This window comes from Oryctolagus cuniculus, chromosome 3 (genome assembly GCF_051225735.1).
Source record: "Oryctolagus cuniculus isolate XC-2025 breed Fujian yellow rabbit chromosome 3, ASM5122573v1, whole genome shotgun sequence".
Lineage (NCBI taxonomy): Eukaryota > Metazoa > Chordata > Mammalia > Lagomorpha > Leporidae > Oryctolagus > Oryctolagus cuniculus.
The window spans coordinates 59,019,005-59,513,565 of NC_142869.1; the positions used below are offsets into that span (position 1 = coordinate 59,019,005).

At 38.9% G+C, this 494,561-nt stretch overlaps 3 protein-coding genes and 1 pseudogene across 10 annotated transcripts; 2 read left to right on the forward strand and 2 right to left on the reverse strand.

Annotated features, from left to right (window-relative positions):
• The first annotated feature begins 5,878 nt into the window (after positions 1-5,878).
• CERKL (CERK like autophagy regulator) lies at positions 5,879-175,375 on the forward strand. Of its 5 annotated transcripts, none has more exons than XM_089329053.1 (14): positions 5,879-6,565; positions 78,286-78,528; positions 122,445-122,474; positions 127,309-127,440; positions 135,941-136,004; positions 153,177-153,319; positions 160,850-160,924; positions 162,649-162,757; positions 162,836-162,895; positions 163,496-163,521; positions 163,622-163,730; positions 166,235-166,331; positions 173,338-173,516; positions 174,550-175,375. In XM_089329053.1, exons 1-14 carry the CDS (start codon positions 6,328-6,330, stop codon positions 174,632-174,634), a joined length of 1,590 nt encoding a protein of 529 aa, XP_089185179.1. In that variant the 5' UTR covers positions 5,879-6,327; the 3' UTR covers positions 174,635-175,375. The 5 variants fall into 5 exon arrangements, with proteins under 5 accessions (XP_089185179.1, XP_089185177.1, XP_069926605.2 ...); XM_089329051.1 differs by having other exon boundaries at positions 5,882-6,565; positions 162,580-162,757; XM_070070503.2 differs by lacking the exon at positions 122,445-122,474 and having other exon boundaries at positions 5,884-6,565; positions 78,286-78,402; positions 162,580-162,757.
• LOC100357733 (eukaryotic initiation factor 4A-I pseudogene) lies at positions 144,359-145,770 on the forward strand (annotated as a pseudogene).
• ITGA4 (integrin subunit alpha 4) lies at positions 175,043-320,497 on the reverse strand. Of its 4 annotated transcripts, XM_089329049.1 has the most exons (31): positions 320,286-320,497; positions 318,230-318,523; positions 313,863-314,045; positions 309,098-309,232; positions 285,212-285,333; positions 257,935-258,041; positions 257,713-257,842; positions 252,696-252,763; positions 250,470-250,599; positions 248,617-248,702; positions 247,929-247,991; positions 247,700-247,837; positions 243,476-243,587; positions 234,464-234,558; positions 233,211-233,301; positions 225,457-225,502; positions 224,922-225,076; positions 219,674-219,828; positions 208,098-208,247; positions 206,448-206,524; positions 193,175-193,325; positions 192,137-192,232; positions 191,396-191,475; positions 190,943-191,032; positions 188,058-188,148; positions 185,097-185,204; positions 184,191-184,316; positions 183,342-183,461; positions 177,480-177,578; positions 176,973-177,092; positions 175,043-176,714 (listed from the first exon to the last, which is right to left on the reverse strand). In XM_089329049.1, exons 3-31 carry the CDS (start codon positions 313,877-313,879, stop codon positions 176,622-176,624), a joined length of 3,051 nt encoding a protein of 1,016 aa, XP_089185175.1. In that variant the 5' UTR covers positions 313,880-314,045; positions 318,230-318,523; positions 320,286-320,497; the 3' UTR covers positions 175,043-176,621. The 4 variants fall into 4 exon arrangements, with proteins under 4 accessions (XP_089185175.1, XP_089185174.1, XP_002712273.3 ...); XM_089329048.1 differs by lacking the exon at positions 318,230-318,523; XM_002712227.6 differs by lacking the exons at positions 309,098-309,232; positions 313,863-314,045; positions 318,230-318,523; positions 320,286-320,497 and adding an exon at positions 285,625-286,150.
• LOC100357477 (Y-box-binding protein 1) lies at positions 270,778-272,166 on the reverse strand. The gene is given in 1 exon segment (XM_051849386.3): positions 270,778-272,166. A coding segment is annotated over 1 exon segment (963 nt). The 5' UTR covers positions 272,152-272,166; the 3' UTR covers positions 270,778-271,188.
• Positions 320,498-494,561: the final 174,064 nt, after the last annotated feature.

Consider the following 494,561-nt stretch of genomic DNA (forward strand, 5'->3'; position numbering starts at 1 on the left):
ATAGAACCAAAAATCAGCAGATTAGGTCATCTGATTGGAAAAGGGACAGAAATAAACTAATAAATCAACTACACATTCACATAGTAGACAGAACAATGAAGAAATACTATTAAGTAAACAACAACTTTGGATTGGCTGGACAGAGAAGGCCTTCTGAGGAGCTGGGGTGAAGTTGACATGGGTTTCATGCAAAGCCTTGCCAAGATGAAAATATTCCAACAAAGGAAGCTGCAACAGCAAAGTGAAAGTGAACTTGGCTTATTTGAAGAACAGAGAGAAGGCCAAGGTGGTAGGGCATACAAATAGTCTAAGTGGAAGAACAATGGTAGATGGGGTTCAAGCAGGTGAATGGGAATCGGGTCACAAGGAGTCTCACAGGGGATGGTGAGGGTTTGGATTTTATTGTACTTTCAGTGATTTGTAATATGAAGTATTATATATCCCGGAGTTCCAGAAAGAACCATACTGATAGTAATTTGACAGCACTCACTCATTTGTCACACAAACTTCACACTTTAAAACTACAGAGACTTTGGGAGATCAAAGGGAGGGACACAGTATTGTTTATGCACTGACCAAAACTCAGATCCTTGGCCATTGGTTCTAACTGGAATTAGACATCTTAGTCCCTCCTATCCCCATCACACACACCCCTGCAGAGGGTCTGGCTGTCTCTGTCGGCTGTGGACTCATCTGCTTCCATCTGTGGCTCTGAGAAGCCTGCCCCAACTTCTGCTGGCTGTCACGTTGCTTGGGATTCCTGGGATTTTCTTTGATTCTTCTGGAAGCTTGGGTGTTTGTTTTCATGTCATACTTAATACAAACAATGTTATGCTTAGTCTCAGAAGTCAAGAACAAAGGATGGAGACTCTGTTTCTAGGTTAACCAAACCTCTTCAAAACATAAAGTGACTATGTAACTGTTTAAACTAGGACTTTGACTGTTTAAACCTCTAGAAATAAATACCCAAACTTCAGCCTTAGCAGGGAGAACACCTTTCAGGATGTCTTTTTGAAAGTAGCATCTGTGCACTAAGCATTATATAAATGGGACAGCTGATCTCCAAAAACTAGGGGAGAAAGGTTACTAAGATTCCTTGGCATCATTGTTACAGGTAAATGCTGAAGGATTTCATTCTTTCAGATATTCACTGAGCACTTACTATGTACTAGGGACTGTGCTAGATGTGGGGAATTCCTTGGTGAATAAAATAAATGCCCTGCCATCAAGGTTTTATCACAACAATAGCAACAACGAACTACATAACATTTGTTCAGTGTTTCTTATATTCCATTGTGGTCACTAACTGAATTAACACATTTAGTGGGGGAGCTACATAATAAACAAAAAAGTAAATACATAATATGATAATAATCAATCTTATAAAAAAGCATATTTGAGAAATTAATTACAACCTGAAGATGTTCTTGTCTCTATCTCCAGAATGAAACTACATTAACGGGCATCTCAGCAGGCTGAATATAATCACAAGGGTCCTTATAAGAGAGAAAGAACAAGGTCAAAGTGAAAGAAAAAGAAGATGTAAGGACAGAAGCACAGACGAGAGAAAATGCTACCCTGCTGGCTTTGGAGATGGAAGAAGGGGCCAGGAGCAAGGAAATACCATGAACCTTCAGGGGCTGGTGAAGGCAAGGAAAGTAATTATACCACAGAGAAGGAATGCAGTTCACTAACGCCTTGATTTTAGACTGGTAAAGCTGATTTTGGATTTTTGATCTTCAGAAGTGAGATGTTATATTTGTTTTATCTTAAACCAGTAAATTTATGCTAATTGGTTCCAACAGCTTTAGGAAACTCATACAGGATATATGTAGCAAGGTTACAGAATGGCAAATTATGGGGGGGTGCTTAAGAATTTTTTATTTGCTTATTTTCATTTTGAGAAGGAAAGAGAGAGAGAGGGGGGGAGAGAGAGAGAGAGAGAGAGAGAGAGAGAGAGAGAGAGAGACCTGTATTCCTTGTGGTGAAATCGGAGACTGACTTGCATGTGGGTGCCAGAGACCCAACTACTTGAGACATCACCTGAAGCCTTCCCTGATGTGCATTGGTAGGAAAGTAGAACAAGGCACTCTGATATGGGATTGGGGTTTCCCAAGCTGCTGTGGCAAACATCGACCACAGGGGTGGTCTCCTTGAGGAGGTGATCTTTAAAGAGAAAAGTGAGCAATGTGAACCATCAGCTTGGCTGTGGGGAGGGAGAAGCATTCTACCAGAGGGAGCAGCAAGGTAAATTCTCTAAGAAGGGACTAGAAGTGTGTCTGAGAACTACTAAGAAAGCTCTTGTTTATGTGCAAGGGAGAACATATTAGGTGACCTTGCAGAGGTAGTCAGGGATCAGATTATGTATGGTTCTGTAGATTTGATAAGAATTTTGACTGTATTCAAAGAGTGTTGGGAAGTTATTGGGTTTCTTTTTGAAGGAGTAATGCAACTACTAGGTGGAAAAGAGACCCTAGGTTGGAGGTACCAGTACACAGGAACTGGAAAGCAAAGGGATTTCCATTTTCTAGTGGACAAGTGCAGAGGCATGGGCTGGGATGAGGGCAGGCCTAAGGAGCATGCTCTGTAGAATGCTTACACAGGTTTTGCCAGTGGATTGCCAATGAAGCATGAGACAAAGTAGACAACATGATAGCAAGGGCTTTGATGATGCTATTTGCTCATTTTGTCACATTCTGGGAGGAGTAGCATTGTGAAAGAAAATCATGTGTTTGGTTTCAGGTGTGTTTCAATACTTACTGCACAGTCAGGAGGACATTTCAGGTAGGCAGTTGTGTATGAGGACAACTCATAAGAGATGGAGAGGGGAACACAATCCTTATTACTTCCATCCTCAAGACGATTCAAGGCCCAGGTTTTTGACTGCTTGGCCTGACTGCGGCTTGAAAAATGGCAAGTTGCTGCTCTGTAAAGGTCTTAAGAAGTAGCCATTGCCTTAGCCTATTTGCTCTGGCTTTCAGTAAGCCTTTAAAATGCCAGCGAGCTCTAATTGTGTTGACTGCCCAACAGCTGTGAATACAAGATGCTGACTCCAGAACTGCAACTCATTCTGCCAAGGGCACCATCCTTCTCCTACTGATGACTGCTGAGCGTGGCCACCTGAAGCCTTCATGGGGTTCAGCAGCAGCTGCGCATGCCCTCCAAGAAACAGCTCTCTGCGATCGATCGGATCAAATCAGAGCACTTCTTTGCTTCCCCTCGAAGCTTGAGTATTTGTTTTTTGAGCATTAAACAATAAGACTCCCAGGTTAACTGGCACGCAGGTGCTATGTGTCTGAAAGGGATTTGGCTAGGCTTGCAAACAGTCTGAGCCAGGCAAGTGTAGGAGCCTGACTCGGTGCTGTCATCAGAGGTGAGAACAGAGTAACTGGCTGCCCACCTGACGGAACTGCTATGGTGTCAGCACACTGAAACCAGGGTCAAAACTCTCAGCATTTCATTTTCTCTTTAACTCCCCCACTCTTCACTTTTTCTCAATGTAATTTTCTTTTTTTTCATTTTCAATTATCTTTATATTATACAGAAGATCAATTCAGTATATATTAAGGAGAGATTTCATCAGTTTGCACCCACACAAAAACACAAAGTGTAAAAATACTGTTTCAGTACTAGTTATAGCATTACTTCAATGGGACAACACACTAAGGACAGATCCCACATGAGAAGTAAGTACACAGTGACTCCTGTTGTAGACTTAACAATTTGACACTCTTGTTTATGGCGTCAGTAATCTCCCTAGGCTCTAGTCATGAGTTTCCAAGGCTATGGAAGCCTTTTGAGTTTGCCGACTTCGATCATATTCTGACAGGGTCATAGTCAAAGTGGAAGTTCTCTCCTCCCTTCAGAGAAAGGTACCTCCTTCTTTGATGGCCCTGTTCTTTCCACTGAGATCTCACTCGCAGAGATCTTCCATTTAGGTCTTCTTCTTTTTTTTTCCCCAGGGTATCTTGGCTTTCCATGCCTAAAATACTCTCATGGGCTCTTCTGCCATATCCGCATGCCTTAAGGGCTGATTCTGAGGCCAGAGTGCTATTTAGGACATCTGCCATTCTATGAGTCTACTGTGTATCCCGCTTCCCATGATGGATCGTTCTCTCCCTTTTTGATTCTATCAGCTAGTATTAGAAGACACTAGACTTGTTTGTGTGATCCCTTTGACTCTTAGACCTATCAGTGTGATCAATTGTGAACTGAAATTGATCACTTGGACTAGTGAGACAGATAAAGGGTTGATAACCAGAATCTACAAAGAAATCAAGAAACTCCACAACATCAAAACAAACAACCCACTTAAGAGATGGGCCAAGGACCTCAATAGACATTTTTCAAAAGAGGAAATCCAAATGGCCAACAGACACATAAAAAAATGTTCAAGATCACTAGCAATCAGGGAAATGCAAATCAAAACCACAATGAGGTTTCACCTCACCCCGGTGAGAATGGCTCACATGCAGAAATCTACCAACAACAGATGCTGGCGAGGATGTGGGGAAAAAGGGACACTAACCCACTGTTGGTGGGAATGCAAACTGGTTAAGCCACTATGGAAGTCAGTCTGGAGATTGCTCAGAAACCTGAATATAACCCCACCATTCAACCCAGCCATCCCACTCCTTGGAATTTACCTAAAGGAAATGAAATTGGCAAACAAAAAAGCTGTCTGCACCTTAATGCTTACTGCAGCTCATTTCACAATAGCTAAGACCTGGAACCAACCCAAATGCCCATCAACAGTAGACTGGATAAAGAAATTATGGGACATGTACTCTATAGAGTACTATACAGCAGTCAAAAACAATGAAATCCGGTCATTTGTAACAAGATGGAGGAATCTGGAACACATCATTCTGAGTGAAATAAGCCAGTCCCAAAGGGACAAATATAATATGTTCTCCCTGATCGGCGACAACTAACTGAGCAGCAAAAGGGAAACCTTATGAAGTGAAATGGACACTCTGAGAAACAGTGACTTGATCAGCTCTTGTCCTGACGGTTGATGTACAATGTAATACTTTATCCATTTCAGTATTTTCTCTTTGTTTTGTTCTGGTACTATTGGTTGAACTCTGTAATTGACACACAGTTATTCTCAGGTGTTTAAATTTTAACTGAAAATTGATCCCTGTTAAATATAAGAGTGGGAATAAGAGAGGGAGGAGATGTACAATTTGGGACATGCTCAAGCTGACTTGCCCCAAATGGTGGAGTTAGAATCATGCCAGGGGATCCCAATACAATCCCATCAAAGTGGCATGTACCAATGCCATCTCACTAGTCCAAGTGATCAATTTCAGTTCACAATTGATCACACTGATAGGTCTAAGAGTCAAAGGGATCACTCAATGTAATTTTCATCACCTGATAAAAAGCCTTCTTCTTTGCCTTCCACTCTGCTCTTCTTCCCAAACCCTCACACTCTCCCTGTGTCCCTTCACAAGATGTCAGCTCCCTGTATGATTACCCTGCTTGGAGCCCCTGTCTCCAGATTTTCCCTTTTCCAAATTAGCAAACAGTTAAATCAAGAGACCGTGAAGGTGAAGGCCCCAGGGTTCTGTTTCTGCAGGTAATGCTGCTTTGCCACAGTAGCCAGAGGAGAACAAGACCTTGGAGGGCCAGCTCTGGAAAAGTAAGGTCCCACATACTCAGAGGCACTCTGCTTTAATACTGAGCTTGTCACTTGTGAAGGTGTGCAAACAGAACCTTCTGGGTGGTTTTGCGAGGTGAGGGCCCAGTCTCTCTCTGTTGCCTAGAGGTCAACTCGCAGGTTAGGCATGCAAGCGGAGTCGCTCTGCTCTTCCTGAGAGCCCCTTGGAAAGGAAGCGGGACAACACCGGCTTCCGCCCTGGCATCACAGAGCGTGTTCATCTCCCACGGACACTGGCACCCCCTGGTAGCTTCCTGATGGCAAGTCTTTTGGGTTCCCTTCGGACCTCTTCAACAAAAACGACCCGGGGACGGTTTGTGAGTTAAAGTCTGAGAACCACGTGTTTGTGCAACTCGGGGTAACGCCCTGCGCGGAAACCTACGGGAATAGGAGAGACCAGGCAGTGGGTGCCACTCACTCCTCCTTCTGCACGGACTTGGGTCTCTCACGCAGTGAGTGGCGGGGGCGCGAGGCTGTGGCCAAGGTGCGGGACTAGGTCACAAGGACTGCCCTGCCAGCCCCGCCTCCCTCTTGGGACTCTGCCCCGCGCGGCGTTGCTGTGGCAGCGCCGGACGCAGCCCGAGTTGTGGCTGCTGCGGCCTCCACCTTGTCCTCCAAAGTCTTCTGCCTACCCGTGGCTTGGGCCCAGTCAGAGGCTCCCCATGCTCCGGGGGACGCGCCGGAGCCGGGTGAGCGCCCTGGAGGGCGGCCTGGAGGAAGAGGCGCCCCCACAGGCGGCCGCTGAGCCCCCGGCGTATTTAGAGTGTCCGTGGCAGACGGAGGCGGCGGCCGAGCAGACTCTGCTGCGGGGCATCTTCGAGATTGGGAGGGACAGCTGCGACGTGGTGCTGAGCGAGAGGACCCTGAGGTGGCGGCCCATTCAGCCCGAGCGCCCAGCGGGTGAGTGCTGGGGTCCCGGCGCTTTCTCCTCCCCCGGGGCTGCTTCCCTCTCCACGCTCTGTACCCGCTCCCCGGGCTTCGCCACCGTCCGGGAGACTCCGCGAGCGAGGACGCCGCCGCCTCCTTGGCGACCGCGCCAATCCGCGAGGTGCCCGGTCCCGCCAGGCTCCCTGCTCTCGGGTCACTCCTCGACAAACTTCACAGTCTGCCTGTGTTTAAAGTCGAGGTGGGGGGAACCCCACAAACTGGACCCAGGAGGGCAGTTGACTTAGAAACGTGGGAGTGTCTCCTCCTCTACCCCTCCCGGCTGAAGTTGTACGCCATCAGCTTTGCTGGTGGGCTGAGTGGATCCCCCAGGGACAGAGTATGCCTGCACGTGGGTTCTGCCTCCAGTCCTCTTTCCACTGGCTTCTGAAAATCCAACCCTAGTGCTCCGGGATCTCCGGGGCTTTCCAGCTCACATTCCTCTCTGTTGTCTAGAATCCAAACTGTTTAGAAACTTTAGACTTTCAATGGTGACTCCAGAATATTGGATCGCAATTTTCTAGTAGTTACGCCATGTGGTTTGCTTCCACTGGCTTTTTATTAGCTTAAATTTCTAGTTACAGTATCGTAGGGTTGTTGCGTACAAAACTATTGCACATCTTAGTGCTTGAGTCTGGTACACAGCCTCCTTAAGCTAAATGCAAATTTATGAAAATTAAAATCGCCCTCCACTCATGAGGATCAAGATAATTTCCTACAGAATAGAAAGGATCATTGTTTCAAAGTTCATTGTTTAAGTTAACAAAGGGAAACTAGTCAGACCAGGCCTTGGTTATGAATGTGAATTCTGTTCACTTTATGTTGCCAAACTCCACATAACTAAACTTAAGTTAAATTGACTTGAAAACCAAAGTGAAGTATGTTCATGAATCCTTGGTTAAAAGCTAGGGTTATGGATATACAATAAGTCTTATTTATTTCGATTTGTTTATTTGTAAATGGGAGGGAGGGAGGGGGAGAGAGTGAGATTGAGGTTGATTCCATCTGCTGATTGACTTCCCAAATGGGCTTGGCTAGGTAGGCAGAATTCAGGAGCCTGGGACTGCATCAGGCTCCTGTGTGTGTGTGTGTGTGTGTGTGTGTGTCAAGGGGCCTAGTACTTGGGCCGCCTTTTTGTTGCTTTTCCAGGTGTATCAGCAGGGGGTTGGAATTGGCACTGTATGTGCAGGTGGCAGTTTAACTTATTGCACCACAATGCTGGCCCCAGTATTCTAATTTTTTTCCCTTTTTTAAATACTTATTTGTGGTGAACTCAAAAGGTTTCCATAGCCTTGGCAACTCATGACAAGAGCCTAGGGTGATTACTGATGCCATAAACAGGAGTGTCAATTTGTTAAGTCAACAACAGGAATCACTGTGCACTTACTCCTCATGTAGGATCTCCGTCCTTAATGTATTGTACTATGTGAATTAACGGTATAACTAGTACTCAAACAGTACTCTATACTTTGTGTTTCTGTGTGGCTGCAAACTGTTGATCTTTACTTAGTATATACTAAATTGATCTCCTGTATATGAAGATAATTGAAAATGAATCTTGATGCAAATGGAATAGGAGAGGGAGAGGGAGTTGAGAGGGTTGCGGGCAGGAGGGAAGTTATGGAGGGGAAAAAGCCATTGTAATCCATAAACTGTACTTTGGAAATTTTATTTATTAAATAAAAGTTAAAAAAATTTTGAAATGTTTGGGAATGTCAAAACTACAGTGGCATAGCAATTCCTAAATGCTGCTCTGTGTCAATTTTTACTAGGCCCCTATAATTGAAGTTTATGAGAATAATAAAATAATGCATTATAAGATTTAGTCTTAGGAGATATTTTCTGATATTATATCCTCTTCATTGTGATGTGACAAGTGATTTTTTTCTATGTATTTAACATATTAATATTCAAAATGTATAATCTTTAAAATTATTGTGATAAATGCCATTTGATATCATATTTCTCAATTTAAAAATATCAGATAGGCAAAGAAAAACTGGTTCACTTCCTAAACGCCTATGACTTCACTGGAGCTGGAGCTGGGATTTGGGAACTCAATTCAGATATCCCATGTTGGTGACATGACTCCAATGACTTGAGCCATCACTGCTGCTTCCCAGGGTCTGCATTGGCAGGATACTGGAATTGGAGTGGAGCCAGGTATCAAACCCACACCCACTGGTATGGGAAGTGAGCATCATAACTGGTGATTTAATGACTAGGCTAAATGCTAGCCCCTGTTGCTCAAATTTAAATTTTTTTTTAAGAAATCAGGTATATATGCACCTTTACTAGCTGTAAAGAAGAAAATACTGTCTTTTGCAACAATGGATGCAACTGGGGACCATTTTGCTTAGTGAAATAAGCCAGACCCAAAAAGACATGTTTTCTCTGATGTGTAATAGTTAATATAGAATATAAAAAGCAATGTGCAAGAAACAGAGCCTGGTGCAGTGGCATAGTAGGTTAAGCCTCTGCTCACAGCAATGACTTCCCATAGGAGAACCTGTTCGAGTCCCCACTTGCTCTACTGGAAAAGCAGAAGATAGCCCAAGTCCTTGGGCCCCTGCACCCACGTGGGAGACCCAGAAGAAGCTCCTGGCTTCAGATAGGCCCAGCCCCAGCCAGTGTGGCCATTTGGGGAGTGAACCTTTGGATGGAAGATTCCTCTCTCTCTCTCTCTCTCTCTGCCTCTCCTTCTCTCTCCTTCTGTAACTCTGCCCTTCAAATGTTTTCAGTTTTTAAGATTTATTTATTTGGAGAGGGAAGAGATGTACAATCTGGGACATGCTCAAGCTGACTTGCCCCAAATGGTAGAGTTAGAAACATACCAGGGAATTCCAATTCAATTCCATCAAGGTGGCATGTACCAATGCCATCTCACTAGTCCAAGTGATCAATTTCAGTTCACAATTGATCATAATGAAAGGACTAAGAGTCAAAGGGATCACATAAACAAGTCTAGTGCCTGCTAGTACTAACTGATAGAATAAATAAAGGGGAGAGCGATCCAACATGGGAAGCGAGATACACAGCAGACTCATAGAATGGCAGATGTCCTAAACAGCACTCTGGCCTCAGAATCAGCCCTAAAGGCAGTCGGATCCGGCTGAAAAGCCCATGAGAATATTTCAGGCGTGGAAAGCCAAGACACTCTGGCAAAAACAAAAACAAAAAAAACCAAAAAAAACACAAAACCTAAATGAAAGATCTCTGTGAGTGCGATCCCAGTGGGAAGAACAGGTCTTCAAAGAAGGAGGTACCTTTCTCTGAAGGGAGGAGAGAACTTCCACTTTGACTATGACCTTGTCTAAATAAGATAAGAGTCGGAGAACTCAAAAGGCTTCCATAGCCTTGGCAACTCATGACTAGAGCCTAGGGAGATTACTGATGCCATAAACAGGAGTGTCAGTTTGTAAAGTCAACAACAGGAGTCACTGTGCGCTTACTCCTCATGTAGGATCTCTGTCCTTAGTGTGCTGTACATTGTGATTTAATGCTAAAACTAGTACTCAAACAGTGTTTTTCACTTTGTGTTTCTATGTGGGTGCAAACTGTTAAAATCTTTACTTAATCTATACTAAACTGATCTTCTATATATATAGAAAATTGAACATGAATCGTGATATGAATGGAAGGGGGGAGAGAGCGGGAAAGGGGAGGGTTGCGGGTGGGAGGGAAGTCATGGTGGGGGGGGGGAAGCCAATGTAGTCCATAAGCTGTACTTTGGAAATCTATATTCATTAAATAAAAGTTAAAAAAAAAGATTTATTTATTTGAAAGAGTTACACAGAGAGAAGGAGAGGCAGAGAGAGAGGGCTCTTTATCGTCTGGTTTACTCCCCGGTTGGCCTCAAGGGCTGCAGCTGTGCCGACTCAAAGCTGGGAGCTAGGAGCTTCTTCCAGGTCTCCTACGCAAATGCAGGAGCCCAAGGACTTGGGTGCTCTCCTACTTTCCCAGGCCATAGCAGAGAGGTGTACTGGAAGAGCAGCAGCCGGGACTCAAACGGGCACCCATGTGGGATGCTGGCACTCAGGTGGTGGCTTTACCAGCTATGCCACAACTCTGGCCTCTTTTAATCTTTCAGTTTGCACTATGGGTATAGAAATTTATGAATAAAATTAAAATTAGCCCTAAGAGCCCATTTGGCCAACAGTGAAGCTGAAGTACTATAGAACTAAAATGAGACACAGTGCAATGTGAGGTCATACAAATGAACCTTGCAAAGCTGATACACAAAAGCAAACAGTGAAATGTAAAGGGGGTTTTCTTTCCTTTAGATAAACATTAACACTTCTTTGTAATTAACACTAGGAATTCGAGGTACTTTGGGCCTCTAAACCTGTAGGCACAGAATCCTAGCACCTTAGTAAGCACTTCCACTTATACAAGAAAATGAGATGTTTTACCTTGATTAAGAGAAAAGGGAAAGAAGATGATATATTTAAATGTGAGAATTACTCTTTGATGTTGACTCAGCTTAAACATGAGTCGTGAAAGACCGGTGAAATTGGGCCAGAGAATGGGGTGGGACGGCATCAAGGGAAAACGTGGTGTGGTAGGAAGCAAGGGCAGTGGGAGAAAGCCATGCCTGTGGTTGACAGGTGACTGGTTGTCCCAGCAAAGGCTGGAAGAAGTCCGTGAGCTTAGATGTCTGCAGGAGCACCCAGTTTGTAAACCTAAAAATGTACTAGTTCTCGCTAATGAAATGAAATACCACATCATCTGTCCTCAATTTTCCATCTTGAGTAATTAGCAAAGACACTATGCATTTTATGAGGCTATCACTGCCACCATTTCAACTAATTGATGGTCTCTCTGCCAGGATAAATGAATATAACCATAATAATTGCAGTTCTTTTTATTGGGTTCAAGGGTGACTTGGATATGTTACTTGGGCTTGGAAGGAGAGCTTGTAAGTCGAGATGAGAAGTCTGAGGGGTCTTCAAAATATTTGAGGAGGAGTGGGTTTTTGGCCTAGCAGTCAAGATGTCATTTGGAACACCCACATTCCATATCAAAGTGCCTGGGTTGGGTTGCAAGCTCTGTTCCCCTTTCCAGGTTCCTACTAATTATAGACCCTGGGAGGCAGCAGCAGGTGCAGGTTCAAGTACTTGAGTCCCTGCCACCCATGTGGGATACATGGATTGAGGTCTGGGCTTCTGGCTTCAGCCTGGCCCAGCCATTGCTATTGCAGGCATTTGGACAGAGATGGAAAGGGTAACTTGCTCTCAAATGAGGTAAAAATTTAAAATTTGTGGAGAATGAGGAGTATGAAAACTACAGATAACTAAATTTTGCACCAAAATAAACTTATGTTAGTTCCATTTTTGGTGAGTACTTTGAATTGTACAAAAGCACTAGTTCTTTTTAATTTTAATGGAAGAAATATTTTAGTGCCATAATCAGATTAATTCAATCACTATATTAACCTGATTAGCAGTGACTACTTTAAGTAAATATTTTATACTCATTCTAAGTTAATTTAATAGATGCTATGAAATATCTAATTATAACATGGCCCTTTGCATATAAGAAAATCATATCTTTGAGGAAAGACATACGGCTTCAAAGGGTAAAATTGTATGCTTCCCAGCATTCGTAATTCAAACATTAAACAATGAATATGTGCATAGTAGAGTGATATAAACACCTGTAAGATGTGAGCCCTGACTTTTAAAAATGTTAGTGTGTGCAAGGGTGACATCCGATCTTGACAGAGGTTTGCTCATAAGGGACCAATTTCCTGTTTGAGTCCTTGCCTACTTCCAGAAATAGAACAAAATAGGATTTCATGAAGGTTTAGGGTGTTGCAGTAGTTTCCTAGGTCTGCAGTTACAAATCGCCACAAAATTGGTGACTTAAAACAGAGACCTCTTCTAAGTCCTAGAGACCACAAATTGCAGAGGTCCCCCCCCCCAATCCCCGCCCCATCTCCCTCTCAAACTTCCTTCTTTGCCTCTTTGCCTGTATCTGGGCCCTCCTTGGTTTGTGGCAGCATAGCTATAATAATTGCTTCTGTATTTACATGGTCCTCTCTTCATCTAAGGAAAATAGTTGATAGATTGAAGATCCATCCAAATTCTATGATGTCATCTTAAAACCTTTAATACATCTGCAAAGACTATTCATAATAATGTCTTAGTCTGAGGTTCCAGTTGGACTTTAATTTTTGTCTTTGTGGGATTTTTTTTAAAAGATGTATTTATTAATTTGAAAGGCACAGTTAGGTGCTAGGTGACTTCCCAGATGGCTTCAAGGGCTGGAGCTGGGCCAATCTGAAGCCAGGAGCTAGGAGCTTTTCTCAGATATGCAGGGGCCTGAGTACTTGGGCCATCTCCTGTTTCTTTCCCAGGGGCATTAGCAGGGAGTTGGATCAGAAGTGGAGTAGCTGGGACTTGAACTGGGGCCCATATGGGATTTCAGCACTATAAGCAACAGCTTTAACTGCTATGCCACAGTGCCAGCCCCTGGAGCTTAATTTTTGAAAGACACTATTCAACCCAGTAAAGGTATATTAGAAGGAAAATTCTTCAGACCAGTTATATTTCATAGAGTTCATATGAATAAAGCAAATAAATAAAATTCAAGCCAGGCAGCTTCCAGAACTAAAGCAGGTTCTGAGAATTTCAGCCACATGATCACACAGTATTGTTAGGAAAATCAGAGGTGAGACATAGAAAACAATTTAACCATCCATGTTAGTCAACCAACCAGTCAATTACAGCTTAATTAGTTAACTAGCTGATTGTTGATAGCCTAATGCACCAACTGGCTACAGATCCTTCTGCAACTAGCCAAGAGTCAGTTACTGTGATTAAATTCAAGGTTTCATTTGTGGGGCTTAGTGCAGGTGCTCAGCCTAAATCCACTGCCTCGCACAAAATATTATTTAATGAGTGTGATGGAACTAAGAAAACTCTAGGTTGAGGAACAACCTGAAGCCATTTTTTGTTGCTGTTAAATGGGGGAAGGAGGAAGAGAAGTGCATGATCAAGTAAAAGAGCAAGAGTTATCGTTCTCTGGTTCATTCCCCAAATACGTGCAAGGGCTAGGTCTCCAAAGTTGGGAGCCAGGAACCCAATCAGGATCTCCTACATGGGTGGCAGGAGCCCAGCTAGCTGAGCTATCACCAGTACCTCCCAGGATGTGCGTTAGCAGGAAGCTGGAATCAGGAGCTGGAGACTGAACCCACATCTGATGTGGGATGTGGGCATCACAGGAGGCCTCTCGCCCACTAGGCTGCATGCTCTCTCCAGGAGAATGCTTAACAGAGGCCTGAAGAGAAAGGAAGGAGTTTGGGTTTTAGTTAGAAAGTGTAAGTCTTTTCCTTGCTTCTATACTTCATTGGAGCTCTGCTGCTGAGTTCACAATGTGTCTATCCCATGCCTTGCCATTTTTGATGGTCCCAGCACTATCACCGTTGAAGCTTCAGAGTTTGTAGAGCTCTTGCATTTCAGTGACTTTCCTCTTCATCCCCCTTTTGCTTCCATCCATGGGCACAGCACAGATGGTTGTCACCTGTTCAAGGCCAGTCCATTTCATCTCAGTCTCGCCTAGCACTTGGTCTTGTTTGTTACAGCCTCTGAAGTTTCCAGCTTCCTTCTCTACCAGATCTTTCAGTGAAGCATGGTGATGTGTTCAGGACTTCTTTATCCTAAGTGTCCTCAGCCTTCAGCCTGTATGCTCCTGGCTCCAGCTGCTGTCCTTTTTTTTTTTTTTTTTTCACTTGCCCTGGTAAGCTCCTAGAAAAATTGATTTCACTCTCACTGCTCTTATTAGTTTACCTCTTAATTATTCTCCAACCATCTGAGACCTGGCTTTGTTCCTTCCCTCTGATAAAGCTGCTTGGGCAAAGGTTAGCAGCAACCATCTAATTGTCCAATCAAGTGGGAAATTTCAGCTTTCACCTTTTGGATTTCTTTGTCAGTTGTCTTTAACTCTGCTTCTTTGGTTCCTGTGATACTGCTAGCATCTAATTTAGGAGTCTAATCTGTTGTCACACTCGAGTGCTCTAGGCAGTATCACTATTCTCATCTACTGCATTCTACCTTCATGAGTCCCACACGTTTGGTATGTCTGCAAGAAAAAGCAACTTTTTTTTTTTTGCTCCTTAGAATTTCTGGGCTTACATTTCATAAGAAAATTCTCAGAATATTTAAGTTTGTTTTTTAGATATGTGTAAGTTATGACACATAATTGGGATGAAGACTACAGTTTGTTTAGCATATGTTGGATGGAGTGCATACATATGTAGTAACTATTTTGGTCTTAATATGGGAAAGAGTAGTAAGGAAGCTATGTGGAGTGTTATATAAATCAGAATTCTAAAGGTATGCCCCAAGCCTTACTGTTTCCCACTCACTCCTACCTCTTAAAGTTTTATGTATTTATTTAAAAGGCAGAATGACCTAGAAGGAGGGACAGAAAGATCTCCCATATACTGGTTTACTCCCAAATGCCTGCAACAGGTGGGGCTGGGCCAGGCCAAAGCCAGGAGTTAGGAATTCCATCCAGTTCTCAGATGGGTGACCAAATACAAGTACTTGAGCCATCATCTGTGGCCTCCTAGGTGCATTAGCAGGAAGGTGGATTGAAAGCAAAAGTGGGATTCCATCCATGGGCACTCTGATGTGGGATATGGGAATCCCAAGCAGTGTCCTAACTCTATGCACAACCATGCCACCCAAATACTATTTTTTAAAAAGAAACAGAAGTTTATTAAAATATAAATTTCACATACAAAGGTATTTCAAAAAACTCATAGAAAATTGAATTAACATAAGTCTATTTGAGTGTAAAAATACTTAGAAATCCATGCATGTGAGGGTTGTTCATCAAATTTTTGGAAAGTGTATGTTCTAGCAAACTAATCATGGAGACACCAGGGAGTGAGTAGTTCTCAGAGAATGGTCTTTGAGTTTCAGCTTGTTGATCATCTTTGGCAAAGAGGAGTGAGTTTTTAGAAGTGGCAGAGCAAGACCGAGGGTATTCTGTCACCTGAGGAGCGCTCGGATATGTCCAGAGACAGGCATTTCTGGTTCTCGCTGATGGGGAAGAGGTTACCACTGGCATCTCGTGAGTAGAGGCCAAGAGTGCTGCCAAATCTCCAAAGCACAAAACGGCATCCCCTGTCCCTGATACACACGTGTGCGCACACACACACACACAGATATCAATAGTGCCCATGTTTTGAAACCCTGCTGTAGTAGTCATCTTTTTGAGACACAAGACACAAATCAAGGCAGGACATGGTTTTGTTTACATCCATCCAGTAATGCTCCATATTTGTTGGATAAAGCACTAATTCTTAGTGCCTTCCCTAGCCCTTGTAACCTCATTTCAGCCCCGCCCATTACCCTGATCCAAACACACAAATATGCCTCTGGTTTCTGAAGTAATCAAATACACTGCTGCCTTAAAATCCTCATACATGTTCCTCTGCTGCCCTAAACCGCTGTTGGCCCAGCTGCACCTAGATAACTTTCTCCCATCCTCCCTCTTCCTGAAAGTCAGCTGGTGGTGGGCTGGCACTGTGATCTAGTGGGCTGAGCCTCCGCCTGTGGTGCTGGCATCCCATATGGGCACTGGTTTGTGTCCTGGCTTCTCCTCATCCAATCCAGATTCCTACTTATGACCTGGAAAAGCAGCAGATGACCCACTGCATGCGTGGGTCCTGCACCCACGTGGGAGATCGGGGAAAAAGCTCCTGGCTTCAGACCAGCTCAGCTCCAGCTGTCGCAGCCTTTTGAAGAGTGAACCAGTGGATGAAAGACCTTTCTCTGTCTCTCCCTCTGTCTGTAACTCTACCACTGAAAAGTCTTTAAAACAAAAAGTGAGCTGGTAGAACGTAGCCCTTGAGGTGAAGCAATCTGTTGGGCTTGCCACTGGGTGGTGACTACTTTGCTAGGACATCTCATTCTCTTGCCTTGATGCATGCTGTGTATTTACTGGACACTGCTGTTTCATGGCTTTTAATCTATTGCAGTTCTTCAATAATCCATAGACTTTAGCTAAGATTTGGGGGACGAGGCCCAGGCTAGACTTGCCCAAAGGACTGTCCTGGAGATGGTGAATGGGAAACGTGTATAAATCAGTTCTTTAGATTGGTCTTAGAGTATTTTGAAGAAATTAGTCCAAACCTAGACTAGTCTAGAATCCCCAGTGCTGGAGGATTTTCTTGGCCTGCACAGTGCATGCCAGTGGGCCCTTGCTACCTACACTTAAGGGTAAAAAGGCCAGAGGCAGGGCTCACATCTACAGCTTTGAATTTTCTGTTTTTCTTCTGGCTAGGGTTAATTACCTGAATTCCATTATGAATTTCTGCTTAAAGTCACCAGCAGATTGATTTGTAACTGACTGTAAAACACACTTCTGTGCCTTCCATGCAGGTGTGCACACCTGGGTAGGACATCCTTTCAAAACTAGGTCTCATATGTTATAATTGTAGACCATGACATCCGTGATCCGTGTTTCTAGCAAATATTAGCACTCAACAGCTATGTATCCCTAAATGGAATACAATGGATCAAATTTCTTTTTTTAACTTTTATTTAGCAAATATAATTTTCCAAAGTACAGCTACGGATTACAATGGCTTTTCCACCCCATAACTTCCCTCCCGCCCACGACCCTCCCATCTCCCACTCCCTCTCCCATTCCACTCACATCAAGATTCATTTTCAATTCTCTTTATATACAGAAGATCAGTTTAGTATATATTAAGTAAAGATTTCATCAGTTTGTACCCACACAGAACATAGAGTGTAAAATACTGTTTGAGTACTAGTTATAGCATTAATTCACATTGAACAACACATTAAGGACAGAGATCCTACATGAAGAGTAAGTGCACAGTGACTCCTGTTGTTGACTTAACAAATTGACACTCTTGTTTATGGCATCAGTAATCTCCCTAGGCTCTAGTCATGAGTTGCCAAGGCTATGGAAGCCTTTTGAGTTTGCTGACTTCGGTCTTATTTAGACAAGGTCATAGTCAAAGTGGAGGTTCTCTCCTCCCTTCAGAGAAAGGTACCCCCTTCTTTGGTGGCATGTTCTTTCTACTGGGATCTCACTTGCAGAGATCTTTCATTTAGGGTTTTTCTTTTCTTTTCTTTTCTTTTTTTTTTGCCAGAGGGTCTTGGCTTTTCATGCCTAAAATACTCTCATGGGCTTTTCAGCCAGATCTGAATGCCTTAAGGGCTGATTCTGAGGCCAGAGTGCTGTTTAGGACATCTGCCATTCTATGAGTCTGCTATGTATCCTGCTTCCCATGTTGGATCGTTCTCTCCCTTTTTGATTCTATACACTAGTATTATTTATGTGATCCCTTTGACTCTTAGACCTATCAGTGTGATCAATTATGAACTGAAACTGATCACTTTGACTAGTGAGATGGCATTGATACATGATACCTTGATGGGATTGAATTGGAATCCCTTGGCACATTTCTAACTCAACCATTTGGGGCAAGTTAGCTTGAGCATGTCCCAAATTGTACATCTCCTCCCTCTCTGATTCCCACTCTTAAATATAAGAGAGATCACTTTTCAATTAAGTTTAAACACCTAAGAATAATTGTGTGTTAATTACAGAGTTCAACCAATATATTAAGTAGAACAAAAAAATACTAAAAGGGATAAAGTATTAAGTTGTACATCAACAGTCAGGGCAAGGGCCGATCAAGTCACTGTTTCTCATACTGTCCATTTCATTTCAACAAGTTTCCCCTTTGGTGCTAGGTTAGTTGTCACCAATCAGGGAGAACATATTATATTTGTCCCTCTGGGACTGGCTTATTTCACTCAGAATGATGTGTTCCAGATTCCTCCATTTTGTTGCAAATGACCTGATTTCATTGTTTTTGACTGCTGTATAGTACTCTATAGAGTACAAGTCCCATAATTTCTTTATCCAGTCTACTGTTGATGGGCATTTGGGTTGGTTCCAAGTCTTAGCTATTGTGAAATGAGCTGCAGTAAGCATTAAGGTGCAGTCAGCTTGTTTGTTTGCCAATTAAATTTCCCTTGGGTAAATTCCAAGGAGTGGGATGGCTGGGTCGAACGGTAGAGTTATATTCAGGTTTCTGAGGAATCTCCAGACTGACTTCCATAGTGGCTTAACCAGTTTGCATCCCACCAACAGTGGGTTAGTGTCCCTTTTCCCCCACATCCTTGCCAGCATCTGTTGTTGGTAGGTTTCTGAATGTGAGCCATTCTCACTGGGGTGAGGTGGAACCTCATTGTGGTTTTGATTTGCATTTCCCTGATTGCTAGTGATCTTGAACATTTTTTTATGTGTCTGTTGGCCATTTGGATTTCCTCTTTTGAAAAATGTCTATTGAGGTCCTTGGCCCATCTCTTAAGTGGGTTGTTTGTTTTGTTATTGTGGAGTTTCTTGATCTCTTTGTAGATTCTGGTTATCAACCCTTTATCTGTTGCATAATTTGCAAATATTTTTTCCCATTCTGTTGGTTGCCTCTTCACTTTCCTGACTGTTTCTTTTGCAGTACAGAAACTTCTCAATTTTATGCAATCCCAAATGTTAATTTTGGCTTTGACTGCCTGTGCTTCTGGGGTCTTTTCCAAGAAGTCTTTGCCGGTACCTATATCTTGCAGGGTTTTTTAGTATCTCTGGTTCTAGATATTTTTGCTTATTTCAATTTTTGGTTAACATATAACACTTGAACATATTTGTGGGGTAAAGTACAATATTTCAACACATGTATACAGTGTATACTGATAAAATCTGGCAGTTAGTATTTCTATTCATGTTTGAAGCTTACTAGCCCTTCCACAGTTCTTTATACAGCATATAATACACTAATGTGAATGAACTATAGTCACCCACTGTGCTAAGGAACAGTTGAAATTATTCTACAGAAGTGTCTTGGGTTCCATCATTCACTCAATAACCTCAGTAAATTCAGATTGGCTTCTAAAAACTTTCCACATGTAAAAGAACATGTGGCATTTGTCTTTCTGTATCTAAACTTACTTCACTGAACATAATTACCTCCTGTTCCATCCATTTTTCTGCGCTATGTCAACACTTCATTTTTTTAAAGATTTATCTGAAAGAGTTATAGAGACAGATCTTCCATCTGCTGGTTCACTCCCTAGGTAACCACACCAACTGGTGCTGGGCCAGGCCAAATCCAAGAACTTCAACCACATGGGTAGCAGGGCCCAAGCACTTCTTCCATTGCTTTTCCCAGGTCATTAGCAAGGAAATGGATTGAAAGTGGAGAAGCTGGTACAGGAACCAGTGCCCATAAGGGATGCTGGCATTTCAGACTATGACTTTGCCCACTTTGCCACAACACCAGCCCCAGTATTTCATTTTTTGTGGCTGAATAATACTGTGGTATATGTGTGTATGTACACATACACATTTTCTTTCTCCACTCAACCATCGGTAGATGCCTAGATTGATTCTGTATCTTGGATGTTGTGAATAATGCTGCAGTGAATGAAAGTTCAGGTGTCTCTTTGACAAGTTGATTTCATTTTCTGAAGATTTATACACACATACACACATAAACCATATATCCAGAAATGGGATAGGCAGATAATATAATAAATCTATTTTAAGTCTTTTCATCTTTTTTTTTTTTAAAGATTTGAGGGGCAGAGTTACAGAGAGAAGATTTCCATCCACTGGGTCACTCCCAAGATAGCCACAGCTGTGAATCTGGGCTGAAGCCAGGAACCAGAGGCTTCCCCTGGGTCTCCCATGTGGGTGCAGGGCATCAAGCACTTGGGCTATCTCCTACTGTATTCACAGGCCATCGGCAGGGAGCTGGGTTGGAAATTGAACAGCCAGGACATGAACTGGCACCCATATGGGATGCCAGCACCGCAGGTGGAGTCTTAATTTACTGTGCCACAGTGCTGGCCTCTGATTTTAAGTTTTTGAGGAACTTCAATACCATTTTCCTGAATATACTAACTTGCATTCCCACCAACAGTGTGTTAAGGGTTCCCTGTTCTCTATATCCTCATCAGTATTTTTTTAATTTGTTATTTTGATAATAGCCATTCTAACTGGAATCGAAATGATCTCATTATGACTTTGATTTGCAGTGCTCTCAGGACTAGTGGTACTATGAAGTTTTTCATGAAGCTGCCAGTTCATATTTCTTTTGAGAAATGTTCATTCAGATCCTTTGTCCTTTTCTTCACTGGGTTGCTCTGTTGAGTTTCTGAGTTCCTTATATACTGTATTATCAATCCTTTATAAGAGTAATGGTTTTCAAGTTTTGTCTACCATTTTGTCGGTCGTCTCTTCTACAAGTTGTTTCCTTTGCTTTACAGAAACTTTTAGTTTGATATAATCACATTTGCTTAGTTTTCCTCTTATTGCCTATAATTTTGGAATCTTAGCCCAAAAAACCATTGCCTACACAGATCCTTTGAGTAGTTCTCTTTATGTTTTTTTTTTTCCTAGTAGTTTCATTGTTTCAGGTCTTACAGTTTGGTTTTTGATCTACTTCAAGTTGATTTTTGTCTAGGAAGAGGGGGGATAAAGTTCAAACTTCTGGCCGGCACCGCGGCTCACTAGGCTAATCCTCCGCCTAGCAGCGCCGGCACACCGGGTTCTAGTCCTGGTTGGGGCGCCGGATTCTGTCCCGGTTGCCCCTCTTCCAGGCCAGCTCTCTGCTGTGGCCAGGGAGTGCAGTGGAGGATGGCCCAGGTGCTTGGGCCCTGCACCCCATGGGAGACCAGGAAAAGCACCTGGCTCCTGGCTCCTGCCATCGGATCAGCACGGTGCGCCGGCCGCAGCGCGCCGTCCGCGGCGGCCATTGGAGGGTGAACCAACGGCAAAAGGAAGACCTTTTTCTCTGTCTCTCTCTCTCACTGTCCACTCTGCCTGTCAAAAAATTAAAAAAAAAAAAAAAGAATAAAAAAAAAAGTTCAAACTTCTGCATATGAATCTTCAGATTTTCATGCACATCCCAATATGTTTTCAATGTATTTGACAATCAGCAGGCTATAAATGCATGGATTAACTTCTTTTATCTCTATTCTGTTTATTGGTCTATGTGTCTTATTTTAAAAAAATGAATTATTTGGCACAAAGAAAATAGAGCACCCATCTGTTGTTTCACTCTACAAATGCCCATAACATCTGAGGCTGGGCCAGCTGAAGCAGGAGTCTGGACCTCAATTTGGGTCTTTGATGTGGCCCAAGTACCTGGACTATATCACCTGCTGTCTCTCAGGGTATATAGTAGTAGGAAGCTGAGAACAGAATTGTAGCCAGGGTTCAAATCCAGGTATGCTGAAAAGAATTGTAGGTATCCCAAGCAGCATCATAACCTGCTTTTTATTTTATTTTATCTTATGTCAGTACCATGTTTTGGTTGTAACAGTACTACATTATGTCTTGAAATCAGGTATTATAATGCTGCTAGTTTTGTTCTTTTTGTTCAGGATTGCATTGGCTATTCAGAATTTTAGGTTCCTAAGATTTTCAGTGTCCTGGTACATGAATAGCTATTCAAATGGGTGTGCCTGTGGAGAGGCAATCACTGTAATATCCTATTTGGCGTCCATTTTGCTCTAGCTCTCAATCATTACTAATAGTCTACCAATCCTGCCCATGCTTGTAAGCATTTCTCAAATCTGCCTTCTCTGGAATCTTGATATATTTTCAAGTTCTGTGAAAGATGTCGCTGGTATTTTGATGGGGATTACATTGAAGCTGTAAGTCACTTTGGGTAGTATGGACATTTTAATAATTGAATTTATGACTTTGGGAGGTCACTCCATTTCTTTGGGATGTTCAATTGCTTCCAATAGTGTTTTATAGTTGTCATTGTAGAGGACTTTCATATCATTTGTTGAATTTATTAAAAAGAATTTATCTATTAATAGCTATTGCAAGTGAGACTGCTCCTATAATTTCTATAGCAGAAGTTCATTGTTGATGCATAAAAATTCTACCTGTTACGTTAATTTTGTATCTTGTAACTTTTATCATTTTTTTATTAAAAACAGATTTCATGCATCCCACAGGAACAATTCCAAGAAGACAACCATACTCCCCTCCAACCCTCCCTCCTCATCCAAAATCCCTCTCCTCACCCTCCTGTGTTCCCTTCATCAGTTTTTCAGACAAAATTTTCTATTTTTACTGTATGAATACTATTTTTTTTATCATGAAAGGTTGTTGTATTTATTGAAATAATCATATGGCTTTTATTCTTAAATTTGCATCTACTGAGATAATCATATGGTTTTTACTCTTCAATTTGTTAATCTGATGGATTCTATGAACTAGTACTTTGTTGAGGATTTTTGCATCTATGTTCATCAGGAATATTAGTTTTGTTTGTTTTATTTTTTTATTTGACAGGTAGAGTTACAGATAGACAGAAAGGTCTTCCTTCTGTTGGTTCACCCCCCAAGTGGCTGCAATGGATGGCACTGCGCTGATCTGCAGCCAGGAGCCAGGTGTTTGCTCCTGGTCTCCCATGTGGGTGTAGGGCCCAAGCACTTGAGACATCCTCCACTGCCCTCCTGGGCCACAGCAGAGAGCTGGACTGGAAGAGGAGCAACTGGGACTAGAACCTGTGCCCATATGGGATACCGGCGCTCAGACAGAGGATTAATCAAGTGAGCCATCAGGAATATTCGTCTAGACATCTTTGTATTTCTTCCTGGCTTTGAAATTAAGGTGATATTGGCTTCAAAGAAAGAGTTTGGGAGAATTCCCTCCCTTTATATTGTTTTGAATGGTTTGAGAATAATGGAAACTAGTTTTTCTTTATAAGTCTTAGAGAATTCAGCAGTGAAGCCATCTGGCCCTGGGCTTTTCTTTGTTGGCAGGGTCGTTATTACTAATCCAGTGTCTGTCTTGGTTAATGGTGTTGTTAGATCTTCTATGTATTCATGACTCAATTTTGGTAGATTATATGTGTCCAGGAATCTACCCATATCTTCTAGATTTTCTGATTTGTTGGTGTATAGCTGTTTATAGTAATTCCTAATGATTCTTTTTATTTCTATGATATCCAGTGTTAGATCTCAATTTTGATCTCTGATTTTGATTTTGGGTCTTCTCCCTGCTACCCCCCACCTTTTTTTTTGATTATTTGGGCCAGTGGTATATCATTTTTTTTAGTTTTTCAAAAAACTAGCTCTCTATTTCACTGATTTTCTATTTTTTTGTTTCAATTTTGTTATCTAGTTTTATTTCCTAATTTTGGGTTTGCTTTATTCTTGTTTTTCTAGGTCCTTGAGATGCATTCTTAGATCATTTATTTGATGCCTTTCCAATTTTTATGTAGGTACTAAACTAAATGCTATAATCTCTCTCTCTCTCTCTCTCTCTCTCTCTCTCTCTCTCTCTCTCTTTGACAGCCAGAGTGGACAGTGAGAGAGAGAGACAGAGAAAAAGGTCTTCCTTTGCCATTGGTTCACCCTCCAATGGCCGCTGTGGCTGGCGCGCTGTGGCCGGCGCACCGCGCTGATCCAATGTCAGGAGCCAGGTGCTTATCCTGGTCTCCCATGGGGTGCAGGGCCCAAGTACTTGGGCCATCCTCCACTGCACTCCTGGGCCACAGCAGAGAGCTGGCCTGGAAGAGGGGCATCCGGGACAGAATCTGGCGCCCCGACCAGGACTAGAACGCGGTGTGCTGGCGCCGCAAGGCAGGGGATTAGCCTGGTGAGCTGCGGCATCGGCCAATCTTTCTCCTTAATACTGCTTTAGCTGTATTCTTCAAATTTTGATGTTGTAATGTCACCTTTGTTCATTTCCAAGATTTTTTGATTTTCCTTTAGATTTCTTCTATGATCCACTATTCTTCAGGAGCATGTTGTTCAGTCTCCATGTGTTTCCATATTTTCTAGAGATTCTAAGATTCTTAATTTCCAGCTTCATTCCATTATGGTTGGAAAAGATACATGGTAGGATTTCAAATTTTTTGAATTTGCTGAGACTTGTTTTATGCCTTAACATGTGATCTATCCTAGAGAAAGTTCCATGCACTAATGAATAGAATGTATATTTTTCAGCTTTGTGATGAAATGTTCTGTTAATTATGAGTTAGCCTACACTATGGGCCAAATGAACCTAACTGTAATGACTCTGCTTTTTCTGTCCAATTGATCTGTCCATTGATGAAACTGGGTTGTTGAAGTCCCCCATTACTATTGTATTGGAGTCTGTCTCCCTTTAGATACATTAACATTTATTAAATAGCCAGGTGTCCTGTAATTAGGCACATATGTTTATTATAGTCACATCTTCCTGTTGAATTGATCCCTTGCCTTCTTTGTCTCTTTTAACAGTTTTTGTGTTAAAGTTTATGTTGTCTGATATTAGGATGGCTACACCAGACCTTTTTTGGTTTCTGTTAGCATGGAATATCTTTTTCTATCCTTTCACTTTTAATCTGCCTGTATCTTTGTTGGTGAGATGTGTATCTTGTAGGCAGCAAGTAGATGATTTTTTTCTTAAATCTACTGAGCCAGAGTGTATCTTTTAACTTGAGAACTGAAGCCATTTATAGTTAAATTTATTATTAATAAGTAATGATCTGGTTTTGCATTTTTCCCATAACTATTCCAATTTTTTGTTTTGGGAGATATTTTTTGGGATTATTTGTACTTCTGGGAGATTTTATGCCCTCACATTCTTACATAATGAATATTGTTCCCTGTTTCTTTATCTAGAACATGTAAGAAGCATTTGGAAGGCTGTACAGGTGTTGACAAGTTCTTTTAATTTCTGTTTGTTTTGAAAGGTCTTTATAAATGAAAACTTTACTGGGTACAGTATTCTCATTGACAGTTTCTATATTTTAGGACTTGGACTATGTCTCTCCACTGTCTCCTAAGCTGCAGGATTTCTGATGAGAAATCATTTGTTAGTCTAATTGGGGATCTCTGAAGATAATCTTGCATTTATGTTGTATACATATTAATTTTTTTAAACTTTTATTTCATGAATATAAATTTCCAAAGTACAGCTGATGGATTACAATGGCTTCCCCCCATAACGTCCCTCCAACCCGCAACCCTCCCCTTTCCCATTCCCTCTCCCCTTCCATTCACATCAAGATTCATTTTCAATTCTCTTTATATACAGAAGATCAGTTTAGCATACAGTAAGTAAAGATTTCAACAGTTTGCTCCCACACAGAAACATACAGTGAAAAATACTGTTTGAGTACTAGTTATAGCATTAAATCTCAATGTACAGCACACTAAGGACAAAGATCCTACATGAGGAGTAAGTGCACAGTGACTCCTGTTGTTGACTTAACGAATTGACACTCTTGTTTATGGCATCAGTAATCACCCTAGGCTCTTGTCATGAGCTGCCAAGGCTATGGAAGCCCCCAGAGTTCACTGACTCTGATCATATTTAGACAAGGCCATGGTCAAAGTGGAAGTTCTCTCCTCCCTTCAGAGAAAGGTACTTCCTTCTTTGATGACCCATTCTTTCCACTGGGATCTCACTCACGGAGATCTTTCATTTAGGTTTTTTTTTTCCCCCAGAGTGTCTTGGCTTTCCATACCAGAAATACTCTCATGGGCTTTTCAGCCAGATCCGCATGCCTTAAGGGCTGATTATGAGGCCAGAGTGCTGTTAGGACATCTGCCATTCTATGGGTCTGCTGTGTATCTCACTTCCCATGTTGGATCATTCTCTCCCTTTTTGATTCTATCAGCTAGTATTTGCAGACACTATTCTTGTTTATGTGATCCCTTTGGTTCTTAGTCCTATCATTATGATCAATTGTGAACAGAAATTGATCACTGGGACTAGTGAGATGGCATTGGTACATGCCACCTTGATGGGATTGAATTGGAATCCCCTGGTATGTTCCTAACTCTACCATTTGAGGTAAGTCAGCTTGAGCATGTCGCGAATTGCACATCTCTTCTCTCTCTTATTCCCACTCTTACATTTAACAGCGATCACTTTTCAGTTAAGTTTCAGCACTTAAGAAGAATTGTGTATTGATTACAGTATTCAACCAAAAGTATTAAGTAGAACAAACAAAAAAAATACTAAGAGGGATAACATATCAACTTGCTCATCAACAGTCAGGGTGAGGGCTGATCAAGTCACCGTTTCTCATAGTGTTCATTTCACTTTAACAGGTTTCCTTTTTGGTGCTCAGTTAGTTGTCACCTATCAAGGAGAACAAGTGGTATTTGTCCCTTTGGGATTGGCTTATTTCACTCAGCATAATGTTTTCCAAATTCCTAACAGGGATCACTTTTCAATTAAAATTTAAACACCTAAGAACAATTGTGTGTTAATTACAGAGTTCAACCAACGGTACTAGAACAAAAAAAATACTAAAATGGATAAAGTATTACATTGTACATCAACTGTCAGGACAAGAGCTGATCAAGTCACTGTTTCTCATAGTGTCCATTTCATTTCAAGAAGTTTCCCCTTTGGTGCTCAGTTGGTTGTTGCCAATCAGGGAGAACATATTATATTTGTCCCTCTGGGACTGGCTTAATTCACTCAACATGATGTTTTCCAAATTCCTCCATCTTGTTGCAAATGACCGGGTTTCATTGTTTTTGACTGTTGTATAGTATTCTATAGAATACAAGTCCCATAATTTCTTTATCCAGTCTACCGTTGATGGGCATTTGGGTTGGTTCCAGGTCTTAGCTATTGTGAATTGAGCTGCAATAAACATTAATGTGCAGACAGCTTGTTTGTTTGCCAATTAAATTTCCCTTGGGTAAATTCCAAGGAGTGGGATGGCTGCGTTGAATGGTAGGGTTATATTCAGGTTTCTGAGGAATCTCCAGACTGACTTCCATAGTGGCTTAACCAATTTGCATTCCCACCAACAGTGGGTTAGTGTCCCTTTTCCCCCACATCCTTGCCAGCATCTGTTGTTGGTAGGTTTCTGAATGTGAGCCATTCTCACTGGGGTGTGGTGGAACCTCATTGTGGTTTTGATTTGCATTTCCCTGATTGCTAGTGATCTTGAACATTTTTTTATGTGTCTGTTGGCCATTTGGATTTCCTCTTTTGAAAAATGTCTATTGAGGTCCTTGGCCCATCTCTTAAGTGGGTTGTTTGTTTTGATGTTGTGGAGTTTCTTGATTTCTTTGTAGATTCTGGTGATCAACCCTTTATCAGTTGCATAGTTTGCAAATATATTTTCCCATTCTGTCGGTTGTCTCTTCACTTTCCTGACTGTTTCTTTTGCAGTACAGAAACTTCTCAATTTGATGCAATTCCAATAGTTGATTTTGGCTTTGACTGCCTGTGCTTCTGGGGTCTTTTCCAAGAAGTCATTGCCGGTACCTATATGTTGCAGGGTTTTTTCAATGCTCTCTAATAATTTGATGGTGTCAGGTCATAGATTTAAGTCTTTAATCCATGTTGAGTGAATTTTTGTGTAAGGTGAAAGGTAGGGGTCTTGCTTCATGATTCTGCACGTGGAAATCCAATTTTCCCAGCACCATTTATTGAATAGACTCTCCTTACTCCAGGGATTGGTTTTGGATCCTTGATCAAATATGAGTTGGCTGTAGATGTTTGGATTGATTTCTGGTGTTTCAATTCTGTTCCATTGGTCTATCCATCTGTTTCTGTACCAGTACCATGCTGTTTTGATTACAACTGCCCTGTAGTATGTCCTGAAATCTGGTATTGTGATGCCTCCAGCTTTGTTTTTGTTATACAAGATTGCTTTAGCTATTCGAGGTCTCCTGTGTCTCCATATGAATTTCAGCATCATTTTTTCCAGATCTGAGTGAAGGTCTTTGGTATCTTGATTAGCCTGTTGAGCCACGGCGCCGGCTGGAATTGGCTTTCTAATCCGTTCTCTTTCTACCTTCAGGAACTCCTAGGAGAAGTATATTTGGTCATTTATTAGTATTCCATAGATTTTGAACACTATTTTCAGTTTCTAATTTTTTTTAGAAAATCTTTAATCATGTGTTGAATTCAACTGTCTTCATCTCCTTCAATCTGTCATCTTTGAAAAATATTTTAGGTTTATTTATTTGAAAGGCAGAATTGCAGAGATACATAGAGGCTGAGAGAGAGGTCTTCCATCTGCTGGTTCACTCTCCAAATGGCCTCTATGGCCAGAATGGGCCAATCCAAAGCAAGGAGTCAGGAGCTTCCTCTGGAGGGAGGGGGAGGGAGGGGGAGGAAGAGGGAGAGAGAGAGAGAGGAGAGATCTTCCATCTGCTAGTTCACTCCCCAAATGTTGGCAATGGCCAGAGTTGAGCTGATCTGAAGCCAGGAGCTTCTTCTGGGTCTCCCATGCAGGTACAAGGGCCCAAGGACTTGGGCCATCTTTCACTGATTTCCCAGGCCATAACAGAGAGCTGGATCAAAAATGGAACTGTTGGGACCCAAACCTGAGCCCATATGGGATGCCAGTGCTACAGACCCAGGCTTTAACCCACCCTCCCCCTTTTCTTTTTTAAAGATTTATTTATTTGAAAGAGTTAGAGGAAGAGACAGAGTAGAACAATCCATCCACTGGTCCACTCCCCAGGTAGCTGCAACGGCCAGTTCTGGGCCAAGCCCAAGCCAGGAGTTTGTTCCAGGTTTCCCACATGGGTAGTAGGACCACAAGCACTTGGGACATCTTCTATTTTTCCCTGGACCATTAGCTGGGAGCTGTATTGGAAGTGGACCAGCTGGGACACTAACTGGCCCCTGTATGGGTTGCCAGTATTGCAGACAGCAGCTTTACCCTCTATGCCGTATGCTGGCCCTCCCTATTCTTGCTTTTCATGATTTTTGAGATGTGTCATTGTTTTCTATCCTTCAGTTGTCTCTGTTGCTTTTAAAGAGTATCTTTTGTGGTAAAAGTATTTTTCCTGAAGATGTGTCTTTGGATGTCAATTTGGTAGGCTTTTGGTCTTAGTTCTTACTATAGTGTAGTTTCCCTATATCTTCATCTAGTTTAATTGATGGCTGTGGCAGCAGGGGGTATAGGGTACTCCTCACAGTCCTAGTAGGGACATGTGGCTCTTGATGGTGCCTAGTCGTGGTTCTGGGTTTTCAGTGGTGCCAGCCCTCAGTCTGTAGTTAAAGGTTATGAGGACATTAGGTTGGAATTATGGAGGAGTCATTTGCTTTTCCCTGGCACCAGGCCCAGATTTCTATGTGATATCTTGGTATGTACCTATTTTTCCCCTCTTTCAGGGAATTATTCCTTTCATGTTGTGCTGCCTCAAGTTGATGGAGGAAGAGAGTAAGCAGTCCTGTGATTTCCCCAAAGCCACAATGCTATCTTACATCCAAAGTCTATAACCCCCCATGACCAGTACAGCATGGGGGTAGGGCCAGGGCACACATTTCTGTGGGCATCTACTGAAGCAGTAGGCCTGTGGACCGATGCTCCTGCAATCAGCCACAGGTGTTGCTGAACAGTGTGTAAGTCCAATGTCAGGCCATGAATTTCAACTTGTTATGAGCCAAGTCCAGAAGCTGTGTTCACAGGTACTGTCATGGGGATGGAGACTATCATGACCTGCCCATGACCAGCCACTGAGTTTTGGGATGTAGCCCTATGCTCATTTTAGTGCCCTACTCCCTACTGGCTGAAGTCTTATGTCTTGCTGTCTGCTCAGTGTTGGTAAGAGATGGTGATGATAGTCTCTTGATTGCCAAGGCTGACTTAAGTCTTGTATCCACTGGGCCCTGTGCTTTCTTGTGGATTCATGCTAGGCCTGATGGAGACTTGGGGAGATGCAGGCCAAGGCGTGACTCTATACTACAAGGGTGGTAGTGATTCAGTCAAAATGAGTAAGTCTAGAGGTTCTTCCTGAGCACTGGGCTGAGAATAGAGGCCTTTGGGCCTCATTTGGTCCTCATCTTGCCACAGCTGGCCTAGCCTGAGCTCCAAGGCAAAGTCCTATGTTCACATTCCTAGCCTACTTCCCAGAAGTAGAGGACTTACTCGGCTGTTTTGTCAAAGGTGGGAGATGTTTGCAGAAGGATTTCTCCTAGATAAAGCAGATCCAAAGGCTCAGTCTTTAGGCACTCACCTCGGAGAAGAGGCTGTGGGGTCTTGCAGTAGACTTGACTGCAGAAGACCTGGTACTGAGTTGCAAGTCAATCAGAGGTATGGACTTAATTCCTTGTCTCTTCCCCCATGCAGGAAGTGTTTCTCCACACAGTGTTACTTGGAGCTGGGTAGGAACATATTTGCTTATAGTAAAGTCAAGCTCTGTGATCACTTGGTTTCCTTAGCTCTTGTGAATGTGGCTTGGTATGTGAATAGCTATTAAGATAATTGTGTCTGAAGAGAGGCAATCTCTGTTACATCCTACTCAGCTGCCATCTTGCTCTGTATCTCATTCATTACCAATCATTCACCAATCCTGTTTACTATGATAAATATTTCTCAGATCTCATTGCCTTCTCTAGCCAGGTCTTAACTTTGGTTTTTAACATCTTTTATTTGAAATATGCTTTCCCCTCTGTCAGCCTGTGCTCAAATATTGCCTGTATAGTAAGGCTTTCCCTGATAATCTACTTAAAATTCACTTCTTCTGTGACTTTATAGCTTCCTTTGTTGCCTTACATTCTTCATTGGCACTTACATTATAAATTTTTGATGTTTGTCCTTTGTCCTGCCCACCCACATCCCATATCAAGAGAGCAGTTATCTTGGTTTTTTTTTTTTTTAACTATTATGTCTTGATTGACCTAGTAGGAAACAAACAGTACACTCATATTGCAGTAACTTAAAGAATTTTCAAAGGGCATTACAATGGTCCCATAGCCTCCATCTGTGATTTTTATTTCTATGGTTCCAATCACACACTACCAACCACAGTAGAAAGAAAAATATTAAATGGAAAATTCCAGAAATAATTTATCTGTCTTAAAGCACACACTGTTCTGAGAAGCATAATGCAATCTCATGCTGTCCTCCTATCCACCAAAGATGTGAATCATCCTTTTGGCCTTTCTAGTCACTGGGTAGCTATCTTGATTATGGGACCAACCACTGGGACACTGCAGGGTACTACCTGCAGTTTCAGCATCCAATAGGGATCATGGAATTCACTCCTCATGCATATTGGGTGACTACTGTATTTATAAATGTATTAGCAGGAATGTAGGAACAGTGAAGTACTCTCATAACTAGTAATAGATGGACAGATGATATCATTTTTAGGTATAAGAGGGAAAATTGAACAGGCACTTGAGTCTGGATTCTGAGAGACTACATGGAGGAGATCACTAGACAGGAGGTATGACTTTTGTCTCAGTTTGTCTGATTTCCTCAAGGAAAGACGCAGGATCAATATTGCTCAAGTCCCCTCTTTGCTGGCCCACAAACCAAAAAGGCAACTATAAAGCCGAGGGCAAGAGGACCACTTGATGTAGTCCATACTGTATGGCTACTCCCCACTCCATGAACAGGGCATATGAAGACTACATCTAGATGAGGGAAAATAGGAGATATTCAGAACATCTGCTTTGTTAATTGTCAGCACATTAAAGAGTGCCTGACACATGAACAATACTTGTTGAAGAAATGAATTTGACTGATTTACTGGGCTGGTGAACTTCAGTTTTGCCTGTTGCGTTGTAACTTGATTACTACACTTCTGCTTAACACCCACTGTTCATTACCTACAGAGGCAGTCCCCTCCTATTCCACTCCCTTTTTAGGCATCAGAACTTTTTTTGGAAAACAGTCTTGTGTGTATCCCCAACATAAAACAGATAAAAGTGGAGGTATCTTGGTAGGCATAGTGAGTCAAAGACTCTAACTGCTTGGTTCCTCTTCCTCCTCATGGCAATGTAACTGTTTTAAACCCATGAAGGCGAGAGTGGAATGAAAGACATGCTACTTGACGTGACTTGAGACTTCCATGATTGGCACCTAATGTATTTTTGAATCTTGACTTACCAGTGCTTTCCTCCTATTTCCTTGTCTATAATAAAATGAATGACAAAAGTAGCTCTCCATATACTGTATCATTTTTTTGCTATTCTAGAAAGTGGTAATTTCCTTTCTGTGTAGTTTTCTTTTTTGTATGCTTACACATTTACACTGATCACAACTAAAGAAGTTGCATTGTTTTTTTTTTTTTTCTCTTTAGGCACAACTGGATTTGATACTGAGATACTGAATATAATAGAAGATAATTATCAAGCTAGTTGCTAAGGGGTATCAAAATCCTGAAGACATAAGAGAGGGGAGCAGGTGATGGTTTTTGAAGCTAAATGGGGTAGGTGAAACAAGCCTGGGTTGGGGGACTCTGCCAAGGCCGAGCAGGTCAATACAGTGCCCAATGTGGGCAGCCCCTTCCCTGCTGCCAGGGACTAGGTATGAGTTGCCAAAAAGCAAGAAGAAATCTCCGAGGACGTGGGCAGATGCTGCAGACCAATTTGCATGTTTCACAATTAAGCCCTTAGTTTGTGCTGTTACTGGACCAAGTATTTTTAGAGTTCAATGTTTTCACAAGCATCACTGATTGCTTGTTGGCATCATTTTAAATCTTAACCAGGCACAAACTTCTAGGAGTACTGCTTTGAAGAGGAGATAACAGCCTTTTTATACATCCCTAAAGCAGGATCAATTGACTGTTATATGTGACTTGATGTTTTTTTTTCTCTATCCCCCAAAGAAACATGGGTGGGAGAAAGTAGTAGGTGAGATTAGGCAACCTGAAGTTCATGTTGTAGTTCGTTTAAGAATGAACAGTGATCTCTGACAAATGTCAAATATGCAAATGCTATCATGTTGAACATGTATTTTCTCCACTTTCCTTTGGTCCCCTGAAATGACAACTCTGGAGATTGACAAACATTGTTCAAGTCTGTATTGATAGGTTATTTTATAAAACAATAGTCTCAGAAAACAGTTTTTTAGTGTTGCTATGTGATTTGCTCTGATATGCTGTTTTCATTACAAACAAATGCTGAGTATGACTCAACCAAATTAACTTCAGAATTTCCTAGTGAGGAGCACCTTGGAATATGAAAAACACTATGATGTCATTGATAGCCTCCTTCCTACAGTTTGTATAATCTGCCAGCTGTTCTCTGGGAAAAGCCTTAGGAGTGGCCCCTAATGGCCCTGAAACTTTGTCTCTGCAAATAATCGGGTATTCAGCTGACCTTGGGGAATTCAGTTGACCCGTCTTGACTACAGTTTATTGATCTGCACAGTGAGGGATTGATATTATGATGTGTCTAAGCACTATCAGTGCTGACCACCTGTGAAGTTGCATTTGAGAGAGAATACCTGTTTGTAAAAACTGGAGGTATTAAGAAATTCTGTCAAATAATTCTGAGTTAAGTTTGCTCAGTGGGGTCAAGTGTGGTGTATGAGAAAGGGCATTGAATTTTACAGCAGGAACTTTTTAACCCTAATGAGTTTATAATTAGAAGAACCATGGGCTCACATTGTGACAGAGCAGGTAAAGTCACACCCTGAGGTGCCAGTATCCCATATCGGCTGTTCTGTGTGACTGGGTTTAGGTGAACCAGTGGATGAAAAATCTCTCTCTCTGCCTTTCCTTCCTTCTCTCTCTGTAACTAGCTTTTCAAATAGATAAATATTTTTCTTAGAAAAATGAGAAGAGGCCGGCGCCGCGGCTCACTAGGCTAATCCTCCGCCTAGCGGCGCCGGCACACCGGGTTCTAGTCCCGGTCGGGGCGCCGGATTCTGTCCCGGTTGCCCCTCTTCCAGGCCAGCTCTCTGCTGTGGCCAGGGAGTGCAGTGGAGGATGGCCCAGGTGCTTGGGCCCTGCACCCCATGGGAGACCAGGAAAAGCACCTGGCTCCTGGCTCCTGCCATCGGATCAGCGCGGTGTGCTGGCCGCAGCGCGCCTGCCGCGGCGGCCATTGGAGGGTGAACCAACGGCAAAAGGAAGACCTTTCTCTCTGTCTCTCTCTCTCACTGTCCACTCTGCCTGTCAAAATAAATAAATAAATAAATAAAAATAAAAAATAAAAAAAAAAAGAAAAATGAGAAGAACCACATAGGAAACATGGGCCAAGTCCCCTTGCTCCTCTTTCTGAGCTTCAGGCACAATGATGAGAGGCAAGCAACCGCTTCAGCACAGCTCTTGTCTCCAGAAGGAAGAAACTTTATTTTCTAAATATCATTTAAGAGATGGTGTAAGAGACAGAGGGAGACAGATCTGTTGCTGGTTTACTCCCCACATGGCTGCAATGGCCGGAGCTGGGATGGTCTGAAGCCAGGAGACGGGAGCTTCTTCTGGGTCTCCCACATGGGTGCAGGGGCCCAAACACTCGGGCCATCTTCTACTGCTTCCCCAGGCCACAGTAGAGAGCTGGATTGGAAGAATAGTAGCCAGGGCATGAACAAGCGCCCGTATGGGATGCCAGTGTTGCAGGCGAGGGCTTAGCCTACTATACCATAGCACCAGCCCCAGGGAGAAACTTTTTGGTAATGGATAAAAGGACCAACTCATCCTTTCTTCTATTTCAATTTCCTGTATTCTCTATTGAACTTCTGAGCAAAGCTTTTGTAATTTGTTTGATTAGAATAATACTATGTTTCAAAGATTTTTAAAGGTAGTTTGAATATGAATTATTTATAACTACTTTTCATATCCTTCTTATTTCATATTACACAACTTGATTTTTCAAAAAACTATTCCTATCACAAGTGTGTGCTCAGCTGAATTTAGAGCAGTGACTAGAAAATCTAAGTGTTGGTCTTCAAAGTAAGGTCTTAAATGCTTGCTAGTGTTGGAAGAATGAGAATGATTTTCTGGAGCTCTAAGTTTATATAAACACATTTACTTGCTGGAAACTTAGCAACATGAAAGATAATGTGGAAAAATGTGAAAGTGAGAAAAAAAAAACAATTTAAAAACAAGAGTTTGTGATTATGTGGGACTCAGCAGAGTGGGTATATTCTAAGTATTAATCTGCCTAAGCTGTTTGGGAACAGATGTATGTGAAACAGATACCCGGTGTTCCGTTGTATGCATCCAAAGTGAGACATCTGTCAGTGGAGCATGTGGTCAGGAATAATGGAAGCAGGGGTTAAACCCCAAAATGACCTATTACTTCTGTGAATTATTGAAGGACTAATTACTCAGTAAAACATGATGCTTTGATTTCTCAGGCTACACAGTGAGAAGAAACTGTCTCTTTAAACTTTTTACTATATTCCAAAGCTGTTAGAGTTGAAGGGAATTTTAAAAGATGGGCATGAAGATTCAGGTTCACCTGGTAACTTCATCTGCTATCTGCTTAAAGTTGGTAAATTTTTTTTTTTAAATTTATTTTATTTGAAAATCTGGGGGCCAGCGCTGTGGCGCAGCGAGTTAAAGCCCTGGACTGAAGCACCGGTGTCCCATATGGGCACCAGTCCTAGTCTCAGGTACTCCTCTTCTGATCCTGCTCTCTGCTATGGCCTGGGAAAGCAGTAGAAGATAGCTCACGTCCTTGGGCCCCTGCAGCCGTGTGGGAGACCCGGAAGAAGTTCCTGGCTTTGGACTGGCGCAGCTCTGGCCGTTTCGGCCATCTGGGGAGGGAACCAGTGGATGGAAGACTTCTGTCTGTCTCTACCTCTCTTTAACTCTGTCTTTCAAATAAATAAAATAAATCTCTCTCTCTCTTTTTTTTTTTTTTTTTTTTTTTTGAGAGACCAATCTTCTGTTGGCTGGTTCACTTCCCAAGTGGCTGCAATGGCCAGGACTAGGCCAGGCCAAAGCCAGAAGCCAGGAGCTTCACCTGGGTTTCCCACTTGGGTTCAGGGCCAAACACTTGGACCATCTTCCACTACTTTCCCAGGCACATTAGTAGGGAGCTGGATCGGAAATGGAGCAGCTGGGACTCGAATCGGCACCCATATGGGAAGCTGGTGTCACACCAACAGCTTTACCTTTCACGCCACAATGCAGGCCCCTTAAAAATGCTTTGAATCTGTTATCCTCTCAAAACTATTCTGAGGTTTTAGCTTTTTATTAAGGAAAACTGGTTCTCAGCAAATGTGGAGTGGCTTCTCTAAAGCAGACTGTCCAGTAAGACTTCCTGTTGTGATGGGGGAACTTAGTATCTGAACTGTCCGATACAGTTGTCCATAGCTGCATGTGGCTACTGCACACCAGAGATGGAACTAGTGTGATCAAGCAAGTGAATTTTTCATTGTATTAATTTTAATAGCCACATGTGGCTAGTAGCACTGTATTCCACAATGCAGCTCTAATGCATGCAGAGCTGAAAATGTTTGCCCTTTATTCCCAGACTTTAGTTTTAATCTTTATTTCCATATAAAAAGACGTGCAGTTTTCAATAACTGGATGCTAACATAGAACTGATACAGTCCCTCTAATCAGCTGCCTATTTACACAAAGCATCTGAGTCCAGAGATACTAAAGTGACAGAACTTTTGAACCTAGTTTGTGTGTTCAAAAACAAACAAACAAAAAAAACCTTCGGTTATTCAAGATAAAGTTGAAGCTTTTTCTATAGAAATAATTGTATTCCTTAGGATTATTGTGATTCATTGTTTGAGCTGAAATTTGGAGAATGAGACAGGGAGGAGGAGGCAGAGTTGATAGTACAGAGACAACAAGTGTGACACAGATTGCATCTACTGGTTTACCCTCTGAATACCTGGAGCAGGCAGGGCTGAGCTGGTCAGAAGCCTTAAGCCTGGAACACAGCCCAAGTTGTCACATGGGTGGTGGGGATCTAGTTATTTGGACCACTATTGCTGCTTCTCAGGGTCTGCATTAGCTGGCGGCTAGCACCAGGAACCGAGGCTGGGAATAGAACCCAAATCCTCTGATGTGGGATGTGGGTATCCTAACCAGCATCCTAAGCACTAGGCCAAGCACCTGCCCCAGCTAGTACTTTTATACAAAAAGATCTGCTTTGTGTCTCCTTTCTCTCTCCCCTTTCTCCACTCCATTGGGGCTGTTTGGGGCTGGAACTGGCACAGAAGTCTCTATGGGTGTGGGGAACTGGTGTTTAGCTGAAGCTAAGGGGCATCCAAATGAGAAACAGACTGGGCCAAGGTCAGTAGGCCAGAAAAGATGATCCAGTTGGGACTGTCCAAAGCAAGAGGGCCTGAAGTGAATCACATAAATGTACACACCATGAAGCTGAGGGATCTAAGAGCCAGGGCAGTGGGTACAGGGAACAGTGGAGGAATTGGGTATGCAGGGAGGTAGCACTGCCTGGAATATGGGGCTGGGCATTTTGTGTCCTTTGGAATTGGGAACATGGACTGTCTTTGCTTCTAGGGCCAGGCATGTAGTAACAATAACTCCCTACATCTGTGTGATCTGAGTACTGGAACATTCAGTAGAAGGCTAGTGTTTCTTAACTTGACTAGGGTATTATTAGATTACATTTCAGACATGGACAAGTGTAGAAATATCACAAGTCCTAGACACAAACTTCTCTAAGGCCTTTCATCTGACTGTATGCCTGCCCTTGTTTTAGATTTACCATTTCAATGATGGGGATCCTATAGGCTGAGTGAGTCAGCACTCTCTGTTTATATACGGAGATGGTAAGCAAAGGAATGGAACTCTGAATAGATGCAGCTCTTCACGTGCTCTTGTGTTTCCCAAAACCATCATGTGATGACCAGGAAGTAGAAAAAAAAAAAGGAAGCAGAGTGGAATTCAAGGGAGTGAAACCTTACGCTAACTTTTGGCACAGGGACCAGAGGATGCAGGTCCTAGTGTAATGGATGGCTGAATCCATAGGTTGGCAAGCAAGCAGGCAGCTATCCATAGAAAAAATGCAATGGATAAGCTTTAATTCCCCACCCCCCAACCCACATCTGTAAGCCTAAATAAAGTCCAAAATAATGTACCAGCGGGCCTCAGGGAATTCCTATGTAAGTTCCAAGATTTTCATCGGAAACAGTGTTGTTTGAAAATAGTGCTTGAATGAAAATAATGAATGCTTACTGTTGCTTACTCCTCCAGGTCCTGTGCTAAGTATTTTATCTTGTTTAACTTTCCCAATAAGACAATGTAGTCTCAAAAGGATTTGTATTCTTTAAGCCCAGAGGTAGTAAATAAATTGCCCAGGGTGCTAGAGTTGCTGAGATGCCAAGCCAGGCAGTCTCCTAGAGAGCCTGTTGAACTGTACCCATTAGGTTATGATGCTGCCCTCTAATGACTTCAGAAGTGTAACATCTGAGTTAGTGGTAGTGAAGCACCATGGCCCAACCAAAACAAAATCTGTAGAACAGTATTATGTGACTTCTTTTAAACTTTTAACAGATTCACCATTGACCACTTACTACATTTTTCTGGCTACTTCTAATTTCTGAGTAAATGAAGAGAACAGGAGAGAGAAATGGGAGTTATAAGTAAGGTTTTTTTTTTAAACTATTTTATTGTGGACACCATAAAAATACACAAATGTAGAAAGAATAAAATAGTAGGCCTCCATGCTTACCCCAAAGAGGAATGAGGCTCTGTGTAACACGACATTGAGTTGGAGTTTTCAATTTATGGCCAGTCTCCTTTCATCTCTGCCTTCCCCATTTTCCTTCTTTCCCTGGAATAATTGGAAACAGTTCCTAGGCAACATCTCATTTCATCTATAAGTATCTCAGCATGTATTTCTAGGACATAAGGATTTAAAATACATTATCACAGTACTTCTCTTCTATTTTAAAATCTTTTACCTCTTTAAATATCCAGTTAGTATTCAGAGTTCCTGATTGTTTGTCTCTTTTTAAAATGTAAATTGATGTGGAAATAAGATTCATGTTGTTGGTTACTGTGTCCCAAGTTTTTTGATCCAGAGTCTTCTCCCTCTTTTTTTCTTAGAAATCACTTTTTGATTAAAGTGGGTTGCCTGGCCATAGTGTTCCCATTAGAATATGAAATGTTTATTTGGAGCAAAGACTTGTGAAAGAAAAGGGGGAGGAAGTGGGCTGTGTGGATATGACCTCAGGTGTGGGGTGTCTGAGGGATGCAGCAGGCTGGAGAAGGGAAAGCCTCGACTTGAATGTGCATATCCTGTGTCTGCTGACCTGTGGTAAGAGGTTTGGAGAGAAGACTGCTCCCACCTTGGCAGGGAATGGCCAAACCTCACCTGTGTTCAGTTATGGGCAGGGGGATGCCTGGGAAGTATGCGAACACGGCTCTGAAACTGAGGTAGACCTTGAGAGTATCAGTAGCCAGGGAGTGCCAGCTAACTACACTCATTGTAGAAGAATGGCAAATTCCTACTCAAAGGGAGAGTCTAGCAGCCACAGTGAGCAATGAGGCTTAGTATTATCATTACAAGCTCATGGATTTGAATGTATTAAATATTTTTCAATTCACAGCAATGACTATTCTTACTGATTCTTAAATTGTCCAAATCTTGGGTTTTGGGGCTAAGGCAGGGGTGGGCTTTAACTTCCTCTGAGTTCTTTTTGCATTTTTTCAGCTCTGATTGCTTCCTTCATTTCTTGATTTATGAAATGGCAAGAAATTCCAGGTTCATACTAAACATTTCATTCCTATGATTTGGAGTTAGCCCTGTCATAAAACCCTGTGTTTTTCCCCATGTGGTGGTATTTGGAGACCACAGTTTGGGTACACAGTGTGATCAAGGCTGAAATTTTCCCTTCTTTGGCTTGTTCCCCAGACTTTTCACAGAACAGAACCAGGAAGTGTATTGGTTTTCTTTCTAAAAAGAAAATCCATCATGGAATTAAGGCAATACATAGAATTAGAGTTGAGAATTACACCACTTTTACTTGTCTTTCTCCAACCATTAAAATCTTGATTCCCAACTACATCATTACTTACTTTATCCTGCATTAGATACATTACAGAATAACACCAATGCTATATTAACAATAAAATTATTAAAATCATCTCAGTTATGCTTTTATTGTTCATAGATTATAAACTGCTAGAGATGTATAGCAAAATAACTGTTTTAAAGATGATAATCTCTGAAATTATGTCCATAATGTAATGCACAGAATTTTTTGCTTCACTTTGCTTTTGATTTTAAGCATTTTCCTCTTTAAATATAATTTTATAACTATTTTAATATAACTAAGAAAGCTTGTTTCAAGACTGTCTTTTTGAGAGAAAGCAAGAGAGCTAATGAGTGAGCACACGTGTTTGCACTCATCTGCTGGTCCACTCTACACATGGCTTACTACAGCCAGAGCTGGATAGAGCTTAAGGCCAAGGACCAGGAACTCAATCCAGGTCTCCCACATTGGGCGGGAAGAACTTGGTTACTTCACATTACTCCTGCCTTTCAGGAGCTGCATGGGCAGAAAGCAGGTGTTAAGAGCTAGAGCCAGGAATCAAACAAGGACATTGATGTGGGATGTGAGCATCCAGTCACTTGGCTAAGCAACTGTTCCTGGCTCACTTTATTTTTAAAATATGAGCAAACATGTATACACATTGTTTTCATTACCCCACTCCTACTCCTCTTCTTAAAAGCATAGCAGGATTCCATACATCATTTTTCATGCTAACTGTCTTTGAGCCAAAAATATACCTAACACTGTCTAGCATTATAGTGAGTCCTCATTTCCTTTAATATGTGTACCATAAACCATTGTATCCTACAATTTATTTAGCCATCACTCTGTTAAAGAGTTTGAATTGTTTCTAGTCAGGTTTCCTATTTCCAAATAGGTGTAATGAAAAAATTTATGTGTCTTTTGTATTTTTCCAGAGTGTTTTGGGGATAAAGCTTGAGAAATGGGATTGTTGAGTTAAAGAATAAGTGCCTGTGTGATTTTAGCTCTATATTGTCAAGGTCTCTCAGAAGGGTTGTATTTTGCTTTCCGATCACCATTGTATGAGACTGTTTTCTAAAAATTTCTCAGAGTATATTATGAAACATCTTTTTCAGTCAATCTGATTGGGGGAAATGATGTCAGCATAGTTTCAGTGTACATTTTTCTTATTAAAATAATTTTTCAGTTCATTCCTCTTAATACTCAGGAAGAACCTATTATGTTCTGGGTTCTGTGGTCTATTTCAGGGATGTTCCCATCAGTTTAACAGTTTCTGCCTCAATGTATTCACGATCTATGGAAAGACATCAGCAGAATACCTACATGAGCTATGTGTAATTGAGTTACTGCAGGGTGTTACAAATTTCCATGAAAAATAGCTGTAGCTAAGGGAAAGAATAATTCTGTTTCATGGGCAGAAGGGGAGGTAAAGAGAAGTGGCAGAAGAGTTTGAGGGTATATTTAAATGTGGTTCTTGGAGCATGCTTTGGAGTTAGCAACAGAGGTGGAAGTAAGGAAAGCATTCTAGGAAAACAATGCTTGGAGTAAAATCTCAGATAAAAATGCTTTGGCCCATTTGGAAAATAAGGACATAATCTATGTGAAGAACATGCATTCATGGGGGGTGGGGGAGTTGACTATACTTTGATTAGTCAATGGGTTGTTCAGGAATTTATTCAATACCAGGAAGTTGGTGTCCCAACCTGGGTTGAGTAAGGGGTCAATAAATCTAGATGTGTTGGAGATGGGGTGTGTGTGTCATGGAAGGCTAAGAGGGAGAGACAGAGAAGGAGGGAGGGGCAGGCTGGGTTTTAGAAAGCAATCATGGTAGTACGATACATTATAGAGGCTTCACAATGAAGCCTGATGGGATGACAAATATGCTATAAGATACAGAAGGCTGTGTGCACTAGGTAGGGAGAAAGGTGGGGCTAGATGGAAGAGATATTGTCAGAGATCAGCTTTGATCATGTGTGGCTTATGGAAAAGGGGAAAAATAATGATAATACTGAGATGTTTACAGTGGGTAATGGAGTGGATAGTGGTCACTGCTGAAATTCTCATATCACCACAATATAAAAGTTTCTTATTTGAAAGCATTTTGCCAAGCCTTAGCATCAGATGTTTCAGGGACTAGCAAATATCCAAACAGAAATAAGATAGTTTGAAACAAAAAATGCTTAAACTGGAGAAACTGCTCCCAATGGACTGTAACTTGAAACTTATCAAACGTGATCTGTGTTTTCTGTGAGTCTCAGGCCCTCTCCTTCTGTGTCCCATTTTTTTTTTTTTTTTTTTTTTTTTTTTTTTGACAGGCAGAGTTAGAGAAAGGTCTTCCTTACGTTGATTCACCCCCCAAATGGCCACTACGGCTGGTGTTGCGCCAATCTGAAGCCAGGAGCCAGTTACTTCCTCCTGGTCTCCCTTGTGGGTGCAGGGCCCAAGCACTTGGGCCATCCTCCACTGCACTCCCGGGCTACAGCAGAGAGCTGGATTGGAAGAAGAGCAACCGGGACAGAATCTGGCACCCCGACTGGGACTAGAACCTGGGATGCTGGTACCACAGGTGGAGGATTAGCCTAGTGAGCCACGGCGCTGGCCTCTGTGTCCCATTTCTTAATAGTATAGAGGCTACTAAAAAATAATCAAAGCGTAAACCTTTCTATTTCCAGAAAATACTCTTGAAATGTTGGTTTGATCTTTGGACCTTCTGATTACTTTAGAATTACTGGACTGTAAAACATTTGTGAAATAATAATTTGGCAATATGTCTTTTTAATGTGTAGAAAGTAACTAATTTTCAATTTAGAAAAAGTTCTTAATTTTCTTAATCTCCATGGTATTTTTCATGTAATAAAAATATTTACACCAATTGAAACTTTTAAGTTTACTAAATGTTATGAACAGATAATTCAGAGCACTTCTTAGTGTCCATCTGTGCGGGAAATATAACATCAATAAAAGTGAGCAGCTGTTAGTATGTATTGGTTTCCTTATTTTAAGTATGTTTACATGTTTTGAAAGTATAAAGGGATAATGCCTTAAACTTATGAGTAAGGAAAGTATAAAGGGATAATAGGATATGTTCTGTTGTGGTTTTCATCATACAGAAAACTTACTAGATTTAAAATCTTGGTGGATGGTAATACATTTTAAACATTTTATTCATAACCCACTTATCTTGGGATAATAGTTCACTTAAATACCTCTAATCGATTTAAATGCCCTATAATAAAAGTATTTGTCATGAATTTGATTAATAGGTTCCTAATTTTTTTAAAATAATTTTCATTGCCTGAAACAGCATTTTTCATATTTTTGGAGAAGGACTACTTCTTGGTACCCTAGTTTCTGAACTAAAACATATTATTTACCAAGTACTTCAAATGTTACACACTGAGACCAAGTCTACTGTTATTGGTAACATCTTGGAAACAAGGAAACACTTGGTGAATAAACATGCTTTTCTTGAATTCTGCTTGTTACTGAGCTTCCAGTCTCATCTCACTCAATTCTTCTGCATGGAGATTATGTGAACTGAAATCCTACATACCTTTCCGAATTCAGCTGTCTTGGAATATAAAGTGAATTCCAGTGATTGCTGTGAGAAGCTGAGGAATATCTTTTGGCTTTGACTTTTAAAGACCTTCATTTCAGTGTCTTTAAGTAGCTTCCTTTGTGTTCCTTGCTCACTTTTGGGTAATATGGCCAGTTCTAAAGGGATAATCTAGAACACCTCAGCCTTCTGATAATTAAAGTGATAATGTTAAGTAGCACATAACTTAGTATATTAAAATAATGTTTCAGCAGTTACCTACTTAACTACTGGGTATGAAGACACCAGGTCAAAGTCATTGATTTTTTGACATTAAAAATTCTTGTTACTATCCTAAACTAATCAGATATTACAATGAACTTTCAGAATAACTAACGTTCACCATTATTTTCAGGTATTCTGGAAAAATCTAAAAACCATGCTGGAGATATCTGCAAATTATTTGATACTCTTACTTGCCCTTTATACTAACATCAATAAAGTCAGTTAAATGAAAACTCTGAAAATCAGCTGTCTATCATGTTCAATCTGTTAAATTATAATATGCCTTGACATAACCTTCTAAGTTGATTTTTTTTCACCTTTGTGAAGGCATAGTCATTATTACTACTGATGCTCTTTTGTCTGTGCATACTGTTGCAACATAATGTGTTGTGCATTTGATCCAGATATTACCATATTGCCATAAGGAGCTGCTATTATTTTAGACACCAGCCGATTCCATGATAGTGTCAGATTTCTTTAACATATGTTTATGTTTTTATACAAATGACCCTAAGAAACATCTGTCAGCTTTGTGGTGGTATCTACTGTTTCATTTTTAGAATCTGACCTGTTCATCAGTTTTTCATGCATATACATTTCATTGAAGTAGATTTCCTTTGTTTTGCTGCTATTGAAATTAATAAAATTGAGTCAGTAGTTTTGTAGCATGGTTCAGAGAAAAACTGGAGCTGCCTATGTATATTACTTTAAAAATACCTCTTCATAATTGTGCTTTTAAATAATTTGCCATTGAGTTATACTTTAAGTTAGAAAAGAGTCCTTTTAGCGGATCATTTAGAATTCAAAACTCTAGGTTTCAATTCATTTCTATTGGTTGTTAAATTCTTTGACCTTACCAAAGTTTGCAAGAGTTGGGATATATCATTTGTTGGTTCATTTCCTGTGCTTATTGCAATTCTTCTAGTATCTTTGGGGGTAAGGAAGGCATTGAAAGTGGTGAAGTCTTTGCTCAATGGAAACTAGAGAAATTTCTAGATAACAGAAGCTGTTGATTATGTAATAATTTTGATCCTTCTCTTTTCCTTACTTTGACATGATCCTGACTGCAAACAGCAACTATTAAGAATTTTCTTTGTCTTAACACTATTTTTGCTTTTTAAAAATATAGCTATTTATTTGAACAAAGTAATATCTTTTTTATGGTATTTTAAACTTGGAACATCAATGAATTGAAAATCAGGAACTTCCTTAAAATAACGGTATCTATCAATGCATTCTGGTAGAAAAGGTATAAATAGATTATTTCCACATTTTATTTTACTAGAGGACATTATAACATTTTGTATGACCTATATACTTGATACCAAATATAAACCCAATAAAGTAAATATTTATGAGAGGTGCAGTTTTTAGTTACAGTATATTCCTATGTTGTTAAAATAATGACTACAATGATTGGCTTCTATTTTCCACTCATCTGCTTTCCTGTGCATCAACCATTGGTCTCTATCAGACTGGAAGCAAGTTATCATTTACATCTCTATGCACACTCGGTTGCCCTGGCTGCTCTTAGCCCCTCTCTGTCCCTTGGGTGACTTATGTCATTAGGACAACCTTCTGTCCCCCTGCTTGCTACCACTTGGCTGAAACTGAGTTGAAGCTCTTGTTAGTTGCCTTAGGTAACTGGCATCTTTTGTGACTTGATATTGGCCTCTGTGATATCTGTGTGCCTTCTGTTATATGACTGAATTCTATCAGGGATGGTGGGTGATAGAACTCAAATGAAGCAGTACTGACTCCCTAAGTAGCTTTTTATTTAGACCTGAAATAGGAGATCCAGGGGTATTTCCTACAGCCCTCTGGGCCCAATACTCAACAATTTAAGTGGGTTGGAAGACTGGATCCACAGGGAATGTAATTCCACTAAATTGTGGTTTAGTTCTTCTCTGTACGACTAGAGTAGGACGAAACGAGCGAAGTTCACTATGACTTTTCCTAGACTCTTGTAAAGCAGCCCACTTACGGTGACTCACAGCTTTTCAGCCCCCTGTCTCTTGACCCTGTGAAGACACTGGGAGAACCACAGTGTGGATGAGGACCTTCATGAAAAGTCTTCAGAAACTGGGTATAACTGTAGTAGTGTAGTGTGAAAGATTATGTAGCAGTTTTCACTTGATAATTGTTACTGCTTGTGTCTTTCTGTTTTTTGGTACAGTGAATTTGTACTGCCTCAAGACTAGGAAATAGTAAAAAAAATGTATTTCCATTAACTTTTTGTTATGCCTGGTATGATCTGAGCAGGTGGAGCCATAATTGTTTACTTGATGTGATGTTCTTTTTTAAGAAGTTAATTATATCATGGGAAATGGAAGAATAGCAAAATTAATTTGAGCATTCTTTAGGAAATCTTGTATGCATGTTCACTAGAGAAACATTGGATTTCTTAAAGCACAAAGGCTTTGTTTTGTTTTTAATAAGACACACTCTTTCTAATTAAAACAAAATCCCAGTGTTAAAGGATTACTATTGTAAGTAATTGGATTTCTTTCTTTCATTCTTCTCATCCCTATATATGAGAATAAATCCAGTGGTGTCTGAGGGTAATAAATATTTCCAAATTAAAAAGTTCTCTTAACCACCAAATTACAATAATACATCTCAGCGTTTATGGATGACGATATGGAAAGTGATGTGAGGTCAGGAATTTATCTTAGATTCAGCAGAGACAATGATAAAGAAACTAGTTAAAAATAAACACTCATTTAAAATGGTGAAGTATTTGCAGTACTTAGAATATAAATTCATTATTTGCATAATTTTACTTCTGTCAACATACTTAGTACTATCTCTTATTTTACATAAGCACTTTTCTGAATGATATATTAACATCAAAGTGATAGACTAAAAGCGGTTAGGTTTAAGATGGTATAGTAGAGAGAAAAATGTAAGTCCTGCACGACAAACAGGATAAGCTCTCATCTTCTTCCCTTCTTTTTTCTCCCCTGTACTTCAGAGCCCTTTTTAAATCAGGGATGAGCCCAGAAACAGCAAACAGGAGGGGGAAGTTAAGAGGGGAAGAGAGTGCTTTGCTTGAGGCAAAACCTTCTCCATATGGGGCAGCACTGAAAGCCTTCCCCACCCCCCACCCCCACCTTACCTGAGGCCTGGCCCGCTCAGGGAAGAGGCTGTGCTGGTGGCAGCATCAGCAGGTGGAGGCAGAGATGTGGAGGTGCTTGATGGCCCTTTAAGCAATCAATCGCTTCTGGGCTCTGAATCTCTCAAGTCGGCCCTTTTCTAGACCTGTTCCTAGACCTTTTACTTCACAGGCGTGGCTTCTCTTGCACGTGGAAGCTCAATGAGGCACGGGTTCTAGATCTAGTACCAGACTGCCAAAGATCAACTGGAAATCTCAGAGCAAAAATATTACAGGCTTTTGAGATTTTCAACTTGACCCTTCAGGCAGGTAGTGTGAGAAATATATATGGTGCTTTCCAATGTTAGGCAATATTCTGTTTCCTTCATCTGTCTACTTAGAACGTACTGCATCCCTTGCTATCTTGATGAATTCCCATCTAAAATAGTGACCTCATAATATAAACCTTGCACTCCAATTAATAAGTTAAGCACTTAAAGTTTTTAATCTCCTTTTGGCATTAAATATTCAAGTGTTCACCTGTGGAAACATTGGACCAGAGAGAGGAAAAGGGGAATGAGCACTTTGGTCTGCTATGTTTTTCTTAACTTGGTAATAAGGCAATGGGTCACCCAGTGAAGAAAATTCAGAGATGCTAAAAAGTTCAAACTGAAGATCAATTGAGAAATGACGTTGTATTAGTCTCAAGAGGCTGTTGTAACATAATACCACAAACTGGGTGGCATAAACAACAAATTTATTTCCTGACCGTTCTGAAGGCTGGAGGTCCAAGATTAGTGTGCCATCAGGGTTGGTTTCTGTGGGGCCTCTCTTCCTGGCCTGGAAAGGGCCGCCTTCTTGGTGTTTCTTCTTGGGGTCTTTTCTTTGTGGCTGTGCGGAGTGAGATCTCATGTCTTCTATTTTTTTAGATACCTTTGTCAGACTAGTGTCCCACTCTCAAGACCTCATTTCAACTTTAATTATTCATTTAATGGTCCTATCTCCACATATAGTCTTACTGGGGATAAAGGCCTCAACATAGGAATTTGGGGCAACAAAATTCAGTCCATTATAGGTGGATTTAGTAGAGTACTCCCTGAGCTCAGGCTTTTTCAACACCGCAAGTGCAAGTTGGCTTTATTCTTTTGTTTTTAATACAATGGTCAATGCCTTGTTATTTTCTTTAGAGTTATATAAAACACGAAGCAAAGCAAATTGTTAACAGTCAAGTGAGAACATTAAAATAGTTTGGGAAGATGGGCTATATACATTTTGGTTAGCCCTTTTCTATTTATTTATTTGTTTATTTATTTATTTATTTATTTTTAACAGGCAGAGTGGACAGTGAGAGAGAGAGACAGAGAGAAAGGTCTTCCTTTGCCGTTGGTTCACCTTCCAATGGCCACCGCGGCCCAGCGCATCACGCTGATCCAAAGCCAGGAGCCAGGTGCTTTTCCTGGTCTCCCATGTGGGTGCAGGGCCCAAGCACTTGGGCCATCCTCCACTGCACTCCCTGGCCACAGCAGAGAGCTGACCTGGAAGAGGGGCAACCGGGAAAGAATCCGGCGCCTCGACCGGGACTAGAACCCAGTGTGCCAGTGCCGCAAGGCGGAGGATTAGCCTAGTGAGCCACGGTGCCAGCCTTCTTTATTTATATTTATTTTCTTCTTCTTCTTCTTTTTTTTAACAGACAGAGTGGACAGTGAGAGAGAGAGAGACAGAGAGAAAGGTAGCCTTTTTCAACTTGACTTCTGTGGAACTTGGTCAGTTTATACCATCTAAATGCTGCACAATCAGTTATATGATAAGGGTCTTTAAACTGGTCACGGAGTGCTTATTATGAAAAGCTGTCCATGACTTTTGAAATATTTTTAAGTCAAGATAAAGTCATCTTTTAATTTCCCTTTCCATGAACTTTTTGAAGTCCCTTCATTGTGGCAGGAGCAGCTATCAAGGGTAGTGAAATACATTTGAATATCATCAAATGATAGCATCATCATGCACTTGTCTTCTATAGTTTTCTGGAAGCGTGATGAGTTCCTTAGTTTTCATTTTTTTGTTTATAATCACTAAAGTTTGGGGAGATACTTCTTCTCTGACCTTCTCCTCCCCCCTTTGAAGTGCTTATTTCATATTTTGGAACTGAAATCAATTTTGACATATTTCTGTATCTACTAGTAAATCTGGCTAATAATTACCTTGCTTTGAACTTTCAGGTTGTTGGGGGCAACCTGAAAAGGCCGTGTAGAGAAGTGACCTCAGTTGATATTTCCCTGCTTTATTAAAGCCCGAGCAATTTGTGTTTCTAGTGCAATTAGAACACTGACCTACATTTACAACAATAACACTGTCTTATCTGTTATCTAAATCCACTGTACTGTCGAAGGGTAAAATATAGAAAAGAGGCCACCATAGCATTTTCTCTGCTGTCCATAAATGATCCCCTCTGTGGTTAGGTATTGTTTCTGAGAGATAACTGAAGTAGAAAGTTAGGACTCTTGTATGAAGTCATTGGAACAATAACTTTTAGGATAATTTAGTTATACTGAAAAATGGCCATGACAAAAAATAACTTAACTCACTAGAGTCCTTTTACTTGGAAAAAAATTAAAATTACCTTCTACTTTTAATAAAAGTTGCTTTTAAGAAATCTTCTGAGCATTTTAAGTTTGTATTCCAGTCCCCCTAAAGTAGACATAGAGCATGTTCTTATCTTGGTTTTGTAAGGTCCTGGAAATGCAAAGCAACAGATGTTATACCCAGCATAATTATATGTATCCTGGAAACACATCTTTATAGAGTGTGATTGGTTCTTGTGAAAACAAAAATTTAGCAAACAAAGGGCATTAAGTTGCTGATCTCAGCAGTAATTACATGGGTTAGGTTATAATAATCTTGTGTAGGTGGTATTGCATGAATGTATTAGAAGAACACAGTTCTAAAATACAGTAAAAGGAAAATGAATTTGTGTGTAAACCTCAGCTTATTTTCCCCTTACAGAGCAAACAAGGCTCTTCATTTCACTTTTTGAGAGTTCCTTAAACAGTTTTTTTGGGAGATATTTCTAGGATTTTAAATCCAAATATATTATTAAGATGTTTTTTTCATATTCTGTGTAAGTTACTGCATTTTTAAAAATGACATGTTCACTGAAAATACAGAATTTTAAACAAATGAACCATTTTACATATAAAGATTTTTACTTATTTGAGAGGTAGAGTTACAGCTAGAAGGAGAGACAGAGACAGGTCTTCCATCTCCTGGTTCACTCCCCAAATGTACACAACAGCTAGAGGTGGGCCGATCTGAAGCCAGAAGCTTCTTCGGGGTCTCCCACCTGAGTTCAGGGGCCTAAGCTCTTGGGCCATCCTCTACTGCTTTCCAGGCAATAGCAGAGAGTTGGATCGGAAGAGGAGCAGCTGGGGCTATAACTGGCCCATATGGGATGCAGGCACCTCAGCAGACGCTTAGCCTACTATGCCACAGCACCAGCCCCATGAATCAGTCTTTGATCTTCAAATGTTACAATAACTTTCTGAAACAACAAATTGGGCTCTTTGAAATCTTAGTTACTACATGAACAACTGGACTAAAGCAGTGGTTTATGTAATTTTTGGACTTCATTCTAAGGCCATCTTAAAGCACCATCTTTATCATCTCAGAATAGATAAAGCCAAGTAGAGCTACTCGTGTCTTCATCAAGGAAGAATTATCTGGATCTTGTTTTGAGAAGCACTATGCAATTTCTTAAACAGCTACAAAGTTGTGAATGTCCTTTTAGAAAAATTTTAAAATTTAAATTTAAAATTTTAAAATTTAAATTTAAAATACTTTGGAATCTGAAGCTTATATAACAGCATGCTGATAATCGTGGTCTACATTGCCTCTTAGCATGAAAATGATGTAAGTGTACAATTGTATACAATTTATTTTACCAAAAGACTTTGAATATAAATTAAAGTTTCAGAATAAAGTGTCACTGAATTGTGGGAATACTCTGAAATGTGCCAAATATTTTATTCTGTATGTCTTAGGTGATCACCATGTATTGTGTTGTTGATGATGATGATCTGATGGGTATTCCATCATTGAATTTCTTTTTTTTTATAAAGATTTTATTTATTTCATAGGTAGAGTTACAGACAGTGAGAAGAGACAGAGAGAAAGGTCTTCCTTCAGTTGGTTCACCCCCCAAATGGCCACAACGGCCAGAGCTGTGCTGATCTGAAGCCAGGAGCCAGGTGCTTTCTCCTGGTCTCCCTTGTGGGTGCAGGGGCCCAAGCACCTGGGCCATCCTCCACTGCCCTTTCAGGCCATAGCAGAGAGCTGCATTGGAAGAGGGGCAGCCGGGACCAGAACCGGAGCCCATATGGGATGCCAGCACCGCAGGCGGAGGATTTAACCCAGTGTGCCACAGCGCCAGCCCCTCCATCATTGAATTTCAAATACTTAACTCCTTCACCTTTAGTGTATTGCTGAGTTATGGTTTTCACATCTGCTGAAAAGCTGAGATGCTAAATAAGGAGAAAGATACATTGCAGGCCTGGCATGCCATCCCCATATCTAGTGTTTCCTTACTCAGGGCAGTGATATATGCAGCATTCCTCTCCAGGTATAGAGTGTGAGGATGTTAGCTTTCTTAGCATGGTCAGTATATTTCCAGAAGAAAACCTAGCATCCAAAGAAAAACAAGTTGATGAAAAAAGGTAACTATGATCAAATTTGTTCCACATTGCATAATCATTTGTGTTCTTAAAAGAGTGGGATCAAGAAAGAAAGAAATCCACCCCACCTTGGAATGGTGAAGAGCTTTGCATTGTTTGTTGAGCATATAAATCTCTTTGGGATGAATATGAATGAATTTTGCTGTATTTTCCAAAATGTTTAGGAAACTAGAGGGAAATGTTTGAGAAAAGATTTGTGCCTAAGTCGAAACAATAATAGTGGAACATGAACCAGCTTTGGAAAATTTTCCCTCTTTCTTCAAACGTGACTTCACATTGTTCTCTGTATTTCTCAACACCTACTCTTCTCCTTATAGCTTATTCCCTGAATTTCTTAAATCCTTCTTGCTAGGGGGGCTTTCCTCGTGTGCTTTGGGGAGGCACTTGGGATAGTCCCTTTTGTGAAGCGTTAATTTGGAAATAAAAATCCGGTGAAGATTTAAATGATGGCTAGCTACCTACTGTGCTTCCATTCGCTGATGTACTGAACCACTACAGGGAAATAACACATCTAATCCCTAAATCCTCAGTATTTAGGTCAGAAAACACCTGGCATATTGTAAGTACTCAAATGTTGAAACTGAATAGATTACTGAAGATACCCTTCCTGTCTCTACAATTTGTAAAGCAGTATGTTTTCCAAATCTCCAGAAAACTGGGGGGAAGTATGGGTGATAAGTGTAATTCTTTAAAATGAGAAATCCAGTTACTTTCATATCGTCATTCTCTGTTGAAAGCTAGGGGAGATGAACTGGCTTCCTGTCAATGAGGATTCATGTGTTCATGGTGCTGGCTAGAGATACTGGTTATTGGCTGAAAATCAGAGGATTACCTCAGCGGTAGTAAGACCAGGCAACTCAGCTCTGCCATCCATATTCTCTGATTTCTATGAGGATTTCATCTTTAACTAGTACCCATACTTAAGAGCTGCTTTCTTTTTCTCAATATAGTTGTATCAAAAAGTATGAGAAAGTACTTGAATCTCCTTTCTGAAATATATAGGCACCTGCTTCATTTGTTAGTCTCATTGACAATTTTGATTCTTAATAGGAGTATTAAAAGAAAAATGTGTTTGAATGATTTGGGAGATGATAGAAGCCAGGCCTCTCTGACAGGACAACCCTGGGAGCAAGAGTTGATCTGCAGACTGTCCTGTCCATTTGGGCACATGGTACCTTGTCAGTCACTGATGGGAGCCACAATATTCGCTTCTAAACTGTTCTGTGCTGTCTTGGATCTCTGTTCATGCTACACAGCTATACTGATTTTGCTTGATTTTTTTTTTCCCTTTGTATCACTGTTTATGTTTTTTGGCTTTAAACAACCCAGCTTTTAAAAATATTTTTATTTTAATATTGTTTTATAAATACAAATATAAAATTGTATAAGTTTTTAAAAATATCTTAATATTTTTGTTTCTAATTGATTCAATATATTTTACTTACAGCTATTTCAGTTTCTTTCATCATTCTATTTTATTTCTTCATTGTTTCCCATTTTCAACATTCAAGGAACCATCCTGAAAAGTATAAACAGGAGATGAGGGTTAAACACCAGTAAAATGGGGTAGAGGTTGAGGAGTCCTTATCCAAAATAGTTGGAATCAACAATGTTTCTAGTTTTTGAGTTTTTTTTTTTGTAATAGTTAGACTTTCCCACCCAGTTAAGTATCTCTGACCCTAAAATTCAAAATGCTCTAAAATCCTAAACTTTATGAATTTATGACTCAAAATTTTGGATGTTTGAAGTATTTAGGAGTTTAAATTTTTGAATTAAGGTTGGTCAACATGTATTACAGTATGCTACGATACTATTGAGACTGTTTGAAATTTTTGTTTCTGGAGTCAGACTATCTGTTAGAATTTGGGCTTTGCAATTTCTCGAGTGGGGTAAGCTACTTGAACTCTAAGCTTACCTGTCCTTTTCCCTCAATCTGTAAAATGAGAAATAATTACAGTATCCAGTTTATGGTATCATGAGCATTCAGTGACAAAATGAACCTAAATCTTTTTGTTACGTTGAACAGAACTTGCATTTCATCACTTTTTAATAAACTTTTATTAGAGTTGGAAAGTTTTATAAAGCTATAAAATTATGGTATTTACAGCTGAAAGAAACGTAAGTTAAACTGAATGTGCTTTTTATGAGACAATAAGTTTGTTCACTGACTTTCTAATTCTTAGGATATTTTCAGCAAATAGGGACTCAACAAATATTTGTTGAATTAATTCTCCTTACTTTATGAGTATGCTACCAAGCTCAAATGGCAAGGCATTTTGTTCAAGTTTGGAGACAGAAGAACACTAAGTATAAGCCCTCCTAATGTCATAACAGTGTTCTGAGAATACTATGCCGTTTTCTCAATATTTATTTTACCTGATACATTGATAAGAAGCTATGCGGTAGTATAAGGGGATGAACTTTGAAACCTAATATTCTTGGAATCAAATTCTAGCTAACATTGTCATGAAAGTCATTAGCATAACACTTATCCTAATTTCTATATACTTGTCTGTAAGGTGAGATAATTTCTACTTTCGTATAACTGTTAGGATTGATTGAGATGATTGTCGTAGGATTATTCCACATTCACTTCATTTCTCATTCTCTAAAAATTTTGACTTAATTGGTTTAAGTGACTGACAGACAAAGAGCTCTTATCAGTTGATTCATTCTCCAAATGTATGCTTTTGGACTAGGCTGAAGCTGGGAGCCAGGAACTCAGTCTGTATCATAGGTCTCAAGTAGGTGAGCTATCATCTGCCTCCCAGGGCTCTCATTGGTGGGAAACTAGAACTGAGATCAGAGCTGGGATTTAAAATCAGGCAATCAGACATGGGATGTGGACATCTAAGCTAAATACTTGTCCTGTTTTTCATTTATTCATTCTCCTTTTTTTGTTAAAGGTTTATCTATTTGAAAGAGGGAGAGACAGAAAGATCTTTCATCTGCTGGTTGACTCCCCAGTGACTGCAACAGCCAAGGCTGGGTCCAGCTGAAACTAGGAGCCTGGGAACTTCATCCAGGTCTCACACATGGGTGGTAGGAACCCAAGCACTTAGTCCCTCTTCTGCTTTCCCAGGTATATGAGCAGGGAACTAGACTAGAAGTGGCCTGGGACTCAAACTGGTGCTTCAGTATCGGACACCTGTGTTGCAGGTCGCACTTAACCCTCTGCACCACAACACTGGCACTTCTCACTCTTATTTTTTTTTTTTTTTAAGATTTATTTTTTTGAAAGGCAGAGTTGCAGAGAGAGTCTTACATCTATTGTTTCACTTCCCAAATGGCCACAATGGCCAGAGCGAGGTTAACCTGGGGTGGGGTTGATCCAAAGCCGGGAGCCAGGATCTTCTGGGTCTCCCACGTAGTTGCAGGGGCCCAAGCACTTGAGCCATCTTGTACTGCTTTCCCAGGCCATAGCAGAGAGCTGGATTGGAAGTGGAGCAGCCGGGACTCGACCTGGCGCGCATATGGGATGCCTGCACTGCTTGGCGCAGCTTTACTCAACTGTGCCACAGTGCCAGCCCCTCTCATTCACACTTGGATCTTTTATGATCAGCATTTTGACTGATGTCACTCGACAGCTCACTTAAGAGGATCAGGCCTCATCTGACTTGACCTATTAGAACTGCACGGTTAATCACACTGCTCTTTCAAATCTCTTTCTCTGCTTACCTTCTAGGATGCCACTCTTTCAGTTCTCATCCTTGCACACCGGGCTGCTCCTTCTCAGTCTCCTATCCTCTTTTACCCTTGTCTGACCTCTTACTGTCTCTTTCCATCCTGTCTGATTGAACCTCCTCTAGTTTTTCGCTTCAAATATTATCTAAATACTGGTGACTTTGAAATTTTCACATCTAGTTGAAACCTTTCATCTGAATTCCAGATTTAAAACGAAACTTACTCCTTAATTTTCAACTTATATTTAACTTAACATTTTACAACAAACTTTATATTACCTTCTGCCATCTCAAATATGTAGCTCCTATGACTTGTGCACCTCAGTAAATGGGGATTTGATTTTTCTAACTGAGCCAGAACCAGCTGGAGACTGGCTACATTCCATTCTATATCTAATCCACTTTCAAATCGTGTTGCTTCTTCCTTTAAAATAGACACAAAATTGAGTAGCATCTTGGTGTTAGACACTATCATATCTCACCTGAGATATTGCATTAGCCTCTTTACTTGTATGGCTCTAACCATGTATACCATCAGTCTGTTTGATTCTGTGTAGCAACTAAATGTTACTTTTAAACTGTACATTGGATCATAATATTCTTAGGGCAAAATCCACTGTCCTATTTATAATCTGTGTGCTTCTATCTGGTCTACCTATTCCTCGCCTTTTTGTTCTAGTGTCTTACTATTCTGCTTTCTCACTAGCATGAATCGCATACTGCAATTCCACAAACACACCTAATATGTTCTTACCACATGGCTTTTATACATAGTAAGCCCTGTGCCCCAAAACTCTTGTGACCACTGTAGGTTAACATTCAGACATTTGCTGATTTTAGAAAGCTAATTTGGGTATGTATGCTATATGAGATGACATCTAGAACTGGCCTTTAGTGTCAAATTATGATCAAACATCAATATTTCTAGATGAAACTTTAGAGATAACCATGCTAATTGGGATAAGTTAAAGACTTTAAAAATCTTGTTACTTCAGGACCCAGTTGGCTGCAGAATGAGGTCAGCTCAGGTTTTGCTACCAAATGATTTAAGAAAAAAAAAAATGCAGGGGCCAGCCTTGTGAATGGTGGGTAAAGCTGCCTGCAGTGCTGGCCTCCCATATGGACCCCAGTTTGTGTCCCAGCTGCTCTACTTCTGATCCAGCTCCCTGCTAATGGCCTGGGTAAAAGTAAAACAGCAGAAAGCGGCCCAAGTGTTTTGGCTTCTGCCATCCATGTGGGAGACCTGGAAGAAGCTCCTGGCTTCGACCTGGCCCAGCACTAGCCATTGCTGCCACCTGGGGAGTGAACCAGTGAATGGAAGATCTGTCTCTCATTCTCTGTCTATAACTCTGATTTTCAAATAAAACTTAAAGAAGAAGAAAATACTTTTTCCAAAGCCCTGGGGATTTTGAAATTGCTAATAAGATTCTGAACCTGTATTTGCAAGGCATGGTCTCTTATTCTTTCTGATCTTTGTTCAGTGATTGAATATTCAAAGATATCTATGTAAAGGGATTCCTTCTGTAGAGCAAGTTTAGCATGTGGACAAGGTCCAATTAACAGCTATTGGAGGAGGGAACAAAGTTAATACTTTTTTTACTCAAGTATGTGTTATTTAGAAGACAGTGTGACCAGTTTAAGAATAGGTAAACATTTTTGGAACCGATTTGATTAGTTATAGTACAAACATTGTATTAGAAATCTTAAAAAAGGTGCCTAATAGATGAGTCACTTGCTGACTCAAAACCATTACTTTAGTAGCCTAACCAGCCTAATAGTGTGTGTTTTTTTAACTTTTTTTTTTTTTTTGACAGGCAGAGTGGACAGTGAGAGAGAGAGAGAGACAGAGAGAAAGGTCTTCCTTTGCTGTTGGTTCACCCTCCAATGGCCGCTGTGGCCAGCGCACTGCAGCCGGCGCACTGCGCTGATCCGATGGCAGGAGCCAGGTACTTCTGGTCTCCCATGGGGTGCAGGGCCCAAGGACTTGGGCCATCCTCTACTGCACTCCCTGGCCACAGCAGAGAGCTGGCTTGGAAGAGGGGCAACCGGGAGAGAATCCGGCGCCTCAACCGGGACTAGAACCCGGTGTGTTGGCGCTGCAAGGCGGAGGATTAGCCTAGTGAGCCACAGCGCTGGCCAATAGTGTTTCATTAATATTGATTTGTCTTGTAATTTTAAGTCCTATTGTAGGGTGACTTGATCCTTTCTGGATCACCCTGAGTCTTTATGCTTTTCAAACAGTTGACCCAAGTTATAACTGCTGGTTTACTACATTTAAAATTAAACTACATTTTAAATATCATGTATAGAACTTATTGAAGATAAGTAGTAGAAAACTTATATAGAGATCATATAAAATTTTAACATCTCTTACAAAAGGGAACTTAGCTCTTTAAAGAAAATGTGTATCATAAAGTACCAGAATAATACTTGTCTTAGCTTTGGCTGAGAATCTAAAGGGAGAGCTAGGCTTGAACAGGAATTGTAGTTACAGTTCCTCAGGTGATTCTAGAATAAGAAATAGTTTGTATACTTCCAGAAAGCAGTCACTGTTCTCTCATTTAGGGCGTTCAGACCACAATTGTTTAAATTGTTGCTGTTTTATGGATACATAATAAATTACTTTATATTCACTCAGTTTTTTCGTTGGTATATATTTTTAGGAGGACACTTTAAAATATTAAATATAAGAAAGTGAGATTATTGGAAATAGTATTCTGGTATTATTTTTAAAACTTGGCACCCAATCTGCTGACTGAAATCCTGCAGGCTCATTTTATTTTTAAGTCCACATCATGGGAGTAACTTTATTGGGTTTTGTGAAGAGTATTTTATTTATTCCAGTGGAGATACTTCTGTTGCATAAGATAATGCAGTTTTAAATATAAGTGGTTTTTTTGCTTGTATCCTTAAAATTAGCTAACATGCCATTAAGTAGCCAATATTTTTGAAGGTTTTGTTTATATCTGACTGCAATGGCTTATATTCAACAGTGCTCCTATTAAATGAAATAAAAATGGATGCATCTCCTGCCACAGAGGCACAGGTGGACATCTTGGTCGCAAGCCCCATGCGGTGTGACACATGGCACAGCCCAACATGAGAGCAAAGAGCATGCAGCTTGAGCTAGGAGTCATTTTATGGTTACTTTATTGTAGATTGTTTTTCTGTAGAACAGCTATTATTCAAGTTATTTATGTAGTAGTTTTGGCTATTTTAAGAAAGTATGCTTAATAAAAAAACTAGATTAGCAGATCCTACTTAGAAATCAAAGCTCCTCCATCCCACCCCTTGCTATCTATATAAATGATATTTTTGACTCTGTCCTTTATAATGTTGGCACCCTGTGCATATTAGATGTAATCAGGGCTGAAAGGAAACTTGAATCCATCTGGAAGCAATAAACTTTTCTAAAAGACTGCACAGTGTTATTTAATCCTGTGACTTCTTACTGTGAGTGAAATTAAGGTTTGATGCAGTTGTGTCACATCGTATTGATATCAAATTTATCTTTCTAAAAAAAACCTGACAGTAGTATTAAAGCACAGAGGAGAAAAGGTGGCTCGCTGTAATCCTGTAAGTTATTTTATGTTGACAACATTCTATATAGTGTAGCTATATATATCAAATGCTATAGAATGCTTGCTGCCTCTAAAAATTTCATGTTATCAGGATACAATTCCTTACCATCTTTTAATTCTAGCCTCTTATTTAACACTGTGTGGTAAAAATTATATGAAGATGCAAGTCATGGAGAAATTAGTTAAAAGTTTAAATTGAGGGCATATTTGTCTTAATACCAAGTGTGTAGAATGCCAAGATAAAAACATTGAGTTCCTTTTATATCAGACTTTGAGTAAATCTAAGCTTTTTCATGCAAAAAAATTGACTTACTCTAGTTTCTCCAACGTGGCTTTAAAATTCTTATTTCACTTCAAGTATGTGGGTAGGGTATCACATTTTGTGACTAGGAGCCCAAACTGAAACTACTGATAAGCACAATTTATAAATTGTGTTTGTTTATAAAGTGTGCTTATATTTATTAAGGTGTAAGTTTTCATAAGGGTACATTTTTCATACTTTTTTTTCTATACTTTGTCCAAGCCCAAGTCAAATAATTATAAGGGTTTGGAAATTTGGCTATATTTTATTGGTAATTTCCTTAACTTTTCTTAATTTCTGTTGGATTTACTTAGCTTGTTCTCCTCAATGCCAAAAACACAACAAAAACCAACCACATTTGTCAATAATACACTTTTAATGGTAGAAATGAAATAAACTCATATTCCCTATATGTCTACAATATTGAAAATAAACATGAACTTTGCCTTTAATGTTATTAAGTTGGAATTTTTAACAAAACCATGATAAGCTATATTAAAATCAGCACTTTGCCTCTGTGTGCTGTCAGTCTGTCTGAAAATTCTTAGCAAATCAGTAAATAAAGGTGCATAAATACTTTTCAGAACACTTGAATTACACGTTTTGTTTTTTAGATGTTTGAAGTGAAATTACCAGAAGCTTTATCTACCAGTCTCACTCCCATCTCTGCCAGCCTCCCTCCCACAATGATCCCTTGCATCTGTCTCTGGAATCTGGAAGGTGGGCTAAGTTCAAGTGTCCCGGAGGCTGTTTAGGAGATTCTTTTACAGCTTTTTTTTGAATGTTTAGGATTTTGTCTCTTCAGATGAGCTTCTTTCTGGTGCTAGGATCAGTCCTCATCAGTTCAACATTACTATTTTAATCTCTCAAGTAAGGATTCTTTGCTTGTGCTGAATTCAGATACCCTGCACTTTGAATAGGTATTGTGAATACTTCTTATGTCTTAGGATGAAATAATGGGAGTAGTGGAGATCTTAATGGAGTGATATAAAAGTGAACATTGGAATGCCTCTATAGTAAAACACTTAGGAAAATCTTGAGTGATGTGATATTTTCCCTGTGATTATTGTGAGGCAACAGGGAATCTGCACCCATAGGCACTGCCATTGGTTGACAGTGAAAGCAAAGTAGATGAGACTATCCTTAAGATCTTGAGAAGAGCATCAGTGAGTTGACTTGGACTGTGAGATACAAGGGCTTTTACTGAGTAGGCAACCTGTGCTCAGACGTTCTGCTTAGACCCTGGTAATAGAATCCATCAATGTAGCTTAGATCCAGCCCTGCTTCCCCAGACCAGTAAGTCCCATGTCCCAAATATTAAGAACTTTTTATCTTTTGTTCTAATTGATGCAGTTGCCCATGGAGGGGTAAGTAAAATTAATTTGAACAATTTAATGCACAGAAGTACCTGGAATGTAGGTGTGCAAACATGTTCAATGGAAGAAGTAAACTTTGGGATTCACCTTTAGCTACAGTGGTCTCTTTCTTAACCCTTCCCCCAACAACCATTTTCAAACCATTATTTAGTTAGTATGGAAAATATATTACTTGAGTTCTTAAAATACTTTCAAAAACCTTTGTGGTTTCACTTTCTGGTAAGTTAATGACTTCTCACATGTGAGAAAATGTCAGCTGGTTGCACTGAGCCCTAGGAGTTCAGAGGGACTGAGAAAAGGATCTTTCTTGGAAGAGTGACACAATGTGCTTTGACAGTGGGTTAATGTTTGAAAAGACTGGAGTCAAGAAGTCCTCTCCTTTGCTGGGAAATGAGGGAGCAAAGGTTCAGAGGTAGAAATGCGTATAGTGGGATTAAGATATCATCTGAGTGATAGTAAACACAGGCAATTACAAACTTTTATTGAAAGCCTAGATTGTGTTTAAGAGCATGGAGCTTGGTGCTGGGATACAGATGACTATGATGGTGGAGATAACCTTTAAGTAAATTGCTGAGAAACTAGAGAAAGAAGGACCAATCATCATATTTCTGAGACTCATAAGGAATCTGTATAAAGATCATCTGGTATGATACGTTTGAATTACATATTTGCACTGACATGCATATCTGAATTGCTAATACTGACAAAACAGTTAGATTTAAAGATTAAGTTGAATCCATTAAGGTAATATTTTCTGTTGGTGCTATTCTCAGCCATACCCAACCCCTATTTATAAATGTTTTCCTAAGGAATCATGATAGAAGCAGAAAGATAGAAGGACAGGCATAAGCAAATAGAAGTAGATAGTAAAGTCAAGTAATGAATAGTCCCAACAGAAGTAGGAGCACACTAACTTACTTCCTGAAGTGGAAATGGTAAAAGCCAATCCTACTGTTTGATAAAGTTATACTGTAGAATAGAAATGTTTTGGATCATTTTTATTTAATTTTTTAATTTTCTTCTTAAATTTTATAATTCATATAAAGGCAACCAATTTTGTGTATTTCATATACAGTTTATCAATCATATTGATATTTCCCATCCTACCCTCCCTCCCTTGCTCCTATCATTCCTCTCCTTCCTTTCTTATTTTCTTTTAATTTTTATAATGACATGTTTTCAGTTCACTTTTATTGACAAGCTTAGCCTACCACTAAATAATTCAACAAAGAATAAATAGAAAAATCATTGTTCTTTAAGGGTATAGACAAAGTCAAACAATTAAATCTCAAAATGTCAATTTTATTCATATACATTACATTTTTTATACTCTGTATATTATCACAAATCAGAGGAAACATGATATTTGTGTATTTTTGGAGTGGCTTATTTAATTAAGCATAATGGTTTACAATTGCATTTATTTTGTGGTATATGACAGGATTTCATTGTTTTGACTGAGTAGTAGTCCATCATGTAGATACACTGTAATATCTCTATCCAGTCATCAGTTGATGGACATCTGGGTTGATTTAATGTCTTGGCTATTGTAAGTTAAGCTGCTATAAACATGGGAGTATATTTTGTTTGGGTAAATTCCCAGGAGTGGGATGGCTGGGTCATATGGTAGATCTATTTTCAGACTTCGGAGGAATCTCCATACTGTCTTCCACAATGACTGTACTAGTTTGCATTCCCAACAGCAGTGGGTTAGGGTAACTTTTCTCATGCATCCTTGCCAGCATTTGTTATTTTTAAATTTTTGGATAAGAGCCATTCTGGTTGGGGTAGGGGAAACCTCATGATAGTTTTTAGTTTGCATTTCTCTGATGGCTGGTGATTCTGTGCATTTTTTTCATGTGTCTCTTGGTAATTTGTATTTCACCCTTTCAAAAATGCTAGTCAATATCCTTAGCTCATTTTTTTTTACAGGCAGAGTGGATAGCGAGAGAGAGACAGAGAGAAAGGTCTTCTTTTTGCCGTTGGTTCACCCTCCAATGGCCGCAGTGCTGATCTGGCAGGAGCCAGGTGCTTATCCTGGTCTCCCATGGGATGCAGAGCCCAAGCACTTGGGCCATCCTCCACTGTACTCCCTGGCCACAGCAGAGAGCTGGCCTGGAAGAGGGGCAACCGGGACAGAATCCGGCGCCTCGACCGGGACTAGAACCCGGTGTACCGGTGCCGCAAGGCGGAGGATTAGCCTATTGAGCCGTGGTGCCGGCCTTTTAGCTCATTTCTTAACTTGATTGCTTTGTGGTTGTTGAATTTCTTTGGTGACTTGTTGCATACATAGCCTAAAATGTTCAAAATTCTTATATCTTGATACAAGGTGATGAAAGATAAGACACATCAGTCATAGCATCTTAAAGCTGCATTTTCTTATAGTTGTGTTTTTGCAACACTATGTATCAGAGTTCTTAAGCTTTTTGGTATTGGGGCTCTTTTTCACTCAAATTAGTTTTTAATGGTCATGTATTCACTTGAAAGGCAGATGGAGGGGCTGGGGAATAGGGAGAGAGGGGATCATTGATCTTCTATCCACTGATTCACTCCCCAGATGCCCATTACAGCCAACACTGAGACTAAAATCAGGAGCAAGGAACTCCATCTCGATGGGTGGCAGGAACCCAACTACATAGATCTTTGTCAAATGCCTCCCAGGCACAGAGTAGCTAGGACTCCAAATGGCACTCTGATATGGAATGCAGGACAGCAGCTTACCCCTACTGCACCACAACACCTCTCCTTATACTTTTAAATGATTGAAAACCATGTAGCTTTTTACACGTTAGACCACTTATTTATATTTTTTTAACTTTTATTTAATGAATATAAATTTCCAAAGTACAGCTTATGGATTACAATGGCTTACCCACCCCCCATAACTTCCCTCCCACCCGCAACCCTCCCCTTTTCCTCTCCCTCCCCCTTCCATTCACATCAAGATTCATTTTCAATTCTCTTTATATACAGAAGATCAGTTTAGTATATATTAAGTAAAGATTTCAACAGTTTGCACCCACATAGAAACACAAAGTGAAAAATACTGTTTGAGTACTAGTTATAGCATTAAATCACAATGTACAGCACATTAAGGACAGAGATCCTACATGAGGAGTAATCTCACTAGTCCCGCTGATCAATTTCTATTCACAATTGATCATAATGATAGGACTAAGAGCCAAAGGGAGCACATAAACAAGACTAGTGTCTGCAAATACTAGCTGATAGAATAAAAAAGGGAAAGACCACTTATTTATATTAAACATTAAACAAAAACTTAAATTTACTAATTGAAAAACATTGCATGTTAAATATTGTTAAAATTGCTATTTTTTAAAAAATACATATTTACTTGAAAGAGTTACATACAGAAAAGGAGAGGCAGAGAGATTGAAGTCTTCCATCCACTTATTCACTCCCCAGATGGCCACAATGGCTGGAGCTGCCCGATCTGGAGCCAGGAGCCAGGAGCTTCTCATGGGTCTCCCATGTGAGTGCAGGGGCCTAAGGACTTGGGTCATTGTCTACTGCTTTCCCAGGCCATAGCAGAGAGCTGGATGGGAAGTGGAGCAGCCGGGACTTGAAATGGCATCCTTATGGGATACCAGCACTGTAGGCAGCAGGTTTACCTGCTACACTACAGCGCAGGCCCCAAGATAGCTATTTTTTAAGACCAACTAAATAAACAACATTGTTCTTCTCCCTGTTTTATATTTTTGCTGGTCATTTTGACATCTAGTTTAATAAATAGCCAGAATCTCAGATTGCTTCTGATTCAGTCTACTGTAAATTTGTTGACTGAAGTGTATTTTTTTGTTGTTGAAGTTTTTGTTGAAGTGTATAAGGAAAATCATTTCATTAATTTTAAATTTTGTCTCATAAAAATGTGGCATTTACATGTTGGATTGACAATTCCTTTTTTTTGCTCTCAAAAGTTGAAAATCTCTAATTCTTTTACTAGATAAGAATGCTATTTACTCACTGTCACTCTTGACATACATATGTATTTAGGAACTTAATCTCTTTTTCAAACAAATGTTATGTCATGATTCTTGAGGATAGTAATACTTAGTGATGGGTCTTCAGCTAACTGCAGAAGCAGCCTTATTTGCCTAAACCCTAGTTTAACCTAATCATTAACAATTAAATTGTGTTTTCTTCTTACAATTAAAGTGTATTCAAATTTATTGGTCCCTTGCTTCACAGATTTATCTCAGTATGTGGTGTATTCAAACAGAATTTTGTATTTTTAATTAGGGGATTAGATAAGTAATTCTGAAGAGCCAAAAAAAATTGTTAGACATCACATTGCTTAACTATCTAATATACCAGAAATGTGTGTACACTGTGCCGTGGGCACCATCTATCAGGCAAGCTTGTTTTTCAAGCAGTATTTTTAAAAGTGGACATGTGCAGAAACTGTGAGCACAATTAGCGCTGAGCAGATAAATCCAGCTCTAATCCTGTTTACGGTCTGCATCAGGCAGATGTGCCAGGATTGATTTGGACAAGCCCTAGGCTTACAGTAATATTTTTAAAAGTGCCATTCACTGTTCTATTTTTGTTAAACCTTTGCTAAATATTCTTAAGTGTTGTTGGTTTTGCTCTTCTGTTAGCCACTGTAACCTACTTTAAGCAGGCCCTGCTTGGCTCTCATGGTGACAGGGTAACCTGCCAGGAGAGGTTATCTTCATTCCCTGTAATTAAATTGACTTTTCCCCCCAAGAAAATACAACAATAGGAAGTGGGTGCTGAATTAAATAACTAGCATGATATCCAATGGACGTATACTTAAATCCCTAGCAAGAACAGACGGTCCCCAGTATCCTGGTAAGTAATGTGAGAGGACAGTTAATGTTCCGAAACAACTAGCTATACTCAATATGATACTAATGAGCCAATAGATTTCAAATAATAAGTCACATCTCAGCAACCAAAATTACAGATGTTTTACAAGGACTCGGTTCTAAAAACTTTCACAACATGTATCTATTGATGATTTCTATATTTTTACTTACACCAAATTATAAATTGATGAAGAAAGTTTTACTTCATATTTTTCACCAAGAAAAATTTCAACATCAAGGTACAATTAAAGTTGTGTTTAAAATACATGCCCCAAAGTCATTGATTTTTTTTAAAACTCCAGCTTTGATATGCTGTCTTACGTGTGAGGTTGAATGAAGAAACCTAGTTTTTGCATATGATTATGAAAACATTTCCTTGTGGCAGAAGTATACAATGGAGCTGGCTGGCATGGGAATCAGAGCAATTATCCTGTAGAAGAAAATTTGAGCAGATAGAAAAGGTTTAACACTGTTTTCACCACTTACCGATTCATAAATACCATAAATAAAAAGGCAGTATTTTGTGATTCATGTGGAAAATAAAATGAGTCATTCTTACAAAGGACTGTAGATAAATGGTCAATATTTTAGACCCAAAACAATAGTCTCCTTATGAAATGTGGCTTTCTTTCCTATTTGGTCACGTTTCTCATAAATATTTGTATATTCTGAAGGTGTTCAGAGTAAATATTTTGGAATAGGGGTTGAAGAGGAATGATGACCTTTTTAGATTTTCAGCTAATCCTATCAGATGATCTCCAGAGCCTGCAACCTTCACTGAAGTTAGCCCGAAGGCTTTCCACCGAGACTTGCAGCGTTAGCTCTTTCAAGTCTAGGAGGCTGCAGCCTTGTAGAGCCAGCTGGTTTGCTGCTTAGGTTGTAAGAGTTTCAAAACCAAAGATAGAGCAAAGCACCACCTTTTCTGATGACTGATTGACCAATAGTTAGATGCTTTCAAGGCTTAAAAACATTTAAAGCTCTAGATCACAGAATATTAAATTTATTCCTGAAGACCATACACATAATGAGAAAACAATTTTCCTTAATAGATCACATGTCTTCACATATGTTAGGATTCACCAAAATCAAGTGAATCCTGTGATTAGAGCCCTCCAGATGTAATCTAACACAAATGATGGCATTGCTGAAAGGAGCAGCAGATGAGATCTCTGTTTTCAGGAATTTCTGTGTAGAATATTGACACCTGAGAGATCTATATAGCTGCTGAGAAAATAGTGCTGAAGAAATGTTTGTGTAAAAACCATTCACAAATCAATGATCCTTATTTAAGTTTCAAATAAAAATTAATCATTTCTTCAAAATCTGAAGTTCTGCTCTGGTCTTTTTGCCAGTGGGACAGGGAGAAACTTTGAGATGAACACCTCAGATTTCAGTCTGTGAGCAAATGCAGAAGAGATGGGAAGCCTGAGCAGGGAAAGTGGGGAACACTGCAGGACTGTCATGGGAGTTTTCAGATTCTTCCTCAGTGCTCCTGGCTGCTATGCTCTGTGTTCCATTACCTTGCAGTCCACCTTGGTTTCTCATAAAATATCACTCAGTTAGCTAACATATTTATTGTCTGGCTATTTTTCTAAAGACTACAGGCAGAACTGTGATTTAACCTCCTGATTTAGATTTGGCTATGATTCACCTGCTTCACGTTTCAATATATTTGAAAACAGTATCTCACGTGTAGAATCTAGAAAGGTTGAACTGGCACAGACTGCAGCATGGTGGTTGCCAGGGTTTGGCGGAAGAACATGCAATGAAGAGATATTGATTGGGGAGTACAAGGTTTGTTAGGATAAAATAAGCTCCATACTTAATGGTGAAATAACAATACTAAGTATTTGGAAATTGCTAAGAGACTAGATCTTAGGAGTTCTCAGCACAAAAAGGCTTGTGTGATGATGCATATATTAATTAGCTTGATTAAATCTATTCACAGTGTGTGTGTGTGTGTGTATATATATATATATATATCAAAATACCATGTTTATACCATAAATGGGTTTTATTTGTCAATTATACTGTAGTAAAACTGGAAAAATAGTAAAGTTGTAATAAAAATGCATTCTAGACAAAAAGCTGAATTGGTTGGGGGTTGGGAAGGTACAACCAATAAATCTTCCAAGGAGAGGGACATACTAGTATTTTTTTATTATTTGATAGACAGAGTGACAGAGAAGGATCTTCCTTCCGTTAGTTCACCCCCAAAATGGCCACAACAGCCGGAGCTATGCTGATCTGAAGCCAGGAGCCAGGTACTTCCTCCTGGTTTCCCACATGGGTGCAGGGGCTCAAGCACTTGGGCCATCCTCCCGGGCCACAGCAGAGAGCTGGACTGGAAGAGGAGCAACCGGGCCTAGAACCTGGTGTCCACACATGGGATGCTGGCACCACAGGCGGAGGATTAACCCAGTAAGCTGTGGCGCTGGCCCAGTAATATTCTTTTAAATAATGATTCCTCATTATTACTTATGAATTGGATAACTTACTGACTTCTAGTAATCCAGTTATATCTATAAGAGCAATTTGGATGAATAAACCTTAAAGTTGAATGAAATAAGCCTGATGCAAGAAAAGTGCATACTTCATCACATTTATATGAAGTTCTAGAAAAGGCAGGAAAAAAAAACCCAAAACTATAGTGACAGTCAACAGAGGAGTCGTGACGGATTAACTGGAAAATGGCTTGAGCTTTCCAAAATAAAAATTCTATAACTATATTGGGATAGTGATTATAGAGGTATACACACCTAGCAAAATTCATGGCACTATGCCTTTAAAATCTGTATGTTCTATTGTAATTAGTTATACCTCAATTAAAAGATGAGAGGGTCAATGAGTGTGTTGCTTTGAGGTTCCTTATAACAGTGCAACATTGTTGAGCTGTTGTGATAAGGCCAGCCAAAGTGATTGCCTTGAAATCCTGAGTCTGATTTCTATCAGATTTTGACTACAGACACATTAAATTTTCTGTTTTGAGCTGCTTTTTCAGTAAAATGTTTCTAAGAGTTCTTCAGAAGACTGGTTTGAGAATTAAATGAGATGATGCATATAGATGCATATAACTGTTTAGTGAAGTCTCTGGCATATAGCAATGCCCAGTAAATATTAGCTACCTTTGCCTGTTAGGGAAAAGAACTATTCAAAACAAATCAAGAAAACTATTTGGATTCCAAATATTTTAATTGTAAAAAAGTTAGGAATTCATATTAACAAACCACCACAATCTCATTATGTAAGTTCTCATGTGCCTGTTCATGCTGCTTGTAAAATATACATACACTATATATACAAGAGTAATGAAATCTGTGCTCTTTGGACACCTTTCTTAGTTCTACATTTTAACTGCTGAATAGAATTCTGTTAGGTGAATGTGCTTCATTTTACAGAACCAGTTTTCTATTGCACACTTAGGTTGTTTCCAAGTTTTGCCCAAATAATGCTTAGATACATTCTTTTTTTTGCTTTAGTAAATATAAATTTCCAAAGTACAGTTTATGGATTACATTGGCTTCCCCCCCATAATTTCCCTCTCACTCGCACCCCTCCCATCTCCCGCTCCCTCTCCCATTCCATTCACATCAAGATTCATTTTCAATTATCTTTATATACAGAAGATCGATTCAGTAATAGTAAAGATTTCATCAGTTTGCACCCACACAGAAACACAAAGTGTAAAAATACTGTTTCAGTACTAGTTATAGCATTACTATTCTTTTAGCTAAATTGAGGGTTTTCTTTACTCTTTTGGGGTTAAATTTTGGGGAGGAAATTGCTGAATCAACAATAAGTATTTGAAAATATTTCTTGTCTACATTTTTTTTAAAGATTTACTTATTTGAAAGGCAGAGAAGGGGGAGAGAAATTGAGAGAGAATGAGAAAGAGATTAAGATTGACAGAGATTGAGAAAGATTGAGAGAGTGAGTGAGAGATTTAACCGCTGACCGGTTCAATTCCTAAATGTCTGCAAAGGCAGGGGTGGGGCCGGTTTGAAGTCAGAAGCCAGGAGCTTCATCCAGGTCTCCCAAAGGGCTGCAGGGGCCCAAGCACTTGGACCATCTTCTGCTTTTCCCAGGTGCATTATCAGGGGGCTGGATCAGAAGTGGAGCAGCTGGGACTTGAACTGGCACCGATATGGGATCCTGATACTGCAGGCAGAGGCTTAGCTGTCTATACCACAGTGCCAGCCCCTCTTGTTCACATTTTTAAAGATTGTAAAATGCAATGCTGATTTTTAAGGAAAAAAAGGCTGTGTAGGAGAAACTTCTCATATTCCTTATCTGAAGTCTGTTTTGATAGATAACCAATGTCAATCTTGCTGTATATTTTCCACTTGGATTTTCTTTTTCATCGCCCTAATAATAAAAGTAGGATCAAATCCCTCAGATTACTTTGTAACTTGCTTTAATTACTCATACCTCTTAGCATGAATGTCATTCCAGACCATCATACAGATTTCACTTGCTCATTTTTGAACTACAGAAGAGAATTATAATTTATTTAACCACTTCCCAATTGAAGAGCCTGACTATTGCTTCAAAAGTTTTTACTGTGATAAATATTTCTGCAATTAACATTTTGAAACCTTCTGATGCATAGTCTCAACTTGTTCTCCAGCAGTTAGTATCTTCACATTCCCAGTAGCAACGGGATGGCTTCCCTTTAGCTGCACCATCACTGAGCTTTATTTTTGATCTCATGCCAGTCTAAAAGGCAAAAAAAAAAAAAAAAAAATCTTGTTTTAATTTGCATTTCTTTGATTACTAATTAGATTGAACTTTTCATATGTTCATTGGTCTATTTGCATTCCTCCTTTTATGAAATGCCTGCCTAAGTCTTTTATGTACATTTCTATTAAAGTATCCTTCTCTTGATTAAACAGATCATATAACTGCAGTATGTTATATATATATATCTCTGTCCATTTGGCCTTTGCTTGTGATTTTTCTTGATGGGTCTTTAAGACTTTATAAGCATTAAATTTTTATGTTAAGTATCTCTGGGTTTGTCTACCTTCACTGTCATGCTTAGGGCCTTTCTAATTTGTTATATAAATTTCCTTCTAATATAGAAATATTAGTGTGCATTATGATAGGGCTCTATTTCTATTCAAAAGATGAACAAAGCATAAATCACCTTTTGCTGTCTCCCACTGAACATAGATTCTGCCATAATAAAATTAGTGAATTTTCAAGTGCATATAAATATTTTCCCAGTACAATCACTTCTCCCCCTAATCATGATAGCCTCACAAAATATATTTAATAGGCCATGAACTGCCCCTCATTACTTTAAAAATATTTTATTAATGTAATATACTTGTAATTCTAGGAAAATTTGCAAATCATTATCAGGGTCCTTATCCATTCCTTTGATCAAAGAAAACACCATTAAGTTATTAGTTGAAGTAAGATTATAAGTAGTTTTTGGGCCGGCGCCGCAGCTCACTAGGCTAATCCTCCACCTAGCGGCGCCGGCACACCGGGTTCTAGTCCCGGTTGGGGCGCTGGATTCTGTCCCGGTTGCCCCTCTTCCAGGCCAGCCCTCTGCTGTGGCCAGGGAGTGCAGTGGAGGATGGCCCAGGTGCTTGGACCCTGCACCCCATGGGAGACCAGGAAAAGCACCTGGCTCCTGGCTCCTGCCATTGGATCAGCGCGGTGCGCCGGCCGCAGCGCGCCGGCCGCGGCGGCCATTGGAGGGTGAACCAACGGCAAAGGAAGACCTTTCTCTCTGTCTCTCTCTCTCACTGTCCACTCTGCCTGTCAAAAAATAAATAAATAAATAAAAATAAAAAAAATAAGTAGTTTTTAGCTATGAGAATACTAGCATGGAAGATGAAATTAGGGAACTTGTTATAACTCTGATTGTTGATTTCTTTGCCTATCAGCTTCCCACCCCAAATAAATCCAGTATCATTGTGTTAAATTAAATCCTAGGTATATGGTACAGAAACAGATGGATAGACCAATGGAACAGAATAGAAACACCAGAAATCAGCCCAAACATCTATAGCCAAATTATATTTGATCAAGGATCTAAAACCAATTCCTGGAGCAAGGACAGTCTATTCAACAAATGGTTCTGGGAAAACTGGATTTCCAAGTGCAGAAGCATGAAGCAAGACCCCTACCTTAAACCATACACAAAAATCCACTCCACATGGATTAAAGATCTACGTCTATGACTTGACACCATCAAATTATTAGAGAACATTGGAGAAACCCTGCATGATATAGACGTAAGCAAAGACTTCTTGGAAAAGACCCCGGAGGCACAGGCAGTCAAAGCCAAAATTAACTATTGGGATTACATCAAATTGAAGTTTCTGTTCTGCAAAAGAAACAGTCAGGAAAGTGAAGAGGCAACTGACAGAATGGGAAAAAATATTTGCAAATTATGCAACTGATAAAGGATTAATAACTAATCTAGCAAGAATCTAGCAAGAAACTCCACAACAACAAAACAACCCACTTAAGAGATGGGCCAACCACCTCAATAGACATTTTCAAAAGAGGAAATCCAAATGGCCAACAGACACATGAAAAAATGTTCAGGATCACTAGCAACCAGGAAAATGCAAATCAAAACCACAATGAGGTTTCACCTCACCCCAGTTAGAATGGCTTACCTACAGAAATCAACTAACAACAGATGCTGGTGAGGATGTGGGGAAAAAGGGACACTAACCCACTGTTGGTGGGAATGCAAATTGGTCAAGCCACTATGGAAGTCAGTCTGGAGATTCCTCAGAAATCTATTTGTAACCCTACTATACAACCCAGCCATCCCACTCCTTGGAATTTACCCAAAGGAAATTAAATTGACCAATAAGAGTTGTCTGCACCTCAATGTTTATTGCAGCTCAATTCAAAATAGCTAAGACTTGGAATCAACCTAAATGCCCATCAACAATAGACTGGATAAAGAAATTACGGGATATGTACTCTATAGAATACTATACAGCAATTAAAAAAAACGGTCATTTGCAACAAAATGGAGGAATCTGGAAAATACCATGCTAAGTGAAATAAGCCAGTCCTAAAGGGACAAATAAAATATGTTCTCCCTGATTGGTGACAACTAATCTAGCACAAAAAAGGAAACCTATTGAAGTGAAATGGACACTATGAGAAACGGTGACTTGATAGGCCCTTGTTCTGACTGTTGATGAACAACTTAATACTTTATCCCTTTTAGTATTTTTGTTCTTGATACCATTGGTTGAACTCTTTAACATACAATTATTCTTGGGCATTTAAATTTAACTGAAAAGTGATCCTTCTTAACTATAAGAGTGGGAATAAGAGCGAGGAGATGTACAGTTAGGCACATGCTCACTCAGACTTGCCCCAAATGGTACAGTTAGAAACATGCCAGGGGATTCCAATTCAATCCCATCAAAGTGGCAGGTACCAAGGCCATCTCACTAGTCCAAGTGATCAGTTTCAGTTCATAATTGATCATAATGATTGGATTAAGTGTCAAAGGGATCACATAAACAAGACTAGTGTCTGCTAATACTAACTGATAAAGTTAAAAAGTGGAGAACAATCCAACATGGGAAGTGGGATATACAGCAGACTTAATAGCAGATGTCCTAAACAGCATTCTGGCCTCAGAATCAGCCCTTAAGGCATTCAGATCTGGCTAAAACACCCATCAGGGTTTCTCAGGCATGGAAAGCCAAGACACTGTGGCCAAAACAAAACAAAACAAAACAAACCACACACACAGAAAACCTAAATGAAAGATCTCTGGGAGTGAGATCCCAGTGGAAAGAACAGGCCATCAAAGAAGGAGGTACCTTTCTGTGACGGGAGGAGAGAACTTCCACTTTGACTGTGGCCTTGCCTAAATAAGATTGGAGTTGCCAAACTCAAGAGGCTTGCATAACCTTGGCAGCTCATGACAAGAGCCTCGGGTAATCATTGACACCATAAATAAGAGTGTCAATTGTTAAATCAACAACAGGAGTCACTGTGCACTTGCTCCCCATGTAGGATCTGTCCTTAATGTGTTGTACTATGTGAATTAACGGTAAAACTACTACTCAAACAGTACTTTATACTTTGTGTGTCTGGGTGTAAACTGTTGAAATCTTTACTTAGTAAATACTAAGTAGATCTTCTGTATATAAAGATAATTGAAAATGAATCTTGATGATGAATGGGAGAGGGAGTGGGAGATGGGATGGTTGCTGGTGGGAGGGAGGTTATTGGGGGAAAAAGCCGCTATAATACAAAATTTGTACTTTGGAAATTTTTATTTAATAAATAAAAATTTAAAAAATCCTAGGTATAATACATTCATGATATTTGAATATTTTTATCCTCATGTTTCCTGGTTAGGTATATGGATATTTGTAATTAGCTGATCAACTGGTTATTATAATAGGTCTAATGATTTTAAATTGATTCTTTTGGATTTTACAAATAATTATTATATCATTATAAATAACTTCAACTCTCCCCCATTCCCCTACTTCCACCACTTACTTTTATTTGATTTTCCTTATATATGGTGTTAGCTAGAATGTCTAGAATAATTGGGAGAGTAATGATTCTAATAGATATTCTTGCCCTATTGCTGGAAATTTTTTGGGTTTTCAACAAGTGTGAGATTGGTTGTTGGTTTAGCATCTTTAAATTTGCAGTGTACAAGATTTGAATTGTCTATTAAAATCACACACATAATAAATCAGTAAGATAGGAAGAATAAATTCTTATGTTCTGGACAGTAGAGTGATTATAGTTAACCACAATCTGTTGTATATTTCGATATAGGAGTTTGAATGTTTGAGATGATTCATACACTAATACTATGATAATTATTCATTTTACACATACATTGAAATATCACACTGTATCCCATATATATGTACAATTATATGGCAACTTTAAAAAAATTCAGAATATAGGGGAAACGTTATTGTACAGTTTTGGAATGCCAGCATCCTATATCAGAGCACTGCTTTGAGTCCAGGCTTTTTTTTTTTTTTTTCAATTTTTAAAATTTATATAAAGGTGAACAAATTTCATGTATTTTATACACATATTTAGGAGCATAGTTATACTTCCCAGTATGCCCTCCCTCCCGCCCACACTCCCACACTCCCTCCTTCTTCCTTACTCTTTTAATTTTTATAATGACTTACTTTCAGTTTATTCTATAATCATAAATTTAACCTTCCACTAAGTAAAAATCAAGAAAAAATAAAAACACTCTTCCTCTACAGTAGAGAGAAGAGCTAAAAACAATGACATCTTCACATCTCAATGTCAATTTCCCTTATATGCATTACATTTTTCTGCTCTGTGTTACCATAGTTCAGGGAAAACATAGTATTCATATTTTTGGGGTTGGCTTATTTCACTTAGTATAACTGTTTCCAGTTGCATCCATTTTGTTGTAAAAGACAATTTTTTTGTCTGAGTGGTATTCCATAGTGTGTGTGTGTATATATATATATATATATATATATATATATATATACCACATTTTCTTTAGCCACTAGTTGACGGATATCTGTGTTGATTCCATATCTTTGCTATTGTGAATCGAGCTGCAGTAAACGTGGGGGTACAGACAACATTTTAATATGATTTAATTTCCTTTGGGAAAACTGCAAGGAGTAGGATTGCTGGATCACACGGTAGATCCATTTTCAGATTTCTGAGGTATCTCCATACTGTGTGCTACACCACACATTAGCTACACCAGTTTACATTCCCACCAACAGTGGATGTAAGGTACCTCTTCCTCCACATTCTTGTTAGCATTTATTGTTTGTTGATTTCTGTAGGAGACCATTCTGACTGGGGTGAGGTGAAACCTCATTGTGGTTTTGATTTGCATTCCCTGATGGCTAGTGGTCCTGAGCATTTTTTCATGTGTCTGTTGGCCATTTGGATTTCCTTTTTTGAAACTGCCTGTTCAAATCTTTAATGCATTTCTTAACTGTATTGTTTATTTTATTGTCGAGTTTCTAGAGCTCTTTATGGATGCTGGGTATTAATTCTTCATCAGTTTCATAGTTTGTAAATAATTTCTCCCATTCTGTCGCCTTTTCACTTTGAGTGTTTCCTTTGCAGTACAGAAGCAGCATAGCTTGATGTGTTACCATTTGTCAGTTTTGGCCTGTTCTTTTGGGGGTCTTTTCCAAGAAGTCTCTGCCAGGTCCAATATCTTGCAGGGTTTCCCCCAATGTTCTCCTGTAGCAATTTGGTAGTATCAGGTCCTAGATCTACATACTTGATCTATTTTGAGTTAATTTTTGTATAAGGTATAAGGTAGGGGTCTTGTTTCATACTTCTGCATGTGGAGATCCAGTGTTCCCAGCATCATTTGTTGAAGAGATTGTCCTTTCTTGAGGGGTTGATTTTAACTCCTTTGTCAAAGATTAGTTGGTTTTAGGTGCATGGATTAATTTTTTGGGTTTCTGTTCTGTTCCATTGGCCTTCATGTCTTCTTTGTGCCAGTACCAGGCTGTTTGATTATAACTTCCCTATATAAAATTCTGGTATTTTGATGCCTTCAGCTTTGCTTTATTGTTTAAAATTGGTTTAGGTATTCAGGATCTCTTGTGTTTCCATGTATTATGCTACTGTGACTGGGAAAGCATCAGAAGGTGGTCCTAGTAATCGTTATTTCGGCACCTGTCACTCACATGGGAGGCCTGGAAGGAGTTCAGGCTCCTGGCTTTGGCCTGGCCCAACCCCAAACACTGTGGCTATTTGAGGAGTGAACCAGTGGATTGAGGAGCTTTATCTTTCTCTCCCTTTATCTGTCTCCCCCTCTCTGTGTAACTCTGCCTTTCAAATAAATAGAATAAATCTTGAAAAGATTGTCTCTAACTCAGGACTTAGAATGAAAATTTATTTCATCTCTTCTACCTTTTACTTTCTCTCAGTGGCTGATTAATTTTTCTTCTCTCCCCTTCTCTCTCAGCTCTTCCTTTCCCTCCCCCACCCCATCCTTTTTCTGCTTCCTTCCTTTCCTCATATTCTTATGTCTGATTTGACATTAAAAGAAACAATTTATGTGACATAAGGAGACAACAAATATTGCATGATTATCCTAGAAGTTATTTGTAATATATGTATAATAAAGAGCCATTTTCTAGTTGTTTGTAGGAGTCCTACAATTTAGTAAAAAATAGATGTGACCTAACAGAAATATAAAAAAGCTTGTATAGAGGTATTTCCTAAGAAATACAAAAGAAAACATAAATTAAAATATATTCAGTTTTACTAATTGTCCAATTTTTAGAATATTCTATGGCTAAAATCAAAACTATACATTCTCTGCAGTGAGCAAATGATGTAGCTAACCTCCACACATCCAGCTATATGAAGCAGGTCCCCAGCAGTATCTCTGTATGGAAGACTTTGTTGGCAGAAGTTGAGGCAATCACATGGTTCACTTTGTTACCCCTCTCTTGTGGATCACTGTCCTCTGCTACCTGATTTCCAATGTCTGAAACCTGCAGTTTCATGAATCTTGTGTGTTCTTGTCATGGTTTCAGGTAAAAGACAAAACTAGTCTTCATTATTCTATGTTGGCTAAAAGCAGAGATGTTGGAATTTTTTTTTTTTTTAATATTGTTTGAGGAGCAGAAAGTCCAAGACAGAGACAGACTGACAGATCTCTCATTTGCTAGTTCACTCCTCAAATGCCCACAATGGCTGGAGCTGGGCCAGGCTGAAGCCAGGAGTCATGAACTGAATAGGAATCCACATTGGTGACGGATAAAGCCACTTCAGCCATGACGTGATGCCTGGTGCTGTAGGCATCACTGATCAGGCATCAAACTGATGCCTAATACCTGCACTGGCAAGAAGCTGGTACTGGGAGCTGAAGCTGAAGCTCGGACACATGATGTGGATGTCCTAACCAATATCTTAACTATCAGGCCATATACCCCCATCTAACTAAACACTTGAAGAGCCAGTTGAAATGGGACAACAACCATTTTCTGACTTGTAGTTAAATAACTGATAAAATTTCATGTCATTATAAAAATAGTCTGATTATAGTAAGATTGGAGGGGATATTTCTAGATTAATAGAAGTAAAATTAATATAAGGAATGTTTTAAACTTCAGTTTCCAGTTTTTCATGTTTCTGTATTGAGGATGTACATTTCCATCAGAATTGTCTTTTACAAACTGTTCTAAAATCAATTCTGTCAAGGAATTCTGGTTTTTTTTTTTTCCCATTACTTTACATTGTCCATATTAAGACCAAAGAACCCCTTGCTTGATAAGTTTTACTACTGAAATTTTCCTTTGTTTATATTCCTGGAATTCTTTAAACTTTGTGTATCGTCAGATTATGAATGTCCTGGGCATGGTGTGCTAGACTTTCATCTACTTATTCTGCATTTTTCCCCTCATTTTTGGAAAAATAGACCCTATTCTCTTTCCATCTCATCCCACCCAGGAACTGACTTAAAGGGAAATTCATGAAATTACAAATAATAAAGATTTTTCTGGGTTTTAACTCTTTCTCATACATTTAAGATATGGTTACAGTGGTTTTGATTGAACATTTTAATTTTTTCAGGTGATTCCAAGTTCACATTGCAATGTAAGGAAGAATTTATTGAACTCCAAGATGTGTTCTCTGTGAAGCTGAAACGGCGTTTCTCTGTCAGACAACAGAAAAGTGGTACTTTATTAGGTATTACACTTTTCATCTGCTTGAAAAAGGAACAAAATAAATTAAAGAATTCTACACTTGATCTTATTAATTTAAGTGAAGATTATTGTGATACGTGGTTTAGACAATTCAAGAAAATTTTGGCAGGTAAGTAGTCTTTATAGGAATTTTTCATGAGCCTTGTTTGTGATGTTAGTAATCTAAACAGGTCATATTTATGATTACAAGCAATTCTTGGTAATGTTGAAGTAGATTGCTTCTATTCCTAGTTCACTGAGTTTTTTTATCATGAGACAATCTTGAACTTTGCCATATGCTTTTTCTATATCAATTAAGATGATTCCATTTTTTTTTCATTCTGTTAGTATAGCATACTACTTAATGGTTTGTTTTTTATGTTTGTACATCCTTGCATTCTAGGGATAAGTCCCACTTCATCATGATATATAATTATTTGAATATGTTATTGAACTTGGTTTGCTGGTATTTTGTTTTTTTTGCATCAATATTCATAAAGTATGCTGATCTGTGTTTTTCTCTTGTGTTGTAGTGTTTTTGGTTTTGATATAAAAGTAAATTTTGGCTTCACAGAATGATTTAGGAAGGAGCTAACTCTTCAGTAATTTTCATGAAGGAGATTGGGTAATCTGAAATGGCATTGTTTTTTTAAATAATTTAGTTTACTTAGAGTCATAAATGGAGCTGTATTTTCTACTTGTGTCTCTCTTAGACTTCTTTAGAAATTACTTTTTTCCACCCACAGCTACATGTATGTACTAAGTGTTTTGAGAATAAGAATTTTGAAGATAATCTTTAATGCATTTTGATTTATGCCCTGCCAATTGAAAGTTCTTTCAGGCTATACTTTTCTAAGGTTAATGGAGAAATGAACATGTTTATTAGAATGTATTTCCTTTTTTTTTTTTTGACAGAGTGGACAGTGAGAGAGAGAGACAGAGAGAAAGGTCTTCTTTTGCCGGTGGTTCACCCTCCAATGGCCGCCGCGGCTGGCACGCTGCGGCCGGCGCACCGCGCTGATCTGATGGCAGGAGCCAGGTGCTTCTCCTGGTCTCCCATGGGGTGCAGGGTCCAAGTACTTGGGCCATCCTCCACTGCACTCCCTGGCCACAGCAGAGATTTCCTTATGAATTTAGTAAATCTAGAATTTATTTCCAAATGGTGTTTCATATTTTACATTATAAATAAAATAATAAATGCAATCACACTGCGATTTGGATTTCTAGTCTTTACCTAGTCAACATGTATTTTGATTTTTAGAGTTGATTTTTCCCCTCCCCCATTGGTTTATAGATGTTGCTTTCCTTTTTGCCCATTTATTCTTAATGACCAGATTGATTGGAATGGCAACTGGTATAGCTGATGATGCAGTTTGGGTTTAGATGGCAGGATAGAGATAGTTGCCACACGTAGAGTAGGCACACTTAGAAACTTTCCAGTCAAGTATCATGGATCAAGAAGACCATGAGGCCCCACATTGTTCAAGGATAGCTTGCCAATAAGGTTATGCTCATGGAAGATGAACTAAAGTGACATTGCATTAAAATTGTTCTTGAATACCCCAATTCTTCCCTGTTAGCTCCTTTAAGACCTCCAATGAAACCTGATTCTTCAGGAACTGCTAGAAGCCATATTTTAGTTTATCTGTGTGACAGCATAGAGAATAGGTATAATTAACTAAAAGTATTCCACATTATAATTCTGGGTCTTTGACCATGTTATTTCACATTCATGTCGAAGGGGATCAAAAAAGTAAACATTAAAAGTTAATAACTTCAATTGAGTTAAATTTATGACCATGACCAAGTACCCCTAAGACTTCATGGTCTATAAAATAAGAGAATGAAAGCTTGTTCTTGCACTGAAGGTTGAAGACATGTTCTCCCCTGGGGCTCATGAAATCAACTTCATAACTATATCTTACCCATAAGACTCTGCAAGTAAGAGAACATAACAACAAAGCCAGATTCAGTAAAAGCAATTTTATAGTAGTATAGATCCTTGTCCAAAATAAAATGATGGCAACAACAAAACACTGTCCAAGTATTTAGTCTGTTTAATGCATGATGTTTTGGTTTCAGATTAAAAATCAAGACAGATTAGAGATGATGAACACATCTTAGAATGTTTTTTGTACCTTTGATTTAAAACTTCTTAATCGATTATATTTGAAAGGCAGACATGCACACACACACACACACACACACTCGGGATAGGAGGGAGAAGAATTCTTCCTTGTGGTTGTTGTTGGCACCCCAAATGTCTGCAACAGACAGACCTGTGCTAAGTCAAGGGTGGGAGCCCCATACTCAATCCATGTCTCCCATATAGATGACAGGAATCTAAGTGTTTGGGCCATTACCTGCTGCCTGCCAAGCATATTAGAAAGAAGCTGGATCTGAAGCAGAGATGTGATTTGATCACAGTCACTTTAATATGTGATACAGTCATCACAAGTGGTATCTTAACAGTTGTCCCAAATACCCACCCATATACCTTTGATTTTTTTTTAAACTTTTATTTAATGCATATAAATTTCCAAAGTACGACTTATGGATTACAATGGCTTCCCCCCCATACCGTCCCTCCCACCCACAACCCTCCCCTTTCCCACTCCCTCTCCCCTTCCATTCACATCAAGATTCATTTTCGATTATCTTAATATACAGAAGATCAGCTTAGTATACATCAAGTATGGATTTCAACAGTTTGCTCCCACACAGAAACATAAAGTGAAAAATAATAGATGATTTTTTTTAAATGATGATGAAATCAGAGCAGACCTATTGTCATGTTTAATCCCAGTGAGAGTCAAGTTGGGAATTGATAATTTCTTTTTTTTTTTTTTTTTTTTTTTTTTTTTTTTACAGAGGATCAGTTTAGTATGCATTAAGTAAGGATTTCAACAGTTTGCACCCCCATAGAAACACAAAGTGAAATATATTGTTTGAGTACTCGTTATAGCATTAAATCTCAATGTACAGCACATTAAGGATAGAGATCCTACATGAGGAGTAAGTGCACAGTGACTCCTGTTGTTGACTTTACCAATTGACACTCCTGTCTATGGCATCAGTAATCTCCCTATGCTCCAGTCATGAGTTTCCAAGGCTATGGAAGCCCTCTGAGTTCTCCGACTCTTATCTTGTTTAGACAAGGTCATAGTCAAAGTGGAGGTTCTCTCCTCCCTTCAGAGAAAGGTACCTCCTTCTTTGATGACCTGTTCTTTCCACTGGGATCTCACTCGCAGAGATCTTTTGCCACAGTGTCTTGGCTTTCCATGCCTGAAATACTCTCATGAGCTTTTCAGCCAGCTCCGAATGCCTTTAGGGCTGATTCTGAGGCCAGAGTGCTATTTAGGACATCTGCCATTCTATGAGTCTGCTGAGTATCTCACTTCCCATGTTGGATCACTCTCCCCTTTATTTACTCCATCGGTTAGCGTTAGCAGGTACTAGACTTGTCTATGTGCTCCCTTTGACTCCCAGTCCCTCCACCATGATCAACTGTGAACTGAAACTGATCACCTGGAACAGTGAGATGGCATTGGTACATGCCACCTCAATGGGATTGAATTGGAATCCCCTGGTATGCTTCCAACTCCACCACTTGGGGCAAGTAGAGACAGTAAAACATGTGAGGTCCTATCTTCTGGCATGGACCTGGAGTACAGAGTGATTTTTTTTTTTCTGGTTAAAATCAAATAGTGAAAACATCCAAAATCCTATCTTGTAGGTTTTCAGCTTTTTTTTTTAATAGGGAAATATACAGTACAAAAACATTATCTGTAATCACCCTACCATGTGATAGAACCCCAGAACTTAATGCTATCTAGCACTAACTTAGTCCACATCAATCAACCCTTTCCAAATCTCTCCTTCCCCCTTTCACTCCCTAGCCACTGGTAACCACTATTAACTTTCAACTTGTATTAGATCATCTTCATTTTAGACCACACCCATGAGTGAGATCATGTGATACTTGCTTTTCTGTTCTGGGTTTATTTGACTTGACATAATGACCTCTGATTCCTTCCATGTTGTGAATGATAATATTTCATCCCTTTATGGCTCAATTACACTCCATTATGTAAATGTACCACATTATTTATCCATTCATCTGCAGATGGACACTTTGTTTGAGGCTCCACACCTCCCTACCAATTGCTATATTGTATTGACACTTCCTTTTTAAGGTTGCAATATCATAACATTTTTCTTCATACTCATTTCATGGTCAAATCAACTTAATCCAGGTGTTCTTTAAAGAGCTCCTCATCTGAGAGTCAAATACACTAGGCTCATACCTTATCCCGCAGGTAGAGGAAGTCTGGTCTTTCCCCATCTTGCTGGGATGAAGGCTGTTGTTCACACTTTCCTGTTCTCCGCTTCTGACTTCTGTGAAGCTACATCTCTGTGTGCACCGTATTCCTCACATGCACTGTTTGCATTATACCACATCAGACTTGCTAAGCTATGGCTCTTTCTTGATTCCAACTCCAAAATTTCCCATCTAAGGAATATGTGGTTGAAGTTATCTTAAGTTTGGGAAGTGATGGGCAAAAAAATGCAAATGAGTTGAATTAAATATTAGACATCCTTATTTTAAGTTTGAAGACCTTGCTTCTGCTGGAGATTCAAATATTAAGAGCTTGTTTGACGGGTCATCAAAGAAGGAGGCACCTTTCTCTGAAGGGAGGAGAGAACTTCCACTTTGACCATGGCCTTGTCTAAAAATTATCAGAATCAGTGAACTCAGGGGGCTTCCATAGCATTGGCAGCTCATGACAAGAGCCTAGGGTGATTACTGATGCCATAAACAAGAGTGTCAATTTGTTAAGTCAACAACAGGAGTCACTGTGCACTTACTCCTCATGTAGGATCTCTATCCTTAATGTGCTGTACATTGAGATTTAATGCTATAACTAGTACTCAAACAGTATTTTTCACTGTATGTTTCTGTGTGGGAGCAAACTGTTGAAATCTTTACTTCATGTATGCTAAACTGATCTTCTGTATATAAAGAGAATCGAAAATGAATCTTGATGTGAATGGAAGGGGAGAGGGAGTGGGAAAGGGGAGGGTTGCGGGTGGGAGGGACATTATGGGGGGGAAGCCATTGTAATCCATAAGCTGTACTTTGGAAATTTATATTCATTACATAAAAGTTTAAAAAAATGCAACATTCAGTATGCATCTAATAAGATATAGCAATGATTTTTTTGGCCTTTGCATCTGAGCTATACATACAAACACACACTCATGCACATAGTTGATATGCATATATATTAATTTTCATGTTATTAATTCAATTTCTGAAAAAGTAGTTAGTATTGATTTATCAACAGTGACGACAGTAAATAGAACAATATGTTGTCATGCAATGTACAGTGGTCAAAACAGTGCTATTTTCTAAAAAAAAAAGAGCTTGTTTGAAAATAATTGTATTGCATCAATTTGAATTTCACCTTTATTCAGCAAACAGGATTTTTTTATCACTCCTACATTTCCCTCAATTTTATCTTTTTTTTTTTTTTTGACAGCAGAGTGGACAGTGAGAGACAGAGAAAGGTCTTCCTTTGCCGTTGGTTCACCCTCCAATGGCCGCTGCGGCCAGCGTGCTGCAGCTGGCGCACCGCGCCTATCCGAAGGCAGGAACCAGGTGCTTCTCCTGGTCTCCCATGGGGTGCAGGGCCCAAGGACTTGGGCCATCCTCCACTGCACTCCCTGGCCACAGCAGAGAGCTGGCCTGGAATAGGGGCAACCAGGACAGAATCCGGTGCCCCGACTGGGACTAGAACCCGGTGTGCCGGCGCCGCAAGGCGGAGGATTAGCCTACTGAGCCACAGCGCCGGCCAATTTTATCTTCTAAGAAGACTCTGGGGCTGATGTGGTGTAGCAAGTAAAGCCACTGCCTATGATTCTCGCATCCTGTATGGGAACTGGTTCCTGTCCCAACCACTCTGCTTCCAATCCAGCTCCCTGATAATGGCCTAGGAAAAAACAGCAAAAGGTGATGCATGTACTTGGACCCCTGCCACCCATGTGGGAGACAGTTGAAGCTCTTAGCTTCAGTCTGGCCTAGCCTCAATTGTTGTGACTATCTAGGGAGTGAACCAGTGAGTGGCAGACAACCCCTACCCTGTTTCTGTTTCTTCCCCAAATGTCACATCTGTATCCAATATGATAATAGCATTAATCGTCCTAAAATGCCCTACTTGAGAATGAAAACCAAGTCTTAAAAAAAATAAAAGGTTTCTTTGGGGGGAAAGAAACACAAAAAACAAAATAGTGATTTGGTTTAATGGTTATATTGTGTGAGAAAGTCATAAAAAAATATGGTTGCTATTTTCTTCTGTTCGAAGCTATATCAATTATATTGCCATGACCAGGCAGTATTTTTCTTGAATAATGTGATGGTTTTACTTCGATACTTGCCAAAAGATTAATGTATAAGGAATACTAAACTAGGGGCCGGCGCTGTGGCGCAGCAGCTTAACGCCCTGGCCTGAAGCACTGGCACCCTATATAGGTGCTGGTTCTTGTCCCGGCTGCTCTGCTTCTGATCCAGGTCTCTGCTATGGCCTGGGAAAGCAGTAGAAGATGGTCCAAGTCCTTGGGCCCCTGCACCCACATGGGAGAACCAGAAGAAGCTCCTGGCTCCTGGCTTCAGATCAGCGCAGCTCCAGCCATTGCAGCCAATTGGGGAGTGAACCATCAGATGGAAGACCTATCTCTGCCTCTCCTCTCTCTGTGTAACTGACTTTCAAATAAATATATCTTTGAAAAAAAAATTAAAGGAATACTAAACTAGAAATATTTTAGAATGAGCAGTTATTTGTCAAAATAATGAGAGATTCAGTTATTTGGTTGTACAGCTTTTGAATTGGCAACACAAACTTCCATAGTCACAAGTTATTTTTGCAAGAAAGTATGTTTGGAATATGAGTAGTTCTTCTTTTGAAACAATGAAAAAGCAATTTGATACTTTTCTTTATGACCAATTGAATTGGACATCAAAATCATATATGCCACTTTTCAATATTTTAGTGTAAATATAGACTAGATACTATGGAAGCTGACTAAATATTACGTAATTTGCATATTAATATCAAAGTCAAGTCTCATTTTAGCTTACTCAGTCCAGAAAAGTTCATGAGATACAACCTCCTGTTGTGACTTTCAACTGGGGTTTGTAAAGTGTCACACCCCATCCCCCAGAACTTTTCTCACCGAGTTCCACATCTGCTATGCACTCCTGAGCTAGTATAACTCCTAATGGATAGGAGTAAGGCTTTGTTTGACTTAAGTCCCAAAACTAACATTTTAAAATCTGACTTGACGGAGTAGCCATTTTAAAATCTGATTTAATCATATCTAGGGATGGTTAGCTATTAAAATACAGTAACTTATTATGCCTTTTGCTCAATGACTAGCACGCAATGATGTCATAAATATCCTCTAGTTTCTAAAATATTCTTTTTGGCAACTAAATATTTTAAATGGTCATAATGTCCATATGATTATTTTTAATAAAAGTGGCTTAAATATATATTTAAACATTTTTCCATTTCAAAGCATATTATTTTTTAAAAAATACTTAGTTTTTAAGGTGAACACATTTCATGTATGTCCTAGTTATGGATTTAAGCGCATATTGATACTTGCCACCCTCCCATCCCTCATGCATGCATTGCAACTGTTCTTCTTTCCTTTTTAATTTTTATAATGATCTACCTTCAGGTTCTTATAAGATTAACTCTAGAGTAAGAGTAAGAATTCAACAAATAGTAAGCAGAAAATAACACTGTTACTCAACAGTAAAGACAAGGGCAATAAACAACAAATAAATTTCAAAATGTCTATTATTCATACAAATTTTTTGGTACTTTTTGTTACCATAGATCAGGGAAAACATGCTATTTTTTTTGTGGGGGACTGACTCATTTCACTAAGTATAATAGTTTTCAGTTCGTCCAGTTTGTTGCCGAAGACAGAATTTTCATTTTTTTTAGCTGAGTAGTATCCCATATTTTATATATACAACAATTTCATTATTAAGTAATCACTTGATGGGCATTTGGATTGAATTCATATTACCTATTGTGAATTTACCTGCAATAAACATGGGGATACAGATAATTCTTTCATATGCTGATTTCATTTCCTTTGGGTAAATTTTTTTTTAACTTTTATTTAATGAATATAAATTTCTAAAGTACAGCTTATGGATTACAATGGCTTCATCCCAAAAACTTCACTTCCACCCACAACCCTACCCTCTCTGGCTCCCTCTCCCCTTCCATTCCCAACAAGATTCATTTTCAATTCTCTTTATATACAGAAGATCAATTTAGTATATATTAAGTAAAAATTTCAACAGTTTGCACTCACACAAACACAAAGTGAAAAATACTGTTTGAGTACTTGTTATAGCATTAAATCACAATGTACAGCATATTAAGGACAGAGATCCTACATGAGGAGTAAGTGCACAGTGACTCCTATTGTTGACTTAACAAATTGACACTCTTGTTTATGGCATCAGTAATCACCCTAGGCTTTAGTCATGAGTTGCCAAGGCTATGGATGCCTTTTGAGTTCGCTGACTCTGATCATATTTAGACAAGGCATAGTCAAAGTGTAAGTTCTCTCCTCCCTTCAGAGAAAGGAACCTCCTTCCACTGGGATCTCACAGAGATCTTTCATTTAGGTCATTTTTTTTTTTTTTTTGCCAGAATGTCTTGGCTTTCCATGCCTGAAATACTCTCATGAGCTTTTCAGCTGGATCCAAATGTCTGAAGGGCTGATTCTGAGGCCAGAGTGCTGTTTAGGACATCTGCCATTCTATGAGTCTGCTGTGTATCCCGCTTCCCATGTTGAATCATTCTCTCCCTTTTTTATTCTATCAGTTAATATTTGCAGACACTAGTCTTGTTTATGTGATCCCTTTGACTCTCAGACCTATCATTATGATCAATTATGAACTGAAACTGATCACTTTGACTAATGAGATGGCATTGGTACATGCCACCTTGATGGGATTGAATTGGAATCCCCTGGCATGTTTGTAACTAGCATTTGGGGCAAGTCCGATTGAGCATGTCCCAAATTGTGCATCTCTTCCCTCTCTTATTCCCACTCTTATATTTAACAGCATCACTTTTCAGTTAAGTTTCAACACTTAAGAATAAAAGAATAATTGTGTATTGATTATAGAGTTCAACCAATAATATTAAGTAGAACAAACAAAATATACTAAAAGGGATAAAGTATTAAGCTGTTCATCAACAGTCAGGACAAGGGATGATCAAGTTACCATTTCTCATAGTGTCCATTTCACTTCAACAGGTTTTCTTTTTGGTGCTCAGTTGTCACCGATCAGGGAGAACATATGATATTTGTCCCTTTGGGACTGGCTTATTTCACTCAGCATGATGTTTTCCAGATTCCTCCATTTTGTTGAAAATGACTGGATTTCATTGTTTTTGACTGCTGCACAGTATTCTATAGAGTGCATATCCCATAATTTCTTTATCCAGTCTACCGTTGATGGGCATTTAGGTTGATTCCAGCTCTTAGCTATTTTGAATTGAGCTGCAATAAGCATTAAGGTGCAGACCGCTTTTTTGTGTGTCAATTTAATTTCCTTTGGGTAAATTCCAAGGATTGGGATGGCTGGGTTGTATAGTTGGGTTACATTTAGATTTCTGAGGAATCTCCAGACTGACTTCCATAGTGGCTTGACCAGTTTGCATTCCCAACAACAGTGGGTTAGTGTCCCTTTTTCCCCACATCCTCACCAGCATCTGTTGTTAGTTGATTTCTGTAGGTAAGCCATTCTAACCGGGGTGAGGTGAAACCTCATTGTGGTTTTGATTTGCATTTTCCTGGTTGCTAGTGATCCTGAACATTTTTTCATGTGCCTGTTGGCCATTTGGATTTCCTCTTTTGAAAAATGTCTATTGAGGTCCTTGGCCCATCTCTTAAGTGGGTTGTTTTGTTGTTGTGGGGTTTCTTGCTAGATTCTGGTTATTAATCCTTTATCAGTTGCATAATTTGCAAATATTTTTTCCCATTCTGTCAGTTGCCTCTTCACTTTCCTGACTGTTTCTTTTGCAGAACAGAAACTTCAATTTGATGTAATCCCAATAGTTAATTTTGGCTTTGACTGCCTGTACCTCTGGGGTATTTTCCAAGAAGTCTTTGCTTATGCCTATATCGTGCAGAGTTTCTCCAATGTTCTCTAATAATTTGATGGTGTCAAGTCATAGACGTAGATCTTTAATCCATGTGGAGTGGATTTTTGTGTATGGTTTAAGGTAGGGGTCTTGCTTCATGCTTCTGCACTTGGAAATCCAGTTTTCCCAGAACCATTTGTTGAATAGACTGTCCTTGCTCCAGGAATTGGTTTTAGATCCTTGATCAAATATAATTTGGCTATAGATGTTTGGATTGATTTCTGATGTTTCTATTCTATTCGATTGGTCTATCCATCTGTTTCTGTACCAGTACCATGCTGTTTTGATTACAACTGCCCTGTAGTACGTCCTGAAATCTGGTATTGCAATGCCTGGCTTTGTTTTAGGTCATTTACTTGATGCCTTTCCAATTGCTTCATATAGAAACAAATTGCTTAAACTTCCCTTTTTACACTGCTTTTGCTGTGTCCCATTTTTTTGTTTGTTTTCTTTATTTGAAAGACAGAGTTACAGAGAGAGGTAGAGACAGAAGTCTTCCATCTGCTGATTCACTTCCCAGATGGCCACAACGGCCAGAGCTGTGCCAATCTGAAGCCAGGATCTTCTTCTGGGTCTCCCAGGTGGTTGCAGGGGCCCAAGGACTTGGGCCATTGTCTACTGCTTTCCCAGGCCTTAGCAGAGAGCTGGATCAGAAATGGAGCAGCCAGGACTAAAACCGGTGCCCATATGGGATGCTGGTACTTCAGGCCAGTGCTTCAACCTGCTGCACCACAGTGCTGGCCCTGTATCCCATGTTTTGATATGTTCTTCTGTAATCTACATTCATTTCCAGAAAATTTTTATTTCCCTTTTGATTTCTGCCATGACCCACTGTTCATTCAAGAGCATTTTGTTCAATCTTCCTGTGTTCCCATATTTTCTAAAGACTCCTAAGTTGTTAATTTCCAGCTTTATTCCAGTGTGATCAGAAAAGATATGGTATCATTTAAAAATTTGCTGAAACTTGCTTTGTGTCCTAGCATATTGTCTTTTTTTTTAACTTTTATTTAATGAATATAAATTTCCAAAGTACAGCTTATGGATTACAATGGCTTCCCCCCATAACGTCCCTCCCACCCGCAACCCTCCCCTTTCCCACTCCCTTTCCCCTTCCATTCACATCAAGATTCATTTTCAATTCTCTTTATATACAGAAGATCAGTTTAGCATACAGTAAGTAAAGATTTCAACAGTTTGCTCCCACACAGAAACATACAGTGAAAAATACTGTTTGAGTACTAGTTATAGCATTAGATCTCAATGTACAGCACACTAAGGACAAAGATCCTACATGAGGAGTAAGTGCACAGTGACTCCTGTTGTTGACTTAACAAATTGACACTCTTGTTTATGGCATCAGTAATCACCCTAGGCTCTTGTCATGAGCTGCCAAGGCTATGGAAGCCCCCTGAGTTTACCGACTCTGATCATATTTAGACAAGGCCATGGTCAAAGTGGGAGTTCTCTCCTCCCTTCAGAGAAAGGTACCTCCTTCTTTGATGACCCGTTCTTTCCACTGGGATCTCACTCGCGGAGATCTTTCATTTAGTTGTTTTTTTTTTTTTTTTTTTTCCCAGAGTGTCTTGGCTTTCCATGCCTGAAATACTCTCATGGGCTTTTCAGCCAGATCCACATGCCTTAAGGGCTGATTCTGAGGCCAGAGTGCTGTTTAGGACATCTGCCATTCTATGGGTCTGCTGTGTATCTCACTTCCCATGTTGTACGTTCTCTCCCATTTTTATTCTATCAGCTAGTATTTGCAGACACTATTCTTGTTTATGTGATCCCTTTGGTTCTTAGTCCTGTCATTATGATCAATTGTGAACAGAAATTGATCACTGGGACTAGTGAGATGGCATTGGTACATGCCACCTTGATGGGACTGAATTGCAATCCCCTTGTATGTTTCTAACTCTACCGTTTGAGGTAAGTCAGCTTGAGCATGTCGCGAATTGCACATCTCTTCCCTCTCTTATTCCCATTCTTATATTTAACAGTGATCACTTTTCAGTTAGCTTTCAGCACTTAAGAAGAATTGTGTATTGATTACAGTATTCAACCAAAAGTATTAAATAGAACAAACAAAAAAAATTACTAAGAGGGATAACATATCAAGTTGCTCATCAACAGTCAGGGTGAGGGCTGATCAAGTCACCGTTTCTCCTAGTGTTCATTTCACTTTAACAGGTTTCCTTTTTGGTGCTCAGTTAGTTGTCACATATCAGGGAGAACAAGTGGTATTTGTCCCTTTGGGATTGGCTTATTTCACTCAGGATAATGTTTTCCAAATTCCTAACAGGTATCATTTTTCAGTTAAAATTTAAATACCTAAGAATAATTGTGTGTTAATTACAGCGTTCAACCAATGGTTCTAGAACAAAAAATACTAAAATGGATAAAGTATTACATTGCATATTGTCTTATCTACAGAAAGTTCCATGCAAGGATGAAAGATGAGATGGAGTAATCTGTAGATATTGGTTAAGTCCATTTGGTCCATAGTGTAATTTAGCTCTGTTTTCTTGATTTTCTGTCCAGTTGTTCTGTCCATTGATGAAAGTGTAGTGTTGAAGTCCCCCCATTACTATTGGAGTCAATATCTCCCTTTACATCCATTTACCCATTAACATTAGTTTTCAATACCCGGGATCCCTGTTGTTATTATGGTCACATATTTCTGTTGAATTTCTCCCTTAATCATTATTTAATGCCCTTCTTTGTCTCTCTTAACAGATTTTGTGCTAAAATCTATTTTGTCTGATACTAGGATGGCTACTCAATTAACATGGAACTATCTTTTTCCATCCTTTAGCTTCCAGTCTGCTTGTATCTTTGTTGTTGAAGTGTTTCTTGTTAGCAGCAAATAGATGGGTCTTATTTTTTAATCCATTCAGCCAGTTACATTCAAGGCTGATGTTGATAACTAATGACCTGGCCCTGCCAGTTTTCCTTAAATATTCCTATTGTTTGCTTTGGCTTTCCTTTGTACTTTTACTGGGAGATTTTCTGCCTTCACATTGTTTCACAATGATAACTATCTTTCTGTAGGTTTTTTTTTTTTTTTAAGATTTTATTTGAGTAGTAGAGTTAAAGAAATAGAGAAAGACATAGAAAGGTTTTCCATCCGCTGGTTCACTTCCCAAATGGCTGGAGATGAGCCCATCCAAAGCCAGGAGCCAGGAGCTTCTTCTGGGTATCCCATGTAGGTACAGGGACCCAAGCACTTGGGCCATCATCCACTGCTTTCCTAAGCCATAAGCAGAGAGCTGGATTGGAAGAGGAGCAGCCGCAAACTGGCACCCATATAGAAAGCTTGTGGCACAGGCAGAGGCTTAGCCTTCTATGCCACAGTGCCAGCCTTTTTTCTGTGTTGCTGTGTGTAGCATATCTTTAAGCATCTTTTTAAGGCTGGACAAGTGTTGACAAATTCAGGTTTTATTTGTTTTGGATGGTCTTTATTTTCTCTCTATAAATGAGAGATTTGTGGGATATAGTATTCTGGGTTGAGTTTCTTTTACTTTTAAGACTTTGAACTATATCTCTCTGTTCTCTCCTAGCCTGTAGGGTTTCTCATGAGAAATGACCAGTGAGTCTATTTGGAGATCCTCTGAAAGTAATTGGCTTTTCTGTTCACATCTTGGAGTCTTCATGTTTTACTATTTAAAGTTTGACTACAATGTGTTGTGGTGAAGATCTTTTCTGGTCATGTCTATTAGGAGTTGTATGTGCTTTCTATATTTGGATGTCACTTTTCTCTCTCCATATTAGGGGTGTTTTGGGCAATTACTTCACTAAATAGGCCTCCTAATCCATTCTCTTTGCACACGTCTTGGGGGATGGGGAGAAAGAAACATGCTTTCTTCTCACTGGATTATGTGGGTATCCTTCCTCCCCTCCCCCCATTAGGGGGTAGTCTGCAGTGTTCTCCCTCAGGCAAAAACACCAGTGGCGCCGGCTGCCGCAGTCTGGGGTCGCCTCTGTCTCACGTGCTGGCCCGTCCTCCTCTCTCGGTCTGGGGAGTCCTGTGTGGTGTCCCTGACTGCGGCTGTGCTTCTGCTCCTTCCATGCTGCTCCACAGCATCCCTCTTCCGTCTGTAGAATTTCCACTGCAAGCTTCTCTCCAACTCTTCCTGGGAATGCACTCCCTCCATTTTTTTCTGTTTGCACCTGGTCACAAACAGCATGTTATTGCCCTGTTCAACCCCCTTGGAATCCTAGGTGATGATTCTTAAAAACTAAGCGTAAGAAACATTTTTATCAAATCAAGTGTTGAAGTTTACTTCTATAATTGTTATGCACAAATCACATCGAAAGTGTTAAATTAAAAATGAAAATAAAGTATTTTTAAAACCGCAAAGAATTTCAATATGAAGTTGTTTTTCCTCCTCCTTGAATTTTCAATTGCTTTCTGAGCTACTCAAAAGAAAATAGCAACATTAAAGTAGTTTCTGTTACATTCTGATTAACTAGTAGCATTGTTTAATTATTTGAAGGACATCAATGTATTATTGAATTTTTTATTTGAGAGGGAGAAAAGGAGAACAAGCTTCCATACTTTTGGTTCACCCCTAAGATATACACAATGTCTGGGGTAGGGCCCATGGTTAAAATTTGGTGGTGGGAGAGCACTTCATGTTTCCCAGGTGTGTGGTAGGAACTCAGTGATTGGAACTCTCACTGCTACTTTGCAGGGGCTGAATTGGCAGGATGCTGAAGTCAGGAGTTGAAGCTGAGAATTGCACTCCAGTACTCCAGTATGGATGCAGGCATCTTAGCAGCTAGACTGAATGCTTATGCCCTAACAAATTAAGATCTTTTAAAACCAAACCACTCATTTCATCAAATTTCTAACTAGAAATAGAAATACACAGACGCATAGTTATCACATAAGTTGTGCTTAATAAAGGAATAGGAAAAGCTATGGCTAACCTTTAACCTAGCTTGTTAGTTTGACGTTTTGAGACATTTCCATTCCAGCAGTGAGCAGTATGAAAAATTCAAGGGGCTGTGAGCACAACAAACTGCATCATTAGGCTCCAAAGAATTTCACATCATAGAACAAGTAGAGAATATATAAATTTAAAATGATCAAACAAAAGAAGAAATCAAAATCATAAAAGAATTGGGACTATCAACAAGGATAATATTTTTTACTAAGACACACCTATTATGAATTACACTTTTGAAAAATTTTTCCTTGTTAAGAATTTCTGTTCTACTAAGAATGAGAGGTTCTGATTCAGTATGTCTGGGTGGGTTCCAGGGACAGGTTTCTTTAAGAAATATCCTCAGTGATTCTAATGTGTTGCTAGAATCAAGAACCATGAATGTTGAAGATTTGAGTACTACAATTTGATTTAATGAACATAATTAGAACCCTACATGCCACAGTCACCCAAGATCCTTGCAAGGATTAATTGTAGGTTTCAGAATATCTAGGTTTGTATATTAAGTCTTCTTAAAGTTGAATCAGTACTTCTTCATGAATTATGTGAGGTTATCACTTATTTTTAGGTTTTATTTTGTTAAAGAATCAGAAAATTTTTGTAAAAGCCAATGAAGTCCTCCAAGGGGTTCCCTTCAGATTTTTCTTCTAACACTAGCTTTTTAGCTGATAGCAAACTAGAGTTAACTCTTCAGAAACTACTCTCTATACTTAGGGTGAGTGACATCAGGCACTCTTCCAAAAGCCCTTTGAGCACTGGCCTTTGATCATTTATATTCTAAGGTGAAGGATACATTTTGAGTGTAATCAATTTTAATTATGAAAAATGACTAATTGCCATCTTTTATAGAAAAATTACATTCCTGTTTCAGTTATTGACAGAATAGACTTGAGTACAGGAGCTAAGAAGTATATTGCTTCTCCAGTTATTCCTGACAAATACAAATTTTTTTACTAGGGAAAAGTGCCTTCCATTGTATAACTAAACATCTTTAGGGGAACAATTTAGGTGGGCTTCATTAGATCTTATGTGACTATAATCAAGTACTAAATGAACAGTCTCTAAATGTTTCCAGTAAAATGTTGAATTAAGATTTCATGCTGTTAAATAAATTAATGTTTCTTTACTGAATTATAGAGAAGTCATTATTTTTAAAATTTAGAACTTAATGATAATAGCTGACACTTACTAAGCATTTACTTTGTGTCAGATACTTCTGTAAGCAAATTTTATGAATTATGTCATTAAATCCTCATCAGAGCACCAGGAGCTACAAACTGAGTTTCACATAAAAAAATGGAAATAAAATTATTGATGAGTTTTTTTGTGAGGTTTAAGAAATTAAAATAATGCAGCACTTTGCAAATATTAAAATTGAGTGAATTAATGTAATAATCATCGTATCTACTAATTTATACATGAGAAAACCAAGACTCCTAAAACTAGTTAAAAGTTCACCTAAAATTAACCCCTGGTAGGGCATAGAGGAGCTGAGAACAAATCCTTAGATGTCTGAATCTGGAGCATGAGTTTCCTGCTCACATAATCTTCCTAGGAAGGCAATGGCATTCTCCAACACTGAAGAATATTATATTTACTGTGTAACTTAGACTCTACCCTGAGCGAGACTTCAAACACTGGTTAGGAAGTACCTACATCCTCTTGTTTGAAGATTCTATCTTCAGTGTTCATTTCCCTATATTTTGATCAGATTTCTAGACTCTTGGAGTAGACAACATTTGGAGCAAGCAGTAATATACATTTCTAAATACTTAAAAAATCTTTAGTTTACTAATATTTCTTGAGATTTCTTAGGTATCTCAGAATTAATTGGACATGAATTATGAAAATGATGGCAGATATTTCCTTTTTTAACCTAAAACAATCTTAGAAAACTAAACATAGTGGTTTGTGATAGATGATCAGGTTTTATGCTTAGCAAATTTTCCTAAGCAACACCCAGATGTTTTAAGCCTAAAATGAGAGCATAATGGAATGTCACTTTTTCTTCATTTCTATCTAGTGAAAAAGTTAATAAAGCAGCATTCTCACAGTATGCATAAGTAGGAAATACATAATCTTTTGTAATATGCAACAATTACTATTAAGCCCATTGGCTTTTATTAGACTATCATTAATGGTAATGAAATTGTGTGGTATTTATGTAGATATTACATTTTATGCCAGGAATTATAATACCCCATTTGTTGCTATTTGAGGTAGTTGTTTGGATATTTGCAGTGTTTACTGGTGAAGCATCATGGTAGGAGTTTTCAAAGCAGCCGTTTTTATTTGCTATTATCATTAAAGAGAAGATATCTATTTTTAAACTTTGAAAAATAGAAAATCATACAATTTTTTTTTGACAGGCAGAGTGGACAGTGAGAGAGAGAGAGACAGAGAGAAAGGTCTTCTTTTGCCGTTGGTTCACCCTCCAATGGCCGCCGCGGCCAGCACGCTGCGGCCAGCGCACCTCACTGATCCGATGGCAGGAGCCAGGTACTTCTGGTCTCCCATGGGATGCAGGGCCCAAGCACTTGGGCCATCCTCCACTGCACTCCCTGGCCACAGCAGAGAGCTGGCCTGGAAGAGGGGCAACCGGGACAGAATCCGGCACCCCGACTGGGACTAGAACCCGGTGTGCCGGTGCTGCAAGGCGGAGGATTAGCCTAGTGAGCCACGGCGCCAGCCAGAAAACCATACAATTTTAAAAGTTTACTTTCCCTGTTTACTCATTCTTTTTCCAATGAAATGAGAAGAGATAAGCCAAGGGGAAGCCTGTTTTCATGGTGAGACTCCTGGGTCATTCACAGCATCGCAGGTCAAGCTGTGTTCTGTCCCCACTGCCTTCCCGCCTGCTAATTCACTGAGTAGCAAAGCTAAAAACTTCCCTCTGCCTAGAGGGTCCCTCATCTCTTAAGTTAAGTACACTTTGAAGTTCAAGGCCTGAACCAAAGACTTTTCTGCAAACCTGAATGGACCATACAGGAAAACCTCATATGTCCACCTTCTAGACTGTAAGCTCTTTTTAGCACAGAGGTTGTTTTGCACTGGAATAGGATTTTACATATAGTAAGTGCACAATAATTGTTACTATGTTACTATTTATGTATAACACTAGGTATATTGCCTACCTTAGTAAATGTTGGCAAGTTGAATACATTGCCTGTCCATTACGTGTCAGGCATTGTCCTAGGCATTGACTTAGTATAACTGAACTCATTTAGTCTTTTTTTTTTTTTTTTTTTTTTTTTGACAGTGAGAGAGACAGAGAGAAAGGTCTTCTTTTGCCGTTGGTTCACGTTGGTTCACCCTCCAATGGCTGCTGCGGCCAGCACGCTGCGGCCGGCGCACCTCACTGATCCGATGGCAGGAGCCAGGTACTTCTGGTCTCCCATGGGGTGCAGGGCCCAAGCACTTGGGCCATCCTCCACTGCACTCCCTGGCCACAGCAGAGAGCTGGCCTGGAAGAGGGGCAACCGGGAGAGAATCCGGCGTCTCGACTGGGACTAGAACCCGGTGTGCCGGCACCGCAAGGCAGAGGATTAGCCCAATGAGCCATGGTGCCAGCCGTCATTTAGTCTTTACCACAAGACTTTGAATATAGAGAAGTTTGTTGTTTTCCTTACATGGCTAAGGAAACAACTCAGAATGAGTGACTTCCCTTGACTCGGGTAGTTACAAAGTGGTGGAGTTAGATTCAAATCTTAGACCTGCTAATTTAAAAATTGGTCTAGGTTTTCACTATACCACAGTGTCTCCTATCAGAATATTTAAACTTTAATATTTTATGAAAGTATTATACTTTTCTTGAAAGGCAGGGAATAACTGCCAAGGAGTTGGAACTCTTGTCATGTTTATATTTTTAAAGTCTGTGAAGCACTAGAAAGGATTCTATCAGTGGGTCATGCAGATTGAAAACTATAGAAGATGAGAATCTGATGGAATTATCCAGGAAGGCCAACTGATGGTGAGCTCTTGATATTAGCAAGGGACAGGGTCCCTTTGAAAACAAAGAGGATAGCAGTACTGGTAGGCATAGAACAGTCTGATGCCTGCCTTTTACCAGTGGTTTTCTTTCCCAAAAGAAAGTGTCATTCTCTAGCTATTTCTGAGACATCTGAATATCACACTGAAAATAAGGATTTCCATCTTGTAATATGTAGATTGAAAGACTCACATTCAGGTTTTTCAAGGTGTTTTCAGAATTTTAAAACTGCTCACCACAGATGTTGATAAATCGTCATCTATATGGTGACATAACCCTAGCCCATCAGATGATTGGGAAGGACAGTCACCCTAGAATTTAGTGGTTAGATCCACTATTTATTTCCCTTTACTTAAATGAGTGGAGAGAAACCAAACTGTTGGGTTTGTGAATGAACAATTGTGACTGATGGGATTTTAATTTGGATAATATGGTTTTGGGTCCTAGATTTGCTACTTATTTAACCCTGTACTTTCATGTCTTCTCTTGGCCTTTGACTTTCTATGTGTGAAATGAAGCTGTTATTCCTAGTCTTGTTAGGTTGTTGACACCCTTAAACTTGTACATTAAAAACAGACTCTCAATAAAGGATAATCTTTGCTGTTACATAATAGCTCTCCAAGCTTTTGAGCTCCTATAGAAGATGTACCCCCAAACTACTTGCCTCTTTATTAAGCATCATCTTAAGAGAGGATAGGGTGGAGAGGCTGCCAGTATACTAACAGAGTCCATCTTCATCATCATCGTTATTGTCTTCATGAATTTTTTGGCATGCCAGGGAGTATATTAAGTATTTTATATGTGCCAACTGATAATAATTTTAACAATATTCTTGAGACAGTTGCATTTACTGTAACTACTTTATAGGTTGGGAAGAGGAGATGTGAAAGTGTATAGAGTTTGCTCAAGGTCACACAGCAGTCAAGTTGTGGAACTGGGATTCAAAGCTGGGCAATACGGCTCCACAGTGCTTGTTCTTTGCCAACAGTGTTCTTACTTTGAAAGTTAGAAGTCAGATTCCATAGTCTGAAATGTTGCTGCAAAGAAAATCTAAGCTAAACTTGATGCACTCAATTAGCTGTTTACAATATATTGGATTGTGCTATCTTTAAAACTCGTACTTGATTGCTTATGTAATTAGCCATTAACTATATAAATACTCAAAAGGTGATGAGTTGCAATGATATAGTTTAGTTAATACTTACATAATCTGTATTTTATGTTTCAAAATACATTTTATATGTATTATGTTTCAAAATACTGTACCATTTTGGAATATAGTTAACACAAGCAAAACTTATTGTGGTTTTAACATTGGATAGGTGATACCATTTTCGTGTAGTAGTTGACTATTACATCCATGGGTAATGATTTAAAATGTCATGGCTGTTTTAGGGCTGTCAGACCCAGGAGATGAGAAGAAAAAATTATTTCACAAAATAACATGAATAAAAATAATTATGACCCAGCATTTTATGCAATGGTAGATATAAATGCATCCAAATGAAAGAATCTAGTTTAAAGGTAGAAAGATAGGGAGTTTTCCTGTAATGTAAGTTGAATTTGAGTTTTCTTTATAGTATAGATGTGAAAATATTTTAAGAATTCCCTTAAAACTGACTTCTGTGGTTTTTCAACCTGGTTATATCAGTTTGGTAGCATTGCTTGAATTGCACAGCACAGTAAGATACTCCAGTCATATCCCATACATTTCACGCCCTAGATCTAGAATCAGTCATTTCTTTAAGGAGTGTGGTTCCTTTTGGGGGAGAATGGTACTTTGAAATCCAGGTTTGGGAGCTAGGTGCACTCATTGGTTGTGTCATATCATAACTTATAGAATCTTGGGAGAGACAAGGTAAAAGATGTTTATTAGAACTTGTAATTTTATATTGATATCTGTAATTTCTAAACTATTTTATGGAGTTTGTCATTTCTCTTTCCTGTGTTTGTATCTCCCATCTTCCTGGATGAAAGAACGATTGCTTTCAATAAAACATTTGCCTACTTATTCAATTGTGATGTACAAAAACCATTTGCTTAGTAATGGCAGCCTTATCACTATGAAAAATAAAGCAACTGAATTAAAGATTTGTTGGTAGTTCTTGGCCTCCTAGACTACAGATATATATTTCAACTACTGTGAGTAAAAAAATAAAATGCATTAGTTTCTTCTCCTTGCAGGAGTTATGCCATTCATTTGAAACAGAGTTGGATTTCTATTTTTATTCATTTTCTTTTTGTAACCTGTCATCTTCCCAAATTGATTGATCTAACTATATTAATTATTTTGAATATGTAGGACATGTTTCTATAAGAAAATTTTTTTTCTATATCCTTTCTATCTCATTCCTCTTACTCATTATGGGTAACTAATTGCATTGGTTTTTTATTCATATTTTTTGCAAAGTTAGTAGAGATAAGTATGTGATTTTAAATTTTCTTCCTTACACAAAAATAGCATCCAATATCAACACTTTTTTACTTTGCTTTTCCCTTTAATACAAGTTTACTTCAAGTTAATAGAAAAGCGGAGAGAAAGAAGTTGATTTTGATACAAAAAATGCATTCTGAGCATTTTCATAATGATACACTTTTGGCGACTTTCTTTGAAGACACTTTGTATATACTGGAAATAACTATTTTATATAGAGATTCATTATTTTTAATAGCTGCATAAGTCTGTACCATCATTTATTTGTTCTTCCAAGCATGGACATTTTAATTGTTTCTAACGTGTCTGAGTACAAATAATGTTGAAGTAATTTTGAACATTGGTTCTTGAAGGTGAATTTTGAGAAGTGGATTTCTGAGTTAAAGTGCATATATTGTTTTCTTAAATATTGACAAGTTCCCTTCCACTGAGTTTATACCATTTTCATATTTAGTGGCAATATATGAAAGCATGTTTTTCTTCATAGCCTCACTAACAGATGGTATTTTCATGCTTTAGAATGTTTCCAATGTAATAGGAAAGAAATGTATGTTAACATAGTTTTAATTTGCATTTAAAAATATGAGTAAACTTGAATATCTACTGCTTAGGGTCATTTTGTTTTTATAATTTGCCTTCATATGACTTACTTAATTTTTGTAGTAATTTTGATCTTTTTTATCTTTCAACTTGATAGAATTTTTTTAACAGTTTACAAATGCATGTCAACATTTTTCTGTTATACATGTGGCAATTTTTTTCCCAATGAAACCTTTGCTTTAAGGAATTCAAACTTGATGAATTTCATAAGTACAACTTGAGGAATATAGTGATTCTTCCCACCATACCCACCTTCTCACCCACACTCCCACCTCTCCACTTCCTCCCTCTCCCATTCCAACTCTCATTCTCCACTAAGATCCATTTTCAATTAACTTTACACAAAGAAGACCAACTCTATACTAAGTAAAGAGTTTGACAATTTGCACAAAAAAAAGTTGCTCAACAGTTGTGACAAGGACTGTTCAAAGTAATTTCATCTTGAAATTAATTTTACTTTTTTAGAAAATTGAAGAAGCACCCAAGAATGATACATCTTTTACAAGCATTTAGACATAATTATAATACAACTTTCGTTCCTTCTTTACCCAGTTTGCTTAGAGTTTTCATCTTGAAAGGATATTGTATTTTATCAAATGCTTTCACTGCATTTACTGTGATAATCATATGGTTTCTGTTCAGCAGTTTCTTAATGTGATGTATCACATTGATTGTTTTGCAAATGTTGAATCATCCCTGCATACCATGGATAAATCCCATTTGGTCTGTGTGCATGATCTTTCTGGTGTGTTTTGAATTTGATTGGCTAGAATTTTGTTGAGGATTTTTGCAACTAGGGAAATTGGTCTGTAATTCTTTCTCTGTTGCATCTTCTTCGGGTTTAGGAAATAAGGTGATGGTGGATTCATAGAATTTTGGAGGATTCCCTCCCTTTTGGTTGTTTTGAATAGCTTGAGAAGAATTGGAGTTAGTTCTTCTTTAAATATCTGGTAAAATTCAGCTTTGAAGCCATCCTGCCCTGGGTTTTTCTTGGTTGGAAGGCTTTTTTTACTGATTCAATTTCCATCTTCTCTATGGGTCTGTTTAAGTTTTGATTTTAGGTTTGGAGTTTGTCTTCCTTTAGATCCCCTAACATTTCTTTTAAATAGCCAGGTGCCCTGTAATTGGGCACATATACATTTATAATAGTTACATCTTCTTGTTGAATTGATCCTTTAATCATTCATAGTATCCTTTTTTGTATCTTGTAAGTTTTTATGTTTAAGTCTATTTTGTCTGATATTATGATGGCCACACGAACTCTTTTTTTGGTTTCTCTTAGCATAGAACATCTTTTTCCATCCTTTCACTTTCAGTCTGCATGCATTTTTGTTGGTAAAGATGTGTTTCTTGTGGGCAGCAAATAGATGGGTTTAGTTTTTTAATCTATTCAGCCAGTCTGTGTCTTTTAACTGGAGAGTTAACGCTATTTACTTTCAAAGTGACTATTGAAAAGTGATGTCTTTGCCCTGCCTTTTTTCCATAAATATTCCTATTTTTTATTTTGGATTTCCTTTGTACTTTTTTTTAACTTTTATTTAATGAATATAAATTTCCAAAGTACAGCTTATGGATTACAATGGCTTCCCCCCCCATAACGTCCCTCCCACCCTCAACCCTCCCCTTTCCCACTCCCTCTCCCCTTCCATTCACATCAAGATTCATTTTCGTTTCTCTTTATATACAGAAGATCAGTTTAGCATACAGTAAGTAAAGATTTCAACAGTTTGCTCCCACACAGAAACATAAAGTGAAAAATACTGTTTGAGTACTAGTTATAGCATTAAATCTCAATGTACGGCACACTAAGGACAAAGATCCTACATGAGGAGTAAGTGCACAGTGACTCCTGTTGTTGACTTAACAAATTGACACTCTTGTTTATAGCATCAGTAATCAAGCTAGGCTCTTGTCATGAGCTGCCAAGGCTATGGAAGCCCCCTGAGTTCACTGACTCAAATAATTTTTAGACAAGGCCATGGTCAAAGTGGAAATTCTCTCCTCCCTTCAGAGAAAGGTACCTCCTTCTTTGATGACCCGTTCTTTCCACTGGGATCTCACTCACAGAGATCTTTCATTTAGGTTTTTTTTTTTTTTTTTTCCAGAGTGTCTTGGCTTTCCATGCCTGAAATACTCTCATGGGCTTTTCAGCCAGATCCACATGCCTTAAGGGCTGATTCTGAGGCCAGAGTGCTGTTTAGGACATCTGCCATTCTATGGGTCTGCTGTGTATCTCACTCCCATGTTGGATCATTCTCTCCCTTTTTTATTCTATCAGCTAGTATTTGCAGACACTATTCTTGTTTATGTGATCCCTTTGGTTCTTAGTCCTGTCATTATGATCAATTGTGAACAGAAATTGATCACTGGGACCAGTGAGATGGCATTGGTACATGCCACCTTGATGGGATTGAATTGGAATCCCCTGGTATGTTTCTAACTCTGCCGTTTGAGTTAAGTCAGCTTGAGCATGTCCCAAATTGCACATCTCTTCCCTCTCTTATTCCCATTCTTATATTTAACAGTGATCACTTTTCAGTTAGGTTTCAGCACTTAAGAAGAATTGTGTATTGATTACAGTATTCAACCAAAAGTATTAAGTAGAACAAACAAAAAAAATACTAAGAGGGATAACATATCAAGTTGCTCATCAACAGTCAGGGTGAGGGCTGATTAAGTCACAGTTTCTCATAGTGTTCATTTCACTTTAACAGGTACTTTTACTGGGAGATTTTCTGACTTTACCTTCTTTCATAGTGATGACCATGTATCTGTGTTTCTGTGTGTAGGAAATTCTTAAGCATCTTTTTGAAGGCCGGATAGATAATGACAAATTCTTTGTTTGCTATGGAAGGTCTTTATTTCACCTTCATTCATAAATGAGAGTTTTTTAGGCCATAGTATTCTGGGTTGACAGTTTTTTTTTTTCTCTTAATGTGTAGAATAGATCTCACCATTCTCCTCTAGTCTATAAGGTTTCTGATGAGATGTCTGCTGTAAGTCTAATTGGAGATCCTCTGAAAGAAATCTGGCATTTCGATTGTGAACATTTTAGATCTTTTCTTTATGTTTTCCTGTCGAGAGTTTGATTATTATATGTCATGGTGAAGATCTTTTCTGGTGATATCTATTAGGAATTCTATGTGCTGCCTGTACTTGGATGTCCCTTTCTCCAAATTTGGAGAATTTTCTGTTTTTTTTTTTTTTTTTTTTTTTTTCCACTAAAAAGTCCTTCTATTCCTTTCTCTATTTCAAATCCTTCAGGAACTCCAAGAACCTGTATGTTAGGCCATTTGATAGTATCCTGTAGATTCCCAACAGTGTTTTTTAGTTTTCTAATTTCTTTGTTTTTGGTCTGACTTAAAATTTTCTGCAACTTGTCTTCTAAGTTGGATATTCTTTGTTCTGCCTCATTGATTCTGTTGTTAAGGCTTTCCACTGCATTTTTATTTCTCCTATTGAATTTTTTATTTCCAAGATTTCATTTTTCTTAAGATCTAAATTTCATGGGAGAAATTCTTTCATGTCATATGCTGATTTCATTAGTTCATCAATTTTCTTCTGATTACTTCTAAATAATCCTATGATCAATTTTTTGAATTCATTTCTGGCATTTTTCAATATCTTCATCTTCATAATCTAGTATTGTATTGTGTTCTTTTGGGGCATCATGTTGTATTCCTTATTCTTGTTTCTTGAATTGGTGCATTTATTGTTATTTGGCATTTGTGGAGATACTCGTTGGTTTTTTTTCCTCTGTGGCTGCTTTTATCTTTGGACTATGCCTCTGGATTAGTGGAGTGCCTACTTTTTCAGTGAATACCTAGAGGCACGTGGGGGTGTGGCCTCGGAGTTCTGTTCAGTGCTCCAGGGTGAGGCAGTATCTAAGGTGACACCCTCATTGGTTGTGGTAAATCCCCCCCCCCCATTTTTTTTTTTCAGAGGGGAAGTTCGTTCTGCTTTGCTGGCATAGATTCAGCCCATTTCCTCTCCTCAAAGGACATCAGTGCCTGAGTGCTAGCCTCGGTGGGTATAATATTCGACCAGGCTGCCACAAGTACCACACAGAGGATCTGTGTAGTCCTTGGTGTAAGTTCAGATTCCCCAGGAATGTCCCTCACCAGGGAACCAGGGAGCCCCGAGCATGTGGATCCTCCTTCAGTCACTGCCTAAAGTCCCAGCCACACCCTGAGCCCTCCCATGCAGCCTCAGTGTTTTCATAGTGCCAGCATAGCCCCTTGCCAGTTCTCTCCGCCAGACTCAGGACTCTCTGCTCCACTGGTTGCTGGGCGCAGACACAAACTGGCACAGCTGTTTCATATATTCAAAATGGCTCCTCCTCTCTATGGACTTGTATTTATTCTTTTGAGAAATATGTATTCAGACATTTTCCACACTTCTTTACTGGATTTTTATGTGTTTTTTTAATTGTTTTTAGTTTTTTACATAGTCTGGATATTAACATTGCCAGGTGAATAGCTTGCAGATATTGTTTTCCCTTCTCTTGCTTGTCTCTTCACTTTTATTTGTCTACTTTTGCTTTAGTTGCTTGTGTTTTGGGGGTCTTACAGCCCCAAATAATCACCAATGCCAGGATTTGAGGAGTTTATCCTATGTTTTTTCTAAAATTTTCATTGTTTCAGTTGTTACCTTTAAGTCATTGATCCGTTTTGCATAGATCTTTGTATAGCATGTGAGGGCAAAGACAAGATTTAGTCTTCAGTGCATGGCTACCTATCTTTTGTTCCAGTACTATTTATTGAATAGGCTATTCTTTCTTCACATGTGTGTTTTTGGTGCCTTTATTGATAATAAACTGATTGTAGATATATGGATTCCTTTATGGGATCTCTTTTCAGTTCTATTGATCTATATGCCTGTTTCTGTGCCAATATTATGCTGTTTTGGTTACAATAGCTCTGTATTACCTCTTGAATTAAGGCATTGTGATATCTCTAGCTTTAATCTTTTTGATACAGATTGCTTGCTTGGCTATTGATGGTCTTTGGTGCTTCCATGTGAATTTTAGGATTTTTTTCTAGTTCTGTGAAATATGGGTATTTTGATGGGGATTGCACTGGATCAATGAACTGCTTTAGGTAATTATGATTTTTACATTATTAATTCCTCCAATCTTTGAGCATGGGAGCTCTTTCCAATTTGTAATATCATCTTCAATTGCTTTCATTAGTGTTATATAATTTTTCTTATAGAAATTGTTCATATACTTCATTAAATGTATTCCATTTAAGGTTTTTCCAGATTCATTTATTTGAAAGGCAGAGTTACAGAGAGAGTGAGAGAAGATCTTTGATGTTCTTGTTCACTTCATAAATGGTTGAAATAGCTGGGGCTGGGCCAGGCTGAAGCCAGGAGCCAGAGGCTTCCTGTGGGTCTCCTACATGGATACAGGGGCCCAAGCACTTGAGCCATCTTCTGCTTTCTCAGGTGCATTAGCAGGGAGCTGGACCAGAAGCTGGAGCCTATATGGAATGCTGGCTCTGCAAGCTGTGGATTTACCCACCATGTCACAGTGCCAGCCTTCCTCTTAATTTTCTGTAGCTATTTTCAGTAGGATTGATGCTATAATTCCTTTCTTAGTTAATTATTTGTGTATAAAAAATCTGATTTTTGTGTAAATTAAAAAAATTTAAACATTGTATTTGTGAGCTACCGTGTGACATTTCAATACATGTACACAATGTGTACAATCAAATCAGGATTTTCAACATTTCTCCTTTGATATTACTTTATAATTGGCACTTTTGAGCTCTTCTATTTGCTCATAAAACATGTAATAGGATATAATACTGCATGTTTATTGAATTCATTTATCAGGTCTAATAGTTTTCCATGGATTATTTAGTTTTTCTGTGTATATAATAATGCCATCTGCAAACACATAATTTTATATACTCTTCCCTGTATTTATGTCTTTTCTTTCTTTCTCTTGCTGGAGTGCTATAAAACTTGCAGTACTATGTTGGATAAGAGCAGTGAAAATGGACATTCTTGTCCAGTTATGGAGGATGGGGGAATATTTTCAGCCTTTCTATGTTAAATATAGATGTTGACTCTGAGTCTGTCTTACGTAGCATTTAGCATATTCAGGCATATTCTTATATCCTATTTAGGATTTTTATCATGAATGGACATTGAATTTTATTGAATGTTTTTTTCTGCATCTGTAGGATTAATTTTACAGTTTTTATTTCTGTTGATGTGATATGCGATTAATTGATTTTCATATGTTAAATGATAGTTGGTATAAACCCCACATGATCAAGATCCTTTTGATATTTTACTGGTTTGATTTACTACTATTTTGTTTGCATCTATTTTCATCAAGTATCCTGTTCTATAATTTTGTTATCTTTATTTTGGAATCAAGGTAATACTGGACTTACAGAATTTGGTTTTGAAGAGTTTCCCTCCTTTCCAAATTTTTGGAATGGTTTAGGAAGAATTGGTACTAGATGGTGATACTTAATATTCGTCATTTTTTTCTAAATTTGCTAGAAACCAGACCTTGGTTTCTCTTTGTTTGGTGACTTTAAATTATCAAGTTAATATCATTACTACTTTTTGCTATTGATTTTTTTTTAAAGGCAGAGTTAGACAGGGAGAGACAGAGAGAACGGTCTTCCTTTTCCATTGGTTCACCCCCAAAATGGGCACTACAACTGGCGCATTGTGGCCAGCGTGCTGCGCCAATCCCTGGTCTCCCATGCGGGTGCAGGGCCCAAGCACTTGGGCCATCCTCCACTGCCTTCCTGGGCCACAGTAGAGAGCTGGACTGGAAGAGGAGCAACGGGACTAGAACAGTGGGTGCCGGCGCTGCAGGCAGAGGATTATCCAAGTGAGCCGCGGCACCTATTGAGTTTTTATGTCTTCCTGACTCCAATTTGCTAAATTACTTGTGCCCAGAAATTTCTCCATTGCTTCTAGGTGTTCCAATTTGCTGGCATAATAGCTCCTAATTATAATTTGTATTTCTGTGATATTAGTTGTAGTATCTTCATTTTCATCTCTAATTTGAAGTCTTCAGCCTTTTGTTTTAGCAATTCTAGCTAAAACTTTGTTGATTTTGCTTACCTTTTAAAAATCCAATTCTTAATTTCATTTCATAGTCTATTTCTGCTTTGAGCTTTGTTATTTCCTTCTTTTTACTAACTTTGGGTTTTAATCTTGTTTATTTAGGTCTTTTGGGATGCATTTTTATCTTGCCTATTGCTAGAAACTTATTGCTGGAAATTTTGCTCCTTATACTGTTTTGCTGTATAACTGTGCCTCTCTTTGCATTTTTGTTTGTGTCAAGAAATTTAATTTCCCTTTTGATTTTTTTCAATGATTTAATTTTCATTCAGAGGTGTGTTGTTCAGCCTCTGTACTCTCTTTACAGTTCATTGTTTCTCTTTAAAAATGTATTATGAATTGTACTGCATTAAACAAGTATGCACATTTCAATATGTGTATACCGCCAAGTCATGGCAAACAATATTTACCAATCATTTGTGATTGCAGAGTTGGAGCTTGTCTCATATGTTTTCTCAGAAAATCTGTGTTAGATTATGATGAACAAGAGTTACTCCAGTATGCTGTATAATGCTAGGAATTTACTCCTCATCTAAATCTTATTCTGTACCTATTATCCAATTTCCCTCTGCCCCTTTCCCTAACACATACACTGTTCCCAGCTTGTAGTTATTACTATTTTGAGTTTAGTTTGAATATTTTCAACTTCCACATTTGAGGAAGAATATGCAGTATTCATCTTTGTGTTTTGGTTCCCCCCAACTTAACATAATATCCATTTTTCTCCCAATGGCTATATTTGTTTTTTTTATATAGATGAACAATATTCCATGGTATACATATGCCATATTTATCTATTCATCTGATGATGGACACATTGATTAATTACATCTATTGGTTTTGAAGATAGTACTGCAATGAATTTGGTGCATTATCTTTTTAATACCATGATCTCATATCTTTTAGATATACATTCAAAAATAGGATTGTGGGATCATATGACAGTTCGGTTTATTATTTTAAAAAGAAATCCCCATACTGCTTCCCATAGTGTCTGTACTAATTTACATCCCCACCAATCCTATGTGAGTTTTCTTTACTCCATAAGAAAGTTTAGGGGAAGCTATTCAAGACATTGGTGTAGGCAATGATTTTTTGGGGATAAAATCTCAAAAACTGCGTATCCCGCTTCCCATGTTGGATCATTCTCTCCCTTTTTGATTGTATCAGTTAGTATTAGCAGACACTAGTCTTGTAGGTGTGATCCCTTTGACTCTTAGACCTATAAGTGTGATCAATTGTGAACTGAAGTTGATCATTTGGACTAGTGAGATGGCATTGGTACATGCCACCTTGATGGGATTGTATTGGAATCCCCTGGCACATTTCTAACTCCACCATTTGGGGCAAGTCCGATTGAGCATGTCCCAAATTGTACGCAGCAGACTCATAGAATGGCAGGTGTCTTAAATAGCACCCTGGCCTCAGAATCAGTCCTTAAGGCATTCGGATATGGCTGAAGAGCCAATGAGAGTATTTCAGGCATGGAAAGCCAAGACACTCTGGGAAAAAAAAAAAAAAACCTAAATGAAAGATCTCCATGAGTGAGATCCCAGTGGAAAGAACGGGGCCATCAAAGTAGGAGGTACCTTTCTCTGAAGGGAGGAGAGAACTTCCACTTTGACTATGACCCTGTCTGAATAAGATCGAAGTTGATGAACTCCAAAGGCTTCCATAGCCTTGGCAACTCATGACTAGAGCCTAGGGAGATTACTGACGCCATAAACAAGAGTGTCAAATTGTTAAGTCAACAACAGGAGTCACTGTGTACTTACTTCTCATGTGGGATCTGTCCTTAATGTGTTGTCCAATGTGAAGTAATGCTATAACTAGTACTGAAACAGTATTTTTACACTTTGTGTTTCTGTGTGGGTGCAAACTGATGAAATCTTTACTTAATACATACTGAATCGATCTTCTGTATATAAAGATAATTGAAAATGAATCTTGATGTGAATGGAATGGGAGAGGGAGCGGGAGATGGGAGGGGTACGAGTGGGAGGGAAATTGGAGGGGGAGCCAATGTAATCCATAAAGTGTACTTTGGAAATTTATATTTACTAAATAAAAAAAAAAAATCTCAAAAGCATAGGCAACTAAAGTAAAAAGACAAAAGGGATTATAGCAAACTAAGAAGCTTCTGCACAGCAAAGGACAAAAATCAAAGGTGAAGAGACAACTGACAGTATGGGAAAAATACTTCAAACTGTTCATCTGAGAAAGGATTAATGTCCAGAGTATGTAAGGAACTCTAACAATAATAAATCCAAAAACTATACTGTTAAGAAATCAGTAAGTCTTAACAGACGTTTCTCAAGAGAAGAGATAAAAATGGTGAACAAATAGATGAGAAAATGCTTGCTATCACTAGCCATCAGGGCATTCAAATCAAGACCCCACTGAGGGGACTGGCACTGTGTGGCATAGCAGGTAAAGCTATCGCCTGCAGTGCTGGCATCCCATATGGGCTGATATCCCATAGTGGCTGCTCCACTTCCAATCCAGTTCTCTGTTATGGCCTAGGAAAGCAGTAGAAGATGGCTCAAGTCCTTGGGCCCCTGCACCAGTGTTGGAGAGCCAGAGGAAGCTCCAGGCTCCTGGCTTCGGACTGGCGCAGCTCCAGCTGTGGCAATCTACAGAGTGAACCAACAGATGGAAGACCTCTCTCCCTCTCTCTCTCCCTCCCTCCCTCTCTCTCTTTTTCTTTCTCTCTCCCCCTCCCCCTTTCCCCCTCTCTCCATTACTCCTTCCATTCCTCTTCTCTCTGTGTAACTTTCAAATAAAATAAATAATAAGATACAATGAGGTATCTCATCATTCCAGTTAGACTAGACATTATAAAAGGGGGAAAAAGTAATACTCCATGTATTTGTACAATTCCCAAAGGTCTTTTGATATTTTTCTTACTATATTACAGGTATAAAAAACATCATTTCTATTATTTTTTCCATATATGTCGAGCCACTTTTGGTCATGTAATACATGGTACATCCCAGAGAATGTTCCATGTGCTGGTGAAAATAATGTGTCTTATAACTGTTGGATGGAAAGTTCTGTAAACACCTGTTTAGATCCATTTGGTTTATAGTATAGTCTAACTCTGATATTTCTTGTTGATGTATTATTTTATGTAAATGATCTTATCTCACTTTTAGACCTGATAATGTCTGTTTTGTAAAATCAGGTGCTCTAGTATTAGATGTGTATACATTTAGAATCATTATACCTTCTTGTTGAATTGTATCCCTTGATCGTTATATAGTGATCTTTTTCTTCTTAGTTTTGGCCTTAATATCCACTTTGTGTCATATTAGTTAGGTATTCGATCTGATGTTTGGCTTCTGCTTACATCTAACATCTTTTTTCATTCTTTCACTTTCATTCTGTGTATATCTTCCCTGTATGTTTTAATTGGGAAAATTATTGATAATTAATGGCTTAGTTCTGTCATTTAAGAATTATTCTGATAGTTGTGAATATTCTTTGTTCTTTTTCTAGTGCATTTCTAAAACCAGGCACTGTGGTCTGTCATCTGGCTTCCTGAGTTCTTGTAAATGTGGCTTGGTGTGTGAATAGTGGTTCAAACTGATGCCTGTGTGGGGGATGCAATTGCACTAACATCTTAAGTACTGCCTTGCTTTGTGCCATTATTTCCCTCCCCCGCAATTGGCTAGTGGTTTGTCTGTTTTATTTTTTGCTCCAAGAACCAAAACTCTATTTATTTTATTCACTTCCTACCCTCTGTTTCTATTTTTTTGTACATTATTTCAGTTAATTGTTCTATTGCTAACTTTTTGATTTAGAAATTTATTTTCATTTTCTTTCATTGATACAGGTGTTAAGAGCCTTAAATATTTTGATCGCTGTTTCAGATGTACCTCATAGATTCTGAGAAGTGTTAGGAATTTTTTGTTCATATTTTCCATTTCACCTAGAAATTGCTCAGAAATTTTAAAATTTTCTATTAAGCAACTTATCTTTTCCCTTTTATTCTTCTGGTTGATGGATTAATTGCCTTGTTAGTATAAACAGATGACCATTGTTTTATGAATATTGCATGAATGCATGTCGAAAAGGTATATTACCTATTGATTCAGTTCCATTTTTCCTGTTTACATTATCCTTTGTTATATATTCATTCACACCTAATCTTTCTTTAATATATTGTATTCTTCATTTTTAATTTACAAAACTGTTGATTCAAGATACTTCATGCATGCATTTGATGGATATATGATTTAAAATATAAATGAAATATGAAAATTACATAAAATACATGGTGGACATTGCAATATAGCAGATTAAGGCAACTTTCAAAACACTGGATGCCTGCATCCCACATCAGAGTTTTGGTTGGAGTTCTGGCTATTCTGCTTCCGTTCACCTTGCCGCTGATACATCTGGGTGGCAAAAGTTGATGACTCAGGTGCTTGGGTTCCTGCCACTGACTTGGGAGGCCCTGATGGATTTCCAAACTCCTAGCTTCAGCATGGCCCAGCTCTGGCTGCATTTTGGCAAGTGAACCAGCAGATGGAAGATGTCTGTCTATCTTACTCACTCTCTGTTACTCTGCCTTTCAAGTAAATGAAAGCAAATAAGCATTTTAAAATACATAAAACATTTTTTGCTTGGATCTTTAAAAATATGGCAACAGTATGGGGCAAGTGTTTAGTCTAGCAGTTAAGACACCTGTGTCCTATATTGGAATGCCTGGGTTTGATTCCTAGCTGTGGTTCCTGGCACCAGCTTTTTGCCAGGGCAGGTACTGAGAGGCAGCAATTGAGGGCATGATCGTTGGTTTCTTGCAATGTGGTTGAGTGACCTGGATTGTGTTCCTGGCTTCTGGCTTCAGCTTGGTCTGGATACAGCCATTTCTGGGAAGTGAACCAGCAGACTGGAGCTTGTTCTTTATTTCTCCCTCCCTCTATCAAAGATTCTTTAAAAAAATGACCTAATGATCCTTTATATTATAGATTTTTAAAAATTATTATGTGCCATGATAAACAATGTAACAACATAAATATATTTTAGAAATACATTAATAGTAGCAAAATTTAAATGTAGTGATATGTGGGTTTAGGGTTCTTCATTGCTGTTATTTCCATCATAGTCAATGTCAAAATGTAGATGTCTACATAAAACATAAAATACATTAACTCTCATTAGTTGTGACTTGTCATACGAAACTCCTCCAGTCTTTAATTGAAAAATGACCTTACCTTTTTTCTTGAATTTGTCCTTAGCATCTTTGACAATACACAAATCTTTTCAAAAATCTTTATTTTTACACTAGAATATATGTTCTTAGAGTCTGTGTGTGAGAGAGAAAATGTGTGTAGGAGATGTTGAGATACAGATAACTAAGTTTCCTCTTTAAAAAATTCACCTAATTATTTGTATTGGAAAGTACTTTGAAAAAGTTTTCTGATAAAATCATTAAGTTAGAACATGCTCATAAAATTATTCTCTATCTTTAAAATTCCTTAGTTTGTACAGGACTAAATTATCTGAATCGATTGAAGTTAATCATATTTAAATGCTAATTATTGTAACTAATTATATGTTTGTCTTTGGAGTAGAATAAACTAAAACTTTCCTAAAGCTGAAAAACATTACTTTTCCAGTTTGGATTGTTAAAAGTAGAAAGTTGCACAAATATTCCGAAAGAATTAAAATTGATTATATCAGGATTTTTTAAAATGGTAACAGTAAATGGATCATGTATTTGGTTGATCTTTGTTCTTTATCTGTGCTCTCTTCTATGCTTGTTCATTGTTCTACTAATTGCTGCTCAGTCAGCTTCAGCTGTTAGAAGTAGATATCTATTTACACTGGCAGGCTGCATGTGAATTTAAAAGGCACAGGTCTTATGTTTTGCTTTAACCAGACTGTGGGGTTAGAATTATGTGAGTGAAGATCACCAACCATAAGCTTTGGTTGACAGTGAAGTGAAATGCATGCATTTTCATACACATTGCTTAATATAAAATATCTCTAACTCTGAGCTCTACGGGGAGCTTTTCAGATTGTATGAAAGGCTTTTTACCATCTCTGTTACATATTAACTTGGCAGAGTTTAATATTAATAGCTCCTTAGAACTGTAGTTAACTAAGACTTTTGCTTCCCATGATTTGGCTTTTTCTTTGCAACAGTTTGGTTCCTTTTCTATGTAAGAGTTACGAATGTACAAGAAGCGGTGACTAGGTTCTGGGCTCTTAACTTTGATGAACACCATCCATTTCCATCGTGCTGCACTCAAGGCAGCACAGATGTGAGTCTGGGAGTGGCGTCCCTGCCGCTCTCGTGAGCCTTTGTTTGGAGAACACCCTGATTAACCCCCACCTTTCATGGTTCATTGACTCACTGATAGATCAAGTTTAAACTAGTACATATTAGCACATTTGTTACCAACAGAAGAACAGTTGGCCATTCTGTTTTACATTGCTGGTTCATTGCAAACTGGCATGCTAAAAAGGTTTGTACTCTAGAGTATAAATTGAGAAGTTACCAAAGGATTGAGATCCAAGTCAGTTGCATATTAATATAAAGTCATATCTGTATCTTAATCTTGGATTATCTATTTGAGAGACAATTATTCTACTGTAAAGTTTGAATAAATAATTGCTACTTTGAATTGATTGTTTCATGAACTTTAGGAGAGTGAAGATAGTTTTCATATTAAATAATTTTTTATGATTGCATGAGAGGACAGCAAGGTCCTGGGTACCTGATGCCTGTGTTATTGCATTCTAAAATGTTTTTCATAGAATTATTTGTAGCTTAATGCTTTTACATAAATGTTTGTGTATTAAATGGAAATGTTAATTTGTTCAAGATAGGAAATGCATGTTTGTATATTCTTGTAAAAAATTTAATCAATTAATTTCCTGGAAGAGCTTTATATTCCTTCTTATGTTTGTAACCTAGTTTTCAAAGTTCCTGAATGCTTTCCTTATTGTTAGAGTTCTTTGCATGACAGACAGGTTTACTAAATCATTTGGCAGGTTCAACTGGTGAATTTTGTCTTGGCTTCATATTTACTTACAGGTGCCGTCCTTTTGGCCACCTGCTTCTTTGCATTTTCCTTTCTTTTGTTAGATGATGAAGCATCAGTGCCCATTGGGGCCAAGGGACAGCACTCTGAGTCCAAGCCCAGGACAAGGCAGTTGAGGTTACTTTTCAAAATAAACTAGTGTCATGTAGACTAAAGATTGTTTCTTTCAGGTCCATAGTCTGATTTTTGTTACTACTGGTGATTTGTTTCTAGAAGGCAAACTGAAGTTCTGAGAAAAAGAGTCAGTATTTATTTTCAATGCTGCTGTAAATTTAATTATGCCAGCTCTTAAATATGAGTTTTCTACTGAGTTTCAGTTTGTAGATATAGGGATTAAATTGTTCCTTTTTTTTTCTAAAAAGCTTAACTTGGCAGCAATAAGCAATGGTTAGCCTTTCCATGCTAAATGTTCCTTCCAAAGGATTTAGATGTCTATCACAGAATGTATTGTTGTTTAATCTTTCATTCTTTATTAAGTATTTGCCTTCTCCTTTTTGTTTTCCTTTAGTAATTAATATAAGTGGTTACAATTTTGAATTTATTTTCTGTCATGGCAATTTAAAGAGGAAAAAAAATTTGTGCTTAAATGATTGTTTTGCAGTGTTGATATTCTGTTTTTTAAAATATAGTAGGTATTGTGATTTTATCATTTTTAAAAACTTTTGTTTTTAAATCCATATGTGTACTTCTTGAGCATATGCTCTGTGCCAGGTGCTATTCCAGGATCTAGTGAATATAGTATAGAGCAGAGGCACAAAGTTCTTGACCTCAAGGAACTTAATCCAAGTGGCAGAAGGGAAATTGAAAAACAATTAAAAAGTATTTTTCTATTAAAATTGTAGATGATTTATTGAGTGGTAGTTTGGGAATATCTAGTTTTAAATATTCCATCTGATAGTTTTTTAAAAGGATTTCTTTTATTTTAAAGAGTTACAGAGAAAGGTAGAGACAGAGTCTTCCATCTGCTGGTTCACTCCCCAAATGAATGTGATGGCCAGAATTGAGTCAATCTGCAACAAAGGGCTGGGAGCTGGTGCAGGGGCTCAAGGACTGGGCCATCTTCTGCTGCTTTCCCAGGTGCATTAGCAGGGACTCCAACTGGTGCCCATATGGGATGCCAGTGCTGCAGGCCGGGGTGTTTATCCACTGTGTCACAGCACCAACCCCTCCATCTAATAGATTAACATGCATTGATTATCCTTGCCTGAACTAAATAATTATTTAGATTTTCTAGACTGGCATTGGTGGAGAGATAGGAGAAACATTAGTTTACTAACAAGCACTTCTGCTCATCAAGGTTGATTGTGCTATCGCTAAGTACCCTACCTGTAAAATGATGAGGCTTGAACACGAAATAGCATCATATCACAGCAACACCAGCCGATCATCTGGGGGCAGGTGGACTACATTGAGACCCAACCATCAAGAAACGTTTGTCCTCACTGCTGTGAATGGTTATCCTAGGTATGAACTTATATTCTCTGCCCACCATATTTCTGCCAATGCTACTATCTATGGCCTTAATTAAAGGCCCCATTCAATAATTTTATATTCTACACACTATTTTTCATCAGGGACTCACTGTGTCATATTGCATTCTACCTGGAAGACAAAAACTTGAGATATTAAAGTAGTTTCTAAGTTCCATAAACTGAAAATAGGGGTATATGAATTAAGGGCTGAAATTAGATATGTCATCTTTTACCTTCATATCCAGTGACCTACTCAAAATGTTTTTTCTTCCTGCCTTTGCAATCCTCAACTCTGAGGATTTATAAATTTTATTATGAGAGAAGAACACTTACATGTGAGAATATGATGATGTTTTAATTTAATTGGTTACATTACTGAACTGTGTGTGTACATACACACACACAAATATAACATCCAACAAATAGACTGCCTCATAATGTCAGGATAAAATAAGTTACTATGTAGTTTAGGAAATTTAAAATGGTTAAACTGAGTGCTGAAGACATGGAAAGTCTAAATCGATAATTACCATCAAAGAAACAATTTTTTTTGTAATCCTGAAAGGTACTAGATGGTGATAGTTAATATTAGTTATTATACTTACTTACCTTTTGTAGAAAGTGTCGTTATTATCCCCACATTACAGATTAAGACATTGAGGAAAAGTTAGACAAATCGAACAATTATTCCAAAGATTCACAGTTAGCCATGACGGAGTTAAAGATGTAAGAACAGTTGCCAAAGGATAGAACGGGTCATCAAAGAAGGAGGTACCTTTCTCTGAAGGGAGGAGAGAACTTCCACTTTGACCATGGCCTTGTCTAAATATGATCAGAATCGGTGAACTCAGGGGGCTTCCATAGCCTTGACAGCTCATGACAAGAGCCTAGGTTGATTACTGATGCCATAAATAAGAGTGTCAATTTGTTAAGTCAACAACAGGAGTCACTGTGCACTTACTCCTCATGTAGGATCTTTGTCCTTAGTGTGCTGTACATTGAGATTTAATGCTATAACTAGTACTCAAATAGTATTTTTCACTTTATGTTTCTGTGTAGGAGCAAACTGTTGAAATCTTTACTTAATGTATGCTAAACTGATCTTCTGTATATAAAGAGAATCGAAAATGAATCTTGATGTGAATGGAAGGGGAGAGGGAGCTGGAAAAGGGAGGGTTGTTGGTGGGAAGGATGTTATGGGGGGGAAGCCATTGTAATCCATAAGCTGTACTTTGGAAATTTATATTCATTAAATAAAAGTTAAAAAAAAGAACAGTTGCATTTATTCAAACATTTTTCTGTGACAAACCTAAATTATTTCCACAGGGGCACTTGACAAAATTCATGGAAAATGAAACTAAAAGATCATTTTTGGTGGAAAACAATTCAAAATCTATGCATAGTTTTTTTGTAGTACACCTTTTCTCTGAAGACCCTGCAAATGGCGAGTCATGTAACAATTTGTGATATGATCTCAAGAGTTCATATCCTTTGATCAAGTAATTCTACTTTCAGAAGTTTAATCTGCAGATTTTCTATCTTGTATCAAACAGGTGCAAAATAGCATTCATTGCAGAATTATTTGAAATCAAGGATGATTGTAAACAACTATCCATGTCATGTCTAATTAAATGGAGATTTATCCACATAAAACGAACAATAGTAGACAGCTTTAAGTAGGGTCAGATATAGTGATATGGAATCATTAAAATATAGTAAAAGGAAAAAGCAAGGTAAAATAGTATGTAGGAATTCTGTTATCTATGTTAAATGTCACAGAATATACATGGATATTTGTATATGCATAGAATATTTCTAGAAGAATCTTCAAAGTGATATAAATGGTGGTTTTCCAAGAGAAATTAAATATCAGGGATTATCGTGAATAAGGAAACTTTCTATTCCAAGTATATGTTTTAACAGCTATAGAAAATAGTTAAGCATGTCATTATCAAACAGGAGATTTTGGGCAAGTGTTTAATTTAGCAGGTAAGACTCCCACATCCTACATTGGCGTGCCTGGGTTCAACATTTGGCTCTGGCTACTAACTCCAGCTTCCTGCTAATGCAGATGCTGGGAGATAGCGATGATGAATCAAATGATGGATTTCTTGCCATGTACTCGGGGGACCTGGATTGAGTGGCTTTGTGGAAATTTAAGGAATGAACTAGTAGAATGGAGTTCTCTCTCTCTGACTCTGTCTCTGTTTCTTTTCACATGTATTACTTTATTTAAAATAGAGAATTTGCATTGAGGTCAGTTAGGGCTTCAGACAGGCCTGGGTTTAGATTCCAGTACTGCCCAGACTGCTGAGAAGGAAGCAACATTGGAGCTCTTTGAGCTCAGGGCAGCATTGCTTCTCCCTCAGCTTTGGCATTGGCAGTAAATAAAGCAAATTCTTAGAGCCCTAAGTGCCTGGGGGAAGACCTCCTTCCCTACCTGTCATACTCTTCAAGTCTAATTGCTGCAAAGAGTTCTTATCTCTTTTATGCCATTCTTACTGCCTACGGCCTTGCTGTCACCTGGACCTCCTCCTCCCTAAGGCCTTGTTTCCCCTAATCTGACACCATCTTTTCCTCTCACTCCAGACATTTTGCCATGCCCTCTGGAAGAGGTAGTCCATTATTAGTGAAATCTATAGCTTGAACCATTTTCCTAATTGTTCCTTTAGCACTCTTGATTTGGTAGCCAGCCAGACCTAGCTTTCCATAGGGTTTATAGCTTCCCCCAAGCCCTCTCAAGTGGTAGCTATTTTCTCCGATGTTCTGTTTCTGGTTTTATATCCTTCAAGTATCTTGACCTGCACTTACCTCCTCCACATTCTTTCCTAAGCATACCTGTAAAACAGTTCCTTGTGGTTCCCAGAGCAACATCACCAGCATCATCTGATAACCTATTATAAATATGATTCTTGGAGCCACCCAACATTACTGAACCTAAATATTTGGGATTCATGCACCGAATCTGTGTTTTAAGAGCCTCGGACGATTGTGATAATTATGCCAGTCCATCAGATCTTATTATTGTCATTAGCAGTAACCCTCTCAATCTTGCTTTCGAGTATCCTGCCTTCCTTATGTTGTCTTAAGTCTTCCTGGCTCACCTTAACTAGTCACCCAATTCCTAAAATCCTTCAACCCCATCAAGATAAAAATTTAGGGGACTGGCTCCGTGGCTCACTTGGTTAATCTTCCGCCTGCAGCGCCAGTATATCATATGGGCACTGGGTTCTAGTCCCGGTTGTTCCTCTTCCAGTCCAGCTCTCTGCTGTGTCCTGGGAAGGCAATGGAGGATGGCCCAAGTGCTTGGGCCCCTGCACCCACATGGGAGATCAGGAGGAAGCACCTGGCTCCTGGCTTCAGATTGGCGCAGTGCACCAGCCTTAGTGACTTTTCTCTCTGTCTCTCTCTCACTGTCTAACTCTACCTGTCAAATAAAATAAATAAATAAAAATTTAGTTATTATGCTACTTTTTCCACTAACTTTTGGGGGAAAACCCTGTATACAAGAAACGGCTGCAAAAGGCAGAAGGCACCAAGAAGAAAGAGGCAGATAAATCCAGAATTACATAGAAATTTATTTATTAGGGATATGTCTTGGATGGCTGCAAGATGAGAGGATCCCTACACCTTGAGACGAGGCAAAAAGTTTATATGCTAAGATAGACAAAGGTAGTTTATATTTAACCAGAATGCACATAGACTTTCTCAAGAAATATTGACACTCCAGGTGTCAGGTAAGAGACACTGCAAGAGTCAGGGCCTGACATGGCATGCTGGGAAGATTATCTTAACAAATTTGTGTTTTTATAGGGATAGAGGTAACTGTCAGAAGGGAAGATTGGGCCGGCGCTGCGGCTCAATAGGCTAATCCTCCACCTTGCGGCGCCTGTACCCCGGGTTCTAGTCCCGGTCAGGGCACCAGATTCCGTCCCGGTTGCCCCTCTTCCAGGCCAGCCCTCTGCTACGGCCCAGGAGTGCAGTGGAGGATGGCCCAAGACCTTGGGCCCTGCACCCGCATGGGAGACCAGGAGAAGCACCTGGCTCCTGGCTTCGGATGAGTGCGATGCACTGGCCATGGCAGCCATTGGAGGGTGAACCAACAGCAAAAAGGAAGACCTTTCTCTCTCTCTCTCTCTGTCACTGTCCACTCTGCCTGTCAAAAAAAAAAAAAAAAAAAAGGCAGGATTGTGCTTATGATGAAGCTGGGCCTCTGCCCTAGTTTTTACCCATCTTCTGTTCTCACTTTCCTCTTATCAGGTCATACACTTGACTACACTTTGTGCTTTCACATACCATATTCAAAAAGCCAACAGAGTGAGTTAGCTCTACCTTCAGAATAAATCTAGAATACAATTTATGATCTCCACTGCAATCATTCCAGTAAAAGCACAATCATTTCTCACCTGGAATATTGCGAGTGTTCTGCAAGTTTGTAGACCTTGACCCTGACTGCATCTGCCTTCCACACAGCTGTCAGAATGAACTTTTAGTATCTATGGATATGTTGCTGTATAGCTCAAAACTTACCATACTTCTCCTACTCAGTCAAACCTGTCGCTCCCCCTCTTCGTGGAGGAGCAACACAGGACCCTGCGTTGTTCTTCTGTCTGCTCGGCCCTCCCCGGGTTGGCTACTATCCCTTCCACCTCCGTGGAAGGGCAGTTCCCCCTGGCCACATTCCCCACTTCCGCAGGGGAGCGGCACACCGCCGGCCGGCTCTTCTCGGGGGCTGCACAGGTGTTCCCTCAGATGTTCCCCTTAGATGTTCCCGGTGCATGCCGTCTCTCTCCTCCTTTATAGTCCTCCTCCGCCAATCCCAACTCGGCTGCCCATACGCCGAGTACGCTGCTCTCCAATCAGGAGCAAGTCCTACAGTTTATTGGTTGAACTGGAGGCAGCTGTGCGGAAGCTGTTTACTTCTCTCCCAGCGCCATATTGTGGGAGAGCAGATGCATAGAATAAGTCTTAATTCGAGTAACTTAGTCTAGTCCGGGTTGCTCCCCACAAAACCCAATGTCCTTACAAATTCCTACAAGCCTGTTGATAATCTTGCCTTTCCTGACCAGCAAATTATTTCCATGTTTGCCTTCCCTCTGTAAATATGGAGGTCATTTTCTGTCCTTATAACTTACTGCAACTTAACATCTTCTAAACACATTTCTTTATTTCTGTCTCCTGTAATTAAAATGGAAGCTGCTTCTTGGGTACTAAAAGAGCCTCAGTTTCTAAAACTCTGCCTGTAACAATTCAGAAATGCAGTTCATTGCAATAAATGAGTAGAGGAAGAGGGAGAAAGAAAAGTTGAACTTCTATGATAACACCATCCTTCCTTGTACTGCCCTTGTTTGAGAAATGAAGCAGGGTATTCTGATAAATCGATCAGGTTGAATAAACTTAATCTGGATATTTAATCTGACTCTAGGCCTTTGGGATTTGGAGTGTTTCTTATCTGTGTCCTATTTTAATAAAGTCTTGGATTTACTTTTTAGTGCTTTCTTGTTAAAGGATAGCAATACTGTTCTTTGTTTTGTTTTTACCTAGTCCAGAATCAGATTGCATTAAATTGCCATCTCCTTTAAATGGTTCAACCTTTGGTAATTAGAGTAATAAAAAACAAGTTTAAGAATATGTTAATACTTTGTCCCTAGCTATCACTGGATGATTTGAGCATCCATTGATGATTCTAGTCTGAATCAATTATTATTTTAATGCTTGATATAGTGATTTTCTCACTGTAATATCTCCTTTTTAAAAAAAGATTTAATTATTTGAAAGTCAGAGTTACACAGAAGGAGAGGCAGAGAGAGGGAGAAGTCCTCCATCTGCTGGTTCACTCCCCAGATGGCCGCAACGGCCGGAGCTATGCCAATCTGAAGCCAGGAGCTTCCTCCAGGTCTCCCACATGGGTGCGGGGGCCCAAGGACTTGGGCCATCTTGTACTGCTTTCCCAGGCCACAGCAGAGAGCCGGATTGGAAGTGGAGCAGCCGGGACTCAAACTGGTGCCCATATGGGGTGCTGGCACTGCAGGCAGTAGCCCTACCCGCTACGCCACAGTGCTGGCCCCATATCTTCCATTCTTATTACTTGTTATTCTATAGAACATAATTTTCCCTTTCTGGCTATTGTTTCTTTAGTGTCAGTGTTACTCATGGGTGTTTAAAAAATTCAAAATAGTATTTTAATGTCATTATTCCATTTTGTATTTTCCCAGGGCTGACCAGTGTAAGTTCTGGAATCCCAGGTTTGTCATCACAGTTTTTGATACAAAAGATATAAAACAAAATAGATAGTGGAGGTACACAGAATAAAGTGGAAGCCACGAAGCTAGAGAGGTAAATTCTGGTGATTAGGAAAGACACCAGTGAACAAGTGGTATTTGGAGCGAACTTTGAAAAAGTGGAAAAATGGGAGTGGGGTGGAGTAGAAAGGAAGAAAACATCTGGATTAAATAAGACTTGACAGATTTGGTGTTGGACAATAATAGAGGGAGGCGTGGATCATGAGGTAGTTGAAATGCAACATTAAGAACTATCTGCACTTACATACAGTCATGCCTTTGCTCAAGCTAGTCTCACTACCTAGCATTACCTACCATGTCCCACCCTAGCTATTTCGATGAGGGGAGATAGAGGTCATGGAGGAGGAAATTCTAGGTAGTGAAAACTTCAAGAGCCCAAAGTTCCACTTAAACACTCCCTTCCTCCTGAAGCCTAATCAATATTCCTAATAAAAATTAATCATCCTTCTTTCCCGACAAACCCAGCATATTGTGTGCCTCTCTGTTCACAAGTCTATACTATTTTGTAATGCTTTGTGCTATTTATGTTTCTGGGTATGTTTTCATCCCTTAATGCAAGTGCCACATCTTAAACACTTTGCCCTTCTTCCCAGTTCTCAGCACAAAAACCCAATAACGGTTTTCTTTTTTTGAGTGGATTTTTGTGTAAGGTGTGAGATAGGGGTCTTGCTTCATACTTCTGCATGTGGAGATTCAATTTTCCCAGCACTATTTGTTGAAGAGACTGTCCTTTATCCAGAGATTGATTTTAGCTCCTGTGTCAAAGATAAGTTGGCTATAGAGGTGTGGATTGATTTCTGGAATTTCTATTCTATTCCATTGGTCTACACATCTATTTTGTAGGCAGTACCAAATTCTTTTGATTGTAACTGCCCTGTAGTACGTCTCGAGGTCTGGTATTTTATGCGACTGTCTTTGTTTTTGTTGTTTAAAATTGCTGTAGCTATTTGGCATCTCTTGTGATTCCATATGAATTTTAGCATCATTTTTTGTTAGATCTGGGAAGAATGTCCTTGGTATCTTGATTGGGATCACATTGAATCTGTAAATTGCTTTGCATATTATGGACATTTTGATGTTATTGATTCTTTCAAGTCCTTGAACATGGAAAATTTTTTCCCATTTTTGTGTGTCTACTTCTACTTCTTTCTTTAGTGTTTTGACATCCTTGGTTAAATTTATTCCAAGGTATTTGATTATTTCTTGTAGCTACTGTGAATGGCATTGATGTTAGAAGTTCTTTCTCAACCATGGCATTGTCTCTCTATATAAAGGCTATTGATTTTTGTGTTGATTTTATATCCTGCCACTTTATAAAACTCTTCTGTGAGTTCCAATAATCTCTCAGTGGAGTCTTTTGGATCCCCTATATATAGAATCAAGTCATCTACAATTAGGGATAGTTTGACTTTTTCCCAATTTGTATCCCTTTGGTTTTTTTAGATTTATTTATTTATTTAAAAGGCAGTTACAGAGAGGCAGAGAGAAATACATAGATCTTCCATCCACTCGTTCACTCCCCAGATGGCCACAATGGCTGGAGCTTTGCCAATCCGAAGCCAGAATCCAGGAGCTTCTTCTCAGTCTCCCATGAGGCTGCAGGGGTCCAAGGACTTGGACCACCTTCTACTGCTTTCCCAGGCCACAGCAGGGAGCTGGATCAGAAGTGGAGCAGCTGAGACTTGAACCTGCACCCATATGGGATGCTGCAGGTGGCAGTTTTACCAGCTATACCACAATGCCAGCCTCTGATTTCTTTTTGTTACCTAATGGCTCTGGCTAGAACTTCCAGGAATACATACCATCAAATTTCTAGAGAACATTGGGGAAGCCCAACAAAGACACTGGTATAGGCAAAAAGTTCTTGGAAAAGACCCCAGAAGCACTGGCAATCAAAGCCAAAATTGACAAATAGGATTACATCAAGCTGAAAATTTGCACTGCAATAGAAACACTCAGCAAATTGAAGAGGCACCTGACAGAATGAGAGAAAATGTTTGCAAACTATGTGACTGATAAAGGGTTAATATCCAGAAAGAAACTCAACAATGATAAAACAACCCATTCAGTAAAGAAATGGGCAAAGGGCTTGAACACACATTTTTCAAAAGAGGAAATTCAAATGGCCAACAGACACATGAAAAAAAAATGCTAAGGATCTCTAGCCATTAGGGAAATGTAAATCAAAACCACAATGAGCTTTCACCTCACCCCAGTTGAAATGGCTCACATATAAAAATGAGCAAACAACAAGTGCCTAAGAGGATGTGGGGAAAAGGGTCCCCAAATCCACTGTTGGTGGGAATGTAAACTGGTGCAGCTGCTGTGAAACAGTATGGAGATACCTCAGAAATCTCAACATAGACCTAAAGTATGACCCAGCCAACCCACTCCTGGGAATTTACCCAAACGTAAAGAACTTCACATGTGTAAGAGTGATATCCATGTTTACTGCAGTTCAATTCATAGCAACTAAGATATGGGATCAACCTAGATGTCCGTCAGCTGAAAACTAAATAAATTATGGTATATATACTCTATGGAATACTACACAGTGGTAGAAAAAATCCTGTCGTTTGCAACAAAATGGATATTAGTAGAAACCATTATACGTAGTGAAATAAGCCAGTCCCAAAAAGACAAATACCGTATGTTCTCCCTAATCTGTGGGAACTAATAGAGTACCTGAAAGGTAATCTTCAGAAGTGAAATTGACACTTTGAAATGTGATGATTTTGAACAGTCCTTAACTTGGCTGTTGAAGAACAAAATGTTTTATTTATTTAATTACTTTCATGCTATTTCTTGAAATCTTTACCTAGTGTATGGTTAATCTTATGAGTACAAAATTAACTGAAAATAGATCTTTGTGAAAAATAAGAATTGGAATAGCAGAGGGAGCAAGAAGGTTGGGAGTGTGGGGATAGGGAGGTCAGGGAGGGAAGAATCACTGAGTTCCTAAATGTGCATATATGGAACACGTGACGTTTGTACTCCTTAAATAAAAAGGTTTCCTGAATATATGTGTGAGAGATATGGAAGGCAGTCCAGAGGGGCTAGAGGGGGAGAGCTCTGAATGCTGTTTTAAGAGATTCAGGGTGACTTTGTAGGCAGTAAAGGCTGCAACTGCTTTTGAGCAGTGTGGTGCTGAGCAGAACTGTGATGCCAGAGGATTCAGTAGGAGGAGGAAAGGAGAGCATAGGTCCCCCTGCAGTCTGGCTCTGGAAATCTGGACATGCGTTAGAAAATGGAAATTGATGGTTCCAGCACTGTGGCACAGCGGGTTAAGCCAGGGCCAGTCTGCAGTTCCAGCATTCCATATGGGTACTGGTTCAAGTCCCAGCTTCTCCACCTCCAGTCCAGCTCTCTGCTAATGCTCTTGGGTAAACAGAAGAAGATAGACTGTGTCTCTGGGTCCCTGAACCTACTAGGGAGACTCAGACAAAGATCCTGGTTCCTGGCTTCAGCCTGGAACAGCCCTGGACCTTGCTGTCATTTGGGGAGTGAACTGGTGGATGGTAGGTCTCTCTCTGTTTAAGAAAGGGGAGAGGGAGGGAAAGGCATTGAGCTTGTTTTTGAGGTCTCCAGTCTGGATTACTAGGAGGCTGGCAGCAGCTTCTTTCCAAAGAAGTCCTGGGGAGTTTTACAGACAGTGTCTAAGGATTCAGCATGGTCCCTGTTGCTGATAATCCCAAACTCTCCCTGAACTCAAAATCCTGTATGCTATGGAAAGATTTCTTGACGTTAAGTATGATGAGAAATGAAATGTCTGTACTTGAGGTGTGAAAACATTGACCTTGGTGTAATGGACATTTCTCACTCCTCTTTAGTAACAGTTGTATTTAAAATGGACAGTAGTAACTGCCTTTTTGAACCTTCAGAGGTGGCTCCCTGAGAGCAGCTTACCAAAAAGCGAAGCAGTTGTCAGCTTTCTTTTGGCTTCTTTGTTTCTCCATCCCTTCCTAACAACTAAAAATTTGCTTTGCACCTGCTCCAACTGGGTGCGGAGTGATAAGCATCTTGCAAGCCCAGAAAATTGCAGTATCAAATCTCAGCCCCAACTGTGAGGCAGCACTATCCTCGAATCCCCGCTGAGACCTTGCTTTCCCAGTTCCCAGGAGAAGAACGCTCTCCCCTGGCCTCTTCTCAGCTTTGAACTCTGACCTAACCTTCTCTTTAGCTACAACTGTGCATTGCTCTGGGTGCTGGCTTTGACTCATCCTCTCGTACTCTTGTGCCCTGAACTCATCAGTAGGTCAGGCATCAGTAGCCCGGGGGTCATAGGGATGCCCAATTTGAATAATGAGTATATTTTTCCAAGGAGAAGAAATGTACCCATGTATTTTACTGTCCATTGCTTTTTTTGGAGGAACAAATGCTAAAGGAACATTAGATGTATTATCTAGGATTTGGTACATATACATAAACACTTCCTAATGTCCATAGAGTTATTTTTATTTATATCTTCTTTCATAAATTAAATGCTTTGTTATAACTCATGTATGTTAAGAGGAACATACATATATCACTGCTGGGACAATTAAAATCAATTCCATATTCAGGAATACTCATAAGAATTTCAAATGAAGCTAGTAGACACTGAATACATGTGTATAGTATCTGCACAGACATACGAGACATTTTTTAAAAATTTTCTTTAAGTTATACCAGTTTTGTGTATCTCATATATAGATTTAGGAACATAATGATGAGTCATTTTAAAGGGAAAGAAAACATGGTCACAGAGACAGTAACTTTGTCTTTGTTTCCTTTTTAGGTTTTTCAAACAGACCTAAGTCATTAAAAATACTCCTCAACCCCCAAAGTCACAAAAAAGAAGCTATTCAGGTCTATCATGAGAAGGTTGAGCCTCTGTTGAAGCTTGCAGGAATAAAGACTGATGTAACAAGTAAGTCACTTTCAGAATATAATTTTTCACCATTGAGAAAAACACACAGAAGTGGAACAATCTGAATTTGTTCTTAATCTCAGCATGCATAGTGACAGGTACTACGTAAAGCTTTGCTATGCACATTTATAGTGTCATCCAGCTCCAAGGTTGAAATTTCATTAGATTTTTGTAATTATGTAGTTTTTATTAGAATATTGCTGTTTTAGAAATTTTTAGGACTAATCATTTTCAGGTAGGATTTTTGAAGCTCTGCACTTTGTGGCATCTTCAGTTTGATGTTTGCTATTTTCACATGATTCTGCAGCTTGGCAAGTTGATTTCTACACACACTTATGTAATTGATGCCCTTCTATGGAATCATTCAGTAGACTGTTTTTGTTCTGACTCTGACCCCTGCTGGTTAGGTCAAAACTAAGCACATGGCTGATTTTAGAAGGATTTAGAAAAATCAAAAGCTTGCATTCATTGTCTGAAATAAGTAATATTTTGAAGCTTGTGCAAAGAAAATAGATTTTTGATAAAAATAATAGATCAGTGATAGCCTTTCCAGCTTTTTTGGTTAGGTGACCAAATTCCTTTGCCTGTTTGAGACTGTTGGATTTTTCCTGTGGTGGGAAATTGAGAGGTAGGGTTGATCCTATCAAGAGTCACAACTTTTCTAATTTTGTTTCTATGCAGCTGTACTTACACATACTATAGAATTACAGTGAATTTTATTTTTTAAAAGTTTTATTTATTTGAAAGACAGAGTTAGAGAGGTGTGTTTGTGTGGGGGTGTGTGTGGATCTTCCAACTTCTGGCTCACTCCCCAAATAGCTGCAATGGCTGGAGGTGAGGCGCTCTAAAGCCAGGAGCTTCTACCTGGCCTCCCCATGGGTGCAGGGGTGCAAGAATTTAGGCCATCTTCCACTGCTTTCTCAGGCACTTTAGCAGAGAGCTGGATTGCAAGTGGCACAGCTGGAAGTTGAACCGGCGACTGTACGGGATGCCAGCACTACAGGCTGGGGCTTTAACCTGCTGCGATACACTGCCAGCCCTGACCTTTTTTTTTTTTTTAAGATTTTACTTATTTGAGAGGTAGAGTTACAGACAGAGGGAGAGACAGAGAGAAAGGTCTTCCTTCTGTCAGTTCACTCCCTAAATGGCCACAACGGCCAGAGCCATGCTGATCCGAAGCCAGGAGCCAGGAGCTCCTTCCTGGTCTCCCATGCGGGTGCAGGGGCCCAAGCACTTGGGCCATCTTCTATTGCTTTCCCAGGCCATAGCAGAGAGCTGGATTGGAAGAGGAGCAGTGGGACTAGAACCAGCACCCATATGGGATGCTGGCGCTGCAGGCAGAGGATTAACCTACTGTGCCACAGCGCTGGCCCCCCAACAGTGAGTTTTCATTGATGGAAAACATTGCATAGGACACCTACTCAGGAGCTAAGACCAGAGGGCAGTTGAGTGCCCAGGTCCCAGCTGTACATTGTTGGGTAAGGGATTCATAACTACCTGGCATTGCTCAGCTGGAACCAAGGAGGCGGCTTCACAAAGTAAGAAGAGTCACTGATGCCTACACCTTGTGACATGGAGGATTGTGGGAATGTCAGCCACACTAAAAAGCATCTACCACACCCCAGAGAAACTACCATAAAAACCTGAGGAATTTCTGAATTAAAATAATATTGAAGTCAACCATTTATGTGGTGATTTTTTACCTCCTTATAGGTGACTTAAAAGGAAATGAGAAAAGTTAGACATGCTATTCCTTCCTGTTGAGAATTTTTTAAGATTGACTGAAGGAAATTTAAATTTATTAATTAAAAGTTGAAGGCCGGCGCTGCGGCTCACTAGGCTAATCCTCCGCCTAGCGGCGCCGGCACACCGGGTTCTAGTCCCGGTTGGGGCGCCGTATTCTGTCCCGGTTGCCCCTCTTCCAGGCCAGCCCTCTGCTGTGGCCAGGGAGTGCAGTGGAGGATGGCCCAGGTGCTTGGGCCCTGCACCCCATGGGAGACCAGGAAAAGCACCTGGCTCCTGGCTCCTGCCATCGGATCAGCGCGGTGCGCCGGCCGCAGCGCACCGGCCGCGGCGGCCATTGGAGGGTGAACCAACGGCAAAAGGAAGACCTTTCTCTCTGTCTCTCTCTCTCACTGTCCACTCTGCCTGTCAAAAAATAAAAAAAAAAAATAAAAAATAAATAAATAAAAAAAAAGTTGAATAAACTTATTCACACATAATTCTGTTCATTAATTTAACATGACTACAACAAGAAAGTTTGACATGGTTATTCTATATCATTAAATTCCAGAATCTCTTAGAATATTTACTTGATGTTCAACATTGTACAGAATGCAAGATGAATAAGCCATCACCTGCTTATGAGTGACATTTATGTTATGTATTCAAATAGTTATTTGAAATGTTACAACTAACACACACACATACACACTGTGGCATCTCAGCATGTACTATTAATTTTGACCAAAAGTTCAAGAATAGCATTTGAGCTTACAGTTTTTAAAAGGAAAAGGCAAAACTTCAGGAAGAAAGATGGGGTAGCACATATGAACAAGGAGAGGGAGAGTGTTAAGCCTGTAATATTTTAAGAATTTGTTTCATTATTTTGATCTATCTTCTTCAGTTTTAACTCCTAATTCTGACTCTTTCCATCATAAAATAGCTGCCAGTGAATTGGATCCTTTCTTCTCATATCTAGTGAGATGTGGAAGGTTTGTATATGTGCAGGACCTAACATGATTTAGTCCTGAAAATGGGTTAAAATTTCTTTCAGTTTGGCTGTTCCAATACAACATCTGTGCCTAATCAAGAACAATCATTCCCTTAATCATCCTGACCCTTCCCAGGGGCTGAGGGTAGACTTATTTTTCTAAAGATGCCCGAACTAAACGTAGGTTCTGTTAGGGAGGAAAAGGACAAAATGATTTCTGGGAAGGCTCTCAACAAGGCATGCTATAGGAAATTTGAGTCCAGACTATAGATTGATCTTTGTGCTAAATTTTATGGTTTACTCATCATACAGTGATCTACAATTGGTATAATTTTTTTTTATAATGTGAAAATCTGGTTTAGTTAAGATGACTCTACCAGCACAATGCAACTGGTACCTGAGTACTGAACTGAGACGAGAAATGATAGTGATGTGCTTTCCTTCCTAAAACAATTGTATTGGAGAGGAAAAAATGTTCTGGTTTTTTACTACATTTGTAAATGTAACTGAATTTTAAAATTTAGTTGATCATAAAATTAGAGCAAACTGGAATTACTCATTTTTGTGGACTAATTATTAGCTGCCTAACACTCCTCCTACAGGTGAAGCTATACAATTACATCCTATGCTTTTAAAATGATTTTAATATGTATGTTGAATAAATACAAATATAAAAAGTTTCTTAATTTGTGTGAAACACTGAATAAACATGTGGATACTTGAAAAGCTTTAATATTCCTGCCTAACTTGCAGTTATTTTGTGGCTCAAAATAATGTGTAAGAAATGACTTTGTAGGTTATAAACTGCTATAGAAACATGGTCATGATGCTACTTACTTCATTTTCATAAAATTATGCAATAATACACTTTCAAATCTTGAAATTAAAATATTTTACATGAAAGAATCAAGCAGAAACAGAACCTATCTTTTGCACATCCACTGTGGCCATTGTTTTTAACATATCTCTGTGTGCACTGGTGAGTCCAAATGGAATATGAATTATGTAAATTCCTGTTAAAACGTGTTAGATTATTTTCTTTATTTGCAAAGTAGAAAGGGAGGGAGAGAGTGAGATGAAGGGAAGGTGGGTGAGTGAGTGAAAATTCTCCCCATTTGTTGGTTTACTCCCCCAAATGCCTGTCATGACTTGGGCTAGTCCATGGCCAGAGCCAGAAAATGGGTGCACCATCCACATCTCCCAGGAATACAATTACTTGGATCATCATCACTGGCTTCCAGCGTCTGCATTGGTAAGAACCTGGAGTCAAGAACTGGAACTGGGGATTGAACCCTTGTCTTAGTATGTGAGACGTGGGTGTCATAACTGCTAAGCTAAATGCCACTCCACACAATAAATTATACACGATGAATAATTCATTGGACAATAGTGCTGTAAAGATGTGATACATGATTTGAAAAATTACAGCTATATATGTACATTATAAAGTAACTTTTTCCATAGACTTATTTTAAATGGATTTCACCACATTAATACAAATAAATTTACTCCTTTCATTTTGACTTATGCTGAAATCCTAACTACTTCTGATTATAGATGAGGTTCTTTTGAAATATTCGAGCTGAAGTGTCATGCCCCCTCTGCTTCCACCACCAACTGCAGTGTTTTAACTAACAACATCAGAAAAATTTCTGGAAGAACCTAGCAAGAATTGAGAAATTTGTCTGGTAGCCTATTTGTATAGAAATCAAAGAATAAAATGAATGTTAAGCCCATTCTGGATACATCATTTTTTTCTCTTGTTCCCAAATTAAAGCAGAATTCAAGACTGTTCTATTAAATGTGTGATAAATATTTTGAGAGTTCAGAGATTCATAAGTTAATTCATAAACAATAAAGTTAAGGCAGCATGAAAATCAGACTTAAGAGCATGTATAGGGTCCTGTAGTTTAACTTCCATGGTGTGATGGAGCACAGGTGTGCAATGCCCCTTGTGGGCAGCCAGATCGCCTTGGCTTGACTGTTTACAGTAGAGGTGGGACATAATGTCTGTGGGTAATACTTCTGGACATTCTTATCTTGACTTCATGGTCACTGGTTTTTTGAGCAAATTAGAAAAGGTACCACCCTATGCTGACTAACCAAACAGGTGCCACCTCTTCTAGACAGATTCATCCCAGGATCTCCTAGCTCATTGATCAGGGACACTAGTGATGTTTCAAATCCACATGCCCCTTTGTCCAACCTCCTTTGTACTAGGCATAAACTGTACCACACAGGGAACTTTTTCCTCTAGTAATTTTGCTTTACTAGGGTTAATGTTATCTTTTGTAATGTTACAAAAATGAATGTTTCCCATCTAGTGTATATGACTCATTGAAGAGCACTGTTGTGGAGCAGTAGTTTAAGGTGTTGCCTGCAATACTGGCATTCCAAATAGGCACAAATTCAAGTCTCAGCCGCTCCATTTCTGGTACAGCTCTCTGTTAATTCACCTGGGAAAGCAGCAGACAATGGCAGAAGAACCTGGGCTCTAGCCAACCCACATGGGAGACCTGGATGAAGATCCTCACTCCTGGCTCTGGCACTGGCTGTTGTGGCCATTTGAGAAGTGAACCAGCAGATACATAGATAGATAGATAGATAGATAGATAGATAGATAGATCTCTCTCAACTCTACCTTTCGAATAAATAAATAAATCTTTAAAAAAATCATTGCACTATCTGAAGACAGATGTCCTGTGTGTCCTTGATCTTTCCTGTTTGTGATAGGTACATCCATCTCCTTTAGTCATCTTTTGTATTAACAAAGTTGCTAGACCTTATTTTGGTCTTATCCTCATGTTAAATATGCTTTTCTGGATACAGTCTTGATCTCTGCCAGCTCAGGGGCTACGGGAGTCCCTGATCACCAGATGATTTTGCTACCTAAGCACAATTGTCAAGAAAGGGGGTTGTTGTCATTCTGCTCTTCCTTCTCCTTCTAAGATCATGCCTCTAGCTTCTGAGGATTTTACCAAGCCTCTTTGTATTGTTGTTGCTTACAGCTCTGCTTTGAAGCCTGCCATTCTTTGGAAATGCCTTTTTTCCTTGTTGATCTTATCAAGCAGAGAGCTGGGCAATCTGATGAAGCTGAGTCACAGAAGATGCTCGCAGCCTGAGGCGTTCCTCCTTGCAGTACTACCTGCATTTTAATAAAAACCTGCACAAATATTCATGCATCATATCTTGCTGGAGAGAGATGTCTAAGTGAGAAAGTCTTTTCTCAAATAATTGTGCATGTACATGGCTAATTATCTTTCCAAAACTCAGAGGCAAGTTGGGGAATTGGATGTTTCTTCTTGGACAATGAAGAGTCACCAAAAGGATTTATGCAAACAAGTGATATGATTAAATATGTTTGAAAAAAGGTCCTTATGGCTGGACTGTGTGAGAAGTTGAGAACAGAAAAGCATATGCATAAAAGGTAGTAGTGACCAGATCTAGGGCATTGGCCATGAAGAACAAAGGGATGCTGCAGCCCGATTAAAAGATGGAACTAATTGGCCTTGGCCCTAGGGTGGTTACAGAACATGGAAGAGAAAGATAATCTAGGAAGAAATACTTTTCCTATTTGGGGAAGTGGCTGGTGAAACAAAAAGTGCACTATATTTAAGAGGCAATATATTTGAAGATAGACATGGATTCCATTTTAGGCTTTCTAGATTTGAAACACCTATAGGACAGGAAGGAGAATAACATCCCAGGATCCTATCCCATAATTCAATTTTATCACTGGACTGAGAAATGATTCCTTATTTCCAAGTCTAATCCCATCTGATTTCATTTCAGCCTGTTTTCTCATTAGCATTCCACCTCAATGTCGAGGCATCACTCCCTTCTAGTCTTGTTTTCATGAGGAAGTCCTCTTTATACTGAAGAGTAGGAATTATCATCAAACATCTGTAAATTTTGAGGGCTCCAAATGTCCTGTAGCATAAAGGCAAAGGTTGGCCGATCCTATAGGAAAAGGCAAATAGGTGAAAGAAGAGATTAAGTAACACTTTCTGAAATTACATGGGCCCTAACGAGCAATTTTTTATGTTGATTTGGAGCAAGTTGATTTGAGTTTCTCTGATTCCAGAGCCCATAATAGTCTATCTAAATCATATTTTTATTCTTTCTTCTATATCTAAATAGTAGTCCTGAGCACACTTTATCCTTGTTCCTTGTTATTTTTCTTTATAATTATTGCTTTAAATTATGTATTCATTTTAATTAGTGCATATCTCCAGAATGCAAACTTCTTGAGGTCAAGGACTTTAATTTTCTTCCTTCTACTGATATATTTTAAGTGTGAATAGTCAGAATTGCTTTATCTTTTCTTTGTTTCTGATCAGTGATTTTATTTAACTTTTACAATATCACTTTAAAAAAATACTATTTGTGGACAGTTTGTGTTAGTGTATATCCAAATTCTATCTGTAAGATCAAAGAAAAAGACTGACATGTTTCCTAAATAAAAATAGCATTCAATCATAACATAATTTTAAATTTCATTTTCTATAAGATTTGGAATAATTTACCAAAATAAGGTTTGATATAAAAGCAAGACTTGCTAGTTCTCAGTGTTCGTATTTCTTTATAATGTTCTTAATTATTTTAATGTGTTTCTGTATGCATAATATTATATTGCATTTAAGGCTACCATTATTTGCTGTGGTTAATAATTAGCACATGTTTTATGATAACTTTCCAAATTTACTAGTATTAATATTGTACATCTGGTTTCATTGCAGCTTTCTTCTTAGATATTAGAGACATTCATATCGGTGTTAAGGTATTTTGAATAAACTATGGGAGAATTGCAATGCAACATTGCTGGATACAGAATGGCTCTTTTAGACACCAAGGCTAATAATTTTTAACAATATCTAAAAACATTGTAGGAAAAGCTTGAACCATGCTGGCACCAGGGACAGACAGGCATGAAAGATTAATGTAATCTTGCATATAATGATGCACATTCATACACAAAAAATGCATCTGCAATGTCATGTCAGTCAGCAGAAATCTTTGATGGGTAGGTACAGCTGTGCTGTCTCTTCTGGCAGAGCTGCCCTAGAAAATGCTAAATGTGGTTGTGATGCTTGGTGCCATCTGCAGTGTGCCCGTTTATCCTGTCTTCACTGGCATTCACAATACTGCGCAGGGCACCAGTGACTGTGGCGACAGCAATACAGAGTGACAGATTCATTTCCTTGGAGGATCCAGGCTCTGGTGGGCCAGTGTGCCACCCTCCTCTGTAGGTCTGGGTCTCCTGTCATTGGTGTTGGCTTGCCTTCCAATTTTCACTTCCAGCTCTTCCTCTGAATAGTCTAGCAATTCCAGACACACATTCTTGTGGTATGTAAATCTTACACTAACCTTTCAACTAATTTATTCATGTAAGGATGCCAAAGAAATTTAATATTGTTCAATGCCAGCTAATATGCTGTATTTTCAAAATACTGCTCCACAGCTTCGGGTTTAAAGGAAATGTGTCTTATTTAAGAAACACTAAATAAGCACCCAGGTAAATTCTCCAACCGCTGTATGTGGGATATCCCCAAATGACTTACACAGTTGGAACAAACATTGAGTATTTGACCTTCTTTTACATAAAGCTATAAAACATAACAGGAAACTAACATCTAACCCTCTTTCTATGATTGAAAGATAAATATTCAAAAATAAGCATTGTTTTATGACCTGACCATATGTTAACCATACAATTTTTTCAATCAAAGTTAAAAAGTGTATGGCATAATTTAAAACTTGCCTTGTTTGTGTGCTTATCTTTAATAGTAACAGAATATGAAGGGCATGCTGTGTCACTGCTTCAGGAATGTGAGCTCCAGGGATTCGATGGGTAGGTGATATTATTAATCTATGTGTGTTGTTTAGCTTACATTAGTAAATGTTTTGGTCAGTTTTGTCTGCATATTTGGGATATAACGATTTTAAATATTTCTAGTGTGGTTAATTGGGCTGTGTTTCATTTGTGTAATAACTAGCAATGATAATGACAATATGACATTGTCTTCTACCTCTCAGGACCTCTTATAGGAAAGCTGAAAGAGAAATCTCAGTATAAATGCTGGGAAACGAGAGGGTACTCATCTGTATATGTATGTTTGCATTTGTATTTCTTAATTCATGGGGCCAGTGTTATGGGGCAGCAGGTTAAACTGCCACTTGTGATACCCTTATTCTGTATTGGAGTACTGATTGAGTCCCAGCTTCTGTGCTTCTCATCCAGCTTCCTGGTAATAAAGGCAGTGGAAGATGACCTAAGTGCTTGGGCCCTTACCACCCATGTGGGAGACCAGGATGGAGTTCCTGGCTCCTGATTTCAGCCTGACCTAAACCTGGCTGTTGGTCATTTGTGGGGTAAACTTATTGATGAAAGATCTGTCCCTTTCTGTCTGTCTGTCTCTCTCTTTCAAATAGATACATGCATCTTAAAAAATATCTCATCCTTGGGGCCAGCCTTGTGGCGCAGTGGGGAAAGCTGCTGCTTGCATCGCTGGGATTCCATATGGGCACCAGTTCATGTCCTGGCTGCTCCACTTCTGATCTAGCTCCCTGCTAATGGTCTGGGAAAAGTAGCAGCAGATGATCCAAGTGTTTGTATCCCTGAACCTGTGTCAGAGACCCAGAGGAAGCTCCTGGCTCATGGCTTCAGCGTTGCCCAGACCCAGCCATTGTGGCCATTTGGAGAATGAACCACCAGATGGAAGATCTTCATTCATTCATTCATTCATTCTCTCTCTCTCACATTCAAATAAATCTTTAAAATAATTTAAAAATCTAATTCTTAATTCATGCCGGCGCCGCGGCTCACTAGGCTAATCCTCCACCTTGCGGTGCCGGCACACCGGGTTCTAGTCCTGGTCGGGGTGCAGATTCTGTCCCGGTTGCCCCTCTTCCAGGCCAGCTCTCTGCTGTGGCCAGGGAGTGCAGTGGAGGATGGCCCAAGTGCTTGGGCCCTGCACTCCATGGGAGACCAGGAGAAGTACCTGGCTCCTGCCATCGGATCAGCGTGGTGCGCCGGCCGCAGCGCGCTGGCCACGGCGGCCATTGGAGGGTGAACCAACGGCAAAGGAAGACCTTTCTCTCTGTCTCTCTCTCTCTCACTGTTCACTCTGCCTGTCAAAAAAAAAAAAATCTAATTCTTAATTCATGACTTTCACCACCTGATTATATAGAAAGGCACTCATGAAAGATACTATTAGTCATTTCATGTAATGACTATGCATTGATATTGAAATTTTTTTTGAAACTTACATTTTAAATTAAAATGTAAACTTACATTTTCATGAACATTTTGAAATGCCTCATATGCTATGATCCTCTTTTGAACATTTATTTCTGGTTTTATTAGCTAACCGTTGGTTAATTTAACTGTGGTTGACTGGAGGACATATTTGTAATAACGTTATTTGCAGAAAAAATAAAAGTGCTCATTTGAATTACCTCTTGGACTCTAGTAACAATAAAACAGGTGTGCTATTCATAATGGCCATTGGAAACCACTATCTCCAATACATTGCTGGAAGTGTGTAAAGATTGTGCAGTGGCACGCAGGCATTAGAAACAAGTTGGCTGGCATTTCCATTAAAGAATTGATTTGCTGAAGTCCTAGATTAAATGTGTAAGACTAAAACTTATATTTCTATTGGGAAGTTTTGTTTTTTTAACAAGGGTGAATATTTAAGAGTTTATAAAGGTGGCAAGTATGTGAATTACTTGTGTCACATGCTGGGAAGGGGTCAACAAAAGACCTTTAATTAAGGTCAGGCCAGGCAGTTGGTTTTGTACTTTCATCAAAGTGTAAGAGTTTTATTTCCCCAAAGAACTATTGAAATATCTTACTGAAGGTAGTGATACAAGCAAAGGGAATTACTTGGAAGGATTTTTAAAAAATGCTTTACTTTTTTTTTAATGATAAATGTAGCTGGTAGGGAAGAAAGTTTGGTAAGCAAAACATGATTTTGCAAAAAGGAATTTGAGGGGAGTAACTCTACAAAGCAATATGATGTAAGTATTAGGCTCAAGAGTGTGAGGTTGGAGATCACTTTAGAATTTTGTATTTAGAGGTAGATAGATAAATAGACAATATTTAGGAGGTTATCAACAAGTATACAGTTTAAGAAAAGTAATTGGGAACATGATGCTCAGTCGTAGCTTGTGGGGAGCAACTGGGAGCAACTCGGACTAGACTAAGTTACTGGAATTAAGACTTATTCTATGCATCTGCTCTCCCACAATATGGCACTGGGAGAGGAGGAAACAGCTTCTACACAGCTGCCTCCAGTTCAACCAATAAACAGCAGGAACTGCTCCTGATTGGAGGAGAGCAGCGTACTCGGCGTGTGGGTAGCAGAGTTGGGATTGGTGGAAGAGGACTATAAAGGAGGAGAGAGACAACATGCACCAGGAACACCTGAGGAACATCTGAGCAGCCCCCGAGAGAGCCGGCCGGCAGTGTGCCGCTCCCCCGCGGAAGTGGGGAAAGTGGCCAGGGGGAACCGCCCTTCCACGGAGGTGGGAGGGACGGTAGCAAACCCGGGGAGGGCCGAGCAGACGGAAGAACAGCGCAGGGTCCTGTGTCGTTCCTCCACGAAGAGGGGGAGCGACATAGCTGCTTTAATGCACTGTGCAGTCCTAAACCAGGGATCTTGAGTTTATGAGAATAGCTGTATTAGAATGAATCCTGACTACCAGACTTGATTATATAGTTATGAGAACAACAGATACTACAAATATGAAACATTGTGTTGCCTACCAGTGGTATGAAGTGTTCTGCTAATTGTGGTATCTGTATGTATGTTCTGATGGTAATTTATTGTGCCAAGGATCAGGAAGAGCCTTGCATAGTAAAGAAACACTGCTGCTCAAGAGCAGCATAGTAATGTTTTTCTATCTGAACATATTTAATTCTTTATTTATCAAGGCAAGCATTGTTATCTTGTACTGTGCTACTAAGAGATATAAGTCCCTCAGTTAGTATTCATAATTTAAAATAATTGGACTTACCCATTATGTGAATTGTTCTATGATTTAACTGTTTCTAACTTCAGAGCTTGCTGATTTATTTTGGACTTAAAACTAATTTAAAATTTCTTTTCAAAGTCATCTATGTTGTAAGATCCTTTAAATAGTTCATTTATTTTCATGGGTTCAGTGTTTTGAGTAGGAGCTGATATGATGGGATAATTATCTTAATAAAACATTAATTTCAAGGTACTCTACTTAGAATTACATAGATATGAGTCCAATGAGAACATAATTTCCTAAAGCACATCAAAAGAACCACTCTCTATCAAGTAGAAATCTTTGAAAATTGAATGTTCTACACTGGTGAGTATCTTATTGTTGGACTTTTTTGAAGAGTGGTTATGGGAACACTTTGTGAAAAACCTACAGAACAAATTTAAGGATAGATTGAGGTAACCCATGATGCTATGACTTTGTGTTAGTTTTTAACTTTTAAGTTTGTTAATTTTTAAAGCTTTCTGGTGGTTAATAAAATTATTAATAGATCTCAGTGTCATAGCAAATACATGATAATTACTACAATATAATTCTTAATTCCCATGTTAATATGATATTGATATGAAGACAATGCTAACATTTTACCGCATTCACTTCAAATGTAGAAATTATATACATATAAATATGTGCTTTTTTTCTTCAAAATAGAGATATCAATATCATAAGATGAGGGATTCATGCCAAAGATCATAACATGGGGAAAGAAGGGCATATTGTCACTGGCATGTTAATAAAAGATGGATTCACATTCTTTAAGAATTTTAGTCTGAAGCATTTCTGCCTGGTTCCAGCAGAGTTGTTGATAAAGTGATTAGGAAACTACCTAATGCTTTCTTTTTTTTTAAAGATTAATTTATTTATCAGAAAGTCAGAGTTACACAGAGAGAGACAGACAGACAGACAGATAAAGAGACTGACCTTCCATATGCTGGTTCACTCTACAAATGGCCACAATGGCTGGGACTGGGCCACGCCAAAGCCAGGAGCTTGGAACTTCATCCAGATCTCCCATGTGGGTAGCAGGGGCCCAAGCACTTGGGCCATTTTCTGCTGCTTTCCCAAGCGCACAAGTAGAGGACTGGATCAGAAGTCTCAAACAGGCTCCCATATGAGATGCCAGCATTGCCGGTGGCATCTTTACCTGCTATGCCACAGCACCAGCCCCATACCTAATGATTTCTAGATACAGACTGAAGAAGTTAAGAACCCAGAAAGATTATGTGTGTATTATTCAGTAAAGCAAGATGGTTTGGCCAATTATGTCAAATAAATGCTATATGGTAAAATTTTTAATATTTATATATTTATTTTGAAGGAGAGGGAAGGAGGGAGGGAGAGAGAGAGATTGAAAATGAGAAGAGAGAATAGTCCATCCACTAGTTCACACCCTAGATGGCCATAACAGCCAGCACTGGGTCAGGCCAAAGCCAGGAGCCAGGCATATCACCCAAGTCTCCCACATATATACCAGGAGCCCAAGGACTTGAGCCATCCTCCACTTCTTTTCCCAGGCCATTAGTAGGGAGCTGGATCAGAAAAGTAGTATCAACTGCCTGTACTTGAAATAGTAACAGTTGTACTTTCAAGTGTGACTGTAGTTAAATTAATCTTGACTTTTATAGAATTATAAATAAACTAGTTCTTTGGTATTTTTTCTCAAGTTTATTGAATTAAATTGTTTTATTTTTTTCTATCTTTAAAAATTTCCTTTATATAAAGGGAACACATTTTATGTATTTCATATGTATAGTTTTAAGAACATAATACTTCACACCCAGCCCTCTCTCCCTCCCTCAATACCTCCCTCCCTCCTGCTTCCTTTCTTACTTTTAATTTTTGCAATGACATAATTTCAATTTCTTTTATAATCACAAGCTTCATTCCCCACTAAATAGAGAATTCACAATTAGCAGAAAAGATTGCTCCTCAGCAATATGCACAAGTGCTATAAACAATAATCAAATCTCAAGATGTCAATTTCACTCATATGTTACTTCTTTTGTACTTTATATATTTACCACAAATTAGGGAAAACAAATTTGTCTTTTCTGGAACTGGTTTATTCCACTAAGCATAAGGATTTCCAATTAAATCCATTTTGTTGCAAAAGACAGGATTCTATTTTATGTTATGGCTGAGTAGTATTCCATTGTGTTTCTATACCACAATGTCTTCATCCAGTCACCAGTTGATAGAAATCTGGATTGATTCCATATATTAACTATTCTCAAAGGTCCTGTTATAAACATGGGGGTATAGATAACTCTTTCCTATGCTGATTTCACTTCCTTTGGGTAAATTTCCAGGAGTGGAATGGCTGGGTCTTAGGGTAGATCAATTTTCAGATTTCTGAAGAATCTCTTTCTGTCTTCCATAATTGTTGTAGTAGTTTACATTCCCACCAACAGAGTATTAGGGAACCATTTTCTCCACATCCGCACCAGTATTTATCAATTTTTTTTTCATTTTTGGATAATAACCATTCTAACTGGGATGATGTGAAACCTCATGGTGGTATTTATTTCCTTGATGACTAGTGATCCTGAGCTTCTTTTCATGTATCTGATAGCCATTCATATTTCATCCTTTGAAGAATGCCTGTTCATATACTCAGCCCATTTCTTTCTTTTTTTTTTTTTTTAAGAATTAATTAATTATTTTAAAGGCAGCATTGTAGAGAGACATCCTCCATCTGCTGGTTCACACCCTAAACGACTAGTCAGTTCCTAGCCAGTGCATAGCCAGGCCAAAGCCAGGAGTTTCCTCAGGGTCTTTCATGTGGGTGCCAAGGAGTTGGGCCATCTTCCGCTGCTTTCTCAGGCACAGTGGCACAGGCTGTTGCAAGTTCCTCACTCGTTCTGAAAAGATGGAGCCCCCACCAGCCACTGGCAGCGGGAGTCACTGGCGTTGTCCTGCTTGTGGTTGTACCATCACTGCTGCTCCTTTCTGTGGATTTTCCACTGCAAACTGCTCTCCTGTCCCCTGGGGTTATAGTTCCTCCTCTGTTCTTGTATAATCAGAGTCTTTTTTTCCCTATTCAACCATCTTGAATCTCGTAGTTTTTTCTTGTATTCATTTTTAACTTATTTAATCAATATAAATTTCCAAAGTACAACTTTTGTATTATAGCGGCTTTTCCCCCCATAACCTCCCTTCCACCTGAAACCATCCCATCTCCTATTCCCGCTCCCATCCCATTCACATCAAGATTCATTTTCAATTATCTTTATATACAGAAGATCGATTCAGTATATATTAAGTAAAGATTTCATTAGTTTGCACCCACACAGGCACACAAATATAAAGTACTGTTTGAGTACTAGTTATACCATTAATTCACAATGTACAACACATTAAGGACAGAGATCCTACATGGAGAGTAAGTGCACAGTGACTCCTGTTGTTGACTTAGCAATTGATACTCCTATTTATGACATCAGTAATCACCCAAGGCTTTTGTCGTGAGCTGCCAAGGTTAGGGAAGCCTCTTGAGTTCACAAACTCTGATCTTATTTAGGCAAAGCCATAGTCAAAGTGGAAGTTCTCTCCTCCCTTCAGAGAAAAGTACCACCTCCTTTGATGGCCCGTACCTTCCACTGGGATCTCACTCGCAGAGATCTTTCTTTTAGGTTTTTTTTTTTATATATAATTTAATTAATTTATTTTTTGCCACAGTGTCTTGGCTTTCCATGCCTGAGAAACTCTCATGGGCATGGATTCTTTTAGCCAGATCCAAATGCCTTAAGAGCTGATTCTGAGGCCAGAGTGCTATTTAGGACATCTGCCATTCTATGATCTGCTGTGTATCCCACTTCCCATGTTGAATTGTTCTTTCCTTTTTAATTCTATCAGTTAGCATTAACTAGACCCACGGTAATCTAGATATAATTAGGCTAATGCTGACATTTTGTAAAATTGACCATGATATCCGTGTTATCATGTTAAGTGATGTTTTTAAAAAAAAACCTTTAAAAATAAAACAATAATTTTGAATCAAAAATCCAATAATATAGTCCACAATTCAAAGATGATATCAATTAGGGTGGACATTGCAGGTTAAGCAGCTACTTGTATTGCCTGCTTCCCACACTGGAGTGCAGGTTCAAGTTGTGGCTCTTCTGCTTCAGATCTAGCTTCCTGCTAATGCTCCTTGGAAGGCAGCAGATGGTGATCCATGTCGGAGATCCAGATGGAGTTCCTGTCCTGGCTCAGCCCCAGCTAACTGCAGGCATTTAAGGAATGAACCAGTGACTGAAAGTCTCTGTCATTCATTCATTCTCATTCTCCTTTCCTCCCTTTTCTCTCTGCCTCTCTCATTCTATCTTTCTTTTTGTCTCCTTCCCCTTTAGCCCCAGTTTTACATCTCTAGATGAATCATCCTTTGGGGCATGCCAGGAAGGAATTTACTTGTTCTGTAAACAAGATTTCCCATATGCAAAAGATTATTCTAAAGTTTGTGTTTGAGTAACTCATTAGTGAGTTCTTTGCCTTTTTCTGTAGTATGCAGATTCTTGTTTTTGTGTATGTTCTATAGGTTAAGTAATGATATTTGTGCATGAGCATGATGAGGTAGTTGTTGACACAAATAAATACTCATATATGAAGAGTCTGGTCAAAGAAAATATGTATTGTGGAAATCTATGCATGGATTTCAAACATTTTTGCATCAAAATTTATCTTTTTGATTTTGCTTGTAGTTTTTTAAGACACTCTTAGTCCATCCTTATCCATTTAATTTATTTGTTCTGACAAAATGATTTTCAAAATAATGAAAATTGTTATAAGACCGCTGGGTTTCATATGTAGACTTGTTAGAAATTGAATAATAGTGAAGTCTCTAAGGCCACATTATCTTGTTTCTAATGTCTGGTCTATTACTTCTTAGTACTATGACCTTGGGAAAGTTACTTAATCTTGGTATGCCTTAGTTTTTAAACTGTAAATTGAGGTTGATAGTATTTATTATATGCAGTTATTGTGTAAATTAAATGAATTAATGTGTGGAAAGTCCAGAGAACAGTGCCTGTTATGCATAATAATTATTAACTAAGTATTGCTTTATTTTTAGTGATCATTTGAATTTCAAAAGATTTAGCACAGAATGTGTATCCCAGAATTTCAAAGGTTTTTGTTGGAGAGCATACTTATAGAAAGGCAATCTTGAGTTTCGAGTTTCTAAGGATCATGTCTGCGATTCAGGATTCCCGATCCAGAGACAATGGCCCCAATGGAATGGAGCCCGAAGGTGTCATCGAGAGTAACTGGAATGAGATCGTTGACAGCTTTGACGACATGAACCTCTTTGAGTCCCTCCTTCGTGGCATCTATGCCTATGGTTTTGAGAAGCCCTCTGCCATCCAGCAGCGTGCCATTCTTCCTTGTATCAAGGGTTATGATGTGATCGCTCAAGCCCAATCTGGGACTGGGAAGACGGCCACATTCGCCATATCGATTCTCCAGCAGATTGAATTGGATCTGAAGGCCACCCAGACCTTGGTACTAGCACCCACTCAGGAATTGGCCCAACAGATACAAAAGGTGGTCATGGCATTAGGAGATTACATGGGTGCGTCCTGTCACGCCTGCATCGGGGGCACCAATGTGCGTGCTGAGGTGCAGAAGCTGCAGATGGAAGCTCCGCACATCATCGTGGGCACCCCTGGCCGCGTGTTCAACATGCTTAACCGGAGATAACCGGAGATACCTGTCTTTCAAGTACATCAAGATGTTTGTACTGGACGAAGCTGATGAAATGTTAAGCCGTGGATTCAAGGACCAGATCTATGACATCTTCCAGAAGCTCAACAGCAACACGCAGGTGGTTTTGTTGTCAGCTACAATGCCTTCCGATGTGCTCGAGGTGACCAGGAAGTTCATGAGGGACCCCATCCGGATTCTTGTCAAAAAGGAGGAGCTGACGCTGGAGGGTATCCGCCAGTGCTACATCAACGTGGAACGCGAGGAGTGGAAGCTGGACACACTGTGTGACTTGTACGAAACCCTGACCATAACCCAGGCTGTCATCTTCATCAACACTCGAAGGAAGGTCGATTGGCTCACTGAGAAGATGCAAGCCCGGGACTTCACCGTCTCTGCCATGCATGGAGATATGGACCAAAAGGAGCGAGATGTGATCATGAGGGAGTTCCGCTCTGGCTCTAGCCGAGTACTGATTACCACTGACCTGCTGGCCAGAGGCATTGATGTACAGCAAGTTTCTTTAGTCATCAACTATGACCTTCCCACCAACAGGGAAAACTATATTCACAGAATTGGCCGTGGTGGACGCTTTGGCCGTAAGGGTGTGGCTATTAACATGGTGACAGAAGAAGATAAGCGGACTCTCCGAGACATCGAGACCTTCTACAACACCTCCATTGAGGAGATGCCCCTCAATGTTGCTGACCTCATCTGAGAGGGACTGTCCTGCCACCTAGCCCCAGCTGGGGTTCAGTCCTCAGGGGCTGAGGAGCAGCAGGAGGGGGGAGGGGAGGGAGCCAAGGGATGGACATCTTGTCATTTTTTTCTTTTTTTTTTTCTTTGAATAAATGTCACTTTTTGAGGCAAAAAAAAAAAAAGGCAATCTCTAGGCAATCTCTACCAACTCCAGTAAATGAGTGAACATAGACATGATGCTGGAAGTTGGTACAAGATTTCAGGAGCGGAGAGTTGCCATTCTGTATACATAAATGCCAAATTTTCTTACTAACTTGGATGTTGCTGTGGATGACTTTACGTTTTCCTTTAAATGACACAAGTCAGCATGGCAGGCATGGACAGGGAGTTATACTTGAGTTTATAGAATGTTTGGAAATCAAAGTTTCAAGTAAGGTTCAAATCAAGGCTTGGTTTCCCCATTTGTAAAGATAGGGCTAACAGCTACCATACAGAATTCTGAAGATTTAACAGAAAAGAGTTAGTCATGCAAAAGAAGATAATCATGTACATAGTTTGTCCTTGGCAGGTACACTTTCCTTGACCCAGTCAGCATATTGTGAACCTCTGGGATCAGTTCCTACTGCCCCTAATCAAAAGTGACATGGGTCTTGTCCTGCATCTCTTCTAGCTGGAAGGGACTTGGATTGCCCTAGCTATTTGGAGTCCTGGGTTCTAACATCATCTAGGTGAGGGGACTAGAAATTGGAAGGAAAGTAGAAGGAATTGAAGGAAACATAATTTCAGCCTCTAGTCACCATCTTCTCGAGCTTCGTATATTTAGAGAACCATTAACCCTGCTGATTATGGCCATTTTGTTTGGAATATTGAATTTTAAATGTATCAAATGCAATGTCACTAATATTTACAAATTATGGGCCTCACCTCAAACTCAGTTTGTTATAGAAAAATCAGACCTGTTTTAGCTGGCTTCCTCACAGGATGTGAAGTGGTCATGGCTGAGACACTCCTCACCTTTAGACTGAGCAAGATCCTTCTATCGCTGCTGGGCCTGTGTAAGCCTTGAGTTGTGACACTTGCTTTCAGTACTGCAAAATCCCCCTTCTTTTGGATAAACTGATGAGTTTCATAATAAGGATTATTTTATATGTTTGAAATACAAATGAAGAAATTCTCAGATTTTACATAGTGCTTTTTTTTTATTAAAAAGCTTTTATTTAATGAATACACATTTCATAGGTACAGCTTTAGGAATATAGTGGTTCTTCCCCCACTACCTGCCCTCCAACCCTAACTCCCGTCTCACCTTCTATTCCCTCTCCCATCCCATTCTTCATTAAAATTCATTTTTAATTATCTTTATATATGGAAGATCAACTCTATACTAAGTAAACATTTCAACAATTTGCACCCACACAGGCACACAAAGTATAAAGTATGGTTTGAAAATGAGTTTTATCATTAATTCTCATAGTACAACTCACTAAGGACAGAAGTCCTACATGGGGAGTAAGTGCACAGTGACTCCTGTTGTTGGTTTAACAACTGATACTCTGATTTATGATGTCATTTATCACCTGAGGCTCTTGTCATGAGTTGCCAAGTCTATGGGAGTCTTTTGAGTCCACAAACTCCATCAGTATTTAGACAGAGCCATCAGCAAAGTGGAAGTTCCTCCTCCCTTCAGAAAAAAGTGCATCCTTCTTTGATGGGCCCTTCTTTCCACTGGGGTATCACAGAGATCCTTTATGTAGAACATCTTTTGCCATAGTGTCTTGGCTTTCCATGCCTGAAGTGCTCTCATGGGCATTTCAGCCAGACCTGAATGCCTTAAGGGCTGATTCTGAGGTCAGAGTGCTATTTAGGGTGTTAGTCATTCTATGAGCCTGCTGTGTGCACTGCTTCTCATGTTGGAACATTGTCTCCTTTTTGATTCTATCATTATTACCAGAAACTTGGTCTTATTTATGTCATCCCTTTTACACTTAATCCTATCTCTATGATCAATTATACACTTAATATGATCACATTAACATGTAAGATGACATTAGTACCACCCAACTTAATGGGATTTGGAGTCCCATGACAAGTTTTTAGCTTTATTCCCAGGAGTGAGTTCCGGAGAATGTGTGCCAAACTGTACAACCCCTTCCTCTCTTATTCCCACTCTTATTTTTAACTAGGATCTATTTTCAATTGAATTTATATACTATGATTACTTCTATGTTAAGTAAAGAGTTCAACCAATGGTATTAAGTAGAAAAGAAATTTATTTTTTTTAACTTTTATTTAATGAATATAAATTTCCAAAGTACAGAATATGGATTACAATGGCTTCCCCCCCATAATGTCCCTCCAACCCGCAACCCTCCCCTTATCCACTCCCTCTCCCCTTCCATTCACATCAAGATTCATTTTCGTTTCTCTTTATATACAGAAGATCAGTTTAGCATACATGAAGTAAAGATTTCAACAGTTTGCTCCCACACAGAAACATAAAGTGTAAAATACTGTTTGAGTACTAGTTATAGCATTAAATCTCAATGTACAGCACACTAAGGACAGAGATCCTACATGAGGAGTAAGTGCACAGTGACTCCTGTTGTTGACTTAACACATTGATACTCTTGTTTATGGCATCAGTAATCACCCTAGGCTCTTGTCATGAGCTGCCAAGGCTATGGAAGCCCCCTGAGTTCACTGACTCTGATCATTTTTAGACAAGGCCATGGTCAAATGGAAGTTCTCTCCTCCCTTCAGAGAAAGGTACCTCCTTCTTTGATGACCCATTCTTTCCACTGGGATCTCACTCGTGGAGATCTTTCATTTAGGTTTTTTTTCCCCAGAGTGTTTTGGCTTTCCATGCCTGAAATACTCTCATGGGCATTTCATCCAGAAAAGAAATTTATAAAAATGGTCCTTGACAGTCAAGACAAGAGCTGTCCAAGTCATTGCTACTCAAAGTGTTCATTTCACATCTACAGATATCCTTTTAGGTGCTCTATTAGTTGTCACAGATTAGGGAGAACATATGGTATTTGTCCTTTTGGGACTGGCTTATTTCACTAAGTGTGATGTTTTCCAGATCCATCCATTTTGTTGCAAAAATCTGGATTTTGCTTTATTTTTTAATATACCGCTGTGTAGTATTCCACAGAGTACATATGCCATAATTTCTTTATCCAGTCTTCCATTGACAGGCATTTAGGTTGATTTCATGTGTTAGCTATTGTGAATTGAGCTGCAATAAACATGGAGGTGCAGATAACTCTTATTTGCTGATTTCATTTCCCTTGGGTGAATTCCAAGGGGTAGGATGGCTGGGTCGTATGGTAGGGCTATATTCAGATTTCTGAGATATCTCCAGACTGACTTCCATAGTGGTTTTATCAGTTTGCATTCGCACTAAATATGGATTAGTGTACCTTTCCCCCCCACATCCTTGAGAGCATGTGTTGTTTGTTGATTTCTGTATAAAAGCCATTCTAACTGGGGTGAGGTGAAACCTCATTGTGGTTTTGATTTGCATTTCTCTGATGGCTAGTGATCCTGAGCGTTTTTTCATGTGTCTGTTGGCCATTTGGATTTCCTCTTTTGAAAAATGTCTATTGAGGTCCTTGGCCCATCTCTTAAGTGGGTTGTTTGTTTTGTTATTGTGGAATTTCTTAACCTCTTTGTAGATTCTGGTTGTTAATCTTTTATCAGTTGCATAGTTTGCAAATAATTTCACTCATTCTGTTGGTTGCCTCTTCACTTTTCTGTTTCTTTTGTAATACAGAAACTTCTCAATTTAAAGTTATCCCATTTGTTAATTTTGGCTTTGACTGCCTGTGCCTCTGGAGTATTTTCCAAGAAGTCTTTGCTTATGCCTATATCTTGCAGGGTTTCCCTGATGTTCTCTAATAATTTGATGGTGTCGAGTCATAGATTTAAGGTATTTAATCCATTTTGAGTGGATTTTTGTGTAAGGTGTAGGGTAGGCATCTTGCTTCATACTTCTGCATGTGAAAATCCAGTTTTCCCAGCACCATTTATTGAATAGACTATCCTTGCTCCAGGAATTGGTTTTAGCTCCCTGGTGATTCTGTTCTATTCAATTAGTCTATCCATCTATTTTTTTTTAACCAGTAATAGGCTGTTTTGATCATAACTTCCTTGTAGCATATCTTGAAATCTGGTATTGTGATGCCTCCGACCTTGTTTTTATTGTACAAGATTGCTTTAGATATTTGGGGTCTCCTGTGCCTCCATATAAATTTCAGCATCATTTTTTCTAGATCTGAGAATATCTGGTATTTTGGTTGGTAGTGCATTGAATCTGTAAATTGCTTTGTGTATTATGGACATTTTTATGTTATTCTTCCAATCCATGAACATGGAAGATTTTTCCATTTTTTTGTATCTTCTATTTCTTTCTTTAATGTTTTGTAGTTCTCATTGTAGAGATCTTTGACATCCTTGGTTAAATTTATTCCAAAGTATTTGATTATTTTGTAGCTATTGTGAATGGACTGATACTAGAAGTTCTTTCTCAGCTTTGGCATTGTCTGTTTATACAAAGGCTGTTGATTTTTATGTATTGATTTTATATCCTGCTACTTTACCAAACTCTTCTATGAGTTCCAATATTCTCTCAGTGGAGTTGTTTGGATCCCCTATACATAGAATCATGTCATCTGCAAATAGGGATAGTTTGACTTTCTCCTTCCCAATTTGTATCCCTTTGATTTCTTTTTCATGCCTAATGGCTCTGGCTAAAACTTCCAGGGCTATACTGAATAGCAATGTTGAGAGTGGGCGTCCCTGTCTGGTTACGGATCTCAGTGAGAATGCTTCCAACTTTCTCCCATTCAATATGATGTTGGCCATGGGTTTGTCATAACTTACCTTGATCGTGTTGAGGAATGTTCCTTCTATACCCAATTTGCTTATAGTTTTCATAATGGAAGGATGTTGTATTTTATCGAATGCTTCCTCTGCATCTATTGAGATAATCATATGGTTTTTTTTCAGCAGTTAATGTGATGTATCACATTGATTGATTTGCAAATGTTGAACCACCCCTGCATACAGGGATAGATCCCACTTGGTCTGGGTGGTTGATCTTTCTGGTATGTTTTTGGATTTGATTGGCCAGAATTTGGCCACTTTGGTTGAAGATTTTTGCATCTATGGTCATCAGGGAAATTTATCCATAATTCTTTCTTTGTTGCATCTTTTTCTCATGTAGGAATTAAGGTGATGCTGGCTTCATAGAAAGAATTTAGGAAGAATCTCTCTCTTTCAATTGTTTTTTAAGAACTTGAGAAGAATTGAGGTTAGTGCTATAAATGTCTGATAGAATTAACTGTGAAGCCACCTGATCCTGGGCTTTTCTTTGTTTGGAGGGCCTTTATCACTGTCTTGGTTATGGTTTTGTTTAGATTTTCTATGTCTTCATTACTGACTCAATTTAGGTAATTTATATGTGTCCAGGAATCTCCCCATTTCTTTTAGGTTTCCCAGTTTGTTGGCATACAGCTCTTAGTAGTAATTTCTGGTGATACTTTTTATTTCTCTAGTGTCTGTTATATTTTCCTTTTCATCTCAAATTTTATTGATTTGAGTCTTCTCTCTCCTTTTTTTGGTTAGTTGGGCCAATGGTGTGTCAATTATGTTTGTTTTTTTCTAAAATCCAGCTCTTTGTATTGCTGATCCTTTGTATTTTAATTCAATTTTGTTGATTTCTTCTCTAATTATTTCTTTTCTCCTACTAGTTTTGAGTTTGTTTTGATATTGTTTTTCTATATCCTTGAGATGCATTGATAGCTCATTTATTTGGTGCTTTTACAATTTCTTGATATAGGCATGTATTGATATAAACTTTCCTCTTAATGCTGTATCCCATAAGTTTTGATATGTTGTGTTGTCATATTTATTAGTTTCCATAAGTTTTTTGATTTCTCTTTTCATTTCTTCTTTGACCCACTGTTCATTCAGGAGTGTGTTGTTCAGTCACCATGTGTTTGCCTATGTTCTAGGGATTTCTGAGTTGCTGATTTCCAGCTTCATTCCATTGTGTTCTGAGAAGATGCATGGTATGATTTTGATTTTTTTTAATCTGCTGAGACTTGCTTTATGGCCTACTATGTGATCAATCCTAGAGAAATTCTCATGTACCGCTGAGAAGAATGTGTGTTCTGCCACTGTAGGATGAAAAGTTCTGTAGATATCTGTTAGGTCCATTTTGACTAAATCTGAAGTTCCTTGCTGATTTTCTGTATGGTTGATCTGTTCATTGCTGAAAAGTGGAGTATTGAAGTCCCCCATTAGTATTGTATTGTATTGTATTGGAGTCTAAGTCTCCCTTTAAATTCCTTAACATTTGTTTTAAATAGCCAGGTGCCCCAGGTGCATATAGTTTAATAATAGTTACATCTTCCTATTGAATTGTTCTCTTAATCATTGCATAGTACCTTTGTTTGTCTCTTAACAATTTTTGTATTATTATGTTTTGTCTGATAATAAGATGGCTACACCAATTCTTTTTTGGTTTCTGTTGGCATGGAATATCTGTTTCCATCCCTTTCCTTTCAGTCTGCATACATCTTTGTTGGTGAAATGTATATATAGTACTTATGTGCAAGTACTCTCTCCCACATAGTCGTCTTACCTAAGGTCTTAGAAAATAGTAACAGGGGGGTGGTATTGTGTAGTGGGTAAAGCTGCCACCTATGACACCAGCATCTCACATGGGTACCCATTCAAGACCCAGCTGCTTCACTTCTGAACCAGCTCCCTGTTGATGTGCTTGGGAAAGTAGCACCCATGTGGGAGACCCAGAAAAAGCTCCTGGTTCCTGGCTTTGGTTTGATGCAGCCCTGGTCATTGTGGCCATTTGGGGGGTGAACCTGTGGATGGATGCACGCTGTCTCTTGCTCTGTGTCTCTGTCTTTCCCTCTCATTGAAATTCTTTCTTTGAAATAAAGAAAAATAAATCTTTAGAAAGAAGTAATAGTACTGTCTAGGATCACAGAGTAGCATACAGTAAATTTAGAAGTGTCATATAGCATTGATGTCAGGGAGAAAAAAAACAGGTCAGCTTTGTAATTATTACATTTCTATACTGATGATAATTAGCCTTCAATTAAAGCTTCACATTTTACATGATTTTTATTGCTATCTTTTTAGTGCTTTACTAAGAATTAGCAGAATTTTATGGCATTCATTCATACTAAATGAATTGTGGACATGAAGTATTATTAATCTAAACAAAATGAGAATGGTTTGCTTCTGGATGTTGATGTTAACAGAACAGAAAGGTCAGATGTGAATTCACATATTATAATGTTTTATTACCTCTTAATCCCTTGAACAAATGTGGTCTATGGGAGATAATTACCTGGGTATTTCATTTGTAAAGAAAATTTTACCTGTGCCATGCTTGTGTGTACTTATTCATTGATATATACTAAAGTGTTAGAAGGTATATATGAATAATTTTTCAGTAGATCATATCTGGTTCATAAAATACTGTGAATTCTTGATTTAACTAATCATTATAAATTATTTTGAAATTTTGCATTATTTTTCTCAATTTGTTTTTCAGTGTTGTTTGTGTTGGTGGAGATGGATCTGCAAGTGAGGTAGCCCATGCTTTGCTTCTTAGAGCCCAGAAGAATGCTGGAATGGAAACAGATGGAATCCTGAGCCCTGTCAGAGCACAGCTTCCACTTGGCTTGATACCAGCAGGCAAGGGACTGGCTTCAGGATTTTAATTGACCTCCTCCTCTTCCCCTTTTCCTAGACACTATGACACAGCATTAAACTTGCAAACATTGAGTTTGAAAGATCCAGGCTTGACTTCAGTATCCGCATGAAAGAATATGAGACTTCAAACAAGTCATTTAATTTTTTGAACTGTATTTTTCTAATATATAGAACAGAGATAACATAATATTCACTTCATTCAAAATTATTGTAGTACGAAATTAGATAATTTATACAAAGGGCTTACTAGATAGTTAGAACAGTAGTTGCATATACTGACGCTTTATCTCCACATAAAATGGTCTACTGGGTACACACTTGACTCCAGTCAAGCTTTTGATGATTTCATTCACTGCTGCACACTAAAACTGTAAAGATGGATGTCCCTGGAGGACACATTGGACAGTGAGTGGAGAGTGGGCTACAAAAACTGGTGTTCACACTTGTCGTGGTAAAACGTAGCTGAATTTTATAAAGCAACAGCACTGAATTTTACAGCTATGATGACTGTATATTTCTTATTCTTTTGAAAGCATGCTATGTATCCAGTGGGTATTTGCCACTTTAATGTTTTTTCCAGGTGAGATACAATATGCTGCCAAAACTGTGGTCAGTATACAGGTATTTCATCTTACTCATGGCATCTGCTAGGAGGGGGCTGTCACGGTGGGATGTATTTAACATGAGGATTCTGTGCCTAGTCAGGACTTTACATAGAGAAAGGGGAAAAATGGGTGGGCAGGAAGTCTCTTAGCTGAACATGAGGAGACCTTGTGCCTTTGAAGCCATTTGCCTCCTGGAGACAAACACCCCAGGGGGGAGTGTTTAGTAGATTACTCCACTGAGCCAACAGACTAAGCTGCTGAATTATGGTCAGAGTCAAACAGATCAGATGTGGGGAAGCCTGTGTTTGAACTGCTGGCCATTAGGAATGGTGTTTGTTGCTATGGGAACTGGTGCTAAGGAACTATAGAGATTTCGATTAAAAGTGGGGTGGGGAGGGTGGAAAGCCTTGAGAGGGCATAAAAATAAAAAAAGCAATCCAGTTGTTGTAAAACAAGACTCAATCCACATACCGATGGCTGTGAACCATATATTCCTATAGAGTTCACATAAATAAATCCATGCTTTCCAATTAATTTGATGAGAATAAAATATAGCTGAGGGACTGTTAATTTCTATGATATTTCAGGCAAAGAACCAAAGGGTAGGTGCCGTTTTCATGAGAATTTTAGATATGCTTGGCTAGGAAGTCATTACATCACATTTATCTGTTTGGATGTGGGAGACATTAACAGCCTTATGAATATTCATGGTGTCTGGTTAATTAAGTTAATTGTTCTGCAGAAGTGCTTGCACTTCCAAGGACAATTTTTTTTTTTTTTTTTTTTTTTTGGTCTTCCTGGTTTCTGCCTGGTATCCTGTCAATTATGTTTTCCATGTACTGCTACTTCTGTCCTTATGTTTGGTGTTCAGTACTTTTTAGCAGGGCCTGGGGAGCGGTGGTGGGCATTGTTGCTGGTATTATTAAGGAAAATAACTTTTCAGGCTAATTAACATGTTTACTTTGAGGTTGAGCATGTACAGCTTTTGTGAAACATCAAAATCACACCATTGTTACGTAAGTGAGCAGGGTGTTCTTTTGGCATGAAGACATCTTTTCAAATAGACTGCAATTTCCTGAAACAAAACAGGATCCACTTTTCAGATTATCCCAACAAAAGTATAGGCCAATCTATAATTTTACAATTTTGTGTACTTTCTCATGCATTTTGCTCTTCCAAATGTATGAAAACATGTTTAATGGCTAATGAATGCCTTCATAAGAAGGTGACTAAAATAATTTGACTTCTAAGCATGCCTATTATAACTGCCAAGTTTTGTAGAACACAGGCAAAGCTGGAAAGCCTGAGTGAACATGAGAATAGCCACTGCTGCATTGAGAAAGGATTTGTATTTGGGCAGACTCAGCGTGCTTCAAACTCGTAGCAAATAAATGGTCTTTATTTTCTTGAGTCGTGATATGTGCTATTCTCGATTGCACATGACAACATTATGTTATGTTTTTAATAGCCTTTCTAGAGGAATGCTTTGATGGTCTACTCTTAATTAAGCATGGTAATGGAGGAAATGTATTTCATGGGGTACTGTAATCCATCGATAATCTTAAATATCTCTAATTATGTGACCTCCTCCAAAACCTTTAGCATAAATCTGATTGGGAAGCAAAATAGATTGATTTGTTTTCTCTCTCTTTCTGCCACACATTGCAGGTGAATTAGCAATTAGATGACTAAACAGCAGACTTCAGAGGGTCAAAAGATGATTGAAAAGGCCTGGGTACAGATCCATGGAGTAACAGGTTTCCAGATTACGTGTTTGCAAACCCTCAGGTGCATGTGAATTAGCTTGGGAACTTGGTAAACACAGGCACCTCCTCTACATAGATTATGATTCCATGGGCTGGAGGTAGTGTCCTGGAATCTGCATTTTTAACAAGCACCCAGGTAATACAGATGATGCTGATCCACAGACCATATATTACAGATGAGTGTCTCCCTCACACTGTGCATACAGATCACCAGGGAATTTTATATACTGTAGATTTTCATTCAGTATGTCTAGAATGGCACTTTTAATTTAAAAAGAGTGAACTTCTTTCTAAATTATTTCTGTTTGAAAGATTAAAATATTTTTGATTGCTTATGATAGAAAGAAATCTCCCATCTATTGCTTCACTCTCCAAAAATGCCCACAACAGACAGGACTGGCTCAGGCTGAAAGACATTCAATCCAGGTCTCCCACATGTGTGGCAAGAACCCAATTACTTGCAGCATCACTCTTGCCTCCCGTGGTCTGCATTTCTAGAAAACTCAAGTGAGCAGCCAGGTATTAAACCTGAGTGCTCCAATATGAGACACAGGTATCTTATCCATTAGGTTAAACATCTCCCTTATTACTATTTTAATGTCCCTTTTTTATTCTTGGAAAATAAAATTTGTATATATTTAACATGTACAACATGGTCTGAAAGTTTTACATAGTGGTATGGTTAAATTGAGTTAATGAAAATACGCATTATCTCACATGCTTATTTTTTTGTGATGAGAACACTGAAAATGTATTCTCTTAACAATTTTCAAGCATACAATACATTGTTATTAATGGTAGTACCTTACCCTTCCTAACTGAAGTTTATATCCTTTGACCAACATCTCCCTAGTCCTTAGCCTCCAGTATCCACCAATTTCCTCTCTCCTACTGAGTTTGACTTGGTTAGACTTCACATATCAGTGAGATCACAAGGGAATTGTGTCTCTGCTTATTTCTCTATGTAAAATGTCCTCCAGGTTCACCTATGATATTGCAAGTAGGAGGATTTCTTCCTTCTTAAATGCTGAGTACAATTCTGTTGTATATATTTACAGTATTTTTAAAATCCATTCATCCATTGGTAGATAATTTACTCCATATCTAGGCTATTGCAAATAATACTGCAATGCATGTAGGACTGCAGTTATCTCTTGACATGTTGACTTCATATCTTTTGGACAGAAGCTCAATATATTCCTGGATCATAAGTTTTGTTTTCCAAAATGTGTGTACCAATTTACATTCCACCAATAGTGTACAGGAGTGTTCTTTTCTCCACATCCTTGCCAACATGTACCTTTTGCCTTTTTTATAATGGCTATTCTAACAGGTATGAAGTGATACCTCATTGTGATTTTAATTTGCATTTCTCTGGTGTTGCTGAACAATTTCTCATATGCCTATTGGTCATTTGTGTGTCTTTTTTGAACAAATACTTATTCAAGTATCATATCCATATTATTAAAAAATTATGTATTTGAAAGGTAGTATCTGTGTGAAAGAGTGAGGGTGTGAGCAAGCGAGCACCTCCATCCTGTGGGTCACTCCCAAAAGGTCACAATAGCCAGGTGGGCCAGACTGCAACCAGGAACCCAGAACTCCTTTGGGGATCTCCATGTGGATAGTAGGGGCCCAAGTACTTGGGACATCATCCCCTACTTCCCCAGGTGCATTAGCAGGGAGATAAATTGGTGGTGAAGCAGCCAGGACTCCAACCAGCACTCTGATATACAATGCCAGCATTGAATGAAGAGGTTCAATCCACTGTGCTACAACCCTGGCCCCCTATTTACCCATTTTTAACCAATTACTCTTTATTCTTACTGGTGAGTTGAATTCTGTAAATATTTTGTGTATTCTTTTCAACTATCTGTTTTTACAAGATTTTTAACCAATTACTCTTTATTCTTATTGGTGAATTCTGTAAATATTTTGTGTATTCTTTTCAACTATCTATTTTTACAAGTATTTCTTCCAATTCTGTAGGTTTCTTCATTGTTTTCGTTGCTGTGCAACCTATTAGTTTGATGTGACTTTGTCTAATTTTGCTTTTGTTGCCTAAGGTTTTGGATTTATATTCAGAAAATTGTTGTGGGCCTGTTTTATGGCACAGCAGGAAAGCCACTGCCTGAGATGCCAGCATCCCCATATGGCTGCTCCACTTCCTATCCATTTGCCTGTTAATGTGCCTGGAAAGCAGCAGAAGATGGCTCAAGTGCTTGGGCTCCCACCACCCTTGGAATGTGGGAGACCTTGATGGAGTTCCAGGTTCTTGGCTTTGGTTTTGGCTTTGGCTTGGGCCAATTACAGCTGTTGTGGCCATTTGGGGAATGAACCAGCAAATAGAAAATTCATTCTCCTGCTGTAGCACCTGCTCCCATTCTGCTCCTGTTCCCTCTTCCTCCTCCTCCCTTTCTCCCACCTACTCTCCCTCCCCCTCCCTCTCCCCCACTTTTTCAAACCTTTCAAATAAATAAATCTCAAAAAAAAGAAAACTTCGGCCCAGATTAATGGCATGGGCATTTCTCCCTATATTTTCTTTTAGGAATTCTACAGTGTCAGGTTTTATGTTTGTTTTTAATCCATTTTGAATTGATTTTTGTATATGATGTAAAGGAGATGTCTAATTTGATTCTTGTATATGTGGATGTCCACTTTTCCCAACAGCACTCATTGAAGATGCTGTCTTTTTCTCTGTGTTTTCTTAGCACTTTTATAGGAAAAGAGTTAATTATAAATACTTGAGATTATTTCTGCACTCTGTTACTTTGGCTTTATGTCTGTTTTTGTGTCAGTACCCTGTTGCTTTAGTTGCTAGAGCTTTGTAGTATATATTTGTAGTCAGGTACTGATGCTCTTTGCTCAAGATTGCTTTGACTATTTTGGGTTTTTGTGGTTCTATACATATTTTAGACTTTTTTGGTTTCTATGAAAAAAGCCATTGAAATATTAATAAGGATTACATTGGATCTATAGACTGTTTTGTACAATCAGGACACTTTAACAATATTTATTCTTGTAATCCATGAGCATGTGATATTCTATTTATTTCTGTCATCTTAATTTTTTTTTATTAAAAAAAATTTTTTTTTTGGCAGGCAGAGTTAGACAGTGAGAGAGAGACAGAGAGAAAGGTCTTCCTTCCATTGGTTCACTCCCCAAATGGCCACTACAGCTGGCGTGCAGCGCCGATCCGAAGCAAAGAGCCAGGTGCTTCCTCCTGGTCTCCCATGTGGGTGCAGGGGCCAAGGACTTGGGCCATCCTCCATTGCCCTCCCAGGCCACAGCAGAGAGCTGGACAGGAAGAGGAGCGACCGGGACAGAATCTAGCACCCGACCAGGACTAGAACCCTGGTGTTGGCGCCGCAGGCGGAGGATTAGCCTAGTGAGCCGTGGCACCAGCTGTGTCATCTTAATTTCTTCCATCAATATTTTATTGTCTTCAGCATACAGTTCTTTTTCCATCTTGGTTAAATTTATTCCTTAGTATTTTTTTTTTGGTGCCTGTTGTAGATGGGATTGTTCTCATAATTTTTTTTCTGTATAGTTTATTATAAGATATGGAATGCTACTGATTTTTATATTTTATAGCTTTTGAGATTGTTTACTTGTGTTAATAGTATGCTAATGATGTCTTTAGGGTTTCCTGTGTAAGATCATGTCATCTGTTTATAGACACAATTTATCTCCTTTGTTTCCAATTTGGATACCTTTTATTTCTTTCTCTTGCCTAATTGCTCTGGCTAGGATTTCCAATATCATGTTGAATAACAGTGGCAAGAATGGGCATCCTTGTCTGGTTCTTGATGACAGCATTTTCTTAAGCACACAGGTGTTATCAACATACTTGACCCTGGTCAATATTCTGAATAACAAAGGTCAGAATATAACTTGCTTTTTGGTGAACCAGTTGGAACCAGTTTACCAATTGGTAAAGGTGAGCTTTTCTTTGCATAGTTGTTATCAGATATCTGGGTTGATTCTGCTTACATGTTCATTAAAATATACTTATTAATTATTAAGCAATGCTTAGGTATGTACCTAATAACTCCCTAGTGACATCATAGATGATGAAGGCTGAGCTATCTCAGCATCTCTAACTAAGCAACCTAAGTGCCTGTCAATTGAAAGTGACACAGATTGAAGTGATTATGTGGAACCACTCAGAAATGCTTCTAATAAATAAAATCTTGAGGCCTCACTTTTGCCTTAATAAGTACACAACACATCTATGATTTGCAGCTCTTGGTTATTACTGGACTTGCTTCCTGTATCCTTTAATAAAGAAAAAACAAGAGTTTGACTTTCTGTCATTTAGTAATTTTAAACCATTTTTTAACTTCCAAGAAATGAGTGGAGCTGACTATTTTCTTACTCTGAAAAGCAGAACTTTATCCCAAGATTTTGGTGACATATAAATGTTCTTTGGTAGTTTTTTTTTTTCTTTCTCACTGTAGGCTGGTGGGGAAAAGTCCATGAGGGATTTAAACTATCGTAATGATTATAACAATCAGAAATAATGTCTCAGATACAAATTTTTCATGCCATGGAAAATAACATGGAATTAAATAATTTCTTCATCTGGGAGACCCTTTTTCTGTCAGATTATGGAAAGGACTCCCATGTGGTTGAGAGCTTATCACTAAGATTTATTAAATGCATTTAGAGCATGTCATTTGGATTTCACAGGGTTTTATATTTTTCCTAGTTGTTATTTGGGTTTTCTCTTATTGCACATTTGTCTCAGCTGTCCAGAGCCATCCTTCTGTTGTTGATCCTTATTTGGTGTAGAAGCCAAATCATTCAAGGTGGATGGAGTACATTTTGATATAGCTTGCATTTGGGGACTACAAAATACACATTCATAATAAAAAAAAACTATAAGAAAGTACTACCAACAATTTTATAATTTTTAAGTCATTTAGAGATTCAACAAATAATCCTGCAAACATTTGAGATGTGTTTGTCTTGTAAATTGACATTTAAAGTCCACTAATGTTTTCATCAACTTCTCTAATTTTATAAACCTTCCTACTCTTGCATCTGGATGTCACACAATGATATCTATCTAGGGCACAAATGCTAACTTAAAAATATATTCTGTGCTGATGGTGCATGTTTTAAAATGCCTTTGGCAGGATCAACGAATGTATTGGCACATTCTCTTCATGGACTCCCTCACGTGGTAACTGCAACTTTGCACATTATAATGGGTAAGAATCCTCCCAAAGAAATCCATGTTTAAGAAATTCACTTGTCTAAGAAAAAGTGACTTCTTTGTCTCTCAAAGCAGAGAAAGATCTGACAAAATGCCAACCAGGCAAGGCAGCACTACTTGAACTGCCTACCTTTTTAAAACACTTGTTTTGTAAAGTTCAGTAACTGAAGTCTTAATATAATCTTGCTAGAGAAAAACATTGTGTGGTGGTGTTTGGTTCAAGTGTTAGGCCATCAGATGGGATGGCTGTGGCCTGATCAGAGTGCATTCATTCTCGTCCTGACCCTAGTCTCCATTACAGCTTCTTGCTGATGCACACCCTAGTTACTGTGCTTGTTTAGAGAATGAGCCCTTGAATGAGAGATGTCTTGATGGCTCTCTCTACCTTTCAAATGAGTAATCTAAAAAAAAAAAGTGTTCTAAATAACAATTTTGTAACCAGGTCAAGAAAATCCATGCATAGTATTTAAGTATACTCAATACTGCTTTTTATATACCAAGGCCCTAGAATTAGACTTGTTACTAAAAGGAAATAAAAAGGTATGTTACTCATTTGTTTGAGTGCACACCCATAGGCATTTTATTATCCAGCTGTTAGCATATAAGCTCGGGTAAGTATAACTAAAAATATTAAGTTTTTAAAAGAGATTTATTTTTATTTGAGTTACAGAGAAGGAGAGGTAGCGCCAAAGAAAAAGTGGGGGGGGGGGGCTTCTATCCCCTGGTTCACTCCTAAAATGCCTGCAATGATGCTGGCTGAGCCAGGCCAGGCCAAAGCCAGGAGCTTTCTCCAGGTCTCTCACATGGGTTAAGGGGCCCAAGGACTTGGGCCATCTTCTGTTGCTTTCCCAAGCGCATTAGCAGAGAGTTGAATCAGAAGCGAAGCAGAGGCCCAGTACTGTGGTGTAGTGGGTGAAGCTGCTGCCTGCAGTGCCAGCATTCCATGTGGGCGCCAATTCAAGTCCCAGCTGCTCCACTTCCAATGCAGTTCTCTGCTATGGCCTGGGAAAGCAGTAGAGGGTGGTCCAAGTCCTTGGGCCCCAAATCCGCATGGGAGACCTGGAAGAGACTCCTGGACCCTGGCTTCCAATCGGTGCAGCTCCAGCCATTGCGGCCATTTGGAAAGTGAACCAGCAGATGGAAAACCTCCCCCTCCCTTCCCCCAACCACTTCCTCTCTCTTCTCTGTCTCCCCTCTCTCCCTTTGCCTCTGCCTTTCAAATAAATCGTGTAAAAAAAAAAAGTAGAACAGCTGGGACTTGAACCAGTGCCCATAATAGATGCCAGCACTGCAGGCTCTGGCTTTGATCCACTGTGCCACAGCATCAGTCCCAAAAACTACTGTTAAATCTAAGTTAACTTTGAACTTCGACTTCAACTTCACTCCCTTAATTATGTTTTGTAACAAATATCAGTAAGGTGCAAGGTTCACTGTTTCATGTTTCTTCACTTAATGTTTGAAAAAATTACAAATGAAAGTTGCAATCATTATAGGTAGAGAGATGAAGAGAAAGTGAGGATATTCATAATGGTATACAATATCTTAGGATATTCTCCTGTAAGTAATTAAATAGCCTCTCCGATGTCTGTAGTTTTGACAACTAGCCCTACTGCTCTCATTGTTTCACTAATATTCAACATAATGTTCAAGGACACCTTCAACAAGTTGATGTCTGCACCTTTAATACCATGGGCAAACTTGTTCGTTTTGGGTTCTCAGCCATGTTTGGCTTTGGTGGAAGAACTTTGGCCCTGGCGGAAAAGTATCGATGGATGTCCCCCAGCCAACGGAGAGATTTTGCTGTAATTAAGGCACTGACAAAACTCAAGTAAATATTTTTCTTAAAACAAAAATTTTGTATCCTAGGGTCAATGACTAGCAATAACAAATTTCATTACTATTTCAGGCCAGAGGACTGTGAAATATCATTTTTGCCATTTAACAACTCTTGGAATATACAAGAAAGGTAGGTAAAAACAACGTAATCAAGATACCAATATTTTATCTTAAAACAGAAAACACTTTTGCATAAACTATTTATCTGATTATTTTTGTTTTCTATCATCTGTGTACTAATAAAGAGTATAGGATCATGAACTTCTATGGGTTCTGGGAAGCATGCAGTTTGCCTTCTGTCTTCAGAAACAACAACTCACTCATCCATCCATCCGTCTGCTATTTACCTGTCATCCATCCACCCATCTGCTAATTCATTGGCTATTTGTATGCCTATGATGATGCCAGGCAGTTTGGGTGGAGAAAAAAAAAAAAGCAAAACACCCAGTGTTTTGGCCCTCATAAAATTTGAGTCAAGTGTGAAACATAGATATTAATCACAGCCACACTGAAGAAAGGTTGTATTCTCTTTAAAAATGTTTACATCATTCTTAAAATACTATGCTACCTTTAAATTAAGCAATGCATTATAATGTTAAGAGCAGCAAAACTGTTCATTTGTTTTTACTTATTTAATCAAAGGAAATATTTAGCATATGTGATGCTGGATTGTCTATTTTTTTTCCTACTGAAAGGTGCTACTTTGTTTTGTTACTTTGTTTTATTTTAGGAGTGCACAGGGATCTCCGGATTCTGGTGAGTCTGAAAGCATCTCCTTGAACTGAGCCATGCTCTGCTGATTTTAGCTGTGGGAGGGAAAGGAACCAATCACTTTCATCACTTTCATTCCCTTCAGACTATAATGAACAATGGCAAACGATCCAGGGTCAGTTCTTGAATGTCAGCATTATGGCAATTCCCTGCCTATGTTCAGTGGCACCCAGAGGCTTGGCACCTAACACCAGGTTAGTGTTTTTAATGAATCATTGATCCTTATCTTTAAATGAACTTTTTTCTTTTATAACCCCCAATTAACAATTGGCCAGCCAGAAACTCCGTAAGAAGTAGTCTGTCTAGGGATTTGTCATCATGGTAGGCTGAGAACAATTGTACAATTGTGAAAAATGATCAGAGAACCAGTGAAATTTCCATTTTTTGTAGCTAAATAATATTTCCTGGGTTTTATTGAGGTAATCTAGTTATGTTACCCCATTTTTGCTTGCTGTATTTGTTTATTGTTGAGGAAAAGATCAAAATACCTATAAATATGTATAGCATGGAAAGTATGTGTATATATATTTGATACCTATAAACAAAGAAAACATTTCTACTGCCCACATTTTCAACTGAAAAAATTGATACTTTTATATATCTTTTTATCCATATGGTATAGACATTTCTTCTCTTGGACATTGTTTTTAAGCACATGCTCATTGTGGATCTGAAAATATTTCTCTCCCAGATCTGAAATACAGTAAGCAAGATTTTCTCTAGAAGCAGAATAAAATTATGACCTTGTATTATGACCAGTTTAGAACATTTTAAAGATTAGCTTCTGCTTCTCTGCAGAGTATTTAACACGAATGTGTAACACCTAGATAAAAGGATAGATTTTAAATTTCCTCCTTGGCAAATGATATGAAAGTAACAAACAGGGAAATATCCAGTCAGGGAAGAAAAAGGAGAAACTTGAAATTTTTGTATTCAAAAGAAAGTAAAACTCATTAATTGCATATGTACTGACACTTGGAAGACTATGTGGATGCTTGTGTGATTTGGAAATTGAGTCTGGCTGTTTCCTCCCAAGGCCCTCAGAAACCAGACACCCATGTGCTTCCTTAATGTAGCTCGCCTCGCTGACTAAGGAGCTGTGGCACCTGACTGAAGAGCTATGACCTGGGTCAATGTTCATCTAACCCCACTTGCTCAAGGATCTTTACGGGAGGCACTCCTGTTTTTCTGGGAGCAGTTAATCCATACTTCCCTCAAAGCCACTCCATAAATGTTCAGCTTCTCTAGAATTTCGCTGCTGACCCTGCCCGTTTACTCATCATTGATGAAGTTTTCAGTGAAGGATGTCCCTTGGTGCTTTCTTCTGTGGGTTCTAATCCAACTACAGGGTTTTTGCAAAGGTCTGTAAACCTGTCTCAGTTGATTAGAGATTTTCAGAGATATAGTTTCTGAATGATTCAAGAACACTGAACAGGACATTCTGCTTTGAGCTATCCACCCTCCACACACACAGCACCCCATACACACCAAAATAAGAACTAATTTCAAAATAACTTCCATGTAAATCACTGATAGGAGTTTAATGTTCTCATAAGTATTCTAAGATTAAATGTATTTTATATATATATATATATGTGTGTGTGTGTGTGTGTGTGTGTGTGTGTGTGTGATTAGGACAGTGCCAGGCATTTGGAATGTTTCTATTACTAGTAAATATTAAAAAGCATGCTAGGTAAGTTTTTTAATATTTATAGATTTATGTACTTTGGGTGTTTGCTTTTAACTGGGAATAGGTAACTTGAAGAGTGGAATACTGGGACCTGGGAATTAAGAGCTCTGGTGCTGGTGATCATTTTGTTTTTCTCCGTCTTTGAGAAAATCGCTTAAACTTGGGGCTGTCCTTCCCTACCACATAAAATGAGTGAATGGCAAGATAATCTCTAAGTTCCCTTCCAGCTCTAACTTGATCTTGCACAAGATTTAAAGAACTCTTTTTAATGTCATTGTTATTCTTGGAATAACTTCATGTGTGTGCTGAAATCAAGCTGGAAATCATTTACATGCATCTCTGCAAACTGCCTTCTAAAGCTAGATGCATTTGTGAATGGCTGTTTTGGCACTAAATCACACCTCTGAATTTTTATTCTCTTATATTGGATGAAACAGTTATGCAAGATTAAAATGCTCAGTCATTTAACTAAATATGTGTGGCAGCATTTGCTCATTCCATTTTCATCCAACCAAAGCCATTTTGATTTATTTCATTTCCGATGTCACTTTAGACCTCTTGCTTATAAATAAATACTTAAATCACACTTCAGAATTGAGAAAATGTTGGGCTTTTGTTATACCATTTGTACATATTAACTGTTTCGTGATCCTTAAAAAATACATCTTCACAATTAGTAGCCTTAAGTAATTACATTGGATTTTAAATTACGGTTTGATGTGTGAGTAGGATGCATAATGGTTCATTTTTTTAAAGCCCTAACATGAGAGCTTCCGAGAAGGAAGCCATTGGTATAGTAAAACTGATGTGAAAGGCTGTATCCTCTAAGAAATAATGCAGCAAGACATGGTTTAAATTTTTTAGGTAAATTTAATGAGGTGTAGATTTACCTATCTTACCCAATACTTCAAGTAAATAGTACATTTGTTATAAGGAATGGCATGGACCGATTTCTGATGTATTCTTTTAATAAACATCTTAACATCAAAATCCAATGTTCAATTTCAGACTAAACAATGGAAGTATGGCTCTTATAATTGCACGAAACACTTCTCGTCCAGAATTTATAAAACATTTGAAAAGATACGCCAGTATGCAAAATCAGGTAAAGTAAATACTTTCTGTTACTTAATTGTGAAGCTATTAATTCTTAAGAGATGCTGCAAGGGTTGGCATCATTTTTTTTTCTTAAATCATAATCCTTTTAAAAATGTGTTGCATCTACATTTTGAAGAGCTTCCAGCAGTAGTCTTTAGATTGGCATTTTTGGACATAAAGGCTACTAGTTTTATTATGTGAAGAGAAAATAGAGAATGCAGTGTTAAATAAAAATGTGAAGAAAATTAAAGATTAAATTACACATTCAAGTGGCTCTTCAGATGAACAGTAGTGAAAGCCGAGGTTGCAGCCACCTTGATTTTGTAGCATGTTCTATAAAGTTATGTATCTTTAGATTTTCCTGACATTTGATTGTAGATCTGCCTATGTTTATTGATTGAAATATTTGCAAATGTGTATTTAAAAATACACCACTTTCGGCCAGTGCCGCGGCTCAATAGGCTAATCCTCTGCCTGCGGCACCGGCACATGGGGTTCTAGTCCCAGTCAGGGCGCTGGATTCTGTCCTGGTTGCCCCTCTTCCAGGCCAGCTCTCTGCTGTGGCCCAGGAAGGCAGTGGAGGATGGCCCAAGTGCTTGGGCCCTGCACCCCATGGGAGACCAGGAGAAGCACCTGGCTCCTGCCTTCAGATCAGCGTGGTGTGCCGGTGCAGCGCACCAACCACAGCGGCCATTGGAGGGTGAACCAACGGAAAAGGAAGACCTTTCTCTCTGTCTCTCTCTCACTGTCCACTCTGCCTGTCAAAAAAAAAAAAAAAAAATACACCACTTTCGTGCAGAAATTAGTTTTTTGATTCAAAACTAGAATGTATGGAGATATGTTTCTGCTTGTTTTTCTTTAAAGAGAAAATATTTATTAAATGCTGTCTTTTTTTAGGCAGATTTTAACCCAGTTATTAGGAAACAAACCCTGGAAATATGTGAATTTCTTGACAATGTGAGGCTTACAGGGGATAGGTGTGGCTGTAAGACCTCCAGTGTCACACATTTACATTGGATGTAGTTGGAAGAAAACAGGTGGGAAGAGGAGGAAAGTAAATCTAGCCAGGGACTCACAATTGAGTCTTGTTCACATACCTTAGCCTTTCATTGCAAGTTCCATTTCTGCTTCATTGTAATTTCAAACTTTCTTAGGCAATCTACATGAAGTTTGAATTCTTTTCTGCTTACTACATATTTTGAATAGCATTCTAGCAATCAACTGGAATATTAAAGAAATTAAATCCTAAAAAGCAGACAAAGTTCCACTTTCCTTAAATGTAACTCTCAAAGAAGACAAAGTAGAGAAACCATGTAGATTATGAGCCTAGGTACTGATTTTATGTATAGTATGTGTGGTTTGGTGATAGAAGATTTATCAATTTTTTCCAAAGGAATATATACCTTTGCATATGTTGCAAAAATTTTTGACAATAAACCCAACTTCATGATTTTTCTTAAAACAAAAGGGGTGCATGCTCATTTTTAAAGTCAGAAAATAGAAACAGTATAAAACACTCAAAATTCCATGTTTCCAGGGATAATCAGTTTCATCTTTTCCGTTAAATATATAAGAACATAAATGAGTATTAACTTCATTAATGTAGCCTTATTTGAGAATTTAAAGGAGTATCAACTGAGGAATGTATGCCTGTGAAGCTCTGTATGTATTTTAAAGAGGCATTTATTGTACAAATTGTTTACAAAAGATCTCCTGTGGAATTGCCTACAGGGTAAATTTCTAAGGAAATTTTTTCTAGATTTCACTGTTTTATCTCTAGCAAAATTCACTATCTTTTGATTTTGAAAGTAATGCTAACCTTTAAAATAAACTGCTGGTTAGAATGCCCATATCCCACATTAAAGTGCTTGGGTTGAAGTCCTGGCTCTATTCCTGATTTAGCTTTTTGCTAATGTAGACTGAGATGCAGCAGATGAGAGATTAAATATTTGAGTCCCTGCCACCTACATGGGAGGCCTGAGTTGAGTTCTGGGCTCCAGGCTTTGACCTGGTCCAGTACCAGCAATTGTGGGGATTTAGGGAGAGAGCAAGCAGATGGGAGATGTCTGTCTCCCTCTGCCTCTCAAAAACCAAGAGAAATACTAACAAAATGCCATGAAAAATAAGTCTATGTCTGTAGGAAAGTGTTTTTAAAGCAACAGTACGTTACGCAAGACATATTATAACTTATTTCTCCCATGTAGTCTACAGTCATATTTTGCTTTAGATGCAAACAACTGGTGCCTTTGTGTTTGTATGAGTTTCATTAGACTTAACTCTGATTTAGATAATTCAAAGCTTAAAGTCCATGCTGTTGCTCAGTAATTTTTTGCAAAGAAATTCTAAAATGTGTAGCATAGTAAAGATAGATAAAAATAAATGGATTGATTCCTGAGGTTACTGCTTTCAAAGTTAATTTGATGCACTTATAAAGAATAGATACACAGAAAATATAAATAGACTTAAAAAACACATCTGCTTTATTTCTGGGTTAGTTTTTCTGTGCCATTTTCATTGCTCTCAGGATAATCTCTGATTTCCTTAGCATGGAGCCCATAGCCCTTTGTATCATCACTTTTTTGCACCCTCCAACAGGTACTGTTTGTCTTGGTCATTGCTTTCATTTGCTGGAGCTTCAGTAACAAAACCCAGCATAGGGACATTAAACAGCAAATTGCTTTCTGTTTTAACTGTTCTGATGTTAGAAGTCCAAGCAGGTGTCAGCAGCTTTGGTTTGTCCTGAAGCGCTCTCTGGATTGCACAGGGCTTCTCTCTGTGTCCTCATATGGATTCTCTTCTGTGTACACACATCCCTGATGTCTTTCCATGTATCCAAATTCCACCTTCTTATATTGACATCATTCATAGAGTCATACTGGAAAGGTCTCATTTTAACTTAATTATCTCTTTAAAGCCCTTCCAAATATAGTGCTTGGGTTTGAGATTTCAGCTGAAGAATTCCTTTGGGGATGGAGACAATACAGCCCAGAACAGTAGGCTGATTTTTTTGTAGTTGTTTAACCCTGCCATACCTCTGTACTTTGGTAAGTGCTGTTTCATCTTGGCAGAACTCCTTTTCTTATACTCCAGGCTAACGCTTCTGAGTTCTTTTAAAGATGGTTCAAACGGGGACTTTCCCAGTATCCTGAGCTTGTTTGCCCCTTCTTGTTTCCAAGTGGAAGCCTATGTTTGCATCACTGTGGTGCTTCTCTGTATCACAGTCATAAGTGTTGACTTCGCTTCCCCATGTGCAAATGTACCCTGATAAAACGTACTGAGCAGTTGGCTCCCTGAATTCCCACTTGACAATGTCTATGGCTTCACATGTAACAAATCTGAGTGGATGGATAGGATTTCATTTTGTGAGGTGTGCACATATAACCGGGGATCTGATGATGTAAGATAAAAAACTTACTGGTGGTGGGTGTCAATTCTTGTCATTCCTTGGCTGGCAGCTACCTCACTCCAATCTGATTCTGCCATCACATTGCATTTTTACCTCTTGTACGGATGTCAGTCATGCTTGGTTAGGGCCATCCTAATGACCTCATTTTAACTTGACTACATCTGTGAAGACCTTGTTTCCAGATAAGGTATCAAGTAAGTACAAGGGGTAAGGATTTGGATATATTGAGAGGAAGTAGGGTGGAGTTATAATTTAAACCCTACAGACAGTTATCAATGATGCATTTTAAACATATAATATTTTCTTATTTACTTACAGAAAGATTTATTTATTTGAAAAGGGGAGAGAGAGAGAGGGGGAGAGCGAGAAAGAAAACCTTACATCTACTGGTCCACTATCTAAAAGCTCCAAATGGCCGGGATTTGGCTAGGCTGAAGCCAGGAGTCTGGAACTCCATCCATATCTCCCTCATGGTTGACAGGGTCCCACATTCTTGGGCCATCTTGTGCTGCTTTCCCAGGCACTTTAGCAGAGAGCTGGGTAGGAAGTGAGCAGCCAGGACTCAAACCAGCACTCTATGGGATATCAGCATTGCCTATAGCAGCTGAACGTGCTGTGCCACAATGCTGGCCCCATGTTATTAACATTTTACTTGAGAACAACTTTATATTTACAAAAAAGGTACTGATACATACTCCCCATATTCTTCACCCTATTTCTCCTATTAACTTCTTATATTAATGTTTTTGTCACAGAGAATCACACCCAGGTTCCTGTGTTTTTTATTTATTTATTTGATAGGTAGAGTGGACAGTGAGAGAGAGAGAGAGAGAAAGGTCTTCCTTCCGTTGGTTCATTCCCCAAATGGCCACCACGGCCAGCGCCGCGCTGATCTGAAGCCAGGAGTCAGGTGTCTCCTCCTGGTCTCCCATGTGGATGCAGGGGCCCAAGCACTTGAGCCATCCTCCACTGCCCTCCTGGGCCACAGCAGAGAGCTGGACTGGAAGAGGAGCAACTGGGACTAGAACCCAGTGTGCCGGCGCTGCAGGCGGAGGATTAGCCTATTGAGCCATGGCACAGGCCTCCATAAAGTTTCCATGGTAGCTGTACTAATTTAGTTTCCCACCAGCAATGTCTCAGTTTCCCTTTCTGCACATTCTTGCCAGCATTTGTTATTTTTTGAGGATAGCCCTCTGACAGGGTGAGATGATACCTCATTGTGGTTTTGACTTGCATTTCCGTGACAGCTACTTATATTGAACAGCTTTTAAAATATTTGTTGGGTATTTGTGTTTCTTCTTTTGAGAACTCTATATTTAGGTCTTTCAACATCTTAAAAGTGCTTCCTCATGTTTTCTTCTAGCAATATCATAATTTCAGTTCTTACATTTAGGTCTTTTTTTTAAGATTTATTTATGTATTTGAAAATGAGAGTTACACAGAGAGGAGAGACAGAGAGAAAGAGGTCTTCCATCCGATGGTTCACTCCCCAATTGGCCACAATGGATCAGAAGCCAGGAGCTTTTTCTAGGTCTCCCACGTGGGTCCAGGGGCCCAAGGACTTGGGCCATCTTCTACTGCTTTCCCAGGCCATAGCAGAGAGCTGGATCAGAAGTGGAGCAGCTGGGTATTGAACTGGTGCCCATATGAGATGCTGGCACTTCAGGCCAGGGCATTAACCTGCTGCACCACAGTGCCGGCCCCACATTTAGGTCTTGGATCCAAATTGAGTTGATGTTCATACAGGTGAGAGGCAGGGATCTGATGTTATCCTTACACATCCATAGGTCCAGGTTTGTCAGCGCCATCATTGAAGAGATTATCCTGTCTCCAGTATGTTTTGGCACCTTTGTCAAAAATCAGTTGTCCATATATACATGGATTCATTTCTGGGCTTTGTTCCATTCTACTGATCCCTGTGCTGACTAAAACACATTACGTTTGAAGTGAGTGATTCCATAGAAATTTCTGCAAGTTTAACATGTACCCAAGGATTTACACTGAGTGTGGGCTGTATTGCAGTGACTGTCAGTTTTATAAAGAGCCAGGCTGGTTTGGCGGAAAGCAGCTTAGGGCCCTCTAATTCTGTACCTCAATCAGAGCAGCTGATGCTACCATCCAGTCCACATGTAACTCAGTTTATTTTATTAAAAGACTTACTTTTTTGAAAGGCAGAGTTATAGAGGGGGAAAGAGGGAGAGGGAATATCTTAGATTCTCTGTCACTCCCCAGATGGCCACAATGGCCAGAGCTGCACCCTAAGCCAGGAGCACGGCGCTTCTTCAGGGTCTCCCATGTAGGTGCAGGGGCCCAAGGACTCGGACCATCTTCCATTGCTATCCCAGGCCATACCAGAGCTGGAACAAAAGTGGAGCAGCTGGGACTCAAAATGGTGCCCATATGAGATGTTGGCACTGTGGGTAGCAGCTTTACCCACTTTGCCACAGCACTGGCAGCAACTCAGTTTATTGTGCAGTATAAACTGTAAAATCTGCAGGACCTTAGTTTTTAACATATGTAAAATAAGGATATTGTGGGAAACCCTAGTTTTCTATCAGTTGTCTAAAGTTTCTGCTTCTGTAGGTGGCCGACTTGGTTAAGATACTCCTTGGGATGCCTAAGTGCCTGAGTTTGGATGTTGGCTCTACTCCTATTTCAAGTTCCCTGCTAATGTGTGCTGTAGGAGGCAGCAGATGATGGCACAAGTAGTTAGGTTCCTGCCCTTCAACTGGGAGACATAGACTGGATTTCTAGCTCCTGGTTTTGACTCTGGATATAGCAGGCATTTGGGGAGTGAACTAGAGGATGGGAGTGAGTGCTTACTTGCTCTTTCTGCCTCTTAAACAGAATTCTGTGCTTCATTGAGGCTTATATGTGGACATATAACTTTCAGAACATTCATTACCACAGGCTTTTTGAAGTACTTTTGCATGGTGAAATAGGAATAAATCTCATGTCATTTAATCCAAAACTGTAATAGAGAGTTATTGTGCATTTCATGAAAGTTATTCAGAGAACATATAATTTTTCACTGTAGTTAACTTAAATTGCATTTTTTGTTTCCCTAAGTAATCTTGCAACATTCTATAAAGGTTAATATGAAAATATAATTATCTTGTAATTTATGTCCATTTTTAAATGGGGATGAGGCAGGTAAATAAATATTTGAAAATTACATTTGATTGGCTTTCTCAAAAAGAGATATACTTACAATTGTATCTCATAAATTTTGACCTAAGTTCTTTCAAATTAAATTCCAAGTGTGAAACTTACACTGGAGTTTGCTTGTTGTCAGATAAACTTGTTGACTGGTTAATAAATTATGTAAAGTTCCATCTTTACTTGGAAAATCTATAATATGCTCATCATAGGCATTTTATACATGTGTATTATTTGTCATAAAATAAGATTTTCAGTTCTTTTTTTGGAAAGCTTCAGAAAAGAGATTCCTTTTTCAGAACAGATTGGGGATCCATGACCATGCAGCTCCAGAGCTATGCAGATATCAGCATGCAGGTTGATGTTAGTGAGGAATGGCACAGTGAACTTTGCCTTGCATCAGTTAGATAAAGCAAGCATCATGACTATTTGCATTTATTTTATTTAGTTCAATTTTCCATTTGTTGAGACTTACACTGTTGAAGAAGTAAGAGTTCGTCCTAGGAATAGAACCAGTGGATACAACCCAGAGGAGGAGGAGGGGTCTCATGAAACGGCTTCAGAAGATGGCTTCCCCTGGAATGTAGATGGTGATTTAATGTGGGTTCCATCCGAGGTCCATGTGAGGTGAGTCTCCTCATTTCACTGCATTGTATGTTGATCTGTTCACTCAAAACTTCAAGTATAATGAAAGCCGCCTTCTTTATCAAAGCAGGCAGTTAAAGTAAAAAAATGTCAGTAAATCGGGGAAGTAGAAAGGATTCCTATGCAACTTTCACTGAAGTATAACTTCATGGTTATTTGCCAGCTTTTATGTAGAGCAATGATATTTTTGTTTTAATGAAACATTAAACATTCTAGGTTTTTTTTTTTTTTTTTGACAGGCAGAGTTAGAGAGAAAGGTCTTCATTTTCTGTTGGTTCACCACCCCAAATGGCTGGCGCACTGCGCCGATCCAAAGCCAAGAGCCAGGTGCTTCCTCCTGGTCTCCCATGCGGGTGCAGGGCCCAAGCACTTGGGCCATCCTCCATTGCCCTCCCGGGGCCACAGCAGATAGCTGGACTGGAATAGGAGCAACCGGGACTGGAACCCAGGGTGCCGGCGCCGCAGGCAGAGGATTAGCCAAGTGAGCTGAGGCACCAGCCAAACATTCTAGTTTTACATGCTAAGTTATTCTGCAGAAATTATACAGACAATGTGTCTACAATTTCCATTTTAGATTTTAAAAAATGAATCGAGATTTTAAATCTTTGTGAAGCCACCTCAGTAGTAGACTGAATTCAATCCTGTAGTCTTGTAGTTTTTCTCAAACTGATATCATTGTTTTCTTTTTAGAAGTTTGCTTTAATCAATTCTTTGCAAAGCATTCCACTTATATGACATAAGAACAATTTTGCACATTACGTAAGAAATAAGAGTGATAAACAAATTTAGGAACATGCAAATGTATTTTGGGAAAACCTTATGAAATATTAAATGTATCCAATGGCACCTACGAGATGAGTGTTCTACAGACACAATGGACTTTTTCAAGGCAATGCAGAGTACTGGAGAGTAATTATTGGTATTATGTGCCATACTCATTAGTTGTATACGTCTGTAAAAAAAATTACAATGGTAGTTGAATAAATAATAATTACACATATTCTTTTCTTTGTAGATTGCATCCAAGACTTATCAGTCTTTATGGAGGCACCATGGAAGAGATGAGTGATTCTAAAGAAACATGTCATTGTTTAAAATAGTAATGTGCAAACCACAATTTCAACATGAAGGAATATGGTCATGCTATCAATTGATATACTAGAAAAAATCTCTTTAAAAGAAAATTACCATTTCTGATGTTCCTAAAAAATAGCCAAGGCTATAAAAAATCAAATGGAAAACATGAAAAATACCAGTAACAATTTAAACTCACGTTTTTCGAAGTATTTACTGGGACTGAAAGGAGATGTTTTATAAGCTTAGGCATCATCATGATATATTGATATTTTGATTCTTTCATTTTCAGGAGTTGAGCTCCTCTAACAGAGCACAGGAAATAGGACTGACCTGATTTTATTGAGGAGGCTTCAAAATCAGTAGTGGCATAAGGAGAACTCCTTTTCCAAAATCTTTACAGTATTGAGACTACTTACCAAGAAATAACTCAGTTTTGTAAAGTGGCGATGTTCATAACAAATTTTATTTGGAACTATGCAAAACATTTTTCAAACTAGGCAATATTCATCAGCTCAGTCAGTAGCTGTGTTTATTTTCAATGTAAAGTGGGGCTTCAATTTTCATCCATGATTTTATACATGCTCTTGAAAAAGCTATGTGAGCTTACATACTGTTAAAACATTAAATTATCTAAAAGTATTCAAAAGTTGATATCTGTTGGTATATATTCTGAGGTCACTGAGTTTTGTGATCTGTATTTTCATAAATTACAAAACCTTAATGGCCAATCATTGACAGGAACTTCACAGAAAAATCTTAACCCTCTATTTTGTCTGATCACTTTTAACAGATGTTCAAAATTTGACCACAGCTTTCCTAGACAGATGAAGTTATATTCTATAATTAGCAGTACCCCGAGTATATGAAATAAATATTACAACACTTCTACTTGCAAATGAAAAGGTATTTAAAGATATATTACTTAAAATCCAAATAGAACGTCAAGTATCAACAAACTGTTTATCACATTTATATTCATTGTATACAAGTTGGTATTTTTCAGTTTATGAATTTTGTTTTTCCATTTCAATGCAGAAGAGTATGCTTTCATAGACCTGATTAAAATATGTATTTGAAAATAACACCTAAGCAAATGCTTGTCATTTTTTAATTTTAGGCAGTCAGTATAGTACCCAATATGTATAAATATTGACTTTTTCCTTTGCACAGCTCTAACATTTTAAAAATCATCCGTGAGGTACAGTTTTCATGTTTTTGACATCAGTGTATACTGGCTAAAGTGCAACAGTTGTGTCTGTTGTTTAGAATATAAATTACGATGCCTAAAAAATGATCTCCTGGGTATGCTTGGATAAAGTTGTACTAGAGGAGACTGGTGGATTTTATCTTTAAAACGTGTACAGAAGGGAAATCCATAGATGTACAAATAGTAATTATTGAAGTCATCACGTGAAGCTCAAGCCAGTGTATAAGTTCCTTCTGAAGTTCGCTCATCAGGCCTGTAATGTTCATAGACTTCTGAATAATGTAATTGTTGGCACAAGGTCCATAGGAAACGTGTTACAAATAAAAAGTCTTTAAAGATAAAATCTGCTTTAAAATAACAATGTCCTTCTTTCACTCATTAGAAACTTTGGGAACAACCCTTTGAAACATCTTAAGTATTTTTAAAGAGCACATTTGAAAATAAATCACTGTCCATTCAGTGAGGTTTATTTTACCCAGGTGAGCACATATGGTTAATATTTTTTAAGAAGATATTTCAAGTCCAAAGCTTTATCAATCAAGTTGTTTATTTCCTGAATGACTCAATTCCGATATGCCTTCATGTCCAGATACCATCAAGGTTTACTTTTCTTGACTAAATTGCATGTGTTAGTGTTTCTCTATCCCCTTGACAGCTGAAAGATTATCTTTGGATATATTAACACTTCGGCAGTTTTCTTTCTCATTACTTGGAAGAAGCTTGAGCAAAATTCATGTTTTCTTGTAAACAGTGCTTTTTAGAAACCTGAGTCTTTTTCAGTTCTCTCAATGTGAAAGTAGTCTTTAATTGTCATTATTGCTTTTGACATAACTCCAACTGTCTCTTCTATTTTCTTCTTGTAGGATTGATTTGTACTGTCTTTTAAAGAAGCCAGCCTGAAAATATCATTACATAATCATTAGTGAGTTATAAGCATACTACAGTCACATCAAATAATCAGTAAAAATTGATGATTCAGTGCAGCACTTTTCAGTGTTACCTGAATGTGCAATGTTTTTCAGAAAAAAAATGTTTCAAAGCTACTGTTATAGAAAGGGTATTTTTGAAGATATATTAATAGTGATTATTTAATTCAATTCATGTTTTTAGGAAACAAAAAAAAAGAATGGTATTTGAGTAGTTTAAAGGCTTACCTTCCACATGACATATGAAATCAATAGAAGTACTATAAGTCCAAGTAGCAAACTGCTAGAAATAATCACTATAGTAAAATGACGTTTGGGTCTTTGATGATGTAGTCCTTCTAGCAAAACCTACATAAATCAAGCAAAATAAGGAATCATCAGTTTAGAAACTAGTTTACATTTTTCTTTGAAACCTCTTTCCAGTCTTTAGTAACTAGAATCAGCCGGAGAAGGGGGTTAGGCAGTTCTAATACTACCCCAGGAAACAGTGGTAGCTATTAATTTCATTCCATTCTTTTCTCACTGCTACCAAATTGACTTCCCTTAAGAGCTATCTATGCCATTCACTACTTCAGGTATAAGAAAGGGCAACTGGAAATGAAATATTCAAGGCTTTCCATGAGGTGGTTACACTGTAATTTACTGACTCAGGTTCTCCAAAGGAGGTAATTATAAACATCCTCCCAACATGGTTCTCCTACAATTTTAAAATCTCACTTAGAAGGGTAATCTTACATGTGCAACATTCTCTTCCTTGTTTAATTCAACAACTTTTGGATGCGGCTCTGGAAAAGCTGTCGCCCTTATTTCAAACTTGAGTGACGATGTCTCATCCTGATAAATAAAAGAAAGATAGTGGCCATGATGTATAGTTTTATTTCATGAATACATATTGATTTCTCATGATATTTACAAACCAGGTAAAGGTTTTCATAGATTCCTTTCACCCTTTGTAGTTAATACCAAGATCATCTCCTTAAGGCAAAGGAAGAATCATTGCAATTAAATTAAATTATTGATTTTTATTAAAAATAGGGCTTTTCAGATAACTTGATATGTTATACTACTGTAAGAAGTATGTTTAATAGTTTCCAATATTTTTCCTAGATACTTAATTTTTAGCCTCAAATAATACTTTCTTTACTTGAAAAAACATTCCTCAAATCCATCTTTTATTGCTTTCTAAATTAAATATGTACATATAATCTTAATTTCTTAATGAGAAAATGTGGCATAAATAGTTACAGAATTCAACTACAAAGTCAGTGGATGAGCTTTACTAAAGCAGGAACTTCATAACTCAGATTTAGATTGGTGGCTTTGCAGCTTCTCAGTATACTTGGGATTTATTTTAATGTATGTAGGAGATAAGAATATATTTTTCAGTCGGATTCTGGTAGAGGGCTATGAGCCCCCCAATTAAAATACTTTGTAATTCATTTTTAGTGCCAAAATGGTAAATAAGTTACATCTAGATCCAGAGAAGTTGCTACTGCCCAGGGGAGGGTTTTATCCCAAAGATACCAACAGCTAGAAGGCTGCTACAATGCACAAGAAAGCCCATACCAACAATCTTCAGTAACCTGGACCTTGACAGTATGAAAGGTGACCTGCCCACAACAGAGGAGATCTACCATACCCAAGTTGGTTGTCACCCTGGACTCTCACATCACCCTGAGTAATGACTAAAACTCCCTGACTCCACTAAGCCACAGAAGCATATTTCAAAGGTAAAAGCCATCAGAGGAGAAAACCAACAACGATTTCACAAATGCAGAAATTTAAAGGACAATAAAGCTCTTCCAAAAGACTCAGAGATTGATGAAATGCATGAAAAGGAATTAAGATTACTCAAAAACAAAGAGGAGCAAATTCATGAGTTAAAGAAACCCATACATGATACAGATGGAAAACTGTTGCCAGGAGATCGAAATATTGAGGAGAAATCAAAGTGAAATATTAAAAATGAAGAATTCAATGTCAATTAAAAATACAGTGGAAAAACTGGATTTCCACATGCAGAAGTATTAAGCAAGACCCCTACCTTACACAAAAATTAACTCAAAATGGATCAAGAATCTAAATCTATGACCTGATACCAGCAAATTACTAGGGGAAATACTGCAAAATATTGACATAGGCAATGATTTCTGGGAAAAGTCCCCAGAAGCACAGGCAATCAAGGAAAAATTAGACAAAATGGATTAATTTCAGAAGCTTCTTAGCCTGATGTAAACACTCTACCAAATGAATGGGAAAAAACATTTGTAAACTATGCAATTGATTAATAGCCAGAATTTATAAAAAGCTCAAATTCAACAACAAAACGAATAATGCAGTTAGGAAACAGGCAAAGGACTTTTACAGGCATCTTTCAAAAGGGAAAATCCAGATCAAAAACCACAATGAGGTTTCATTTCACCCCAGTTGGAAATAGCTATCATCCAAAAATCAAAACAGAATACATGCTGCTGTGAGGATGCAGGGGAAGAGGTACCCTATTACCCTATATTATTCCTGTTGACAGAAATGTAAACTAGTATAGCCATTCTAGAAGACAGTATGAAGATTCCTCAGAAATCTGAGAACTGATCTCTAGATGAGGCAGCCATCCCACTGCTGGGACTTTTCCCAAATGAAATGAAATCAGCATATGAAAATGAAGTTCAGTTCACAATAGCTAAGATATGAATCAACCCAGAAGTCCATCTGATGACTGAATACAAATTCCATAGTATATTTACACAATAGAATACTACTCAGCCATAAGATGAAATCCTGTGTTTTGCAACTGGAAACACTTCACTAAGCACAATAGTCAGTCCCAAAAAGACACAGCATTTGTTTTGCCTGATTTGTGGTAACATACAGAGTCCAAAAAATATATATGAGCAAAATTGACATTTTGAGATCTTATGATGGTGTACAGCCCTTGCATATATTCTTGAGGAACACTGGTTTTTCTACTTACTACCTGAATTCTTTTATAATCATAAGAGTATGTCATTGTAAACACTGAAAAAAAAAAAAAAAACAGACGGTAGAGTGGGAAATATGCTCTTAAATCTGTATATATTACTCTTGTTCACCTCACAAAAATAAAAGATTCAAAAAGTTATGTCAATAGATGCAGAGAATACACTTGATGAAGTTCAAACTCCTTTATTAGAAAAAGCCCTCAGCAAATTAGGTATAGAAGCAAATGCCTTGGGATTGGCACCGGGTTCTAGTCCTGGTTGCTCTTCCAGTCCAGCTGTCTGCTGTGGCCTGAGAAGGCAATGGAGGATGGCCCAAGTGCTTGGGCCCCTGCACCCACATGGGAGATTGGGAAGGAGCTCCTGGCAGCCATTTGGGAGGGTGAACCAATGGAAGGTAGACCTTTCTCTCTGCTGTCTCTCTCTCACTGCTAACCGTCAAATTAAAAAAAAAAATCTTTGTAAAAAGCAAATGCCTCCAAACTACACAGGCTCGGAGTGGTCATTGTGGTGCAGTGGAGTAAGCTACCATCTGTGACAATAGCACCCCACATGAGTGCACCAGGTTACAGTCCTGGCTGCTCCACTTCCAATCTAGCTCCCTGCTAATGCACCTATGAAAACAGGGGAAGATGGCCCAAGCACTTAGGTGCCTGCCACCTCCATGGGAGACCAGGATGGAATTCCAGGCTCGTGGGGTTGGCCTGGCCCAGTCCTAGTCATTGTTGTCATTTGGGGAGTGACTCAGTGAGTGGAAGATCTCACTGTCTCTCTGATTTTCAGATAGTTTTTTAAAAATTTTATTTGAAAGGTAGAGTTACAGAGTGGCAGAGAGAGCAAGGTGTTCTACCTGCTGGTTCATTCCCCAAATGGCCATAAGGGCCAGAGCTGGGGTGATCTGAAGCCAGGAGTTTCCTTGGGGTCTCCCACGCAGGTACAGGGCTCAAGGAATTGGCCTATCCTCCACTGTTTTCCCAGGCCATCGGCAGAGAGCTGGATGGGAAGTGCAGCAGCCAGGACTTGACCTAGCTCCCACCCCTCTGATAAATCTATGAAAACCAATAGCCAATATCATACTGAAAAATTGAAAGGACTGTCCATGAAATCTGAAAACAAGAATGTTCACATTCGCCACTCTTAATATAGTATTGAAAGTAACAGCAAGAGCAATTAGGGAGGAGAAAGAAAGAAAAGGCATCTAAGTTGCAAGGGAGAAAGTCAAAATGCCTGAAGATGTAATACATGGAAAAACCTAAACACTGTACCAAATGGCTGTTAAAACTGATAAACCAATTCAGTTAAGTCACAGGATATAAAATCTTCAGACATAAAATAGTAACATTTTTATACACGAGTAATTATCTTGCTAAAAAGGAAATCAAGAAAAAAACCCATTCACAATGGCTACAAAAATCATAATTAGGAATAAATTTAAAGAACTTAAAGATTTCTACAATGAAGCTTTTAAAACACTGTTGAAAGGAATCCGCAAGTATACAAAAAATGGGAAGATAAAAATGGGAAATAAAAGTACCATGTGATCCAGTGATCCCACTGCCGGGTATACACCCAAAAGACATGAAATCCTTTTATCAAGGAGACACCTGATTGGCCATGTTGATAACAGCACTGTTCACAACAGCCAAATACAGAACCAACCATGGTATCATCAGATTAATGGATAAAGAAAATATAGTACATATATACAATGAAATAGTATTCAACCATTAAAAAGAATGAAATTTTCTCATCTTGTCATTTTCAGCAAAATGGATGGAATTGGAAGTTATTTTGAGTGAAAAATGAGGTACAGAAAGACAAATACTTCATGTACTTTCTCATATGTGGGGGCAAAAAAGCAAATCTCATTCTATGGGTGGGTGTTCAGGCACCGCAGGTTACACTGCCACCTGTGATGCTGGCATCCCAGACTGGAGTGTACTGGTTCAGGACCCTACTGCTTTGCTTCAGATGTAGCTTCCTGCTAATACATCTGGGTAAGCGGTGTAAGATGATCCAAGTACTTGGGTCCTTGTCACCCATATAGGAGACCCGGATGGAGTTTCTGACTCCAGCCTGGCCTAACCCTGGCTGCTGAGGCCATTTTGGGAGTAACCAGCAGATGGAGGATCTCTGCCTTTCTAATAAATGTTTAAACAAAGAGACAGAACCACATTCTGAACTCAGAAGCTGAGAGAGTGGGAGTGACAGGAAGCGCTTGTATTAAAAATCATAGGGGAAGATGGATGTGGATCATCAGTTGTGACAGATGTACTAACATCAGATGTTCCTAATAGGGAAACTGGTTTTTCTTTGATTGTGACAAATGTATTATACTAATATAAGATGGTAATAAGGAAATCTGCCTTGTGATAAAAGAAAAGTCTTTGTGCTGTGAAATTTTGTTCTTTAAATTTAAAACCATTTCATCTGCGACATCACAGATAAAACTACTTTTATCCTCAAATATACATGTTCCTCTAGATGTGTGTGTGTGTTTTAAAGATTCATTTGAAAGGCAGAGTTAGAGAAGAAGAGACAGAGGTTTTCCATCTGTTGGTTGGATGGCCACAATGGCCAGGGCTGGGCCAGGAGGTCAGGAGCTCTATCCAGGTCTCCCATGTAGGAGCAGAGGCCCAGAAACTGTGGGCTATCTTCCGATGCTTTCCCAAGTGCATTAGCAGGAAATTGGATTGGGAGCAGTGGGGACTTGAATAGGTGCCCATATGGGATACCAGCATTGTAGAAGGCAGCTTAAACTGCTACATCACAACACCAGCCCCTAGATGTGTTTATTTTTTAATGCATCCTTTTAAATTTAATTATTTTAAAAGTATGTTTCATTTTTTGATTGTTGGTTAGGCTTAATGTTATGAAAGACTTCAGTTAGCTTTGTTTTTAAACTATGAGGGTACTTTAAAAATTTGTGGAGAAATGGCAAAGTATCAGTTTATTGTGCTGAAAAGAATTTAAAATCTCTGCATATTTCTATCTTCCATGAATGTCTTTGAAGTACTCTTGTATTACATTTTTAAGAATATTTTGAGGGGCTGGCACTGTGGCTCAGCGGGTTAACACCCTGGCCTGAAGCGTCAGCATCCCACATGGGCGCCAGTTCTAGTCCCGGCTGCTCCACTTCCGATCCAGCTCTCTGCTATGGCCTGGTAAAGCAGTGAGAAAATGACCCCAGTCCTTGGGCCCCTGGACCTGCGTGGGAGACCCGGAAGAAGCTCCTGGCTTCAGACCGGCGCAGCTCCAGCCGTTGCAGCCAACTGGGGAGTGAACCATTGGATGGAAGACCTCTTTTTCTCTCTGCCTCTCCTCTCTCTGTGTAACTCTGACTTTCAAATAAATGAATAAATCTTTAAAAAATATTTTGAGTATGCTTTCTAAAATATGCATCTTATATTCCATAGTCTTAGTCTTAAATATCTTAATTACTAAAGGTGTGTCCTTTGTAAATGCAGACAAATGATATGTAGAAATGGTTTAACTGCAACATTTCATTCATAACTTATTCATTTGTCAAATGCTACCATACCATCCCAGCTCTGTAAGAGGCTTGCATGAATAGATTGTGTATGAACGTATACAAAGAGTCATCACTGTATTTGAGACTTACCATTTCTAAAATGGACGGCCGGCCTTCCAGCTGAATGTGAACACTGGCTTCTTTTCCACTTTCCATTTTCCCAAAATTACATAACACATTTAAACAGTGTGGGTCAGCTTTTATGCAATACTTGAAGATAATATAAAAATGCTACATTAGAATTTTCAGCATTTAAATAATATGGTACATAGAATCCCTAGTGGCATTTAGAAAATTGTCTTTGCATAAGCATGGATTTAAACAGTGGCATTTAAAAACACTATCTTGCTTTAAACAAAACACAAATGTTTATTTTGAAAGCTATAATCGAAACAAAGCAGCCAAACTGGAGCATGTGTTCTCATCATTCTTACTAACTTAACCTTCTGGGATAGATTGAAAAGAAAAGATTCCTAATTAGTGCCTCGCTAAGTTCCATGTTCCATGTTTGTAGTAAAAGTTGGATCATTTGAAGGTGATGATTGCTTCCCTCATTTGACATCTTAGCAAATTTATAAAAGGAATGAAAATTAACTTCATGCTGGCCAGGTGAGCACCATGGCATTCTGATGGGTCTGAAACATTGTCTGGCTGACAGTTAATGACCATTTGGTAGATAAATAATGAAACTGTATGGATACTTCAAAAGTTTGCATTCCTGTGTCTGTTTTCTCATAATATGCATTTTCCATTTTCCATGAACTTTTTGGAGACCTTCCTATTTAAGCCTAGGTCTAAATCACAACTCCAAGCATACATGTCCCTTACACTCAAGAAAATTGCAACTTGTACTTTCTCCTACCCTTCAGCTGACAACTTCAATCCGTTGACTTCAGGTCTTAAGTGTGTCTTAAGTTCTGTTGAACAACAGAAACTTACCAACAGCCTCTTATCAGTCTTTGACAAGAACGTGAATATGCCTTTCAAGGTCTCCATGGCACCCTTTGGCTGCTCTAATGCACATTCTCTTTGATAAGTTTCAAAGAAGCATTCTCCAGTGGTCATCTATGACAGTAAGTAAGAAAAATCTTTCATCATGGGAAGGAACGCACACAGCATGCTTTTTATGAGTCTTAATTTCTTATGTTTCCTAAAATATATCAAGGACCTCTGACATTGTGAAAATACCTTTGGACAGGTTATTGGAAAGAGATTACACTTCTGTGGCAAAAAGAGAAAATCCAGCAAAATTGTAGGGGGGTTGAATATATGTCCTAGGCTCAAAATAGTCTTAGCCTTGAGGAAATATAAAAAAAATGATGTTTGAACATTGACATGAAGTTAATATAGGTTATAGTCTACAAATCTGGAGTTCATGTAAGATATTAAAACTCTTACTCAAACCCACTCAGCACATTCATTTCTTGGTTGCTTGTCTTGAAACTGAGAAACAAAAATAGGTCTGATGTAATGAACACAAAAATATCAGTTGTTAAAAAGTGATCTGAGTGTTACTTCCTTTTAAAGAGCGTTAATTGTGATCTTTCAACAATGGCTTCAAGATTTATGGAGAATTCTACCCAAACTACTCTCACAGGTGTATGTCACATTTTAATGTATCTTAAAAACAATAAAGATGGCAGAGCATAGTTCTGTTACTGTGTCAAGTATAGAAGTTCCACTGTATTTCTACAAAGCATATTCAATAAATGCATCATGACTTCACAGCTTTGAATGTGGCTGAAATAAGAGAAATCTGTGAGATTACTTAAAGTATAGGTTTGCATTTGTTTCAGTATTTAAGGCACACCCAATAAAGGTCTGAGAGAAGAAACTCATTTTTACCTGGACATCCAAAATGTTGAACAGTTTATTGGTTTGGGGCATAAAAGAATTTGGTACCATTATTTCCATGCTTACATTTGGAGCCATGCTATTGCCAGTGTTAATAACCTGGAAAGGAAAGGTTTAAAAAATCATTTTCAATGTTTTTCATAATTGTGAGTATAAAAATCATAGAGCTTGTAGGTCACCTCTTATATTCCCTGCAACATTTGTGATCTTGGAGTTTTATAGTTGGCAGCTGCACAGTGAACGCAAAATACCCATGGTCATAATTTTTAAAGTTTACTAGTAATTTCAAATTCTAGTCAGTTTTTGTAGCCCTCTTTAGGCATTTTTAGGCTGATAGTTTCTTCTAGAAACTGTCTCGAGATTGAGATATCAACAGCAATACACATTATGGATTCTTTTTTTTTTTTTTTTTTTTTTTTTTTTTTTTTTTTTTGACAGGCAGAGTGGACAGTGAGAGAGAGACAGAGAGAGAAAGGTCTTCCTTTTGCCGTTGGTTCACCCTCCAATGGCCGCCGCTGCAGCCGGCGCACCGCGCTGATCCGATGGCAGGAGCCAGGAGCCAGGTGCTTTTTCCTGGTCTCCCATGGGGTGCAGGGCCCAAGCACCTGGGCCATCCTCCACTGCACTCCCTGGCCATAGCAGAGAGCTGGCCTGGAAGAGGGGCAACCGGGACAGAATCCGGCGCCCCGACCGGGACTAGAACCCGGTGTGCCGGCGCCGCAAGGTGGAGGATTAGCCTATTGAGCCACGGCGCCGGCCACATTATGGATTCTTAAAGTAGCATTTGGTCTTCATAACTATCTTGTGAAGTGGGCCAACATTACACCCTTTACCAGCACAGAAAAATTCTAAGAAGTGTCAGGGATATTCCCAAAAGGAAAGATAAAAAGTAACTAATTTGGGGCCTGTGCTGTGGTATAGTCAGACTAAGCCTCCGCTGTAGCACCAGCATCCTATATGGGCATTGGTTTAAGTCCCAGCTGATCCTCTTCCTACCCAGCTCTCTGCTATGGCCTGGGAAAGCAGTGGAAGACGGCCCAAGCCCTTGGGCCCCTGCATCTATGTGGGAGACCCAGAAGAAGCTCCTGGCTTTAGATGGGCCTAACACTGGCCATTGCAGCCATTTGGGGAATGAACCAGCAGATGGAAAGCCTCCCTCTCTCTAACTCTGCCTCTCAAATAAAATCTTTTTTTTTTTAATTTTACAGGCAGAGTTAGTGAGAAAGGGAGACTGGGAGAAAGGTCTTCCTTCTGTTGGTTCACCCCTCAAATGGCTGCCATGGCCAGCGCACCATGCCGATCTGAAGCCAGGAGACAGGCGCTTCCTCCTGGTCTCCCATGCAGGTGCAGGGCCCAAGCACTTGGGCCATCCTCCACTGCCTTCCTGGAACACAGCAGAGAGCTGGATTGGAAGAGGGGCAACTGGACTAGAACCTGGCACCCATATAGGATGCCGGCGCTGCAGGAGGAGGAGTAACCAAGTGAGCCACAGCGCCAGCCCCTAAATAAAATCTTTTTAAAAAGGTGACAAATTCAGGGATTCGAGCTCCATATCCTGTGTTTTAGGATCACTGCATGCTAACCAGATGATCAGTAATAAGTGACTGAAATTTATTTTTAAAAAACAGAATGTTACTGAGTTCTAGGAAACTATAACTGGTTGTTGTTTTTTTTTTTTTGTTTTTTTGTTTTTTTGTTTTTTTTTTTTCAGAGTGGACAGTGAAAGAGAGACAGAGGAACAGAGGAAAAGGTCTTCCTTCCATTGGTTCACTCCCCTAACGGCTGCTACATCCGGTGCTATGCCGATCCGAAGCCAGGAGCCGGGTACTTACTCCCAGTCTCCCATGCAGGTGCAGGGACCCAAGCACTTGGGCCATCCTCCACTGCCTTTCTGGGCCACAGCAGAGAGCTGGACTGGAAGAGGAGCAACTGGGACAGAACCGGCACCCCAACCGGGACTAGAATCCGGGGTGCTGGCACCGCAGGTGGAGGATTAGCCAAGTGAGCCACGGCACCAGCCACCACCATCACATTCTGAGATGAGAACTCTTTGGGACTCCAAAGTAGAGTGCTAATTTGCTTCAACACTAGTGTGTACAGTGTAAGAACAAGCTGATGATACACAGCATCCATAGAATTTCAAGGTCATTCTTTTCCATAAAGGAGAACAGTGCCCAGGAACTTGCAATTTGATAGTTACTCCAATTTAGTTTAATGTTCATTTTCAAAAGTATTGCCTAAAACATAATACCTAATGGAAGAACCACATTTTTTGAATTACAATGTAACTTTAAGAATGTTTGTATCATGATTTAGGCTCAAAAGCTACTTTCGAGAAATTCTCTGTATTTACACATCAATGAAAACCTCAATTTGAGAGTAAATTTTTAAAAGTTTTTTTTATCAATGTTCATAATTCTAGATAAATATAGCATTTTTTTTTGTTTTCAAGTACACCACTCAATAAACAAATGACAAAGCACTTGTCACAGGTCGTAAATCTGTGGCTTAATAAGTCACCCAGTTGACTATATATAGAAATAAAAAATAAGAGCTTTCTTTAATTGGTAATATTAAGGCTTCTATAAGAAGAAACTTCACTGATTTAAAGATTCCTTCCCTTGGTCTATCCTGTTTTCTGTGTACGTCTCTAGTAGATTCAGCTCAACCCCAATTTTGCCTGTTTTTGGCATTATCTCTGTTCCTTCTGGCTCTTTCCCACTTGTCCTGTTAGGAGACGTAGGTTTCAGTACCAGGGACAAGGCAAATGGGAGCAAAAGCCGCAGAGCCTGAGGGGAAAGAGTTTGCATGATAGGGCAGCAGCCCTTTCCAGAAGCAGTGGGCAGGAAGACTGAGAAAGACTGTAAGTGTAAGATGTCTGGAGAACTATGTTCCACACCAGTTACACCCTTTCTGGTTGTTACAAACATCAACACAATCAACTTTTCTTACATGGAATGTGAGATTCATTTTCTCTGTCATGCATGTTTCATGGTCATTTTCCTCACTTGATCCATACACAAAGGAAGTTGGGTTGACAAACCTGTCAGAAATAAACACAAATGTAGTTGAATGTCTAATCTGATGAGCTGTTGTCAAAAGAGTTACTCTCTATATTTGGATTATAGCGTATTTTCAGCATTATTATGGAATACTTTGTAACTTGAACATTTCATTGAAAAATAATGCAGTTGGGTGGCCAATCATCCCCTGACCTGGGCCACAACATCTAGTCTTACTGATAATGTTTTCATGCCTTCCCCAACCTTCCCTGTTCACTTCCCTGACCATTCCATCACTTTGAGCCCTTAAATGATTCAAGCAAGACTGCAATGATGGGATCAATTCTTAGTTTTCCTTTTCTTTAAGTCTCATGTCTTAAGATATAATCTAACATACTTTTAAGTTACTTCTTTCCAATCCTTAATTCCTGTTGGTTCTTTGTAAAGAATTTTAAGTCTAGAAAGCAACTGAAATAGGTATGACACATTTTTTCTTTGAATATAAGGATGATTAGCCATAGGAGGGTACCTCAAAAAGTTTGTGGAAAAATGGAATTAAGATAAATTTAGCAGTAGCACAGTGGGTTAGGCTGTTTCCTCATCCTGAATGAGGTCCAGTTTGAGTCCCAGCTGCTGCACTTCCAAACCAGCTCCCTGTTAATGCACCTGGGAAAGCAGTGGAAGATGGCCCAAGTGCTTGGGCACCTGACACATGGATGAGGTTCCAGGCTCCTAGTCTCAGCTTGGCCTAGCCGCAGCTGTTGCAGCCATGTGGGGAGTGAACCAGTGAGTAGCATATCATTCTGTGTCTCCTTCTCTCTCTGTAACTCTGCCTTCCAAATAAATAATTTATAAAAGATTGTATTCATTTATTTGAGAGGTAGAGTTACAGAGAGAGGGAGAGACAGAGAGAAAGGTCTACCATCTTCTGGTTCACTCCCCAAATGGCCACAATGACCAGGGCTGGGTCGATCCAAAGCCAGGAGCCAGGAGCCAGGAGCTGCTTTTGGGTCTCCCACACGGGTGCTGGGGTCCAAGCACTTGGACCATCTTCTACTTCCCTCCCAGGCCATAGGAGAGAGCTGGATCAGAAGAGAAGCAGCCAGGACTAGAACCAGTGCCCTTATGGGATGTTAGCACCACAGGTGGACTCTTAGCCCACTATGCCACAGTGCTGGTTGCCATAAATAAATCTTTAAAAAATATATACATTTTGGTACAAAAAGATCTGGGGGGCTGGCAGGACACCAGTTTGAGTCCTGGCTGCTCCATTCCAATCCAGCTCCCTGTTAATGCACCTGGGAAAGCAGCAGAGTATGGCCCAAATGCTTGGGCCCATGCACCCACATTGGAGTCTTGGAAGCGGTTCTTAGCTCCTGGCTTCAGAGTGGCCCAGCCTTGGCCCTCGTGGCTATTTGGGGAGTGAACCAGTGGATGGCAGATCTCTCTGTTTCTGTCTCTTCTTCTCTCTCTGTAACTCTTTCAACTAAATAAAATCACCAAAAAAAAAAAAAAAAAGATTTAGACATCTATGCATAGTTTTTCATAATATACAATTCCATGACCTTTTGGTGGTCCCTTCATATGCATGGATTTCAAAATTTTTGCACTAGAATAAACTTACTTTTTAATTCCATACTTTCCCATGAACATTCTGAGGCATCCTCATATATACAGTAAACAAAGAACTTTAATCTTTTTCCCAGGGAAAAAGATTGGAAAACATTCAATTTTCCAAGTTCCCTCCTATTTGTCAGCTAATATCTGGTAATATCAACTGAGAAACCCATTAAATGGGAATTAAATTAGAAATGTTCAAGAGGTGCAATTTAGGCAGTTCAGTAGTTAGAGAACACTGCTTGCCCAAAGTAAGGAGTTGTGAACAATGGAAAAAGAGGAGGGCACTCATCATCAGAAAACCAAGGGAGGCAGAACAAACACTGAGAGCCAGAACACATGCAATCAGCTTTATATTTTTTTCCTATTGACTTGAGGTCCTACTCTTGTCATGGCATCTTTTTTTCCTGTTGATCTCACTTGTTAGTCAATCCTATGACTTTCAGATGCTGGTTCTTTTCATTTATTTAGTTGTATGCCATTTTTATAGTGGCTAAAATGATTAGGAAATGGTTTATATTTAGAAAAATAAGAAAATCTCATCTACTTTGTTCTGAATCTTCTCTGGTGCTTTAAAAAAAGTAGTTTAATACAAAGACTAATAGCCAGCATAATTTCCACTGAAATAATTAAAGGTTTTCTTATTCTTCCCTTTCATTTCCGTATATAACTTCTCCCTGATTCATAGAAGGATCCACTCAATCACTAAAACCCTCAGGAAGCAGTGTATGTTGGCACCAGAGCTGTGGTCAAGGAACTCTGTCATCTCATAGATTTAGAGTGGACCAATGACATCCTGCTGCCATCTCTCTTATGTCTCAGTCCATTTGCTACTTAGGTAGATGCGGATTAAGGAGAGAGGTGATTTGGCCCAACTTCCCTGTCTTTGAACTTCACTTTGGCTTTAGAAAAACTGCATACTGCTGAACCTGGGGAGCCCTGAATTGCACCATCTACAACTGAAAGGCTGAACAGAGGGCCTGCTAGGAGCTTATGGAGGCTCCTCCAGTTAGAAATTTGATGTAGGACCAGCGACAATTAGAGAGTGGCTTACAGTAATAAACACCTAAGCAAAGGACTGCCAGATTGAGGCAACTGCTCAGAGAGAAATAGTATCCTTTTTCTTTAACTTCAAGCATGATTGTGTTATTAATGTAAACAGTAATGGAACTGACAGTCAACTCTAAACTTTACTGAACGCTTCTCTTATCTACTTACCCATGAGCAGTTAGCATAACCTCATACCTTAGAGGTATTGCTAAAGTCACTTTGTTATGCTTCAAAGTGTCCATTTCCCCTTCGTTTTCACTACAGAAACAAAGAGAAAATACCCTGTTAGAATCCAGGCATAAAAATAATCTTAGGAGAGAAATAACTACAGACTATGAATATGAAATATTTTTAGAGGTTAGTTTATATAGCACTTTCTAGAGTACAGGGATAAGAGTGGAAGCGACAACAATCCCCCATTCTTTAACCTTATCATGTGCTAGATAGAGGGGTTTGGGTTTCTCTTGGTACCAATTTTGAAAATAAATGACAAAAAAAGAAGGCTTCTCCTATAGACAATCAAAGGAACACAGATCCGTTGTTTTCCTTAAACCCTCTCTCCCCCCAGCTCCCAGGGCACACTTCCTCTAGCTCAGGCTGCTTCTCCGCAGTGAAACATACCATGTGGCGTGCACTGTGATGTTGACATCCTCCTCCGCTCTGCTGAGTGAACTCACATCCAGGAGGAAGCTGATATCTATCTGTACAACAGAGAAGGAAAGCTGCCTTATTTTTTTCTTTTTTACTCAGCTTGAATACAGTTTCATAATGTAAATGGTAGCTTTTCTTAGTAGTTTATGTTCTATGGAATGTAGACTTGAAACTACTCTCGAGGTGGAAGTAGCTTCCCCTTGGCAGGAAAGATACAGGGTAGCTATGGCGCTTGTGGCATTCATAGCGACAAGCAGCGTTTGGAGACAAAGCTGATACCGGGTGGAAAGACAGGCAGAACCAGACTGTCAACATTAAGAAATGCTTTCGCAACTCGAATGAGGACTCTTGCCAAAAAACACCTTTTTGAATAGCAGAGGTAACATGCCTGGCAGACAGGACCTCCTGGGGTTGGGCAGGGGGAGTGTTGAGGAAGGATGAGGAGGGGGTCGAATTCTGATTGACACATTCACATGCCCATCTCAGTATAAACATGCGCTCCGCTCCCCTTTTTTAAACAGTGAACATTGCCAGGAATATAAACACAAAGCTCAAAGGTTTCAAGCCCAGTTGGTTTGGCTTCCATTGTATCACCTAGCCACGTACTCTAAGTTAGAAAAAAATTAGAGATTTGCATGCAGCATGAAAACAGTGGAAAACAGAAGAAAACAGTCAGTCAGTAAACCAAAGCCACAGATGCTAATCACTTACCCTTGAGAGATGATCTACATAGATATAACCAACACTGCAGTCAAGTTTTACTGGGCCAGAGCTTTCTGTTACTTCACAGTTTATTTGTTTCTCTTCCTAAAAGGGAAAACAACAGCCACAACAAATAATTCTGTTAGGAAGTGAAGTAGTAGTTTATAACATTCATTTAAGGATGATTTTTTTTAAACAGAAAATCATCCCAGAAGAAGTTACTTTCCTAGAAAACCCTTTCCTGTTTATTTTTAGGATAAACAGATATATTAATAAATAATAAAAATATGTGCAGATATATGCATATCCTAACATTCCTGTAAATTCTTCACAAAAATTTCCTATACTTTTAGCTTTCATTCATCTTGATTTATTTCCTATTTTATCCCAAGCCTAATTTCTTGAACAAATCATGAGACAAGGAAAGTGGAAAGTCTTACTTCCTTGATCTTCATCTGTCTTGTATGTGAGTCTATATTCGAGGCATTTAATCACAATAGGGATATTTTAAAAAAAATATACTACTGAGGGGCTACCATATAGGTGCTGGTTCTACTGCCAGCTGCTCCACTTCTGATCCAGCTCTCTGCTATGGCCTGGGAAAGCAGTAGAGGATGGCCCAAGTACTTGGGCCCCTGCACCTACATTGGAGACCTGGAGAAAGCCCCTGGCTCCTGATTGGCTCAGCGCAGGCTGTGTGGCCATTTGGGGAGAGAAACAACAGATGAAAAACCTCTCTTTCTGATTCTGCTCCTCTGAAACTCTGCTTTTCAAATAAATAAATCTTTAAAAAATAAATATATACCACCTGCCACCTCATATTCCTCCTTTTACTTTTGCAAATAGGCTCATTATACACCAGAGAAAGGAGGTAGCAGATATCTTTGGGAAGATAAAGGCCAATCAACACACCCTTAGTGTGAAGACTAAGACTCACACCCAGTTATTTATAATACCTCAAATCAGTGAAGTGAACTGTATCATTTACTTTCTAAAAATGAAGTGAAATACTCAGTGGTGGCATACTATTGTAGTTACAACACTCACCAGGTCTAAAATCTTAATGAAGTACAGCCCCATGGGCAGTCTGATGTGCAGAGTTGTTCCGTAAGCATCATCTCCAGCATTGAACAATGACACATTCAACATTAACATCTTCATGCCTCCAACAGCAAGGTAGGTTTTATTTTCATGTGGCCTAAAGTTAGGAAGTAATATTTAGCTCTTGATTAGGAAATAAAAATCCCATCTTCATATATGTACATACACACACACACACACACAGATATATATACATTTCTGTTGAACATAAAATATTAACTTAGAAAAGCTACCATGGGAATAACCCCAAACAAGCAGATATTAATTCATATTAAAAAGAGCTCTTCAGTTTATCATGTTTGAGGTAAATTCGGTCAGCTATTACCTAAGAAAAGTTTGGCTTTTTTATTAGTTTAAATCATGTCAGCCTTACTGTTTTCCTTCATTTCTGATTAGCTTCTGCAATTTTAACATCTTCCTCATTATTTTACAATGTGCTCAAAAGGAAAAGCACTTTTTAAAAATTTTCTTTTAGACTGGCACTGTGGTGAGGCTGGTTAATCACATATAGTTACTAGTTTGAGTCCCAGCTGCTACTCTTCCAACCCTACTCCTGCTAATGTGCCTGGGAAAGCAGCAGAGGATGGCCCAAGTGCTTGGGCCCCTGCACCCATGAGGGAGACCCAGATGAAGCTCCTGGCTTTGGCCTGACCCACCCTTGGCCATTCCTGCCATTTGGTGAGTGAACCAGAAGATGAAATCTATCTAACTCTGTCTTTCAAATAAATAAAATTTTTTAAAAATATATTTCAGTCCTTGAATGGGCATTGAATTAGTTGCTGCCCAAACCAAAGGGTAAAGATTAGGAAACTGGAAGAAAAGGTGAATGAAGAAGGAATGGAAATCACAGATAAGAACTACCATTTCCAGTGAGGGAGTGACACTTAGAGCAGGCTGATTGACCACCTATCCCAATAACTATGCCAAACTGAAAATGGAATTGCAGTAGAGGAGCATCTGGCCTAACAGTTAAGACTTCTGTTAGGACCCATGCATTCCATATCAGAGTCCCAGCTCTGTTTCCAATTCTAGTTTCCTGGCAATGCAGAACTAGGATGGCACCAAGTGATGGCTCAAGTAATTGGTTCTTGCCACCCATGTAGGAAACCTAGCTCGAGTTCCTGGCTTTGGACTGGACCAGCCCTAGCTATTGTACACATTTGGATATCGAACCTGCAGATGGGAGCTTTCTGTCTCTTAATAAAATAAAATCAAACCACCAGAATTGCAGAAATGCTTCACTCTCCTGGAAATTGTAAAAAGAATGCTGCAAAACTAGTTGTAAGTATCAGTTCAAATCCTGGCAATTAGGCTGGTTCACTGGGTAGGGGGTGTCACTTGGCATTTTAAAGCCTTGGCCACCCCATCTGTAGTAACAACTATTCAGTGAAGATTTGGGTCTTGCACGTTCCATGAAATCCTCAGAGCATATAAATTTAAGAAACTTGAGGCTTAAGGAACTTATTCAAGGGCTACTATTAGAATGTTCTAATACCATAATTCCAAATTTCTGCACAGCCCATTCTCTATTCCTAACGAGATGGTTACAATAGCTAAATGCCATGGACTCTCAGTTACAGTATGTTAGGATTTTACAAACTTTCACCTAAAGACAATAAGTCCTGAAATCTGAAAATTTAGAAAAATTACTCAACTAGAGAAAGATGTGACCCAGAGCAAAATATCAAGTGAGGATATTCATAAGCATATGAAAAATAAAAGCTCTCCTGACACTTTGGAATTTTGAAAGCTTCTTTAATAATATTAAGTTTCTGAAAGCTTTGTGTTTGAATAAACACTTCATGGAAATACTAAACATAGAATGGGCACTTAATAGCTATTTATAGATTGATTAAAGAAAAATGGTAAGTAGGACAGAGTTTGGCAACATGTCTCAACTTTTCTGCTTTTAAGCATTACTTGAATATGCTAAATGGCTGACTATAACTGAAAATTCCTATACAATAAATCAGGTGCTGTGTCCATTGCTCCCTAATACAAAAATACTTAACACACATTTCACTCTCTCGTACAGATGATACAATAAAGGACAGATTTGTAAGTAAACAGGTATTATAAATACCAAGGAGAGAGTTATGAGCTAAGCTATGGAAGAACAGGGAAAGGAACCACTCTTGCCTGAGGCTAGTGAAGACATATTACTCTTTGCTTTTCTACTATTAGGACTATTTGGATTGGTGGTTCCAAGGAAGACTTTTTTTCATTAAAGTAAATCTCATGTTTTATGATTGAACCTGAGTTAATTTGGATTACATACAATTGGTTTTTCTGCCTGAAGTCTTTCTCCTTTCCTCTAATCCAGTCTTCACACTGCCAGAGGGTCCTTTTCAAGAATGCAAACTAGACGTCCCATGTCTGTTTAGTTCCTTTGAGTGTTTCAAAATAAGAGCCTCAACTGCTAGCCTGACATCAACAGCGGGTCCCCCATGCACTTTCGACTGTGCAACACACTGCTTTGCTCTTCCCATACATTCCTACAAACAGGTGTCCAAACACACCAAGATATTTTATGTCCTACTTTCATCTATTTCTTTGCCTTTAGCACCTTTTCTCCATGCACCTGACTAACTTGTACTGGGTCCTCAAGTCTACGTTTAAGCATCAGTAATTCATAGAGTTCTACTCATTACTGACCTCCTTTATGCTTCCCTGTTTTTCCCCTAACTAGCGAAGCTGGTGGCTTCTCCTTCCCCAAAGCACACCAGCAGTCTCTGGAATACAGTATTTTTACGTAGTTTCTCTAAGCACTTCTCTAAATTCTCTTGCAGGAAAGACACTGGATCATTATATAATAATGGTTTTCTCAGATCCTAGCAACAGTTAGTGTTCAAAACAAATGTGGGTATATGTGTATATGGATCAAACATAAAAGGACTTGGGTTACACTCAAGAAAAAAAAAAACTAAGAAATCACTGGTTGAGTTATTGCTTATTTAAATTTCATGAAATCATAAATATACATTCTGTTAAACTAGAACTTTATAGCTATGTTTATCTGTTCCAAGATGACATTCAGATTCCAAATGTTACATTAACACCAGAAAGTAATATCCAGGACTACCACATTCAAGGGATCTGTACCCTAACCCACACATCATTATAGAACTATGGAAAAATCAATACTGGAAGGGGAATGTGGTTTCTGAAAAACAAATTATTAGTTCTTATGAACCTCACAATGTGCAAACAAAAGGAAAATTTTTAACACTCTCTCCCACTTTCATAATTTGAACAAAGCTGAAAGAAACTGTATACTTCACCTAATACTTAGGATTTTTTCTACTCAATCTGATTTGTTTTCATTTTGAATACATTAAGAAAAGTATAACATGTATACAGAAATGCACATATCCTAAATATACAGCTCATTGATTTGACCAAACTGAATACATGCATAATTCAGGTACCTAGATTAAGAAAAAAGTTTTATCAGTACTATATAGAACCCCTGTGGCACCTCATTCCTTCGAGTTACTGCCTCAACCTATTAACCTGATTTTTTATTGTATAAGTTGGGTTTACCAAGTTTTATACTCTAGAATATTTAATCCCTGAGTATCTCTTCTTTGGTGGGTGGCTTCTTTTATTCAGAAATTTTTGTGAGATTAATCCATATTGATACATGTAGTTGGAAAGTTTTCTTTTCAATGGTGCATATATTCCATTTTATAAATAGGCCAAATTTTACTTATCTATTCAGTTATCAACAGGAATTTTAGAAATTTGCAGTTTATAATTTTATAGACTTTTGTTGAATATGTATATATATTTATATCAATTATCTGTATCTATCCATATTTATGTTTTCTAGGAGCAGATTTTTATGGTTTGCTTAAACCAGGATTAATTCCTTAAAACCTCTTATTTTATAGTTTAAGTTTTTCTAATAAACTATAATTAAATAACAAAATATACTATTAGGAATTACTTTTAAATAAGAAAATGTAAGTTTATTGCAGAATTTCCATGTAAGAAGCAAGAATATTACATAGCAGTGGTCCATAAAACACTGCTTACAGCCCTGTGTCATATCTCTGATTTGTAAATAGAGTTTTACTGGAACACAGCCTTGCTCTACTTTGTTCTGTAAAAGTAGAGATAAGTTTTGAACAGACATCGTTGTTTTACAAAAGCTAAAATTTATCATCAGTCTCTTTACAGAAAAAGTGTGCTGGTTCCTGCTACAGACCAATCTGATTAGTGAGTATAGTTTGAAAATAAACATACAACATAGTCTTACTAGACTTAATTAATATCTTGTCTATATTATTCTGGTTCTAATAGAGACTCCAGTATTGCAATGGCTTAAGATGAAGTCATTTATCCTCACATGCCATACAGCATTTGAGAAAGTAACATCCTAGACCATATAACCCTTTAGTGCTTCTGGTTGTAACATCTCTAGTTTCTGATCCTTGGGTTTGAAAAGTTAGATGATTGCCAGAACAATATGTAATAACTAGCAAAGCAGTAATCCCAAACACTGTTGATCATTTCAAGGTAGAGTTCAACTGGTTGTATGCTATCCCGACATTTTAGAGAATGGCTATGGTTTACTCATTCCTGTGTAGTAAACTTTTAGATTAAGTCAGTACATGTTTGCTTGGTGGCATGTTAAAAGGAAGAGAGAAAATATGTGGGAACATGGCTGTTCTACATTCCCCCTGCTGTTCTGTAATCGTGTTATAACTCATGGCACCTAGGAGTTTCTAAAAGTAAACTTCAGATGCACATTAAAGTTTAATTAAGACTTGTAGAAGAGTTGTTTAGAAATAGACATTTATAAAATATTCTGGCTTGTAACCAAGGCATTAGTCACTGAACACCTTTGGGAAAGAAGTTGGCACTTAGACAAGCAACAGAAGGTGAAAGCAGTGCATAAACAGCTAGGTTCCAAGACAACAGCAAATTAAAGAGGAATGCAATTTTCAGAACAAAACTGGGTTTATTTTCCATTTTTAAGCCACTCTGCCACATTACCATAATTACAAATCAACTCTTTTTAAAAAATATATAACTTACTGTATCTTGATTCATTAACAAGATGCAGTCAAAGGGATACCCACCAGCTTTTCATGTGAGACATAATAAAGGAGCAGGTGCACATCTGGAAGTGCGACAAGACTGAACCACAGCTTTCTCCAGGATTCATAGTTCATTCTTCATTAAAACATGCATAATGCAGACTTGAAATTTACAAAGCAGTCTACAATCCATGTAACTTAAACAAATCAAAGGACAGTGTACATACAGAATCATAACTTAATAAGAAAAGGAAGAAAAATAGAAAAAAGGTGCATTACAGCACCAGGCTGTATGTGTTTCCTAAGTCAATGATACCATTTTATTTTGAAATAAATGCTTTCCAAGTCTTAGTATAATAAATGCACTTTGCCTCACTAAAATCTATTAGGGCTTAATAGCTAACTTGTTTTTAATCAAGATGCTAGGACAAAATATAATATATACTGATACCATACTTTACTATATCAAGTATGAGATTCATTTATTTGATGAAAGAGTAGCCTGCAGCAAGTGGCCTATGGGCCCACATACAATTTATCCTCTTTTTCTTTACCACTGGCTTCAGAAAAAATGACAAATTGAAAATTCTTGTCTATTGGAATAGATCAATATCTGACGTTCATGATTTTAGTGAATAGAGCCAGACTCACTGAAGTCAAGGTGAGAATCACAGATGAGGTTGGATTCAAAGTCTGAACTAGTAATTAGTATGAGTTAGTATTAAATCATGTAACTCAACTTCCCAATACACTGTATGGTCAGTAGGGCCATATAGTCCTACTGTCTCCATTTTTAAAATGGGCAACCTTAAGGGGCTGGTGCTATGGCATAGCAGGTAGAGCTGCTGCCTGCAGTGCTGGCATCCCATATGGGCACTGGTCCTAGTCCTGGTTGTTCCACTTCTGATCCAGCTCTCTGCTATGGCCTAGGAAAGCAATCGAAGATGGCCCAAGTCCTTGGGCTCCTGCACCCGCGCGAGAGATCTGGAAGAAACTCCAGCTGTTACAGCCATTTGAGGAGTGAACCAGCAGATGGACGATCTCTCTCTCTCTCCCTCTCTCTGTCTTTCCCTCCCTCCCTCCCCCTCTGCCTCTCTGTAATTCTGCCTTTTAATTAAATAAATATTTTTTTTTTTTTTAAAAAGGGCAACCTTAGTAGACTAGTTCTTCTGGGAATAACAGTACAATGGCACATGCTGCTCACTGCTCACTGACTGTCCAACAATGATTTGATTTCTTAGCTTCTAACAGAACCCTAGATTGTTCAGCTAGTAAACAAGATTCTTTTGATATTGTGGAAAACAAGTCTGTAGTCCAGCAGTGAGGAATGAATCCTGGTGATCTAACATGAGCATGATGAATCTATTCTCCTTCAACAATAATAGATTCAAGGCTGAGAACGTGACACAGATCTGGTTACTCAGAACACATTTCATGTGGCACTTCCTTTCCTGGAAAGGCAGCCTAAAATATTTTTTCTCTTGCCCTTTTATTTTTCTTGCTTGGAACTTTAGTGCTATTGCAACTCTATTGTGACTATGAGGAAAAAAAAAAAAAAAAAAACTGGAATGGTAGCCAACAATGTGCAGTCCTTGGTACCTGTTCACCAAACCTGTAACCATCTCCTCCACTCCAGGCTGTTTACTATGCAAAATAATTAAATTCCTTTTGTTTGTTTCTTGCAATCAAAAGGATTCTTGAGGGCTCTTGTTGTAGCACAGCAGGCTGAGCTGCCACTTGCAATACCAGCATCCCACATCAGATGCCAGTTCAAGTCTCAGTTACTCTGTTTTCCAATTCAACTCCCTGTTACTATGCCTGGGAAGGCAGACAATGATAGCCCAAGTCCCTGCCACCCATGTTGGGGACTGACACGGAGTTCCTGGCTGCTGGCTTTAGCCTGGCCCATTCCCAGCACTTGTGGCCATCAGGGGAATGAAATCAGCGAATGGAAGATCTGGAAGATTCATTCTCTCTCTTCCCTTCCCCCTCACCCTCTCCTTTCATTTTCGAAGAAATAAATAAATCTTTTTAAAAAATGACTCCTAACTGACATGAAAACAATCGTTCAGGGAAAGGCTGGATCATATACCCTGAAAGCATGATAGAATACAAAAGAGATGTTGTGTCGTATTTTATCAGTAATCTATATGAAAGATTTTAAACTGCCTATGTGATGGATAATGTCTACTCATATTTGTAATCTCAATGAAGCTATATTTGTTCACCTTTATCTTATACTGGAAATCTATTTGAATGTGGCTTACTGTCCTGAGAATTTAGAGGTTCAGTAGGAAGCCTTGACTTAATGAAAAGATGATACAGAGTATATAAGCAGTGTTTAGTGTACTGTTAGCAGTTTATTATCATGGTCTTTAGAAACTCATGTTCTTTACTGAGTAAATAAATTTACCTAAAACAGGTTTATAGGTCTGGTGTGCATAAATACCATTAGCGCTAGTGGAATTAAGACTGGGACAATGCCTAGAACATATGGTCACCATTTGCTTACCTTTACTGCGAATGCAGCCAGGACATCTAACTGGGAGAGGTTTATTTTTGTCTGATAGAATATAATTCACTACAATTGCCAAATACATCGACAGAATCACCTACTGTGGATCTAAAAAGTTAACTGGAAGAGTCTTAATTCCAAAGTTCCTCAAGTAAGTTGGCGTTTACCTAACAGGAATAGTCTGCAAATTTCCTAATTAGTGCAAAAGGTCTGGTGCCTACTACTTCACACTGACATTCATGCTACTACAAACCACACAAGACTGACAACTACTCACCCAGTCACAGCAAGTAATATTCTCAGGACACACAGCATGTGTGCAGAAAATGTTTGGAATTTTCAATTTTCATTTTGTGGCCAAGTTAAAAAACTGTTGTCATGATCTGTGAATATTCTAACCATACCATGCAGTAGTCCCTCTGTATCCACAAGGAATACATTACAAGAGTCAAAGGGGGCTCTGGAAACTACAGACAGTACCAAAACATACACACACACACACACACACACACACACACTATGTTTTTCCTACACAGACATACTTACAATAAACTTAATTTGTGAATTAGGCATAGCAAAAGATTACCAGCAATAAGCAATAATAAAATAGAGCAATTATAGCAAAATTTCTTATCCTATCACTACTCCTAAACTTTGGGGCCATTAAGGAAGATAAAGGTCACTGGATCACAGGCCTTGGAGATATGATGACAGTTGATCTGATAATGAGATGTCCAACAAGTGACTAAGACGTAGTGTCTACAGGGTGTACACACTGCACAAAGGGATGCTTCCTGTCCTGGGAATGAAGCAAGATGAACTAAGACTGCATCATACACTTCCGGATGAAAACTTTTGAATTCCTTACTTATGGAACTTCCCGTTAACTGAAACCATGGCAAGTGACACCATGATTAAGGGCGGACTACTGTATCAAAACTAGTAACAACTTTTATCAAAACTTTTTGTGTGCCAGGTGTTACACTATGAATTTGGCCTGCCTTATTGTTCTTTAAAACAAGCTTACAGAGTAGGTACTATTTTTTCAACTATTTTACAATGAAGAAAGAGGCTTAAAGAGATAATAAAGACCACTCAGGCAGTAAAATGTGTATAGAGTATACAGTAAAATGTGTATAAGTATGTAAATGTAAATTTACATAATGTAAGTATGTAACAAATGTAAATGTCTTACTTACACAGTAAGACGTGTATATAAACGTCTCAAAATGGGTCAGTCTGACTTAAAATCTGAAGCTCTCTAACCACCACTACATTGGTGCTCAGGTTTTAATGTCCTAACAACTTGGAACCCTTTTAAAAGTGAGTATTTCTAATCTGGTCCCCACGGGTTCTGATTTGGATGCCCAGAGGCCTGAGAACAGTCATTTCTGTCAGACATTCCAGGTGAGTTTCATTAAGGTGATTCAAATTTCACACCTTGTGAAACGCCACCTTACACCTTGCTGGCTGCCACTTAAAATTCGAATAGAGTCCACATTTTGACTAAAAGAACTATTATGACTTCAAATTAAATTGCAAAGTAGGTAAGTTTTTAATGTGAGGAAATAGGTAATGGGGAAAGCAGAATTACTCAAGTAAAATGTCCATATCTTACTTTTCTAACATACAGCTTCTTCAACTTTCAGGAAAGAAGCTTTCTTAGCAATGTTTTCACACAAATCCCAACATTTTCTCACAGGCCAGAGAGTTTGCAATGCAAGGTGCCGAAGGTGACAGCAGCAGTGTATGATTTAAGAAAATGAAAACACTACTGATGTGGAACTTAGAAAAGCTTTCCCACAAACAACTCTTACAAAAAGTCCATGGTCAGGGCTGGCGCTGTGGCTTAGTAGGTTAAGACTCTGCCTGTGGCGCCGGCATCCCATATGGGCACCAGTGCCTGTCTTGGCTGTTCCTCTTCCCATCCAGCTCTCTGCTTAAGGCCTGGGAAAGCAGTAGAAGATGGTCCAAGTGCTTGAGGCCCTGCACCTGCATGGGAGATCCAGAACAACCTCCAAGCTTCCACCTTCAGACTGGCCCAGTTGCAGCCATTGTGGCCATTTGGGGAGTGAAACAGCAGATGGAAGATCTTTCTCTCTGTCTCTCTCTCTGTCTGTAGCTCTGCCAGTCAAATAAATAAATAGAATCTTTTAAAAAAAAAAAGTTCATGGTGGCAGAAATATCAAGAAAGTACCTAAATGGGAAAGTCATCATTTACTCAACTAATAAATTAGCAAAGGTGCCACACTACATGTCAAGATTCAAAGCAGGCAGCAAATGTCTTTGGATCATCTCAGCTGTCAATCTGGAGAATTTAAGTGTAAAGTCCAATTATCAGCCACAGAGGTTATAGTTTCTTGGCCCTTAACTGTGGGGGATCAAGTCTATTTGCAGGCATTGCCCAAGGGAAAAGAGGTAATTTATTCCTCTTCCACATGTAATCCTGCCCCGCAGGGGACTGAGCGCTCTATGCTGTTTTATTCATTCCTACTTGACTACTCCCTAGCCCAGGTAGCATAATAGCTATTTTGAATCTTTTCCCATTTCTTTCAAGTTCCCAAATCTAACCTTGCTCCCCTCAAGTACCATATATGAATTTGTTTTTTATATCCTAGCCATCCATGGATCCTCCACACTTCCCTTTCTTCCACATGGAAGTTTCTTAAAAATGTTACAGTTCTTTTAACAGCTCCTTAGCTCAAGATAAAGAGCATCTTAACTTCTCCTTAAGGTTGACGCCTTCAACCTGTGAGCCTGACCCCCTTATATACTGTCTTCTTTGAGACTCTTATTCCATTTTCAGCAAACCTCTGTCAGTCACCCACAGTGTTTCTGGTACTCTGTTAGGCATCAGGAACACAAAGATGACAAGACATGAACCTGTCTTGCAGCAGCTTCTAGGGCAGCTTGGAGACAGACATGCAACAAAGGTAAATACAAGCACAACAGGGCCAGTGGCAACTGAGGTTTAAGTAGCTTCCCCCGGGAAACCATTTAGATGTAAAAGATAATCTAAAAGTAGATTCGTGGAAGTGAAAAGATACGGAAAGTTACTGGAGCACAGCAGGGCCAAGTAACTACAGAGAGTCTGCCACTGATGGAAAAAGCACTCAGGGGAATTGCTGAAAAATGGCACCGAGGATTTCTGATTTTAAGTCTACAATGAGCAACTACGGTGCTGTTACCAGATTTTTATGTTATGGACAGCTCTCTCTGGAAACAACATGGTGAACGAATTAGAACCATACAACAGTCTTAGGTCAGTAGCGTGGAACGCAGGAGCTCAGTGATCCAGGTAGGATATCAAGTACCTGGTTCAGAGCAGTAGTGGCAGACAGAGAGCACCATGATGGGTGAGAACCATTCTGAAGTTATGGACTTTAGAGCTTAATAACTGATTAGATGTCAGGAATAACAAAGAAAGAAGCATGAGGGCTGAGCCCTAGGCTTCTGGCTTTGATAACAAACTAGTGGTTATATTTCCTGGATAGTTGCTAGGAAGGCTGAATGTATGGTGCACCGGAGAGGGTGTGTGCAAAACCCAACTGGATTGTGGCTGTGAAACTCCAACAGGCAGGCCAGGTGAGACCACAGCTGTGAGCAAGATTCCCCAGGGAAAATATGGTACTGAACAGAAGGGCTGAGGGAAGACTGTTTAGGAAGCCCAAATCAAAGACCTTCAAAGACAACTGAGAAGGAAGGAGGGCTGGAGAGGCAGAAGACGAGTAGGAAAGGATGGCACCTGAGACTGAAGGAAAAAATGTTCAGAGAAGTGAAGAGCTACCAAACGCATCAGACACGAGTTCAAGGACGGACTGAAGGCACCACGTGGGATTTAAGCTGAGAACCTTTAACTGCTTTCTTAAAATTAATTAATTTTTTAAAGAATGCAAATTTCATAAATACAAATTCAGGAATATAGTTATTCTTCCCACCATACCCACCCTCCCACCCACACTCCCACCCCTCCTCCTCCTCCCTCTCCCCTTCCCAGTCCATTCTCCATTAAGATTAATTTTCAATTAACTTTGTGCACAGAAGACCAACTCTATACTAGGTAAAGATTTCAACAACTTGCACACACACACAAACTGAGAATAAGTATATCATAAGACAACTCATTGAGACAGAGGTCCTGCACTGCGAGTTAGTACACAGTGACTCCTGTTGTTCATTTAACAATGAACGCTCTTATGTATGACGTCATTGCTTTAATCCTCATATTATGTGTCCCTGATTAAATGAATACTACTTGATAAATATGTAAGAATTCTTCAGTTGAGCTGACCTGTTTTCAGTACACTCTCTTCTCCTTGATCATAAACCCTGCACTGTGATTTGTATCCTAAACTCTGCCAATGATATTCTTCTTTATTCCCAATCACATTTTAGATGTCAATTCCCATAACCTTTCCCCCAGTCATTACTGTATGTGCTCTCTTCACATAATTTTATAGTATTTTGTTCCTCTCTTCATGTTCACCTTTGGCTGTTTCGCCACGGACTTCCTTCTCCTCTTAGTTCTCTGGAGACACCTGTGCAATCTCCTAAAGGGACTCTCTCTGCTTCATAAGCTTTTAAAATAAAATTGTCTCCAATATTTGATTCTCAGTTCTTCCCTCTAGGAAATTCACATTTCCAACCCCTGGGAAATCTCTCATCTCACTTGTGTAGAAGAATTTCAAATTGTAATCCTGAACTAGATTTTCAAATGGAGAGCTACATACAGAAATCCCACCAAATTCAACATGCCCCAAGTGAAACTTGCTTCCTTTATTTCTAGACCTCCCAAAAACAGTTTCCCATTTTCCTGCCTTGTCACTCATGGATCCTTTTTCCTCCTTTCCTTCCCACATACAATCAATCCTCAATCCAAAGTGTGCATCTTTTTTCTCTCTGTCCCTCTAATACAAACAATTTGAATATGAGGGGTCCTCCAAAAATCTATAGACAATGCATACTATTAAAAAAAACCTGCTTGGATTTCAAAGCTTTTATGCCAAAATAAAGTTATCTTTTAATTTAATCCATGAACTTCCTGAACTCTCATTATGTAGGGAATCTAGATATAAATTGTAATGGTTTATTCCCATAACAACCACCACCAATATTGATTTAGTTTCCGCTATGTATTATGTGCAATTTTAAGCACTTCACACATTTTTCCCTTTTGTTATTTCCCCTTCTTTGAGTCTAGAAGAGGAAGATTGTTTATTCTCCTTCAAATTCATTATACATGAATTGTGCATTAGTCTGAATGATATAACCAGTTTTCTAGGTGACAAGAAACTTGTGTAGTGAAAGCTCATTTTGCCAAAAAAACTCTTAACAAGCACTCATAAATATCTAAAATGAAACTGTAACAATGATAACCCAAGGCACAATTAAATCCTGAAATATCTTCTGAGTTACTGATAAAATATTAAGATATGTTTCCTAAAGGCTTAGGGGCTCATATGTTCTCATTGTTTGAAAAGTGGTAATCTGTGTATGCATACTTTTTGCATATGATTTAATCATTTAATCTCTCTTAGAACAGTGTTCTTTTCCAGTTTTTTAGATGCTGCTAACCTCAAAAGTTAGTTCTTAGTCTTTTATCTTTGGATCCCACAAATGCCCAAAGCCCCTGTTTATGAGTAACAGAGAATACACTTACTTCAAAAACCCAATTTTTGCAGAAACCTGTAAATCAGCAGTACAATTTTCATGAGCACAAAACCTTGCAAAGTTTATCTGAAAATAAAATATGACAATATTTTTATTTTAGTTCAATAAGTAGATGCATATTTTAAAGAATAAGACATCTGTCATGCACAATGCAAATAAAATTAATACATCAAATTAAAGACTCCTTATTTTATCTCTCCCAAAGAGTTCAATTCAAGAATTAGTTAAGTTAAAATGATATAATAGTAAATAAATGAACTTCTAATACGCAATTTTAAAACTGAAGTTTTTAACATAAGATTTGAGAAAAAAGTTAAATGAAAGGCACTTGACAGATAACTGGAGAATATTAGCCACCAAGAAATTCTTCATCAAGTTCCTCATAAGTTTCTTATTTCACATATACATAGTATTTACTCAGTTTTGGCAGATGCAGGACTGTGATTTTATATTCGTTGAAATTACACTATGTAAACATTTTCAAAAGTTACCTTGAAGAAACACTGAACAGAATTAAATGATAGTCTTTCATAGGGTTTCCAGAATTTAACTGTTAAGCATTTTAATAAGATCCACAGATACTACAATATAGAGGGGAACACTTAAAAGAAAAAAAAAATGGAGAGAAAGAAAAAAAAAGAGGATGACAGGAAGAAGTGAAAAGAGGAAGAGATGGAGAAGAGAGAAATTTGGAAGGTCAGGGAAGGAACCATATGCAGGGAGTAGGAGGTGAGGGGGGACTATCAAAGAGCAAGCCAGGCCACAGTGAGCCCGTACCCGGGGGAGAAGTTTAAACCCTTCTCTACACAATTAAGTGTAATGCTTTTCTGCCATTGCAATTTATATAGTAGGTTATTCTAAGAATCAAAATGTCAGCCAAAGTTTTCACTTGTATGCTTGCAATATTGATACTTTCAATATTAAAAACATGCAGAAATAGTTGTTATTGAAAAATTGAAGTTCAACAGGAAGAGTGAAAAAATTGGCTTGTAAAAAAAGTTTCAAGGAAGGGTAGAGACACAATTTGCCCTTGCGTTATTATCTTCATTTGATCTAGTATTCTGGACCAGACAGTGGTGATTATAAGCTCAAATGTCTTCACACGGCTTAGAGTGATGTTGCCTTGACAGGAGATGACCCACACCTTTATCTTTTACACTAGGCATGCCACGAGCCTGTGTTTTAATGGATGCTTTTGACCATGGCCAAACACATCCTGTTGACTATATCCTTGTGTTGTCGGACAGTAAAAGTTTGAACAACAGCATGACTGAGAATAACTGCATTGTCTGTGAAGCTGAAATATTTGGGGATAATTTAGAAAAGGCAGTTCATAGGTTACAAGATATCTAACTTAAAATACAACTGATGTTGTGGTGTGGCTAAAAGGCATGTTACAGAATTTAAATTGATTTTAACATAACATAAATACATGTGCTTATGAAGAAATAAAAGCCAGAAAGGAATGTGACTGACAAGGCAGTGAATCCGTGGGAAAGGTGAGATAGAGACATAAAGCAACAACAACAACAACAACAACAAAAAACCACGTAACTATTAAAGATTTCAGAGATCCAGTTCATTTCTTCAGAATTATGCCATTTTTGAAAATGTTCTAAGTGAAAGAAAATATTCCTACCATTTTTTTTATCACGTCTTTTTCTTTCTTCTGCTGAAGAATTGGCTGCAGTGGTGGGAATTCTTCTGCACTTCGTTTAGTGAGGACATGCTGCCCCAGGCGGTAAGCGGCTTCAATCTGAACTGGAGTAAGGATGTCCCTCACATCTTTCTATGGGGATTAAAAACCATAAGAATGACAAAGATACACATGCAAATGGAACATATATAAAACATTCTACTTCCTTTCATAAGGCCAAAAACAGCAACTGGAAGCCAAAGCATCTAAATTGTTAAAAAATAACTGAACATGTACATTTTTACACATTGCAAATAGTTCCTATATCTTATGAAAAACACAAGCAGCATAACATTGAAAAACTATATGTCAAGCAATAATACTTTTGGGCTTTCTTTCCATGATATTTTCTTTGCTTTTTAAATATAACTTATTGTATCATAAGCATTTTAAATTATTATGCCCTTGTAAATCATGCCAAAATGCTAATCAATTATTTATTGCATTTAACACCGCATTTTAGTAAACTTCTAGAAAAATTTTATCAATTAGCTTATATTAGTAGCACTGATCAGATTCGATCATGTCTATTATAATACATCTTTAAAAAAATCCTTTATGGGCCTTTCCTATTATATTTCCATTTCAATTTAAAAAAAAAAAAAAAACTTACTTGAGTGTCAGAGTAAGAGAGAGCAAGAGCACTCTCATCAACTGGTTCACTCCCGAGATGTCCACAACAGCTAGGGCTGAGCCAAAGCCAAGGGTTAGGAATGCAATCCAGGTCTCCCTCATGGGAGGTACGGATTTAACTAGGTGAGCTGTCACTGCTGCCTTCCAGGGTCTGCATCAGCAGAACGATGGAATCAGGAAGTACAGGCAGGTTTCAAACCCAGGTACTTAGATGTGGAATGCAGGCATCCTTCACTGATGACTAAGCCAAATGCTTCTTACATCTTCTACCCCATTACGAATGGCATTTCAGAAAGGTATTTATTCTGTACATTTTATATCCTAGTGACTTCACAGAACTCTTGTTAGTTACTACAGCTTTTTCAGGTCTTTGTACTTGGATTTATTTATCAATTTGGGATTTTATACTTAATATTTTAGTAATTTCTAGAGAGCATTTCTCATTCCTGCTCTCATTTATGACAATTAATCATTACTTTTATTTATTTGACAGGTAGAGTTACAGACAGTGAGAGAGAGAGACAGAAAGGTCTTCCTTCCGTTGGTTCACTCTCCAAATGGCTGCTATGGCCGGCACTGCACCAATCCGAAGCCAGGAGCTAGGTGCTTCTCCTGGTCTCCCATGGGGTGCAGGGCCCAAGGACTTGGGCCATCCTCCACTGCATTCCCGGGCCACAGCAGAGTGCTGGATTGGAAGAAGAGCAGCCGGGACTAGAAGCCAGTGCCCATATGGGATGCTGGCACCACAGGTGGAGGATTAACTTAGTGCGCCACGGCGCTGGCCCCTGAATCATTACATTTTTAAAATTTATTGTCTTCTGTCCTCAAATAGCTCTGGAGTTACTCACAATTGTCAGTGTTCACACGTTAATCTTTATTTCTACATGCAGGCATTAATTGTCTTTTTTAAAAAATGTTCTCCATGAGCTTAAAAATGTTTTTTACCTTTTCATTTGATTATTATTTGCTCACATACAGATGCACAAATAATGAAATAATCAACAAAAAGTAATTTGAAAGCATTCAGAATTCAATTAAATTGAAGGTGTTCTAGACTCTCAAGTTTGTGAGAATATATGGAAATTAGGCAAAATCGAAAATGCTGTATCTCTTATGCACTTTTCTGAGACCTCCACGGACAGCAATGTAATTTTCCAAGTATACTGAACAAAACAGTCTTCTCCCTGTAAAAGCAGGCTAGCAAGATTTTACTAATAAAATATGAAGATTTATTACCAAAATCAATTGACAAATTATATGAAATAAGACATGCTACAGGCAAATCTATAAAAGTATATTAAGTCCAACAAAAATTGAAAGTAGAAATTACCTCAAGGTTTGAGAGGATAGCTTACAATCAACAGCAAGAACTAATATAGAAAATATGTAGTGTTTTCTTATTAAAATTCTTACTATACTCAGAAGATAATCTGAAGAATTGGTCTTAGAATTCAATGTCTTTCACAATAAACATTAAAATGTAAACTTCAATTGCTTCTACTTTTCAAATGCCCATTTCAGTTTACAGGTTCTTTTCATTTAAAAAATAAAGTCCTAGCGGCGCCGGCACACCGGGTTCTAGTCCCAGTCGGGGTGCCGGATTCTGTCCCGGTTGCCCCTCTTCCAGGCCAGCCCTCTGCTGTGGCCAGGGAGTGCAGTGGAGGATGGCCCAGGTGCTTGGGCCCTGCACCCCATGGGAGACCTGGAAAAGCACCTGGCTCCTGGCTCCTGCCATCGGATCAGCGCGGTGCGCCGGCCGCAGCGCGCCGGCCGCGGCGGCCATTGGAGAGTGAACCAACGGCAAAGGAAGATCTTTCTCTCTGTCTCTCTCTCTCACTGTCCACTCTGCCTGTCAAAAAAAAAAAAAAAAAAAAAAAAAAAAAAAAGACACTGCTTGCTATGCCCATATCTGATATTCCAGTGTCTGGCTGGAGTCACAGCTCCTCTGGTTCATATCCAGCTTCCTGTTAATGTGCACCCTGGGAGGCAGTGGACAGGATGGCTCAAGTACTTGGGTCCCTGCCACCCATGTGGAGACCTGAATGGAATTCTTGTCTTTGGTATTGGCCTGGGCCAGCCCTGGCTGTTGCAGGCTTTTGGGGAGTGAATCGGCAGAAGGAAGATCTCTTTCTCTGTTTCTGTCTCTCTTTCTCTGCCTCTTGACCATTAAAGAGACCCACACAATAGGGTGCCCACATGCATACAGCCAGGCGAGGCTGTTAACGTAACTCATAACTGAAGTTTCTACTTCTGTCTGATGAGCTCCTCAGGGTAGACTCCTGACATTGTAAATGATAGACCTCCTACTGAGCAACCTCAGTGGACCAGGTTTCTTTTTATCTAAGTTCTTAAAGGATTAGATGTGGCTTACACATCACTGCCTAAAAGAAAATAAAGAAAGGGTTATTTTAAAAAAATTATTAATTGGTAATCCCTAATCATACAGATTAGGGATGTGTTAATTATATTTATAATAACTTCTGATAAAAACCAATGAAGTAAATTAACAAAGAGAACACATACCACCTACAAGCCTGCATCTCTTCCATGTCTTTATGTAATTATAAAAGGATATAACTTTTCATTTACATTTTAAATGCATTAATGTAGTGGTTAGGGGAGGTGATCTGAACGAGAAGTACATGTTCAAATCTTGGGCCCATTATTCATGATCTGCATGACACTGAGCAAGATACTGTATCTGCCTCTGCTTCAGTGAGCTCATCTGAGCATGGGAAGGATGAGGATGGTGACAATACCTGTCCCTTACTGCTGTGAGGACTGAGTGACACAACAGATTTGAAAATTTAGATATCATAACCATGTGTACACTGTTTCAAAATGTGGCTTTGTAAGACAACCAAAAAATTACAGAGTGTAAGTTTTTAAAAATAAATTCTAGTGAACATTTGGAAGGAATGGAGAATTTGGAAGAAAACTGGATTACTGCCAATTAATGAACAATAAATAGAAATGAGAGGTATTAGATTTCTATTAACTAAATGGTATCTGGAAGACGTGGAGCATGAATCACAGTATTCAAGATCTCTGACAAATTTTCCGTTTTTATAGACACTTTTATTAAACAACTTAATGTTGATCAACTCAACATGAAACCCTGACCATGTAGGAATGCTGCAAATCAAGGCCCAAATCCCAAGTTATCAACTTGTAAAAATGGAACAGCTTGAAACGCTGAGTATTACAATAGCAAACTTGATTAAATTATCCCCCAGGTGTAGGAGCTAGACAGCCACTGATGGTCCCTCCACATGTCCACTGTTTTAATTCTTCTCAACAAGCTTGCCTTGACCAAATCACATGTTATCTAATTCATACTAATTTTCCACAAGGTCTTCTCTACATCTGGTGTATATTACTTTCATTATCCTAATTAGCTATTAATTATGCTTTTCTCACAATATACAAAATGTACGTGCACTCTTGCAAGAACTGTATTTGACAGATATTCACACTTACTTAACTTTAACAGCTCCACCTAAGGAAAAAGCTGTAATACCAAAAATGTCTAGAAGTGACTAATTAAGTATTTGGGAGAGAGAAGTAGATTTGCTTAAAATTTTTCATTTGGATGGGCATGTGCTATCTACGTTAAAAATAATGAAGATTCCATGCCACATTTTTATGGACACTTAAAAAATAGGGCACCCACAAGCATACAAATTAGCACATGCCTGAAATCACACAGCATCTGCCTTATTGCTTGACTTTCATGAAAATATCTATTCCTAGTCAACTTGAGAGATGAGCTGTAGGAGGCAGCATTATGGCAGAGATTAAGCTGCTGCCTGAGACTCCAGCATCACATATCAAAATGCCAGTCCAAGCCCCAGCTGCTCTGCTTTGAATCCAGCTCCCTGCTAATGCACCTGGGAAGGCAGCAGCAGATGGATCAAGTTCTTGGTCTCCTGCCACTCGTATGGGAGACCTGGAGATTCTGGCTCATGACTTTGGCTTGATCTATCACAAACATTGTGAACATTTGGGGAATGAACCAGTAGATAGAAGGTCTCTTTATCAGTCTGCCTCTCCTTCTGTGTTGCTTTGCCTTCAAATAAAGAAATCAATGTTGGGGGAAAATATGGTCTGTAGACCCAGGTACTTCTGTTGTGTTCATGTACTGAAAGAGTTAAAGAGGTGAGGCAACATATTTATGAAACATGATGTGAAAACATGAACACTTAGAGATATTCATTCATGGATCTACTATGTACAAGAAAGTTCTGAAAAATATAAACTAATACCTACATCAGGACTATAGCCCATAAATCTACCTAGCCACTAGGAAGGATGAGTATTCTAATATGTTCACGCACAAGTGCAGAGGAAGCATGGCTATCTCATCTATAATTGAAAGGGGCTGAGCAGGCTCTTCCATAAAAGAGTTTTAAGCAATAAATACGATCACATTTGTGTTTCTGAAATATACTTCTGGTGCCAATGTGGGGTTTGAGAGGTAGAAAGTACTACCAACACATAAATTAGAAGCTGAGCCAGCTCATCACACGAAATTAAAGTCACTTAATCTAGTAAGCTTGATTTAGAAGATCAAGCATTTACACTACAATTTCCCCAGAGAAGACAATATCCCCAAGACAGGTGTCCTAACCATTATATCAACAGAAACCCCTCAGATTTTCCCTTATAGAACTCTTTAAATAGTACTCAGTATATAGCATTCATAAATTTGTTAAATATATATTGAGTTTCTGTCTTATTAATGAATTGTGATAGCTCCAAGAAGAGTCTGAGGAAAAATTATGCAAGAGATAATGTCCTGCTTCCAAGATCTTGCAATATAAAAAAATACTGTAATAATCAATTCACTTACAGGGTATCATAATGCAGAACATATTTTTCTTACACTTGATTTTTTCAGCAGAAATTTTTGCAAGCATGTGCAAGCCTTTAGAGTGTTTAATTCAGAAAAGCAACTGCTTTGAAGCAAATGATACCTCATTAAACTATGTGCATTATAACCAACTAAAATGAAATATAATATAAGGGTGAGTATTGTGATACAGCAGGTTAAGCAGTTTTTGGGGCTCCCACATCCCACACTGGAGTACCTGGTTTAAGTCTTGGCTACTCTGCACTTTTGATCTCGCTTCCTACTAATTCACTGGGAGACAGCAGATGATGACCCAATTACTTGGGCTCCTACTACCAAGATGGAGTTCCTAGCTCCTAAGGTTTGTTAGCCTGGCCCAGCTCTGGCTGTAATAGGCATTTGGGGAGTGAATCAGTACATGGAATTACTCTTTCTCTGTTACTCTGCATTTAAAACACAACTAAATAAATCTTTTTAAAAATAAAATACAATTAAGGAGTGGATTTTAGGCAACACTTAAAGATTTATGTAACAAAACAAACTCCCAGTATTTAAGAAAGTCAAAATACATCAATTTGAGAAATCCAGGGGAAGAAAAGAACAAACTATATACTACATAGTTAAGCAGGCTACCTTCATAATTTTAATACAACATGATAAGGCCACTGAACTCTCTGGATCTAAGTATCTCTTTGGTGACAGGCATTCCTGGGCCAACTACCTGTATTGGAAATGCCACAGATGGTAAATTTTATTGTTTAATTCATCACCTCAATGTACCACTCTTCAATTCTCAAATATCAGTGGATATTTTGATGCAGAAGCTCCACCAAGATTGACCAAGAAATATCACTCATCAAAACATTATGGGAAGAGGCAGGCATTTGGCACAGCAGTTAGGATGCTACTTGGGATACCTGCATCCCATATTGGAGCACTTTATTCCAGTCCTAGCTCTGTTTCTGATCCAGCTTCCAGTTGATGTACACAATGGGAGGGAGCAGGTGATGGTTGTAGTACTTGGGTTCCCGCCACCCAGTGAAAGACCTGGATTGAATTCCAATAACTTGGATTGGGCTTTGCCCAACCCCAAATCTAGTGGTAATTTGGAGAATGACTCAACAGATCTGTTTCTATGCCTTACAAGATAAATAAATAAAAACTGTCAAAAACCAAAATCTCAAGAGAAGATTCACAAACATTTCTATAAACTTTTTCAAATTGTCTGGGTTTTCGTAATTCAAAACAACCACAATGTTATCGCTTGACCTAAGAAATCTCTAGGATCTAATAAAGTTGTATATTTGAATATAGCAAAGAAAAAGATTCATTTTCATATAGTTATATGGCAGGTGAAAACTACTTTTCATACAGGAAAAAGTAATGTCTAAGAGGAGAGGATTTGCACAGATGCATAGTTTAAGTTGTACAAAAATATTCATTGCCCTTAAAACCTTTTGTGAACTCTCACATCTAAGTTCTAGGTTATGCTTTAGCAAAATCCAATAAATCTGTGGCTCTAATAGCATAAGCTAAAGTTTGGTGTAATTGAACCACTGAAAAACAATGTAGTTTTTAAACCAAAATAAAAAATTTCGAGCCGGCGCCGTGGCTCAATAGGCTAATCCTCCACCTTGCGGCGCCGGCACACCGGGTTCTAGTCCCGGTTGGGGCGCCGGATTCTGTCCCGGTTGCCCCTCTTCCAGGCCAGCTCTCTGCTATGGCCCGGGAGTGCAGTGGAGGATGGCCCAGGTGCTTGGGCCCTGCACCCCATGGGAGACCAGGAAAAAGCACCTGGATCCTGGCTCCTGCCATCGGATCAGCGCGGTGCGCCGGCTGCAGCGGCGGCCATTGGAGGGTGATCCAACGGCAAAGGAAGACCTTTCTCTCTCTGTCTCTCTCTCTCACTGTCCACTCTGCCTGTCAAAAAATAAAAAAATAAAATAAAAAAAAAAAAAATTTCTTTCTTCCTTTATGTTTCATAAGGAATAAAATTCAACCATTCAAGTAAAATAATTCTATATGTCATTGTTTTAAATATGAGTAGACTTGAGAAAACTCATACACCTGCCTACAAAAGTAATGAAAATATAGTCAGTCTCAGGAAAATATGCCAGTGATGTAAAGCTTATCAGTTACAAATGTCACCTTATATGCCAAGACCTAACATGAAACTGGAGAATGTGTGATTAGAAGAGAATTATTTTTAAAGGTTTAAGTTTTACAACAAGATTTTAAAGATTTAAATTTTATAGCAAGATATAACCAGACACATACCAAAGATAAATCGTTTCATTTCCAGTTCTATGTCCAATTCCAGAGGAGTACATATACAAGGGTATAACTGACATTTACACCTGAAGGTAAAAAAGGTCTCTTCGGCTAAGCAGGTTTAAAACTGAACTCCAGAATTTTTCACTCCAAGACAGTTTGCAATATTTTGTCTCAATAGATGAAAACCATCTTCTTCTGGTTGCTTAGGCTACAGATGTTGGAGACACCCTTTCTCAATGCCACATATCCAATTGTGGGGAGCAACCGGACTAGACTGAGTTACTGGAATTAAGACTTATTCTATGCATCTGCTCTCCCACAATATGGCGCTGGGAGAGAAGTAAACAGCTTCTGCACAGCTGCCTCCAGTTCAACCAATAAACTGTAGGACTTGCTCCTGATTGGAGAGCAGCGTACTCGGCTTGTGGGCAGCCGAGTTAGGATTGGCGGAGGAGGACTATAAAGGAGGAGAGAGACGGCATGCACCGGGAACATCTAAGGGGAACATCTAGCTGAAGGAACACCTGTGCAGCCCCCGAGAAAGCCGGCCGGCGGTGTGCCGCTCCCCTGCGGAAGTGGGGAATGTGGCCAGGGGGAACTGCCCTTCCACGGAGGTGGAAGGGATAGTAGCCAACCCGGGAAGAACCAGCAGCAAACCCGGGGAGGGCCGAGCAGACGAAAGAACAGCGCAGGGTCTTGTGTCGTTCCCCCACGAAGACGGGGAGCGACATCCAATGGCGGGTGTGGGGAGCAACTGAGACTAGACTGAGTTACTGGAATTAAGACTTATTCTATGCATCTGCTCTCCCACAATATGGCGCTGGGGAGGAGTAAAACTTCTACGCAGCTGCCTCTCGCCCATTTGACTGATGAGCTGCAGGAGCTGATCCTGCTCCTGATTGGAGGAGAGCAGCGTGCTCGGCGTGTGGGCAGCAGAGCATGGATTGGTGGAAGAGGACTATAAAGGAGGAGAGAGACAACATGCACCAGGAACATCTATCTGAAGGAACACCTGAGCAGCCCCCGAGAGAGCCGGCCGGCGGTGTGCCGCTCCTCCGTGGAAGCGGGGAAAGTGGCAGGGGGAACCGCCCTTCCACGGAGGTGGAGGGATCGGCAGCCAACCCGGGAAGGACCAGCAGCAAACCCGGGAAGGGCCGAGCAGACAAAAGAACAGCGCAGGGTCTAGTGTCCTTCCTCTGTGAGTGGGGGAGCGACAGGCGGGAGACACAGCCATTGGTGTGCGCCTTTTTTTTTTTTCTTTTGACAGGCAGAGTAGACAGTGAGAGAGAGAGACAGAGAAAGGGGCAACCGGGACAGAATCCGGCACCCCGACTGGGACTAGAACCCAGTGTGCTGGCACTACAGGTGGAGGATTAGCCTATTGAGCCTCGGCGCCAGCTGGTGTGCTCCTTTTTATAACCAAGTCAGATTGTGTAACTTCTCTGCCCCAAACTTTACAACAGATCACAATATTACTCAAAGAAAAAGCCACCCATTCTGTATAAGATTACTTGTTTTCCACTACTCTTTACCTTGGTCACTTTCCCAGCTATCATCACCTCTCCCTTGTTTCTTAAAGTAACCAGACACCTTCCAGTCTTGAGGCATTTTTATCCATCATTCTCACTGTGAAGCCCCGTCCCTAGGACAGGGGTTTTCAGAGTAGCCAGCAGCATGGACAACACCTCAGGAAGTAGCAGAATCACAAACTCTCAAACCTCACTGCAGACCCACTAGTCAGGACTCTGGACGGGGGCCCAACAATTTGCTTTTAAAAAATTCTGCAGGTGCTGCTGTTGCACATGAAGTTGAGAACCACTGCCCAGAAATCTACCCAGGTGACTGCCTCACTTCCCTTAGTCTTTGCTCAGATATCATCTTTAAGATGAGGCCTACTCCAACCACTCAATTTAAAATTGTACCGCTCATGCTTTCCTCAAACTCTCCTGGAACCTCTTGCCCTTTCTCATTCCACCATCACCCATATCATCCACCAAAATACTACACCACTGAATGTTTAAAGACATATTACTGTTTATCTCACCCCACTAGACTACAAGTTCCATGAGGGTAGCAACCTTTTTGTTCTAGTCACTGTTACATAAAAGTGTCTGAAACAGAAGCTGTTTCTATTTAAGTACTAAATAAATACCTACTGAATTGAGTAAGTGGGTAAGTGGGGCCCAATTAGTATGGCAAGTAAAACATGCCCAAGTAGCAGGCAAGGAGTCTTCTGACAGATGGGGGCTGTAGGCCTGAGCACACAATCAACACACGTCATCTCCTCTCATTATGAGGCACACAGGTGAAATGCACGTGTATTTAATATTCTTGACACTGGACACATGTTACAGAACACAGGAATGATCCAGGCATCTTGACAGCTATATAGCGTCTTTGCTACTATTATTAGGAAGAGAGGAGGATTCAGGTTGCCGTCCTGTGCTTTCAGACTGTAGAAGCATAGAAGTGTCATTACTATTACCATTAGGTCATACTGTGTCTGTGAGACAATACACAGAAACCTCTAGTAAATTCCAGCTTCTACTCCACATTGATTCTGAAGAGGTACAATTTTGATGATTCCTTAGTCAAAGGAACAATGCCAAAAAACACAGGACTAAATAAACCATATCGATTTGCTCTCATTTTTACAAACTCAGAACAATGTGTTTCTCTGTGAACATCTAATTATGGCCTTGTTATTGCCTTCAAAACGCTCTCAATTTTGGTTTTAAAATCAAAAAATGTAAGTAAACTCAGATCTATGAAGGATGAAAAGAAAAGGGTTTCTTTAATCCCTACCATACAAATGATGGGTACATTAATATCCTCCTATCTTTTTGGCTCTGAACCATCTAAATTATTATTCTAGTTTTACAATAAAACTTGTTCAGAGTAACGAGGAAATAGTTTGGGGATTATTGCTCATAGCGTTTAATAGTGTACTGGACTCTTGACGCTTGTTTGTATTAGCTTAGACTAAGTATCTAAGGGAAAATTAAGTTCTAAGCTGAGGCTACTGTTTGAAATCCCAGAAAGGGCTCTTGGGAATAGTTTGGCTTTTTCATGACAATAGATTTTCTGATGAAGTACACCATTCCCTAATGAAAGAGACTTGGCACTGCTTCGTATGATCAAATTTGACCAATGTGAGGAGCATGATGATCAGTTTGGGAGTGTTTTAATAAAGGAAACATGAAATCGCCTGTGCTTTGGCAAGACATACTCCAAACCATCATGAGAGCTGTTGTCCTGGCCCACAGATGATCCCCACCATGCTACAACTGTGCAAGCTCCCACTGCCATCAGTGAGAAAGCTGGCGCATACACAAGGACACCATCCAAGAGCAGTCATGTGGGAGTCTGCTTCATTGGATCCTATGAAAAACCAACCAACTGCCCCGCCTCCCTCGACCCCCCAAGGACTACTATGGGACAGAGTCAAGCTCGAAGCTACTCAATATATACAATTCCAGGCAAGTGAATAAGCAAGCAGCGCTAGGAAAAAAGCAATTGTAGAAAGCAAAATGCTGATATTTCCAAGTAGTAACACTGTCAAATGTGACAGATGTGAAATAAAGATGAGGCAAAGACATGAGCTTTGAATTACCCAGGTTGGGATTGCTTAATTCTTTGGAACAATGGATCATTAGGGACCCTGTTTTTAACACATTATATAAAAAGATACCAACATGACAGTTTATTGTATTGACAATATTGAAGCTTATAAATTCATTAATAAAATACTGTACTTTACCCGCATAAATGCTTGATGCGTCCTACAGTTAGTAGCTTTGCTCGATACTTGTATGCTTCCTGTAATCACATCAGAAGTGCCATTGGAAGAAAAATAAAATCTTGATGGGGACTCTGCCTTTCTGTTCACATCCAAACTCATGTTATAAAACAAAACTGCAAAAAAGTAAAAAATTGTACATAATCAATTACCTATGCACATTTGCTTTATTGTTTTAAAGTGGTAATAGTCAAATTTATATAGAATATTGAAAACATTAACTCTTCTTTATTAAATAGTTTTTAAAAATTAATCTGAAACATCAAACAGGGAACAACTAAAAATGTAAATTTCAAAAAGAAAAATTATTTTTATATGTAATGAAGAATGTAAAAATTTTTCTTTAGTTTTCTATTAATACTAACATCTTTAGTTATTTGCTTATATATCAAAGTTTAAGGGTCCAGCACTGTGGCACAGTAGGCTAAACCTTCACCTGTGACACCGGCATCCCATGAGGGTGCCAGTTCAAGTCCTGGCTGCTCCTCTTCCAATCCAGCTCTCTGGTATGACCTGGAAAAGCAGTAGAACATGGCCCAGGTGCTTCAGCCTGCACCCACATGGGAGACCTGAAATAAGCTCCTGGCTCCTGGCTTTGGATTGGCCCAGCTCCAGCTGTTGGAGTGGTGAACCAATGGATAGAAGACCTTTCTCTCTGCCTCTCCCTCTGTAACTCTACCTCTCAAATAAAGAGCAAAATCTTTTTAAAAAAGAGAGCTTTAAAACAATATATAATTATCACTAATAAAAATTTTCAGGAAAACTTCAGATTGTTTTTTTTCATTTTATTATTAATATTTAATATATTTTTATTCTTTAGTCATTTTTGCCCTTAAAACAAATGACTGAGGAAGTAGGAGTACTGTGTTCAAACATTTTTTGGACTAATTTTCTCTTGTGTGGTTATGCAACTGATTGGATATAATTAGGTTCATTTATTTTTATTTGTTTCTGATTTGAAGGTTTGCTAGTTTTCTTTTAATATAAAGTGAACTCAGATTTTCCTTTTAAGTTTTGATATATAAAGTAAAACCTGTATGCTTTACTCAAAAACATCTTCTTGGGAACAAGCATTTAGCCTAGCAGTTAAAATGCTCTGTGCTACACTGAAGAACCTGGGTTCAATTTTTGTTACCAGCTCCTGACTCCAGCTTCCCACCAATGCAGACCCAGTATAGGCAGCAGTAATGACTCAAGGAACTGGGAACCCACATGGGAAATGTGTACTGTGTGCCTAACTGCTGAGTCTGGCCATGGCCCAGCACTGGATATGATGAGCATTTGAGGAGTGAACCACCATATGACAGTCCTGTCAGTCTGTGTCTGAAATAAATAATGAGGGGAAAATGTCTTCTTTCTAGCCCTATACCTTGATTACAGGTCCTCCCCCTACGTTTTCTGCATTTCTAGGATGCCCTTCTAGTGTTCATTAGTGTAAAAAAAATTAAATACAGACATTCTCTCAAGTGTGATGGGGTTTATTTCAAATATGACATAGTAAAATTCATCTGCTAACTGTTGAAATCTTCACTTAATGTATGCTAAACTGATCTTCTGTATATAAAGAGAATTGAAAATGAATCTTGATGTGAATGGAAGGGGAGAGGGAGTGAGAAAGGGGAGGGTTGTGGGTGGGAGGGACGTTATGGGGGGGAAGACATTGTAATCCATAAGCTGTACTTTGGAAATTTATATTCATTAAATAAAAGTTAAAAAAATTCATCTGCTAAGGAAAATCTTCAAATAAGCAAAAAGTAAAATGTTTAAAGCAAACAAAAAATTTCCAGCCAGAACTTGCCAAGAAAATGAAAACTATTTCCTGAATCTAAACAAATTATTTGCAAAGCAAGCTGAATCTAGTAGTCTATTGAGGTATCACTCATTTTACATAGCATTAATAAGTGATATTTTAAGAATTTGTATAGTTCCTTAAAAATAACATATATAGTTCCTGAGATGTTCATGTGTATTTTAGAAATAGCTTACGCCTCTGGGACGAATTCAGCCACGTGTCAGGAAAGTGACGAGCAACCAGCAGAATGGGAAAAAATATTTGCAAACTATGCAACAGTTAAAGGATTAATAACCAGAATCTACAAAGAGATCAAGAAACTCCACAACAACAAAACAACCCACCCACTTAAGAGATGGGCCAAGGACTTCAATGGACATTTTTCAAAAGAGAAAATCCAAATGGACAACAAACATATGAAAAAATGTTCAGGATCACTAGCAATCAGGGAAATGCAAATCAAAACCACAATGAGGTTTCACCTCACCCCAGTTAGAATGGCTCACACTCAGAAGTCTACCAACAACAGATGCTGACGAGGATGTGGGGAAAAAGGGACACTAACCCACTGTTGGTGGGAATGCAAACTGGTAAAGCCACTATGGTAGTCAGTCTGGAGATTCCTCAGAAACCTGAATATAACCCTACCATTCAACCCAGCCATCCCACTCCTTGGAATTTACCCAAAGGAAATTAAATTGGGAAACAAAAAGGCTGTCTGCACCTTAATGCTTATTGCAGCCCAATTCACAATAGCTAAGACCTGGAATCAACCTCAATACCCATCAACAGTAGACTGGATAAAGAAATGATGGGACATGTACTCAATAGAATACTATACAACAGTAAAAAACAATGAAATCTGGTCATTTGCAACAAGATGGAGGAATCTGGAAAACATCATGCTGAGTGAAATAAGCCAATCCCAGAGGCACAAATATCATATGTTCTCCCTGATTGGTGAGAACTAACAGAGCACCAAAAAGGAAACCTGTTGAAGTGAAATGGACACTGAGAAACAGTGACTTGATCAGCCCTTGTCCTGTCGATGAACAACTTAATACTTTATCTCTTTTAGTATTTTTTTGTTCTACTTAATACTATTGGTTGAACTCTTTAATTAACACACAATTATTCTTAGGTATTTAAATTTAACTGAAAAGTGATCCCTGTTAAATATAAGAGTGGGAATAAGAGAGGGAGGAGATGTACAGTTCGGCACATGCTCAATCGGACTTGCCCCAAATAGTAGAGTTAGAAACGTGTCAAGGGATTCTAATTCAATCCCATCAAGGTGACAGGGACCAATGCCATCTCACTAGTCAAAGTGATCAGTTTCAGTTCACAATTGATCATAATGATAGGATTAAGAGTCAAAGGGATCACATAAACAAGACTAGTGTCTGCTAATACTAACTGATAGAGTTAAAAAGTAGAGAACGATCCAACATGGGAAGTGGGATTGAATTAATACTATAACTAATACTCAAACAGTACTTTATACTTTCTGTTTCTGTGTGGGTGCAAACTGTTGAAATCTTTACTTAATATATACTAAATTGATCTTCTGTATATAAAGATAAGTGAAAATGAATCTTGATATGAATGGAATGGGAGAGGGAGCGGGAGATGGGAGGTTTGCGAGTGGGAGGGAAGTTAAGGAGGGGAGGGAAACCACTATAATCCAAAAGCTATACTTTGGAAATTTATATTTATTAAATAAAAGTTAAAATAAAAAAAAGTATCTGATCGCAATGGATTTGATAGTAAACACTGGTTTTACATAAGGGGAAACAAGCCCTATCTATTCAACATGACCTCAATCAGCACATCTATGTTAAAGGGTAATTCACTCAGGGGTCATGCTCCTAATCTGTTGCTTCTCAAATCAAAAACTCAATGAAGGGTTTGCTTACACCCTTTTATCACTGCAGCTCTGGCCAGAAAATCTCCATATAACTAATAAAATTGAGTCAGATCTAAAATGGAGATACTAGGCTCAATTCTGTATGTTTCATTATAAGTTAATTCAGACTGAGACCTCTTTGACATATCCATAATTTAATTCAGGAAGTACTTACTGCCCTTTGTGATGTGTAGTTGAGAGCAGCCTCAAAGGTAATTGGTATAATCAACTTGATAGGTCTTTTAGGGATGTTGATTTTGTGAATAATTAATGTCCAAATGATAATTCCAGGTTTCCTTCTCTTCTACCATGACCTAATTCCTCTAGATCTATTATTAGTCCATATTATTAGCTAAACTGTAACATAATTAGAAACAGTAATCTGTTTCCATACACATAATGCTTATAAAAATCACATATGTGATTTGAAATTAACCACAATTTTAGATGATACACGTTATTGCTACTGATTTTTGTAGGTTGACTTTGTATTCCACAACTTTGTTGAATTCATTTGTTAATTCACATAGGTTTTGGTGGAGTCTTTGGGTTTCCTACATGTGGAAAGATGTTTGCAAACACTTAAAATTTGATTTTCCTCTCTCCTGTTTGGATGTTCTTTATTTCATCGTGCCTAATTGTACTGGGAAGGATTTTCACTACGATACTGAATAAAAGTGGTGAAAGTGGACATCTTGTTTTGTTTTGAGAAATCTTGAGCTTTTCCCATTTTATTATGATGTTAGTTGTTGGTTTTATACATATGGCTTATATTAAGCTGAGGTACATACATTCAATATCTAATGTTTAGAACTTATAATCTTCTGCACTATTGAAATGATCACATTATTTTATGTTTTCATTAAACATACATTTAATGTGGTGTATCACACTTACAAATAAAATCAGCATGTGTCAAACCATCTTTGCATCATGAGATAAATCCAAATTGATCATGGTGAATAACGCTTTTAATGCATTGTGGAATTGAGGTTGTATTTTTATTACTTGGGAAATGGGTACAGTCCTCATGAGGAGCAATTTGCAGTAAATTAGGAGGTGTATATTATTTGTATAAATTAGAATCAGAGACTAGACTCCAGATAAGCTTTTTCTATTATTCAAACATAAGAGAACATGAAGAAAAGAATTTTCTTCCTCTTAGGTCTTCCTCTAAGCTTAAGTCAGCTCCAGATTTTCAAGACATCCGTGAAACTGAGGTGTGTAAATGTACTTTATATTTTGAAAAGAATACACAGATAAAGCTCAAGTTGGTTTTTCTTAAACTAACAAAGCAAGTGATACTCTAGTTTTGCCTCCTGTCATAATCTTTAGACAACTGTAGCCTTCTGATGTGCCTCAATCATTGGCTAAAACAGCAAGAAGGATCTGGAAAGGTGCTTATCAAGTGGCTGCTTTCTCCTGCCCCAAAGAAGACTTCCATGGGGGAAAAAAAAGACAGTGAATGAAATGCATGCTCTTTCAGACATTCATTTCACATGGCAACTTACCAATATAGCCTGGAACCTCTTTGCCTTTATATGAGAAGCAAAGTTTTAGATCAATGCACACAGAAGGCAGTCCATTTTCAATGCAATCAAATTTTGTTCTATTTACTGCCTCTGGGTGTCTTAAAGAAGCATCAACAATCACTACAGGTCTGGTCCTAAGAAAGAAAATTAGTAATATTAATTGCAATATTATTTTTCTTTAAGAAGACAGCTGTATTTGTCAGTTCTCATTAGCAAAGTAATTTGATGAATCTGCTTTATTAATAGTATGATAATATGCATTCATACTCAATTACATTTCTGTGCATGGATCAAAAGAAAATTTCATTTAAATGTCTAAAATATTGACATTCTTTGATGATTTGTTTAATTATATCTGTGTAACATGGGGAAAAAATCCTGAAGTTCAATAATTAAGCATCAGAATACCAAAACAGCATTATGAGGCCACCATCATCGCTGATTTTAAAACCTGCCTCCCATCATTTACAATTAAGCCCAATTGTCATTAAGCAGTGAAACTGATAAACCCTACCTTAGCAACACAGCAGAATTAGAGCGAAAAGCACCAACTGCTACATCTGGAGGATAAGAGACCACAACACAGATTAATGATCATCATTAGTCAAAGAGAATTACTTTTCAGCCATAAATACTTGACTACATGTCACCTTCTGACTGTATCAAAAAAATATTTACAGAAAATTAATTAGAAAACATAGAGAAGATGCCAAGATGGTGGAATAGGGAAACAACTACTGCTCCAAGCTAGGGGAATATAGTTTAAAAAAAGTGGAGAGAATGAAATCTCAGGGGAGAGTTAGGGAGAAAACTGTAGTGGAAACACCACAGAAGGAAGAGGGACACTGTGGCTCTAGGTGGAGGGTGTGGACATACAGCATGAGCACTGACACAACAAAGAACTCCAGAAGCCGAGAGCCTCGGCATCAGCATTGGAGAATGAGGTGAGACCAGCTTGCAGCAGCCCTAGCCACTGGCAACAGAGCTGGAGGGAGAGCCTGGCATGAGCTCTGCCTGAAGCCTGGTGAGGAACAGCGTACCTACCAACCCAGAGGAAGAAAAGGGGCATGCTTGTCTCTCCTCATCCCCCTGACAACCGTGCCCTGCAACTGGATGAGAGAGGGTGGGCCCCATTTTGGACATTGTAAAAGCTGCACCAGCCTGTGTCCACATGCCCAGCAACCGGCCGAGAGCAGATGCCAGACTCTGGCTGGGGGGTTGATGGGGATGGGCTCCTACATAGGAATGCCAGGTGTCCCCTGCCTCCCAGCATGTCACAGGCTCTGTGGTGCTCATATTGCCTAGGCAGAGTACCTAGAGGCAGCTGGCTCTGGGAGCATCTCTGCCTCTATGGACAGCACGGACTGGCAGGGTCAAAGTGATCCTTGGAGCCCCATGACTGTGGGAGCCTTGTGTGTTGGGACTGTGGAAACACTTTGACTGCCTGGGAGGGTACAGGGTGTGTCTGTGTCACTGGGCAGTCACTGTGATGGCTCCATATACTCCAGGCTCCCTGATTGCCTGGGGTGGGTTATTGCAACAGGATACATGCTCACACTGAGGACTGCACAGGTCCTTTGTGTGGTTATTGTGGCATTGGTGATGAATATTTCACACACTGAGGCTAGCACCTGGGCATTGGTAACCTTGGAGGAGGGGGAAGAGAGGGTGAAACTATGCCAGTTGTGCTGATTAAACCTTCCCCTCTGATAAACTAAAGAGATCTATTAAGCCCAACAGCAGTGTCACCTTGGACATTCCCCTCACCCTGGAGCACTGACCAGAGCTCCCTGGCCACACATTGCACAAGCCTCTTGGTATTCACTCAAAGAGCAGACATTCCACTAAGCCACAGAGGATTAGTCTGAAGATAAAAGCCATTAGAGGAGGAAAAACAATTATTTCCACACAGGCTAAAAATAAATGCAGAAATTCAAGAAATGAGAATAAGGAAGACAACATGATATCCCCAAAGGAATACAACAACACTTCAATACTAGAATGTGAAGACGGAGAGATAGATATAATGCCTGAAATGGAATTCAAAAGATTAATCATAGGATTACTCATGAGCAATCAGAAGCAAATCCACAAATTAAATAATTCAATACATGACATAAATGAAATTTTTTCCTAAGAAGTTGAGATTTTAAAGAGAAACCAAAATGAAAAGCATTAGAAATTAAGTATTCAATAAATCAAATAAAAAATGTGGTGGAAAGCCTTAACAACAGATTCAGTGAGGTAGAATAAAGAATATCTGAGTTAAAAATTTTGGAGTCAGACCAAAAAAAATAAGAAATTAGAAAAATTAAAAACATATGGGTCTTAGGAATTTCTGAAGGTATGGAAAGAAAAAATGGATTAGAAGGCCTATTTAGTGAAATAATTACAGAAAATTTCCCTAATCTGGAGAAAATGATGTCCAAGTACAGGAAACACATAGAACTCCTAATAGACATAACCAGAAAAGATCTCCACCATGACACATTGCAGTTAAAATTTCCACAGTAAAATATAAGGAAATTATTCTAAAATGTGCAAAAGAGAAATGCTAAATTACTTTCAGAGGATCCCCAATTAGACTCACAGCTGACTTCTTATCAGAAACCCAATAAGCTAGGAGAGAATAGTGAGATATACAGTCTTAAGAGAAAAACACTGTCAACTCAGAATGCTGTACTCTGCAAAGCTCTCATTTTTGAATGAAAGTAAAACAAAGACTTTCTATAACAAAAGGAAATTGAAAGAATTTGTCACAGTTCATCCTGCCTTTAAAAAGATGCTTAAGGATGTGCTACATACAGAAACACAGAGAGATGGCCATCATTATGAAGGAATGTTAAGGCAGAAAATCTCCCAGCAAAAATACAAAGGAAATCCAAAATAAACACTAGGAGTATTTATGGAAAAATTTCAAGGCCAACTCATTACTTATCAATAGTCACCCTGAATGCAATGGCCTCAACTCTCCAGGTAAAAGATACAGATTGGCTCAATGGATTAAAAAACAAGACCCATCTATCTGCTGCCTACAAGAAACATATCTCACCCACAAAGATGCATGCAGGCTAGAAGTGAAAGGATGGAAAAAGATATTCCATGCTAACAGAAAGGAAAAAAGAGCCAGTGTAAGCATCTTAATATCAGAAAAAATAGACATTGGCACAAAGACTGTTAAAAGAGACAAAGAAGGGCACTATGTAATGATTAGGGGATCAATTCAACAGGAAGATGTGATTATAATAAATTTATACATACCCAATTACAGGATGCCTGGCTATTTAAAAGAAATTTTAATGGATCCAAATGGAGACACAGACTCTAATACAATAGTAATGGGGGACTTCGATACCCCCACTTTAAGCAATGGACAGGTCAATCAGACAGAAAATCAGCAGAGTTAAACACTATAGACCGAATGGACCTGATATCTAGAGAACTTTTCATTCCATGCTTGCAGGATTCACACACTTCTCACCAGTGTGTGGAACTTTCTCTAGGATAGATCACTTGCTAGGCCATAAAGCAAGTCTCAGCAAATTCAAAAATTTGAAATCATACACACATCTTCTCTGTCCACAATGGAATGAAGCTGGAAATCAACAGCTCCAGAGTCTCTAGAACATATGCAAACACATGCAGACTGAACAACATGCTCCTGAATAAACAATGGGTCATTGAAGAAATCAAGAGAAATCAAAAAATTTCTGGAAATGAATGGAGATGACAATACAACATATCAAAACTTATGAGAGACAACAAAAGCAGTATTCAGAGGGAAGTTTATAGCAATTGGTGCCTCCAGCAAGAAATAGGAAAGGCACCAAATAAATGAGCTATCAATGAATCTCAAGGACCTAGAAAAACAACAAACCAGACCCAAAATTAGTAGGAGAAAGGAAATAATTAAAATTAGAGAAAACATAAATACAATGGAAACAAACTAAAAAAGACCAAAAGATCAGTAAAACAGAGCTGGTTTTTTGAAAAAATAAGTGAAATTGATACACCAATTACCCAACTAACCAAAAAAAGAGAGGGAGAAGACCCAAATAACATCAGAGATGAAAAAGGAAATATAACAACAGTTACCACTGAAATAAAAAGAATCATCAGAAATTATTAAAAAGAGCCATTTGCCAACAAAGCAGGAAACCTGGAGGAAATGGATAGACTCCTAGACACAAACAATCTACCAAAATGGAGCCATGAAGATACAGAAAACCTAAACCAAGACGGAGACTGAATCAATAATAAAGACCCTCCCAACAAAGGAAAGCCCAGGATCAGACAGCTTCACTGCTGAATTCTACCAGACATTTAAAAAGAAATAATTCTGGGGCCAGCACTGTGGTGCAGTAGGTTAATACTCTTCCTGTGGCACCATCACTTCAAATGGGTGCCAGTTCTAGTCCTGGTCCTGCCTGCTCCTCTTCTAATCCAGCTCTCTGCTATGGCCTGGGAAAGTTGTGGAAGATGGCCCAAGCACTTGGGCCCTGGGCCCCTGTACCCATGTGGGAGACCTGGAAGAAGCTCTTGGCTCCTGGCTTTGGATTAGTGTAGCTCCGGCCATTGCGGCCAATTGGAGAGTGAACCAGCAGATGGAATACCTCTCTCTCTCTGTCTCTCCCTCTGTCTAAACTCTACCTCTCAAATAAATAAAATCTCACCACTGCTATTCAATATAGTCTTTGAAGTTCTAGAGCCTTTAGGCAAGAAAAAGAAATCAAATAGATAAATTTTGGAAGGAGGAAGTCAAACTATCCCTATTAGCAGGTGACATGTTTCTATATAAGGACTATTGGAACCTATAAAAGACTTTGGTAAAGTGACAGGATATAAAATCAATACAGAGAAATCAACAGCGTTTATGGAAAGAAGTTGAGAAAGAACTTCTAAGAACAATCCCATTCACAAAAGCTACAAAAAATTAAGTATCTTGGAATACATTTAACCAAGGATTTAAAAGATCTCTATGAGGCCGGCACTGTGGCTCAATAGGCTAATCCTTCACTTGTGGCACCAGCACACTGGGCTCTAGTCCCGGTCGGGGTGCCGAATTCTGTCCTGGTTGACCCTCTTCCAGGCCAGCTCTCTGCTGTAGCCCAGGAGGGCAGTGGAGGATGTCCCAAGTCCTTAGGCTATGCACCCACGTGGGAGACCAGAAGCACCTGGCTTCTGGCTTCAGATCAGCGCAGTGTGCTGGCCACGGCAGCCATTGGAGGGTGAACCAACAGTAAAAGGAAGACCTTTCATTCTGTCTGTCTCTCTCACTGTCCACTCTGCCTGTCAAAAAAAAAAAAAAAAAAAAAAAGACAAAAAGATCTCTATGATGAAAACTGCAAAACATTAAAGAAAGAAATAGAAGGAAACATTAAAAAATGGAAAAATTCTTCCGTGTTTATGGACTGGAAGAATCAGTATCAACAAAATGTCCACGCTACCGAAAGCAATACACAGACTCAATGCAATTCCAATCAAAATGCCAAGGACAGTCTTCTCAGATAGAAAATATGCTGAAGTTCACATGGAAACACAGGAGACACCAAATACCTAAGCAATCTTACACAATAAAAACAAAGCAGGAGACCTCATAACACCAGATTTCAAGACATACTACAACACATTTATAATCAAAAGAGCCTGGTATTGGCACAAATACAGACTTGTAGACCAATGCAGCAGAATAGAAACTCCAGAAATCCACAAATCTACAACCAATTTATCTTTGACAAAGGAGCTACCATCAAAGCTAACATCAATCCCTGGAGCAAGGGTAGTCTCTTCAACAAATGGTGCTGGTAAAACTAGATCTCTGTAGGCAGAAGTATTAAGCAAGACTCCTACTTTACACCTTACATGAAAATCTACTCAAAATGGATCAAAGACCTACATCTATGCCCAATACCATCAAATTAGAGAACACTAGGGAAACCCTGCAAAACTTTGGCAAAGGCAAATACCTCTGGAGAAGACCCCAGAAGCACAGGCACTCAAGGCCAAAATTGACAAATGGGATTACATCAAGCTGAGAAGCTTCTGCACTGCAAGAGACACTCAGCAAGGTGAAGGTTCAACTGACAGAATGGGAGAAAATATTTGCAAACTAAGCAACTGATAAAGGTTTACCATCCAGAATCTATAAAGAGCTCAAGAAAATCAAAAACATGGGGCCAGCACTGTGATTTAGAGGGTAAAGTTGCAGGCTGCCTGCAGTGTTGGCATGCCATATGCGCACCAGTTCGAGTCCCGGCTGCTCCACTTCTGATCCAGCTCTCTGCTATGGTCTGGGAAAGCAGCTGAATATGGCCCAAGTTCTTGATCCCCTGCACCTGTGTGGGAGACCTAGAAGCAGCTCCTGGCTTCGGATCAGCTCAGCTCCAGCCCTTGTGGCTGTTTGGGGATTGAACCAACAGATGGAAGATCCTCCCTCCCTCCCTCCCTCCCTCCCTCCCTCTCTCTCTCTCTGCCTCTAATTATGGGTTTCAAATAAATAAATTGTTTAAAAAAGAAACTCAACAACAAATAAAATAATCCAATGAAGGAATGGGCAAAGGACTTGAACAGGCATTTTCAAGAGAAGAAATTCAAATAGCCAAAAGACACATGAAAAAATGCTCAGGATCACTAACCATCAGAGAAATACAAATCAAAACCACAATGAAGTTTCACCTCACCCCAGGAAGAATGGCTTTCATACAGAAATCAACAAAAAAATGATGTTGAGAATGTGGAGAAAAAGGTACCCTACTCCACTGTTGATGGGAATGTAAACTGGTGCAGTCACTGTGGAAGAGAGTATTGAGATACCTCAGAAATCTGAAAATAGACCTACCATATGACCCAATCATTCCACTCCTGGGTATTTACCCAAAGGAAGTGAAATCAGCATATGCAAGAGTTATTTGTACCCCATGTTTACTGCAGCTCAATTCACAATAGCTAAGATGTGCAATCAACCCAGATGTCTGTCAATAGAAGACTGGATAAGGAAATTATGGTGTATGTACACCAAGGAATACTACATAGCAGTACAAAAAAAATGAAATCCTGTCTTTTGCAACAAAATGGATACAACTGGAAACCATTATACTTAGTGAAATAAACAAGTCCCCAAGAGACAAATACCATATATCCCCTCTGATATGTGGTAACTAATAAGAGTACCTAATAGGTAATCTATAGGAGTGAAATTGACACTTTCAGATATGATTTTGAACAGCCCATGTCTCAATTGTTGAGGAACAGGTTGTTTTTTTTCTTCATACTATTTTTTGAACCTTAGTGCAGGGTTAATCGTATGAGTATAAAGTTAACCAAAAATAGATCATTGTAAAGAGTAAGAATGAGAATAGAACTAGGAGGAAGAAGAGTGGGAGAACTGGTGAGAGGGAGTGTGCGGTAGGAGCAATCACTAGGGTCTCAAATTTGTATATATGAAATGCATGAAGTTTGTGTACCTTACATAAAAGGTTTCTAGGTAAAAAAATAAAACCAGACTAGCACCTTAAGAATCATTCTATATTTCCATGAATGGTTTTACAGTAACTCACTTCTTTCTAATATAACCTAAAGAAACTTTATGATAAAAAAATATGCTATGAAGATTATTTTACTAAACCAAAACTCAATTTCTGGGACTAGAAACATTCATCAAGAAATTTCATGTTGTAAAAAAGTTTCTTCTTTATTTGTATATTTGACGGATTATCATTGGTTTCAAGAACAAGGAATATAACATTAAATAAGTGAGGTGTACAGATAAGGAATTACTAGATTATTTCTGCCCTATCTTTGAAATGAAAACAGTTTTGAACGAAAGGAGAACCAGCATCGTGGCAGTGGGATAAGCCATCACTTGCAACACCAGCATCCCATGTCTGAGTGCCAGTTTGAGTCCCCACTATTCTGCTTCCCATCCAGTTCCCTGTTAATGTCCTGGGAAAGCAGAACAAGATGGCCAAAGTGCGTGGGACCCTACTATCCACATTGGAAACCTGGTTCCTGGCTTCAGTATGGCCCAGCCCTGGTCATTGTGACCATTAGGAGAGTAAACTTACAGAGAGAGGATCTCTCTCATTCACTCTGTCTTTCCCCATCATTCTGCCTTTCAAATAAGTAAATCTTTAAAAATTAAATCAAAAAATCAGTAAATTAAAGGCTTTCTTATGAATTTTGAAGCCTTTCATACTGTGCTTCATAATAAATCAGTGTCCAAAGTAGAGTTTATTTCAATTTATAAAATATGGTCAACTTTACACTCACCTACATATCCGTTGTTATCTGCATCAATTTGTCCTGATATCGACTGTCCAAACATACTTAATGATTTGCTGACTTGAAGCCCTTCAATTCTCTGAAAAACAGGTAAGTTGAATGGAAAAAGGTTTCTGAACACCTAATAGCCCAGAGAACCAATGATTTAGCTAAATAATACACCTTCCCATGAATTTCCTGGCTCATTTACCAACAGCATGCATTTCATTTAAGTCAAATACTTCTGAGAGAGACAACATTTTCTAGTTTTCAATGGAAAACTGTTATCTATCTTGTGACTGAAAAACATATTTCACTTTGCGTGCAAAGGGAAAATCATGTAGCACAGATTTTTTAACCATCCTCACTCCTTCTCTCCAAGTATTTTTTTCAGGCTCTGTACTTACCTGTTCAACCAACATGAACAACAAATAACTGAGAAAATAACATGTCTATATTCACTCAGTGAAAACTACTACTTGGGCTTTTGATGAAAGCAAACTTATTTAGGCAGTTTGCTTCCTGCCTTTTAACAAGAACAACCGAAGTCAGATAAAAGCATCCTACTCCATGTTTCTAATTTCATGTCCAGAAAGTGATTTATTAATATCAGACATCTATCCATGCTAAAAATAATCAGTATTTTTAGTAGATAAGTACATATCTTTCATGTTAAATATAGAGAATTATTTGTACATTTTTTCCTGGCCAAAAATAACAGTAATAATGTTTCCATAAAGATGTATTTGAAAAATCTTTCCTTTCTGCATGCAGTTTTTTCCTAAACACTTAAGTGTCCTGATTTTTTCAAAATATAAAGTGAAGTCAGTGTTAGATCATGGAACTCTACTGACCTGCTATCATCTTACTACTTTCCACTGAAAGAAAAACAGAATATTCCATGTATTTGATCTCCGTTAGCAACCTTCATGAAATATGGGGCTTCGGCCATAGGCAAGCCAGTTAATCAAATCCAAATGGATTTGTTTGGAATAGTATTGAATATTACCTCAGAACACAAATGTGATGAAATACAAGAGGAAATCTTACAGACGATAGACGCAAGCTACAGGAGAAGTGAACTCCAACTCATTTAGGAAAAAATGATTTAAAGAGTTATTAATTACTTAAAATAGAACACTAAACAGTTACTTGACCATAATATTAAAATGTTTAAGAAAAGTAAGTCTGCACTAACAGTTTGAGTTTTAAGGATTATTTATAATTATTACCAGTGCTTGTTCTGGAACTCAGCATCTTACCTGTGAGAAGGTTGGCGAGATTCCGTCTGCTCGGCCATTGTAAATGTAGATAGCACCTCTCAAGTCATCTTCCTGTGGAGCTCCAATAGCAACATCTATTCCAAGAATTAAATGGGTTAAAAGTAATAAATTTTGGATACAAATAAACGCAGCCTTAAAAATTAACATTCATGATCCTGAATTCACATCATATAAAATTCCTTTTTTTTTTAAATTTATTTGACAGGTAGAGTTATAGACAGTGAGAGAGAGAGACAGAGAGAAAGGTCTTCCTTCCATTGGTTTACTCCCCAAATGGCCACTACATCCGGCACTGTGCTGATCTGAAGCCAGGAGCCAGGGTCTCCCATGCGGGTGCAAGGACCCAAGCACTTGGGCCATCCTCCACTGCCCTCCTGGGCCACAGCAGAGAGCTGGACTGGAAGAGGAGCAACCAGGACTAGAACCGCCACCTATATGGGATGCCAGCACTGCAGGTGGAGGATTAACCAAGTGAGCCATGGCGCCGGCCCCAAAATTCCCTTTTATTAAAAAAAAATAATACTCTTAGGGCCCAGCGCTGTGGTATAGCAGGTAAAGCCTTCAGTACCAGCATCCCATATGGGTGCCAGTTTGAGTCCCAGCTACCCCACTTCCAATCCAGCTCTCTGCTATGGCCTGCGTAAGCAGTAGAAGATGGCCCAAGTCCTTAGACCCCTTCACCTGCATAGGAGACCCAGAAAAAGCTCCTGGTTCCTGGCTTTGGATAGATGCAGCTCTGGCCATTGCGGCCATCTAGGGAGTGAATCAGCAGATGGAAGATCCCTGCATCCCTCCTTCCCTCCTCCCTCCCTCTCACTCTCCCTCTCTCTCTACCTCTCTGTAACTCTGCCTTTCAATAAATAAATAAATCTCTTTAAAAATACTCTTAGATTAAAAAAATACTAACAGCATGATATATAGGATTACACAGAATAGTTTGAGCATGGAAGAAAGTAAAGTGATTGAGCTTAAGGGGCATCCTATGAGAATAAGTTAAGGCCACTGGATTCACACCCAAATATCTGACACCAGCTATGTGCCCATTTCATAATCTGTGTCTCTTTCCCTCACCTAGAGTAAAGGATCATGACAGAACCTACCCTCACATGAAAGGGTATAACTTATGGAAAGTGCTTAGAGGACTATCTGGCATGTAATAAATTATTATTTATTCAAGACCTTAGGGACAATAAGACATGAACAAGTATTCAAATTCTGGAAATCTCCAATGAGGAAGAAAAGGAAAAACCTATGGCAACATCTAGTCAATGGAATAAACAGTTGAAAGCTTCCTCAATCCTGACAAAGATACAGACTTCTGGTGGACTTCTTGGTTCAGAAGACTGTTGGCCCCTAGTTGGACAAGACCTCCTCACCACATCATATTGTAGCCAAAATTTTCAGAAGTACAATCCAAAGATCTCAAAAAATTCCAAGAGAAATGTGCCAGGTCATACTGAAGGAATCCCCATTAGACTGACATATTTCTCAACAGAAACCCCACAAGGGAGGGAGAAACAGAATGATGGTATTTCCTGAAAGAGAAAAGCTGCCAACTAAGAATACTGTACCTAGCAAAGTTGTTCTTCATAAATGAAAAGAAATAAAACAAGCAAAGACTAAAGGAATTCATTACCACCATACTGGCCTAACACAGTCTGTTGAAGGGAGTCCTAAACACCAGGAAGCAAAGACAACTGCAATCATGAAAACACGTGAAACTCTAAGTCCACTAGAAGAACAGACAGACAGTAAGTAAATAATAGAGATCCAACCTCCTCTTCAGGGGCTGAGGTAGTGTAGATGGTTAAGCTAGGGTCTGCAGTGCCAGCATTTCATATGGGTGCTGGTTTGAGTCCTAGCTGCTCCACTTCCTATCCAGCTCCCTGTTAATGTGTCTGGGAAAGCAGTGGAGGATGGCCTAAGTGTTTGGGCCCCTGTATCCATGTGGAAGACTCGGAAGAAGCTCCTGGTTCCTGGCCTTGGCCTGGCCCAACCCCAGCCATTGCGGCCGTTTAGTTAGTGAACCAATGGATGGAAGACCTCTCTCTCTCTCTGTCTCTCCTTTTATGTAACTCTTCCTTTCAAATAAATAGGTAAATCTTAAAATGGTTCTGTAATTATGCCAAACCAAAGAAGATGAAAAGAGAGATAGAATAAAAGATACTGAAGCATAAAAAAAATTAAGAACTTTGAATGTAAATGGACTGAATTCCCCAATTAAAAGATAAAGTTTGACTGAGTATATCTACAAAAACGTAACCAACCATATGCTACCTAACAGAAACTTATTCCACCAGTAAAGATTCACATAGATTGAAAGTAAAAGAATGAAAAAAAAATATTCCATGCAAAACAAAGCAGGAATAGTTACATCAGACAAAACAAACTGAGCTGATATTAAGGGAAAAAATAAAGAAGATCACTATGTATGACCAAGACATCAACAGGAAGATATGACAATTTTAAATGCATTTGCACCTAATGCCAAACACCAATTTTTAAAAACAAACATTATTACCTCTAAACAAAGTGATATGCTCCAATACAGTAATAATGAGTGACTTTAATACCTCCCTTCCTTCAATAGACAGATTGTTCAGACAAAAAATATCAACAAAGCATCAGAATGAAACTATACTATGGACGAACTGCACTACAATGGATCTGAAAGATGCTTAAAGAACATTTCAGGGCCAGTGCTGTGGCCTAGGTTAATCCTCAGCCTGTGGTGCTGGCATTCTCTATGGGCAATGGTTCTAGTCCGGGCTGCTCCTCTTACCATCCAGCTCTCTGCTATGGCCTGGAAAGTCAGTAGAAGATGACCCAAGCACTTGGGCCTCTGCACCTTCAAGGGAGACCTGGAAGAACCTCCTGGATCCTGGCTTTGGATTGGCTCAGCTCCGGCCATTGTGGCCATTTGGGGAGTGAACCAGCAGATGGAAGACACTCTTTCTCTCTCTCTCTCTCTCTCTCTCTCTCTCTCTCTCTCTCTCTTCCTCCCTCTCTGTCTGTAAATCTACTTCTCAAATAAATAAAAAGTATTTAATAAAAAATAAAGAAAGAACATTTCATCCAACAGTTGCAGAACACAATATTTTCATCAATCCATGGAACATTCTCTAGAACAGACCATGTCTGAGTCCACAAAACAAGTCTCAATAAATTCAAAAACAATATAAATCACATCACTTAACTTTTCTGATTGTAATGCAATAAAACTAGAAACCACCACCAGCAAAAAAACCTTAGGAATTATAAAACTATATGGAGGCCGGCGCCGCGGCTCACTAGGCTAATCCTCCGCCTTGCGGCGCCGGCACACCGGGTTCTAGTCCTGGTCGGGGTGCTGGATTCTGTCCCGGTTGCCTCTCTTCCAGGCCAGCTCTCTGCTGTGGCCAGGGAAGGCAGTGGAGGATGGCCCAAGTGCTTGGGCCCTGCACCCCATGGGAGACCAGAAGTACCTGGCTCCTGCCATCGGATCAGCGCGTTGCGCCAGCTGCAGCGCGCTGGCCGCGGCGGCCCTTGGAGGGTGAACCAACGGCAAAGGAAGACTTTTCTCTCTCTCTCACTGTCTACTCTGCCTGTCAAAAAAAAAAAAAAAAAAAAACTATATGGAGACTGAGCAACATGCTTCTGTCAATTGTTTTGAAGAAATCAAACATTTCTTGAAAAAATAAAACAACATACCAAGACTTATGACATACAGTAATTAGTACTAACGGGAAGGTTGAGAAATAAGCACATATCATAAAAACATAGAAAGATTTAAAATCCATGAGTTAAAGATATTTCTCAAAGACCTAGAAGAGGAAGAACAAACCAAAACAGATTCAAAATTGGTAGAAGGAAAGAAACAGCAAAGACCAGAGTAGAAATAAATGAAATGGACATAAAGAAAACAATACAAAAGGTTAATGAAATAAAGAGCTTCTTTTTCAGAAAGATAAAACTTTTTAGCTATATTAATTAAAAAAAACACACACAAGAGAGAGAGAGAGCACACTCAAACAAAATAAGAGTTGAAAAAGGAGATATTAGAACTGATTCCACAGGAATATAAATGATCATTAGGAACTCCTATGAGCAAATATATGCCAACAAGTACCAAAACAGGTAAAAATGGATAAATTTACAGACAGATACAAGTTATCAAAATTGAATCCTGAAGACAGAAAATCTGAACAGACCAATAGTAAGTATTGAGAATGAATCAATAACAAAAGTCTCACAACAAAGAGAAGCCCAGGACCAGATGGCCTCACTGCTGAGTTCTACCAAACTTTGAAAGATGACCAAATTTTCTCAAATTATGCCAAAAAGTTGAAAGGGAGGGAACCCTTCCAAAAGCATTTTAAAAGGCCAGAATAATGGATTCTATTACCAGATGATATGATTTTAGATATAGAAAAACCAAATATTCCCCCAAAGACTATTAGAACAGATAGCTGAAGTTAGTAAAGTTGCAAATTGCAAAATCAACATATAAAAATAGAATTTTTATATAATAACAAACTTGCTGGGAACATAAGCATAAAAAAAATCTCCTTTACAATTGCTACCAAAAAAACTCCCCCTAAATATGAATTTAACCAATATGTGAAAGACTTCTAAGAAATTAGAAAACACTGATAAAAGAAACTAGAGAAGAAACACAAAGAGATAAAAAGACCTCTCATATTCATAGATCAGAAGAATTAATATTGTCAAAATATGTATGTACTATCCACTTACAGATTCAATGCAATACCCATGAAAATACCATTGGCATTCCTCTCAGAATTAGGCAAATAATCTTCAAATTTATATGGAAGCACAAAAGTCAGCAAATATCCCAAGAAACTGTACAAAGGAACAAATCTGGAGGTATTACAATACCTGGTTTTAAGAATGCTACAGGGGTAGGGAATTTGACACAGTGAGTTAAGCTGTCACTTGTGTCACCTGCATTCCATAGTAGAGTGCCCTTCAAGTCCCAGCCACTCAGCTTCCAATTCAGCTCCTTGCTAATGTACTTGGGAAGCAGTGGACAATAACTCAAATACAGTTTCTGTCACCAATATGGGAAACCCAAGTGCAGTCCCTGGCTCCTGGCTTCAGCCTGTCCCCAGCCCTGCTACAATGGCCATTTGAGACATGACCAAGCAAATGAAAGCTCATTCGTTCTCGTTCTCTCTCTCTCTCTCTCTCTCTCCCCCCTCCTCCCTCCCTCCCTCCCTCCCTCCACCTTTCAAATAATAAGAACATCCTTGTTTGTTTTAAAGACTCACTACAGAACTACTGCAACCAAAACTTATGATACTGATAAAAACAAAAAACATATACACTAATAGAACAGAAGAGATGCTCCAAAAATGAATCCACACAGTCACAGCAAACTAATTCTCGATAAAGACATTTAAAAAAAAAAACCCTGAAGACAGCCACTGTAATAAATTGGAGAAACTGGATGTACACATGCAGAAGAATTAAACTTTTCCTCTACCTCTCAATCTAGACAAAAGGCAATGCAAAATGGATCAGAGACATAAACATAAGACTCTACACTGTTGAAACTACCAGAAAAAAGAGTGAAAAAGTTCAAGATATAAATATAGGTAATCATTTTGGGGATAGTGCACAAAACACAGGCAACAAAGCAAAAAACAGACAAATGGGATTATATCAAACTGAGAGTTCTGCACAGCAAACAAAACTGACAGAGTGAGAAGACAATGGACAGGATGGGAGAATATATTTTCAAACTGAGCATCAAAGGTTTAATACTCAGAATATAAAAGGAACTCAAAGAAACTCAACAAAATGTCCAATTTTCAAGTGAGCAAATTACAAGAAGAGATATTTCTTAAGAAAATTCAAATGACCAGCAAAGTTTTAGAAAAATGTTCAACATCATCAGGCATTAGGCATCAGGGGAATGCAAACTGAAACCACAATGAGGTATTATCTCATCCCAGCTAGAATGGTTATTATTGAGAAGACAAAAACTGTTATGTTTAAATAGTATTTTCCATTAGATTGTAGGTCTTCCAAATATATTCCGCTATTTCCTTCATTTTTATTTATATTGGCACATACTCTATAGTTGGTATGGTACATATAACACAAAAGGAAATATCACAGAATTGCTCAATACTTATAAAATGTAACATCAATCAGTAAAATTTTATATGTCTAATTGTAAATGCTAAACATAATCACAATAAAAGAATTCTGTATTTTTTCCCATTTTATTCTATTTTATTTGAAAGTCACAGTTAGAGAGAGACAGAAAGATCTTCCACCTGCTGGCTCACTCCCCAAAACAGCTACAACGACCAGGGCTGGGGGAGACCAAAGTCAAGAAACCAGAAATCCATCAGCATTTCCCATGTTGGTGGCTAGGGTCCAAGCACTTGAATCATCCTGTGTGGCTTTCCCAGGACCATTAGCAGGCAGCTAGATTACAAGTGAAGCAGCCAGGACTCAAGCTGGCTCTCATACAAGATGCCAGCACTGCAGGCTGTGACTCAACCCACTGCACCACAACCTTAGCCTTCTTTCATGTTAAAATTTATAAATTACACTATTTTATATTTCTTAAAAAAGTATTTATTTGAATGGCAGAGTGCCAGAGAGAAAGAGCTAGAGAGTGCAAGAGAGAGTGAGAGAATGAGAATCTTCCATCTGCTAATTTATCCCCCAAATGGCTGCAACAGCTAGGACTGGGTCAGGCCAAAGCCAGGAGCAAGCAATTTCATTTTGGTCTCACACATGAGTGGCAGAGCCCCAAGTACTTGAAAGTACATCGGTAGAAAGCCAGATCAGAGGCAGAGCAACCAGGAGTCAAACTACCACTCTAATATGGGATGATGATGTCGGAACATCAGGCTAACTGGTTGTATTACCACCCTTTCCCTCCATTGTTATACATTTAAGGAGGCTCAGGGGCAGATGTATTCAATAACTTACTTTATGATTTATTTATTTGAAAGACAGAGTTACAGACAGAGAAGTCTTCCATCTGCCACCATCCCCAAATGGCCACATTGGCCAGGGCTGGACCAAGCTTAACCGAGGAGCCAGGAGCTTCTTCCCAGTCTCCCACGCAGGTCCAGGGGTTCAAGGACTTGGGCCATTCTCCACTGCTTTCCCAGAAGCATCAGAGGGAGCTGGATCAGAAGTCGAACAGCCAGGATTTGAACCAGTGCCCAACACTTGCCCCTCAATAACTTATTTTTGAACAACAACTTAATACATTTAAAGTAGTTTGGAACATTTAGGTATAAAAAATTAAAGAGGTAAGAATTTAAAGCACTCCATCACTTTGAGTTTGTTTGTTTGTTTATTTATTTATATTTATTTGAAAGGCAAAGTAACAGAGTAAGAAAGATAAAGGGGAAGAGACAGAGCTCTTTTATCTACAGTTCAGTCCCCAAATGCCCACAACAGCCAGGGCTGTGCCAAGCTGAATCCAGGATCCAGAAACTTAATCTGGGTCCCCCACACAGGTGGCTGGACCCCAACTACCTGGGCTACCATCTGCTGCCTCCCAGGGTGTGTATTATCAGGAAGCTGGCTTAGAAGCAGAGGTGGGACTCTATCCCAGACACTCAGATGGATGCAGGTGTCCCAAGTGGTGGCCAGAACACCCACTCCCGTCCATCATTTAGTTTTAGTATCCAAGTAAACTTTAGCCAATATTAGTGTGCACTGATTGTCAATGACCATACAAAGAAGACACAATTCTGAACACTGACAGCAAGTATCAAATACTAATTGGTATAACTCTAGTAAGAAGAGTTACGCTCTCCTCTCAAACTCAATCATCCTTGCATATGCCATCTTAACAGACTCTGTTACCACTTAGTACTGAAAAATGTTAAGTACTGGCATATGTTGAGGGACTGCTGGCAGAGACAAGTATTCCAACATCAGGACTGACAATCCAGGGCAATATATTCCATTATGACAATCTCATGCATTTCATTATTGAATTACTTCCTTTCAGTTGGTGAATAGCTAGTGTCCCAGTACTCCTAGCTGCTCATCATAACTGCTTAGGATTCCCTCTGAAATCCCTGAAGTTCTCCCACAGTGCAACAGCTGAACAGGAAATTTCCAGTCTAGCTGGGGACTTGAGTAAACTCTGCTCCAGCTCTGCAGCCAGCCCTCAGTGGTGTGTGGTCAGTATCTACACTGATAGTTAAAGACCGTGGTCCAAAGAGTCTCTAATACACACATCATCCCCCATGCCACCCCCAACATTTTCTCATTTCTGAAATCAGCATCCTTCTTAGCATATAAAAATAGTAGGTGCCACAGCAGTGTTTTTTTCTAGGAGCACATAAAATAATAATATAATATATATGAATGACGACTTAGAATCAATGAAATAAGGTATTTTGAAAATCATCCTTTATGGATAAGAGTAAAGATCAAGAGGTGGGAGCCTGTGCTGTGCTGTGGTGAGTAAGCCTCCAACTGTGGCACCGGCATCTCACATGGGCACCAGCTGTTCCATTTCCAATCTAGATCTCTGTTATGGCCTGGGAAAGCAGTTAAAGATGGCCCAAGTGCTTGGGTCCATGCAACGATGTAGGTGACCCAGAAGAAGCTTTTGGCTCCTGGCTTTGGATCAGGCCAGCTCTGGCCATTGCAGCAGTTTAGGGAGTGAACCAGCAGATGGAAGACCTTTCTCTCTGTCTCTTCTTCTGTCTGTAACTTTTCCTCTCAAATAAATAAAATATTGAAAAAAAAAAAAGAATTCTGCTCTTTTAGTAAGAGTGAAATGGGTTTAAACTTCTAGTCATTGTAATCGGAGGCAGAATATTTAAAAAGAAAACAAAAGATCAATAACTAAAGTCAGAACACTATAAAAAGAAAAAAAATCTTATTATACCATTTTGGCTCTATTTTCTAGATACAGACAACACAAAACTCCAATCACATTCTCTTCCAGAACCACTTTTAAGGCATAAATAAAGTACCACATTTGATCCTTTTAATTACCTTCAAAGCCATCATTGTCAATGTCACCAAGATTAACTATAGATTCCCCAAATCTTGCAGCATATTTGTCACTTCCAATGAGTTCTGTTTCCATTTCATTCATTACTGCTCCCTAGATAGAAAGGGAGAGAAAAGGTGTCATTATAACACTCTCAGACAACTTTACACATGATTTACTGCTGTAATTGGATATGGATTTTTTCTATTGAGTCAAACAAGTTGGACAAACTACAGACTGAGCTTCAGCACACATATCTCAGTTCAATTCAATAAATATTTATTGAGCATGTCAACACATGTAATAGCATGATAAGAGCTCAGAGGACATAAAAAATGGACAAACTCATGAACCCTAGCTTTGAAAATCCAATAAATCATTTTGATAATTCAATTTAGCAAATACTTATCAAGCTCTTAATAAAGACAATGCACTGTGCAGAGTAAACAGGCAAAAGGGGACAAGGCAGTGTTTATCAAACACATTCCCTTTAGAGGAAGCAAGCTAGGACTTAAAAGGAATGGCCTACTTCAAATTGTTCGTGGCAATGAGGTTAAAAGATAAATTTGTTTTTGTACAAAAAATTACAAAATGCATGCATACAAAGAATCTTCAAAAGTTCATGGAAAATGTGTATTTTGAGAAATCTATGCATGGATTTTAAGATTTTTTTTAACAAAATAAACTTATACTTTAGTTTCATTTTCCATGAACATAAAGAAAATTTATTTGAAATGCAGAGTGAATGAGAAAGGGAGGAAAAGAGGGAGAGAGGAGAAGTGGGAGGGAGTGAGGGGGACAGGGGAGAAGAGGAGAAGGGAGAGACAAACATCTTCCATCCATGGGCCCACTCTTCCAAATTCCTGCAACAGCTGTCCTGGATGAGGCCAAAGGCAGAAGCCTGGAATCTCATCCAGGTCTCCCACATGGGTGGCAGGAACTCAAGTACTTGAATCATTATCTGTTGCCTTCCCAGGTACATTAAAGGAAGCTGGATTAGAAGTGTGAGTAGCTAGGACTCAAACCAACTACTCTGATTTGGTATGTGGGCATTTCAACGGGTGACTTAACTCACTGTGCTATATGTCCAACAGCTTTTTGAAATGTCCTTATATAAACACTGCAATCTCAAGAAACAATGAAAGAACATCTGTGATGACCGAGAGAAATTTCATGAAGTAGTTGGCAGACAAAGTAGCTATTGAAGGATGAGTATGAGTTTGACATACACAGAAAACTATTAGCAAATTTCAGAGAATCTGACTATAATAAATGGAATATGTAATAAATGAGCCAAAAACTTCAATTGATATCTTCAGATGTACTATTTTGCTTGCTAACAGCAATTTTCTCTTGATCTAGTGAACAGTAGACAGCCACTGAAGGTGTCTGAGCTGAGTGGCGTGACTGAGGCTGACCTTTGGAAACTTACTCCAACAGCAGTGGGGCAGGGATTGGTTACCTGATTCTTTGGAAGTTGGAAGAAGAGTGATTATAATAAAACACTCAATAATGGTGCAATACCGAGCTGTTTTTTAATTATTTATTTATTTGAAAGATAGATTTATAGACTGTGAGAGAGAGAGAGACAGAGAGAAAGGTCTTCCTTCCGTTGGTTCACTCCCCAAATGGCTGCTATGGCCAGCACTGCACCAATCCGAAGCCAGGAGCCAGGTGCTTCTTCCTGGTCTCCCATGCAGGTGCAGGGCCCCAAGCACTTGCGCCATCCTCCACTGCCTTCGCGGGCCACAGCAGATAGCTGGACTGGAATAGGAGCAACCGGGACTAGAACCCGGTGCCCATATGGGATGCCGGTGCCACAGGTGTAGGATTAGCCAAATGAGCCACAGCAAGGGCCCCAAATACTGAGCTGTTGCTACCAGTCCTCTCCACACACTAATCATGTCAGTCCCTTCGGCTGAAACTAAAAAAATCTATGTACCACTCATAGTTGCTTTCTTCTCCTCAGAAGATCCAACGTGTTCTTCCCCATCACCTTGTATAATCCAACTGAAAACTCCTATTCTTTTGTTGCTCAAATATCATTTCCTCTGTGAAAAATTTTTGATCCAAAGTGGATTTTTTTGTATTTTATATAGATTTAAAATATACTATTTTACCATGTTGTGTTTCACTATTTACCTCCAGGTTTTGTGTATTCACTGGATTCCAAGGCCCTAGAGAACAAGAGTAAGTACACTCTCAACTCTTCCCATACTCTGTTACACTTCAGATAGTCACTAAATGTCATTCATTTAAAATGAACTTAGATGACTAGGAATCGTCTGTATAGACAGAATCACTGACAACAAAGCAGAGACTGACTAGATCAAAGGGGTGAGGGATGAAAGAGCTGGACTCTCAAGGAAATGCATAAATTTCAAGATGCTCCAGGGAGGACAGATTTAAGAGGGGTGCAGACTTAAGATGACACAATGGCACTGAAGTTAGGGGAGGAGAGTTTCAGGTAATCACTCTGCTTCGAGTATTCTCCAATCCATGAGTGGCGGCAAGAGTCTTCTGGGGATCCCTGAGAGCTATTTTGGTAGAAGTAGGTGGAAACCAGAGTCATTCAAGTGTCACTCTTTCTTGAGTTCACTGAAAACCAATTTCAGAGCACCTACTTCTCCAGGGCTGCTCCAAGCACTAAAGACATAGCAGCAACAAGCCAGACGATTTTTCCAATAGCTAAGCAAATACAGATATATACACTGTCACTTAGGTGAGTGTAATTTCAAAGGGTTAAGAAAGAGGAAGTTAGGTGGGAACAAAGGGACACTTATTTGTGTCACAGGATTTCAAAGTCAGACTCTGTTATTAAATCAAGCACAGTATTTGGCAGAGTGCCTCAGGGACGTACCAGGGAAGAACAGGAGGGTAGCACAGTAGTTAGGGGTCTTCCCTTGCCCTTCAAGCAAAACTCTGCTTGTATGCATTTCTCATATTGAGATTAACATTTGAAAGGGAAAGGGATTCCCATATTTTATATGTACATGCTACTGTTTAACTTACTGTCAAAAAAGTTCAGCTGTAAGAGAAAGGTAACAAATTTGCAGCATGCTTAAGAAGTCTAAGGAAGACCATCTATGAACAGGGAAATGTGGAGTGTCTGTGGAAGAGAAAGTGTTGTCCAATACTATTATTGATGGGATTCCAGTGATCACTGTGCTACTGATACGGCGTTATTATTAAATTGAGATTTAAGCATAGCCTAGGAAAGCCCGGTGCATTAGTAACTCTCTGCTCTATATTTGGAACCTTGAGAATCCCCCAGCTTTATCACATTAGAGAGTTCTCTCTTCAGTTGTACAATTTAGACTGACATTTACTATAGGAACTTACTAAATGCTCTGAAATGGTTGATTAAACAAGATTACAAGTAGCATCCTAAAAAAGATTTTACTTTGTCAAATCCTGACTGAAGAATGCTATGCCATATGCAATGCCAGTTTTCTCACAGGCCCAATCTTGCTTTCAGATAGACAAATAGGCCAAGAAGATCTCCTTAAGGCCCTGATTCTTTGTTTTGATCTAATGTCAAGAACTGAGGCTGGGAAGACAAGGGCAGCGGAACTCTTTAGACTGAATCACCGAGTGGTCAATATCTAGGACACAATATTGCTTCATAATTTAAAACTGAACCCTCATCAGTAATGACCTATGCATGCAATTAATATATCCATTTTCTGTAAACTATGCCAAGTTTATATTCTTTTCAAGAATATAGTTTACATGAATTGTGAAAATTAAGCATTCCTCAAAACAGATTTTATTTCTAATTGTCTTCAAAACAAGAAATCACAAACATTTAAGTCTTTATTTTCTATTTCTAGTAATAGCTTATAACTTATTAAATAATATAAGGAGCTCAACTATAGAACTATTAAAACATTTTTGAAGGGTTTATAAAAATGATTCTTTCACATTCGGTTTATATAAGAATATATCTAAAAGAAATTTCAACTACTAGAGTGAAGACATACAAGATGTGAATAGAAAAACTCTGTAATGTTTTACCTCATACTGGTGTACTATCAAAACGAAACGACTGCCCACTCATCATCATGTTCCATTTCACTTTTAGAGCACTGGTACAATACCAGATTTTCACATTTGTCAGTAAAATAAGTATGAGAACCCATCACCTCAAAACTCAGCAATGGGAACAATTTCAGTGTTCATCTCTCTCCATAAATGGCTTCTCCTGTGCAGGTGATTGGACATACCGAGCCCGAGTTGATGTACACGAACACTCTTCCTTCCTCCCTGATGGTGCTCTGCATAGGAGCTCCTACGAGTAGGTCTGAGAAGCCATCCGCATTGAGGTCCACAGCACACACAGAGGCTCCAAAATATGAGCCGAGCTACCCCAAAACAAAGGAGATCCAGTCATTGAGAACAAAGCAGGGTTATTCACAAAAGCCCTCAGTGACACCCAGGGTAGAGACATATTACCTTTTTACCTTTCATTTCATATAAGATATTTAGTTCTCTGGCGTCAATGCTGAATATATATGCCTGCCATTGGAGAAAGAATTAGAAAAGTTTACATTGCTCTAGAATTTTCTTCCTAAACTTCTGCTTCATCAAAACATCAATTTTCATAACTTAATCTTGTTCAAATAAATACTTTAAAGAGCAATATAAAAGGTTTAGGGTCCACTTTCATGGTAATATGTTTTACTTACAAAACTATCTCTTCAGGAATTATCTTACTGATCCCATAAAGGGAGCACAGAAAGTGTTGTATGCCTAAGTTTTGAAATGTAAGAGTCAGAAAAATTGACCAATGTTCACGGAACAATCTGCAAAAACTATAACCAGAAATAACATTTTTCTAGTCTTACCACAAAATGTGTAGCTACCTCAATTTTATTTCAATGAATGCTAACCAATAAATGCATTCTCTGGACATTGTATTTTAGAAAAAATTTACTTCAAAGAAAAATTGACTTACATAATTCTCCTGAAGGATTTTCTATTAAATATCTTCTGAAACTATAAATGTTTTACAAATTCATTAAATGCAGCACAATACTGTTCACCTTTCATCTTTAAAATTTTTGCCCTGCTTCCTTTCATATCCTTTCTCAGCAAATTCATTTGAAATTCTGAGGAGGAATAAATCTAAAAATGGAATTACTTTTCCAATCTGTTCATGTTGAGGAGCTCCTCCAACTACTTCTGTTGTATGTCGACTCCAGAAGTGACCAGCTCCAACTGAGTACCCTTCAAGAAAAGCATAAGAGAATCACCCTTGACAGTGAGTAAAATACATCAAGATTTCATTCAGAATTCAGAGACTGAATTCACAGCGACTACACTAAGCAGTTTTAATACTTAGCACAGTAATACTTAAAATCGGTTATTTAGTTTATGTCTTAATCAATAATGCTATGTGTGTTATGAAACTATAGTCATGTGGTTAGTATTCCAAGTCCTAGAAACTGAAAGAAAACCAGACCTTCATATTTGATTTGTGAGTTCCTGTGCAGTAGCAATAATCAGCTTCAAGGATTACAACAAAAAATGGGGACCTCAAAACATTCACAGAAAAGAGGCACTGAGCCAGGCATTTGGCACAGTGGTTAAGACGCCAATTGGGATGCCTGCATTCCAAATCAAAATTCCATATTGGGTTTGGGGGGGGTCTCTGCTCTGCTTCCAATTCCAGCCCAGTGCTAATGTGCACACTGGAAGGCAAAGTGATGACCACATGAAAGACCCAAATTGAATTCCTGGCTCTAGGCTTCTGTCTAACTCAACTCCAGCTGTGTAGGCATTTGGGGATTAAACTGAGGGATAAATAACTGTCTCATTGTCTTTCAAATAAATAAAAATAAATTTTAAAGACTGGAATTAATAAGCTTATTTTCATGCAAAAAACTTAAATCTACAATTTTTTCATAAAACAGATTTTCATGAACTTTTTGTGGACCCCACATATGCATGAATTTCAACATTTTTACACCAAAGACAATTGTTTAATTCCATTTCTCATGAACTTTTTGAAGTAATCTCCTATAAAATAGAGCATTTTAAGCTTTAAATATTTCTAAACTTCAAGTTTTTGCCATGAGATCTTCCTATTGTAATAACTTGATAATCACAAAAGGTAACATTTTTATTTTACATAAAAAGGATAATATCATATCACATTTCTTACAATACTTCAAGATATCTTTCAATGATAAAAAGGAAAATTGGAAATAAATTCCTTCTGTTTGAAGATGAATTTCTTCTATTTGAATGGGAACAAATACTGCTTATTTTATTATAATTATTTCTAAGTACAAAATACATTTGAAGCTCATGCCATTTAAATAAATCTAATTTTTCTGAAAAATTACATGGAAAACATTTATTTTATGGTAGTGAGAATTAACGCCAATTTTTTTATTTCTGTAGAAATACAGAGGACAAGGTGCCCTGCTGCTGATTAATGAAATATTAATGAGGAGGAAAACATGACAAAAACAGTTAAGCTCCAGGAAATATCTAAGAACTTAAAAGGCAAAAGTCAATGAGCCATTTTTAGACCCATATGTTTCTCAATGTTCTGACCTAGAATGCCTTCGACAGTTCCACTGGCTTTCAGTTGGTTCTTTTCAAAGCTGTACTTACTTATCCAGGATTTCAATGAGTTAATTCAGGGAATGCTTTTACTTTTACCTTTCTGTGATACAGTAAATACTTGGTAGAAGGTATCTATGAAGTTAAATGCATATGACTATGATGTAAGCTCACAAGTGTTTGCTGAAGTGCAAAAAGTAAACTGGGATTACTAGTGTAAGAATAATATAGTCAGTATTGTAGACCCACATGTAAGTATAAGATATTAAGTAAACTACTTTCATGGATTCTATCTATAGGAGACAGCTTCTGAATTGGGCCTTTAATTGTTACTAGCCATTTAGATCTTTTGAATCTTTCCCTTATTTATAATTACTAGTATATACAAGCAGAGACAATTTGAATTAATTAATTTTATAATACCTAAATAACTTCCAAATTTTACTTGATTATCTTTGTCCCAAAAAGCCTTGTATTTATTTGTAGTTATATTGTAGACAAAAAGAGAACCAGTCCAATAAAATGATCCAGGTGCTCCCATTACAATTAAATCCTGTAAAAACAAAACAAAATCATTCATTTAAAAGTTAAATCTGATCACCCCAAATCTCCTCCAGATACACAGCACTTTAAGTAATTGGTGAAGAGAATACATTTTTATAATAGATTTATGAAATATATATATTGTGTTTAACTATCAGAAAGGGCTGGTTCATAATTGATCACAAAGATAGTATTAAGTGTCAAAGGGATCACATAAACAAGACTAGTGTCTGCTAATACTAACTGATAGAATAAAAAAGGGAGAGAACAATCCAACATGGGAAGCAGGATACACAGCAGACTCAGAGAATGGCAAATGCCCTAAACAGCACTCTGGCCTCAGAATCAGCCCTTAAGGCATTCAGTTCTGGCTAAAAAGCCCATGAGAGTATTTCAGGCATGGAAAGCCAAGACACTGTTGCAAAAAAATGACCTAAATGAAAGATCTCTGTGACTGAGATCCCAGTGGAAAGAAGGGGCTATCAAAGAAGGAGGTACCTTTCTCTGAAGGGAGGAGAGAATTTCCACTTTGATTTGGCCCTAAGTAAGTTTGTGGACTCAAGAGGCTTCCATAGCCTTGGCAGCTCATGCCAAGAGCCTCAGGTGATTACTGATGTCACCAATAAGAGTGTCAATTGTTAAATCAACAACAGGAGTCACTGTGCACTTACTCCCCAGGTAGGATCTCTGTCCTTAATGTATTGTACTATGAGAATTAATGGTAAAACTAGTCTTCAAACAGTATTTTACTTTGTGTGCCTGTGTGGGTGCAGTCTGTTGAAATCTTTTCTTAGTATATACTAAGTTGATCTCCTGTATATAAAGATAATTAAAAATGAATCTTAATGAAGAATGGGATGGGAGGGGGAGTAGGAGATGGGATGGTTTATGGGTGGGAGGGTGGTGATGGGGCGGAAAAACCGCTATAATCCAAGATTTGTACTTTGGAAATTTATATTTATTAAATAAAAGTTTTCTAAAAAAAAGAATTAAAGAAGTAAAAGAATGAAAAAAAAACTATCAGAAAATAACAAGCCAAGACATTGGTTAAGGGGTTTCCACTAGAAGTATCAAGAAGAAACTCTGAAATACTTCACAGTGCATTTTAAAAACTGAAGGTGGAATCACTGCAAGTACAGTAAGCTTTCAGGAGAAAGGCAATGTGGTTTTTATTAAAGAAAATTATATCTAAGGCAATTTATTAGTGCTCATTACAGAGGTAATTGTGTGTGACCCAAGAGTAAAAAGTGGACATATTTTATTTGAATTTGCAAAAACCCACTGACTAGTTCCCTAACAATAATAGTTTAGGGGAAAAAGGGCAAGGGAATTTGGGGCGTAATTTATTGTAAAGAGGAACTTAGGAAAAAGAAACAGAAAGAAGCTTGGAATGAACAGGTATTTGTCTGGTATAGAATGAAAATCTTAAGTAATGAAACCTATATCTCTTAGTCCTAAATTTGAAAACATCGATTGAATAGAGCGGTATTGTAAGCCTTTTTGTATAACAGTGAATATTTATAGAAGTTGTTTGCTCGAAACGGTATGCAGCCTGATCTGCACAGAGTTAGAAAACATTTGTGATTCACAATGATCGGATATGAAGGGAAACTCGGAGATCTGGAGGTGAGTACAACTCTGACATCTCATAGCACACCCTGGAGAGGAAGAAAGAAAACAAAAGAATTCGAGAAATAATCTAAGAGGATATAAGTTCTTGAATCTGCCAACCATTGTCACTTCAATGAAAAATGTAGACTCATATGCTTCCTTACCCCCTCAACTAGTAGTTAAAATAACGATACTTAGATATTTTCAATACCTAAGGAAGCCACTATAGCTATTTTTGATTTCCATTAAATTATTGCTGGAAGTAAGACTCTTTAGTATAGATTTTAGTTGGTTCTGTGCAATACAGCCATCTAAAAATCAATATTTTATCAAAATATATCTGGAATATTAAGTGTAGAAATTAAGTTGTAACACTCACAAATTTAAAAAATACTACACAATTTTTACTTCAAAGGCTAACATCAGACTTGAAAACCTTCATAATTAAGGTTTTATTTGTAAACACTTATAGCAGCTATGTTTTAAACTTATTACCTCTGTGTAAAAACTAGATATTCCAGCTTGACATGATGCAAAGTTTTCTCCAAATTTTCTTATATAATCTAAAATGAAGCACAGAAATAAGAGTGAAATTATCACTACATTCATGCAAATTAACACATCCATCTTCTCACAGGGACCTTTTTCCTGTATGGTAAGAGCACCTGAAATCTGCTCTTGGTCAATTCCTGGATAAATAATTGCTGTTAACTTGAGTTCTCATGCCATGCATTATGTCTCTAGATTTATTCCTCTCACAACACTGCACCTCTGCTTCCTTTAGCCAACAGTTCCCATTCCTGACAACCACTTCCAATTCTGTTTCCATATGTTTGACTTCCAGATTCTACTCTGAACATACTGCAAAAAGTTATTAATGAAATTAAAAGATGTTTATTTTGGTGAAAAACATTTCAAAAACCATGCATAGCTTTTTTATAATACACATTTTTTGTAAACTTTTGAAGAACTTCTTATGTACAGATTTCAAAACTTTTTGCACCAAAATAAATTTATCTTTTATTTCCATTTTCTGTGAACTTTTTGAAATACCTTCATTCCAATGAGATCATATAGTATTTGTCTTTTGCACCTGCTTACCTCCTTAACACAATGTTCTCCAAGATCACCTGTTTTCATAAATTACAGGATTTCCTTTTAGAAGGTTGAATAATGTTTCATTGTGTGTGTATGTGTGTACAAATATCTATATACATACATCGCTCATAATTCCTCACCCATCCATTTGCAGACAAACAGGCTGCTTCCTTAGTTTCTGTGAATAACATGGTAATGAACATAGAAGTACAGATAGCTCTTTATGGTACTGATTTCATTTCCTTTGTGTTTCTCCCTAGAAGAGGGATTGCTAAATTGTATGTTAGTTCTGTTTTTAATTATGACACACTGTGCAAGGGCTTTGCCAATTTACAGTCTTACCAACAGTATCTGCATCCTCAGCAACACTTGGTATCTCCTGCCTTTTAAGAACAAAGTTTATTTTTATCTACTTGAAACGATAAACAACTGAAGGAGAGGGGTCAATCTTCTAACTGCTGGTTCATTTTCCAAATGTACAATGGCCAGGGCCTACACTAGGCCTGAGCCATGAACTGGGAACTCAATATGGACCTCCCATATGAGTGGCAAGGTCACAACTACTTGAGCCATCACCACTGTCCACCACTGTGCATATTAGCAGGAAGGTAAAGTTGGGGGGCACAGCCACGATTTGAATCCAAGCACTCGAGTGGGGATGTAGGAATCCAATTCAGTCTTATTTTTTTTTAAAGCAATTTTTTAAAAACATGAGATCTTCCTTCCACTAGTTTACTCCTCATGACTGCAACATAAAGGACTGGGCTAGGCACAAGCCAGCAGCTCCATCCTGGTCTCCCAGGGGGTTGGCAGCGGTCCAATAACTTCGACGATCTTATGCTGCCTTCATAGGCACGTGGGCAGGATGCTGGATCCAAAGTGGAACAGCCAGGACCATAAATAGCACTTGGATATGGGATGCAGATATTGCAAGCAGAGCTTAACCTGCTGCATCACCTACGCTGGTTATGTTCATCTACTTTCAAGTCAATTATTTGTTTGGTTTTGCTATCAAATTAGTGAGTTGCTTTTATATTTTAGATATTTAGATATTAGATTTTAGATACTAACATTTCAGCAGATACATGGCTTGCAAACATTTTTACCAGTACATAGTCTGTTCCTTGTTTCCTTTGCTCTGTAGAAGTCTTGTGGCTTGATGCAATTCTGCTTCTTTAGTTTTGCTTTTGCTGCCTGAGGCTTTGGTGTGATAGCCAAAAAATATCAAGAAACCATTGCTCATATGGATGCCAAAGAGCTTTCCCGCTGTGTTTTCTTTTAGGAATTTTGTAGATTCAAGATTTACATTTATGTTTTTATTCCACTTTGAGTTGACTTTCACGTATGATGTAAGATAAAGGTCCTCAATTTTATTTATTTATTTATTTATTTATTTATTTATAAGGCAGAGTAATACAAAAGGAGAGACAGAGAGAATCTTCCATTTGCTGGTTCACTCCCCAAATGGCAGCAATTGCTGTGGCTGGACCAGCCCGAGGCCAGGGGCTCGGAGCTTCGTCTGGATCTCCCATCATTCACTGCTTTTTCCGGGCACATTAGCAGGGAACTGGATTGGAAGTAGAGCAGCCAGGTTTAGAACTGGCACCCGTGTGAGTCACCAGTGTCCCAGGTGGAGGCTTAACCTGTTACACCACAAAGCAAGGCCCCCCAGTTTCATTATTTTGTATGTGTATTTCCAGTTTCTCCAACGTCATTTATTGAAGAAACTCCTCCCCTAGATTTTTCCCTGCTGAAAATCAGAGACTGACTCAGACCCACGTGGAGACGGAGGCTCTCATCACAAGATATTCATTAATGGGTGCTGTTGGAGCTCATTTCTGGGACAAAGCTTTGCTGCTTCTGGAGAACTAGCATAAGAAAACCTCCATGGAAATCATCTGAACCACATTTTTTTGCATTTTCCAACCAGAAAAGTTGAACAATTGCTACCTCATGTATACTACCATTTCCTGTGATTAATTTTTTTGACAGAGTGGACAGTGAGAGAGAGAGAGAGAGAGAGAGAGAAAGGTCTTCCTTTGCCGTTGGTTCACCCTCCAATGGCCGCTGAGGCCGGCGCACTGCGCTGATCCAAAGGCAGGAGCCAGGTGCTTAACCTGGTCTCCCATGGGGTGCAGGGCCCAAGCACTTGGGCCATCCTCCACTGCACTTCCTGGCCACAGCAGAGAGCTGGCCTGGAAGAGGGGCAACCAGGACAGAATCTGGCGCCCCGACTGGGACTAGAACCCTGTGTGCTGGCACCATAAGGCGGAGGATTAGCCTAGTGAGCCACGGCGCCGGCCTGTGATTAATTTTATTATCTTACCAGATGCTCTGCTTTTAAGTGTGTTAGGGTTATGTCATCTTGAATTTTTTTTTTTTTTTTTGCAGAAAGTGGCTAAGTATATCTGCACAAAAATAAAAACTCTACCATAAAAATATTTTAAGTTACAAACCATAAGCTCTGAGGCAGAAGAGGATAAACATACAGATCCTAGACTGTTTTATAGTGATTGACAATTTAGTAGTTACCTTTAATCTTGTTGGCATTCAAAGACAACAATATTTATCATATAAACTACATTGAATTCCAGGCAAGACAGACTCCAATCCAGGTGCCAGTGTTGTGGTGCAGATTAGGCCACCACCCGCAGTGCTGGCATCCTCTATGACAGCCAGTTCAAGTCCCAATTGTTCTACTCCTCATCAGGCTAGCTGCTAATGCACCTGTTATTGTAGAAAAAGATGGACCAAGTACTTGGGCCTCTGGGTCTCTCCATGTTAGAAACCCAGATGAAGCTCCACACTCTTGGCTTTCACCTGGCCCAGCCCTGGCCCTTGCATCCATTTGAGGAGTAAACCGTGGATGGAAGATCTCTGTCTCTGTCTCTCTCTCTCTCACTCTACCTTTCTAATAAGATTTTTTTTTAAAGTTTAAAAATAATTGTATTCAAATACTTGGCCAAAGTTTTGCCAATTAACAAATTTTTCTTTGGATGCTGGTCTTTGTGAGGTCAGAAAAATTGGAAATTGGCATTCATAAGCTTTTCTTAGTTCTGTAAGGATACATTGTTAGTATTTTAGGTGTTTTTTGCCTATAATTTTAATTGCTCTGCTGACTTTCACCTGTAACTTTAGTTGTTTATGTCCTCACTCTATACACGCAGAAGTACTTATGGTAGGAATTTCCCTAAGAAAGGCCTTTTGGACACTAATCTCTTGTGGTTTCAAGGAATACATACGAATTGGGAAAGAAGAGTGCTTACAATTATACAATTATAGTTTGAATCCTTCTGATTACTCTTGGAAGTAAAAGGTAAAAAAAAGTCATGTTCTTTCTATTCAGACTTTTTAATGTAATTTCATAACTTTATAAGGATCCATATTTACTGGGTATTAAATGCAGTTATACTGAAATGAAAGTAAAATAAAACAATAGAAAGTGGTTACCAGTCAGATTCCAGAACCATTCAAATTAAACTTTATAGAATTTGTATTTATTTATTTATTTTTTTTAATTTGACAGGTAGAGTAATAGACAGTGAGAGAGACAGAGAGAAAGGTCTTCCTTCCGTTGGTTCATTCCCCAAATGGCCACAATGGCCAGCGTTGTGCTGATCCAAAGCCAGGAGACAGGTGCTTCTTTCTGGTCTCCCATGTGGGTGCAGGGGCCCAAGCACTTGGGCCATCCTCCGCTGCCCTCCTGGGCCACAGCAGAGAGCTGGACTGGAAGAGAAGCAATCGGGACTAGAACCCGGTGCCCATATGGGATGCCGGCACTGCAGGCGGAGGATTTAACAAAGTGAGCCATGGCGCCAGCCCCTAGAATTTGTATTTCTAAAAGCACATTTATAAAACCTAATGCTGGGGCTGGCGTTGATGCTTCGTGGGTAAATCCACAGCCTGCAGTACCTGCATCCCAACTGGACAGTGGTATGACTCCTCATGCTCCACTTTCAATCCAGCTTCCTTCTAAGGCAACTGACAAAGCATTAGAAAATGGCCTGAGTGCTTGGGCCCTGCCATTCATGTAGGAGCCCCGGATGAAGCTCCTGGCTCCTGGCTTTGGCTTGGCCCAGCCCTGGCCATTGCAGTCACTTGGGGAGCGAACAAGCAGATGGAAGATTTCTCTCTCTCTGTCTCTTCCTCCCTCCCTCTCCCCACCTGAGTCTACCTCTCCTTCTCTGCAACTATGTCTTTCAAATAGTTTTTTAAAAATAATAAAAAAAGAAACCTAATGCTACTGCAGTTGGGTGAACAAAGGAAAGGAAGAAATAATTCAAGTAGTCAAAAAGGAACATAGCTACATTGAATATCTGCCTCTCAGTCTCTGAACATCCAAAATTGAAAAATTAAAAAATCTAAACATTCACTTATTTGTCTTGATCTGGTTAATAGTGAAGCCATGCCTTACCTTGATAGCATGGAGCCATTCTTTTACTCAGTTCTGTTCGTAAATCAGAGGGCATTCCATAGCAAACACCAATGGGGAGCTTATTCTCATTCTTTATGTAAAATATATTTTTCCATCGATGCCCACAAGTCTGAATAAAATAAAAGTAGTGCAAATGATGTGAAGATTTCACTTAGAATAAGTGATTTTATGACAGATCAGTGCACCAACTCCAGTACCTACCACGATGGATCCGTTTTCTCCTGGCTGTCTGGAAAGAGTGACGCCCAGCCACTCATTATCTCTCTCCTCCAGACAAGTCTTCCCACAAGGTTCTCCAGTAGGGCTACCTGCAGCATTAGGAAATCATTCTGTCATCAGTATTCTTGCTAACAGTGTTAATCTACAAGAGCAAGTAAATGTGTGCCTTCATCTACAGAGTTTATCCTTCAACCTCCCCTCTCCCATCATATGCTTGGTGCCCATTTGAAGTGAAATCCAGTTACTCTGTGCTAACAATTTCCTCAGGAGAGGTGCTATTTGTAGAAATTCCCTCTGGTAGCTAACCAACATGACTAAGAGAGGAAAGAGAAGATAAAACAAACAAGTGACTTGTCCAACCACAGGGTCTAATGGTTGGAAAAGAATTTGCACTTTTGTTGTGCCCACTTAGCTAGCAATGTAAGCAATGTGACCAGAGCACTGCTTAAAACATTTAAGACATTAAGAACAGAAATACTACTACAATAAGGTCCTCAGCAATTAAGGCACAGTTTATTAGAGATGGAAGGCGATGACTGAGCACAATGAAAGTAGATCATATAATTAGCATCTCATAATGGCTAGTGCTTAAAACAAACCACCATAAGTTTTACAGCGGAAAATTATGTTTGTATTCAAAAAAGATAAAAAAAAAAAAGACTTGGAAATCCCATTTCAGTAGTAAATAAAAAACTTCAATAGGCACTTTGTCAAATGCATGGACAGCCAGAATATCAAATATCAATATATCAAATAAACTGATATATTGTTTCACATACAATATGATGCTTCTAAACAGTACAATTAAACAGAACTTCATAGGGACAATTTTTTGTTAGCATGACTTCTGACTTCTTTGTGCTATAGCTACAATCTTATTAAATCCTTATTAAAGTGACTTCAAATCAGTGATCTGGGGGCAAGATGCACTATCATAAGCTCCTTTTGCTATCTTATTTTCATTGTCTTCGATTGACACTTGATAACCCTATTCCATCTGGTGCTCATTCGAATGGCAGATAAATACACTGGCATTAGTTTGATTGGATTAGGATGTGGAGCTTGGGTTTGCTGAATTTTGAACACTGGTCACCAGGTACCATGTATTCATACATTTATAGTAACTATTCTGTTTATTGTTAAGTACTTTGTCCCCTCCTGCAACCTTGATCCCTAGGTACTACTTCCCAGCCAAACTCAAAATACCTACACAGAGATCAATATTTTAGAGATTAAAATTCTTTGCACTATAGCTCCTAGGTAGAAGACATTTTAAGAAGTGTAGGAGGATATTTACATATTTTTTTATCTTCCAAAATGTTCCAAAAATATCCTTAAACACAGCAAAACGGGAAAAAGTTTTTCCAGCTCCTCCTCTGGAGGTTCTGATTCAGTAGTTCTTGGTGAGTCCTGAGTATCCCATGTGGTTCTTATGGTCAGAAACATTATTACACCGGAATTTGGATTATGCTGGTCTGCTCGGTTTCCTTGTGAAATAGTGACTACTCCCACTAACTGGAAATGGTTTCTTGTGACTAGACTAAAAGTCAGAAGACTAAGGATACACGTGGAGTAAGAATAGTGAGGTTGATTGGCAATGTCTGCTAGTAAAAGAGCAGATTAAGATGACTAAGATGTGGATTAAGACACGTGCATCCACTTGGCTTCCAGATTCAGCCCTTTCTCCTGACTCCAGCTTCCTGCTAATGAAGATCCTGGTAGGGAGCAGGTACTGGCTCAGATAATGTGGTTCCTGTATCCACATTGGAGACCTAGATTGCATTCCTGGCTCCTGGCCCCAGTTCAGCCTTGTATTTGAGTAGTGAATTTGAGTAGCAAATCTCTTTGCCTCACTCCCCTCCCTTCCCACTTCCCAAATAAAATAAAATGAGGGTTTTGCTGCAACCCAAATCTTGACAAAGGGTGATCCAGATGGGCCTGTAAGGTTTCCATATTAAAGTTAAGAAAAGACAGGAGGAAACAGGCAGAAGGGTAGAAAAGACAGTCACACTGGGTGTGTAAAGTGGGTAAGGTCCGGCCTGCGCCGCCGCTCAATAGGCTAATCCTCCGCCTTACAGCGCTGGCACATCGGGTTCTAGTCCCGGTCGGGGCACCGGATTCTGCCCTGGTTGCCCCTCTTCCAGGCCAGCTCTCTGCTGTGGCCAGGGAGTGCAGTGGAGGATGGCCCAAGTCCTTGGGCCCTGCACCCCATGGGACACCAGGAGAAGCACCTGGCTCCTGGCTTCGCATCAGCACGGTGCACCGGCTACAGCACGCCGGCCTCAGCGGCCATTGGAGGGTGAACCAACGGCAAAGGAAGACCTTTCTCTCTGTCTCTCTCTCTCTATCTCACTGTCCATTCTGCCTGTCAAAAAAAAAAGTGGGTGAGGTCCAACATAGGGAGTTGCTAATGCGGCTACATGACGTCAAAACAACAAAACTGAAGTGAAAGAGTGACAACAGTTTTAAATTTTCACTGTGATGGACTTTTCACTAAAATCACTTTTTTTAAACTAAGGTCAACAATAAATAATAATAGATTCAGTCGACCTGAAGTTTAAGTTCCTGTGGTTTGCTACAATAAATCCCTAAATGAAATCCCTTCTATGGAAATACAAAAGTCTTTCTAGAACTGTAGTCAACACCCCATTAACTAAGACAACAGAAGGCCAGGATGGAAGTCACAAATAATATATTACCAGTGTCAAAATGTGGTACATTTAATGGACACATCCCATGAGACTGAATACTATATTAACCAATTCACTGTTGTAGAAATAATCACACCTTGACCGGCGCTGCGGCTCACTAGGCTAATTTTCCGCCTGTGGCGCCGGCACACCGGTTCTAGTCCCAGTTGGGGCATTGGATTCTGTCCCAGTTGCTCCTCTTTCAGTCCAGCTCTCTGCTGTGGCCCGGAAAGGCAGTGGAGAATGGCCCAAGTGCTTGGGCCCTGCACCCGCATGGGAGACCAGGAGAAGCACCTGGCTCCTGGCTTCTGATCGGCGCAGCACACCAGCTGTAGTGGCCATTTGGGGGGTGAACCAACAGGAAAAGGAAGACCTTTCTCTCTGGCTCTCTCTCACTGTCTAACTCTACCTGTCAAAAAAAAAAAAAAAAGAAAGAAACACCCCCAAGATTTTAAAATAACATGAAGACAATAGCTTAAAATCTCAAAGTACTATGCAAACTGCTCAATGGGTGGGTGCAAAAATAGTGTTTGGTTGCTGTCTGGTAGTTGAACTCTCTGTGTAAGCTTTTAAATAAAGATCAGAAAAACTTGTATCCCTAAGCTGTTTTCGATTTAATATTCCCTGTTGTCACCTCCTCAGTTCAGTTTCAGCTCCAGCAGGTGACAACACAAAGTCATCCCTGCTGTCTGACCTTCAGGTTCACAGGCTGCACGGCTCACTTTGCTTCCCTCAGTCATTGCTGTCTCCATGCCTGGTATCACTCAAGCCTCTGGGAGAAGAGGCCCTGCATCCTTCGGCTAGTTCAGAGCCCATGTGGTCTCACCAAAGTCCTGGGATTTTACTTCTGTGGTGGCTCATGCCTCTCTTCCCCTTTAAGCTAAAAATACTGACTCTTCAGAACAAGAGAACAAATAGTCCTCGAGAAGCCACAAGAAAGAAATGTTTACCTAAAATAAATGTAGTAAAGCTGTCAGGAGTTCACTGCTGTGGCCAACAGACCCCTGAGTAGAAGAGATTTCAGATAGGAAACACGTAGAAGTGTATGTGGAGTGCGAGAGGACAGCTAAATGTCACTACACATCATCTCACTTGTTTGTTACTACTCGGTTCCAAACCAAGAGGTCAGCTGATATACAGATATAACTTCTGCTTCATGGTCACTAATTCTCAAATATATACTATGTAATTTTCGTTAGTTAACCCACTCGCGGCCAGGAGATGATGCCCAGCGCAGGCAGTCAAAGGCCCTTCGACACACAGGATATGCTCACTTGGAGGATTTTATGGTGAAATTGATTAATACTCTGCAGGAGGAAAGATTAACTACATTTATTTATGGGCAACTGTGCTGGCCTCCATCCAGGGTTTAGTAAATAGCGACCTCATTCATCTTGCTGGTCATCATCCCACCCCCCACACTCCGCCCATAAATGTGTGCTGAAAATGGAAGGGGGAATAAATGAAAACCAAGCCACAGCTGCAACCGTGGTCTGACTAACCCTCCTCTATTTGTGTTAGATGCCTTCTTCAAGATATGTGTTCTGAAGGGTGACTACAAAGGCAAAAAAAAATGAAAACAAAGTAATGAAACGAACGTTCTTCCACCAAAGAAGTACAAATGAATGCTCGCTAGAGAGCAAACATATATATATATATATATATATATAACGTTTCTCCTTTCACTGCTTAATGTTGAGGCAACTTCCACAGCTCCCATAGCACTTGGGTACTTTTAGCCTCCATAGCCAGACAGAATCCCTTCAAGAAACATCCTCCGCCTCCTCGCGGCTGCACTGAGTCTTTTCTTTAGGAATGGTTCCCCATTTCCTTTTTTGGTGCCCAATGAATCCTGACAGAGACTTCAAGCCCTTCAGGACAGGAGCTCAGGGGCTGCTACTCCTCCTCAGCCGCCTTCCTAAGTTCCCTCCCCTCACCACGTGGTTCTCGGTCTTGACTGCAGAATCACCTGGCCCACTTCTAAATAAACAGCAGCACTGGGCCCCACACCCAGCCGCTCAGACTGCATGTTGTGTGGGCAGAGACCCAGACAGAACCTTTGCAAACCTTGCCAAGTAGTTGTAGTACAAATTGGGCTATGCCCAATTATATCGCACTGTTTCAAAAATAATAGCAATACCTTTTGTCTCTCTTGATTTCAGCTTGATATTGAAATTACATTATCAAATATTTAACAAATTTTCTTCATGTGGAAATATAGTATTTTCTAATTTAGTCAAAAGTGATGATTAGAACTGTCATGAGAAAGCTAATTCTCATGAATTTCCTTGACAGAATATCATAAATAAACCCAGGTTATCTTTATATTTTATCCAAATGTCATGCTGCAATGATTTATAATCAGGTTCTCAATTCAGCTCATACATTACTAATCTGAACTCTCAGTAAATCAAATCAGCTCCCATAATTGAAAAATACTCTACATGGTTTAACATAAAAGAGGTCAGCAGAAATTAACATGTGATAATTTTCCATGCTTTCATACAAGTAGAATGACTAATTCTTATCACAGTTGAGTGCATTTTCCCAGTAGATATTAAAAAGAAGCCACATAAAAGCTAGCCCTCTCATTACAAAAATTAAGCCCATCTTTCTCATTTTTTTAAAGTTGAAAGTTGGCAAAGGAAAAAAATGTATTCTCACTAAAGTTATTTCTACCTACTGATTTCATTACTATATACAAATGTGCATGTAACTAAATAAATGATAATTTTGGAAAATTAATATAAAATGACAGCAAATCAGACCCAAATCTAGTAGGAGAAGAGAAATAATTAAAATCAGAGAAGAAATCAACAGGATTGAATCAAGAAAAACATTACAAAAAATCAGCCAAACGAAGAGCTGGTTTTTTGAAAAAATAAACAAAATTGACACCCCATTGGCCCAACTAACTAAAAAAAGAAGAGAAAAGACCCAAATCAATAAAATCAGAGATGAAAAAGGAAATGTAACAACAGACACCACAGAAATAAAAAGAATCATCAGAAATTACTACAAGGACTTGTATGCCAGCAAACAGGGAAACCTATCAGAAATGGATAGATTCCTGGACACATGCAACCTGCCTAAATTGAACCAGGAAGACATCGAAAACCTAAACAGACCCATAACTGAGACAGAAATTGAAACAGTAATAAAGGCCCTCCCAACAAAGAAAAGCCCAGGACCAGATGGATTCACTGCTGAATTCTACCAGACGTTTAAAGAAGAACTAACTCCAATTCTTCTCAAACTATTCAGAACAATCGAAGAAGAGGGAGTCCTCCCAAATTCTTTCTATGAAGCCAGCATCACCTTAATTCCTAAGCCAGAAAAAGATGCAGCACTGAAAGAGAATTACAGACCAATATCCCTGATGAACATAGATGCAAAAATCCTCAATAAAATTCTCGCCAATAGAATGCAACAACACATCAGAAAGATCATCCACCCAGACCAAGTGGGATTTATCCCTGGTATGCAGGGATGGTTTAATGTGCGCAAGACAATCAATGTGATACACCACATTAATAGACTGCAGAAGAAAAACCATATGATTATCTCAATAGATGCCGAGAAAGCATTTGATAAAATACAACACCCGTTCATGATGAAAACTCTAAGCAAACTGGGTTTGGAAGGAACATTCCTCAATACAATCAAAGCAATCTATGAAAAACCCACAGCCAACATCCTATTGAATGGGGAAAAGTTGGAAGCATTTCCACTGAGATCTGGAACCAGACAGGGATGCCCACTCTCACCACTGCTATTCAATATAGTTCTGGAGGTTCTAGCCAGAGCTATTAGGCAAGAAAAAGAAATTAAAGGGATACAAATTGGGAAGGAAGAGCTCAAACTATCCCTCTTTGCAGATGACATGATTCTTTATTTAGAGGACCCAAAGAACTCTACTAAGAGACTATTGGAACTCATAGAAGAGTTTGGCAAAGTAGCAGGGTATAAAATCAATGCACAAAAATCAACAGCCTTTGTATACACAGACAATGCCATGGCTGAGGAAGAACTTCTAAGATCAATCCCATTCACAATAGCTACAAAAACAATCAAATACCTTGGAATAAACTTAACCAAAGACGTTAAAGATCTCTACGATGAAAATTACAAAACCTTAAAGAAAGAAATAGAAGAGGATACCAAGAAATGGAAAAATCTTCCATGCTCATGGATTGGAAGAATCAATATCATCAAAATGTCCATTCTCCCAAAAGCAATTTACAGATTCAATGCAATACCAATCAAGATACCGAAGACCTTCTTCTCAGATCTGGAAAAAATGGTGCTGAAATTTATATGGAGGCACAAGAGACCTCGAATAGCTAAAGCAATCTTGTACAACAAAAACAAAGCCGGAGGCATCACAATACCAGATTTCAGGACATACTACAGGGCAGTTGTAATTAAAACAGCATGGTACTGGTACAGAAACAGATGGATAGACCAATGGAACAGAATTGAAACACCAGAAATCAACCCAAACATCTACAGCCAACTTATATTTGATCAAGGATCTAAAACTAATTCCTGGAGCAAGGACAGTCTATTCAATAAATGGTGCTGGGAAAACTGGATTTCCACATGCAGAAGTATGAAGCAAGACCCCTACCTTACACCTTACACAAAAATCCACTCCACATGGATTAAAGACCTAAATCTACGACCTGACACCATCAAGTTACTAGAGAACATTGGAGAAACCCTTCAAGATATTGGCACAGGCAAAGAATTTCTGGAAAAGACCCGGGAGGCACAGGCAGTCAAAGCCAAAATCAACTATTGGGATTGCATCAAATTGAGAAGTTTCTGTACTGCAAAAGAAACAGTGAGGAGAGTGAAAAGACAACCGACAGAATGGGAAAAAATATTTGCAAACTATGCAACAGACAAAGGGTTAATAACCAGAATCTACAAAGAGATCAAGAAACTCCACAAAAACAAAACCAACAACCCACTTAAGAGATGGGCCAAGGACCTCAATAGACATTTTTCAAAAGAGGAAATCCAAATGGCCAACAGGCACATGAAAAAATGTTCAAGGTCATTAGCAATCAGGGAAATGCAAATCAAAACCACAATGAGGTTTCACCTCACCCCGGTTAGAATGGCTCACATGCAGAAATCTACCAACAACAGATGCTGGCGAGGATGTGGGGAAAAAGGGACACTAACCCACTGTTGGTGGGAATGCAAACTGGTCAAGCCACTATGGAAGTCAGTCTGGAGATTCCTCAGAAACCTGAAGATAACCCTACCGTCCGACCCAGCCATCCCACTCCTTGGAATTTACCCAAAGGAATTTAAATTGGCAAACAAAAAAGAGGTCTGCACCCTAATGTTTATTGCAGCTCAATTCACAATAGCTAAGACCTGGAACCAACCTAAATGCCCATCAACGATAGACTGGATAAAGAAATTATGGGATATGTACTCTTTAGAATACTATACCGCAGTAAGAAACAACGAAATCCAGTCATTTGCAACAAAATGGAGGAATCTGGAACACATCATGCTGAGTGAAATAAGCCAGTCCCAAAGGGACAAATACCATATGTTCTCCCTGATCGGTGACGACTGACTGAACACCAAGAGGGAAACCTGTTGGAGTGAGGTGGACACTATGGGAAATGGTGGCTTGATCAGCATAGCCCTGACTGTTAATGAACAACTAAATACATTATCCCTCTTAGTAGTTTTTTTTATCTGTTCTACTTAATATGACTGGTTTAGATCTGTAATTGATGCACAGTTATTCTTAAGTGTTGAAAATTAACTGAAATGTGATCCCTGTTGAACATGGTGGTGGGAATGGGAGAGGGAAGAGATGTATAATTTGGGACATGCTCAGGCTGACTTGCCCCAAGTGGTGGAGTTGGAAGCATACCAGGGGATTCCAATTCAATCCCATCGAGGTGGCATGTACCAATGCCATCTCACTGTTCCAGGTGATCAGTTTCAGTTCACAGTTGGTCATGGTGAAGGGACTGGGAGTCAAAGGGAGCACATAGATAAGTCTAGTACCTGCTAATGCTAACTGATGGAGTAAATAAAGGGGAGAGTGATCCAACATGGGAAGTGAGATACTCAGCAGACTCATAGAATGGCAGATGTCCTAAATAGCACTCTGGCCTCAGAATCAGCCCTAAAGGCATTCGGAGCTGGCTGAAAAGCTCATGAGAGTATTTCAGGCATGGAAAGCCAAGACACTCTGGCAAAAGATCTCTGCGAGTGAGATCCCAGTGGAAAGAACAGGCCATCAAAGAAGGAGGTACCTTTCTCTGAAGGGAGGAGAGAACCTCCACTTTGACTATGAGCTTGTCTAAACAAGATAAGAATCGGAGAACTCAGAGGGCTTCCATAGCCTTGGAAACTCATGACTGGAGCATAGGGAGATTGCTGATGCCATAGACAGGAGTGTCAATTGGTAAAGTCAACAACAGGAGTCACTGTGCACTTACTCCTCATGTAGGATCTCTATCCTTAATGTGCTGTACATTGAGATTTAATGCTATAACGAGTACTCAAACAATATATTTCACTTTGTGTTTCTATGGGGGTGCAAACTGTTGAAATCCTTACTTAATGCATACTAAACTGATCCTCTGTAAAAAAAAAAAAAAAAAAAAAAAAGAAATTATCAATTCCCAACTTGACTCTCACTGGGATTAAACATGACAATAGGTCTGCTCTGATTTCATCATCATTTTAAAAAATCATCTATTATTTTTCACTTTATGTTTCTGTGTGGGAGCAAACTGTTGAAATCCATACTTAATGTATACTAAGCTGATCTTCTGTATATTAAGATAATCGAAAATGAATCTTGATGTGAATGGAAGGGGAGAGGGAGTGGGAAAGGGGAGGGTTGTGGGTGGGAGGGACGGTATGGGGGGAAAGCCATTGTAATCCATAAGTCGTACTTTGGAAATTTATATGCATTAAATAAAAGTTTAAAAAAAAAAAAATGTCAGGACAAATCCAATAAGATATATCCTTTACTCCTCCCCTTTTTGTTATTCACATCCTGGTTTTCCCGTCATTGCATGAAATGCCAAAAGTGTGGTAGAGACCATGGAAGACAAGACAATCAGATTGAGTGGCTAACAGTGGCACCCTCACAGCTCAGAACAGCTTTACATGATGCAGGCAGGAACTCAATAAGTATTTGCAGAGCAAAGGAATTTTGAAATACATTATGGCACCAAAAAAAAAAAAAAATCCTTTTCTAGAGTGTGCACTGCAAATTTTTACCAAACTCTCAGGAATAAAATAAGAGCTTTGGCAGGCATAGTAGGCCTTTTCCATTCACTACTATTCTTCCCCCCTCTCTTCCAAAATATTCTTTCCTTAAGTTTAAAGATAGTAACAGATGTTCCATAGGGAAGCAGGGGTTTTGAGTTGGAAGGGCCTTACAAAGTGTGATTTGTGAGCAGGAAATCTTAAGACCAAGAATCGGGGGGCCCACGGGAGGGGCTCCTCTCACGGCTTCTGCAGGATTGTGAGGGGAAGGATCGTGACGCGCTTGGTGGGGAAACACGCACACCTGAGTTCATGTTGACATCGTCATCCTTATTGCGTTAAGGAACACACAAAGAGATTACTAAGTGGCACAGGTATCATGACATTCCTCCTTTTTCCCAAACTGGCGTGGCTCGTTGCTGCTGGGGAGGCCTTAGCATGCACAACAACTCACTCTCCCAGGAGCAGCGGAGGACTGTAGTATCCGTCCTGGCTAACAGATGATAAAGTTGCGTCTTCAATAAGGCAAGAAGTGGCAGGCTTTGGGCAGATGACTAGGACACCGCATTCCATCTCTGACGGCCTGGTCCAGTCTCAGCCCTGCTTCCAGTTGCAGCTCCCCTGGGAAGCAGCAGATGATGTCTCAAGTACCTGGACCTGTCAAGGACTGATGTCTCAAGTCCTTGACACCCACGTGCGAGATCTGAATTTAGTTCCAAGCTCCTGGTTTTGGTCTGGCCCAGGCCTGGCTGTTACAGACAGGCATTTAGGGAGTGAAGCAGTAGATGGGAGATGGGTTCCTGTTCCCATTCTCTTTAACTCTCTCTCCCTCCCTCCCTTTTGCATTCCCTCTCTCCCTTACTTACCCTTTCTCTACCTCTCATTCAAATAAATAAATATCTTTTAAAAAGAAGTCAAATAACTTGGCCAAATCCAAATAGAAAAGACTGGCAAATAGAAGAGACTGGAATAAAATTAATGCCTTGATCTCTAAGCTGCTTGCCACTACTCTATAGCCTTACAAATGATTCAGACATAGGAATGCACTGGATTCAATTTCACTTGCATCATCTGTAGCACCGACTTGCTAGTATTCCAGGAAAATATCACTCACTTGGTCTCTGTGTTGCCCTGACCTTTTCCTCCATTCAGATCACTTCCTGATATTTTGGCATTTCCACTGGAGAAGTGACAAAGGTCAGACTTAGGTTCTTCTTTCTAGAACTTGTGGCCAGCTTGAGTGAAACAGTCTGTTGCGGGGAAGCCTGGGACTTCTGGATGCAAGCACATGTCTGGTGCTCCTGCCTGCGTCACTGTGCTCTCAGCTTGGCTTTCTGACTAAGGGGAGACACACACTGATCTGATCCTTCCAAACTCCCGACTTGTCTTCCAGTCCACAAAATAGGGAAGGCCCTTACTTCAGTGACTTCTTTTTCTTTAAGTTGAGGTTCTCGTTTATCGTAAGTTGATTCTCACACATTTCAACTCCTCCCTCCTACTCTCAGGTTTTTCTTAAAATAAACTGGAAAACTTCATGACTCTAGTTCATTCTGTTTTATTAATAGCCACTCATTCAAGATATCTTTTCTATAGAAGCAGTAACTTCTCAGTGAAAATGATTTCATAATATCTTCACCTATATAAACAGATTAAAAAAATACACAGGATTTAAGGGGATCAAATCAACTCAAATATGACAATATCTTAAAAACTACCATTCTAGAGCTATGAGGATTACACAAATTTATGCCTGTGGTGTAAGCTGCCTGGCACCTAGTAGGTGTTCAATAAATGGCAAATAGTTCTGCTCCACAAGGTGCAGACATTAAGTTGATCTGGACATGACCAGCAGAGGGCGCTCCCAGTACTATGAGGTTTGGTCAGCGGCCTTTTGGTCTTTAATCCAAAAGGCCTCTTAGATTTTCCTAGCAAGCCCTAAATCCATTAGACTAACATTTACTATATTATATTATCTCCCTTGATTACACAAGTAATTAAGCATGGTGGTGGCGTTTCTTAATGATAACTGATATTTAGAAATTTAATAGACGTGCAAGTAATTTTGGGTAGTGAAAAGTAAAATGCCAAGTTTTAAAGGTCACACAGGATGTGAAAGCACAAAATTCCCAAGACCTTTCCTCCAGCCTGTACGGTGGCAAGCAAGAGTAAAATGTATTAAACATCAAAATTATCAAAATATTTTATTTTGAAAAAAAAATTTAGTATCATGGTCTCAGACTGGCTTATCCAAATCCAATGACCACTAATAATCACGCTCTTTAGTTCATACACAATAACAGCCTACAAAGGCCAACCACTTCTGTCCTCTATTATTTTACTTCTATTCTATTTAATTCTAGTCTAGTATGAAGTTCAACACAGAGATAAATGTTCTTAGGGAGTAGTGTCACACTCCATGGCTGCAATTTCATAAATCTAGGTTGATCCTGACTCACTAGTGGACCTCAGAACTCTACAAAAACCGGGTCACTGTGAGCTTGATTCTAGGTTCAAGGTCTCTGCGAGGGATCTTTATTCCTTCTTCAAAATCCTACAAAAGCTCTACACAAGTCCTTTTAATAACTGCAGCAGAAAAATATAGCCCAACTGACATATTAGCAAGCATAACTTAGAGGAAAAGTTACTCTTTAATCCCTAATAATTATGATACACTTACTATTCACAATTCTTACACATGACATCACAATGAAATATGTATTATCATCATTCCAACTTTACAAATGGGGAATCTGAAACAAGGACACAAACATCACACTACCAAGAGTGGGAGGAAGGGTTCAAACTCATACCCTCAACTACCACCCTGTGCTTCTGTACAAAGGATCTTCAAAAAGTTCATGGATAATGTGTATTATTTTTTTTTTATTTAAGACCTTTATTAGCAGGTGCTTGCAGTTTGTTGACTTTTTTGAAAAAATCAAGTTGTAAACTTTTATTACAAATTAAAAATGAAGTTCTTAAAAATCTCAACTTGACCAGATATGAAACAATTTAAAAACCTTTAAAGGTGTATTGAGAAAAACCAGGCTTTTTTAAAAAACACGTTTGTCGTTACCAAAAAGAGACATCTTTAGGTAAAAATAATAAAAACCCCATGCTGCATAGATAATGCAGATAGTTCTAGTAATCTGGTCAATGGGCAAAAAGCAAGCACTTAAGGTCTTCAGCTCCAATCTTTTGTTCATTTCTTATTGCTGGAATTTCATATTCATTTCTTCTTGTTGGATGACTAAACCGGATGATGGTAGAGATGTTAAGCCGGCATTTACTCAGCCCCGCCCTGCTCAGCCTCGGGAGCGGACGAATTCTCAGCTGGTGGATCGGCTGCTTTTGTCTCTTTGCCATCTTGTGGTTTAGGGTTATCTGGGCGTCTGCGTCAGTAGTTGAAGTTGCGGCGGTACCAACGCTGAGGTGGCTGCTGACCCTGGGTCTCATCTCCTTGGTTTTCCTTGTCTTCTTCATTGCCGTCCTCTCTAGGCTGTCTTTGGCGAGGAGGACCTCTGCGGAATCGTGGTCTATAACCCCGATACATATTCTGTCTCACTGGTCTACCTTGTTCTCCTGCACCCTGGTTGTCAGCACCTTCCATCACTTCTCCCTGCACAGGAGGGTTGGAATACTGTGGTCGACGCCCATAGGGTCTCCGCATGTAGTAAGGTGGGAACCTTCGCCTGCGGTAGGGCCGGCGTTGTTGGGCCTGGCCTTCGGGAGCGCTCTCCGATCCCTCATTCTTTTCCCCACTCTCACTATTCTGGTAATTCTGCTGGTAATTGCGTGGAGGACCCCTACGACATGGGTAGCGTCTATAATGGTTACGGTCTGCTGCATATTTACTGCCTTGCACTGGAACTCCACCAGGACCTGTAACATTTGCTGCCTCCGCACCCTTTTCTCCTTCAACAACATCAAACTCCACAGTCTCTCCATCTCCTACACTGCGAAGGTACTTCCTGGGGTTATTCTTCTTTATGGCAGTCTGGTGTACAAATACATCTTCCTTGGTGTCATTCCTGTTGATGAAACCATATCCGTTTCTTACATTGAACCATTTTACTGTTCCCAAAACCTTCGTTGCGATGACCTTCTTGTCCCCGCCGGCGGGCGCCGCCAATGTGAGGCTGCCCAGGCCACCGCTCCCTGCGCCGCTGCCCGTGGTGCCGGGCTTGGTTTCCACGGCGCTGAGGGCGGGGGCGGCGGGCGGCTGCTGGGTCTCGGCCTCGCTGCTCATAGTTGCGGTGATGGTGACTGGGGCCGGCTGCGGCAGCTGAGGCTCCTCCCGGGGTGTGATGGTAACTAGGCCGGCGGTGGCGGTGGGGCTGCTCAGGGCTCTCTGGGGTCCGCTCTCCGCTCCCGCTACCGATCGAACTATGTGTATTATTTTTAAAAACATGCATTTCAAACATGTTTGTACCCAGATACTTCTCTTTAAATTCCACTTTCCATGAACTTTGAGGTTGCCTCATACAATGATTTATCTTTAGTGCTCTTCCATTTTAAGTATCAAAATATCAGCATTATTAATAATCCTACACAACATTAATTCTATTTCTAAATAATCTACTACTGTTTCAGCCTACTGTCGCTCCCCCTCTTCATGGAGGAACGACACTAAACCCTGCCTAGGCTTCATATCCGAGTCACGGCACCATTATGTCGCTCCCCGTCTTCGTGGAGGAACGACACTAGACCCTGCGCTGTTCTTTTGTCTGCTCGGCCCTCCCCGGGTTTGCTGCTGGTTCTTCCCAGGTTGGCTACCGTCCCTCCCACCTCCGTGGAAGGGCGGTTCCCCCTGCCACTTTCCCCACTTCCGCGGGGGAGCAGCACACCGCCAGCCGGCTCTCTCGGGGGCTGCACAGGTGTTCCTCTTAGATGTTCCTGGTGCATGTTGTCTCTCTCCTCCTTTATAGTCCTCTTCCACCAATCCCAACTCTGCTACCCACACGCCGAGTATGCTGCTCTCCTCCAATCAGGAGCAGGTCCTGCTGTTTATTGGTTGAACTGGAGGCAGCTGAGTAGAAGCTGTTTACTCCTCTCCCAGCGCCATATTGTGGGAGAGCAGATGCATAGAATAAGTCTTAATTCCAGTAACAGTCTAGTCTGAGTTGCTCCCCACAGATCCCCCTTTCTTTTTATTTTTTGGCGTTGATACGCGCCTGTCTTCGGTGCCCCGTGGCACACACTCTGCTCTGCTTGCTGGAGTTGCCCACAGGTTCTTACAAGTCCTATCAATCAGGCAAACCGAATCCGGGTCCTCTCTTCGCCATGTTGTGAGGTTTTTAGGCGCTGATGCGTGCCTGTGTTCGGTGCCCTGCAGCGCATGCTCTGCTCTGCTAGAACTGCCTGCAGGTGCTTACAAGCCCTACCAATCAGGCAAACCGAATCCAAGCCCTATCATCGCCGTCTTGTGGGGAGACTTATTGGTGTTGATAACGTGCCTGTCTTCGGTGACATGCAGCCGCTCACAGGTGCTTATCGTCTTACTAATCAGGCAGACCGAATCCAAGCTCTCTCATTGCCGTGTTGTGGGGAGGCCTTTCTATTTCTCTATCTCCAGGCATTCCTATTTCTCCTATTTTACTTCTATCTGCCAGCATTCCTATTTCTCTCATTTTACTTCTATACTTCTATTTCTCTTATCCCTGCGGCATCCCGGCGCCCGCCCCGAGGCTGCTTCTTGGCACCTTGCCCCGCAGCGGCTTCCCGGCTCTGTGCCACTTCCCGGCTTCGCGCATGCTCCGCGGTCTCCGCTCCCCTTCACACCCGTACCACAGCCTTGCGCTAGCCCCACGTTCCCTATCTATTCGTGCCCCGCACGCTCTCTCTGCGCGCGGCAGCTTCCGCAAATCACACAGCCTAGCTCACGTTTCCGCCACCGGTATTCAGTCTAAGTTCCCTGGGCTAACTTGGCGAATTCAACCTAGCTCACGTCTGCGCCTTTCGGTTTGGCTTCCCGTCTTTTGCTCCCCGGGCTAATCTGACGGATTCCAACCTGGCGGCCCACGTCTCTGCCTCTGGTTCCAGATTTTCGCCTTTTGCTCCCTGGGCTGACTTGAAGAATTCCAAGCTAGCTTACGTCTCCACCTCGGCCTGCCCCTGCGGCTTCATCCTCCCTAACATTTTTCTCTACCCGGTATGTTTCCTAACTTTTCTTCCAACAATATTCCCCTTTCATTTCTCCTGGCTTCTCCCCACAGTCCGTATCCAAGTTTGTTTGTTCTAGCTTTCACTTTCGCTTTCAACCTTAGAGATTTCTCCCAGCTTCCCCTCGTAGTCCGTATCCGAGTCTATGCCTAGGCTTTCAATAGCTTCTTCCGGCACCTTTTCCGTCCGGCTTTTCCCTAGGCTCTTCTAGTCTCTCTCTCCGGTATTTTCCCACTTCTTCCCATTTCTTCCCTCCTGGGTTTCCTATCCGAGTCACGGCACCATTATGTCGCTCCCCCCTTCATGGAGGAATGACACTAAACCCTGCCTAGGCTTCATATCCGAGTCACGGCACCATTATGTCGCTCCCCGTCTTCGTGGAGGAACGACACTAGACCCTGCACTGTTCTTTTGTCTGCTCGGCCCTCCCCGGGTTTGCTGCTGGTTCTTCCCAGGTTGGCTACCGTCCCTCCCACCTCCGTGGAAGGGCGGTTCCCCCTGCCACTTTCCCCACTTCCGCGGGGGAGTGGCACACCGCCGGCCGGCTCTCTCGGGGGCTGCACAGGTGTTCCTCTTAGATGTTCCTGGTGCATGTTGTCTCTCTCCTCCTTTATAGTCCTCTTCCACCAATCCCAACTCTGCTACCCACACGCTGAGCACGCTGCTCTCCTCCAATCAGGAGCAGCTCCTGCAGCTTGTCAAGTTGGTGAGTAGCAGCTGTGTAGAAGCTGTTTGCTCCTCTCCCAGCACCATATTGTGGGAGAGCAGATGTATAGAATAAGTCTTAATTCCAGTAACAGTATAGTCCGAGTTGCTCCCCACAGCCTACTACTAAAATGTAACATTAAATAAGGAAAGAAAATTCTCCACTTTTATGGTTTTCAATGAATCTCTTAGATTCATTTGAAAAGATATCACTATTGTTTAATACCATTTTAAACATCTTTAAAACAAGAACATTACAAAAATGTAAACAGAAAAGAAAAAAAGGCAAAACCTTCAGGGAAATCTACTTGTACTTGATGCTTGGTTTCAAAAGTTCTGGACTTGGTTTTGAAATTCTCAGGGAAGGAGGGTGAGAGGGAAGGAAGGACAGAAGGAAGAATGGATGGGCGAACTCAAGGAGATTAGGAAGACAGGAAGGTTAGAAAATTTGTGAGAAATGGTCTAGCCTTAAACCTCTGCTTGGGACTCCTGCATCTCATGTTGAAGTACCTGGGTTCAAGTGCCAGCTCTGTTTCCAATCCAGCTGTCTATCATGTACACTTGGGAGGCTACACACATGATGGCCTAAGTGCTTGAGTCACTTCCACCCACAGGAGATACGAAGATGGAGTTCCTGACTCCTGGCTTTGGGCAGGTCTAGTCATTCTACCTGTTGAGGGCAACTGGGAAGTGAACCACATGATGGAAGACCTCTCTCTCTCTCTCTTTCTCTCTTTTGCTCTCTGTCTACCCTGCCCCCCCAAACCTTTCAAATAAAATTAATCAATTAATTGATTAGTATAAAAATAGTGGGACAAATAAATCAGTGAGGAATCCATCACATTGTACTGACCAACAGAGGCCCACATTGAAATGCGGAGTTACAGATATCAAAGAACATTCCCCTATGCAAAGTTTAAAAGGTACAATAAGACATTGCAGAGACAATGACTGGCAGACACAGTGAAATTCTGGTGACTAAAGAAAACTTCTACAAGAAAACCAAGAATGGAATCAGGGCAAGGTAGACCTGGAAAGGTTTCACAAATGGATGGGTCCACTCTAAATGATCTTTCATACAGTATGCTATTTTAAAAGGACACGTCTAAAACATTTCTCATAAGGATTCATTTAAGAGGAATCTGAAAACTACATCTACAGTCTGTTTCTGAATATTTTTCTTGTATTACAGTATTTCATGCAGATTGTTTATTTTATATATTTATTTGTATTTGAAAGGCAAACAATGATCTCCCATCTGTAGTTCACTCTTCCCAATGCTCACAACAGCTGGGGCTGAGCCAGTCTGAAGCCAGGAGCTAGAAAATCCATCAATGTCTCTCACATGGGTGACAGGGACCCAACTACTTGAGCCATCACCTGTTGCCTCCCAGGGTACACATAAGCAGGAAGTTGGAATCTGGAGTGGAACTGAGAATTAAACCCAGGCTGTCCAATATGGGATACGCACCAAGTGGTATCCTAACCACTAAACCAAATGCACACACCATCATGCATGTTACAGAAAAAAGATTTTTTTTTAATTCTTGGGAGTAAAATGAGGACACGAGAAAAAACACATTGCACTCCTAAGCCCAGTATTTTCACTAGCAAGTCCATCCCCATGCTCTAATTGGACATTTCTAGCTATTCTTAAATTTTTTTTAAAAAAATTCCTGCTTTCATCATCAGCCAATTACCTGTCGAAGGAGTAGGTGCTACTGTTCTGATTGCCTAGCATGAGTAGGTAGAATCTACAGCTGGTGGTGCTTTAAAATAATGTTGCAATATGCAGCAAATTGCAGAGGGTCTCACCCCAACCTGAGCATTCATTCATTTCACTCTTTTTCTACCCGCTCATCAAAACTCCTCAGAGCTGTTCCATTACTCAGATTTCACCCAGCCATAAAGTCTTCTCTCAGCATTCAGTTTTTTCTCCACACTGTGAGTCTATGGTCAGGCTTCTCTTTGAGTTCTGCATATTTATTTGAAAGAGTAACAAAGAGAGGGAGAAACAGAGGAGGGGTGAGGAGATGTCTATCCACTGGTTCACTCCCCAAATGCACTCAGCAGTTGGGGCTGGGCCAGACTGAAGCCAGGAGCCAGGAACTCTATCCTAGTCTCCCTCTTGTGGAGCAGGAATTGAAGCACTTGAAATATCTATTGCTTTGCAGGTGCACCACAAGACATACCCTATATCATACTATCTCAATTATCTGTTACCTGTCTATCTTGTCATTTTGACAGTTCTTTGAGAGCTTCAACCACATCTTATTCAACTTTGTATTTCTAGTACATAGTCCAAGCAATCAATAAAAATGCATTGAATTAAAAGAGTTGAGAGGCCATGTGTTCTGGAGTAGTGGATAAAGCTGCCGCCTGCAGTGCTGGCATCCCATATGGGCACCAGTTGCAGTCCCAGCTGCTCCACTTCTGATCCTGCTCTCTGCTTTGGCCTAGAAAAGCAGTAGAAGATGGTCCAGGTGCTTGAGCCCTTGCACCCACATGGGAGACCTGAAAGAAGCTCCTGGCTCTGGATGGGCCCAGCTCTGGCCATTGCAGCCATCTGAGGAATGAACCAGCAGATGGAAAATATTTCTCTCTCTCTCTCTCTCTCTCTCTCTCTGCCTCTCTGTAACTCTTTCAAATAAGTAAATAAAACCTTAAAAAAAAGAGTTGTTGATTCGTAGTTTCAAGTCTCACTTCTAAACCCTCTACAATCTCACTTCACCATTATCACTGGTTTTACTAAGGTTATTAAATTGCTGATTCCCTCTAAGTCCAATGAAGAACCTAAGTTCTTTTCTGGCTTGATACTTTTACTACTTTCAGTCACTCAGCGCTTCCCAAAATGCTCTCACTGTTTGACTTTTATAATACCATGGCGATATAATTTTCTGTCTTGTTTTCAGGCTTTCCTGTCTTCTCCACTGGTCCTCAACTATTGATGACTATTGGAATCATCTGAGGACCTCTGGAAACTCTTGATGTCTTATTTAGGACAACTGCCAGTTATTTCATTTGCTTGGAATGGAGCGATCAGACGGTATTCTCAAAGCTCTGCACAAGAATTTAAGTTTCAGCCAGAGCTGGGCAGCAGTATTTTAGCCACTTCTGAAATTGGAATTCCCAGGCATCCACTCTTAGTCCTCTGATCTTTTCACTCTAGAGAGTTCTCAGGTTGAGGTCATTCACATCTACAGCTTTAGGCATCATCTCTATTTCAATTACTACAACTTCTAAATTGCAAATACCAACATCTCTCCCGTCCACCAGACCCATACATCCAAATGACTACTAGATATTTACTTCTATGTTTCAGAGGACCCTCAGGCCAGTGAAAATCATCTCTTGCCAGAAAACTGGCTGCTCTGCTTTTTCAGTGCATAGTACCACCATCCATGCAACAGCCCAAATCAGAACCTTGGGTAACATTTCTGAAATCCACTCCTTCATTGCCTTCATCAAATAACTACCAAGTGCTGCTGAATCTGTCTTCTAAATATCTAAAGAGTTCCTGTGTTTTCCTCCATCCCTCCTGCTACTGTCCTAGTATAGGCCCTTGATATCCTCTAGCCTAAGTTATAACAAAATCTTCCTACCACTGTCTTCCAACCTTCTGTCTTGATCACAAAGGACTTCCAAGCATGCATTTGCCTGCACGTAGAAGAATCTGGCAAACACATAGATCTGACCATGACACACAATAACCCTCAACCAGCTTTCACTAACTTCAGATAAATTCATACTTACAAAGTTATAATCCATGCTTCCCCTTCCCATTGCAGACCTGCAGGTCTGCTGTACACACTCCTCTTCCAACTCACTGAACATACCACGTTCTCAAAGACCTCTGAGTCTCCATGCAAACCGCTGTGGGGCTCACTTTCCCATAACCTATTCCTCCATCTAGCTCATGATCATTATTCAATTCCTTCCCCACTTGAACATTAATTCCTCAGGACAGCACCTTTAACTCCTAACAGGTTGGGTCTTCTCACCATACTTTCCTATAAAAATCTAAGCTATAGACTGTAAACCTATGGTGGCAAGGAGTATGCTTCTTTGTATGCCTAGATTCTAGCTCTCAGGCATCTTTTAATACATGAGTGAATGGAAGCAGGTGCTTAGTGCAAGCAGCTAAGATGACTCTTGGGACACCTGCATCCCATATCAGAGTGCCTGGGTTCAAGTCCTGGCTCTACTCCCAATTCCAATTCCTGGCGATAGCCATCCTGCATGGGAGGCTGCAGACATAACTCAGCTACCACCACCCACGTGGGAGACCTCGCCACCCATGTAGGAGACCTTGATTGAGTTCCTGGATATCATCTATAACCTGGCCCACCTGTTGGGAGCAGATGGGAAGTAGATGATTGATCTCTGCCTCTCTTTTGTTCTTTCAAATAAACCAATAAAAATTCAAGAAATAAAAACCAGATATCTCTGGGAGCAACCTAGACATTAGTATTTTTTTTTTTTTTGACAGGTAGAGTGGACAGCGAGAGAGAGAGACAGAGAAAAAGGTCTTCCTTGCTGTTGGTTCACCCTCCAATGGCCGCCGCTGCCGGCGCGCTGCGGCCAGTGCACCGTGCTGATCCGAAGGCAGGAGTCAGGTGCTTCTCCTGGTGTCCCATGGGATGCAGGGCCCAAGCACTTGGGCCATCCTCCACTGCACTCCCGGGCCACAGCAGAGAGCTGGCCTGGAAGAGGGGCAACCGAGAAAGAATCCAGCACCCCAACTGGGCCTAGAACCCGGTGTGCCTGTGCCGCAAGGCAGAGGATTAGCCTATTGAGCCACAGTGCCAGCTGACATTAGTATTTTTATAAAAGTAAAAATAAAAATGAGTGAATGAAAAAAATGACCCCATACACAGCGGATTACTATATCTGACCCCAGTGCTGTTGTCAAGGGGAGAGATTTCTTAGTCATTAGGAATAGCACTCAGTGGTCACATCAACTTAAGGCAGAAGATTAAACGTATTACCAAAGTTTCATCTCTTAAATTAGGTGCAAATCTCATCCTACTGAAGATGAAGTTTGGGAAATCGCTGGGAACTGTACAGGTTTTCTCTGTTAACCTAACAGTTTATTTACAAAGCTCTTGTCCTTGATTTTCCATATAACTAGCATAACAGCCCATGTTCAAGGATGATTTTTCAAAATGATCAATCTGCAACAATCTCAGCTTGATAAGCTATAATGTGTAGCAAACTGCAAATAAAAAGAAAGTTATTACAAAGAACATATTTGAAGTCTCAACAGTGAGATGTTTGCCTTTTAATAGTAAGCTAATAACTCCTGCAAATCAGGCAGAAGTGAGGGTAAAGTAATCATTCAGTTAATGATGCAGTGCTAATTAACTTAACTTCTTCCCAACAGGTTATGTAATATAAACCAGGTGGCTGGCTAAGGTAATATAATTTCCAGAAAGAAAGTCAAAGAGGCCTGATGGAGAATAACTTGTGATGGACCACTGCTCTTTCCAGTAAGAAAAAGAAAGACACAAGCAGAGAGTTTAAAGGTCTGGTAACTGGAACTTGGTCTAGGAAAGTAAAGTGGAAGTCCTATTCAATCAGGCATAGATACAGGGAAAGCACCTGTTAAGTACCAAGTGTTCTTTTACAAACAGAAAGTATATTTCTGTCACAAACAGCAAGTATCTTTCTGAGACACTATGTTGCCAGACATACAATGCAAGAGCCTGTAACATGTTTAACTTCTTGGTAAACATATTAGAAAAGTAAAAAGATGTGGCCAGTGCCTTGGTGCAGTAGGTTAATCCTCCATCTGCGGTGCCGGCCTCCCATATGGGCGCCGGTTCTAGTCCTAGCTGCTCCTCTTCCAATCCAGCTCTCTGCTGCTGTGGCCTGAGAAAGCAGTAGAAGATGGCCCAAATCCTTGGGCGCCTGCACCCACATGGAGACCAGAAAGTAGCACCTGGCTCCTGCCTCCTGGCTCCAGATCGGTACAGCTTCAGCCATTGCAGCCATTTGGGGAGTGAACCAGCGGAAGGAAGACCTTTCTCTCTGTCTCTCCCTCTCACTGTCTGTAACTCTACCTCTCAAATAAATAAATAAAAATCTTTTTAAGAAAAAGTAGCAATGGATTTTAAAAAAAGAAATGCAAAAAGAAATAAGTGAAACAAATTTTAATATTTTGTTTAACCTAACAAACCTTAAGTATTAGTTTATTGTGTAATCAATATTACCTTTAAATATGCATTTCAACAGATAAGCAATATCTTTAAAATTAATGATGTATTTTCCTTTTTTGGTACTAAGTCTTTGAAACCTAGTATGTATCTTACATTACAGTACTTCTCACTGCAAACATTTGATGGGTTAAATAGTAACAAGGGGTGTGTACCACATTGGACAGTGTAAATGTACAGCTTTAGACTGTACTATCCAGCATACTCTGAGTTTGTGTGGGATGGGTGGATACATACGTAAGCATGTGTGTAATGCTATTACAGTGCTGTAAAAGATCTACGGTGCTTTTCAAATAATCACTTAGTCGTTTTAGAATTTTTATTTTTTATCTGAAAGACAGGGAAAGGCAGAGACAGTCATCCTTCACCTGCTGTTTCACTTCCAAAATTCCTACAACAGCTGAAGGTTGGCCAGGCTGAATCCAGGAGCACAGAACTCAATCCAAATGTCCCAGAGGGATGGCAGGATCCCAAGTCCTTGAACCATCACCTGCTGCCTCGAAGAGTGCACATTAGCAGACAGCTAGAATCGGGAGCAGAACCAGGCACTTGAACCCAGCTACTCCAGTTTCTGATGCAAGTGTCCCAAGCAGAGTCATAGCTGCTGCACTGAAGTTTCCCCCTGCAGAGCCTTTTGAATAATGAAATAGACTAATTTTTTTAGTATAGCTTGATAATAATTTATGTATTTATTCTGCTCTAATTCTTGGAATATTGGTAATCCATGGGTGGACTATACTTCACTATGTTGATAGAGTCATTATTTGTGACGTCTTGATTCAAGAATCACCTGTGATCAAAATTTCCTTTACAAAGCCTCCATAGAAATTCAGCACCTATGTAGAAAAGCGAGTGGACAGGTGGAAATCACCACAGCCTCTTCAGATAGATCCCAGACCCTCTAGATGGGACAGACTCCCTTTTCTCTGACTCATATAGGAAACTACCAAAGAAGTGAAAGAAACAAAAGTACCAAAGAAGTGAAAGAAACAACACCTCTCAGACGTGCAGGGAGGAGCAAGAGGCAGACTGTACAAGGGAAGAAAAGCACCTTGTGCTTCTCCAGGCAACTTTCTTGATGCCGTCTCTGCAGGAAATTCACTTGGCTAAAAGGGGTATCTCACTCCCAACACCTCCTGCCTTGGGCGCTCTAGATAAATGGGCACTAGCTGCTCACTTCTGATTAAGGCTACAGTGAATTTAGCCTGGCACGCAGCAACATTATCCACAGGGGTAGGACAGGGTGGGGGAGCTATGAAGCTCCTCTTTGAGGGGAGGAGTCCCTCTGTATCAACTGTCGATCTGACATGTACAGAAAGCTCAAGACTAGTCTTTGTGGATATTTTGAATCACGTACGAGATGGGCACTGTTTTAAGAAATGTGCATCTCCAGATTCTCGAAAGCAAATAAAGTTCTTCCAATTGGAAGAAGCCACATTGCTGACACAGCAATTGTAGCTCAATCTTTAGGTATTACAACTTTTTTTTGTTGGGTCATTTCCCTGGTGACCTTTTAATTTATACATTCAATTTTTAGCTTTATTAATTGTCCCTATTTATTAGCCTCATCTGCTTGGACAGATAACATCCAGATATAAATAGAAAATAGAGATAAGAATCTTTTTTGAGTGTCCATGGCATCAATTACTGAGTTAAGTATTTTCTAAACAGTATAGTTACCCACATTTGAGACAGGACAATTAAAGTTATCTCACATAGAAGATTGTGTGTGTTTGTGTTTGTGTGTGTATCCACACACGCACACTCTTGAAACTTCTTCATAAGAAACAATACTCAAAAGAAGCCAACAAACCTGAAAATCCTAAAATATCTTTGGTTACCAATTTACTGTTTCAGTGCTTATTTTATAGACTTTAACTTGAATCTCCTATTTTATGTCTGAGATATTTATTCTGAATTTTCTCTGAATAAAGATAAACAGTTTCCTTCTGTTGTGTGTGTGCTGTCCAGAACATTACATAAAAAATAACTTCTGTCAACTCCTTTGTGAATATTGCAAAGCTATTACTGAAGTTGTTAATTTTTTGGCTAGTTGATCAACTCAGATTCGTTTTCCTTCTTGAATTTAACCTCAGTACATTTTTTTACCTACCTACGGTATCATTACCAAAATTTTGAAAATTACAAATATCACTTTGGCTTGTCATTTCTAATCACTCTCTAACCAATAAAATTGATGAAAATCAAACTTGCACTGAACTTATTTTCATTCATTCACTTAATAAATCTCCATTTAATTCATGCTTATTACACATCTACTGTGTACATATTTCTCTGGTGATATTTCTGTATTCAACCTATATATGTACCAGATGCTCAAAGAATTTAGGTCTTCCTTTCATTTATTATAGGCATTATTATCTTGAATTTTATATAATACTACAACCATATCGTTCTAGTTCAACATAGACATCCAGAAATAGGATCAACGTCCTTCCAGACAGGAAGTAGGTTATACTATCATGGATCAGGAAACTGGCAGGACATCAGAAATGAAATTGTTCCCTCCTGAGACCTTGTCACCACTCTCTAGCAGATCAAGGTTGACCTAACAATGTTTTATGAATCCTCAGTCTACCTTTTGGGATGGGAGATGCTGAACAAGAAGGCGGGGCTTGTTCTATGTGCTGCAGACAACTCCTGGATTTTGGTGGGTGCTGAGTGCAAAATAAAAATTCTGCTATGGGCATTTGCATTAGTGATTAGTACACCAGTTAAGATGCCCACATCCCATATCAGAGCACTTGGGTTCGCTGATCAGGTGATGGCTCAAGTGGCTGGGTTCCAGACAACCATGTGGGAGATGTGGATTGAGTTCCTGGCCCCTGGATTTTGTTGTGGGCATCTGAGGAGGAAACCAATGGATAGGGGGTCTCTCTCTCTCTCTCTCTCTCTCTCTTTCTCCCCTCCCTCAAATAGACAAGAAATTAAACATCCCATTATATGTACTCTACATGAATTCATTTGAATGAAATAAACCAGCTTCACTGTTTGAGAAGAAACAAAAACTACACGAAGATGAAAATGGGGTTACACAGATGCAATCACTAGCTAATCCCTAGTCATTTATCGCAAAGAAAGATGAACGAAAAGTGCCAATTGTGACCTTTTGGTTTACCATGTACAGATGATGTATTAGCTCAGGAGACCACATACTAGACCCTCTATTTAACTTTATTTGCATTGAACATGCATACACAACAGGGGTTAGACTCTGGACCCAAGCATACCTGACTGACCAGTAATAACGGGGTCCCAGCTACCAGTCAGTATCTAAGTAACTCCAGAAAACATATTTGCAACTGTCTGAGTCAGAGTCCTCAAAAAGAAAAGTAGGAACAATGTCAACCATCACCCAGGGGTGCTTTTTGAGAAAAAAAAAAATTAAGCAATGTATATAGCAGTGCCTGACAGTGTTTGAAACAAGATAGGTCAACATTAGTATTAGTTCCCCTTTCTCCCCCAGAGTGCCTGTAAGCAGCAAATTTGCTTTTGTCTTTGAACATGAAACTTCTCCCTTCCCCCAACAGTACATATGTTTCGTGTTGTCACAAACCTACAAACAGGCATTAAGAGATGACCGCAGAAAGATCCATTTAAAGCAGAGTTTTTGGCAAGGAAAACTAGTAAGTATAGTTTAAGCCTCGTGTTAACTATCAACGATGGAGATGCCCATGTTTTTCCTTGTACACTTATTTTGCATTGTATATTCTAAGAAAAACTACATTACTTTCTTTTCTGTTCTCTCTCTTTTTTTTTAAGTCCTTAGGTTAAACGACAGGCAACTGCTACTCCTGATCTGTCCGTTAGCCTGTTCTTTAATAAAGTTGATAGGTCAAAGCTGGAAATAAAACGTTTAAGTCTTGACCTGGCTGAATCCTGTTCTTAATATGCTGAGACTTTGAAATGTGTTTTTGCACAAGGTGGGGGCGGGGGGTAAAAAGTAGGCATCACAAGGAAAGGTCCTCTGTGTAACCGTGCCACAGTACTGCAATCAATGTCACCAGCGAAAGAGAAAGATACAGGTAGAAAGAAGGGGGCCGCTTTTATAATAGACAAGAAGACAGTGTGGCATTAACTCTGCGAATCATGCACCTTAACGCAGAAGGAATAGGCAACAGGGCTTTTTCCAGGACTTGCCCTACAGTACAGTCCTCAAGGCTGGGGGGTGCAGGACGGTGACTTCTGTTCCCAGATCCAACTCACCCAGCTGGAGCTGTTCGCACGTCTGGCCCGGATTCTGTCCGATCCTGCATCTGTAAATCGCCCCAGGACTGACCACTGAAGCGTTGGCGAGCCAGTTGGCAGTGGGCGCCCCCACTATGAGCCTAGAGAGAGAAACGTGCGCTCAGACGTGAGCGGTGCTGCCCGCTGAGCTCCAGGTCTCAGCAGGCATGGGGCAGCCTCCCCCACCCCCTCCTCTGCGCACCACCCGCGCACTGCGCCGGCCACCCCTACTCCCCGGCGCTGTCCCCCAGAATCAGTATGCTTCCCGGGCAGATCTCTAGCAAACTGGCTGTATCGCATTTCCCCACCGCCTACGCCCCCGGAGGGGAGGAAAGTTCCAACCCGACCGGGATCTCACGTCGCCCTGAGATGCCCGTGGCAGCGCCACTCACCATCGATTCGACCCGTGGCTGTGCAGCGCGACAGAGTAGCCGAACAGCGTGCCCGGGGGGCCCTGGTAGAGCAGCGCGCTCTCGGTGTCGAGGTTGTAGGGGCGCCCGGTCGGGATCCCCAGGCACAGCAACAGCATCACCGCCTCCCGGACGGCGGCCCCTCGGGAGCCAGATCCACGCCTCGCTTCCCCAGCCATGCGCTCTCGGTGGGGAACATTCAACACCAAACGGCCGCTCACCCAAAGTTGCTCGGGACGCGACGGTTGGCCAGGGGTTAGAGCGCCCCAAGAGAGGAGGCGCAGCGTGTCCGGCGCCGGCTGGCGGGAGGGAAAGAAGGAGGGACAGCCCCAGGGAGGGAGGGGAAGTCGCCAGCCGCGGGCGGGGCGATAGCCTTCGGCCCGGGTTGCCGCGCCCGCGCCGGGCCCCACGCCCCGATCCTGCGGCCTGGAGGTGCCGGCGCTCACTCGGCCCCGGGGCGCGGGCGGCTAGGTGGGGTCTTGGGCGTGGTGCAGAGGCGCGGGCCGGGCTCCGGCTCCCCCCACGAGCGGCTGTAGGGGGCGCTGGGGGACCTCGGCTACGCAGGACGCGCGTCCCTGCCTGGGCCTCCCAGCCCAACGAGGGCGGAAGGGTTCGGGAATCCGGGGCTTAGCAAGAGTGGACCTGGAGGGAGCAAGGGGTTTCCCCTTTCAACCGTGGCTAGGGCCTGGATGCACTCGGGGCGTCGTGGCTACTGCCCGCGCACGCCCCACTGGCAAACGCCGGGTCTCTGCGGTCCGCCCTAGCCCCGGGGACCGGCGCTGCGGCGGGAAACCGTGTAGTCTTTTGGCGGATTGGTTAAACGCAGTATCTGAATTTGGGGGCTTAAGCAACCACCAGAAACATTGACCAGAGGATCACAAATTTAAAAACAAAGAGCGAAAAAAGAACTCCCTCTGACGGCGCCCGGGGAACGTTCTGGTGACAAAGACGCTGCGACTATTCGCTTCATGACTCGCAGCCCTGCACCCTTCTATGCCCACTTCCTTCCTCCCCGCACTTCCTCTTAAGTCCCGGCTGCACGCGTGAGCGAGCAAGAAGCAGGCGCCCCCGGCGGGATGGCAGCCACGCAGGCTGCCGATGACCCCTGCAGCGAGTCTGGGCTAGGAAAGCACCGGGACCCGCCCCGCTGGAGCGGTTTTCTCTTCCGGCTTGTTGGTGAGACCCCGGCCTCGCCTATCCTCAGAGGTGTGAGGTCAAGGTCAACATGGTCCTGGAAAAATGTGCTGGAGAACCACAATGCAAGATTTGGACTGGGCCATGTTCTCATCCTAAAGCAATTCAGTTTCTTTGTTTTAAATTTTTATTTAGTTAGTTATCTTTATGAAAGACAGAGAGAAAGTGAATCAGATCTCCCATCCTTGGCTCACTCCCCAAATGCTTGCAACTACTCAATCCTGGTCTCGCGCGTGGGTAGCAGAAACTGGAGCATTTGGGCTATCACTACTGCTCTCAGGGTGCACAGTAGCAGGACCCTGGAATGGGGACCCCAGCCACCAAAGTCACACACTCCTGTATGAGATGCCATCTTAGCCACTGTGCCAAACGCTCATCCTGGTCTCTTTCTTGCGCAGTCAGTGACAGTCATAAATAGTTATTTGTAGATGTTGGTACATTTATTACTGCTACTTGAAAATATAAAAGAAAGAAGAACAAGGCTTCATCATGTAGTCTATGTGCATACAACTCCACTGAAATGGCACATGTTAAGTTGCAGACACATAATGAAGATATTTGTTCACCGATCCAGCACATTCACTGAGTAGGCACCTTGCTAGGCCCAAAGGATGCCACCAGGAACAGGGCAGGACTGAAAACAAGTCCTCAGGAAAGTTTTCAGTCAAATGATAGATGACAAACTTACTAACTAGAGACAAGTCCAGAGACGTTAGGGACATTTCAGGAGAGATTTGAGGGACAAGGAGCGTGCAGGGAGGTTCAGCAGTTTGAGAGTTTAATCAGGAGGGTCTCCAACAGGGCCAGGTGAAGGAACTGAGAGAGGTTGCCTGGCTACAGCACTTAACCACTGGCACACATTGGTGTGACATGAGGTTGATTGGCCCAGCAGAGATACCCGGTGACTCTCGTAAGCCAAGTTAGCAATTTTACACTACACTGGGGCTGATAGGAAGCTCCTGATGATTTTGTCTTGGTCAGCCATGGGTTTCAGAAGTGTGAAGGCAAGAGTGAACACAGAAAAAACTCAATTAGTGGCTTGAACTAGGAACTAACGGGAAGAATAGAAAAAAATGTAGGTTGAAGAGATTTCCAAGAGATAGAACTTGGTAGTAGTGTTGATAAATATGAATGTGGGGCTGAAATGAAGAAGTCAGTTGAACACCCAAGTTTGGGATTTGAAAACTGAGTCTATGTTGCTGCCATTCATTGGAGAAAAAAAGGTTCTGGAAATGAGGGTAGGCGTGTGTGTGTGTGTGTGTGTGCATGTGTGGTATGTGTATGCAGATGGGGGTATTGAGATAACTTTTAGTCATGTGGAGTTTGAGGTGTTTGTCAAATGTTAGGACATTCTAGTCAAACACAACCCAATTATTTTTACTTTCCTGTCAACACACGAAACAAGAGGAATATCTACCTTCTATTACTCCTGGAAACAAAGTTTAAGGCCAATAATTGTGTGGAGACATACAATATGAACATGAAATGACAGGGCTTCTGGAAAGGTAACCATCAGGGCCCATGGTGAATGGGCCTGCTCCTCTTCCTTTTGCAGTTGCACAGTGTGTTTCTTTCTGGGTAGATCTCTGTACTGATTGTAACCCAGTTGTACAACTAGCTCACACTGTCTTTATTCTGAAATAAGTTCCTCCAGTTTACAGGCACAACATCTTAGCAGAGGCCTGGGAAGCAGGTACATTGAGGCCACTGCCATACCCTACAGGCACTGGCAAAGCCAAGTCACTGATCTGAACCCATGCCTTGCTCTTTCTTTCCCTTCATCAAAATCCTTATCCTGTGAAATTTGCTCAACACAGTTCTTTCTCATAGCATAGTTAATGTGAGTAGTGGGCAGCAGAGTGGCTAATGGGAAGGTCCTTATTTCTCTGGTTCACTATCATTCCAGAAATAGCCACCCTATATTAACACAGACACTATGTTAGTCCTGAGTTGCCATCTTCTAATAGCACACTTTTACGTACAACTGAAGGTGTTTAATGCTGTTTTGCTAAGGCTTGAAGGTATTGCTATTATTGTAATCAATGTTTTTGTGGCAAGCCTAAGGATCAAGCAGGATGTGGCTTGGCACTGTTGTATAGCCTTTAAAGCCACTGTGTGCAATGCTGCCATCACATATGGGTTCAAGTTCTAGATGATCCAATTCCCATCCAGCTTCCTGCTAATGCACCTGGGGAAACAGTGGAAATTATCCTAAAGTGCTTGGGGCCGCTGTACCCATGTGGGAGACTGGGATGAAGCTGTGGCTCCTGGCTTCTGTCTGGCCCAGCCCTAGCCCTTGAGTCCACGTGGGAAGTGAACAAGCAGACGGAGGATTTATCTCTCTCTCTTTCTGTCTCTCCCTCTCTCTTGGTAACTCTGCCTTTCCAATAAATAAAATAAATCTTTAAAAAAGTGAAGAAGAATCAGGCATGGAAGTCGATGGAGAGAGAAGAGGAAGGCTTTATGATATGACTTATACTTATCCTTCACCCTCAGTTGGACCCAAATATTTGACCATCCAATGAATTTGTCATTTGATTAACACATGTCAAGTATCCAGTGTATGCCAGGAGCTATGGTAAGAATAGTTGACAATGCAAGAGGTTTTTAACCTTGTGTAAGAAGTCCTCCACAGTGGAGAGGATTCTAACATGACCATGCCAACCTTTTAGTTGTCAGGAGTGAGTACTTCTTCTTGAAAGATCATCTTTTCTTAGGGCCGGTGCTGTGGCTTAGCAGGTTAACGCCCTGGCCTGAAGCACCAGCATCCCACATGGGCATCAGTTCTTGTCCCAGGTGCTCCTCTTCTGATCCAGCTCTTTGCTATAGCCTGCGAAAGCAGTGGAAGATGGCCCAAGTCCTTGGGCCCCTGCACCCACATGGGAGATCCGGAGGAGGCTCCTGGCTCCTGGCTTTGGATCAGCACAGCTCCAGCCATTGCGGCCAACTGGGGAGTGAACCAGTGGATGGAAGACCTCTCTCTCTCTCTGCCTCTCCTCTCTCTGTGTAATTGTTTCAAATAAATAAATGAACCTTAAAAAAAAAGATTATCTTCTCTTGACACCACCATTTTTGAGTTTTTTTTCCCCCTCTTTCTGACTCCATTTCTTCTGCTATAAGTATTGAAAAGCCCCAGCATTGTATTCTAGGCCTACTTCCCTCTTTAAGATTTAATTCATTGCCTATATCTTTAAATACCATCTAAATACTCACCTCCCCAGTTGATAGCTCTAGCATGGACCTATCTGCTGAGCTCCAGGTTTATTTGTTCTGTTACCATCTGACTTCTCTGCCTGACTGTCTGGTGGATGCCGCACTTGTAAAATATCTAACCTGAGTTCTTGTGCTTGGAGACCTCATCAGTCTCTTCTTTTAAAGATATACATGGAAATAGATATAGATATAGATACAGATATAGATTAGATATAGATATAGAGATGTAGATGTTGATATAGATAGATATAGACTTGGATATAGATAAATATCTAACTGCCCCATTGTTCACTTTAGAACTTTGGGAAATAACCCTTGATTCCTCTTTATCCCCAGCATCTCATCCATCAATCACTAAGTCTTATCCATTTGACCTGTCAAATATTTCTCCAGCTGATCTTCTTTCTATCTTCTTCTGCACATTTGCCATCATATTCCAAGAGGCCACATATCATCTGGGCTGTTTAATAAACTTTACTTGGTCTCCCTTTGCTACTTCTGTCTCACCAGTTTTCCACACAGAAGCCAAAGTGAATTCCTAAAATTCTAAAGCACCCACTTTCTTGCTTAAATACTTCAGTTTCCCTTTGCTATAATATCACAACCCACTAATGTGGCCTAAAAGACCCTATAATCTGACCTCTGATCATGTCATCAGCTCTGCCACAGGCCACTCCCTCTGGATCATTTGCTTTAGCCACATCTGATTTTCTTATTTACTTTAGAGCATCAAAGTTGTTCTGTCCACAGTCTGTGCTTGTATTATTTATTTGTGAGGCAGAGAAACACGAAGGAACAGAATCCCTTTCACCAAGTAACTACTCAAATAGCCACAATAGACAGAAATGAAAGCCAAGAAAATCCAAGTCTCCCATTTGGGTGGAAAGAACCCACTTATTTGAGTCAGTACCCCTGCCTCCAGCGTCTACCCTAGCAGGAAATTGGAGTCAAGATCCAGAGCTGGGAATCTGGGAATCTCCAGGCATCTTTTAACAAGTGTCCTAACCATGAGGCTAAACACCCAGTTGTCTTTATTCATATTGTCTCTGCCTGGACACACACCCTCTGGTTTTTCATGATTATTCTTCCTCTTTCTTCCATCTCAGCTTAAAGGTCCCCTCTTCCTTCTGCCCATCCAAGTTAAAATAGACCCCCATATTATTCTCCTATAGTGAGCCCTGTTCATTCTCTTCATCTCTTTAATTTATAATCATTTGTTTTAAATTATGCCTTCCTCACCAGAACAAGAAAGCAGAAAATGTTTTGTGTTGTTACTGGTTGTTCGCCAATTTGTATAATCTCTCTGCCTCTCTATAATCCAACCTTCTAAGGCACCATCTCACACACCTAATAACCTGTCTGCACCCAAGTGATTGCCTGAAGGTCTGCTCTTAAGGGATTCAAACTAAGACAAACAAGGTATTTTTCCACATTCCTAAGGCTATCACCAAGAAACAAGAAGCTCCAATTCTTCTATCTTGGCATATGAAGGTACTTCAAAAACTTCAGGGAGAGGCCAACATCGTGGCGCAGATTGAACTACCACTCGCAATGCCAGCATCCCACATCAGGACACAAGTTTGAGTTGTGGCTTTTCCACTTCCAATGCAGCTTCCCACTACTGTACCTGGAGAAAGCAGCAGATGATGTCTCAAGGAGTTGGGCCCCTGAATCCCATGTGGTAGACCTGGATGGAGTTCCTGGCTCCTGCCTTCAGTCTAGTCTAGTTGTGGGTTTTGCGACCATTTGGGTAATCAAGCAGTGGATACAAGATATTCTCCCCCTGCCCCAACTCACTCTCATTCTCCCTCCTGCACCCCTTTGTCACTATATTTTAACAATAAATATATAAACATTTTTCTTTAAAAGTTCATGCAAAGTGAAATTAAAATATGAGATTAGGGACCTGAATTGTGGTATGGCAGATTAAGCCACTGCTTGGTAAAGTAGCATCCCATATTAGGGTGCAAAATTGAGTCCCAATCCAGCACCCTGCTAATGCACCTAGGAAGCAGTAGATGATGGTTCAAGTACTGTATTCCTGCCACTAATGTGAAGATGCAGATGGACTTCTGGGCTCCTGACTTCTGCCTGGCCTAGCTCTGGCTGTAGTGGTCATTTAGGGAGTGAACCAGCAAAGAAAGATTCTCTCTCATCTACTCTATCTCTATCTCTATCATCTCTATCTCTCTCTATCATCTCTATATCTCTATCTCTGTCTCTCCCTCTCTCTCCCTTCTTTCCTCCCTCTTCTCTCCTTCTCACACATTCTGCCTTTCAAATACATAAATATTTTTAAAAGTAATAATGTAGTAAATAGCCTTTTAAAAAAAGTTTATTTTGATGTAAAAAAAAGTCAAAGCCTATACATACTTTCTCCATTATATGTATTTCCATGCCCTCTTGGAAGAGCCTTCTTAAACTATAAGATCAAATCTCTGATGCTTCAATATAAATATCAGTGACAAAGATTGCTTAAAAAGAAACATGAAATGGAGCCAGCGCTGTAGCATAGTGGGTAAAGCCACAGCTTTCAGTGCCAGTATCCCATGTGGGCACCAGTTTGAGTCCCAGCTGCTCCACTTCTGATCCAGCTCTCTGCTGTGGAAAGATGGCCCAAGTCCTTGGGCCTCTGCACCCACGTGGGAGACCCAGAAGAAGCTCCTGGCTCCTGGCTTCGGATAGGCACAGCTCTGGCCACTGCAGCCAGCTGGGGAGTGAACAAGTGGATGGAAGACCTCTCTGTCTCTCTGCCTCTCCCTCTCTGTAGCTCTGCCTTTCAAATAAATAAGTAAATAAATCTTGAAAAAAAAAAAAAAAGAAACAAGAAAGAATGGCTTCTCCTCAGTTGTAAGACTTCTGAAGCCCACTGAGAAATTACGTGACCATGTCTCAGAATCCCCCACCTTCAGAGACTGGGGTGCTGGGGAAGTTATTCAAGGAATCCCCGCACACAGGTTGCACATGTGAGCAGGCACTGGAGGAGTCCTCAGCAGGGCGAGACATGAAGGCATGAGTTCTGCAAGTGTCTACCCAGCTCCTGGTGGGCTCCAGTGGCTGAAAAGGAAGGGGAAGCAAGAGCATCTGCTATTAACTGCCGATCAAAGCCTTGAGCACTTTGTTAGTATTCCTAAAATCTGGCTTTCATTCTAATAATTAAGTTTTCTCTGGCTGGATGGGCAAAATTAGTGAAAAAGGGTAAATAATATAGTGCTTAGCACTTAACCCAGTAAATTCCAAGTCTCAATTCTGTGAAATTTCAGTGACCTAATATTTCAGAGTTAACCATAACTATTCACATACTGCCCAATCTTAGTTATTTTTTTTTTATTTTATTTTTTGACAGGCAGAGTGGACAGTGAGAGAGAGACAGAGAGAAAGGTCTTCCTTTTGCCGTTGGTTCACCCTCCAATGGCCGCTGCGGCCGGCGCGCTGCGGCTGGTGCACCGCGCTGATCCGATGGCAGGAGCCAGGTGCTTTTCCTGGTCTCCCATGGGGTGCAGGGCCCAAGCACCTGGGCCATCCTCCACTGCACTCCCTGGCCACAGCAGAGGGCTGGCCTGGAAGAGGGGCAACCGGGACAGAATCCGGTGCCCCGACCGGGACTAGAACCCGGTGTGCCGGCGCTGCAAGGCGGAGGATTAGCCTAGTGAGCCGCGGCGCCGGCCTATTTATTTTTTTTTAAAGATCTATTTGTTTATTTGAAAGGCAGAGTTACACAGAGAGAAAGATGCAGAAGCAGAGAGAGAGAGAAAGAGGTCTTCCATCTGCTGGTTCACACCCAGATGGCCTCAACAGCCAAGCTACATCGGTCCAAAGCCAGGAGCCAGGAGCTTCCTCCGGATCTCCCACGCAGGTGCAGGGGCCCAAGGACTTGGGCCATCTTCCACTGCTTTCCCAGGCCACAACAGAGAGCCAGATCAGAAGTGGAGCAACCGGGACTTGAACTGGCACCCATTTGGGATGCTGGCACTGCAGGTGGCAGCTTTATCTGGTATGCCACAGCACTGGCCCCCAATTTTAGTTTTTGTACGTGTCTTATACATAGACGGACACAATGGGATAATACTGAGTAAATGGTAACCATTTTTTTCATCCCTCTTCTTAGTATCATCATCATAAATTATATAATTGTATGGATATAAACTGCCCACAGAAAGAAGCTGTATATGAAAATCTGAAATCAAGACCCATGAGCATTTGTGGAAGATTGCCTTAGTTAATGGAGAGCCACTTTCTGTCTCTGTTTGCTTATGTTTATTCCTCTTGAACACATTTATTGAACATATATTATATATGGCTGAGAGATAGTATGCATAACACAGTTTTAAATAATTTGGGATCCTTTTCTTCTTTTGATGTGAATTCCAATAGGGCCACTTAGCCTCCTTTTATTTTTGTCATATACTAGCAGATGATTTTTTTTCTATGGCACAACTATGAGTTGTGTCATTTCCCTCCTCAAGAATTTTATAATAGTGCTTTCTTCAACTCAACCTAATTAAATTAGAATTTCTTGCCTGGGGCTTAATGCTTGGCATGCTTGGCCCCAAACTGATCTTTCCTACTCACCCCACACACAGCCTATTTTTTCTTTCCTCTCAGAATGTTCCCTTTGGTTTGATAAACTAACAGATCAGGAAATTGCTAAAGTACGTCTAAACTAGTAGGTATCAAAGCATAACAGAAATTCAACAAATGGAGCAGTATTTTTCTGCCTGGGGTGCTTTGGGCAATTTTTCTGGAGTAGAAGGGTAATTTTGATTGATTTGAAATTTGCCATTATTTTCAAAAAATCCAGAAGGGACTATATTCTGCAACTTTGTAGACCAAGTTCGTTTCATGCTTCAGTTCAGAAGGAGTAACAATTGCTCCTCTTGTTACAGTGGAGAAAGAACCTTGTATAAAACCTTTCCCCTCTCAGAGCACATAGTTATTCTATGACAACATTTATCTCCTAAGTAATCTGACCTGGAAGATTAGATGTATGTGCTGGAAGGATTTAACAGCTGGTCCATGGGCTCTCAAAGGTTCACCCTCTCCTCTATGATCAGAGGTTAGAATCATATCAAACTGCTGCTGTGACCATGACTCATCTCAAGTCTCTCCTGTGCAGGCCCGCATCTTGAAAAAGCAGAGTTCCCAGGCATTTTAGAAGGAACATGGTGAGAAACACTGCAAACTCTGTTAAATATTTTAGGATAAAGTGATATCATACAACAAACATTTTTGCTTGCCAGTTCCAGACACTTTAAAGAAAAGAGTTGAAGTTATGTTCTTTTTCCTCTTCTTTCTCTTAAAGTTTATTTATTTATTTGAAAGGCAGAGAGAGACGGAGATCCATCTTCCACCTATGACTGAATCCTCAAATGTCGGCAACAGCCCAGGATAGGCCAGACTGAAGCCAGTAGCCTGGCGCTCAGTCCACTTCTCCCAGGTGGGTGGCATCATCTGCTGCCTCCCAGGGAGTGCCTTTGTTAGCAGGAAGCTGGATGAGCATGGAGGCAGGACTAACAGTCAGGCACTCATATGGGATGCAGACCCCCAAATGATGGCTTAGTCTGCCATGACACAACACCTTGCCCCTATGTTCTTTATGAATAGCTAGTCATCTAAATAGAGAAACAGCAAATAAAAACAAAGCAACTTACAAAATATACAGTGAATATAGCACAAAGTATTGCATATAATTGCGTTTTTAGAGGAGTGAATGGAAGAGAGACTAAAGAAAATAAATTTAGATGTACCTTGAAACTTTATTTTTCTTTTCCTTTCTTCCTCTTTCCCCCTTTATTTCTCTCTTTCTCAAGCCAAACTAAATTGCAGTTACATACAGGTTAGTGTTTGTAGACCAGATAAAAGAGAATGTGAGAGACTAAAATATCATCAGGAGACAAGAAAAATGTAGACAGTGGAATGAGACTATGATACTTTGTAAGGAAAATAGTGGGAAATAAGAGTAAAGTTTCCTAAACTACCTAGAATCCAGCAAAAACTTTGAGAAAATAATTATAATCTGTATTGGCAAAGTATAGGGAATTTTACACACATGCAGGAATACTATCAGCTTTGTCTCATTTCTATGCATTAGAAGACTAGCAGGAAGTTTGACTATTCTATTTTTGGTGCACACTGAAAATCAGCTTTGTTTATAAGAGTTGCATAGTATATTGACCCAGTAAAGTAAGTTTCCTCTGTTTACAGAACTAGACTGACTGTTTTGACTGTGTGTTGTTCTTTAGGAACTTGTTAGAATTATGGATAAAAGTTAAAAAAAAAAAAAAACATTTCAAGCCTATCTTTTTTGTGACCTTCCAACAGATTGATAATACTAATGCTTCCTTTCCAATATTAATTTTCTTATTGGGGGCTGGAGTTGTGACAGAGCATGCTAATCCATCTCCTACAATTCTGTATGAAAACCATTCAGAGTCCTGTGTACTTCACCTTTGAAACCACCTCCTTGCTAGAGAACCTGAAAGGCAGTAGAAGATGGTCCAAGTACTTGGGCCCTTGCCACACACATGGGAGACCCCAGTGAGTTCCAGGCTCCTGGCTTTGGCCTGGCCCCGGCCCAGCCCCAGCCATTTTGGGCATTTGGGGAATGAACCAGTGGATGGAAGACCCCTCCCTCTCTCCTTCTCTCTCTCTCCTTCTATCTCACTCTGCCTTATAAGTAAGTCCTTGTATTAACTTGTAGAGATATTTCTTACTCTTTTCATGTTTAATAATTTCATAAAATTCTGGATCTTTATTTAAAGCCAGTTTTAGGGACAAACTAGGGATTTGAGATACCTGCAATTCTTAGTGGAACTGCCTTTATAACTTCAGTTTATTCAATGAAGGACATTCAATTAAGTTGATAATTCTATGCAGGATGTGAGATAATATAACCTTAAGGAGAATAATATGAATCATGAATAAATTCAATATCTATGAGACCATATATCAATGTCTCTTCCTTCCCCCACATCCCCCTCACTTAACTATATGTAGAATAAAAAAAGTTTCAATCTATTTTCCAGAACTGCCAGATAACACTCTCTTCTAGTGTTTCACAATCATCTTTCCCAGGGTTCTTTTCCCTCTGTATTATTTCATATGTGGCCTTCTAGTAAGACCAAAATTAAATTGCTTTGGTGTGGATCTTAAAAGTTCATAAAGAACCTTTTCCAAAGCTGCACCAAAGTAGATATGAAGTGACATGATAAGACTTGAGGTCTAGGGGCCTTGTTTGCAGCAAAGGGAAATGATAATCCCACAGAACAGCCAGGACTACATTTAAAACAACAATTACACCATTGAGATGTCATTGTTGGCTTAATCTTTAAGTTACTCTTCTCATCATGAGGTGAGTAATAAGATCAGTGCTTCAATACTCAGGTACAAATTTCAAGACACCTACACTGATCGCAGGCATATCTGATGGACAAGGAGAACACAAGGGAAAGAAAGTATTTCTGCAGCAATACAGTCTTGATTAAAGATTACTTTGTAGTATACTTGGAGAACCTTGGGACTCTGTTGATGAAAACTGAGTCTTGGGTAATTGTACATGAAAAGGCTGAGGGGCAGGCATTTGCTTAGCAGCTAAGATGCCTGTCTTTTATTGGAATGCCTGGGTTTGACTCCTACATCTGGTTCCTGATTCTACTTCCTGCCAGTGCAGACTCTGGGATTCTACCTTTCCTCTAATGCCAAGGCAGCAATGATGATTCAAGTAATTGGGTTCCTATCACCCATATGGGGAGACATGGATTGAGTTGCCAGCTTCCCTCTTCATTTGCAGGTATTTGAGAAGTTAACCAGTGGGTGGGATTTCTTGTTCTTTGTCTCTCTGTCTCTATCTCTTCTTTCTCTGCCTCTCAAATAAACAAAAAATTTTAAAAACAAAAATACTGAGTAGCCTCTGTACTTATGATTAACATCCTAATAAAAAGAAGTCCAGCACAGCTCCCATTAACATGATACAAGAATACACTGGGACATGGAAGTAAAGTACGTATGGGAAGGGGGTCCAGAGAACAGATAAAAATTAGCATTCACCACACTTTGTTATAATTCTCTTGGTCACAGCTGAGTGAAGATTAACACAATTCTTCAGAGAAGAGAGATTGAAAATTACTATCAGAAGTCTGCAGTCCAGCTAACTTTTTAAAATACTATTATAAACTATATGTAATTTATATTTCTTTGTGAATTTAATTTATCCTAGTTTTTTTTTTTTTTAATCAATCTTGCTTTTATTGCTAGTATGAAGTAGTGCCATACTGGTTTTAATTAAATGTAGAATTCTAGCCCAGAATCATCTCATCTAAAAATTGCAATCGATATTCTGCTACCCAGGATATTTAAGAATTGAGTAGCAGGTGGGTTTATTCCCAGCAACTGATGTAAATGTCAGATTAGGGCTTTGCATACACTAACATCATTAATCCTTAGAAGAAAATATTGAGGAGGGTGCCGTGGCTCACTAGGCTAATCCTCTGCCTTGCGGCGCTGGCACACCGGGTTCTAGTCCCGGTTGGGGCGCCGGATTCTGCCCGGTTGCCCCTCTTCCAGGACAGCTCTCTGCTGTGGTCCAGGAGTGCAGTGGAGGATGGCCCAAGTGCTTGGGCCCTGCATCCCATGGGAGACCAGGAGAAGTACCTGGCTCCTGGCTTCGGATCAGCGCGGTGCGCCGGCTGCAGCGCGCCAGCAGCGGCGGCCATTGGAGGGTGAACAAATGGCAAAAAGGAAGACCTTTCTCCCTGTCTCTCTCTCTCTCTCTCACTATCCACTCTACCTGTCAAAAAAAAAAAAAAAAAAAAAAAAAAAAAGATGAGACAATTACTTCCAAAATGTTTACTGGCTTGCCGAAATCACTGACTACACTCCACGCCCTTTACATTCCCCTATATAGAAAATAGATTGACCTATCTAAAGAGACAACCTTTAGAGTGGGTGTCAGGTTTCAGGTCTCTGAGAGCAGGAAAAATAGGAAGCACCTAGGACCATGGTGAAGTTTGCTTATTCTATTCAACCAAAGTATACAAGTCGGGAAAAAAGAAGACAAAGCTATGGTTCAGGAAACAGAAACTGACCAAACAGGAGCAAATCCAGATGTTTCCAGGAAGTTTCTGTGGACAGAAACAGAGTTGGAATATCTATGGCTGCTCTTGACAGAGATTGTCTGGGGAAGGATAGTACAGTGTTAACAAGTGACTGAGCTATGATTCAAGGTTTAGTCTGTTCTTCCTAGTTACAATTTTTTAAATATATCTTGCCAACATATCTTAGGGCCTATTCTACCTGTGTATAGAAAAGAGAAGCTCAGCATTTGAAGATCTCAGAGACAGAGTCTAAGTAATCACCCATGGTGACTCCAAGGAATTATGCATTTAAACATTGACAGTAGTTATTTGCTTAATTTCTAGCTAAGGTGGTTTCATATTCACAACTTTTCCTTGCTTTCCTGATTAACTAGGGAAGGCTTGGAAATTCAAATCTTCATCTGTGCTTAGTGTAGTGCTTTTAATGTGCATTAGAGTTAAGTATGGCAAATGGCACTTAAAGGATGAAATGAGACAGAATTGTTTTCTAGTTGAAGGTATAAATACAAAAATAAATCTCTTTCAGCTCTTCTATAGAATAATTTTTATATAGTTCACACAAGAAATGATTGTCCCTTCACATCTTTGCCAACAATTATGGTTGGGCTAAACTAAAATTTAATTGTTTTCAATAAGTTTATACTATAAAGGCTGTACTCCAGGGCTTCAGTAATCTTATGTAATCCTTTAGGGCCAGAGACATAGGCCCTGCTGTGGACAAAGCAAGATCTGGGTAAAAACAATCTAAATCTAATCTCACACTTTTTATAACTGTCACTTCTACAAGCTTTGTATTTTATCCAAATATGAGACAAGCTACTTCATAACTTTCAGCTATTAAGTAAATTTGAAAGTGACCATAAATCTTTATGAAACACAATTCAGTTTTCAACTACTAATTGTTTAGGGATTGGGCAAAAATGGTCTCACGGCTTCATTGGAAAATTTTCATTGAACCAAATGAAATTTTAGTGCCTTGACTAAAATGAACCCTTGTTAAGGGATCAATGCTGGCATTGACAATAGGTGCTGGCAAGAGACATTTTTGCAACTTTGATTCCCATAGGCTGTTTACAAAATAAGAACCAAAGAACAGAATGAGGATGGGGCAGAAATAAACCTTCCTTCTGTTCTCACAAAAGACTGTCATTTTAAACCAGAATGTCTGTAGCACCAGACTATTTTGAAAGCCAGGAGAGCAGTCCTTAACAAAAACGTTTTCCAGATTTCATAACCTCATTTGATAATCTTTCACAGACAGGAATTCCAAGTGGCTTTTGACTCAAGTTTAGGAATTCCTTGTTTTTCACAAAAGGGAACTCAGCTAAAAGAGACAGGAGATGCACACAGGCTGAGGATGTTGTTTGAAGTCAGATGATGGTCTGACTTGTAAACAACATCAAAGGTCTGTATGAGAACTGCACTGAAGAGAGAAACATTCATCTGAGGGGGTAAGCCTTGTTCTTTTATGTCCCTCTGTATTCGTAACTCAGATGTCTGTTAGATAAAATCTGCCCCCTCTTCTTTTGGACCCTCCCCAACCACTTGTCAGGGCTCATATCTTTAGGACTCTCATCTGCTTCTTTTGGGTTCTTCCATCACAAGAATGCCTCTGATACATGCCCTGCACTTATGCTGTGGCTCCCACCAAGTTTACTAGAGGTATTTCATTTAAAACTGGATTTGTCCTGATAAAAATTCTTAAGTGTCAGCAAGTATAGATAAAGTCCTTTTTGTCTTTGAAGTCATTCCATGCCAACATATTCCAATGTACAATGTGGTACATTTAGGAAATTTCTTGAATTTGCCATAGATCAACAAGTGTTAGGAATAACCACAGGAGAGAGTTCAGATTGTGAAAACCTCATATGTCAGGCTACGTATTGATTTCTACTGCAGTCAGAATGAAATATTTTATGCAATATAATAACATGCCTATATGGATTAGAGTGATGGGAAATTAGAGGCAGACAGTCTAGTTAAATAACTGATGTTATTAGTACAGAAGAGAGATAAGAAGATCTCAAAGTCAACAAAAATAGAAAAGGATGTGTGAGGGCAGGGAAGCAATTGCACTTAATATCTGTAAAACTTGGATGACTGGGCAGTGCCATAAATGTGATAACATACAAAGAAGGAGATAATCTCAATTTAAAGAAAGTTAAGTTGTAGTTGACTGGTTAAGTTTCAATTTTCTGACAGACAGGCAAGTCAACATATCCAATAGAGAATTAGACACATAATTTGGGGACTCAGGAGAGACACTTATGGTAAAGATATTATTTTGGTAGCATAGTTGAGACATAAGTGGATGATAGAGACATACAGAAGAAGAATGGAAGAGATCTAGAGAAAGAATCTTGTAAGATATCAAAGTTTTAGATCAGTTAGAGGACAAGAAATCCACAATTAGGTTTAAGGAATTATCTTCTGAGAGGTGAGAGAACCAAGCAAATGTTCCAGAAGGTACAAGGTAGATAGTATTTTTTTTAAAACTTTTATTTAATAAATATAAATTTCTAAAGTACAGCTTATGGATTACAATGGCTTGCCCCCCATAACGTCCCTCCCACCCTCAACCCTCCCCTTTCCCACTCCCTCTCCCCTTCCATTCACATCAAGATTCATTTTTGATTCTCTTTATATACAGAAGATCAGTTTAGCATACATTAAGATTTCAACAGTTTGCTCCCACACAGAAACATACATTGAAAAATACTGTTTGAGTACTAGTTGTAGCATTAAATCTCAATGTACAGCACACTAAGGACAGAGATCCTCCATGAGGAGTAAGTGCACAGTGACTCCTGTTGTTGACTTAACAAATTGACACTCTTGTTTATGGCATCAGTAATCACCCTAGGCTCTTGTCATGAGCTGCCAAGGCTATGGAAGCCCCCTGAGTTCACTGACTCTGATCATTTTTAGACAAGGCCATGGTCAAAGTGGAAGTTCTCTCCTCCCTTCAGAGAAAGGTACCTCCTTCTTTGATGACCCGTTCTTTCCACTGGGATCTCACTCGTGGAGATCTTTCATTTAGGTTTTTTTTTTTCCCCTAGAGTGTCTCGGCTTTCCATGCCTGAAATAGTCTCATGGGCTTTTCAGCCGGATCCGCATGCCTTAAGGGCTGATTCTGAGGCCAGAGTGCTGTTTAGGACATCTGCCATTCTATGGGTCTGCTGTGTATCTCACTTCCCATGTTGGATCATTCTCTCCCTTTTTGATTCTATCAGCTAGTATTTGCAGACACTATTCTTGTTTATGTGATCCCATTGGTTCTTAGTCCTATCATTATGATCATTGTGAACAGAAATTGATCACTGGGACTAGTGAGATGGCATTGGTACATGCCACCTTGATGGGATTGAATTGGAATCCCCTGGTGTGTTTCTAACTCTACCGTTTGAGGTAAGTCAGCTTGAGCATGTCCCGAATTGCACATCTCTTCCCTCTCTTATTCCCACTCTTATATTTAACAGTGATCACTTTTCAGTTAAGTTTCAGCACTTAAGAAGAATTGTGTATTGATTACAGTATTCAACCAAAAGTATTAAGTAGAACAAACAAACAAAAAAAATACTAAGAGGGATAACATATCAAGTTGCTCATCAACAGTCAGGGTGAGGGCTGATCAAGTCACCATTTCTCCTAGTGTTCATTTCACTTTAACAGGTTGCCTTTTTGGTGCTCAGTTAGTTGTCACCTATCAGGGAGAACAAGTGGTATCTGTCCCTTTGGGATTGGCTTATTTCACTCAGCATAATGTTTTCCAAATTCCTAACAGGGATCACTTTTCAGTTAAAATTTAAACACCTAAGAATAATTGTGTGTTAATTACATAGTTCAACCAATATTGAGAAGGAACTGGATGGACTACATGTGAAATGCAACTGATAGGTCAAGTACAATGAAAATTTAGTTATTAGGATTTCTCTCAGAACATGTGACTTGTAAGGTTTAAAGTGTATGAGGGAAGTAGGTAACAAGGATGGGTATTGGGATAAGTTTGGAGGTGCATTTCTGGTTGTCTATCAGATGGAGGACCAAGTGAGGGCTCCCACATCATTACATGCTTACTCTCAAAATCAACATTAGGGCCAAATATCAGTCCCAGGAATAGAAATCCGCTCCCTGTGGTGTTTCCCTGTGTAACTGGTTGCCTCATTTACCTACCAATCCTTTGGCATGTATTTCAACTTTGTCTTCTATTACAAGAAGATATGGAGCCCTCTCTCTTATCTCTACTCGATCAGCTTTGGTCATAACCTTTAGTTGCCTCTCTCCTTTTCTAAGGATGACAACCAAGGATGACTCCCAGAAATTTCACTGTCCCAAATTCTAGCCATCTCAGTCTATCTAAATTTAGGAGCGATTGATTCTTCCAGGAGTATTGGACATGGCAGGGAAGTAAACGGATCTATAAGATAGGGGAAGGCCAAGTCTTGGCTCATCAGGGAATGAAGGAGGATAGCCAAGGACATTGCTGTCCTCAAATATGACATACCAGGTTCTATTCTGAGATGGAAAACAGTCCTGGCACCATTCCCCCACATCATCATTCTGGGCTGAACCATCAGTGTGTAATTATGTTGTTGCATTTCATAAAAATGGATAGAGAAGGTCAGGCTCTGAGAAGATCAGACATTTTGAACTTTTAAGTGTGATTTTGCCTCTCAAGTAGTCTGGTGATGTGTTTGAGAGATGTCTGAACAAACTTTAAAATTTTAGAAAATGGTTCAGAATCATGTTGGAAGCATTTCAAAGGGACCAAATTCTTCCAGTAAACTGGGAATCTTGTTCTGAGGAACTCAGTGGTCAAAGATTCAATTGTTTACACCTTTGCTAATTGGTGATTGAAGTCAAGATAGCTCTGATGTTAACTAGAGATGGAGAGTGCCTAAGAATCTCTCTCACACAGACAACATGTACACAAAAACACTTGTGTGCACACACACAACATGCTTTATGAACTTGTGCTGACTAAAGTGAGAGAAGATAAACAAGTTGTGGAATTAATATTCCATATTTACACATAAGATCTGTTCAAAATGAGAGAGAGATAAAGAGAGATCTTCAATCTACTGGTTCACTCCACAAGTGCCTATAACAGCTGGGGTTGGATCAGGACAAAGCCAGCAGAATAAACAATCCAGGTCACTCATGTAGATGGCAGTGACCCAAGTAGTCGAGCCATTAATGCTGCCTCAAAGGGTGTGCACTAGAAAGAAGCTGGGTTGGAAGTTAGTAGCCAGGACTCAAATCAGTCACTAATATGTGATGTGGGCATCCAAAACGGTGACTTAACTGCTGTGCAAAATACCTGCCTCAAAGTGTCATATACTTTAAATACATGCACATTGAAGTCATTGAGCTGAAATCCTAGTGTTCATGTTCTTAGGAAAACCTGCTGACCCCCAGGTGGCAACAGAACATCTTCAATTGACAGTAAAAACAATTGCAAAATGTAGGCTTCCACAGTGCTTTCCAAACTTTGATGTGTGTTTGAATCATTTGAAGATCTTGTTAAAATGCAAATTCTGGTGCAGTTGGTTTGCAGTGAGAACCGAGATTCTGCTTTCCTAAGAGGCTCCCATGTGATGCCAAGGCATTAAGGCTCTGGGTCACACTCTGAATACTAAGACAACATTCATAGCTGCGTTTCATTACACAGTTGTACCATTAAAGCATAATGTCTATTGTCAGAAATGCCAGCAAAGAAAATCTGAACAGAGCAGCTAAGTATAAATGATTCTCTTCTGCCAATGTATTGTGGTTGAGAAATTGAATTAGATTATGTAATGAAAATCTATTTTGACATTTAGTTGTAAGCCATATTAATCCTTTTTATGATGAGATAAAATTTCACAGCATGCTATCTTTTGCTACAAGAGTCAATGAATTGTAGTTAGAAATCTTGTGTCTCCCTGTCTGGAATTGTCATGGTAAAATTTCTAGTGCAGTTTCATATTTTATGTTTAAACTAAATGCTGTTTTATGTCATCAAAGTGAACTATTTATATTTAAAAAGCATCAATTTCCTTCTCTCATTCCTTCCACCCTTCCTTCCTGCTTTCAGAGGAAGGGGATGCAGAGGAGGAGAGGAGCTCCTACACTACTTCAAGTCCATAAGGGGCTCAATTAGTAGTAACAGGGGAAAATCCAGGAAGCCATTTTCTAGATGGATCTTGACTGGAACTTTGATTCAAATTAATCTTCAAATTCTTAAGAGTGAAAAAGACTTCAGAGAATGCAAATCTTAGCATCAAACATTTAATTTGGTAGATTCTTTTTTCATCACAGAAGGCTTTCACACTGAGTTCTTTACATGTTGGCAGCCTTCTGTGGGCTCCATTGTTTTAAATCCCAAGACTGGAAGAGGCACATATTATTTCCATTTGTTTTCTCCTGATGAAAAGCAAGTCATATAGTCACTCTTAGGGGCAAGGATTTGGGGAGAAATGGCATGTTACAAAGTATAATCTCTGGATTGGTGGCCATATTCCCCAGTCCAACTGTATTTCCAGGGAACAAAGGTAAAGTAGACTATAGTGAAGAGTCAGCACCCCTACTCTCCTCTGTCCAAGGTTCGCATTTTGGTCTTCTGTGGAAGACCTCTTCTTGGGCCAGGTTGTTATCCCCCAGAGAGAAAAATCTAGATACTTTACTTCCCTACTGGACATTCATAAAGCATAATAATATTTCAGAAAATCTGCAAACTGACTGCACTCTTTATTACAGTGTTTCTCAAATGTGTTTGTACAAAGAGCACACTTATGGAAATGATTGCCTTGGCCATTTTTTACATTTTTCCACCACTGATCAAGCTTTGTGGTTAGGGGAGAGTTGGACAGAATGTCTTTCTTTCTTTCATCACTAAGGATAAAGCTTTTTCAGAAGTGTCCTCAGACAATTTTCACTGAAGTCTTTTCAGACAACCAGGACATGCTGAGTTGTGTGGGACCACAGACAGGTGAATATTTAACAAAGGGGATGTGATAGTCGATGTATGACCTTGACTCCTCGCTTGGGGTTGGTGCATCAGATAATAGTGGAGCACCACTAGCCAGAAATGAAAGTGGGGGTGGTTTCTGAGAAGTTTTGGGAGATTTTAAGGAAAAAAAGTACTTATTACTTTCAGTGCTTTGTACTGGTTCAAGTCATCTTTTCTCATGTCTGTCAAAGCCTTTTTTACAGAGGCTTCCTTCTTATCTCCGTGCTATCAGTTCTCCGCACAGCTGCTAGGATGAGCATTTGAAGCATAAATCAAGTCACGTGACTTCCCCATACAAACTCTCCAAAGCTTTCCATTCCATTTAGCAAAAGCCCCATCTGCTTGGTCACGGGTTAAAGGACAAGTGAATGTTTGTAACCTCACCTTATGCTTTATTTGCTTCATCTAGTCCTTGCTCTCTGCTGTTCCTCTAAGGATATTTTTTTTTAAAAAATGGGGACTTCTTATTTTCTGTCCAGAAGTTCTTTCACTTAAATTTTCTCATGACTTGTGCCTTATTCTCTGTTCATTTGTCACCTCCTCAGGACAGCCTCTCTTATCAGGCTGTCTAAGATGCTTCCTTTATATTACGTTTTTGTTGTCATATACCTTTTTTTTTTTATAAAGATTTATTATTTATTTGAAAAGTGGAGTTACAGAGAGGCAGAGGGAGAGAGAGAGAGAAAGAGGGAGAGAGAGAGAAAGAGAGATCTTCCATCCACTGATTCACTCCCCAAATGGCCACAATGGACAGAGCTGGGCTGATCCGAAGCCAGGAACCTGGAGCTTCTTCCGGGTCTCCCACATGGATGCAGGGGCCCAAGGACTGCGTTCCCAGGCCACAGCAGAGAGCTGGATTGGAAGTGGAGCAGCCGGGACTACAACCGGCACCCACAGGGGATGCTGGCATGGCAGGCGGCGGCTTTACCTGCTAAGCCACAGTGCTGGCCCCATCATATACTTTCATACCGTGTATTTTCTGCCACCTCCGCTAAAATATTGAAATGTGAGCTTATATTGTTTATCTCTGAATTTTCAGCATTTAGAGCAGATTTTGGATTGTAGATTTAGAAACACTTGTGGGATGAATGATTGAAAATTATAAAATTAAAAAAGAAACAGCATAGCCAGTTAAAAGAGAAGGTGACAGGTGACGAGTTGTTTGTAAAGAAAATTATGGAGTAGGAGAAACCATGTAGAGACCTTGATAATGAAAGCTGAATAGCAAAGACCCATTGACATCTTTGATCTCATTTAAACCCAGGGTGAGGCTGAATTCATTGAATGTTAACAAGGCTAAAAAATATTGCATTTGCAAAGCTTGATCTTGAAGCTTCCTGCCTTCCATCCCACTTCGGTCTCCATCTCAGTCCTCTGCTGTGAACACTAGCATCTACAACACTATTGCATCGGATGTTGGAATAAGCCACCTTTTCTCTTTAGTATGAAGGAGAGCAACCATAAAGACATAGGAACAGGGGACTGATTCTTAAAAGTACAGCACAAAGAAACACCTCTGTATTAGACAAACTATAAGATACCTTCCAACTGTCAGATTTTTGAATTATAGTTTTCCACTTATCCAAAACTCATCCTTTCCTTATATTCAAAGTCTATTTAAAGGAAACATCCTTAGGGAAAAAAATCTTACAATATGTTAACACTCAAAAAATGATGTTAAAATTCAAGTCTATACGATTCATAAGCTTACCAGGCAATTTTGTCTCGGTTGTTCATGGCTTTCTATATAAGGAAGCCAAGTTAATTTGCTTTATATGCAAGAATATTTTGAGTATAAATGATATTGTCCGACCTTAGTACTTAGCTTGATTTTTGTTCTGTTTTAAAGTTTATTGCTTGTCTATCACACCTTGTTTGTTATTCTATACATTAAATTCAAGGAGCAAGATTTTTATTAGAAGTTATATTAGAAACCTGCAAATAATTAAAGATGTTAACTTTTAACTTCTGGCATTGGTCACAGAAGTTTTATATTAGCATTATAAAGCATTCCAAGCTGATAGAAATATTGGACTAAAATTAATATGAGAGAATATTTTTCAAAAGGAGTTATAATTATGTCAATGACCTGATGATAAATATTCAAGTAAGTTTCTCACCATTGAGAATGCTTTCTACATAGTCACTGCATCCTGGGCACATCACAGATTAGCTTTGGACAGTAGATAAAGGAATGATCTATATACCAGAGCTGATTAAGAAGTGACTTTGGCAGGGACTGGTCACTGTTCACCCAAGTTCATTTTAGCATTATTCACTAGCAATACAGTCGCACTATGGGCATGACCACCAAGCCAGGGACGGCACTGTTTAGCATTGCCACTGCCCTCTGCCATCCTTTCCCCTCAAGCAAGACTATATGACTTCACTTTCACCAAGGGAAAATAAATGGAAGTGCTATATGCCTCTTTCAATCTCAGGATATAAAACTTTGGATGAATATTCCTTGGTGCTCTTTCCCCTCTCCTAAACAGGAATAAATTCTGTCTCCTTAGAAAACATCCTTAAGGGCAATGCCCTGATGGTAATGGGAAAAGAAGCCTGGGTCCCAGAATGACCCATGTAGAACACAGCAGCCTGCCTATTTATATGTGAGGAGGAGATGAAGATCAGTTTTAAAGACATCTATTGTTAACACTCACTCTGACAGCATTACAGCAGGTTAGCTATTTATACTAAGTAATGGTGGGATTAAAGCCCTGTTTGGTGCCCTTTTACTCCCTTTTATGTTCTGTTCCAGCTTCAGGATGCTTCCTCACTCACCAAGACGCTCAAGAAGCTACCTGGATATATACTCTATTCCAGATTCATTTCTTCATGCTCTTCAGCTTGTTGGACTTTGAAGTCCTAATTATTATTGCATTTCTGTCTCTTTCCAAGTGCTCTAATGAACTCAGTCAATTTTTTAGAAATTATATCCGATTTTCCCCCCAAAGGCACTTACTTCTCCTGAGAGTTGTGACTGAACCAAATGAATGGATTTGTTGTTGTTGTTGTTGTTGACAGAAGTTCAGACAGAAACCCATAGATCACTCTGGGGTCTGGTGATATTCCATAGTGCCAGGCTTTCCCCTGGGTACTGAAAGGCAAGGAAAATTTTTCCTTTCAGAGTCTTAGGGTAGAGCAGGGTTTGGTCTTCATTCTAAGTCAGAAAGAGAATGAAAAGGGAGCCTAGGCTCTTCATCTAATCTCTGTCAGTTTCTCTAGATGACTAGAAGACATAATTTCAGTTTTGAATCTGAAAAGCCAGGTTTAATTTATCATTTTAAATAGTGATGAACTATCTAAGTATTGATTATATCAATCACTACCTACTATCTGTAAGCAAATTTAGCTAATGAGATTGTGTAACTCAATTTAGGTTTCAAAGATTTCCATTCATTTGCTTCAGTGAATTAGAAGCCCAACGTTTTCAAGTAGTGCTTTAGTTTTTTCAATTTAATGTTTTGTGAGGCTAAAAGTAAAGGAATTTGTACATGACTCTGAACAAAGAAAGTTCATGTTCCTCTGATAACTTCCACTTATAAATCAGAGAATAACAGGTGGTCTTTTTTACATGTTAATGTTTATAAAATACTTACCTGTGCTGGAGCTGGGGCTGTGGCATAGCGGGTAAAGCTGCCGCCTGCAGTGCCGGCATCCCATGTGGGTGCCGGTTTTAGTCCCGGCTGCTCCACTTCCTGATCCAGCTCTTTGCTATGGCCTGGGAAAGCAGTAGACAATGGCCCAAGTTCTTGGGCCCCTGCATCCACGTGGGAGACCCGGAAGAAGCTCCTGGCTCGTGATCGGTGTAGCTCCAGCCAATGTGCCCAACTGGGGAGTAAACCAGCGGATGGAAGACTCTCTCTCTCTGCCTCTCCTTCTTTCTCTGTGTAACTCTGACTTTCAAGTAAAATAAATAAATATTAAAAAAAATACTTACATGTCCTTTTCTTTCTACTGGATGGACATAGAATAATTTACTGGGTCATTTTCAACACCATAAGAATGATGAATAGAATAGAATAGTATAATAGTGCTTTGACTATAATTCCAGTAAGTGTTGCTTTGAGAAATTTAGTTATAGTTCTATATAAACATGAGAGTATGTATGTGTGTGTTTGTGTGTGTGTATGATGTGCACTGGTTTCTGATGCAAAATATATTTCTTACTATGAAAAACAAAGTTATGAAAGGCTTTGCTTAGGCCATCAGCCTGTTTTAAAAACAGAATTGCTCCTCTTCATCAAGTGTCTGCCTTAGTGTCATTGAACTGAGTCTCTTGAATTAATCCAAGGAGCTTCTATTGTATAGGATGATAAACTACCCATCGATATGTCAAGGAGGTGGATCCAGGACCAGCCTTTTACAAAATTATTGAATTCTCTGTGATTCTATAAAAATTGCTCCCTAAATTTCAAATCAGCTCTAGATTACATAGGAATAATGACTAAAGGGGTAGGCATTTGGCTCAGCACTTGAGAAACCACTTTGGATCTCTGCATCCTAAATCAGAGTACTTGGGTTCAACTCTCGCCTCCACTTCCCATTAAGCTTCCCACGAATGTGTGCCCTGGGAGGCAACAGTTGATGTCTCAAGTAGTTGTGTCCCTGCTACCTAAGTAGGAGACTGGGATTGAGTTCCAGGCTTCTCGCTTCAACCTGATCTAACCCTGGCTGTTGTAAGCATTTGAGGAATGAACCAGTGGATAGATGATTCCTCTCTGTTTATCTCTGTCTCTCTCTGTGTCTTTCAAATAAACAAATAAATTTTCAAAGGAATAATACCTTGAAAAGGAAAAAATGTCCCTACAATATAAAATTTTATATGGTGACTAGCTGAAATTAATTTATGAATTAATATAGGGTTCTCTAAGTTTTCTTAATCATGAACAATTCCATGCTGTACTTTCTCAAAGTGTAATACAGATCTTTTCCAGAAAAATACCAATGTGCAATTTAATAGCGTAGATGATAAATGATATTGAAATAATGGAAATTTTCTAAGCTTCATGAGCAAACCCTTTGGAGGATGCTGCTATGGATTATCTTTTTGGGGGAGGATGTTAGGAAATAATTTTTACTCAATTTAAAAAATAGATTACACTTGGTACAACTCAAATATCTTAGTGTAACATAATTTGCATACTACATTTAGATTTTCATGTGCAGCACTGTTTATATTCCAGATGAAATTACTTATAGCTAGATGCGTTTATTTAATTCTTATACATATTAAAATGTATAAAACATTCACCAACACATTTGAAAGCATAAATCAAGTGAAAAGAGAAACTGTTGACTGATTGCTTTAGTTAGAAATACTGACATACTAGTTAATCTTATGAATGATCATATCCAGTAGCTACACTAAAAACCTGCACCAGTATCTGTTCCACAATGAAGAGAAAAATCGGAGTACAAACGTGATTGAACAATGAGCACATGGAAATATGTATATTGTTCTAAAAAATGGCTTAACATTTTAATTCTAAAATATTCTGCTTTCCAGAATTCAGCCAAGACTAATCTATAAATCATTAATTTATTCAAAATATCAAATCTAAAAACGAAAGAGTGATAGAAATATCATGTTGTATCTTCAGAAGAATTGGTTATCAAAGTTATTCTCGAATCATTCTCTCCATACATGAATTGTGAGCTCATTATTGCACATTTGAAAATATTGCAAAATTTCAATATTCTTTTCTTATGTAATATTATTGAAAAATAGTGCTGAAAGAATCTACAAGCTTTAGGGAAGTTTTCCTTAAGAATTCCCCATAAAATAAATCACTTTGTGTTCAGACAGTATCTGTGAGCAGACAAGTATTTGAAAATATGCAAAATTAAAAAGTCGAATAAAATAAAGCGTATTTTTCAGGGTTCCATATATAAAATTTATGTAGATTAAATTGGCATATGGTGCAGTCTATCTTTGCAAATTATCTTTTGAGGCCAGAGATGGAAAGGGAGGAGGAAAAGTTCCTTGTTAAGCAAAGTAGTAGTGCCCAGCTCAGCACTACAACAGGAATGTTTCCCAGCACTATGCAAACATGGAAATTGCTGCACAAACAAAGGCCACCCTGCTAAGTTCAGCTCACCCTTTGATGTGCGAAACTACAAATCACTTCTTCTTTTAATAAAGCAAGATCTGTGGACAACAACCCTTGTGTCCTGCTGGGTTATAGAGTAAATACTTCTACTTCTTCAGATAACATTTTTCTCCTAATAAATTTGGATCACATGTGGTTTTTAGTGCTTTGCCTGGTACCTTCTTGACAATGCACCAAGTAAGTTTTAGTGCCTTGGCCTCTCTACCATAAAGATCATTAAATCAGTGGGGGTTAGGTGTTTGGTATGTGAATGGAATTTCCAAAAATGTAGTTACTTTTCCCATTAAAAATATCTTAAGATTACCTTTGAAAGATAATTTTTGAATTTGCATTTTCTTATTATTTAGAAGCTGTGAATGATACCAGTGGTATACCCATGATCTGTAAACTTAGCTGTATATAGTAATTTTGTGGGAAGTATTTTGAGGTCCCCTAAGTGGATACATAAACAGTTATTTACTCTCCTAAAAATATTAGCTACAATACTTTTTATTTTTATTGTTTTAAAGATTTTTATTTATTTATTTATTCAAAAGTCAGAGTTACACAGAGAGAGGAAAGGCAGAGAGAGAGAGAGGTCTTCATCCGATGGTTCATTCCCAATTGGCTGCAATGGCCGGAGCTCTGCTGATCCAAAGCCAGGAGCCAGGAGCTTCTTTCGGGTCTCCCAGGTGGGTGCAGGGGCCCAAGGACTTGGGCCGTCTTCTACTGCTTTCTCAGGCCACAGCAGAGAGCTGGATCGGAAGAAGAGCAGCGGGGACTAGAACTGGCGCCCATATGGGATGCTGGTGCTTCAGGCCAGGGCTTTAACCTGCTGTGCCACAGCTCCGACCCCCAGCTGCAATGACTTAACATTTCACTGATTCTCAAGTATTTGAAGGTTCCAGAAATACCAATGACTGGCCCAGTAAAGAATATGGCAAACAACTTTTCTACAGAAAAACTGCTGTCAGTGTGGCAGTAAAGGTCCCATTTGGAAAAGGATGACATTCTCAAAAAGGATAGTTGAGACTTTAATCAAAGGACAATTTAGAAATCAAGGTTAGGTTTTGAGGTAGCTAAAAAGGAATGGGGTTGCAACAGTATCACCACTGGACTGGGCAAGGGGAGAAAGCAGTTAACAGTCCCAGAAAGAGCTACAGGCACAGCTGATGCAAAGCTAACCCACAGGAGCCATGACTTTGCTGATAACCCATGGTCTGTCATGGAATAAAACTTCCCAAGTTTTTCTACTGCTATTGCTTGTCAGGGCAAATGTCTAAGATCAATCAGAAGCCAGAGGACAGGGACACAGTTAAAAAAGCCTGTAGGAATTAGCTTCATGATGCCAGAACAGAATGGAGATGCGTACGGAGTGAGTTGGGGGAATTAGGAGGGCCCAGTATTTCATAAAATTTGAGCTTGAGGGCTGTTAGTAGGAGACTTCAGGTAAAGAAAGCTCATAGAGAGCATTTGCAACATTCTTAGATGGCATTTATGGCATCTCTTTGTTTTGTTGATCAGCCCAGCTTCTTCAAGGACAAAGGAAGTTTACTTAGGTATTGAAAATAGGAGATGTCCTTATTTTGTGAAAAGTTAGTTTCCTCACATCCACCTTCTCCTCTACCCACTTACCCAGAGCATCCTAGCATTGCTGAGCAGCTTTGTCACAGAGCAGGCCAATTGGTTGATGATGCAAGTCATAGAGTTGAGTTCTTCGTAGATCTGAACATTGTTTTATTGGTTTCAAGACCATAAATTCTTCATTTCCTTGACTACACCCTTCTCTCATGACCAGTATGTGTGTGGAGCAGGAGGCTAAAGGGTGGGAGGAAGGAAGGTTAGGAACATTGCAAAGACAGAATTGATAATTATGCCCTGGACTTACCAAGACAACATCATCTTTAATTACTGAACAAATTTAATTCATCCATTAGTAGAATAATGTTATCCTTGATAATAGCTTGTTAGAATTCTTTCTAGGGTACTCTATGTTTATATACAACTTCTCTTTTAACACTTTAAAACCATCTTCTAAGGCGGGTTGGTCAAATCTGATTTGCTCTAGTTTTACAAACAGGGATGTTGAGCTATATGAGGGGCCTTCAAAGAGTTTGTGGAAAATGCATATTATGAAAAAACTATGCATGGCTTTCTAGTTCAGTATTAGTTTTATTGCTATTGATGCTTAGAGAATACACTCTAGAAGCCTAACAGATATTTTTTACATTCAGATCCTTCTGTTATTTCTGAGTGAAACATAATGATAACAAGTTTAGATTGCTTAAAATAAAATGACTTTAAAATGACTGATAATGATTTTTTTCTTTTTATGTCTATTAACATTAGAGAATAATCAGAATGCAATTACTTGCCAGTGACATTTTCCCCCTTACAGGAAAATCTTTGAAAAAGTCACTTAGAAAAACATAAGGCAAAATGTGCTGCAAGAGTATTTCAAGTTACAAAGCTGATTAACTGTAAGTGAAAAATATATACTTCAAAAAGCTGTTAAATTATATTTTAGATTACTTGTTTAATAAAGATAAATTGGCTTAACGTAAAGTATTTACTAAAACACTTTCCCAAAAAGTTCATGAAAATGCATAGTATGAAAAAACTGCATAGATTTCAAAAGTATTTCCACAAAACTAAACTTAACCTCTGATTCCATTATCCATGAACTTTTTGAAATATCCTTATATTTGTTTTAGGAAAGTATTGTGAAAAATAGTTTCCCATTTACCACCATTAGGAAATCCATAAAGACAACAAATGAAAACTAGGAGCTTAAATAGTAAATCAGAATTAAAGGTGGTATAAAATTGTAACTAAATTTTGACTCTTCTACATATAGTACTTCATAGAGAACTGTAAGTTCTAGGGTGTTCTAAAATCAGAACTCTACAAAACCTTACTGAGGTGTGCTCCTGTTCCATTTTAAAAGAAGACAAGGTTGTGTCTGTTCAGAGTGGAAGACATATACAACGGTAAATTTAATTGAAATGAAAATCTTCCTTTGTACTGACTCCATATGTGAGATGATTTCTGCTTCTAATAATGAATTCATAGGATTTATTGCTTTAAAGATTGTTATAATTTAGCTGTACAAAGTGAATCATCACATTTTTCTGTCTCAAAATAGTAGAAACTTGTGTGCTTGTGTGTTCATGCTAATACCCATTTTCATATTTCTATTAGGCAGCAGAAAATTATTTTTAAATGCTATGTATCATTTGAGTCAAGTTCTGCTTATATTTTTTTCTTTTTTGATAGTGGTTCCAATTTCTTTAAAATTGAGTTATCAAATAGATTGATACATCTGACATCCTCAATTGTCTTAGAGGCATTTCCTTTACAAATTCTGGTGAAGATAATGCCTTGAAATGCTTTCAGAAGATTAATCCCAGGCTCTAGACACAGAGTAGGAGAAACACTGTTTTTATCCTGTGGAGGGTCATTGTCTCTGGAATTTCTTTCATCCAACAGGCTCTGGTTTATCCACATGCATCTTTGGCAAGCAAAATCACAACACACCAATTGCATCTTGTTCCGTGTGGGCTATTACCAGAGTGATGTAAATACCATCACCAATTATTATTAACCAAGTCCTGACTCTGCAAAGAGTTCTGCAGAACTAAAATTTCCCTGCAGGAAAGCAGCACTTGGCTTTTAAGTTACTTTATTGAGGTGTAATCTGCACCCCATAAAAATCAATTCATTTTATGTGCACAAAATAATGATTTTTATGCATTTATGCACTGTATACATATACAGACTTGTGACTATGATTGATTTTAGAATATTTCTATCACTTCATAGGAAAAGCCTCCTTGGTTTTCAAATTTGAAAAATAATCACAAATAAATAAATTATTTATGTTTATGAGTATAATATGCAAATATAATTACAGATTCTAATAAGAAATTATTTTTAATCTGTGGATTTTTGTAGTCAGAGTAATACTTTGAAATCTTGCCTATGATGGAGTTGACAAACTTTTGGAGTAAATGTTGCTGCTGTTAGTCTATTATTAAACATGAAGATGTTGAAATTCTAATAGAATTACATACAAATGTGTTCAAGCTGCAGAAAATTCTTGGAAAAAATGCTTTCAAAAGTCATCTTACTACAAATAAGTTTACAAGTTTATCTATAATCATTCTACCAAATGAGATTGTTTCCCTTTACAACTGCTGAAGAGCTAGGGATCATGGGATCTATTTAAAATAATAAATAAGAAAGGACATGAGAAGTTGCTAAATCAAAAAACTGTTTCTAATGGTAGCCTATTTATCAGCACTAACAGTGGAAATGCTGCCCCTCAAGATCATTAATCCAAGCACCTTTCTCAACCAGGCAGCTACTTTAGGGAAGCCCAAATGTCATAAGAAAATGGCCTTACAGTTTCTGCGTTTGCAACTGAAAATTTCTTTTTTCTTTGTTAGTTTCCCAGGATTGCCCTGAGAAAGTACCACAACCTAGGACTTTTGAAACTACAGACGTGTATTTTCTCATCGCTCTGGAGTCTGGAAGTCTGAAATCCAGGTGATATGGGCTAGTCAGGCAGGCAGCTGCTGAGCTGGAAGTCACAGCCCCAATGTAATTCTGTCAATCAACATGCTCCCTGAGCTGCATCTGCTTCATGTAGGACCTAAGGGACACCATGAAGAATGGATATTGTGTTCCATGTGGTATTTCTGGAAGGGTCATATAATTCCCAGGTAGCTTCATGTCCAGAGGACCACCCTAAACTGCATTAAAAAACAATTAATAGGGGTTCTTGCTTTTCTGGTGTTTTTTCTGTTTCTACTCTCCCTCTCCTCCTTTTGGGCAATCTTCTGGCCTACTGTTCAACCATGACTGATATTTCTTTGTGTGGGGCAACCCATGCTCATGTATGTGGATTTACTTTTTCACCTCTTGAATAAAATTTAACTTTTACACATCAGTACTTAGAATGTCTGCCTTTGTGCATAACAAGGGTTTGAAGTAAAAAATTGATACCCTCTTGCCCACATCACAGACATGAGCAAGCCTTGCCCTTCCTTGGGCCCTGGATAGAATTCTTCCTGGATTCTTCCTACTTTGTTGGTGGTGACTAATATATATATATATATTTACATTCCTTGGCTTGCAGCTGCACTGCTGCCATTCCTGCCTCTGTCCTTACAGGTGCTGAACTCCCTGTGCATGTGTTACCTTATCTTAACCTGATGATATCTGCAATGATTTTTTTTTTTTTTTGCCAACCAGGTCATATTAACAGATATTAGGGGCTAGGAATTCAACACATCTTGTGAAGAAACCCAATTTAACCCACAACAATGTGGATCATTAATCATTAATCAGGCATGGGACTCTGTTGTAAACTTGAAAGCCTTTCTGAAGACCAAGGAGTCCTTTTGAGGTCCTACACTCAGGTTGAAATGGGGTTTTCAAAGGTCAGAGGTCTCCTCAAATCATGTAACTATAAAGAAACTAAGAAAAAAAGCTAAAAGTAAAATCTGTAATCTTTCTTATTCTTTCACTATCTGACTAATGTTGTGAAACATACTTAGCATATATTGGGAAGAAATCTCTCTCACTTGTTCTCTAATTTTTCAAGCAAAATACACAGGCAAATATTCTGAAATGGAATCATATGGTGATTTCTTTCTCTTTGCAATTACACTTCACAGGAGTCAGAGCAGTTTCTTTCCCCGTTTGATGTTCAACGGGTTTCTATGGAAACAAGCGGCACAGCTTGGGTTAGATGAGATGCATGTGTCCCACACATTTGGGCATTGTCTGTCATCCCACTGCTCTTAACTCCCATTGTTAGCCTTGTGTAGGCACTATTTACTCATTTGTATCTTAGATTCATATTAATTTTATGATTTTGATTGGTGCCTAAAATATCTACATCTTGTTGATAACAGGATGTTAAGTGAGGCTCTTCCTGTTTGGTTTTCAGTAGAGGCTCAACCAGAGCTGACAAGTATACCCCCACATGACTTCACCTGGACTGGTACAGGAAGGTGCTTCTGTTACCCTTAGCTCACCGAAGCTTCTCATTTAGAAAGCAGTTTAGAAACTCAAGAGAGGAGGAAGCATTTTCAGGAGGAGTCTTGAAAGACAGGTGTCATTGGACTGTGATTCTTTCTGTGAGATGAGGGCTGGGAGGTATGTCCTTGTTCCCTCAGATGTGAGGGGCTTTGTGGAGTTCATGCAGGGAGTTTTCTCTGGGACTTTGGTGGTGTGGTGGAAGACCGTCATGCTGAGTTCCATGAAGACAGGAAGCTGACAGAAGAGACCTGTAGTGACAGAGGAGAGTGCTACTCTTGGAAGTAACCACATCCCCTACAGGGGTCTGGATGAGGACCACATGTGAGAGCCTTCTGAGATTTTCCTGGGATCTGTCTAAGAAAACAGCCTGAAGATCCAGGTGGCCTTGCAGGCTGTCTGGAAATGACTTGCAGATAACCATGGTTGAAGAAGAAGCAAGAAAATGGAGACGCTGAGAAGCACAGAGGTGAGATGCATCTTGAAATCTTGAAATCATCAAGAAAATACCCACAAGAGAAAAAGTCCCTTAAACCTCTGCCAAAGCCACATAGCTAAAGAGTCACGGACCTTTGATGGGGTGGAAAATAACTAACCCCACAAAACAGACTCAGTTGGTCACAAAAGAAAACAAGTTGTTTTCTTTCCTCTTTTTAAAAGATTTATTTATTTATTTGAAAGGTAAAGTGATAGAAAGGGAGAGACACAGAGAGATCTTCTATCTGCTGGTTCACTCACCAAATGGCCATGATGACTCAGGTTGGGCCAGGCTGAAGCCAGGACCCTAGAATTTCCTCCAGGTTTCTAACATGGGTGGCAAGGCAGGCTATCTTCCACTGATTCCCCAGGTGCATTTGTGGGGCACTGTATTGGAATCAGAACAGCCAGAACTCAAACTAGCACTCAGTTTTAGGAATGCCTGCTTTATAAGAGTGGTTTAGCCTGTGCACCATAATGCTGGACCCATTAAGTTGCTTTCTGATTTGTAAATATGTCTTACTTTTTTTTTTTTAAATGAAACTAAAATATTCTTCCATGCAGTGGGCATTCTTTTGCCAGGTAATGATTGGACTCTCACAATGCAGAGAATACACATGACAGTCATTTTCCAAAATACTATGTCATATATATTATGTATATGTGTCAATGGAGGATACCAACATTTAAATAAAGAATACCTGTGTGTATATTTAAAGAACTCTCTCAATTGTAAGTATCTGTTAAACACAATGTGCCAAGAACTGTTTCTCTAAGTGGAAACCTTTGTTTCAGCTGGGTAGTGATTTTAATAGAACCAGCAACAACTTGGAATTCTTCTTGTCAGCTCTTCACATAGGCATCTCACCAGAGAGGGGACATACAAACATGATGCAATTTTTACCTGACTATCATCTACCCACCACTTGGATTTTTTTTAATTTATTGAGAGGTAGTCAAAGAGAGAAATAGAAAGAGAAAAGGCTCCATTTGTTGATTCATCTGCCAAATGCCTGCAATAGCCAGGTTCTGACTGGAGCCAAAGCTGGGACCCAGAGACTCAATCCAGGTCTCTGTATGTGGCAGGAGCCCAATTACTTGAGCCATCACCTACTGCTTCCCAGGGCGCACATTGGTAGGAAGTTGGAATCAGTGTCTGGAGCAGACTGTGGAACCCAGAATCTTTGATTTGGGACATGGGCATCTTAACAACTAGGCCAAATGCCCTGCTCTGTTCACCACTCATCACAGTCTTTGCTAGGACTCAGAATTTAAATAGAAGTTTCCCCAACGAACCCAGTTCCTGTAGTGTTTCTCTTGGTGCAAGTACACATACAGAGGGGTCAGAAAAGACATTTCCCCTTTAGAAACTTCAGAGAGATTTCAGCCCCATCTTATATCCTACTCCTTAATAGAATGTGTCAGCTTAAATGCTACGACCTGATGGTAGCCTCCCGCGCCCTGTACAGTTTTTCCTTACATTCCCCTCCCCAGCTTCCCCATTCTGGCAACTGAAGAACCATTTTCCTTACTTACCAAGGGTGACAATCCTGGACATCTTTCACCTTTCCAGCACATTTAACATCCAAGTTGTGCTCTTACTGTTTTTCAAAACAGCTCCCATTGCTGGATCTTCCTTTGCAGTCTTACCAAGTTTCACTCACTGCCTGCATTCGCCCAGTCTTCAAAACTGTGCCACCCCTGGGTTCTCTCTTTTTGATTGTCCCCACACAGCAGGTGATTGCTCTCTAAAACAGCTCCGCATATCGCTCTTGTTTATGAACATTTTGTGGCTTATCACTGCCTCAGAACAACCATAAAACTCCACATGAAATTGGGACACCATCTCTGGATGATGAAGTCTCTTGGACCATTGTCCATTATGTTTTATTCTTACTCTGTAGAATGCCTTTGTATCCCCAAAGATAATTTCCTTCATTCACTAAAAAATGCTTGCAACTCTGCTAGATGCCAGTGATACCACAGTGGAAATGAAAGAGTCCATTGGCACAAATCACTTGGAGTCTGGAGGGGCAAATGAGTTTCATGTTGGGAAGCACAAAGTCCTATAGGATAGGAAAGACACATAATACCAGGCTTGTGTTACAAGAGAAGGCTCCTCAAAGAAAGTGAGATTTACACTGAGACTGGAAGGCAAGACAGGAATTTTCAAGGGGAAGGCTGGTCAAGCAGTGAACCATGTGGAAGAAAAAGCTTGGGTTACAATCCACAGGTGAGACTGAATGTGGTTTAGTTTATGCAAACAAGACACATTTTGCTCCTTTAGAATATAGCATGCCGATGCCTGAGAAGGATAAATCCTGCATGTCATGATATATGAATTTATTTTACAAAAAATGTTGAGATTTTTGAAGTTTTTAAAGAAGAAAAATAAAACAGATGTAAAATATACTCTCTGGCTGCTGAGTGCACAATGGGTCAAGAAGAGACAGGTAGGAAGGTAGGAAGAAGCTTCTGAAATCCAGATGTGAGTTCACACTGGCCCAGATTTGTGATTTGGCATTGAGGATGGATGTAAGTCCATAACATTGAGGAACATTTTGAGATAAAAAGATATGAATTGCAATTAATCATAAATGTGGCAAATTAAAGATGGCTCTTAGGTTTTTATTTTGACCAATTATAAGAATGCTGGTGGGGCCGGCGCTGTGGCTCAGCGGGTTAATGCCCTGGCCTGGGGTGAGGGCATCTAATGTGGGCGCCGGTTCTGGTCCCGGCTGCTTCTCTTCTCATCCGGCTCTCTGCTGTGGTCTGGGAGAGCAGTAAAAGATGGCCCAAGTCCTTGGGCCCCTGCACCCATGTGGGAGACCCGGAGGAGGCTCCTGGCTCCTGGCTTTGGATTGGCGGAGCTCTGGCTATTGCAGCCGTCTGGGGAGTGAACCAGCGGATGGAAGATCTCTCTCTTTCTCTACCTTTCTCTGTAACTCTGCCTATCAAATAAATAAAATAAATCTTTACAAAAAAAAAAAAAAAAGAATGCTGGTACCATTCACTAAAATAGGAATTGCAAATGGAATATATTTGAATTAGATATGATGGTTCAATTTTCTTTCTTTCTTTCTTTCTTTCTTTCTTTCTTTCTTTCTTTTTTTTTTTTATGGGCAGAGTAGACAGTGAGAAAGAGAGAGATGGAGAGAAAGGTCTTCCTTTTCCCATTGGTTCACCCCCACAATGGCCGCTGTGGCCGGTGCACTGTGGCCGGTGCACCGCCATGATCTGAAGCCAGGAGCCAGGTGATTCTCCTGGTCTCCCATATGGGTACAGGGCCCAAGCACTTGGGCCATCCTCCACTGCACTCCTGGGCCACAGCAGAGAGCTGGACTGGAAGAGGGGCAACCGGGACAGAATCTGGTGCCCCGACCAGGACTAGAACCCGGGGTGCAGGGGCCGCAGGTGGAGGATTAGCCTATTGAACCACGGCGCCGGCCCAAGATGGTTCAATTTTCAACAAGTTGATGTTGAAGTAGCTATGAGATTTCTACATGAAAATGCATATATACAAATGAAGAAGTGGGTATGAAGCTTGGGAGACAAATCTGGGTTCGCAATACAGTACTGGGAACCAGGAAGGTCAATGTGTGGTAACTGAAGCAATGAGAACAGATGAGACCCACTGAAGACCAAAGAGAGGAGAAGCAAAATTTGAGAAGTCATAGCTCTAGAGACGAACAATATTGAAATAAAGGCATAGGGTTCAGACACTGTAAAGGAGACTGGCGCAGAAGAGAAGTACAGTGCAGGGTCATAGAAGGGTCACAAAAAGGAGTTTCTAGACATGGCCAACATTGTTAGGCACTACCAAGAACCTAAATAAGATAAAGCCCCAGAGGTGCACATCAGATCTAGCAATCAAGCTGTGCTTGTGTGTGACCCCATACTTCTCATCTGGACCCATGGCCCAGGACTTTGGCCAGTGTGGAGAGCCTCTATTTTAGCCTGCCTTTTAAATTGTACCAATGATGAGCCTTGGCAGATATGAGGAAAGGAAGTAGGGAGGAGAGGGAGAGGGGATGTTTATTCTCCTCAGTTCGTCCTCTATGGATTTGGCTAAGGCTATGCATCATTTCACTTAAGGTTATACCTTGTATCTGCTTGCCCCTTCGAGACTACTGCTGGAAATAAGGTGCTACAGTTATTAGCTCTGGAATACTGTACTATCCCATGAGACTTCCACATACTCTATGCAGTCCTTGGTTATCTGTGTATTTATTCTCCTTCAATTATCCCAACCTGAGGGTCCCATCTCTTCTCTGCTAGAACCTTGACTGACACAACAGTTACTTGTGACTTTGATGTGAGTTCTTTCACTGGTGTGGTGGAGGCAGAAGCCAAATTCTAAGTAGGTTAATGGGAAATGGGAAAAGGCAATAGCAAGCAGATTAATTCAAAATTTATCTATTCAAGAGTACATAAAGAAGGGGTAGCAATCACAAAGAAACATCCAGAGTTATTTTACATCTTTTTGTCTTTTGTTTTGGGAAGACTTGTTCATTATTTGTGAGAAGAACTTGGTAGGGAATGAGAAGTTGGGAACATGGTAGAAGAGAGGCCAGCAAATGGGCCGTGGTCCTCTAAGGAGCTTAGAGGTAATGGGGACCTCCAACAGGAAGGTCAGTCTTAGAAAAGAACCTCTTCCACTGTCACAGGAGCAAGTGAGAAACTCTCATTGTGAGACTATTCTGCTTTTATGACTTCTCTTTTCCTTGTGAAGCTGAAAACAAAGTCACCCAATGAAACTGAGAATGAGTGATGGGGTTGGAAATTTGAATAAAACAGAAGTTTCTAAGTATTTGGGGGAAAATAGGATTGTTAGAACTCTGAGAATCTAGTTGATTTGGCAAAGCACACACTTAGGCTGGCACCAATCTGCAGGTTTGTATGAAATGTCTCCAGAGGCACAGGTGCAGAATGGATATTATTATATATATTATATATAACTATATATATTATATATATAAAAGATGAAAAATTAGATTAGCCAAGGCTGGGTTTTTCCAAGCACTCAGACTAAAGGACAGCAGGAGAAGAAGGTCAAGAAATCAGGCAGTAAGTGTTTACAACAAAGAAACATAGAATTTAAATTGCACATGGAAAGTAGTGGTAGGGAGAGTAGATCAAAGGTTCCTGTAAGGTTGATGATAAGGTGTGATGTGGTTAACAGAGTGGGAACTGTTGCCAGACAGTTGAATATCTGAACTCAATATTTTAGTATAGTTCTTCCGAATACACACAAGGTTCAGGATGAAGCATGATAGTGGGTGCCTGGGGTTGAGACAGCGCAAAGGTCATTGGACGTGAGGTAGGTGATCCATAGAGACAGTTGCCACCCTTCAGATGTGTATTCTGAGTTCAATTTTTTTCAGGGTGTAGCATTTATAATTAATGCCTCTTAAGTTAGTAATCAAATTACAATGTACCAAAAACATATAATATTTCAATATTGTATGGGGGATATTCTTCAGTCTACAATTTAATTCTAATGTTCTGACCCATCAAAATCCTTTACTTAAACATATTAACTTGAAAAATACATTTGCAAAAGAGAAAACAGGTGGGTTTCATAAACTATCCTGGCTGCTCAGGAAAGTTCCTCATTTGGTTTTCTAATTAGAAAGCACAGAAGGAGGGTTTGGACTGAAGTTTTAATTTATCAGAGCTGTATAGGATTAGTTTTTTTTTACATGAAATTTGATATTTGAAAGTTGTTAAATATTTGCTTTAACCATGAATTTATTTTGAGTACAACACAATTGCACCTACTATCTCTACATGGCTCTTTTAGGAATTGGCATATACTCATAATATTTATCCAGAACAATGAATAATTCAAAAATAGAAAATGTATTAAAATAGAAAATGCGCAAATTAGTGTACTTCCTTGGAAGCACGTAAGCTTTTACAGAACGTGGAATACAAATAGTTGTGTGAAGAGCTTCGACATACATTTTTAGACTTTCATTTTTATTAATTTTAAATATTCTTAGCTCTTCATTAGGGTCTCTTTGAAACACACACTGAAAACCTAAAAATGAATATCAGCCTATTATAATGAGCCCTACCTTTTCTCTTTTCATTTATAATAATTTATTATACAAATGATAATAGAGATTTGCATATTTTAAATTTACAGGCATACATAGTATTCATATATATATATATACTATCTATATCAATTTAAATCTAGACTTTTATACTTATATCTATATATTTATCCTGGTCTTTGTATATGATGATGACACTTTTGACATTTTGCTAACACTTGTGATGGGGGTGGATGTTATAGTGCAGCTGGTTAAACTGTAACTTGGATGACCATATCCCATACTGGAATGCCTGGTTCAAGTCCTTGCTACTCCGCTTTTGATGAAGCTTCCTGTTAATTTGCCTGTGATAAAGGAGATGATGACTCAACTCTTCGAGCCCCTGCCACCAATATGGGAGACATGGATGACATTCTAGGCTACTTGCTTTGGCCTGGCCTAACCCAAGTTACTGTGGACATCTGTTAGAGTAAATCAGCAGATGGAGGAACACTTTCTCTCTCACCAACCCCCACCCCAAATCTGTCACTCTATTTTTCAAGTGAATAAATAAATAAATCTTTCTAAGAGTTGTGATGGATTATATAAAACTAGAAGTGTTTTCTTGTCAAGTTTCGTTTGTAACCAATGAGTAACTTGGGGAATGGAAACAAGGATGCAATGAAGAGTGGAATTCTTGCTCAAAATATTGATGCAACTTTTTTTGAAGCCAAGAAAACAAATATGTTCAGTTGAATGAGCATGAACTTGGTCTCAGTTGCTTCATGATATGTTTTCTGAGATAACCATTCATTCATGAAATATTAAAGAAACATTTTGTCAATAATGAAAGAGAAAGACATGGTTTTGCCCAATATGTGTTGGATTTGTAACATTAATTTCATCTTCTATATATTACTTAGCCTTTATGAAATTATATGTTTTCCTCATTGTATTATAGATTGCTATTTCATCTCTTTTGATCACCAGTAAAAAAGAATGTGAAGTGATTTAAGAAGTTTGTGAAAAAATATAATTAAAAGATCAGTTCATTTTTTCCTTATTCCAGTTCCTGGAGTAAGGACAGTCTATTCAATAAATGGTGCTAAGAAAATTGGATTTCCATGTGCAGAACCATGAAGCAAGACCCCTACCTTTCGCCTTATACAGAAATTCACTCAACATGGATTAAAGACTTAAATCTATGACCCGACACCATCAAATTACTAGAGAGCATTGGAGAAACCCTGCAAGATATAGGTACCGGCAATGACTTCTTGGAAAAGACCCCAGAAGCACAGGCAGTCAAAGCTAAAATTAACATTTGGGATTGCATCAAATTGAGAAGTTTCTGTACTTCAAAAGATACAGTCAGGAAAGTGAAGAGGCAACCAGCAGAATGGGAAAAAATATTTGCAAACTATGCAACAAATAAAGGGTTGATAACAAGAATCTACAAAGAAATCAAGAAACTCCACAACATCAAAGCAAACAACCCACTTAAGAGATGGGCCAAGGACCTCAATAGACATTTTTCAAAAGAGGAAATCCAAAGGGCCAACAGACACATAAAAAAATGTTCAAGATCACTAGCAATCAGGGAAATGCAAATCAAAACCACAATGAGGTTTCACCTCACCCCGGTTAGAATGGCTCACATTCAGAAATCTACCAACAACAGATGCTGGCGAGGATGTGGGGAAAAAGGGACACTAACCCACTGTTGGTGGGAATGCAAACTGCTCAAGCCACTATGGAAGTCAGTCTGCAGATTCCTCAGAAACCTGAATATAACCCTACCATACAACCCAGCCATCCCACTCCTTGGAATTTACCCAAAGGAAATTAAATTGGCAAACAAATAAGCTGTCTGCACATTAATGTTTATTGCAGCTCAATTCACAATAGCTAAGACCTGGAACCAACCCAAATGCCCATTAACAATAGACTGGATAAAGAAATTATGGGACGTGTATTCTATAGAATACTATACAGCAGTCAAAAACAATGAAACCCGGTCATTTGCAACAAGATGGAGGAATCTGGAAAACATTATGCTGAGTGAATTAAGCCAGTCCCAAAGGGACAAATATCATATGTTCTCCCTGATTGGCGACAACTAACTGAGCACCAAAGAGGAAACCTGTTGAAGTGAAATGGACACTATGAGAAACAGTGACTTGATCATCTCTTGTCCTGACTGTTGATGTACAATGTAATACTTTATCCATTTTAGAATTTTTTTTGTTCTAGTACTATTGGTTGATCTCTAATTAACACACAATTATTCTTAGGTGTTTAAATTTTAACTGAAATGTGATCCCTGTTAAACATAAGAGTGGGAATAAGAGAGGGAGGAGATGTACAATTTGGGACATGCTCAATCGGACTTGCCCCAAATGGTGGAGTTAGAAATGTGCCAGGGGATTCCAATACAATCCCATCAAGGTGGCATGTACCAATGCCATTTCACTAGTCCAAGTGATCAACTTCAGTTCACAATTGATCACACTGATAGGTCTAAGAGTCAAAGGGATCACACAAACAAGACTAGTGTCTGTGAATACTAACTGATAGAATCAAAAAGGGAGTGAACGATCCAACATGGGAAGCGAGATACACAGCAGACTCATAGGATGGCAGATGTCCTAAATAGCACTCTGGCCTCAGAATCAGCCCTTTTTCAAAAAATTTTTAAAATCCATGCATGATTGTTTCATAATACACATCTACCATGAACTTTTTGAAGACCTCTTGTATCCATAGGCCTCAAATTTTTAAAGAAAAAAATTGAATTTGTAAAGCAAAGCAAAAGAGAGAGAGAGAGAGAAAAAGAGCTTCCACTCACTGGTTCACTTTCAACAAAGGAGGCTGGGCCAGGCTGAATCCAGGAGCCTAAAACTCAGTCAGGGTCTTCTACAAGTGTCCCAGAAACTCACATTTTGAGCCACCACCTGCTGCCTTCAAGGTCCACATTAACAGGAAAGCTGAATGGCAAATGAAATAGCTGGAATTCAAACCAAGCATTCCAATATGGGGTACAGGCTTCCCAGGCAAAAATTTAACCCACTGCACCACAATATCCATCCATAGATTTCAAAATCTTTTGCACCAGAAAAAAGTATTTCTTTTAATTATATTTTCTATGAACTTATTTTTTGTCTTTTTATTTTAAAATATTTCAAATGATAAAAAATAAAGAACAGTTCAATGAGCACCAAGATTTAACAGTTTGCCATACTTGCTTCATATGCAAATATTATATATGCATAGTTTTAAAAAGCAGGAGTGGATATATTATCGTATTATATGAAATTTATGCATTAAACTGTTGATTGACATTTAGGTTGATTCCATAACTTTGCTATTATGAATAGGGCAGCAGTAAGTATGGTGGTTCAGGTATCTCCTTCACATAATGATTTTATTCCTCTGGATACACTTCCAGAAGTGGATTAGCTGGACCAGATGGTAGATCTATTCATAGTGTTTTGTGAAATCTCCTACTTTTTTCCCATACTGGATGTATTAATCTATATTTTCAGTAATAGCATATTAGGGTTCTCTTTTTATTTATTTATTTATTTATTGACAGGCAGAGTGGAGAGTGAGAGACAGACAGAGAGAAAGGTCTTCCTTTTCCGTTGGTTCACCCTCCAATGGCCGCAGCGGCCAGCATGCTGCGACCGGCACACCGCGCTGATCCAATGGCAGGAGCCAGGTACTTATCCTGGTCTCCCATGGGGTGCAGGGCCCAAGCACTTGGGCCATCCTCCACTGCACTCCCTGGCCACAGCAGAGACCTGGCCTGGAAGAGGGGCAACCGGGAAAGAATCCCTTGCCCCGACCGGGACTAGAACCCCGTGTGCCAGCGCCGCAGGCGGAGGATTAGCCTAGTGAGCCATGGCGCCGGCCAGGCTTCTCTTTTTTTCCACATCCTTGTCAGCATTTGCTTTGCTTTGACTTTTTGGTAATGGCCATTCTAACTAGAATGAGATGATATCTTATTATGTAATTTGTGTTTTCCCTGATGGCTAGTGATACTGAGCAATTTTTCATGTATTTTCTGGCCATTTGTATTTCTTCTTTTGCAAAATCCCTTTTCAGATCCTTTGCCAATTTCTTAACTGGGTTGTTTGGATGCAGCTGAATTTCTTGTGCTCCTTACATATTCTGGATATGAACTCTTCCTCAGATTGACGGTTTGTAAATATTTTCTGTCATTCTGTTGGTTTCTCTTACCCCGTTGATTACTTCTTTTGTTGTCCAGAAGCATCCCAGGTATTGTGATGCCTCTGAGTTTGTTTTTATATTTTAAGGTGGCTTTAGCTATTTAGAGTCTTTTGTGCTTCCAAATGTATTTTAGGATGATCATTTCTAATTCTGTGAAGAATGCCATTGTAGTATTTTGATAGTGATTATGTTGGATCTGTAAATTGCTTTGGGTAATATGGACATTACTTTAATATTAATGCTTCTAATCCATGAACACAGCAGTTCTTTCCTGTGTTTTTTTTGTGTGTGTGTGTGTGTTTTATTTTGTTTATTTAATCAAAATTTTGTAATTTTCATTGTAGAGGTCTTTCACATCCTTAGTTAAATTTGTCTCAAGGAATTTAATGTTATTTGTAGCTATTGTGAATAGGATTGCTCTGCTTTTTTAAAAAATTATTTATTTATTTATTTAAAGGGCAGAATTATGGAGAGAGAGGGAGAGACAAAGAGAGATAGAGAGAGAGAGAGTTCTTCCACCCACTGCTTCACTCCCCAAATGTCCACAATAGCCAGGACTTGAACTGGTGCTCTTATGAGACGCCAGTGCTGTAGGTAATGGCTTAATCTGCTGTACCACAACACCAACTCCAGGATTACTCTTTCTCAACTAATCATTGTTGGTGTATAAATATGCTACTGATGTTTGTGTGCTGATTTTTTATGTTGCAATTTGTTGAATTCACTTATGAGTTCCAACAGTCCCTTGGTAGAGTCTTTTGGTTCCATATATATAGAATCATGTCTTCTGCAAATAGGGATAATTTGACTTCATTTGTCCTATTTGCATACCTATGATTTCCATAAACTTTTGAAATAATTTTGTGTTTGGAATTACCAATATGTCACAATATAAAAGTAAAAAATCACAATATAAAAGTAAAAACATTCACATTTCTTATAAGCTGGATTTAGAAGAATTAAGAATGAATGCTGGGGGCCGGCATCGTGGTTCACTTGGTTAATCCTCGCCTTCGGCACCAGCATCCCATATGGGCATTGGGTTCTTGTCCCGGTTGCTCCTCTTCCAGTCCAACTCTCTGCTATAGCCTGGGAGGGCAGTGGAGGATGGCCCAAGTGCTTGGGCCCTGCACCCGCATGGGAGACCAGGAGGAAGCACCTGGCTTCTGGCTTTGGATCGGCACATCGTCAGCCGTGGCAGCCATTTGGGGTGTGAAACAACGGAAGGAAGACTTCTCTCTCTCCCTCTCTCTCTCTCTCTCTCTGTCTATAACTCTACCTGTCAAATTAAAAAAAAATAAAAAAGAATGAATGCTGATACTACAACTATGTAATTTTGTTTTGATTCATATGTGTTTCTCCTCCCCTCTCACAGATTATAAATGCTACAGATGTGACCAAATGCTGTTAGACAATTAAAATCATCCAGGCAGGAATGTTTGATTTCTTACCTTTTATAGTTGCCAATAATATTTTGTAATCACAGGTTTTCTGACCACATGCAGGTAAAATTAGAATGGCCAGGATATTATATCCATGTATTAATAAACTTTATTGAAGTTCTGTTGACATAATAGTTTAAGGAATATCTGAAATATGTAAGGATTGATCATGATGGTCAGTTTTACTCAATTTATTTATTATGCTAATCCATTTATATAATATTCACCTAACTAAAATCTAATCATGTTGATTTAAAATACTATAGACTTGATTATTCACTTATATAATAATTAATGTATTTATTGTAGATACTTCTTCAACTCTGATTTGGGTATATAGTTATAAACTAAATAGAGTCCATAACCCCATGGGCTTCTCACCCAAAGTTAAATAATTCAGATTTGAGAAACTGCCATACCATTTTCCACATTGGCTGCATCATTTTACATAACCACAGTATAAGGGTATTGCAATCTTGGCCAACAATAACTTTATTATTATTATTATTTACTTTGATAATAGGCATCCTAACAGATGTGAAAGGATATCTTATTAGGGGTTTCATTTGCATTTCTCTGTTGATTAGTGATGCTGAACATCTTTTCATACAGCTTTCATATCTTCTTAGAGAAATGTCTATTCATGTTCTTTGCTTAATTTTTAAATTGGCCTATTTGAGTTTTTGTTTTGCAACTGAGTTGTAGGGGTACAATATAAACCGCTCATCAAGTGTGAATCACAAGTATGTTTTTCCCATTCCGTGGGTTGTGACTGTTTCTTTTGTTAAGTAGAATATTTTAAATTTGATGTAGCCTCCTCTTGTATTTTTGCTTTTCTTTGTTGCCCATGATTTTAGTGTCATAGACAAGAAATTATTCTTGAAATTGAAATCAAGAAGACTTTCCTCCTATGCTTTCTTGTGGGAATTTTGCATATTTAGTTCTCATGTTTAAGTCTATAATTTATTTTGAGTTTATTTTTGTTTCTGGTATAAGGTAAGAGTAAAATTCATTGTTTTTCATGTGGGTATCCTGTTTTTCCAGCATCATTTGTTGGAGATTATTCTTTCTTGATTGTGTATTCTTGACTTTTTTAAAAGATTAATGGATTGCTACACATATCTGAACTTATCTCAAGGCTCTGTGCTTCATTAGATTGGTCTATATGTCTATCTTTTAGACATAACTTGATTGTCTTAATTACTATAGGTTTGTAGTATTTGTTCAAAGAATTATTTTGAGTATTCAGGGTCCTTTGTGGTACCATGTGGATTTTAAGATTTATTTTCTATTTCTGTAAAGAACACCACCGGGATTTTGATACGAATTGCACTGAATCAGCAAATTACTTTGTTAGCACATTTTAATAATAGTAAGTCTTCAACCTGTGAATACAGGATATCTTTTCTTTGCATCTTTCAATTTATTTCTTCAATAGTTCAATGTTTTCAGTGTGCAAGTCTTTTATATTAATAAAAAGTTTTTAAAAAGAACAGATTTCATGTATAGTGAGCAAGTCTTTTACCTCCTTAGTTAAGTGTATTCCTAATTCTTTTTTTTTTTGCATTTGTAAACAGTATGAATTTCTTTTTGGATATTTCATTGTTAGAGTATAGAAAAACAACTTGGTTTTGTACATGAAAATTTACTGAAATTTTATATACTGAAATTTTACGGAACTTATTTATTAGCTCTTGCAGATTTTTTTCTAAAGATTTATTTATTTATTTATTTAAAAGAGTTACAGAGAGAGGAAGGGGGCGGGGAGAGAGAGAGAAAGAAAGATTCTTTTATCTACTGGTTCACTCTTCAGACCATTCAGGTCTCCCACGTAGGTGGCAGGGACTCAAGCAATTGAACCACTGTCTAGTGCCTCTCAGGATGCAATGGCCATGGCTGGGCTGGGCCAAAGCCAGGAGCCAAGAGTGTCATCCAGGTCTCCCATGTGGGTGGCAAGAACCCAACTACTTGAGGCCTCTTCCATTGCTTTTCCAAAGCCATTAGCAGGGAGCTCGATCATAAGTGGAGCAGCTGGGACATGAACTGGTACCCATCGCTTTATCCAGTACACCACAAGGCCAACCCCAAGGGTTTTCTAGAAATGCTTTTATTTAGTTATTTTTCATCTACATGAAAGACAGAAGGGTACGAGGGATAAAAGGGGAAGGTGGAGAGAGCCAGTGAGCAAGCCATGTCTTGAATTGGCTGACTCATGGCTCAAATGCCTGCAGTAGCCGGGGCTGGGCACACCAAAGCTAGGAGCCTGGAACTCCATTCAGGTCTCCCACGTAGGTGGCAGGGACTCAAGCAATTGAACCACTGTCTAGTGCCTCTCAGGATGTATTAGCAGGAAGTTGGAGTGGAGGCTGAGTATCTGGGACTCAACCGTCCTGTGATAGGGGTTGCTTGGCTCAACTGGCTGTTCCTCATTGTCTGCCCTGGTAATTTTTGTGTGTTTTTTTTTTTTTCTGTTGTTGTTGTTTATTTTGATATATGGAGACTTTAGTTTCTCCTGTGTTTAAGATCATGTCCTTAGGACTGGTGTAGTGCAGTGAGTTAAGCTACAATTGTGATGCTTGCATCCCATACTGGAGCACTGGTTCAAGTCCTGGTGGCTCCACTTCCAATCCAGCTTCCTGCTAGTGTACCTGGGAAGGCTGTAGAAGATATCCCAAGTACTTGGGACCCTACCACCCACATGGGAGATCCAGATGGAGTTCCTTGTTTCTGGATTCAGCTTGGTCCAGCCCTGGAAGTGGTGACCACTTGGAGAGTAAACCATCAGATGGAAGATCTCTCTGTCTCTGTATATCTCTCCCTTCCTTTCTTTCTCAGTGACTCTGACTTTTAAGTAAGTAAATAAATCTTTAAAAAAAAGTCCTCTGCAAAGAGGGATAATTTTACTTCATCCTTTTTGATTTGGATGTTTTTCTTTCTTCTTTTCTCACTGCTCTAGCTGTTTTCTCACTGCTTTTGTGCTATGTTGAATGTAAACAGCAGGGGTATTGTCCTTGCCTTCTTCATATTAGAGGAAAGGCTTTCAGTTGTTCACTACTGAGTATGATAGCTGTGAGCTTATCATATGAGACCTGTATTTTGTTGAGATAATCTCCTATGTCTAGTTTGTTAAGTTTTTATCAAGAAAGGATATATGATTTTATGAAATTCTTCTTCAGTATATATTAAGATAACCATGTGGTTATTTTTTCATTTCACTAACATGGTTTATCACAGCTATTCATTCTCATATAATAAAAAGTATTTGCATCCCAAGAATAAATATCATTTGATCATGGTGTATAATTATTTTAATGTGCTGTTGAATTTGGTATTCTAGTAGTTTGTTAAGGATTTTGGCATCTGTGTTTATCAGGGATACCAACTTGCAGTTTTCTTTTCTTGGAGTATTTTTGTCTGTCTTTGGTATCAGGGTAATGCTGGCCTCCTAAAATTAATGTAGAAGTGTTCAATTCTCTTTGGGTCTTTTGTAAGTGTTTAAGAAGTATTGGCTTCAATTGATCTTGAAATGTTTGGTGGAAATCACCAATGAAGCCATCTGGCCCTGAGTTTCATTTTACTGGGAGGTCTTGATTACTGATTTATCTCCCTATAATTATAGTTCTGTTTATATTTTCTGTTTCTTTATGATACAGTCTTGGTAGGTTATATGTTTCTAGGAATTTATCCATTTCTTCTGGGTTATCCAGTTTATTGGTGTATAATTATTCATAAGAATTTCATGATTTTTAAAAAATTTCTATGACATCAGGTGTAATGTCTCTTGATTATTTCTGATTATATTTACTTGAGTGTTCTTACTTTCTTAGTCTACCTAAAGATTTATCAACAGTGCTAACCTTTTCAAAACTAAGCTCTAGTTCATTCATTTCTTTTTTTTTTTAGTTCATTCATTTCTACTATAGTCTATATTCTGCTAAATTTGAAGGTAGTTTGTTTTAGTTCCTAGAGGTATAAAGTTAAGTTGCTTGAGATCATTCTTCATTTAAAGACTTATTTATTTATTTGAAAGAGAGAGAGAGAGACAGAGAGAAAGAGAGAGAGAAAGAGGAACTCCCCCAGGTCTCCACATGAGTGTCAGGAACCAACATATTTGAGCTATCATCTGCTTTCTCCCAAGTGCACTGGCAGGAAGTTGGATCAGAAGTGGAGTAGCTGGGAGTCAAACCAGGCACTCTGATATGGTATGTGGTATCTCAACCCACTGCTTCACACATCTCACCCTTTTCCTTCTTTTTAATGTAGATGCTTATTATCAGCATGAACTTTTATTTCAGTGGGCCTTTTGCTGCATCCATAAGTGTTGATATGTTGTGTTTTCCTTTTCATTTGTTCTCAAGATATTTTCTAGTTTCCTTTTGACTTCTTTGAACCATCTGTTGTTCAAAGGTATTGTCTCATTTTCACAAATTTCTGAATTTTCCAGTTTTCCTTCCATTAATGGTTAGTTTCATTCTATTATAGTTAGAAAATATATTGTGTATAATTTCAATCTTTCTAATTTTATTAAAATTTGTTTTGTGATCTAACAAGTGATCTTGAGGAGAAAGTATATTCTGTTGTTGCTTTATGGAATGTTCTGTGTATGTCTACTAGGTCCATTAGGTCTATAGTGCCATTTAAACCCACTGTTCCCTGTTGACTTTCTGTCTATATGTTCTATTTATTCTTGAAAGTGGAGTTTGGAGGCTGGCGCCATGGGGTAGCAGGAAAAGCCACCGACTGTGGTTCTGACATCACATATGGGCATTTGTTCAAGTTCTAGCTGCTCCACTTCTAATCCCTGCTAATGGTTTGGGAAAGGAGCAAAGGATAGCCAAGTGATTGGGCCCCAGTAACCACATGGGAGACCTGGAAGAAGCTCCTTGCCCAGTTCTGGCCATTTTGGCCATTTGGGGAGTGAACCAGTGGATATAAGATTGATCTCTCTCTCTCTCTCTCTCTCTCTCTTACACTGCCTTTCAAATAGATAAATCTTTTTTAAAGAATAGGAAAAAAGTGGAGTTTTGAAGCATCCTACTATTATTTATTGTTGTCTATTTTTCCCTTCAGTTATGGTCATGTTTGCCTTTTATTTTCGGGTGATATTTTATTGGCTACACTTGTATTTGTAATTGTTATACTTCCCTGGTGAATTGATCATTTTATCACTATATAATGTCCTTCTTTGTCTCTTGTGACAGTTTTTTGCTTAAAGTCTATTTTGTCTGATATAAATATTCCTATTATTTTTTAGCATTTGTATGAAATATCTTTTTCTGTCTCTTCACTTTCAGCCTATATCTGGTGAAGGAGCTCATAATATACCATCAATTCCTTCTGAAAAAATAATTGCTAATATTTAACACCTCTCTTTGTCCTTCTAATCCTTCAATATATGCTAGGTTGGTAGTTAGCTAAGATGTGAAAAAGTCTGGTGGTTGACCCCTTTAAAAGAGTTACACAAATAGTCTAGCAACTCACTCTAGTGTGCCCGAGTAGTTTTCACCTCCTGTTTCATAAATTCAGTGAAAATGATTCCCAATTTAAGGTGTTATAATGGTAATAGTACAATGTGGAAATTAACATAAGACGATGTGGTCGTCATAGGACGGTACCTTTAAGTTGGATTGGCCAGGATTGCTTCTATTGACAAGAAAGAACAAACCACCAGAAGATCAGGGGAGAGAGCCTTTTGAAGAGAGGAAAGAGTTCATGAGCATGTCCTCAGATGGCAAACGTGACTTGAGAATGGTCATGGATAAGGAAGCAGGACAGTGTAGGTAGAGAATGAGAAGGTGAGAAGAGAAGTCAGAGAATAAGTCAGGGACCAAACATTGCTAGACTTTGTAAACCAGAAAAATTCATTCTTTAAGCCATTGGAACAGGGTGGTAAAGAAGAAGAATAATCAAAAATAACTACTGAATTTATCCACTGAGTGCATGCTGGTTATTATAAAAACAAAGTAGGAGTACAAAAGACAACATATGACTATGGATTTATCAAGTTCAAATGCTGACTTTTGGAACATTGAACATTTTGTTTAGTAATTTAAGTTCATGCTCATTCCATGTTGCTCCCTTTGCCACCAAACCAGTTGAGTCTGCTTCATTATATATTTGGTTTTCAGCCCTGATTGAGAAACTAAGGGATTAAAAATAGTTCTTTGTGCTTTAAAATGAATTAAACTGTATAATAGTCATCAAGTGACTCATAAAGGAAAATAAGGACGTTCATTCTAGATTCGCAGGAGTTGGGAGCTCAGATGAGAACTGTGAGCACCTTCACAGGAGACAAGCTTTCTCTGAGGTGCACCTTGTGACAGGAAATGTCAGTAAGTAGATTACAAATGTCTATTTTTGGCAAAGTGAGTTATAGAACAGGCTCTGGAAGCCTGCCATCAAGATAAAGGAATTTTATTAAGTTTTCCCAAATAAGTGAAAGCATGGTGAGTAAAGAGGAAGTTGGGAGATTTCAGGCATCCAAAGAGCAATCTTCATGTTTTCCAAGTTTGTCCAAGTGAGTATCCTGAAACTGTGGAAGTGTATAGGACTAGGTTATGTGATGTAAAGCAGAAGTATCAGATGCTGAAACACTATGTTTGGAGCAGGGTGGTTAATAGCACAGGTTTTGGAGCCAAATTTCCTGAGTCAAACCCAGTTCCTCACTGACTTATTCTGTGATCAGCAAATCACTTATCTCTTTGTGTCTCACTTTATTGCCTATGGATGAGGATATATTGCTCCATTCTTCCTAGAGTTGTTGAGAATTCAATGAGTGTATATGTGTGGAGCAGTTAGAACTTGGCCCACACTATGTAAGCACAATGTAAACATGGATATAAGGGACTCTTGTATATCAGGGATTGAACTAAAGTAATTCCCTCATGCACAACTGCCAAGACAGGATCTAATTTCCATTTTATTTTGAACATTGTCATCTGTACAGGTGTAGAGACAAACATTTCACACATGCTATTTCATCAAAATGAGGATCAAATAAGACTGTGTTCACTTGGAACACAGGGACAAATAGGAAAGGAAGGGAACTGCAAAGGAAGACAGCTGTAGATAGCCTGGTGAAAGCTAGTAGAAAGGGAGCCACGAGATTGAAAGAGAGAAGTGTCAAGTGGACAGGTGAGTAGAAGAGAAAGGCCACGTGGTTACGCTGTTGCATCCACTTGTCAGCTAAAACAAAATGTTACAAAAACTAGTGACAGTCACACATGAATTTTATGAGAGACAAATGAGAGGCAAGGTAACCGATTGGGACTGGCCACCGATCGGGACCAACACTCCTTACCAGAGTGCAGCCTTCAACATTGGGTTACACAGTTTTTTATAGTATTCTTTCCACTAGGGCTCACAATTTCAAACCAGGCTCCTGGTATGCAGTGAACAATAAAAAGGAAAACCAGAATATGGTTGTAAGATAACAGTTAACAACAACAAACCCAATAACAAATCCAAGATATGGTTGTAAGATAACAGTGAAGGACACATTTTGGTCAACCTAGTTCCTGGGAATTTTGGCCCACATAGTTTCACAAGATACACCCTTAGATGTTAGCAAGCAAAGCTAATATGTACAGAAGCAAGAGATCTACAGTTAGCTTTTAGCCACACTCACTCCATTTTGATTCTGATTTTACAATGCCAAATATAGATGAGCATACACTGAGGCAGTGACTATATTAAGTGAATAAGTAAATATGTAGGTAGAAACAAACAAATAGATATAATTCTTTTAGGAGCTTCTGGTAAGTAAAAAGAATCAGTTTTGGTTCCAGATGTAAACAAGGGAGGAAAAGAGAAGTGATATGTTGAAACTGGAAGAATGCTTACTTTAAAAGATGAAATTTTTATAGTGTCACCCACTGAGAGAGAAAACAGACCCTAGGAAAGTCAGTTCTATTGGTTCTCAGGAAACTCACTGAGATTTGAAGGGTTAATGTAGTGAAGGGTGTTAAGCCTGAGAGGAGGCTTTGGTGTTCTTCCTAATACTTGAGGCACAGACCAAACATGCTGCTCCAAGCAGAAGGCTAATCTGGTGTATTTGAAAGAATTTGCTGGTAACTGCATCTAGTTATGTCTGCCACATCTTTGTGCATGGAAGTTTAAACTGATTCAGGTGAAAAGTCTTGACTGATCAGCTTTCACAGCTGCTTTGCCATAGAAAGCATCTGCTGCTGGTGCCAAGTGAAATACCCACATTAGACGCCAACAGGCAGAGTGTAACTCAGGGCAGGGTAGAGTCAGCAGACTCAGAGGGTGGAAAGTCTCTCACACAATGGAAAAGGGCATTTTAGGTCTCTGAACTGGTATGTTTTTCTAAAAGCCAAGTGTAAATAAGCATAGATAATGGAAGTATACTGTCAAACACGTTGTCTACAAGCAACAAGGCATAACAGGCTCATCTGACTCTCCTCCTGTTTCATTTTAGGCACGAATTCTCAGGATTAGTCAAATTCTAGTAAGTGGTCAGATATAGGTAAAGAACTGTCACCAGTGTTTATATTCAGCAATACAGGACTCACAATATAACCCAGGACCAGCGAGAACTATAGAAGGAATCAGAGAATGGCTGATCACTTAACAAACTCTCTTGCTTTCAGTTTCATGATCAAGATGGATGTTCATATTTCAAGGTATCTGGATATTCCTCCCAGGCACTTGGATCTAGAACAATTGTTTGGCAGCAAAAATGAATTTAAAAGAAAAAAGGGTAACTAAATGATGGTGGAGGGAGAGCTGCCTGCTGTGGATTCAGGGGGGCTGAATTCTTGACAACGATATAGAGGAAGATACGCAAATCCGAAGCAGCAAGTGGAAAGAAAAACCCCAGGTCAGAAGTCAAGGGCCTGTCTTTGAGAAGGAAGGCAGAGGCAGGAGAATGAGGGTTGCATCTGTTGGAGCTGACTTGATGGATTAACGAGTCTAAGAAATGTTCTTAAAGTCAAGAGTGTGAGGTGGGGGAGAGCACCCTGGAGGAGCTACAGATAAACTCATGGCTGGAAAAAATCCTATACAGGTCCGGCTTGGTTTAGAATCATGATCTTAAAAAAGTCAGTCTAGAAAGACATTCAAGAAATGATTATAGAATCAAAGAGAACAAGGAAAAGGATAGGTGAGCAACCAACAAGCCACCTCGGCCTTGTAAAATAGAGTCTGATTTAAATCTATACCTACTGAACAAAAAACTCAAAAAGTTTAAGGTCTAAGAATTTCTAGTGGGTTTAACTAATGTTGGGTAAACATAATTCAGAACAGATTTAGATATTAATGTGTTAGCATAAAACTAATATTCTGCATCACCAGCTTTATAAAATATCCCAATTTCTTTTTTAATCACATGAAGAAATGGTGTTTAAGAGGGTACATAATCTAGATATCCCTAGTTGATCAATACACAATGTATAAGTGTACCAAAACCCATTGTACCATATTGAAAGGTATTATTATTATCTGCCAATTAAGAAGTAAATAGAGTAAATAAGCAAAATAAATTTAAAAGTTGAAAGAAACATAGGCTACTTTGCAAAATTGGTTAAGATAATCAGAGACTGAAAATTCAAAAGAAAAAAAGTAGGGATGGAGAGTGGGACCCGGAGGATCAGAGAGTTTGTCCAGGGTTGCCAATCTCAGTTCATATAGTGTATGAACAACACGGGCCAGAAGTTGAAGGAAAGAAAATAGAAATGAAATATGGCAAAGTTAAAGTTGCTTTATAAAATGTTTTTTTAGAAAGCCCTCCTAATTTGCCTAAATTGATGTCGCATTGTGAATTCAACCTTCAAAGCATTATCTTTTCTGAGCAACCCCACCATGTTATACAAAATAGGAAACCTGACATTGAATCCAGTCCTTGCTCTCTAATTTTTTGTTGAAAATAACGAATTTGAGATCGCTCTAATGAAAATTTGCAAAATGAAGAATCAATGTTAAATTTTAAGATACTAGCAAATATTATTTTTAATAGTATGAGAAATGTACAAAATGTTTTCTACCACCCTGTGAAATCTATTATCATGGTATCAAGATGTTCTGATGATAGGAAACCCACATATTATTTGCTCAAAATGTCATTCTGCCCCATTTGAAGACAAATTTTCATAAAAATTCAGTGTCAAAGTTGGCAAAAAAGCAAGATTACCAAAACTCAATTGTATTTTAAAGATGTTGATTTACAGATTTCCTGAAGGGACTTTTTATAGAGAAAATTTGTAGATGACTGAGAAATTGTTGTTAATGCTAATCATATGATTGAATGGATATTTTCTTTAAGCAAACAAAACTCCCTAATTCATTTAATGATACAAAAGAACTAGATTTTCTAAAAGATTCTAAACCTAAGCTCATATACTAGGGAGGGGGACATGTGTGGAGGATTGCTGAAGCTTTTAGAAAGACTTCATCGAAGTGATTCAGAATTGACATAATCATATATGTTATTCTCAATATCATTTACCTTACTGTCCTATTATATCAACTGTTCGTACTAGTATTTCATAACCCACAATGTCTACAAATTTATGTTCCTCATTTTTTTCCCAGAAGTTCCAGGTACACAATGTGAATATCTTCCACACTAGAGAGTGTTATTTATTTAGAGCAGTACTTTAACCTGTTTATATTAATGGGTCAGCTTTGTTGATACTGTTTTGCTTTTGTTTGCAGTCTGTTGTGGATCAATTCTTCTATACAATAAGATGAAAATGTATTACTGCAGAATGAAATTAATAAGAGTGGTATATAAACACAAGTCACATTTTTATTAACAAATTTAAAAGTTATTCTGTTAGGGGCCAGTGCTATGGCATAGTGGGTAAAGCAGCTGCCTGTGCTATGGCATAGTGGGTAAAACAGGCATCCCATATTGGTGCCTATTCAAGTCCCAGCTGCTCCACTTCTGATCCAGCTCTCTGCTATGGCCTGGGAAAGCAGTAGAAGACGTCCCAAGTCCTTGGACCCCTGTCCTGTATGGAGAACCAGAAGAAACTCCTGGTTCCTTACTTTGGATCGGCCCAGCTCCAACCATTACGGCCATTTGAGAGTGAACCAGCAGATAGAAGATCTCTGTCTCTGCCTCTCTGTGACTCTGCCTTTCAAATAAGTAAATAAATATTTTTTAGAAAGCTATTCTGTAACATTGCTATACTTGTTTAAAAATGCCTACCCCAATGTGTCTATTTTTCTCATTATACACAAGTTGTAGTTCTCAGATTGGCACTGGGCACAGTTCACAATTTGAGTGGCATTGACTTGGAGGGCTCAGAATAATCTAAGTTATCATGATTCATCAGAGTATATAGAAGCTGAATTACAGAGATTGACTTCATATAGTAGTTACATTAACAAATGATCTCTCTTACTTGCATCCGATGTTTTTACTTCCCAATGTGTTGTGTGTTCACGCTCTCTTCTAGGTGAAAGCACAGTCTTCACCAGCTTAAAGCTGCAGCTCTTGATTGTGAGAAACATCTATCTAAGCACATGTGTTAGCCTACTATTTTCCAGGATTACACTGTAAAAATCTGGGCAGTGCACACCCTATGTAAACCACACAGGGAACTGAGTTTCAGTTTTCTTTATTTATTTCAAGAAACATTTATTGAGTGATGCTGTGTATCATTCCCTGAGGAAGCACTGCAAGATTTGAAGAGAGATTGATTTTGGTCGCATTTGGCTTGGGTCTGAACGTATAGCAGCTTTCTGAATTGTTGAAGTGTATTTTTGATGAGGAGGTTGAATAACATGAACAAGGGGAAACTTGTTGAAATGAAATGGACACTATGAGAAACAGTGACTTGATCAGCTCTTGTCCTGATGGTTGATGTACAATGTAATACTTTATCCATTTTAGTATTTTTTTTGTTCTAGTACCGTTGGTTGAACTCTGTAATTAACACACAATTATTCTTAGGTGTTTAAATTTTAACTGAAAAGTGATCCCTGTTAGGAATTTGGAAAACATTATGCTGAGTGAAATAAGCCAATCCCAAAGGGACAAATACCACTTGTTCTCCCTGATAGGTGACAACTAACTGAGCACCAAAAAGGAAACCTGTTAAAGTGAAATGAACACTATGAGAAACAGTGACTTGATCAGCCCTCACCCTGACTGTTGATGAGCAACTTGATATGTTATCCCTCTTAGTATTTGTTTTGTTTGTTCTACTTAATACTTTTGGTTGAATACTGTAATCAATACACAATTCTACTTAAGTGCTGAAACTTAACTGAAAAGTGATCACTGTTAAATATAAGAGTGGGAATAAGAGAGGGAAGAGATGTGCAATTCGGGACATGCTCAAGCTGACTTACCTCAAACAGTAGAGTTAGAAACATACCAAGGGATTCTAATTCAATCCCATCGAGGTGGCATGTACCAATGCCATCTCACTAGTCCCAGTGATCAATTTCTGTTCACAATGGTCATAATGATAGGACTAAGAACCAATGGGATCACATAAACAAGAATAGTGTCTGCAAATACTAGCTGATAGAATCAAAAAGGGAGAGAAGGATCCAACATGGGAAGTGAGATACACAGCAGACCCATAGAATGGCAAATGTCCTAACAGCACTCTGGCCTCAGAATCAGCCCTTAAGGCATGCGGATCCGGCTGAAAAGCCCATGAGAGTATTTCAGGCATGGAAAGCCAAGACACACTGGGGGAAAAAAAACCTAAATGAAAGATCTCCACGAGTGAGATCCCAGTGGAAAGAACGGGTCATCAAAGAAGGAGGTACCTTTCTCTGAAGGGAGGAGAGAACTTCCACTTTGACCATGGCCTTGTCTAAAAATGATCAGAGTCAGTGAACTCAGGGGGCTTCCATAGCCTTGGCAGCTCATGACAAGAGCCTAGGGTGATTACTGACGCCATAAACAAGAGTGTCAATTTGTTAAGTCAACAACAGGAGTCACTGTGCACTTACTCCTCATGTAGGATCTTTGTCCTTAGTGTGCTGTACATTGAGATTTAATGCTATAACTAGTACTCAAACAGTATTTTTCACTTTATGTTTGTGTGTGGGAGCAAACTGTTGAAATCTTTACTTAATGTATGCTCAACTGATCTTCTGTATATAAAGAGAATTGAAAATGAATGTTGATGTGAATGGAAGGGGAGAGGGAGTGGGAAAGGGAGGGTTGCTGGTGGGAGGATCGTTACGGGGGGAAGCCATTGTAATCCATAAGCTGTACTTTGGAAATTTATATTCATTAAATAAAAGTTTTAAAAAAAGAAGTAGAACAAAACATGAGAAATATAGAAACCAGTTCTAGCTGGATTTTGGGTATGTGAGGATGACTTCTTGGATAGAAAACTGGAAAACTAGATATGTGTCAAATCATAGAAGAATTTAGCCAGGAAGTTAAGGCATCTGGACCTTAGTAGAACCACTCTGGGCATTCAACCTATATCGCTCCCCCTCTTCGTGGAGGAGCAACACAGGACCCTGCGCTGTTCTTTCGTCTGCTCGACCCTCCCCGGGATTGCTGCTGGTTCTTCCCGGGTTGGCTACTATCCCTTCCACCTCCATGGAAGGGCAGTTCCCCCTGGCCACATTCCCCACTTCCGCAGGGGAGCGGCACACCGCCGGCCGGCTCTCTCGGGGGCTGCACAGGTGTTTCCCTTAGATGTTCCCCTTAGATGTTCCTGGTGCATGCCGTCTCTCTCCTCCTTTATAGTCCTCTTCCACCAATCCCAACTCTGCTACCCACACGCCGAGTACGCTGCTCTCCTCCAATCAGGAGCAGGTCCCACAGTTTATTGGTTGAACTGGAGGCAGCTGTGTAGAAGCTGTTTTCTTCTCTCCCAGCGCCATATTGTGGGAAAGCAGATGCATAGAATAAGTCTTAATTCCAGTAACTTAGTCTAGTCCGAGTTGCTCCCAGTTGCTCCCCACAAACCTATACTCACCTTGACTTTTGATCACAGCCCGGAGATGGCAATAATGATCCTACAAAGGTTATCAAAAAGAAATAGAAGATTGATGGAGAGACAAACAGACAATTATAGGACATAACGCCACAACGCATAGTAAAACTTAACAAAATTTCCATTAAACATTTGTGCGCTTAAGACTCACTGAGTTTCCTATTGGCTATCAAGAAAATTCTCTCTCTCTCTCTCTCTCTCTCTCTCTCTCTCTCTCCCTCTCTCCCTCTCTGAGCAATATAAACTCTCTTTCTTTAGGTAATCTGTATTTCAATTCATATCATCTTCCTGAGACTCTACATGGAGAAGAATATTTAGATCTCTTACTCGCTCTTTAATTTGAATGGACACACCCAGAGAGATTTGTTAGAGGATGGTTGGCGCTGAAATGGTCAGGTAGTATAAAGTTGAGAGCTCGGGGCCTAGCAGAGGAGGTTGTTGAAAGAAGAGAAGCAAATAGGGAAACAAAGATAACAAAAAATGTATGACGTTTGTGAGAGAAAGAACTGAAGATGACTATCAGAGCCACTCTGCTGCAGTTCCACTTGGGCCCTTTTTCTCAGATACTGCACAACAGCCCTTTATTGCCTGACAACTCTTTATTTTATTTAGTTTTAATACAGTTTTGATCATTTATTACCTATTGGTAAAGGATGACAGAAAAAAAAGCAACTGTACAAGTCATCCTCAAATATGCCCATGGCACAAAGAACATAACAGAGAACAGGTAAATACACCCAGAGTAATCCAGACTGATCTTTCTCCCCTTACCCTTTACAAAGCAGAACTTGGTCATAGCATTTAAAGTGGTAAAACATTTGTTCTTGGAATTTAACTTTCCTGATAAAAGGAAACTGACAGATAGAGGGGGAGCTACTCCAGAAAGATAGAACCTCAGTGTGATGCTGCTTTGCAGCCCCCATCCCTTCTCCATGTTTTGAAACATAATGCTAAAGAAAATCTACCTCACAAGAGAAGAGTTATATTAACTCAGATGTGAATTTATAATGAAAATTAAGGGTATTACTTTCTTCTCAATGTAAAAAAAGGAAAGCAGACAGGTATTTGGAAATATCACAGAGCTGCAACCCTACAAATGGCCACAGGCTACAGGCTAGACAGAGTACGGGAGATGCTCTGGGCACTCAGCAGAGAGATTCCTGCTGCCGGCCACACTCACACTGGCTATGTTGTCAGTTTTGGTCGTGAAGGACACCAGTAAATACTGCACCCTCAGGAAGGCATAATGAGGTCTTACGGATGTACTGCCAAGAGAAGAGATAAAGTCACCAGCCTAGGACACAACAGGCTACAGGCTTCAGAACATTGAATTTTATGATTAAAAAGGGCTGGTTGCTAATAAAATCCAGTGATTGTGACAGTTCCCCAAGCATACTTAAAGTAACACCAAGGTTACCCAAACCAAGTATTTTCACGAATTCTCAAAGACCAGAAAGCGTGTCTAGATTCCCCAGCTGTAAGAGTTCTAAAAAATAACTGCTAAAGCCACTTCAACAGATCAGTAAAGCAAAAACACTTATTGCTGGTGACATTCCAGGGAACAGTTAAAATTGCTTTACAGCCTTTAGCAATGAAAGTGGACAGCAGTGTAACAGTACACAAAAAGGTGAGTTTAGTTTTATGTCCTGGGATCAATCTGCTTTCTCCTTATGGTTCAACTCTGTAAACTGTTTCTGTTTTAAGTAATTACAATGATAGCTGGCAAGTGACAGTTGTAACTGGGCAGCAAGTGGGCTTTGCTTTAGCGTTGTAATCTACCCCCAAGTACTATTATCTTGGACTTGTAGGGGATTTAGTGTAAGTGAAGATGTCACATGAAAGAAATGCCTTCTGACTTATGCTGAACTTACGAAGTCCTTCTAGCAAGAGCAGCTTGAGCTCATGGCTAGTGGTGCTTCACACATGGTGTACATAAGTCACTATTGGGAGATAAAATGTAGCTTGGTTTATTAACTTTAGTTTTATTTGGCAGTTAGTAAAATAAAATGAGTATGAAGATCTGAAATCTGTGACATAATGGGTATTTATGGGTTTTTTAAAAGTCCATATTAAGGCCGGCGCCGCGGCTCACTAGGCTAATCCTCCACCTAGCGGCGCCGGCACACCGGGTTCTAGTCCCGGTCGGGGCACCGGATTCTGTCCCGGTTGCTCCTCTTCCAGGCCAGCTCTCTGCTGTGGCCAGGGAGAGCAGTGGAGGATGGCCCAAGTGCTTGGGCCCTGCACCCCATGGGAGACCAGGATAAGTACCTAGCTCCTGCCATCGGATCAGCACGGTGCGCCGGCCGCAGCGCACTGGCCGCGGCGGCAAAGGAAGACCTTTCTCACTCTCTCTCTCTCACTGTCCACTCTGCCTGTGAAAAAAAAAAAAGTCCATATTAAGAAAAATATCAAATAAATAATTGTATAAATGATAGGTGGTAGAAAAGGAAAACTACTTCACACTGAAGCGTGTACTGACTATGATAGCCAGCCTTCAACATGGCTCCAGGGCTTCTCCACTCCTGGTATTCATGTCTTCATATGACCCCTTCCCATACTGAATAGGTCTGACAGGCAACCCATAGGACATAGTGGAAATGAAACAGTTTTACTCTGAAGGACAGAGAAAAAGTCACTGAAGATTCCATTTTGCTGCATTTGATCATTTGTGGAAAGTTAGTGATCAAGCCATGAACACAACCTAAGGAGAGGTCTGCGTGGTAAGGAAGAGCCCTCCTGCCAACAGCCACTGGAGTGAGCTGACCTCAAAACTGTAGTTACAAAAGCCACCCTGAGCCCACGCTGAGCCATAGCCACTCAACCAAGCCATAGCCACTCTCAAGTTTCTGACCCACAGAAACTGAGATAACAAGAGACATGTTTATTGCTGTTTTAAGCAGATAGGTTTGGGGTAACCAATAATACATAAGTAATACTATAACCAAGGCCTGGAAACATCGAGAATCTCACTTCCTCCTGCCCTTAAATACAGCTGTGCTTCTTTTTTCTCCTTCCCCCTCATGAAACATCTAGTGATTAGTGATGGTGAGCATTTTTTCATTATCTGTTAGCCATGTGTATGTATACTTATGAGAAATGTAGATTAAAGTTTCTTGCCCATTTTTTTTCTTTTAAAAGTTTTTTTTTAACTTTCATTTAATGAATATAAATTTCCAAAGTACAGCTTATGGATTACAATGGCTTCCCCCCCATAACGTCCCTCCTACCCGCAACCCTCCCCTTTCCCATTCCCTCTCCCCTTCCATTCATATCAAGATTCATTTTCGATTCTCTTTATATACAGAAGATCAGTTGAGCATACATTAAGTAAAGATTTCAACAGTTTGCTCCCACACAGAAACATAAAGTGAAAAATACTGTTTGAGTACTAGTTATAGCATTAAATCTCAATGTACAGCACACTAAGGACAAAGATCCTACATGAGGGGTAAGTGCACAGTGACTCCTGTTGTTGACTTAACAAATTGACATTCTTGTTTATGGCATCAGTAATCACCCTAGGCTCTTGTCATGAGTTGCCAAGGCTATGGAAGCCCCCTGAGTTCACTGACTCTGATCATTTTTAGACAAGGCCATGGTCAAAGTGGAAGTTCTCTCCTCCCTTCAGAGAAAGGTACCTTCTTCTTTGATGACCCATTCTTTCCACTGGGATCTCACTCATGGAGATCTTTCATTTAGGTTTTTTTTCCCCCAGAGTGTCTTGGCTTTCCATGCCTGAAATACTCTCATGGGCTTTTCAGCCGGATCCACATGCCTTAAGGGCTGATTCTGAGGCCAGAGTGCTGTTAGGACATTTGCCATTCTATGGGTCTGCTGTGTATCTCACTTCCCATGTTGGATCCTTCTCTCCCTTTTTGATTCTATCAGCTAGTATTTGCAGACACTATTCTTGTTTATGTGATCCCTTTGGTTCTTAGTCCTATCATTATGATCATTGTGAACAGAAATTGATCACTAGGACTAGTGAGATGGCACTGGTACATGCCACCTCGATGGGATTGAATTCGAATCCCTGGTATGTTTCTAACTCTACTGTTTGAGGTAAGTTAGCTTGAGCATGTCCCGAATTGCACATCTCTTCCCTCTCTTATTCCCACTCTTATATTTAACAGTGATCACTTTTCAGTTAAGTTTCAGCACTTAAGAAGAATTGTGTATTGATTACAGTATTCAACCAAAAGTATTAAGTAGAACAAACAAAACAAATACTAAGAGGGATAACATATTAAGCTGCTCATCAACAGTCAGGGTGAGGGCTGATCAAGTCACTGTTTCTCATAGTGTTCATTTCACTTTAACAGGTTTCCTTTTTGGTGCTCAGTTAGTTGTCACCTATCAAGGAGAACAAGTGGTATTTGTCCCTTTGGGATTGGCTTATTTCACTCAACATAATGTTGCCCATTTTTAAAATTGGAGTATTTGTTTTCTTGCTATTGGGTTGCTTAAGTTGCTTGTGTATTCTGGATATTAACCCCTGGCAGGTGTATGCTTTGCAAATAACTTCTGCCATTCTGCAAGTTGTCTCTTTGCTCTATGGATTGCTTCCTTTGCTGTACAGGAGCTTTTAGGTTTGTTTGTGCTAAAACAATTATTTTCTTCTTAATAACATTCTCCTCATATCAGCAGAAACAGTTTGCTTTAAAAAGTTTTGTGGTAGGCCAGCACCACAGCTCACTTGTCTAATCCTCTGCCTGAAGTGCTGGGACCCCAGGTTCTAGTCCTGGTTGTGGTGCTGGATTCTATCCCGGTTGCTCCTCTTCCAGTCCAGCTCTCTGCTGTGGCCAGCGAGTGCAGTGGAGGATGGCCCAAGTGCTTGGGCCCTGCACCCGCATGGGAGACCAGGAGGAAGCACCTGGCTCCTGGCTTCGGATCGGCGCAGCGCGCCGGCCATGACGGCTACTTGGGGGGGATGAACCAATGGAAGGAAGACCTTTCTTTTTGTCTCTCTCTCGCTCTCTCTCACTGTCTAACCCTGCCTGTCAAAAAAAAAAAAAAAAAAAAATGTTTTGGTGACATGAATCCAGATTCTTGCTCTCACTCAAAAGACCTGTTGGAAGCATGTCTTTTTTTTTTTTTTTTTTTTTTTTTTTTTTTTTTTTTGACAAGCGTAGTGGACAGTGAGAGAGAGAGACAGAGAGAAAGGTCTTCCTTTTGCCGTTGGTTCACCCTCCAATGGCTGCCGCGGCCAGCGCAGTGCGGCCGGCGCACCGTGCTGATCCAATGGCAGGAGCTAGGTACTTCTCCTGGTCTCCCATGGGGTGCAGGGCCCAAGTACTTGGGCCATCCTCCACTGCACTCCCTGGCCACAGCAGAGAGCTGGCCTGGAAGAGGAGCAACCGAGACAGAATCCAGCGCCCCGACTGGGACTAGAACCCGGTGTGCTGGCGGGGGAGCATGTCTTGATGCTGTTGATCTCTCCAATTAGAAAGGAAAGAAGTAGTGGAAAGAGCATGTGAGTGGAATCTAATCATTTTCTGTATTTACTGAAACGCTCTCAATCATCTTTGTATTATTTTCCAATTACTTTCTTATCATCAAGGGATGTTTCTCATTCGGTCCTTGATGTGCATGTTGAGAATTTAGCTTTCACTGAGTTCTGCTGTGTCAGCATTTCCATAATTGCTCCTGGCATTGGCCACTCCCAGATGATTGCGAAAATTATATATCACAGGACCTAACTAAAGACCAGACCATGATGTTTTTTAATTTTCTCTAGAATTCCTTGCAAATAACTAAAGAGCTAATCATCATAGCTCTACTTTTCCACTGTCTCCCGTTTTCGGGCCTCTGCAAGCACCTCTCTCTTTTCAAAGAACAGAAGCCCTTTTCCTTCTTAAAATTTCAGGCTGCTTTATTCCATGGAGACAAAGAAACAGCACTTGCATGTCTTAGTGGTGCCATCAGATGATGGTAGCATGTTCTTGCCCATGCGTATACTATTTGCCATGTATAAATTTAGTGGATACCTAAAATCTCTTCCTGTTTAGGAATATTTATTCATGCGCGAACAGCAAGTAACCCAGGTGTAAGCAATTCTTGGTAGAGATATAAATGAAATATACTGGGAAATCTTCCTTCTGACTCTTCTGAATCTTTTCACATGACTTCTGGGGAGTCTTGCTACTCTTAGCTGCCAATCCATCTATCTGCAATGTAAGAGGGTCAGAGTAAATGCCTGAGATCATCTCCATCCCTGCAGGCCTAGAGCCTCTGTAACAACACCTGCAGCTCAGGATGCCTGCGAATCTGTGAGCATACGTTCTGACTGCCTTAGCCTCCATTCCTTCTCACTGCCCAGTTTCTTTATTAACATCAGTGATACCTCATGCTCTCTATCCCTTTTCTGGATCCCTCTTCTTTACTTTCTCCTAAAGTCTCTCCAGGGGAAAGTGTGGTTGATAGAGATTTTACCTCTTGATGTGATTTATGTTCTTCTAGTTTCTGTGGAAAATAGACCTGAAAAAAAGGTCTTGGAGGAAAGTAAAATTCAAATTCCTTATCTGAGTATCACTTTTCTTCTGGAATGTTTCCTCTTAATTATTGGGATATTTATTGTCTTTAAATTGCCCCATCAGAATATACTCTCCTTGAATACAGCCATCTGTGTGCTTTGCTTCTTGCTTCAGCCTCTGCACCTAGGCCTTCATTAGACAAAATAATAATTGTGGTTGTTTGTATCAACTTATACGCTCAATATACTGAATTAATTGAACCAAAGTCTCAAGGAAATCTGGCTTTTGAGAAGAGTATGCCCTAAAGTCATCGGAACTATTTAGAAACAGAAGCAGTTCAGAAAACACTTAATGTAGTCACATTAAGTCATCCCCAGTGTGATATGAGGCAGAAAATCAGAAAGAAAGAAAAATTCCTAGACAGGAGTGTCTAGTGAATCTCTAAATAGTTTGCAGCTGTGTGGCATGTGGTGTGACTGGATAAACAAACTTAACAAGCACATTTGGGTTGGAGAATTCTGCTGGCTATAATTGGACTGAACTTTACATCTCTTTCTGTGGTCAGACACTAGGTAAAAATCTTGGGGCTCTATTCTTAATGACTGTGCCACCTCAGGTTATGGAAATTCCTCATTAATTTGAGGCCCATAAATATAGGCTTTTTGTATCTAAAACTGATTTTGTTTTTAAAGTAAAAGCTGTTTTTGGAAAGAAATATTAAATGAAAGAGAGAATATAAATGAAAGTTTGAAAAATTAAAAATAATGATTTAAAGGTTAGTCATACTTTCTAATTTTGTTTAAAGGAAAGAACAGACTCTTTTTTCATTTCAGCACTTAAATTATGCCTCTGCATTTGGCATTTTAAAACTACATTTTGCATATATTGATTTAAAATCCCCTGAGGATATTATGCAAGGACATATAAAAGTTTAAAAATATTGACAAATACTCAACTATTTGTAGTCCTTTTATAAAAACCTAAAAGGTTTTTATAAATTTCACTTACACTGAAAGATGTGTAAGTGAAATTCTCCTGTTCTATATAAAAATAGTTAAGGTACTTGGTTTAAAAAATTAATACGTTGAAATTATTTTTAGATTTGCTACTTGATGAAAATACATCAGAGTCATGTCATTTTTTCAGTATGTAATATTATTGAATTAATGTTTTCCAGTTTTACTAGTAAAATTTTAGTTTGGAAATGATTGCAATCAATTTAGGAATATGTTCTTTTTACAGTTGCGTAGTTGCTTAATTGAATGAAATTGCTTGGTCTTCATATTTTTCTGATGACTGTAAAGAAACTTGAGGTTGAACAAACATGATATAAAGAGCTAGGTGACATCAGTAAAAGTCAGTTACATGTATAATTTCAACTTTAAGTTGCATGTAATACATTAAATGTAGAAAATAACTTCAAATCTCCATACTCTCCGAGACAGTTCACTTACCACAAAAGATTATTTTTTTTAAATTTCAGATAGTATCCCTACTCACTATGTAAAATTACAAAAGCAGAAGAAAAATAAAAGAAAAATTACTCAGAATGAAATTATGTACAGAGAATTACTGTAACAAGTTCATAGACAATGTGTATCATGAAAAGACTGTGCAAGTTCAAATTTTTTGCTTTGAAGTAAACTTATTTTTAATTCCATTTTCAAGGACTTTTTAAAGTATCTTCTTACTTGAAAATATTTTCTGTTGTTGTTATACTTTTTAATATCATAAATATCCCAGAAAATGCATGTTATTATATATTGACTTTGAGAAGAAAATTTGAAATTATTTCTCTAATTATAAAAGCCATATGCTTGTTATATATAATTTGAAACAAACATTAAAAAGAGGAAAACTAAAATTAGAAATTACTAGATGATCCCAATTACATTAGGGGCTTTAATAGTTCATTGAAGTGGCATTGCAATCAGCAGGGCAAGAATGAACTATTTAACAATAAATGTTAGATAACCCAGAAAAATACATCTGAGATCTATACCTCACCATACAAGTCAAAACAAATTTCATTTGAGTGAAAGATATAAATGTAAATATAAAACTACTAGAATAAAACATAAGGTAATTCCTTTGTAATTTTAGAGAATGGAAGACTTTTTAAACTATGATTCAAAATTCAGAAAAGATATATTTTGTAATGATAAAATTGACAATAAAAGTTTATACACACATGGGTCATCTTGTAGAAGTTAATAGTATACTCTAAAAAACTATGCATCAATTTCAAAATTATTTTGCAGCAAAATAAATTTATCCTTTAGTTTCATTTTTTCACATTCTTTTTGGAACTCCCTCTTAAGGGTGTATGTGTGTATGTGTGTTTATCAAGATATATTAAAATAAAACCTACACATCTGAAAACTTAAACAAAGGCAAAAGAGAAATGATCAGGAAAAATATTTTCAACTCATAGACAAACAGCCAATCTTCTAAATGTATGCAGAGTCACTAGAAATTAATATGAAGAAGATTTTAAGATGGCTGAGTAGGGAGAAGACATGCTGATTCTGACCAGAGGAAGATAGCAAAAGAAAAGTGGAGGAAATCTATTCCCAGGGGAGGGTTGGAGAGAAGTTTGCAGTAGAAATTCTACAGAAAGAAGAAGGATACAAAGGAGCAGTGTGGGAATTTTGGACAAGCAACAGTGAGTGAGGACAACACATACAACTTGAAGAAGAATGGATAGAAGGGAGCATGAGTGGGAGGGAGAGTAGGGAGGGAAGTATCGTTATGCTACTAAACCTGTATATGTGAAATACATGAAATCTGTTCACCTTATATAAATAAAAAAGAAAAATATACAAAAATATATTAGCAAGAAGAGTGACAACTTATTCTAACAAAGTAAACATTTTTACATAAATGAAAAGACATGCAATTTCAATAGTTATCAGAAAAATCCAAATTGAGCCTATTCTACTACATCATTTTCCACCTAGAAGATTGCAAAAATAATATAATAATTAGAACTTATAAGAGGAATGATATTAAAATATAAATCTATGCCATTTATGAGTCTTTTGGTATCACAATTAGTACATCCTTCCTATGTGATCATCTAGAACTTTTATTTTTCTAAAGTTTTTTTAAAAAATTTATTTATTTGAAAGAGTTTCATAGATAGTGAGACTGACAGACAAAAGTAATCTTCCAACCACTGTGTCACTCCCCAAATGGCCACAGGAGCTGACATTGGGTCAATCTAAAGCCAGGATCCTGGAACTCCATCTGGGTCTCACACGTAGGTAGCAGAGGCCCATTCTCTCAGACTATCTTCCAATGGTTTCCCAGACACAGTAGCAGGATCTGGATCAGAAGTGAAGCAGACTGGACTTGAACTACTGCCCATATGGGATGCTGGAGTCGCAGGCAGCAGCTTAAGCCACAGTGCAACAATGCTGGCCCCATCTAGAACTCTTCTGAACTCCTCCTTATATACCCCATCCTTGAGGCATGACAGTTGGCACAATGTACATCACGTAGGTGAATAAATAATTCATTATACCACTTGGTGCATGGCCTATTACCGGGAAGTCTAGGCAAGAAAAATGAGGTAGTAGTTCTGAGTAGATGAGACTTCAAGTGGTCCACAAATGCTGCCAGCATAAGGAAAGATCGACACAAAAAGAAAAAAAGAGTCACTATTTATGTGACCAAATGGATGGGATGGGTGGGATGGGCTTAGTAGTGTATTCAGCCAAGAAAATATCTATATTTCCAAGGTCCAGTTAAAATCCCAACTCCTCAGCAAGATCCTTTCTATTCACCCATATCATTGTTTTCCTTTTGGCTTTGAAATTATTTTTAGTCTGTTACTGTCTATTTTTTACATTTCGTCATACATAACCTTGTTTAACTTTTCTAACATTTATAAGTCATTTACTGAATAAGCCATACTTCTTGAGGGATGGGTACTTTGTTGTATATTTCTGTTTATTGTTCCAGTATTGATTTGGCGCTCAGCTTATCAGAAACTTCCCAAAGAGGAATGGATATTTACCCTAGCAGTTAAATCACCAGTGAAGACATCTGCATCCCATGCAGGTGTGTCTGGGTTTGAGTCCAGCTTCCTGCTAATGAGAACCCTAGAGAATAGCAGTATGGCTCAAGAATTGCTTCCTACCACTCATATGGGGAATCTCAATCAAACTCTTGGTTCTTGGTTTTGGCCTCAACCAAGGCCATTGTGGGCATTTGGGGTATAACTCAGTGGATGGAATTTCTCTCTCTCTCCTACCCCCACCTAATTAATCAATCAATTAAAAGAAACCGGACTACCCAGATGGGCATATGTTGAAGTGGTTAAATTGGTCAAGTAGTCACCTGGAGCATCTACCTCCCAAGCGTGCTTGGTTCCAGTCCCAGATACTCTGCTTCCCATCAAGATTCCTCTGATGATGGCTCAAGTACTTAGGTTTCTACCACAAATGGGAGAGACCAGAATTGAGTTCTGTGTTCCTGGTTTTAGCCTGGCCCAGCCTGCTCCTGACTGCCTCTCTCTCTCTCTCTCTCTCTCTCTCTCAAATAAAATGAAAACAAATAAATAAAAAGAAAATTATAAAATGGTAGAGTATTTTAAAAACTACCAAAGGGAATTTGAATCGGGCTGACATGATGCAATCATAAGAGCAGTAAATGATCTGACTTGCTATGTAAGGATGATCAAAGTGAGGTTCACAAGCTATACTTTTTCATTTTGTGAATACAACTGACAACTAACGATTCGAAGTTGGAACCTTTATCAATTAAGTTCAGGCAGAAAACTGAAGACTCTATACAGAGAAATGATTGGAGAGACTTTAATGCAGTGGGTGTTAAAGTTGTGGCAGGGTTAAGGAAACCCTGGAATGTGGCAGGGTTAAGGAAACAAGGAATGATGAAATACATGAAAAGCAGCAACTGTCAAAAGTCTTTACCACTCCAAGGATGGCAGAGGCCAAGGTGTGTTACCGACAGAAAAGACCTAAGGAGTAGGAAATGGACCAACTAAGAGAGCTGTGATGGTAGATAAGAGGAATGTCTTCACTACCCAAACTCACCAGCGACGAGTCACGAACACTATAATGTCTGTTTGTTCTCTCCCTCCCTCTGGTCCCATGCTTTCCAGTATCTACCTGCTCCCTCATGTGGAATAAAACAAGCCAGAGGTAAGAAGGTGACAGAGTTCAGATGATGCAAGCCATAGAAATCCACCTGCTGGAGCATAGGCAATATGGAGAAAGCAGAAAATGAAGCTGGAGACAGATGGAGGGTAATAGGCACAAGGCTGCTTCCTGATATCCTTGAATAACACTATTTGTAAAAAGTGGTGTTATATGCGACTATGATCACCAACTGCAAAATAATTTATAATCTATCACCAAATAATGTTTTATGTACTCACATAATTTGTTCCTTACTTGGCATTTTCAATGTTTGCCTCAAAATCATCTCATATGGTTTCACAGATTTTACATTTTTTAAGTTCCTATATTTTCAGCATTAACATAACAATAAAGAAAAATAGAATCTACTCTTTTTCTTCTTTTAATTTATTCAGAGGAAGGAACAAAAGAGCACTCCCATCTGCCATTCTACTTTCTTTTTCTTTTTTTTTTTTTTTTTTTTTTTTTTTTTTTTTGATTTGACAGATAGAGTTAGACAGTGAGAAAGAGAGAGACAGAGAGAAAGGTCTTCCTTCCCTTGGTTCACTCCCGAAATGGCTGCCACAGCCGGCACTGCGCCTATCCGAGGCCAGGAGCCAGGTGCTTCCTCCTGGTCTCCCATGCGAGTGCAGGGCCCAAGCACTTGGGCCATCCTCCACTGCTCTCCCGGGCCACAGCAGAGAGCTGGACTGGAAGAGGAGCAACCGAGACTGGCGCCCATATAGGATTCCGGCGCTGCAGTTGGAAGATTAGCCAAGTGAGCCACGGCACCGGCCCTCCAGTCCACTTTCAATTGCCCTCAGTGGCCCCTGGCTGATGCTAAAGCTGCGAGAAAGGAATTCAGTCCAGGTCAAATCACTTGAACTATTACAATTGCCTCCCCCCGCCCAAGTCTGCTTTAGCAGAAAGCTGGTATCAGGAGCTGGAGGTAGATGCTGGTCTCAGGCACTCTCATGTGGGCATCTTAACTCCTAGGCCAAACACCTGCCCTCTTACTCTTGTTTTAAAACATGATTTTTAATATTAACTTTTCCTTCTTATTGAGATCTGTGAGTCAGCTTTATTTGATATGTATGTCTTCAGGACTATTTTGTTTCTTTTTTTTTCAAACCTGAAATACATATTTACTTAAATTATTTAAAATATGGTAAATATTTTGAAGGAAATTCTGGTTATGAGAAATGTAGAATTGTGTTAGCACACCCCTTTCTCATGTGCAAGCCTATTAACAGAGTTTAGCTCCCAGAAACTAGCAGGAAACCACAACAGCCCTGAGAAAGAAGTTGGAGACCTGCACCTCTTTTTTTAAAATGCAGAAATAAACTCTTGAAATACCCCACAGAACCAAGGGTCCTTGACACACTGTATTTTGTGATTTTTTTTTTTTAGCACCTCTTGTCCACATGCTAAACAAGGTACAAAGTTTGACATTCTAGATTCACAGAATATTTAACTATAGTATACCCCCAAAATGTCACATTTCTCAATTTATATAGAAATATTCAACTATTTTTACTCTGGTATTAAAATTGGGAAAAAAATTGGTTATCACAATATTAAATTTGCTGTCCCTTTTAGGATCTGAGTAGCTGGCGTAATGCCATTTTTTGTGGGGGTAGAAAAGATTAGGCCGGCACCACGGCTCACTTGACTAATCCTCTGCCTGCGGTGCCGACACCCCGGGGTTCTAGTCCTGGTCAGGGCTCCAGATTCTGTCCCATTTGCTCCTCTTCTAGTCCAGCTCTCTGCTGTGGCCTGGGAAGGCAGAGGAGGATGGCCCAAAGGCTTGGGCCCTGCACCTGCATGGGAGACCAGGAGGAAGCACCTGGCTCCTGGCTTTGGATCGGTGGAGCCCGCTGGCCGTAGAGGCCATTTAGGGGGTGAACCAATGGAAGGAAGACCTTTCTCTCTGTCTATCTCTCTCACTGTCTAACTCTGCCTGTCAAAAAAAAAAAAAAAAAAAAAGATTAGAGAAGAAGATTTAGAGGATAAAAAATTCAAGGATTCTGTTTTGGTCAGTTGAAGCACAGCGGCCTAACTTCTAGTGGGTAACTGAGTTGGGAGCTTACAGAGCCTCGGCTGAAGTTACGTATGGAGGAGTTGTCACTCTGGAAGATACACAAAGCCATGAGCTTTAATGAGATCGCAAGGGAGGAAGCAGTTAGGCACCTGAACAGTTCCTCATGAATTAGAAGTACTTTTAGAGAAAGGAGAACCTTCCAGATATTAAAATGGATATTTAAGCAGTAATGATTAAAATGGTATTAAACTGAAATAGATCTGCATGACAGAGTTTAGAAAAATGAGTCAATTGTATATTAGAACTTATTGTAATAATTTTAGAATTCCTAATTTATAGAGTAGGTATAGATTACTCATAATCACCACAGCATAATTAGCATAGGATTCCTTCTCCATTTTCTTGGGTATTACTACTTTTAAAACTTGTTGCTATTTTGACTATTTCAGCAAATAAATTTGAATAGCTAAATACTTGGAAAACTGTTATATCTTGCTTGTAATTTATATGGGATTTACTTTGACATAACTAACAAGAAATCTAATTATCATACAATTAAAAATATTTTATAATCCCAATATAAGGAAGGTATTTCTAAACATGAAGTGCAAAATATAAACTGTATTAAGAAGTTATAAAGAATAAGTAATGCAATAAAACAAAATGAAAATGACACATCAGGAAAAATATTTTCAACCAAACTGGCAAAGTATCAATTTCTTAATATATGAAGAGGCTTAATAAATCACTATGAAAAAATCATGGAAATATATAGTGGTTATGCCAAATAATTAAAAAGTCCTAGGGCCACCATTCTGGTGTAGCAGGTTAAGCTGCCGTCTGTGATGCTGGCATCCCACATGGGTGCAGGTTCATGTCCTGGCTGCTCCACTTCTTTGTTTTTTCTTTTAAGATTTCTTTATTTATTTGAAAATCAGAGTTACAGAGAAAGAGGAAGAGTGATAAAGGAAGACACACACACACACACACACACACACAGAGAGAGAGAGAGAGAGAGAGAGAGAGAGATTTTCCACCTGCTGGTTCACTTCCCAGATGGCTGGAATGGCCAGAGCTTGGCCAAGCTGAAGCCAGGAGCTTCATCCGGTGTCCCAAGTGGGTATCAGTAGCTAAACACTTGGGACATTGTCTATACTTTTCCCAGGCTGTTATCAGGGAGTTAGATCAGAAGTGGAGTATTTGGGTCACCGAATGGCACTCATATGGGATGCTGGCATTGCAGGTGGTAACATTACCCTCTAAGCTACAACACTGGCCCTGGCTGCTCCACTTCTGATCCAGGCTAATGTGCCTGGGAAAGCAGTAGAGCATAGCTCAAGTGCATGGGCCCCTGTACCCATATGGGGGACACAGAAGAAGCTCCTGACTACTGGCTTTGACTTGGTCCAGCCATGGCCGTTGTGGCCATTTGGGGAGTGAACTAGTAGATAGAATATTGATCTCTCTGCTTTTACTTCTTTATATAAGTCTGTCAAATTAATAGATACATCTTTTTTTTAAGTCACAAAATGGCAAATGATTTGTGAATAAGTATCTGGTATATTTTATTATTGAAATAAACAAAAATAACAGCAAAATATAATTTTTCCTATCATTATATAGACAAAGATATAACTCAAATCTTATACTATTGATAGTAGTAACCTTGGTGATATATATCAAAATTCCTATATCAGCTAGGGAAAATAGTGTTTTTCCAAAGATGGCAGCAGCAATATTTAATCCATTCCACATGTTTCTAAAAATGTGATATCAACACTCTTCCAGAACCAGCATTGTGGCATAATGGGTAAAGCCGCTGCTTGTGATATTGGTATCCCATGCGGGCGCCGGTTCAAGTCCCAGCTGCTCCACTTATGAACCAGCTTCTGCTAATGGCTTGGAAAAACATCGGAAGATGCTCCAAATGTTTGGTCCCCTGCCACCCACGTAGGAGACCTGGAGGAAGTTCCTGGCTCCTGGCTTCAGCCTTGCCCAGCCCTGGCTTTTGGGGCCATCTGGGGAGTGAACCAGCAGGTGGAAGATTTCTCCTGTCTCTGCCTCTCCCTCTATCTCTGCAACTCTGACTTTCAAGTAAATAAATAAATATTAAAAAAAAAAAAACAATCTGCCATTAAGATGTGGAGTCTATGGGCCCTCCTCTTGAACCTGGTGACTTGTGTAACTGCTTCCATGGCAGAAGTGACTTTGTGACTTCCAAGACTAGGTCATAAAATGAAATATGGTTCTCTCCTCTCTCTCTCTCTCTCTCTCTCTCTCTCTCTCTCTCTCTCTTTCTCTCTCTCTCTCTTTCTCTTCCTTAATCTCAGAGCCCAGTCCCCATCTCTCTCTCTCTCTCTCTCTCTCTCTCTCTCTCTCTCTCTTAAATATTTATTTATTTATACGAAAGGCAGAGTTACAGAGGCAGAGAGTAAGGGAGAAAGAGAGAGAGAGGGAGAAAGAGAGAGAGAGAGAGAGAGAGAGGAGAGAGAGAGAGGTTTTCCATCTGCTGGTTCACTCCTCAAATGGCTGCAATGGCTGGAGCTGGGCCAATCCAAAGCCAGGAGCCAGGAGCTTCTTTCAGGTCTCCTACATGCGTGCTGGGACCTAAGGATTTGGGACATCCTCTACTGCTTTCCCAGCCCATAGAGAGAGCCGGATTGGAACTGGAGCAGCCGGGACTTGAACTGGTGCCCATAGCAGATGCCGACTTTACCTGCTATACAGCACCAGTCCCTGTTCTCCCTGCCCCATTTCTTAAAGCACCTTGATCCTCAGCTAATGGCCAATCAAACCCTAGAATTTTTGGCCAAATATTCAGTTGATTCCAGTCCCTTATGTCGTCTTCTAGCTGAAATTCAGCTATGGAGCCATCCCTGTTGTGTCTCAATTTCTCAGTCACAAAACTACCGGAGATAATACTTATTGCTACTGTTGTTATCATTGTTCTTTGACGCCACTAAGTATTGGGGTGATATTTTACAGAGCAATAGGTAATTAATACACTGGTTTTCAGTACCATACACAAACAGCCTTAGTACAGAGTTTATCTATTGACTATTGTTTCTTGAGGAAGCAATCAGACAAGTGAACCAAGAAGTCCATTACATCTTCCATTTTTCAGTCTTACAAACAAAATTAGGTCAAAAAAGAGGAAAGTGCTTAAATTGGAATATATCCATACAATGGAATACCATTAAACTATTCAAAATATGTATTATATCTATTTTTTGGCATGAGGAGTTTATAAAAGTGGGTTAAAATCAGATCAAAAGTACTTCTGTAGTTTTGTTTAAGACACACCTGCTGTGATGGAGATATTGTTAGTGCTTTTGCTTTTAAAGAGATGAGGTGCACTTGTCATATTTTGGAAAACTGCAAAATTGTGCTCTTGTCCTTCCACTCCTCCTGTATCCCCTTTCCTATCCCTGCCCGAACTGGCAAGTGTTCAGCTTGGTACTATGGAATGCATACAGAGATAGGAGTAATAATTTATCTGAATGACTATGCAAAGATACTACACTGAAAATAAATGAGTCATATTATGACATATACAAAATATATTGAATAATATTATTATATCTATTTTTACATATGAGGAAAACATCTCGGGAACTCTAAAATGGCCTACTCAATATCAGTCAGAAACTATTTGGAAATAAAATTAGATATACCAACCCCCAAACTTATGGTATCTGAACTACACTAGGAGGAATAAAAAAGTAATTTAAATTTCTTTGCAACTACACTATATCCTATATGGAGAGGATTATAATGTAAATTAATATTCATTTAGATTTAAAGTACAAATATTAAAAGACATTTAATTTCACAGTAGATTGCTGAAGTGTTACTATAAAGAAACAAAGCTAAAAGTGCTCACTTTGAATTTGTATGTCTTAATTATATGCTAAGAGAATTCATTTATTTAAAGGACTATATGTATATTATTTGTTTAATATACTCTATGTACTTTCTTTTTTTTTTTTAACAGGCAGAGTTAGTGAGAGAGAGAGAGAGAGACAGAGACAGAGAGACAGAGAGAAAGGTCTTCCCTCCATTGGTTTACCCCCCAAATGGCTGCTACAGCCGGCACACAGCGCTGATCCAAAGCCAGGAGCCAGGTGATTCCTCCTGGTCTCCCATGCAGGTGCAGGGTCCAAGGACTTGGGCCATCCTCCACTGCCTTCCTGGGCCACAGCAGAGAGCCGGACTGAAAGAGGAGCAACCGGGACAGAATCTGGTGCCCCAACCAGGACTAGAACCTGGGGTGCCAGCGCCGTAGGCGAAGGATTAGCCTAGTGAGCCATGGCGCCAGCCCACTGTATGTACTTTCAACAGTCTAAAATATTAACCAGGAAGTGATGATTCCACATTTTAATAATGTTGAGCCAGTCTTAACAATGTAGGACCAGTCCAAGCTAAAATTCAGTTAAATTTGTCTGTAGAAATCATTCATTTTGGGGCTGGTGCTGCGGCACAGTGGGGTAAAGCCCCAGCTGGCAGCTTTAGCATCCCATATGGGCACCGGTTCGAGTCCCAGCTGGTCCTCTTCCTATCTAGCTCTCTGCTATGGCATGGGAAAGCAGTAGAAGATGGCCCAAGTTCTTGGGCCCCTGCACCCCCCCAGGAGACTTGGAAGAAGCTCCTAGCTCCTGGCTTCGGATCAGCTCAGCTTTGGCCATTGTGGTCATTTAGGGAGTGAACCAGCAGAATGGAAGACCTCTCTTTCTGTCTCTACCTCTCCTGTTACTCTATCTTTCAAATAAATAAAAATAATTCTTTTCTTAAAAAAAGAAATCACTCATTTTACCTTTGTCCTTCAAATTTAACAACCTAGACATATGGACATGTGTCTCTTTCCCATAAGAAACTTGATTCTGGCTGTAAGAGCTATGTTAGTTAAATTACATTGCCTGGCAATTCTATATCATTGGCCCATAAGTAATTAAATGTTTGACGATTAAAATTTTAAATTATTCTGTCTCATAGTGTTTCATTTTTAATCATGTCATTTCAGGATTCTGCATGGAAATAAGCCACTGAGACTTTTTTTAATAAACACAGTGGTAATTTTACAAAATATTTTCTACTTTTATCATACATTATATTGAGGTATGCCATTGATTAGAAAAAAGCTCATGAAATTATCAGGTGTCGCTTGCATTCAACAAAAGTGAAGCTCAGAGGATATGATTACATGAAGATCCAAAATTAAAGGCAGCATTGCCTACATCAGAATTCAGATTTCCTGAACACTCACCTACTTCTTTCTTCCCACTGCTGTATCCCATCCTATGGTGATGTCACACCTACGTAGATGGGCCAGAAAGAAAATTGAATGACTAGTTTTAATCTTCTAAGATAGGCTGTTTGCTATCTGTGGGATACTCAAAACACTGGTCTCTAGGTTCTATTTAATTAACAAGACAGTTCTAAATGTGGACTAAGGATATGCCTCACCCTATTATATAGACGGCATCCAAAGCTGTTTTTTAAGTAATTGACTGGTTATGACAATCATCCTAAATCATTGCAAATTATTAAGCAGCATGTGGTACAATTGAGCTCAAGAAGGCTCAGGTGTAATAAATGATTGTCCTTTGAGAGAGTCATTTCTTCATAATAAGGAAGTAATTCATTAGGGAAATACAAGAAGCTACAACTGTAGCAATTAAGCATATTGAGAAATGTTATATAGATATAATACTTTGCTTCTTGTATGAATTAAAGCTAAAGCCAAAGACCAATTTCTCAACTAGCTATTATAAGAATGCAAATGAATTTAAAATACATTGTTCTTTATTCATTTTTATATTTTTATAAACATAGCAATTATTTTTCATGAAGAATTTTAAATTTCAATTTAATATAATTAATTTAGATTTTACGTTTACATAAAGTATTAGAAAACAAGCAAACCTGTAAAAGTCAAACATAACTTAAGATAAATGCATTACTGATATTTTAAAGAAATACAGGAATAAAAAAGCTACAAATTGGGGCTGGAACTGTGGTGTAGCAGGTAAATCCACCGCCTGCAGTGTCGGCATCCTATATGGGCACCAGTTCGAGTCTATAGTGGCTGCTCCACTTCTGATCCAGCTCTCTGCTATGGTCTGGGTAAGCAGTAGAAGATGGCCCAAGTCCTTGGGCCTCTGCACCCACATGGGAAAACCAGAGGAGGCTCCTGGCTCCTGGTTCGGTTCAGCGCAGCTCCGGCACTTGGACCAGTTGGGGAATGAACCAGCAGATGGAAGACCTATCTCTCTCTCTGTCTCACCTTCTCTCTCGGTGTAACTGTGACTTTCAAATAAGTAAATAAATCTTTTAAAAAAGCTACAAATCCATGTAATTCATAAAATAGAAGAATTTTAAAAAATAAATATCTAAAAATAAACATAGGATCAGGAACACATATGTATTGACTCTACCAAAGGTAATAAACCATGAACCAGAATATCTTGAATTTAGTTTTACCTGAATCTAGAATGACCATGAAGCCTCCTGACTTAAATGAATCTGATGACAGCCTCTCATTTTCTTTTCTTTAAACTTGCATATATTATGCATTATCTTTGTTTAGTTTGTATACACAATTTTGGAAGCTTCTTTTCTCTCTCTGTCACACATTAATTTGTGTTTAAAGCTTGGTAATGACTATAAATGAATATATAAAAAATTCAAATTCAAACTATTTTTTTCTTGTTGATTATACTCTCATTTCAGCATTTTTCTGTAGTAGTAGTAAATTTCCTCCAAAACATTCTTTTGACATTTTGTTGGGTAAGAAATGGTTTAAGGATAGAGTCCAATTTAAGTAGATCCCAAAATGGATAATAATTTAAATCTCACAGAGAATAAAGAATAGATAAAAAGCTTGCATATTACATGTTCACATCTTTTTTTAAATCTAACTCTAGCTTCTGTGAATTAGGCAAATGAGTAAGCCAGATTTCTGCATGGATTCCATTAACAAAATTTGCTATTACACCTATTAAGCTAGTCTTTTGTTGTTCCACTTCTTAAGTAATATCTTATCAAGACCATCCTGTGGTAAAAATAGGACATTGCACTTACATTGCTTTGAAGGAACAGATGCAGAAAGGGACACATGCCTAGAAGGCTCTTTGCTCATCATCCATACTTGATAAGTATTGGGCCAGAAGAGAATAGGTTGTTTAGGAGTATACAAGTCTTTTTTCTTAAAATACAGATTATTTTTCTGAAAAATATTTGCAGTCGAGAAAAATCAATTATGACACAATACTTGGAAAGGTTTCTGAAACCTGGACAAAAAGTTTTTTGAAACCTGGATAATTTAGCTTGGTACCTAATATAAAGCTCTGGCATGCAAAATAAGTAACAAAATTCTCATACAAATATACAGCAAGAATGTATCATTATAGGCACAAGGGTTTAGTTGGATAGGAGAAATAACTTCTTATGTTCTGTAGCACAGTAGGAAAATACAGTTAACAACAATTAATGATATATGTCAAAACAGCTAGTAGAGAGGATTTTTATGTTCACAACACACACAAAGAAAGAAGAATGTTTAATGTGATAGAATAATGCTAATTATTCTGATCATTACACATTGTATACATGTATTGGAATATCACACATTCCCCACAAATATGTATGTAAATTATAATGTGTCAGATAAACTTTGAATAATACCAAAGATTTAGTGAAATCACCAAGAAATGTACACATGGGATGATGGTGATCTGAAGCTATATAGGAGATTGTGAAAACAGATAGGAATAAAATTGCTGAATTTGACACAAAACACATTGATATTCCATAACCAAGAAAGCCATAAAAATTGTGTTTAATATTTCAAGCAGGAAGAATTTATTTGCATTTCTACAAAAGAAACCTACAAACTGTTATGAAATCTTACACACTCTGACCTTAATAATTTTCAGATGAAAAAGAGGACCATTTCACCATGCAATCAATCCTCAAGTGGTTGATCTTAAGTTAATGCTCTGATATGGCATTTCTTTCACTGTAGATATATATTTTGCATAATTTTCTTAACACAATTAGTAAGTGGAATGATGATAACATATATCTGGCAGGGTCTATAAAGAGTATGATTATCAAAAGAAACAAGACTTAGATTTCATTAGCTCAATTATATGTAGTATACATTTAGCCACTAATTTGTGTCTTTCAAGAAGAGAAAGCTATAAAATTGTGGTAAGGTGAATAAAGAGAAAATATCCTACTTTCTAATTTGAAGTAAAAGCACATTTAAATGTTTTGAGTCACTAAGCTTCTTAGTATGTTCAGAAAACTGAGAATTTCAAGTGAGCATGATGTAAAGAGCACATGCGACTTAGGAAGTCAGGATTGACTTGTAGAGGCCTTGCAGGTCAGAATAAAGAATGTAGACTCCCCTGAAGGTCGTAGGGGGCCAATGGAGGGCCTCAAAACAAGAGTGACATCATCAGCTTGGTTTTCAGGAAGATTCTAAGTTTGCCATGTGCAACATACCTTATTGATTTTTAAAAAATTTTTCCCTTCAAGCTTATCTGTGGTATTCATACCATGATTTTAATTGCATAAAATAGCAATGTTGAGTTCTGTGAGAGGGTCCAATAGGATTTTCCTGTGTACATGGGCTACATAAAGGCTTGATATGGTTAAAAAGGGCATTTTAAAACAACCCTTTCCTGACAATGTGAACATCATCCCCTACCAATAACTACAATTATCAACTGTAGGGTGATGTGAGTAGATGTAGGTAGTGAAAAGCTTTTTTATTAAGACATAATTCACATATGATAAAATTCACCATTTCAAAGTGTACCGTTCAGTTATCATTCATATATTCACAAGACTGGGCATTCATCACCATTATCCAATTATAAAATACTTTTTTCAGCTTTAATATACACCTCAAATCTATTAGCAGTCATTATATATTTCCTCCATCCTCTGGCAATCACTAATTAATTTTCTGTCTCCATAGATTTGCCTTTTCAGGAAATTTCATACAAAGGGAACATAATACATTATGTAGCCTTTGTGTATGCTTTTCTCACTTAGCATAATGTTTTCAAGGAAGATAGCTGGAGAGGGTACAGTCATGCTGCCTTCAGCTGCTCTAGGATATTTAAAAAAAAAAAAAAGTACCACCTTTCCAGGGAGTCTCACTAACAAAGATTCCAAGAGACAAAAAAGAAAAAGGGCAGAGACACTGCTGTGGCTGATCTCGAAGCCCACACAGCTGCCGGATAAGAGCTGCCACCTTACCAAGTCAAAGAAGGAAGAAATCACTGTGTGCTCCAGCACTCAAAGCTTTAGGTGAGAGGGGATTCTGTAGTTGCCCACTGATTTCTACTTCAGCCTGGGAAATTGACTAGTGTCTGAACAACCGCTGTGCTTGGAGAAAAAAGGCCACATAGCTTCCCTCTCCTCCCCCACCCCAACAGAGTGCTGGACTCAGCAATGAAATGTTGTCCAGCAGACACTCCTACCACAATCAATGAGTCAAAGTCAGGGCAACTTGTGGGGCACAGCATGGATTCCCTGATTTCTGCAACTGTGGGAGTTTTGGGGCATTAGCCCCAGAGTTAAACTTGTTTATGTGATTCAGGAGATTCCTCTTAGCCTCTAGGGTCTAGCACCAGAAGCAGTCCATAAAAAACTCACTCGTACCCTATGAGATCTGGCAGTAGCTATCCTGACATCAGATAAAACAGACTTTAAATCAAATTCTCTAAAGAGACAAAGAAGGAGTTGGTGTTATGGTATAATGAGTCAAGCTGTCACCTGCACCACGGACATCCCATATGCACAGCAGTTTGAGTTCTAGCAGTTCTACTTCCAATCCAACTCCCTGCTAATGTGCTTGGAAAAGTAGCAGAGAACAGCCTAAAAGCTTGTGCCCTTGTACCCATGTGTGGGAAACTTGGATGAAGCTCCGGGATCCTGGTTCCTGGTTGCAGGCTGGCCCAGCCACAGCTGTTGTGGCCATCTGGGGAGTCATCCAGTGAATGCAAGATTTCTGTCTCTTCTTCTCTCTCTCTGTACCTCTACCTTTCAAATAAAAAAACATAGAGACTAAGGACATTATGTTTTGATAAAAGATCCAAGTCATAAAGAAGACATAACAATTATAAATATATATGTACCCAAGAGAAGACCACACAGATATATACAGCAAATACTATTAGACCTAAAGGGAGATATAGACTCCAATACAATAATAGTGGGTGTCTTCAACACCCCATTATCATCAGTGGACAGATCATCCAGACAAAATATCAAAGATACATCAGAGTGAAAACAAGCAAATGGACTTAACATTTACAGGACATTTCATCCAACAGCTACAGAATACTCGTTCTCAACACATCAAGACGTGGAACCTTTTTTTTTAAGGGTAGAAGATATATTAGGCCAAAAATCAAGTGTCAGTAAATTGAAAAAGATTGAAAATATACCATGTGTCTGCTCAGACAGTAAAGGAATACAAGTAGAAATCAAAGACAAGAAGACCAATAGAACACCAATAAATACTTGGAAATTAAATAAAATGCAACTGAATGATCAATAGGCCATAAATGAAAATGAAAGTACAACATATCCAATTCTGTAGGATACAGATAAAGCAATATTAAGAAGGATGTTTACACCATTAAGTGCATTCATTCAAAAAAAAAAGAGAGAGAAATATCAGGGCCAGCTTTGTGGCATAGTAGGTTAAGCCACCACCTGCAATGCTGTCATTCCATATGGGTGATGGTTAGAGTCTTAGCTGTTCCACTTCTAATCCAGCTCCCAGCTAAAGGTCTGAGAAAAAGCAGTGGAAGATGGCCCAAGTGCTTGGGAACCCAGGTGAAGCTCCTGGCACCTGGCTTCAGCCTGGCTCAGCCCTATCCATTGCAGCCACTTGAGGGGAGTGAGCCAGTAGATGGAAGATCTCTATGTTCCTGCCTCTCTCTCACTTTAATTCTGAATTTCAAATAAAATAAATAAATCTTTAAAAACACAGAGAGGGGCCGGTGCCATGGCTCACTTGGTTAATCCTCCACCTGCGGCGCCGGCATCCCATGTGGGCACCGGATTCTAGTCCCGGTTGCTCCTCTTCCAGTCCAGCTCTCTGTTGTGACCTGGAGAGCAGTGGAGGATGGCCCAAGTGCTTGAGCCACTGCACCCACATGAGAGACCAGGAAGAAGCAGCTGGCTCCTGGCTTCGGATTGGCAAAGCCCGCTGGCCGTAGCAGCCATTTGGGGGGTGAACCAACGGAAGGAAGACCTTTCTCTCTGTCTCTCTCTCACTGTCTATAACTCTACCTGTCAAATTAAAAAAAAAACAAAAACAAAAACAAAAACAAAAACAAAAAAAAACAGAGAAATGTCTCAAAATAAAGACCTAATGATGCACCTCAAAGACTTAGAAAAACAAGAACACTTCAAACTGCAAATCAGAAGGAGGTAAGAAATAATAAGGATCAGAGCAGAAAGAAATGAAATTGAAACTAAAAAGAGGGCCCCAGCGCTGTGTTGTAGCAGATAAAGCTGCTGCCTTCAGTGCCAGCATTCCATATGGATGCAGGTTCGAGACCTGGGTGTTCCACTTCCAATCCCAGTCTATGCTATGGCCAGGGAAGGCAGTAGAAGATGACGCAAGTCCTTGGGTCCCTGCACCCACATGGGAGACTTGAAAAAAGATCCTGTCTCCTGGATTCGGATCAACTCAGCTCTGGCTGTTGCAGCCATCTTGGGAGTGAACCAGTAGATGGAAGACCTCTCTCTCTGCCTCTGCCTCCCTGTAACTCTGACTTTCAAATAATAAATAAACCTTAAAAATCCACAAAAACTAAAAGGAATACAAATTAACAGCAAAACAAAAAGTTGTTTGTTTTTGTTTTTGTTTTTGAGAAGACAAACAAAATAGGTGAACTTCTGGCCAGACTAGTTAAAAAAAAAAAGGAGAAAAAACTCAAATAAATAAAAATAGAGCTGAAAAGAGAGACTTTATAAACAACTCCATTGAGACACAAAGGATTGTAAGAAATTACTATGAAAAACTATATACTAAAAACCTGGAAAACCTCAAAGAAATAGTTAGATTCCTGGATATATATAACCTACCAAGATTAAATAAAAAATTTCAGACACTCTAAACAAAGAGTGACATTGAAGCAGTAATCTAAAGTCTTTCATCAAGGAAAAGTCCAAGACAGAGTGTTTTATTACTGAATTCTACAAAATGTTTACAGAAGAACTAACTCTGATAATCTTAAAATATTCTAAAATACTGAACATGATGGAACTCTGCCAAACTTTTTTTATGAGGCCAGCATCAGTGTGATACCAAAATCAAAGACATGACACAAAAACAAAGTTATAAAGCTATATTCTTGGTGAACATAGAAGATTCTCAGCAAAATACTAGCAAAATAAATCCAAAACCACATCAAAAATACTGTACATTATGATCAAGCAGGATTTATCCCAGAAATGCAAGGGTGGTTCAACATTCAGAAATCAATAAATGTCATAAATCACATCAACAGAATAAAGAATAAAACCCATATGTGCATCTCAACAGATGCAAAGAAAGCATCTGATAAAATTCAATTCCTTCTCATGATAAAATACGTTCCACAAATTAGGTATAGAAGGAACCTACCTTGAAATTATAAAGTCTATATTTGACAAACCAACAGCCAGTATACTGAATAGGGAAAAGCTGAAGGCATGTTTCCTCAGGTCTGGAACAAGATGAGGATATCCACTTTCACCATTCTTACTCACTACAGTACTGGAAGATTTATCAAGATCAATTAAGGAGGAGAAAGAAATAAGGGACATTAAGTTTGGAAAGTCAAATTATCCATGCTTGCAGATGACATGATGTTTTACATGGAAAAACTTAAATATTCTACCAAAAAGCTGTGAGGACTGATACAAAAATTCAGTAAAGTTGTAGGTTACAAAATAAATATACAAAACTCAGTAGCTTTTTAAAATACATTAATGATGAATTCACTGAAAGAGGCATCAAGAAAAAAACCCCATTCACAATAGCCACAAAAAATCAAATATTTAGTAATAAATTTAATCAAATAAGTGCAAGATATCTAAAATGAAAATTATAAAACACTGATGAAAAATCATCAAGCAAATAAAAAATGAGAAGTTATTCCTTGCTCAAAAATTGGAGGAATTGGTATCATTGAAATGTCTTTATAATCAGGGCCGGCGCTGTGGTATAGTGCGTAAAGCCACCGCCTGTAGTGCTGGCATCCCAGTTCGAGACCCAGCTGCTCCACTTCCAATCCAGCTTTCTGCTATGTCCTGGGAAAGCAGTGGAAGATGGCCCAAATGGCCCCTGCACCCATATGGGAGACCCAGAAGAAGCTCCTGGCTCCTGGCTCCTGGCTTCGGATTGGCACAGCTCTGGCCGTTGCGGCCGATTGGGGAGTGAACCAGCAGATGGAAGACCTCTCTTTCTCAATCTCTCCTTCTCTCCGTGTGGAACTCTGATTTTCAAATAAATAATAAATAAGTCTCTTAAAAAAGTCTATACAATCAAAAGCAATCTACAGAGTCAATGCAATCCCTCTCAAAATATCAATGACATTCTTCACAGAATTAGAAAAAAAATCCTACAATTCATATGGAATCACAAAAGACTCAGAAGCCAAGGTGATCCTGACGAAAAGAAAATCAAGCTAGAGACATCACAATACCTGACTTCAAATCATACTACAAACCTATAGTAATTAAAATAGCATTGTACTGATGTGAAAACTGACACATAGATCAATGGAACAGAACAGAGACCCCAGAAATTATTTCATGTACATACAACCAACTGATTTTTGATGAAACTGCTCAGACCATACACTGGAATAAATATAATCTCTAAAGCAAATGGTGCTGGAGAACTGGATGTATATATGTAGAAGAATGAAATTAGATTCATACCTATCACCACATAAAAAATCAACAAAAGATGAATCAAACCCCTGCAAGTACGGCCTCAGAATATGAGGTTACAGGAAGAAAATTTAGTGGAAACACTCCAAGACATTAGTGTAGGGAGCAACTTCTTGAATAAGATCCCGAAAGTATAGTCAACAAAAGCAAAGCTGAACAAATGGGACGATATCAAATTTAGAAGCTTCTGCACTGCGAGGGAGGTGATCATCAGAGTGAAAAGACAACCATCAGAATGGGAAAAAAATATTTGCAAGGTACCTATCTGACAAAAGATTAATATGCAGAACTCATCAGCAACTTAAACTCAACAACAAAAAACCAATGCTGTTGGCCGGTGCTGCGGCTCACTAGGCTAATCCTCCGCCTTGCAGCGCCGGCGGCACACCAGGTTCTAGTCCAGGTCGGGGCACCGGATTCTGTCCCAGTTGCCCCTCTTCCAGGCCAGCTCTCTGCTGTGGCCCAGGAGTGCAGTGGAGGATGGCCCAAGTGCTTGGGCCCTGCACCCCATGGGAGACCAGGAGAAGTACCTGGTTCCTGCCATCGGATCAGCACGGTGCACCGGCCGCAGCGCGCCGGCCATGGCGGCCATTTGGGGGTGAACCAACGGCAAAGGAAAACCTTTCTCTCTGTCTCTCTCTCTCACTGTCCACTCTGCCTGTCAAAAAACAAAACAAAACAAAACAAAAAACAAACAAACAAAAATGCTGTTAAGAAATGGGCAAAGGACATCAAGAGACAGTTCTCAAATGAAGAAAATACAAATGACCAACAAATACATGAAGACATGCTCAACATCACTAGCTATCAAGGAAACGCAAATCAAAACCACAATGAGATATCACCTCACTGCTGTCAGAATGCTCCAAATCCAAAGAATGACAAATTCTAGTGAGGATGTGGAGCAAGGGGAACACTTATACAATGTTGGTGAGAATGCAAATCAGTGCAGCCACTGTGGAAAAGTGTATAGAGATTTAAAAAACTAGCAATCACACTATAGGGTGTATCCCCTAAAGACATGAACACATATCAAAGAGATACCTGTACCACCATGTTTATATCACCAATGTTCACAATAGCCAAAATATGGAATCAATTAAAAATATATATATTTTGATATATATATATATATTCAAATAAATAAATAAGTGGAGCAGCCAGGACTTGAACCAGTGCCCCTATGGGATGCTGGCACTGCAGGTGGTAGTTTTACCTGCTATGCCACAGCACTGGCCCCACAATGACTTTTTATGACTTCTTCCTCTATTTTTTAAATAATGTGCAAAAGAGTTGGCATTAATTTTTTTAATCATTCATAGGATTTCATCCATGAAGTCCTGGATTTTACTTTGTGTAGTGTTTTTGATTACTAACTCAATCTCTGAAGTTATAGATTTAATCATATTTTATTCTTTTCTCCAAATACGAAATACAATACAGTGGTAGAAATTATTCCTAAAAAGAGCAGAAGATATCCTGGAATTGAGGAGTACAATAACTAAAATAAAAAATTCTCTAGAAGTGCTCAACAGCAGATTTGGGAAGGAAGAAGAAGTAATCATTGAACTTAAAGACAGATCAATTGAAATTATCCAGTCGAGACAGAATATAAAAGAATGAATAAAAATCAGCACAACCTTAGAGACCTAAGGAAAACCATTATACCTACCAATATATGATGAAAGAAAATTCCATCCATGCAGGATGAGAAAAAGGGGAGAAAGACTATTTGAAGAGAAAATGATGGGGATCTACCCAAATATAGTGAAAACCATTAATCTACACATCCAAGGGGCTCAACACTCCAGGTGGAATAAACTCAAGGATCTCCACATCTTCCCATGTTATAATCACACTTTTAAAGGCAATGAGGGATTCTTCAAAGCAGCGAGAGGGATTGGAGTAATCTCGTACAAGCAATCTTCTGTAAGTTTGACAGCTGATTTCCCATCAGAAACCATGGAGACCAGAAGGCACAGCAATGCCAAATTCAAATTGCTGAAATAAAAACACTGCAAACCATAAATTCTATGTGCAGAAAAGTTTCCTTCAAGATAAGGTTTCATTCACATACGTCTACTTATTTACATGATTTATTTTAGTTCTTTAAACATATTAAATAATTGATTCAAATTATATTTACTTCAATATTTAGGCTTCCCAAATGGTATTTCTCAATTTGCTGCTTTGTTTCATTTGTATAGGCCAAATTTCTGACTTACTTGAATTTCTCAAACTTTTTTGTTGAAAATTTGACATTTAATGTGGTAATTCTGGAAATCAGAATCTTCTCCCTCCCCAGGTTTGTTGCTGGAACTGCTTCTTGTTTGTTCCTTTAGTGACTTTTTTCCCTTTAGGAACAGGTTGAAAACTTGTTCGTAGTTTGTTTAGACTAGTTAAAGACCAGAGTGGCCATTAGGATCAACTGAAAGGACAGGTTTGAAAACAAAGGGACAAAATTAAATATGGCTTGTATTTTTACTGAATATGAGCCTGATGTAAGGTACAGATGAGATCTGCGTATTTGTAGAATTCACAAAGCAATTGTTTTTGCAAAATAGTTTGTACATCTTGGTAGTTTTATAAAACAGAACATATTAACTCATATCATTTTGAGCTGTTTGGTTGTTTCTAAGTCCTTGAATTAAAAAAAAAAAATCCTCTTAGAGCCAGCATTGTGATTCTGCAAGTTAAACTGCTGCCTGTGACACCAGCATCCCATACGTGCTCCAGTTCAAGTCCCTGCTGCTTTACTTCCTATCCAGTTCCCTGCTAATGAGCCTGGGAAAACAGAGGGAGATGGCCCAAGTACCAGGGCCTTTGCTGCCCTCCTGAGAGACTTGGATAGACTTCCTGGCTCCTGGTTTCCTCCTGACCTAGCCCCATTCTTTGTAGACATTTGGGGAGTGAACCAGTGGATGGAAGATCTCTTTCTCTGTTTCTCTCTCTCTCTCTCTTCTCTCTCACTTTCCCTCCCCCCCCTCTATATATATGTATAGATAGATAGATAGATATGTCATATATATATGACTCTGTCATTCAAATAAAAAATAAATCTATAAAAATTACCTTCTTTTTAAATAAAATATAATAGTATCAAAATATGAATGTCTTCTACTGACTCATTGCTATAATTTTAGTTCTCAATCACAGATTTCTGTTGCAGTAGTTTTACTTAGGAACCATCTATCTTTATGATACTGATACTCAATCTTAAACATTTCAACACTGCAGGGAAACATTTATTAGCCAGTGCTTTTCACAGGTGAGGAAGTAGTCTGTTGATATCTAATAGGAAGTCCCTCAATTTCATTGCAGAAATAAGCACTTATATGTTTACAGTTTGACTCTGTGTTATTAAAGCTTCATTCATTCAGTACCTTAACTCAAAGATTGCATAATGTTTTCTTTAAAAATAATCTCCAAAAAATATAACACTTAAAATAAATGAAAACAAATTTCTGCTCTTAAACTTTTATGCAAGCATTACTTTTAAAGAAGTGTTAAAATTTAAATATTTTATTATTAACAAAATAAATTACATGGTAATGTCACCATAAATCCAGTTAAATAAGAAGCTAAAATTTAGTAATTTATGAAAATGATAGGATACAGATTTATCTGAATAAATCTATGTGCTTTCACATCGAATTAGACCTTATCTCCTACATACTACACAAATATTCATAAATGCAATTTGCCTTTCCCTTGAAAAATAGAAAATTGTTGGAGGCAATATGTTAATTTAATTGCATTTTTCTTGTGTCTGATTAATCTTGCATACTCAAAAAGGGAAACATTTGGGGATTATTTTTATGCTAAATTGATAACAACCTTAAGTAAATCACTGGCATTATTTGAACAAGAATTTTAATCTCTCTATTGAAAAAGACATTAAAATAGATCTTTAATAGTCTAATAACCTAGGAAATGAAAGTTATTGGATCAGAGCCTTGTATATCCTTGGGAAATGTTCTTGACAAAACCAAATATGTACATTATTCTTGAGGAAGTGTCTCAGAATTATTAACACTTTTCTCCCCAGTTATCATCTGTACCTTAAGCTCCTGAATGCAAGCTAGCTAACTTTTGTGAACTGAAATTGTCAATGTCTTCCAAGACTCCTGGAAAAAAAAAACTGCAAACAGCTGGAAACTAAGCTAGAATGCTACTCTACCAATTAAAGAGTTAAGCTTTTTAAACAAATTATTTTGTGTCAGAAATGTATACAGGGTTTAATTTTATGTGTTACATATTCAAAGTAAGCAGAAAGACAAATGTTTCCTCAGAGAGCACGCCAGCCCGAATATCAGAAGATAGTCTGACCGTGTGACATCCCCAGAGGCTCTCCTGAACTAGTGAACAACTGCCTGTGGAGCTCACCAAAAGGCCAGATGTTGCTACTAGAATGTTCCAAGGCTTGGCATCTGGGGTCTTGGCAAGCCCCAGAGATGGCCCTGGGTCTTGTGCCTATTTCTGAAATAGGAAATGAAACAAAAGTTTCATAGCAGAGGGTCTAATTGATTCTGAAGAAATAGGCAGGAATGAAAAGTAATTCAAAATAACACTACCTTTTGGTAAATTATTGTTTTTTTTTTTAATACATTGATTAAATAGCATACAGTTAATGTCAAAAGTTTCACAGCTTGGGATAAAATTTTTCATTTATGTTAGGCGTCTTTTAAGCTAATTGTACTATCGATCAATGGAATTATTTTCCAGCATCTGGGAGTGTACAGCATACCCTTCAGTCATGAATAACAGCAGAAGGAAGGCAGCTGCAGCCCTACTTTGAACCCCCAGTTTTACAGAGCCTTCAGCTATCCTGCCCATTTCTATGAGATGTAGAAACTCTAACCTGGCTGTTGGGATATAAAATGAGGTGCTTTATGAACCTGATTTTGTAAAGGTTTTCTTTATCTTGGGGTGTAAGTTATAGTGTTTTAGGTAGAATCTTAAAACAGTAGTAACAAGAATCTTTAAAATTGATATCCTTAATGCAGTACCCATGCTTTTCAGGACTCTATACAAAAAAATTAATCAGAGATTTACCAAGGCTTATTTTTAAGAACATTCATTATGTAAGAAATTAATTAGCTGATTACTGATACAAATGTCCAGTGATAGAGGATGTTACATGCAATATTCTGTAGCATTAAACAACAACAACAAAAAAGACTACTGAACAGCGTCAAAAAATGCTCATGTCATTCAAGACAGGAGACAAAACTTCACATACAATATGATATCAATTTGAAAAAAGTAGATACATACCCACTCAAGATTGAAAACAAATATAAAAATTTTTACAATTGTTATATCTAGATGGCAGATTATGGATGATTTTCATTTTCCACAGCATTCATTAGCATTTTAAGTGTATTTTACAAGGATCACACAATAGCCATTATAAAATACTATGAAAAGAAGAATTAAAACAAAGGATTTTATTTTAGTACTAACTGAATATCCGTGGTTCCAAAAGATTGAAAATCAACCACAACTTCCTTACACGTGAGACCCTGAGAGAGTTTTGCAGCTGCTCTTAGGAATGACATCCCAGAGCAAGGAATTCTGCTTTGTCTTGACTGAGGGTCCAACAACACATTTCAATAGCAATCCTGACACTATTGCCCTGATATAAAATTATATGTGAAAACTATGGTTTTAAAACTAAAATGTTATTTCAGGAGTGTTTTTAAACTGCTTTACTCATTAAGATTTCAAAAGGGGCAATGATTTCATGATGATTCATGGACTCTCTAGTTTTAAAATTGGTTTGTTTCAATTTATTCCAAATATATGTCTGTGCATTAGATCATATAAAGTTTCTTCTGGATCCTTCTGTTTCATTTTTCCTAAACCTAGCACAGAAAGTTAGTCACAGCATTCTTATTAGCTTTTGTTTTATAGGTAGAAGGTTTCAGTATTCTTCATCTAAATTGCATTAGCAATTTAGTGTTTTTTTTTTTTTTTTTTTTTTTTTTGACAGGCAGAGTGGACAGTGAGAGAGAGACAGAGAGAAAGGTCTTCCTTTGCCGTTGGTTCACCCTCCAATGGCCGCAGCGGCCGGCGCACCATGCTAATTCAATGGCAGGAGCCAGGTACTTATCCTGGTCTCCCATGGGGTGCAGGCCCCAAGGACTTGGGCCATCCTCCACTGCACTCCCTGGCCACAGCAGAGAGCTGGCCTGGAAGAGGGGCAACTGGGACTGAATCCGGTGCCCCGACCAGGACTAGAACCCGGTGTGCTGGCGCCGCAAAGCGGAGGATTAGCCTATTGAGCCGCGGCGCCAGCCAGCAATTTAGTTTTCTTCATTGAACCTTAAGAATATTTTTCAGCATATCAGTGCACTAGAATACATATATATATATATATACACACAAATGTGTTTATACATATTTCCAAGCATATTTGGAATTTGAATAGCTTACAGTTTAATACTAATATCTATATGTTTTCATACAAATTTCATGCTTAGTCACAACAGTGAAACTCTCCTCTCATAATGCCCATTGGCAGCTAGCTTAGAATTTCACTTGAGTTTAATTTTTACTATTCAAAGTTTTTAAAATTCCAAACAAATGTATTGTAATCTAGTTAGATGCTCATTTAGCAGTATTTCTGAGAGGCGGGACTGACTGTCAACAGTGGCATCAAGAGAGCAATACGTTAAATCTGGTTCTCTCCCTTTCTGATGATGGCAGCATGAGCTCAGCTGGGCCCCACCATTCTCAGCCCAGCCCTCGGCAGAAGCAGTGAATTCAGCCATAACTACAGCAGAGTCTGATCATTCTCCTGATGAAATTACACTGATCTAATTTGCACGCTGTGAAGACATTTGGCACTGGCTGGATCTGAGCCTTGACATCTTCATTGGAACTAAAAGTACACTAAGAACTGACATTACATTTCATGTTCTTTTCTGCCAGGCTGTGGCATTTCGTACTCTTTAAAGGCATTATTTCAAGAACATTTAATTTGGCTTTGATATGCCTGCCATTTTGCTGGATGGAACAAACTGCGCCAGGAAAGCTCAGCTGTAATAAAGTTTGGCACCAACAGCCCACCATATACCTGCACCATCCTGTGCAATTTAATTGGCATTCAGTGGGTTGATAAATGGATTGGCTTAATGAGACAATATACTTGACATATGCAGGACTCTCCTGAGAAATAGGGTTCGTTTTTTCACTTCACACATCAACATGTTACAGATACCAACACAGCACCTCTAGCAGTTGTGCTGTAGCCAATGGACAGCTTCCACTGGGCTGACCAACAATGCTACCTTGCAGCCAACTCACTCTCCCTCAGCACCAACCAGAGAATGGTTTTAAAATCTCATTGCTTTCTGTATTTTCCCAGATACAAGGAGTAAGGTAGCCTTCATGCCTCATTTATGAAAATCTGTATTTTCCTAGCAGATCAAGCACCCTGTGGCCCAAATAGATTAGTTTTACTTATTGTAAAATAATGGCAGAACTACAAAATACAAGTAATAATTGATTTGAGGGTAACTGCTAACATATTCCGTCTTGTAAAGCTGAGATGGATGCCATTCTACAGAAATACTGATTTCAAGAATAAATTAATAGAAATTACATAGAGATACCATTTTTCACCCCTCAGATTAGGAAAGACTAACAAGAACCATAATGTTGAGTGTTGGCAGGGGGTTATAGAAACAAATTCCTTATGCTTTGTTGGTGAGGTTCTAAATTAATACAACTTTTCTGGAAGTCAATTAGCAATCAGTATTACAAGCCTTAAAATGGGCATATCCCTTCACTGAGCACTCCACTCCTGAAAATATATCTCAAAGAAATAAAGACATGTTGAAGATGATTATTCAATGATGACTATCACATTGATTATACTAGGAAAAAATTTAAAACAACCTGAATGTCAAAAAACATCCTAAATAAAATATGGGATATCTATGTTTTAGAATATTTTGCAGCCATTAAAAGGATACAGTAGAGAAATTTGTTGTCAAATGTTCTTGATGCCTTTTGTTCAAAGAGTACTATAAGAAACTCATTTCATTACTAGTATTTTTTTTGCAAAAAATTTACATATAAAATATATACTATACTTAAAGTAAAGAACAAATATAAAAATAGTAATAATGTTTGTTTCTGGAAGCAGAATTATTAGGGTTACTTTATTTTACGTTATGTCTAATCAAATAATTTGGTTAAAGAGTTTTAATTAAGATCACACTTTGAACTCAATACATTTTTCCAATCAAAATGTGATTTGGGGGAATTCTTTACTATGTCATAAGTCAAATCATGCCCATGTAATTCAGTTCTTATGGTCCAAAATCACTTAAGTATTCAGTTGTACAAATGTCTTGTCTGCATAGGTAATCCAACTTAGGCAAATGAAGTTTCTTTCAACCTCCAGTTTCATGGGATTTGTCAGTTCACTATCTACAACTTAGTAACAGAAAGTAGCAGAATTGACATTCAAAAGACTTGTAGCCTTTTCATGTTCTAGGTACAATTTTGATTCAACAAAATCTGTGTAGCCTTTTCTGTTTTTAGGATATTGAAGATTTATAGAAAAAATTATAAAACCTTATATGGAAGTCCAGACATAAAAAGCATATTTATTTAGTTTGCTAAGGCCTCGTGGGAACCACATTGTGTCTGGTGTGAGGGATAATAGGGTACCTGACTTCAGGTCTGATCATGCAAATACAAAAGGCAATTGGGACAGAATGACAAGTGCTTTAAAAGGGAGATTAGCTCTGGATAGCCAAGGTGCTCCATAATGACTGCATGGAGGGCCTGGTCCCTGTTTCAACCCAGGCAGGAAGCAGCGCCACGTGAACCACATCCAGGCCAGCTGCACTGCTTGCTGCTTCGCTCTACGCCGTGCCTTGACAATTCCTGCCTCTGGCTTCCTTCCTGCCTCTAAGGCGGGGAGAATGCCCATGGCCACTGCTCCTCATTCCAACTGGGTGCCTGTCTGATGCTCTCCATTCTGCTCCAAAGAAGTTCCAACACACAAATAAGCCCAAGGAAATGAAAAAATGAAACGGTGTGTGACAGTTTCTAATTACTGCATAAAAACAACATATGGAAACTTCATTGTCCATTTCATCCCTCAACATGTACCACCAAGTCAGACTTCTTTTATTCAGTCCCTCTCTGGAATATTTGCACCTGATTTACTCCAATAAGAGCAGTTCACATTTTTTTTTTTGATGGGATAATAATATTAAATTTTTATGAAACGTCTTGATCATTGGGAAATTTTCATAACCAAATTCAATTTTCCATTTGCATTTTCTCGTTTTATTCTAGTTTGTTGCATTCCCTGTGGTTGCTCACAACCTGAACTGAAATTGCACATTATTCAAAAGTTTAAATGAGCTATCTCCGGGAATCTGCTATAAATGCTTAAACGCTCCCCTAATCACTTACGGGGAGCAGGGACAGGAGGATTGCTTCAGCACTGTGGAGTCTTCTGAGTTCTAAAGGCGTGCAAAAAGAGGCAGAAGAAATATCAGATGATGTGCGTTGACCTACAAAGCAAAGGTAAGCTAAATGAAAGGACAGAAGCAAGTTATAGCCACATGGTGAGGGGCCTGGGTAGATGGTGAAGTGAGCTGGATTCTGGCTCCTGCTTTGCCACAACTGCACCTGGGTGATTTTAAGCAATTCCTGTGATTTCTTAATCCTCTGCCTTAGAGTCGAATTTAAGGCATCAGATTTCTAAGCTTCCCTTCAACTCTCCTGTATCGTCAGACTACATAGAACGGTTTGCGTATTATTGGTTTTCTCTTGGGACAAGAGACTGTTTACTAAAGGTTGCTTTCACATAAATGCTAACCTTGGAGTGAAGTTTAAAGCTGAGATGAGACCAAAGAAGCGAGACATACATCAAGCGTCCATTTACTAAAGGCAAAAACCTTCCAGTTTCTTCTCTCATTCCCCCTGGCCACAGAAAGAGAATAAGTTAATGAATCAGAAAAAAGCTGGTTACCAGATGTCCTGGCTTATTAACACGCGCATCGCATTCTGTAATGGCATTCACTGAGCAAGCTGGGTGGAACTGAGAGATGGCAGAGGAAAAGTTCTCCCCCTCAGATGAGCTTTCAAATGTGGGAGTGCTTTGGTAAACTTCGAGAATGGTTGCTGCCCAGGCTCACTGAAGCCATTGTCCAGCATTCTGGCTGGTGGGGGCTTGCCTGGGTTACAGAGGGTCCTTCCTCAAAGGTCACAGGGTATCTCAGCCCTCTTAGCCCTTCCTCTCATCTGCCCAGGGGCAGTGACATGAACTCTTCTATGCAGGAAAGAGACAACGATAATAAATTTAGGAGCAATGTGAAGGAAAAGCCAATTCTGTTGATTGGTTTCACCACGGCTAATTTTAAAACCACCCATTGTTCAGCTCTGCAGTCTAATTTTATGTTAATATCCTGAAAGTTGTCAAATCTTGGCAAAACCTATGCATAAATTACACAGAAAGTAGCTCACAGGAGGGGGAAAAGTAATGACTGTCATGGTTAGCCAAACCCATTAATAGTCTGACAAGCAATAACCCAGGAGCTCTGGTCAACTGCTGCAGACATCTGTGAAACTTTTGCAATTAATATCACCCCCACCCCCCTTTTTTGTGCTGGAGGAGGTATCAGCTGTGAAATAGCGTGCAACTGACTGATCATTATCAGCTCTGCAGTAGGGGTTGGCCTTATCCTCTCTCTGGGTTGACCACTGGCCTGCTTTTCACACAATCCACTGTTTTTAAAGGAATGCTATGCATCTGGGTTTGGAGATTGATAGTGTGTAGAACATGGGTACCAACGGTGTGCGGCTACTCAAATAATAAAACAATACAACGTCTCAGTCCCTGATTCATTTCTTACTTTTATTCCTCTGAGGTTTGGAAGAAATAGACAGGAAAAAAAATCTCTCTTCAAAGCTGTACCTAAGGCTTCAAGCTTGCTGATAGATTATCTCACTGTTCCTTTTCCTACCTTTCTCCGTAAACCCAGTACACTTTATTTTTCTGTAGGTAAGGGATCCAGAACAAAATAAAAAAGTACCCATCTGAGTAGTAAGTTCCTGTGCTTTACTGGTGATTCAAACAGTGCGAGATCACTCTTGTGTAGTGTATGTACCTACAGATTAGCAATATATTAGCAATACATTACTTATTGCATATATATGCATATATCTATAGACAGATGCACATACATACACATATATAAATGCAATAAGTAATATATTACTAACTTTCCCAGAGAATATCATTGCAAGAATTATCCGAGTTCCAAGATGTGCCTATAGAGGCTCCTTGGTCTTTTTCCACAGCTGTTAAGCTGGTCCACTTAACATAGTTCCTGGCACTAAGTGGATACTAAGAAAAAATTTTTTGTTAGATGAACGGATGAGTGAATGGATTGTCAGATGTGTGCAGGGCATATTCCTATTTTGGGCCCTGCTTTGAAAGCTACATTGGTTGATTGATGCAGGATGTCCTTGCTGCTAACAAGCATGCCTGTTTGTAGGATTTTTTTCAAGAATGCTGATAGAAGACAAAGGTTCTTAAAGCTTATGGTGATCTGAAATGCTTACTTTACCAAATCATTTGATAAACAACATTTTTGAGTTTCTGCTTTGTTGTAGGTCCTGTGCTTAGAAGTAAGAATAAGATGAAAGAAACAGTCTATCACAGAGCTCACAGAATGTTTAGGGAAGATTTACTTAGAAAGATGATTCCTACAAAATGTGACACTTACTATACTATAGACTTCAACAAATACCACAGAACAGCACACTCTGCCTGGCAGTACAGGGAAAGGTGTCATGGTAAACAGTTATTTGGGCTGAGGATTGGTAAGAGCTGCCTAGCAGAGAAGAGAATGAAAGTAAAGCTTTCTGGACTGAGAACCTGCATATGTAGAAACAGGGAGTAAAAAAAGGGCAAAGAATTTTGGACAACGGTTGGATGGCAAAGAGTGTGGGAGGATGTAGCAGGGGATGAGGCTTGGGAGATAAACCAGGGTGTGATAAGAGGCCTTGTCTCATGACTTTGGAGCTTATCCTACATACAACTGGTGACAAGTGGGAGCCCTTTAAGCAAAGAAAAAACTGCTGGTATTGCCTAGGATGGTCATTTGTTAGTGGGGGAGTGAAGGGAAAAGAAAAAGGGTGCATAATCATGATAGGCAGGCCAATGAGAAACTTACTTAGATAATCTCGCAGAGAGATGACAGACAAGGACAAGAAGCAGCAGACTTTGAAAATATCCCTGCAAGAGAACTGTCAAGACTCAGTAACTGACTTCATGTGGGGTGAAATAGATATGATCGAGGATGACTTTTAGCACTGTGTAAATGGTGGAGCCTTTAGGCAAAGCAGAAGCACAGAGGGGATCTGGAGCGGAACTAGGGAGTGAAGGGACTGGAAGGGCATAGGAATGACACCATATACATTCTTGAGAAATCAGTCTTTGAAAAATAATAAGTAACTCTACACCAAGCCACTTCTGACTATCACTGAGAAGGGCCGAAAATCAAATGAGGGCAAACAGAATCTATCAGATGCTCATCAAAGACAAATGCCATTGGGAATCTTTCTTTTAAAGAAATAACCATCAGGAAAAATAAAATATGCAAACCACAAGTTAGTCATGTGAGCATAAATAAAAGCCTCAGTAAGAGGAAGCACCTTCCAGGCTTACAGCCCTGGGGTTTCTGAACTGGCTGCTGACCTGTTTCTTTTTCCTTCTTGAAACGTTTCGTTAACATTTACCAAGTGAAAATAATATTCAAAAAAGAAAATCGTAGTCCTCAAGTTGGCAACCCATGTGGGTTACTCTCTGGCCTTGTCAGGGCAGAAAATATTTTGTACAAATTAAGAAAGAAGGAAGTGCTGGTACAATCACATAAACGAGTACCAGTTGTCTGAAAAACAAGTTTGCTGTCATCTTGGGACACATCTTTTTTAGAAACAATGACCCATTTGGCAGCTCCACACATGTTTCCATCTTGAAAGCTTCCCAGCATTCCAGGCCTTACTTTATTTAGGTTTGGGTTTTTCGTGAGTATAAACGTTGGCGAAGCAAGTGCAGAATCTTAATTCCATTCAGTATTACTCATTCCATTCACACTATCTTTTTTCTCACTGTGTCTTCTGTTACCGACCACTGTTTTCCTGCCTCGGAGACCTTGTCTGAGCACCTCATATCAAATGCCAGCAGTGTGGAATGTCTAATTATTTCACTGTTGAACTTGAACAGCTGTCCTAGATAGTCTGTTGAAAAGTGCTGGTCTTGTGGCTTTTGAAAACAGCCTTTGTTACACTGTTTTTTGTTATGTGGTTTTCCTTCTTCGAAAATGTTTCATTTTGGTCCAGTCAGCATCTAAAGGGTTCTGAGTTAGATGTACTCAAAATACCAAGCTCTACTTCTCCACGTTAGCTGAATTTTATTGACACAATGGGGTTTTTAAAGGTGGAGAGTTAGCTGTCCCAGAGTCTGGGAAATATTCTACCTGTTTTCAAGTATCTGACAATGTCACTCTTATTGAATTTTGAGACATCAAATGGATCTTTTAACATACGGTAGAATTTTATAGAATATGCAAACCCTCTAAGCACAAATATAAGCTCTGAGAGAAATTTTAGTGTATACATTTAGGTTGAGAAATCTTTTGGGGAGCTAATTATTTTTGCTTTGAAAGAGGGAGTTCAGACTCAGTTTCAGGGGAAGTGGTGCCATTGTAGCAATGTGATGGATGTTGAGAATAGCCCTTTGCCAGGAAAATGCATGAAGGGTGGTGGAGCTTTGAGAAATGAAGCAAAGAAACTGTCTTCGGTAGGGTCTTGACTTTTGAACTCAACATCTTTTCATTCTTTATGGGATTCTCTTCAATGGCAGTTGTTCTTTGTCCATATTTTCCCATTAATCTGACTTCTATTGTAAGGTGATGTATGCTCTCCCTCCCCATCTTAGTATCTTCAGATGCAAATAGTCATAAACGATTCCTCCATATTTTTTGTGGAAATAGCCTAACAGGTCACCTTATTTTTCCATTTCACTCAGATTCAGTCTCAGTTCTAATTGTGCTGATATGAAATGAACATATTTCAACAGCACTATGAAAGAGAGAAACTAAATATACATATATATGTTACCTTTTATGCTGTAAGTCACTTTTACAACATTGTATTAACTCATAATCCTTACATAATCAATCATTTGAGGTCATTAGAAATAACAAATTTCATAAATGAATTTATTCTTCAAAAATAGCTTTCATTGTATACATAGGCCAAATGAACATGAAAAATTCAATTTTTTCTCAATAATTAAAAGAGAGACATATTTATCTCTTCTCCCTGATCCCAAATATCCTTTAGGAAAAAAAACCGAGAATCAAATTCTCTGTTTTAAAATTTTATGTTTCAATTAATATAAAGCAACATTTTGTTTATCTTTATTTACCTGAGAATTGAGCACAATTTTCAGCATTCATAAATATTTAGTAAAAACATTACTATGAAGATATTTTATACCTTTATCTGTTAATATGTATTCTTAAGTCTATGGATGCTTTTCAATAAACTAAAGTTAGAACTGTATGAACAAATATATTCTTTTGAAAAATTGTTATCTTTTAAATAAAACATATACAGAATGTACTATATGATAATGAAATCACTTTTTCTCTTTAGGATGAATGAACTAATTTATAATTTGTCAAGGGTCAACAAGGCCAAATGCTCTGAGCAATATGTAGAAGAAAACCCATTATGGATTGGCTAAATGGTACAAAGGAGTCATTGATTTATAAAGCATACAATATTCTGGTTCTCTGCTTTGTGTTATAGACATTCCTCTATAGTCCTTTTATTCTCAAATCGATTAAACCAGTAAAAGTCATTGGCATGCAGGGGAAATCTGAAGCCCACATTGGGACCCACACACAGTCCTGTAGTAGTTCAATGATATGCATCTGTGCTAGATATAACTATTTGCTCTCTCTAGCAGGCATGAAGAAGAGCTGGAGATAGCTAGTTGCCCTCCAGTGTCCATTCTCTCCTTTCACAGGAACAAATTTTTATTTGGGATGGAAATGTAAGCAACCTAAAGATCATATTTTTCTTTCTATGTTATAGTTAGGCATGGCCAAATGATAGTTCTGGCTCACAAGATGAAGCAGGCTTTGGGGTAGCCTAAGGCCAGCTGAATCAGCAGGGAAATATATTTTTAAATTTTGTTTGTTATACAAGCTTCATGTATTTCATATATATGTATTACCAGGAAGAGCTGTATGACTGTATTAGTTCATTTTTCTATCACTATAATGAAATACTTGAGGCTGGATGCTTTATTTAAGAACCTGGTTTATTTGGCCCTCAGTTCTGGCGATTGAAGGGTATAGCACTGACATTGTCCCACTCTGGTGAGGACCTCATGGAGATGGCATCATGGTGAGAGCACATGCAAGGAGAGACCACCTGGGGGAAACCAGAAGCTGGAGTAAGGGGAGGTGCCAGAGCTGCTCCTTTCTAACAACCTTCTTGCAAGAACTAGCCAGGGTTGCCCAAGAACTATACCAATTCCTTCCAAAGGGAATTCACAGAAACATCATTACTTCACACTACAGCTAAAAGTTCCATTATCTCTGGCATTGACACATTGTAGATCAAGCTTCCAACACATGAACCTTAGGGAGATACATTTAAACCATAACCAAACACAGAAGTTAACTTCCTGGCTTCTTATTTTAAATTGAGTTGAGGACCTGGGTGAGTCTAGATTTCTGACAGGACATAATGCTATTATTAGAACTTAATAAAAACTTGATGATAATCAGTGTTCAAAGTTCTTAAAGTCTTCTTAATTACACTACTTACATTATACTTCATTATATATGAGACTTTCAAACAGTCCATGGAAAATGAAATTAAGGGAAAGTTTATTTTGATGAAAAAATGTTGAGATCCATGCATTGCTTTTTTTTAAGTATATTTATTTATTTTTATTTTTTGACAGGCAGAGTGGACAGTGAGAGAGAGAGACAGAGAGAAAGGTCTTCCTTTGCCGTTGGTTCACCCTCCAATGGCCGCAGCGGCTGGCGGGCTGCGGCCTGCGCATTGGGCTGATCTGAAGCCAGGAGCCAGGTGCTTCTCCTGGTCTCCCAAGTGGGTGCAGGGCCCAAGTACTTGGGCCATCCTCCACTGCACTCCCTGGCCACAGCAGAGAGCTGGCCTGGAAGAGGGGCAACTGGGACAGAATCCGGCACCCCGACCGGGACTAGAACCTGGTGTGCCTGAGCCATAAGGCAGAGGATTAGCCTAGTGAGCTGCGGCACCGGCCACTTTTTATTCATAATATGCATTAACATGAACCTTGTGAGGATCCCTTGTATGCATGGATTTCTAGACTTTTTGAACCACCTTGAACTAACCTTTTAATTCCATTTTACATGTATTTTTGTAAAGTACTTCCTGACCACTATAGGTCAGCTGGAGGCTTGGAGGCTTGTCACGTTCATCTCAGGACCCTGACTAATTAAGAAGCCCCTTTCTGGGACATTGCTACTCTTATGGCAGTGGAAAGTAAAGCTGGTAAACTATCAGTGGCTTTTAAACCATTTGATCAAAATTGACACCAGTCATATATGCTCACCTTTCTTTAGGCAAAGCGAGACACATAGCCAAATCTTACTAATAATGGAGTGGATAAAAGGGGTTCAATGCAAGAGGCAGTATAAGAAAGGCTTGTGAGTCTCTTAAGAGCAACTCTAGATATCTATCATAAGCCAAGCAACTAAAATATCAATATTATTTCAGTCACTCCGAGGTACTACTGGTTTCTCCAACTGGCCATGCACTCTCTCACTTTTGAGTGTGATACATGTTCTTTCCCCTGCCTACAAGTCCCTCTACGCCTTCTTCATAAAGCTAGTATTTAGATAATTTCCATGTTTCAGATGAGATGTACAGCTTCTTGGAAGCCTTGCTTGACTCCCCAATCCTGTATTCTTCCTGGGTATTTCGATAATTCCCAGTTTTTACATAGTTCTTACAACTATACAAATTGTCTCTTTTTTTTGTTTGTCTACTCAAAGATAAGTTCATTGAAGGAAATGAATATTTATAGTAAACCTAGCTAAAGCCTGACACACAGAGACCAGTTGATACTGTTAATTGAACACTATCTTAGCAGCTTCATTAAATCAATTATTTCTCTACTTTTTGTTTGCTGAGGTTTTTTTTTGTTTGTTTACTGGAGCTTTAAGTCTTTGACTATAACATAAATTAAAACTGTACCTATGAAATACATAGTCTGTTTATATATAATAACAATCAATATTAATAAAACAAGTTATCACAAAAATAATGTTTTTAGTTGAAAAAGAAGTTTGTGGAAAAATATAAATTATGAAAAACTATTCATGGATTTCAAATATTTTTATGCAAAAACACTTTTTTAAATCCCACTTTCCATGGACTTTTAGAAGTTCCCTCATACCATTACAAAGAAATACAGTCTGAAAAAGCAGACTGGAAGAAAATTCTTTGCCAGTCATTATTTGAGACTTTAGTTCGCCAGAGCGCCACAGCTGACAAGTAACTGAAGTGACATGAAGAGCTGCTAAATAAGTGTAGAAATGGCGGGAAGCACTGAGAGAAATTAGAAGGTGTCATTTGTCATTCTGGAATGGTCATAGAAGGCTTCATATAAGCAACTAGTGCTTACTTACTAAAAAAAAAAAAAAAAAAAAGAGAGAGAGATAACATTCCTGAACTCACAATTCGATAAATTGTGTTACTTTTTCTACTTCTCTTCTTCATTAATTGCTAGCTCTTCTCCTTTAATATGAAAATGTGTTTTGTCTAAATGATGTAGTATAGACAAAGGCACTCATTACTTAAATGATGGTGCAGCAAGGCCACTTAATATACATAGGCATGTATACACACACATTTCTAGTGGAACTGGCAGATGTCATGAAAAATACATCTTTGTGTATAATTGACACATTTTGAAGATCAGTACAGTCAAGAAGTGATCAAAGGAAACAAGGAAAAAGGATAGTGGGGTGTTTAGGGGAGAAAACTTTTTAACCTCTCAAACGACAGCTAGAACAATTTCTGATGAGATGGAAAAATTTATGCTGTCAACAGCATTTTGACACACTCCTTATAACATAATCTGCATTTTTGCACTTTGGTTCCACATCAGAGTCCCTGATAGAATTTTAAAAAGTACTAGTGACCAAACTCTACCCTGGGTTCAGGGTAAGATGGTGATTGTTCCAAAAAATTCCCCAGGTGTATGTGCTGTTTCGTTTTAGGTGACAATTGTTGATATAAGTAATCAAGCACTGTCTGGTAATAAACTTTTTGTTTTTAATGATTGTTCATCTACTACCAACTGGGTCTAAACCTCATTTGGATCCAGATGCAAAGAAAGTGTAACTAGAGAAAAGGCTTGCGTTGTATGAAATGTGAGGTATTCACTCTAACATGCCTGCTGACAGTATCCTGGTTTGACTCCAAGAAACTAACCATTTCTGGCAACTGGATTTCAAAAGGGAGAACGGACATGAGAAGGAAATCATTCAGAATAGATTATGGCTGATATCCTTTCTGGGGAAAAGGATGGTCACGGTGAGCATACAGAGAGAACAGCATTGACAGCATCCTGAGTACATGGGGGAATGCTTTATGAGGATTTGGGAAACATACACAGTGAAGGAAAAATTTCAAAGCTTTGACTGAACTAGAATGGCAACCTTAGACAACGGGTCGTAAAAAAACTCATGGAGAATGTATATTTTGAAAAAATTATGTATAGTTTCCAAAATTTCTTCAAGTCAAAATAAATGTCTTTTAATTACAGTTTTCAATTAAAATCCCGAAGTTTCCTCCTACTTGTGAGGTGTTTCCTTATACCTTCTGCATATGGTACTTAATGTAAACTGTTTGTGGACAGTAATTGCCCTGATTGCTTTTCTTTGCTCAACAATGTTTTATTTTTCTCTCTCTCAACAATCTTTTGTATGATATTTCACTTAGTATTTGAATATTTTTACATGTACTTATGATTGATGGAGTTTAATTTGTTGTATATTGTTTTCATTCTGTATTTGTGTAGTTCCTTCCAGGATTAAAAATAAACAGATATAATTGTTACTTTAATTGTGATATCCAATGCAATTATAAACTGCTACAATTTTTAGTGATTTTTATTCTTTTCACATTTTTAAATCTGGCGCATTTTAGAGCCAGCTGGAAGTCATTTTCAGTTAACTGGTTGCACTGGGCAGATATGAAGGTATCGATGGTCACAGTCCTGTAGCTGATACAGGGGCAAATGCATTATCAACATTGGAACCATCACCGTGTATTCATGTTAGCCTTCATAATTTCAAGATGTCACAATCCATAGGCTTGTCTGCCTATTCTTTTTGAATGTAGGCAGTAGGGCTAGGTTGGGAAGGTGATATCAAGGTGGAGAAATCAGATAAAAATTTTCTGCACATCTGTAAGCCTCCCTGGAGCTTTCAAGCAATGTTTCCAGGAATCAGGGATCCATGTCCTGACTAAATACTACTATTCTCTTGGGGCCAGCTCTGTGGGGTAGCAAATAAAGCCACTGCCTGCATTCCTGGCATCCCATACAGGCACTGTTTCAACTCACAGCTGCTCTCCTTCCAGTACACCTCCCTGATAATGCACCTGGGAAAGCAGCCAAAGGAAGCCAAAGTACTTGGGCCCCTGCACCAATGTGAGAGACCCAGAAGAAGCTCTTTACTCTCAGCTTTGGCATGGCCCAGGTCCAGCTGTTCTGGACATCTGAGGAGTGAACCAGCAGATGAAAGATTGATCTCTCTCTCTCTCTCTCTCTGCTTCTCCCTCTGTGTGTAACTGTGCCTTTCAATTAAATAAATAAATCTTAAAATAATAAAAACTACCCTCACTATAGAAATTTTTTCCTAAAATATTTTATTCATACCTGATTTGCCCAAAGTAACATTTTTCTTTGATTGTTTTATATAATTTTAGAAGTTCCAATTATTTCTCCTCAACAGAAAACTAGTTTACTAGTTTCTTGAAGTGTTAAATGTAGCATTCTGTAATTCTCTATTGTCTGAGTCCTTTGGTTATGAGAGCAAAAAGGAAATATTATTGAAATATTATGGATAACTCATGGAATTTGTGTAGAAGTCAGAGAATTAGGTTTGGACAATCCAGTGCCTTATCCAGCTGCCACAAAATGAAATGAAATTTTACTATTTCTTTTGCCTTTGCAACACTCTGACCAAGATTCAAAATTGGGGAAAGGAGAGTTTCATTAACTAGATTTTATTCAAGATCTAATGGAATCAAGAAAAAAAAAGTAGAAAGGAAAGTTGCTCATTTTATGACTCACATATGGGGAACAAATATTCCCCAGAATAAATAGGGCAATGAGTATGACTTTTGGACGGCCAAGAAGCAATAAATGCCTACCACCATATTTTTTTCTTTAGTGGAACAGATGACAGTCAGTAAGAACATATAACCAAAGAAAAACAAGCAAAAATGCATTAATACTAGCAAACAAAATCTAATGGCACATTAAAAAGATTATTCATCATGATCAAGTAGCATTCATTCCAGGGATACAAAGATGGTTCAAATTACACAAATCAATAAAAAATTGATACAAAACATCAACAGCATGAAGAACAAAAATGTATGATCATTTTAGTAAAGAAAAAGCTTTTGATGAAATTCAGTGTCACTTCATGGTAAAAATTTTGAACAAATCGGCTACAGAATGAACAAATATCAACAAAACAATGGCTATATGTGACAAGTCAAAACTAACATACTGAATGGGGAAAAGTTGAAGGCTTTCTTGTAAGATCTGAAACAAGACAAGAATGCCAATTTACACCACTTTTATTCAGCATAGCGCTGGAAGACTGTGAAACAAGAGAAAACAAAATAAAAGGCATTCAAATAAGAAAGGAGGAAGTCAAATTGTCAGTTTTTGCAGATGATAAGATGATATATATGTAAAACCTCGAACACTATTAGAACTAAAAAATGAATTCAAAAGAGTTGCAAGACACAAAATCAACATCCAAAAGCCAGGAGTGTTTACATATGCCAATAGTAAATTTTCAGAAAAAGGAAACCAAGAAAGTAATTCCATGTACAATATCTACAAAAAAACAGGAATAAATTTAGTAATGTGGCAATAAATTTAAACAGGTGGAATATGTGCAATGAAAAGTATGAAGCATGATAAGCTGAAGAAGACAGAAAAGAATGGAAGGAAATCACATTCTCTTTTATTGGAAGAATAAATATTAAAATGTCCATATTATCTGTAGCAGTTGTGCAAATTAAATGTAACACTTACCAAAATACCAGTAATATTCTTCATAGAACTAGAAACAATCATAACATATGGACCCACAAAAATTCTAAATAGCTAAAGCAATATTGCACAAAATGTACAAAGCACTAGGCGTTACCCTACCTAGCTTCAAAATATATAGAAAGTTATAATAATCAAAGGAGCATATTATTGGCATAAAAACAGACACAGACAAGTACAACAGAATAGACAGCCTAGAAGCAAACCTGCACATTGACAGCCAACTAGTCTTTGGTGAAGGTTCTGAGAACATGCATTGAGGAAAGAACAATCTTCGAAAATACTACTGGCAGGCAACAAAAACAAAAATAAATAGGATTATATCATACTAAGAAGATTCTGAACAACAGAAGAAACAATCAGAGGAAGAGACAATCAACAAAGTGGAAGACAGTATTTGCAAATTATGCATCTAACAAAAAGGAGTGATACGTAGAATATATAAACAACCAAAAACTCAACCAAATAATTGAGTTAAGAAATGGGCAGGGGATCTGAATAAACATTTTTCAAATGAAGAAATACAAATAGCCAACAAGTACATGGAAAACTACTCAACATTTATAATCATCAGGAAAATGTCAATCAGAACCACAATAAGAGATATCATCTCAATTCAAATAGAATGACAATCATCAAAAGGCTAAAGATAACAGGCACTGGTAAGGATGTGGAAGAAGAGGAACACTCACACATTACTGGTGGGAATGCATATTAGTGCAGTCATTATGTAGAACTGTATTGAGATTCCCCCTACAACTGAAAATATAATTATCATGTGATCTAGCAATCTTACTACTACTAATGTATACAAAGCAAACAAAGAGACATTTGTACTCCTATGTTTATTGTAGCATTATTCACAAAGCCAAGAAATGAAAACAACTTAGGTTTCTATCAACTGGAGAATGGATTTTTTTAAATGTGCTATATTTACACAATGGACTACTATTCAATCATAAAACGTTTAATTCTATTGCTTGCGACAACAAGGACAAAATTGGACGGTATTATTTTAGGTAAAATAAAGTGTAACACAAAAAGACAAATACCACACAATCTCTTTGGTATGCAGTATCCTAAAAAGTTAATCTCATAGAACTTCAGAGTAGATTGATGGCTTTCAGAGGCTAGGGAGAGCAGACGGAAGCTGGGGAAAGGTTGGTTAATGGGCACTAAGTTCAATAAATAAGAGAAATAATGTCTGTTGCTTTATTGCATTGTAGGATCATTATAGGTCATGATAATGTACTACATAAATAGAAAAAAAACTAGATGAAGGGATTTTGGATATTTTTACTACAAAGAAATTTTTTAAGGAAATAGATATGTTTACCTTGATTTGAACATTACAAAAATTACAACATGTAGTCATGTATCAAAATATCTACAATATCTCATAAATGTGTATAATATGTCAATTTTAAAACTTATTAAAATAAAAGCTGAAGAAAGTAGTTTCTTCACTATAAAAATAAAAGACAGATAAAATAAAATCAAAACCCAAATAAAACCTGCCCCTGAGTTGGAGTAGAGCTGTTAAATTTTAGTCTATCAACGTTTTGCTTCTTTCAAGTCTGTGATTCTGGAACAAATTTGGCAAAGAATGCAGTTATTACCAATTTTCTTGACTAGTTGGGTTACTGTCTCTTATTGTACCATTTGTTATTACCTATTTACATATGTTGTTAAACTCTAAAGATTTGGAAGGCTGAGTTGCTGTCAGTTGAGTGAGTGGTAGAAAAGACTGGTATGGAAGACTCCTACAGCTGCAAAACATGTGCAATTAGGGTGCTTTCTTAGTGATTCCAAAAGGATCTTTGATTTTATTCTGAGATGTGTCCAGAGAGGATACAAGCAGAAGAACGTATTGGAAAAACATATGAAAGTATCATCAGATCTTATGGTCATCACAAAGATACGCTGATTTCTGATGGCAAGTACTTGGCTCATGAATTCACCTGATCTCTTCCAATACTCAAGACATAAATCATTGATCAATCAAGATACTTTGAAACTAGTGAATTGTGGAGTAGTATTCCCATTTCTCTGTCTTAATCATCCCATATCCTATAGTGTGGTTATATTATGTTTATTTTTCAATTTTTATTAACATAGAGAACAATTTTAATATATTTCATAGGTACAATTCTGAAAAGGTAACTGTCCTTTCCTCTCTCCTTCTTTCCCTCCCTCAACCACTTTCCTTCCTTCATTTCATTTTTAAAATTTTTTTCAAAAACATAATTTCAATCTACTTTATAATCACAGGCTTAATATGCCACCAACATTAATATTCAACAAGTAGAAAAAAGACTACAGTTCCACAGGAGTATAAACAAGGGCTAAAAACAATAACCAAATCACACGATGTCCATTATGTTCCTATACACTTTTTGTATTCTATATTAAATACTTCATATTGGGGAAAACATATTTGTCTTCTGGGTACTGGCTTATTTCACTAAGGATTATGTTTTCCAGTTGCACCCAGTTTATTACAAAAGACAGGATTTCATTCTTTTTTATGGGTTAAGTAGTATTCCATATTGTGTATATGTGTGTGTATATCCAGTCATCAGTTGATGAACATCTGGGCTGATTCCATGTCTTAGCTATTGTGAGTTGAGCTGCAATAAACATGAAAGTACAGATAACTCTTTCATATGCTGATTTTGTATATTGTCTTTCTAAAATTTCAATCTAAATCTTTAAGGCTGCTGAGGATCTTGCTCCCAAAGCAGTTGTCCTCCTTGCCACACCTTCTGTGTTTCATCATATTGACCTTTTCATTTTCTCATTCACATCCTTCTCAGTCACTGTTTTTGGAGTTTGTATGAGTAGATGCAGTTTCCTTTTTCCCAAATACTCTTTCTTGCCCACTGGTGAATTCCTTCCAATCTTTCAAGGCATTTTGTCCCTTTCTTTGACAGCTTTCTGAATCCACTAGATTGAGTTTGTTCTAATAGCCACTTCCATTCATGGAACATTTTGCCTTTCTCTTGCTCTTGAAAAATAACTTTCAATTAATTGTAGTGTTTATATGTCTCTCATTAGACTTCACACCACTTGGAGGTAGAAATACCTGCTCCTCTTCCAGGCCAGCTCTCTGCTGTGGCCCGGGAAGGCAGTGGAGGATGGCCCAGGTCCTTGGGCCCTGCACCCGCATGGGAGACCAGGAGAAGCACCTGGCTCCTGCCTTCGGATCATCACAGTGCGCCGGCCACAGTGCACCGCCAGAGCGGCCACTGTGGGGTGAACCAACGGAAAAAGGAAGACCTTTCTCTCTGTCTCTCTCTCTCACTGTCCACTCTGCCTGTCAAAAAATTAAAAAAAAAAAATTGAAAAAAAGAAATACATCTGATCTTTTACTTTGTCCTAAATTGAGCACAGTTTTGCTCAATAGAGATGCTTACTAGATGATTATTGATCAGATAAATGAATGTTAACCAAGTTTTGTGGTCATCTTGCCACAACCACGAAAAAGTACAAATCTTTTGGCACAATGTTATGTTTTCCTTACTAATAAAAAGGTTAATTTTTAGAATTCACATGTATAGTTTATGACCTTCTTTCCACTGAAATTTTAAATTGGAGTTTAGAGTTTTGCTTGTTTCATCTTGCTCTAGCCTAATTTGTATATTAGTCTTTATAAATGTAAATTAAAGTCTTATGCTATTTATGGAGGCTGAGATTAATTAAAAGCCCAGTGCTCTAAAATGAATATCCATATTTATTATTGGAATTGTATATAATTCTGTTTATTTTAACAATATTTTTCTGCATACAGTTTTAAATCTCATTGACTAGGTGTCCATTTTAAACCCCATCTCATCATACAATATTCACAGGAGTGTTTTGTTTAAAAATGCACAAAGGTACCTTATTAAATAATGTCACAAACATGAAGTTCATTATTATGCAAATGCTATCCTTGGAACAGATTTGTTAATTGCAACTCATTTGCATAATTAATGAACTCCCAAATGAATTATGCCTTTGCAGATTTGTGCAGCATTGTTTTAAAATAAATTATAAAATACATGTCAAAGGAAGCATGGTTTCTGGGTTCCCATAGCATTGTTTGAAAATTAATTACCAAACGCTTGTCAAATTAAAATGAGTTTGTAGTTTTTACAATGTTATTTTAAAATTAATCACAAAATAAAATGTCATTGTATTAAAGTAAACAACTTGTTATTTTCTCTAAAAAAAAAACCACAGAAAATAGCATTTTGACTTCAATTATACTGTTTGGTATAGTGATTCTAGTGTTTTATTCATTTCATCTATCCACTGTGATTTAACAAAGTTGGTAGCTGTTAGCATGTTAATGTTTTGGTAAATTGAGATTTAATTTAATTTTATGTTGCTTATTTTATATGGTTGATGATTAATGCATTGCATGTGAACCCAGTATGGGTTTGTTCATGATAAATTGCAGTTTAAAAACACATTCAAGGTCACTTAAATCTGTTATATAAACAGTATTCTTAAGGTTTATTTTATTGGAATTTTGACTGCTGCCAGTTAAAATGATTAAGAGTGTACAGCTTGGATCTTTCTAACTATTTGACTAATACATAGTCCCTTTCTTGGGCAGGGAGAAGGCTTTTGGTCCTCACAGCACTTTCTTCACTCCATGGAAATTCTCTTGCCCAGAAACCATAACTGCTCTCCAGTCCTGAACTTGCCAGTCCACAGAGAAACCCCATCCATCAGGTGGGAAACACCACTATACCTAAAACATGATTTAGCCAGAATGACTTTAAGAGCAACAGATTTGGTAACGAATTTGTAGGAATTAAGGTTGTCTACCAAACACTTTATCAAATACTAAATAGGATAATCCCTGCCCAGTAGTAGCAGAACAACTAACAATAAGACACTCACTCTAAAACAGAAGTTCTTTTCTTTTTTTAAAGAATAGCATCCTTGGGGCCAGCAGTGTGGCACAGCAGGTTAAGCTGCAGCCTGAAGCACTGACTTCCCATAGGGGCACCAGTTCAAGTCCCAACAGCTTCACTTTCAATCTGGCTCCCTACTAAAGCTAATGTGCCTGGAAAAGCAGCAGATGATGGCCCAAGCCCTTAGGCCCCTGAACCCACAGGAGAGACCCAGAGGTAGCTCCTGGCTCCTGGCTTCTGCCTGGCACAGCTCTGGCCACTGTAGCTATTTTGGGAGTGAAGTAGTGGATGGAAGACACCTCTTTCTCTGTTCTTCTGTCTAACTCTGCATGTTAAATAAATAAATACATCTTTAAAAGAGAGAGAGAGAGAAACAGAATAGGATCTTCAGGGCCAGCATTGTAGTATAACAAGTTAAGCCACTGCCTGCAATGCTGTTATCCCATATGAGCAGTAGTTTGACTATCAGCTGCTCCAATTTCAATCCAGCTCCTTGATAATGCAACTGGGAAGGCAACAGAAGATGGCACAAGGGTTTAAGCCCCTGCCACCCATGTGGGAGACCAAGATAACATTCCAGATTCCTGGCTTTGGCCTGGCCCAGCTCTGGGCTATTGCACCCATTTTGGGGGTAAACCTGAGGATGGAAGATCTATATTTCTCTCCATCTCTCTCTCTCTCTCTGTTTTTCTACTATTGAAATAAATAGAATAAATGTTTAAAAAAATAATATCCTCTTTTTGCTCAGCTCTGCCTCTCCTTAGCATCCAAACCAAACTAGCTGTCTGTGGTTGATAATACATTTTGTCCGTTCCTGGCTATGGAATATTAATCCATGGGGAAAGGTCTTAATTTGATATGATTTCAAATACACAGAGAACAACTAGACAATAATAGTTAAGTAAAACGATAAACCATTTTATCTTTATTTTTTATCCTGTATATAGCTGTATTTCCAAACCCCTGTGAACTGTTTCATGTTTCACTTCTTACAAACTTATAATCAAAGAGGCAATGTTTACTCCACTTTATTCCTTGTGAGATAATATAACCCAAAGGTTTCATGCTGATGCATGGATTTGACCTTTTGCCATCTTATTGTAGCCCAGAAGATATTACTCAAAAGACTTAGAATGCATGTTTTACCATGAAATAAAACATAATTACTGATGTCAAAGCTTTGATACTACCTTGAATCCTTTGTTTAAATAACTTGTTAAACTCCAATTTGACATTCTTTTTGAAATTTTATACCATTATGCTCATTAATACAGGGAAATTAAATATCCAACATAGTCAGCAAGAGAATATATGACAAACCCACAAGCAACATCATATTGAATGGGGAGAAGTTGGAAGCATTTCCAGCATCTGGAACCAAACAAGGACACCCACTTTCACCATTGCTATTCAATATAGTTCTGAAAGTTTTAGCCAGAGTCATTAGACAAGAAAAATAAATCTAGGGGATAGTTGGAAAGGAGGAAGTCAAATTATTCCTATTTGCAGATGACATGATCAGATATAAAGGGGAACCAAAAGAATCCACTAAGAGCCTACTGGAACTGCTAAGAGTTTCATAAAGATGCAGGATATAAAATCAGCACACAGAAATCAATAACCTTTGTACCATTCACAATAACTACAAAAATTTAAATAGTTTGGGATAAATCACAAGGATTTAAATTTTACAAGGATGTGAAAGATCTTCTCTATAATAAAAATCATAAAACATTAAAGAAATATGGCCGGCGCCACGGCTCACTAGGCTAATCCTCCGCACACCGGGTTCTAGTTCCGGTCGGGGCGCCGGATTCTGTCACGGTTGCCCCTCTTCCAGGCCAGCCCTCTGCTGTGGCCAGGGAGTGCAGTGGAGGATGGCCCAAGTGCTTGGGCCCTGCACCCCATGGGAGACCAGGATAAGTACCTGGCTTCTGCCTTCGGATCAGCGTGGTGCGCAGGCCACGGCGGCCATTGGAGGGTGAACCAATGGCAAAGGAAGACCTTTCTCTCTGTCTTTCTCTCTCTCTCTCACTGTCCACTCTGCCTGTCAAAAAAAAAAAAAAACATTAAAGAAATAGAAAAAATCACAAATAATGCACAATCTGCTATGCTCATGGATATCATCAAAATGTCCAAACTACTGAAAGCAATTTACAAATTCAATGTGATCCCAATCAAAATACCAATATTCTTCTTAGTCCCAGAAACACAAGATACCCCAGGTAGCTAATACAATTTTAAACCACAAAAACAATTATGGAGGAATCACAATACCAGATTTCACGACATACTACAGAACATTTATAGCAAAACACCTTAGTACTGGCACAAAAAAATAGACATATACACTAATGGAACAGAATAGAAACCCCAGAAAAGAATCCATGTATCTACAAATAACTAGTTTTTGATAAACAAGCTAAAATCTATCTCTGGAGAAAGGACAGTATCTTCAACAAATAGTGCTAAGAAAATTGAATCTACACATGCAGAAATGTGAAAGAAGACCCCTACCTTACACTTTATAATGCAATCAATTCAGAATGATAAAGGATCTAAATCTACAACCATATGTCATCAAATTTACTAGAGGTAAACTTCAGGAAAAATCCACAACACATTGGCACAGGTAAAGACTTCTTGGAAAAGAATCCAGAAGCACAGGCAATAATAGCAAAAACAGACAAATGGGATTACATCAGTCTTAGAAGCTCCTGCACTGCAAAGGAAACATTCAACAAAGTAAAGAGACAATTGACAGAATGAGATAAAATATTTGCAAACTATGCAACTAATAAATGATTAATATCCAGAGTCTATAAAGAGCTCCAGATTCTCAACAACAATAAAATAAACAATCCAGTTAAGAAATGTGCAAAAGATATGAACAGGCATTTTTCAAAAGAGGAAATTCAGATGGCTGACACATGAAACAATGTACAAGATCGCTATCCTTTAGGAAAATGCAAAACAAAAACTACCTTGAGGTTTCTCCTCACCATAGTTAGAATGGCTATCATACAGAAACAAAAAAACAATAAAGGCTGGTGATGATGTGCAGAAAAAGTTACCTTAATCTACTTTTGGTGGGAATGTAAACTAGTACAACCATTTTGGAAGACATTATGGAGATACTGAGAAATCTCAGTGTAGATCTACCATCAGACCCAACTGTCCTACTCCTTATAATTAACTAAAGAAATGAAATCAGCTTATGAAAGGGTTAATTGTACTTCCATGTTTATTACAGCTCAATTCACGATAGCTATCATATGGAATCAACCCAAATGTCCATCAACTGATTTCTGGAAAAAGAAAATGTGGTGTGTGTGTGTGTGTGTGTGTGTGTATGCATGCTATGGAATAGTGCTCAGCCATAAAAATGAATGAAATCCTCTCTTTTGCATCAAAATGGATGCAACTGGAAACCAATCAGGCTTAGTAAAAGAAATCAGTCCCCAAAAAGACAATATCATATGCTTTCTCTCACATGTAGTGGTTAATATAGAATATGAAATAAATATATATTAATAAAACAGACATCTTGTGATTTGATTTTTGCTTTTAGTCCTTATTTATAATCCTGTGGAACTATGGTCTTCACTTTTTACTTGTTGAATATTATGGTTAGTGGTGCATTAAGCCTGTGATTATAGAGCAGATTAAAAATATGATATTGCAAATATTAAAGAAAAAAGAAAGGAAAAAAGGAGGGTATTTAGGGAAGGGGAGGAAGTATGATTATCTTCTTAGAGCAGTACCTATGGAAGACATGAAATCTGTTTTCTTTACATTAATAGAAATTTTTAAAAGTGAAGTAATACAAAAAACCAAATAATTAAAAACTACCTCATTACTGAAGTTTTCAATGGACCAAAAATCACATAGTGAAAGCATAACTTAACTTGATAGATAGAGGATCTTTCTTGATTACTACCACTGACTCTGAGAGGCCTCCCACTGAATTAAAAACATAAGCATTCTGAGACAATTCAATGCACAGTGTGTGTTCTTTAATGAACTATTGTCTGCACAGCAATTGAAGAAATCCCCGTCTTTGAAAAAATTTCACATTGATGAAAATTATAGTATGTGAACAAAACTACAACTTTCATTGATTGAATGTAAATCTTTTGTGAAGCCATGTGAGGGTTGTTGGTCTGCTTTGAACATAATTTTCACAGCTACTGTCATTTCAAATTGTATTCATTTCTGCATTTCATTACTCAAATCCCAGAAACATGGGTAGAATTACCATCCTATAAAACAAATCTGCATCCAAATTTTTGTTACTGAGATCATAGCTTTCTCTTTTAATCCCTCTAGGATTAAATATATTTTTATTTTGCAGTATTTAATTCACAAAGAAAATTGTGCATGTATTCAAGGTGTTCAATGCGATAATTTGATATATATATACACATTGTATAGTGATAGCCACAGTACAATTAATTAGCATATACCTCACCATCCATAGCTACCATTTTTGTGTACATATGTATATGTGTGTGTGGTGGAAGGAGTGAGGCTGTTTATAATATGCAGGTATAAATTTTCAAATAAAAATAATGTATGTATGCATTATTATTAACGATCAATACCAGGGATAAAGAAAATTGTGCATACACACACACACACACACAGAGGAATATTATCCAGCCACTATATGGAAATACTACCATTAGTGACACCATTGATGAACCTGGAGGACATTATGCTAAGCAAAAAATATAAGACAAAGAAGGATGAATTCTTCAGGATCCATTTAATAGGTGGATTCTAAAATGTATGACCTCATTGGCAGGTGCCACGGCTCACTTGGTTAATCCTCCGCTGCACTGCCGGCACTCCGGGTTCTAGTCCCGGTTGGGGTGCCGGATTCTATCCCGGCTGCTCCTCTTCCAGTCCAGCTCTCTGCTGTGGCCCGGGAAAGCAGTGGAGGATAGCCCAAGTGCTTGTGCCCTACACCCACATGGGAGACCAGGAGGAAGCACCTGGCTCCTGGCAGGGCGCCAGCCATGGCGGCCATTTGGGGGTGAACCAACGGAAAAGGAACACCTTTCTCTCTGTCTCTCCCTCTCTGTCTAACTCAAAAAAAAAAAAAAGAAAGAAAAAAAGTAAAATGTATGACCTCATGAGAACAGAGTAGAACTGTGGTTGCCAGATACTGGGCAGTAGAGGAAATGGTAAGATATTGGTCAAACTATACAAACTTCCAGTAATAAGATGGATATGTTCTGGGAATCTAAAGCACAAAATCATGAGTTTTTAAAATGAATTTTGATGTCAATTTGTACAGAATGTTCCAATGGACTTAACAATGAAAGTGGATTTTTGTTTAAAGTATATTTAGAGGCCTTCTCAGGTCCTTCATAAAAGTGCTCGAAATTTTTTTGGGGGGAGTTGATTTTCTAAGCCTTTTTTTGGTCTAGATTAAGATCAGAGACCATAAAAACCCAAGCTTACCTATCTTTTATTTCAAAGCATCTCTCCCAAAGAGAAATAGTTTCATTGGTACTTTATAAACCAAACCTACCTTGAGGTTGTAATATCTAAAATGTTAGTTCCTATAATTTCTGTCTATTTATCTAAAAATCTCTTTCTTGACTTTTTTTTCTGATGACATCTATATAGGCATTAAATATATCAACGTTATTCCAAATTTGTAAGGTGAACATGAATTTAAACTACAAGCTGAAAAATCTTCAATTTCTCCCCAAACAAGTGCTAAGAGCCATTTTGTATTATTACTGTGGATAACATACACTTTATTCACAAACAGTTTGGGCAAATAAAACATATTTCCAATAATAGAGAAGACTCTCTCATGCTGACTCTTCATATATTATTGGACATATTTAGGTCACTATTAACTTCTGTCTCTGATGAAAGGAAATTTTTAAAAATTACTCAGTATTATATGAATGAAAGAAATGGACTTCAATTTTTTTAATTTTTTGATATATTTAGGCTGTATAAATACACTACCATAAAGAAGAACAGGTATTCTGTGGCCTTGATAGTAACACAGAAATTCATTGTATTTGTTCTTTTCTTTTTTAATTTTTTAAAATTTTATTTAAGTTGTACAAGTTTCATATATTTCATGTATACAGCTTCAAAAACATATGGCTACTCCCCCCCTTCCCGCCATGCTCCAATCCTTCATTTTCTGATACGTGGGTGCAACAACCCTCCTTCCTGAATCTGAATTTCTGACTGAAAGATTCATAAACTTATTGAATATTCATACTTACAATTTGGGATTTTGCTTCCCTGGAGTACAAGTAGAAATGCCTTATTGATGTATGTCCACTGTGATACGATCCAAAATTCTTTTGTTATTTTAAATTTGAAGTGTTAATCCATTTGAGGTTTGAATTAGATGTATCTAGATAAAGAGGAAACTCAGAGAGTATAGTGTCAGGATTTTAATTAATTAATTTTGAAGAAAAGATACTTTAACTTGAATGGCATTAAAGGTCCATCTCTAAAAGGCCCCTTTGTAATCTAGCAGAGAGAATTCAAAGTCTACAATGCCCAGAGAAACCTACAATCATATTAGGGTTTGTTTCTTTTTACTAACTTAAAATGGATACAGGGTTTGTTTCTCCAAGGCTTGAAAAACTGAGAAGCTGAAATTGTGAGGTTTCTTTAGATGACAGACTTCTGCACTGGAGATACCACTACACGCCGAGTTTCAGAAGTGGTAGTGGTTTTGAAGCTTCTAAGGGAATTACATTTATGGTTGGACTCATGTCATGCAAGTTCTGGTTCCCTTCTGAACAGAAGTTGATTCTTGGAATTTACAGATTTGTCCAGGCTTCTCTGTTGAGGCTGTTAGATGAGTAATATTAAGCATAAAGAATCAGTGGCATTTTAGATGTGCTTATTTAGATGCTTTTCTCTTCATTATTGAATCCCTCTTACATTACTGAGTAGAAACAAGAACATCTATCAGTTTAGACTCTGTGAACACAATGAAGATTCTCTTTTTTCATGTAACTGGCTCTGAAAGTTGATTCATGTGTTCTGATCTTTAAAAAATATTTAGCTTCAGTTGGTTCAGAGCTAAAACAGTGAGAGAGAAAGACGAATGCACTTCTCCCTAAAAAAAATCAATAATCCAAACTCTTCAAACTCTACACGAGTCTTTGAACATTTCTTGATTTTTTGTCTAAACATTTCCAATCCTGTGTTTAAAATGGCTCATTGTCAAGTTCTGACAATCTCAGATTTCATTTTGCTATTTTTCTAGTAGCTTGTACTTTATGAGTCAGAAAATATTAAGGACTATTTAATTCATTTATTCTGCATGAAGGTACTGTGCCAAGCACTAAGGGTACTCAGATGTATAATACATAGTTGTTACCCTCAATAATCTAACAGTTTTTCAAGGAAACAGATAACTAAAATGGATGATTATTATCCAAAGCAGGATGTTCACTGATTGTACAATGTGGGAAAAAAGGACTGTAGCACAGCTTGGAAAAAAATGTGTTGGAGATGCCCAGAAAGTGTTCCCATATGTTTCAACATCATTTGAGTTTGCCCTGTTTAATATGTGGAAGTCATCTGACTATATTACCCTGTATGAAAGATTACAAACAAAAAGCTAATATAAGATTGGTCACTGACCTATGCCATAGCCTAGCCCCCTGCTCCAAAGGTAAATGTGGAAACATCATGCTATCTAATTTGTTAAAGACAAACTCAGCCCAGATTCTACACAGTTAAAACTCTTAAGCAACCCTACTACAGCCCACATATTTAGAGAGTTCTAAATAATTCACAGTGGTAACTTTATGGATTTTATTTCTTATGGATTACATCATTGGGTCAGTTTTACTATATTGGTCATCATTTTCACTTTTCCCCTCAATGAATGCAGAAATTCCCCTTTGCTAAAATCAAGTTAATGCAAAATTATATACACTACTGAATTTTTGGCTGAAGATCCACAAAAAGGAAGACATGCTTGACATTTTGAAAGGAATGAATAGCAACAAAGTGTCTCCTTTAGTTCTAAGAAATAAGTGCTAAGTGTTTTCCCCATTTTATATCCATTGTAATAACTCTATTTGGTAATTACTATTATGTGCATTTTACAAGAAAATCTAGTCTCAAAAAGCTAAGGACTGGTCAAAATCACCAGCAAGTAGGTCATACACACAGTAATTTTATTTTATAGGAATAATTTCTCCCACTCTTCCATGTTGGGATACAAAATGGGATACAAACACTACTATGTTATTTTCAGAAACCTTCTTGACTTTACCCTTCTTTAAAAATTTGAATAGAATGATATATCCAAATATAAAAGATATGTAAATCCTTGTTAACACAATATGACCTGATACATACGTGGTATTCAAAATTTCACAAAAGGTGCTAGTTACCAATTGCCACTCAGTTCTCTCCTCAGTGTCAAATAGCAACAATAAAAAACAATTAAATTTCCAGTGTTAGCCCATTTCTTCTAATGGAGAGGCAAAATCCCTCCATAAGATTTTCTTTGTAAGCTCACAATAGAGCCATACAGGACAATATAAATAATGACTCATTGATGTATCCAGCAGATACATATTAAGTAACTACTGAGCATAGGGATTATATCAGTGAATTGATGGCTCCAGTCCTTGTGAAGCTTATAGTCCAGTAGAGTAGACAGATAAGAGCAATGGGGCTGGCGCTATGGCCCACTGGGCTAAAGCTCCAGCCTGAAACGCCGGCATCCCACATTGGCACCAGTTTGAGTCCCGGCTGCTTCTCTTTTGATACAGCTTTCTCCTATGGCTTGGGAAAGCAGTGGAAGATGACTCAAGTGCTTGGGCCCCTGCACCCATGTGGGAGATCCAGAGGAAGCTCCTGGCTCCTGACTTCTGATCGGCTCAGCTCCAGCCATTATGATCATTTAGGGAGTGAACCAGTGAATGGAAGACCCCTTTTTCTCTCTGCCTCTCTGTGTAACTCTTTCAAATAAATTTAAAAAAATAAAAGAAAGAAATATATGGATCAGTCTTTCCATGGTGAAGTACATTCTTGATTCAAGAATGCTAATTTTATGCATATTTCTTATGGATTATATCATTGACTTGGTTTTACTATATTGTAAAACTAACAGATGAAGCTAGCTAGATGAAGATGGGATTGATGTAGGAAAAGGATAGAAACTGCTTTGAGAAAACTGCACATTTGAAGATCTCATGGAGGAAAAATCCAAGATGTTGGTATGGTCTTGAATAATCTGGTATGCTTGGAACTAGGATATCTAGCTAAGAAAAGAGACTAGAGAGACACCCATAACAGCTGACTTTCCTGTGGCATCTACCTATTATACAATACACTACCTCAGATAACATTCATGGCAATCTTAAGGGGAAGATATTATTATTATCTCAGTTTCTAAGATAAAATAATTTGGTCATGGTCACATAGCAAATAAATTGCACAGCTTTTAACTCTTGAGTTCTGACTCCATAGTTCCTCCTCACCAGTCATTTCTGCTTCCTTCATGTCTAGAGAGGCCATCTAGGACACAGGAAGAATGTTAGTGCTCATCCATAGGCTAGCATTCCAAGAGTATGCTCCAACCTCACATATGCTAACTCAGCAGCTCTGGGGCAGGACTTGGTAATACAAGACTTCAAAATCCCTCCAGGTGATTCTGACACACAACAGGTTTAAAAACTCTGATATAGCAAATGAGAAACTCTGCAACATTTTAAAGCAGAGTTGTAACACAGTCAGCTGATGTTTCCTAAGATTTGATCAATCTTATCTATACATACCCACTGGGGAAATTACGGGGTTAGATCCAAAAATTCTCCAGAATGAAAATCCAACCTTTCCCATTTCTCTTCTGTACAGGCCTACTTCCCTTTAGTCGTAGAGAATAAAGTTAGAAAACAAATGCTGCCGAAAGGTGCAGGACCAAAGAGTAACATAGCCATCTGTAAGAGAGCCTTAACCTAACTGCTGATGAAAGATGAAAATACCCTTTGTAACCCGATTAGCAGAAAAATGCCACTAATCAGACGGTTGTGACTTAGATAAATTTTAACGTATTAGACTAGTTCAGTTGAATGAGCAAAAAGAATATACATATAATATGATTAAAATTTCTCATTCCCTTTGAGTAAAGGATATTTTTTACTAGGAATGACTGCAACAATGATAACTAAATGTATGTATTTATTTAAATATAATATTCCATGTATCAGAGCTACATAAAATTTTCACTCTTCATGAAAGAGGTGTAATTGTAAAATAAATAAAATTCCAATAAGTCAACCTTATTCAGTGTCAACCACAGAAGGATTACCACAGGAAAATAATCTTCAATTTGCAATAATTTTATTTCTTTTCAAGTAAATTACATCCATTTCATTAACTATACTAAAGGCTTCTTCCCCTACCAGTTTTTACATTTTAATGTTCCTTAATTTGACTTTCAAATGTTGTATTTAGGTTACTATGATTTATATACTGAAACTTCAACCTAGAAACTAGAAATTATTAAATTTTATTCTAAAACACATCCATTCAAAAGTCTATTAAAGGGGCCAGAGCTGTAATGTAGCAAATTAAGCCACTGAGTGCAGTGCTAGCATGTCATATGCATGCTGGTTTGAGTCCCAGCTGTTGTACTTCTGATTCACTCCCCACTAATGCATCTGGAAAAGCAGTGGAAGATGGCCCAAGTTCTCGGACCCCTACAGCCATGTGGAAGGCCAGGATGAAGCCCCTGACTACTGGTTTCAGTATTGCTAGTCCTGACTGTTGCAGCCATTTGGAGAGTGAACCAGAAAATGGAAGACCTTTCTCCCTTTCTACGTCTTCCTCTCCCTCTCTGTAACTACACCTTTGAAATAAATAAATAATCTTTTAATAAATGCTGATTAAAGATCATCATGGTACAAATTATTAATAAATCACATTTTATTGAGCATCAGAGCTACTAGATATTTGAAAAACTCACAGAACAAGTGAGTAGCTTTTCATTTAACTTTACCTTGAACTAATCTTAAGGAATAAAAAAAATTGACTTCCTATGGTGCTTGCCCCCTGCCCAAACCAGTGTCCAAGTAAAGAGACTTTTGAATTAGTCTTGTAGTCAGGTTTCAACATGTTGTGCTTTATTTTTAATTAAAGGAAGAAAATGGATTCTTCTGTAAACATGCATATAGCTTTATATAAAATACTCTTGTGTTTCACATTTAATGAATTGTCTTTTTAAATCAACTTAATAACTTGATAGAAAGCAGTTTTGTTCTCACTAATTGATGGATATATAACATTAGAGTGGAGAGAAGTGAGCACTCAAGACCACATACAGATGCTCCTAAAAACATATGATGGGATTAGATTCCAATAAATCCATCTTAAGTTGAAATGTACTTACTGCCAAACATCAGAGCTTAGACTGGACTACACGGTAGAGAACTGGCTATCCACCCTGTGACCACGTGGTTGACTAAGAGCTGTAATTCACTGCCGCTGCAGCATCATTAGAGAGTATCTCATTGCACATTACTAGCCCAGTAAAAAACTCAAATTCAAAGCCCCAGTATAGTTTCTGCTGAATGAATATTGCAATACACCATCATCAAGTTCAGAAACCATAAGTCAAAACTTTTCAAGTCAGGGACTATCTGCACTTGCTTTCTTCTGCCTGGAGTATCCCTAACCCCGGCCTTCTCTCCCGCCTTTCCGTGTTTACACTTTCTGTCTTCACAATTCAATTTTTTTTTCTTTTTTTTTATTTAGTAAGTATAAATTTCTAAAGTACAGTTTATGGATTACATTGGCTTTATCCCCCATAATTTCCCTCCCACTTGCACCCCTCCCATCTCCCAATTCAATTTTTTTTTTTTTAATCATATTGTATTTCTTTAGGGCTGACAGAAAAAGAGAAACAGACAGATTTCTCATCTACTGATTTATTTATTTCCCCAAATGCCTGCAACATCTGGGACTGGACCAAGCCAAAATCAGGAGTTGAAAACTCAACCTGGGTCTCACAAGTGGGAGGCAGGGACCCAACTACTTAAACCATCCCCCACTGTCTTCCAGGGTGCACATTAGCAGAGAGCCAAGACTTGAAGCAAGGCATTCCAATATGGGACACAGGCATTGCAAGTGGTTACTTAACCATTAGGTCAAATGCCTGACTCTACATTTGATCTTAACACTGTTTTCCCATGTGATCTTTTTCAGACTGCTAAAGGGACTTCATAGTTCCTTTTACACCAAACTAGAATAAGTTCTTTTAAGTTCCCACAATGCCCTGTTCATTGCTGTATTTATAACAATTGGAATTAAAATAGTGAAAATCAATAGTTTTATGTCAGAATCTCTTCTGAGTCCAATCCCATTGAGACGGGAAGCATATCTGACTTGCTCCCCATTACAGATTCAGCAGGCAGATTGGGCCTTGCATGGGAAGGCTGTCAACAAGAAGAAAGGATGGCTCTTGCAAGACAAGAGCTCCAGCAGCAAAAAAGTAGATTAGTGTTTTAAGTAAAATTTTCCTCTGACTAAATGCTACTACATTTGGCTACATGAACTCAGAACCTGTCGTTTAACCAAATCCTCCATGATCGGGTGAATTATCACAGAGTTTTTAATGACATCAGAATGTAGACATGGTTATACACCTTGATGCTAGGTGATAAAAATATAGATTGTTAAATGCCATGGGAACAAGTAAACTTCTGAAGGAGGAGGCATACACCTACTCTGAACAGGCTTTGGAGAAATCACATAGTCAATCGACAGCATTAGTGACTGAACATTTGCAACTATAGACCATTCTGATCAGGTTTCAGCTCCTAGAGGCAGAATGACCAAGATACAGAGAAACGAGAATCACAAAGAACATGTTTGCATAAACAGTCCTGTTAATTTGCCTGTTGCTGTACCTGTGCGTCATTAGTGAAAATTCCTTTCTACCTTTATTAAATATTTTTATTGATTCGCTTGAGAGACACTTCCTACTTTTTCATAGCCAGTAAATAAGCTCCCAGAAACTCCTGCCAAAAGAGCCAATCTTTCCTGCAGAATCATTAGAAATCAGCTTTTATTGATCATCTATTAATCTGTATTCAACAACTATCTATTGAACAACTACTATGTAACAAATAGTATTTTAAATACTTGGGAACAAAATGGAAGCAATAGATGTTTAGACTGACAATAGCAACTAAGTATATAATAAGTACTGAAAGATAGTAAGTACTTAAGAGAATAAAATTTGATCTCTGTTCTCAAAGATTTTACAGTCTTGGATAGTGGTGGCAGAGGGTGCTGATAAATTTGAAAAGATTGACCTACTATATGAGGGAGTACAAAGTGTCAGAATATGTGACAAAAGTGACTCAAACCATTTAGATGCTGAATACATGAATTTGTGCCAAGAAAAAGGAAGTTTGGCACTTAGGGTCACCAAAACTTCCCTAAGGACCTGAGGGTTGAGTGCAGCATTGAAAGGAAATTTAGCAAAACAGAGTTGGGGGTTTGGGAAGGAAAGGGAATGATGAAGTGTCTCTGGAATCCTGTATCCAAAATCGATCCCTCTATGCTGGATTATTATAATAAATCTGTAGAGTATGAAGAGAAGTTCCATCCTCAAAACTTTAGTGACTAGCAAGGAAGTTTTAAAAATATGCAATAGGCTCTAAAACACAAAGTAGAAAGTTCTAAGTCATGGGAAAGGTGCTGATAAAGTTTTGTGACAGTTAGAGGAGACAGACATTGCATGTATCTGTTATCAGAGAAGGCCTTATGGAAAACAGCTGGCATTCAAATGGGTCTTACGAGATATGAACATGTGAAAAGGAAAAAAAAAAACTTATAGGAAACATAAGAAAAGAAGGCTAATGGACCACTGGGAGGGATTAGAAATAGGGTCATTGCAATATTTGCAGTAAGACATGGGGACCAAGATATGTCTTTTGATTGAATTTAAAATTATAATTATCAAAGAAGGAGGTACCTTTCTCTGAAGGGAGGAGAGAATTTCCACTTTGACTATGACCTTGTCTAAATAAGATTGGAGTTGGCAAACTCAAGAGGCTCCCATAGCCTTAGCAGCTGATGGCAAGAGCCTCGGGTGATTACTGATGTCATAAATAAGAGTGTCAATTGTTAAATCAACAACAGGAGTCACTGTGCACTTACTCCCCATGTAGGACCTCTGTCCTTATGTGTTGTACTATGTGAATTAACGGTATAACTAGTACTCAAACAGTGCTTTATACTTTGTGTTTCTGTGTGGGTGCAAACTGTTGAAATCTTTACTTAATATATACTAAATTGATCTTCTGTATATAAAGATAATTGAAAATAAATCTTGGCCAGCGCCATGGCTCACTAGGCTAATCCTCTGCCTTGCGGCGCCAGCACACCGGGTTCTAGTCCCGGTCGGGGCACCGGATTCTGTCCCAGTTGCCCCTCTTCCAGGCCAGCTCTCTGCTGTGGCCAGGGAGTGCAGTGGAGGATGGCCCAAGTACTTGGGCCCTGCACCCGCATGGGAGACCAGGATAAGTACCTGGCTCCTGCCATCAGATCAGCGTGGTGTGCTGGCCGCAGCGCGCCGGCCGCGGCAGCCATTGGAGGGTGAACCAATGGCAAAGGAAGACCTTTCTCTCTGTCTCTCTCTCTCATTGTCCACTCTGCCTGTCAAAAAAAAAAAAAAAAAAGAAAAAAAAAAAAGAAAATGAATCTTGCTGAAGAATGGGATGGAAGAGGGAGTGGGAGATGGAATGGCTGCAGGTGGGAGGGTGGTTATGGGGGGAAAACCACTATAATCCAAAAGTTGTACTTTGAAAATTTATATTTATTAAATAAAAAAATAAAATTATGATTGATCACAACTACTTGCTCATTTTTATCATCTACTATACTATTACTTGAATTACAAAGTTATAACATAAATTTTCATTATTTAATATTTAACATTTACATTCTACTAGGAATTTCCTTGCTTTAATTTTTAAAAATTTATTTCCTTTATATGTTCAAAAGGCAGAGAAAGAGCAGAAATCTCCCACCTGTTGATTTACTTCCTAAATGCCAACAACATCTATGGCTGGCAAAGTACCAGATTGAAGCCAGGAGTGTGTTACTCAATCCAGGTCTCCCAAGAGGGTGACAGGGACCCAACCACTTGAGTAGTTGGGTCCAGGAAGTACATTAGCTGGAAGCTGGAATCAGAAACACAACCAGGACTAGACCCAGGTTCTTTGATATGGAATATGGGCATTAAAGTGGCATTTTCACTGCTGTACCAAATACCTGCCATCGTTTTTGAAACTTTAACAATTTTGGGTACATAGTCCATCAGATTTAATTAGTATAATCTTTAATATTTAATATTTTTATTAGTATTACTTGAATTTTAATGTGCATTCTCTTAAATAGTGTTTAATACTGTTAACCTATATTCACATTGTTGAAGTCTCTGCATCTGTTGTTTCAGTGCCACTGACATAGAAATATATATATATATAATGATTTATTTTATAGATTTATTGTATATGTGAGTTATTTGTGTTAATGCAATCAGAATTAAACAATGCTAAAACATGAAATTCTGTCAAATCTGTATGCCAGCCACCCATCATTCTGTCTCTGACATTGGCACTACAGAGAATTGTATTAAGTCGCAAGTTACCTCTCTGAGGTCAGCTTTGAAAGGTTAAGGATGTCCTCAAAACAATATAGTCATCCACAATAAATTTTCCCTACAAAAGAGTCTGAATGTGTGCTACACGAATAGGGATGTGAGGATGACCTTGGCTGTGTTTGAAAGCAATGCTGTTTTTGTTTTGGTTTGTTTTTGTCAGTGTGCTAAAGCCTGTGTTAGTTTCAGAATAATCACGTTCATCACCTGTGTAGGTCCAGAGTGTCAGGAACTCAACACACAGACAAAAGTGAGAGATTGAGGATAGCCTGAATAGAGGTTTGGTGGGTGGAGGAGGTGTGGAAAGGTAAACTTGCTGATTAAGTTCCTTCTGCATCTCTTAGGACCTATCCTATCTGCAGTAGCCCTAGAAAAGGCAAGACAAAAAGGAGCAGAGAAAAATATAGGACTCTCCATTCCCTACTGTTCATCTATTCTTTCACTCAAAAAACAAATATTTCTCATCTACTTTGTGCTGGGGACACATTAGGAGTTAGACTTCTGCCATGAAACTTCACTGGGTATAGTTTAAAATCTAGTGACAGTGATAAACATGAATGAAACATGATATGAGCCATTATATTGTTACATTGTTGACAAATGCTACAAGGTACAAATACAGAGAACTTTATTGGAGTATGACTTGGGTACTATGTTTTAGGAGCGTCTTCTTGCCCAGAACAGAAGAAAGAGAAGCTAATTTTGTTTCAGGCATAACAATGACTGAGAATAAATGATAAAATGTTATTTTATCAATGCAAATGGGATACAGATATCAAAACTATGGCAAGAACTCTAGAAAACTACTGACTATGGGATAAAGTATGCAAAAAATTGTATTACTGTCAAGATGACAAGGAATCCCTGGAATTACACACACAAAAGAAAATCTCATCTGAATCTTATGCACCTGTGTGGCTAGTCAATTATTCACAAGGCATCATGCATCTGATATATATTTTCTCTACCTAATTCTGTTTGACATTCAATTTGTAATGCTAAGCAAAACATGTACAATATGCACTAGAACTTAAAATATAGTATGCAGATATTCTTTGAACATCCGTTTATTTACTTACAGTGGAATATTTAGAAAAACCAAATGTGCACACACATCATCTTGTAACATTTCATCTGCCACCTAGAATTGCCAATAAATATATTTCTTAAATAATTATAGCTACTGGTGTTGTGGTGTAGTAGGTAAAGCTGCGCCTGAGAATCAGGCATTCCATATGGGCACCAGTTTGAGACTCGGCTTCTTCACTTCTGACCCAACTCCCTGATAATATGCCCGGGAAATCAGTGGAAGGTGGCCCAAGTGCTTGGGCCTCCTCCACCAACACAGATCTAGAAGAAGCTCCTGGCTCCTAACTTCAGTCTGGCCCAACACTGGCCATTGTGGTCACTTGGGGAATGAACCAGTAGATGGAAGAGTTCTCTCTCTCTCTCTCTCTCTCTCTCTCTCTCTCTCTAGCTTTGCCTTTACAATAAATAAAATAAGTCTTTTTTTTTTTTTTTTTTTGACAGGCAGAGTGGCCGGCACATTGCGCTGATCAGAAGCCAGGAGCCAGGCGCTTCTCCTGGTCTCCCATGCGGGTGCAGGGCCCAAGGACTTGGGCTATCCTCCACTGCACTGCCGGGCCATAGCAGAGAGCTGGCCTGGAAGAGGGGCAACCGAGACAGAATCCGGCGTCCCAACTGGGACTAGAACCTGGTGTGCCGGTGCCGCAGGCAGAGGATTAGCCTATTGAGCCACAGAGCCTGAGTAAAGTAAGTCTTAAAGAATTGATACCTTCATAGTGATAGAATCTAGGAGTATATTATGTATATGATCTCAGATAGTCACCAGACCAACCACAAAAATTATAATTATTAGGGCAACTTTTGAGCATTTACTTATATACTCCATTTATAAGGATTCTTGCATCAGATTTAATTATATAAATTACTTCCAAATAAATAAGAAAAGGAGAGTCAGTATCTATATTTTACAGGAAATAATTCTAGGAAAAGCTCAGATGTTTTAAAACTTTATTTTTTAGAACAGTTTTTTGTTGTTGTTGTTTTTGACAGGCAGAATTAAAACAGTGAGAGAGAGAGAGAGAGACAAAGAGAAAGGTCTTCCCTCCATTGGTTCACCCTCCAAATGGCGGCTGTGGCCGGCACACAGCACCAATCCAAAGCCAGGAGCCAGGTGCTTCCTCCTCCTGGTCTTCCTATGTGGGTGCAGGGCCCAAGCACTTGCGCCATCCTCCACTGCTTTCCCAGGCCACAGCAGAGAGCTGGACTGGAAGAGGAGCAACCGGGACAGAACCAGCGCCCCAACCGGGACTAGAACCCAGAGTACTGGCGCCGCAGGTGGAGGATTAGCCTAGTGAGCCGCGGCGCCAGCCTCAGAACAGTTTAGATCACACCAAAATTGAGAGGAAGGTACAGAGATTTCCCATATTCACTTTGCCCTAAAACCTGCCCAGCCTACTCCATTATTAGCCTACCCTGCCAGAGGGCCAGAGGGCACATTTTTACAATCAAAGAAACTATGTTGACACATCGTAATCCACTGAAGTCCTTAATTTAAATTAGGGTTTACTCTAAGTGTGGTTCATTCTATGAATTTAAAAAATGAATAGGAAGAAAAAAGACATGTAGTCATCTGTATAGTATCATTTAGGATATAGTATAGTTCAGTATTTGTGGCAAAGCATCACCCTCTGTGCTACTCCTATTCATTTCTCTATCCCCAAACCCAGGTAACCACTCACACTTTCATTGTCTCCATAATTTCACCTTCATCAGAATGTCTTCTAGTTGGATTGACTTTTTTTAAAAAATCTATCTATTTATTTGAAAGGCAGAATTACATGGAGAGAGAGAAAGAGAGAAAGAATCTTCTGTCTACTGGTTCACTCCCCAAATGGTCTAAACATCCAGGGATGAGCCAAGCCCAAGCAGGGAGCCAGGAATTCCATGCGAGTCTCCCTTGTGGATACAGGGACCTAAGCATCTGGGCTATCTTCTGCAGCTTTCCCAGGAACATAGTCAGGGAGCTGGATCAGAAATGGAGCAGCCAGGACCTGAACTGGTGCCCTTGTGGGATGCTGGCACTGCAGGCAGCAGCTTACCCTGTTACATTGCAATGCCAGCCCCTGGATGGGCTTGTTCATTGAGTAATAATCATGTCAGATTCCTTCACATCTTTTTATTGTTCAATAACTCATTTCATTTTATTGCTAAATATTTCATTGTTGAGACACACCATAGTTTATCTTTCTTTCACTTAGTAAATAACATATTGCTTGTCTCTAACTTTTGACAAGTATGAATGAAAATTGCTGTAACCTGGGCTGGTGTTGTGGCCTAGTGGGTAAAGCAACCCACCATGGTGCCAGCATCCTATATGAGCACCAGTTTGACACCCAGCTGCTCCACATCCCATCTAGCTCCCTGCTAAAGCACCTGGGAAAGCAGTAGAAGATAGCCCAAGTTCTTGGGCCCCTGTACCCATGTGAAAAAGCTGAAGGACGCTCCTGTCTCCTTGGTTCAAACTGGCATGGACTCAGCCATTGTAGTCATTTGAGGAGTGAACCAGCAGATGGAAGCTCGCTCTCTCTCTCTCTCTCTCTTTCTCTCTGTATCTTTTTCAAATAAAGAAATACATCTTGTTAAAAAAAATAAATTGTAAGAATCCTTGTACAGATTTCTGTATGGATGTAAGTTTTCAATGGGGCATGATTGCTGGATCATATAGTAAGAGTTTGTTTACTTTTATAAGAAACTACTAAATGATCTTCCAAAGTGGCTGTATGATTTTGCATTCCTACTAGCAATGTGTACCCTGTTGCCCCATATCCTCACTAGCATTTATTGTCATTGTTCTGGAAGTGGGCTATGTTACTAGATGTGTTGCAGTAGCTCATTTTAACAAAACACTCATTTTTCCATTGGGAGTGGAGGCCTCTTCTGCCCTTTACACAGTTTCATAGTAAAGTTACATTTGCTGAAAAGCTGAATGTAGAAATATTGTTCCTGCTGGCTGATACCAGTCTCTTGGGTATGACTTTCTAGCCTTGGGCAGAAATTATTGCTCCCCAGGAGGGTTTTGCTGAATTCTAAGCTCGTCTAGCTAATATTCCTTTGTTAAGCTATAGGGGATTTGTGAGGGAGTCCCTGGGTTAGTAAGAAAGAAAAGTCTACTTGTTTCTACCAGGCTTTTTAGGATGACACATTTGGAAGGAACAGAAATGTTTAGAAGCTTCTTGTCCAGCTATACCTGTTCTTACTATCAAAAATGGTTTTAAAAAATCAGTGCAAGAAACTCCATAACCCATGGGTTGCTCCAGACAGAAATAAACGTGCTTCTGGCTTCACACTGTAAGAGATAGAAATCAAGGAATATATGCATCCAGTAAAATGAAAATGTTCTACTTTATAACACTTTTCTGTCACAAAAGTACAATAATATAAAGTATATGTATAGTACTTTTCAGAGAATAAGGATTTTTACTACCATATAATATCTCAATCCTATCTTAAGAGGGCTAGGTGCAGGGGCCAGTGCTGTGGCATAGCGGGTAAAGCCACCACCTGCAGTGCCTGCATTTCATATGGGTGCCGGTTCAAGTCCTGGCTGCTCTACTTCTGATCCAGCTCTCTGCTGTGACCTGGGAAAGCAGTGGAAGATGGCCCAAGTTCTTGGGCCCTGTACCCCTATGGGAAGACCCGGAAGAAGCTCTTGGCTCCTGGCTTCCGGTTCAAGTCCTGGCTGCTCTACTTCTGATCCAGCTCTCTGCTGTGACCTGGGAAAGCAGTGGAAGATGGCCCAAGTTTTTGGGCCCTGTACCCCTATGGGAAGACCCGGAAGAAGCTCTTGGCTCCTGGCTTCAGTTAGGCGCAGCTCCAGCCATTGTGGCCAACTGGGGAGTGAACCAGTGGATGGAAGACCTCTCTCTCTTTGCCTCTCCTTCTCTCTGTATGACTTTGACTTTCAAATAAATAAAATAAATCTTTTTAAAAAAGAAAGGGGCTAGGTGCAGTTACAGGTGCACCCTATACTCAGGCAGTAAGCAACCTTACACATTTTTGGAGCACTAATCCCCAATTAGTTTGGGATCCACACTTATTTGTTTAAACATATATCTTATAACTCGAATAATAAAAGAGGCATACACAATACTTTACCATAGTAATTTGACCTAAGAACTACACCCATTGTGTAACACTGGGGTTTGCTCAGAAATTTGCTTTTGATCCAAGATGGCTGAATAGTGAGACGTTTCACTGACTTAAGCCACAGACACATACCATAAAAACAAAGAAGGATGGGGCCGGCGCTGTGGCTCACTTGGTTAGTCCTCCACCTGCAGCACCGGCATCCCATATGGGTGCCGGGTTCTAGTCCCGGTTGCTCCTCTTCCAGTCCAGCTCTCTGCTGTGGCCCAGGAGGGCAGTGGAGGATGGCCCAAGTGCTTGGGCCCTGCACCTGCATGGGAGACCAGGAGGAAGCACCTGGCTCCTGGCTTCGGATTGGCGCAGCGCCAGCCACAGCGGCCACTTGGGGAGTGAACCAACAGAAGGAAGGCATTTCTCTTTGTCTCTCTCTCTCTTACTGTCTGTAACTCTACCTGTCAAAAAAAAAAAAAAAAACAAAAAAAAAAACAAACAAACAAAAACACACACACACACACACACACACACACAAGAAACAAAGAAGGAGCACATTCCCAGGCAGGGGACTAAGAAATTTTTAAAGGAGAATGGAAAGAACAGAACAAAGGCTCCATGTAGCAGCAAGGAAAGAAGACAGACATACCACAGGAAGCTACTACTACATTTATGCAGACAGCTCCTGGCTGGGAAGTGCCATCTTTCCAAGGCAAGGTAAGAGGATACTGCCATGGCGCAAGAACTGGCAGCTTTGACTGAAAAGAATTCCAAAGTGCCCATCAGCTCCAAGTTTGGCCTGGTGAGCTCTCGGGTTTGGGGGACTACTTTGCTCTGCCAAGGGAGGCCATGTTGCTTCTCTCCCCTCTCACAACTAAATCACCAGATTCTATTTGCTGAGGTAGAACTGCAGCTGAACTCTGTCCTGACTCAGGGACCAGCAAGCAGTTCCACTGCTGCTAGAGAATGAGACTCAGAGAGCTCCCTGGACGCTGCACATGGATCTCGTGGGAGGGCTGGGAAACACACTGTGGAGTGGTGCTGTGTGCACATACCTGGGTTGGGGGGTGTGTGCTGCCACCATAAACTCACTATTGGCTGCAAATCATCTGGTTCATGCTGGCACACAAAAGGGCTGGGGGTATGAACACACTAGCTGGCTTCAACATGCCTTCCACCCACTGGCTGTAACCAGAGGTGTTCCACTATACCCAAATAGAGTATCCCTCGGAAATCTTGCACCATCCACAAATAGGTTAGACCTCCTTTGCCCCACTCATCATACACTGCTGGAACTCAAGTGGAAGCGTCGGACACTCCACTATATTTCCAGGGAATAAAGCCTTCAATAAAGGAAAACCCATCCTCCAGAGGAGATAGTAACTAGTCATTCTCCAGATGTGCAAAAATCAATGTGGAAACAGACATAAAAAGCACATGAAAAATGAAGGCATCTCGTTAAAAATGAACACAATTATTCATCAATATTACACACTGTGAATAAGGAGAGATTAATGAAATGTCTGAGAAAGAAGTCAAAAGAATGTAATGTTACTAAAAATGCAAAACAGTTAAATGAAACAAAGAAATCAGTACATGACTTGTCTAAGAAATTCTACAAAGAGATAGAAATATTAAAAACAAATATTAGAAATGAAGCATTCAATAAGCCAAATAAAAATACAGCAGAAAACCATAACAGGCTTCTTGAGGCAGTAGAAAGAATATCTGATATAAAAGATAGATCTTTTGAAATATCTGTCAGATAGAAAAAGAAACAAATAAGGTGAAATTAAAAGACTGAAAGCCATATTTGGGGTCCAAAGAATACCACCAAATGACCAAATATACGAGTTAGGCATTCATTGAAAGAATGGAAAAAAGAATGGCTTAGAAAAACTATTCAGTGAAACAACAGCAAAAAATTTCCTCAATTTGGGAAAGATGTGGACATCCAAATACAGGAAGTACATATAACTTCAAATAGGCATGATCAGAAAATTTGATCACCATGACACATTATAGTCAACTTTTCAGAAGTAAAATATAAAGAGAATCTCCTAAAATTTGCAAGAGAGAAATTCCAGATTTCCTTTAAAGGAACTCCCATGAGACTGACAGAGCATTTCACAACAGAAACCCTACAGTTTAGAAAAGAATGGAGAGATAACTTCAATTCCTAAAAGAAGAAATGAAAAACCTGCCAACCCAGAATAATTTATTGGTGATGTGAAATAAAGATATTCAAGGCAAGTCAAATTTAAAATATTTTTTCACCACCTGGCCAGCATTCAAAGGATACTTAAGGATGTACTATGCACAGAAGCAGAGAAAGATAATCGGCAAATCAGCATCGTGAAAGAATATGAAAGCAGGAAACCTACTATTAGAACAACGGAGATTCAAAGCAAACAATAGGAATACTTATGCGAAAATGGCAGGATCATCATTACTTACCAATAATAACCTTGAATGTAAATGGAAATATTCTCCAATTAAAAGATACAGACTGGTTGAATGGATAAAAACAGCAAGACCCATCTGTCTTCTGCCAACAAGGAACACATTTCACCAATAAAGATATACATAGAATGGGGCTGGCACCATGGTACAGTAGGTTAATCCTCCACCTGCGATGTTTGTATCCCATATGGGCGCCGGTTCTGGTTCCGGTTGCTCATTTTCCAATCCAGCTCTCTGCTGTGGCCTGGGAAAGCAGTATAAGATGGCCCCAAGTGCTTGGGTCTCTGTACCTGCATGGGAGACCAGGAAGAAGCACCTGGCTTCTGGCTTCAGATCGGCACAGCTCCGGCCGTGGCTGCCATTTGGGGAGTGAGCCAACAGGAGGAAAACCTTTCTCTCTGTCTCTCCCTTTCACTTACTGTAACTCTACCTCTCAAATAAACAAATAAAATCTTAAAAAATATATGCACAGACTGAAAGTAAAAGTATGAAAAAAGATATTCTATGAGAATAGAAGTAAAAAACAAGCAGGAATAGCTATTCTCATATCAGACAAAATAGACTTTAACAAATAAATTGTTTAAAGAGACAAAAAAGGTCATTATATAATGATTAAGGGGTAACTTCAACAGGAAGATGTGACTATAGTAAATCTACATGTGCCTAGCTATTTAAAACAAATATAAATGGATCTAAGTGGAGACATTCTCTAGTACAAAATAAGGGGAGACTTCAACATATCACTTTCATCAATGGACAGATGATCTAGACAAAATATCAACAAAGAAAGAACACAGCTAATAATCTAAACTAGAGATCAAATGGATCTAACTGATATCTACAGAACATTTCATTCCAAAGTTATGGGGTACATATTTTTTTCATTAATGCATGGAACATTCTCTAGGAAAGACAATATTCAAGCCATTAAACTAGTCTCAACAAATTTAAAAGGATTGAAATCATATCATATACCTTTTCTGATCACAGTGGAATGAACCTGGAAATTAACAACAACAAAAACTCTATAAAATATATGAACACATGGAGACTAAAAACATGCTCCTGAATGAACAGCAGGTAAAAGAATAAACCAAAATGGAAACTGAAGAACTCCTTAAAACAAGTGAAAATGAAAACACAATGAATCAAAACTATGGGATACAGCAAAAGCAGTGTTAAGAGGAAAGTTCACAGTCATTAGTGCCTACAACATATAATTGGAAAGGCAACAAATAAGTGATCTAACAGTGCATCTCAAGGAACTAGAAAAAAAACAAGAACAAACCAAACCCATTTTTAGTAGGAGGAAAGAAATAATAAAAATTAGAGAGGAAATAATTAAAATAGAAAATCAATGAAATGAAGAGCTAGCTTTTTGAAAAAATAAAGAAAATTGAACAATTGTTGCCCCACTAACAAAAAAAAAGAGAAAACCTAGAGTTGAATCAGATATTAATCAGAGGTGAAAAATCAGAGTTGATAAAAATGAGACGTTACAACTGATATCACAGATACAAAAAATCACTAGGAATTATTACCAATAGTTATAAGCAAACAAATTGGAAAATGTACCAGAAACGTATACTTTTCTGGACATAGATAGCCTACCAAAATTGAGGCATGAAGACAAAGAAAAACTGAATGGGTCCATGACCAACTGAGATTTAATCAGCAATAAAGAGCCTCCCAACAAGAACATTAAAAAACAAAACAAAACAAAACAAAACAAAAACAAACAAACAAACAAAAAAAACGCCCAGGACCAGATAGCTCCACTGCCCAATTCCACCAAACCTTTCAGGAAGAATTAATCCAATTCTTCTTAAACTATTGAAAAAAATTGAATGGGAGGGAACCCTTCCAAACTCATTCTTGGAGGCCAGCATTACCTTAATTTCAAATCAGAGAAACATATAACAAAAAAGAGAACCATAAGCCAATATCCCTATTTAACATAGATTTAAAAGTCCTCAACAAAATACTAGCAAATTGAATCCAACAACAACAAAAAGATCATCCATCCAGACCAAGTAGTATTTATCTGAGGGAAGCTTCAACATCTGCAAATCAATAAACCTGATACATCACGTCAACAAAATGAGCAATTTAAACCACTTGATTGCCTCAATAGATTAAGAGAAAGCATTAGATAAAATACAACATCCTTCCATGATAAAAATGCTAAGCAAGTGGGTGTAGAAGAAACATACCTCAACATAATCAAAGCAGTATCTGACAAGCCCACAGTCATCATCATATTGAAAATGGAAAAGGTGGAAGCATTTTCACTAAGATCCAGAACTGGACAACGATGCCCACTCTCAATATTACTCTTCAATATAGTTCTGGAAGCTCTATCCTGAGTCCATGGCACAAAAAAGAAATCAAGGGGATAGCAATGGGAAAGAGGATGTCAAATTATCTCTGTTTGCATATGACATGATCCTTTATAGGGGAACAAAAAGACTCCACTAAGAGACTATTAGAACACGTAACAGAATTTGGCAAAGTTGCAGGATATAAAATCAACACAGAAAAATCAACAGCTTTCTTATATTCCCACAATGCCCTGATTGAGCAAGAACTTTCGATATTAGTCTCACTCACAAAAGCTACAAAGAAATTTAAATGCCTTGTGAGAAATTAAGCCAAGGATGTGAATGATCTCTACAAGGAAAATTATAAAATATTAATAAAAGTCTTAGAGGATGACACACACACAAAATAGGAAACTCCTCCATGTTCATGGATTGGCAGAATTAACATAATCAAAATGCTATACCACACAGAGCAATTAACAGATTCAATGTGACCCTAATCAAAATCTCAATAATATTCCCCACAGATCCAGAAAAACCAATTCTAAAATTCATATGGAAACACGTAAGACCCGAAATAGCCAAAGGAATTTTAATAAAAACAAAACTGGAAGCATCACAATACCAGATTTCAAAACATCCTTCAAGGCTCTATAATCAAAACATCCTGATACCAGTTCAAAAACAGACTTGTAGACTAATGGAACAGAATAGAAATCCCATTAAAAAAAAAAATCCACACATCTACAACCAACAAATCTTTAACAAAGAAGCCAAAGTTACTCCCTGGAGACACAACAGTCACAGAAAATTGTATTGTGAAAATTGGATTTCCACATACAGAATTTTGAAACAAAAACTCTCCTTACACCCTATACAAATATCAACTCATAGGGGATCACAGATCTAAATCTAAAACCAGAAACCATCAGGAAAACACAGGGGAAATGCTGTAAGACATTGACCTAGGCAAAGATTTCATGGATAAGATCCTAGAAGCAAGGCATTAAAAGCAAAAATGGACAAATGGAATTATATCAAGCTTCAGCACAGCAAAGGAAACAATTAACAAATAAAAGAAGTAATGAAGTAATCTGCATCACAGGAGAAAATATTTACAAACTTTGCATCTAATAAATGATTAATATCCAGAATATATTAAGGAAGTCAAGAAACTCAACAACAATACAAACAATGCAGTTAAGATATTGGTAATGGATATGAAAAGAAATTTTTCAAAGGATAAAATACAAATGGCCGGGGCCGGCGCCATGACTCACTTGGTTAATCCTCCACCTGCAGCGCCGGCATCCTATATGGGCACCGGGTTCTAGTCCAGGCTGCTCCTCTTACAATCCAGCTCCCTGCTGTGGCCCGGGAGGGCAGTGGAGGATGGCCCAAGTGCTTGGGCTCTGCACCCGCATGGGAGACCAGGAGGAAGCACCTGGCTCCTGGCTATGGATCTGCACAGCGCTGGCCGTGGTGGCCATTTGGGGATTGAACCAACAGAAGGAAGACCTTTCTCTCTGTCTCTCTCTCTCTCACTGTCTAACTCTGCCTGTCAGATAACAACAACAAAAACAAAACAAAACAAAACAACACAAATGGCCAACAGACACATGAAAAAATACTAAGGATCACTAGTCATCAGGGATATGCAAATGAAAAAACTACAGTGAGGTATCATTTCACCCCCATTAGAATAGCTACCATTCATTTAAGCCCATGAGAGTATTTCAGGTGTGGAAAACCAAGACACTCTGGAAAAAAAAAATGACCTAAATGAAAGATCTCCCTGAGTGAGATCCCAGTAGAAAGAACAGGTCATCAAAGAAGGAGGTACCTTTCTCTAAAGGGAGGAGAGAACTTCCACTTTGACTATGGCCTTGTCTAAATATGATCAGAGTCAGTGAACTCAAAAGGCTTCCATAGCCTTGGCAACTCATGACAAGAGCCTAGGGTGATTTCTGATGCCATAAACAAGAGTGTCAATTTGTTAAGTCAACAACAGGAGTCACTGTGCCCTTACTCCTCATGTAGGATCTCTGTCCTCAATGTGCTGTACATTGTGATTTAATGCTATAACTAGTACTCAAACAGTATTTTTCACTTTGTGTTTCTATGTGGGTGCAAACTATTGAAATCTTTACTTAATATATGCTAAACTGATCTTCTGTATATAAAGATAATTGAAAATGAATCTTGATGTGAATGTATGGGAGAGGGAGCGGGAAAGGGGAGGGTTGTGGGTGGGAGGGACGTTATGGGTGGGGGGGAAGCCATTGTAATCCATAAGCTGTACTTTGGAAATTTATATTCATTAAATAAAAGTTAAAAAAAAGAGAGAGAATAGCTACCATTCAAAAATAAAAAAAATAGCAAATGCTGGCAAGGATATGTAGAAAAAGGTACTCGAATATACTCTCGGTGGGAATGCAAACTGGTACAACCATTTTGAAAGACAATATGGAGAGGCCTCACAAAACTAAAAATAGGTTTTACATGACCCAGCTATCCCAGTCCTGGGAATATACCCAAAGAAGTGAAATCAATATTTGAAAGAATTATCTGCATTCCCATGTTTTTAGCAGATCAATATCTAAGATGTGTAATCAACCTAGATGTCTGTAAATTGGTGACTGAATGTGTATCAGTCACCATTGCATCCCTAGCACCTGTCAAATTACTAGAGTATTTTGATGGAATATTACTCAGCCATTAAAAGAGTGAATTATTGACATTTGCAACAAAATGGATGCAAATGGAGATCAGTATGCTGGGTAAAATAAGGTAGACTAAAAAAGACAAATATCACATGCTTTCTCTTATTTGTGGTAGTTAGTATACAGAAGAAATATAAAGATTGTGTGGATGTCATATCATTTGGTACATAGTTATAAATATACTTCACTGAATCATACCATGTAAATGATAATGAACTAAATTCAAACATTAAAAAAAGAAATGGATAGGTGGGGAATAATGAGGACTCTTGAGGTATTAGTAATTCTTCATTCTTAATTTGGGTGTTGGTTTAAGTGTGATCAGATGACAAAAAACTCATTTATCTGTACACTTGTGTGCACTCTTGGCATGCATATGTATTTCAGTAAAAAACTTAAAAAATGAAATCTGCTTCCTGAACAAGCATCCCAGATGATCTAAATACTACTCCACAACACTATTTTGATAAACAAAAATTTTGAACACTATTTAAAATATCTTCATCAAGGATCCTCCTCCTCTTTTTTATTCGAGCCAACTTAGACTTCATGTGATTCCTGGCACACTGCAATCAGCCGCTCCTCAGGATCTTTAAATACCCCACTCCTCTTCCAGAAATTATTTTCCCATCCTTTTTGGACTAAATTCAACTTCTTCTTCAAGTCTAAACTTCCTTTTCCCCAACGAGAATTACTTGCTTCTGTAGATGAGACTGGCAACTCTTACCACACACTCCTCTGTATCCTACACTTCTCCTTTTCAACATGTACTATACTCTCATTCAGTGCCTGTTTCTTTCCACCTGTCTCACTTCCAAATCATGAGCTCCATGATGGAAGATGCCATATTTGTATCAGTCATCATTGCATGCCAAGCACTTTTAAAAATAATAGAGTAACCAGTCTGCATTTTGAAAGAATGAATAAACAAATAAATAAATAAAATGAATAAATGAGGGAATGTTAAAAATCAAATTTCCTTATGAGAAATAGTATTAGCTGTGATTTCCTCATTTTGCCTGCTACTTCAAATTTTTAAAAAGATTTATTTATTTACTTGAAAGGCAGAGTTACAGAGGGCAGAGGGAGGGAGGGAGGGGAAGAGAGAGAGAGAGAGGTCTTCCATCGCTCATTTACTCCCCAGTTGGCTGCAATGGCCAGAGCTGTGCTGATCCAAAGCCAGGAGCCAGGAGCTTAGGAGCTTCCTCCAGGACTTGGGCCATCTTTTACTGCTTTTCCCATGCCATAATAGAGAGCTGGATCGGAACTGATGCAGCCGGGACTCTAACTGGCACCCACATGGGATGCTGGCACTGCAAAAGGTGGCCTTACCCACTACATCTCAGCACCAGCTCTTTCAATTTTTAAAAATAGTATTTGAGAAGAAGTTAAAGATCTTTACTTTGAGAGAGTAAGGAGGATAGGAGCTCAAAAGGAAGCATGGACAGCTCACTCTTTTTTCTGTAGAACTTCACCTAAGAAAAAGTGCTGTTGTCTGTAGAGCTGTGATGTAAGAAAGTGTTGATTTGATGCTCATTTTAGGTCTATGGATTATTTGTTGATGACTTCTTATTTTCATTAATGGAAGTCCTTACTGTTAACAGTGGCTAAACACTGACCAAGTAAAGAGATTGGGAGAAACTGAAGAAATTATCCTTGGAGAGCTTGGGGAAAAAATGATGGGCTATTATCTTTAAGATGGTTACATATAGTTTAGCACACTAAAGAGATCTCTTTATTAGATATGGAGGTTCTCAGTTGTGGCTGTCAGCATGATATTTGAGAATAAAAAAGAAATTTGAGAACAGTTATTTTCAATGGTTCCTTTATTCATGTAGCCATCAACAAACATTAAAATAATCCCTACTGAGTGCTAGGCACTAAGGATTAAAAGTGAGTTAAACAAGTTCTGTGCCTTCAAAAAGTTTTTTTACCCTGATTGGTGATTGTTTAACAAGTAAACATCACACTTTAGTGATACACAACAAAAACACTTATCTCCTATGTGTGTATGAGGCTCAGCGTATCTCTAGTTGGTTCACTCATATCATCTAAGATATTCTTGGCTGGGTCAAGTGCAGTCTAATGCAGGTCTCTCACCATCATCTGGGAACATAAGCCTAGGCTGGACCTGCAATTTCATGGCAATAACTGAAGTACAGGGGAATAATCCCTACTTCAGAAATGCTTCTTCAAGTCTCTGCTTGTATCAGTTTTATTGATGTTCCACGGGTCAAAGTAAGTCACATACATATCCATACTCAAAACCAAGAGTTAAGGAAAACACTTCATGTTTTGACAGGAAAGTTGAAAATGCCATCGTAAAAAGTGTAGATATGGGAAGGAGAAGAATCTGGGCCAGCAATGCAATCTGCCATAGTAAAAAGGGGCAAAAGATGAAGACTCAGTAATAAACTCTAGGGAGTGTTAGAGTCAAGAAAATCAGGTTTCTTTATTTATTTTCGTAGTTTGTTTTTAGCATAAGTCTAGGGAGTAGTATTAAAATATCCGTGGGAGAGCAATGTTTTCTTAAACTTCCCTAGTTGACCAAATTTTTTTTTTTTTGACAGGCAGAGTGGACAGTGAGAGAGACAGAGAGAAAGGTCTAGCCAAAAAGATAAGTCACTTTTGGCTTTTTACTTTTAATTTCTTTTTTTTTAATTTTTATTTTTTTGACAGGCAGAGTGGACAGTGAGAGAGAGAGAGACAGAGAGAAAGGTCTTCCTTTGCCGTTGGTTCACCCTCCAATGGCCGCCGCGGCCGGCACGCTGCGGCCAGCGCACCGTACTGATCGAAGGCAGGAGCCAGGTGCTTCTCCTGGTCTCTTATGGGGTGCAGGTCCCAAGCACTTGGGCCATCCTGCACTGCCTTCCTGGGCCACAGCAGAGAGCTGGCCTGGAAGAGGGGCAACCGGGACAGAATCTGGCACCCTGACCGGGACTAAAACCCGGCGTGCCGGTGCCGCAAGGCGGAGGATTAGCCTAGTGAGCTGTGGTGCAGGCCTACTTTTAATTTCTAAGAGCCAAAATTTATTCTGTAAATGCCATTGTGAAACCTGTATTCAGCTCTGCTTTCTATCAAGCTTCCTGCTAATGCACCTGAGAGGTAGCAGATGATGGCTCAAATACTTGGGCTCTTGCTACCCCTGTGGGAGACACTGATGGAATTTCTGGCTTCTGGCTTCAACCTGGACCAGTCTCAGGTGTTATAGGCAATTGCAGAGTGAACAAAAGGTTGGAAGATTCTCTCTCTCTCTCTCTCTCTCTCTCTCTCTCTCTTCATCTGTCTCTACTTCTCTCTTTGTCCTTCTGCCTTTCAAATAAATAAAACATTTAAAAAGTTAATATTAAAAATGTCTATTATTGGTTAACTACTCCAATAGATATTCATTGATTGTAATACATCATGCCACATGTTGGGAATATAACCTAAAGTTCAGCAAGATACTATCTCTGTTCTCAATGATCTTGTAATATAGTGAGATTTATAAACAAATATGCAATGACAACAGAGGGAACACCCACCAGAGAAAATGACCATTACCACAGGTTAAGGATAGAGGTCAAGTAAGTTTTATATAGAAATCTCAGGTAAACTGAGGGCCTGGTAGATAATTATGAATAAATTGGAAAGGGTAGGTGATAATGGGCTGTAAATAAAGGGAACAGAAGAAGATTCTATGCAAAGACAGAGTGTCTTTGAAAGTCTGGAAACAGAGTTCCCGGGTGCATTTCCAGTATCACTAAAGTTGAGAATGGAGGATGGCTGGAATGCACAGGATCATGAAGAGTGGAGCTGGAGAGGCTAAGAGAATCCAGTTCAACACGGGCTTTGTGAACCAGCCTAAGTGTTGTGGACATTGTCTTCAGGAGGAGGGGAGACAGTGAGGGTTTTAATCGGGAATGATCTGTTCTGGTTTGTGCAAAAATGAAATTATCCTGGCTTTAAAATGGAGGATTAGAGATGCTGGGTACCAAACCGATGAGGAGATCAACAGAAACAGCACAGTGAGAACAGGAAAAAGTGAATGGATTCAAAAAACTTTTGGAAATGCATAAAATTCAGGAGATGATTGGAAATTGGGGCTGAAAGAATGGTAAAAACCAAGAGTGAGGCCGGCGCTGCGGCTCACTAGGCTAATCCTCCGCCTTGCGGCACTGGCACACCGGGTTCTAGTCCCAGTCGGGGTGCCAGATTCTGTCCCAGTTGCCCCTCTTCCAGGCCAGCTCTCTGCTGTGGCCCAGGAGTGCAGTGGAGGATGGCCCAAGTGCTTGGGCCCTGCACCCACATGGGAGACCAGGAAGAAGCACCTGGCTCCTGGCTTCGGATCAGTGTGATGTGCTGGCCGCAGCGGCCATTGTGGGGTGAACCAACGGAAAAAGGAAGACCTTTCTCTCTGTCTCTCTCTCTCACTGTCCACTCTGCCTGTTTAAAAAAAAAAATCAAAAAACCAAGAGTGAGGCCCATATTTCTTGCTTAGGCAACTTAGAGGACAGTGATAACAATTTTTAGAGGTAGGAAATACTGGGAAAAAAAAGCATATTGAAGGAAAGATAATAAAGATCTTTTTGGGGTACATTGTAAAAACATCTGTCATATTATTTATCCAGAAAGTAAATGTTTCTTATAGTCCAAACTGTCATTCTTATAATGTTAAAATCTTTTCCAGTTGTTATTTTACAAATTATTTTTCAACCTAAGTCTATTGATACAATTTTATTGCTAGTAATGGCTACAAATGACATTGGAAACAAAACCTATTTATTGAAAAATGGTAATTGATGGCCCATTTTATTCTTTTTTATGTTTATAAAAGAAATAAACCATGTATCTTAGTGTAGGTAAAATCAAGTTTTTATCTTCTTGTAAATTATCCTCTCCTTTATCAAACTTTTCTCATTATTTGTTACCATTCTGCACAGCTTTGGAAATATTGTAATTATCTGTTTATATTAGTAGTAATTATTTTCTCTTATCTAGTTCCATATCTTTCTAACATGAGCTCAGAGATTACGCTTGGTTTTTTCAAAGTCCCTCAACACCTTGGAAAATCCTGTAAATTATTTAAATGTTTAATCAATATTTCTAAATGATCAGAATCCTTATCCCAAACTTCCTCTTCCAATAATTTGGTTCAAGTGGTAATTCCATTTCCAGCAATCTATATTATTGCAAAAGATGATGAGGTTTTATTCTAAAGATCAATCAATCTGTATTTCAGCTATTGGATCCTATTGCCTTAGTTTTCATTCTATCATTTAACTTTAGGCCTTTAAAATATAATTAATGAAAAAAATAGAATTCATTCTTCAAAATTCCTAGTCACTCAGATGTTAGAAAACTTTAGCTGTAGTCATCTACAGTGCCTTTTCTGAGATCACAATATATTTTCTCTCTTTCAAAATACTATGAACCAGATAAACCATGCAAATCAAAATGTATGACTTTCTTAACCATCAGGTATAAATAGTTAATGGATTCAATTGAAGCCACAATTTTATATTACTGTAATTAAATGAGAATGTTATAAAAAGAACTTGAATTGTATTTTGACACTGATCATAAATGCTAATTGTGGTATAATTCAAATTGTTACATTTCAGATTCACTGCATTTGTATCCTTGCATCATACCCAAAATATTGCCTTTTCTTAATGCTAAGAAAATAATGCTTTGTGATTTAGGTTACAGAAAAGAATTCAGTTTACCCATATACATGCTATAAAAATAAAATACCCATACCCTCCATCTCAAATGAAAGTTATAAAGAGCAAAGGGAAGAACATTTAAACTACATGCTCACCTTGAGTTGTGATTGAACTTGATCTGGCAGTGGGAAAAATTGTAGGATCAGCAACAACATCAGGTTTACTGAGTAAAGCTTACCTGACAATGACACAGAGCTCTTGACTCACGGAGATATTCATTATACTGTTCGGAAATAAAAAAGAACAGAAATTCTAGAGCTTCTAGCATATTTCTTTTAGAGGGATAAGAAAGTATAGAAAACAAACGTATGGGCAAAATTTATTAGAAAATGCCAATGAACATCCTGTTTGTTTGGAAATATTTTTTTTCAATATTCCACAATATTAACTTAAATATCTCTCATTAGGAAAACATCAGGCATAATCATTACTATATTATAGCATTTGTGAACATGGTCAACTGGGGTTTTATGCTTCCTTTCCAGTGTACAAAATATAAGACTCCAAAGAAAAGCTTAATTTATACCTTGAGTTTCTAATAAAAATATAATCCCATTCAAGGTCGTGGGTATCACCTTGTACAAATCCAGTGAGTTACAAATATTTCATATGTTGAGCATTCTTTAAAATCAGTCATATATGCTAACAAGTTCTCTATATTTGAAAAATTATATATTATAAACATAAGACTGAATGGAACTGACCAACAACTGTGTCCTGAATAAATTCTTTGCCTTCCAAATTTCAAAGATGAAGTAGAATTCTAAAATTATACCAGCAGAAAGGAACAAAGGACTAGCTTGTGACTGGGAACTGGTCACTTTCTTTTTGGTGATGGCACTCATAAAAATAAGAAGGACTTGAGGATTGACTTCTTTTTGAAAAAAAAAAATAGGTGTTTACTCTTCCTGTTTTGGTACTACTTGAAAGAGAGGACCTACATCAATTATTTCCCCATATTGTCAGTTATTCCATAATAAGAAAAAATCCAGGTTTTAAATAACTAGTAAAATAAACTCTTTAGTATTTATGTAAGCATTAAATATGTGGAAACAATTACCTGAGAATTATAGGGAATATAGAGTAATTCATAATTTATAAATGGAATAAAAGAATGATTTATCTTTGATGTTTATTGATGCGACAAAGACTGAAATTTTGGGTATGTTTTATATAACTGAGGCAGATGAAAGAGAGCAAGAGAGAGAAAAGAGAAAGAAAATAAAAGACACAAAATAGAGCAGCTATGTAGTCTGAAGAATTTTCCACTACTTTATGTCTCAATTCAGTGTCTAAGGTATAAAGAGTGTCTATTTTGCATGTGTCTACATGCTGACATAGGGACGTATTCTAGAGCTTATACACAGGTGAGAACAAAGAAAAACACAATTAAAATGAACATTTCAGGACATAAAGTATCATCAAATCTCATAAAACTCAACCATGCATTCTCAGGAGATCTAGATATCCTATGTTTAGCTGTATTTTGAATTAAATTGGGTTCAAACATTTTGTATCTCTTAAATTTTGTTCAATTATGATTTGATTATTATTTATAGTCCTTGTCTACATTCCTGTGGGACAGGGTCTTTCTACTTTTTATTTGTTGAACATTGTGGTTAGTGGTGCATTAAACCTGTGATTATAAAGTAAATTGCAAGTATGTTATCGTAAAAATTAAAGGGGAATAAAAGAAAGGAAGGAAGGAGGGGGACTGAGTGAGGGAGAAAAGTATGATTATTTTCTTAGAATGGCATCTATGAAATATAGAATATCTGTTCTCTTTATCTAAATAAAAATGTTAAAAATAACAAAATCTCATAATATCTGAAACATGTAAAAAATGAGTTTCTTAGGTTTTGTGTGAAATGAATAGTCAGTGTCCCAAAGTCCATTTTCTTTCTTTATTTCCCTATGCAGTAGTTTCCCAGGGAAGATCTGTGGCATCTCTATGATCTGAAGAGCAGGGACTTAAAATGGCTGAAACATTGAAAAAGAATCTTAAGAGTTTCCATCATACTGATTGTAAATATTTTCTATTCACATTAGACCTATATTTTGTTGACTGCCCAAATCCCTGAATAAAAGACAAGGCTTAAAAATAATCAACATTTAGTTAATATGGAAGGTTCAACAAATCTGTTTGCCACTGTTCCATTCCTTACCAATTTGAAATGCTAGTAAAATCATCATCATCACTACCACCACTGTGGGGAGCAACTGGGAGCAACTCGGACTAGACTAAGTTACTGGAATTAAGACTTATTCTATGCATCTGCTTTCCCACAATATGGCGCTGAGAAGGGAAACAGCTTCTACACAGCTGCCTCCAGTTCAACCAATAAACTGTGGGACCTGCTCCTGATTGGAGGAGAGCAGCGTACTTGGCGTGTGGGTAGCAGAGTTGGGATTGGTGGAAGAGGACTATAAAGGAGGAGAGAGACAACATGCACCAGGAACATCTAAGGGGAACACCTGTGCAGCCCCCGAGAGAGCCGGCCGGTGGTGTGCCGCTCCCCCGCGGAAGTGGGGAATGTGGCAGGGGGAACCGCCCTTCCACGGAGGTGGAAGGGTCGGCAGCCAACCCGGGAAGAACCAGCAGCAAACCCGGGGAGGGCTGAGCAGACAAAAGAACAGCGCAGGGTCCTGTGTTGTTCCTCCACGAAGACGGAGAGCGACAACCACCACCACCACCACCATCATCCTCAAGACCAAAAAGAAAACAAAGAGGAGCCAATGTCAAAAGTGTTAGTAAGATGGAAAGGTGAAATCTGTGGGTCCCAGGGAAGTGCAATCCCTATTCAAATGAAAGCCATCTTTTCAAGACCTCAGATTCATATATCTTCATATAAAAGACAATGAACAGAAAGTCTCTATATGGTCAGCCTTAGTTATCCAAAGGGATTGATTCTGGTATCCATCCATCCATCATGTATATATCAAAATCTGTGGCTGCTTAAATCCCTTCAATAAAATGGCATAGTATTTGCATATAAGATACACAATCTTCCTGTATACTTTAAATCATCACTAGATTACTTATACTAATCTAATGTGAATGCTATGAAAACAATTGCTATACCATGCCATTTAAGGAATAACGACAAGAGTAAACGTGTGTATGCATTCAGTACAGACACAGTTTTCCCCCAAGTATTTTCCAACCATGGTGGATGAATCCTCACCTGTCATACTCATAGATATAGAGGGCAGATCCATAGACCCTTTTCTTATCTAACTGAAAATGAGTGATTTAATACAGGGCAGGAGCAAAAGGAAATCCTAAAACAGCAGATGTATACCATACCAACAGAGCAGCCAGTTCAGACTGCACCAGAAAATGGAAGGCTACCAGCAGGCTTCTCTCGGAATGGTACTTCTACTTATTAGCTGTACAGTACTTTAAAAATTAACATATATGCTAGCATGATATAATACATCTGATCATAAAAAAAGAATACTCAGCTGTGGGGAGCCATTGCACGGCGCCCTAAAGATGGCGCCGGCTCCTTTCCCCCGGAAGGACTGGCGAGAAACAAACATCTCCTAATAAGGAGATGTCTGAGCTCCCTTCCAGCTTCCGCATTGCTGTACCAATCAATGCTTGCCACTTGGCTGCTTTTGATTGGTGTGCTGATGGCTATAAGAGGGATGGGAGAGGGAAGGAGGCGGAAGAAGAAGCTTGTTCAAGGTTCCTGAATAAACTGCTTGAAGAAGAGTTCGGGTTGCGTCTTCCTTGCTGGTCGAGGGACGCGACAACTGGTGGCCCGTACGGGGAACCATCTCAAACGTGAACTCAGAACTTCCTGCAGTCAGGGCAGCGCTGGTAAGTCCCCCAGGAAAATAAGGTGGGGATCCGCGATAAGAGCGGGCAGTCCTGCGACAATAGCGGGAGGATAGCTCTGCGATTAAAGCAGAGGAAGTTCTGCGACAAAAGCAGAAGGAGCTCTGACCCGTGGCCAGGGAAAGAGTACAATATTTGACTGTGGGTAATTCACAGTCCCATCCAATTTTTCTGGCGCTGAATGCGCTGCTTTGAGAAAACAGTTTGAAACTTAAGCCTAGTACATTGCATAGGTTTTTACGTAACTGCGATACCATTGCACCCTGGTATGGGGTTTCGGGAAGCCTTACTATCCCTTCATGGGACAAACTAGGCAGGGATTTGGATTTTGCATTCGAACAGGGTAATCTCGAAAGGGGAGTGAGACCAATATGGAAGTTAGTGCGAGCATGCCTCGAGGATGAGCGGTGTAGTGAAACTATTCTGAGCGGTCAAGCTGCCTTGGAGGAGCTTCAGGAAGAGCGCTCCGAGAGAGCTGCCAGTGAAAAAGGGAAAACTTTGAAGGAGAGTCAGAAAAGAACTAGGAAAAAACTGTACCCCAATCTTTCCGAGTTGCGCAGCCCCTCCTTAGTAAGTAGTACTAGTGCAGAAAGTAGCTCAGAAAGCAGCAGTGAGTCTGAAGAGTGTGGTGATAACAAAGAGTCTGGTATAAAGCAAGTACGGGAATTGAATCGGCAAATGAGGATTTCCAAAAATTACAGCCGCTGAGCCATTACCAGGTGCTCCAAATATATTTACGGATGGGTCAAAAACAGGCTGTGGGGTTTATATGGTAGAGGGTAATGACCCGGTATTTCATCAGTTTCAGCCAGGCTCACCTCAAGTTGTGGAATTAAAAATAGTTATTGAAGTCCTTAAGCAGTGCTCTTTTGCCTTTAACTTGTTGTCAGATTCCTTATACGTGGTGAACGCATTAAAGATATTGGAAACCGCAGGACCGATTAAACCTTCTAGCCCAATTGTATCCCTAATGTCAGGTGATTGCTCATTGTCTGGATGCATGGGCCGCCTGGGGGAGACCCCAGGTGCTAAAAACTGATAATGGCCTGGCCTATACATCTCAAACCTTTACCACCTTTTGCCAAAAAATGGAGGTTCAACTTGTCCATGGATTGCCGTACAATCCTCAGGGCCAGGGCATAATTGAGCGAGCACACCGCACACTGAAAGGATATCTTTTAAAACAAAAAGGGAGATGCAACAGGCCAGGAGAAAGAGAAAGGAAAAATTCCACAGGTATCTTGACCTAGAGAAAAGTCTTAATTCGATAACCCTTTCCAACTTGATGGGTTTTTCTCTTTACAGTTAATAAAAAGCAATGGGCTCATACGCCGATAATCAATTCTTTTCTGTGCTGCTGTAGCTAACTTATCTAATGAGAGTTTTCATGTGTCTTGAAGGTTTCACAATTTTCTATTGCCAGTATGAGTCTTGATTGGAAAAACTGCATCATGAAGCTGTTTACGTTATATCTTTAATGTTTGAGTGAGTACCTAACTTTGATTAGATCTAGTCCACAGCCTTGGTTAAACGTACTAATTTTTGACTAAAATGTTTTGACTCTGATAGTTTAAATTCTAAACCGAATCTTTCAACTTTGGGGCTTCCAGTCGGATCCCTGGAACTCTCAAAGGATGGGACTCTAAATTTGTTAAAGTAACAGCTGTTTGAGTCAATTCAAATTGTACGAAGTGTATTAAAATGTAGTAAATGATGTCAAATCTATGTTGTATTCATGTTTTTGCTTTTCAGCTAAAGTAGTCTTATAAAAATGAGAGTAAATTCTGTGTATACAAGCCTTTATGTTGTTAACTCAAGTAAGCCAATACAGATTGGTTCAGAAAATTGGGTTAATGCAAACGCCCTTTGGTTCACTTGCTCAGTTTTACATTTACATGTCTTTGATATGCTTTAAACTTGTTTCTCTTAAGGATGAAGATCTTTTCAAAGTTGTAAATATGCACTAGTGACTGTTGCTGCCCAAGTGGTGTTATCCTTATGTTACTTAAAAGCATGGAAATGTAATTTTGACTTTTAATTCAGATAATGGTGTGGTATTCATTAATAGCTCAGTGTTTTAAGTTATCCAGGCGTCGGTGCTAAGTAAAATATGGAAAATGTATTATGTGTACTTTTAACATCTTAAATTTGATAAGAGAGACTTTTAAGTTTGCCAGCATGTATTCTCATAGGTTGTCCATACATGATAATTCAAGACTGTAAAAGTAACTACAGGTATAAAGTTTCAGAAGGTGTGAGCAAGTCATGAAAAGTTGTAAAAAGTTTACGATTTTAAAACATTGTTTACAGAGTTTTCTATAAGTTAAATGTTAATGCCAAAATTACACTAACCTAAAGTTGAAGTCTGATCTTCTGTTATAACAATGGGATTTTTTAAAATGTGTACTAATGTTAGTAATTATCTGGAAATGGTCTCAATTGTAAATCTTAAAATCTGTTGTTGCAAAAACTGTAATGTCTCTTTTTAACAGTGTCTGCTTAATCAGTTACTCTGCCATTTCTAAAGTTAAGTCGTGTAAGCTCTTTTTAACTCTGTTAAATAGTTCTGAGTTATGTGATAATTTCATGTGCTAACTCTTATATTCAAGGTTTTTGTATTTCTGGTTTACCTAAAAATTCATGTTCTGCCAAGTAAATGTGTACTCTACTGTCTGTTAAGTTATGATTGATAAAAAGTATTAAGTCTTAAAAAGTTATGTTAAATATTATGATCAGATCTGGTCTAAAAGTGTTAAAATCGCCCTGACTAAATGTTAAGGAATTCTATTTTGACCAGATACTCTAAGTTCTCTTGGCACCTTTAACAGACTTTCTGAAAAGCAAAGTTCTAAATTCTCTGGACTTTTGGTATCTCCAGAGGGCCCCTGGAGATGTCAAAAGAGATATCTCTCATCTTGCAGAGATAATAACCAATCGGGCTGTTTAGATTAAAAGTGGTGCCAAGATGTGAAATGATGCTAAACTTCAGCTATAAACGTGTTTCTTTCTAGCTGCTCCAGTCTCTGGCTCAGAAGCCAGATCCTTTAAAGAGGGACTGACAAAGTCTAAGAAGCATCCCATGGTCATGATTTGCATCACCTCAATGTCCAAACCTTAAGCTTTGGCAGATGGATGTTACCCATTTCTCTGAATTTGGTAAACTAAAATACATACATGTTTCTTTAGATACATGTTCAGGTTTTGTTTTTGCCACCCCACAATGCGGCGAGGCTGCCAAACATCTCTCATTGCCTTCAGGCCTTTGCTGTTCTAGGAACCCCTATACAGATAAAAACTGATAATGGCCCAGCGTATACTTCCAACTCTTTTAAGCACTTCTGTACTAACTTCCACATCTCTCATCACCGGGATTCCTTATAATCCCCAGGGACAAGGTATTGTGGAACGAGCACATGCCACATTAAAAAATTATTTACAAAAAATAAAAAAGGGGGAATACAGGACCATGGCATATTCCCCACAAAAATGGCTATCACATGCTCTTTTCATTTTAAATTTTCTAATACTGGATAATCAAGGGAAATCTGCAGCTGATCGTCACTTGCATCCTGAAACCAAAAGACAAGTCTATGTGAAGTGGAAAGACCCTCTAACTGCTCAATGGTATGGACCTGACCCTGTTTTAATATGGGGACGTGGACATGTTTCTATAATCTCGATGGTTACCTGAGCGACTGGTGGGCAAACAGACAATGTCACAAAGCAGCCCCTCGATCTTCATTATGATAATATTGCTGATTGGGATCGTTACTGCAGCCATTATAACTGCCATTTCCATTGCAGCTGTGGGCGCTACAACAGCTGCTATAGCGCTCACAGGGACAGTTCAAACTGCTAATACCCTGAATAATTTGACGGCCTCCGTGGCTGCTGCTTTGGATACTCAGACATCCTTAAATGTACATATAAAGGGAGGCTTGATGATTGTTAATCGGCGTGTGGATTTGGTACAGGAGCAGGTGGATACTCTCTGGCAGCTTGCTCAGCTAGGGTGTGAGTGGAAATTTTCAGGGTTGTGTGTGACCTCTGTTCAGTACGATAACATGACTCAGGCAGCAAATTACTCTAAACAGTTGTCTCAGATGCTCTTGCAGAATTGGTCCGCAGAATTTGACTACACCTTGAAGCAACTGTGCCTTGCCGTGGTCACCATCAACTCCACATGTGTGGATGTCTCCTTCGCATCTGGATTGTCATCCTGGATCTGCACAGCCGTCTCCAACCTGAAGGAGTGGGTGGGACTTGGAGCTTTGACGGGTTGTTGTTACTTGTGTTATTTTGCCTGTGGTGTTTGTGCAGGATGAGGACAGCTCATCGGCGGGAATTGGCCATGATAGCTCAAGCCTTTTATGCCCTTGAGGCTGGACAATCGCCGCAAGCATGGCTGGCCTTCCTTGAATGCTAGGCATGGGTGCAGGGTGCAAGGCAAAGCACTGCAGAGAGAACGAGCCATTACGTTCTCTGGAAGGCAAGTCTGTCTGCATGTGGGTTGGCATCCCAGATCCCACCCCCGCGAAAAGGATGCTGTTCCAGGTGGATGCCTGGCAGTGGGGGACAGACCCCTACCTTCTCCTGTAATCCTTAGATGCCTGGTTCTAAAACAAAAAGGGGGAACTGTGGGGAGCCATTGCACGGCGCCCTAAAGATGGCGCCGGCTCCTTTCCCCCGGAAGGACTGGCGAGAAACAAACATCTCCTAATAAGGAGATGTCTGAGCTCCCTTCCAGCTTCCGCATTGCTGTACCAATCAATGCTTGCCACTTGGCTGCTTTTGATTGGTGTGCTGATGGCTATAAGAGGGATGGGAGAGGGAAGGAGGCGGAAGAAGAAGCTTGTTCAAGGTTCCTGAATAAACTGCTTGAAGAAGAGTTCGGGTTGCGTCTTCCTTGCTGGTCGAGGGACGCGACACTCAGCATTTAATTACCATTCAACTGGAGAGAAACAGAAATTAGCTTTTGAAAAACAGATTACTAAAAATTGGTTTTTTTTGAAAAATAGTTGTCAAGATTAATAATAATAATAAAAAAGCCTATGTGCTCTCTGTGGCTACTTTGAAAGGAAAGAAGAGGTACAAAAGCTTGCAGGAATGCAAGGACTCGCCGGCATATAGTAAAACATTTGTCATGCATAATTCACCGATAATCTAGGTAATGGTCTTTTACCTCTCAAAAAGAAACCTTTCAGTTGATCATACATTGCTCAAACTGGAGTTTTGAACACACTTTAACATTTCAGAGTACTAATGCTAAAAATTGGAAGGAAGGAAGGAAGGAAGGAAGGAAGGAAGGAAGGAAGGAAGGAAAGAAGGAAGGAAGGAAGGAAGGAAGGAAGGAAGGAAGGAAGGAAGGAAAAGAAAGCAAAACCATTTTTCTTCATATACTGCATAAATGGAATTTCCTCTCTCTAAAATCTAGAGAGGCTACTTACTTTCTGGCAAAACCATCTGCAAAGATTTCCAACTGGAAATGCATTTTGCATGATAACAGGTTGAAGTCATGAATCACTTGGTAACTCATTAGAGTGACTAGCATGGAAGGATCCCTTAGGAATTTAGGGAAAAGGTAGTTAAGCAATTAATGAAGTTATTTAAAATCCTGATATGGTTGAGCCTGCTTTGAAGACTGCTAGGGATTAATATTTATTTAATAGATTGTCAGTTTCATGCCAAAAAAAGAAATGTGACAGAAGTCACCCTAGTCTAAATGTAAAAAATGTAGCCCATTTGAAGCATATTTTATGGCAGTAGTTGACACCATTATAGTCTACACCATTATATCACCATACAAAAGCCATCATTCTCAAGCTGAAATTAACATTGCTGTTATTTTCGATTAGAAGAATTGGCTCTAAATCCAACAATTCTCGGCAGTGATTTATATTTTAGTCCTGCCATCTTGCACCAAGGGGGAACATGTCAGAGTGTAACCACTCTCTGATGAGACATAGGGTATTAAAATTGATATGAGGTGACAAAATGGGGGAATAACATTGTAGGGATATTGTTTGCACTTGTCACAGACAGTCTCTTTTATAGCTTAATTCCCGAGACTTTCTGCTAATTTCTATGTTTGATTTAGAATCTGGTTTTTACAATGGAAATATAGAGGATGTGAGCCTGGCGTTATAAAATATATATTGGAAATATATGAAATGTTATAAAGATCTCATTTGTAAGAATATATGATGGCTTAGTAAATAGACAGAATAAATGTTCTCAAAGACATTTTAGTACTTTCTTTAATTGAATTAAAATTTTGTTTTCATAAGTTGTAACCCTGCTCACTTTCACAATATGCTTTAAAGAGCATTGTAATTAGTGAGTTTCACCCTGGAGTTCAGGAATATAATCTCATAAAATTTACTAATAAGAAATAACATATGATTTGATTTCTAAATTACCTTTATCTCTGAAAATATTCTGAGCCCTTTCAAAGTTCTACTTTGGATTTCTCGTACTCACCAGGAAGCCCTCTGAAATGGGACTGTCATTAAGAGACAATATATGTAAGTTTAAACTTAGGAGAGAAGTACTATACATATTTTCTTCATTTGTATATCCTTAACATAATATCAGACACAGGAAGTAAGGAATTAAGCATCACAAATAGTAAAAGGTATGGTGGCATTATCATTGTAACACATAAATATTACCTACCATTAAATATTAACACTGTGTTCAATTCCTACCTCTAGATCATACAGAAAATCTGTGTTTGGGCTGAGATGTCCTACTCCAAGGCAGCTGTAATGCTTCATAGAGTTAACATTACTGTCCAAGACTGCATATCTTCCAGTCTCTAACAGAATGGAGTTGCTGCAAAGGGTAGTAAAAGCTCTGGTGTACTACTTCCAGCTTGAACATAACCTTGTGTTCCATTGAAGAGAATTTAAAAACAAAATAATAATAAAACCTGCAACTTGTAATTTTAACTGCCATGGTGGCTGTCGTGGTGGAGCTGGGTATAGAGGTTGCGTGATAGGAGAGCAATGTGGTTCTCTCATCAAGGGACTTCAAGTGCCTGACATGTATCTGGGAGGTAGAAATAAAACATAAGGTCAACCAAGAACCATTAAACAATTTCCAATGTCACAATAACGTCAGGATCTTGTGCTCCAAGTTTAGTGTTCTGTGAAATGTGTTACATAAGAAAAGACTAGTCAGACAAGTGACAAGCAAAATAAGGTATGTAGACAAGGGGGCTTAGTTATTATGACTGTTACAAAAGAGAATTTTATGCCATAGCATCAGTTTATAGCTCACCATGCAGGAACTCTGCAATATACAGATGCCAACCTAAAGCTGTCTGTAAGTTGGAGAATCTATTAGTTAATCCCATGATAATCATTTTTCTCAAATGTACTATTGGAAATACTGAAAGAATGTGGATGTGCCTTCACATGTATTATCCTTTTAACCCTATTACTCATCATCTCTTCATTTAACAAAAAGTAAATCTCAGCCCTCATTTAACAAAGGACAAACCAAGAATATAGTGATAGCATCCCTGAAGGTAAAGTTATTTTGTGTTTAGATAAAGGTTGATCCTATTACTAGCAACAGGAAAGTTCTGAATAGGATTTTCACCAATCAACTTTGGAAGCTTTGGATGTCTTACTCATAGACTCTATCAATAAGGCTTAGAAGCCATTTGAGGCTGGTGCCATGGCTCAATAGGCTAATCCTCCGCCTTGCGGCGCCGGCACACTGGGTTCTAGTCCCGGTCGGGGCGCCAGATTCTGTCCCGGTTGCCCCTCTTCCAGTCCAGCTCTCTGCTGTGGCCTGGGAGTGCAGTGGAGGATGGCCCAAGTGCTTGGGCCCTGCACCCCATGGGAGACCAGGAGAAGCGCCTGGTGATGCGCCAGCCGCAGTGTGGCGGCCATTGGAGTGTGAACCAATGGCAAGAGGAAGACTTTCCTCTCTGTCTCTCTCTCTCTCACCGTCCACTCTGGCTGTCAAAAAAAAAAAAAAAAAAAAAAAAAAAAAAAAAAAAAAAAAGAAGCCATTTGATCCATACTCAGGCTGGGCATTAGAAAGTCCAAGTCTCTCATAAAGGTAGTACTTCTGTTTTCTTCATGGTTGTACCTCCTTTAAGCCTCATAGCAGCTACCAACTGTACCCTGGTCTATTTACAATAACACTTGATAGGCTTTCCACTGTCCATCAAATCCAGTCTTACTCAGAATCATCACTTACAAGCTAACACAATCCTGTATTCAGCATACCATGCATTCTTCCAAGGAATACAGAAAGATCACTTTTCCCAGCCACTGGCATAGAACCATGTGACTAAGTTCTGATATAGAGGAATATGAGTTGACACAATGCTAGACTTCAGGTATAAGATATGTGAGAGCCAATATGCCTCTGTCACCTTTCTTTCCATTCCCTGATGATTTTGGAAGCCTGCATCACCAGATGGAAAGAGCCTGGATCCTCCACTCGAAGATTTAGAAAAAGACATGTCCACCTTCTCAATGCAGTTTTCATGAGCAAGATGTATACTCTCCTTTTACAGCGCCTGTATTGTAGCACTTGTGTTAGTTACTTCTCAGAAACTTTCATTTATTTCCAGAGAACCTGTTACACTGACACTTCAGGTTATTCACTGTCTGCTTCTAACCAAGGCAAGCGCTGAGTGTAGCACATGTATATCATTACTCATTATAGCAACCTAGTGATATAACTGAGACTCCAAGATGTTGAATAATTTACACTAGCTCATGCAGCACACATATGGCTAGGACTAACAGCAAAACCCACATTGTTTCAACAATACTTATTTTCCTATCCTTTTTACAAGGTGTTCTGCCTTCAGATGTTTCAAAAACATGTTCTGTAATCCAATACTTTTAAGATCGCTACATGCTATGCCTTTTGTTAGACATAGATGTAACTAGAAATAGGTCCTTGAGTTCCTGGGAATGATTACAAGCTCTAAAGAAGCTCTTCCTGATTAGAGAGAAGTCTATTTAGTTGCAGCCATTTAAGACATAGAGCACTATGGGAAAGGAAGGCAGGTGGAAGTCCTTCTCTGCTGTGCTGCACCTAGGCTTTTATGCCATAGGACTTTCTAGACCACAGCAGGTCTGTTAGCAAGGAGTCTTACTGGTCTGTAAAGGGACACAGTATGAGTACACCTTGAGGAATCATGCAGCCCCATGCAAAAGAGAGGCAAAACTACATCTTTATTTTCTCCCTAGGTCTATGTGAAGTGACATCACCCAACCACTGAGGCAAGAAGCATTAGGATCCTTCTGTCCTGACTTTCAAATTCAAGTCAGGATGTTTCCATTAATGACTATCAATGCCTCACTCTGAGAGCTGTAACAATCCCAGAGGGCTGTGCAGGCTCCTCTGGAGAAGAAGTGTCGGTAGGTGGCAGAAACAAAGCAGCAGTAGAAGCTCATCAATAGTCCTGGGCAGATCCAGCTTCAAGGACAGAAACAGGCTTTGTGTTCAAAGACTCATGTTTGATCACACAATCACCTTCAGTTTATTAAAGTAGAAAGTGTCAGTTGGTAGCTACACAACTTTGACCAGAGATAAGGCTTTCTCTGTGTTATTTGGCATAAGGACATGCGAACGTTTCCTAATATGATATTCTTGTAACTTAAAAAAATCAGTAACTCCTACCATGCAAGCTTACAGGATCATGTGCTAATGAAGAAGATGCTCTAATAATTAGGCCTAGAGCCCACTGAATGTAACACCTTCCAATTAGCACTCCCCAGCATGCATACCTCCATTATAATTAAACAACAAAGACAAAAATGGATATCAATCCACATAATAGAAAATAATTGATGAAGTTGGAGGGCGTGATTATTTGTGATTACTTTACAGTCATGCACAGAAAGTAGAAGAACCACAGCTAGTGGTTAATCTCTGGCTACCTCTTTGAAGATAATGAAATTGGCTTCCTACTGATGATTATTCATTAACAATTAATTCTTTCTCAGTGATCTGCCTCATTTTCAGCTTCTCACTACAAACATGCAATGGAATAATTACAAGTGGAAATGAAAAAGCAATTAGTGGCAGATAATGCCAACATCTGATTAAAAAACAGTAGAACAGATTAGCAGTTCCATAACTGCAAGTCTGCTGCCTTCAGCAGGGAGGTGTAAGTCACCCAGTTATACCCTACTTCAAGCTGTGTTTTCTCTTTTATTGCAGCCCCTCCATCATGGTCTGCCATGTGAAATGCTCTCTTTTATTCTAGGGGGCACTGGATGGTTGTAAATGCTTTCTAAAAATTAAGTAGCACTTCGGTGACGGGTGGTCCTACATACTGAAATTCTAAAAGACACTATCCTGTAACATGATAGCTAACATATCTACCTACATGCCTTTCTTTGGGGAGCACAGGAAAATATCATTTTTTACTCACGTTAGTTTCTACTTGACTCTTTTTTAGTTGAGTGCCTTGCAAAGAGAAGAAGCATCACTAAACCCAGGACACCAAAAGAAGCACCTTCTTGGAGATCAGCTCTTTCCAGCCATGTTTCCGTGGCTTCCCCGACGTGGTTTTATATGTTGATTTCCTGCCTTGCGTTATGTGGGACATAAATTGTCAGCTGGTGGATTTTTTTCCAACACTGTCAACAGTTAGAGATATTTCTGGTTGCTGTATAAATAACCTTTCAACAAAAGGCTTACGATTTCCCTGTTCTCAGATTCAGCTGAGGCAAGGAAAAGCACGTCCTCTAGGAGAGAAGTGCGCGAGGACCTCAAAACCCACACCTCGGAGATAAAACTCACATCCACTTAAATGAACTTGGAACACACGTTAATGAGAAGATCTGGTATGATTTTGTCACAGAACTTGACATGGTATAACACAGGTAAGAGTACAGACCAGAGCTGTTTTAAGAAATTGGATTTTGAAAATAAGCACAGGGGCCGGTGCTGTGGTATAGCGGGCTACGCCTCTGCCTCTGGTGCCTCTTCCTCCGGTTGCTCCTCTTCCGATCCAGGTCTCTGCTATGGCCTGGGAAAGCAGTGGAAGATGGCCCGAGTCCTTGGGTCTCTGCACCCACGTGGGAGACACAGAAGCTCCTGGCTCCTGGCTTCGGATTGGCGCAGCTCCAGCTGTTGTGGCCATCTGGGGAGTGAGCCAGCAGATGGAAGACCTTTCTCTTTGTCTCTCCCTCTCACTGTCTGTAACTCTACCTCTCAAATAAATAAGTAAAATCTTAAAAACAAAAGTACACTTTGACCTGTAGAATCACTTGGCTATGTATTTCACCATATGCACAGGATCAAAATAATAATAAAGGCACATAATGAAAATAAACTACGAAGAGCTACTACTCTGCTGATAAGCACCAATATGGTGACCCAGAGAATCAGTTAAACATCCATTCAGATTGGTCATTTTTTGTTCAGTGTAGCTTTCATAATTTTGAATTTCACCCCTGGATATGATGAAATATTATTAAGCCTCTTTTATGTACCTAAGAGTATGTAGGGGCATTGATATTAACCAGACATGGAATCATAGGCCCAGTCAGCTGGTGATGGTAGAGAATTACATGTAATTTACATGGTATAAAATATAATGATTATTATATTTGTGGTGTTTACAGGGCACAAAATAGCATGCTACAGGGGATAAGCAGGATCAATAGTAACTGGAAAGATTTTATAAACAAATGATACTTGAATTAAGCCTTGGAAGAGGAATAGACATTTTTGTGCATAAGGATATTCCAAGAAGTGCAGAGTTTGTATATCAAGGTACAGATGTGGAAACACCTATCACATTTGGAGAATGTGGGTCATCAAATACAGCTGGAGAGTAGGGCAGCAGAGCAAGACTGGGTGAGAGACGAGGTGAGGGCAGACTACAGAAGAAAGAGGGACACGCAGACTTGGAGAATTTTCCCTCTGAAGTGGATTAACAGCGTTATATAATTATTAGAACCAGGAGAAGAGAAATGTGTGACCCCTTCAATAGGAGGTTTTGTGACTTTCCTTGAGGTGGCTTTTCAATATTGTGAAGGGTCCAACTAATGTTAGGATGTTCTTTCCAACTCAGAATGTAAACCCCTAACTCATAGAAGTGAAGACTAAAGAGGAAGACATACCACAAAAGAAAGGTCACCCTGGTACTTGAAAGTATGTTTTCTGTTTCAAGCCAATATTCCTCAGAGATGTCTGCTACAAAAAGAGGAAGCCTGACTGTTTTTTCTTTTACTTGTTTCCTTTGCTCAGTGTGGGGACCTCTTCTCATTTGCAAATTGCAGAGAACCCTGGGTGGTTTCAGCGATTTCTATGCTGATAACTCCGGAATTCAGATATGCAGCACTGACCTCCAAATAGTAAATCCCACTGCTCACCCAGCATCTCCTGATGTCTAAGGAGCCTCTCAAATCACCAGTCTTAAACTCAACTCTTGATTCCTGTTCTTCCCCATGTGTTCATTAACCCAAGTTCCCCTGACCAGAGAACAACACATCCAGAGTTGTCGTGAACTCTCCTTTTATCATCTACATCTTATACAGCAACAAACACTTGTACTATTTACCTTGAAAAAAGTATCAGAATCTAATTACATCAAGTCTCTTCTATTGATGCTGCTTACAAGCTAGGTACAAGCCTCTGTTACCTATCACCCAACCTCTGCAACAGACTTCTTTTTTTGAAAGCTTTTATTTAACAAATATAAATTTCACAGGTACAGCTTTTGGATTATACCAGTTCTTCCCCTCATACCTGCCCTCCCACCTGTACTCCTGTCCCACCTCCTACTCCCTCTCCCATCTCATTCTTCATTAACATTCATTCATAACTATATTTATATACAGAAGATCAACTTTATACTAAGTAAAGATTTGAACAGTTTGCACCCACACAGATACACAAAGTATAAAGTACTGTTTGAAGACAAGTTTTACCTTTAATTCTCATAGTACAACTCATAAAGGAGAGAAGCCCTACATGGGGAGCAAGTGCACAGTGACTGTAACAGACTTCTAATTGGTCAAATTGTTCCATACTTGCTGCACTTTCCATTAACAAAAGAACCCTTTAGAGTGAAAATATTATCACTTCCCTATTCAGAAGTTTCTGATGGCTTTGCATCTCAAAGTGAAACCCAAACCCACTTATTCCTAGACAACCTCCAAGACTAGTTGTGATCAGTCTTGGGCTACCTCTCTGGTCCCCATCACTTTTCTTATCACTCACTCTTGGCTTTCTCACAATTCTCCTTGTTCAAGGGTTGAAAGATAAACTGGTTCCAGAAAGGCAATCAAGAATTCAGTTACAGGGTCTGGCATGGTGGTTTAAAGCCTATTGGAGTTGTCTAGAAGGCAGTGGCCAGGATGGATCTGGATTCTTGGGAAGGAGGGAAGTGCAGGACAAGAGATACGCATTTGCAAGTCATCTACATGCAGTGTTTTTTGAAACTCTTGGCCTGGATTCCCAGAGAGAGAAGATAAGGGATGTGGGGCCAGATCTTGAGGAATGACCACATAAAGGCCTGGTGGAGGAGGATGCACACAAAAAGGACTTCAAAGCATCTCCCAAGAGAAGGTAGCAAAATTAGGCAGTGATCTGGCAGGAACCTGGGGAGGTGAAAAATAGAGACAGCTGGTAGCACCAAATCTTTCTAGAATTTTAGCATTGATGAAGATATGAAGCAGTTGCAGGAGAGAGATATGTGTTCAAGGAAAGAAGGTGATTTTCATGGGGGGAGTTTGAACACACTTAAAAGATGACAAGGATTCTCCATTTGAAGGGGGAGTAATAATAATAAGCAACTAAGAAAAGAGACAAAAGAGAGAAAAAAAAGGGAGGAGTAAAAATCACATCTTTATCCTGAGAAGGAAGGATTCAGTGAGATCAGCTCAGCTAATTAATTATTGGTGAGGTAATTCCCACTAAGCTCTCTCTGAAGAAAAAAAAAAAAAAAAACTGTTGGCACATCTAAAAGTTTGTACTTTAAAATACATAAGATAAGGGGCCAGTGCTGTGGCGCAGTGGGTTAATGCCCTGGCCTGAAGCGCTGGCATCCCATATGGGCACTGGTTCAAGACCCTGCTTCTCCACTTCTAATCCAGCTTTCTGCTATGGCCTGGAAAGCAATAGAAAATGGCCCAAGTCCTTGGGTCCTTGCACCTACGTGGGGGACCCAGAAGAAGCTCCTGGCTCCTGGCTTTGGATTGCCGCAGCTCTGGCTGTTGCAGTCAACTGAGGGGTGAACCATCAAATGGAAGACCTTTCTCTCTCCCTCTCTTTCTCTCTCTCACTCTCTCTCTCTCTGCCTCCCCTCTTCTGTGTAACTCTGAATTTCAAATAAATAAATAAATCTTTAAAAATGAAATAAAATACACAAGATACAAACGAGAAATCTCAGATAACAAAGTTGAAGGAAATAAAATAAGGAAAATAGCAAGCAATTTGTAATAAAATTAAAGGACAAAAAAACTAAAAAAAGAAGTCTGGTCAGTCTATAAAAATATAAATAAAAAAACCCTACTTATCATTGAAATAAGGATTCTTAAAATCTAGTCAAATCTGTGTGCTACTTACAAAAGATCTCTAACAGAAAAATGTAACTTGAAAAAAAGAAGCTCATGGTAGAGGAAAGACTTTTGGACATATGTATGCCAAAAAAATGCAGATAAAAATAAAGCACTGAAAACAATTTCACATGCAACAAAAGAAGAGTTCAAGGGTAAATCTAGATGGAACAAAAATTTTATAGGGCTCGCATTGTGATATAGCAGATAAACTGACCACCTGCAATGCTGGTATCTCAAATGGGCACCTGTTTGTGTCCTGGCTACTCCACTTTCAATCCAGCTCCTTGCTAACGTGCCTGAGAAAAGCTGCAGAAGATGGCCCAAGTGTGCAAGCCCTTTTCACCCACATAGGAAACCTGGAAAAAGCTTCTGGCTCCTGGCTTTGGGCTAGTCCGGGCTTTGCCATTGAAGACATCTGGGGAGTGAACCAGTGGACAGAAGATCTCTCTAATCTCTCTTTCTCTCTCCCTCTCTTTCTCTATAACTCTTTCAAACAAATAAAGAAATCTTTAAAAAATGTTTCAACTTGTTAAAAAAATAGCTACAACTATAATTGTGATAACTTTAATACACTGTACAACCTAGCAAGTAAAACTGTAAAAGTAGTAAATGAAGTAAAACTGTAAAACAATCTAAGAGGGAAAAAGAAGAGTATATGAAGGCTTTGCTATAACACTTTGGAAGAATAAGCAGATAAAAATTCATAAGACTAAAGAAGACATGAATAATATCATTTAGCCATATTATGAGCTCCTTAACCTACAATGGGGCTCACCACTTTTCAAGTACCTATGAAAAAAGAAAACCTGACCATATATAATAATCCAAAGAACCTTTATAAATTCTCATAACAGAGCCACTTAATAAGTATGTTTAGCTCAAAAAGTTTTTGCAAGTACACTTTGGCAGAATTTCTATTAACAAGAATAGGTCAAGGATATTTGCTAACCTGGACAAAGTAACAAAAATGTGGTGTTTACCCATTCACCAATCATTTTCCTTTGCCAAATATGTATAGAAATATTTATAAAGTGAACATTTATAGTTTTCAGAATTATCTCAATAACATCTTCTGATGAACTTTTTTTTTTCCTTTTTTGACAGGCAGAGTGGATAGTGAGAGAGAGAGACAGAGAGAAAGGTCTTCCTTTTTGCCGTTGGTTCACCCTCCAATGGCCGCCGCGGCTGGCGCACCACGCTGATTCGAAGGCAGGAGCCAGGTGCTTATCCTGGCCTCCCATGTGGGTGCAGGGCCCAAGGACTTAGGCCATCCTCCACTGCACTCCCGGGCCACAGCAGAGAGCTGGCCTGGAAGAGGGGCAACTGGGACAGAATCCGGCACCCCGACCGGGACTAGAACCTGGTGTGCCAGCGCCGCAAGGTGGAGGATTAGCCTGTTGAGCCACGGCCTCTGATGAACTTTTAAAAAGGTCATTCAAACCAATAAAAGAAAGTAGGTCACTCCAATCAGGACATGTGTCCCATATGCAACCACCCATAAACATCACATTTTTTAATTCATATGGAACAAAAGTGGAAATTTGCTTGCCTTGAAATGGTACTCTGAGATTATTCAAAAGAAAAATATATCCTCAATATGCTTATTTGCATAGCCATTCCAAATTATACGTTTGTTCTTACACACCATGTAAGTTTACCACCAAACACATGAATCTTTTTTTAAGTTACTGCATACAACAGTAATTGTTTGTAATCAATGTTGATAGTTTCTCAAAGCTGAGAAAAAGTAGAGGATTCAATTTGATGTCTTAAGTGTGGTTGGCAATATTTATAGTTTCATTGTGTTCTTTCCTCAAATTTTTAGAAACATCTCTAGCAATAACTTCTCTCATGCACGAAATTGAGTGTAGGTTTCGCTTCCCGTACAACAGCTTGAATACATGGAACAAGTCATCCTTATTGGATGCCACTGCCTTAGCACCATCTGTGCATAACCCAATGTATCATTTACACGTTATTGTTTATCTTGAAGTTATCAATAATTTTAAAATTTCTTCTGCCACTGTCAGAGATCAACCTAACAGTAAGTTTCTTGGGCTCCTAATTCAGCTTATATCTGACAAACACTATGACATCAGCTATTCCTAATGTCAGGGACTTCTTCGTATCTCCAGTGAATACTTTTTACTTCATTGTACTCAGGATAATAAACATCGCACCCAATTTGGGTCATTGCTGTCACTGTTTGATAAACTGCTGTATTTGACAGAGTTGCCCTATCAGATTTTCTTCCCTTGCCTTTTCCCACTTGCATTGTTTGGCAACTGATTTGGTAAGTGTCCTAGCAATTACTTGAGCAGCTCTAACCTTGGCAGTTAAAACCGAAGTTATAAACCAGGTTTTTTCAAACTTTGCAATTTCATCCCCTGCCATCCTCCACTGATATTTCTGAGATACATAAAAATCTTCCTCATTTGCTTTGAAACATTCATTATTGCCTACTGTAGTCTTTGCACATTCCAAAAGTGATATTTGAGATAAAATATTTTCTTATTAAAACACTGAGTGTTCCCAAACACATCACACCTAATGGAGAAGTTTATGCTCATTAAATCCACTGAAATTCAAATTTCAAATAATTTTCACTATATTCATAGGATATTTTTGCACTCTGTGGCTGATGCTTTTATAACAGTAACAGATGGTTTCAGGTGATTCATCAGTTGGATTTTTCTACTGTTCTGAAAGCATACTACTGATTGCATCCCAATCACCATCACACCTATGTTTCTATCAGTGGTTTTAACATTGTGCTTTAAAACACTGATCAAGAACAGGTTCCAGAGAAAAGGAAATCAAAGCCTATACTGTGTGAAATACAGTTTATAATTCATAGTTTGTTTACTAAAATGGTACATCAGTACATCACCAAAAGAACAACATAATGACATAGAAAGTGAGTATATAAGAATCTGTAACAGTAACTAAACATCTATTTTGTGCTTTCTTCCTATAGTTTAATTATGGAAGGTTTTAATAGATATACCTGAGCACTACTGTGAAATTCGTGCCCTACAGAGGGCAGATCTACCTTCTGGGCTACTGCTTTAGACATCCTACATAAAAATGTTTTTGAAATCACAGATTTGATAAAGTTGGACAAAGTTTACTTTTAAAATAAATTATCACTTTTAAAATAGACAAATTATCAGTTTTAAAAATATTATCCACCATATAAATTATTTTAAATCCTATGAAATTCATATTATACATTTGAAAACACTGTATGAGTTTTAAAACCATAGGTGTTAAATTCAGACTCTTCTGTGACTGAATTCCATCTTTAATACTAATTACAGCTCATGCAGGAGTTACATAACTATGCTTTGACTCTTTCACCTATAAGAATAATACCAATTCTTCAATCAAAGGGTTATTGTGAAGATTAAATGATATTATTCATGGATCATGCCAGAAAGATAATAAATTCTTAATAAATGTTAACCATTATGATGATGTTAGTGCTAGTTTTTTTATAGGCTTGTTGTTGTTAGCTGGGAGTACTAAGATTTGTATCTGAGTAATAGCCCATCAACACCAGTCCCTAGGTAATTTAGCAGCATAAGTCAGAGAGCAAAAGACAACCTAGTCCAGCTGTGCTCAATGTGTCTTCTAGCCTAAGGAGTCAATGGCTAAAATGGAACTTCTTATTGATAAGGTTTTTGTAGTTTTATTTTTATAATTATATAATATTCCAGTGATGCAAAAATATTGTTGATAGCTCATATTTATTGAACACTGGCATATGAAATACCTTTTTTTAAAAAAAATTACTTATTTGAAAGTCAGATTTATACAGAGAGAGAGAGAAAGACATAATGAGAGAGATCTTCCAACCACTAGTTCATTCACTCCCCAGATGGCCACAATGGCCAGGGCTCAGGCAGACCGAATCCAGGAGCCAGGAGCTTCATCTAGGTCTCCTGTGTGACTGCAGGGTCCCAAGCACTTGAGCCATACTCTGATCCCTTCGTAGGCCATCAGCAGGAAGCTGGATCAGAAGTGGAGCATCTGAGACATGAACTATTGTCCATATGGGACCCTGGTGTCACAAGCTACAACCCTACCCACTAAGCTACAACGCTGGGCCTGGTGTAATACTCTTGAAATATATACTTCATTTAATTCAATAAAAAATAATTTAACATGAACTCAAATATAAAGTGATTAATAAGATAGTTTATAGTCTGTTTTTGTACAATACCTTTAAAATCTGGTGAGAGTTTCCCAAGTTCAGCCTTTCTCAAAAGAGCAATATGTGTGTACAAACTCATATTAACCATGCAATATTACACAAATGCTTTGTAATCTATGGCTTATTAAAACCTTTCCCTCTATTCTAAAATATTTACATAGTGAATACATGTATTCAAATAGTGAATATATGATAAAAGACTTCATGCAGAAACAAACAATAAAATACTAAAGAAGACATTTTAAATCTTTATTTATTTATTTATTTATAAGACAGAGTGACAGAGAGAGAGAAAGATCTTCCATGCACTGGTTCACCCTCCAATGGTTGCAATAGTCGGGTCTGGACCAGGCTGAAACCAGGAGCCAGGAATTCCATCTGGATCTCCTACACAGGTAGCATGGGCCCAAACACTTCTTTCAGCATCTCCTGCTGCTTTCCCAGCTTATTAGCAGGAAGCAGGATCAGATGTGAAGTAGCCAGGACCTAAACCAGTGCTCCAGTGTGGGATGCCAGCATTACTACCACAATGGTACCCCTAAGGGAGGTATATTTTGAATGAATCCTGTTCTTTACATAGGTTAGAGATGTAGATCATCTCCCTCTCTTCTTCCTTCCTTTCCAAACATATTTCCCTTATAAATGCTTACACAGCCTATATACATTTATAATTGATCATTTAGTATAACACTTAAATGACTAAAGTTTTGTAGAATGGCCTCTCTGTGTTCTATCGTGATCACTACAGGAAACATCTCCATACTTCAGCTTTTTTTTTTTTTTTTTTTTTTTTTTTTTTTTTTTTTTTTTTTTTTTGACAGGCAGAGTGGACAGTGAGAGAGAGAGACAGAGAGAAAGGTCTTCCTTTGCCGTTGGTTCACCCTCCAATGGCTGCTGCGGCCAGCGCACCGCGCTGATCTGAAGGCAGGAGCCAGGTGCTTCTCCTGGTCTCCCATGGCATGCAGGCCCGAGGACTTGGGCCATCCTCCACTGCAGTCCCAGGCCACAGCAGAGAGCTGGCCTGGAAGAGGGGCAACCGGGACAGAATCCGGCGCCCCGACTGGGACTAGAACCTGGTGTGCCAGCGCTGCAAGGCGGAGGATTAGTCTAGTGAGCCGCGGCGCCAGCCCATACTTCAGCTTTCTTACATGTAAAGTGGGATCAATACCATATACCTAATAGGAATAGAATGGGATTTAAGTGAATGTATATATTTATTTTTAAATGTTATAACTATTTTATTTCCTTTTTTCAGTTTTTTAGTCAAACATTCTAAATTTATTAATAGTTTTTTGTTTTTAACAGTTTCTATATAGTTCATAGATACGATTCTAAGAATATAATGATTTCCCTTCTTCCCTCCCCCACCTCTCCTCCTCTTTCTTTCTTTCTTTCTTTGGTTTTTGAAATAACATCTTTTAAATTTACATTACAAACAAGGGCTTACTTCTCCACTAGATTAATATTTCAATAGGTAAAAGGCAAATGTATCCTAGTTTAGCTGGAATATAGGTAATTACTATTGAACAATAGTCAAATGGGAAGATGACCATTTCATACAAAATATAGTCAATTTTAGTAATCACAGATCATTAAAACTATGCTAGTATAACATTCCTCCATTGATTTGACAAAATATAATACAAAGTTTGACAAAACTATATTTGCAGTAATAGTGATACACATAAACATTTTATTTTTTTGGCTTCTTTTATTTTTCAATTCTTTAAAATTTTAGCTCCTATATATGAGGGATAACATGCAATATTTGTCTTCCTGTGTTTGTCTTATTTCATGCAACATCATGTCCTCCAGTTGTATCCACTTTGATGCAAAGTGTAGAATTTCATTTTTTTAAAAAAAATTATTTATTTATTTGAAAGTCAGAGTTATACAGAGAGAGAAGGAGAGGCAGAGAGAGAAAGATCTTCCATCCACTGGTTCACTCCCCAATTGGCTGCAACGACCAGAGCTATGCTGATCCGAAGCCAGAAGCCAAGAGCTTCCTCTGGGTCTCCCACATAGGTATAGGGGCCCAAGGACTTGGGCCATCTTCCACTGTTTTTCCCAGGCCTTAGCTGGGAGCTGGATCGGAAGTGGAGCAGCTGGGACTCAAACTGGTACCATATGGGATGCCAGCACTGCAAGCGGCAGCTTTACCCACTACGCCACAGCGCCAGCCCCATAAAATTTCATTTTTAATAGCCGAACAATATTCCATTGTGTACATTTACCAAATTTTCTTTAACCATTCATCTGATGATGGATACCTTGGTTGATTCCACATTTTGGCTATTGTGAACAGTACACTATAAGCATGGTGGTGCAGGTATCTTTTTTGATATGTGTTCATGTCTTTTGGGCATATATACCCAGAAGTGAGATTGCTGGATCACATGGCAAATCTGTTTCTAGATTGCTACACTAATTTACATTCCCAGTGACTGTGTGTAAATGTCCCCCTTTCTGTACACCCTCACCAGCATTTGCTACTCCTTTTTTTTTCTTTTTAAAGGTTTATGTATTTATTTGAACATCAGAGTTAGAGAGAGAGAAGGAGGGAGGGAGAGATGGAGAAAAGGAGAGAAAGAGAAACAGAGAGATCTTGCTTCTGCTGATTTCTTCCCCAGATTGTTGCATCAGCCAGTGCTGGGTCAGGCCAAAGCCAAGAGCCAGGAGCCAGGAGCTTCTTCCAGGTGCCCCATGTGGATAGAACAGGCACAAGAACTTGAGCCATCTTCCACTGCTTTTCCCAGGCCATTAGCAGGGATCTGATTCAAAAGTGGAGCAGCTACAAAAGTTTGTAGCTGTTGTCTGTATTCCCACCAAACTATGTCTTTTTGATTTTTATTTGTTAAACTTCTTATTTGATGAAAAAAAGAAAGATTTTCTCCATTCCATAAAGATAGAAATATTTACTCATGTTTCAAAAAAAAAAAAAAAAAAGTGGAGCAGAGGCTTTATCTGCTACACCACAATACCAGCTCCTATTCTCTGTCTCTGGATTTGAGTTATTCTGACAGGGGTGAGGTGATATCACAGTGTGGTTTTGATTTCCATTTCCCTGATGGTTAGTGATGTTGAACACTTTTTCATATTCTTGTTGCCATTTCTAACTCTTTTGAGAACTGTCTCCTAAGGTCCTTTGCCCATTTCTTAATTAGATTTATTGCTATTTTGTTGTTGAGTCTTTTAAATGGCTGATATATTCTGGATATTAATCATTTTTCAGATTAGCAACTCATAAATATTTTTATCATTCTGTTGGATGTCTCTTCACTCCATAGATTGTTTCTTTTGTTGTGTGTAGTTTTGCTTTTGTTGCCTGTGCTCTTGGTGTCTTATCCAACAAGTCATCACTTACACCAATGTCTTAGAATGTTTCCCTTACGTTTTCTTCCAGCAGCTTCATAGCCTCAGGTCTTAAATTTAAGTCTTGGATCCATCTTGTGTTGATTTTCATATAAGGTGAGCAGTATAGATATCATTCATTATTCTATATATATACATCCAGTTTCACCAGCATCATTTGGTGAAGAGATTATTCTTACTCTACTGATGTTTTGAGCACTTGGTCAAAAAACAGTTGACTCTATGTACATGGACTAATTTCTGGGCTCTCTATTCTGTTTCATTGATCTTTGTGTCATTGCTATGAAAATAGGATGCTGTTTTAATAACTACAACTTTATAGTATGCTTTGAAATATTGTGATGCCTTCAGGATGATTTTTTTTCCTTAGGATCCCTTTCACTATTCTCGGTCTTTTGTGATTCCACATGAGTTTTAGGATTAGAACTGTTTTTTTCTAACTCTGTAAATAATGTCATTGGTATTTTAATAGCACTGTGTTGATCTATACACTGTTTTAAGTAATATAGATATTTTAATGATATTGATTTTTCTAGATCTTTTGTGTAGTTCATGTGTCTGGGTTGATGAGGTGCCTAGGCACTGAGGGCTCACCATGGTGACTGGTTCTCCTTGGCAAAGAGGGTCTGATGTTGAGATCATGCTAGCTGACATGATCATACCATCCCCGTGCTGCTTAGAGATCTACCATACCCAACTTGGGTATCACCCTGGACTCTTGCTCAACCCTTGAGCATTGGATCCCACCCAGCATATACCTCTGGATATCCATTGAATGAACAGACACTCCAGTAAGCCACAGAGGCATAGTTCAAAGATAAAACCCCATCAGAGGAGAAAACTAGTAAGTGTTTTCACAAATGCCTAAAAATAAATGTAGAAATACAAGAAACATGAACAAAGAAGACAAAATGACTCCCCCAAAGGAACACAACAACACTTCAATATTAGGATGTGAAGATGAAGAGATTGATGAAATACCTATAAAGGAATTCAAACAAATGATAATAAGATTACTCAAAAACATAGGGAAGCAATCCATACAAAAGTAATCCATACAAAACATGGATGAAAAATTCTGCTCAGAGATAGAGATACTGAAGACAAATCAAGTTGATATTAGAAATGAAGAATTCCATATGTCAAATAAAAAAAAAAACAGTGGAAAGCCTTATGAGCAGTCTCAGTGAGGCAGAAGAAAGATAGCTGATCTAGAAGATGATTATTTGGAAATATCTTAGAAAAAAGAAGGAGGAGGAGGAAGAGAAGGGGAATTAGAAAAACCAAAAATAGTGTTCAATATTTATGTATAGTAACAAATGACCAAACATATATATCTTAGGAGTTCCTGAAAGTGTGGTAGAGAGAATAGATTAGAATACCTATTTAATGAAAGAACAGCAGAAAACTTCCCCAATCAGGAGAAAGATAGGGAAATTTAAGCATAGGATACACACAGAACTTATACACATGATCAAAAAAGATCTTTGTGACACATTATAGTCAATTTTCAACAGTAAAACATAAGGAAAAGATTCTGAAATGTGCATGACAGAAATACCAAATTACCTTCAGAGGATCTCCAATAAGACTGACAGTTAATTTCTCATCAGAAACTCTACACACTAGGAGAGAATGGAGAGAAATAGTTCAAGTCCCAAAGGAAAAATGAACTGTAAACCCAGAATATTGTATCTAGCAAAGCTCTCAATTATAAATGAAGCTAAAATAAAGACTTTCTAAATCAAATAAGTTAGAAGAACTTGTCACCACTCATCCAGCTTTACAAATGATACATAAGGATATGCTACACACAGAAAAAAAGAAAGACAGCTTCCATGAAATAATGTAAAGGCAGAAACTCTCCTTGTAAAAGTAAAAAGGAAATCCAAAAGAGACAAAAGTAATATTTATAAGAAAATGGAACTCCGAAGTTGGGACTTATCAATAATAACATTGAATGTAAATGGCCTAAATTCTCCAATTAGAAGATTGGCTGAATGGATCAAAAAACAAGACTCAACCATTTTCTATCTACAAGAAACATACCTCAACTATGAAGATTAATGTAGACTTAAAGTGAAAGGGTGGAAAAAAGAGATTGCATGCTAATAGAAAGCAAAAATGAGCTGGACTAGCCATCCTAATATCAGAAAAAAATAGACTTTAAAACAAAAGCTGTTAAATGAGACAAAAAGGCATTATGTAATGATTAAGAGATCGGCCGGTGCCGCGGCTCAATAGGCTAATCCTCTGCCTGTGGTGCTGGCACACTGGGTTCTAGTCCCGGTCAGGGCACCGGATTCTGTCCTGGTTGCTCCTCTTCCATTCTAGCTCTCTGCTGTTGTGGGGAGCAATCCGGACTAGACTAAGTTACTGGAATTAAGACTTATTCTATGCATCTGCTCTCCCACAATATGGCGCTGGGAGAGAAGAAAACAGCTTCTGCACAGCTGCCTCCAGTTCAGCCAATAAACTGTATGACTTGCTCCTGATTGGAGGAGAGCAGCGTGCTCGGCGTGTGGGCAGCCGAGTTAGGATTGGCGGAGGAGGACTATAAAGGAGGAGAGAGACGGCATGCACCAGGAACATCTAAGGGGAACATCTAAGGGGAACATCTGAGGGAACACCTGTGCAGCCCCCGAGAGAGCCGGCCGGCGGTGTGCCGCTCCCCTGCGGAAGTGGGGAATGTGGCCAGGGGGAACCGCCCTTCCACGGAGGTGGAAGGGATAGTAGCCAACCCGGGAAGAACCAGCAGCAAACCCGGGGAGGGCCGAGCAGACGAAAGAACAGCGCAGGGTCCTGTGTCGTTCCTCCACGAAGAGGGGGAGCGACAGCTGTGGCCTGGGAGTGCAGTGGAGGATGGCCCAAGTGCTTGGGCCCTGCACCCACATGGGAGACCAGGAGAGGTACCTGGCTCCTGGCTTCGGATTGGCGCGGTGCGCCAGCTGCAGCATGCCAGCTGCAGCGGCCACTGGGAGGTGAACCAATGGAAAAAGGAAGACCTTTCTCTCTCTCTCTCACTGTCCACTCTGCCTTTCAAAAAAAAGAGATCAATTTAGCAGGAAAAGGTGACTAGAGCAAATGTATATGTACTAAAATCCATGGCACCTGGCTATTTATGGGAGATATGGACTCCAATACAATAATAATGGGCACTACACCACTCCATTTTCATCAATGGACAGATCAAATAGACAAAAAGTCAACAAAGAAACAACAGAGCTAATCTACACTATGGACCAAATGGACCTAACTGATATCTGCAGAACATTTCATCCCACAACTGCATCATACACATTGCTTTCATCCATGCATGGGACTTTCTCTCTGATAGACCATCTGCTAAGCCATAAAGCAAGTCTGAACACATTCAAAAAAAAATTGAAATAATACCATGTGTCTTTTCTGACCACAATGGAATGAAGCTGGAAATTAACAACTTAAGAAACTCTAGAAATTATACAAACACATGGTGAATGAACAACATGCTCCTGAATTAACAGTGAGCCATAGAAGAAATCAGAAGAGAAATAAAAAATTCCTAGAAAAGAATAAAGATGACAACACAACATATCAAAACTTTGGAACACAGCAAAATCAGTGTTAATAGGGAATTTTATAGCAATTAGTTTCTGCATCAAAAAATTGGAATGACATCAAGTAAATAATCTATTATTAATGCACCTCAAGTAACTAGAAAAAAAAAGAACAAACCAAACCCAGAAAATAAACAACTAAAATTAGAGAAAAATAAATAAAATTTAAAGACCCTATGAACAAATAAAAGACCAGGACTAATGACTTAACTGCTGATTTCTACCAAACTTTTAAAGAACTAATTCCAATTCTTCTCCAACTCTTTGAAAACTGAAATGGGGTAGGAGGATCATCCCAATTCCTTCTATGAGGCCAGCATTACCTTAATTCCAAAACAAGAAAAGTTATAAAAAAGATAAGTACAGAACAATAACACTGATGAACATAAATACACAAATCCTCAACAAAATACAAGCTAGTCAAATCCAACAATACATCAGAAAGATCATTCACTCAGACCATGTGGGATTTATTTCTGGTATGCAGGGATGTTTCAACATACACAAATCAATAATTTTGAGACATTACACTTAAAAATTGAAGAATGAAAATCATGATTATCATAACAGATGCATAAAAAGCATTTGATAAAATATAAAATAATAATTTAAAGATAAAAACCTTAATCCAATTGAGCAAAGAAGAAACATTCCTCAATGCAAGCACAGCAATATGTGACACACAGCTAGCATCATTCTGAATGGAGAAAAGTTGGAAGCATTTCTACTAGGATCCAGAACCAGGTATAGATGCCCACTTTCACTATTTCTATTCAATAAAACTCTAGAAGTTCTAGCAAGAGCCATTAGATAAGAAGAAATCAAAGGGATACAAATCAGAATGGAGGAAGTCAAATTACCCCTGGTTGTAGATATCCTATATATACGGAAACCAAAAGACTCAACCAAGAAATTATTGGAATGCATAAGAGAGTTTGGTAAAATTTCAGGATGTAAAATCAATAAAAAAGATCAATAGCCTTTGTATATTCACACAATGCTATGGCTGAAAAAGAATTCGTGAGATCAGTCCCATTCACAATGGCTACAAATATAAATAAATAAATAAATAAATAAATAAACAAACATCTTATAATAAATTTAACCAAGGATGTGAAAGAACTCTACAATGAAAATTACAAAATATTAAAGAGAGAAATATAATACAAAAAATGGGAAAAACTTCCATGTTTGTGGATTGGAAGAATTAAGATAATCAAAATATATACACTGGACTGGATAAGTAAATTATGGGATATATACACTGTGGAATACTACAAAGCAACAAAAAATGAAATGTCATTTGCAACAAAATGGATGAAACTGGAAACAACACACTTAGTGAAATAAGCCAGTTCCAAAAGGACAAATGCCACATTTTCTCCCTGATCTGTTGTAACTAATAAGCACCTATAAGGTAATATATAGAAGTGAAATTAACACTTCAAGGTAGTCATAATTATGAAAGTCATGAAGTTTGTATTGCTTAAATAAAAGTTTTCTGAGAAAAAATATAGACACTACCCAAATGAATTTAGAGATTCAATGAAATCCCAATCAAAATACCAAGGACATTCTTCTCAGAACTAGAAAAAACAATGCTAAAATTCATATGGAAACACAAGAGACCCCAAATAGCAAAAGCAACCTTAAACAATAAAAAATAAAGCCAGAGACATCACAATACCAGATTTCAACACTTAACAACAGGGAAGTTATAAACAAAACAGCCTGGTACAGAGACAAAAAGTAGACACGTAGACCAATGGAACAGAATAGAAACCCTCAACATTGATCAATATAGCTACAACCAACTACACTTTGACAAATGATCTGAAATCAGTCTCTGGAGAAAAGACAATCACTTCAACAAATGGTGTTGGGAATATTGGTTCTATGCATGCTGAAATATGACACAAGACCCATTCCTTACATTTTATATAAAAATCAACTAAAAATGGATCAAGGATATAAACCTATGATCTGATACCATAACATTACCAGAGGAAAACTCTGAAAAACATTGGCTTAGGCAAAGACTTCTTGAAAAAGACCCCAGAAACACAAGCCTAAAAGCAAAAATAGACAAAAAGGAAGAAGCTAAAAATAGACAAAAAGCTAAGAAGTTTCTGCACAGCAAAGGAAACGTTCAACAAAGTGAAGAGGCAACCAACAGAATGTGAGAAAATATTTGCAAAACATACAACTGATAAAGGATTAATATCCAGAGTCTATAAAGAGCTCAAGAAACTAAACAACAACAAAAATAGTCCAGTTAAGAAATGGGCAAAGGACATGAATAGGCATTTTTCAAAGGATGAAATACCAGTGGCCAATGGACACATAAGAAGAATGCTCAGGATCACCAGCCATCAGGGAAATGCAAATAAAACCACCATGAGGTTTCACCTCACCCCAGTTAGGATGGCTATCATCCAAAAATCATAAAGCAATAATTGCTGGTGAGGATGTTGGGAGAAAGATACCCTAATCCACTATTGATAGGAATGCAAACTAGTATAGCCATTATTGAAGTCAGTATGGAGATTCCTCAGAAATCTGAAAAAAAGATCTACCATATGACTCAGCTATCCCACTCCAGGGAATTTACCCAAAGCAAATGAAATCAGCATATGAATTCACAGTAGCTAAGATATGGTATCAACCTAGATGTCCATCACCTGATAACTAAATAAGCAAAATCTGGTATAAACACACTATGGAATTTTACTCAGCCATATAAAATGGAAGATACTGGAAACTTATGCTTAGTGAAATAAGCCATTTGCAAAAAGACAAATATCATATTTTTTCTCTGATATATGATAGTTAATGTATAATAAAAAATGTGTAGGAATTAAATGGACATCTTGTGGTTTGATTGTCTTTTTCACCCTTTTTTATATATCTGTGGAACTATGGTCTTTCTACTCTTTACTTTTTGAATATTATGGTTAGTGATGAATTAAGCCTATGACTATAGAGTAGATAGATATTATGTTTTTGCAAAAATTAAAGAAAAAAGAAAATAAGGAAGAGTTGGATTGGGGAGGAAAAGAAGAGGGAAGACAGTATGGTTATCTTCTTAGAATTGTACCTTAACATGCAAGAAATCTGTTCTCTTTATATTAATAAAAAAATTTTAAAACTAGGAATAGATTTATCTAAGATCCAGCTATTTCATTACCAAATTATACCCAAAGGACATAAACACATTGTATCAGAGGTACCTGCACCATCATATTTATAGCGGCACTGTTCACAATACCCAAAATATGGAATCAACAAATGTGTTCATTATCAGTGGTATAGATAAAGAAAATGTGATATATAGGTATACATACACATAATGGAATATGATTTAGTTTTAAAGATGATGAAATGAAATTCTATTATTTTCATCAAAATGGTTGTAACTTGAGGATATCATGTTGAGTGGAATAATGTGGACACAGAAAGATAAATGCCACATGTTCTCCTTTATATGTGGGAGCTAAATTTTTTAAAAAACCAAAAATCAACAATAAAAGAAGGAAATATCTGGGTGTATCAGTTTTGCTACACACATACAGTGTTTTGTCAAACTTTTAAAAACATTTTGCCAAAAATTGTTAAGAATTATATATAAATTGTAAAGAATGAGCTCTGCCTATTTTTAAATTTACTAAATATGATTTAAATTGAAAAATTATTAGGGAGATAATTGCACATGTTGTTATGCACACACACACAGACACACACACACATTCTTGCTATGGAGTGACCTCAGAATGCATTATTTGTTTAGTAGAATTCTGGATTTGTTTGTTTCCTTGTAGTGTCACTTAACTTTTTTTTCTCTAGCTGCCATGTTTCCAATAAACTGTTTAGATATGGGAGTGGGGAGTTACTTTTTTGTATGTTCATTTTGTAGCCTGAAACTTTTACTGAATTTGTTTATCAATTTTAACAGCTTTCTGGTGGAGTGTTTAAGTTTTTCCATATATAAGACCGTGTAATCTACAAACATGGATATTTTGAATTTCTCTTTTCCAATTTTGGTACCCTTTTTTCTATCTCCTCTTTAATCGCTCTGGCTAAAACTCCAAACACTATATTGAATAAGAGTGGTAAACATAGATATACTTGTCTTGTTCCAGGTCTAAAAGCATTTCCACATTAAAATGGCTGTTGGTTTCTCATATTTAACCTTTATAATTTTGAGATGTATTTCTTCTATACCTAATTTATAGAGGTTTTATAATCATGAAGGGATGTTGAATCTTATCAAATGATTTCTCCACATCCTTTGCGATGGCCATATGTTTTTTGTTCTTCATTCTGTTGATGTGATTTACAGCATTTATTCATTTGAGGATATTGAACCACGTTAGCATCTCTGGATTAAATCCCACTTGATTGTGATGTCTGATCTTTTTGATGTGTTTTTGGATTTGATTAGCTAGTATTTTGTTGAGAATGTTTTCTTCTATGTTCACCAAGGATACAGGTCTGTAGTTTTCTTTTCACACTGTGTTTTTGTTCAATTTTGTTATCAGAGCAATGTTGGCCTCATAGAAGGAGTTTGACAGAATTCCATCCTGCTCAATTTTTGAAATAGTTTGAAGAGTATAGTTGGTTTCTTTTTAAAAGTTTTGTAGGTTCAGTAGTAAAGCCATCAGGCCCTTTTCCTTGCTGGAAGACTTTTGAATACTGCCTCAATGTCACTGCTTGAAGTAGGTCTGTTTACATTGTTTATATCATCTTGATTTAATCTTGGTACACTATATGTATCCAGGAATTTATCCACTTCTTCAAGGTTTTCCAGTTTACTAGTATATAATATTTTTTTGACAGACAAAGTTAGACAGTGAGTGAGAGAGACAGAGAGAAAGGTCTTCCTTCCATTGGTTCACCCCCCAAAAGGCCGCTATGGCTGGCACACAGTGCTGATCCGAAGCCAGGAGCCAGGTGCTTCCTCCTGGTCTCCCGTGCGGGTGCAGGGCCCAAGCACTTGGACCATCCTCCACTGCCTTCCTGGGCCACAGCAGAGAGGTGGACTGGAAGAGGAGCAATCGGGACAGAATCTGATGCCCTGACTGGGGCTAGAACCCAGAGTGCTGGTGCCACAGGGGGAGGATTAGCCTATTGAGCCACAGCACCGGCCTTATAATTTTTCATAGTAGTTTCTTATGATCCTTTGTATTTCAGAGGTTTCAGTTGTAATGTCTCCTTTTTTTCATTTCTAGTGTTGTTTACGATTTTTCTTGTTTTCTTTGTTATTCTAGTTATAGGTTTATCTATTTTGTTGATTTCTCAAAAAAACAACTTTTTGTCTTGTTGATTTTTATACTTTTTTAGTTTCAGTTTCATTTATTTCTGCTCTTATCCTTATTATTTCTCTTCTCCTGCTGATTTTGGATTTGGTTTGTTCTTATTTTCCTAAGTCTTTGAGATACATTATTAAATCTTTAATTTGAGACATTTCTCCTTTTTTAATGTAAGCACTTAATGCAATAAACTTATCTTAATATTGCTTTGCTATATCCTACAGGTTTTGATATTTTTTTTTTGTTTTTTGTTTTTTGTTTTTTGTTTTTTTTTATACAGGCAGAGTGGATAGTGAGAGAGAGAGACAGAGAGAAAGGTCTTCTTTTTGCCGTTGGTTCACCCTCCAATGGCCGCCACGGCTGGTGCGCTGCGGCCGGCGCACCGCGCTGATCCGATGGCAGGAGCCAGGTGCTTCTCCTGGTCTCCCATGGGGTGCAGGGTCCAAACACTTGGGCCATCCTCCACTGCCTTCCCTGGCCACAGCAGAGAGCTGGCCTGGAAGAGGGGCAACCGGGACAGAATCCGGCGCCCTGACCAGGACTAGAACCCGGTGTGCCGGCGCTGCTAGGTGGAGGAATAGCCTATTGAGCCGCGGCGCCGGCCAATATGTTGTGTTTTAATACTCATTTATTTCAAGGAATTTTTTATTTCCTTTTAATTTCTTCAATGTCCCATTGATCATTCAGTAGTATGTTAATTTTCATGCATGTATGAGTGTTCTACTGTTCTTCTTGTCCATTTCTAGTTTTATTCCGTTGTAGTCTGAGAAGATAAATAATATGATCTCAGTTTTTTTAAAGTTACTGAGACCTGATTTGTGGTCAAATATATGGTCTATCCTGGAAAATGTTCCATGTGCTGATGAGAAGAAAGTGTATTCTGAAGCTACTGGGTGAAACATTCTGTAAATGTCTATTACGTCCATTTGCTTGATAGCATGTTTGAACTCCAATGTATTTTTATTGATTTTTTTGTCTGGATAATCTGTTCATCAATGAGAGTAGGGTGTTGAGGTAACTTACTGTATTTTATTAGAATCTATATTCCTACTCTTAGGTCTAATAGCATCTGTTGTATATATCAGGGTGTTCCTATGCTGGGTGGGTATACATTTCTGATTATTATGTCTTCACGCTGAATCAAACTTTTTATAAAAATAAAACACCTTTGTCCTTTTTTTTTATACAGTTTTTGATTTAAAGTCCATTTTATCTGATTTGAGAATAGCTACTTCTGCTTGTTTTGGGATTCCATTTTCCTCACACATTCAGTCTATGAGCATCTTTGTTTGTGACAGCATATAAGAAGGGTCTTGTTTTTCATCCATTCAGCCAACTTAAGTCTTTAGGTGGGAGAATCTAATCCATTTTCATTTAAGGTTAATATTGACAGATAAGAACTAACATCTGTCATTGATTAGATTGGATACTGACTGGATTGGATAGTGATTATACCTACTTTGTAAGCAAATTTGTTGGTATCCTGTGTTTTCATGATATTTACTTCTTTATATATATATAAAATTCTATTTGAAGAGCAGAGTTACAGAGAGAGGAAGAGAGACAGACAGAGAGAGAGAGAGAGAGAGAGAGATCTTTCATCCACTGGTTTACTCCCCAAATGGCTGTAACAGCTGGGGCTGAGCAAGGCCAAAGCCAAGAGCCAGGAGATTCATCCAGGTCTCTCACATGGGTGCAGGGGCCCAAGCACCCAGTTCAACCTCTGCTGCTTTCCCAGACAAGGCACATTAACAGGGAGTTGGATCAGAAGTGGAGCAGCCAGGAATTGAACTGGTGCCCATATGTGATGCTGGTGCTATAGACAGCAGTTTAATTTGCTAAGCCTCAGGGCCGGACCCGCTATGTTTACTTCTAATGCAGAACTTCCTTCCAAATTTCTTGTATTGCTGGTCTGGTGGTGGTGAATTCTCTGTTTTAGTTTATCTGGAAAATGCTTTACTTCCCCTTTACTTTTAAAAGATAGTGTCACTGAATACATATTCGTGGTTGGAAGTTTTCTCCCTTTAATATCTTGAATATATAATTTCACTCTGCTCTGGCCTAAAGGTCTTCTGCTGTTAGTCTAATTGATTTTCCTTTATATGTAACTAGACACTTTTCTCTTTCTGTTTTGAGGACTCATGCCTTGTCCATAACCTTTGACAATTCGACTACAATATGCCTTGGAGAAGACCTTTTTTGGTAGTCTTCTTGGAATCCTTTGAGCTTCATGCAACTGGATATCCTTGTCTCTCTCAAGAACTGGGAAACTTTCAACTATTAGTTCATGCAGTTCTCAATGCCTTTTTCCTTTTCTTCTCCTTCAGGAATACATATAATACAAATATTTGTGTTTTAATGGTATCCCATAGTTCATGTAGACTTTCTTTTTTCTTTTTAATTCTTTTCTCTTTATTTTTGTCGAACTGGGTTATTTCAAAAGTCTTCTCCTCCAAGTCAGAAATTATTTTTTCAGAGCTGGCATTGTGGCACAGTAGGTTAAAGCCCTGGCCTGCAGTGTCAGCATCCCTTATGGGCAGCAGTTTGAATCCCAGCTGCTCCATTTCTGATCCAGCTCCCTGCTAATGTGCCTGGGAAAGTAGTAGAGGATGGCCCAAGTCCTTGGGACCCTGCCACCTACGTGGGAGCTCAGCTCTGGCTGTTGTGGCTATATGGGGAGTGAAAGACTCTCTCTGTCTCTACCTCTCTCTATAACTCTGTCTTTCAAATAAATAAAATAAATCTTAAAAAAAAAGAATTCTTTCCTACAGTTGGTCTATTCTGACATTAAAGCTTTCAATTGTATTTCTTTTCTGATTTAAAATTTCAGTTCCAGAATTTCTGTTTAGTTCTTCTTAATGATTTGTATTTCCTGGGTAACATTTTAATTCATACCACTCACTGATGTCCTAATCTCTTTACTTCTATTCCTTTGCATCACATTGAGTTTCCTTACAATCATTATTTTAGTCTCTACTTCTGGAATTTCAAAGATTTTCTTCAGTTCAGAATGTAATTCTGTAGAATGGTTGGTTTTTGTTTTTCTTTGGAGACATCCAAAAAAAAAAAAAATGCTACCTTGCCTCTCCAAGTCTTCTGTATCCTTATGTTGGCATCTCTGCATCTGGTATAATTCGTTCTTTATGTAGTAGGTTTTATTGGAAAAGAGCTGATATTTTAGCTGAAGTGCAGGGTACCACTTAGCTCGTAACTTTGGCTTTGGTTCCAGATGAGCTCAGAAGTGTAGTCTCCAAGTGATTTCTTTTGCTGTAATCAATGTCTATTGTGTCCATAAGTGACACAGTGGCCTAGTCTGAAGTAGTTCAGAGGGATAGAGTATGGCTTTGAGATGAATATAGGTTTCCTAGGGTTTGTATCATCAGTTCACACAGAGGTTGGTGTCAGTCACCCTTGACCTAGCAAGATGGTGGCTTCCAGCTAGCAGCTGGTTATGTTGCCTGGCCACTTGTAGCAGTGTCTATGTCCTCCCTCCTTTATGTCCCACAGAGTTTTTGCTGTTTTGTCACTTCTCCATAGAAAATTTCCATCAGTCAGAGCCCTGGAAACATGATCCTTCTTTTGTTGTTTTTGTAACCTAAGACAGCTTAAATCAGCATGGCTACATCCTATTATACATCTTCTGCAGGATTATTTCCTCTAGTTCTGGTGGCTGAGAAATCCAAGAGCTAGGCAGACTGGGTGCTGATGGAGGCGATGTCTCTGGTTTGTAGATGGTGCCTTCTTGCTGCAACTACACCAGGTAGAACTGAGCAGCCACTGCATGCTGGAAAGGCATCTCTGCACTCTGTCTACAATGGATCAGGTTAAGCAGTTTACTCCACAGCATCTGTACATTTATTTAATGTTACTCAGCTATTATTGTTCAATAAACAGGTACTATGATATTGATTGTTTTTTTATTAGTAGTGCCCCATTATTCTAACACTTCTATGTCATTCCACAATATGGTCACAGCAAAACTTATTTAAGGTTTTTCTGTTATTGCCATTCAGATCACTTCTAATTTTCAGTGTTATAAAAATAGGGCTGGTGCTGTGGCATAGCAAGTTAAGATCCCACCTGTATGCCAGCAGCCTATATGGGTGCTGTCTCATGTCCCAGCTGCTCCATTTCCAATCTAGCTCTCTGCTAATGTGCCTTGGAAAAGCAGAAGCTGTTCCAAGTCCTTGGACCTGTGTTCCCACATAGGAGACCTGGAAGACTCTCCGGACTTTAGCCTGGGCAAGCCTCAGCTTCTGTGGCCATTTGGGGAGTGAACCAGCAGATAGAAGATTTCTCCCTGTCTTTCCCTCTTTCTCTGTAATTCTGCCTTTCAAATAAATAAAGTCTTTTTTAAAAAAAAGTTTTCTGGCCGGCGCCGTGGCTCACTAGGCTAATCCTCCGCCTAGCGGCGCCGGCACACCGGGTTCTAGTCCCGGTCGGGGCGCCGGATTCTGTCCCGGTTGCCCCTCTTCCAGGCCAGCTCTCTGCTGTGGCCAGGGAGTGCAGTGGAGGATGGCCCAGGTGCTTGGGCCCTGCACCCCATGGGAGACCAGGAAAAGCACCTGGCTCCTGGCTCCTGCCATCGGATCAGCGCGGTGCGCTGGCCGCAGCGCGCCAGCCGCGGCGGCCATTGGAGGGTGAACCAACGGCAAAAGGAAGACTTTTCTCTCTGTCTCTCTCTCTCACTGTCCACTCTGCCTGTCAAAAAAAAAATAAAAATAAAAATAAAAAGTTTTCTATTAATGACTTTAGGTTGTTTTTAAATTTCAGCATTATAAAAATCTACCAGCAGGGCCACCATTGTGGCATAGCAGATAAAGCCACTACTTGTGACACTGGCATCCCACATGGGCACTGGTTCATGTCCCAGCTGCTTCATTTCAAAAACAGTCCCCTGCTAATAGCCTGGGAAAAGCAGTGGAAGATGGTTCAAGTGATTGGGCCCCTGTTACTTACATGGGAAACCCAGATAAAGCTCCTGATTCTTGGCTTAGGCCTGGCCCAACCAAAGGCAGGTGGTCATCTGGTATCTGGAGAGTGAACCAGTGGATGGCATCTCTCTCTCTCTCTCTCTCTCTCTCTTTTTCTCGTTCTCTTTGTCATTAACTCTGAATGTAAAATAAACAAATGCACCTTAAAAATATCAGTGAATATAATTGTACAGGCATCACTGTGCACATAAATATAGGTGTTTATGTAGAAGATAAACAGATATCGGGACATTATTGTATGTTCCTTTAACATTTTAGTGGATGTTGCCGAATAGCTTTCCAAGGACGCTTACCAACTTTTGGTCCTCAACAACAATATATTAAAGTGTTCATTTCTGAATTCACAGGTTGCTAACAATTTGAGGTCGTTTTTTCAAAATGACTTGTGAAATACAATGTGATCCAAAAAGATTTCTGTGCATACTAAGTTGATGTCAAGTGAAAGGACTACATCACATTCTTTATTTTAAAATTTTCAAATATAGTACTTGGAACTCTTAGAAAATTAAGAAAAGATGTAATAAAGGAGAAAAATAAGGAAAGATATTATCACTTAATTTCCCCAATATTTTTTCTATCCAAATGGAGAGTATTAATATTTCAATGTCTCACAATAATTAACAAGTTAATTTCACTAATTTATCACCTTAAAAAGTTTAATTATTTCTATAGATCATTTTGGATCACTTTACAGCCTATTAGGAAATGAAAGTAGTGGACTTATGGTATTCTAATTTAATTCACACCACATTATGGTTTTATAAATAGTTCATAATATAAAAATAACTTGTCTCAAAATTGAACATTTTGATTACTAATGTGTGAATTCCTGCAGAACGTGATTATAAGGAGCGATGATGAGGCTCCTGGGAGGCCCCTGTGACCTTACTCTAGTTAGGACCATCACTGTGGGGTCAGGGCAGAAGACATACCAAAGGAGTGTGCTGTCTAGGGCTTCTCACTCATTAGCAAGAGCACAAGAAAATATGATGTCCCAGAATTTCTCTGGCAAGGATGAAGCGCACAGTCACAGTTAAACAAATAGAATGAATCTGACAATGTAATGCCCAGGAAGGTCTATTTTAAAATAGACTACCCTCTATATAGATTGAGGATAAAGGGTTTTATTTTTCTTTCTTTCTTTCCAGTTGTGGCCACTGATGCTTTGAACACCTGCTTCCCCTCCTGGGTTTGTTAATCTCAATAAAGAAACAGACTCCTGTTGAGAAGGAGTGAGAGGTTAAGTGTCCAGAAATATTGCACCAGCACACGAAATTGTGAAGAGAGAAAATCAACTCTAAAATAGCTTCACTTAGAGAGCTATTGTTCAGGGGCGGCTTCAACTTGGAATTTCTCCAAATAGCATGTGTACAGAAAAATAGAGGCAAAAGTTCACACTTTGAGAAAGCCTTCTTTTTGAATCATTCTTCCTTTATTAGCCATGTTAGCCTCCTTTTTGTCCAACGAGCCTTTCCTGAATAGGATGGATGGATAACGAAGACAAAAAACGGAAAAACATGGAACAAGTATGAGTAGTGATAAAGGGGTAGAAACGTAACACAAAAGAAAATCAGAGAAACACTGGGGAAATTATATTTGAAGGGAAGGGTGGTGAGACCAGATGACTCTGAAAAAAAAGTACATTGTTGGCTCTATTTATAACCAAAGTATATTGATATGCCCATAATAATAGATAATTAGAAAACTACCCATGCATACATTTTCTAGGGGGCATCCATGTATTCCTCTCCAGAGTGACATCATAGAACAATATTCTAAAATTTAGCAAAATATTCTTTGTCCCATACTCAATATTTAGGTTTCTATCACCTATGATTACAAAACCAGCAATCATGACTCTTTTTCTACGTTCTATTATTTCTGAATCTTACACCTAAAATTATTTCTCTTTAGGTAAAGTTGTAGCTAAGTTAAAATTTTTTACAGGGGAAAATTACCCTGAAATAAAAAAGTTTTGTAAAATTAACCACTCAAATCAGGAAACAGAGAGAGAAAAGGAAGTCAGTTTAATGATCACTGTAAATCAAAAGTATAGTCAAATCTGAGCAAAACAAATACCACTTTAGGGAATTTTCATATAAGCAAATATTTGATCTGTGCTTTGATAGTGTACTTTCACACTGTGCTATTAAATACTAATGCTTATAACTGATATCACCAAAAATATTATTTCTTTCTCCTGTGTGATTTCAAAGGTCTTGATGCCATAATCAGATATGTCCATGATGCATCACACAATCACTAAGAGTAAACACATTGAAGCTACAAAGGTCACCAGAGTTAAGGGATAAAATTTAAAGTTGCTTTTATGCAGAAATTCGGAATAGGCCAAAGCACCACATTAGAAGAACGAGAACATAGAAGATTCTGAGTGCTGATAGCAAGGAGTCTGTCCTCCTACCAGATAAAATAAAGCTGAGGTCGTTATTTTGTATTTAAAGCGACTGTCACTACTCACTTGAAAGGAAACCTCAACGCTTCGGCAGCTCTCTTATACTAGAGAAAAAAGACAAATATTGAACATCAGAGTGTAAGAAAGGAGAACTCTCTATGAACTTGAGTGTGAGTTTACAGCACCAAGTACTGACTTTAAAGGTGGTGACACACAGCATGGTGCGGGTGTTAGGCTAGTGAATTTTGCCAACTTGTTTTTTAGTTTGCTACTGGTATCACCTTTGTCTGCATTTCCTTTCTCAATTTCCTCATTTGATTGGGTGGTTTCTAGAACCTTCTCTAGCTCACATGTTCTTTAATTCAATTCAACAACAGCTTTGGAGTCATGATAATGTGTGAGTGATTCCAGTAAATAAAATTCTAGTAAATAAAAATAATTCACCTTTGTAACCTCCTCCCACCCCTCTTACACACCTTTCTCTTTTTGCAGATAAGCGAGCCAACACTTGGGGAAGTAGAGTAGCTTTCAAGGGAATGGGAGAACTGGAGCTCAAATTAGTGACCCTTGCTTCCAAGATTCCCAACCAGAATGCTGCTTAACATTATTTTTTGCTACTTGCTCCAAGTCGTCTGTGAAGATCTGATCTGAACAATACTGAGAGAACTGGAAATACTTTTCAAACCATATTTTTCTTCCTTTGCTGTTGTTGAGCCCTCCATGTAATTACTTTTCTGAGACCAGTGTTTATTAAAACCATTGACTGCGTATGTTTCTTCAAAAGATGCACTTGTCTATGAGAAAGGCAGAAAGCATTACTTTTAAAAAGCTATAGTTTCTTTGAAGCAGATGAATATATACGTTGACACATGCATTATTTTTCTGTTTATTATTACATACAAATACTACTCAAAGAGAACTGAAAATTAGTGTGAATGTTTCCAAGCTTGTGTGATAAAGGCTGAGCCAGCTCACGCCTACAAAGGGAAATGTCATTGTAAGAAATATCTATTACAGCTGCAGTTCCCCTGCCCAGCCATGCACCACCCCCACCACCAGCAGTTGCTTCTGCTTCTAAACATCCACGTGCAGCGCTGGGACTTTTAACCTTCTGTTTTGAAGCTGAACACCAGGTGCAAGCCGCTCTCCTGCCAAACATCTGTAATAGAATTAATAGAGACGGGAAAAATAAAGCAATCATCCCTCAGGCACCATGCTAGACACTGTTGTGAGCCTAAAAGGGACTCTGACCTGTCCTGAAGGAGCTGAGATCCATGGAACAAGATTATTCAGTAGAGTCACCACTAGCTTCATATGACTAAATTAAATAAGATCAAGCAGAATTTTAAAATAATTTCCTTACTCAGACTTCCCATTGTTCAAAAACTCAACAGCCAAATATGCCCAGTGGCCCCTTGTTGGACAATTGAGATTTTAGAATATTTCCATCAGTACAAAAAGTTGTTTTGAACAGTGGTGATAAGGAGAGAAAATGATTACCTAGAAGCACAGAATAATATCAAGATTCACCTGCAGGATAGTAAGGACAACATAATCCAGGAAAGGAGTCCAGGAAATGGCAGGTTTTCAGGGTCTTCAGAGGATATAGACATATGTACTCACAGACATATTTTTATTAAAGTTTTATATGAACCTGGGACTATTTCTAGAATTTCCACTCAATTCCATCCACCTCTCTCCTTAGCATGCACTAGTACCACATCATTTAAATTATAAAAGATTTATAGTAGGTTTTAACATTGATTGGAATTGGTCCTCATCTGAGTTTTTCTCCTTAGTGTTTTCTTGACTATTCTTTATGCTTATTTTACTGTGTGAACTGAAATCAACTTTCTGCCTTCATTAAAGTTCATTGTGGGGGCCGGCACCGTGGCTCACTTGGTTAATCCTCCACCTGCAGCACCAGCATCTCATATGGGTGCTGGGTTCTAATCCTGGCTGCTCCTCTGCTGGTCCAACTCTCTGCTGTGGTCTGGGAGACAGTGGAGGATGGCCCAAGTGCTTGGGCCCTGCACCCGCATGGGAGACCAGGGAGAGGCACTTGGTTCCTGGCTTCGGATTGGCGCAGCGCCAGCCATAGTGGCCACTTAGGGAGTGAACCAATGGAAGGAAGACCTGTCTGTCTCTCTCTCACTGTCTATAACTCTACCCATCAAATAAAAAAAAAAAAGTTCATTGTGATATTTTGTTTTACCTTTATATTTTCATGGAATTTTTGCTTGGGTGAAAGATATTTCCAAATTTTAAATTGAAATTTCTTCAGAGTATCTACAGTTAAAGCATGGACTATTATATTTCTTTTAAAATATAGTTTTTGGAATAATCAATAATACATACATTATTATAAAATAGTTGATTACAATATTAAAATTATATAAACAACTTTTATGGAGCCTGTTGCATGTTAAGGACAAAATATGCATTCTTTTTAAATAAAATTCTCACAAATATATATTAGATACAAAGTATCTGCTTTATACTTGAGACATCTGTGGCTTTGTAATATGCAGGTTGTTGAGGGTACTTAAGCAGGGTCTGTCTAAAATTAGAGTACTCTATATATTGAAAATATGAATTACTGCTTACTTTAAAAGTTACATTTATCAAAGTCCAATTGGTTTATAGAAATTTGGGTTACCAAGCAGAAGAAAGACACAGGACTAATTTGTACTGGATATGATTTTAAAAGGTCAGTGACCAGTTGAATCAATATTACAATGTGAGAAGAGATAACATTAGAATGAAACTCAAGGAAACTGTGTTCTAAATTGACTACTCTTCTTTCTTTAGAAACTTATTTTAGATATTATTTAATTATTTAGTTATTCATTTGAGAGGGAAAGAGAGAGTTCTGATCTGCTCGTTCTTTCCCTAAATGCAAGCAACATCCAGGGCTGCCCAGTACCTAAAACAAGAACTCAGTCTAGGTTCCCAACATGGATAGTATGAACCAATTGCTTGAGCCACTTCTGCTGCATCCCCAGGGCTGCAGTAGCAGGAAGGTGGGGTAAGGAACTGGAGCTGAGAATTGAACCCAGGTACTCTAATATTGGAGATAGCTGTCTTAACCATTAGGCCAAATGGCCAGTCCTCAGCCTAGTCATTCTCATTGTACAGCCAGGTATATCTTCTTGGGCTAGTTAGTCTCTTTGTGTAGCATACCTTCTTCCCTGGTATGGTGTAACATGCCTAATCTATCTCTCAGTGTTCTTACTTCAATAAAATGAGCAAAAGTACATAATAATGCATGGAGATAATAGAAATATTCAGGTCAATGATATCTAGAAATCCTGTTCAAAACTGACCTCACAAATTAATACAATAGCTTCAAATAAAAACAATTCAGTCACAGGTCAACTCTTCTGTCTAGATCATTCTGCATCACTGCGTACTTTTTACTGTATTTGTACTAAGTAAAAAAAGGATGTCTACATAGCCATCAATATGCTTCTAAACACACATTTCTTTAATTTGAAAATAGCAGTACTAATATGAACTAACAGGTAGTACATGATGATAATATTCATGAGCTGGTCTAACAATGTCAACTCTTTTTATGCAAAAAGTTCTAGCAGGACAATTTAGAAGGACAAATTCTTACAAAAATGTATGTGACTTTCATTTCCAGTACTTCCTATTTTCATGTAGCTTTTTCTCATGAGACTTACACACTTCTGCTTCTGATATGACCACTAAGTAAACTTTGAAAAAGATAGTTTCTTATTTTGCCCAAACTGGCTCACACACCTCTAGTTTCATATCTGAGTTAGTAGAATCAGTTTTGAGGGGAAATGCACTAGTAGTAGTTGTGAGACTGGGAGTAGGTAGGACTTGCTTGGTTCCATAAAATAGTGGCCTGCTGATCCACACCATATTTCATTTGGAGATTTTTTTTAATGAGTTCTTTCTCTAGCAATACAATCTTACAAATTCATGGAGCATGTGACTTGCTTTTGTTCCCTTTGTGCTTCTCCATCTTCCTGTTTCTATGCCCATTTTCCCATTCATCTCTAATGCGGCTCTTACTTCTGCTGTATTCTTTTGGTTACCAAAGGTCATAGGAGAGACTACATGAAGCTGAATTATTATCCATGATATACATGAGAAACCTAAGGCATGTAAGTATTGTGCAACATATCCAAGTGATTCAAATTAGGTCTACCCAAAATCAAAAACTCATATATTGTAGAGTCACAAAATTGTCATTTCCTTCCCAATTTGGCACGTGAGTCGCTCAAAATTCAGCTAGACTTGCTTCAGTATAGCTCCTCTCTGAGCCATTTCATGGCTTTTTAGGGTTATACTCCCTAATCACCCAAGACCACCATCCCTCTTCCCCTAGCCCTGCCTGGAATGTGTTCTCTGTCTTCACTCATTATATGAGGTTTCTCACCTTGACTGAGAACTAGAATCTTATCTGTAGCTTTGAAAGCATAAAAATTATTGGGTTTCATCTCAGACCAGTATACTATGATTTTTCTTGGGATGGGATCTAGGCTTCCACTAGTCTAACGTTCAACCAGAGTTGAGAAAGATGGGCTTATTGAATGTCACCCTGAGTCCTACTTTCTGAACCATGTCAACCCACGAGCCTCGTTACCTCTTGAATGCCAATCTTATAATACCTTATATTGCTATTGTCATTTATGACTATTTCAGAGTTTTTAACTGAGTCATTTACCTAGTACAGGAGTACTTGTTGAGTATCTGTCATGTGCAAAATCAGATGCTCATGTCAGTGATGTACGTGGTATTCTCTCTCCAGCCCAGTGAAAGCACCCTGAGAGAATGGGCTATATCCTATACGTCTTCAGCCAAACAGATCTAAGGCAGTTGGAAGCTCACATTATACCTTAATAAGCAGTTTCTGGTGAATAGCTTGTCTTCTATTTTATTCTTTTAGCAACCCAGTATTTCAATAAATATTTATGGAACTGTTAATTATGTGGGAGTTACTTTGACAGACTTAATGCATAATTTAGTTTGAACAAATAGTATTCATCTTTAGCTATACTTATTTGAATCTTTTATGTTTTTCTGTTTTTAAATTTTGAAGTGATTTTCACTCTTTTCTCTCTCTTACAGTACATCTTAATAGCTTAAATACTATGTCAGATATTCTGCTGAGATCTTTGCAACTGCTGATTTATGTAGTGGCTCAGCTATTTGAGATAGTCATGCCCACAGAAAGTATCTTTCAGGAGGGGAAATAGCTTTGCCCAAGGTTACCTGGATAGAAAGGGGTGGAGCTAAGGAATCAAGCCCGCTGCCCCCATGCCCCCCAACCTGGCTAAGGCAACAGCTGTACAGAGATGACTCTGCAATGCAGGGAGCATGTTCATGGTTTCTATAGACCTACTGAGTTAGGTGTGGCTGCTGAGGTATTAAAAGAATTCTAAAATTATGACCAAGAAAACTGTTACTAGTGGTACTAGACGTAGTTCTCATTCAAATGTCACTGATAATACCACATAGCTTGCAGAATAAGTTCTAAGGAATCTTAGCAGCCACTAAGAATAGCCTAACAGCTCTAAGGTTTTGCCACTTAAGATTACTACAGGATGTTTTGTATCTCAACACTACCCCCCAGATGAGGTTTGCATTTTATGAAGCTGGGAACAAATTTCTCCATTCTAACTTCACATTTCATTATTGCAAAGAGGAAAAACAGCAAAGGTTTCAGTTACTAAGTAAACAGTCTATAAACGTACATCCTGTCTACAGAAGCAGAGATATAGGAAACCAAAGGATTCTCAAGATTGAAGAAAGGGCAGAAGATTCACCACCGTTTTACAAACACCTTTGCTCTTTGACACATTTTTCTTCCACCTCTTTTACATAATTGTCCACCCCCCATTTCTGTTTTTCATAATTCACTACCTATTCTCTCTTTCTTCTATCAATTCTTTCTGAATCTCTTTTGCAACTATGAACAAAACTATCTTAAACATGCATTTTAAGACATTACAGAAAAAGTTTTAAATGAAAAATATGTTGCCTTCCTAATTTACCCATCTTATTTATTGATTTACACTGCCCATTTGCTCTCTTTGTCCATCATTTCTCCTCAGTAAAGTCTGTGTATATCACTTTCCACATACATGAAATCACAGAGCATCTTCTATATTGAATACAAGCTTCTCCTTAGGAGCCATAACTTATTCAGAGTTAGGTGCTTCTCCCAGAGAAAGATCTTAATACTGTATTCACAGAGCCGGCACCATGGCATAGTGGGTAAAGCTGCCGTCTGCAGTGCCTGCATCCTGTATGGGTGCTGGTTCTAGTCCCGGCTGCTCCAGTTCTGATTCAGCTCTCTGCTATGGCCTGGGAAAACAGTAGAAGACGGCCCAAGAGCTTGGGCCCTTGCACTCACATGGGAGACCTGGAAGAAGCTCCTGGCTCCTGGCTTCAGAGTGTCCCAGTTCCAGCCATTGCGGCCATTTGGAGAGTGAATCAGCAGATGGAAGATTTCTCTCTCCTCTCTCTGCCTCAGCCTCTCTGTAACTCTGCATTTCAGATAAACAAGTAAATCTTAAAAAACACTATATTCATGTACATTTGGTTCACAAATACTTATTGATTATTTAGCATGTGATTTGTAAGGAATGGTTACATTATAAAATCAGCTTGTCTTGAATTTCCCTACTTTGTACTGCTCACTGTTAACTATAAGATTAATGCCTTTTGCAACATTAGCCTAATAATCTTTCTGCAAAAGTGAGATTGTATTTGTATTTTATTTGTTCAGGGGAATAATAAACTTTCTTTTATTTAATGTAAATTTGGAACAGCCTTGCTCACAGCTGTCATGAGATTAAGAAAAAGAGTGATAAATCCATAATTGATCTTTTAATGGGTATGTTCACATCACAAACAGGCATTAACATTGTCTTTTATTAACACACGGCCAACTGAACACAAATTATAAAATGAGGAAATGTCGAGACTTGAGCTTTCCTTACAGGCTCTACTTTGTCAACATACTTCAACTGTTTTAACGCATGTTCTTAAAGATAACAAAGCACACCACATTTCAGAGAGAGAGAGAGAGATGTGTATACTTGAAATTGGTACAACAGCTTCAAACTGTCACAACAGTTTCCCAAACCACAACCCATGCCCCCACTTTGCAAGAAACTGAAGTATTTTAAGCAATTTTTTCACATAATGGTCTCTTTGTGTTGACAGGGATTCTGAGGCTCTGCCTTGGACTCAGGGTCAAGGGCTCTGTGAACTGAAACCTTTGCTGCCTCTCACCTGCTGATTCCTGTGTAATCTGTCCCAGACATTCCAGAGAGGACTCTGAGTTCGTGTGACTGTGCTTTGTGCATCAGGTCTACAAGGAGTGGATGACCCTAGTGGGCTCAGGTTATAAGAGTCCACATTTCACATTTAGGCTTTAATGTATATTTTAATTGTTTAAATTAAAGGTATTTAACTAAGCACCTAGTACTTCTCAGATTAAATCATTTTATTTTCCAGGGTGGACTATACTTCATATTCAGCATGATTTCTGTACTTTCAAAGATGGGATTAAATGGCTAATTCTCTAAAAATGCTCCTTTGCTTTTAGAGTGTATTGTTGATGGTGATGATTGATTTGAAGGTGATAATATGCAAATTTTTTTAAATTTATGATATTGTGATTGGCAGACTACAATTTTGTTGGTCAAAATAATCCCAGTTTAGCTCTCACTTGGGACACATGTGGCCTTAGATAACTTGTCTAACAGCTCTAAGATTCAATTCCCCCACCAATAATATGAAGGGAAATAATATCTACCTCACACCTTAAGTGTGGGGTTTAAGTAAGGTAAAATGGCAGGCACACTGCACATTCTACCATGTCAGCACTTACCCTTAGTGTGGAAAAAAAAAAAAAAAAGACTATGTTCACAAGTCTGACTTATTTTAGGACAACTTTTCCATTATTCTTAAGGGGAATCACCAAATTTAAATTATAATAAATGGAAATAAAACTTCTCAACCGGATTTTAAACCTCTTCACTTTCTGCAATAACACATAGAGCAATCTTAGAGTGTTTGAACAGTAATTCTAGAAGCAGGAGTAATTTAAATCCAACCAACTGCTTAAATTCTATTACGCAAGGTTCAGTGATAGAACGAAAACAGAAAGTTACACACTAAATATTGTTACCAGCCTTTAGAACTCCGTTTTCCCTTGTAGCACAGTGGGACTTCATAAATAGGCAGAAAAGGCTCATGTGTTTGCCCTGAGCTTGTGAAAAATAATCCAAAATTCATTGTCTCTACCCAAACAGAAACTAGACTTAAAAAAAAAAAAAGGAATCCAATTTCTAGAAGATGGTGAACGACTCCTGTAGTGACGAAGAGCAGTTCCAATCCTTACTGCAAAAGCAAACTTAAACTTCCATCTGTGAAGTCCTACAGCCAGATCTGCTCACAACTCTACACTGTTAACGGTAGCCACCAGAAAGTCCTAGCTGAGGTTTCAAAGAATTACAGTGATCACGCTGACCACAGAAACCAGTCTGTAACCATAGCTAACCTAATACTACAGCAGCTGTGGAGTCAGTCAAAAATAACAAAAGGTTCATTTCTGTGTCAAGGTCAAGAACAGGGCTGCTGTTTTCTATGAACCTTCTCTATATCTCCAGCTGTTCTGTGCTCCGCCACCATGGCCCAGCAAGGAGACAGGAGAGGTGCGACTGCAACTCTGGATCATACACAGAGTGACAGCTGGACACTGAGACTCCAGCGTCCTAGGCATTCCGCAACCCAACTATCAAGAGAGTGGTAATATTTTCTGACACTTTGATTTCTAACTAATGAATACAGCCTTCCCAGATACAGCCATCAGTTCTTTCCAAATGAGCTTGAGGACTCTGGAGTCACTTAGAATCCTGATTGTGCAACTTAGCTGCCTGACTGTGGGCACGCTACTGAATTTCCTCATTTATAAATTGGGCATCAGAATATTACTTACTGAATGGTGTTTCCATGTTGAAAATCTGAATTAATACTTGTGAAGTGCTTAGAATGCTGCCTAGTCTGCAGATGTTTAGAGAGTTTCTTAAATAAGAAGAGAATACCCCACACATCTTCATGTAGCACCAAGATATTCAGAAAAAATTATCTCCAATTCATACCAAAATCCTAGTTCTCAACTAAACTATGATTTAGATCATCAAGTTGTTAAAGATTGAAATATTAGTGTCCTTGTTTTGATAGTTGTTAACAAATATCTAATAGCATATAAACAGTATATGCTTAAATAAATACACAAATTATTTATGTTGCTAATGTAGAGCATTCTGTGTTTAATGTTAAAAGTTTCAAGATCTGATTGCAGAGGTGTCTTCTCTCTCTCTCTCTCTCTCTCTCTCTCACTCCCTCCCTCTCCCTCTCCCTCTCCCTCTTCCTCTCCCTCTCCCTTTCCCCCTTTTATACATTTATATGAAAATATACACATGGTGGGGCCAGCGCTGTGGTGCAGCAGGTGAAGCCGCCACTTGCAGTGCCATTATCCCATATGGACACCAGTTCATGTCCCAGTGGCTCCACTTCCAATTCAGCTCTCTGCTATTGCTTGGGAAAGCAGAAGAAGATGGCCCAAGTGCTTGGGCCCTTGAACCATGAGGGAGACCTGGAAAGAAGCTCCTGGCTCCTGGCTTTGGATAGGCACAGCTCTAGCCATTGGGGCCAAATGGAGAATGAACCAGCGATGGAAGATCTCTCACTCTCTCTCTCTCTCTCTCTGCCTCTGCCTCTCTGTAACTCTGCCTTTCAAATAAATAAATAAATCTTTAAAAAAAGAAAAGAAAATATACACATGGAGAGACATACATGAATATTTACTCTCCCTCATATATATAAAAATAGTTTCATATAACTCATAACATCTCTATCAGACAATTAAATAATTAAGGTTATGTTTGATGTGTCAACATATATATCATCTTCAAGTGATAAAAATATGATTTAACAAAGCATCATATACAACGTAAAGTCATTGATTTAAACAATTGATCTACAAAGAAAATAAGATGTGGTATCAGCTTGAAATAACTGTATTTGAGGTCTTCAGGTAGTTTTTTTTATATACATTTTTTAGAGACAAGGTGTAGTTCCTTCATTCACAAAAGATAGAATGAGAAGATGATTTGTAATGAAACATAAGACATAGGGATGAGTGTTGCAATGTAGCAGGTAAAGCCACCACCTGCAGTGTTGGCATCTCATATGAGTTCCAGTTCAAGTCCTGGCTGCTCCACTTCCAATCCAGCTCTCTCTACTGTGGCCTGGGAAAGCATTGGAAGAAGACCCAAGTGCCTGGGCCCCCACACCTGCGTGGGAGACTCAGAAGAAGCTCCTGGCTCCTGCCTTCAGATTAGCCCAGCTCTGGTCATTGCGGCCATTTGGGGAGTGGACCAATGGATGGAAGACCTCTCTCTGTCTCTCCCTCTCTCTCTCTCGGTAACTATGCCTCTCAAATAAAAAAAAGTATTTAAAAAAAGACATCAGGACTATCATGTTTTCCATTAGTTACACTTTGTCTTGCACAGATAAACTTCATAAGTCTTCATTCTTGCTTGCAACTAGGCATACTGTGGAGCTTGTAAGCTGCTCTAGCTTTGTTGATGGACCTACTGGTGGATATTTGAATATCTATGTCTAAATCATCAGGGACTATTTTGCCATTTGCATTTTGAAATGTGTATTTGAAACCAGACTGTGGTTAGAAAGATAAAAATATACAGTCATAACCTAAGAATCAATAAGCAACTGCAAAATACTAAATCAATAGCTATTCTATTCCAAATTACACCAAAGAACTGGTTTAAAAGATTCTTCACTTTATATTCATTGATTTTATCAAATGTTTGATTGAACAAATTAAATCAGTTTTAGTTTTTAAAATATATGAAGCTGTAGCCTGATGCATCAAAAGTAATAGTCCCCCCCATTTTTTTGGCTTATGGTCAAATTTTTTTGACTTTATGGTGAAATTTTTTGGCTTATATGAAAAGTACTGAAGAACTGTATTTTCATTTGGGTGCTGAATGCAATCGATCAACATGAGTGGTTTGACATCTCTGCTGTGAATTAGATTGCACAGACTGCTATCTTATGCTTACTTTTAAACAATTTTAGCAGAGTTTAGACTGGAATAGGAGCCATGTCTGCTTAATTTTGATATATCTCTATAGTATTTATCATCTATGATAAATTTTACTCTTAACAATTTTGTCATGTTATTTTTCTATCTCCTCCAATGAGAAGTACTCCTTGGGAATTATTTAACCTTTGACTTGTGTAGACATATCATTCCTTAAGACACAGACACATAGGTGTGCACACAAACAATGGATTTCTTACCCATCTTCCTCTTGGGCTAGTATTTTTCTGTAAACCCAAAAGTGTTCTCCAGCCATCAAAGCAAACTAAGGATGTTCTAGAACTGGTTTGAAAGTCAAAGCACTCAAATGGTATATTTTGAGAAACATCAGTAAGTTCACTTCATAGTCAAGATACATTCTCATTGATGGGCAATGTGTTTATATTGTGCATAGAGGCTTAGCCATATGTGGGATTAGGATTTTTATGCCTGAATTCATCCTTCACAACTGAAAGTCAACACCAAACCTGTGTCTATAATCAAGGCATAGTATATACTTTCCTTTAATATAATCATATAGCACAATAACCATTGCTCCTTGTATGGACATTATTTAAAACTACGCATAAATAATTTCAACAACTAGAAGACTGTTGCAGTGATCTCAGAGATATTGAATCAAGGCTTAAACCATTGTAATGACTTTGACATTAGTGAGAAGTACACAGGTTTTGACCTGAAATTGACTGATGATGGTGGTCCACTGCTGTAGGAAATAGAGAGCTAAGGATGATGTTCAGGTTTTGGACTTGACTGCATGAGTAGATAGTGTTGTATGTTGTGAGCAGGAGCATAGAATTTGGAGCTAAAAAGGAAACAGAAAACTAGGAAGATGAGTGTAGTCTGGTGTGGTTTAAGATGCTCATGGACATCAGTAGGCAGGATATCATTGATATGATAAGGAGTAGATTTGGACTGTAGAGCTTGAAGTATTTGAACATAGGTAACAGAGGAACTGCATAGATAACTGAGGTAACTGAGGCTATGAGTGTGTAAAAGATCACCCCAGAAGACAACACAGAGTAAGAAAAAGGATAATCATGGGAAACTGTTCTCTTTGTTATTTACTTGTTCAACAAGAGGTATTGCTTTATTAAAACACTGAAATGCTGAAAGTATGTGATACGATAACATTAGGAGGTAGTGTTTTAACATTGTAAAGCTGGCATGACTATAAATTAATGTTTCTTTCTAACCATTTCTAAATTCCTCTTGTTACATAGTGTGGTTTCCTCAAATTACCACACGTATAACTCTATAGCAAATAGTGCCAGCTGGTTTCAGTTTGTGCCACACAAACAAGCATGTGGCAGGCTCAGTCTTCCTAACCACATGTTCGTTGTTTACTTTATTTTGGGGAACATAGGTTGTATAATCAAGTTATTCAATTGGAATTAGACCCAGAGGTCCAGCAATTGTTCACTGGATAAAGAAATTATGGTGTATATATATATATATACGCACACATACACACACACACACACACACTATGGAGTACTATTCAGCTGTAAAAGAAAATGAAATATTGTCTTTTGCAACCAAATTGATGCAACTGGTAACTATTATGCTTAGAGAAATAAGCCAGTCCCCAAGAAACAGATACCATATGTTTTCCCTAATCCAGGGTAACTAATGGAGTACCTGAAATGTTGGAGCAAAATGAACATTTTGAGATTTGATGTTTATTCATAGCTCTTGTCTCTTCTGTTGAAGGAACAGTGTTTTTTTTCCTTCATACAGTGTGTTGAACTCTTTTAGTTAGTGTAGGGTAGGGCTAACTTTAAGTAACCCTATGATTATTAAGTAAACTGAAAGTAGATCTTTGTAAAAATTAAGAGTAGAAAAGGGAGAGGGAGGAGGAAGAAGGTTGCAGTGTGGGTGGCAGGAATGGTGGGACGGAATGTAACACTAAGTTCCTAAATCTGTATATATGAAATACATGAAACTTGTTAAACTTAAGTAAAATTTAAAAACTTAAAAAAAGAAAATCATCTAATTTCTCTGCAATGAAGTTACCCTGGAAATGATCCATGTTATGCACATTTCACTATTGCCATTTATCAGCTTCATCTCCTAATAGTTTTATGCATCAGTCAACAAGAAAAAATTAAGCTGATTTGAGTTTTTGATCTATTTCTAATCTTTGTCAATCAAAACCTTTAAGAGACCTGAAGAGTTCACAAATCACAGATCTTTATCTAGGTTCTTTCCCTAGTTGCTCTTAGTTTCAAAGGACTTTCTGATATCTTTAAACTCTATATTGAACTTTACAAAGAAACTGGGTTTTCATGCATGTTTTGTGAATTAAATGCTAAATTAAACTGATGTTCCAGAAGCAAAATAGTCCCATACCTTGCATATGACTTCACTCAATTCTACCCTGTTTCCTGAGACTGTTAGCATCATAATAGTTTCCATATACCAGTAAGAGATAGGTCCATTTTCTTATAGTAAAATAAAGTTCAAGGCAGATCTAAGGTGTCTCATAATATCCAATTTATCAAACATTCCGTTCCCTTGTATTGAAGCTGGGGCTTCAGATTTTCGAACTGTTTGTCTCTCAAGCCCAGTTGGCCTGATTAAAATGCAATAATCCTTAGTCAGCTTCACAGACATAGGACTAATCTTCACCTATGTTTTCATATGTTGTAAAGTTTCCTGTTGGAGAACATTGGATTCTCCTTCTCAACTCTAATACTGTTTTATGAGTTTAAATGTGTCTGTTACAGGGGCAGGCATGCTCCAGATGTCCACACCCCATATCCGAGTGCCCAGATTCAAGTCGTAACTCTGTCCTGATTCCGGTTCCTCCTAATGTGCACCCTAGGATGCAGCAGGTGATGGACAAGATCTTGGGTCTCTGCAAACCATATGGAAGACCCAGACACAGTTCAGAGCTCCTGCCTTTAGCCTGACCAAGTGCCAGCTGGGGAGGGGGGAAGGAGGATTTGAGAAGTGAATCAGAAGACACTCTCTGGCCTGCACCGCGGCTCACTAGGCTAACCCTCCACCTGCAGCACCAGCACCCGGGGGTTCTAGTCCCAGTCAGGGTGCCAGATTCTGTTCCAGTTGCTCCTCTTCCTGTCCAGCTCTCTGCTGTGGCCCGGGAGTGCAGTGGAGGATGGCCCAAGTGCTTGGGCCCAGCACCCCATGGGAGAACAGGAGGAAACACCTGGCTCCTGGCTTTGGATCGGTGCAGTGCACTGGCCACAACACACCGGCCATAGTGGCCACTGGGGAGGTGAACCAACGGAAAAAGGAAGACCTTTCTTTCTGTCTCTCTCTCTCTAACTCTGCCTGTCAAAAAAAAAAAAAAAAAAAGGACAGTCGTCTTTGTCTCTGACTCTCTCTCCCTCCCTCACCTTTTAAATACATTAAATAAACACAAATTTTAAAAGACAACATGTCTCTTCTGAAATCATATTGAATATTTCTGAAGAAAGAAATTATAAAGAGGACATAATGCTGACTATAATGGTATGGATGGAACAGACACCTGAGATACATGTTTTAAATAATGTCCTTGTATTGAAAGAACTTCCTACTGGGACTGAAAAGAAACCAAAATGACATATACTCTCAGAATATTTTTTTTGACAGGCAGAGTTAGACAGTGAGAGACAGAGAGAGAGATATACTCTCAGAATATTTAAGAAAGGATTTGATTGTGGATGTCTTAAGCTATGGAAATATTAAGAAAATATTGGGGCCGGCACCATGGCTCACTTGGTTAATCCTCTGCCTGTGGCGCCAGCATCCCATATGGGCATCGGGTTCTAGTCCCAGTTGCTCCTCTTCCAGTCCAGGTCTCTGCTATGGCCTGGGAAGGCAGTAGAGGATGGCCCAGGTGTTTGGTCTCCTGGGAGACCAGGAGGAAGCACCTGGTTCTAGGCTTCGGATCGGCATAGCTCCGTACGTAGCGGCCATTTGGGGGTGAACCAACGGAAGGAAGACCTTTCTCTCTGTCTCTCTCTCTCTCTCTCTCTCTCTCTCACTAACTCTATCTGTCAAATAAATAAATAAACAAAAAAGCTTTAAAAAAAAAGAAAATATTAAGGTTTGACACATTTGAGTTGTCTTCCTGGCTGCATCAAATAGAATATGAAACTAGGTGGAAATTTTCAGGAGTTATCATTTCTTTTCATATAGTAATATTCAGATTCAGAAATATTAAGTAAACTAATATTCTGCTTTGACACCGAAAGTAAAGTAGTTTCTTCATAATTAAGACAAGTAATTTTCCCCTAATAAAAATGAGAGAAAAACATTTTCACTGGCCCCATGTGTGCCACCTGTTTGGCTTATTTTCATTGGCATCACCTTTCGGTAATGGAATCCAGTGTAACTGGATGAACAGTGGTCATAACTGTGCTTGGGTCGGAGGGCCCAGTGTTTGGGTCAGATCTGCTGGGTCAGGATTTCCCTACATTTTGTGCTGTCTAAATTAAAGGACAGGTTTCTCTACCCTATGTGTAAAATCAGTTTCTTACTTAACTATGTCGTAATTTCTATTTATTTCAATGCACATTAGTCTGTCATAAATATTCAACCTCTGGTTCTGCACAAGACTTACAGTGTTGCATTTGCTGTACTGTGATTCAGAGGTTAAATTATCTATCTTTCTCTGAACTAGGAGCTCCTCAAGGATAAGGAAACATGCAGTAGCCGTGTCCTATGGGCTCACCTTCATAAGCTCCAGGAAAGTGCCACGACCACAGGAGGCAGTGAACACTTGGTATAATGTGAATATTAGATACGGTAGTTATATGAATAATGATAATATTAAGTTAGAGAACAGACACAGAATGTAAAGTGAGTAGAGTACGGAAGCTTTTGGTGACAAATAACTTCAGAATTAATTTTTGAATCCATCCTTTACTAACTGGATAATCTGATAAAATTACTTACTTTTTTGATCTTTAGTTTCCTTCTGCATACAAGAGGAACGGTAAGGCCTGCCTTTGACAACAATATGAAAATTAAGTGAGAAGGGCAGGCATTTGCTACAATGATTAAGACACTGCTGGGGATGCTCGCAACTCATATCAGAGTGGGTTTGAGATCAAGCACTGCTTCTGTTCCACCTTCCTTCTTGTTTTTAGATAGCTTCACAAACGAAATTTAGAATATTCACATATATTGCTATCTTTATTTGTAGCTTTAACTTTGTTAAATAATGAATCTATTATCATATGATGATGTCAAGAATATTCCAAATATTGGACATGCTACAGTAATTGGGTTTCTTAGTGAATAGCTTCATTGATTTCCAAATGTTTAATAACATTCCCTTTTTTCTAAAGGTAGAATATTTCTATATTTTCTTTTGTGCCTTAAGGTAGAATACCTTAAGATATATACAGCTAAGTAATATACTCTTTCATAGTTTATGAATTCACTAAAGCTTAAATTTTTATTAATTCCCTGAAGTAAACCAACAAGTGGCTTAGTAAAAATCAATCTATGATCGTTCATAGTTTTTTGCCTGTAAACTGCTAATCGCCTTAGGTTTCTATTTAATTGTTAAGCATAAGCAAAACATCGCATAAGTGATCTTAAAGGATCAATGTATCATTAAAGGTCTTCAGCTATCAATTTATGAACTACCATTTCTCATTTTGGTTTCTGTGGAGAAGAAATTAATTACTAATTATAACCCAGTTTGAAACTATAATCATAGAAAGTTTGTTCTCTTTACTGCTATACCTGACCAAAAAAATGAAAATTATTGATTTAATTTTTACTTCTTATCCTAATTCTCTGGACAAAATTTCACAGTACACAAATTTTAATACATTTGAATTTCATAATTCATGGGCCAAGATTGACAGAATATTATCATGCAAAAACAAACAGGACAGAAAACAAGATCTTATATCAGAACATGATAAGGAAAAAATGTGAAAATCTTTCTTTACTTATGTTTATCTAAGCCAAATTTTTTAAAAGACTAGGCAAAAAATAAGATAAATAAAATATAGATTAAAAATAGGGATCGAAGCATTGTCTAAATTAATGTCAGTTTGGCATAAAACTTGGGATACTGATTTGTTGTGACATTCTAGGTTTCTTCATTCCAATTTGCTATTTTTTATGAGATTGTTAAAGCAGAAGTTATTAAGACAAAACTGGAGGGAAGGAGAATGTCTTGTTTTAATGTACATAGAAGAGAAAGAGCTAATGTTTTAGGTTAATCACAGCTTAGGCAAAGAAAGAAAATTTGGGGATAAATAAAACTTTTCTTAATTTTTGTTGCCATAGCATCATTATACTGATTTGTGGTCTAAAATAAATAGAAAATACCAAATAAAATTTCTACAACAATAACTAGAATGATTTTCTTTGCTCAGGTAATCTAGAAAGCCAGATGGCTTAAGTAATTACCTTAATGTATGAATAATTTTTTTCTTAAAAATTATAATTGCTATTCCCTGGTTCTTCAAGAACCTAACTACCAAGCATCTCTTCTTTCAGAACTCAACACCCACCCCCATCCACAGAATCTCAGCCCATGATTTAGGCTGGGTGTACCCCCAACACATGTATCCTCCCCTTCCCTGGTCTCATTGGAGGTCCTCATTTGCAGCCTCACTGGGCCTAGCCAAATAGAAAGCTACTTTTGCTTGGCCATGATGATATGCACAGAGGTGGAGAATGTGACCAAAGCCAAATCTTTCTAAAAGGGCTTTTGCAGAGATATCTGCAAATACATTCTATGACTTCCGTAATATGCAGGAACAGCAAAAAAAAGTTGTAGAAGGACATAAAGGAAAATAAATACATGGAAAAGCATACCACATTTCTGTTCTTTGGAGGCAGATTCAAAACTGACAAGATGTTCTCTTTAAATTGATCCATACATTTAATCATTTTGACCAAAAATAAAACCAAAATGTTCAGTTTATCTAAAAAATAAATTTATAAGAATAGCTTAGGGGCCAGCGCTGTGGCTCACTTGGTTAATACGTCGCCTGCAGTGCCAGCATCCCATATGGGCATCCGGTTCTAGTCCCGGTTGCTCCTCTTCCAGTCCAGCTCTCTGCTGTGGCCTGGGAGGGCAGTGGAGGATGGCCCAATGCTTGGGCCCCCGCACCCGCGTGGGAGACCAGGAGGAAGCACCTGGCTCCTGGCTTCGGATCAGCGCAATGCCGGCCGTGGTGGCCATTTGGGAGTGAACCAACGGAAGGAAGACCTTTCTCTCTGTCTCTCTCTCTCACTGTCTATAACTCTATCTGTCAAATAAATAAATAAATAAATCTTTTTAAAAAAAGAAGACCACTCAAAAAAAAAAAAAAAAAAGGAATAGCTTAGATGAAAACAAGGGCTATATTTAAGAGCAAAAAAAAAACAACTATAAAAAGAATAGGAAAATTATAAGACTAAGTTTTATCTAAATCTTGAATTAGGAATCTTTATAATCTGATACCAAAAAGATATAAAGCATAAACAAAACAAAAAAAGAAAGTTTGCTACATATCTGGATGAAAGGACATATCATATATGAAATCAAAAGACAGGGGATACCCTGAGGAAAAATGTTCACAGCCTATCTGAGAGAAATGAAGTTAATAAGAATAAAAATAAGAATATTCACATTATGTAAAGAAATGGCACATAGCAAAAACACACAAAAACTCCATAGCAAGAAATAGATACATGATATGGAAATACAGTCACTATGACAAATAATCATATTAAAGTTGGTCAATATAAATGAAAATTAATCCCACCATGTGATATCTGTCATCAGTCATAGTTGCAAATATTACAAAGTATTAGTAATGCTAAATATTTTTGAGCAAAATTAAGAAATAGGTTTCTCATTTATTGTAGGTGGTAGTATAAATTAACTCAATATTTTTTGATATATTTGTATTAGTATATATAAATACTCATTGTAATATTGTCAATATTCATCAAGAGAAATTGAGTTGAAAATATTAAGATATAACAATAAAGTTAATACTAAGTATTCATCAAAATATGGAAGAAAGGGCTATATGATTTTATGTGAAAAAAATTTGTCTTATTAAGGAGTAAAATGAATAACTTACAGACCAAAACGTAAGGGCAAATATGCAATTGAGTCATATGTCAGTTATAATTTAGCTCATCTTTTGAATGCTTATCATATGCTAAGCACTGAACTGCATGCCAAGTGCTACAGATGTAAGTACACACATATGCAAGCACACACATGCATGTGTACCCATGAACTAAACCTTTACCTTTGTGGAATAGGAACACTAGAGTAGAAGATGTATTGTTTGTCTTTTTTTTTAACTTTTACTTAGTAAATATAATTTTCCAAAGTACAGCTTATGGATTACAATGGCTTTTCTGCCCCATAACTTCCCTCCCACCCGCAACCCTCTCATCTCCTGCTCCCTCTCCCATTCCATTCACATCAAGATTCATTTTCAATTCTCTTTATTTACAGAAGATCAGTTTAGTATATATTAAGTAAAGATTTCAACAGTTTGCACCCCCATAGAAACACAAAGTGAAAAATACTGTTTGAATACTAGTTTTAGCATTAAATCACAATTTACAGCACATTAAGGAGAGATCCTACATGAGGAGTAAGTGCACAGTGACTCCTGTTGTTGACTTAACAAATTGACACTCTTGTTTATGGCCTCAGTAATCTCCCTAGGCTCT

What these genes read in the sequence shown, in the direction of transcription:
- CERKL (XM_089329051.1), top strand. Translation starts at nt 6,328, where the DNA reads ATGCTCCGGGGGACGCGCCGGAGCCGGGTGAGCGCCCTGGAGGGCGGC. An exon ending in ATTCAAGAAAATTTTGGCAG is followed by an intron (nt 78,529 to 122,444) that starts GTAAGTAGTCTT and finishes GTATTTTCCCAG; the next exon opens with GGCTGACCAGTGTAAGTTCT. An exon ending in ACGCCAGTATGCAAAATCAG is followed by an intron (nt 166,332 to 173,337) that starts GTAAAGTAAATA and finishes TATTTTATTTAG; the next exon opens with TTCAATTTTCCATTTGTTGA.
- ITGA4 (XM_002712227.6), bottom strand. Translation starts at nt 285,821, where the DNA reads ATGGCTGGGGAAGCGAGGCGTGGATCTGGCTCCCGAGGGGCCGCCGTC. An exon ending in ATGAAATGAAAGGTAAAAAG is followed by an intron (nt 247,838 to 247,928) that starts GTAATATGTCTC and finishes GTTTTGGGGTAG; the next exon opens with CTCGGCTCATATTTTGGAGC. An exon ending in TCTCGCCAACCTTCTCACAG is followed by an intron (nt 233,302 to 234,463) that starts GTAAGATGCTGA and finishes CCTGTTTTTCAG; the next exon opens with AGAATTGAAGGGCTTCAAGT.